The following is a 573,020-nucleotide window of genomic DNA, read 5'->3' on the forward strand; positions in this document are numbered from 1 at the left end:
CATACTCAAATCCATTCGTTGTCATGGTCCTGCTATAGTCTCAGACCCAGTTCTCAGAACAATTAAATCCTCTCATGACATTTTATTTATTTTTAGTTTTAGTTTTTTATCTTTTTGTCTTTTTAGGGCCGCACCCGCAGCACATGAAAGTTCCCGGGGTAGGGGTGGAGTCAGACCTGTAGATCCAGCCTACACCACAGCCACAGCTATGTGGGATCCAAGCCATGTCTGCGACCTACACCACAGCTCACTGTAACACCAGATCCTTAACCCACTGAGCAACACCAAGGATTGAACCTGCATCCTTATGGATCCTAGTCAGGTTCATTAACCACTGAGCCATGATGGGAACTCCCTCTTATGATATTTTACATTCCTAAGCAAGTAAGAAAAACTTAAAAAGCTTCCCACACAAGAGAATGTCAGATTAATTATGTGCAGAGGTCTGAACCACGGCAAAATGAAAATCTTCATAATGACATTTAAACTGTCTCCCCATAATGCACGGACAGACTTGGGGTGCCCTCCAGTGCAGGGAATGCTATTGGGAGAAGCTTGAAGAAGATTCTCCTTTAGTACTTTCCAGTCTTAATAAGGCCAGATTTTCTTTCTTTTGTTGCTAAATGTGCAATGCCACATCTTCTATTCTTGCCGCCAGATGGATGTGATTTAGCATAGTACTACCCCATCAGCATTTCTCTTCAAACATGTCAGTATAATGCTGAGCTGGAGCCTGTATAAAAGGTAATTAACCACAAAGACAATTATAGTTTAAGCAGCTGTTTAAAAATCTGAGATATTGTGAAAAGTTACCATTTAAAAAAAACACGTAAAATTTTCTGGAATATCTTGACCTTTTATAACTAACCTACAATACATGACTGTGTATTTATGATGATGAAATTATGCTCTGAATTGACCTCACGCTAGGTTTTTTTTTTTTTTTTTTTTTTTTTTTTTTTTTTTTTTTTGGAGTTTCACAGTCTTTGAAGCTATACTCAGAAAAGGAAAGAAAAGTAAAACTACCATGAAGCTATAAATTATGTTTTCTTTTTTTTAAACTGAACCATGTGGGTTAGGCTTTTGCTTTTTTACCGCTAGAAGGTGCTAATATCACTATTAAACAGAAGTTCACTGTTTAATGTTTCAAGTGTGACAAGCATGTGAAGAAGCCTGTGAAGAAGCCTGGTGACACAAATTATTGTGTTTCATTTTGAAAAATTAACCAATATTAGTTTTATGTGGAAAGACAACATACAAAGTTCTGGTTTTTTGCTCTAATGGGAGAACACCTAATCATAAATGCTCTCATTAGTTTTCAGTCTAAAAAAGTAATATAAAGAAGGAATACATACAAAAAATAAAATAATCTTTTAGTCTCTCAAATATATTAAAGTACACTGAGATTTACTCTTTGTATGTTGAGATGACTCAGTGATAGTACTTGAATTTTGTATTAAGGTGGAATATCTGACAAGTGAACAGAAAATGAATGAGTAAGGTGTTCACCTTAACACTCTTTAAAATACTGTATGATGGCTATATCAGCGGAACACTGAGTAATCATAAAAATTATGTAAATCTGGATTTATTATCGTAGAAGGCTACCATGCAATATTTTTAAGTTAAGAATGCAGGAGTTTCTGCTGTAGTGTAAGGGGATCAGTGCCATCTCTGCAGAGCCGGGGAGGCAGGTTTGATCCCTGGCCCTACAAAGTGGGTTAAAAGGATCCAGTGTTGCTGCAGTTGCAGCATAAGTCACATCTGTGGCTGGATCTGATCCCTAGGCCGGGATCTCCATATGCTATGGGACAGCCAAAAAAGAAAAAAATTCAGATTACAAAATAGTAATTCAATGTATAATTTGAAGAATTTAATGATAGAAAAAGCATGGCATATGTTCACCAAAATGATGACATGATTCTTTGTAGTTATTTTCTGGTTGTGTGATCTTGAGACAGATGTGACCACTATGTACCTTCAGTTTCATCAGTAACAAATGGAGGCAATGATACTTCATAATAATACATGCAAAGCACTAAGCAGAGTGTTGAATACACAAGTACTCAAAATATATTAGCCATCATAATCATTATCCTGTCTGTATTTTATGATTTTATGAGCATGTATATGTTAATGTTATAATCAGAAAAGATAATGAACTTTTTAAAAAAGATAATGCACATTGGGGAGGAGGGAACATAATTTATTCCCATCTGTAAGAACAGTAAGTCGGTTCCCATTTACCCAGAATGTTACATAGTCCCATCTTTTTTTTTTCTTTTTTTTTTGGTCTTCTTGCTATCCCTTGGGCTGCTCCCTCGGCATGTGGAGGTTCCCAGGCTAGGGGAGCTATAGCTGCCAGCCTAGCCCAGAGCCACAGCAACGCTGGATTCGAGCTGCATCTGCAGCTTACACCACAGCTCATGGCAATGCCAGATCCTTAACCCACTGAGCAAGGCCAGGGATCGAACCTGCAACCTCGTGGTTCCTAGTCGGATTCGTTAACCACTGAGCCATGACAGGATCTCCCATAGTCACATCTTTTTAATGTCTGCTTTTCTGGCTATCCTAAACAAGAATTCATTTACCATTTATGGATTAACTCCAGCATTAGGTTTTTTAGTGTCAATTTATCCTAAAGGGTAAAACTTAAATGTTACTAAGTCTAGCATAGAGTAAGGAGTTCAAACTATATTGCAGGTGCAACAAAAGCAATTTAAAATTCTTGATCCTAGCGACACTTTGCACCACAACTCTTGGTAGATAAGGGCTCACTTTCATTTGGAACAAAGACACTTAGGTAAATGTTTGGGTAAGTGGTAGGTACCATAGAATGGAGCTGGGTGTTGATTGGGTGAGGGCTTTACAGGGAAAAGGAAGTGTGTGCTCTTCAGTGCGAGGGGAAAGATGGGAAAAGGGGAAAGCTGAGGGCAGAAGAAGAGAGGAGGGAAAGAGAGGGGAGAGTGGGTTAGATGAAGAGAAGGGAGGGGAGGGAAGAGGCTGGTTGGAGGACTGAAGGAAGGACTTCTCAGAAATGTCTCAGTTGTTATGGGCAGTTGGTAATGGGATGGACCCCAGTGATTCTGTAAAGTCTGTGTGCTTCGGTTGGTGGGAAACGATGAGACGGATAGATTTCATATCTTTGTGGTTGCTGGTTGGACAGAGATAGCTTGTGCAGATGCAGGATTCCAGGAGCATAGGGGATCATGAGACCACATGTATTTCCAGAAATTCGCAGAAAACTTGGACACCCCTAGGCCATGAAACTTGGGCTCAAGACCATCTAAATCTCAAGGGACAAGGGAGGGAGGGCTCCAGGTAGCAGCATTCAGATTACATAAAGGGGTGTGTGTGTGTGTGTGTGTGTGTGTGTGTGTGTGCGCGCCTGTGCATGCAAGTGAGAGCAAGAGAGGGAGGGAAATTCACAAATGGGAGGAGAATTGGGGAATGGAGAGAGAAATCAGTTGTGCTTATGAAAAATCTAACTACAACTATATCTGAAATCCTGTAATGGTCACATTTCATGCAAATATAGACTCTTCTGGTTTCCTCCCTGCTTCCAATTAGTAGTTGAATGTATTACCCAATCAATATCCCTGACAAGTGGATATCTCAAGTCATAGGAAACTCAGTGCTTTGGGGGGTAGAAAGTCCTTCTTTTGAAAAATGTCTGTGGTTAGGAAGGTTTTTGTTTTGCTTGTTTGTTTCTTTTGTCTTTTTAGGGCCACACCCGCAGCATATGGAGGTTGCCAGGCTAGGGGTCCAATTGGAACTACAGCTGCCACAGTAACATGAGATCTGAGCTGAGTCTGTGACCTACCCCACAGCTCATGGCAGCACAGGATTCTTAACCCACTGAGCGAGGCCAGGGAATGAACTTATGTCCTCATGGTTGCTAGTCAGATTCGTTTCCACTGCACTGCAACAGGAACTCCTGTTTTGTTTTGGTTTTGGGGGGTTTTTTTAGGGCCGAGCTTGCAGCATATGGAGGCCAGGGATCGAACCTGTGTCCTCATGGATACTAGTCAGATTCGCTTCCTCTGAGCCACTTCAGGAACTCCAGGAAGTTTTTCATATTAAATTAACAGTTCATTCATGCATTCATTCATCTAATAAATACTTATTAAGTATGTACTATGTGCCAGGCACTGTTCTATGCATGAGGATTCACAGAAGCTGCCGGGACAGTGCCCTGGCAGGAGTGGCAGTGCAGCAGCGACCTGCACCCACCAGCAAGGCTGAGGCCACAAGGCCACAATGCCAGATCAGTGCCAGTGACTGAGGAGACCTTTACTGACCACTGGGAGAAAGACAAGCCACCCAGAAGCTGCCCAGGGGAAGGGATTTGCATGGGCCAAGAATTCCAGTAATTATAGAAACTGGAGGCTGCTGTCATCATGTCCCACTTTCCAAAACCTATTCACACTCTTCATATCCCAATCCCATGCTGGAATGGCCAAGTTAACACAGGTTACATTACAGATCACATCTCTGCAATATTTTTTTTTTGAGCTATTTTATGCGGGGGGTGGAGGTTGGCTATAGCACAGATCTCACCTGTTGAGATCTTAAGTTCTAAGACTATTATCCATTTTACTGGCTATCAATCCTAGATTTTACTGCAGTATGAAGTGATGAGCAGTCTCTTCATGATGAGAAGTATCTTCATGCAATCTATTCATTATAGTCACTAAAATATTGCAAAGGACAAATTTGAGATCAGATCCCAAGACATCATCAAAATCTGCAGGGAGAAAAAAAATTGTTTGGCAATAATCAGGTTGGATTGTACATTAGATGCAAACTAACACCACTTATGCCATCATCCAGCCAGTTCCTGTTCATTTTGCTGCAAAGATATGGTGAGAGGCGTTGCCAAGGGCTTTGATGAAATTCAGACATCTGCAGTATTACCACCAGTCTCCTAAGCTTATCAAAACAGGAAGTGGGTGTGTCGGACCCAGATCTTTCCTTGTGATTGCAAACTCTCATGGTGATCACTTCTTCATTTTGTAAAAGCTTACACACTACTGTTTGACTAATTCATAGTAGAATCTCGCTTAAGACGATTTTTGCATTTATTTCCCCCAAATTTTCTGCAGAAGTTCCTTTCTTCCATTTTATGAAAATTAGAACGTTAGCTCATTTCCAGTTCCTACACTATTTTGTGTGATTTTCAAAAATTATTATGTAAGTAATGGTTAAGAAATATGTTCTGCACATTTTTTTGAAGTCATTTGTCCAAGACAGGAAACAAGAATAATTTAGAGTTGTTACTGCTTTTTATAACTCCCTCCCTATATTTTTTAATTTTTATTTTATGTTGGAGTATAATTAATTTACAATGTTGTGTTATTTAAGGATTTCAGGTATACAGCAAAGTGATTAAGTTATACATACACCTCTATCAATTCTTTTTCTGATTTTTTCCACATGTAGGTTATCACAGAATATTGAGTAGTGTTCCCTGTATACAGTAGGTCCTTGTTGATCATTTTACATATAGTAGTGTGTATATATTAATCCCAAACTCCTAATTTATCCCTCTCTCCACCTCTCCCCTCATTATCTTTTTTTTTTTTTTTTTTTTTTTTTGTCTTTTGTCCTTTTAGGACTGCACCGGTGGCTTATGGAGGTTAGGGGTCTAATTGGAGCTACAGCTGCCAGTCTACACCACGGCCCCAGCAATGCTGGATTCAAGCCATGTCTTCGATCTACACCACAGTTCACCGCAACACCAGATCCTTAACCCACTGAGTGAGCACAGGGATTGAACCCGCAACCTCATGGTTCCTAGTCAGATTCATTTCTGCTGTGTCACAACGGGAACTCTGGTCCTGGCTTTCTTTTGAAACCCAATTTTGACCTTCTATTTGCTACGCATTAGATTCTATCTTTCCTGACCGACATAAGTTTGGTCTCATCTCATTATCCCTCATTGCTTTCAACTAAATCAGACTATCAAGCTTTCACTTCAGTTTTTTGGTCCCATCCTCTGGAAACGGCTACCTGGTTAGTGTTTCTCCCAGTCAAGCCTGAATCCCCTGCAGGGGGGTGGGAATAGGATGGGGTAAACATTAGTAAGAAAATAACAGAGGTCAAGATAATGAGGATTTCCCATCATGGAGCAGTGGAAACAAAGCCAACTATGGACTGTGAGGAACAGCCTGCATGTTCTGGCTGTGGTGTAGGCCGGCGGCTGTAGCTCCCATTCGACCCCTAGACTGGGAACCTCCATATGCCACGAATGCAGCCCTAAAAAGCAAATAAATAAATAAATGAAAGAAAAAAAATTTAAAAAAAGAAGAAAGCAAGCCAGGACCAAGTAAGTACGTGTAAGGCTATTGGATCAAATTCAGTGGCTGCTAACCACGTGGTCTCCTGAAAATTTGAAATGTGGCTAGCACCACTGAGGAACAGAATTGTTACTTTCAGTTTAATTTAAACTAATTGATTTTGAAATTTAAAAATTGAACCAATGTCATTTTTTTTTCTTCATTAAATACAACCCCAATGTCCTGAGAGAACTATGTTTCACTTTAACCATTGAATCACTTAAGGTGTGATGTAGGTAGCATGCATCCTTGGCCTGTGTCTTTTCTAGTGTTACACATAAGCGCATGGCCAATCTAGTTGTTGTCAACAAAGTGATTTTCCTATACATTGATGTAACATTGTAACTCAATTATTTAGATGTTTATGCAGGCAGCCCAAGTTACTATGATACCTACATAAATTGTAACTGGTATTCGAATGGAAATACTTACTAGTTTAATTAAAACATAAAAATGATATTATTGTTTTAATTCAAAAATTAAATTAGACAAAATTTTAAAAGAAAAATTGGGAGTTCCCATCGTGGCGCAGTGGTTAACGAATCCGACTAGGAACCATGAGGTTGCAGGTTCTATCTCTAGCCTTGCTCAGTGGGTTAAGGATCCAGCGTTGCCATGGGCTGTGGTGTAGGTCACAGACGCGGCTTGGATCCTGCGTTGCTGTGGCTCTGGTGTAGGCCTGTGGCTACAGCTCTGATTCGACCCCTAGCCTGGGAACCTCCATATGCCGCGAGAGCGGCCCAAGAAATGGCAAAAGACAAAAAAGAAAAAAGAAAAAAAGAAAAGAAAAATTGTATGGGGCATATGAGTGATGCAGAATCAAATCGAGATACAGAAGCCTGTCCTACATGCAACCAGAGCAATAAAGGAAAGAAAAACTAGGAGAAACCACATCTCAAATTTCACAGTGTTTGGCAGTTGCAGTTTGTTGAGACCAAGCAAAACAAAAAAATCTGTCTGCTTGAGGTATGTGTATATTTTCTAAGATAATAAAAAAAACAATATTAGAGACATTATCAGAAAATACATGATGTATTTGATATGTTTCCTCTCAACAGTCAAAAAGGTTGTTTTTTGTTTTTAAAAAAAGACTAAATTAGTTGCCTGAAATCAGAAATGAATATCCAGCAAAATTTTAAAAATTATGTCTAACAGGATGTGAGCTTCTAACTGTAGCTTGCTATTAAATGACTTGGATTCTTGCACAAAAAAGAAAATTATTTTTAGATGGCAATATGGTAAAAAAATTTATTATCTCAGTTATGGAAATATTATAAAAATTTATTATATCAGTTATAGAAAAAAGTAAAAAGTCATATTTTACAAAAAATAAAGTATATTCAATGAAGTCACCAAACAACTGCACATAGAATACAGCCCTTTTTAAAAATATCGAAGATGAATTGATTCAGAATTGGAAAGATTTTAAGTAGTTTTCTTTCACACATTTCAAGTGCTCTCAGTGAGTCATGCCCATGTAATACTTTGGTTATGTTTAGTCTCAGAGGGCCTCCAAATTTATGAAGAAGTGTGGTCAACTTATAGTCTAAAGAGTCAGACTCACGCCATAGATATATTTGAAGTTTTTATGACTGTCAAAGAAGAATTTCAGCTAAATATAAGAAAAATTAGTTTCTATTGTGATGAAGGTGATTGAGCTAACACATTAAAAATCTGGATTTTTAGTCATTTAAAGATAAGAGACATGTTTCCTTTATTGCCCTCTTCCGCAAAATGATACCTATTGAAAATATTTATGCTCGGTTTTCTGAATCAGACTCATAGAAGGTGTCACAGATAGAGTTATTAAAATTGGTCGATGTGTAAACAGCAGTGCTGTGACTCAGCACCAGTTCATGGCACTGTTGAAAGAAGTAGAAGACACTGAATTTAATGATCTTGTATTACTGACCAATGCTCACTGGTTGGATTGTAAAAGAATTTTACTAAGATTTACTTTGTTGATGGGAATTTCCTGGGGGCCTAGTGGTTAAGAACTTGTTGTTACTGCTGTGGCATGGGTTCGATCCCTGGCATGCTGTGGGCAGGGCCAAAAAAATTTACTTTGTTGTTGACTCCAGTTCAAGATTTTCTTGAAACAAAAGAATGTTTGCCAAATCGTCAATAATGGAAGAAAAAACCATGATTATGATCCATCTTTTCTTTTCTTTTTTTTTTTTTGTCTTTTATCTTTTATCTTTTTAGGGTCGAACCCGTGGCATATGGAGGTTCCCAGGGTAGGGGTCGAATCGGAGCTGTAGCTGCTGGCCTACACCACAGCCACAGCCACATGGGATCCTTAACCCACTGAGCGAGGCTAGGGATTGAACCCTCAACTTCATGGTTCCTAGTCAGATTGTTTCCACTGTGCTGCAATGGGAACTCGCTGATCCATGTTTTCTCAGTCATATCACCTGCATGTGAACAAGCAAAACTTGAAGCTCCAAGGAATAGAACAGCTTATTTGTAACTTGGTTCTATAGATATGAGAAGTAATGTTGAAGTTAAAATTTTCCATAATACTTGTCAATAATGATTTTACACATTTTTCTAACAAATTAATATACAGAATATTTAAATTATGTAAATTGGCTGAAAAATTTTAAATCGAATATTTTGTTGCAGATGATAAATTTAGAATTTCTTGACAAACAGATGTACAGTAGGCATGTGAAAATATGCTCAACATCACTAATTATTAGAGAAATTCAAATCAAAACTACAATGAGGTATCACCTCATGCCAATCTGAATGGCCATCATTGAAAATTCTACAAATAACGGGAGTTCCTGTTGTGGCTCAGAAGGTTAAGAAGCCAACTAGTATCCATGAGGATGTGGGTTCGATCTCTGGCCCTACTCAGTAGGTTAAGTATCTGGCATTGCTGAAAGCTGTGGTATGGGTAGCATATGTGGCTTGCATCTGGCATTGCTGTGGCTGTGGTGTAGGCCAGCAGCTGCAGCTCTGATTTGACCTCTAGCCTAGGAACTTGCATTTGCCCCAGTTTCGGCCCTAACAAAAAAAGAGAAAAATTCTAGAGAGGGTACAGAGAAAAGGGAACTGTCCTACACTGTTGATAGGAATGTAAATGGAAAAAAATATGAAGGTTCCTCAGAAAACTAAAAACGGAATTACCATATAATCCAGCAGTTCCACTCCTGGGATTATACATGGACAAAACTATAATTCAAAAAGACATATGCACCCCTATGTTCATAGCAGCATTATTCACAATAGCCAAGACATGGAAACAATCTAAATGTCCATTGACAGATGAATGGATACAGAAGATGTGGTACATATACACAATGGAATTCTACTCAGCCATAAAAAAGAATGAAATAATGCCATTTGCAGCAACGTGGATACAACTAGTATTCTTATACTAAGTGAAGTCAGAAAGAGAAGGACAAATACCATATGATATCATTTATATATGGAATCTAAAATATGGCACAAACAAACCTATCTACAAAACAGAAACAGATCCATGGACACAGAGAACAGACTTGTGGTTTTTAAGGGGCAGGGAGGAGAAGGAAGGATGGATTGGGAGTTTGGGGTGAGTAGATGCAAGCTATTACATTTTGAATGGATAAATAAAAAGGTCCTGCTGTATAGCACAGGGAATTTTATCCAATCTCCTGAAATAATTGTCACAACAGTGTAAATCAACTCTCCTTTTTTTTTTTTTTTTTTTTTGCTTTTTAAGGGCTACACCTGCCGCATATGGAGGTTCCCAGGCTAGGGGTCGAATTGGAGCTACAGCTGCTGGCCACAGCCACAGCAATGTCAGATCCGAGCCGCGTCTGTGACCTATACCACAGCTCACTGCAGAGCCAGATCATCAACCCGCTGAGCCAGGCCAGGGATCAGACCTGCAACCTCATAGTTCCTAGTCAGATTTGTTTCTGCTGTGCCACAGCAGGAACTCCTAAATCACATCTAGTTTAATAGAAAAATTCTTTAAATTTTTAAATTAAAAAAAATTTTTGTTGTTGTTTTTTTAAGGCTGCACCCATGGCACATGGAATTTCCCAGGCTAGGTATCCGAATCGGAACTGCAGCTGCTGGCCTATACTACAGCCACAGCCACACCAGATCCTTTAACCCACTGAGCGAGGTCAAGGATCCAACTCGCATCCTCATGGATATTAGTAGGACTCGTTACCGCTGAGCCAAAATGGGAACTTCCTCTTCTTTAAATTTAGAGTTTCTTTGCTTCCTCCTCCCCAGCTTTATTGATGTATAAGTGACACATAACATTATGCAAGTTTAAGGTGTACAATGTATGATTATGCAATGATTACCCTAATAAGGTTACATCCCTTGACATAATTACCTTTTTTCTTTTTTGAGGGACTGGTGTTGAGAATATCTAAGATCTAATTTCCTAGCAACTTTCAAGTATACAATATAGTATTGCTAATGATAGTCACCACACTACATCAGATCCTCGGAACTTACTCATTTTGTAACTGGAAGTTCTTAACACTTTGACCAACACAGCATTGCTTTCAATTTATGCAATACCCCTTTGGATTTGAAGTTAACAATGAATTAAGTTGGTGAATTGACTAAACTTTGACAGAGTTTGAAATTGATATGCATTTTTAAAGGATACCAAACATTAGAGTTTGTCTTATTGCGTGATGTTTCATCAGAAAAATGACTGAAAATTGTAAGACATACAATCATCCACCAGCTAATTATTAACTGTACACTTATACTAGGTGGACATATAATCTAAAATTTAAAAACTAGTTTCAGGAGCTCCTGCTGTGGCGCAGTGGGTTGGGAACCTGACTGCAGTGGCTTGGGTTGTTCAATCTCCAACCCTGGCCAGTGGCTTAGGGGATCCAGCATTGCCACAGCTACAGCGTAGTTTGCAGCTGTGGCTCAGCTTCGACCCCTGGCCTCAGGAACTTCCATGTACCAGGGGTGTGGCCATAAAAACTGAAAAACAAAACATGCTTTCAAAAAAGTAGATAAAAAAATTTAACATGATGAGCTTTTATATATGACATATTTGTAGTTTGATATTCTTAAAAAGTGCTTCAAATGTACTGCTGGAAATTTGCTCTTTATACTGTAAATGTTGTTGGGGGTAATATCAGCTTATAAACTGTAAAAACTAATTTTTATGGAATTATACAGCTAACATAATAATCATTTTTCAATTCTCACTCAAGTTAATATAATATTAATAACCTAAATAATCTGTTTTATAACCAATAGAAGTCAGTTGAATTCATGTTATGCATGTTAAATGATCAGGCCTCTGAACAGGCCTGAATAGCGAGACCTTGGAGCCGACTGAGGTTGGTGTTAATGACTTGTGCTGTGCAGCTCACGCCTTCTCCATCACCTTGTCTTTTGAGCTCACTGCACATGGAAACTTTGAGTTGCCATTCACCTCTTTCAGAGACATGTTGCCCTTTCTTGTCTGATCATATAAACCAAACGCCTCTTTGTAACCTCTCTTCACTGATAGCTTCAGGTCTGTTGATCTTATTACTAAGAATCAGTATAGATACACTAGCAATGTTTCAACTGTCATTAGTGAAATGTTCTCCTTTTGATTCTAACAGTCTTTCACAATCCGTCCTAAAATCCACCAGAAGTACAATGACACTGAAAGCAGGAAGGTAGTTTTCCACACTCTGAGCTTGAACTTCTTCACCCAGATCAAAAGTTGTAAAAGGTGGAGTTCCCATTGTGGCTCAGTGGTTAACGAACCTGACTATGAGGATGTGGGTTCAATCCCTGGGCTTGCTCAGTGGGTTGAGGGTCCGGCATTGCCGTGAGCTGTGGTGTAGGTTGCAGATGTGGCTTGGATCCCACATTGCTGTGGCTGTGGCTTAGGCCGGCAGCTGTAGCTCCAATTCAACCTCTAGCCTGAGAACCTCCATATGCTGAGGGTTCGGCCCTAAAAAGACAAAAAGACAAAAAAAAAAAAAAAAAAAAAAAAAAAAAAGCTGTCAATCGTGCCAGCAAAATGGTTAGTTCAGGAGTTCCCACTGTGGTGCAGCGGGATCAGTGGCTCCTCTGGCGCTCTGGGACACAGGTTCAAACCCCGGCCCAGCATAGTGAGCTAAGGATCTGGTGTTGCTGTAGCTTCGGCTTGGATCTGATCCTTAGCCCAAGAACTGTATATGTGGTGGGGTGGCTAAAAAGAAAAAAAGAAAAAAAAGTTAGTTCTTCTGAAGGGTATGTAACATTGGGACATGTGTCAAAGTCCGTCATCTTTTAACATGAGATTATGTTGTTTTTTCCCATGTTATCCAGTCGAAGCAATACCAATTTGCCAGTGTTCTTTTCTTTCCTTTTCTGGCTGCACCCTCAACATGTGGAAGTTCCTGGGCCAGGGATCCAGCCTGTGCCACAGCTGTCACCAGAGCCACAGCAGTAACAACCCGGATCCTTAACCTGCGGGGTCATAAGGGAACTCCAGAAATTTTAAATGGCATATGGCTCACATTTATTTCCATTGGAAAGCTCTTGACATGAACAGTGTAGGAGTGTCAAGAACTCACCTTTTCATACTTACATGGGGATATGCAACTACTTCAAAGGACCAGCGTAGACAATTTTACACCTTTCTGGTTCTGCTGGATTGTTAGGTTAAAAATGGAGTGCAGTGTTTTGCTGGTACATGCTTAACAATTTGTTCTCTGGCATTTTACACCCTGTTTTGTACCATTATCTGATTTCCATGATATACATACTCTCACCAAGGCCCATTTCAAGCTATCAACTGGACATTGCTAGGAGTTTTTTTGGAAGAAATACTGATAATTTGCTCTCACTTGCAGGTAGCAGCCAGCTTCAGTCATCACTACTGGGGATTATCTTTTATTCTTCACTGTTTCTGCAATATCTTGCATAGAGATCAACAATGAGTAAGTCCATTCTAAATATTTGTTGAATGAAAGAATGCTCCAGCTAGCTACAGATCTGTTATTTCCATTTTTCCTGATCCTTTAACCTTTCTGAAAAGAGCATTTTTTTTTTTTTTAGGGCCACACCTGTGGCATATGGAAGTTCCCAGGCTAGGGGTCCAATCAGAACCTCAGCTGCTGGTCTATACCACAGCCACAGCAACAGCAACTCAAGATCCAAGCCATGTCTGCCACCTACACCACAGGTGACGGCAACACCGGATCCTTAACCCTCATAGTGAGGCCAGGGAATGAATCTGCAACCTCATGGTTACTAGTTAGATTCATACCACTAGTGACTGAGCCACTGCAGAAACTCCCTGAAAAGGAGATTCTTTAAGTTGAGGGTAGATGTATAACTACACAAGCATTCTCTTCCTTGGCCATTTTAAAGAATGTGTTGACTTGCTAGAGCTCCTCTTAGCTCTGAGTAATTCATATCCCAGCTGTTGGGAGTGTTTTCTTTCTCTTTAAAAATTTTTAAAAAATTAAAATATAGTTGATTTACAATGTTGTGTCAATTCTGCTGTACAGCAAACTGACCCAGTCATACATATGTATACATTCTTTTTCTCATATTATCGCCATCATGGTCTATCCCAAGAGATTGGATATAGTTCCTTGTGCTGTACAGCAGGACCTCATTGCTTATCCATTCTAAATGTGATAGTTTGCATCTACTAACTCCAAACTCCCCATCCACCCCTCTCCCTCCCCGCTCCCGCTCTCCCTCGGCAACCACAAGTCTGTTCTCCATGTCTGTGAGTCTGTTTCTATTCTGTAGATAGGCTCATTTGTGCTACATTTTAGATTTCATATAAGGGATATCATACGACATTTGTCTTTCTCTTTTTGACTTAACTCATTTAGTATGAGAATCTCTAGTTGCATCCATGTAGCTGCAAATGGCATTGTTTTGTTCTTTTTTATGGGTGAGTATATGTACCACATCTTCTTAATCCATTCATCTGTTGATGGACATTTAGGTTCATTCCATGTTTTTTTGCTATTGTAAACTGCGCTATTATGAACATATAGGTGCATGCATCTTTTTGAATTGTAGTTTTGTCCAGCTATTTGCCCAGGAGTGGGATTGCTGGATCATATGGTAGTTTCTTTTATTTATTTATTTATTTATTTATTTTTTGTCTTTTTCTAGGGCCGCACCCGTGGCATATGGAGGATCCCAGGCTAGGGGTCTCATCAGAGCTGTAGCCGCCAGTCTACGCCAAAGCCACACCAACTCAGCATCCGAGCCATGACTGCCACCTATATATGGTAGTTTCCATATCGAGTTTTCTGAGGAACCTCCATACCATTTTCCATAATGGTTGTACCAGTTTACATTCCCATCAAGAGTAGAGGAGTGTTCCCTTTTCTCCACACCCTCTCTAGAATTTGTTATTTTAAAATTATTAATGATAGTCATTCTGACTGGTGTGAGTGTTTTTCTTTTTTTTTCAGTTGCACCCATGGCATATGGAAGTTTCCGAGCCTGGGATTGAATCCAAGCCACAGCTTTGACTCAAGCAACCACAGAGACAATGCCTGATTCCTTAACCCACTGTGCCACAGCAGGGACTCCTACTGGGAGTGTTTATCCGCTGAAGATGCTCAGCTGAGACTCTCCAAAGGCATGGATATGAATGGAGCTCCCTCCCCTGGCTCCCCAGGGGGCTAGCTGTATCTAATGATTGGTTAATACGGGAGTCAAGGTATGGCCCCTTCAGTTTTAGACTTTTGAAGTGCTATCCCAGTTTCAGAGTTTCCTGTGAGGTCTTCCTCGACCTCTGTTGCAGCTGCATTATGATTCAATTTACAGCTCTGCTCAGCATTGCTTCTTTCATTCCTTTATGGGCGTGGTCTCTTGAAAGCGTCACTCCATAACCCACCCGCACACCATCTGGATCTCAGAGTCTGCCAGACTGTGCAGTCTACAATAGTCATAACAAAAACCATCAAAGACTACTTTGCTCCTTTCTCTCAAGGTCTGTGTTATTTTTCACTTCATCAACCAGTTCTTCCATGTTGGTTACAATGAGGGCCAGAACTTACCATTTCCTCTACCTTTTAAGAGATGAAATTTATTAGCAAGGTAAGTCAAGAAGTTATATTTGAGAATATTCCTAAGAATTTTCATTGTGGATGCATTCAAAAGCATGAGTTTGCTATCTGAATAGTTAGACTCCCCATGACTCTTATGTCTTAATACTTTTGATTTACTGCTTGGAATGCTGTGATTTTTACTTTATTTTTGTAAATTCCTGCTTATTGCTATGATTGACCTTAGCCACATTCAGCATTTTTTCACACATCAGAACAACAGGAATAATTTCCCAAAGTTGAAGCACTTTTCATTGTATCAGAGGAGGGCTATTTCCAGAACTCCTTTACTGATAAAACCTGACTTCTCAAGTATTCTGCTTCTGAGCCAATATATTGTACATTTAATTTAGCATTTTCCAATTTATGAGAAAATGTTTCTCAATCTACCCCAAAAGCAAATTTATTTACTTTATCTTTCCAAAATTCCTGTTCTTTCAAGTATAATAATAGGGTAACATAAAGTCAGGTAGTTCTATTCAACTGATGCATAAAATTCTATAGACAATTTTGGAGCAGTCCCTTGCATGAATCAGAATTTTTTTTAACAAGGCCTTTTGCCACTGATTAAAGTGTGTTTTTTTCCTAATTTGAGCTGCAGACTAAAACAAAAAGTATATGAAATGAAATATAAGAATTTGCTTTATTTTCTAACTTGAGAACTTTATTCAACATAAATGAATCTTAGCTTTGAACACTTAAAAATAATTTTGCCAACATATTTGCCAAACATCTAGAGGTATAGTCTCTTATTTATTATAAAGTTTTTTTTTCCCATAGTAACTGATATGAGAATATAGTTGAGTATATATGTCAAAATGTTCTCCATAAACTCACTTTATCAACAGAATAACTCCAAAGCTGACATTTACTCTCATTCTCATGATATACTTCTAGAGAAAACAGCATTGGTGTTTTTCTTTTTAGGGCTGCACCTGAGGCATATGGAAGTTCCCAGGCTGGGGGTCAAATCGGAGCTTCAGCTGCCGGCCTACGCCCCCAGCCCCAGCCACAGTAAGAAAGGACCTGAGCCATGTCTGTGATCTACACTGCAGTCCGCAGCAACACCAGGTCCTTTAACCCATGGAACAAGGCCAGGGATTGAACCCACATCCTCATGGATACTGGTTGGGTCTTAACCCGCTGAGCCACAGTGGGAACTCCAGAGAAAACAAACTTTTTATTGCTAGTTGTAAATGACTATTCCCATACGTTAGAGATACAATCTATTGTTGAATAGTCATTGGTGATTCCTATTTGGTTATGGCTTAATAAAGCAATTGCCACCTTATATGACTGAATCTGAGGCTAGGTGACTTTCAGTATTTCTGGAAAGGTCTCAACTACTCCCTCCTTACATTGTATTTTCTTGTCTCTTTATTGTCTCTTTCTGGATTTTGAATTAGACCAACAGAGGGCCTGTCCTCCATGCCCAACAACCTTTTCCTTTTTCCGTTTCTTCATCTCTCCATGCTGCAATCTACAAGTTTCTACAGGCTGCTTCTCAAGTTCACTAGTTTTTCCTCATTAGCAGTTTGATTATTTTGTGAATGTTTTGACTTCGATGATTATCTTTTGGCTTCTATAAGTTCTATTTTGTTCTTTGACCAATCTTCCTGTTTATTTTTTGCAAGCTCTTTCTCCTTACCCATGTTTTTAATTTCCTCTTTTAATTCTTTGAACATATTTGATGCCCTTTAATATTTGATGATTCTACTATATCTTGTGACTTTTATGTGTAAGCTCATATTCATTGGGGCTCTATCCACAGATTTTTGGGACTCAGTTTGAGGATGCATTTCTCCAAGGAGAACTTAAATTCGCTTCTGTTATACAACTCATTACTTTTTAAATAGCTGTATAATGTTCCATGGCCTAGACATGTAACTTATTCATTTATTTCTCTGCTGGTAGAGATCATGGGGTGGGGCATAAAAGTACTGTGTATTTCTTCCTCTTACATTTTGAGGGTATTTTTTCCTCTGTTGAGATAGATTTCTGTGAAATACTGATAGAATTTAGCATGTTCCTTTTGACTAATGGTTTAAGTAAGACACTAACTTGGCCTGAGAGGCATCAGTCCCAAAACAACTGTACTAATTACCCATTCTGAAAATGTAAAGAACTCTCCTATCTTTCAATCAGATGGCATCAACCTCTCATAATAAGAACTAAACTTACTGACTACGTGTCAGAAACGTTTCGAAGTCCCTCATGAGTATCAAATTGTTTAATCTTCACAACACTCTTAAAAGGTATGTACTATTGCTATCCCAGTTTTATAGCTGAGGTACAGATTGGTGCATAATGGGTAACTTGCTCTAGACAGACAGCACTGTGTTAGGCTTTCTGGAAGGAGAAGCTAGCACAGGGACTCAGGGACACACAGTCTCCTGAGAGGGTACCTACGGCTCTTCAGGAAAGCCTGTGGCGTCTGAGGTGGGCTGAGCCTTAGCCTGATCCAAGGGGGAAGGGCAGGGGATGGCAATGGTAACAGCATGGTAGTGGTCTCAGAGTCACATCAACCAAGGGTGATGCTCTAAAGCAGGTCACAGGTGCAAGATGTTAGCAGCTCCGAGCCATCTGTGGTTTAGATGTATAGGGAAGTAAAGGGGATCTGATCTGAGCAGTCACATAGGTGGGAAGGGGCTCCAGAATTGCACTACTGCCACTACAGGGCCTCCTGCAGACTCTGCTTCTGCTGCCTTCCAACACCTCAGCCCTGTCCACCAAGAAGCCCCTCACTTGCCAAGTCAAACACTGCCTCCAATTTTCTAGAAAGATAAAAGCTCTTTGTTTGGAGGAAATTGTACGCCCATTTCATTCACAGGTTGCAAGACTAATTCAACTGGAACTCTGTTTCCATTGCTCCCAATTCAAAAAGTCCTATTCAATGCACCTTTTGCACGGGCCAGGGCCTAGGGCCAGGACTAGGATACACAAACCTGAGAGGAGTGCTCCTTAAATTTTGTGCCCATGTATCTCTCTTGCCCTGCCCCAGGGCCAGTGAGAGAGGGGCTATGATCCTACCCTTTTTCTTCAGACAGCAGAGAGTCTACTTGGCCTGAAAAATCCTGCTATTTCCCCATGTTCCTCTTCCTATACCTTGTAAGTGGGGAAATGGCAGAATGAGGGAGGTAGGCATCCGGAATTGATCCCTGCAGTTTTTAAAGCTTCTGGGACTTAGGAATGTACTCAAAACCTACACAGGCATGGAGTCAACAATGGAAGGCTGGAAAGAATTGAGAATGGGAAGACAAGTCAACACTAGTGTCCTATATACATTCAGCCCTTTGGATATTCTCTCTCTCCTTGCAAAGTCTTCTAGTCTTCTTAGCCTAGTTCTTTTGCACTCAGTGAGCTCCCCCAGATCTGAGAGTGCTGTGTCCTGTCTACCATACAGGCTATCAGTCCCCACATCTTTACCCTCCGAGGGATCATGCATTCAGCTGGCTTGACTCCTGTAATAATTGATTAAGTCCTCAGGCCGACACTTAGTATTTTTTAGCCTTCAGTCATGAATTGGCCTGCTTTATCCTGCCATGCACCAAATCCCAAATGCTGTGGGAACCACTACCTACTTTTACCTATGACCTACTCCAGAGCCTTACCCTTGGCTGATGCGATTCTGGGACCACCACCCAGCTGCCATGGCTCCAAAATTCTGCTGATAAATAATATTTACTTCATGGGATCAAATGTAATAAGCATACATTAGTATGTGTTCCTCTTCATTCAACTACATAGTAATAGCACTTAAAATAAATCGTTGACTTTTAATTAGTTCTTATCTTCTCTACCAAATTTAAGTATCTTATTCTAGTATTATCCTATGTTCTCTTGGTATCTCAGTTGTCTTATTTCCATTTTTTTCCCTTTATTGATCTTCTTTTCCACCCTCAACTAAAAAATCCTAAACAAAATACTAGGTAACAAAATCCAAGAATATATAATAAGATACTATATCATGATTAGGTAGAGTTTGTCTTATAAATAAACTTATAAATGTATCTTATAAATACAAAGTTGATGTAATACTTGTAAATTAACTTAATTCTCCATATTGATAGAAAAAAGGACAAAAACTATGTGGTCATCTCTATAGATATAGCTTCCATTCATGATTTAAAAGGACTTTTAGTAAACGAAGAATAGAAGGAAACTTCCTCAGTCAGATAAAGAATATCTATGAGAAATCTATGGTTGACGTTTTTTCCCTAAGGTTGGGATTAAGGCAAGTAGATTGATGCTAACTGAGCCTATTCACCATTGTACTAGAGGTCCTGACTTGTACAATAAAGCCAGAAAAAAAATAAAAGGAATAAAAATAGGAAAGGGAGAACCATGATTGTTTTTATCAACAGATGACATGGTAGTTTACTAAAGAAAATATAGAAGAATCTAAGAAATGACTACCATAAGTGAATTTAGCACTTATGGTATTAAACTCAATTTCTTTTTTTTTTTTTTTTTTTTGTCTTTTGTCTTTGTTGTTGTTGTTGTTGTTATTGTTGCTATTTCTTGGGCCGCTCCCGCGGCATATGGAGGTTCCCAGGCTAGGGGTTGAATCGGAGCTGTAGCCACCGGCCTACGCCAGAGCCACAGCAACGCAGGATCTGAGCCGCGTCTGCAACCTACACCACAGCTCACAGCAACGCCGGATCGTTAACCCACTGAGCAAGGGCAGGGATCGAACCCACAACCTCCTGGTTCCTAGTCGGATTCGTTAACCACTGCGCCATGACGGGAACTCCTAAACTCAATTTCATTTCTACATACTGACCAAAAATACGTGAACATGGAATTTTAAAATACTATTAACAACCAAAATCTAAATTTTAAAAATAGTATTTAAGGAGTTCTCAGGTGACGCATCGGGTTAAGATTACAGCATTACGGCAGCTTGGGGCGCTGCCGTGGTGAGGGTTTTGTCCTTGGAACTTCCACCCAAAAAGATTTTTAAAAAGAGTGTTTGAAATAGCACCAGGAGTTCCTGCTGTGGCACAGTGGGTTAAGGATCTGGCACTGTCTCTGTGTCAGCTCAGGTTGCTGCTGAGTGGCAAGTTCAATCCCCAGCCAGCACATTTGGTTAAGGATCCAGCAGGTGATGTGGCTGTAGCGTAAGTCACAGCTATGGCTTAGATTCAGTCCCTGTTGTGGGTGAGGGACCTCCCCCCCAAAAGGCATCAAAAATATGAAACACTTAGGAATAAACTTAGCAAAAGATGAGAAGGGAGTTCCCATCATGGCACAGTGGTTAACGAATCCAACTAGGAACCATGAGGTTGCGGGTTTGGTCCCTGCCCTTGCTCAGTGGGTTAAGGATCCGGCATTGCTGTGAGCTGTGGTGTAGGTCACAGACGTGGCTCGGATCCTGCGTTGCTGTGGCTCTGGCGTAGTCTGGCAGCTACAGCTCCGATTTGACCCCTAGCCTGGGAACCTCCATATGCCATGGGAGCGGCCCAAGAAATAGCAAAAAGACAAAAAAAAGAAAAAAAATTAATTTGAGATGTTATACTCCTAAGAGTTCCCTAGTGGCTTGGTTCCCTGGATCTGATGTTGTCACTGCTGTGGCTCGGGTTGCTGCTGTGCACAGATTCCATCCCTGGCCCAGGAAATTTCACATGCGACAGGTACAGCCCAAAAAAAATTTTTTTTAAATCATACTCCCAAGTGTAAAAGCTATAATTGCAAAGCTTCTAAAAAGAATACAGAAGAAAATTCTTGTGATCTTGGGATAGGTAAAGATTTATTAAATAGGATATAAAATGCACTATACACGGAAGAAAAAAATGTTAAATTAGACTTCACTGGAAGTAATCTACTCATTAAAAAAAAGGTAATAAAGACAAATGGCAAGCCACCAGCATGAAGAAAATATGCACAACGCACATATGAAGGGACTCATATCCAGAATATATAAAGAATTTCCCTAAATCAATAATAGTCAATTGATTCCATTGAAAAATGGACAGAAGATTTGAATAGGCACTTCACAAAAGATGATGTCTATATCATCAAAAAGCATATACAAATATATTCAACAACACTAATCACCAGGGAAATGAAAACTAAAAGTATAATGAGATACCATGACATACTCAAAAGAAGAGGTCACATTTAACAGGTTGACAATTATAAGTCCTAGAAAGGATTTTCAGTAGCTAGAACTCTTATCTATTGCTTGTTGAAGTGTAAAATGGTACAAACACCTTGTTAACTGTTCTGGTAGTTTCTAATAAAATAAATATACACCTCCCCAATGATAATTACATATCCGGACATTTATGCAACAGAAATGAATCTATAGCTTCACAAAAAGTTTTGAACTGAAATGTTCATTGCTTCACTCTTCATAAAATATCAAACCAGGAAATAACCCAAATACTTATCAGCAGGAGGAGGGGTAAATATTGTATATTCAGTCAGTGGAATAGTACTTGGCGATAAAAAGAACAAACTACAGATACATGCTACCATGTGGGCGAAACTAAAAATATGTTGAGTGAAAGAAGTTTTCATATGAGTACAACTCCATTTATATGAAATTCAAGAACAGACAAACCAAATCTATGGTGATAGAAATCAAAATAGTTGGTTAAGTCAGGAGGATGGGGGTTACAGGTAGGTACTGACTGGAAAAAGGTATGAAGGAATTTTCTGGAGTGATGGAAAATGATCTTGATCTGGGTGATGGTCACCCAAGTATAATTTTAACCTTTTTAAAGTTCATGAGCTGAACACTTAAGATGGGTGCCCTTTAGACTGTGTAAATTGCCTGTCATTAAAGTACTGTCAGGACAAGGAAATCAGAAATAAGCCACCATTTATAAGGGCAAAATCATCACACTGAGAACAAGTTTGTCTATATTACAAGATATTTCTTTCTAAATTTCTTCAGCAGCACTTGTTCAAAGCTGATCTAATTGTATTTTATTTGCAAGATAGGAAGTTGTCAATGGTCCAAGAAATTTCCAGAAGTGCAATGACTCTCATATTTACTTTGGAATTAGAATGGCATGTTCCCTTTGTTAGATTTCACTTTTACTTTCACTTCTAGATTCCTGGGTAGAATCTTTGTGTCTTTCTTTAATTAAAAATGTAAAAACTTACAGTGAGATAACATTAGGCTGGAACTGAATTTGTTCCAGGAACATTATTATGTGAAATTCCTTCTAGAGAAAGAATACTTTTTATCATGGTTACCCTCAAGGAAAAAATACTTTAGAGTTGATTATTTAATAACAGGATATTGAGAACACACCACTGTTAAGGGTTACCAAAGTTCCAGACCAGGACAGGGGTGGAAAACCCTCTCTCACACTTACTTACACACTGTGTATAGGAGAAAACTAGCAAACTAGAGAGAGTAACGGCCACATGTGCCTACCTTGTTATTTTGCTCAAATAGTTCCTTGTTTATTTCTATCTCTAAAGAGTATTTGGAAAGAAAATATATTTAGGAAAGTTGGATACTGGGAGGAAAAGGGGAGTTATTACATGAAATATTTGGGATCGTTAGAGGGCTAGAGGGGAAAAATGTAAGGTATATTAGGCTATTAAAAATTGGGGTGTGGAGTTCCTGCTGTGGTACAGTGGGTTAAGGATCCCGTTGCAGAGGCTCCAATGGTTGCCAACTTGGCGTGGGTTCAACTTCCAGCCCAGTGCAGTAGGTTAGGGATCTGGTGTTGCCGCAACTGTCGCTTGGGTCTTAGGAACTTCTTTGTCCCAGGGATGTGGCCAAAAAAAAAAAAAAAAAAAAAAAAAACTGGGAGTACAGGTTTAGAATCAAGAAGAACCAAGGGCATAGATTGACTCCATTTTTGTAAGTCAGTCAACAAAGATTTATCAAGCACCTTCTGTTTGCAGGTACCTCACTAGTGCTAGAATAATGTGGTGAATGAAATATACACGGTCCTTGATCTTGTGAAACTTAAAATTGTTACAGGAAAACAATTACTTTAAAAAAAAGATCAATAACTATAGTTGTGCAAAATTTTGCAAAGGAGACATCCCCTCCAGGCCCTGACAGGTCCGATCCCAACTTTTATTACTAGTGTGAAGAATGTGGGAATCCTAGTTAGTTCAGGATTTCTTAGGCCACAGCCTTTTTTTTATTTTTAAATTTTTTTGGTCTTTTTGCCTTTTCTAGGGCTGCTCACCGTGGCATATGGAGGTTCCCAGGCTAGGGGTCGAATCAGAGCTGTGGCTGCCAGCCTACGCCAGAGCCAACCTATACCACAGCTCACGGCAACGCCGGATCCTTAACCCACTGAGCAAGGCCAGGGATCGAACCTGCAACCTCATGATTCCTAGTTGGATTCGTTAACCACGGCGATACGTAGGCCACGGTCTTTAAATTGAGGTAAGTGTCACCTTTGGCAAACTTACCAAGTATTTACAAAGATTTAGCAACGGGTAAGTGAAAACTCAAATAGTTTTAAGGGAATTAGCAACCTGATCCTCAATTTCTATATATAGTTTTTCCTAAAACTGATCTGCCTGAAAGCAAGAGCTGTTACCATTGCCAGGCCTGTCCTGTCTTCTCACCAGCCTTTTTACAATGGTTCTCTCTTCTTAAATGAGACAGACCCACCCCTCACCCATCTTGATTTCGGAAGTGGTATAGTATTGGCCCTGGGTATAAAATCTTCTTGGACAACTAGAAATAACTGGTGTTAGTGTTGAAAAAAATGAATGACTCTAATATCTGGGTATAGTTATCAGGTATAATATAAGTCGCTCAGTTAAATCTGAATTCTAGCTAATCAATGATTAATGTATCCAATGAAGAATATATTGCATGGAACATACTTATATTAAAAAATATTCGTTATTTATCCCAAATTTAAATTTAAGTAGATGACCTGTACTTAAATTGCTAGCTATGGCAACCCTAACTGAGCAAAATTCCTGTGGTTTCCAAGTCACTGATTTCAATAAAATTGAGTTGTCTACTGATAACTAATCACATTTGAAGATTAAAGATTACTAAATAATTTTGGAGCTATAAAACAGATGTAAAATTCTGAAAAAATGATGTAATAACACTTATTCTGGGTCCATACTTATTTATGTGAAAAAGATTTTTCAACACATAAGCTTTAGAAATGAAAAAAGGAACAGAATCTATGCTGAACCCTGTAATATTCTAGTAATAGGTAACAAAAAAATAGTTCAAATATAAGCTGCTACTCCCGTTAAGATTGCACTTACAAAAGAATTTTACTTTTTATCTTGAGTAATTATCAGTATTTATAGTTATATTGTATTGACCAATAAGTACTGAAAGTAATATAAATGCTAATGCAATCAAGGAGAATTTTTTTTTCTTTAACATAGCTTTATGATCACAGGAAAAGGTTAAATTTCAATTTATAAATATTTGATTCATAAATGTGTGCCAGAGCGGTCATAAATGTTTTCATTATAAACATATATTAAAATTCGGTGGGGAAGTAAAATGTCCAAGGACCAAAAGCAGTAATGCATTATTTTCAATTGTTAAAGATGAGCTGATACATTAATGACAGAGAGTATCAAATGGCTGTCATATTTATAGCCCACTGAATACATTTAAAAGTGTTCATCAGTTTTATCCTAAAACATCTATGTCTACATTTTGTAGTCCCTTGGCAATTACAACAACTTTTATGTTTTAACATTAATTTAAAAATGTGAAAAGAATATATTCCTCTTTTTTTCAAAATAATTTTGTTGGTTATATGATTATTGGTATATAAGGACCACAGTATTTTTTCCATCAGCTCAAAGATGAGTTGAAACGGCTTATAAAGTTTTGAACTAAGCAGGCTCAAAAATGGATTGAAATTCATGTGGCTTGAAATTTCCATGATGGGTAAGCAATCTTTCTGATATAATTCCAACTGGAGCTCTAACTGCTATGAGCAGCAAAATCCACCTAATACGGAAGATACCCCAGCTTATCCTGACTGTACTGCATTCTTGTTTCCACAGGATGATGACGTTCTGAGTAATATGGGTTCTGCCTTTAATGCTTCATATCTTTGATTTACTGGAAGACAGGAAAATCAGGTGAGTTCTCTCAATCTGTTACCCTGTGTTGCAGTGTCTTTAGATAAATGTGCTTAATTATAGCTTAGGCAGAGAAGGTAGAGGAAAATATGGCAGTCTAGTTAAGACTCTGAGATCAGGTTTCCATGAGACTATGGTGGTAATTTAGACATCTCTTGTGAGATAGAAGACCAAAAGGAGGAATTTGTTTTATAGCCACTCCACCCTAATTATAAAAACCAACCAAACCAAACCAAACCAAACAAAAAAGCAAACCCCACTAAAAATAAACTGAAAGGGAGAATCTTGTGCTTTTTTTTAAACATACCCCTACATTTCCATTTATGCTTTACTTTCTCAATTAGAACAAAAAGCACAAATTATCAGGAAAATTTCACAAAGTTTCGGATTTTTCCCCCCTGTAGGAGATGGACCTTTTCCAAACAGGCTGACCAATGATCGATCACCTTCCGCCTTCCTCGTCTGACCCATGAACAATGAAGCAAAGGTCTTTCAGTAAATGCCACGCGGATACGCCCCTGTTAAGAAACAGTCACGCTTTTAGGGTCATGGAAATCCCCGAGTGGGTTTGCCAGGCCACTGATTAAGGGGAAGTGTGTGTGGTTATTACCGCTGGAGTTCCCCTAACTCTTAAGAGGAAAGCACCAGCGCTCAAGCAAACCGCCAGGAAGAGTGCGGGACACGGTGATCCGGGTGGGGGTGGGAAGGGGCGGGGCGGGGGGAGACGTTTAAAAGGCTACGTGAGACTCCAGCCCGCAAGGAACAGCCGGGTGTGACGCGTGTCACCCGCGAAGACTCGGCCGGCACATCCTCGTTGCGTGAACCCGCCAGAGCAGCACATCCGCGACAAGAGCTGGGGTGAGTGAACGCGCGCGCGCGCGCGCGCGCGCGCGGGGGGTGGGTGGGGTGGGGTGGGGGCGGTGCGTGTCTGTGCGCCTGCGCGCGTCTGTGCCCGCGACCCCTACCCCCTCGCCCCCGCCTCCCGAGCCGGAAGGAGCCGAGTAAGCATCTGTCCGGGGGGCGCACGGAGCCAGCCGCAGAGGATCGGGGGAGGCGGTAATCAAACTCGCTGCAGAGCCTAGAGAGGCTCCAGAGGGGCTCTCGAGCCCCCAGACACCGGATGAGAGTAGGAGCCCGGCCGCCCCTTCCCTGCGCGCCTGCGCTCTTCCGGCCTTTCCCCGCCGCCGCCGCCGCCGCCCATACTTGCTCCTCAGCCGGTGGGGCCCGTGGGGCGGTTGGGACCCGCGCCTCCCTCAACGACACTTACTTTCCGTACGCCTTCCTGCTCGGTGTGCAGTTCCTATTTTCCTTTGGGGTGAGCCAGTGGAATGGGGAAGTTTTAATTGGTTTAATTCGATTGTCAAGATGGTGCCAGATGAGTTACAGCTCAGAGCCTAAAGCAGAGCTTGGGCATAGTCAGGACTCGGTAAAAAATCTTTACTTAATGAATAGATGGAGGAGTGTTCCTAAGTGGTGGCAGAAAGAGCAGATTTTTGGTGGTTTTCCTGGTGATCAGCGTGGCAAACGCTGTAGTGCCACCAATCCAGTTAGTAAAAGTGCTGGGGGTGTTTACCAGATGCAAAACAAGCAGTAATGTTAACTTTGCCATTCTCTATCGCCAACATTAGGTATTTCTAATACCTGCTACGTTCTAGGACCACCTCAGAAGACTGTACATGGGTTCTTCAGGTTTAATTCTCACAGTTTAATTCTCACAGTTCTAAGAAGTAGTTACTATATTTATCTCCACTGACAGTGAGCAAACAGGTGACACCCTTGCTATGGGGAGAGTGGTACTGGGACCCTAGATATCAGCCAGACTCCACAGCCTGGTATTAAACAGTCACTGAGTAGACTTTGTAGTCATTAATGTAAAATTGATGTCCTTGGTGCCATCCACATGAGGGTGCTTGGGGACCCAGTCAAGTTTGCTAACACGCACTTCTCAGCAGAGAGTCTTAGTGTCGTATTTCCCTGGTGGCTCAGCAGGCTGAGGATCCCACGTTGTCCCTGCTTTGGTGTGGGTTCTTTCCCTGGCTCGGGAACTTTTGCATGCCACAAGCATGCATGGATGTTGGGGGCGGGAGGGCTGATACAGAACTGAAACCCAGTTTTGTGAAGGAGGCAGACAGAAAAGGCACGCTTAACCTCCGGTATCAGAGACATGGATGTACTAAGTGCCTGAGAGGGTAGAGACACCCAACATGCCGGAAGTCAGGGAGGCTGCCCACTAGAAATGATGAAGTAAGAAGAGATGAGGTTGGAGAAGGAACTGCTAGAAAGAGGAATTCCAGGAGAGTGGTATCAGAAGCCAACATTTCTTGAGAGGAAGTGGACCTCAGTGTCAGGTGCAAAAAATTCCACTGGTTTTGGGAACGTCATTGGTGTTACTCATATCGAGAGTTGTTTTGAGTGGTGCTGGCTAAAGCCAGAAGGGAGACCTCCATAGACATTTGTGCACTTCACCTGGCAGTGAAGTGAAGATGAGGTACAGGTAGTTGCTCAAGTGAAAAGTGGGGTTGAAAGAAGGTTTTTTTTTGGTGTGTGTGTGTGTGTGTGTGTGTGTGAGAGAGAGATTCGAAAGCCTAGACAGACCAAAGCATGCTTGTTATATTGAAGGGAAAGAACCAGTAAAGAGTGGGAGTTGAAATGAGGGAAATGGAGTTAGGGGCAAGGTTTCTGAGGTCTGTGGGAGAGGATGGGATTCTTTCAACTGAGGCTGTGAGTTGTGAGCAAGAAAGGCATAGATTTGAGAATGTAAAAGGGTTACTGCTCAATGATTTGTCTTCTTTGAGAAATAGAAGGCAAACAATCTGCTGAAAGTGAGATAGGGAGTGGAGAGTAGCACAAGGTACATCTGAGGAAGGTGTTGAAGGTTTGGAAGAGCTGTGTAGGGCGGTGGGCTAGGGATGAGGGTAATTGCTGAGGGATGGCGAAGGGCCAGCCAAGGTGGAGTCTGATGTCATGCTGGTCCCTTGTCTGCAAGGCTGTAGATCTTCCCCAGCAGCGTTTAGAATTCTAGCATTGGAAATAGTTAAGACAGTCTGAATTGATCCAGGGTTGGCATCTTGGCATATTTTTGTATATTTATAGTATAGCTGTTGCCTAAATTCCCACAGACATATGCCTTGTTCCCACATCAGAACTTCTTTAGGATAAGATCTGTTGAAGGCTTTGCAATTTCAAATGCCTAGGACCTAGGCTAACATAAATGAATGAAACTAGGAGTGGTCTCTTTTAAAGCACACTTTGCTCACATATTTAACAGGAAAATTCTTAACAGTTAGGAATATTCTTCCTTTCCATGAAGAAGTATGGTACCACATGTCTGCCTTTCATTGTTATTATTTTTGATGGACACAGATATTAGAACAATTTCACTTTGTAATTCTACTATTTGAAAAACAGTAGTGCTGGCCCAGTGACAAATAGCAGCTGACAGTTTCTGTATCAGAGCACCAAACGGCAGAGCATGTGCCCCTCTAAAGGGTACAGCCGCTGCTCGGCACTAGCTGATTGTGCCATGCAGGAATATAGGCCCAGTGTAGCCAGATCTTGTGATTTTTCAAGAGAAGGTTGGAATCTAGAATGTCATGGGAAGTGTCTTAACTTCTTAAAAATGTCGGTCATTAGCTATAACGTTTAAAAATACCACAGTCCAAGAAAAATCTTATTTTGAAAACTGGTGAAATTCAAATAAGGCATGTAAATTAATTTATAGCATTGTATCAATGTTAGTTTCCCGGTTTCTATAGTTGTAGATGTTAATTTGGGGGAGGTTGAGTGAAGTATGTAGAAACTCTTTATTTTTGTGAATTTTCTTATGTTTAAATTTCAAAGTAAAAAGTTAAAAAATTAGTGAAATGCTGGAGTCCAAACATAATACCTCTGCTGGCCACCTGTTTGAGCACTCTGGTTTTTGTGTGGGATTTCTTGGCTTCTGCAGTGCCTGGCATAGAACCTTGTACATGGTAGACATTCAGCAAGTATAAGTGCTCTGCTTTGGAAAACTGTTTAAAAAGAGATCATTGTGTTACATCTATGAGTGATTTGACTTTCAAAACTGTCTTTTTTTTTTTTTTTAACAGGTTTTACAAAAGAGACAAACTTTTCTACTTCTAGATTTTTCCAGTTTTTTTCTAATAAATCAAAACATCTCAAAATGGAGGCCTAAAACTCTCAAAAGGGACTTAGTCTGATCTCCGGGAGGTAGTTTTGTGCATGAATAAACAAAGTAGTTCACTGGAATTTTTGGTATCCAAAGAATGTTAATTTAAAAAATATGATCTAGTTGTAAGAGCTATTAACTATAAAGCAATACTTAGTTTGATTCTGAATTTGACTTGTGGATGTAAAGAAGTGATTGTAGCTGGCACATACCGTTCAACTACTCTTTTCAAAATTGGCCAGGTAGTCTCCCACTGGCTGCTGTATGGAACAGAAAGAAGTACCTGTGTTTGGTAAAGATTTAAAAATGAGTGACAGTTATCTAGAACAAAGAGCTAATATTCAGCCCTCTGCTAAATTAGAGAAATACGCATATAAAACCTTTGATATATTAAAAGTTTCTGCAGTGACAAAGAAATATCAAGAACAAAACTTTTTGATAGATGCAACAAATTTAGAGAAAGTTTGAAAGATGAATGTGATGGTTGGTAAAGAAATTAACACTTATAAGACTATTGATACTTTAAAAGTTAAAAATTTACCTTCTTCAGATGGGCTATTATCTCTGAGGATAATAGAATGAGAATGATGGCTGGGTGGTTACATTTTGGTAAATGAACAAACTTACTCAGAAAGAAAATTCACACAGAGACAGTAATAAACACCAAGAATGTTTTTATAACAATGTGTAAAATTTTTGACTAATGAAGGGAAAACTGAAGTTAGTTAGACACAATAACTCACCTCTGAGGGAAATAATCACTGGTATTGAGATACGTTTCTCTTGCCACCTGGAAATAAAGCATTCACATCTGCAGTAGAGAGCCCTACCATGTGTGGTACCCAGGAAACATGCTTGCAAATCACTTGTAGAAAAACCATGATGACTTGTTTATTGGTCATTGCTGATATTGATGTAGCACCTACTTACCAAGAGCTAGTCAATAGTTGAGAAGTTCTGAATTTTGCAGTCTCTGCTGTTCAGAAGTAGTGGATTGTGACAAAGTGAAATTATTATTGTGTTTTGTCATGATGAATTCTGGCTCAAGATATGCTATCTGTGAAATAATTTCTGACCAAGGCCAATTTTTTTAATCCTTTTTTTTTTTTGATTACCTGTCTTAGCTTGCAGACTCAGCATTGTGACATTTGACTGTTTTTAAAAATAAGTCCACTATCAGGAGATTTAATGTTAGCTCTCAACGGCATGAAGCTGAACCTAAAAGACCAAGTGAGCAAATATATTCATCTCTGATTATTTACTTGAAGTGTAATGTTTAATTTGCTAAAATCTAATGGTATCACTGTGACTAAGCAGTCAGGTGATTCCTGACTATCTATGTGAAGTAATTATTATTTCTAAATCTTGAAACTAGGTCTTGAGATAGATTAGCCAATTCTGATACTAATTAAGATCATTATTTGGAAGAAAATTTTACCTTGTTTTGTTCTTCCTATTAAAGTGATTGTAGGAAGAAAAATTACTTAATTTGAGCAAGATTTAGGATATACTATATTTCATTGAATCTAAGATATCATCATTTGTAAAAAATCATATTTTATGTACCCATAAAAAATAAAAATGCTGTTAATTAAAGTATGACATGCCATTAACTGTAAGATAACCTCTCCATAACAGAGATACTAAAACATGCACCTTAAAATCAGTGAAATATAGTAATCCATTCTTTTCCTCTTTTGAGGTAGGTCTAATTTTTTTTTTATGGCTACCAAATTTCATAATTTTTTAAAAAGCAAACATGGTTTGAATAGTTTTGTGTGCATAGAACACTTACCCAGTACAGCTTTCTGCCAAAACAAACTAGCTGCCTGAGACATTTTATCTTCAGGCTGCCTGAATGTCACTGAAGCATACCAGTGGAGAGAGTGGCCCTCCTGTGGAAATGCGAGACACCAAACAGCGTCTTGATGACCTAAAGCACTCTACACTTTTATGAAGGGTTTTTATTTTTATCACTAGGTACTGTGAGGAATCTTGTTTACATTGTACAGTAGAAAAAGTATAAAGTGTATACAAAGGTGCAGGTTGTACATAACTGTCCCTTAAAATGTATCAGTATATAGAAATTAGCATCTTGCCATGCCCAAGCCCTAAATGCAAAGAAGAAAACAGAATGAAAGATTTCCCGTTCTAAGTGTTCAACCTAGTACTAAAATTAGTAAAAATCAAAAGCCATGCACAAAACTACCTCCCCAGAGAAAGGCTAGTCCCTTTTCCCCTGCATCCACTTTATTATGAACATAGAGAAAAATAGTGTATTCTTATCAGATTTAATGAAAAGTACCAACATGTTTGAACTGAAGTATGACTTTTCCTGTGAACTCTACCGAATGTCTACATATTCAGCTTTCCCTGCTGGAGTTCCTGTCTCAGAAAGGAGTCTTGCTCGTGCTGGTTTTTATTACACTGGTGTGAATGACAAGGTCAAATGCTTCTGTTGTGGCCTGATGCTGGATAACTGGAAACAAGGAGACAATCCTATGGAAAAGCATAAAAAGTTATATCCTAGCTGTAGCTTTGTTCAGAATCTAAGTTCAGTTAACATTTCCGGAGCCGCTTCTCAGCCTACTTTTCCTTCAGGAACAAATTCCACACATTCATTACATCCAAGTTTGGAAAACAGTGGCTATTTCAGTGGCTCTTATTCAAGCTTTCCATCAAATCTTGTAAACTCCGGACCAAGTCAAGATTTTTCTGCCTTGAGGATAAGTCCCTACCATTGTGCAATGAATACCGAAAAAGACAGATTACTTACTTTCCAGATGTGGCCATTGACCTTTCTGTCGCCAGCAGATCTGGCAAAAGCAGGCTTTTACTACATAGGACCTGGAGACAGAGTGGCTTGCTTTGCCTGTGGTGGAAAATTGAGCAATTGGGAACCAAAGGATGATGCTATGACAGAACACTTACGACATTTCCCCAACTGCCCATTTTTGGGAAATCAGCTTCAAGACTCTTCAAGATACACTGTTTCTAACCTGAGCATGCAGACATATGCAGCCCGCTTTAAAACATTCTGTAACTGGCCTTCTAGTATTCCAGTTCATCCTGAACAGCTTGCAAGTGCAGGTTTTTATTATATGGGTAAGAAACTTAATCTGATGATTAAAAAAACAAACAAACATGTTTTATCTAATGTTTTATCAAACAACATGTATTCATAAGTTTGGGTCCAAAATTCATTTTAGGTCACAGTGATGATGTGAAGTGCTTCTGCTGTGATGGTGGGCTGAGGTGTTGGGAATCTGGAGATGATCCATGGGTGGAACATGCCAAGTGGTTTCCAAGGTAACTTTTAAAATTTTCTTTGCAAATGGGTGTGATTATTGTGAGATGAGTTATATGTGTTTATCTTATAATAAAGTCTCTTTGTTTTAAAAACACATTTCTGAATAAATTTAGGATGGATTACTTAGAAAAATAATTGCTTAAAAGGTTCTGATGGAAATTTAAGATATCTTGGGTTTTCTTTGTAAATACAGACACACACACACACATACACACATATAAATAACATACGCTCATTGTGAAACCCAAATCACAAATTCCCGTTGTGGCTCAGCAGAAACGAATCTGACTAGTATCCATGAGGATGCAAGTTTGATCCCAGGCCTCACTCAATGGGTTAAGGATCCAGTGTTGCTGTGAGCTGTGGTGTAGGTCTCAGATCCACCTCAGATCCTGCATTGCTTTGTCTGTGCTGTAGGCCGGCAGCTACAGCTCTGATTTGTTCCCCTAGCCTGGGAGTCTCCATGTACCATAGGTGCAACCCTAAAAAGACCAAAAAAAAAGAAAAAATTGTTGAAAAGTACAGAGACAAAAAATTTAAATGTCCTGAAAGCTCATTACCTAAGGATGACCACAGTTAGCCATTTTAGTGAACACCCCTCCAGAGATAGCTGTTTGCAAATGTACATATAGATAAATGTATATAATTTTACATGAATTAGATATTATATGTACTGTTTTGAAACTTGTTTTTCAGTCAACATTGTATATTTCCATTCCTTCAACACTCAATAATGTTGATTGATTACCTGTCGCCAGGTATTGTCTGTCATAGGTACTTAAAATAGTTGAACAATACCAAGACTCCAGTCTCAATGTTAAACTTTTAGAAGGAGAGGACAGACAATAAAAATAATAAGTTACGTAGCATGTTGGAAGATAGTAAGTGCTATGGATAAAAAGAAAAAAAGAGGAGTTCCTGTCTAATGAATCCGAGTAAGAACCATGAGGTTGCGGGTTCAATCCCTGCCCTTGCTCAGAGGGTTAAGGATCTGGTGTTGCCATGAGCTGTGGTATTGGCTGACAGCTACAGCTCCAATTCTTCCCCTAGCCTGGGAACCTCCGTATGCTGTGGGTGCGGTGCTAAAAAGCAAAAAAAAAAAAGGAAGAAAGAGCTGAGTAAGGGAGATTGAAGGACCAGGTTGGTTGCACTATTAAGTAGGGTGATCAGGGTAAATATAGACCCATCTCATCTATTTTGATCACCACATAGCATTTTATTGTTAAGTCTTACAGTTTTGATTATTTCATACTTATATTCTCCATTTTTAATCAAAATCAGTTAGCCTATAATTATATTTTTCATGGTCAACACTTTTAGCTTTTTTTTTTTTTTTTTTGTCTTTTTAGGGCTGCACTGGTGAAATATGGAAGTTCCCAGACTAGGGGTCGAATCGGAGCTGTAGCTGCCACCCTACACCACAGTCACAGCAATGCAGGATCCGAGCTGCATCTGTGACCTACACCACAGTTCACGGCAGCGCTGAATCTGTAACTCACTGAGCGGGGCCAGGGGTCGAAGCTGCGTCTTCATGGATCCTAGTCGGTTCAGGTTCGTTACTGCTGAGCCATGACGGAAACTCCACTTTTAGCATTTTTAATGTTGATTACTAAACTTAGTATCCTAACTCATTATTTAGGTTTTTAAACATAATACCATATTTTCATTTATAGCAACTTTGTACTCCCCAAATATTTCAAATTTCAAAAATTATGAAGATGATAGAAAATACCTTGCATAGGCATTTTTCAAAAGTGCCCCTGGCTTTCCACTGTGGTAATTTTGTGAATATAGAGAAAGGGTAAATTTGCTTTGGTTGTGTCATGAATTCATTTTATACTTAAATTTCACAGTAAATATGCATTATCTAGGAACTGCCAAACTTGTGAATATCTGACTTATTAGAAAACGTGTTCAGGAGTTCATGTCATGGCTCAGCAGTTAACAAATCTGACTAGCATCCATAAAGACACAGGTTCGATCCCTGGCCTTGCTCAGTGGGTTAAGGATCTGGTGTTGCTGTGAACTGTGGTGTAGGTCACAGACCTGGCTTGGATCCTGCGTTGCTGTGGCTCTGGTGTAGGCCTGTGGCTACAGCTCTGATTCGACCCCTAGCCTGGGAACCTCCATGCCTCAGGTGCGGGCCTAAAACAGCAAAAAGAAAAAAAAAAGAGAAAAAAGAAAATGTGTTCATCTTCCTCATTCTTTTTTCCTTTGTATATTTTCAGTTTTTAAACATAACAAAGCTTATGTATGAACAGTATGATTTATTAGGGAACTTTCTACCTGTCTCCTTGGCTCATTATTAATGTTGAGAGTGTTTTTAGGAATCTTAGAATAGTTGAAGAGGGCAGCTAAGGACTCAGAGTGGAGACAGCCTCACTTATCTACAGTGGACTGACAGCCTCGTGACTCTTATCCACTTCAGCCTTGGCAGATTCCAGCTATAGCCTTCCTCTTTCTTACGTCATCTTGCCTTTGACTGCAGTATCTCCTACCACTTCCTGTATGCCAAATGAATAGTTGGGGGTTATAGTTATATTTATGCATATTTGAAATACTTAGCAGTCTACAAGTGTCTGAATTAAAATAAAGACGCAAACTTAATTTTGCTTACATTTTAGGTGTGAGTACTTGATACGAATTAAAGGACAGGAGTTCATCAGTCGCGTTCAAGCCAGTTACCCTCATCTACTTGAACAGGTAGGGACAGGTTTTCCTTTGCTTTTTTAAAATTGTTGGTTGAATTGATTTTCTGATAATTATAGGGAATATAGTATTTTAGCGAAAAGACAAAAGAGTTACTTTAAAAATACATTTTCTTTTTTTAATACACAACATGATTCAGCACTGTTCTTTGGATAACAACAGCTCCAGAATTAGAAACCACCTGAAAAGGAACACTTAAATTATATTTCTGAGTATTTCTCCAATAAAGTTGCAATAAATTTAATTATTTGAAGAAAAAAACTCAATAGTAGCATTTAATAGTTTTACTATATAAATTTTTCTCAGAAGGACTCAAAAAAGATAATTGTTGAGTTCCTGTCATGGCTCAGCATAATGAACCCAACTGGTATCCATGAGGATGTAGGTTTGATCCCTGGCCTCGATCTGGTGTTGCTGTGAGCTATGGTGTAGGTCACGGAAGCGGCTTGGATCTGGTGTTGCTGTGGCTTTGGCATAGGCTAGCAGCGATAGCTCCGATTCGACCCCTAGCCTGGGAACTTTCATATGCCTAGGGTGCAGCCCTAAAGAAGAAAAAAAAAGAAATAAAAAGATAATTGTATTGCCCTTTCCGCTTTTCCCAGAAAAGCAAATAAGAACCTATAGAATAGTTTGAAGGTCAAACACTTCCTTCCCAGAGGCAAGGGTCTAGCCTATCCCACAGGATCTTCCAGAAAACAAAAGATTTTCAGGATGATAGGCAACCAATGATTGTCTGATAGATCACTGAAAAGGTGTAGCCCTTTTCTTGCCTTAATGAAAGTGGATTTTATTTCTTAATATACATAGACATACTCTCTCAGTTTGTGACCTATAGAGTCGCTGTTGAATGTAAATGAAGTTCTGCTTTTGACCAAAAAAATTATGTTGCCAATAAGCAAGTTAGTTTGCAATGAATTAAATAAAGTTTCTTGATTAATTTTTATTGCAATGTATAGGATAAGATTTACATTTTAATCGGTACACTTTTTTTTCTATAGCTATTGTCTACTTCAGACAATCCAGAAGATGAAAATGCAGAGCCACCAAGTATGTATAATGAGGATAATTACTATACTTAAATATTAGAACTATTTGATACTGTTAAGATTGAAAATTGCTAATTATAATAATATACATTTGTATTATGATTTATAATTTCAATGTATTTTCAAACACTGGTATTTTTCAAGCTTTAGTGCATATCACAATTGCCTCAGGAACTCTTAAAAAATACTGTAGATTTCTAGTCTCTACTTTAGCCGTACTAATTGAATCAGAGAATCTAAGGAGGGGCCTTGAGCATCTGTAGTTTTAACAAACCGCATACATATTATATCCAACCTAATCCTTATTTTCAGACTAGTGTGAGAATGGGTACACTGTGACATTAGATTGCTCACATATTCCTCTGAAATGGAGAGAGCAGAAAACAATATCCCCATTTTTCAAAGGGACCCTGAGGCTCAGGGAGGTGAAGTGACTTATTGATCACCTTAAACCTTAAAGGCTGATAGAGCCAATATTTGAATATGCTCTTTTCCATTATCCAGTGTTCAATTCAATAAATATTTATTGTGCTTTTGCTATTCTGAGGAAAGAATAGAGAAGAGGATAAACATAACACCTGCTCTCTTGAGCTAGTGATCTAAGAGACACAAGCAAATACACAGATAGGAGAACAGTATGGAACGTAAAGTGTGCTCTCAGAGTGTATGCGGGACAATTAGCCCAGACTTGGAAGGTCAGAGAAGCCTTTCTAGAAGTATTTGTCTTAGCACAGAATCAAAGGGAAGAATAAGAGTTAACCAAATAAAGGGAGGAAAAGAATATTCTAGGCAGAGAGGCCAGCACATGAAAGGCTAAAATGATAAAAGAGAATAGGTACATTTGATGAACTGAATAAAATTCTGTGTGGCTAGACGTAGGATTTGCAAATAGATAAGTGAATAAGGAAGGCTAGCTGTAGGAGTGGTCAGCACTACAAGGCAGAATTTGACCAAAGAGCTGTCAGTTTGTGACTTCTGGGCTAGAGTTTAGAGGGGGAATGAGTAAGTAGAAGGAATGAGGCTGAAGGGGTAAACAGGATCCAGACTATAAGATCTTTAAGCCGCAACTCAGTTATCCTCAAAGCATAAGAATTGTTGATGAAATTTAAGAAGGAATGTGACACATTCAGATTTGTGTTTTTAAAAACTCATTCTGGTTACAATGTTGAAAATGAATTTGGAGCAATATTGTAGGAGGCCATTGTACTAATAGAGGTGAGTGGTGACAGTTGGCCTCTTTCAAAATCATGTGAAACAGGAGTTCCCGTTGTGGCTCAGCAGATTTAGAACCCAACATAGTCTCCATGAGGATGTGGGTTTGATCCCTGGCCTTACTCAGTGGGTTAAGGATCTTGCATTGCCACAAGCTGTGGTGTAAGTTGCAGATGTGACTTGGATCCAGCATTGCTGTGGCTGTGGTGCAGGCCGGCAGCTATAGCTCTGATTCAACCCCTGGCCTGGGAACTTGCATATGCTGCAGGTGAGGCCCTAAAAAAAAGAAAACTGCGAAACATATTTGATTTAGATAGCTCATTTGTTCACTGAGCATGGGAAAAAGGAATCTCAGTGCTGCTGGGAATGATCCCCAACCTTCTGTTTATTTCTCCCACTCATAGTTATGCCAGATAATGCATATTTTGAATCTGAATACAATATTCCATATTCTTATTTTAGTGACTGAAGATGTATATTGTTATTTTAAATTTAAGAAGGGTAATACAATATAGTACTTATACATTTTCTGGGCCTTACATTTTTGATATTGTAATATCTTATAGTTTAGAAAATATGTAGACTATCCCAATATGTGTTAAATTCTTTATTCCACATAGTTGTTCATTTTGGACCTGGAGAAAACCATTCAGAAGATGCAGTCATGATGAATACACCTGTGGTTAAAGCAGCTTTGGAAATGGGCTTTAGTAGAAGGCTTGTAAAGCAGACAGTTCAGAGTAAAATCCTAACAACTGGAGAGAATTATAAAACCATCAGTGATCTTGTATTAGATTTACTTAATGCAGAAGATGAAATAAGGGAAGAGGAGAAAGAAAGAGCAACTGAAGAAAAAGAATCAGGTACACATATTTATTAATAGTCTTTATTTCCATAAGGATGTCACTGGTATAGTTATTGAAAATATACTTGTAGTTATTTAATCCAATCAGATTTTAAGTCCAATATTCTGCATTTGAATTCTGAAAATTTTCTTCACATTAAAATATATTTGAATTGCTTGTAAGTAAATGGATATGTATATATTGAGTGAAAGCATTGTTTCCTACTTTTTCTTAATTTCTATTTTCCCTCTGGAGAATTGACTGCATATGTAATTATTCATGGCACATTTTTGATCCCATACTAGTTCCTCACTCCTCTTTGCTGTAGATTGGGGTGGGATCAGGAACAATCATTAATTTTAATATTGGCATAACAGTGTGCCTAAGCCTGTGACTGTAATTTAATGTATAAATTATAATAATACAAATTATTGTATACAACTTATTATATACAAATTAAATAATACAAATTATGATAATTTAATGTACAAATTATAAGTTTGTGACTGTCGACACAAGGATTGAGTTCCATTTTAGAGCGTCCTTCTGTTATTTAGGGGAATGCTGGGATGCTATTTCACATTCTCTCAAAACAAATTACGCATGACCTTCCATGCCAGCCTGTCTGCTCCCTGTTGCCTCTACTTTACTGCCCTTTACAAAACGCTCCCTTCTCTGCAGGTTCCTTTTCATCTGGTTGCTCTGACTGCCATGAGCACTCTGGCCTAGACAAAGAGAAATGTTGATCTTTCCTTTGCCACTCTTTCCCAAGCATGGACCAGATCCAAGAGTTCTTTCAACACAGCTGAAAACAGGCTACAGCTTAAAATAAGCTCTTACTGGAGATTTAGGGATAACAGAAGAGCATTATATCACAGATGCAGTTGACAACTAAATGTGGCCTCTCTTGGTGCCACATTTAGTTGTGCCCCTAAGCACATCCTCATGAATCTCTCTGCCTAACTCCTGATTCATCTCTGTGTAGCTCTGGTCAGTTTACCTAATGACTGTGACAGTCCCAAGCAAAGCTCAGGGCCCTAAATATCCACAAAGTCCAGAAAGAGAAAGGTTTGCCCCATATCCTTGTCCAAGGTCATGTGGGACCTCTTTCTTCTCAGGATGGTTGATGGTGAGATGTTACTCCATTCCTGGAGGAACCTTCCCCTGGCCAACCCAGACAAACATACCAGACTGTAGTAATAAAGCATCCTCTGTTTGCCAAAGTGTGAATTATTCAGTTCTGCACGTCACCAGTACAGCAGCAGCATTGACCAAGTTCATCTTCATGCAGCTTCGTCAAGTTCTTATCCATCGTCAGGTGAAGAGAAGGCTACAGGTCCTTCCTGTAGTCCTCTCAGTCTTCACTGTCATTAGTGAACATCTCCTCTCCACAGTGGCTTATGGACTCTATAAAGTCTAAAGCCATCCAGCTATAAAATATTTCTTTTTCTTCCAAAAAAAAAATCAACAAAGTTTCCAGAGATGACTTCATGTCAGCAGTATACAGTAATTTTCATTGTCAAAAAGATCCATTAGCTTCTCGGCTCCCCATTATATCCATACTCCCAAACACAGTGTCTGCACATAGTCTGTACTCAATAAATATTTTTTGAATGACTGAATGAAAATACTTATGTTTTCATGGCATATTTATAGTTTCTCAGAACAGTAGGTGACTAATTCCTTGATGGGTGTGAATAAAGAGGCAACTTAGGATATTTTTTTCAGAATAAAAGAATAATACACTTTAAAGGTATATTCAAGTCTTTACCACTTATAATCCGTAATACAGTTAATGACTTTGAAAGGAGACTATTTTCTTCAGCTACTAGCAATCTAGTTTTATAAATCAGAGAACTTATTACATTAGGTGAAGTAAAATGTAATTAGAAAAATTAAAAAATTGAAAAATTAATATATTCAACATCAAGTATAAATTATATTTTAATTTGCTGATATAATCACTACTTCTGACATAGATTATTCAACAGTATATTAAGTGCTAATTCTTTTGCCCTTTTGGCTGTTACTTCTTTGTTCTACTGTTCTTTCAATGCTGGAAGTTGGCGGTTCATTTGTTCAACAGGTATTTCTGGAGCATAGACTTTGTGCCACTCACTGTTCTAGGTCCTCGTCCCTTTCTCATTTATTCCCAGAACTTCAGTTCTCTTCAGAATGTCTATCTCAGGCCTTGACTTCCTGACTAAGCACAGTTTTTTATTCCTTATTAAACAATATTTGACAAAGTCATAGTTTCTAAAACCTAACAGTCATCTCCCCCCCCCAAATATTTTTTCATTAAACAGCCCAATTTCTCATTATTTTGTATAAAGGCTTTATGGATTATGGTAAAACTATGATAATTGATTAATAAACCTAGATTCATAAGTCATATTCGAAAGAGATGATAAAATTGCAGAGTACCCAAGTATAAAATATTTTACCAATAGGTACAAAAATCTAGATCTGGAAGGAGAATACAGTGATGACTAGTAGGATTTATTTTTCAAAATGCTGTTACTGCCTTTCTCCCCTTATTGTAAAATATTTAGGCAATGGCAATATTATGTCCAATCTGGGGAAATAATCATTAATCAGCAATTTCATCTTAAAATGGAATTTTAAATTTAATGACTGAATAATTTAAGAAAAAAATAGTCTGTCATTTTAAATCTCTTGATTTTTGCCTTTCCCCACTTTGACAGGATTGGATTGGAATTTTTTTTTTTTTTTTTTTTGTCGTTTTGCCATTTCTTGGGCCGCTCCCGCGGCATACAGAGGTTCCCAGGCTAGGGGTCTCATCGGAGCTGTAGCCACTGGCCTATACCAGAGCCACAGCAACTTGGGATCCGAGCCGTGTCTGTGACCTACACCACAGCTCACGGCAATGCCAGATCCTTAACCCACTGAGCAAGGGCAGGGATCGAACCCGAAACCTCATGGTTCCTAGTCGGATTCGTTAACCACTGCGCCACGACGGGAACTCCTGGATTGAAATTTTTTAAGTTGTAAGTTTTATTTGGTTAAAGGCTTATTAGCAGTATTATTGCAGAATGGTTGAGAGCATAGATTGTGACACCAGGTTGCCTTGGTTTGACTTTTGCTAGTCATGTGTCCTTTAGCAACTTACTTGCCTCGAAGGGCTGTTGTGAAGATGAAATGAGTTAATACTGTAAAATGCCTACCACAGTGCTCAGGGTTAGTTCTTATTATAAGTAGAGTTATTGTCACGTACAAAGGATCAGGTAAGCCCAAAGCTAGCGATCAGCCTCAGCGCCTAACTGATTATGACTTATGGTTGTATTCATTCAGTTGTATGTGTAGATGTGGAAGGAAGTTTGTGGGCAGAGTTGGAATGTGATTGCGTTTTTTATTTTTTTCTATAAAGATGACCTATCATTGATCCGGAAGAACAGAATGGCACTTTTTCAACACTTGACTTGTGTGCTTCCAATCCTGGATAGTCTACTAATTGCCAGAGTGATTAGTGAACAAGAACATGATGTTATTAAACAGAAAACACAGACATCTTTACAAGCAAGAGAACTGATTGATATTATTTTAGTAAAAGGAAATTATGCAGCCACCATATTCAAAAACTCTCTACAAGAAATCGATCCCATGTTATACAAGCATTTATTTGGTGAGTGCTAGAAATTTACTTTTGGAATTTTCTAGGTCAAGAAAATATGCTCTTATTAATAATTTGTGATTATTGAAGATAATTTAACCTAATTTAGAAACCATTAATTGTACAAAAAGATTGAAGATTTTCTCTGCCTTGACATTATGAAAATTATTTGTAGTATTTGGCTAGAGTCTAAACTGTTAGTTTAAAAATATATCTTCTGTGACTAAATATTAACCTTATTTGTAACAGTGATGCTTTTTCTTTTTCTCCCTTAGTGCAACAAGACATAAAGTATATTCCCACAGAAAATGTTTCAGGTAAAATAGCATTAATAATTTAAACTAGTAGAAAACATTATTTTTTTGTTTTCTTGGCTTTTTGTTGAGGGAGAAGTAGCAAATTGCCTTTTATTAAAATTTGCTTTTCTCTTCTTAGATTTATCAATGGAAGAACAATTAAGGAGACTACAGGAAGAAAGAACATGCAAAGTGTGTATGGACAAAGAAGTGTCCATAGTGTTTATTCCGTGTGGTCATCTGGTAGTCTGCAAAGATTGTGCCCCTTCTCTAAGAAAATGTCCTATTTGTAGAGGTACAATCAAGGGTACAGTTCGTACATTTCTTTCATGAAGATCTAAAACTTTGCCTAAACTTTAGAACTAATGGATTAAATGTATTGTAATCTTAACTTTGATACTGCTTTGGTTTCTTTAAATTTTTTATTTATTTACAACTCAGAAAATTTTGTTTTATATAAATGTATTTATATAAATATATATCTAAAACATGAACATATATATTTTATATCGTAAGGGAATGATAGGATTTTGTTCTTGTGAACAAAGAATAGGGAAAGCACTACAAGCACAATACTAAATGAAAATTATAGTACTATTGATATTGTAACTGAAGTAAAAATTTTTTTGAACTGATCTTTCAGAATTTTCAGTATTTTGGAGAAACATGGATTCTCTTGCTTTATCTATCCCTGTCTTATACATAGAAGGTCTTGATGTTTGTTGAATGACTTTTTCAGGACATGATGTTTTTGTAAAGAATTCTGTTAAGCAACATTTTAATAAAGCGATCAAAATTACTCTTGTTCTTAATACCTTTATTTCTATGATATTGGATAGTTCAGGCCCCAGGCTCCTTCCATACCTCCTTAAGACCTCTTGAATATTGAACTACACGTTATGTCCCTTTCTGGAAGAGGCTTCTCCGTTTATACTTGCAGAGTTTAGGGGTCAGCCTGGCTTTAAGCTATAGGATTTTATTGGATGTCTGAGTCAAAAGCAAATAATCCTCGCAGTAGATTTGTTTATTCATTTGTCTGTTGATTCATTTAGGAAGTTTCATGCCTGCCCTACCCATGGGGAAAAGCCCCTAATTTTATTGTCACTGCTTCTGGGACTTAGTACACTGGTTAGCAGTGTTTGGAACAAACAGCTTGTTCTCTTAAATCAGCTTTTTCTATACTGCCAGTGCAGAAGGATTTCCTCCCTTGCATTATTTTTTGGTACTCAGTATGTCCAATTCATAATTCTCTATCCTGTAGAGTTTTGAGGGCTTTGAAACCAGAAGTAACACTGTAATTGTGAATAATCTACAGAGACAAACAAAGGCCAATCACTTAAACCAGTTCTGGGTGTTTCTTGGAGTTCTGCAGAGAGAAAGCTTAGGAAGCAAGCAAGGAGGAAGAGATTCCATCTCTTCGTTCTTATGCTAGGAGACTACTTGGGATGCACTTGATTTTGCCTCTTTGTTAGAAGATTTAGTTTTCCAGTTTCATGCTAACTGCGCTGTGTGAGGCTTAATTGTAATATTGCTTAGGTGATTTGTAAGTCAGTAATAAGATAAATCTTTGGATAGTATATACTCTTCACAACATCTGTTTTTTGTTTCATTCTTATTGCACACTACATATAATATTTGAGCTTTGCAACACCTCCACTGTGAAACTCTTGTTCATTTCTCATATTGGTAGTATATGTATAACTAACATAACCAACTTATTTATTCAAATATTTTGTTATTTCCCTAAGTGTTAGTTAAATTGAAATTTTTTTCTGGGAAAAATAAATCACTGTAAATAGTAATGGTAGCGCCATTTGCTGATGATATGTCAGGCACTATTTTTAGGTGTTTGACATGCGTTAATCCATTTGATTCTCTCCAACTTCAGCCCCCATCCAACCTGACCTTCAGTTCCCAGAATAAGGTAGATAATTTAAACCTCAATATACAATATATAATAAGTATTAACAATTCACAACTTTGCAGTGGGCTTAATTTACATAGGTTATGCTCATTATAACTTCTATCTACTCTTTATATTCATTTCCTGATATTGATACTATTAGTCATTAAGTTCCTTTGTGATCACAGCAAATGTCATTCAATCATCTTTACCTCCAGTAGAGATCTTGCACTTAATAGTAGACAATATGGATGTTTACTATGTAAGTTCCAGACAAAACTATCTTTTTATTTTTATTTTTTTTTTTAGGTCCACATCCTCAGCATATGGAAGTTTCCAGGCTAGGGGTCAAATTGGAGCTGCAGGCACCAGCCTACACCACGGAGCTGGTGTCTGCAACCTATACCACAGCTCATAGCAACACTGGATCCCTGACTCACTGAGCAAGGCCAGGGATTGAATCCACATCCTCATGGATAGTAGTCAGATTCATTTCTGCTGCACCACGATGGGAACCTCAGATGGAGTGTTTAAGGAATTCACTCTTTTTTTTTTTTTTTGTCTTTTTGCTATTTCTTTGGGCCGCTCCTGCGGCATATGGAGGTTCCCAGGCTAGGGGTCCAATCGGAGCTGTAGCTGCCAGCCTACGCTGGAGCCACAGCAACGCGGGATCAGAGTCGCGTCTGCAACCTACACCACAGCTCACGGCAACGCCGGATCGTTAACCCACTGAGCAAGGGCAGGGATCGAACCCGCAACCTCATGGTTCCTAGTCGGATTCGTTAACCACTGCGCCACGACGGGAACTCCGGAATTCACTCTTTTAGAAGGAACACTAGTACCCTTGAAACAGAATATTAGTGGGTCAGAATTACTTATTCTTTTTAAAATTGTGCCAACCCCAACCCTTCTAGTCAAGAAGAAATAGGCAAGGTCTATGTCTGGAGTTTGTACTGTGCAAACAATAGGTATTTTTCAGATTTCACAATATACCTGTAAATAACAGATTCCGACGTGGCCTTGCGTAGTTTTCAACCTCATTTTCTTCACTTTCCTCTTGCTCACTATATCCCAGCTACCTTGACTTTCTTAAGTTACTAAACGTAACAAACTCTTTTGCCTCAGGGTCTTTGACTGGAATGTTCTTTCATTCACTCTTTCCATGACAAATTTCTATTCATTCTTCAGGTCTTAACTTAGACTAGATGTTACTTCCTCAGGGAGGCCTTCTCTGACTTCCTCCATCTAAATTATATCCGTTAAGATTGTCTTTCTAATGCCCTCTTTGTTCTTTTTCTTCATGACATTTATCACAATTTGTATTTATATATTTATTTAATGTCATGTTATCAACATTTCCATGATAAAAGAAACTTGTGCTTTGTTCACCAGCACACATCTAGCACCTATCTTAGAACCTAATGTAGAAAAGGCCCTTACTGAATAAATGAGTGAATAAAAGACTCTCTGACTCTGAGTGAGAGTGACACATGAGAGAGAATTTCCTCCTCCTTAGTTACCACTGTTGATGAAATGCTAAGGCATAACCATTGATAGAGAATCATGGGCCAAATTCTGCTCTCCTATCAAAGGGAATTTTTAAAGACGAGCCATCAACCCAATTTAAAAAAAGATTTATGTAGGGGGTTAGAATTGGAAGTAATTTCTGAATGATGAAGGCATTTCAAATTAGGAAAGAGCATTTTTAAAAGGTACAAATAGGGGCATTAGACTTAATAAAGTAACACACTGAACTTTCATGTATTAAGTGTCTATGCACATTATCTCATTTCAGATTCACTGTAACTTAAGAAAGGCAGTACAGCAGAGAGATGAAAAGTGCAGGCTTCGGTTTCAAATTATAACTGAGTAATCTTGGGCAAATTATTGAACATCTCTGTGAGTGCGTCTATATGGAATGGGAATAATACAACAATATCTCACGGGATTGTGGTGTGGATTTAATTAGCTAATGCAAATATTTTGTAGGTGTTGTTTTTGTTCTTTAAAGATGGAATAGAGAGGTTAAGGTCTCATTGCCAAAGGTCTCGTAGCCGGTTAGTGAAAGAGTTGGAAGGAGAACCCATATTAACTACCATCATCAACTGGAAGAGACCTTGGAAGTTCTTTAGCAATTATCTTTCACTAGGATATTTGAATTACTTCTGCAAGGAACCTCTCAAAAAGTTATCATCTATTAGCTTTATTGATCTTACTGTAATAGCTGTGGGTACGATATAACGTAGGCCATGCCTAAAAATAGTGATCCACATGTTTTGTCAGGCCAAAATCCAATTCAAATTGGCTTAAGCATATTGTGTCACATTATACTATGATATGGTACCATGTAACACCATATCCTATTGTACCATTTTCCAGAAACACGTAAGCACTATTACATAAAATAAATATACATGGAAAAGCATTGTTAAACTTACTCAAAAGAGTTTTTTCAATATGATTTATCAATTGATGATATTAAAAGTGTCAAATGGAGTTCTCTGGTAGCCTAGTGGGTTAAGGATCCAGCATTGTCACTGCTATGGCTCCAGTCACTGCCATGGTATGGATTTGATCCCTGGCCCAGGAACTTATGCATATTCATGGGTTTAGCCAGAAAAAAGTGTCAAACTATAATGTGGATATCCTCAAAATATTTTATGAGGTCTTCATTGTTAAAAATATTGGGAACCATTAGTTCAAAATAGATCTATGTCAGCTATTATGTTAGTTCCTAGCCAGGCTATCGAGCACCTAAAATGTGGCCTAGTTTGAATCGAGATATGTGGTAAGTATAAAATAGACAGTAAATTTCAAGGACCTAGTATGGAAGGATAGAAAATATTTCAATAATTTATAATGATTACTTTTCAAAATAATATTTTATATATATAAATATATTATTAAAATTAATCTCACTTGTTTCTTTTTTTGGGGGGGCACACCTGAGGCACATGGAAGTTTTCAGGCTAGAGGTCAAATCTGAGCTGCAGCTACAGACCTATGCTATACCCACAGCAATGCTGGATCCAAGCTGTGTTTGCAAGCTACACCTCAGCTCATGGCAATGCAATATCCTTAACCCACTGAGCAAGGCCAGGGATTGAACCCGCATCCTCATGAATACTAGTTGGGTTCTTAACCCACTGAGCCACAACAGGAACTCCCTTACTTGTTTCTTTTTACTTTCTTAGAATGGTTACTAGAAAATTTTATATTACTTATGTAGATCACATATTTTTTTATTACTGAATGAATAACATTTATTGTAGTACAATGATCGTCATTGGACAGCACTGATCTAGATAAATGTAATTGCTCTTGATTTTATTTCAACACATTAGAGACTCAGAGTTTATTAAAAGGTAATATGTGCTATAAAATATGATCTTCTCTAAAAAGCTACTCTCTCTGTGGACTCCCCCCAACATATTTTCCTCTGGGCTAGGTTAAAATTTTCTTTCATACCCCTTTATCATCCCTGTGCTTGACTTTATGATAATGCTTATTACATTGTACAGGGTTTGTTGGTCTCTTTTGCTAGTTTGTGAGCTCCTGGGAAGGGATGGTTTTTTATTCTCCCTGTCCTTAGAATTTATGCATAAGGTATGTACTCCATGATCCTCCCCCCCCCAGTTTTATTGAGATATAATTGACATACAGTACTATACAAGTTTAAGGCATCCAGCATAATGATTTGATCTGCATACATCATGATATGATTATCACAGTAAGTTTAATAAACATCAGTTATTTCATATAAGTGTAAAATTTAAAAAATAGAAAAAAAATTTTCCTCTTGTGATGAGAAGTTTAGGGATTTACTCTCTTAACAACTTTCATCTATAACATACAACAGTGTTAATTATATTTATCACGTTGTATGTTACATTCCTAGTACTTATGTACATTTAATACTATGACCCGTTTATTTTGCAACTAGAAGTTTATATCTCTTAACCTCCTATACTTAGTACTTTCCTCCCCCTACCCTCCTCCCCTCTGGCATATACAGGCTTGTTCTCTATACTATAACTGTTTATGTTTTGTTATGTTTGCTCATTATATATATATAGATAGATAGATAGATAGATTCCACATATAGCTGAAGTCACACTTCTGTCTCTAACTTACTTCACTTAGCATAATACCCTCTAAGTCCAGCCATGTTGTTACAAATAGCAAGATTTCTTTTTTATGGTTTACTAATACTCCATTGTTTGAATATGCCACATCTTCTTTATCCATTCATCTATTGATGGGAACTTAGGTTGCTTCCATATCTTGGCTATTGTAAGTAATGTTGCAATGAACATAGAGGTGCATATATATTCTAATTAGTGTTTTTGATATCCAGGAGTGCTATTGCTAAATCATATGGTTCTATTCTTAATTTTTTGAGGACTCTCCATACTGTTTTCTATAGTGGCTGCAATAATTTACCTTCCCACCAACAGTGTACAGAATTCCCTTTTCTCCAAATTCTCACCAGCATTTGTAATTTGTGTCTATTTTAATGATAGCCATTCTTACAGGTGTGAGGTTATATTTTATTGTTATGATTTGCATTTCACTAATATTTAGTGATGTTGAGCATTTCTTCAAATGCCTGTTGGCCATCTATATGTCTTCCTTGAAAAAATGTTAATTCAGATCCTCTGCCCATTTTTAAATGGATTGGTTTTTTTTTTTACGTTGAGTTGTATGACTTTTGTTTATTTGGATATTAACTACTTATCAGTATATCATTTGCAAGTATTTTTTCATGTTCTGTAGGTGATCTTTTTGTTTTCTTGATCATTCCCTTTACTGTGCAAAGGTTTTTTAAGTTTGATATATTGCCATTTTTTTATTTTTGCTTTCGTTTCCCTTGCCCAAGGAGACATATCCGAAAAATATTTTGAAGACTGATGTCAAAGAGTGTCTGTTTTCTTCTAGAAGTTTTATGGTTTCAAGTTTTACATTTAAGAGTTAAATCTATTTTGAATTTATTTTTGTGGATAGTGAGAGTAGTCCAGCTTGATTCTTTTGGATGTAGCTTTCTGGTTTTCACAAAACGTATTGAAGAGACTGTCTTTTCCCCATTGTATGTTATTGCCTCCTTTGTCATAGATTAGTTGCCCATGTAAGTGTAGATTCATTTCTCGGCTTTCTATTTTGTTCCATTGATTTATGTCTATTTTTGTGCTAGTACATGCTATTTTGATCATTATATCTTTGTACTATAGTTTGAAATCAGGGAGCATGATACCTGCAGTTTTGTTCTTTTTTCTCAAGATCGTTTTGACTATTCAAGTTCTTTTGTGTTTTCACCCAAATTTTAGATTTATCTGTTCTAGTTCCGTGAAAAATGCCATTGATATTTTGATAGTTATTGCACTGAATCTATAGATTGCCTTGGATATATGGGCATTTTTACAATGTTAATTCTTCCTATCCGAGAATGTGATATATCTTTCCATCTGTTTGTGTCCTCTTTGATTTCTTTCATCAGTATCTTATAATTTCCAGAGTATAGGTCTTTTGCCTCCTCAGTTAGGTTAATTCCCAGGTACTTTATTCTTTTTGATGCAGGGGTAAATGGAAATGTTTCTTTAATTTCGCTTTTTGATAGTTCATTGTTAGTGTATAGAAATGCAATAATTTCTGTAAGGTTAATTTTGTATCCTGCAACTTTACCAAATTGATTGATGATCACTAGTAGTTTTCTAGTGGTGTCTTTAGGATTTTCTATGTATAGCATCATGTCATTGCAAAAAGCGACAGTTTTACTTCTTCCTTTCCAATTTGGACTCCTTTTATTTCTTTTTCTAGTATGATTTCTGTTCTAGGAATTTCAATGCTATTTTGATTAAAAGTGGCGAGAGTGGGCATTCTTGTCTTGTTCCTGATCTTAGAGGAAATACTTTCTGCTTTTCACCATTGAGTATGTTAGTTGTGGGTTTGTCATATATGGTCTTTCTTATGTTGAGGTATGTTCCCTATATGCCCACTTTCTAGGGAGTTTTTATCATAAATGGATGTCAAATTTTCTCAAAAGCTTTTAAGCATTTATTGTGGTTATGACTTTTATTCTTCAGTTTGTTAATGTGATATGTCACATTGATTGATTTATGGATATTGAACCATCCCTGCATCTGTGGTATAAATCCCACTTGAACATGATTCTTTTAATGTATTGTTGTATTCAGTTTGCTAGTATTTTATTGAGGATTTTTGTATCAATGTTCATTAGTGATACTGGCCTGTAATTTTCTCTCTCTCTCTTTTAGGATGTTTTGGTATCAGGGTGATGCTGGCCTCATAAATGAGTTGAGAAATGTTCCTTCCTCTGCAATTTTTTGAAATAGTTTGAGAAAGATAGGTGTTAACTCTTCTCTAAATGTTTGGTAGAATTCACACATGAAGTCATCTGGTCCTGGATTTTTGTTTGTTGTGAGGTTTTTTGCTTGTTTTGTTTTTTAAATTACTCAATCAATTTTATTTCTAGTAATTGGTCTGTTCTTATTTCCTACTTCTTGCTAATTCAGTCTTGGGAGATTGTACAATTTCAAGAACTTTGTCCATTACTTCTGGTTTGTCCATGTATTGGTATGCAATTGTCCATAGCAATCTCTTATGATCGTTTTTATTTCTGTGTTATCAGTTGTAATTTCTCCTCTTTTGTTTCTGATTTTATCAATTTGCCGCCCCCCCTTTTAATGAGCCTGGCTAAATGTTTATCAATTTTATCTTTTCAAAGAACCAGCTCTTACTTTTACTGATCCTTATTGTTTTTTCCATCTCCATTTCCTTTTTTTCCGCTCTGATCATTATGACTTCTTTCCCCCTCCTAAATTTGGGTTTTGTTTATTCCTCTTTTTCTAGTTTCTTTAGGTGTAAGTTTAGGTAGTTTTTTTGAGATTTTTGTTATTTCCTGAGGTAGTCTTGTATCACTGTAAACTTCTCTCTTAGAACCGTTTTTTCTGCATCCCGTAGATTTGGGATCATCGTGTTTTTGTTTTTATTTGTCTCCAGGTGTTTTTTAATTTTTTTCCGTTGGTTGTTTAGTAGCATATTGTTTAATTTCCACGTATTTGTATTTTTTGCAGTTTTTTTTTTTGATTGTTGATTTCTAATCTCATAGCATTGTGTTTAGGAAAGATACTAGATATAATTTCAATTTTCTTAAATTTACTGAGACTTATTTTGTGGCCTGGCATGTGACCTATCCTGGAGACTGTCCCTTGAACCCTTGAAAAGAATGTGTATTTTGCTTTTGTTGGATGGAATGTTCTCTATATATCTATTAAGTTCATTTGCTCTAATGTGTCATTTAAGGCCAAGATTTTCTTTTTCTTTTTTTCTTCTTCTTTTTTTTTTTTTTTTTTTTTTTTTTTTTTTCGCTTCCTGCATTTGCAGCATGTGGAGGTTCTCAGGCGAGGTGTCTAATCAGAGCTACAGCTGCTGGCCTCCACCACAGCCACAGCAAAGTGGAAGGCTGAGCTACATCTGCAACATACACCACAGCTCACAGCAATGCCATATCCTTAACCCACTGAGCAAGGCCAGGGATCGAACGCACAACCTCATGGTTCCTTGTTGGATTCGTTTCTGCTGCGCCACAATGGGAACTCCCTAAGGCCAACATTTTCTTACTGATTTTCTGTCTGGGTGATCTGTTGATTGACATAAATGGGATGTGAAATTCCCCCATTATTATTGTGTTACTTGCATTACTGTCAATTTTTCCCTTTATGCCTGTTAATAATTTCTTTATGTATTTATGTGCTCCTATGTTGGGTGCATATATATTTACAATTGTTATATCATCTTCTTAGATTGATCTCTTGAACATTATATAATGTCCTTCTTTGTCTCTTGTTACACAATTTATTTTAACATCCATTTTGCCTGGTGTAAATATTACTAGCCCAGCTTTCTTTTCATTTCCATTTTCATGGAATACTTTTTCCATCCTTTCATTTTCAATCTGTGTGTGCCTTTAACTCTGAAATGTGTCTTTTGTAGACCACATAAATATAGGTGTTGTTTTGGCCAGGGTTTTTTTTTTTTGTAGTTTTTTGTTCTTCTTTGTTCTTTGTTGACTATTTTTATTTAGGGTTTTTTTGTTTTGTTTGGCTGCACCTTCAGCATGCAGAAGTTCCCAGGCCAATTGCACCACAGCAGTGACAATGTTACATCCTTAATTGCTAGGCCACTAAGGAACTCCTGGTAACTATCATTCATGTTATGTTTGAATTCCTTTCTCTTTTTTTTGCTTGTGTATCTATTATAGATTTTTGGTTTGTGGTTACTATGAGGTTTATGTATAGCAATCTATAGATGTCTCTGATTATTTTAATTTTTTGGCCTCTTAATTTCAAATGCTTTTTTTTTTCTTTTTAGGGCCACACCCACAGCATATGGAGGTTACCAGGCTAGGGGTAGAATCGGAGCTGTAGCTGCTGGCTTATGTCACAGCCACAGCAATGCCAGATCCAAGCCATGTCTGCCACCTACACCACAGCACACAGCAACACTGGATCCTTAACCTACTGAGCGAGGCCAGGGATCAAACTTGCATCCTCATGGATGCTAGTAAGATTTGTTTCCTCTGAGCCCTGAAGGGAACTTCTCAAATTCATTTAAGCAACCCTGCATTTTTATTCCCCTTTCCCTCATTTACTCTTTTTGACATCATATTTTATGTATTTTTGCTTTGTATATCTTTTATACTTATTGCAGATATAGATGATTTTACTTTTGTCTTTTAACCTTCCTACTAGCTTACTATATTTTATATTGTCTCAGAGATCTCTTAAACCGTCCTTATTTCTTTGTATTCTTTTTTCTATTCAACATCAGTGATTTTCATCATTCCATCTTCCAGCTCATTCATCTGTTCCTCTATGTCATCTAATCTACTGTTGATTCCTTTTAGTATATTTTTCATTTCAGTTTTTGTATTCATCTCTACTTGGTTATTCTTTGTATTTTCTAACTTTTGTTAAAATTCCAACATCTCATCCAATCTTTTCCCAAGTTCTTTGGTTATCTTTATGTTCTTCTGCCACCTCCTTTTGCCTAATTTGCTGTTTTTATTTCTGTGTATCTTGTAGGTTGGTTACATTTCTCAACCTTGAAGTGGCTTTTTATAGGAGATGTCTTATGCATCCCAGTGACATACTTCCCTCTGGTCACCAGAGCTATATGCTCTAGGGGTGTCTCCAATGTGGGAAGCATTGCTCCTCTGTTGTGGTGGCTGATTATTTTGTGTGGTCTGATAGATGTGGCTGGCTCCCAGTCCAGTTGGTTGCCAGGTTCTCCCCATTGGGTAGGCTTTTGGCAAGTGGTTGGTGGGACTAGGTCATGGGGCAGCTGGCTTCAGAGCCCCAGGGGCTTCTCCAGGGCTGGTCCTGACCCATTGGTGGGTAGAGCCAGGTTACAGGGCTAGGGTTCCCAGATCTAGTGTTGACATACTGGTAGATGGGGCTAGTCCCTGACATGGATCACTGTGAGTTCCAAGGTGTCCCAAAGCTGGTGCTGGCCTACTGGTGAGTGGGTCTCAATCCCAGGGTGACTGGCTTAGGGGTTCAATATGTCTTGGAGCTGGTATTGGCCTTCTGGTGTCCAGAGCCAGGGCTCAGGCAGGGTGTCTTGTGGCTCATCCTGTTTGCTGATAATGAGAGCTGTGTTCTAGGTTCTCTGTCTTCAAATCCCTGGGGGTTCTGAAACTAGTATCAGCGCTCAATAGGTGGGGACAGATCCTGGGGCCCCTGGCTTATGGGACCAAGTGCCCAGAATTGGTGTGGAACTCCTGGTGGGCAGGGCCTGTTAGTGGGTTGGCTGGGTCCTGCTGAGACAGTCTGCATGTTTTGGTGGTTGTAGGACTAGTGCCAGCTCACTGGTGGGCAGAGCAAGGTCCTAGGAATTTGGTTTATGGGCTCTAGGGGGGCTTGTTTGGCCTACTGGTAGGTGGTAGATGGGGCTACTTCCTGACACTATTTGCTGTGGGGTCTGGGGTGATCTGAAGCTATGTCAACCCACTTATGGGTAGGGCCAGATCTGGGGCAGTTGGCTAATGGGCCCAATATGGTTCAGAGCTGGTGTTGGACTGTGTCCTGCCATGGCAGGCTGTGGGGCTGCAGTGGTCCCGGGCTTGTGTCTGCCTAACAGTGGGCATGGTTGAGGCCCAGGGTGTCCTGGGGCTGGTGTTGGCCCTCTGATGGATGGAGCTATGTCTTGGGGTCTCTGACTGCAGACCCTTAGGGTTTGGATTGGTGTATTGATCCACTAGCAGATGACTGGTTCCAAGACAAGTGCCAGCCCACTGGTGAGCAGGCTCAGGTCCCAGGAGCCCATTGATGGATGAGGCTGATTCCAAGGGTAGTGTGGGCCCACTGGTGTGTAGAGCTTGATCCCAGGTTTCTAGCTGCAGGGTTCTGGAGGTCTTGGGGTTGGTTCACTGGTATGTAGAGCTGGGTCCTGAGCCCTCTGTTGGACTGGGCCATGTCCCAGGATGCTGTGGGTTCGATGAGTCTTCAGGTAGCTGGCCTGCTGAGGGCAGCACTGGGTCCTGGTGCTAATGAGCTGAAGGAAGGATGCCAAAATGGCACTTGCCAGCACTAGTGACCTAGAATGAGCTGCCAAAGGTTGTTGCCAGTGTCCATGTCCCAAAGGTGAGCTTAGTGTGCCGCCTGCCTCTCCAGGAGTCTCTCCAAGATCAGCAGGTGGATCTGGCCCAAGCTTCTTTCAAATTACTACTTCTGCCCTGGGTCCTGGAACTTGTAAGATGTTGTGTATGCCCTTTAAGTGTAGAGTCTCTATTTCCCACAGCCCACTGGCTCTCCCTAAATTAAGCCCCACTAGCCTTCAAAGCCAAATGTTCTGGGGGGCTTATGTTCCAGAGTCAGGAACCCCAGGATGGGAAGCCTGATGTAGGGCTCAGACCTCTTTTTCCTTTGGGAAAACCTCTGCAATTATAATTATCCTCCTGTTTTGAGCCACCCACCTGGAGTTATAGGCCTTGATTATACCATAGCTTCTCCCCTCCTAGTCATTTCATTGTGGTTCCTTCTTTACATCTTTAGTTATAGACAGTCTTTTCTTCTAGATTCAGCTTTTTTTTAATCAATAGTTTCTCCATAAGTAGCTGTAATTTTGGTTTGCCTATGGGAGGAAATGAGCTCAGAGTCTCCTACTCTGCTATCTTGGTCACTCACCTCCACGCTTCTTAAATAAATCAAAGAGTTAAAGAGTATTTTGAACAAATACTTTGTTCAAAACTAAAGAAACAGCAGAAAGATTAAAGCAAGGTCTGTTTCACTTTAATGCCCATATTTTATAAATTATGACATATTGCATGTATTTCAAAGAATGATTTTGCACTGTCATCTTTAAAAAGTATATGCTTACAATATGTAATATTGTTTATCTGTGTTGTGAAGAGCACCAAGTTTCTTAGTCATCTAAATTTTTATGTTTTTATTGCCTTTTTTTCTTTATTTGGCCGCTCTGCAGCATATGGAGTTCCTAGTTCGGGGATCTGATCTGAGTTGCAGCTGTGACCTACGCTGTGCTTGTGGCAATGCTGGATCCTTTAACCCTCTGTGCCAGCCAGGGAGTGAACCTGTATCCTGGCACTTCAGAGATGCTGTTGATCCTGTTGCACCACAGTAGGAACTCCTAATGGCACTTTTCTAAGTCTTTCAAATAATTCTACTACAACTTCACCTGCTCAGTCTCTGTCACATAATTGCTTTCTGGAAAACCACAGGAAAAACTTTCCCTGGACTTCATCAATATTTGGATATTTTCTGCCTTGACAGGATATATGTGTAGAAAGAACAAGGTCCTCCACGTTTTGTGTTTGCCAGCATGACTTCTTGTGATTATTTTTCTCTAATTTATAAGTCTTTTCCTTTTGTTAGGATTTTGAGAATTTGAGGGCTTATTAAAGAAAAGACCACAAGGTGGCAGTGCACACAATGACCTTTATTTTGGTAGCGCTGGGTGGCTTGCAGGCAAGGGGAAAGTCCCTCCTCACATCAGGAGACCTCCCAGAGTCTAAGGTGTGGAAGGGGAAGAGGACAAGGGATCTCCCAGGCAAGAGGGGAGACTTACATGTCTAGGCGATGTCGCAGATGCTAGTCATGGATCTCGGAAGGACAGGTGTGACTTTGGTTCTTTGACAGGCAGGCACTAAACGCCTTGAAATTTGGTTCTTTGGGATATAGTTAAAGCAATTGTATGTGTAAAAATTGGAGTTTGGCACAGGAAATCTTTTGAGTTAGTGGTTCCAGTCTGCTTGAAGAAGTAAAAAATATGGGGCCGATATGCAGGGACCATCTTTAATCCACTTACATAAACCTTTATCATCCTAACTTTTAACCCTTTGACTTTTGAAATTAGAGCTACTGGAATTTTAATTTATATTAAATAATAAAAATTCACTAAGCTTTTAAACAATATTTCTGATTTTTAAAAAAATTTGACTTTGGATACTGACAAAAATTTAAAGCTGTCATGAACTTTTAGATTCTCTACAATCTAGTTCTAGAAATCTTCTTTGTCGTTATTTTGTTGAAGTCTTCATCTGTAAAATAAATTAAGACAAGTGAGCTTTCAGATTCTTTCTAGTTCCAAAATCCTGTGAACTGGAGATTGGCACTTGCCATCTATCTCTACACGGATTGAATCACGAGCCCCTGTAGCTGCTGACCCTCAATACTCCCTAAAAGGGGCTCAGGTATGGAGAGCAGGAGTGAGGCACTTTGGGCTCTGGGAAAACTGGCAGAACAGGTCTTGAGATCTTTTCAGGAGAAGATTTTATGAGCCCAATTCTCAAATCTCCTCGTATCTAGAAAAGCACCAAAATCCTTCATGGTGATGTCTGCTCCTTGTGACTAGCAGTAACCTTCATGAGACTAGCAGCAACCTTCTGTAAAAATGTGTGCTTGCTTGCATGTACCAACTCCCTTCCCCCAAGTCACGTATATACTGACATTTCCCTTCCCTCTTTAGAGTGGTTTCTCAGAGGTATCTGTTGCTGCCTCTGGGCTATAGTCCTCATTTTGCCCCAAATAAAACTTAACTCTCAACTTTTAAATTGTGCATTTAAGTTGACACCCTGATGAAGAGGTTAGAAGGGAAAAAAAATTCAAAGTCTTAAGACAGATACATAGTGATTTTTTCTTTTTCCCAGCAGATGGAAGTGCTTATAAGGAGAAGCTGGGGAAGAAAGTTGTGATGTGGCCAAAGATTCCAAGTTCTTCATGTGTTGCATGTGTTGATTTAACATTTTCTTTTCTTTTTTCTTTTTGTCTTTTCTAGGGCTGCACCCACAGCATATGGAGATTCCCAGGCTAGGGGTCGAATCAGAGCTGTAGCTGCTGGCCTACGCCACAGCCACAACAACATCAGATCTGAGCCACATCTGCGACCTACACCACAGCTCCCAGCATCACCGGATCCTTTAACCCACTGAGCGAGACCAGGGACCAAACCCGCGTCCTCATGGATGCTAGTCGGGTTTCATTAACCAATGAACCACAACAGGAGCTCTTGTTTTATTTTATTTATTTATTTATTTTGTTTTTTGGTCTTTTCTAGGGCCGCACCCTCTGCATGAGGAGGTTCCCAGGCTAGGGGTCTAATCGGAGCTGTAGCTGCTGGCCTATGCCACAGCCACAGCAGCGCAGGATCTGAGCCGAGTCTGTGACCTACAGCACAGCTCACAGGAATGCTGGATCCTTAACCCACTGAGCGAGGCCAGGGATCGAACCTGCAACCTCATGGTTCCTAGTTGGATTCATTAACCACTGAGCCACAACAGGAACTCCTGTTTAACTTTTTAAACAAAATACTTCAAAACTTCAGGAAAGTATACATTTCATTCCTGTACTGTGGGGTACCAGAATATACCTCCTCAAAAGGTACTTTTTGGCATAGGGGTGATTTTGAGCTAAAGGCCCTTGAGAATCGTCATGAAAAGATAAAGTAAATATCCATTTGTAGCGATGTTTCCCTCTTCACTACCAGGAAGAGGAGGACTTTTATCAAAGTTGAAGGCAAAGACTCAAATCTGCACAATGAACCTTATGAAACAGTTCTTGTTTACCACACTTGTCCTGGTCACTTTCCTATAATTTGCCTCTCTCACCCAAAACTTTCCTGTTTTGGTATTTAAACTCAAGTTTACTCATCACTGAGAGTTCTTATTCATACGTGTGCAATGCACATGTTAATAAACATGTTTTTCTCTTATTAATCTATCTTTGGCCAGTCTAATTTGCAGGACCCCGGCTGGAGAACCTTAAATAGGCAAAGATTTTCCCTCCTCTATGCTGTATACTGATGTAGGGGAGAAAAATAACAATTTTCCCTCTACCTTCTGAGTTCTTGGCTGAGACACCTGTAATAAAAGAGTGGTTAATGAGAAAAACAGAAGTTTAACATATGCACCTCATATACATGGGAGATACCCAGGGGAAAATGAGTAACTCTCTGAGGTGGACTAAGCCACAGGCTTAAATACCATTTTCAGTTAAAGACAAAAGACAGAAAGAAGGGGGTGAGGAGACCAGTTATGGGGAATTTACCAGGAAAAGCACTGTAAACAAGAGTAAAATTTTTTATGTAGATTTGTCAGTGCCTTCTCCGCTTGTCACCCCCACCCTGTCTTTGGCCTCCTAGCCCATTCTTAGCAAGAATCCTGCAAATTCAGGTTAGTAAGAATGCCCCCACCCTTGATATCTGTCTAAATTCACATTTGAGGTATAAGCCCTTCGTCAGTCTTCAGCAGGAATTCAGCTGCCCTTGATGCCTTCACTAAGTAATGTTGTATCCACTGATCCCTTCATTCCACTGAATGAAGCTATAAATTCATTCCATTCATAAAAATTCAGTCCATCGAATGAGGCTATATATCCTCAGCTGTCTTTGCTATGTTTAGAGTTGAGCCTGATTGCTCTCCACCATTGCAATGCTCTTATTACAATAGTCCTGAACAAGTCTTCCTTACCTGCTGTTCCTTACTTGTTGAAGTTTTAATGAATGTCAGAATACTTTTTCCTTTAATAATACCACAGTCAATCCTAATATTACTTTATACTTTTCTCCCTTCCTTTCTTTCCTTCCTCTCTCCTTTTCTTTCTTTCTTCTTTCTTTCTTTCTTTCTTTCTTTCTTTCTTTCTTTCTTTCTTTCTTTCTTTCTTTCTTTCTTTTCTTTCTTCCTTCCTTCCTTCCTTCCTTCCTTCCTTCCTTCCTTCCTTTCCTTTCCTTTCCTTTCCTTTCTTTCCTTCCTTCCTTCCTTTCATCTTTCTCTCTCTCTTTCTTTTCCTTCTTTCATGGCTGCACCTGTGGCATATGGAAGTTCCCATGCTAGCGGTCAAATCAGAACTGCAGCTGCTGGCCACAGCCATAGCCACAGCAACATGGGATCCAAGCTGCATCTGCAACCTACACGACAGATTGTGGCAATGCTGGATCCTTAATCCACTGAGCGAGGCCAGGGATCCAGTCTGCATCCTCAAAGATACCATGTCAGGTTCTTAATCTGCTAAGCCACAATGGGAATGCCTTACTTTATACTTAAAAAAACAAACAAACAAACAAAAAAAACCTGTTACATACGCAACTGATGCATTGAAAATTTATTGATCTCATTCACAGCTGAGCAGTCAAATTAAAACTACACTGAAATACTACTTAACAGATTGGCAAAATTCCAAAAGTTTGACAACATATTCTCATGATGAAGCTATGTAGAAAAAAGGAATTCACATACATTGCTGACTGGATTGCAAATGCTAACACTTCCATGGAGGGGGAGGGGTATTTGATTACATATAGCAAAATTACATATAAATTTGTCATTTTAAAACCACGCAGCTCAGCTTGGGTCTTGGACCCATGGGCTGGTCCTCGAACCCAGCCAAAACCCAGATTGAGACTTGAACCCACTGTTTTTTATTTAAAATCACACATTTGGTCTCAGGACCTACTGAAGTTCATGTTCTTTATGTCTTAGTGCAGAAGGAATTCAACAAGAAGCAAAGTGATCGGTAAGAAGTAGATTTATTGAGAGCAATAGATAGGACGTGGTCTGTCTCAAAAGGTGAGTGAGCAGCCCTGGGAGAAGCGCACTCCACAGACAAGAGTGTGGGCCATCCCAGAAGGTAAGAGGCCCTGAAATATGGGGTGGTGTTTTTTTATGGACTGGGTAATTTCATAGGCTGATGAGTGGGTGGACGATTCCAACTATTTCGGGCAAGGGGCAGGGATTTCCAGGAATTGAGCCACCGCCCACTTTTTGGCCTTTTATATTGGCCTCAGAACTGTCATGGCACCTGTGGGTGTGTCACACTGCCCACTTTTCGCCCTTTTACGCTGGCCTTGGAACTATGGGTGTGTCATTTACATGCTAATGGGTTACAATGAGGTTCAAGGTCTACTGGAAGTTGAATCTTCTACCATCTCTGGCCTAGTAGGTACTAACTGGTTTTTGTGGTATCCTGTTCTTCTTAATGGTTGGGTCATTCTTTTATTGGTTGTGCCTGGCTCCCTTCTTTCCTGTCTCAGACTGCTTTTTTTCATTGACAGGGACTGGTTGAATGTATTATGCTGTAGATACATAATGGATTACTGTGCAGAAATGAAGAACTACATATATACTAGTATTGAGTGACCTCCAGAATTTATTAGTAATTGCAAAAAGTAGAAAAAAGAATGCTACTGAAGCTCTCTTGTGGCACAGAGAGTTAAGGATCTGGTTTCACTGCAGTGGCTTGGGTCACTGCTGCGACGTGGTTTCCATCCTTGGCTCGGGAACTTTCACATTCCATGGGTGTGGCAAAAAATAAATAAATAAATAAAAGTATGTTACCATTTATCTAAGCAAAAGGGAGATATGGAGAAATATAAAGATATTTTTAGAAAAAAAGAATCATAAAAAAAATGTTTAAATCATTGCCTACAGGGCAGGAAGGGAGTTTATGATGTACAATCAATGAGGTTAAATAAAACTTTGAATTCCTGAATTTGAACTGGAAGTAAGAGTTTGTGATGCATTTTATTAAAAAAAGAAAAAAACAAAATGAGACCATATTTACTCAGCTCTATCTACAGAAAAGGCTATAAAAACAATACAACTCAATGACAGTTAGTACCACAAACAGTCAGATTATGGTCTTTAAATATCATTTCCCACTAAAGGAATCAGAGCACTTTGAATAAATGGCTTGTTACAGGTATGGGGTAAGAAACGTACAAAGCCAGCCTGGAAAGCAATCAGAGACTACAAGGGTCATGTCAAAAGAACTCAGGAGTCAACATCAATAAACTTCCATTGGCCTAAGCTTGAGCACCAATAATGATAATAACTGTGATGAATTACAACCCACAAAATCTGTTTAAATCCCTAGATTCATAATAACGGCTGTTCACTTTTAGTATTTTTAATCCATCAGGAATTTTTTAACAGTTTAAGTCAGTGTCTAATTTTACTTTTCATTAGAATAACCATTAAGCATTACTTATTGACTAGTTAATCTTTATCTCACTGATATGTAACACTAACATCATATATCAAATTCATGTATATATGCTATATATACGTAAAAGATATATACATATATATATCTGGGTTATCTTGTTCCTTTATTTGTCCATTCTCATGCTAATACAGTGTTACCTTAATTACTATAACTTTATTTTTTACTTTTTTTCTTTTTAGGGCTTCACCCATATGGGAGTTCCCAAGTTAGGAGTCCAATCAAAGCTGTCACTGCCGACCTATGGCATAACTCACAGCAACACCAGATACTTAACCCACTGAGCAAGGCCAGGGATCGAACCCGAGTCCTCATGGATACTAGTAGGGTTCATTACTGCTGAGCCACAACGGGAACTCTCCCTATTACTTGTTTTTAGGAAATGGGCCTCATTCAGCCTCCATGGCCTTCCCTGAGTTCCAAGACAGTGGCTGATCAGGGAATGGAGGGATGCAAAGACCAGGGAGGAACAGTCAAGCAACTAGAATACAGCCTTGGGGCAGGATCTGATCCTGGTTCCCCTCCAAAGGATACACAGAATGATGTAGGGATCTTATATACCTAATGGTTATATTCCTTATGCTTCTTCTAGAAGTGAATACTTTAACACTGAACAGCTCAGAGACTTTCCTTGTGCTTCTCCCTCATTTGCATACACCTTAAACACAATCACCTGTAAGCTAAAGTGTAGGCACCCTGAGCACAATTGCCTGTGGGTTAAAAGATTATTACCACGTGATTTTTTTCAGAAACTTTCCTAGTTCTAGTATCTGATCAATATGCCCTTTTCAAAGATACTGTTACTCCAGGCAGTAACCCAGAAGAGCACCACCAGGATCACACTGAGATATCCTGATACCAGCTTTGATAACTAAGATTCCCCCAAAGAAAGAAGAATGCATCCCAATCCTGATTCTTATCTGAAACCCTGTTTTTCTCCTTTGAGACTATAAAACTCCCTGCAATTCTCTCCAAAGGAGGGCAGTCTTTAAGGCATTAGCCTGCTGTGTCCTCCTTTGCCTGGTAAAGCAATAAAAGCTATTTTTTCCCCTTCACCCCAAACTCTGCCTCTGCATTTCTATTGAGCATTGGTGGACAGAGGCTCTGCTTCAGCAACACAACCTCAGCAGAAATATACACCTTATTTTAAAAAATAGCCAGCAAGTCCATACTGGAAATATGAAAAAGGTTAACTAAGTGAGTAACAATAAATTTAACACTAAATTGCGAGGGTATACAGGATTAAAAGTTGTAAAGTAGTATTTATTATACTGAATGCTATTACAGTTTTTTTTTTAATATCTGCCTTCGAGTTTTTGAAATATGAATTTCCCCCTATACTGTTTCGGTCAGGACAAGAACTGAAAAAGAGAAATAATCTTGAATCCAGAATGAACAAGTCTTGCTATATGTATTTTCCCACACATAAAAAGAAAGTTCTGTAACTTCCCAAGAGATTGTAACTTGAACTAAACACTGAAATACTATCAAAACTCATGTGCATATTTGGAAGAAGTTTTTAGTCATTGGGAATCAAGCATGCATTTCTTTTCTCTGTATCACAAGCTGTTACAAATACTTTTACTATTAACATTGGAACAGAAGCCCTCCTGTTCTGTTACTGACTGGCAAGCAGAAATGACGGGGAGGAAATGGGAAATGGTTCAGGGTCTCGGAATTCCCCTGGCTGCCTAATTAAGTGGCTTGTTATTTGGAAGTTTTTTTTGAAATATTTGCCCCCTGGAGTTCCCCTGAGAGAAGAAAGCATCCGATATCATTGACAATGAGTGTCTTCACAGAACATAAATTAAAAAATTCTCCTGCCGCCATTCAACTAATACTGCATGCAACTGTCTGTCTTCACCCCATTGCTAAAGAGGGGGCTGGAAAACGTCCCTGACTAGTAAAGGTAGTATTTTGTATTTACAATTTTTTTCTGACAGTTAACTTTTAAAATGTGATGGACAAATGGGCTCCTTTATGGTTCGTGTACGATTTACATATACACACATCTACATAAATGTATATATTCCGTTCTAGCCACATTCAGAAAAAAGGGGGAGTGAAGCCTGGCCTGAAACACCGTGTTCACTTTGCTAGTGATGAAAATAGGACACTTTTCGTTAATGCATTCGTCTCCAGAAGAGAAAAACAGAAAAGATAGTGATTATATAATAGATATGCCCCCCAACATTACAGAATCAAGGCTTCAAAATTAATCTGAGGCTGTTCTGCTTTCCAACACTTGGCTTTTTTCCCATCCCCAGGGCCAGCTGTGGAAGGTTGACGCCAGGCAGCTGCAAAGGGGAAATGGTTACAGCTGTTTACTTAGTTGCAGCCGAAACGCCTCCGGGCTGACTCCACCCTCAAACGCCGTCATCCACGCCGAGGGGAGGGTCCCATTGGAGGAATCCGGCCGGGAACTAATCCCGGCGAGTCGACGTGGGGAGAGGTTCGCCACCCGCGCCCGGGCGTTTCCCCAGGGCTTCCAAAGATTCAAACTCGACGGCTCTCGCCACGTCCCGCTCAGGAGGATGAGAGGGACAGCGAGGGAAAGTGCTCTCGCAGCGAGACTGAAGATTAGCACACCAAGCTCACGCCCAGCCCTGCCTTCCCCTGAGGGCTGACCGCGCGCTGGGTCCCGCTCTCCGCCCACAGACTCCGGGGCGCCCTCGCAGAGGGAGTGACGCGCACCCGGTCGGCGCGCTGACGTCATCGTGCGTCTGCGTGGGCCCTGAGCGGGCGGGGGGGGGCCCCAGGAGCTCTAACTGCGCAGCCCAGCCGGCAGTTCAGCCCGCGTCGTTGCTCCCGGGACTGTGGAGGCTCCTGGTGGCACTGCTGTTTCGTGTTGGACGCGTCTGCCCTGTGGTGAGTGCAGGTCCTTCCGGACCCAGGCCTCGCGGGGCTGGGTCGGGGCGCGCAGGCCGCGGGGCCTGCCTTCCCTGAGACTGCAGTTGGGCTGGGGAGGACAGGGCCGGGAGTCGGGGGTCGCAGGTAGCAGTTAGCTCTTTGCTACTCTACTGTCGAAGATGCTTTTGTTTAATTCGGAAGCTCCAGTTCCAAGACATGCTGTCGAAAATAATTTTTTTAATTGACCTGTTTACAAGTCTACTCTGGCCGCTTCTCACTTTTCTGGCCCTTGGCCTTTGGCCAAGATGTTTTAAGAGTTTTTGTAGGGTTTTAAACTTAACCCTCGGTATTCCTTTATTTAATATATTCAAACGGAGACAGTAACGTATCGGCTAGATCTCATGTTTCAGATAGGTACAACCCCGCTTTGCCACTTTAGTATTCTATTGTATATTGCGAGAAATAACTCGGGGAAATTAATAAAATTCCATAATTTCTCTTCTTTTTCCTTGCAGTCTGTCTCCTTCCCCTTCCCCCCAGCCACAGTTTACCTAAAGAGGGCAAATCCTGTACAGTTCCTGCAGATTAAAAATATGCAAAGATAGGACCTCAAGTCCTTGTGTAACGGAGGCATTCATTCAAGCGGTCACATTCCCAAGGCCAGTGTTTCATAGGCCATTGTGCTGTGTTTTGTTTTGTGAGTTGCTTTCTGCGAATTGTTGCTTTGGAATTGTGAAGGCATTGTATTCACGAGTTCCTGGTGAATTTTAACTCTTAGTAGTTTTTTTGCCTAGTTCTGGAGAGACTTGACATTAAGAAATAACGTTATTGTCTGGATAACTGCTGTACTGTTGATGATGGGTGCAGTCTATTTTTCACCCCTCCCTTTTTACCGCTAGTAAATTGCCATAGATAATTATCCTTAAACTAAATTATAAGTTGTCACCAGAAGAGGGGAGGAGGAGTTCCCGTTGTGGTGCAGTGGAAACGAATCCAACTAGGAACCATGAGGTTGTGGGTTCGAACCCTGGCCTTGCTCAGTGGGTTAAGGAGGTCTCAGACGCGGCTCGGATCTGATGTTGCTGTGGCTGTGGTGTAGGCCGGCAACTATAGCTCTGATTGGACCCCTAGTCTGGGAACCTCCTTATGCCCCGGGTGCGGCCCTAAAAAGCGCGCGCGCGCGCACACACACACACACACACACACACACACACACACACACACACACAGAAGGAGAGGGGAGGAGACCAGGGGCGAAGTATTTTACTATGTCCATCTGTCTTCAAAGTAGTACATTAAAAAAAAAAAATGTGTACTTATTGCTAAGGGGAGTATACTGCATTTATTTTAAAAGGCTTTGCAATTAATTTTGGTGACAAATTGCTGGAATTAAGATGTATTATTTAGGAGTTCCCGTCGTGGCGCAGTGGTTAACGAATCCGACTAGGAACCATGAGGTTTCGGGTTCGATCCCTGCCCTTGCTCAGTGGGTTAACGATCCGGCGTTGCCGTGAGCTGTGGTGTAGGTTGCAGACGCGGCTCGGATCCTGCGTTGCTGTGGTTCTGGCGTAGGCTGGTGGCTACAGCTCCGATTCAACCCCTAGCCTGGGAACCTCCATATGCTGCGGGAGCGGCCCAAGAAATAGCAACAACGACAAAAGACAAAAAAAAAAAAAAAAAAAAGATGTATTATTTAAAGTATAAGTCACTTTTAGAATTTACTGAATAAATTGAGAAAATTATAAACTGTATTTACTGTGAGAATATGGTTTTCTAAAATAGCTTTTGTTTTTTCTTTTCAGATTTACAGTCCTGAAGAGTCTACTTTTGCCCTCTCATTTTTTCCCATTGAAGTAATAAATCCAGTTGTGGAGACTCAGAAACTTTATGAAGGGATATAGTTTGCATTCTGTGCAATGTAATTTTGTGTATGAATTATATTTTTAATTTATGAAGGGTTTTCAGAAAGAAGGCTAGTAGGGTTAATTATTGGTACATTACGCATGAATAGTGATTCTGTTGATAATGCAGTATCTTCTTAGGCTTATGTGTTAACACTAGAAAGGACAAACTGTATCTTGATAAATATTTACCTTTAATTACAAAATGAGTAATATACATGCATGATTCTTAAACAAAAAAGTTAATTTTTTAAGAAAGTTTCTCCTGTGAAAATTTTATGGTTAACTAGTTAAATTTATGGAGAAAATACCCTCAATTGATCAAGTGTAATAAACTGTTTGCAAAGTTAGGAAGAAAAACAACATAATGATGCTGCAGGTAATGGAAACAAATATAGACAATATTTAACAAAGATGGAAGAGTTATCAGTTTTTGAAGGAAGCAGAATTCATTTCCTTTGACATCACACAGGCTTCAAGAAAGCTAGTAGGTATTGACATCCCCGAAAGTTGTTAGCTGAAGCTAATTTAACCTTCTTAAGTAAATACTGCATTGGTAAACTGTGAAATTAGCTTTTAGATAATGCGACCATATGGAGACTTTAATTCTTTTTTACTAGAATAAAAGATTTTTTAAAGTATCATACTAAAGTGCTGGTAGGGAAAGAAGCCTGCATTTAGTTTTTTTCCTCTTGTAGAATAATAATTAATTGGCTTTATATCCAGGCTTTGTAACTTATAACCAAAGGCAAATTAAAGGCATAATTTAGGTATTCTATCCTTGTTTAGAATTTTGGGACTATAAACCTCTGTTTTAACATTTTCAGAAGTGTGTTAGCTTCTTTCATGCTGTTAGGTTAGTATTGTACCAAATAATGAGCAAATAGCACCGGAGTTGTATAATCCCAGAGTATTAAGTAGTGTCTTGGTAGTTAGGAGATTCATCCTCCTGAGTATAAACTCAGATCTAAATCTAGTAAGGAAGGTTTAGTGAATTTTATATAAGTGGGAGCCTATCATTTGATTCTTTTTCATGATAAAAATCTAGTGTGATGAGAAGAGAAATTTCACGTGAAGGATTTTAGCCATCAAAAAGTACAATCACTTATGCACAAAACTATCTCCCAAGACTTGTCCCAGGTCCCTCGTATTGAAAAATTAAGAGTGTGATGGAAGATAGCACGATCTTGTCAAATTGGACAGTTGGCAACAAACAAAAAATGAAATATGACTTTTCCTGTGAACTCTACCGAATGTCTACATATTCGGCTTTCCCTGCTGGAGTTCCTGTCTCAGAAAGGAGTCTTGCTCGTGCTGGTTTTTATTACACTGGTGTGAATGACAAGGTCAAATGCTTCTGTTGTGGCCTGATGCTGGATAACTGGAAACAAGGAGACAACCCTATGGAAAAGCATAAACAGCTATATCCTAGCTGTAGCTTTGTTCAGAATCTAGTTTCTGTCACTTGTCTGGAATCCACCTCTAAGAATGCTGCTGCTTCAATGAGAAATAGTTTTACACATTCGTTGTCGCCCACTTTGGAACATGGTAACACTTCCAGTGCTTCTTATTCCAACCTTTCACCAAACCCTCTTAATTCTAGAGCAGTTGAAGACTTCTCCCCACTGAGGACTAACCCCTACATTTATGCGATGAGTACTGAAGAAGCCAGATTTCTTACTTACCAAACGTGGCCATTAACCTTTTTGTCACCATCAGAATTGGCAAGAGCAGGCTTCTATTATATAGGACCTGGAGATAGAGTAGCCTGCTTTGCCTGTGGTGGGATGCTAAGTAACTGGGAACCGAAGGATGATGCCATGTCTGAACACCGGAGACACTTCCCTAACTGTCCATTTTTGGAAAATTCTCAGGACACACTGAGGTTTAGCATTTCAAATTTGAGCATGCAGACACACGTGGCTCGACTGAGAACTTTTATGTATTGGCCATCTACTGTACCAGTTCAGCCTGAGCAGCTCGTAGGCGCTGGTTTCTATTATGTGGGTAAGAAAATGTTTAGCTATACATTTTATCTGGTTCATTTTGATTTATATATCAGAAGGCCTGTGCATTCAGTTTTATTCTTGTGTTTTCTTTAGGTCGCAATGATGATGTCAAATGCTTTTGTTGTGATGGTGGCTTAAGGTGTTGGGAATTAGGAGATGACCCCTGGGTAGAACACGCCAAGTGGTTTCCAAGGTAATTGTTTTAAAAGGTATTTCTATACAAAACTCTGCTTAAAAGAAGTAGGCATGGAGTTCTCTTGTGGCACAGTGGGTTAAGGATCTGGCGTTGTCATTGCAGCGGCTTGCATTGCTGCTCTGGTGCAGGTTCAACCCCTGGCCTGTCGTTGGCCTGGAAACTTATACATTCCCCAGCTGTGGCCAAAAGAAGAAAAAAAAACTAGGTGTGCTGGCATGATTAAGTTTACATTTCAGTGTAACAGAGCTTCTTTATACTCTTAGGGAATTAGGCTTTGAAAACACCAAATTGTGATATTTTAGTGGAAAATGTAGAGAATTCTGTGATCTCTTCTTTTGTAAGCTGTGTATTCAGGATATAATTTAATATTCTTAGACGACTCACTTAACAATTACGGCCATACGTTTCATTTGTATATTTTTCATTTTGCTTTAAAGAAGACTTAAGGATCATAAAAATATGTAAAAAAAAGAAGGAAAAAGATAAGGTGAAAGGAGAAAAGAAGGATGGATCTAGTAATAGGACAAATATAAATATGCATAGAATAAAAAAAGCTAATTATATAATCAGAATTACATCTGATAATAATTATATTTTTTCTATACAGTTTTATCTTGTGCTATGTCACTTATCTCCCTTTAGTCTCTTTTGTTTCTGCTAGTATCTCCTGTGTTTTACTATAGCCTAGAAAGAATTTAGAGGCAGTGTTGTTGTTGGAAATTAATTATATCTTTTGTTACTGAGTCGCTGTGTGAACTTGGACAAGTCATGTGACCGCTTTGAACCTTTCTTCATCTGTAAAATGAAAGAGTTGGACTAGACAATATTGTTTTTTTTTAATTGTAAAATGTACATAAAATTTGCCATTTTAACCATTTTAAAGTATACAGTTCTGTGGCATTAAGTATATTCACATTGTTCCTCATTCATTACCACCATCTATTTCTAGACTTTTATCTTCCCAAACTGAATCTTGTACTCATTTCATTAATTCCTAATATCTCCCTCTCTCTCCCCCCATTTCCTGGTATCCACCATCTACTACTTTCTGTCTCCATGAATTCGACTATTCTAGGAACTTCGGAACTTTATATAAATGGAATGATACTATATATAAATTATGTTTTGACTTGAGTGCCTTTCACAGTAATGAGGAATCTCTTGAACCTCTTTAATACAATATATCAAAATAAACTTTGACTTTCTGATTCTGAAAAGTGATATATATGTATATTTTAAGTTGTTTTTGTGGGAAAAAGGCATGTCGTATATTCAGAATTTTAAGTGATCTCATTATGCTTGGCTCTATGACATTATGTATATATAATTTGAAATTTAACACTGTATTAAGACAAAAACAGCTTTCCAATGACAGTGTTTCAATTGCTACAGTTTGTCCTTTATAAAACAAAACAAAACAAAATCTTGGTTTATTTCTATAATTTGTGTTTTGTTTTAAATGGTTAAATAAAGGAAAAGGCCAGGAATGATTTTTGTAAACACTCCTGAAAACAGCAAATTTCAACAGTGGGTAGTCTTTAATCTCAGAAAATGTAAAGTTAAAATGGGTGATCATTGTCACTGTATTTTAACACAGTTTATTTATTCATTTATCAAATATTTGGGTGCCTATTGGACACTATTCCCCCCTTAAAATTTTTAGTAATAATCATTCAAAAGAAGAGATAATAAGGTTTACATTTCTATATACCAAAGGAATTTCCTTTTTCATGTATTGGTATTTACATGGCAGCATGAAGTCTAAAATGAAAAATCAAGCCAAAGGAAACAGAAAAACCAAATTAAAATAAAAGGCAAAAATTTTGCTGCTGTTACATATGAGGTTGAAAATGAAATCAAAGGGCAGACAAATGCTGGTTTTTGCAGCAGACCAGTGAAAATGCTGGGATTTATGACAATGGAGCATGATAATTCATGACAATAACAGTGTTATTTGGAGTGGAAGCAAGATTCCTAGAAGTAAGTAGTTGGAAGTAATGATGGGAAATCAACCAGAGATCATCATGAGGATCTTTTTTCCCCTTCTAGTATTTTTTTTTCTTTGTCTTGTCCTTTTTTTTTTTTTTTTTTTTTTTTTTTAAGGGCCGCACCCATGGCATATGGAGGTTCTCAGGCTAGGGGTCTAATCAGAGCTGTAGCTGCCGGCCTACACCAGAGCCACAGCAATGCCAGATCTGAGCCGCATCTGTGACCTACACCACAGCCCATGGCAATGCCAGATCCTGAACCCACTAAGCGAGGCTGGGGATTGAACCTGCAACCTCATGGTTCCTAGTTGGATTCGTTTCTGCTGCACTGCCACAGGAACTCCCCCTTCTAGTATCTTTTTTAAAATTGAAATATAGTCGACAGACAATATTATGGTAATTTCATGTGTACTATGTGGTGACTTGACATTTGTGTACATTATGAAACAATTACTACAAGTCTAGTAACCATCTGTCCCCACACAGAGCTATTGCAGTATTATTGGCTATATTCATATATTATATTACATTCCTATGGCTTATTTTATAACTGAGGTTTGTACCTCTTAATCCCTTTCATTTTATCCCTTTTTCCTTGTATCCCCATGGATACTATTTTAAATGCTGGGGATATTGCAGTGAATAAGACAGACAAAAATCTCTGTCCTCATAGAATTTATTGGAGAAGGGGAAATATGGGCAGTGCTCATTACATTTCCTGTCTTTAGTCATTATGAATATAAGCTAGTCAATCCCAGAATAAAAATAATTTAGAACTATATATAGTTCAAGAACAGTGAAAACCAGCTGTGTTTTCTGAGTGATGAGCTTGAGTCTTAAGCCTGCTTGTAGGATTTCTACTAATTCTACCCATTCACCAGTTGAAGAACATTTGGGTTATTTCCAGTTTGGAGCTATAATGGATAAAGCCACTCTAAACATTAATAAACCTTTGTGGACATATGTTTTTGTTTTGCTTAGGTAAATACGTAGGAGCGGGATTAGTGGGTTGGATGGCAAGTTTTTTCATAACTTTATAAGAAACTGGTAAATTGTTTTCTGAAGGGGCTGTACCATTTTATTCTTAGTTCCCACCAGCAAAGTATGAGCCCTCCAAGTGTTCCACATTCTTACCTATACATGGTATTGTCAGTCTTTTTGATTTTAGTCATTCTTATTTATTTCTTTATTTTACAGTCACACCTACGGCACATGGAAGCTCCCAGGCTAGCGGTCAAATCAAAGCTGCAGCTGCCAGCCTGTGCCACAGTCTCAGCAACGTGGGATCTGAGCTGCATCTGCGACTACACCACAGCTTGTTGCAACGCTGGATTCTTAACCCACTGAACAAGGCCAGGGACTGAACACACATCCTCATGGATACTAGTTGGGTTCATTACTGCTGAGTCACAATGGGAACTCCTGATTTTAGCCATTCTAATAGATGTGTAGTGGTATTTCACTGTGAGTTTAATTAGCATTTCCTTAATGATTAATGATGGTGAGCTGCTTATTTGCCATCTGTATACTGTTGTACCTCAGTATCGGTGGGGGATTGGTTGGTCCCAGGACACTGCCAAGGAGTCCCCTCAGGAAACCAAAATCCAGGGATGCTCAAGTCCCTTATATAATGGCTTGTACAGTCGGCCCTCTGTATATAGGTTTCTCCATCTTTAGAACTGTATTTTCTTTGGTGAAGTGTCTGTTCAAATCTTTTTACCATTTCAAAGTTTTTTTAAACTAAGTTTTGAGAGTTCTTTATATATTCTGGATAGAAGATCTTTATCAGATGTATTTTGCAAAGTTGCAGTCTGTGGCTTGTCCTCACTTTTTTTTAACACTGTCTTGTTGAACAGAAGTTCTGAATTTTGATGATGTCAGTTTATCAGTTTTGTCTTTGAGGGATAATGCTGTTGGTTTCTTAGCTAAGAAATCTTTAAGGACAAAAAGATTTTCTCCTGTGGTTTCTTCTACAAGTTATTTTGTTTTAGGTTTTATATTTAGGCATATGATTCATTTTTTATTTTTGTATATAGTGTGGGCCTTTAGATCAAGCCTCATTGTTTTTTCTATGTGTGTTTTATATATATATACATACACACTATATATATACATTGTATATGTATGCACTCTCTATATATACACACTACACACACACACACACACACATTTTGCTTTTTAGGGCCGTACCTGCAGCATATGGATGTTCCCGGGCTAGGGGGTTGAATTGGAGCTACAGCTTCAGGCCTACGCCACAGCAGTGTGGGATCTGAGCTGTGTCTTCAATTATACCACAGCTTGTGGCAACGCCAGATCCTTAACCCACTGAATGAGGCCAGAGATTGAACCTGCATCCTCATGGATACTAGTCAGGTTCGTTACTGCTGAGCCACAGCGGAAACTCCCTGTATATGTATATTGGGTTGTTTAGTACTTTTTGTTGAAAAATCAAGGACCAGAACAGAAACAGATGTTATGTGAACTTCCTGGAACACCTTTGAGAAATTATAGTGGTCTAAAAACAGGTATTCGGGAAACACTCACATTATGTGTGGATAAAAATACTTGATTCTGTATATTTTGGAGGGAGGGTTTGTGCTTCAAATGTAATGGAAGAGTGGACACTGGAGAAAGATTAGCAGTTATTTTGTGAAACATCACATTTTAGGAATACTAAATTGTAGTTCCTGAAACTATGTTAAGTGCCCAAAGTAAAAAATTATCTAGAACAGCATTTTTCAAGCCTTTAGCTTATGCTCTTTTGAGATCCAGATCCTTTTATTGTGGTTATTGTGCTAATGCAATTAAATAGAAAATATTGGAATGCATCAATGCATAGTAAGAGTCTGTAATGTTTTATGAGAATTTTGTTCTTGTTAGCTGTATATGTATATTAGATTGTGAAGCAGAATGTTTGTACAATGGGGCATAGTCAGAGTTTGAAAGCCACTTTTCTAGAATGATCAGATTATATTTTTGGTATAAAAGAATTAAATTTTCCTCTTATGTTTGAGGTGTGAGTTCTTGATACGTATGAAAGGGCAGGAGTTTGTTGATGAAATTCAAGCTAGATATCCTCATCTTCTTGAACAGGTAAATATGCTTTTATAATTGGTGACATTGAATTCTCTAAGTAATAATTACAAATTATGATTAGAAGTGATATTTACATCTGTTTTCTCATTAATTATAGTTACATGTTTTGTGTACATCTTAAAGGCACTTTTAGGCCTTTTTTTCTAACTAATTTTTGTTTAGGGGCTTTTAAAAAAAGACTTTTTCAGAAACAGACTTACAGACATAAAGAACAGACTTGTGGTTGCCGTGGGGTGGGGTGGGGAGTGGGATGGACAGGGAGTTTGGGGTTTGTAGATGCAAACTATTATATTTAGAATGGATAAGCAGTGAGGTCCTGCTGTATAGCACAGGGAACAATACCCAATCTCTAGAGAGTTCCTGTTGTGGCTCAGTGGGTTAAGAACCCATCATAGTGTCTGTGAGAAAGCAGGTTGGATCCCTGGCCTTGCTCAGTGGGTTCAGGATCCAGCGTTGCTGCGAGGTGCTGCAATAGGTCACAAATGTGGCTCAGATCCAGCATTGCTATGGCATGGGCTGGCAGCTACAGCTTAGATTCAGCTCCTAGCCCCAGGAACTTCCATATGCTGCAGTTGTGGCCTTTAAAAAAACAAAAACAAAATCAAAACCAAAAAAAAAACCCGGAGTTCCCGTCGTGGCGCAGTGGTTAACGAATCCGACTAGGAACCATGAGGTTGCGGGTTCGGTCCCTGCCCTTGCTCAGTGGGTTAACGATCCGGTGTTGCCGTGAGCTGTGGTGTAGGTTGCAGACGCAGCTCGGATCCTGCGTTGTTGTGGCTGTGGCGTAGGCCAGTGGCTACAGCTCCGATTTGACCCCTGTCCTGGGAACCTCCATGTGCCGCCGGAGCGGCCCAAAGAAATAGCAAAAAGACAAAAAAAAAAAAAAAACAAAACCAATCCCTTAGGGTAGACCATGATGGAAGATAATATAAGAAAAGGAATCAATATATACATACATACATATATATGTGTGTGTGTGTGTGTGTGTGTATGTATATGACCGGGTCACTTTGCTGTATAGCCGAAATTGGCAAGACATTGTAAATCAACTATACTTCAGTAATTTTTAAACAAGACTTTTAAAAAATTTTTTGAAAAATCACTCAACTTGCCACTGTGCAAATACGTGATGGGATTGGTGGAGTCTTAGCATCTCCTCCATCTTTTTGAGAAAAACAAGCAAAAAATAACTTGTTACAGGTTTGGACCATCTGAGAATGATTCAGCTGAAATACGACTTTCTAAGTGGAATAAGAAACCATAAATACTTGTTCCTGCTTTCCTGAAACTAGAGAAATCCTTGAATTCTATTTTTTGGGGGGGAGGGGCACACCTGTGGCATATGGAAGTTCCCAGGCTAGGGATGGCATTGGAACTGCGCTTGCTGGCCTAAGCCAAAGCCACAGCAACATGGGATCTGAGCCAGGTCTGCCAACTACACTATAGCTCAGGGCAACACCAGATCCTTAACCCACGGAGCAAGGCCAGGGATCGAACCCAAACCCTCACAGACACTATGTCGGGTCCTTAATTCACTGAGCCACAAAGGGAACTCCTTTGAATTCTAATTTGGAATAAGGTGAAGTTTAATGAAATTTTTTATGGTAATTAAGGTAAAACATAGCAAAGTGAGGTTACTATGTAAATGACCTGGTTTTCAAAAGCATGCGTACAGTGCTTAAGATAAACTTAATGTTGCTTTCTTCAGATTATTTGCGATTTCTGATTTTACCTGTTGTTTTTTCTCTTATTACATAGCTGTTGTCAACTTCAGATACTTCTGGCAATGAAAATGCTGATCCACCAAGTATGTATGAAAATGTTCCAAATATAGAATGGTATTTTTTAATGAGAATATTAAGAATGAAAGTATGTGAACAAAGGGTTTCTGAGGTGATAGAAAAAATTGCTAGGAATTGTGTATCTACTAAGATTCATGACAGTTTTAGAGGATTCTTGGAAATATTCTAGTTTTTGTTTTTAAAGTGCTGACCTTCCAACTGGGGAGACAAGACAGATGCAAAAGAATAACCATAATAAATACCTCAAAGAATACCAAATGAGAGGAGCAAATAATAAATCCTCCAAAGAGGAAAAGTTAGCTATAAACTAGCATGTTTGAAAAGACCCAGTTCACATGATTTGAGAATTGGGCTAAATATTAGCTTATGTGCCAGGTAAGTAGTATTTTAGTGTAAGGATAGGAAATATATCTTCTGATTATAATTTAATTGTAGTCACATCTGTCATTTAGTGTACACTATTATTCAGGTCCACTGTTTCCTTATCAATTTTTTCTCTGGATGGTGTATCCAGTGTTGAAAGTGGGGTGTTGAAGTCCTCTACTATTATTGCATTGTTTTCTGTTTCTCCCTTTAGTTTATTGCTTTAAATATTTTGGAGTTCCCGTCATGGTGCAGTGGTTAACGAATCCGACTAGGAACCATGAGGTTGCGGGCTCGATCCCTGCCCTCCCTCGGTGGGTTAACGATCCGGTGTTGCCGTGAGGTGTGGTGTAGGTCGCAGACATGGCTCGGATCCCGCGTTGCTGTGGCTCTGGTGTAGGCCAGTGGCTACAGCTCCGATTCGACTGCTAGCCTGGGAACCTCCATATGCCGCGGGAGTGGCCCAGGAAATGACAAAAAGACAAAAAATAAAAATAAATATTTAGCTGCTCCAGTGTTTGGGGCATATATTTTATAATTGTTTTATATACTTTTGATGAATTGACCCCTTTATCAGTGTATATAGTGACCTTATTTGTCACTGATTTTGACTGCACGTCTATTTTATTTTATGTAAGTATAGCACCTCTCTTTTGATTACCATTTGCATAGAACATCTTTTACTATCTTTTCCCTTTCAGCCTCTCTTTGTCCTTAAAGCTAAAGTGATTTTTTTTTGTTGTTTTTGGTTGTACATGTGGCATGCAGAAGTTCCTGGGCCAAGGATCCAGTGTGAGCCACAACAGTGACAATGCCAGATCCTGAACCTTCTGAGCCACCAGGGAACCTCCAAAGTGATTCTTTTGTAGGCAGCATATTGGATCTTGTGTTTTTTTAATGCCCACACCTGCAGCATATGGAAGTTCCCAGGCTAGGGGTCCTATCAAAGTTACAGCTGCTGGCCTACACCATAGCCACAGCAACACCAGATCAGAGCCACACCTGCAACCTACACTGCAGCTTGTGGCAACACCAGGTTAACCCACTAAGTGAGGCCAGGGATTGAACCTGCATCCTCATGGACACTATGTTGGGTTCTTAACCCAGTGAGCCATAATGGGAACTCCGTGGTCTTACTTTTTTTTCTTTTTTTTTTTTTAGTTAATCTATTCAGCCATTCTCTGTTTTTTTTTTTTTTGCTATTTCTTTGGGCCGCTCCCGCGGCATATGGAGGTTCCCAGTCTAGGGGTCGAATCGGAGCTGTAGCCACTGGCCTACGCCAGAGCCACAGCAACGCAGGATCCGTGCCGCGTCTGCAACCTACACCACAGCTCACGGCAACGCCGGATCGTTAACCCACTGAGCAAGGGCAGGGACCGAACCTGCAACCTCGTGGTTCCTAGTCGGATTCGTTAACCACTGCGCCACGACGGGAACTCCCATTCTCTGTCTTTTGACTGGAGAATTTAGCCCCTTTACTTTTAATTATTGATATTGTAATTATTGGTATATTAGGACTCATTATGACTTTAATTGTTTTCTGACTTGGTTTTTTGTTTTTTTGTTTTGTCTTTTTTTTGTTGTTGTTTTTGTTTTTGTCTTTTTTGCCATTTCTTGGGCCGCTTCTGTGGCATATGGAGGTTCCCAGGCTAGGGGTCTGACCGGAGCTGTAGCCGCCGGCCTACGCCAGAGCCACAGCAATGCAGGATCCGAGCCACGTCTGCAACCTACACCACAGCTCATGGCAACGCCGGATCCCTAACCCACTGAGCAAGGCCAGGGATCGAACCTACAACCTCATGGTTCCTAGTCAGATTTGCTAACCGCTGTGCCATAATGGGAACTCCTTGTTTGTCTCTTTTACTATCTTCCTTTCTGATTAATTTCTGTAGTAGTGTAATTTAATTTCTCTTTATACTTGGTGTATCTGCTATAGGTTTTTCTTTGTGTTTAGACCGTAAAGCTTACATAAAATATAGATATAATAATCTGTTATTATTTCTTCAAATAAGCTATCTCCCCTTTTCTCTAGTATTCCCATCATATGAATGTTTATTTGCTTGGTGGTGTCTCATAATTCATGTAGGTTTTCTTTCCTCTTTTTCATTATCTTTTTTTTTTGTTGTTCCTGTAACTGGCTGATTTCAGATCTCTGAGTTATCTGATTTCTTTCTTCTGTATCATTAAGTCTGTTGTTGAAGCTCTCTATTGAATTTTTCAGTTCTGTCCGTATATTCTTCAGCTCCAGGTTTTATGTTTGATTCTTTTTTATGTTTTCTCTTTCTTAATTAAATTTCTGGTTTTGTTCATGCTGTGTTATCTTCATTTCATTTAGTTTATTTTGTTCTCTTGAATTTTTTTTCGTTTCTTTAAGGTGATTTGATTGAGTTCATTGTCAGACAAATCATAGATTTTCATTTCTTTGGGGTCACTTTTGGATTTGTTTCCTTTGATGGTGTCATATGTACCTGATTTGTGTGATACATGTAGTTTTGCCTTGGTGTCTGTGCAGACACCTCTTCCAGTCTTTATTGACTGGTTTTGGCAGGTAAAGACCTTCTTCTTTCAGTCCTGATGGATATGGAGCTGTTTCTGGGTCTGTGGCTGGGACCACAGTCGGGGATTTCATCTCCTTGGTACAGGCCAGTCTTCTCAAAATGGCTTTCATTGGTCTTGCAATATACTGTGGCTTCATAATCCTACATCTGAATCCCAAAGCCTCGCACAAAGGCCCTTGTATCTGTGGATAGATTCCAAATTGTTGTTGAGTGGGGATACAAGTGGGAAACAGCATAACTGACAGTCTTGCTGTCATTACTCTCATCCCTCTTAAGGTATCTTCTTCAATTGGCTTTCCAGACACCACATTCTTGGTTCTCCTATTGCCCTGGTTGATCATGAATAATTTTCCTTGGTGGTTACTCCTTTTTCAAATCTCTAAATAATGGAGTATATCTCAGTGTTCAGCCCAGATTTCTGCATTTCCTGAGCTCCAGACTGGCAGGTCCAACTACCTGTTTAAATCTCTACTTGGTTATAACGGGTGTCTCAGGATTAATGTGACCAAAGCAGACATTTTCTTCCTGTCCTTCATCCCTTATATTTGCTTTTTCTCTGGTCTTCCCAACTCAGTTAAAGGCATCCACTTGCTAAGGTCAAAAGTTGGCCTAAGTTAGGCATCATCTCCGATTCCTCCTTTGACTATGTATATTTAACCTATTAGAAGTCCTTTCATTTCAGGTTTCATAATATGTCCCAGATCTTACCACTTCTTTCTATCTCCACCACTGTCTACATGATCTGAGCTGCCATCACCTGTCATAAAATCCTAATAGGTCTCCCTGATTCCGTTTTACCTCACTAAAATTTATCACAGAGTTGCCACAGTCATTCTTTTTTGAAAAAACAGATCAGATTTCATCAGTCTTCTGCTTAAAACCCTCCTAGAACATTCTAGCAAAATATAAACTCCTCGAAAGGCTGTACAAAATGTAAACTCCTTGAAAGGCTGAATCACCTTCTTCTCTGACTTTCTACCATATTTCGATTTCTTGCCTATGTCAAGCTTTTTCTTGACTATGTCAAGCTATGTCAAGCTCAAGCCTTTTTCCTGACTTGAAGCGTTCACACTTGTGTTCTCTTTGCCTGGAAGATGTCTTTCAGTATTCCCATAGCTCACTCCTTATCATTCAAATGTTTTGTCCTGGGGTTCTCTTCAGACAGGCTTTTCACGTATGTTTGATCAAAGGAGCAAATACATGTTATGTTTATATTTATTATAAAACACTTTTCCAGCAGATGGCAGTAAAGTGTCTTGAAGAGTGATGTCTTTTCGTAATTTTCACAGAAGTGCTGTGTTAGCTAACATTGACCCTGTCATTAGAAAATGCTTCCCTAATCACTCTATGTAAATTGTAGTCCTATTTCCTAGTTTGTTTTAGTAACCTTAACACCCTTAACATTGCTTTATTTTCTTCAGAATATCTGTCAATATCTGAAATCATGCTACTTCATTAATCACATTTTTACCACATTTTTAGATGTATTTTGTGTGAACTAGTCTCCCATTTTACTGTTCTTCCCATCTTTGTTTGCTTTATTCTCTCTGCCTCATTTATCCACCTCTCTAGAGCCTGTCCATCCTTCAAATCCAGACTCTAATGCCACCTTTTCCGTGAAGTCTTTTGTCAGTTCCCCACTTTTCTAGCTGAATTGAGATAATTTCTCACCTCTAAATTTGTGTAGCATCTCAGTTTTCAAAAATAGCTGTACATTAGAATTGTTTGGGGAATTTTTAGAAGATTCCAATGCTCCATCTCTAGAGTTTCTAATTAACTAGGTGTAGGACGTAGCATGGAAAGTAGTATCTCAAAAGTATAGCCTGTTACTACACTCTCATTTGATCCTTATCAGGTTCAAACTTTTGTTGGAGTTGTAGATTGTTACATATAGCCTAATTTACTTTACCAGGATATAACCAGCAGTGAAGATTGTGTCATAGTCATTATAGTTCTGTGTATTTCTATATTCATGGAATTTACACAAATATGTCTTTTAAAATAGTTGTTCATTTTGGGCCTGGAGAAAATTCTTCAAATGATGTAGTCATGATGAATACACCTGTGGTTAAAGCTGCCTTGGAAATGGGCTTCAGTAGAAGCCTGATAAAGCGGACAATTCAGAGTAAAATCCTAACAACTGGAGAGAATTATAAAACAGTTAATGATATTGTGTCAGCACTTCTTAATGCTGAAGATGAAAAAAGAGAAGAAGAGAATGAAAGACAAACTGAAGAAACAGCCTCAGGTACTTGGGAATGGTGGTCACCTGCATTCTTTCTCAGTGGGGCTCATAGGACTGTCTCAGATGATGCAGGAGAGTGCCATCCCCATCTAGCCACTGACTGCTGTTGGCAGCCACCAGTTGTTTCCAAATTTCACATCCCCTTTTCCACCGTGGGCAGTGTATTACCCTAGTTGAGAACCACTGACTATAATTTTTTTCTGAATGTTTAGTTTCCAAGAAGATCCTTGATTTATGTTCATCAGAAGATTTTAGCATAACTTCTTTCTTTAGTGATATTGCATTTCTTCCTCAAATATAGCAGATATAAACTATTTTGAAAAAGCAAGATTTTAAAGTTGGGTTCATGTCTTAAGTTCCTTCAAATCATATTCTTAAAATGGTATTTGACTGTAATCCTTGCTTAGTGATACTTACACAAAAAAATAGAACCCAGGATGAAATCCCAGGGTTCGATGAGAAGCACCAAACCCAAAGATAGTAGAGAGCTGATTTTGGTATTCATCCAGATTGTGTTAAGCCTCAGAGTCCCAAACAGGTCTTTTGGAACAGGTCCTTCAACAAATAAGAATTGAGAATGAGCACCTGTGCCAAACACTCGTGGTGCTTACTTTCAAGGAGCTTATAGACTAGCTCTGGATACTAGTATGCCAAAGTTAGGGTTAAAAAGCCAGCAGAGGAGTTCCTGCTGTGGTGCAGCAGGTTAAGTATCTGGTGTTGTCTTTGTGGTGACTGGAGTTTGGTCCCCAGCCCAGTGCAGTGGGTTAAGGATCTGGCATTGCCACAGGTGTGGCATAGGTCACAGCTGCAACTCGGATTTGATCCCTGGCCCCAGAACTTCCATATGTCGTGGGTGTGTCTGAAAAAAGGAAAAAAAAAAAAAAAAAAAAAAAGCCACCAGGGGTGAAGGTTGCACATATAATATAAATTGGAGTATTGGGTTGGAAGAGACCTTTTCTGTTTAAGCTTGTAAGTAATGATAAAAATAGTAGGAGAACCTTATTGTGTGGCCATGTAGCAAAATGTTTAAAGTTTGATTTCTGTTTGAGATAGATTTGTGTTTAAATCCTGGCTCTGTCAGCAGGTTGGCAATATATTTAATCAGACCTCAGTTTTCTTATCTGTAAAGTGGGAGTGATAATAGTACAAGTTGCATGGGGTGGCTATAAAATTAAATGAGGTGTTACAAATAAAGCAGTTTAGTCCAGTGCCTAGCACATCAAAAAATTTTTTTAGGTGGATTGATTTAGGAAGTGGGAGGGTCTTTGTGACAGAAAGGGTCTGAAGAGAGTGAAAAGATTTAAGATTTATTAACTAGTAATAAGACACAGGTTAAATGAAATCTCTGTTCATAATCTAGTCACTATAGTTATATGGACTTACTTGTACTTTGTAAGGTTCAGAGAATAGTCTCAAATTACTGATTTGAAATTATTTCTTCGTAAGAGAAAAAAGTCAAATAAGGAACAGGGAGGAAGTGTTTAGGGTGCTGATAAGAGAAGATCACTGATATCTAGACTAGAATGGGAAGTTAGCAAAGCCAGGAGGCAGCTCTTGTGTTAGTAGAGTGGGGATAATGTGGAGATACTACCTCAGGTGAAGGATAGATTTGTTAGTAGTGAGGGAGTTAAAAGTAGAAGGATCTAACTTGTGGTCACAGAAGGGAATTTCATAATTCTGAGATGACTAGAGCATTTCACTTCCAGAGAAAAGTAAAAGAGGAAGGAAAACAGTCTTTTTGTTTTAAAACAACTCTTCAATAGACTTTTTTATTTCTCATTAAAATTGTACGGAAAGCAGGCAATAAATATGATTGGGACATCAGAAGGAGGAACTTTTTGAAAACTACGTCAGAAATTCATGCCCCTATTCCATAAATGTAGAATATTTAACTATAGATTTTGTGTGACTGGAGGTTAAAGGAGGAAACATTACTTAAAAAAAAAGATGAGTGCTTGCTTCTGCCGCACATATACTAAAATTGGAACGATACAGAGAAGATTAGCATGGCCCCTGTGCAAGGATAACATGCAAATTCATGAAGGGTTCCATATTTTTACTTATATCTGGAATCTAATGTATGGCACAAGTGAACCTTTCCACAGAAAAGAAAATCATGGACTTGGAGAATAGACTTGTGGTTGCCGAGGGGGAGGGAGTGGGATGGATTGGGAGCTTGGGGTTAATAGATGCAGATGATTGCCTTAGGAATGGATAAGCAATGAGATCTTGCTCTGTGGCACTGGGAACTTTGTCTAGTCACTTATGATGGAGCATGATAATGTGAGAAAACAGTATATACATGTATGTGTAACTGGGTCACCTTGCTGTACAGTGGAAAATTGACAGAACACTGTAAACCAGCTATAATGGAAAAAAAAAATCATTGTATATAAAATTAAAAAAAAGATTAGGCTTGATTCACATGCAGTTTTTGTTTTTGGGTTTTTTTCCGGCTGCGGCATGGGTAAGTTACCAGGCAAGGGATAGAACCTGCGCCACAGCAGTGACAATGCCAGATCCTTATCTTCTACCAGGGAACTCCTATGCAGGTTTTTTTGCTATAAACCTAGACATTTATATGTCTTAGATATTGTGTTAAAATACTTCACATGTGTTAAACTCATTTAGCCCTTGTAACCCAGTTTACAGATGAGGAATCTGAGGTGGGCGGAGGCACATAGTAAGTGGCTAAGCCAGCTTGGAGATACAGTTCTGTCATCACTCTTTAACACTGCTTACTGCTTCTTAAACATGGAGGTGAAAACACTAATCTAGGAGTCCTGGTTCTACAACTGATTCTTTATGTGACCTTGAACAAGCCACTCATTCTCTCCTGAGTCTTTCTCCTTATCTGAAAATTAGAAGCAGTCATAGCTGTCTTGTTTAATTGGTAAGATCTTTTTATCAAATGAGGTAATTTATATGAAAATGCTTATAAAAAAGTAAAGTGATATAATGCAAGGAGAAGTCAGTATTAATTCCATGGTGGCAAGGTTGGCAAATTTATACTGTTATCTAAAATTTTCTGCTTACTTTCTATAGAGTAAAACAGTGTTCTAAGACAAGAATCTAAAAAGTGACAAAAACAACCCATGCGTGTACTATGTAATATGTATCTTAACTAAATCTTCTGAACGTTTTTCAAGTGACAGACATTAGATTGCAGACAAATAATTTTGTCTTTCTTTTTCGAGCTATTAGTGTCTGAATTGTTCATAGGATTGGTTGTTGGTAACTATATGTATGTAATTGGAATGGTTTATAATCTAATGGATTTTTTCTTTTTTTCTTTTTTTTTTAACATGAAGATGATTTGTCGTTAATTCGGAGGAATAGAATGGCGCTCTTTCAGCAGTTGACATGCGTGCTTCCTATCCTGGATAGCCTTTTAAAGGCCAGTGTGATTAATAAACAGGAACATGATATTATTAAACAGAAAACACAGATACCTTTACAAGCAAGAGAACTGATTGATACCATTTTAGTTAAAGGAAATAGTGCTGCCAACATCTTCAAAAACTGTCTTAAAGAAATTAACTCTACGTTATATAAGAACTTATTTGGTGAGTTTGTTGGTAAAGTTATTTTAGAAATTCTTGGAATTATGTTCATCTTTGTATTTGGCAAACAAAATTAATCAAGCTAGTTTATACATTTAACTTGTTCTAAAAAGTTGAAGTCTTTTATTGCCCAAGTAGAATGGCTAAATAATTTCTGATGATATATAGCTGGAATCTATGTTCAGTATATAATAGATGGAAAAAAATAGGTTATAGATGAAGCAGTCTTATATTTTGTAGAGTGATGCCTTTAAAACAATTTTTTTTAATTAAGGTGTAGTTGATTTACAATATTAGTTTCAGATGTACAGTGCAGTGATTCAGAATTTTTACACATTATACTCCACCTCTAGTTATAAAATATTGGCTGTATTCCTGTGCTGTACAATATATCCTTGTAGCTTGTTTATTTTATTCACAGTAGTTTGAATCTCTTAATCTCCTGCCCCCGCACTGGTAACCAGTAATTGGTTCTCTATGTTTGTTTCTTTTTTTTTTTTTTTGTCTTTTTGCCTTTTCTAGGGCTGCTCCCACGGCATATGGAGATTCCCAGGCTAGGGGTCCAATCGGAGCCGTAGCCACCGTCCTGCGCCAGAGCCATGGCAGTGCGGGATCCGAGAGTGTCTGCAGCCTACACCACAGCTCACAGCAATGCCGGATTGTTAACCCACTGAGCAAGGGCAGGGATCGAACCCGCAACCTCATGGTCTCTAGTTGGATTCGTCAGCCACTGCGCCACGATGGGAACTCCTATGTTTGTTTCTTTTTTGTTATATTCACGTAGCTGGTGTTATTTTTTAGATTCCACATGTAAGTGATAACAGTATATGTCCTTCTCTTTCTGACTTATTTCACTAAGCACAATACCCTCCAGGTTCAGCCATGATGTTGCACATGGTAAAATTTCATTTTTTTTTATGGCTGAATTGTTAGAGTGATGCTTTTTTTTGTATTTTTTCTTTCCTCAGTGGAAAAGAATATGAAGTATATTCCAACAGAAGATGTTTCAGGTAAAAACAAAATCAAGACTTAATACCAATATGAAATATTACCCTTTTATTATTATTTTTTAATGGGAGGTAAAGTACAAACTTCATCTCACTAAAATTTTTGTTGTTGCTAGGTTTGTCACTGGAAGAACAACTGAGAAGGTTGCAGGAAGAAAGAACTTGTAAAGTGTGTATGGACAAAGAAGTTTCTATTGTATTCATTCCTTGTGGTCATCTGGTAGTATGCCAGGAATGTGCCCCTTCTCTAAGAAAATGCCCTATCTGCAGGGGTATAATTAAGGGTACTGTTCGTACATTTCTCTCATAAGAGAAAAACAGGCTATATATTAGTCTATATATAAAAGTCTTTAAAATGTTATAACATTTGAATCTATCTGAAATAAAAATAATTGTTGGTTGTTTAATTAGTAATATTTGTATTCTCTTCTGCTTTCTCTGGTACTAGTAATCTTGTTTTCAAAACAGTATCATACATAATATTTAATCTTAATCTCTGTTTATGTGAAAGGAAGATTTATGTTTGAGCTATATTAGTGTACATGTATGGACACAGAAGTTAAAGGAGTAGTCTTAATGCTCTTAGGTACCATTTTAGGAGTGGCTGGATTTGGTATCTTTCTGAAAGCCTTGAGTCCTACTCTTGAGTGTAGTTGACAGGAACTGGAAGCCAGGAACTCTGGAGTTTATCACAGTTAATAGTGCCAAGTTCTCATTGGTGTTTTTTCACTTGTGTTGTAAAATACAGGTTTTTCTCTTATGGTAAAAAAGCTTTTCCCTAATGTGAGAAAGAAACATCTTTATATAGGTCTTTAAAAAAATTTCAATCATCACATTTTTTCTTTTAATTTAAAGAATAATTTCCATAAGCTTCATAGGGTTATAAGGATGATAATGTACATGAGCATAGTACTTGTCACATTGTAATCACAGATGCTAGCTATTAAATAAAAAATTGTATTCATGGAACAAATTACCAAGAAGTATTTTTTAACAGTAATGGGATTTATGAGAATTTCCTTTAGATGACAATATCAGTCTAGTTGCTTTGTATAATATTGGTATTATTTGAATTAAAAATCCGTATCAGAAATTCTAAACAAATGAAATTAGATAAATCTGGAGTTCCATTGTGACATAGGGAGTTAAGGATCTGGCATTGTCACTGCTGTGGCTTGGGTTGCTGCCATGGCATAGGTTCAATCCCTGGCCTGAGAATTTCTGCATGTTGGGGGCATGGCCAAAAAGAAAAAATAATATGTAAATCTTCATTGAGATTAAAAAAATAGTGTAATTGTTTTGTTACATAGACAGTGGGATGAGGAGGTAGAATATAGGCAGTGATAAGTATCTTTTTGGGTTTAGTCATATTTGACCTTTCCCAGATCTAGGTCTGTGGCAGATTTCTGAGACCAGTTGGAAAGGAGGTGTAATATTAAAATCGCTCAAATTTTCTTCTTATCCCAAACTCCTTTTTTTTTTCTTTTTTTGCCTTTTCTAGGGCCGCTCCCACGGCATATGGAGGCTCCCAGGCTAGGGATTGAATCGGAGCTGTAGCCACCGGCCTACGCCAGAGCCACAGCAACGCAGGATCCGAGCCGCATCTGTGACCTATACCATATCCTCAACCCACTGAGCAAGGGCAGGGAGCGAACCCGCAATCTCATGGTTCCTAGTCGGATTTGTTAACCACTGCGCTACGACAGGAACTCCCCCAAACTCCTTTTAAATAGAGTGTATAGTAGGATGAGGGAAAATTTCTCTATCCTTTTTTTCCCCCAGACTGCATAGGTGTTCTTTAATGATGGTTAAAGGAGTTTGATAGCAAATAGTGTCCACAGGGCCCTGGCATGCACCCCAAGGGCCACGGGGATAGGTCCTATCCTAGCCTGGCCACAGCATGGACCCCTTTCTTCTGTGACTCGTGGGACACTCACCACTTTTGCCTTGAGCCTGAGTTCCCAGAAAGCCCAAGTCCCCTGCTGGGCTGAGAGCTGCCCTGAAGGCCCAATGAAGCTTTTGTGGGCCCAGGCCTGGTGCTGTAAGTCTGAGGCTTTTCTCTGGGTAAGGAGCTGCAGCAAGTTTTCCATGATGCAGGAGTTCCTGACTGGTGGGAATGCATGTGGCAAAGCCAAGAGCAGGTGTGCCTGTGAGAGGCCCCACCAACCGGACCATTGCCTTTGTTTACATCCTGATGTACTGATGCATTTATGTAAGTACAAATGCATACATCTAGGTGCAAGACCTTGTGAGAAAGTTTCTCTGTGCCATTATAGAAGGAATGTGAAGAGGGAATTAAATCATTTCCAAAATTTTTCTTTAATAAAACCTCTAAATCGAAGATCCACCCTGTGCCAGGTACAGTGCTACTTGATTCTTTTAACAAAAAAGAGTTTTCTGGTGGCTTAGTAGGTTAAGGATCCAGTGTTGTCACTGCTGTGGTTGGGTTGCTACTGTGACATAGATTCCATCGCTGGCCCAGGAATTTATATGTATTGCCGTCATGTCCCCCCACCCCCAGAAAAAAGCTTCAGAAGAAACTACATCTTCCAATGTAGTTGGATTTTAGATTTCTAGCCACCAGAATTTTGAAAAAGATTCTGTTGTTCAAGCCACCCAATCTTGGTGTTTGTTATGGCAGCCCTAGCAAAATAACACAAGGTGCTAAATAACTTTAAAGCACAGCTCTAATCCCTTTGTTTGGCTGCACCCTGTAGGCCTGCAAACCCAGTATTTGCCCCATCTGGAGACCTTGGACACAGACCTAAGAAAAAGCCCAGAGTCAGTGATAGAGACATTAGTGGTTTATTGGATAGGGGGATCTTACATGTCAAAAGCAAGGTCCTAGAGTGACACCACCATATGTGTCAGAAGGTGGGTAGGACGAGGCAGTCTTTGCTATGGGAAGTGGGAGGAGGTTAACAATTACAGGGGGAATTCTTTTTTGGGGGTCTGTGCCCAAAGCATGCAGAAGTTCCTGGCCAGGGATCGAACCCATGACACAGCTGCAGTGACAATGCCAGATCCTTAACCCACTGTGCCACAAGGGAACTCCTATAGGGGAATTGAAGTCAGCTTGGCTCTTTGATTACTGGAGATACCAGCAAAGGAGCGCTGTTCCTCATAGCCCCTTTTGTAAGCTATCTTAGTGGAGGTGTTTTGATTTAAAGTTAGAACAGTCATTACCTGGAGCCTGGGGCAAGTGTGTAAGAAAGTCAGGTGAGTAGGGTGTAGGTGAACCAGGCACTGGTCAAGCAGGGGATGTACAGAGAGCAGAAGAGCAATGGTCTTTTTTTTTTTTTTTTAAATCAAAATCAGTTCATTTACAATTTTGTGTTAATTTCTGCTTAAAGTGATTCATTTATACATAAATATATATAAATCCATTTTATATTCTTTTCCATTGTGGTTTATCACAGGATACAGAATATAGTTCCCTGTGCTATACAGTAGGACCTTGTTGTTTATCCATTCTATAGATAATAGTTTGTGTCTGCTGACCCCAAATTCCCACAACATCCCTATCGATCCCTCCCCTCCCCCTTAGCAACCACAAGTCAGTTCTCTGTGAGTCTGTTTTTGTTTTGTAGATAAGTTCATTTGTGTCATATTTTACCTCAATGAATTTTATTATATTATAGTTGTACAACCATCATTACAACACAATTTTACAACATTTCCATCCTCAACCCCTAGCCCATCCCTCCCCATCAACCTGTCTCCTCTGGTAACCTTAAGTTTTTCAAAGTCTGTGAGTCAGTTACTGTTCGGCAAATAAGTTCTTTGTATCCTTTTTTTAGATTCCACATATAAGTGATAGCCTATGACGTTTATGTATTACTGTCTAACTTCACTTACATGATAATTTCTAGGTCCATCTATGTTGCTGCAAATGCCATTATTTCGTTCCTTTTTATGGCTGAGTAGTATTTCATTGTGTATATGTAGCACATCTTCTTTATTCACGCCTCTGTCGATGGACATTTAGGTTGCTTCCATGTCTTAGCTATTGTATATAGTGATGCAGTGAACATTGGGGTACTTGTATCTTTTTGAGTCATGGTTTTCTCTGGATAGAAGCCCAGGGAGTGGGATTGCTGGATCAAATGGTAATTCTCTTTTTAGTTTTTTAAGGAATCTCCATACTGTATTCCACAGGGATGGCACCAGTTTACATTCCCACCAAGAATGTAAGAGGTTCCCTTTTCTCCACACCCTCTCCAGCTTTTATTGTTTGTAGACTTTTTGGTGATGTCCGTTCTGGCTGGTGTAAGGTGGTACCTCATAGTAGTTTTGATTTGTATTTCTCTAATACTGAGTGATGTTGAACATCTTTGCATGTGTTTTATGGCCATCTGTAGGTTTTTGGAGAATTGTCTGTTTAGATCTTCTGCCAATTTTTTTGATGAGGTTTTTTGGTATTGAGCTGCAGGAGATGTTCGTACATTTTGTCAGTCCCTTCATTTGCAAACATTTTCTCCCTTTCTGTGGGTTGTCTTTTCATTTTGTTTAGGGTTTCCTTTGCTGTGCAAAAAGTTTTAAGTTTAATTAGGTCACATTTGTTTATTTTTGTTTTTATTTTCATTACTCTAGGAGGTGAATCTGACAGGATATTACTGTTGTTTATGTCAGAGAATGTTCAGCCTACGTTTTCCTCTAAGAGTTTTATAGTATATGGTCTTATATTTAGGTCCTTTATCCATTTTAAGTTTATTTTTGTATATTGTGTTAGGGTGTTTTCTAATTTCATTCTTTTACATGCGGCTGTCCAGTTTTTCCAGCACCACTTACTGAAGAGACTGTCTTTTTTCCATTGTGTATTCTTGCCTCCTTTGTCATAGATTAGTTGACCATAGCTACGTGGGTTTAATTCTGGGCTTTCTATCCTGTTCCACTGATCTATATTTCTGTTTTTGTGCCAGTACCGTACTGTTTTGATAACTGTAGCTTTGTAGTATAGTCTGAAGCCAGGGAGCCCGGTTCCTCCAGCTCCATTTTTCTTTCTCAGAATGGCTTTGCTATTTTGGGTCTTTTGTGCCTCCAAACTTTAAAATATTTTGTTCTATTTCGGTAAAGAATGTCTTTGGTAATTTGATAGAGATTGCATTGATCTGTAGATTGCCTTGGGTAGTATGGTAATTTTGACAATATTGATTCTTCCAATCCAAGAGCATGGTATGCCTTTCCATCTGTTTGTGTCATCTTTGATTTCTTTCTTCAGCATCATAATAGTTTTCAGAGTACAGGTCTTTTGTCTATTTAGGTGGGTTTATTCCTAGGTATTTTATTCTTTTTGATGTGATGGTAAATGGGATTGTTTCCCTAGTTTATCTTTATGATCTTTTATTGTTAGTATGTAGGAATGCATTTGAAATTTCAGCATATTAATTTTGTATCCTGCAATTTTACCAAATTCATTGATGAGCTCTAACAGTTTTCTGGTAGCATCTTTAGGATATTCTAGGTATAGTATCATGTTATCTGCAAATAGTGATAGTTTTACTTCTTCCTTTCCAATTTGTATTCCTTTTATTATTTTTTTTCTCTGACTGCCATGGCTAGGACTTCCAAAACTATGTTGAATAGTAGTGGCAAGAGAAGATATCCTTGTCTTATTCCTGATCTTAGCAGGACTTCTTTTAGCTTTTCACCATTGAGAATGATGTTAGCTGTGGGTTTGTCATATATGGCCTTAATTATGTTGAAGTAGGTTCCCTGTATGCCCACTTTCTGGAGAATTTTTATCAGAAATGGGTGTTGGATTTTGTCAAAAGCTTTTTCTGAATCTGTTGAGAGGATCATATGGTTTTCTTTTCTTTTCTTTTTTCTTCCTAGGCCTGCACCCATGGCATATGGAGGTTCCCAGGATAGGGGTCCAAGTGGAGCTGCAGCTACCAGCTTACACCACAGCCACAGCAACGCAGGATCTAAGCTGTGTCTGCGACCTACACCACAGCTCATGACAATGCCAGATCCTTAACCCACTGAGTGAGGCCAGGGATTGAACCTACAACCCCATGGTTCCTAGTTAGATTCGTTTCTGCTGTGCCACAACGGGAACTCTTGATCATATGGTTTTTATTCTTTAGTTTGTTAATGTGGTGTAGCACACTGGTTGATATATGGATATTGAAAAATCCTTGCATCCCTGGAATAAATCCCACTTGATCATGACGTACAGTCCTTTGAATGCATTGTTGGATTGGGTTTGCTCGTATTTTGTTGAGGATTTTTGCATATATGTTCACTGGTGATATTGGCCTGTAATTTTCTTTTTCTGTGGTATCTTTGGTTTTGGTATCAGGGTGATGGTGGCCTCATAGAGTGAGTTTGGGAGTGTTCCTTCCTCTGCAATTTTTTGGAGTCGTTTCAGAAGGATAATGGTTAACTCTCCTCTAAATTTTTGATAGAATTTGTCTGTGAAGCCATCTGGGCCTGAACTTTTATTTGTTGGAAATTTTTAAATCACAGCTTCAATTTCAGTACTTGTGACTGGTCCATTCATCTTTTCTACTTCGTCTTGGTTTAGTCTTGTTAGATTGTACTTTTCTAAGAATTTGTCCATTTCTTCTAGGTTGTCCATTTTATTGGCATATAGTTGCATGTAGTAGTCTCTTATGATCTTTTGTATTTCCCTGATGTCTGTTGTAACTTCTTTTTCATGTCTAATTTTATTGATTTGAGTCTTCTTTTTTCTTGATGAGTCTGGCTTAATTATGGTTATCAATTTTGTTGATCTTTTCAAAAAACCAGCTTTTAGTTTCATTGATCTTTTCTATGGTTTTTGTTTCTATTTCATTTATCTCTGTTCTGTTCTTTATAATTTCTTTCCTTCTACTCACTTTGGGTTTTGTCTGTTCTTTCTCTTGTTGTTGATGTAAATGTAGGTTGTTTGAGATTTTTCTTGTTTCCTGAGATAGGCTTGTATTGCTATAAAATTCTTAGAACAGCTTTTGCTGCATCACATAGGCTTTGGATTGTTGTGTCTTTGTTTTCATTTGCTTCTAGGTGTTAATTTCCTCTTCAGTTTCTTCAGTGATCCATTGGTTGTTTAGTAGCATGTTGTTTAGTCTCCAAGAGTTTTTTTTTTTTTTTTTTTCCTTTTTGTTGACTTCTAGTCTTATAGTGTTGTGGTCAGAAAAGATGCTTGATTTGATTTCAGTTTTCTTAAATTTACTGAGGCTTGGTTTGTGGCCCAGAATGTGATCAGTCCTAGAGAATATTTCATGTGCACTTCAGAAAAATATGTATTCTGCTCCTTTTGGCTGGAATATTCTATAATATCTGTTAAGTCCATCTAGTCTAATGCAGCATTTAAGGCCTGTGTTTCCTTGTCAATTTTTTGGATGATCTGTCCATTGCTATAAGTATGGTGTTAAAACCCTCTGCTATTACTGTGTCAATTTCCCCTTTTAAGGTTGTTAGCAGTTGCCTTATGTGTTGAGATGATCCTCTGTGGATTGCATATATATTTACAGTTGTTATATTTTCTTCTTGGATTGATCCTTTGATCATTATGTAATGTCCTTCTTTGTCTCTTATAATATTCTTCTTTTTTTTTTGGTCTTTTTTGCCATTTCTTGGGCCACTCCTGCGGCATATGGAGGATCCAGGGCTAGGAGTCGAATCGGAGCTGTAGCTGCCAGCCTACGCCAGAGCCACAGCAATGCAGGATCCGAGCCGCGTCTGTGACCTACACCACAGCTCACGGCAACGCCGGAACCCTGACCCACTGAGCAAGGGCAGGGATTGAACCTGCAACCTCATGGTTCCTAGTCGGATTTGTTAACCACTGCGTCATGACGGGAACTCCTCTTATAATATTCTTTATTTGAAGGTCTCTTTTGTCTGCTATGAGTATTGCTACACCAGCTTTCTTTTGATTTCCATTTGCATGGAATATTTTCTTCCATCCTCTCACTTTCAATTTTATGTGTCTCTAGAGGTGAAGTGGGTGTCTTGAAGACAGCATATATTTGGGTCTTGTTTTTGTATCCATTCAGCCATGTCTTTTGTTTGGAGCATTTAGTCCATTTACATTTAAAGTAATTATTGATATGTATGTTCTTATTAACATTTTATTAATAGTTTTGGATTTGTTTTTCTTGGTCTTTTTTCTTCTCTATTCTTTTATCTTTTGGTTTGATGACTATCTTTAGTGTTGTGTTGTTGCTTTTCTTATTTGTATCTATTGTAGATTTTTGGTTTGTAATTATGAAATTTTGATATAGGAGTCTATATATAATCACGCACACACGTTTGTTTTAAGTTGTAGGTCTCTTAATTGCAAGTGCATCTCCAGTATCCTGTGTGTAGATGATTTCCTACCTTTACTATATGCATGCCTTTACAGGCGAGCCTTCTCATTTATAATATTTTTGTTACTAGTTGTAGCCTTTTCTTTTCCACCTAGAGAAGTTCCTTCAGTATTTGTTGTAAAGCTTGTTTAATGGTGCTGAATTCTCTTAGCTTTTGCTTTTAAGTAAAGCTTTTGATTTCTCCTTCAAATCTGAATGACAGCCTTTCTAGGTAGAGTAATCTTGGTTGGAGGTTTTTCATCACTTTAAGTATATTGTCCCACTCTCTCTGGCCTGCAGAGTTTCTGCTGAAAAATCAGTTGATAACTTTATCAAGGTTCGCTTGTATGTTATTTGTTTCTTTTCTCTAGCTGCTTTCAGCATTTTCTCTTTGTCTTTAATTTTGGTCAGTTTGATTAATATGTGTCTCAGGGTATTCCTCCTTGGGTTTATTTTATATTGTAACTAGTGCTTCTTGGATTTGAGGGATTCCTTTCCCATGTTAGGGAAGTTTTCGGCTATTATCTCTTCAAATACTTTTTCTGGCTCTTTCTCTCTTCTCCTTCTGGCACCTCTGTGATATGGTGCATTTAACATTGTTCCAGAGTTCTCTTAGGCTGTAATTTCCTTTTAGTCTTTTTTCTCTTTTCTGTTCAGCATCAGCGATTTCCACTAATCTGTCTTCCACCTCACTTGTTCATTCTTCTGCCTCCTGACTTCTGCTGTTGATTCCTTCTAGTGAATTGTAATTTCAGTTATTGTATTTTGCATCTCTGCTTGCTTAATCCTTAAATCTTCTATTTCTTTGCTTAGTGTTTCTTGTAATTTATCAATCTTTGCCTCCAGTTTATTTCCAAGATCTTGAATCATCTTTACTATCATTAGTCTAATTTTTTTCATGGAGGTTGTTAATCTCTAGATCACTTAGCTATTTTTTTTTTCTTGTTCTTTCATCTGTGTCATATTTGTCTGCTTTTTCCTTTTGCATAGATTTTTGTTGTGGTCTCCTTTTTGGAGACAGTAGTGTTTTAGCCTCTTTTGCTTCTGATGTCAGTCCTTCATTGTGGCTAAAGTTGGTACAGGGGTTTGCTGCAGGCTTCCTGATGGGCGGGACTGGTGCCTGTCAACTGGTAGGTGTTGCTGATTCTTATCCTTCTGGTGGGTGTGGTTTTGTCTTTCATGTGATTAGAGGCAGCTGCATGCCTGGGGGTTCTTTAGGCAGCATGATTGCCAATGGGTGGGGCTGTGTTCCCACCTGGTTTGTGATTTGGCCTGGGGTTTCTCAGCCCTTATGGGTGCGGCAAGGTTTTTCCAAAATGGCTACTTTTAGAGGAATTCACTCTGATGACTGTTGCTGAGAACTTTGCCTCCAGTGTCCTCCTCCCACAGTGAGCCACAGTCACCCCATATTTTCACAGGAGATCCTCCAAGAACCGCAAGCATGTCTGACCCAGATTTCTATGGAATCTCTGCTTTGCCCTGGGACCCAGTACACATGAAAGCCAGTATGTGCCTTTCAAGAGTGGAATATCCATTTTCCCCAGTCCTGTGGAGCTCCTGTACAAAGGCCATGCTGGTGCTCAATACCCAATGTTCCAGGGCCTCCTCCTACCAAAGCCAGATCCCCAGGGGTGGGAACCTGACATGGGGCTCAGAACTTTCTCTCCCATGGGTAAGCCTCTGCAATGTAGTTACTTTCCAATCTGTGAGCCACCCACCCGATGGGTATATAATGTGTAATCGCCCCTCCTGTCTTGATATGGCCTCCTTTGTCTTCCAGAGTAGGATATCTTTTTTTTTTTTTTTTTTTTTTTTTTTTTCCCCTTTTTAAGGCCGTACCTGCAGCATATGGAAGTTCCCAGGCTAGGGGTGGAATCAGAGCTCTAGCTGCCAGCCTATACCACAGCCACAGCAACACAGGATCCAAGCCATGTTTGCGACCTGCACCACAGCTCGTGGCTAAGCAAGGCCAGGCATCAAACCTGAATTCTTTTGGGTAGTAGTCAGGTTTGTTACCCCTGAGCTATGACAGGAACTCGAATAGGATATCTTTTTTGATGGTTTCCAGTCTATTTTGTTGAAGGTTGTTCAGCAGTTGGTTGTAATTTTGTTGCTTTTATGAGAGAAGGTAACCTTCAGTCCTTCTACTGCACCATCTTAATCCCACCTCCTGTGTGTTATATTTTAGATTCCACATATAAGTGATACCATAAGATATTTGACTTCACTTAGCATGATAATCTCTAGCTCCATCCATATTGCTTCAAATGGCATTATTTCATTCTTTTTTATGGCTGAGTAGTATTTCATTGTGTATATGTACCACTTTATCCATCTGTTTTTCGGTGGACTTTTAGGTTGTTTCCATGTCTTGGTTATTGTGATTAGTGCTGCTATGAACACAGTGTTGCATGTATCTTTTTGAATTACAGTTTTGTCTGAGTATATGCCCAGGAGTGGTATTCCTGGATCATATGACAACTCTTTTAGTTTTTTGAGGTACCTCCATACTGTTCTCCATCGTGGCTGCACCAACTTACATTCCCACCAACAGTGTAGGAAGGTTCCCATTTCTCCATACCCTCTCCAGCATTTGTTATGTGTAGAAACTTTTTTGTCTTTTTCTAGGGCCACACCCAAGGCAGATGCAGGTACCTAGGCTAGGGGTCTAATTGGAGCTGTAGTCGCTGGTCTACGCCAGAGCCACATCAACACCAGATCTGAGCCATGTCTGCAATCCACACCACAGCTCACGGCAATGCTGGATCCTCAACTCACTGAACAATTGTGTCCTTTTTTTATATCCCACATGTAAGTGATAACATATGATGTTGCTGTCAAAATTATCATGCTAAGTGAAGTTAGTGAGACACCAACATCATAACTGTTTCTGCATCTAATCTTTTCTAAGAAGTTGTTTTGATTAAAAGATATGGTGAAAATTCAGCTTCAGAGTATGTATTTGGAAAAGGAATTTTTCAGATAATTATGGATATTCTTTTTGTGTTTTTTTTGTTGTTGTTGTTGTTTTTTTTTTTTTTTGCTTTTTAGGGCCACACCTGTGGCATATGGAGGTTCCCAGGCTAGAGGCTGAATCAGCTATAGCTGCTGGCCTACACCACAGCCACAGCAATGCAGGATCCAAGCCACATCTGCAACCTACACCACAGCTTATGGTAACGCTGGATCCTTAACCCACTGAGTGAGGCCAGGGATCAAACCCACAACCTCATGGTTACTAGTGGGATTGGATTTGTTTCCTCTGTGCCACAATGGGAACTCCATGGATATTCTTTTTTGATGCCACACCTAAAACTGGTAGTTTCTTAAAAGTATTTGGCAGTTCCTGTTGTGGCACAGTGGAAACGAATCTGACTAGTATCCATGAGGATGTGGTTTTGATCCCTGGCATCACTCAGTGGGTTGGGGATCTGGCTTTGCTGTGAGTTGTGTGTAGGTCACACAGGCAGTTTGGATCCCATGTTGCTATGGTGCGGGCCAGCAGCTGATGCTCTAATTCGACCCCCTAGCCTGGGAATTTCCATCTGATGTGAGTGCGGCCCTAAAAAAAACCAAAACAAAACGGTATTTGAAGTGTGGAATCTAAAATCTAAATGATGTTAAAATTTTTTCAAATGTTAATTACATTTAATTTAAAATATATTAATTTGTACATTTTACATTTGAGAGCAATTTTAGGTTCACAGCAAAATTAAGCAGAGAGGACACAGGCTTCCCATACTCTCTCGGTCCTTACACATACATGCACAATCTCCCTCACTAATCAACGTCCCTCACCAGAAGAGTGCATTTGTTACAACTAATGAGCCTACACTGACACATCATTCTCTCTCGAATAATGATAATAGTTTATGTTAGAGTTCACTCTTAGTGTATATTCCATGGGTCTGGACAGATGTATGACGTATCCAGCACTGTAACATGCAGATGTTTCACTTCCTTAAAATCCCCTGTGCTCCATCTATTCATCCCTCCCTCTCAGCTTATCCCTGGCAACAACTAATCTTCTTAATGTTCAGTGATCTTTTTGTTTCTCCTTAGATAAGATCCACTAGTGAATCTTGCACTTTGAATGGATCTTTTACCCTCATGTAATCTTGTACCATCATGCACTGGTCATTTGGAAAATATTTGTTTATTGAGTTATGTAGATCTCCTAAATGTTGACCCATTTCATTATGCATTATTCAAATCACATTCGTTTTTCTCACCAATACCACCAGTATCAGAGCAAGGTTAAGTATTGGGAAGTTCTCAAGCTCAGAGTGGTATATACAAATTTTCTAAAATTTTAATTTTTATTAAAGCTTTATTTATTTTTGTCTTTTCTAGGGCTGCACTCACGGCATATGGAGGTTAATGGGAGCTAGGAGTCTAATCGGAGCTGTAGCTGCAATGTGGGATCCGAGTCGTGTCTGCGACCTATCCCATAGCTCACGGCGATGCTGGATCCTTAACCCACTGAGCGAGGCTAGGGATCGAACCCACAACCTCTTGGTTTCTAGTTGGATTCATTTCCACTGTACCACAATGGGAACTCCAAGCTTTATTTTTAACATTTAGCTATAAGCACTATAAATTGTGTTCTCAGCCTCACTTCAGGAAAATGACTGCCAGATACACATCTGTCAGTTTTGTTTTTCAGTCATTTTTTTAAGTAACAGTGCTATTCCATGAAAAAAGTTCAGCTTGCCCTTCAACCACACCAGTGCTTTTCCTTGAGGCATGTATTATACTTTCTATGTAGTATAAGTACTTTGTTTTCCTATTTTTTTCAGTATTAAAATGCTGTTTACAGAAGAGTCAGATTAACAAAAATGATTTTCCTGCTTCATCGTAAGTATTCTTACATGCCGGTGGCATTTTTACTGAGTATGTGGCAGTAATGGACATAGCAGCTGCTACCTCGATCATGCTAAGGTCAACAGTTGAACCCAAATTGTACCATCAGTGGAAATGGCAAATCACATCTTAGTATTAATTTTTTAATTTCCAGAGCCCCCAAAGGATCTCAGGAGCCCTAAAGAGATCCATGGGCCTCTAGTGTATGGTAACCATGAAGTCTTACTCTCTACAAACTGAAATCTAAGAAAGAACTTAGGGAGATCATGTAGTCCCCTCTTGAGATTTCCTCTGGTATAGGAGCTCTCTTTGCTCCTGCTCCTTCCTTTGTGGTGCTTTTGGGGGAGAGAGGAACTTGGGTATGTCTAGCAGCCCATCTCCTCACTGAGGCACTTGAGTATGCCTCAGTCTCCTCTTTCCTCTTTTTTTCTCTTGGGAGACAGCCAGACTTCCTGCAGAATGTATTTCTGGTCTTCTGTGATTTTGGCATCACAGGGGCCTGGTTTTGCTTTTCAGTATTTTCGGTGACTGAGTAGTAAAGCTTCATTTTAGAATTCAGTATTGGAAACTCTACACCTAAGTGTTGTCCTCAAATCCTTTATCAGTAGTAAGGGTGTCATTTTAATCTCTGTGTGATCATTTCTTTCATCCTTTATTGGTTCTGAACTCAGGTAAAAGAGGTGTTGTTTATTGGGATCCACAAACCCACAACAGATTGTACTGCCTGGATGGTCTGTTAGGGGATAGATTAACTTAGCAGAAACAGAAAAACCATGATAATAATTGATGATTATGCCAGGTCCTGTTATATTGCTGATATAATGGTTTCCAGACAGGTTTTAACCAGTGAATCCTTGGCGCTTTTAATCCTTAGCAGCTCTGGAGATAAAAGGTAGTGGTTAATTATCTTGTGATTATAAGGGACTGTGTATTGTGGTATTGTGAAAAGGGCTCAGAATTTCAAATCCATAGGCCTTGCCTCTAAGCTCAGTTCTCCCATTTAATGAAAGGCTTTTGGCAAGCCCTTTGTAACTCTTTGATCCTCGGCTTTTCTTTGAGTCAATTTCTGCCTTCCTTATCCCTCAAAAGGTTATAGTGAGGTCTAATGGACTGAACGTAAGAACCTCTGTGGTTTTTTTTTTGTTCACAGTGTCATTGTTCTCATCTCCAAGTAGCAAGTATCTTGTCTCATGTGTGACCTGGATAAACTGAGTCACAGCCTTGTGTTCACTCAGTGTTTTTAATTTTGTTTTTTCAAGGTAGTATAAAACTTGTGGAGTTCCTTTGTGGCACAGTGGGTTAAGGATCCAGCATTGTCCTGCAATGGTTGAGTTGCTGCTCTAATGCAGGTTCAGTCCCTGACCTGGGAGCTTTTATATGCCTCAGGCGCAGCCTTAAAAAAAAAAGGGGTGAAACTTGAGTATATACTTGTAACAGATCCACAGTACATGAAGAAAAATGTTTTAAGTCCTCCTTAATTTCTCCCCACTCTACTTTCAATGTCCCCCAGGGCTAATTACCATTAACTTTGTTATGTTTTTAATGTGTGTGGTTGCGTATACGTACATGTGCATACATAATATGAATGTTCTTTTTCACTCATATGCCTTGATGATCTTACCTTTATCATATCAGTAGGTAAATACCTCCTTTTTTTAAAAAGGAAAATAGAAATCATAATCTTGGTTTCAAAGTTACAAGGAAACTAAAGATTCTTCTCTGTCCTAATTGGGTATATGTAGTCTCTACATTATTTCAGATGATTACATGTTTCCGCCAGAATTCACTGTGTCTTGAGGAAATTTATCCATTTTGAAGCTATTGTGATTGCTAAAGGAATTCACTGAACAGCATAATTTGGAATAATTGGGGTATTATTTGACAGATGTCAAAGGTGAAAAAGCGTTTGGGCAGGTATGGAGATTGGTGATAGGTTGGGTATGTGCAAAGGCACAGGAGGTGCAAAAGAATAAGATAGAGGAGGATACTGAGGGCCTGAGATAGATTTTCATCAAAAGTAGGGGAGTTCCCTGGTGGCCTAGTGGTTAAGGACTTGGCATTATCATTGTTATGGCTTAGGTTACTGCTGTGGCTTGGGTTCAGTCCATGGCCCAGGAACCTTCTGCATGCCTCAGGCAAAGCTAGAAAAAAAAAAGTTGCTGTAAGGGAGGTTCAGATAAAGTGCTATGGGAATTTTTAAAAAGAATTTTAACTAAATTAGTAATCAGTTGGGTATTGATCAAATAGGATTTGAGTATATACAGAGTTGGACAATGTATTGGGAAGTATTTTCTAGGCAGAGGGAAAAATATAAAGAAAAACAAATGTATGAAGTACTTGTTGGAAAAAGTGAATGGGTCAATGAAAGTAAATAATGGGAAACAAAGTTGGAAAGGTAAGATGGGAACCAGGTTTAAGAGGACTAGTTAATGGACTTTGCTATTCAGACCTATTTTTTAATTAAAAAAATTTTTTTTTTTTTTTTTTTTTGCTTTTTAGGGCCGCACCCCTGGCATATGGAAGCTCCTACGCTAGGGGTCAAATCTGTAGCTGCCAGCCTACACCACAGCCACAGCAATGTGGGATCCGAGCCACATTTGCGAACTACACCACAGCTGACGACAACGCTGGATCCCAGACCCACTGAACAAGGCCAGGGATCGAACCCACATCCTCATGGATACTGGTTGGATTTGTTTCCGCTGCACCACAACGGGGAAATCCTAGACCTCATTTTAAAGGTAAAGAAAAGCTACTGGTTTTTTGTTTTTAATTTTTTTAGATTGAAGTATAGTTAATTTACAATGTTGTGTTTCTGCAGTACAGCAAAGTGGTTCAGATACACACACACATTCCTTTTAAAGTCACATTCTTTCCCATTGTGGTTTATCACAGCACATTGAATATAGCTCTCTGTATGTACAATAGCACCTTATTGATCATCCCCTTCATGTAAGTTAGCTTCCAACTGCTAACCCGAACTTTTCACTCCATCCCTCCCCAACCTCCTCCCCCCGTAACAACCACAAATTTGTTCTCTATGTGAGTCTGAAAAAGCTATTGTTTTTTAAGCAGAGGTATTATGATTGTAGCTATTAAAAGAATAATGTAGTGGTGGAATTGAATTTCTATATAAAAGGAGTTTGGGAAAGCTAGTTGGCTGGGCTTGAAGTTAAATTCATAAAGCACCATAAATAATATTTAAAAAAACATCATTTGTGCCAAAAAAGGAGAAGGGAGTGCAGATTATACAGATGACTAAAGTCAAGAAAGAATCAGAGTTCTCTTGCGGTGCAGTGGGTTAAGGATTGGGCGTTGTCACTGCAGCAGCTTGGGTTACTGCTGTGGCATGGGTTTGAACCCTAGCTCAGGAACTTTGAAGCTGTGGGTGAGGCCCCCACCCCCAAAAAAGCCAAAAGAAGATTTTGTCCTCTTTAATCAGACAGTCCCTATACCCTCTTCCCTGTTGCCCCTAGAAAATAATTTACTTTTTGCCTATGAGTTTATCTATTTTGAATACTTCGTATAAATGGACTGCAACATTATGTAATTTTTGTGTCTGGCTTCTTTCACCTTGGCATGTTTTTGAGGTTCATCACACTGGAGCATGTATCAGTAGCTTATTCCTTTTTATGGATGAGTAATATTCCATTGAATGTACATACCATTTTATTTATCCACTTACCCATCTGTGGACTTGGGTAGTTTTCTACATTTTGGTTATTGTGATTAGTGCTGCTATAAACATTCCTCTACATTTGAGTACCTGGTTTTCAGTTCTTTTGGGTACACACCTAGGCATGGATTTAAAATTTACTTAGGAACTGCCAGACTGTTTTTAGCAGCAGCTGCACCATTCAGTTTACATTCTCATCAGCAGTACACAAGGAATCCCATTTTTCCACATTCCCTGCAATACTTAGTACTTTTTTTTTCTTGTTTTTTACAGATGTGCTAGTGGATGTGAAATTGTTTCTCATTATGGCTTTCATTTGCATTTCCCTAACTGCTAATGACACTGAGCATCTTGTGCTTTTTGGCCATTTATATCTTTGGAGAAATGTCTGTTCAAACTCTTTGTCCACTTTTCAATTGGGTTTCTTGTCTTGATGAGTTGGGGCAGTTCTTTATATATGCTGTGTATATATGACCCTTTTTAGAAATATGATTGCAGATATTTTCTTGCATTCTACAGGTTATCTTTTCACTTGTATGTCAATTATATCTTAACTTTTATATAAGCTATATGGCAGTATTAATAGTGATTCTGGTTATCATGCTGTATATTACATCCCCAGTATATATTTATAATTTGACATTTGTACATTTTAATCAATTTTATCCAATTGACCCCTCTCCCTACACTCCACTTTTGGTAACCACAAGTCTTTTTCTGAGCTTGGGTTTTTGTTTTTTAGATTCCACATGTAAGTGAGATTTACATTATTTTTCTTTCTCTGTCCTCTTATTTCACTTGGCATAATGCCCTCAAAGTCCATTTATGCTGTTGCAAATGGCAGGATTTCCTTTTACATGGCTGAATAATATTCCTGTGCATTTGCCTACACACCACAACCTCCTTATCTATCCACCCACTGATGGTCACTTAGGCTGTTTCAATGTCTTTAGCTACTGTAAATAATGCTAGTGAACATGCGGGTGCAGATATCTCATCAACATAGTGTTTTCCCCCCTTTGGACAATTCCCAGAAGTGAAACTGCTAGAACATATGGTAGTTCTACTTTTAATTTTTGGAGGAACATCCATAAGGCTTTCCACAGTGGTTGTACCAGTTTACAATCCCACCAACAGTGCACAAGGGTTCTTTTTTCTCCACATCCTCATCTAGCACCTGTTATAGCTTTTTTTTTAATGATTGCCATTCTAACAGATGTGAGCTAATATTTCATTGTAGTTTTGACTTGCATTTTCCTAGTAATAAGTCATGTTGAACAACTTTTCATATGTCTGCCATTTGTATATCTTTGGGAAAATATCTATATTCTTTCCCTCATAAAAAAATTTGTCTTTCTCCTGACTTATTTCACTTAGTATGAAAATCTCTAGTTGCATCCATGTTGCTGCAGATGCCATTATTTCATTCTTTTTGTGGCTTTATAATATTCCATTTTATGTATGTGTCACATCTTCTGCATCCATTTATCTGTTGATGGACACTGAGGTTGTTTCCATGTCTTGGCTATTATGAATAGTGCTACTCTGAACATACGGGTGCATGTATCTTTTTGAACTATAGTTTTGTTTGGACATATACCTAGGAGTAGGACTGCTGGATCATGTGGTATCACTTACATGTGGAATCTAAAATATAGCACAAATGAACCTATCTACAAAACAACAGACTCACGAACGTAGAGAACAGACTTGTGTGGCTGCCAAGGGGGAGGGGGGAGAGAGTGGATGTACTGGGAGTTTGGGGTTAGTAGATGCAAACTACTAAGAATGGATAAGCAGAAGTTCCCATTGTGGCTCAGTGGTTAACAAAACTGACATCCATGAGGATGTGAGTTTGATCCCTGGCCTTGCTCAGTGGATTAAGGGTATGGTGTTGCTGTGAGCTGTGGTATAGGTTGCAGACATGGCTCAGATCCCTCATTGCTGTGGCTATGGCATAGGCTGATGGCTATAGCTCCAGTTTGACCCGTAGCTTGTACATGCTGCTGGGGCGGCCCTAAAAGACTAAAAAAAAAAAAACAAAACAAAAAAAAACCGCGGCGTTCCTGTCATGGCGCAGTGATTAACAAATCAGACTGGGAACCATGAGGTTGCGGGTTCAATCCCTGACCTTGCTCAGTGGGTTAAGGATCTGGCGTTGCCGTGAGCTATGGTGTAGGTTGCAGATGTGGCTTGGATCCCACATTGCTGTGGCTCTGGCGTAGGTTGGTGGCTACAGCTCCGATTCAACCCCTAGCCTGGGAACCTCCATATGCTGTGGGAGAGGCCCAAGAAATGGCAAAAAAGACAAACAAAACAAAAACAAAAACAAACAAAAAAAGAATGGATAAGCAATGAGGCCCTACTGTATAGCACTGGGAACTATATCCAGTCTCTTGGAAATGACCATGATGGAAAATAATATAAGGGAATATATATATATATATTTGTGCAACTGGGTCACTTTGCTGTATAGTAGAAATTGGCACATTATAAATCAACCTCAAAAATATGGGAAAAAATTTTTTTGCTGTTGCATTTCTTTATACATTTTGGATATTAACTCCTTATTAGATATATGGTTTGTAAATATTTTTACCCTTTCCATAGGTTGTCTTTTCATTTTATTGATCATTTTTTTTTCTTTTTATGGACAGACACCCACAGCATATGTAAGTTCCCAAGCTAGGGGCTGAATCAAAGCTACAGCTGCCAGCTACAGCCACAGCAACGCAGGATCTAAGTTGTGTCTGCAACCTACACCATGGCTCATGGCAATGCCAGATCCTTAATCCACAGAGTGGGGCCAGGGATTGAACCCACATCCTCATGGATTCTAGTTGGGTTCATTACTGCTGCACCACAACGGCGACTCCTTATTGATCATTTCTTTCATTGTGCAGCTTTTTAGTTTCATGAAATCCTACTTGTTTACTTTTTGTTGCTTGTGTTTGTCATATCCAAAAAATCATTGCCAAGATCTATGTCAAGGCACTTTTTTCCTTTGTTTTCTCCTAGGTGTTTTATGGTTTCAGGTCTTAGATTTAAGTCTTTAATCCATTTGAGTTAATTTTGTGAGGAGTGTGTTTAATTTCATTCTTTTACATATGAATATTCAAATTTCCTAGCACCATTTATTGAAGAGACAAGTCTTTCTCCATTGAGAATTCTTGGCTCCCTTGTCAAGTATTACTTGACCATATTAAATGGGTTTACCTGTAGGCTCTGGCTTCTGCTGCATTAGTCAATGTGTCTGTTTTTATGCCAGTACCATACTGCCCTGACAACTACAGCTTTATAATATAGCTTGAAACCTGCTTTTTCTCAGGATTGTACTGGATCTTTGGGGGTCTTTGTTGTTCCATCTAAATTTTTGGGTTTTTTTTTTCTATTTCTATAAAAAAATGCCCTTTAGGAATTCCCTGGTGGGTGAGGGATCTGGCATTGTCACTACTGTGGCACGGGCTCAATCTCTGGCCTCAGAACTTTCTCATGCCACAGCTGGAGACAAAAACCAAAAGTGCCATTTGAATCTTGGGGGATTGTGTTGTAAGGATTCCATTTAATCCACTGCTAGATGGCTTTTGATAGTATTGATATTTTAACAATACTCTTCCAATCCAGGAACACAGGATACATTTGCATTTATTTGTGTCATCTTTGCTTTCATCAGTGCTCTATAGTTTCTTCATGTAATTCATTATTGTATAGGAATGTTTTTGAATGTTAGTTTTGTATCCTGCAACTTTACTGAATTTGTAGAATCTTTAGGCTTTTCTAGTACATAAAACCATCTCATCTGCAAAAAGGGACATATTTATTTCTTCCTGTCCAATTCTGATACCTTTTCTTTTTCTTGTTTGATTGCTCTGGCTAGGAACTTCCAGTGCTATGTCGAACAGGAGAGTCTTGTTCTTGATCTTAAGAGGATAAGCTTTCAACCTTTCACTAATGAGTATGATGTTAATTGTGGGCTTGTCATACATGGCTTTTATTTATTTGGCTGTGTCTTGAGCCTGAGCAGCTGCTAGATCTTAACCTGCTGTGCAACAAGAGAACTCCCATGTATGGCTTTTATTATACTGAGGTAGGTTCCTTCTATACCTAATATGTTTGAGTTCTTATCATGAATGGATATTGAATTTTCTCAATGTGTTTTCTGTTTCACCGTGTATTTTTTCCCAATACATTCTATTAATGTATTACACTGACTTATTTGCATATTTTAAACCATCCTTGCATCCTGGAGATAAAAATCCCAATCGATAATGGTGAATGATCTTTTTGCGTTGTTCAATTTGGTCTGCTAGTATTCTACTGGAATTTTTGCATCTATACTCACCAGGGTCTATAGTTTTCTTTTCTGGTAGCGTCCTTTTCTGGCTTTGGTATTAGAGCAATACTAGCCTCAAAAAATGAGTTTGGGAGTGTTCCCTCCTTTTCAATTTTTTAGAAGATTTTGAGGATTAAGTCTTCTTTCCCTGTTCTGTAAAATTCTTCAGTGAAGCCATCCTAGTCTTTTTGATGTAGGAAAATTTTTGATTACTGATTCACTCTCCTTAGTAATAACTGGCCTGTGTAATAATTGGCCTGTGTAGATTTTCTATTTCTTCCAAATTCAGTTTGGCAGGTTCAATGTTTCTAATAATTTTTCCATTTCAGTGGTGGGCCTGGGTATGACTCCGCTTTCCTGGGTGGGGGTGGGGCAGGCTCCAGGGCAGCTAAGTCTTTTTGTTTGAGGACCCAAATCAAATCAGGTAGATATGTACCCCACCAGATTACCTGGTTAGACTATGCTACCAATTTTATTCTGCAGATGAGCAAAGCTGCTGGTTGGGACTACCTCACTTGGGTGCTATAGGCTAAGACTGGGTCTGACACATTCTGAGTGCTGGTTATGGCAAACCCTTCCCCCGTTCTCTGTCACAGTTGGATTCCTGGTGGTCAAGACCCAAGATTTCCCTGCAATTCCCAATGGGTAAGACTAGGGTGGGGCTTCAAAAAAGTGACCCACAATGCTGGAAGAACTGGATGTTCACTCTGGACTCTCTTTTCCGTATGTGGTAACTAGAGGCTCAGAGAAGACTTCCTGTCATGGTGTTGGTTGCACTGGCCTGGGGTCCATGAAGTCACTCCTCTTACCTTTTTAATGTGGTTTCTCTTGATCTGTGTGGAGCAAGGGGGTGTTTCAGGCTCACTCCTGTGTTCTAGGATTCTCTCAGTGGTGTCTTGTGCATGAACAGTTGTCAGCTGTTCTTCTTGTAAGGGGGAGGGAAGTCAGTAATGATCTTGGTGACAACACTCTCTACAAGTCTTGCCTCGACACTGCTGAGGGGTGCCAGCAGCTGCAGCTCCAACTTGACTCCTAGTCTGGGAACTTCCATATGTTGTAGGTGTGGCCCTAAAAAGACCAAAAAAAAAAAAAAGAAGAACTTGTATGTTTAACAATTTTCCAGGTGATGCTCCTGCTGCTGCTGGTCCAGGCAACCATTAAATGTCAGCTAAAGCCCCAACAATCTGCCTTTTTACTTTGGGCTTTTTCTATTCTGTTAATTTCTCCTGAGTTTGAGAAAATGAAGCAAAACCACACAAAACTCTAAAAGAACAAATTTATATTCTAAAAATAGATCTCAGTAACAATGAAATCCCCAAAGTTGGTCATTATATTAAAAAGAAAAACAAAGTAACAGGAATTTGCTTTACATTATTTTTTCTGAAAAATACAAAACTATCACTCTAATATACTGCCAACCCTCATTTATCTGTATTTGAATAATCCATTCTATGGATTATCCAAGGATATTCTAAAATCATAGACTGAATTCTGCCTAATATTTAGATGTATATTTGGATTGCATTTATCTTCAAGTAAAACCATTCTCAAAAAAAGGCAAATAAAACTGAATATTTGCTGAAATAAACATGAGGAAGATAAATTTATGCTTAGGAAATGTGTTCCAAAGTGAAATACTGGTTTGTATCATTTCCCTCAATTTTTGCAGATAACAGAAAAAAAAAAAAAGAAAAACAACCCCCCTTCCCAAAACTCAACCAATTGCATTGAAGTACTGATATTAGAAAGTAACAAATTATACAACTTATACACAGAAAAAAAGACAACTAACCCTAACTCTAACTCTAACCCTAACCCTAACTAGATAACTACATCACTTCAAACCTAAAGCACAGGAAATTTTAAAGGCAAATAATGATATTTAGTACTAAAAAAAGTGGTTTTTAATATCTTCAAAGTGCTAAAGAAACAAGTATTCAAGAAAATTTCAGGTCTGTCTACAAAGTTCTGACTTGAAGTACTGGAAAATTAAGAATACAGAAGATAAGTTTAAAAGGCCCCCAATACCATAAAACCTGTCTTAGAAATGAAGCAATGGTTAAAAGACCAGTTAGTCCTAAGTTAGTAACATACAACTTACCTATCAGCCCACATCTCTTTTCACACTAATGTAATTTAATTTTTATCCATATTCATCACATCATTTGATCATAATGCATAGTGACTAGAAATGATCCTTTTATATCAGAATTCTCGATTCTTGGCAAACCAAAAGCTGATCACAAAAGTTACATTAAATTCCTATTAAGTACAGGTACATATTAAGTAGGACTTCTTAGCTCATTTTTGGACTGTCAGAAATTGGTGTGATTTACTTTGACCATCTAAGATAGAAGAAATAATATTTTAGTACATAGTATAACTAAATACCTCTTTTGTCAAAACTTGACCCTGAGTTCTGAGTGCTGGAATATAAACTGTAAAACTGAAAACACTCCAAAATACACTGACTGGTATTGATGTCCCTACAGTACTGTGCTTTTCCTGTCCATTAACATAATACATCTCATCAGCAAAGGAGGAAGAGGAGTGGTCTAGGAGACTGAAGTAAAGAAGCAGGATGTTTCCTGTCTTAAAAACGCCTCTTTTAAAACTCTGAAGGAATTTATTCCAACTATAGTGGTATTTTAATATAAAAATGCTGTCTCCCCAATCTTGAGTAATATCAACCATGCACTTTCAAAAATGCTCATCTTGTAGGTTCAGGAGCCTAAGGTGGGGTGGTCCCACAGTCCCTGCCTTAATAAACACAGCAGTCATCCATCATTCTGACTGAAAAGAGTTCTAATGCTTTGGATGGATATCATCTAAGATCTTTTTTTTTTTTTTTAAAGTTCGGTGTGTTTACATTATTTAATTTCTAAATATTGAGAGCAGTCCTACGTCTGTTAAAATATTCACTAAATATAAAATCAATAGCTGAATATGAAATAAAGCAACTTCCAGTGCTGACAATATTCTCACAGTAGCAAATAATCTTTTTAAAACAACTAAGTCTTTAAAATATTCTCATGTTAAACATCACATTTTACTGAAATTATAGAGGGAAAAAAAGGTAATTACATCAATAGCCATTGAAAGCTCAAAAGAAGTTATTGAAAGTACATGCTCACCAATGGCTAACAAGGATAAACCCAGGTATTGTTTCTAGTTCTATACTTTGGTGGGAGAGGGTATGAATTTTATTTCTAAACCAAATAACTAAGCTTTAAACATATGTATTATCGATGCCTCTGTAGAGACACTTAAACTAAAATTATACTTACGGCTTGGTTTATTCATATTGGTTTGTTCATATAATTTCTGCTACGTGACATTGGTAATTAGGATACATTCAGCTCTTAATCGCACTGAGGTTCTTTGTGTGAGCAGAAAGGACATCAAAAGCGTTTGGACAAGCTCCTTATTTGTGTGACCAGATGGCATCATGCCCTTCAGTGATAATGTCTTCCAATTACCGGCCCTAGGCAACCAATGCCACAGAAAATGGACAGGACTTGTCTTATTATGTTTTCCAAAAATGAATATTATAGCTATTGAATTAACTGGTATGCTCTATATGTTCATTAAAAAACCCAAACCAAACCCTTTTTACCTTTAGTAATCACAAGGAATCTTTACATACTTATATAATACATTGTACATTATATGCATGGCCTGTTTAGCTATTTTCAAGAAGAGAATGATAGGGCTGCATCAATCTTTCTTCTTTCTTTTGGTCCTTAGAGTCCCTTAAATGATGGCATCATGTTCGTCACTGTAATAAATGAAAAGTTAAAATTACTTTATGTTTTGTATTTGTTTCAAACCACTTATATGTTCACATTTTAAAGTAAGTAATGAGTAATTCAAGCTTCAGAATCAAAACAGTCATTTCTTTGTGTAAAGTTTCCAAAGTAACAGGTATACTGTAGTGGTTAAGGATTCAAACAGTGTGTTCAGGTTGTGAAATGCACCTGTACTCAAAGCTCTGCAGTGGCTGTGTGACTTTTCACCAATTAGCTATAAACAACCCTCTTCAAAAAAGAAAACAACCATCATTTCTTGATGATCTTCTATGTGCCAGATATCATGCTGCAGAATATGTCTATAACTCATTTAATCATTACTATAGCCCCAAGCAGAGAGGGTTCTTTATCTATCTATCTATCTATATATATATGTATGTATCATTTTATTTATTTAACCACTCCCATTTTGCAGAATATCAGAAGCTAAGCAAGCATGTGAACTCCCATCTTGACCACTATACACTGTGCTGTATCATTTACATAAACATGGGCAGGTACCCTGCCAGTCAATAATAAAGTCAGACTCAAGATTAAGTCTGTCTGCCGCAAACCCCATCTCTTTACCACTTCTCTCCACTGTCTCTCCATGAAGCTCTAAGAAACACAGGAGCAAACCTTTGACCAGTGTTGTAATCAGTGTTATTATCTAATATATGAAAACCAGAAATGCTCAGTAATACAGAAGGTCTCAAGTTTCCTTAATGGGACAAATATTAACTTCTTTCTTATGGAATGTCATTATTTATAATGTCAAAGGACACTAAAATGCACTTTTTAAAAAATGCAGCACCAAGAAAAACATGGCCAATTAAACTACAACGCAATGCTTTTTCACCCTACAGACTGTAAGATATACCCATTTCAGAGGTATTAAAATGTGAAAAGATACAAAAACAAAAATGTGCACTTGAGACCCAACTAAATATGGTGTTTTCATATTTACTAGTTTCTATATCAATAAGAGTCATATTAGAGTCACACTGCCTTACATACTGATTAGTTTCCTTACAGTTATGGGGCTTCTGGACTCTGACTTCCTCCACAGGGCATGCTGCGTGTGGAGCATGTGCTCATGTGTATGTAAGGAAAACATTATAGTCCATAAAGCTAAAATTACATGCTTTGTAGTCAAGGCACTTTAAAATGAAAATAGCACATTTAAATTTAATTCCTTCGATATTTTATAGCCTCAACTATATCAATAAATACTGATATTATAAAAAAGGAATGGCATTAAATTTACCATAATCAAAATGTGCATTCTGTTTAACTGGTGAAATTTACCAAGAAAACAGATGATAAATATTTCTAGAAACAAATGGTGGTTTTAAAAAAATCTCTCAAATTGTAAAGCATTTTTAAAGCTAACTCTAGTCAGTTTCCTTCATGTATTTTTTTCTTTTATGGGCTGATCTAAAAAAAGACAATGTTTCTGAATATACTTTTAATCTGGTACCACCTTGATATTTTTTTTAAAGTAAGTTTGATATGATGAATGCTGTATGTGGAGGGTAACTTTTAAAGTTTGGTTTTCTTAGTTCAATAAAAAAATTTGAGAAATATTTTCACACTATGTTCTCCTAGAAATTCACAATGCACACGATATATATAAGGCTTACAGAATTCTTAGAGTAATGTAACCTGTTCTATTTCACTTTGCTCAATTAGTATTTCCCAAATGTTTCTAACATGGAAACTGTATGGAACACAATAGGTATATGATAATCTAAACAGAACATATTTTGGGAAATGGTCCTCGATGCTATGGTATTTTATACATATGCATTAATAATCAAAAGAATAAATTCAGGAGTTGGTGGTAAAAACCCAACTAGATTCCATGAGGATGCGAGTTCAATCCCTGGCCTTGCTCAGTGGATTAAGGATCCACTGTTGCCGTGAAGTCTACATCACAGATGTGGCCTGGATCTGGAGTGGCAGTGGCTGTGGTGCAGGGCAGCAGTTACAGACAGCTTCAACCGAACCCTTAGCCTGGGAACTTCCATATACCACACTTGAGGCCATAAAAAGAAAAAAAAAAAAAGAGAATAAATTCACTTTCGTACATATAAGCAAAAGGACTTGTTGGAGTAACAGAAATTGGGAGATAATACCTCCAAAAAACATTAGAGGTATAGAATTAAAGGAAGGGTGGACATGGTTTGTTGATTGGCACTTGTTGATAAAGCTTATCACAAAAACACAGTTTTACTACAAATAAACTGTAACATATATTACTTGTACTAACAACTCATTTGATATTGTAAACAAGGGAAAATGAGGCTGTCAGAAGAATGTCTAATTTCTTTGTCACAGAAAGTAAAATTCATGCTTTTATTGAAGATGTTATTTTAGTGTGTCTTGTGTTTGTCAGTATAGACTACTGACTACTGACTAGGTCAGTAGCCTCATAAGACCTGATACAGTACTTCTTGCAATCCGAGGTATAAACAAGAAGGACTGGCTAAACTTAGGTCTCTAGTAAAAACAGTAACAACAAAAAATGCATGGCACTAATAAAATGCAAATACTTTTATAGGTATATATATCCATGTTCATTTGCAAATAATTATAATCATGAGCTTATACATAAATAATTTTATTTTGGGCATAGAGGATTAATGGGAATATAACTCATAAATCTGAACTATTAATCCCTGCGATGAACACTGGCTCTACTCTGATGTTTTGTTATGATTGTTAAATAAAGAAATACAGAACTAATTTTAAAAAGTCCTGGCCAAGGAAAACTTACATGGTTCTATACCGAATGCCTCTTCTTGAATAATACATTTTGCAGCCAATGTAAAGAAAAGATAAAACTCCCAGTGTTAATACAATACCACCAACAAAGCTGCCGGTATCAAATTTTGATCCTTTATTTTCCTTAGAATTAATAGTTGCTGTGACTAGAACAAAAGAAAAAATATGTTTTAGTGGTTTTTAAATACATTGTAATAAGCTAAAACATTGTGAATTTCTGTATAGGAACACTGAATTGGGGGTCAGGAGAATGCAGGCACAGAAAGTTGCCTGATTTTGTCTAGTGATTGCCTGGCTCTAGTCTTCTTCACTTGATCCAACAGAGCCCTTAAAGAAACCCCCAGTGCCTGCAACCCCAAGATCTTAAGGTGAGACTGGACTTGGCAGTCTATCAGAACGTCACAGACAGCAAGATCTGGGGAATTTTTCTTAGAAATCCTCTAAGTAAAATATGTCTGGATAATAGCTGTAACTTTAAAACTGGATGCAACTTGAGTAGATGTTTCTAACTGAAATTCCTTCTTTTAAATAAATTACGAGTTTTAACCATTTTAATTTTATCAAGAGCCCGAGACATTAAAGCTGATTTTAATACATAAATTGTAGTAATAAAATAAACTATATGGAGTAGAAATACATAAAAATGCAAAATAAACCATAAAATCTGCCATTTGTTCTAATAAATGTAATCATAAACTTTTAAACAGAACTTCAGCTTTGAATAACTTAAAAGAAAATCTTAAGGTTTCTAAATTCATTAGTTTCACAGGCATTACATTTTAAACAAATGCAAAAAAGGAGTGCTGAGACTAATACTACATATAGGATTATATATAATACCATTAAAAAGCATCTTTATAACACAAGTGAATTAAAACCAAAGTTCACCATGACTCCGGTTTAGAAATCATGTAGCTTGAGCCTGGCTAATTCCTTTTCAGAATGAAGTACTAAGAGTTAAAGGAAGACAAGTTTTCAAACCAGGTAAAATAAAATTCCCCATTAGGATAAATTACTTATTCACAGACGGATGTTATGCAATCATTATTTGGCATCATTAAGTTGGAAATAATTTTTTTTTTTTTTTTTTTTTGCTTTTTGCCTTTTCTAGGGCCACACCTGCGGCATATGGAGGTTCCCAGGCTAGGGGTTGAATTGAAGCTATAGCTGCCGACCTACGCCAGAGCCACAGCAACGCGGGATCCAAGCCATGTCTGCAACCTACACCACAGCTCACAGCAACATCGGATCCTTAACCCACTGAGCAAGGCCAGGGATCAAACCTGCAACCTCATGGTTCCCAGTCAGATTCGTTAACCACTGAGCCATGATGGGATCTCCTGGAAATAATTTTTTAAAGGAATAAGTCAGTTACTACATCAACTGACTCTTCCTGATCTCTACATCTAATTTATTTAGGAAATAAGAAATAACTGTCCATATTTTTGCAAAATGGAATGATGTAAATGTGGTATTTAACAACTATTTTCAGCACAGGAAAAACAGGTCCATTTTTATACATACTTGTTACTGATGGAGAAACAGATGTCACCGAACTATTGTGGGTTGTGTTCATTGTGGATGTTGACATCTGGGATATATTCTGTGAAACACTTGTTATTTTGGGTGTAGACCTTATGGTGGTGGAAGTCGTATTTGTTGAGACCTGTGGTGTCATTTTAGTTGTTGCTATGGGTTTCAAGGTGGTGGCTGTTGCATTCTTGGAGACTGAGGAAACAGGAGTTGTTGATGGTTTTGCTGTGGTTTTCAAAGTGGGGGTTGTTGAATTCTTTGAAGAAACTGGAGTTGTTGACGATTTTGCTATGGGTTTCGAGGTGGTAGTTGTCACCTTTGAGACTGGGGAAACTTGAGTTGCTGATAGTTTCACAGTGAAGTTAGAAGATTCATTTGTACGGCCTAAAGGCACCTGCAGGGCTGCAAGAAAATCAAGAAACATTAAAGCTGGAGCTATGCCTTATAGAATTAAGATCCCACTTTACTGACTTTCATGGTCACACTTTAAAAATATGGTCTAACAGGGAGTTCCCATTGGGGAGCAGGGGAAACAAATCCAACTGGTATCCACAGAGATATGGGTTCAATCCCTGGTCTTGCTTAGTGGGTCAGGGATCTGGTGTTACGGTTAGCTACAGTGTAGGTCGAAGGTATAGCTCGGATCCTCTGTTGCTGTGGCCCTGGTGTAGGCTGGCGGCTGCAGCTCCAATTCAACCCCTAGCCTGGAAACTTCCATATATTGCAGATGCGGCCCTAAAAAGCAAAAAGCAAAAAAAAAAAAAAAGAAAAGGTCTAACAAACACAATCAGAATCAAAGATAGTCTATTAACACTTAGTATGAGATAGCAATAAGCCATAAAATGTCTCAAACTAGTAAAATATTTAAAAGTAAACAACCATGGATTTACATAAAGTTAGAAATTTTTGTGAACATATGGGAAAAACAAAACAACCAACAACACAGAACCCTGTATTGAGCTCCTTCAATACAGGGTTGGTGTCTTAACCATCATCCCACACTTCATCTCACAAGTAGTAGCTGAATATATGATTAAACTACTGGATTTTTCTAAAGTCTCTGCCATGTTCTTTCAAAAAGCATTGAGCATGAATGAGACATTCTTTTTTTAAATGTTCCTTTTTTTCTTTTTTATTAAAGTATAGCTGACTTACAATGTTGTGCCAGAGACATGCTTTTTAAGGGTAAAACCAGCTTCCCGCAGTGCATTAAGAAGTGAAAGAATGTTGTCAATGTGGCTAGTTGGAGATCTCATACTGATGATAATAATTTTCTGTCATTGGAGAGATATTTATAAAATTATTTCTGAAAACCTTAAAAATCTAAAATTAGTTTTGTAAGGGAAAATCACTGGTGTTAATTTAAAATAACTGGAAATAAACATGCCCTAATACCAAAAAATATTATCTATATATAATATCCTGTGACCAAAAGCAAATCTTTGTCTTAATAATATTCTTTCATACTCTATCTTCATTGTAACACTGCAACTTAACTGATGTTTATGACTAAAAGATACTTTAGTTATTATAATTTATTTTTATCATTATTTTTGGCCATGCCTGAGGCATGCAGAAGTTTCAGGGCCAAGGATCAAACCCATGCCACAGCAGTGACAACCCTAATCCTTAACCTGCAGAGCCATGTGACAACTCCTGTTATTACAATTTAGTATATACTGTCTAGAGAATGAAAAATGCTTCTTTGTCCTAATTTATGATGTAGTTTATTTTTGAATTTGTTTCTTAGTCTCAAAGTTTATTTGCAGGTTTAGTGGTTTCTCATGTTGCCTATCTACTCCCATTTTATACTCTCTATGGCCAAGTTCTAACGTGGAGAGAAGGAACCACCGGGCTTGCCTTCTCCTTTCCCCCAGTGACGGCAGCACAGGGCCTTCATTGCTGCTGTCACATCCCCAAAGCGATCACTTTGTGTATTATCATCCTGTCTTCCACAAGTAATTTGGACTTACTATTCAAAGAATTCAAACATTTATTTTCAACTTTACAGGCTCGTTTTAATAGTGTTGCTTATCTGCTTTTACTGCATTCCTATCACATTTTCTGAACTTTGGTTCTCCATTGTATAATCTTTTCCTGTGAGTATTATCTGACTTTAAAAAGAAGGCGAAAGGAATTAATAGTTTTGTATTATAGAGACTAATAAATTATTCAAGTAGATGATACAAACGCTATGAACTTTAAACTTATCTTTTATTATTCAATTCTGAATGCTCTCTAGAGATATAAGTAATACACTACAACACTGAAATAATCACCTTTTATTTTACACTGGTGAATGAATGCTATTGTAATGAAATTAATACAGCAAAGAACCATCATTTATATCCTTTCTTTAGAACAGAATGATCTTTGCAGACTAAAACAATGAATGAACACAATGCTGCTTTTGGGTTACACACACACACACACACACAGCCCACAGCCTACTCCCTTCTCTGCCATAGTAAGATATTCAGAGGTACTGTACCATGAGTCACATTGCCAAAAAAACAGACTTGTAACAGGTTAATTCATCACTAAGAAAACCGAAATGTGTTAAAGAAACCACTAAGCAGCTATATTTTCTCTACAAACTGGCAAAACAGGCAAATAAGATTTAAAGTGTGTTTCAGAGTTCCCATATGGCACAGTGGGTTAAGGATCCAGCATAGTCACTGCAGTGGCTGGGGTCACTGCTGTGGCACAGGTTTTGAGCTCTGACCGGGGAACTTCTCTACATGCTGGGGGCACAACCAAAAAAAATAAATAAATGAAGCGTATTCAGGATTTTCTTTTTCTTGGTCTTTTAAGGGCTACACCTGTAGCTTATGGAAATTCCTAGGCTAGGGGTCAAATCAGAGCTGTAGCCACCGGCCTACACCACAGCCACAGCAACATGGGATCCTTAACCCACTGATCGAGGCCAGGGATTGAACCCACATCCTTGTGGATACCAGTCGGGTTCATTACTGCTGAGCCATGACAGGAACTCTCTGATTTACAATGTTTAAGTGAGTTGACTGCAATGCAAGGAGGCTCCTTCAAGGTTAGAACTCACATCCAGTAACCCAATCCCCGAGTCTGTAATATAAGTAAATGGTTATTTGTGCTCCTCTGCAACTGAGACCATCCCAGCATGGCTGGGTGCCTTTCTTCCGCCTTAACTGTTCAGCTCCTGACCAGTGCCCTCCAGGGCATGGCACAGTGAGCACCTGCAGAGAGGTCAGCAGAAGACCATCCATGCAGGACGTGGCAAGGGTTAGGTCCTATCGGACTTTGCCATGTTAGCCGTTTGGTCTTTCCCAGCCTCTGAGAAGCAGACACTGTAAAGGTGTGGAGGGTGGATGACACAAGTGAAGGGGGTCAAAAGGTACAAACTTTTAGTTATAAAATCACTAAGTCATGAGGATGTAACGTACAGCACTTGGTGACTATAATTAATAATACTCTACTGTATATTCGAAAGCTGTTAAAAGAATGGACCTGAAAAGTTCTCATCACAAAAAAAGAAATTTTAACTAAATGATAGATAGATGGTATCTATTTAGATACATTATTCTATATTATGATAGACGTTACTTACTGTGATCATTTTGTAATACATACACAAGTATCAAATCATTATGTTATAGACTTGAAACTAATGTTTTATGTCTATTACATCTCAATTTTTAAAAGTACACAAAAAAACAAAATCAAAACGAAGTAAGTTATATAAAGGCCCAAAGAGGGTATGTTACTGGAGAGTGTCAAGCGTGCCATGTGTCCATGCCCACCTCTGCCCCTGGAGGAAAGGAGGAGACCGCTAGCTCTCACCTCAAACCAAGCTGGCAAGGCTTCAGGCGGTCACCTGAAGAGCAGGACCAGTATCTCCTGGACTTGAAGGGACAAAGACTGGGATTTGACTCAAGTGTGAAGTGACTCTAAGGGCGAGATGCTGCCTGTCAGCAGAGTTTAAAAGGCTGTGCTGGGAGGAGACACTTCTTTCCACTGACAGTAAAGGTACTGGTTTCCCATGAACCACATCAGGCCCCGTGGAACGCAGCCAGTGTGTGGCTGCCTTCAGAGCCTCTCCAAAGAGCTCTGCAGAGAGGGGTGATGATAACCAGCAGAGAGGGGAACGTCAAAAACTAGGGGCTGAGGGTTTGAAGCACGAGGGTCAGCTGGAGGGGAGGCCCCAGTGCATCAAGGGAGCTGCAGGGAGAGGCCCCAGCTGCAGCATCTCCTTGGAATCCACCATAGAAAATCACACCTGCCACCCAGGAGGCACCAGCTGGCTTCTACCCTTGAGCGCCTTTAGGCCTGATCCTTTAGGGTCCAAACCAGCAGAAGTGGGGGAGAGAAAGGCAGAGCAAGAAAGGAAGCCAACAATATCAAGTTTCCCACTGTAGCCCTCCAAGCCTGAAGCAGGCAATATCTTTTCAGATCTACCTCCTAGAGTAATGAAAATAAAAATAAATGGAACCTAATTAAACTTAAAAGCTTTTGCACAGTAAAGGAAACCATAAGTAAAATGGAAAGACAACCTACAGAATGGGAGAAAACATTTAGAAATGAAGTGACTGACAAGAGATTAATCTCCAAAATATACACATGCAGCTCAATAATCAAAAAAATAAACAACCAATCAAAAAATGGGAAGAAGACCTAAACAGACATTTCTCCAAAGAAGACATACAGATGGCCAAAAAATACATGAAAAGTTACTCAACATTAATTATTAGAGAAATGAAAATCAAAACTACAATGAGGTATCACTTCACACAAGTCAGAATGGCCATCATCAAAACATCTAAGAACATCTCCAATGCTGGAGAGGGTGTAGGGAAAAGGTAACCTTCCTACACTGCTTAGGGAATGTAAATTGGTACAACCACTATGGAAAACAGTATAGATGCCTCAAAAAACTAAAAACAGTAAATTCCTGTGTGTTGCAGCAAGCTAAGAATTGCTTGTTGCCATAACTGCAGCATGGGTTCAATCCCTGGCCCAGGAACTTTCACATGCTTCCTGTGCAGCCAAACAGAACAAAACACCCCTAAAAATAGAGCTAAAACCTAAAAATAGAGCTACTATATAATCAAGCAATCCCACTCCAGGGCATATATCCAGAGAAAACCATAATTCAAAAAAATAAATGCACCTTTATGTTCATTGTGGCACTATTTAAATAGCTAAGACATGGAAGCAACCTGAATGTATATGAACAGAGAAATGGATAAAGAAGATGTGGTACACACATACAATGGAGTATTACTCAGCCATGAAAAAGAATGAAACAATGCCATTTGTAGCAAAATGGAGAGACTTTGAGATTATACTAAGTGAAGTAAGTCAGAGAAAAACACCATATGATAGCACTTACAGGTGGAATCAAAAAAAAAAAAGATACAAATGAACTTATTTACAGAACACAAACAGACTCACAGACTTCAAAAAAACTTACAGTTGCGAAGGGGACAGGTAGGGAGTAGGGACAGACTGGGTGCTAGGGATTGGCATGGGCACACTACTGTATATGGAATGACTGGTCAATGGGGATCTGATGTATAGCATAGGGAATGCTACTCAATATTCTGTGATAACCTATATGGGAGAAGAATCTGGAAAAGAATGGATATGTGTGTGTATGTGTGTATATGTGTGTGTGTATACATATATATATATATATATATATATGTATAACTGAATCACTTTGTTATACAGCAGAAATTACCACAACACTGTAATCAATTCTACTTCAGTGAAACTTAAAAAAAATGGGGGAAAAAAAACAAACCAAAAAAATGATGCTCCAGGCTTTCTTCTATTAACACCAGCTGGCCACATTCTTGTTACCATAAGACCAGGGACACTACTATCAAGCAGCTTGTTTTTTCTACTACCAAGTAAAAATACTCATGCTCTTCAAAGTCTGGATTTATTCCAACTGTTTTTGTACAACTATACTTTGCTGAAATAACTATATCTATAACCTTGCGTCCAAAAATATCTAAGTGCTATTTTTTCCTTTATAAACCTAAATATATCAAAGTTAATGGTGACAATTTGTTTTCTTTGGGGTATCAGATACACACTTAAACCAGAGCAGAAAATTCACATTCACTTTAAAAAAAAAAAATCTCAGTTATTTTAAAATACGATAGTAGTAGCTTTTCATTTTCTATGATAGTTGTCAAAAATACACAGCTGTTTAAGACATAGACCACATATTTCTGGTGCCACAGAGTTATTTTGAGAGTTCTAATGATTCTAATGAGCAAATTACTAGTCTTCTGTGTGTGTCTTGGAATATTTTTAAACACTGAGAATCTTTCCTATAGAGAAACTTAAATATCAGTGTAATCCCAGAAATATTCAATATTAAGAAAGCAAAGGGGCCTTTCCTCATTATACAAAGTCAGCAGATTCATTACAAAAATTCTCCTGAATCCAGGAAGATGGGATTAAGATGGTGGAATAGAAGGACTGGAGCTCAACTTCTCTCCTAAAAACAAAGTTTCAACCAAATGCTGAATAATCTTCAACCAAATAGACTGGAAACTTTCAAAAAGATATCCTACTCCAGAAGACAAAGAGGAAGCCACATCAAGAGGCAGGAGGGGTGATTATGTGATATAAGCAACCCCATACCTCCTGGGTGGGAAGCTCCACAGACTGGAAAGTAACTGTATCACAGGGACTCACCTGCAGAAGTGAGAGTTCTGAGCCCCACTTCAAGTCCCCATGCCTGGGGATCTGTCACTGGGAGAAAGCCTCCAGAGCATCTGGCATTGAAGGCCAGTGGGGCTTGTGCATAGGAGCTCCACGGGACTGGGGGAGATGGAGACTCCATTCTTAAAAGGTGCACACAGACTTTCATGTGCACTGGGTCCCAGGGCAAAGGAAAGTCTCCATAAGAATCTGGGGCAGACCTGACTACAGTTCTTGGGGGATCTCCTGGAAAAATAGGGGGTGATTGTGGCTTGTTGTGGGGGAAGGGCATTGGAAGCAAAGCTCTTGGGAATATTCATCAGCATGCATTTCTCTGGAGGTGGCCATTTTGGGGAAAATCTGGCCCCAACCATCAGTGCTGAGAAGCCCCAGGCTAAACAACAATCCAGGTGGGATCACAGACCCACCCATCAGTAAACAGGCTGCCTAAAGACCGCCCCCCAGGCACACAGCCACTTCTAATCTCACCCAGAGACAAAGCCCTACCCACCAGAGGGATAGGAATCAACTCCACCTACCAGTGGGCAGGCACCAGTCCCTCTCATCAGGAAGCCTACATCAAGCCCCTGTACCAACTTCAGCCACAAGGTGGGCAGACACCAGAAGAAAGGTGATACAACTCTATTATCTGTAAAAAGGTCACCACACCAAAAACCTATAAAATGAAAAGACAGAGAACTATAACTCAGATGAGGGAGAAAGGAAAAAAACCCAGAAAAACAGCTAAGTGATCAGGAGATTCTCAGCCCCCAGGAAGAAGACTTTAGACTGTTGATGCTGAAGATGATGCAAGGAATTGGAAATAAACTGGAGGCAAAGATGGATAACTTACAGGAAACACTGAGCAAAGAGATACAAGATACAAAACTTAAACTAGAAGAGATGCAAAATACAACAACTGAAATAAGAAATTAATTAGAAGCAGCGAAGAGCAGAACACAGGAGACAGAAGAACGAATAAGCAAGGTGGAAGACAGATCAGTGGAAATCGAGGATGTGGAACAGAAAAGAGAAAAAAAAGATTGATAAGAAATGAAGAGAGTCTAAGAGAACTCTGTGGCAATGTTAAATGCACCAACATCTGTATTATAGGGGTACCAGAAGAAGAAGAGAGAAAGGGACAGAAAAAATATTTGAAGAGATAATAGCCAAAAACGTCTCTAACATGGGAAAGGAACCACTCACTCAAATCCAGGAAGCACAATGAGTGCCATATAAAATAAACCCAAGGAGGAACACCCTGAGACATGCATTAATCAAACTAGCCAAGATTAAATTACAAACAAAGAAAATATTGAAAGTAGCTAGGGAAAAGAAACAAACAACATACAAGGGAGCCCCGATAAGGTCATTAGCAGATTTTTCAGCAGAAACTCTGCAGGCCAGAAGGGAGTGGCATGATATACTTAATATGATGGAAAAAAAAAAAAAAAAAAACCTCCAATCAAGATTACTTTACCCAGCAAGGCTCTCAATTCAGATTTGAAGGAGAAATCAAAAGCTTTACAGATAAGCAAAACCTAAGAGAATTCAACAACAATAAACGAACTTTACAACAAATACTAAAGGAACTTCTCTAAGCAGAAAAGAAAAGGCTGCAACCAGAAACAAAAACACCACAAATGACAAGGCTCACCAGTAAAGGGATATACACAGTAAAGATATGAAATCATCCATGCACAATTATGCCACCAAAATCATAAATTGTGAAGAGGGTACAAATGCAGGACACTGAAGATGCACTTGCAATTAAGAGACCAAGAACTTAAAACAATTTTGTAAATATACAGACTCTTATACCAAAACTTCAGAGTAACTAGCAAACCAAAAATCTACAACTGACACACAAATAAGAAAAATCAACTCAAATACAACATTAAAGACAGTCCTCAAACCACAAGAGGAGAGAACAAGAGAAGGATAGGAGAAAAAAGAGCAACAAAAACAAATCCAAAGCAATTAATAAAATGGCAATAAGAACATACATATCAATAATTACCTTAAATGTTAATTGACTAAACGCCTCAACCAAAAGACACAGACTGGCTGAATGGCTACAAAAACAAGACCCATAAATATGCTGTCTTCAAGAGACCCACTTCACTTCTAGGGCCACATACAAATTGAAAGTGAGAGGATGGAAGAAAATATTCCATGCAAATGGTAATCAAAAGAAAGCTGGAGTAGCAATACTCATATCAGACAAAATAGACTTTAAAATGAAGAATATTTTAAGAGACAAGGAAGGTCACTACATAATTTTCAAAGGATCAGTCCGAGAAGAAGATATCACAATTTTAAATATCTACACCCCAACATAGGATCACCACATATATAAGGCAACTGCTAACAACCTTAGAAGGACAAATCAACAATAACACAATAATAGTGGGGGACTTAAACACCCCACTTACAGCAATGGACAGATCATCCAGACAAAATCAAAAAGGAAACACAGGCCCTGAATGAAGCATTAGACCAAATGGACTTAATAGATATTTATAGGACAGTCCATCCAAAAGCAACAGAATACACGTTCTTCTCAAGTGCACATGGAACATTCTCTAAGATTGATCACATCCTGGGCTACAAATCCAACCTTGGTAACTTTAAGAAAACTGAAATCATATCAAGCATCTTTTCTGGCCACAAAGCTATATGAGCGGAAATCAACAAGAAAAAATCTGTAAAAAACACAAACACGTGGAGACTAAATAACATGCTACTAAACTACCAATGGATCACTGAAGAAATCAGAGGAAATTAAGAAATACCTAGCAGCAAATGACAACAAAGATACGACACTCCAAAACCTATAGGATGCAGCAAAAGCTGTTCTAAGAGGAAAGTTTACAGCAATACAAGCCTACCTCAGGAAACAAGAAAAAGCTCAAATAAACAAGCTAACTTTACATCTAAAGCATCTAGAGAGAGAAGAACAGACAAGACCTAAAGTTAGTAGGTGGAGAGAAATCATAAAGATCAGAGCAGAAATCAATGAAATAGAAACAAAGAAAACCATAGAAAAGATCAATGAAACGAAAAGTTGGTTCTTTGAAAAGATCAACAAAATTGATAAATCTTTAGCCAGACTTATCAAGAAAAAAAGTGAGAGGACTCAAATCAATAAAATCAGAAATGAAAAAAGAGAAGTAACAACAGACATCACAGAAATACAAAGGATCATAAGAGACTACTATATGCAACTATATGCCAATAAAATGGAAAACCTAGAAGAAATGGACAAATTCTTAGAAAAGTACAATCTTCCAAGACTAAACCAAGATGAAATAGAAAAGATGAATGGGCCAATCACAAGTACTGAAATTGAAACTGTGATTTAACAACTCCCAACAAACAAAAAGTCCAGGACCAGATGGCTTCACAGGTGAATTCTATCAAACATTTAGAGAAGAGCTAATTCTGATGCTTCTGAAACTATTCCAAAAAACTGTAGAGGAAGACTCACTCCCAAACTCATTCTAGGAGGCCACCAGCACCCTGATACCAAAACCAGACAAAGATACCACAAAAAAAGAAAACTACAGGCCAATTTCACTGATGAACATAGATGCAAAAATCCTCAACAAAACACTAGCAAACCAAATCCAATAATGCATTAAAAGGATTGTATATCATGATCAAGTGGGATTTATCCCAGGGATGCAAGGATTCTTTAATATCTGCAAATCATCAGTGTGATACAACACATTAACAAACTGAAGAATAAAAATGATATGATGCTCTCAATAGATGCAGAAAAAGCCTTTGACAAAATCCAACACCCATTTCTGATAAAAACCCTTCAGAAAGTGGGCATAGAGGGAAACTACGTCAACATAATAAAGGCCATATATGACAAACCCACAGCTAACATCATTCTCAATGGTGAAAAGCTGAAAGAATTCCCACTGAGGTCAGGAACAAGACAAGGATGTTCACTCTCACCACTACTATTCAACATAGTTTTGGAAATTCTAGCCACAGCAATCAGAGAAGTAAAAGAAATAAAAGGAATCCAAGTGGAAAGGAAGAAGTCAAACTATCACTATTTGCAGATGACATGATGCCGTACCTAAAGAACCCTAAAGACTCTACCAGAAAACTGTTAGAGCTCATCCATGAATTTGGGAAAGTCACAGCATACAAAATTAATACACATAAATCAACTGCATTTCTATATACTAACAATGAAAGATCAGAAAGAGAAATTAGGGAGGCAATCCCATTTACCATCGCACCCAAAAGAATAAAATACTTAGGAATAAACCTACCTAAAGAGACAAAAGACCTGTACTCTGAAAACTATAAGATGCTGATGAAAGAAAACAAAGATGACACAAATGGATGGAAAGACATACCATGCTCTTGGATTGGATAAGTCAGTATTATCAAAATGACTATAATACCCAAGGCAATCTAAAGATTCAATGCAATCCCTATCAAATCACCAAGGACATTTTTCACAGAACTCAAAATGTTTTAAAGTTTGTTTGGAGGCACAAAAGACCCAGAACAGCCAAAGATATCCTGAAGAAAAAAAAATGGAGCTGGAGGAATCAGGCTTCCTGACTTCAGAATATACTACAAAGCTACAGTCATCAAAACCGTATGGTGCTGGCATGAAGACAGAAATATAGATCAGTGGAACAGGATAGAAAGCTCAGAATTAAACCCACGCACCTACAGTCAACTAATCTATAACAAAGGAGGCAAGAATACACAGTGGAGAAAAGACAGCCTGTTCAATAAGTGGTGCTGGGATAACTGGACAGCTACATGTAATATAATGAAATTAGAACGCTTCCTGACACCATACACAAAAATAAACTCAAAATGGATTAAACACCTAGACATAAGACCAGACACCATAAAACTCTTAGAGGAAAACATAGACCAAACACTCTCTCACATAAATGACAGCAACATCTTCTCAGATCCACCCCTTAAGAGTAATGACAGAAAAAAAATAAATAAACAAATGGGACCTAATTAAACTTAAAAGTTTCTGCACAGCAAAGGAAACCCTAAACGAAACAAAAAGACAACCCACAGAATGGGAGAAAATCTTTGCAAGTGAATCAACTGACAAGGGATTAATCTCCAAAATTTATAAATACCTGCTACCACTCAATACCAAAAAAACAAACAACCCAATCAAAAAAATGATCAGAAGATCTAGACAGACAATTATCCAAAGAAGACATACAGATGGCCAAAAAACACATGAGAAGATGTTCAACATCACTCATTATCAGAGAAATGCAAATCAAAACCAATTTACACCAGAATATCTAAACAGACAATTCTCCAAAGAAGACATGCAGATGGCCAAAAAACACATGAAAAGATGTTCAACATCACTTATTATCAGAGAAATGCAAATCAAAACCACTTTTACAACAGTCAGAATGGCCATCATCAAAAAGTCTACAAATAATAAGTGCTGGAGAGGATGTGGAGAAAAAGGAACTCTACTACACTGCTGATGGGATTGTAAATTGGTGCAACCACTGTGGAAAACAGTACAGAGATTCCTCAGAAAACTAAACATAGAACTCCCATTTGATCCAGCAATCCCACTCCTGGGCATCTACCCAGAGAAAACCATGACGCGCAAAGACACATGTACTCCAATGTTCACTGCAGCACTATTTGCAATAGCCAAGACATGGAAACAACCTAAATGTCCATTGACCGAGGAGTGGATCAAGAAGATGTGGTACATATACGCAGTGGAATATTAGCCATTAAAAGAAACAAAATAATGGCATTTTTCGCAACATGGATGGACCTAGAAATAGAGAAGCCAGTCAATGAGACACCAAAATCAAATGCTATCACTTACATGTGGATTCTAAAAAAAAGGACAGAATGAACTTCTTTGCAGAACAGATACAGACTCACAGACTTTGATAAACTTATAGTTTCCAAATGAGATGGACTGGGGGGTGGGGGGATATACTGAGGGTTTGGGATAGACATGCTTTCAAATTTGATTGTGATGATTGCTGTACACCTATAGACATAATAATATTCATTAAGTAATTAGGAAAAAAAATTCTCCTGAATCCAAACTATCTGAGGACCAAAAATCCATAGAACTGAAAAATCTAGATTAAAAAATAGATAAGGGAAAATTGGACTTTTAAAAAATGTTATCAGGAGTTCCTGTCATGGCGCAGTGGAAATGAATCCCACTAGGGACTGTAAGGTTGCAGGTTCAATCCCTGGCCTCACTCAGTGGGTTAAGGATCTGGCGTTGCCATGAGCTGTGGTGTAGGTCGCAGACACGGCTCAGATCTGGCGTTGCTGTGGCTCTGGCATAAGCTGGCAGCTGTAGCTCTGATTCGACCCCTAGCCTGGGAACCTCCGTATGCCATGGGTACGGCCCTTAAAAAAAAAAAGACAAAAGACAAAATAAATAAAATTTCAAAAAGGAAAAATTGTATAATGTAAACAAAGTAAAAATAAAAACTATTTTTTGGGTTTTCTTTTTGTTTTTTTTTGCTATGCCACAGCGTGTAGAAGCTCCCAGGCCACAGCAGTGACTTGAAACACAGTGGTGACCACACTGGATCCTTAACTGCTAGGCTAACAGGAAACTCCTGAGGATGTTTGAAGTTATAGTATATCTGTAATAAATTTTGTTTCTGCATTTTGTTATACTATCATCACTCTACCTAAATTTTTTAAAATATAAACAGGATGTTTGTTTACTCTGGCAAGAGGTAATAGAGGCATTTTTAGTCAAAGCAATTAATCTTCCTTAAGGACAGTGAAAACCAACAAATGAGACACAGTCCAGGTTTGTTTAAGGAAACTGGATCTGAAGGGCAATCCTGGGCATTCCCAGGGCAGGATGCAAAGCAGCTGAGCACTGAGTATCAGGAAAGCAGCATGGCTTTTCAAGGTAGTCAGAACCCTCTAGCCAAGGCTGAGTTGACAGGGGCTGTATAGATAACATCCAGGCTTTTTTAGAGACTACCCTAGGTCTTGCTCACTCTATTCAGGTACCCCAGACCCAGCCCACAGTTTGTAACCCTGACTAATTAAAAAAAGAGGCAAGAGTCACCATCACAAGGGCATCAGGCAAAATTATATTCTTCCTCTGTTCCTGCTCAAAACCTTCCTAGCCTCTCATCCTGGCAACCCTCACTCTCCTGGAACAGAATTCACTGTCTGCTATTCTTCCCAGACACCATCTAGTCCCAGCCTGGCTCTTCACTGGCCAAACACCAGCCATGCTCCCTTCTCCCAGCATCACTTAGTATCTACTCAGTGCCAAGAACTAAGGAGGAAACACAAGAAACACAGGGAAGATGCAATCTTTCCCAGGTATCTCCTTTATTTTTTATTTTATTATTTATCACCTTATTTTTTCATTTGATCTGGACTCTAAAATCTTTTTTATTATAGTTGATTTATACTGTTCTGTCAATTTCTGCTGTATAGCAAAGTGACCCAGTTTTATACACACACACACACACACACACACACTCTCTCTCTCTCATATATCTTTCATTATGTTCCATCGCAAGTGATCAGAATTTTATCTGGACTCTTAATTGCATTATCTTATTTTACCTTTTGAATGGAACCAGCTGGTTATTAACTGCAAGAACTACATCTCGTATTTTCACTGTCCTCTACAAAAGAGCCAGGCACTGTTTTGGGAGAAAGTGATCCCTTCCAGCAAACTGTGAGGAGGGAGGGCCAATGCATATCTCTTCACCATGGCGACAGGGCCCTGTCTCCTCTGTGGCCTAATCTTCTGTCACTCTCTCTGTCCCATCAGATCTACTCAGCTCCCCATGCAGTTGTTTCTCTGTTTCTGTGGTTTTGTTATATTACTTCCTCTGCCTGGAATGCTTCCCATCCATTTAAATTCTATTACTCTTCATGGCCCAGCCTAGAAATCCCACTGAAGTTATAGTAAATGGACTAAACAGGCTATGTACAAAAACTATTCACTGGATAAAAAACAAAAACCAAAAACCAAAAACTATGAACTGTTTATATGTGATCTTAAATTTAAGATTCAGAAAAGTTGAAACATACTGAAAGTGAAAGCATAAAAAAAATCATACTACAGAATTACTAATCAAAAAAAGGGTGATGAGTGGTTCTGGTTCACCATGGTGTACAAACATTCTAAACTCACCTTCTCCCATAGACACATTGCATCTACAGACAAGTACAGAACAATTTCCTATGGGGGAAAAAACACCCCAAACTGGCTGAGCGACTCCTACACATTGGGCAAGCAAGAAAAAAAAAACCCAACACTGAAGCAGGTAAAAAAGGCTGAAACAATCTTGCCATAAACCCTCCCTCGTCACCCCCTCTGCTGTGACGCACAATCAGAAGGGAACTAAAACCCATGGCTTCTCCCTAAGGAGTGAAGGGTTGCAACCCCATATCGGGCACCCCAACTTTTAAGACCTGTATCTGAGAGACGAGCCCCCAGGCACCCAGCTTTGATAACCAATGGGGCCACATCCGAAGATCCCCGAGTCTATAGCCAAGTGAGAAATGGCTCTTAAAGGGCTCATCTTCAGATATACCCATCCCAAGGACCAGCTCAGGGACAGTCAACTGAGAGGCATACAGACTTTACGTGAAGTGTTGGTACTTAATATACATCTAAGAGCCTACTGGGGTACCCTCCTGAGAAAAAAAGGCTGGTGGGCATCATTCCAGCTCACTAATATCCCTTGGTGCCCTGACTTTTGAGGCTGATCCCAAGGGACACCTTTAGGACGCCTGGCTCTGATGGCTAGCAGAGTGTATGCTCACAGGTTCCTGAGGACTGTAACCAACAGAGAAAGAGCTCTCAACCAGCTACCACCCCCAGGCAACAGACCCAGGAGCTCAGTCTCTCTGTGAAAGAGGCCTATTAGCTTATCTTCACAGCTAGGCCTGAGAGGCAGGCTTCTAATTAACCACACATCTAAGGGCTGAGTGGAATGCTTTGCACAGACCTAGAGGGTGGGTGCTATCTTCATGCTCTCCCTCTGCCTCACTTCAGAGCACCAGTCATCCTGGAGTGGACTTGGACATGTGTCTGGTGCCCTGTTTCTTGTGGCTGCTGTACAGGGAATGCCCCTTGATTGCCTGGCTCTGGAGGCCGGGCAGGGGGAGAGGAGGGGGCTGTGTTCCTGGGTCCCATGGGACTATAATAAATGCAAAGATGGTTCTTGGCTGGTGGCCACCCCTGGAGAACTGTGCATACAGCAGACAGAAACACACCCCCAGTCTTTCTGAGAGAGAGGCCTACTTGCTTGTCCAGGGGCTCTGGCCTGAGAGGCAGGCTTCAGGTTCAGCACACTTCCAGAGGCCCACAGAGGTGCACTTAGGGAATGGAGGCTGGGAGGTGTCACCTTTGCACTCACTCTCCCTTTGCCTCACTCCAGGGGTCTGGGATCTTATGTAAAGGAACTTGTACATTTTCCTGAAACCCCAATTTTTGTGACTGCTGCCCAGGGGACACCTCAAGATCACCTAGCTCTAGCTGCCAGTGGGACTTATGATTGTGGTCCCAAAGGACTGTATATACTTGCACACTTTGAGAGCTGCTACCTAAGAGTTTGGCTTCCAATCAGACTGAGCCTAGGTACTAACTGAGATATCCTCTTCCACACTGACAGGTCTTGTCACACCCTCAACTATGAGCATTCATTAAAAATAAAACAGACTATTTAACAATCAAAAAGCTTAGAAAGACAACTGAGAGCCAGAGCAGGATTGAACAATAAAGTTCATCTCCTATGTGGGCCCACTCCTTAAGGACTGGGAGAGATGGTTGTTTTATCTAACACATAGAAATCAACAAAGAGAGTCAAGAAAAATGAAGAAACAGGAGTATGTTCCAAAGGAAAGTACATGAGAAAAAAAATACATAAATGTGTAACTAGGTCACTTTGCTATACAGCAGAAACTGACAGAGCAATGTAAATCAACTATAATAAAAACAATGAAAAAAACCTCAGAAAAACACTTTAATGAAACAAATGTAAGTAATTTACCAGATAAAGAGTTCAAAATAACAGTCATAAAGAAGCTCACCAAACTTGGGAGAAGAATGAATGAACACAGTGAGAACCTCAACAAAGAGAAGATATAAGAAAATACCAAACAGAAGTCACAGAGCTAAAAAATACAATAACTGAACTGAAAAATACACTAAAAGGGTTCAACAGCAGACTAGATAAAACAAGCAGGAGAATCAGTGAACTCAAGCACAGGACAGTGCAACTCTTCCCAAAGCAGAAAAAAGAAAAAAAAAAAGAATTAAAGTGAAGATTCCTTAAGGGACAACATCAAGCAGACCAACACTTGCATTATAGGCATCCCTGAAAAAGAAGAGAGAAAGGGGCAGAAAATTTAGTGCAAGAAATAATGGCTGAAAACTTCCTCAACCTGGCGAAGGACAGACATCCAGATCCAGGAAACCCAGAGAATTCCAAATAAGCTGAATCCAGAGAGACTCATATAATTAACACATTATAATTAACGTGTCAAAAGATAAAGACAAGGAGAAAATCTTAAAAGCAGCAAGAAAAAACAACCTGTTATATACAAAATAATCTCCATAAGACTAACAGATTTTTTTTTTTTAGCAGAAACTTTGAGGGCCAAAAGGGAGTGGTACAATATATTCAAAGTGCTCAGAGGAAAAGCTGCCAACACTCTAATTGGCAAAGTTGTCATTTGGAATCAACAAAGAGATAAAGAATTTCCAGAAAAGCAAAAGCTAAATGAGTCCATCACTATACTGGCCTTATGAGAAAACACAAGAAGGTGCTAATCAGTAACAGAGAAACACATGAAATAATAAATATCACTGGTAAAGGTAAAATTCAGAATAATGTAAAGTTGGTAGATTAATCACTCATAGAGCTAGAGTAGAAATTAAAACACAAAAGTAATAAAAACAACTATAACTATGATAATTAGTTGAAGAATACACAAGATAAAAGGATATAAATGTGACATCAAAAAGCATAAAATGGGGTGGGGAGAGAGCAAAACTGTAGTGTTTTAGAACAGGTCAAATTTAAGTTGTTACCAACTTAACGTAGACTGCTATAAGTTGTTTTAGCAGGCTTCATGGTTACCACAAAGAAAAACACCTTTAGTAAATACATGAAAGATAAAGGAACCTAAGCATACCACTAAAGCATGTCAGCAAATTAAAAATACAGGGAACAGAGGTACTACAAAACAGCCAGAAGTTAACAAAATGGAAATAAGTCCATACCTGTCAACAATCGCTCTAAATGTAAATGGACCAAAAATTCCAATTGAAACACAAACAGTGGATGAATAGGGGAAAAAAAAAAAACACGTCTATATGCTGCCCACAAGAGACTCATTTCAGGTAAAAGGACACACAGAGACTGAAAGAGAGAGGATAGGGGAAGATATTCCCTGCAACTGGAAATAAAAAGAAAGCTGGGAGAGGTTTACTTATATCAGACAAAATAAACTTAAAAAAAAAAAGATTGTAATAAGAGACAAAGAAGGCACTACATGATGATAAAGAGCTCAACTATATAAGAAATATATTTATAAGTATTTATGCACCTAATATAGGAGCACCTAAATATATGAAGCCAATATTAACAAACCTAAATGGAGAAACAGCAATACAGTAACATCATCCAGAAAATCAATAAGGAAACGATGGCCTTAAATGACATGCCAGAACATAGAGAATTAGTAGATATATACAGAACATTCCATCCAAAAAGCAACAGAATGCACATTCTTTTCAAGTGCACATGGAACATTCTGCAGCATAGATCATATGTTAGGCCAGAAAATAAGCCTTAAAGTTAAGAGCACTAAAATCATATCAAGCACCATTTCCCACCACAATGATAGGAAACTAGAAATCAAATACAAGAAGAAAACAGAAAAATACAAAAATATGTAAAGATTAAACAAAATGCTACTGAACAACCAATGAGTCAAAGAAGAAATCAAAGAGAAAATAAAAAAAATACCTTAAGATGAATGAAAATGGAAATACAGCGCCATACCAAAACTTATGGGATGCAGCAAAAGTAGTTCTAACAGGGAAGTGCATGGCTACAAATGCCCACCTCAAGAAACAAGAAAAATCTTATAAACAACTTTACCCCTAAAGAAACTAGAAAAAGAACAAATGAAACTCGAAGTTAGTTGAAAAAATAAAACAAAGATCAGAGTTGAAAAATGAAATAGAGGCTAAAAAGACAAGTGTTCTTTGATGAGTGAATGGATAAAGATGTGATACTGGAGTTCCCGTCGTGGCGCAGTGGTTAACGAATCCGACTAGGAACCATGAGGTCGCGGGTTGTCCCTGCCCTTGCTCAGTGGGTTAACGATCCGGCGTTGCCGTGAGCTGTGGTGTAGGTTGCAGACGTGGCTCGGATCCTGCGTTGCTGTGGCTCTGGCGTGGGCCGGTGGCTACAGCTCCGATTCAACCCCTAGCTTGGGAACCTCCATATGCCGCGGAAGTGGCCCAAGAGATAGCAACAACAACAACAACAACAACAAAAGACAAAAAGACAAAAAAAAAAAAAAGATGTGATACACACATAGCCATACACACACACACTACAGAATATTGCTCAGTCATTAAAAAACAAAGGAAACTTTGCCATTTGTAACAACAGGGATGGACTTTGAGGGCATTTTATTAAGTGAAATAAGCTAGAGAAGGATAAATACTGTACGATGTCACTTATGTGTGAAATCAAAAGGAAAAACTGAACTCAGAGACACAAATAATAGATTGGTAGTAATGGATGTGGAGACGTGGGGGCAGGGGGTGATGGGTGAAAAGAGTGAAGGAGGCAAGAGGTACAAACTTCAAGTTATAAAACAAGTAAGTCAGGGGATGTAATGCACAACCTGTTGACTACAGCTAGTAATACAATATTTCATAAAGTTACTTAATAAATCTTAAAAGTTCTTATTATAAGAAAGAAAAATTTGTAACTAGGTGTGGGGTTGGATGTCAACTAGGTTTATTGTGATCGCTTTGCCAATATACAATTACCGAATCATTATGCTGTATACCTGAAACTAATATAAAGTTTACATCAGTTATATCTCAATAAGTAAAAGGAATGCATTTTGGTTATTTTAAAATTATGTTTTATACAGCATGTTTGTGTAATCAATTAAAACAGATTTCATATTCCTCCTCCCTCCAATTTTGGAGTTTTAAAACATGCTCAAAAGCTCAAGATTATAAGGTAATTCAGTGAAGTTCTTATTTATTTTTGGAGGTTTCCTATAAGTTTAAATCAGGAAAATGCTACAAGTGAGGCCAGAAATTAGTTGTGATACAAACATTTATATGGAACCACAAAAGACCCAGAATCGCCAAAGCAATCCTGAGAAACAAAAACCAAGCAGGAGGCATAACTCTCCCAGACTTCAAGAAATACTACAAAGCCACAGTCATCAAAACAGTGTGGTACTGGTATCAAAACAGACAGACAGACCAATGGAACAGAACAGAGAATCCGGAAATAAACCCTGACACCTATGGTCAATTAATCTTTGACAAGGGAGGCAAGAACATCAAATGGGAAAAGGAAAGTCTATTCAGCAAGCATTGCTGGGAAACCTGGACAGCTGCATGCAAAGCAATGAAACTAGAACACACCCTCACACCATGCACAAAAATAAACTCCAAATGGCTGAAAGACTTAAATATACGACAGGACACCATCAAACTCCTAGAAGAAAACATAGGCAAAACACTCTCTGACATCAACATCATGAATATTTTCTCAGGGCAGTCTCCCAAAGCAATAGAAATTAGAGCAAAAATAAACCCATGGGACCTCATCAAACTGAAAAGCTTTTGCACAGCAAAGGAAACCCAAAAGAAAACAAAAAGACAACTTACAGAATGGGAGAAAATAGTTTCAAATGATGCAACTGACAAGGGCTTAATCTCTAGAATATACAAGCAACTTATACAACTCAACAGCAAAAAAACCAATCAATCAATGGAAAAATGGGCAAAAGCCCTGAATAGACATTTCTCCAAAAAAGATATACAGATGGCCAACAAACACATGAAAAAATGCTCAACATGGCTGATTATAAGAGAAATGCAAATCAAAACTACCATGAGATACCACCTCACACCAGTCAGAATGGCCATCATTAATAAATCCACAAATAACAAGTGCTGGAGGGGCTGTGGAGAAAAGGGAACCCTCCTGCACTGCTGGTGGGAATGTAAACTGGTACAGCCACTATGGAGAACAGTCTGGAGATACCTTAGAAATCTATACATAGAACTTCCATATGACCCTGCAATCCCACTCTTGGGCATCTATCCGGACAAAGCTCTACTTAAAAGAGACACATGCACCCGCATGTTCATTGCAGCCCTATTCACAATAGCCAGGACGTGGAAACAACCCAAATGTCCATCGACAGATGACTGGATTCAGAAGATGTGGTATATATACACAATGGAATACTACTCAGCCATAAAAAAGGATGACATCATGCCATTTGCAGCAACATGGATGGAACTAGAGAATCTCATACTGAGTGAAATGAGCCAGAAAGACAAAGACAAATACCATATGATATCACTTATAACTGGAATCTAATATCCAGCACAAATGAACATCTCCTCAGAAAAGAAAATCATGGACTTGGAGAAGAGACTTGTGGCTGCCTGATGGGAGGGGGAGGGAGTGGGAGGGATCGGGAGCTTGGGCTTATCAGACACAACCTAGAATAGATTTACAAGGAGATCCTGCTGAATAGCATTGAGAACTATGTCTAGATACTCATGTCGCAACAGAAGAAAGGGTGGGGGAAAAAACTGTAACTGCAATGTATACATCTAAGGATAACCTGACCCCCTTGCTGTACAGTGGGAAAAAAAAAAAAAAGAAATTAGTTGTGATAAATTAAAGGAATAAATAATATCTGCCATGAATAAAAAGAAAAAAATCCCAGAGACAGGATACTGATAACACAAGTCAGATTATGACCATAAATCCTGGCACACAGCTATGCTCATTCACTCACATACTGTCTGTACCTGCTGTGGTGCACGGACAGAACTGAGTATAGTTGCAATAGAGACCATATGGCCCCCAAAGCCATAGATATTTACCATCTGGCCCTTCACAGAAAAATTTCACTGATTTCTGATATAGCGGGTTTGTTTAATAAAGTGTTAATAGTTTGTTTGGAGTTCCTGCTGTGGCTCAGTGGTTAACAAATCCGACTAGGAACCATGAGGTTGCAGGTTCGATCCCTGGCCTTGCTCAGTGGGTTAAGGATCTGGCACTGCTGTTAGCTGTGGTGTAGGCTGCAGACGCAGCTCGGATCCCGCGTTGCTGTGGCTGTGGTGTAGGCCAGCGGCTACAGCTCCGATTGGATCCCTAGCCTGGGAACCTCCATATGCCGCAGGAGCGGCCCAAGAAATGGCAAAAAGACAAAATAAATAAAGTGTTAACAGTTTGTAAAGGCTCCTGTAAGAATCAAATGTCTAGGAATTATCAAACACCTAGGAATTATACGTCTTCCCTAATCAAGAATGTGCGGTTTCACACCATTATTGAAATAACTATACCCTAGGTAATGACTAACTATATCCTGTCACCTTGGCCATAAGCCTTTTTCTTGAAACATACAGCTTAGAGCACATATAAGTATATACGGCTTACAGCAGTGTAACTCCTTGGTGTTCCTTTCAGGATAAACTAGCTGCAAAATGTATTTCTAGGCCTCTCAATGGGGAGACCACACTGTAGAACGTGGTTTTCAGTCCCAGCTGCACAGAGTCACCTTGGTCAGGGGCCACCCCCATATTCTTACCTAATTGCTGTGAGGTGGGGTCTAGGTGACTATAATGTGCAGCTAGCATTGAGAACATTACTGAATAGGGCTATTAGTTACAGCAAATCAATTTATAAGTTGGGAGGTATCTACCAGAAGTGATTACTTTGGTTTTAAAACCATTTATGTGTGTGGCTATTTGCTCTGACAGAACCAGTTATACTAGGACTACTCTCAGAAAATGATGACAACATGATGCCTTCTGTCTAAAAGAGAGCGCTCACCCATTTATTCTAATGGGAAACATGCATTCAATTCCTCCCAGAGGTTACAAAATTATGAAGAAATAATTTAAACAGAAGTGGTCAAAATAAGGATGGGACAAGAGACATATATGCCTATTTAACTCAATTGCAAATTACTGTCTAAATCATAAAGAAATCTCAGCCAACTCTGGCTCTTGCATTAGTACTAAGACATAGGTTGGTTTGTTTTTTAAACTGCCTCTCAGGCAGTTTAGCCCATGACGTCATTCCTAACCAGAGGTAAAGGATAAATAATCTACTTTAAGGTCAACTGATTAGTAACCTTAAGTACATCTGCAAAATTCCTTTTGCCAGGAAGATAATAATCATAGGAATGATTCTCATATTCACAGGTGAGAAAATTAGACAAATGGTGAGGGTCATTAAGGGGTCATCTTAGAATTCCACCTACCACAGAGTTTTGGGTAAAGTTGACCTTGCCCTGCAAATCTGGGAAAACTAAATTATTAGCTGTCAAATGGGAGAAATTGTCAGCAAACTTTCATTAAATTTAAAGGTTCAAATTCAGGCAAATAGATTTGATTCCCAACCATAGGCTGGCTAAAATTCTCCAATGTGGTACATCAATCAACTGTAGTTCAATTAAAAAAACAAAAAAATAAAGTTTTCCTATGTGAATTTTTTCTTTTTTTTTTTCTTTTTTTTTTTTTAGGGCCACACCTGGGGCATCTGTAAATTCCCAGGCTAGGGGTCAATTCAGAGCTGCAGCTGCCAGCCTATGCCACAGCCACAGCAATGTGGGATACGAGCCCAGTCTGCGATCCATACCACAGCTCAGAGCAATGCCAGATCCTAACCCACTGAGCAAGGCCAGGGATCAAATCCACATCCTCATAGAGTGAGGCCAAGGATGGATTCCTCATCTTCGTGGATACTAGCTGGGTTCGTTACCGCTGAGCCATGGTGGGAACTCCCTTCTCCTATGTGAATTTATTGAACATACTTTTTTTGAGGGGAGTAGTTTCAAAAACTTTCCAGGAGCCTTTCAATTTAATAAGAGCTATGTTTTCTCATGTCCTGAATAAATACTTATTAGCTACCAAGAGCGAACTGTCAAACCAGGGTTAATCATATCCCTTGTGTACCTAACAGAGAATTAACCCAATGCTGTGAGGCAAGTGAGCTTCCTTCTCAAGACTCCAGGAAAGAAAAATTTTTGTCTGTTGTCTGTTGTTGCTATTTCTTGGGCAGCTCCTGCGGCATATGGAGGTTCCCAGGCTAGGGGTCGAATCGGAACTGTAGCCACCGGCCTACGCCAGAGCCACAGCAATGCGGGATCCGAGCCGCGTCTGCAACCTACACCACAGCTCACAGCAATGCCGGATCGTTAACCCACTGAGCAAGGGCAGGGACCGAACCTGCAACCTCATGGTTCCTAGTCGGATTCGTTAACCACTGTGCCACGACGGGAACTCCCAGGAAAGAAATTTTAAATGGTCCCCTAGCAACAAATTACCAAGAGAATTAAATGACTGGTTTAGGCATAAATTTATTAATCTAAAAAGATAATTCAATATTATCTATTTATGAACAGAAATTATTGGCACAGATTAGAAGCATCTGGTAATAAAGGCTGAGGGATAGTTTTGCCTTCATTTCTACCTGGGAGGTAGTATTATCAATCCTATCCATCGGCTCTTTAACACTTCCTACTCTGCTTGGAATGGCTTTTCTGGATTAAGTAGAAAACGAACTATGTTCATCCCTGTTTTAAACCAGGGAACAGTAATGCTGGAAATACACTTTAAGTGACTTTAAGACTTCATTTTTCATTCCAGTTACATTTTAAAACTAAATTTCTTTCTGTAGAAACTTATGAAAATATTGGAATAGAAAATTTATATAGAAATATGCACATATATACATATTATATGTGCACTATATACAAATACACATTGTCTTAGAAACTGTGATGGATATTTTCTGTTTGTTCCTCTAGTTCCCCCCCTACCCTTGTCCCACCAGCTCTCTGTCCTGAGAAGTGACAGAGGCTCCCTTGCTCCCCTAAGGTTCTGGTTTGGGTAAGCCAAAGGGAAAGCATCCTTTGTTGATGCTTTTTATACTCTTGTGATTATGTCAATGCCCCAACATTAACCTTAAACATGTTGCTAGCTAAGGATAAGAAAACAGATTTTAGGGAGAAAAAAATAACAACATAAACATTCTCAGAATTACTCTGAGCATTTAATAAACCTCAGCTGGGAATGTACCAAATACTCTTGATATTCCATGTTCTATAATCCTACATACAGGAAATACTACCAGCCTGTCTCCATTGTAAAACACACAAAAAAACAATAATAGCAACTTCTTATACTCTGAAATACCATTTCATTGTCCCAGTAGGGCTATAGTGTATGAGAAAGTATGTCTGAAATATTCTGAAAGAGTATTATTAGAGCTATACTGAAACCTCCAAAGATTATGCAGGTGGTACTGTCGCTCAGTTACAGAAGATTTATGGTTTGAACATGGAGAATAAGCATGTGTAATGTGCAGCTGCCACATAAGAATTTGGTCATTAACAAGCTCAAAGCACCACAACAAAGAGATATTCAGTCAGCAAAAAGCAGTCTGCTCAAATGTCAGCAAAAAGAAATCCCTAGAGATGACAACTGCACAGTTTAGCATCCTCTATTAAATAATTTTAACTCATTGTATGTATGAAAGCATTAGAAAATCTAATATTTAATACTGAACAATATTTTCTTACAAGAGAAAAAAAACTTTGCAATTACTAAAAAAAACACGTATTTGCTTAAATGCTAGACATGGTATGACTTGTAATACTCCACTTACATCATCTGAAAATCAGTACGGAGACAGTGGCCTTAAAATAATGAACACCTGCTTTACGTCAAAAACTGGACCTGGTGCTTTCCATGTTTTTAATTTTTTTTTTTTTTGGTCTTTTTTTTTTTGCTATTTCTTGGGCCACTCCCGCGGCATATGGAGGTTCCCATGCTAGGGGTCGAATCGGAGCTGTAGCCTCTGGCCTACGCCAGATCCACAGCAACGCAGGATTCGAGCCGCATCTGCAACCTACACCACTGCTCATGGCAACGCCGGATCGTTAACCCACTGAGCAAGGGCAGGGACCGAACCTGCAACCTCATGGTTCCTAGTCGGATTCGTTAACCACTGTGCCACGACGGGAACTCCCCATGTTTTTAATTTTTAAAGCTTTTCATGGGATCTGTATAATAACACTGAAAAGTAGGTTTGCTCCCTGAAATTTACAGATAAGAATACTGTGACTTAGAAGGTTAAATAAACGCCCCAAACTGCTATCAGACACAGTGGTCAGCGGTCCATCACACAGGTCTTGGACTGATCTGAGCCTGATGATCTTTTCACTGGTTTGCTCACTGTCTCCTGATGAAAATCCACCTGAATTCTGGAGCCTACTGAGTTTACTTCAGGCATTAATTTTACCATTGACTATCTGCATTGCACTCAAATCACCACCAATAAACAAATATACTTAATAACAATAGTTGAAGGTAAAATAAGAACTGAGAATTTAAAAATCAAGAGCCTCTCATAATTCTCATTAAGTTAATACTGCAGATGTACAAAGATACAAAGGAGTTTCCTGGTGGTACAGCAGATTAAGGATCTGATGTTGTTAGTGCAGCAGCTCGGGTCACTGCTGTGGCACAGAATCAACCCCTGTCCCAGGAACTTCCACACGCTGAGGGCAGCTCCTCCCCGCCCCCACCCCACCCCCGCAAAGGTACAAAGCGTAACACAAACACCTATGTTCTTATCATTCTGATTAGAAAACTGCCAATTAAGAAACCCCACAGAAGTGTGCCCTCCCCTAACTGAAGTCCCTTCAAAGTAACCATTGCCCTGAATTTATCATAGATTTCTTTATATACTATCTCTAAGCCATACAGTACTATTTTTTTTTTCACTTTTATTTTTATTTTTTTGGCTGTAGCTGCAGCATATGGAAATTCCCAGGCCAGGTATTGAATCCCAGCCACAACTGCCACCTAAGCATAGCTGTGGCAATGCTGGATCCTTCACCCACTGCACCAGATCAGGGATTGAACCCACACCACTGCACAGACAACACTGGATCTTTAACCCACTGCACCACAGCGGGAACCCCTCACATTTAAATTCCTTACAACTAGCATCATGCTATAGATATTTGTTCCTTTTTTTTTTTTTTTTTTTTGGTCTTTTTGTCTTTTCTGCGGCATATAGAGAGATTCCCAGGCTAGGGGTTGAATTGGAGCTGTTGCCACCAGCCTATGCCACAGCCACAGCAACAGTGGATCCTTAACCTACTGAGCGAGGCCAGGGAACAAACCTGTAGCCTCATCGTTCCTAGTTGGATTCATTAACCACTGAGCCACGATGAGAACTCCTATCCTTGTTTTTTTATACTCAACATTACATAAATAAATTTTACTCATGTTGCTACCTATATCCCTAATTCACACATTTCTCAGTATTAACCTTTTCTTAATTTCTAAGAGTATTTTGAAATATTTTCTGTTTCTACAAGTCTGATTACATAAAATGACTAACTCCAATATCTTTCTGAACCATCTACCCAGAACACAGCTGAAAGGCAAATATATCTATATACACTCTGGCTCTTTACTTATAAGGGGTCCATCCCCTTCCACCTGCTCTTAGAACCCAACAACTACCGACTCAACAATTTCACTTTCAGGAACCTAGCTAAAATGCTAGTGTTAAGCTGGTAAAGATATATATATATATATATTCGCTGCAGAATACATATATACACCTTTATATATATTGTAGAAGAGTAACAATATCTACCAATGGGGGCGTGGTTAAGGAAATTATGGTACATCCATACTGCGGAACACAAAAATGGAGATGAATGAGAAAGCTATATATACTGTGATGGTTAATGTCTACAAATTCTTTAATATGCCTCCCTTCAAAAGGCGAAGCCTAATTTCACTTCCCTTATATGGAGACCTAACTTAGAAACTTGCTTCTAGCAAACAATATGGCAGAAGTGATGCTGTGTAACTCCTGAGGATAGGTTGTCAATAGGATAGCTTCTACTTGGCTCTCTCTAGGATCTACTGAATCTTTAAGATTGCTCACTCCTGGGGAGCCTGCTACCATGTTGTGAAGATACTCAAGCAACCCCGTGGGGAGAGGAACTGAGACCTCCTGCCAATAGCCTATCTTTTGAGTTAGTTCAACTCTGAAATGAAGCCTTCAGCCCCACCCAAACCTGCAACCTCAAATCCAACTCCAGCTAAGCACCCAGCACTACCAAATTCCTGACCCACAGGAACTGAGGTAATAAATACAGTCAGACAAGTTCCCTGATGGCCTAGTGGTTAAGGATTCAGCATTGTCACTGAATGGACACAGATTAGGGTTAGGGTTAGGTTCAGGTTCAATCCCTGGCCTAGGAACTTCCATAGGCCTTGGGTGCAGTCAAAAAAACAAAAACAAAAACAAAACCCCACAAATATATATTTGAGGAATTCCCACTGTGGTACAGTGGGTTAAGAATCTGAATGCAGTGACTTGAGCCACTGCAGAGGTGTGGGTTCAATCTCCAGCCTGGCACAGTAGGTTAAAGACCCAACATTGTCACATGCATAGGTCACAGCTGTGGCTCAGATTCAATCCCCGGCCCAGGAACTTCCATATGCTGTGGGTGCAGCCATAAAATATATGTGTGTTTGTGTATGTGTGTGTGTGTATATATATATATATATTATATATATAGTGAAACCACTAAGTTCTAGGGCTCTATTATATAACAATAACCAGTAACATACTAACATAAAAATAAAAAGCTCAATAGCTGGGTCAAAAAAGCAAGCTGCAGAACATTATGTATGAGCCTATTTTGTACAGTCACACCAGTAAACAGTGATTATTTCTAGGAGTAATTGGACAGGGAGGGAGGGACCAGGTCCTTCGTTGATTTTACATGCTTTTGCATTGCTGGAAAGATTAAGTGCATGCATCATTTCTTAAAATGTTTAAGAACCTATAAAGATTCTTAAAATTTAGAAAATAAATTTGAAATTTTAAACCAACTGAGATTAAAAAAAGTTCCTCTCACCCCTTGTTAAAAGAAGAGAACAAAATTTTAGGCATGCTGCTAACAAGTTCTATTATGTGGTTTCCTAGTTGACTGCTGATTAAAAGCAGCAAATTGAGGGAGGAGTGGGATATCAGAGGGAGGCATAATGTCAAGACAAAGGCATGACAGTTGAGTCTGTTAGAAAAAAAGGAGAAGCTAAAATAAGCCATCTGAAGCCACTCAAGTGTAGGAACAAAGACCCCTCTGTGTCTGAGGATGTAACTGTTTCACAAGACTATGATTATAAAAACAATATTTATAAAGCAGTGAAGAGTTTATGAAGTATTCCCTATCCTGAATTTTATTTTTTAACCCACAGTAAACCTTGAGCCATAACGAAGTATTTTTACTGCCATTTTAGATTGGAAACAAAGCCAGGGAGTGAATGGAGTCAAGGCACAGCGACCATGAATTCTATGCTGAGTTTGAACTTGATTATACAGATAATGGTATTTATCTGATACTGAAGAGGGAGGGCGTCAAGCTGGTAGATGTGAGACCCCAAGTCACTACAGCCAGAATGAGTGCTCTCTCCAGACCCCTCAGCTCTGTGCGGACTGTACACTTAGGGGCAACCTTGTCAGAAACAGTCCTGGGGGAGACGAACACATGTTCTTATCAGGAGTTTCTTGGAAAGGGCTGGAAACTGAAAACCTGTTTGTTGAAAATGTAGAGGCAGTAATGAAGAAAAGTCTAACTTGTATCAATTAGTAGTCTCCACATGGCAGCATATGTATCTAATGATCTGTCAATCAATAACTTGAGATTTTGAAGAGGCAGCCAGGTATGTGAGAAAGAAACCCAGGTTTTTGCACCAACCACTCCTGTGCTTGAGTGGTTAGGCAGTTCATTTTCTTCTTCTTCTTTTTAGGGCTGCACCTGCGGCATATGGAAGTTCCCAAGCTAAGGGCTGAATCTGAGCTGCAGCTGCTGTCCTACACCACAGAAACAGCAATGCCAGATCTGAGCCACATCTGCTACCTATGCTGCAGCTGAGGCAATGTTGGATCTTTAACCCAATGAGTGAAGCCAGGGATTGAACCCATTCTCACGAATACTAGTCAGGTTCTTGACCCGCTGAGCCACAATGGGAACTCCAGAGCAATTACTTTTTAAATCACAACTTTTCCACATTTCTAAAATAACACTTTAAAAAGTTACCGGGTGGAATTCAAAAACAAGGGTGAAATACCTGCACAATGCGTGCTGACAGCGTGAGGCTCAGCAAGTGGCTAACATCATCGTCCCCACCACCCTCCGCATGTTACAACTGAAGGCGGCCCGGACCAAATTTCCAGCATAGACTCATCTCCGTCCCCACGACCTTCTTCACATCCTGTCCCCCAGTGACAAATCTCTTCTTCTTCACCCCATCTCTGACCACTAAGACCTAGTTCAAGTGCTGTTTTCCTCAAGATTTTCCTAACTGAAAAGTAATCTTTCCCTCTTTTGAGTGCACTTTTATTATGTTTTGCATCCTGTTTTGTTTTTTTTTTTTTTCCTAAATCATGACTGTTTTGCTCTTATTACCTTTTGAATTAAATTGTAAGTATCGCAAGGGCAGTGCCTATATTCAGTTGGTTTCTATAGGTCCCATAGTACCTAGCACACTGGCCAAACACATTAGGTTCAAAGTGAATATTTGCTGAGTGGACATAACAAAGGAGTATCAGAGGCTTAAGCAGCAGAATCATCACTCAATTTCACTCAATTTCAGCTAGATTTTGGAGTTCCCATCGTGGCGCAGTGGTTAACGAATCCGACTAGGAACCATGAGGTTGCGGGTTCGATCCCTGCCCTTGCTCAGTGGGTTAAGGATCTGGAGTTGCCATGCGCCGTGCTGTAGGTTGCAGACGCGGCTCAGATCCTGCGTTGCTGTGGCTCTGATGTAGGCCGGTGGCTACAGCTCCGATTGGACCCTTAGCCTAGGAGCCTCCATATGCCGCGGGAGCGGCCCAAGAAATGGCAAAAAGACAAAAAAAAAAAAAAAAAAGTTCAGCTAGATTTTTATAGCTTTGAGTCGAAGTAACTATAGCAACATATTGGAATTCTGACTTCACTCTTGAGCACTGTATTTGCAATTCTCTTAATGATAGTAATAGTTTACAAATACATAGCATTTATTATGTGCCAGGCACTGTTCTAAGTGCTTTATATGTATTAACTCACTTAATTCGCACAACAACCCTATAAAGAAGTATTAGAAGGAAACTGAGGTACAAAGATTTTAAGGCCATAATCATCAATCTCTTCCCTCTGTGTAAAAAAAACGAAAACTAATGAAAATGCAGATGGGTAAACCTAGGAGTCAACAATCTTAAAAAGCTATAATGGCCAAAGAAAATTTATTACATATTGTAACACTCTTCACATTTACCTCAGTCAGTCTTCATGAAACTCCTGTGGGATGGAATTAATTGTTTTATTTTACATTATTTCCCTATATACATTTTAATTATTAATGTTTATGTTTTCCTCAAGGTAAAAGAAGTTTGTTATCTATCATCCATAATTAATCTCCACTGATCTACTGAAATACTTTTAGTTACCTCTAAATAAAGTGTAAGTATCAAGCAAATTTGTCTCCCAATCTCTAGGCACTGGACCTCAGAGGGACTTAACTTTGCCTGAGGTCAACTGCTTTGCAGCTAACTAGTAGATGGACAAAACATACATAAGAGATTTTTTAGGGACTGCATTGCCTTTTTGTCATTTTTTTAAAAATTCGGATTCATTATAGCTGGTTTAAAGTGTTCTGTCAATTTTCTACTGTACAGCAAGGTGACCCAGTTACACATGCATGTATACATTCTTTTTTCTCACATTATCATGCTCTATCATAAGTGACTAGACATAGTTCCCAGTCCTATACAAAAGGATCTTACTGCCTATCCATTTAAAAGGCAACAGGCTGCATCTATTAACCCCAAGCTCCCCATCCATCCCACTCTCTCTCTGTCCCCCTTGGCAACCACAAGTTTATTCTCCAAGTCCATGATTTTCTTTTCTGTGGAAAGGTTCATCTGTGCCATATATTAGATTCCAGATATGTTATATCATACAGTATCTGTCTTTCTCTTTCTGACTTACTTCACTCAGTATGAGAGTCTCTAGTTCCATCCATGTTGCTGCAAATAGCATTATTTCATTCTTTTTTATGGTTAAGAAGTATTCCACTGTGTATATATACACCACATCTTCCTAATCCAATGATCTGGTCAATGGACATCTGGGTTGTTTCCATGTCTTGCCTATTGTGAATAGTGCTGCAATGAACATGCATACAGGTGCATGTGTCTTTTTTAAAGACAGAACACAAAATTTATTGACCTAAAACTCTGCTTTGAGCAGAAAATTACCTAGCATCCATTTCTTTACAATAATTTATCCCTAATTAAAGATGTTGCTATGTACATTTTAGGTATCTCAAGGAAGTTAAAAATTTGGCTTTGACTTCATAATAATGAAAGACCCCTGAAAGTTCACAACCTAATAAGGTATGTAAGGATTTTGGCAGGCATTTTGCTGCTGTTGTTTAACAGTGAAAACAAATTTACTTACTAGAATTCGAAGATAAGAACTGAGCAAGCGGTTTAACATTAAAAAGCCTGTTTTATTTCTCAGTTATTGATCAAAATCCATGACTGGCTAATACATTTAATCAGAAAACTGAATAGCCAGCTGTGGATAAAAAGTATTGTGTTTGGGCATATACATCAGTTATTTGATATTCTGTAGTATCTGGAATGTCTTCAAGCCAAATCGCAGTTTTCTAATTGTGAATGTACTACTGTCTACTGTGGATCAATTTAAGTTGCAGACTTAGTTGCAGGGGTTTTTATGTGTGTGTTTTTGTGCAGGTTCTCCTTTTACAATTAGAACACACTATGTATATCTTATTCATCCGTTTTATCTAATAAGTATGCTGACAAACACTATTAATTCACAGTTGGCTTAAAAATAAATGCCTCCCCCCCTACTCCGTAAAGATCTGATTATACACAGAATGGGGAGTAGGCTCAGTCCTTCTTGGCAAGCTGCTTTCCTCAAGGCTGCTAAATTTCTCCCTCTTCCTCTAGCAACGGATGTGTGTCCCCACCCTTTTCCTGGTGAACTTGAGGGCCCACTTGTCCTTGGAGACCTTGACAGCCTCATGTGTACACCACTCATACAGAGCAAAGCTGTACACCTCCAGGACTGGCCCCACACGAATTGAGTGTGTGTGATCACCTTGGGCCCTTGTTGAGGTTCACGGCCATGGGGCAGCACAGAGCAGTGACCACTGCTCTTCAGTGCCTGCTGCAGCGGAAGGCCAAGAAATGTCTTTCAAATTCAAATGGCACAATGGTACCCCAACACATTTAAATTCTTATCCTTGAGCTTTTAATTATGTTGAGTTTCACAAAAGAAGTCTCAGGTCTCTGTTCAAGTAGTACATGCCCAAGAACCATGAGGAACAAGGGTAAAAGCAGAAATGGTAGAAAGAAAATGGGCAGGGTATAAATTATAAGGAAATAGAATTTACATGTTAATATTCTGACAGTTCATTCAGGAAGACAAAGAGTATTCTATGTTGAGAGGTAGAAGAGAATACACCTACACCTTTTGAGAATTATCATGATAATTTTCTCGGAAGACATACTTCTAGGTTAAAAACTTGCTGAGAAAAAAGTGAGAAGCAAATAAGAAAAGTGATTCTAATGAGAAAAATCTCAAATAAACAACCTAACCCATCACCTAAAAGAACTGGAAAAAGAACAACAAAACCTAAAGTTAGCAAGGAAGGAAATCATAAAGATCAGAGAGGAAATAGAGTTATTTTCAAAAATGGGAAAAAGCAGTTCCTGTTGTGGTACAGCAGAAATGAATCCAACTAGGAACCATGAGGTTGCAGGTTCGATCCGTGGCCTCGCTCAGTGGGTTAAGGATCTGGCGTTGCTGCGAGCTGTGGTGTGGGTTGCAGATGCAGCTCGGATCCCTCGTTGTGGTGGCATAGGCCTGTGGCTGTAACTCTGATTCAGCCCCTAGCCTGGGAACCATATGCCACAGGTGCAGCCCTTAAAAAAAAAAAAAAAAAGTAGAAAAAAAATCTGTGAGTTCCCTTTGTGATGCAGTGGAAATGAACCTGACTAGTATCCATAAGGATGTAGGTTCGATCCCTGGCCTTGCTCAGTGGGTTAAGGATCCAGCCTTGCCATGAGCTGTGGTGTAGGTTGCAGACACGGCTCTGATCCCATGTTGCTATAGCCGTGGCGTAGGCCAGCAGCTGTAGCTTTGATTCAACCCCTAGCCTGGGAACTTGCATATGCTATGTGTGTGGCCCTAAAAAGCCAAAAAAAAAAAGGTAAAAACGGGGGAAAAAAAGCAAATCATTAAAACCAAGAGCTGGTTCTTTGAAAGGGTAAACAAAATTGACAAATCTCTGGCCAGGCTTGCCAAGAAGAAAAGAGAGAGGACCCAGATAAACAGAAAAATGAAATAGGAGAAATCACAACTGAAACCACGGAAACATCAAAAACCATAAGAGAATGCTATGAACAATTATGTCAACAGATTTGACAACCTAGAAGAAATGTACAAGTTTCTAGAAACATACAGTCCACCAGCACTGAATCAGAATAGATAACCTGAACAGACCAATCACTAGAAGTGAAATAGAATCTGTTATAAAAAACAAACAAACAAAACCTCCTTACAAACAAAAGTCTAAGAGCAGATGGCTTCATGGTGAATTTTACCAAACATAGAAGAGCTTATGTCAAAATTTATATTGATACTTCTCAAACTCTTCCAAAAGACTGAAAAGAAAGAAATACTCCCAAAGACATTCTATTAAGGCATCATCACCCTGATACCAAAACCAGACAAAGAGACTATCAAAAAAGAAAATTACAGGCCCATGTCCTTGATGAATACAGATGCAAAAATTATCAACAAATGTTAACAAACCAAATCCAACAACACATAAAAAGAATCATACACCATGACCAAGTTGGATTCATCCCAGAATCACAATGATGGTTCAACATACTCAAATCAATCAATGTCATACACCACATTAACAAAATAAAAGTCAAAAACCACATGATATCAATAGATGTGGAAAATGTATTTGATAAAATGTAACATCCATTCATGATAAAAAGATCTTACCAAAGTGGGTATAGAGGGAACCTATGTTAACATAATAACAATTTACAACAAGCCCATAGCCAATATAATACTGAATCGTGAAAAGCTAAAGCCTTCTTGCTAAAATCTGGAAGAAGACAAGGATGCCCATTCTCACCACTTCTATTCAACACAGCATTAGAAGTTCTAAAAACAGCAATCAGAGAAGAAAAAGAAAAGATTCAAATTGGTAGGGAAGAGGTAAAATTGCCATTATATGCAGATGAAATGTTACTGTATATATAAACCCCTAAGGACTCCATAAGAAACTACTAGAACTGATAAATGAATTAGGAACAAACTTTATCAAGGAAGTGAAAGGCATATGCTGAGAACTACAATGCACTAATATAAGGAAACTGAAGGTGATTCAAAGAAATGGAAAGATAGCCCATGCTTTTATATTGGAAGAATTAATATTTTTTAAATGGCCATACCCAAAGCAATCTACAGATTTATTATCATCCCTGTCAAATTACCCATGACATTTTCCAAAGAACTAGAACAAATAATCTTAAAATGTATATGGAACCATAAAAAGAACCAGAATTGCCAAAGCACTCCTGAGGGGGGGCAGAGAGCAGGAGGCATAACCCACCCAGACTTTAGACAACATTAAGAAGTTACAGTAATCAAAACAGTGTGGTATTGGCACAAAAACAGACATAGGGATCAATGGCACAGAATAGCCCAGAAATAAATCCATACATCTATGGTCAATTAATCTTCAACAAAGGATGCCAGAATATACAATGGAGAAAAAGTCTCTTCATCAAGCAGTGTTGGGAAAGTTGGACAGCTGCATGTAAATAAATGAAGTCAGAACACACCCTCACACCATACTAAAAATAAACCTAAATGCCTCAAAGACAAATATAAGACATGACACCATAAAACTCCTAGAAAAGAACATAGGCAAAACGTTCTCTGACATAAACCATACCAATGTTTTCTTAGGTCAGTTTCCCAAGGCAATAGAAATAAAAGAAAAATAAATAAAAATGGAACATAATCAAACTTACAAGCTTTTGCACAGCATAGGAAACCAAAAGCAAAATGAACAGATAATGTACAGACTGGGAGAAAATATTTGCAAATGATGTGACCATAAAAGCTTAATTTCCAAAATATACAAATAGCTTATATAACTCAGTAACAACAACCAAAAAAACCCCGAACAACCCAATCAGAAAATGGGTAAAAGACCTGAACAGGCGTTTCTCCAACAACAAAGATGGCCAACAGGCACATCAAAGGATGCTCAATATTTGTAATTATTAAATACAAATCAAAACTACAGTGAGTTACCACCTCACATCAGTCAGAATGCCCATTATTTAAAAAGTCTATAAATAACAAATGCTGAAGAGGGTGTGGGGAAATGGGAACATTCCTATATTGCTGGTGGTAATATAAATTGGTACAGCCACCAAGGAAAAAAGAGTATGGCAGTCCCTCAGAAAACTAAAAGTAGAGTTGCCATGTGATCCACAACCCCATTCCTGGGCATACACCCAGACAAAATTATAATTCAAAAAGATACATGTACCTCTATGTTCACAGCAGCACTAATCACAATAGCCAAGACATGAGAACAACCTAAATGTCCATCAAAAGATGAATGGATAATGAAGACATGGGTAACAGACACAGACTCCACACATGCACACACGTGTGTGAGCACATACACACAGTGGAATATTACTCAGCCATAAAAAAGAATGAAATAATACCATCTGCAGCAACATGGATAGAGCTAGAGGTTATCATACTAAGTGGAGTCAAAAAGAGAAAGATAAATGCCATATGATATCAAATGAGAAAGACAAATACCATATGATATCACTTCTATGTGAAATCTAAAACGTGACATAAATGAACTTATTTATGAAATAAACAAACTCATAGAGAACAGACTTGTGGTTGCCTAGGAGAAGGGGGAACTGGGGATGGAAGGATTGGGAGGTGGGGATTAGCAGAGGCAAACTATTACATACAGGATGGATAAACAACAACCTGTGATAAACTATAATGGAAAGGAATATGAAAAAGCATATACACAACTAAGTCACTTTGCTGTACAGCAAAAATAACACAATATTGTGAATCAACTATACTTCAATAAAATAAAAAAGTAAAAATGATTCTAGATTAATGTTATCCTGTATCAGAAATCCTGGTTATCTGGACAATTTACAAAGGTAAATGAAAAGATACTCTGAAATTTATGGCAAATGATCCTTCTCCAATTCAAAGTGGTGGAACATTTTTGCCACAGCTCACATATAATACAAAGCTGACAAGAGATGTTTCTGAAAAGAAAAGGCCTAACTACTCTCCACTTAGTCTGATCAGACAAAATCATTAGTATTGATGGTGGCTACGTGGCTAATATAGGGAACATCCACTGTTTTTTTTCCCTGTTTAGCTCCTGGTCCTATATATATATATGATATATATGAGATATATATGAGATAATATTTATTTATTTGTATTTGCTTTTTAGGGCCGCACCTGCAGCACATGGACGTTCCCAGGTTACAGGTCTAACTGGAACTGTGGCTACAAACCTATGCCACAGCCACAGGCACATAGGATTCAAACTGTGTCTGTAACCTACATCATGGCTCATGACAATGCCAGATCCTTAACCCACTAAACAAGGCCAGGGATTGAACCTGTGTCTTCATGGATACTTTGTCGGGTTCCCTACTGCTGAGCCACAGTGGGAACTCCCCCCCCCTTTTTTTTTTAACAGCTTTCACTCTTCCTTTAGAGACCCACCTCTCCTTTATTCCATGTGCTTCAAAGGGACAGTCAATGAGTAGGAAAGTGATTCAAATTAGGCCAATTATACTCTCAGGAATTTGAAACTTGAGTAATATACACTAGGGTGGAAAATAGTTGACAGTCATTTTTGATGGCAACTCCCTAAAGATATTTCTGCTCACTCCTGCCCTTGAAATACCTAGCACTAAGTCTAGTTGTTCAATGTTTTCTCTTTGACTTTGTGACACCATGTCTTCCAATAATTCCTTGTTTGCCTAAACCAGCAGGTTAGTTTCTGCAACCAAATATTTTTAACAATATGACAATTAAACCTGCAGTGATGTCTACTTTCTTCTTCCTCTTCTTCATAAACAAGTATATGGTCCTCTTCAGTTTTTTTTCCCCCTTTCCAACAGAAGGTACTTTTCAATTTGTGCCAAGAGGAAGATTACACAAAGCTATTTGCTAAAAGGCAAGTTCTGGTGTGTAAATTGGAAGCTTCTAAAATTAAGATTTTTCCCTTTGAAACAGTCTTTGACACTCCTCTATGAACCTTTGACTATTTCTTTGAGAAAACATTTTCTAAAACTAAGACATGAATACATGAATGCCTGTATCTGTATGCTGCAATGTCACTATACTTACAAGCCCACTCGACTGTTAAGTTTTGATTCTAAAGTAAACTGTTACAATCATAGCATTCTACCAAGCAGAAGCTTTACATCTTATACATAGCAGCTTTCGCTGGTAAACCAGTATGGATTTCAGACGCAGCTAGACGAACTGACTTTATAGGGACTTAGCATCATCTAAAGCACTCAGTCTAAAAAGTTTTTTCTGGGTCTGCGTAATCAAGAGCGTAGTTATAAAAAGAATTATTCTCAGTCCAACCTACCAAAAAGAGATTAACTTCTCTGCCGAGACTGCAACATATAAGTTGTAGATATGGTGTCAAGTCTCGTCAATAAAATTATGCCATAGTAAGCATGTATTTTCCTTGGTGTGTCAGAGTCACTATAGATTGCTGAATCTCAAAGCTACTTTGTGGGAATTCCCATTGTGGCAGAGCAGAAAAGGATCTGAATAGAATCCACAAGGATGCAGGTTCAATTCCTGGCCTAGCTCAGTGGGTCGGGGATCTGGTGTTGCCACGAGCTGTGGTGTAGGTCACAGACACAGCTTGGATACTGCGTGGCTGTGGTATAGGCCGGCAGTTACAACTCCAATTTAAGGCCTGGCCTGGGAACTTCCATATGCCACAGGTGTGGCCCTAAAAGGCAAAAACAAAACAAAACAAAAAACAAACCAACAACAAAGAAAAAGAAAAAAAAAAAGGAAAAAAAAAAGCTACTGTGAACCAGAAGCTCTCTGAATAAAAATAATACAATCATGGGAAAATTGAATTACAACGAACTCTTGTAAGAAAATTTAGTGACTAGAACTAAATATACGCAATTGAAAAAAAAAATAAACTGAACACTTTCTCTTCTCTAGTAAGTAAGAAGAACGCCTCAGTGGGCATTCACTGAGGAATTGTATAGTATTTCTTAGTTTATAATTTTCACATATAATTAAGCATTATCATTAATTCCCAGCACAAATACATTAAATAAGAAAAAAATCGGAGTTCCCATCATGGTGCAGTGGTTAGCTAATCCAACTGGGAACCACGAGGTTGCGGGTTCAATACCTGGCCTTGCTCAGTGGGTTAAGGATCCGGCGTTGCCATGAGCTGTGGTGTAGGTTGCAGACACGGCTCGGATCCCGCGTTGCTGTGGCTCTGGTATAGGCCGGTGGCTACAGCTCCGATTCGACCCCTAGCCTGGGAACCTCCACATGCCACAGGAAGTGGCCCTAGAAAAGGCAAAAAGACAAAAAAAGGGGGAAAAAAAATCATACAACTAAGGGAAAGACAAATGAACTTCCCTGCTGACATCTTTTTCTAAATCCTGTGGTCTCTCCATAATAAATCCCAGAAGTCCCTTGGATTCACCTTTATGACCTTGGGTGGACTCAGGACCTAGATTAAGTTTACACAATCTATTTAGATAGCAGGGGATGGGTAATTGTGCTTTTGCTTTGGGAGGAGATTCCATAGGGATCTTTATTTTTTTTAACCTCTGCCCTCAGAGCTTCTGTTGCCTTGATTTAGAATGTTCTGTTCTGGCAAACTCCTATGCCTCTGGCAGAGCTGGTGACTTGTTCTTGTTTTCTCACTCGGTCTTGAGAATACACATCACATGGTACTGGCCAACTCTTGTTCATGTGTTTCTCATGACCTTGAAAAGGGCAAGGATTCTCTTGTTTCACTGCTGTATCCCAAGTCTAGCAGTGTTCCTGGGACTTGGGAACCATACATTAATCATTTACTAATAAAAAGACAGCTTCTCATCTACAAAAAGATGAGAATCAATTAAATTCACCCCTCCCTTTACTTAAAAGTATTTGTATTCTTCCTTTTCCTAAAATTTCTTAAGTAGTACATGTTGAAAAACAATTCAAATAAGCACTGACTCCATATTTGCATATACCAAGAAGCTACTGAGAGTGACATCACCTAGACGGGCAACACAGAATGTTCCCGACTTTGCTTTCCTCTTGAGAAGAACTAATGATGACTACTCACTGACTCACTGACAAGACACCACTAAGAATCCCAGATGAGAGTGAGGCTGAAGTACCTCCCCTCCACCGCAGAGACCAAGACCAACCACATTGGAAGGGTACCTCCCTCTCCCTTGGCTGGCACAGCACCACGCCTGGAGGTTCCCCTGTGCCTAGGTTTCTTCAGGGGTAAGAAAGCCCAGAGTAGACATCACATTTTATTGGTGGTTTCAGTCTCGTCACCTGGGGACTGCAGGACAATCTGTGGGGACCAACCACCAGGCATCTGAGTGATGAAAAAGGGGGAATGGGCTCGCAAAAAGTAGCAGTAGGATCTCGGGAGACCAACTCCCTGCGGGAGTACCCAAGTGGTAATCCCATTACCAAGTGGTAATATTCATCTGCAGAACCAACTCAGTGCCGCCTCACTAGGGAACTCTGTGGAGTGCAGGTCTGCCTGCCTCAAGTGAAGAGATCTGCCAGCCCTGGAGCCTAGTCTGTCTGCTCCCAGGCAGGGATGCTGAATCCCACCCCAGTCCACAGTTGAGTGTACCTCCTGGCCCCTCCTGACCAGAAAGCCTGATAGGAAAAATCTGCAGGTGCTTGGAACTGGCTGGCCCTCCCATCCTGGTCAGGCAAGGGAGCTGAGTCATAGTCCCACCTGCTGAGGACTGAAGTTCCCACCATACCCAGGAGCTTCTGGCAAGAACACCTGGAAACTGCATAGCACAGCAATACTGGAGCAGAGAGCCCAGGAGGCAGAGTTGGTCGTCTGCAGAGCAAAGCTACAAAGAATCTTACCAGCCTGGGACCTGGTCCTCCCACTATGCCTGAGCAGGAAAACTAATTTGTAGCCCTGCCTACTGCTGAATACAGCCTTCAGCTCATCCTAGCAAACACCTAATCAGAGCATATGAGAAGCTGCATGGCCCATCCAACAGCCTTGCTTACACTGATACCTGAATAAAGAGCACAGCCAGCGGCCATATCTGGCCAAAGAATTCAGTTTCAAGTCTTGCAAATTAAGGTTTCCCCCCAAAAAGCTGTGCAGGCTCTGATGCCCACTTTGCTACCACACCAAGGGAGAAAAGCTAATTCATAGCCCCATCTACCACTGAGTGGAGTACCCAGTCTTGACTGTCTACTCAGCCTGATCAGAGAATCCAAGCAACTGTAGAGCAGTGAACAGAATCAGCATCCTTATCGACCTGCTCTCACTCAATGGTACTGCCCTCAACTCTCAGCTGCAAAGTTTGGGCAGTGGTCTCACCCAAAAGAGACCCTGACAGCGAGGCCCACCTGCCCAAGGATGTTATCAGTAGACAGGGGCATAAACCCAAACCAAGGCGACTGGTTAAGAACTGTCTCTGCCAAAGTATACCTATAAAGAACAGAAGAGGAGACCACTACTCAAATGTGCAGATACCAACATGAGGAATGAAGGATCACAAAAAATTTGTTGAATATGACACAACCAAGGGAAACCAATAAAGCTCCAACAACTGAACTTAAAGGAGATCTATGAATTGTTAAAGAATTCAGAATAATCTTCTTGAAGTTCAGTGAACTACAGAAACATACAGACCACTAAATGAAATTAGGAAAACAATGTATGAACAAAGTAAGTTCAATAAAGAAGTAGGGACCATTAAAAAAATTCCACAAATTCCAGAGCAGAAAAATACAATGACTACACTGAAGAATTCAAAAGATAATTTCAAAAGCAGACTTAACCACGTAGAAGAATCAGTGACCTAGAAGACAGAATATATGAAATTATTCAGTCAGAGGACAGCAAACAGAAAAAAGAATGAAAAAGAGTGAAGAAACACTAGAGACCTTATGGGAAATAGTCAAAACAAATAATATCTGGATTATGGGAATTCCAGAAGATGAGAATGGGACAGAAAGTATATTTAAAGCAATAATGGCTGAAAACATCCCAAACTAGGGGAGAGAAATGGACACCCAGATCCATAAGGACCAAGGAGCCCAAATAGGTTGAACCCAAATAGGGCTACATTGAGACACACTACAACTAAACTATGTCAAAAGTCAAAGATAGAAGTTCTCGTCATGGCACAGCAGAAACGAATCCAGCTAGGAACCAAGAGGTTGTGAGTTCAATCCCTGGCCTCACTCAGTGGATTAAGGATCTGGCATTGCCATGAACTGTGGTGTAGGTAGCAAACTCGGCTCAGATGTTGCCACAGCTGCAGCGCAGGTCACAGCTGCAGCTCGGATTCAGTCCCTGGCCTGAGAACTTCCATATGCCACCAGTGTGGCCATTAAAAAAAAAAAAGGGCAAAAGTTAAATCCTTACCCATAAATAATTACTGAAAACATAAATATATTAAATTCTTCATTCAAAAGACACAGACTAGCTGAATGAATTTTTTAAAAAAAGATCCACAGAGTTCCTGCTGTGGCACAGCAGGTTAAAAATCTGACTCCAGCGGCTAGGGTTGCTGCTGTGGTGCAGGTCTGATCCCTGGCCTGGCATAGTGGGTTAAAGGATATGGCATTGCCGCAGCTTTAATGTAGGTTGCAGCTGTGGCTCGGATTCAATCCCTGGCCTGGGAACTTCCGTATGTTGCAGGTGTGCCTACTTTAAAAAATTAAAAAATAAAATTAAAAAAAGCAAGGTCCATGATACGCTGCCTAAGAAAGACTCATTTCAATCTTAAAAACAGACATAGACTGAGAGTGAAAGGAAAGGAAAAATTTTAAGCAAATAATATACCAAAGAAAGAAGGGATAGATACTTCAAACAAAAGACTTTAAAATTAAAAATGGTAAAAAGTTTATTAATGATAAAAAGATAAATCCAGCAAGATGATGTAACATTGTATATATTTACACACCAAATATCACAGCACTCAAATATAGAAAGCAAAAACTACAGAGCCAAAATAAGAAATACACAATAACATAATTGCAGTTGGGACTTTAATACCTCTCTCAAATACCGGATACTTCATCTAGACAGAATCAACAAGGAAACAACATGTTTGAATAGTACTATATACCAATGGACCTAAGAGACATGTACAAAATATTCAATCCAACAATGGCAGAAAGCAAATTCTCTAACACATATGGAACATTTTCTAAGACAGACCATATGTTAGGCCACAAAACAAGTCTTAGCAAATTCAAGAAGACTGAAATTATACCAACTATCTTCTCTGACTACAATGCCATGAAACTAGAAATCAGTAACAGGAGTAAAACTGGAAAATTCACCCAATACATGGAAATTAAACTATACTCTCCTGGACAGCCAATGGATGAAAGAGAAGTTAAAGGGGAAATGAAAAATATTTTGAGACAATGAAAATGGAAAAACAATATTCCGAAACTCATGAGATAAAACAAAAACAGAGCAACAAATGCCTACATTAAGAAACAAGAACTCCTGTACAGAAGAAAGTAGCACAACATTGAATGAACTCAAATGAGCAATGTAACACTACACCTTAAGGAATTAGTAAAAGAAGAATAAACCAAACCCAAAGCTAGCAAAAGGAAGGAAATAATAAATATTAGAGTACAAACAAATAGAGAAACAACAGAAACAATAGGAAAACAATAGAAAAAATTTTAAAACCCAAAAGTTGGTTCTTTCAAAAGACAAACAAATTTGACAAAACTTTAGCTAGACTAACGAAGGGAAAAAGAAAACCCAAACCAACAATAGTATACATGAAAAAAGGAGATATTACAACTTATACAGAAATACAAATAATCATATCAGGTTGCTGCTGTGGTGCAGGTCTGATTATATACCAAAAAAATTATATACCAAAAAAATTGAACAAACTACAAGAAAAAGAAAAATTCTTAAAAACATACAGCCTTTCAAGACCAAATCCAAAAGAAATAGTAAATCTGAATGAATCAGTAATTGAAATTCTCTCAACATGGAAAAGACCAGGACCAGGGGGCTTCACTGGTGAATTTTATAAGACATTTAAAGAATTAATGCTAATCCTTTTCAAACTCTTCCAAAAAGCCAAAGAGGAGGGAACATTCCCAAACTCATTTTATGAGAATAGTATTACCCTAATACCAAAGCAAAAACATTACACTCCCAGAAAAGAAAACTACAGGCCAATATTTCTGAAGAATTTAGATACAAAAACACTTAAAATAAGCAGTTCCTTTGTGGCACAGTGGGCTAAGGATCCTGGACTGTCACTGCAGCACCTAGGGTTGTTGCTGTGATGTGGGTTCAGTCACTGGCCCAGGAACTTCCACATGCCACAGGCTCAGTCAAAAAACCAAAAACCTTAAATAGTAGAAAACCAAATTCAGCAGCACATTAAAAAGATCACTTGGTATGAACAAGCAGGATTATTTCAGAGACACAAGGATGGGTCACTAGCCATAAATCAATGCGATATACCACATGAGTAAAATGAAAGATAAAAATAACATGATCAATAGATACACTAAAAGCATCTGACAAAATCTGACATCCATTTATGATTAAAAACAAAACAAAAAAAAGCTCATTAAAGTGGGCAGAGTGAATGTACCTCAACATAATAAAGGCCTTACATGACAAGCCCACAGCTAACATCATACTCAAAGGTGGAAGGCTGAAAGCTTTTTCTGCTAAAGTGAGGAACATAAGAGTGCCTACTCCTATTCAACATAGTACTAGAAGTCATCGCCAGAGCAGTAGGGTAAGAAAAAGAAATAAAGATATCAGAATTAGAAAGGAATTAGTAAAACTGTCTCCATTTGTAGATGACATGATTTTATATATACAAAATCCTAAAGACACACCCCCCAAAAAAACTGGATACAAAATTAACATACAAAAGGCAGTAGTATTATAATACATTAAAAATTAATTATCTGAAAAAATAAAGAAAATGGTCCCATTTGTAATAGGATCAAAAAGAATAAAATATTTAGGGATAAATTTAACTGAAGAAGTGAAAGATCTCTACACTGAAAACAATAAGACACTGATAAAAGAAATCAGATGACAAATAATTGAAAGGTATCCTGTGTTCACCGCTTAGAAGAATGAATACTGCTAAAATGTCCATACTACCCAAAGTCATCTAGGGATTCAATGCAATTCCTACCAAGGTTCCAGTGACATTTTTTACAAAAGTAGAAAAACAACACTAATATTTATATGGAATCACAAAGAAGAGTCAGAGTAATCCTGAGAAAGAAGAACAAAGCAAGAAGCATGATACTTCCTGATTTCAAGCTATATTAATCAAAACAGTAGTTCTAGCATAAAAACAGACATATGTACTAATGAAGCAGAACTGAAAGCCCAGAAACAAACCCAGACACACATGGTCAAGTAATATTTGACACGGGAGCCAAGAATACTCAATGGAGAAAAGACAGTCTCTTCAATAAAAGGTGCTAGGAAAAATGAATATTCACATGAAAAAGAATGGAACTAGGAAGTTCCTGGGTGGCCTAGTGAGTGAAGGATCCAGCGCTGTCACTGCTGTGGTTTGATCCCTGGCCTGGGAACTTCTCCATGCTGCAGACATGCCCACCTCCCCAAAAAAGAATGGAATTAGACCCCTATCTTACACCATTCACAAAAACTAACTCAAATGGATTAAAAACCTAAATGTTAAAACCTAAAGGCACAAAACCTCTAGAAGAAAACACAGAAGAAAAGCTTTTTGACAGGCCTTGGAAATGATTTGTTTGGATATGACACTTAAAGACAAGCAATGAAATAAAAAATAAACATTTTCTTTATTTTTAGTTTGACTACATCAAACTAAAAAGCTTCTGCAAACATAGCTAAGAAATGATCAACAAAATGAAGATAACTCTATAAATGGAAAAAAAATTTGCAAACGATACATCTGATAGATAGTTAATAAACAAAATATATAAAGAACTCATACAATAGCAAAAATCAAATGATTTCAATTAAAAGATAAGCAAAGGATCTGAATATACATTTTTCCAAAGAAGATATAAAAATGAGAAACAGGTATATGAAAAGATGCTCAACATCACTCATTATCAGGGGAATGCAAATCAAAACCTAATCAGCTATGTATGACCTCATGCCTATTAGAATGGCTGGGATCAAAAAGACAAAAGATAAATGCTGGTGACAACATGGAAAAAAGGGACTTGCGCACTGCTGGTAGAACTGTAAACTGGTAGAGCCACTTTGGAAAACAGTACGGAGGTTCTGCAAAAAATATTAAAAAATACAGCTACCATATGATCGAGCCAATTGCACATCTGGGTATTTATAAAAGAAAAACAAAACACTGCATAGGAAACACTGCATAGAAGAGATACCTGCACCCTCATGTTCAAAGCAGCATTTTTTACAACAGCCAAGAAAAGGAAACAATCTGAGTATACATGGACAGATGAATGGACAAAAAGTTGTGATATATTTTACACACACAAACATGGAAATATTATTCAACCATAAAAAGGAGGAAATCCTGCCATTTCCAACAACATAGGTGGACCCTGCAGGCATTACGTTAAATCAAATAAGTCAGACAGAAAAAGAAAAATACTTTATGTATGATCTCACTTACATGGGATCTAAAAAGAACAAAATAAAAACCAACAAACCAAACTCATAGAACAAGAGAGCAGATTTGTAATTACAAGGGGAGAGGAGAGAGAGGAAGAGGAAATGGACGAAGGTGGTCAAAAGACACAAATTTCTACTTAAAAGGTAAATTAAGTACTAGGGAGGTAATATACAACATCATGACTATATTAACTCTACTGTACAGTACATATGAAAACTTGAGAATAAATCTTAAGAGTTCTGATCACAAGGGGAAAAACACATTTTTTTTCTTTTTCTGTTTTTGTATCTATATAAGATGATGGATGTTAATTAAACTTACTGTGGTAATCACTTCACAATAGAGTCAAATCATTATGCTTACACCTTAAATTTATACAGTGCTGTATGTCAATTATATCTCATTAAAACTGTGAAAAAGTGATATTTTAAATGTTGTACTAATATTTTTTAAAGCATGGTTTTTTTTATATATGAAATACACAATCTCAATATGTACAACTTTATGATGAAAACTACTAAAGGACTCAAGACAAAATTTTACCCCAATTTTCTCTGGAGAAAGGCATAAATGATTCACATTTCGTTATTTGTAAAGTTACTGCTATTTGCTTTTTTCTTCTTTTTTGTCACACTGTGATGTAAAAAAAGTTAACAGGGATAAGTTAACTTGGTACGGAAGTATTCTTTAATGTCTTAGAAGATTCTAAGAAAAAAAAAAATTGGAGTTCCCGTTGTGGCTCAGTGTTTAACGAATCCGACTAGGAACCATGAGGTTGCAGGTTCGATCCCTGGCCTTGCTCAGTGGGTTAAGGATCCGGCATTACTGTGAGCTGTGGTATACGTTGCAGACGCAGCTCAGACCTGGCGTTGCTGTGGCTGTGGTATAGGCCAGCAGCTACAGCTCCGATTAGACACCTAGCCTGGGAACCTCCATATGCCACGGGAGCGGCCCAAGAAATGGCAAAAAGACCAAAAAAAAAAAAAAAGATTGTAAGAAATAATCCAAAAACAATTAAGAATACCTGTATTAAGTTGATATAAGTAGAATAAAAAGTCTTATGAATGGCCTTTTCAACTATTCTCTCTAGCTTTTCTTCTTTTTGCTTTTTTAGGGCTGTACCCGCAGCATATGTAGGTTCCCAGGATAGGGGTTGAATGGGGGGAGGGGTGTGTCACAGCTACCAGCCTACACCACAGCCACAACAACTCAGGATCCGAGCCTACACCACAGCTCACAGTAACGCTGGATCCTTAGCCCACTGAAGAAGGCTAGGGATCGAACCCACACATCCTCATGGATACTAGTCAGATTTGTTTCTGCTGAGCCACAAAGGGAACTTCTCTCCAGCTTTTCATGTAAATAAATCCTTCAGTTCTGAAACTTCTCTCAAGGAAACTGTGTATTTTTGGCAAGTTAGTTCCTATTCTTCCCTGACAGCTAATGGACTTTCACCAAATTTAAACAACGTTAAACACAATAAACAAAAGTTATGGTACTACTAACTTAACAACTACTATTCTCCCCTACCTGGGTTCTATTCCCTGCCCCCTCAACTTAACCCCCACCTAACAACAACAAAAAATCAGCTCTTTGGATCACTGCCATGTCCTGTTCAGGAAGTCTTTGTGGGATAAGGGGTCGGGGTATATCCTAAAATGAGAGCACTGTAACTCTGCATAAACTCACCAGTTAAGATTTTATAATTATAAAAAAAATTACTTTTAGAAAGCTCTCATTGTAAAAGTAGGCATGCATTTCAAAGCCAGCAATAGCTACTTAGAGAGAGGGGCCCCCTTCAGCCACTCTCTAAACCAGTAATCCTCAACCTACATTATACATCAGAACCACCTGGGCATGTTTTTTTTTTTTTTTTTTTTTTTGCGGGGAGGGAAGGGCACTGCACCTCTGGCCTGTAGAAATTCTGGGGCCAGGAATCAAACCTGAAACACAGCAGTGACAATGCTGGGTCCTTAACCTGCTGAACCACAAGGAAACTCCAACCTGGTCATGTTTTATACTCTCTTCCTTTCCACTCAGAATTTTACCTGGTTTTAAGTGGGACCCAGACCAGTATGCCTTAATGTTCCAGGTGATTCTAATGTGCTACTAAATTTGAGACACGTCAAGGTTTCTTCCAGTTCTAAGATTCTCTAATTTTATTTTATTTTATTTTGTCTTTCTGCTATTTCTTTGGGCCGCTCCCATGGCAAATGGAGGTTCCCAGGCTAGGGGTCGAATTGGAGCTGTAGCCACTGGCCTATGCCAGAGCCACAGCGACACGGGACCCCAGCCGCGTCTGCAACCCACACCACAGCTCACGGCAACGCCGGATCGGTATCCCACTGAGCAAGGGCAGGGACCGAACCCGCAACCTCATGGTTTCTAGTCGGATTCGTTAACCACTACGCCACAACGGGAACTCCTAATTTTAAAACATAAAATGGAATAATATTTCTAGTTTCTAAGATTTATCCTGCAAGAAACACCTAATAACTGGGTCATGCAGGAAGTTAAAACTGCCTCATTTTCATACTATTACTTCCACTTTCCGTCTCTCTCAAAGACAGGGAAGCATATAAAGTGGGGTTCTCTTCACTCTCCACTTTACGGTAACCCCCACTTCTCTGTCCTTCTTTTCCTCTGTCTTCTGTCATGAGGCTTTCACTCTTTGGACAGAGCTCTGCCCTCTCTTCCCCTCCAGCCTACTCTGATCTCTCAGCTATTCTCAACTTCTTCCCTGTAATCACTGCCCAGATAAGTGGCGTCCAGGTGTCTGAGTTTGACTGGGCCAATAAAACATTTGCGCTCAAAAAACACCTAGCTGCCAGCCATCAATTCCTCTCACCTGCCACACTCAATCCATCAGCAAAATCTATTTTCATCTCCACCACTAGCATCCTGGACCATCATCCAGTTGAACTAATTTGTTTAAAATCCTGCAATGGCTTCCCACCTTGTTATTATCCTAAGGAACTTCAATAACCCCCTCTCCTCCTCAACATCAGTAAAGCTTTCTGATGCCTTTCCCCACATCACCTTTATGACCCTTTTATGCCGTGCAGGGCACAGATGTTCCTGTCTTGCCAGAAGGTCACTCAGGCTGAACAACCTGGGCATCTCCTACTCCGCAGGAAGACTGACCACAGAAAGGCCCTGGTGAGCCCAACAAGGTCCTCTCTGTCCTCCTGGAGCTGAATGGCCCGGTCTATCCATTCCCCACACCCCCCACTGCATCAGGGCCTATTTGGAGGGGCTTGATGAGAACAAAAAGAAAGAAAACAGAGTTGCCCAGGGACAGAGTAATAAAATTATGGCAACTATCCCATTAACATTTAAGCCTGTTCTTACTAACTATAAAGTGAAAAGCCCTGGGTCCAGTTAAAGAACTATCAAGCAGAGTGTAGATGGTGATTTATTCTGACCAAGGGGCTCCCAACTAAGCTTGGAGGTAAGCCTGGAGTAGCAAGCTCAAAAACTGGTTTCTTCCCTCTCGGAGCATTCATTTATCCTTTGTTTTAACAAAAATGTGTCAGGTCCTGTGCTGGGCACTGGAGATGGGGTACTGAGGGAAATCAGCTCTGCCTCTGAAGGAGAAGACTTTGTGGTTAGGGCGGCAGTCTGAGCTAAAGCATCAGACAAACAGACATGATCCTCTGAAAGCCTAAAACCACAGGTCAAGGACCATTCTCCAAGGAAGCAAAGCTTGGGCAGAGATCTGAGGGCTGAATAGGTGTTACCCAGACAGGGGCAGAGATGGGAGGAGAGAGTTCTTTAGGGAAAGAGAGCAGTGTATCCAAAGACTCTGTGGCAAATGAGAGCACAGATGGGAGGGATCAGAAAATGGTCATTCTCGCAGATACAGAGAATAAATGGGTGACATCCAAAGGTGGGGGGGAAGAATGGGTTAAATAGTTGAGGGTGACTAAGAAGTACAAACTTCCAGTTATAAAATAAGTCATGATGATATAATGTACAGCATAGGGAATATGATCAATAGTATCGTAATAATGTTGCATAGTGGTAATTAGACACTGGTGAATATTTGTTAATGAATAAAGAATACCAAATAACTATGCTGCACAGCTGAAACTAATGTAATATTGTAAGCTGACTGACTATATTTCAGTTTTTAAAAAAAAGGTCATTGTGGCTGGAGAGCGAAGAGGAGCACATTTATTTAGTTTTTAGTTTGTGCCAGGTGCTATTTTCAGGCACATGCTTTACACATGAGACAGTTAAATTATTTTATCAGCTCAGTTTTTTTTAACAAAAGGAACTGAGACACAGTGAAGTAACTTGCCCAAGTTCACTTAATAGAAAAACTTATTTTTCTCTCTGTATCTTCCCCAAAATACAACAGGCACATACATTGGCGTGAAAAATCACTAAAACTAGTGAATCCAATTCATTGCAGAGTGAAAAAAAAGAGTCAAACCAGTTCTTACTGAACAGTCAGGTAATAGACTAAAATTGCCACTTTTCTCTTTTTTTTTTTTTTTTTTTTTTGTCTTTTTGCTATTTCTTTGGCCGCTCTCGCGGCATATGGAGATTCCCAGGCTAGGGGTCTAATTGGAGCTGTAGCCACCGGCCTACGCCAGAGCCACAGCAACACGGGGATCCGAGCCGCGTCTGCAACCTACACCACAGCTCACGGCAACGCCGGATCGTTAACCCGCTGAGCAAGGGCAGGGACCGAACCTGCAACCTTATGGTTCCTAGTCAGATTCGTTAACCACTGCGCCACGATGGGAACTCCTCTTTTTTTTTTTTTTTGTCATTTCTTGGGCTGCTCCCACGGCATATGGAGGTTTCCAGGCTAGGGGTCTGACCGGAGCCGTAGCCGCCGGCCTACGTACGCCAGAGCCACAGCAACTCGGGATCTGAGCTGTGTCTGCAACCTACACCACAGCTCATGACAACACCGGATCCTTAACCCACTGAGCAAGGCCAGGGATCGAACCTGCAACCTCATGGTTCCTAGTTGGATTTGTTAACCACTGAGCCACGATGGGAACTCCTAAAATTGTCACTTTTCAATTAGTTGTTTTCATGTCATAAATCGCAATCATAAAATGTTTTGTATAAGAGGATTAGTTCCCATTTTTAGAAACTGTGCCATTGTATTAAGTTTGAGTTAAAAAGAAACAAAAAATACTTCGTGGGAGTAATCTGTAATAATGATTGAAAAAAACTGTAGTTTCCAAAATTTCTACAATCAGAAAAAAGACAATTAACCTAATTTTAAAAATGGGCAAAATACTTACATAGGATGATCAATAAACACATAAAAAATGCTCAACATCAACAGAGAAATGCAAATCAAAACACAATGAAATACTATTTCATACCCTCTAGGATGGCTAGAATCAAAAAGTTTAAAACTGCTGGAAAGGATGAAAAAACAATCAGATTCCTGATACACTGCCAGTGGGAATGTAGAAAGGTATAATCATTTAGGAAAACAGCCAGGCAGTTCATTAAACAAAGTGTTACCATATGACCCAGAAAAAATATGTGCATGCAAAAAATATGTACACAATTGTTTATAGCATTATTCATAATAGTCAGAAGATGGAAGCAACCTACATGTCTATCAATGGACAAATGTATAAACATTACATGGTATAACCATACAAAAGAATATTATTCAGCCATCCAAGGGAATGTAGCATGTAGAATAACATGCTACAACCTGGATGAATCTTGAAAACATTAAATGAAAGATGCCAATCACAAAAGACCACATATTACAGTGATTCCATTCATATGAAAGTCCAGAATAAGGAAATCTAGAGACAGAAAGTGGATTAGTGATTGCTTAGGGCTGGGGGTGGGATGGAGGATAAAGGAATGATGACTAAAGGGCACAGAATGTCTTTGTTGAAGTGATGACAATATTCTAAAATTAACTGGTGATGGCTGCACATATCTGAATATACTAAAAACCACTAAACTGTACACTTGAAATGAGTGAATTAGATCTCAGTAAAGCTTTCTTTTTTTTTTAAGAACCTTCCTCTAAACAATATGCAAATATTCTAAACTCAAAGGACTAAAACTCCTGATGAAACTTTATTAATCAAGTATCAGATTGGCAAATTTTTTTTTATTTTTTTGGTCTTTTTTTTTTTGCCATTTCTTGGGCCGCTCCTGCGGCATATGGAGGTTCCCCGGCTAGGGGTCTAATTGGAGCTGTAGCCACCGGCCTACACCAGAGCCAGAGCAACACAGGATCCGAGCCGCGTCTGCGACCTACACCACAGCTCACGGCAACGCTGCATCGTTAACCCACTGAGCAAGGGCAGGGATCGAACCCGCAACCTCATGGTTCCTAGTCGGATTCGTTAACCACTGCACCACGATGGGAACTCCCAGATTGGCAAATATTAAAATGTCTGCTGGAGTTCCCATCGTGGCACAGCAGAAACGAATCCGACTAGGAACCATGAGATTGCAGGTTTGATCCGGGCCTCGCTCAGTGGGTTAAGGAACTGGCATTGCTGTGGGCTGTGGTGTACGTTGCAGATGCGGCTCAGATCCTGAGCTGCTGTGGCTGTGGCGTAGGCCGTTAGCTGTAGCTCCGATCTGACCCCTAGCTGGGACCTTCCATATGTCGTGGATGCGGCCCTGAAAAGCAAAAAATAATAATAATAGTAATAATAAATGTTTACTATTACACAGTGCTGTAGAGACTGGAAAACAGGCATCTCTTACTGCCATTGTGAGTAAGCTAGTATAATATTCTTGGAGGAAAGTTTACCAATAGTGATCACCAATTAAAATACATGCACCATTTGACTCAACAATTACACCACTAGAAAAGAGTACCACATGTGCCCTAGCAGAGGTATACCAGCACAAAACAGGAAGGATGCTCACTGCAGCACTGCTTAAACCAGTAGAGACTGCAAATAACCTAAATATCCACGAATGAGTGGAGGAGTTATGCTGTGTCTGTACAATGGAATACTACGCAGCCATGAGGAAGGATGGGGTATAAGTGAGACCAGCTGAGTAAAGAACAGTGGGCTTTAGCAGTATCCGTTTATGTCCCTAAGAAACACACAGGCTTCTGTGGATTATGGATTATGCTTAAGTTGTTTTGGGGAGGATACATGTAAAACTGGTAACCATTTCTAGCTTTAGACAGGAATGGTTGGTCCCTCAAGTGAGATAAGAAATGCAGGAACAGATCTTTGGGTGGAATATTGAGTCTGGTTTTTGACTGTTAAGTACATTTGGCAAAAGGACTGAGTGGGACTCCATAGAGAAAGGAAGACTGGTATAACGTATTTCATATTTTTTGAGTACTGTTTGAACTTTTATATACATGAATTACTCGTATTTTATAAAAAGTTGTACACAAAATTAAAATATTAAGGAAAAAAAGATACTGACAAGCAAAAGATGAATGCCTGATACTAACTACTGCTTAACTCTAATCAGTACATCAACATTTCTTCCTCAGACCTTTATGCTTTATGCATCTGGGGAAGTTATTTTTGAGAAAGCTCTATGTATTACTACATAATGGGCTAAGTCGTTAATCTTGGTCAGAAAGAAGTCATGAGCGTTCAGAGCAAGCCTACAGGCTTTCTGTGGAAAAGCACGGTAAAAAAGTGCCACGGTATTCAATTCCAGTTCAGTCCATTCTCTTATTCAAACTAGATCCAGATTCAACAAGGACCCACTGTGCACTCAATGTGTGTCAGACCTTCTCAGGCATATTGCAAGACAGCAGGAACCAAGGGGCAGGCAGCTGGCTCTTCAGCCCTAGATCTCCTTTTTGGGGGACAGGGGACCTCTATTTCCTTTCCACACCATCTTTTTCTGGCTTTTGAAAATGGACAGAAGTATAATAAAATTTCTCAAACATTTATTTTTCTCATTTCTGTCGCTGTTTAGCACTTCTCAGCATTTCTGGGATTAGTGCATTGATTTCTCAGTGCGTGTTCATCTCTCCTAACCTCTGTTCACGGTGACCTTCTCTTCCATCCTGCCCTCTTAAACCCAAGCTAACATTTACAATTTCCTGGATTTTCCCAGAACTCAGAGAGCAGACTGGTTACTCAGCCCCGCATCTCTAAAGCTTAAAATGATTTAAGTGTTAAATGTTCCCTTTTCTAGTTCACATTGCAATGAAGTACAAGCAGAAGTTCTATATCTGAATTGGAAGCATTTCTTTTGGCTCCTAATGACAACTTCAGGAAAGAATACCAGAACAGTTTAAATTTATTATTACACTTGCTTCTTGAGAGTGCTGAGTATGAAGGTGCACAGTGGTTTAGAATCACTACAGCATTTTAAAGCTTAAAGAACTAACCTCCACTCCCATCCCAATTAAAAAAAAAAAAAAAAAAAAAAAAGACCCAGAAAACTTAATGAAGCTGCCAGAATCCACATTTCTGGCCTCCTCTTCTGGAGCCTGCTCTATGCTGTTGATGTTTCAAACTACAACTCTTACATCTTACATACTGTTTTTCCACTTCATAACTTTCATAATTGCAGTGTACACCCACCACCACATGCCAGCCACAGTGACCCGCCTGTGTTCCTTGGACCAAGAAGCTCACTCCTGTTTCACATCTTCACTAAATATTCCCTTTGCCTACAATGCTCTTCCCTCTGGTATATGCAGGGCTGGCTCTTCCTGTCAGTCAGGGCTCAGTTTGGCTGACTCCACCTCAAAAAGGTCCTCCTTGACCACCCAGTCTGAAGCAGTCTTTCCTTAGTCATTCTTTGCCACACTACTCTGTTTATGTATGTACCCATTTATATTATCCTAGTTATCTTTATTTTTTTGCCATTTTATTTAATTATTTATTTGATTAATTTACTCAGGCTGCACCTGCAGCATGTGGAAATTCCTGGGCCAAGGACTGAACCTGAGCCACTGCAGTGACCCAAACCACAGCAATGACAATGCCAGATCTGTAAGCTGCTGAGCCACCAGGCAACTCCCTGTTTGTTTTTAAAAATCATGATGTGAAATCATCTTCTTTAGTTTTTGTTTTTTTGGCTGTGCCTATAGCATGTGGAAGTTCCTGGGCTAGGAACTGAAGCCCCTGCAGTGGCAATGCTGGATCCTTAACCCGCTGTGCCAAAGGGAATGCCCTTAGTTGTTTATCTCCTTATTGTCTGTACCTCCCCACCTGATTATAAACTTCTTGAGAGTAGGGACTAATCTGTCTTATTTATCACTATATGCCTTGTGCCTGAAACAGCAAATAGCAGAGTGGGCAGTCAAACATCTGTGGTGGCCTAGCAGTTAGGGATCTGGCATTGTCACTTCTACGGCTGGGGTTCAATCCCTAGCCTAAGAACCTTATACTTCTGGCATGGCCAAAAAAAAAAAAAAAAGGCAAAAAAACCCCAAAAAAACCCTACAAACAAAAACCAAACATCTGTTCACTGTCTAAATGAACATAATATTGCATAATTTCTCACTCTACATTTTTTGAAAAAAAAAATCTAATGTTAAAAATTACCGGCAATTTTCAAATACAATCTCAAAAGCATAAATTGAATACAATAAAGTCTTTGAGGAGTGAAGCAGTTTAAGTACAAATTAACTCCTCAGAGTAGTCAGGGAAATTCTTTCCTACACCAATTACCTATCTAGAAACAAATATCAATACCTATATCGGAGTTCCCGTCGTGGCGCAGTGGTTAACGAATCCGACTAGGAACCATGAGGTCGCGGGTTCGGTCCCTGCCCTTGCTCAGTGGTTAACAGTCCGGCGTTGCCGTGAGCTGTGGTGTAGGTTGCAGACGCGGCTCGGATCCCGCGTTGCTGTGGCTCTGGCGTAGGCCAGTGGCTACAGCTCCGATTCAACCCCTAGCCTGGGAACCTCCATATGCCGCAGGAGCGGCCCAAGAAATAGCAACAACAACAACAACAACAAAAAAAACAAAAAAAAACCCCTATATCTACATGTCTGTCTGTCTATTTGTACCTGAAGCAACCCTGTTAGGCCAACTGGTTCCTGTCTTACAGCAGCTTACAATCTAGCAGGAAATTTCCACCTAATGTTCCTTTCATACATAAAATATTTTACCCAAAGTAAATAGAAGGTATCAAGGAATATGGGATTATGTACCTGATGAGTTCTTTCCACTTCAATGAGACTTTTAGTGTTTCCATTGGGGTTAAAATTAGAATAATTATTTGGATAAGTTGTTCCCAAATTTCCGCTACCCTCTTCTGCAGAAATCTAACCCCCAAACTAGTCCATGTGTTCAAAATTGCCACGGTCCCGCCATGTCTGTGGATAAAGCCAACCCTCCTAGAGTGGCCCAAGTGACTGTAGCAAGGATGGGTTACCAAGCCAAAGGTAATCATGTACAGATAGAATGTAAAAGGGAGACCAACTGCTTTGAATCTGGCTTTATGTAATTATGCCTAAGAAAAGAGCTTCAGACTGGATGGTGGTACCCCGAGTCTCTGAAATTCCCCTTTTGGGGTAAGCATGAATGCTAAGTGATCAAGGAGAAGCCTGCATCCTGAGTGATACTGAGCTGTTGTCCTGGGAGGTCATTCAAGATAATGTTACATTTCCTCATATCCTTGCCCAAACTCATGTTATGAAGAATAGTCTGGGCATGTGCCTTCCTCGCACCATGAAGAATAAAGCCATCCTTCCACAGGCTCTAAAATTTAAGCACTCTGACTATTCATGAAACGGGGAAATGATTTTCTCTGTAAGTTGATAAAGCATCAAACAAGTTCCTACAGAAAAGAATTCAAGGGAGTCCCATTGTGGTTCAGCGGTAATGAACCCAACTGGTATCCATGAGGATGCGGGTTCGATCCCTGGCCTCACTCAGTGGGTTAACAATCTGGTGTTGCTGCGAGCTGCAGTGTAGGTCACAGACATGGCTTGGATCCTGTGTTGCTGTGGCTGTGTCGCAGGCCAGCAGCTATAGCTCTGGTTCAACCCCAGTCTGGGAACTTACATATGCTGCAGGTACAGACCTAAAAGCCACCCCACCCCCCCGCAAAAAAGAAAGAAAACTCGAAAGTATTGCCTTTCTTTAAATAATGACTAGAGCATACTAAAAAACTGAACCATTATATATAATTCACTGGTACAGATAGAAAGTAACCTTAATTCCTGTTTCACCAACCTCAAGTATCTCTCTTACTCTATAAACAAACAAAAAAATCCAACCGTAATAATGGATAAGATTGGAACATGGACAGCCATGTCTGAAAAACACATACAGTGGTTCTTTGATAAGGTTCCACAATTCAGTTTAACTGACGTGTGCATACCTACTATGTACCAGGCACAGTGTTAGGTGTCAGGATTAATCACAGATACCATTTACAGAACTTAGACGGAAACCAAAAAACAAACAAAAGAGAGAAAAATTGGATTTGTTGACTCCAATGAGTTGAGTCCTATAAAAGCTACAGGCACTGATGCTATAAGTGGTACTGCTGGCAGTCTCCACTTTTTCCAACAGTACATTCCTGAAATACACACACACAGGAGTTTGCCAAAGATGTTGTTTTCCTTTGGGAATTGGTGCCAAATAATCTGCGCTAAGTTGCACCCAATAAGTTGGTAAACAGTATGTTAAAAAAAAAAATTAACAATTGGAAAGAACCACATTACTATAAAAGATAAAATATTAAGCATCATGTTCTAGAAAATACCCAAATTGAACATGTTACATAATGGCTGTCAAGACTCAAAGAGGATGTAAGAGGTATAAAACAGTTATAGAAATTCTTACACAATGAACAAAACATTTTTTTTTTTGGTCTTTTCTAGGGCCACTCCCTCGGCATATGGAGGTTCCCAGGCTAGGGGTCTAATAGGAGCCAGAGCTGCCAGTCTACGCCAGAGCCTCAGCAACACCAGATCCAAGCCGTGTCTGCGAACTACACCATAGCTCAGGGCAACACCAGATCCTTAACCCACTGAGCAAGGCCAGGGACTGAACCCGCAACCTGACGGTTCCTCGTCAGACCTGTTAACCACTGTGCCACGACAAAACATTTTTATAGCAGTTGTATTATCTGGTCTCTTCAGAAAAAAATTTTGAGGCAATGCTTTTTTTTCCCCCCCTTCAAAATAAACTTCCTTGTGCTAGAAGGGGCATTTGAAATCATCTCAACTGACTGAAGCTGTTCTCAAAATACTGCATGATCATTCAGCAATAAAACAAAAAACTTGCTATGATTAAAATGTCATAGTTAATCTCTATATAATTAAAAACAAGTACATTAAAAATGGACATAGAATAAAAAATTTTTGAGTAAGTATCCCAATCTTTTTGTAACCTGGAATCTTAAAGTTTTGCTAAGTCTAGTTAAATAATTCACTGAATATCTGAATCATTTCCAAGATAAAACACTGAAACACTAAATACTGAACACAGGTTTATCTACTTTTAGCTTTCTTTCACAGAGTTACTAAAGTTTTTTGGTTCTCCTGGTAAACATGTTTTGTGCTGTGCTGAAAAACTGTACTCTGAAGAAGCATATGTTTCCAGATATTACAAAATGCCATTTATAAACTGACCAACCTAAAAAATACTGGTGTAAGAGTTCATGATTTTTTTCTTATTTTCACTAGAAATTAAGGTTACTAAGGGTTAGGAATTCTAACTAATTCTCTAACATAATTACAGCTACTGGAAATAATAAGGGAAACATCAATACGTAAGAAAAGTAGGATGTGTGTTTTTGGTAAAAGAGGGTATGAGAGATGTGTTTTTGTCGAGAGGAAAAAAAGTGATTTGTCCTAAAGTGAAGCTCATTATTTCAGAAAGGGAAAGAGATCCTTAACCCACTGAGCTACCAAGGAACTCCTAGAACTTAGTTTTCTTTGATTTACTAAAAGAACACAGTTTGCTTGGACTGTTGATCTGCTCCTGATAAGAACCTGTGAAAGGTATTTTCTTATCTTTTAAGTAATCTGCCTAGAAAGCAAAGATTTTGTGTTTTATCAAAATTATTTTCTGTGCTTCACGTTGTCTTAAGCAGGTCTTTGATTACTTAGGAAAATAGTCTTCTCAATATTAAAAGAGCTGAGTTTTGCTCAGAACTATGTAACTTTTTTTTTTTTTTTTTTTTTCCTAGGGCCGCACCTGCGGCATGTAGAGGTTCCCAGGCTAGAGGTCTAATCGGAGCTGTAGCTGCTGGCCTACGCCAGAGCCACAGCAATGCTGGATCCAAGCCACGTCTGTGACCTACACCACAGCTCACAGCAACGCTAGGTCCTTAACCCACTGAGTGAGGCCAGGGGTCAAACCTAAAACCTCATTGTTCCTAGTCGGATTTGTTAACCACTGAGCCACGAAGGAACTCCAGAGCTATGAAACTTTCTTAGATAATTAAGCATTGTTTTACAATAATCTGTGATCTTAGTCAAGTGTCTAAAACCTTTTGATATTTTCAACAAACTTTCAAAAAATCAAATTCTAAAAAAAGTATTTAGATTGTTTCTATGTCTTGGCTATTATGAAGAGTGCAACAGATGAATGGATTAAGATGTGGTACATATGTACAATGGAATACTACTCAGCCATAAAAAAAGAACAAAACAATGCCATTTGCAACAACTTAGATGCAACTAGAGAGTCTCATACTAAGTGAAGCCAGAAAGAGAAAGACAAATACAATATCACTTATATGTGGAATAAAAAATGTGGCACAAATGAACTTATCTACTACAGAACAGAAACAGACTCACAGACATAGAGAACAGATTTGTGGTTGCCAAGGGGAGAGGAAGGAGTGGGATGGACTGGAAGTTTGGGATTAGCATATGCAAACTATTACATATAGAATGGATAAGCAATGAAGTCCTGCTATATAGCACAGGAAACTACATCTAATCACTTGTGATAGAACATGATGGAAAATAATACGAGAAAAAGAATGTGTGTGTATGTGCGCGTACACACACACACACGCATATGTATGACTGACTCACTTTATTGTGGAGTAGAAACTGACAGAACATTGTAAATCAATTACACTTTAAGGAAAAAAAAATTTAATAAAAAATAAAAATAAACAAAGTCTCTCTTTTCTTTCTTTTTCAGCTGCCTCCACAGCAGTTCCCAGGCCAGAGGTGGAATCTGAGCCACAGCTGCAGCAACACCGGATCCTTGAAACAGCACCTCTACAAAGACAAGCTGGATCATTAACCCACTGCACCACAGCGGGAACTCCCTAAATAAAAGTCTTTTTGACCCAAAAGTAACCCTGGGCATTTCCAGATGTTCCTAAAACATTCCAAAAGATTTGTTCTCTCTCTTTATTAAACTAATGAGGCTTATTTGGTAAGTTAAATTACACAGGAAGCACTGTCATATAAGTGATGATAAACCTTCTCAGGTTATATTACAAGGGTGAATGTTATTGATAACAAATCTTACAAATTGTATCAAATTCTTAAAATTCTGATATGTCCTGGCATGAGGTTATGAGTCAGGATTCTAGTCAGTATCTTAAAATGTGTATCACAGAAATAAGCATGCTTTAGTAGGGCGATCTTTTCATAGTGCACTCCTGGGAGATGAAGACCTCAAACACCACACTCCGCAGCCTGGGGATTTCATCTACTGGAAAAAACATCTCTAGAAAGACCCCTTTCAACCCTACGGGAAAGGGCCCTATTAAGTACTGTTAACAAACCCTTGTACCACCAAACTAAAAACCAAAAACAGAAAAACTCTTGGCTCTTGGAATAACATATCATATCTAAAGGAAGCATCAAAGCCTGTCTGGACCTGTGTCCTAACTGGTGACCTGAAAATAAAGATTTCCAAGAACTGAAGCAGACAACACCTGAAGGAGACAGCTTTTCCAAGATGACTGCATCAGGTCTGCGTAGCTTTTTCTCCCTTTCTTGGAAAGACAATGCTCTTGTCTGCCTTCCCCAATCTACTGCAAAAGGGGAAACCTCTCTGACTGCTGGAGTTGCCACTAGCAACTCCCTTCTGTTCATGATGTTGGATATCCCTCGTTTTTACCTGTAACCAACTTCTCCTTAGTCCCAAATATCATTGTCAATTATACTCACAAGCCTACAGGTGTTACCTACTGAGTTAGGCTATTAACAGCCAGGTGTCCCCATGCCTTGTTTCAACCTTTCTTTAGCCATGACAATACTAGTTCAACAAAACAACTCCAACAGTTGTATGACCTTTACCCCCCCCAAACCTTTTATTAAAAAACCATGCTGACCTATACCCAATGGAAACACAAGTAGGCCAGCTCCTCTTTGCAAGGCTTTTAGAAAAGACCTCTTCGGCTGGGATGGTACCTTATAAAGAATATCATCCCAATTCTTCTGACTCTTGGCTTGAAAAAGTCAATTAGGAAATTCTAGCTAATGAAGCTGTCAATAGCTAGACCTGAGCTGAAGTTCTCTGTGCTCCACCTGATTTTGACTTTGTAGTGAGTGACATTTCTCATGGGGATACGAATGTTTAAACAGCTAGTGAATTGCAGGTCAATGCTTATTAGGACATTTAAATGTCAACATGTATAACAAACCAGAAGACTCTCATTGGTTCTTCCCTGTTAAACTTCCATGGTTGCCTTAGACAGGAACTTCCAGGAAGCACACGTGACTCTAGGTTTGCCTCCACAGGGAAAGCCCTTCTCTCATGAACGGGTGTTAAGTGCCAATGAATGCAAGATCAAAAATTTCTCCCTACATTGGGAGAGCTAACCAACTCCACTGTCAAGATAGCAGCACCCCAACAATGATCATATGACACACTGGCTTCAAGCAGTTTTGGACAATCAATCACATAGCCTTTGTTTATCTACTTCCTGAATAAGGAGGCATTTGTGCAATAGCAAATACCATCTGTTGCATATAGATTAACGCCTCTGGGAAGATAGAAACTCAACTGCACAAGATTAGGGTGCAGGTGTACTGGTTACAACGAATTTCACCTGACTCTCCATGGCTCTTTGATCTGTTGAGTTGGTTACCTTCAGGTCTAGCATTATAGTTAAGAACCACCAAGCCACTTGATTTTTTTGTGTCACTTTTAACTGTTTTGCATAATTATTTTTCAACTCTGTACCTGTTGTCAAATCTCTGCAGAGGTGATACACCAAAAAGAGTAACATAATGGAATGCTTTGAGATGATCTCCAGTGCTATGACCTTGATAAGATTATAGACTTTAGATGAGAGGTTATCTGAGAGTTCTCCCTCAAATGTGGTTTCAACAGTTTTCAATTTGTGTACCTTCCTCTGACGTGGACTATGACAAGGAAAGGTCCTTCCCTGCAAAGAGGAACAGAAGCACCAAAACCTGACTCTTGATCAATGAAGTTTTTGAGGAAAGATCCTGATCAAAAGATCTTTATTTACTGAAAATAAATAAAGGAACCCTCATTCAAAAATGAGGTTAAGATGTTCCAAAGGGAGAGCTCTGATATACTACCTCTCAGTGCCCCTTGCAGACCCAGCAGGAAGAAGCTTATTCTATACACCCCAGCAGAGAAAGCTTTTCTCTTTGCCCAGCAACAGCCCAGACCAGCCCATGAGAAACAACCATATTTAACCAATGAGCAGCTGCTGTCAACCATGCACTCCTGCTCTCCTCCAGTGAACTTCTGTTTGAAGTAGACCCTTCCAACTTCCTCCCTTCCTCTATAAAAACACACTCTGTGGAGTTCCCATGGCTCAGTGTAAACGAATCTGACTAGCATCCATGAGGACACAGGTTTGATTCCTGGCCTGGCTCAGTGGGTTAAGGATCCAGGATTACTGTAAGCTGTGGTGTAGGTTGCAGACACGGCTTGGATCTGGCATTGCTGTTGCTGTGGCGTAGGCTGATGGCTATAGCTCTGATTGGACCCCAAGCCTGGGAACCTCCATATGCCAGGGGTGTGGCCCTAAAGACAAAAAAACCCCAAAACAAAACAAAACAACCCACACACTCCTCTCCTTTGTTCTCCAGACCTGCCTATGATTTGCCACATTTTGCGTGTCCTGAATTACAATCCCTCTGCTATTCCCACATAAACTCATTTTGCTGGTAAAATAACTGGCTATTTAATTTTTAAGGGTGACACACCATACAGAACAATTAATTCATGGATATGAATGGATGAGACTTGAACATGACACCTCCAACCATAAACTTCTAGAACAAAACATAGGTGGTAAACTCCCTGACAGTAGTGTTAGCAACAACTTTTTCTGACATCAAAAGCAACAAAAGCAAACATAAGTAGGACTGCATCAAACTAAAAAGCTTCTGCACAGCGAAGGAAACCATCAACAAAATGAAAAGGCCACCTACTGAACAGGAGAAAATATTTGCAAATCACAATTACACTTAGGATAATCTATGTAGTCTTTTTTTTCCCCATTGAAAATTTACTGTAGAATTACTAGAACCAGAATAAAAGTATGTGCGCCAGAAACCAGTAGGCAGAGATAATGAAAAGCAAGCCCAGAGGCAAACTGAAATATGAACTACATGGAGCACAGGACACCCACAAGAATAAAAACTCTGTAACACTGCACAACAATGTGAATGTATTTAATGCCATTGAGCTGTATACTTAAAAATGGCTAACATTATGAATTTTATGTTATGCGTATTTTCCTACAATGAAGTAAAACAATGCCCCCCCCCCACAACAATAACTCCAATAAGTCAGAGCTTGGTCCATTTTGCAATGTGTCCACACCTTAGAGACATTGGATAAATATCTGCTGAATAAAACTAGAGAATATGGGTCCAGTGATAGGATATGTACACCTTTTTCTGGTTTCTACCTCTGTCAACTCTTAAGGATCGTGAGAAAATAAATACTGCTTACAAAAAACATGCCTTGATGGTTTACTATTTATAACATCTATTTATATTTATAAGATCAGTCTGGTTTCTGTATCTTTCCATGCTAATGAACTCAGAAAATCAAGGAACAAAGCCATTTGTCCCAAACTAAAAGCACAAGAAAAGGGCCTCCTCTATTACAGAAGCAAGATGGTGGGTTGAAATCTAACTGATGGGTGAGGTATAAGTAGAGTATCCTTAGAGTTCACCAAGGCAAATTAAGGCTGTCACAGCGGATCAGCTTAGAGTGACCTATTCCACCAGCAAGAATGGCAGACTTGCATATTCAGAGTTCAAATCTATAGGCAGAGAGCAAAACGTGATACCTAAATATGTGCTTCAAAACTCAGTATTAAATTCCAGCATGCTTTTAGTTTTAGAATTTATACTTTAGAAAAATTTTAAATTCTAAATATATAAATTCTAAATTTAGAATTTAGAAAATTTATAAATTTACTAAATTCTAAATTTAGAGTTTATATGTTAAAATTTATGGAAATAACTTAAAAAATAATAAAGAAAAAATTATAATTTAGAATTTATTCACATCTTTGCTAGACTGAGAAAAACTATCATTTACTGACGCCCACTAAGGGCAGCCTTTGACAGTAGGCTTTGGGGAATTATGAATGAACAACTCATGGTTAAGAGGTCAGTGCACCAGCTGACATGTACTTCACTAGGTGGTATTACTCTATGTATGCTAGACAGATAAAAATCCGTTTCCTGACCTTTTTAAACTTACCTGTTGGGTCAGCACCGTTGCCTTTTAGAGACATAGAATTCTTCTTGTCTGCAGATTCTATAAAAACAAAGAAATATCCTGTTAAGAAAGGACACTTAATATTTAACTAAGAACACTGGTAATGTGTTTCTTTCCAGCCTTGGGATAGTGGTGGTTGCTATGAAACACACCTTGAAACTGTCAGTAAATCTGGGACTGTATTACTGGATTTTGCAAGACAGAGAACATATAAGTACTTGCAAAGTATGTACCATGTGCCAGCCACTGATATGATAGTTCTGCCAAAGTTCATTCACCCATAAGAGGACACAGTGATTGGTGAGGAATTTCTTTCTTTTTTTTTTTGCCTCATCCATGGCATGTGAAAGTTCCCAGGCCAAGGAACAAACCCAGGCCATAGCTGCGACCTGAGCTGCTGCAGCGACAATGCCGAATTCTTAACCTGGTGCTCCACAAAGAAACGCGTGGTGAGCAATTTCTGTTACTAACACCTGTGCTCTTCTGAGTAGAGTGGACCATCCTGGGAGGAGCCCTTACTATTGATGTGTGCCTCTAGGTCTTGTACCACCAACCCCCTTAACTTCACACAATGGAGAGAAGCTGAAGTGGGTTAGGATTTTCATTTAAAACTGCAACCTTCTCAGTATAACCCTTTTAATTTTTAACCAATACCTTAAAATTTGGAAGAATTCTATGTCCTAGTTAAGCAATTTTTCAGAGTGGGTTATTCACCTTGAGTCTTTGTAAAACAGAAGATTAAATACATATACTACATGGGAGGTGAGCAAGTGTATTGGGTACTTTTTACAAAGATAGGCCTCCCCACCAAAAAAAACCTTCACAATACAAAGGCCGTAAGCAATAACAACTTGGAAGGAGCTAGCTTTACTGAATGTCCAAATTTCTTCCTCTTGCTGGAGCCATAATCCATTCATCACAAAAGAATATGGTGTGAAGACTAAGCTTGAAAAAGATCAAGGTCAGTAGACTATACAGATGTCTTTAGAAGCAGGCATCAAAGAACTGCCAGCATTATGAAGGGCTTCCTACATGCCAGGTCTTGTTGGGGGCATGGGACCTGCCTTAGCTCATCTAACCCTCCCAATGATTCTGTGACAGGAACACTGTAATGCAGTGACAGGAACTGATGCCCAGAGGAGGCCACCCAGCTAGTTAAGTGGCAGAATCTGGATTTGGACCAGGCTGTTTGATTCCAAAGACTGCACATCTGAGTGCCAAAACGGAACTGTTGATTTTCTATAATAAACCTACTTCTGCCCCAGTGTTCCCGGTTGATGCATTAGCAGTTGTTTAGCCCTAAAACGAAGAGGTCATTTTTTGATTCTTCCTTCTTCCACACTCCACCATCCAATCCATTAGCAAGTGATTTCAGTTCTACCCCCTAAAAAGATCTAGACTATCCACCTACTTCCATTACCATGTGCCATCATCCTTTGTCTAGGCTACTACAAGAGCCTCCTGTTCTTGTCTCCCTGCTGCTGTCACTCTTATGAGGGATGATTTCTGGCAACCTTTTTTTTTTTTTTTTGGTCTTTCTGGGGCCACATCTGCGGCACATGGAGGTTCCCAGGCTAGGGGTCTAACTGGACTGAATGAAGCCAGGGATCGAACCCAAAACCTCATGGTTCCTAGTCAGATTGTTTCCACTACGCCACGATGGGACCTCCCTTTTTTTTTTTTTCTTTTTTTGATTGAGGAAGAAGGCAGAAGCACTTCTAAGCTCTTTTCTAAACTCTTTCTAGCTCTAGGACTTTTTTTTTTTTCTTTTCTCAATAAATACTTATGAAGCACCTACTATGGGCAGGCACTATTTTTATGTCCTGGACCATCTAAGTGCAAGGAGGCTGATGCTTTACTTGACAAAAAGACCAAGTATTAAAATAGAATACTGCACTAAATGGAAGAAAAGAAACTCAGGTTCATGAAGTGGCAAAGACTCACTAAAAATTAACTTCATCTCCTCATTGGCCACCGATTATGGTGGTTTCTGAAGCCTGGGAATCACTTTAGAAGGTCCCAGTTATGTGGATTCCCCCTGCGGGTTAAGAACACTTTAACTAGGGCTTGCCTAAGATTTGACAGATGTAATCAAGAGAGTCAGAAGTAGCCAACCCTTAGCAAGCTATCTGAACTCTAGAAAGCAGCATTTCTGAAGTTATCTTAGTCCTTGGACTTTTCAGTTAAAGGGTCAAAAGGAAAACCCTTTCTCCTCAGGTTATTTAAGGTGGGTTTCTGTCACTTGCCACCAACAGTCCTGATTAATAACCTCCTCTTCCCATTACCTTATATCTTTCATTGCACTACCACAATCTATCCTGTTTGCTGGCTTGCTAACTTGTTCATAGTATCCCCACCCTCCTTCATCTGAATTGTGAAACAATGCAGCTAGACTGTCAAGGATATGTAGGTATTAATGGCTGCACCTGTGGCGTATGGCAGTTCCTGGGCCAGGGATTGAATCCCAACTGCAACTATGACCTATGCCACAGCTGAAGCAATGCCAGATGCTTTAACCCACTGCACTGAGTGGGGATTGAACCCAAGCTTCCACAGTGACCCACACCAGCTGTAGTCAGATTCTTAACCCACTGTGCTACCACAGAACTCCTGTGAAGGATATTTTAAAAGAAGAATTTCAATAATGTTTTTATGTTTTCCCACAATGTTCCAGCAGTATTGTGGATATAAGTATTATCTACTTGAAGAGCCAACATCACCTAATGTAGCTTTATGTAGCTTAGGGACAAAATGGTTAATTAATTGAGAGTTTGGATTCTGGTCTCTGAAATCAAATATGTATTAGCTGTTTTACTCTGAACAAGCTAGGTTAACTTCTAAGCCTTCATTTCCTCATCCAGTGGGATGATGTATGGACCTCAATCAGCACAGTACGAGGAGCAAAGGCGAAGTGTCTAGTAAAAATGAGCCATACAAGTTCTAGTATGATAAAAATCACTACACTTCATAATGACACTTTATACAGATTACACACTGCATATAAAGGTTGGGACAGCATTTATTGCTCTTTTGAGATATCCTCTGTAAGAACCTTCTTTTACGCTAGTTTTAAGGTGACATTACCGTTTGGAGAAATGGATTCCAGCTCACCTTGGTTATACTAGTACATGAAATCAAGGCTCTCATATAGAAGAGCTTATACCATTAACTCTAGTGAGACATATAAACAGAACAAAGAGTGAGTATTACAACAGGGCAAGAAAGTTCTCTTGGGTGCACTGGGTTAAGAATCCAGCACTGTCCCAGCTGTGGCGCAGGTTCTATCCCTGGCCTGGGACTTTACATGTGCAGTTGGTGTGGCCAAAAAAATAACTAAATAAAAATAAAATAGGGCAAAAAAAAACTGTGTTATGAGGGCAAAAGAAAAACAAAGGCACTCAGTTTCTTTAGAGAAACACACAAAAAAGGTTTACTTTCACAAAGCAACAAAGAAAAAAATGGAGACCTACCCACATAAATACTGGTATAAAGTTAGCATCAAGATATACTGTTTAATTTCAGATAGTTCACCTTTACAATAAAACATTTCACAATATTTAAAGTATGATAGACATGATTTTACTGACCACTTTAATAATCTCAAAATGAAATCTACGAAGCATTTGTCACATGTGCAATTCCAGCAAACAAAAAGAAAAAAAAACAGCAAAACAAACAAAAATTGTTATTCATCCAGATTATTCTAGCAAAAGCAGGTGCTGTGCCTGAACTGTCTGGTTTGCAAACTGCTGTCTTCATCTCTGGCTGGATAAAGCGAATATAAAGCTAAATATACAGCGAGCAGATTTTAAAACCAGGAAAACTTGGGCCACTTAAAGTAACTTATTCTAGTTTACTGACCGTTACCCAGCGACCTGATTTCTAAAATAGTTGACAAAGAAAAAACAATTTACACTGCAAATTCCGGCTTTCCTAGCTTTATAAAAAGGATTTTTTAAAGTCCCCAAAGGGCAAAGGGCTTAAAGGGTCACCTCCCCTCGCCCCAGAAGGGAAATGTCAAAATCGTTTTTTGTTTTGTCTTTACTCTTAACGGTGTGGACTCCTAACAATCGTGATCTTAACGCTTCACAGCTGATAGGCGGCACGGCCGGTGTTTACGGTACAGGAAGGGCTGGAAGCGCCCATCTATGTGGGCATAAGCATCACCTGCGCCCTGGAGAGCAGGGCGCACTTCCCAAAGGCTCCCAACCAGCTACATTAGCCCCAAAGTCTTAAATTTAAGCGTCTGGGGTTCTTAAGACTATGAATCATGTTTGATACTACACAGATAGATGATGAAAACGGCAGAAAGGTTCCGCAATAAACTGGTAGACATGTTTGCTAGGGAATCAGCAGACATATTTTTCAATCCACCAAATCTTTTACCAAAGGAAGCTTTAGATAAACTCTAACCTCTTAGGAAACATTAACTTCAGGGAAAGACTATAACAACTAACTTGAACCCTTCGCTGAAGGCCCGTCCGTCGGCAACTCAACAGGTTATCCTCACTCCTCCAGGCCTGCGACCGCGGCTTGCAGAGAAGGGGCGGCCCCGGGGCAGGTGGGAGACCGGCCCGAGACTCAGTTTCCCCCAGCCTCATCAGTGCACCTCCAGGTCGGTCCCGTGCCTTCGGCCTAAGACTTGCAAGAACTTTCTGCACAACCAGGTTCCAACTTGGAAACTCCCCATGGGCAGCGTGCCTCCTCCCGGGACCTGGGCTGGCGACCCTGGCAGCCACTACTTACCCTCCAAGTCTGTGCTGTCGGCGACAATCTTCAGCAGCGCTATCGCCAGCACGGCCCCTAGGGCCAGCACCGCCAAGAAACCTCGCGAGCCGAGTCCCATTGTTCCGAGGGCAAGACGCGGAGGCCTCGTGGGCTCGCAACCGAGGTAGCGGCTGCGCGAGTGAGAGAGGAGCCTTCGCGCACCCGAGTCCGCTCCGCGTCCCCTTCCGCCGCGCACGCCTCCCCTCCTGCTGCCTAACCCGCAGAGACCAAATAGGGCGCGGGAGCCGGGCCTAGAGGGGGCGTCGCGTGCCGGCCACAGCTGCGGGACGGGACGGGGCGGGGCGGGACGGAGGGGCGGGGCCGGAGCTCGGGGGCGGTGTCTGCTATTTGGAGCACCCGGGCTTTTCTCTCAGCTGCCGCTTCTGATGATGCGCGCCTGCGAGCCCCAGAACGCTCGAGCAGTTTCTTTTCTTTTCGGAAATGGCAGTTTTGTTTTCTTGGATAAAAGCGCGCACTGCTGCCTCTCCGGATACCAAGCACGCCGGGCTTCGCTGGGCCCGGAAGGAAGTCTTTGAAGAGTAGATTTCAGGTGGGGCACCGGGTGGCGGGGGCTGGGGGGCGGGGAGTGCGGCTCAGAGTTAAAAGGTTGAATTCGCAAGTGCAAACGAGGGCGGTCGAAAGGGAGGTCCAGGAAAGAAACTGGAGTGAATGGGATTCCCTTTGAGGGGGTCCTGGGCCGTCAGAGTTTTGGGTTTTTTTTCCCCCCGGAGTGACCCAGCCTAAGATGGGGTGACAGGGTGTGGGAACGGGTGTTCAACAAATTCACCAAGCTCATACTGAAGCACGCATGATCTCTATACCCCAAATTGTACCTCACCCTCCCTTCTCAGGCTCCCTGTTTCTCTGGATGAGGATAGAAAGTACTGGAGTGGACACGGAGTGGGGGGAGTGGGGAACATAGAAGAGTTGGAAGCTATTCCGAGTCACGTATAGTCAACAAGGCCAAGGTTGCATATCCCTGTTAGGATGGAATAACCAGTTTTGAATAGTTTTTGGCTAAGGCCCTCTTCAGCCTTGGAACCAATTCTGTGCACCTGTCTTGACTTGCAGTGCACCCAAAGCCTACATTTTATGTCTACTAAGAACTCTGAAGTGACCTGTAGCAACCCATTGCTGATGCAATAAAACGGTATAGATTGAATCCTGATTTGGGTAGGAAACCCTCAGTTGAAAAGAATCCAGGGCGCTTAAAATCCTTGAACCCACCTCCCCCACCCCAACATTCTAAATGTTGCAGATCTATGGTACCTGACTCAGATTTCATGACATAAAGGTCACGATATCTCAGTTAAAGTCCCAAAAATATGTTGTGAGAGAATATTTTCTGATCTCAGGTAAGTCTATCAATGTAGACATGACTAATCATAGAGATTAACTGGGGCAGTTTCTCCTAAATATGCAAGACATCCGTCTGTTGATTCAACCAAAGTTGCAAATACTCACTGGCATCCACCATGGGCAAAAAGTGAGCACTGCACATTTAGCTTTTGGTTACACCATTGAATTGGGGGATCTGGTTAGGAATAAATTGTTCTGGTGACCGCTTACCCCATTGCCCAAGCATTTTACAATCCATACTCAACTTGTCTTTCCAGCCTTGGTTCAACTACCCATGAACGAGGGTGCTCTCTAGTTCTTTGGTATTTGATAGGAATAGCAGCAGAGGTGGCTGACTTGGTTGGCAGCACTGGCAGGAAAAGCAGTTTCTCCTTGGTTGCAAGATAGAGTTTCTGATGCAGCAGTGGCGTTGCTGGGGAACTGCAATGGAGACAGTTTCCTCACTGGACTAGTTCTACAGTGGTTTTGTGCATTATTCCTGGATGCCTAGCCTCCATCATGATTCTTGTCGCCCTCCAATAATTCTGAAAGCTACCCAGTAACTTCAATATACTCCTTTTCTGTTATATCAGCAGTAGTCAGCTTTTCACAACCAAGAATCCTAACTTTAGACAATTAGTTATGTTTTTTTTCCCCTACTAGGCTATAACCTTCTTTAGATGCTTTACTAGCTATTTACTGAGTGCTTATTCTGTGGTAGATAGCACAGCAGGGGCAAGACTGATACATTGACAGTTACAGCTTGTGACTGAGACAGAATGTGATAGAGGCTCTGATGTGATAATGGAAAAGCACACATTGGAGCCATGGTCTGTGTCTTTATATTCATACCTGAGGGTATAACACGCTTCCTGTCCTATAGAAGGCATTCAGTTTATATTTGTGGAATGAATATTAGGTGGAGATAAACAGAGCAGCAAAACTCTGGTACTCTTCAACCTCAATTGTGTTCTTTTTAGATACATCCTATATTTCCCATATGTCTGTATTTTTGAACTTGATCACCTAAGGGTACACCAGAGATTGGAAACATTGATTCATTCACCCATCCATCAGTCAAATCCAAAAAACTTATTTTTGTGTGTAAAAAGGAAGAGGTGATAGAGGAAGGCTCATCTGGTTTGATGTCCACAGATGATTACCTTCTGGCTACATATAAATCAGTCTGCTGATAAATCTGTATTTGCATGAGGAACAAATCCGAATCTGCCTGCCTCTGAAACTGTGAGGTAGCTGCAAATAAGGCAAGGCAGTGGAAAGATTTAGCACAAGAGTATAAGTTGGCCTGTGGCCATTTACTTGTTTCTGCCAGTTTCTTGTCAACTTTCGTTTTAGCAGATTGACAACACCTTATAAGCTGTGATTAAGTCTTCACAATGAAAGTTGATTTATTGGGTCTTTTCTCTCTTCTGTACCCCTGCTTCCTTTCCCTGTAAATTAAAGCCCCTATTTTTCCCCACACCTTCTTCTTCCCTCTCCTTTCAGATTTTCTTTCCTGACCGCCCCCCTCCCCTGCCACCTCAGAGTACAACCTGCAGCCGGAGTTAAATCTGTTTAGTTAAAAAACAAACAAAACCCCAGAACCCTTACTGTGCATGTTGAGTTCAGTGTTGTACAGGATTTTAGAATTAAGACAATCAAAAGTAAAAATACAACAAGCAAAAAAAAACAGGTAACAGTAAAAAATAAAAGGGAGTTCCCATTGTGGCTCAGTGGTTAACGAATCCGACTAGGAACCATGAGGTTGCAAGTTTGATCCCTGGCCTTGCTCAGTGGGTTAAGGATCTGGTGTTGCCGTGAGCTGTGGTGTAGGTTGCAGATACGGCTTGGATCCAGCGTTGCTGTGGCTCTGGTGTAGGCCGGCGGCTACAGCTCCGATTCAACCCCTAGCCTGGGAACCTCCATGTGCTGCGGGAGCGGCCCAAGAAAAGGCAAAAAGACAAAAATAAATAAATAAATAAACAAACAAAAAAAGAACAATTGGTTTTTCCTCTTGAAACAAGGAGGTCATAGATGAAAGTTCTGAGTGGACTGAAGTTTTTCAGGAATGACTCTCAAAAGGGATTGGAGAGCTGTGTCTGAATCTGAAGGATTTGGTTGGGAGAGAGGTGAGTTTTCATTATGGATCTGGGCAAGATTATGTTGTGCCATGAGGACAATAGGAAGGTGAAATCTGAGTTCAGAGTTCAGGTGGTAGGCACTGGGAAGTCCCATGGGCCTTTCCGTTGTTGGTCCTGGCTTATTTATCAGCTGCTGCTTTGTTTCTTCTCTATAGAGATTCAGCTTGCTTTCCTTTCCTGTTTTAAGTCACTGCCAGAAGTTCCTGCTGTGGTGCGATAGCGCCATGGGTTAGGAATCCGACTGCAGAGGCTCAGGTTGCTGCAGAGGTATGGTTTCCATCCCTAGCCAGGTGCAGTGGGTTAAAGAATCTGGTGTTGCAGCAGCTGCAGTGACGTTTGCAGCTGCAGCTTGGATTCATTGTCTGACCTGGGAACTTCCATATCCTGCAGGTGTGGCCATTAAAAAAAAAAAAAAAAAGCCTCTGCCAACTGCTCCATTCTTCAGTGTTTTTATTTCTTCCAGCCTTCAAATGGAATTAGTTGCAAGTCCCCAGGCCATTCTATAGTAAGAGCTAATCACGATTAGAGAAATTGACAATAGGTAAAAGAGCTATTGTGAGGAAATTAAAGAAAAACTGAAATAAAGTTCGTAGAGTCTTGATCCCTGCTCCGTTTCCTATCACCCTATCTAGGAAATGCAAGAATAGGGCTTACTGTTCATTCAGCAAAAGTTGGAGTAATTGAAAACACACACATACACATAAGCAACAACTAGAAGGGTGTCATGCTAACAAAATACAGCAATGTGATGGAGAAAAACTGGGTCGTTACTTTGGAACAAATAGTCGTGGAAGTCCTAAGAAGATAACTGAGTCCTTAAAGGGAGCCGTGTGAAAACCAGGGGGAAGTACATTTTAACTAAGTTTGGTGTGTTGGGGAACAGAAAGAAAGCAAGTGTGGCTGAAGCAAAGAAGTATAAGATGAGGTTTGGGGCTTTTCAGGTGAGGAGTTGGGTATTAATTTATTTAATTTTTTTTTATTAAAGTATAGTTGATTTAGTGTTCCTCTGTTTCCTCTGTACAGTAAAGTGACTCAGCCACCCATACACATCCATTTTTTTTCCCCACTTTCTGTAAGAACCTGATGGAAAATTTAAATATGATGAAAAGCCATTCAAGAGTTGACAGTGACGTGATTTATGTTTTTATAAAAGACTACACCAGCTGCCACAGAGAGGAAAAAGTAGAAAGAGGAAGTTCATTTAGGAGGTTATTGCATGATGGCTTGAACTAGGGTAGAAGTAGTAAAAATGGAAGAAGTGAGTGGATTTGGGATGTGGATTGACTGGAGTCAATTGGATGTGGTGTTTGAGAGAAAGAGAAATTAGGGCAGAATCCTGGATTTGTGGCTTGAGAACTGGATGAGTGGTAGCTCCTGGAATATTCATTAACACTTCCTGAACTTGCTCCCACTGTCCTTCTGGCGCTTGTGAATCTCTTACAGCAGCCTCCATCAAGAACGCATGCAGAGAGAGTTCCCAATGTGGCTCAGCGGGTTAAGAACCCGACTGGTGTCCATAAGCATTCAGGTTCAATCCCTGGCCTTGCTCAGTGGGTTAAGGATCCAGCGTTGCTGCAAGCTGCTATGTAGGTCACAGATGTGGCCCAGATCCGGTGTTGCTGTGGCTGTGGTGTAGGCCGGCAGATGCAGCTCTGATTCAGCTCCCAGCCCAGGAACTTCCATAAGCTACAAGTGTGGCTGTTAAACAAAATAAAGATGTGTTCCCATGTGGCTCAGAGGTTAAGTTTTTGGTGGTGTTACTCCAGTGGCTTGGGTCAATCCTGTGGTTCCATGCCTGGGAACTTCTGCATGCCACAGACGTGACCAAAAAAAAAAAAAAAAAGGCACGCAGAGGAGTTCCCTGATGACTCAGTGGGTTAAGGCTCCAATGTTGTCACTGTGCGGCTCAGGTTGGTGCTGTGGTGCATGTTTGATCCTTTTTATCCCTGGCCTGGGTACTTCTGAATGCCATGGGCATGGCCAAAAAAAAACAAAACAAAAAAACAAAACAAAACAAAACAAAAAAACCCAAACAAAACAAATAAAAATAATGCATGCAGAGGGAGCAATGGGAGAACAAAAATTTTCAGCGATCATCTGTTGGTACCTGCTTGACATGTGTCAAGAAGTACTGGGTGACTCTGTAGTGACCTATATGGTAAAAGCATCAGAAAAGGAATGAATATATGTATATGTGTAACTAATTCACCTTGCTCTGCTCCTGAAACAAACACAACATTGTAAATCAACTATACCCCAGTGAAATTTAAAGAAATAATTTTTTTTTTTTTAAAGAGTATTGGGTGTTACCCAAATCTGCTCTCACCCAGGAAGAGTGCACTTTGGATGTTACTAGACTGAGGGAAGAGAGGAAAATAAGAAATGTGGTGAAATAGATGTAACCGTTGTTTGGAGGATCATCACAGTGTTGGGGGAAAGAAAACAAAGACTCCAGCAAGACCCCTCTGTTGCAATATAGACGAGCGCAAGCGAACATAATGTTACTATTGAGCAAGCATTATCAGAGAGAACATGCACATAAGATAACACAAAAAAGTTGGAGACATTTTCACACAAATTATACAGAACAGTAAAAGAGAGAGAAAAATGAAAACTTATCTCTGTGAGAGAAAAGATGATGTACCTTATAATTATCTCTTACCTGTGAGAGACCTCTGAGCTCATTCCAGAGTAAATGTTTACAGTTTCAAGGATCAGGAGGCCATGACTCTGCTTTGAAAGATCAAAAGGTCAAACTTTTTTTGCCGGGGTCGGGGGGGGGGGGGGGGGGGGGGGAGAGGAAGAGAAAGTTACTGGGATGCTACTGGGATAGTTTTTTTTTTTTTTTTTGAGGGGTTACTATTTTGGTTTTGGTTTATCACTTTTATTTATTTACGTGTAGTTGCTTTGCACTCTTGTGTTCATTTCAGGTGTACAGCATAATGATTCATTATACATACATATATATTTGTATTCTTTTGCAGATTCTTTTCCCTTGTAGCTTATTACAAAATATTGAGTATCATTCTCTGTGCTGTATAGTAGGTCCTTGTTACTTATCTGTTTTATGTGTAGTAGTGTGTATATGTTAATTCCAACCTCCTAATTTATCCCTCACCCTGCCCTTTCCCCTTTGGTAACCATAAGTTTGTTTTCAATGTCTATAAGTTCACTTGTATCTTTTTTTTTTTTTTTAAGATTCCACATGTAAGTGATATATTTGTCTTTGGCTTAGCATGATAATTTCTAGGGATATCCATGTTGCTGCAAATGGCATTATTTCATGCTTTTTTTATGGCTGAGTAATATTCATTGTACATATACTACATCTTCTTTATCCATTAATCTCTCAATGGACATTTAGGTGGTTTTCATGTCTTGGCTGTTGTAAATAGTGCTGCAAAAACCATTGAAGTGCATGTATCTTTTCAAATTACAGTATTCTCTGGATATATGCCTGGAAATGGGATTGCTGGATCCTTTGAAAACTCTATTTTTGGTTTTTTGAGGAACTTTTATACTGTTCTTTATAGTAGCTACGCCAGTTTACATTCCCACCATCACTGGAGGTGGGGTCCCTTTGTGCCACACTATCTCCAGCATTTTTTATTTGTAGACATTTTGATGATAGCCATTCTGACCAAAGTGAAGTATTTACCCAATTATAGTTTTGATTTGCATTTCTCTAATAATTAGTGATGCTGGACATTTTTACATGTGCCTGCTGTATATCTTTGGAGAAATGAAGGTCAGATCATTTCTATGAGGCCATTTTATGCCCTCAAGATGACACCCTAGAGAGGAAAGGGTGGAGAGGCAGTGACCTCCTTCCTCAAAGAAAATTTCATCATTTTACCTTTACAACTTACCTATTTTTCCCCAAAGAACTTTCATGTAGCCCACTCTGAATAAATAATATATGAAAATTTCTTTGTGTGATGAGAATTAAAAAAGGACACCACATTGTAAGCATGTGTCATTTTTCTCCCCTCTCCTCTCCCCCACCTCCCCGAAGTCCTAATTCCTGGGTCTCCTTCCAGGAGAGTGTGTGCCAACTTCTTTCCTGAGCTCCCCTTGCACAGAGACTGAGGAGAGGGGGGCTGAGTTGAAGAAACAGGAATGAATGGCAAGATGATACAAACAATTGTAATTTATTGGCTGAAAGGAAGAAGAAATAGAAGTTAAAGGAAAGGGGAAGAAAAGAACCGAGAACCACAGGAGACGAAGTTTTAGAGAGAATTTTTGGTGAAGATTTTGCGACTGGGACCTGAATCAGCCATGGACTTGACATGTACTGAAGTGAAAAAAAATGGGGACAAAGAGATTTTAAGAAGTGCTATTATGGGTCACGAGTTGAATTTCCTTATAATATTCAAGTAATGGAAGTAAAGATTCAAATGACTTATCATCATCATCATCATTTGCTTTTTAGGGCTGCACCTGCAGCATATGGAAATTCCTGGGCTAGGAGTCTAATCTGAGCTATAGCTGCCGACCTACACCACAGCCACAGCAACACAGGATCTGAGCTGTGTCTGCAGTCTACACCACAGCTCCCGGCAGTGCCAGAGCGAGGCCAGGGGTAGAACTTGAATCCTCATGGATACTAGTCAGGTTCATTTCCACTGAGCCACAACAGGAACTCCTGAAGTGACTTTCAAATTACTTTTGATAACTGAACCAAATTTCTTGGAATGTGAAATCCTGCCAAGACTGGGTGTCACAGACCCCTTATGGAAATTCTGAGCAGTATTAACCTTGAAGATGGTATAAAATCAGTAATGTCATTCTGAAGTTCTTCGCTGAGTACCTACTGTATTTGTAGCACTCTGTGTGGTATTCGGGAGGAAACAAACTAGTATAACATGTGGCCATGTCCTTGGAGCTTTTTTATTTAGGTAAATGACACATTTCCACATGGACAGGTAAGTTAAGGGCTGCAGCAACCTTGGAGCCAAGCTGCATCTTCGACCTACACCACAGCTCACAGCAACGCCAGATCCTTAACCCACTGAGCAAGGCCAGAGATTGAACCCACAATCTCATGGTTCCTAGTTGGATTTGTTTCTGCTGTGCCACCACGGGAACTCCAGGGACAAACTTATCTTACGAAAGGGACGTCCTAAGCCTGTGAGGGCTGTGAATTGGTAGGAAGGAGTGCTGACTCTATTTTGCATGCATTCCTAGGCCCTAAACTCAATTTTTCCTTATTCTGTTTTTTTTTTTTTTTTTCTTTCTGCACCCATGGCATATAAAGTTCTTAGGCCAGGAATCAAACCCATGCCACAGCAGCTACCCGAGCTTCTGCAGTGACAACGCTGGATCCTTAACCTGCTGTACCACAAGGGAATTCCATCCTTATTTTGTTTTTTAAGCTTGCACCCCAAATTATAATTTTCTTAAGCTTTAAGATTCTAGGAGTTCTTGCTGTGGCACAGTAGGTTAAGGATAAGGCATTGTCTCTTCGGTGATATAGGTTTGATCCCCTACCTGGCCCATATGCCACATGTGTGACCAAAAAAAAAAAAGATTCTATAATTTCAACCATACATAGCAAGCGAAAACACTTATGTATTGGAGGGAGGGGGAAGCCTGGGAAAAAAGTACTGAAAAGTTAACAGTTATTTTTCTGGTTGACAGCTAAGTGACCTTTTCTTTTTCCTTTCCACCTTTCCAAATTTCTAACTTCTCTAAAATAAGTATTTATTGCATCTCAAGGATTTCTTTAAAAAAAAAAAACCCTTAATTTAGAATGGTAAGACTAATAATGATACAAAAATGTTTCTATGATTATTCTACAGTTTGGTTCTAGGCTAAAGGTAAGTATGACTAAATCTTCTCCTAGAGTTTAAACCTAAAGAAGAAAAGAATAAAACAAAATTCTCTCCATTATGGAGAGCAAAATTCAGAACTTAATTCAAATTGTTTCCTCCAATATATTGATTTGTCTATTTCCAATGGCCCAGTCTTTGGGTAGACTTTGCTTCCATTTGCCTGATCATCTGAGTTAAATGATGAGTTAAATGAGTTAACTAGTGGAGCTAAACTTTGAAAGAGGACTGGATTGGGAGTGTAGATACTTGGTTTCTGATGTCAGCTCTGCAGTTGACTTTGTGTATATGGTCTAACCATCTAACTATCTTGATTTCTTCACCTTAAATATTAGGGATTTAAGGAGTTCCCTGGTGGCCCAGTGGTTAATATTTGGAACTTTCACCACTGTGGCCTGGGTTCAGTCCTTGGTCTTGGAGTTGAGACCCCCACATCAAGCTGCTGCCTGCCATGACCAAAAAAGAAAAAAAAAAAAGAAAATAGGAGAGAGAGATTCACATGCATTGTTGGTGGAAATGTACAGTGGTGTGGCTGGTATAGAAAAGAGTTTGTCAGTTCCTCAAAGAGTTAAATGTAGAATGACTATATCACCCAGCAGTTCAACTCCAACATGCATACCCAAAAGAATAAAAAAATGGACTCAGATTTTTTTTTTTTTTTTGTCTTTTTGCTATTTTTTGGGCCACTCCCGCGGCGTATGGAGGTTCCCAGGCTAGGGGTCGAATTGGAGCTGTAGCCACTGGCCTACGCCAGAGCCACAGCAACGCGGGATCTGAGCCGCGTCTGCAACCTACACCACAGCTCAGGGCAACGCCAGATCGTTAACCCACTGAGCAAGGGCAGGGACCGAACCCGCAACCTCATGGTTCCTAGTCGGATTCCTTAACCACTGCGCCACGATGGGAACTCCGACTCAGATATTTTTACACCAACATTCAGAATAGCATTATTCACGATATCCAAAAGGTTAAAACAACTCAAGTGTCCATTAAGAAGAATTGGTTGACGAAATGTGGTGTATACATACAAAGTGTTCTGAAGCCAGTTCCATCATGGCAAGAAAGCAGGGAGGGGGGGCCGGGGGGGGCTTCCTCAACAAACAGTGCTCTGATGCCACTTAGGTGGCCTACGATTTAACTCCATTTTGATACTCCCTACCCTGGTCAGGGGCTCAGACCTACAAGACTACCCTGTGCTCCAGATGCCAATCACAAGTCCATGTGCTCCTGACCCACAGGCTGTGAATCACAGGTTCCTGTGGTCCCCTCTTTGGGTTCAATTAATTTGCTGGAGTGGTTCACAGAACTTGGGAAACCCTTTTATGTACTAGATTATGGGTTTATTGTAAAAGGATATAACCTGCGAAAAACCAGAGAGAAGAGGTGCATAGGACAAGGTATGGGGACAGGGTGCTGAGCTTCTGCGCCCTCTCCAGGAGCACCACCCTCCTTCACATCTCCACATGAACACAAACCAGCCTGGAAGCTCTCCAAACCCTGTCCTTTTGGGGTTTTATGGAGACTTCATTAAATAGAATTAATTAAATCAACATACACTGGTTATGATTCTATCCTCTCCCCTCCCAGAGGATAGGGGATGGGACAAATTTCCAACCTCCCATCAGTTAGTTCCCCCAGCAACCAGCCCCCATTCTTAGGTGACCTAGGGGCATTCCAAAAGTCACCTCATTCACAGCACTAAAGAAGCCTTTATTTCTCTCATTACTTAGAATTCCAAGTGTTTTCAAAGCTCTTGTGCTATAAATGAGAACAAAAACCAAATATATACTTCCTGATATAAATCGCCGTATCACAACATATAATGGTATATTACTCAGTTGTAAAAAGGAATGAGGTTCTGGACACATGCTGTGATATGGATGAACCTTAAGGACATTATGCTGAGTTAAATAAGGCAGACACAGAAAGGCAAATATCTGATTCCATTTATGTGAGGTATCTAGAATAGGCAATTTCATAGAGACAGAAAATAGATTTAAAGGTTACCAGGGTCTGGGGGAGGGAGCAGTAGGGAGTTATTGCTTAATGGGTGCACAGTTACTGTTTGGAGTGATGAAAAAATTTTGGAAAGAGCTAGTGGTGATGGCTGTACAACATTGTGAGTATACTTAATTCCACTGAATTGTACACGTAAAAATGGTTAAATGGCAAATTTTATGTATGTTGACTTAAAAAAAATTGCACAACATGGTTGTGGTGCAACAAAAATGAATCCAACTAGGAACCATGAGGTTGACGGTTCGATCCCTGGCCTCACTTAGTGGGTTAAGGATCTGGCGTTGCTGTGAGCTGTGGTGTAGGCTGGCAGCTGTAGCTCCCATTCGACTGCTAGCCTGGGAACCTCCATGTGCCACGGGTGTGGCCCTAAAAAGCAAAAGCAAAAAAAAATTGCACAACATGGAGTTCCCATTGTGGCTGAGTAGGTTAAGGACACAACATAGTCCCCATGACATTGTAGGTTCAATCCCTGGCCTTGCTCTGTGGGCTAAGTATTGCTGCAAGCTGCAGCATAGGTCAGAGATGCAGCTTGGATCTGGTTTTGCTGTGGCTGTGGTATAGGCCGGCTGTTGAAGCTCTGATTCAGCCTCTAACCCAGGAATTTCCATATGCTGTAGATGCATAGGTAAAAGAAAAAAAAACTGCACAATGTGAAAGTTGTGAGTTAAGTTTTTTGGGGGGCAAAATGAAGACTATAGCCTAGGAGGTGGCACTTCAGATAACTCTGAGAAACCACTCTGAGGTGGTGAGCCGGGCGCTGGGATATATAGGAGTTTTGCAAGAAAGAGCAAATAGTAGGAATAAAAGATTACTGTTAATAAAAAGAAATAGGTATCTCTTAAGGAATTTAGCGCTTTTCTGTTATGGGAAGATGCATGGTCTGGGCTCACTGAAATCATTCCTTTGATGTGCACCTCTGCTCTCTGGAGCCAGTATCCTCTTTTTTTTCACATCCTGAGGGCTCACCGTCAGGAGTGGCTGCAGTCTGATGGCTGCTAGATGGCAGGTATTCTTTGCTTCCTTCCTTCCTTCCCTCAGGGCTCACCAGGGGACCCTAGGAGGTGGCTGCAATTGCTGATGACTCTGACTTCCTTTGTTTACTGATACCGCAGGCTGTGTTTTATTTCTCACATATATATTTTGCTACTATAAAAAATTGACAGATTTTAATGAGTTTTTTTTTTTTTTTTTTTGTCTTTTGTCTTTTTTGTTGTTGTTGTTGTTGTTGTTGTTGTTGCTATTTCTTGGGCCGCTCCCGCGGCATATGGAGGTTCCCAGGCTAGGGGTTGAATCGGAGCTGTAGCCACCGGCCTACGCCAGAGGCACAGCAACGCGGGATACTAGCCCCGTCTGCAACCTACACCACAGCCCACGGCAACGCCGGATCGTTAACCCACTGAGCAAGGGCCGGGACCGAACCCGCAACCTCATGGTTCCTAGTCGGATTCGTTAACCACTGCGCCACGACGGGAACTCCATTAATGAGATATTAAGAAGATAGGAACCATGAAGTTGTGGGTTCGATCCCTGGCCTTGATCAGTGGGTTAATGATCCGGCGTTGCCATGAGCTGTGGTGTAGTTTGCAGATGTGGCTTGGATCCTGCGTTGTCTGTGGTTATGGTGTAGGCCGGTGGCTAGAGCACCAATTAGACCCCTAGCCTGGGAACCTCCATGTGCTGTGGGTGCAGCCATAAAAAAAGAGAAAGAAAGAAAAAAAAAGAAAAGAAAATATCTTTGTACTCAATGTTCTATAATACCATGGCCAAAATACTAATGGAAGAAGAGGGAACTGATCTGGAGCATGACGGATGTGTTAGAATTCGTCCACTAGAACTCTGAGGACAGTAAAACCCCAGAGTAGCAAATGGGAGGCTGCAGGCCAGATCCTGGTGGGAGATGGGTGTTGTTCAGATATGCAGTGTTTACCAACATAGCCTTTAAGATGCTAAGAAATCTGTTGCTACTTGGTTGGGTGTATTGCTATGAAAAATTCTGATTTATGATTTCCCTTGAAATATTAAAACATCTGGTACCACTAGATCCATCTTCTCAACTACCTGGAGTTTTGACATAGCTGCTCCCTTTAAGCAGTATACACTCTCCAAATAGTCCCTCTGGTCCATATTGTCTTATTCCCAGCTGTCCTCATTAATCTCTGTTACTTGCCTGTCTCCTGTGGCATTTGAATTTGTGGCCCCTAGCATAAATCAATGATCAGGTGAATTGTTTCTGAGAGCCCTCTGTTTGTTTTGTCAGGTTCTTCAAAGAAAAATGTTGTTGACTGCAAAAAAAAAAAAAAATGCATACCCTAAAAATTGAAAATGATGTCTTATTTGGAGGGTTTACTGAGGACTTAAGCCCTGGAAACAGGCTCTCAGAGAGTTCTGAGGAACTGTTCCAAAGAGGTAAGGGAGTAGCCAGGGTATATAGGAGTTTTTGCAAAACCAGGTAGTTGGAAGATCAAAAGATTATTGTTAGTTAAAGAGAACCAGACTTCTCAAGTTAATGAATTTAGCACTTCTCTGTGTATGGGAAAGTTCAAGAGGCTGGAATCATGGAAATCACTCTTAGCTATGGAGGGGCAGTGTCCTGTTCTTTTCCATTCTGTATCCCCTCAGGATGCACCGTTGGAGGTGTCTGCAGCCCTGGTGGCTTGGTGGCTTCAACATTCTTTGTTAATTCATATGGCAGTGACATTCTTTATCCACAGTGTTAAAGAAATTTCTTCTTCTTTTAGTTCCTCTTTTAGTTACCTCTCTACAATATGGAAATGACTATTTTATGCCATCACATAAGGTTTCAGGCTTCTGTAACTTTCACACACGTGTGAATAATTTTGTGAGTGAAGAGCTCTAAAGAATACTTAAAAGAGATTATTCACGCTAACAGTTCCTGTAAGTTTGATCACTGCTTTCTTGAATAGTCAAACATTTTACAACTGCTTTAATTGGTTTTATTTTTTATTTCAAAAAGTCATTAGTATTACATTAGGGTTGAAAGAGAATTTAAATAATACACAGAAATACGTAAAAGGAAAATCACTTCCTGTTTTACCTCCTCTGGGATAACCACAGGTAGCGGTTGGGTGTTTTTCTTTCCAGATCTTTGTTTTTGTTTGTATGTTTGTTTTTATTTTTGTTTTTGCAACACAGTTATGTAGAAATTTGTATGTGTATTTATATGAACACAAAAATAGAACATATGCCTTTTTTTTCCCACAAAAAAGAAATTATACTACATTTACTGGTTTGCAACTTGCTTTTTAAATTTGACAGTATACTGTGATCACTTTTCCATATCTGCACATATAGATAGGCTTCATTCTTTGTGATGGCTATGTAGCATCGGAATATGAATATAATTTATGTAAATGTCTCATGTTTGGCATATTTAGGTTATCTCTGATTTCTACTAACATAATTTTTTTTTTTTTTTTGTCTTTGCTGTTTCTTTGGGCCTCTCCCTCAGCATATGGAGGTTCCCAGGCTAGGGGTCGAATCGGAGCTGTAGCCACTGGCCTACACCAGAGCCACAGTAACGCGGCATCCGAGCCACGTCTGCAACCTACACCACAGCTCACGGCAACGCCGGATCGTTAACCCACTGAGCAAGGGCAGGGACCGAACCCGCAAGCTCGTGGTTCCTAGTCGGATTCGTTAACCACTGCGCCACGACGGGAACTCCTCTACGAACATAAATTTAATGGCACTGTGAAATTTAATGGCACTTCAGCCAATATCCTTGCAATATGGAAGAAGTTATTTTGAAGAGTAGATTCTTAGATTTATTTAGCAAGGAATGTGTGTTTTAAAGTTTTCGATCAGTCTTATAAAGTGCCCTTTAAAATTTACATTCTCACTGTTGATGACACTGGATATTCTTTATCTCTTTGGCTTTTGCCAGTGTTGTAGGCAAATGACCATGTCTCATCTTGTTCCATTTGCATTTCCCTTTTTATTAACTAAGATGGCATGTCTTTTGTCTGTTTCATTAGCCATTTGTATTTCCTTTTCTGGGAATTATCTGTTTATATCCTTAATTGGTTAACTCTTATTTGAGCTATGCGCTGGAAAATATGTAATCAGAAAATAGATCTCATGTTTGTATACTAAGAGATGTTTCAAAACCTGGCCCGGACTATGTGTATGCTCCTGTTCCTTGCTAGTGTGTTAGCTTCCTCTTGTTGTTGCTTGTAGCTATATCTGAGTCAACCATCAGATAAGCTACATTTGTTCTTTTGCCCGGAACAGCTAGCTAGGCACAGTGTGTAATTTAGGAATAAAATAAAATAAATGGCAAAGATCCCTTACTGACCTCTGAGTCTAAATAGATATGAAATGTACATGGAAGCAAGTACAACAAAAATAATAAAAATCGTTTGCCTTTGATCACTGCTGTGCAGTTTACATTCTTTTGATAAAGAAGACAAGAACATAAATAGTGAAAATATTAGATTAAAAAAGACGAGTATCATAACATTGTCATACAGGTTTGAGGATATAGAATTAAGTTGGGAGCAAGGGTCTTGGGATTGTGGAACAGCAGAGAATTCCAAGAAGGGCGATAGAGAAATGAAGGATGAGATGGAAAGGATTTGTATGGGTGGAAGAAAACCATGTGAAGAAACAGGAAAAAAGGGTGAGTCTGATATTGGGAAGACAGCAGCAAGTGATGGCTTAAAGTGAGATCTCAATTCTCTGCTCAGGAATTGAATCTGGGTGGCCTGGGTGAAAACTAGGAACCCTCACCACTAGACCACCAGGGTCTAAAGGCTAGAAGTAGAGCTGTCCTGCCTCTTGTCTCAATATGAAAATAAGAATTTTTCAAGGAGCGAGGCCGTAAAACAGGTACAAAATTTATTATTAAAAGCACAGAACATGTTCAAGAGCACACAGAGAAGCAGTTTAGAAGCAAAACAGCATATTCAGGAGTTCCCATCGTTGCTCAGTGGTTAACAAATCCGACTAGGAACCATGAGGTTTTGGGTTCGATCCCTGGCCTTGCTCAGTAGGTTAAGGATCTGGCACTGCCATGAGCTGTGGTGTAGGTGGCAGATGTGGCTCGGATCTGGCATTGCAGTGGCTGTGGTGTAGGCCGGCAGCTACAGCTCTGATTAGACCCATATCCTGGGAAACTCCATATGCTGTGGATGTGGCCCTAGAAAAGACAAAATCAAACAAACAAACAAAAACAGCATATTCAGAGAGGAGTGTGGATACCCCTGCTAGTGCAGAGCAGGTCAAAGGGGTGATTTAAATCACTTAAATAGATGCATTTTTTCCAGCTCTTTATTTTCACCTGGCCAATCATCTTGCTTTGTTTCTACTCCTGATTGGACCGGGGACCCTCCCAGTATTCACGTACATCTTTTAGTCAGGATGGTTAGGGGTGTGTGTGGGGTCTATGGGAGATCAACAATCACATATTATGGGACAGTGACCCCCTCCCTTTTGGACCCTCAAGGAGCCTTTCTGTGCATGTGCATTCAGGGAGGTCTCCTTGACTTCAAGTGTGATTGAGGTGGTCCTCCAATCTTTTTACTCCAGCAAAGCTCACCTCCTGCCATTAACTTTCTCCTTGAAGTGTCAGAGAAAATGAGCTTCAATTTACTCAGCCTGACAAACCCCAGAGGCTCATCTACCTCCTACCTCAAGTCTGTCTTGGAAAGAAAGATCAATTTCCTTTGGGATGAGCATGGCATTGGGAGTGCTTGGAAGTGAACATAGTGAAAAATCCCGTATTAGCTTCTTTTTTTCTATGTTTCATACTCTTAACTCACTATCAAGATTACATATATCAAAATTATATATATATATATGAATTAAGAGTATGAAACATAGAAGAAATATATTCTTGATATATATTAGTATATTTATCAGCCACATCTCACCACTGGTTTATACTGAGTTTTAGAGGAACTTAAATCTTTTATGTTTTCACATAGACTTTGCCTGTGACCTCAGAAGGAAGAGGCCACATCTGAACTATCCTGTCCCTGACCTTTAGTCACAGTAACATCCATTAATTAATTGATACCTTTATTCATTTAACCTTTACAACGTTCCAAAGACAGGTATGGCTCACCAGCTATGCATTAGGACCATGCTAGATGCTGGGGAGACAAAGATGAACTTGTCAAATTCACTTCCTTGTGGAAGTTGACCTAGGCTGGGATAAGTGAAGCACTTAGATGGTTAGCTAGCTAGAACACACGAGTGTCCTAGTGTTAGAGAGAGCACGTCCAAACTTGAATCAGGTTGAGGACCTCTCCATCTTCATTCTTGTTAATGAGGGCTAATCTTTCTGGGAGGGCTGCCAAGTCTGCTGATACTACCTGAGACTCAAGGGACTAGTGAGATGGGCAGAGAATGGGAGGTGGTGATTCACATTCTCATTCAGGGCAGCCTTCATTTTAATTTCTGTTGTACTTTGCTGTATCTGTTCCTGGAATATAAGTATGCTTCAGCAGGAGGAAAAAGTTTTACTGAGGCTTAAAACACATGTTTTCCTTGTTAACCAGTTGGCTCATGTAACCCTCTAACATATTGGAAAATGGTGTGGCTCTAATGATGATGACATTATAGTCTAGTGTAATTAAACACCTGTTTCTTTTTTTGAAGGTACTTTTGTTCAAATTGCTTGGTTTTGTATTATTTTGCTTTATTATTAATGTAGAAATCCAGCAAGTTGAAAATGTTTTCACCTAAATAAGTTTATTGTTGTTACATTTCTAATTTACATATCAAATAATTCAGATGGCATGTTTATAAAACATCAATTTAAAAGGTTCGATTTCAAGATTAAGGAAGGTAGAGTAAATGAACTCTGTTAAGTGTGGAACATGGGGCTTCTGGCCTTAATTCTGCCACTCCTAATTGTGGAGCCCAAGTTATTTATAGCCCTGATTTCCTCTTAGGTGAAATGGGGAGGAATCATTTGACAAAAGAGGCTTTAATGTTCCATCCAGCTGCCAAAATAACAATAGCAACATGGAACCAAACCCATGAATTCAAGAAATGAAAGCTTGAGCTGACCCACGAGTTGTGCCAGCTGTCTTCTTGGTTTAACATACTCATTGTTTGGCTCAATAGCCTGTCTTCGAATCTGTCCCTTCCTCCATCTATAAGCCTAAATAAGTCCCTTTAGAGAGTTCCCTGGTGGCTCAAGGGGTTAAAGATCTGGCATTGTCACTGCTGTGGCTCAGGTTTTTTTTTTTCAATCTTCTGTTTTTATTCAAGTATGGTTGATTTACAATGTTATATTAATTTCTGCAGTACAGCAAAGTTATTCAGTTATATAACTGAAAAAGTATATATATACTTTTAAAAATATTCTTTTTCATTATGTATATCATAGGACATTAAATATAGTTCTCCGTGCTGTACAGTAGGATCTTCTTGTTTATCCCCTCCTTGTATAATAGCTGATAACCTCAACTTCCCATTCCATCCCTTCCCCACCCCTCTTTTTTGGCAACCACAAGTCTGTTCTCCTTGTCCATGAATCTGTTTCTGTTTCGTAGATAGTTTCATTTGTGTCATATTTTAGATTACACGTTATGTGATATCATATGGTATTTATCTTTCTCTTTCTGACTACTTTGCTTAGTAAGATTATCTCTAGTTGTATCTAGGTTGCTGCTAATGGCCTTATTTCTTTCTTTTTAATGGCTGAGTGATATTCCATTGTGTATATGTACCACATCTTCTTTATCCATTCATCTGTTGATGGTCCAGTCCTTCCTCTTTAAGTTGACCCTGTAACAACAGTAGATGAGGGAGCAATGGTTGTCTGAAGGTTAAATGGATTTTTCTGGAGTCTATGATGGATCTGGTGCACAATTTTTTGAGAAGATAAATAAGCACTTTTAAGAGACAGACGTAGTGTGTGTGCTTGTGAACATGTTAGGGGTTGAGATGAATATGTGAATGTGGTGAACACAGAGTGGTAAAATGCCTTTTTTAGTAAATGACTTCATTTTTTTTTTCTTTCTTTTTTTCCCATTATGACTCTGGCTAAATTTCCATATAAAATATGCTGTTAATTATTTCATTCTTTTCAACTAAACAGAGACAATTAAAAAAATTACTGTGGCTCAGGTTTGATCCCTGGCCCATGAACTTCCACATGCCATAGGCACAGCCTAAATAAATAAATAAATAAATAGTCCCTTATGTTGGACTGGACCCTGCAGGCCTGCAAGCACCATACTTGCCCAGCCTTAAACCAAAGAAAGAGCCTGGAGTCAGCACAGAGACACCATTAGTTTAATGGATAGTGGGATCTTATGTATCTGAAGCAAAGTCTTGGACTGACACCCCAAGGTGGACAGGACATGGCAGCAATCTTGGCTCTGGGATAGAGAAGTTTTCCAGATAGATGTGGAATTGACATCAGGTTGGCTTACTGGTTAGCAGGAGCATCCCAACTAGAAAATAGGCACTCTGAGGGATTGTGCTAAATGGAAGATTTTTATAGGAGGAAGGGTGGGGTAAGGAAGTTATTAGCAAAAGAAAAGGAAGAATTGGAGTTCTCCTTGTGGCGCAGCAGAAACAATCCAATTAGTAGTAACCATGAGATTGTGTTTTCAATCCCTGGCCTTGCTCAGAGGGTTAAGGATCCTGCATTGATTGCCCTGATCTGTGGTGTAGGTTGCAGATGCAGCTCAGTTCCTGCATTGCTGTGGCTGTGGCATAGGCCAGCAGCTGGAGCTCTGAGTAGACCCCTTGCCTGGGAACCTGCATATGCCATAAGTGTGGTCTAAAAAAACAAACAAACAAACAAAAATATGGAAAGAATTATCTTTTGGGGGGAGGGAGGAGGAGAGAAAGGCAAGGATTTTATCATGTAGATTGCCTCTTCTTCCTCTGGGGGTTGGGAGAGGATGGAGAGGGTCCACTTTGATACCGACAAGAAAATTACTGAGAGGATGAATAAATGATATTTCTGGGGAAGGTTGAACCTGCAGTTGGGTTAAGTATTAAATGTAGGTATCATGGTCTTTTTTTTTTGGTCTTTTTAGGGCCACACTTTTGTGCATATGGAGGTTCCCAGGCTATCGGTCCAATCAGAGTTGCAGCCGCTGGCCTACGCCAGGGCCACAGCAATGCTGGCTGGATCCGAGCCGCGTCTGTGACCTACACCACAGCTCACGGCAATGGCCGGATCCTCAACCTACTGAGAGAGACCAGGGAACGAACCCACATCCCCATGGATGTTGTCAGGTTCATTAACCGCTGAGCCACAGAGGGAATTCCATAGGTATCATGGTCTGTAGCACAAGTGATGCGTTTTGGACCTGTGGTTTTTCTCTTTAATACAAACAAGAAAGGCACTATTCTTATCACCTCCATTTTACACATGAGGAAGTTCAAGGTACAGGGCTCACAGCTTAAGTGGCAATGAGTGTTTGAACACAGGAAGTCTGGGTCCAGAACTCATGCTCTGAACTACTTTGCTTTACTAATTTTATTAAAATTGTTCATATACCTGACCACTTACTTGCTTTAATCAAAGGGTAGAAAATGTTAAGACATCTGGGAAACCTTAGACAAATTAATCATGAAGTATGAGAAGGAAAGTCATGCAGACTAAAGCATTAAAATATTCTACAATAATAAAGATAGAAAACACTAAATAAAGGAAACTTTTTTAAAATGAAACTGAGGCAGGAGACAGATACATGGGTCCCAGGCTGAGCAACTGGCATCTATCCCCTGCGGACAAATGATTTCAAGATAAGGATTACGGCAGGAGCAAGAAGGAGCTGCGTCCTGCTTGGATAAAAGAGACCACATATTTCTCATTCTTGAGCTCAAAGAGACCTCAGGAACTACACACTTGCAGAAAGTTTCCTCAGGGGCCAGAGAAGGGAGGGGCATCAGACCATTGCACATCCTGTCAACTTTCTGCAAACCCTGGTGCTAGAATCCATCCTGGCTAAAAGATGCCCATGCACACAGGAGAGGGCCCTGAGTCAGGCTGAGGTTGGAGGTAGATGGGCCCCTGGGCTGAGGACAGCTGGGACTTGTTAGGCTGAGGAAATTGGGCCTTGCTTCTCTCTGACACCTCAAGGAGAAAGTTAATTGCAGGAGCTGAGCTCTACTAGAGTAAAATGACAAGATGACCACATTGATCACTCCTGGGGTCAAGGTGACCTCCCCAATTACACACGCACAGCAAGACTCCTAGGGGTCAGAAGGGGCGGGGGTGCCAGGCCATAATAAGTCATGATACTGTCCCAGAACCCCTTGCTCTGGAATGCATCTTTGCCAAAAGATGCATACGCATATTGGGGAGGGTCCTGTGTCCAGTCAGATGTGAGAAATAAGATAATTGGCCAAAGGTAAAGAAAGACCCATTTTTAGGTCTTTAATACCTCTCTGGTGTGCTCCTCACTCAGGGAGATGCCTGCACCTGCCCTCCTCTTTGGGGTGTGTATTACTTTGCTTCTGACTTAAATAAACAGACTGCTTCTGTGTGCTCTCCCACATGTTGTACTGTGACTCTATCCATAAACTTTGTACCTGTCTTTATAGTCTTTACCTCCTTGAAACATTCTTGCTTTCAACAGGGGGCAAGAATCAGAGCAATTCTGCTTCTAGCCTCTAGTTGGTCTAGTGGATAGGATTCCTTGTTTTCACCCAGGCTGCCCAGGTTCAATTCCTGAGCAGAGAATTAAGATCTCACTTCAAGCCACGACTCACTGCTGTCTCTCTGAGATCAAGGTCACAGGTGGGCTCAAGGCCAGATGAAGCAAGATGATTGGCCAGAGGGAGCCTGGAAAGACTGCCCCCATACAAGTGATTTAAACCACCACCAGAGCATGTATCTCTCTCTCTCTCTCTCTCTCTCTCTCTCTCTCTCTCTCTCTCTCTCGCTCGCTCGCTCGCTCGCTCGCTCGCTCGCTCGCTCGCTCGCTCGCTCGCTCGCTCGCTCGCTCTTTCTCTCTCTTTGCCCCCACCCCTGCCCCCACCCCCCGGGTCTGCCTGTGCTTTCTATACACCTGTCTTCTCAATAGACACTTATTTGCCTCACCACTCTCAGTTTCTTTGCCAAATTCTTTATCCAAAGGGACAAGTACTGCAGACCTACATCAACTGGTTAGGGTTCAGCGTTTTCACCCCGCAGATACCTTAAGATAAAAACAATGAAACTCCCTAAGAGTGCTAAATAGAACTACGAGTCAGAGATTGGTGTTTTTGGCGATAAGCAGCCTAGACATCTTGGTTGACTCTCACAATAAAAATTCTGGATAAAGGATAAAAGGACATTTAGAAAATAATAAATGGATGAAGAAATTAAGAATTTTAGAGGCTAAAAAGTAAGTGAAAGCAGAAACATAGGAAGGTCAACAAGTTGATTTTAACTGTGGGGATCTTGCCAAACCAAGCTCTAGTTCTCAAGTGATAGTGTTTAGGATGTGCTACCATAAAATATTACATCTTGGTATAGTGCATATTTTAAGCTGAAGGAGTTTGAGAAAATGGCAAATCAGGACTATCTCTCTGGTCTTCCCTTGGCTCTTCCCTCACTAAGCAGGTCATGAGACTCTCATGTGAGAGAGACAAAGCAAGAAAAGTAGATATATTTCCTGCTCTTCCAAAGCTTACAGTCTAACTGTAGGAGTGATCTATTTTTATTCCCAGATTGCAAACAAGGCAGATGAAGCTCAGAGAGGCTAAATAATGGTCACATATTTATTAAGTAGAAAAAAACTATATTTGTCTCAATCTTTAGCCCTTCCTCTTTCTACCATGCGACTGTTTTTTTTTTGTTTTGTTTTGTTTTTGGCTGCACCCATATATATGGAAATTTCCAGGCTAGGGCTCAAACCCATGCCACAGCAGTGATCCAAGCCTCTTCAGTGAAAACACTAGATCTTTAACCTCTTGAGCCACAAGGGAACTCCCCAGGCTACTTACTAATTTGTGTTAGCAAAGGGCTTTTGGGTTGCAAGTGACAGAAAAGGAACTTGACCTTAAACCAAAAAGGAACTTGTTTCTTTATAAAACTAAGCCTGAGACAAGGAAGAGAAGGTGCTGGCTTCAGGGACGAGTCGGCCCCAGGGAATCCCACAGTTGAGAGTCTGTCCCTTGCCCTCTGGTTTTCATTCTTATTCTAGCTCTTTGTCTCTGCATCTTTTTTTTTTTTTAAACTGTCCTTTTAATTTTTTTCATTTTTAAAAAGTTTTATTGAAGTATAGTTAATTTACAAGGCTGTGATGATTTCTGATGTACAACAAAGTGACCCAGTCATATGTATACCCTGTCAGATAAATTTTTCTCCATATACTGAGGAATACACTACTGGGAATTTGTGCTGTGTCCCAGTGACTGACAACAAAGGAAAAAAGGCAACTTCCCTGATATCTATAGTTAGAAAACTAATTTATGGGTAATGAGCACACCTTTGGATCCATCATTGAGGCCAGAGGGGTGAGGTATTTTAGTTGGTTTTGTTTATGTCACTCACCTACTCCTATAGCCAAGGATGACAAAGCCTATTATCAAAAAGAAGGGGAGGTGGCATAAAGGTGGCTGCTGAAGGGAACATGAATGGGGCCAGCATTTAATAAGAACCTTAAAAATGTTAGGTGAAGAACAAATTCTAACTAGTGTCTGGTATAGCACCTCTGCATCATTATTTACTAATGACATTGCACTGTAATTTCCAAATGCTATATTGATCAGATTTGTTCTATGATGGCTTGTAAAAAAGTTAATTAGCAGCTCTCTCCTGTTTTCTTATTGTCTAAATAACATTCAATATATATGTTCCTTGATGATTAAAAAAAAATTCACCCATAAAAGCACTGGGGCCTTGTACTTTTTGTGGGGTAGGCTTTGAAGTGGGATGCTAATATTTATTTAGAATTCTTTCTTGGGCATTGGGTGTACTTAAATTTGCACAATTAATAACATACAGTAGACAGTCAAAATACGGTAGCTTCTTTATCTTCAACTGGAAACAGAGAAGATTGCAATGAAGATACTTGAGAAAGAGCCCAATATTTTGAAAGCAAAATTTTCAGAAGATTAATGTAATAGCAACGTTGAAAAAGAGAAGTATTAGAGAAGTCCTGTAGGAAAATGCTTCTCAGTTGGTCATGGAGAATCAGTTTATTTTTTTAATTTTTAAAATCTATTGCAGATCATTTGTTAAGAAAAAGAAAATTTAAACAACTGGTATACAAAATACAAGCCCGATATTCTAGTTTTAGATTTAACAGACATAAAATCATTCTCTCAAATTGTTGTCAGTGTTTCTAAACAACAACTTGCAATTTCTGTACTTACCTTGTGTTGGACTGGGAACAAACCTTTCATGGAAGGTCCCTGGTCCCCACTGACCAGGAGATTGTGAATAATTCCTCTGTCAATGCTGGCCAAAGCCCACAGGAACCCATCTGTTTCTGAGAAAGCTCGTTATCACTCGTTGTAGCAAGATGAGTTACATAGCCTGCAACATCTTGGTAAAAACAGTTGTTCCTCCTTCCCTGCAGGGGGTATGTTCCAAGCTCTCCTGTGGATGCCTGAACCTGCAGATAGTACTGAACCCTATATTTACTGTTTCTTCTTATACATACATACCTATCATAAAGTTTGATTTATAGGAGTTGACATTGTGGCTCAGCGGATTAAGAACCTGACATAGTATCCTTGAGGATGTGGGTTCAATCCCTGACCTTGCTTAGTGGGTCAAAGATCCAGTGTTGCTGCAAGTTGTGGCATAGGTCACAGAGGCAGCTTGGATCCAGCATTTCTGTGGGTGTGGTGTAGACCTCAGCTGCAGCTCCAATTCAACCCCTAGCCCAGGAACTTCATATGCTTGCAGGTGTGACTGTAAAAAGAAAAAAAAATTAATTTGTAAATTAGGCACAATAAGAGATTGACAATAACAATAATAAAATAGAATAATTACAACAATATTCTTTGTAATAAAAGTTATGTGAATATGGTGTCTCTCAAAATATCTTATTGTACCAATGTAATGTCTTTTCCATCTTAACTAAGCCCTTACCATGCACCGTGGTTATAACTTCGGCAGTTTGAGATGCAACAGCAAAATTGGCATATATCTCTTTTTCCTTCTTCACAATTTCATGGAGAGAAGATTTGTTCTTTCCATAAATCTTGACAGCTTCAGCGTAGTATTTTTTTTTCTTTATTGAGTCTCAAACTTTCACTTTTTCACTTAAAGGAAGCCCTTCGTGGCTCCTCTGGCAGATCTGAATTGCCAGCATTACTACTCTTGCACTGTGGCGCTCTTGTTAAGTAAGGGTGACTTGAATAGAGGCACTATCATACTAGGCCAGTTGATCTGATAACCAGATTGGGCACTAAGTGACTAAGGGGAAGGATAGCTGGACGATGGGAGGATTCACGTCGTGGTGGGGGGACGGAGCAGTTGGTGTGGGATTTTGTCACCCTACTCAGAACCAAACACAATTTAAAATTTATGAGTTATTTCTTTTTGAAATTTTCCATTTAATATTTTTAGACTAAGGTTGACCACAGGTAACTGAAACCGCTGAAGTGAAACTGCAGTTAAGTAGGGACTACTACAATTAGGACATTATTTTAGGATTTGGCTTAGGTAATACTGAGAGGTGGGGCTTTGTCTAAGACTGGATGCTGTCAGGAAGTGGGGGCAATTCTTTGATTGGTTATCTTAATCTTACTGGAAAGGGGCAGGAATAAGAAGAACCTAAAACTTTAACTGGCAAAAAGGCGATGGTTGCTCATATTACCTAGGATGGAAAATATTTTGGTTATTTTTGTGGTTTGGACATGTTCCTGTTTTTGTCTGTTCAGATGTGATTACGGAGTGGCCTTGTTTTTGCTCTGATGACAGAGTGGCCTGGGTCTGATGATGTTCTGTGAAACTGTTTATGTTCTACGCCAAGACCTAAGCCTGAGTGCCAGACCAGCTCCCGATATCAGGGACTACTCTTCTCTTTCTCATCTTTATAAGGGGACAAGGGTCTGTCTAAGGGTAAGATCATTTTATTTGAAAGATAAAGGAACAGGATGTGGTAAGCTGCTAAGGCAATACAGAGTCAGTCCTCAAACTTTAACAAGCATCAGAATCACCTGGCAGATTAGTGAAGCCATCACTTGCTGGGCCCAACCCCCTTGTTCTGGTTCAGTAGGTCTGGGTTGGGACTTGGGAATTTGCATTTCTAACCAGTTCCCAGGTGTTGCTGATGCAGTCAGACCACACTTTGAAAACCACTGCAGTAGATGGAGTTATCAAAGGTGAGGATGATTACAGGGAACAAAAGAAGACCTATTGTAGTTAGCTGCAGCTCCCAAGATAAAAATCTAGAGCATTTTCCTAGTCATACTGTGATGCAATTCTAACCCTGGACTACACAGTGCATTTTACTATTTTAAATTACAAGTCTTTGAGGGGGACCTATACCCGGGAACATTCTTTCCAACATAGTCTATGCAAATTGTTGCCTACTGAAGTTTGGACTTAACATGAAAGTGAATTTATGTATTTGTTATTCATTTTCCAGGAAGTCTTCCATTTAAATAGGCAGATCCATTTTAGGAAAATTGGCTAGAAAACCAGTTTTTCAAATGGATTTTCTGAAAATTGGCTGATTTGCAAATAGTGTATCTACTGAGTGCAAAGTAACCCTTACCATCCCCCTGTTAACTCTTCCACTCCACCATAAGACAGAGTTCCTTATAAGGTATGTAACTGCCTATGCTTTTTTTTTAATGATGACTTTTATTTTTTCTATTATATTTGATTTACAGTATCTTGTCATTTTTCTACTTTACAGCAAAGTGACCCAGTCTCTCTCTCTGTCTCTTTCACACACACATATGTATTCTTTTTCTTACAGTATCTTCCATCATGCTCCATCACAAGTGACTAGATTTAGTTCCCAGTGCTCTACAGCAGGATCTCATTGCTTATCCATTCCAAATACAGTAGTTTGCATCTGTTAACCCCAGATTCCCAGTCCACCCCATTCCCTGCCCCTCCTCCTTGCAACCACAATGCTTTTGAAATATTTCAATGTCTTTACTAAAATTTTGACATTGCTTACTTATCTTTTTTCTTTTCTGAGATATTTGGTGAAAAAGGAAGTGGTAAATTGAGGTGGGAATGAGTGATCCCTTCTTGTTCTGAAAAATTGATATTAATTTAATTTCCTCTATGTTTGCCTGATATGGGATAAAAGAAGAGCAGTGTACATGGATCTCTTGTGATTCAGCTGGCTTACCTCTGTATCAAATAAAGAGTCTGTATAAGAACTTATTAATGTGATTTTTATAGCTCTTTTAACAAGTTACGAACTATTAACTCTAAAAGGATATCAACAATCTGGTAATTCATAAAAAACAGCTCAAACAAGTATAAATTATTCCTATAGAATTAGGAAGCTTGGCCTTCTTTCTAAAATAATTTCATCACATCTCTAGAGAGATAGTGTTTGACAAGGAGCTAGATTTTGCAAATCTGGTAAGTTTTTTTCAGTTTAGCATTCAAATAAGAATTCAAATAGAATGAGATGATTAATTTTGGGGTTGTGGTGGGTCTACCTTTGATTAGCTACTGGACAAGGATTAGGTCTTGCTTGATAAGTAATGTAACTTCTGTTTCTTCATTTGTGAAATGAGGAACTTAGACTAATTAAACTCTAAGGAGTCTCTGAATGCTTCAATGTTCAAGTTATTATACTAGCCCTAGAGCTGTAGGTTTTAATTATATTACGCTCATCTCTTTCACAGCTCTTCTTAATTATTATTATTATTATTATTATTGTCATCTTAGGGCCACACCTGTAGCATATGGAGATTCCCAGGATAGGGGTTGAATTGGAGCTGTAGCCGCTGGCCTAAGCCACAGCCACAGCACTGCCAGATCCGAGCTGTGTCTGCAACCTATACCACAGCTCATGGCAATGCCAGATCCTTAACCCACTGAATGAGGCCAGGGACTGAACCTATATCCTCACAGACACTAGTCAGATTCGTTTCCACTGGGCCATGACGGGAACTACTTCTTAATTATTTTTTTAATGTTAGAAGGATGTTGATGATAAAGGCATGTGTGGAGATGGCGAACGTCTGGGAACAGATGAGGAAGAGCTGAAGGACTTGAGATTGTTGAGCTTGGGAGAGAAGAGGTTCACCGTGGGGGAGCTATGAGATTTCTTGGAAAAATATGTGGATCTTGTCCTGTGAGGAAGAAAAACCTATATTCTAAGATCAAAGTGTGGAAATTACTGGGAGACAAAATTTGGTTCAGTGTCAGGAAAAACATTTCAACTATTCATTCAAATATTTCTCCGTATTTGTTGAGCACTTACTATGTGCCAGGCACTGATCTAAATTCTGGGATTTGCCAGTGAACAAAAGACAAAACCTCTTATCCCTATGAGGTGTGTGTTCTGTTAGGGTAGTCTTATGTGGCAGTCACCGGCTCTTTTCAAACAAAGATGGGCTGATCATAGAGAATATGGTGGCTGGGATTTCTCCTTGGGCCTGGATAATTGCCACAGTCTCTAAAGTCTCCAATGGTAGGAACAGTAATCATAACATTTATTAAACAACTTCTAAGTGTCAGGTATAGACCCGGTCACTGGAAATGCAAAAATGCATAGACAGATCTTGCCTTCAAGAAGCTCTCAGTCTTGTTGGAGAGAAAGACACAAATGATGTGGAAGTTTGATAATAGGAATATACAGTGAAACAAGAGCACACCAAGAAGGAAGGATAAACTCAACTTGAAGGTGTTCTGAAAGAAGGGACACCTTAGTTTAGATTTAAGTGCTGAAGACTTCACCAGGCAGAGGAGACCTCATGAATAAGGTCACAGAGGCCATAAACAAATGGTACATTTAGAAAACTACAGATAATTCTAGGAGTCTAGTTTTTATTTTAATTCCCCATTGGCCAAAATGAGATGGTGCCCATGGTCACTTGGGTTTGTATAAGCATTCATGCCCTTTGAGGGTGGGCCCCCGGATTCGGTAAGGTAGTCTGATCGTATATATTTATTTATTCGTTCATGCATTATTTCTACATTTATGTACTAGATACTCCATTGCACTGATTGGGTTACAGAAAATAATTAGACTGTGTTTGTGAGTCTGTTTCTGTTTTGTAGATAGGTTCATTTGTGTCATATTTTAGGTTCCACATGTAAGTGATTGGCTTTCTCTTTCTTACTTAGTGTGATAATCTCTAGTTGCATTCATGTTGCTGCAAATGGCATTATTTCATTCTTTTTTTATGGCTGAATAGTATTCCATTGTGTATATGTACCACATCTTAATCCATTCCTCTGTCGATGGTCATTTAGGTTGCTTCCTAAAGCAAGTAAACTTTTAACTTTTAAAATAAAAGGTGATTCATTCCAGTGACTCTGGCAAAGTAGGTTAAAGGATCTGGTGTTGCTGTAGCTGTGGCATAGGTCACAACTGTGTGGCTCAGATCTGATTCCTGGCCCTGGAACTCCATATTCTGTGGGATGGCCAATAAATAAATAAGTAAATAAATAAATACTTTAAAAAAATCAAGGAGGAGAAACTCCTCCATCTCCAAGTGTATCTTGAGATAAAACCACATTAAGACAAAGCAGAAGAGATGATACCAGACAATTGGCAGGGCTGAGGATGGATACTGAGCCTGGTGAGCAGAGGCAGAGGCATGGTGGGAGTGTGGCAAAAAGGAATCTGGAAAATTGATCAAAGAAACGTCAACAGAGAACTTTCCTCCTGGGGGTAGTGCCTCAGCTACTGGATTTACACTCTGAGTAGGAATTTGCAATATTGTAACTGGTCTGAAGCTAAGATAAGATACTTAGATAGGCAAGAAACAGCACATTTCTTTGTGATCCATGAATCAACCTAGTATTGATTCCAAGCTGTCATTCCATTGGGCTGGTAGGAAGGTGTACGTAAGGTATTCTAGCAGTCTTGCTTTGCCAGCTCAACCATACTCCCTCACTGTACCAAGGTTCTGGAGGCCTTTCCTCCCCATGGGTCATTTCTCCCACCCCACCTACTGATGATCTACCCATTGTCTGTGTCTCCACAATCCTATCAAGTCTGGCAGGTTCTGACAGTTTCTCTGACACATTTAAGACACTAGAATATTTGGCAAAGCTCTGAAACAAGGTGCCTAAGCCTCTGCTTCTCTAGATGACCCACATACCTCCTGTCTGGACTCTTGCTGCTTCCTGGGGTAATGACTTGGAGCAGAGCCTGGCTCCCTCCTGCTTCTAGACCTATGCTCCTCTTCTTCCCACCATTGCCAGGTAATCTCTAGTCTGACTGGAATTTCCTCCCTCTTGCTCTTTCACCATGTACTTTAAGTTCATTAAATCCATAACTTGAAAAACATGTTCCTCTTTTCTCCAGGGGAGGGAGGACTTACTTCACCAAAGATGAGGAAAAAGATTTGCATTGCCTTTTCTAGTCCATCAGAGGAAAAGTGAACAGACTTGAGGGGGGAGGAAGAAGGATGGGCTGGGAGTTTGGGGTTGGTAGATGCAAACTATTACATTTAGAATGGATACACAATGAGGCCCTATGGTTCAGCACAGGGAACTATATCCAGTCTCTTGAGATAGACCATGATGGAAGATAATGTAAGAAAGGGAATGTATATATGTATGACTGGGTCACTTTGCTGTGCAGCAGAAATTGGCACAACACTGTAAATCAACTATATTTAATACCAATAAAATTTTTTAAAAGTTTAGCTAATAAGTCACAAAATAAAACAAAGTCAATTTCTAGCCAATGCTTTTTCAGGACACAAATTTATACTTTTTTTTTTTTTTCTTTTTAGGGCTGCACCCACTGCATATGGAAGTTCCCAGGCTAGGGGTTGAATCAGAGCTACAGCTGCTGGCCTAGGCCACAGCCACAACACCACCAGATCCCAGCCCCATCTGCGACCTACACCACAGCTTGCGGCAATGCTGGATCCTTAGCCCATGAAGCAAGGCCAGGGATTGAATTGCATCCCCATGGATACTAGTTGGATTCATTTTTGTTGGGAAATCTGTCCCAAGTAAGTTATAATTAGCATCTTCTAAGCATTAATTCTTAATATACTGAATAGAAACCATTTAGCTATTTCAAATTTAAATTAGCCTCCATTAGACCTATCATTCTTGATTTATACCATTGTCTTCTAGAAGATGCCCCAAATGAAAATTTTGAGTATGTTAATTCAAACACTGCATTCATTCATTCATTCATTCAACCATTCAACAAATTCATTTTTTTTTAGGTAATTTTGTTCCAGTGAGGGTGCTAATCCTTAGGTTTCTAATTCAAAACAATTTAAATATAGACTCTACTTTTTCTGCCAAGAACTACACTTTTCATATCAATGTCATGGGGGAGGAGAAGCTTTTAAAAAGTATAAATTAAATGATTCCTTAGATGAAGAGGATGTAATCTGCTTACTTTAGGGTAGATCCTTTACAGAAGATGATCTAGTTATAGATAATGAGAAGGTATAATTAGGTGTTAAATTTGAATAGAATTCTACTCTTATTTAAGGTTCCCAAACTTTTCTGAATAATTGCTTGTTTTTATTCAGGGCTAAAAGTACGTGCTAATTTGAGAGGAAAAAGAAAGAAGCTTGTCAAATGTGCTTGCTATGATGCTGAGGTAGTTCCCAGGGCCTCTTCCAAGTTTATGTTTAGCCCATACACATGCACATAAAACAAATGACAATCCTTATTATTAAAGACTAGGAAAGCAAGTCCACCCTTACTTGGTTACTTTATGAGCAAGGAGAATCATAGGTTCTTGGTCCTAAAGTCTATAATTCGAAGGAAAATGCCTTCACAAAAGAAATTAGGAATGAAAGACTGTTGTTCCTTAAAGTTTAACTCATTGTTCTTTGGTAATCATAATGCCACTTTTCTTTCTCACCAATTAAAGTTGCAACAGTAGCTCACAGATGTCACTTAGCTGGAGTCAAGCCAAAGTGCAATTTGTCATCCTCTTTATGCTTCCTAGTAATGGGACTAACCCTTTCACACCTAAAATGATCCGTGAATAAGTAGGCAGGGGTCACGTTGCATGACAACCTTCTGTACTTGCAGAAAGTAAAAAATTTACCTCCAAAGAAATAATTGTGGTCCCCAGGGTCTCCAGGTCTATGCCTGAACAGTAAAGCACTAACTCTGAATTCTCTTTTTGTTCTTTGAGGTATGGACACCTGGGCTGTGATGGCAAATGAGGGTGCGAACTAGAATTTATTTTTGCTGATCCATTCAGCCTTTTAATTGCAGCAAATATACTTTCAGTTAGAACTGATTTCCTCTGGTTTAAATGACAGATGGTTTCTTAAGAGGAAGGGTGACACCATGTGGCAGTTTTAAAACATGACTACAAATTCTTTGGCACTTCCCAAAGTGGGTCCCCCCCTTGTCTTTACTCTGGTTGGCTGTGATTGCTTTGACCAGTAGAGTGTCAAAGTGATGCTGTGTGACTTCTGAGGCTACATAGAAAAGGCTATACTACTTCACTTTGTTTGTGGGAAGACTTGCTCTTGGAGCCTTGAACCATATGTGTGAAGTCTGACCTCTCTCCATGCTGGAGAGACCACGTGTATGGTTGACAGCCCAGCTGAGCCCAGATTTCTAGCCATCCATTACAAAGTGGCAGATGTGTGAGTGAACCCATCTTGGACCCTCCAAGCCAGCCCATCTGCCCCATGGAACAAAATAATTAACCTGTGGAACTTTGCCCTCATTCCTGACCCACGAAATCATGAGATTTAATAAAATTACTATTGTTTTAAGTGACTATTTAGGGTTATTTTTAATGCAATGATAAAAAATTGTCTTAGTTTGGGTCTTCCAAAGAACAGATGCTAAGACAGGATTAGATATGCAAGGGATTTTTAAAAAATTTTTTTATTTTTAAGGCTATACTCTAAGCATGCGGCAATTCCCAGGCTAGGGTTTGAATCAGAGCTATAGCTGCTGACCTATGCCACAGCCACAGCAATGCTGGATCCTTAACCCACTGAGTGAGGCCAGGAATCGAACCTGCTTTATCACAAACACTATGTCGGGTTCTTAGTCCACTGAGCCACAATGGGAACAAAAAGAGATTTTTTTTTTCTTTCAGTTTTATTGATGTGTGATTGACATACAACAGTGTATAAACTTAAGTCATATAGCATAATGGCTTGACATACATATCTATTGCGAAATGATTACCACGTTAAGTTTCGTTAACATCCTCATATAGTTACAATTTTTTTTCCTTTATGATGAGAACTTTTAGGATTTACTCTGGTAGCATCTTTTAAATATACCATACAACATTGCTAACTATAGTCATTATATTTATATAATGGCACTTATTTATCTTCTCATTGGAAGTTTGTACCTTTTGACCACCTTCACCCAATCCCCACATTCCCCACTTGCTCCCTCTGGCAACCACGATCTAGTTTTTAGCAATGGCATTTTTATTTTTATTTTTTTTTTTGGTCTTTTTTTGCTATTTCTTGGGCCACTCCCGTGGCATATGGAGGTTCCCAGGCTAGGGGTCCAATCAGAGCTACAGCTGCCGGCCTACACCACAGCCACAGCAACGCGGGATCCGAGCCGAGTCTGCAACCTAAACCACAGCTCACAGCAACGCCGGATCGTTAACCCACTGAGCAAGGGCAGGGACCGAACCCGCAACCTCATGGTTCCTAGTCGGATTCGTTAACCACTGCGCCATGACAGGAACTCCAGCAATGGCATTTTTAGCAACATGGATGGACCTAAAAATTATCATGCTAAGTGAAGTCAGTCAGACAATGGGACGCCAACATCAAATGTTATCACTGACATGTGGAATCTGAAAAAAGGACACAATGAACTTCTTTGCAGAACAGATACTGACTCACAGACTTTGAAAAACTTGTGGTTTCCAAAGGAGACAATTTGGGGGGTGGGGGGATGTGCTGGGGGTGTGGGATGGAAATCGTATAAAATTGGATTGTGATGATCATTGTACACCTATAAATGTAATAAATTCATTGAGTAATAAAAAGAAACCAGACCAAACCAAAACAAAATTTAGTTTTTTTTTTTTAGGGCTGCACTCACAGCATATGGAGGTGCCCAGGTTAGGGGTCCTATCAAAACTGTAGCTACTGGCCACAGCCACAGCTGCGTCTGTGACATGCACCACAGCTCAAGGCAATGGCTGGATCCTCAACCCACTGAGCGAGGCCAGGGATTGAACCCAAGTCCTCATGGATGCTAGTCGGGTTCATTAATTGCTGAGCCATGATGGGAACTCCTAAAGTTTTTAATTTTTAAAAATTATTTAAAATAATTTCTATGGCCACACCCACAGCATATGGAAGTTTCTGGGCCAGGGATTGAATCCAAGCTGTAGTTTTGATTTATGCTGCAGCTGTGGCAATGCCAGGTCCTTTAATCCATTGCACCAGGCTGGGGATTGAACCTGCACCTCCACAGTGACCCGAGCTGCTGCTGTCGAATTCTTAACCCACTGTGCCATAGTGGGAACTCTTTTTTTTTTTTTTTAAATTAGACACGCAAGAGATTTATTCTAAGGTATCCTTCCTGGAAAGAGTAGAGGGGGAGAGAGTAATAGAGGGGGAGAGCCTTGAGACCATGATAAAGGTCTGGTGTCTGTGAAGTCTTAGGATATACCACAGTTCAGAAAAAGTTTTGATTAGGCTGTTGGGAAGTCCCAAGCCTATTAGAGAGGTCCTACTTATGCAGAATACTTTATGATCAAACTGAAGTTTGGGACTTTCTCGTGTCCTCTGTGGTATGTTAGAATTTGTAGAATTCATAGACTCATTAAAATAACTCCTAGAATCTCAATATTAGGACTTTCTCCCTCTCACATTGTAAAATTCTTTATTATAACACTTAAAATGTTGTATTATAAGTATTGTTCATTAGGGGTGCACAACAGACTTCATTAGACTTTGAGATTTTTGAAGGCAAATCGTATGTATTTGTCACCTTTGCATACTTCTTCATCCTCCAAGTTCCTGACTCAGTGAGTGTTTGTTGAATGGCTAACTGAGAATAATGGTTAAATTATGTTTTTTGTGTAATCCTTAGAATAAATTATAGTTATCTGGTGTATTTAGGATTCATTGTTGAAGTATTTGAATGTCAATTATGTCTGTTAAAATGTGTTGTAAATAGACTTCTAAATAATCATGATGAAGAAATTTACATATGACCTAGGAATTTTTTTAAATGGCATTTTGGTATTCCTTCCATGTTAAATTTTTTTTTATAGTTTTGTCATCTAGTACTAGTCTCTTGCCCTTTTTTTGACAGGGTTATGGATAGGAGAGTCTGTAAATCATAAGGCTGACATTTTAGTTGATTTCCTGGAAAACAAATGTCATTTTGTGAGTTCCTTACCTAAAACCTTCTGTGTTTGTAGCTTGCTGTAGTGATTTACATATTTTTGGATTTCAAAGACTAGGATCATTTAAAAAATTAGGGGCACTGACATTTATATTTAAAGTAGGAGCATTGAAAATAACCGATCACCTACTAGTGCTATCATTTTACAAAGGAATGAATATGTCTTTAACAAAAAGTAGTAATCATCTTAGAATTTAAAAACTGAATGAGATAAATTACCAATTTACTATATTATCCTTACTATTTTTCATTCCTTTGCAGAGCAGTACCACCCTGTGTATCTTAGTTTGGAAACCACTGGTTTCCAGTTAAAATTCTGACTGCTTATTTATTTAAGTCCTTCCCACTTAGTTATTGGTCTAGGTCTCCAGCTTCTTTTCAAACCACCCCCATACCCATCAATTATAATTTTGCAGGCAAAATTATAAGGGGAAGGAGGGATGAGAAAGTCTAGGAAAAGATGCTTCATTTTTAAGGAGACAGACAACCCAGAAGTTGTACATATCGTATCTGCTCATATTCCATTGACCTGAACTTGGCCACATGAATGCACCAGGGAGCCTGGGAGTCCTGGTGTGTAGCTGTTGATCGTGGGCTAAGCTAAAACTTGGTGGTTCTATTATTAAGACGAAGGGGAGAATGAAGACTGGAGAAAAGAGTGATTCTTCACAGTTCACTCCTCTGGCCATCCAGATAGCTAGCTATGCTCTCACTTTTCTTCCCACCAATAGAGCATAATCATTGCCTCCTAATAATCCCAAGTCCTGGTCAGGGGCTGCAGCCATCTCAAACTCCAAATCTCTGGGTGATGTGCTATCTTTTCCATCAGGTATGAGGTGCCTCCCAGACCTGTACCCAAAGCAGTGGAATGGGATAACTGCAATAAAATCTCCTTTTTAGGAAACGGAGGAATGGGAAAATCACTGGACTCAATGGTTTACGATAATGGTTAAATCCAGTGGGGTAGGGAAAAGATACTCTTTGCCTGGCAATTCAATAAATTCTTGGATAGACCTTATGCTGTTTTCTTTGAGGAACTTTTTGCCTATTGTCCTTTAAACATTATTTTCTATATTATCTGGGGTATGTGGGAATTAGTGATAGGTATTCTTAGAGGCTGTTCATAGTTCACAGCCCGCTTCCAACTGGTACAAGATTGGGGTGTCTGATCTAGCTGTTGTCTGTATAAGTTAGGGTGGGCTAAAAGCTCTAAAAATGCAATGGCTTACAGAAGAGGTAATTCATTTCTTTCTTACTAAACAGCCTAGGGCTGGGGCTCCATGTCAGCAGTTGTTCTGCTCCATGCAGTCATTTGGGGATGTTTCTGTTTCAGTAGGGCATCAGTGAAGCTTCTTTTAAAAGAGACTTAAAGTTTCCACTGTGGCTCGGTGGGTTAGGAATCTGACATAGTGTCTGTGAGGATGCAGGTTTGATCCCTGGCTTTCCACAGTGGGTTAAGGATTTAGCATTGCCACCAGCTGCAGTGTAGCATACAGATGCAGCTCGGATCCCATGTTGCCGTGGCTGTGGTGTAAGTCAGCAGGTGCAGCTCCAATTCGACCCCTAGCCCGAAAACTTCCATATGCTGCAGGCATGGCTGTAGGGGAAAAAAGGAGAGAGAGAGAGAGAGACTTGGAAATGCAGAGTCTTGAACAAGGTACAATTTTCATTTCTCTCTTTATGTCTCTGACAGCTGGCTGGAAAATAGAGACAAATGGGCATCCTTGGGAGCTTCATATTGAGCAGAGCTGCCCCAGTAGTCTGGGGCTCCTCACAATGGACTGTTAAATGGAACAGAAATAAAATTCTACCTCATTTGAGCTATTCTTCAGGCAGCATTGCAGGCTAGAGGAGTAAAAGTAGAAAGGCAGAAGACCTACAGAATCAACTTTAAAAAGCTTTTCTAGAAATCCCACATAACATTTTTGCATACATGTTATTAGCCTCTACTTACCTGCTGATGACAAGGGAGACTGAGAAATGTCACCTTTGATTCAAGATGGCAGTGTGTTCAGCTAACTATCAAGGTTTCTAAAAAGAAAGGGGAGAATGCATGTTGGAGCAAGGACCTAGCCGTCTACGCCATTCTATCTAAATACTTGGGGAAACTTACGTGGCCTTTTTAGTGCTATAGTTCATTTATATGTGCTCGCATAAAATGGGTGGCTATCTGTGATTGAATGTAGTATGGTCATTGTTAAGGAAATTCTGGAAAGACATAGATCTAGAGACAGGGAACTCTGTGGGTGTGATTTGTTACTAAAAATGATTTCTTGCAGCCTGTTAAAAGTAAAACAAATAGCTATGATTTCTTCACTGAATTAAATGATTAACTAGGCAACGGTAAATAGCTGATTCCTTTCTGATACAAGCAGAATTTTAAAGAGGCACTTTTATCCCACGATAACTTACATTAATGTTTATTCTTGAGAAACAGTTTACATTTTCTTTTTCTTTTTTTAATTGAAGTATAATTGATTTACAATATTGAGTTGGTTTCAGGTGTACAGCAAAGTGATTTGGTTATACATGTATATATGTTACACTTTATTTTTTATGTGAGACCATACCTGTCTTTACCTTCCTTTTCTATATGAAAAAATCTTTTAGCCTGAAGAAACTTAGTGCTGATTCTTCTCTTCCTTTTTTCTCTTTTGAAAGACACTGGATTGTGTTATTATTACAAAAGCAATTCATGTTCATAATAGAAAATACACATAAGGAAAACCTGGAGGTGAACACTAATCATATTTTGCTCTTTTTCATTTCATCTCTGAACATATGCCTCTATTTACATATATTTAAAAATCCATTTAAAATGTAACAGGCAATTCAGTGCATAGTGTTTTGTAAATTGAATTTTACCTTAATAACATATTATCACCATTTTTCTTGGTCATAAAAACATTTTTTCCATTTTTTTTTATTGTGGTAAAATATGTGGAAGATACAAGTTACCATTTTAAAGTGTATAGTTCAGTGGCATTAAGTTTACCTGACAATTGAACAATGTGAGGGTTAGGGGCACCAATCACTGCATAGTTAAAAATCCATGTATGACTTATAATTGGTCATCTGTATCCATGATTCTGCATCCTCAGAGTCAACTAACCACAGATCAGATAGTACTGTAGTATGTATTTTTTGAAAAAAATCTGTATATAAGTAGATCCATGCAGTTTGAAACTGAGTTGTTCTAGGGTCAACTGTACCTTTATATTTGCTGTGCAGCTGTCACCATCGTCCATCTCCAGGACTATTTCATCTTGCAAAACTGAAGCTCTATACTCCTTAAATAATAACTCTCCATTTCCTCCTCCTGCCAGCCCCTGGCAACCACTGTCCAAGATGTGATTTTTGGCTACTCTAAGAACCCCATATAAGTGGACTCCTACCGTATTTATCTTTTTTTTTTTTGTGATTGCCTTATTTTACTTGGCATAATGTTCTCCATCCTATAGCATTTGTCAGAACTTCTTCATTTTTAGGCTGACTAATATTCCGTTGTGTTTGTAGACCACATTTTGCTTATCCATTCATCCATCTTGGGCTCTTGGGTTGTTCCCACATTTTAGTTATTGTGAATAATGCTGCTATGAGCAGGTGTGTAAAACTATATCTTCAAGACTCTGCTTTCAGTTCTTTTGAATATATACCCAGAAGTGGAATTGTTGGATCGTATGGTAATTCTATTTTTAATTTTTTGAGGAACCACTCTACTGCTTTACCCAATAGCTGTGCCATTTTACATTCCCATCAACAGTGTACCAAGGGTTCAAATTTCTCCACATCCTTGCCAACATTTGTCCTTCTCTGTTTTTTTGATAGTAGTAATCCTAAGGGGTGTGATGTGATATCTTGTAGTTTTGATTTGAATTTCTCTGTGATTAGTGATGTTAAGCATCTTTTCATGTACTTACTGGCCATTTGTATATCTTCTTTGGAAAATAGTCTATTCAAGTCCTTTGCCTATTTTTGAATTAAGTTGTTTTAGTACTGTGTTTTAGGAGTTCTCTGTGTATTTTGGATATTATTGCTTTTTAGATACATGATTTGCCAATATTTTCTCCCATTTTGATGATTGCCTTTTTAGTCTGTTGGTAGCGTCTTTTGATGTACAACATTTAAAATTTTTCATGAAACTTAATTTGTCTATTTTTTGTTTTTGTTGTTTATGTCTTTCATGTCACATTCAAAAAAATCATTTCTAAATCCACTGTTGTGAAGCTTTGTCCATATGTTTCCTTCTAAAAGTTTTATAGTTTAAGTCTTACATTTAAACCATGGATCCATTTTGAATAGATCTTTGTATATGGTGTTAGGTAAGGGTCCTAATGCATTCTTTTGCATTTGGATATTCAGTTTTCCCAACATCTTTTGTTGAGGACAGCATTTTCTCCATTGAATTATTTTGGCATCCTTGTTGAAAATCATTTGACCATGTTTTTGGACTCTGTTTTATCCCATTGATCTCGGTGGTGGCTGTCTTTATGCTAGTACTACAGTTTTGATGACTGTAGGTTTGTGGTAAGTGTTGAAATCAGGAAGTGTGAGTTCTCTAGATTTGTTCTTATTTTTCAGGTTGTTTTAACTATTCAGGTGCCTTGAAATTACATTTGATCTTAGGATGAGTTTTTCTATTCCTATAAAAAATGTTATTGGAATTTTGATGGAGATTGTATTAAATATGTAGATCACTTTGGGTAGTATTGACATCTTAATAATATTAAGTCCTAAAATTCATAAACATGGGATCTTCACATTTATGTCTTTAATTTCTTTCAGAAATTTTTTATAGTTCTTACTATATATCTTTTACTTCCTTATTAATTCCTAAGTATTTTACCCTTTTTGATACTATTGTTAATGGGGTTATTTTCTTTATTTCCTTTTGGAATTGTTCATTGTTAGTGTACAGTCATGAAACTGATTTTTGTGTGTTGTCTTTGTATCCTGCTACTTTGCTGAATTTGTTTTTTAATTCTAACAAGTTTGTGTGTGTGTGTATTTGTGTTTGTGTGTAATCTCTAGGGTTTTTAAAGTATAAGATTACATTATCAGAGTTCCCATTGCGACGCAGTGGAAATGAATTTGACTAGTATCCATGAGGATGTAGGTTTGATCCCTGGACCCGTTCATTGGGTTAAGTATCTGATGTTGCCCTGAGCTGTGGTGTAGGTTGCAGATACAGCTTGAATCCTGCGTTACTGTGGCTATGGCTTAGGCTGGCAGCTGTAGCTCTGATTTGAACCCTAACCTGAGAACTTTCATATATGCTGCAAATGTGTCCCTAAAAAGGAAAAACAAAACAAAACAAAACAAAAAAACAACAAAAAAACCCCCAAACGTTATATTGTCTTTGAACAGAGATAATTTTACTTATTTCCTTCCAGTTTAGATGCCTTTTATTTCTTTTTCTTGTCTAATTGCTCTGCTCAGGACTTCTAGTACTATTTGGATAGAAGTGGCAACAGCAGGCATTCCTGCCCTGTTCTTGATCTTAGAGGAAAGGATTTAAGTATTTCACCATTGAGTATGAGGTTCACTGTGGGATTTATATATATGGCTTTTATATGTTGATGTGGTTTCCTTCTGTTCTTAGTGTGCTCAGTGTTTTTTTTTTTTTTTTTTTTGTCTTTTTGCTATTTCTTTGGGCCGCTCCTGCGGCATATGGAGGTTCCCAGGTCGAATCGGAGCTGTAGCTGCCAGCCTATGCCGGAGCCACAGCAAGGCGGGATCCAAGCCGCGTCTGCAACCTACACCACAGCTCACGGCAACACAGGATCGTTAACCCACTGAGCAAGGGCAGGGACCGCACCCGCAACCTCGTGGTTCCTAGTCGGATTCGTTAACCACTGCGCCACGACGGGAACTCCTCAGTGTTTTTATCATTAAAAATGTGTTAAATTTTGTCAAATGCTTTTCTGCATTAATTGAGATGATTGTGTCATTTTCCTTTTTTTTAATATTAATGTGGTGTATTATACTGATTTTCATGTTGTTGCACCATCTTCGCATTCCAGAAATAAATCACACTTGTTCATGGTATATAATCTTTTTAATACACTGCTGAATTTGGTTTGCTAATATTTTGCTAATTTTTGCATCAATATTATAAGGAATATTGGTCTGTAGCTTTTTTTTTTTTCCTTGTAGTGTTTTTGTCTTGTTTGGTAAAAGGGTAATGCTGGCCTTATATAATGAGTTGAGGAGTGTTTCTTTTTCTTCAGTTCTTTGGAAAAGTTTGAGAAGGATTGATGCTAGTTCTTTAAATGTTTGGTAGAATTCATTGGTGAAGTCTTCAAGTCCAAAGCTTATTAGTGATTTTTCTTATTAGATTAGTGATTTAATCTCCTTACTAGTTATAGGCCTATCCAGATTTTCTATTTCTTCATGGTTTAATCTTGGTACATTTTGTATTTCTAGAAATGTATCCATTTAGTCTAAATTATACAATTTGTTGGCATCGAATTTATTATATCTTTCCTTCTACTAGCTTTGATTTAGTTTGTTCTTTTTCTAGTTCCTTACTTGTAAAGTTAAGCTTTTAACTTGAGATATTTCTTGTTTTTTAATGTAAGCATCTATAGTTATAAATTTCCCCTTTAACACTCCATTGGCTGGATCCTATAAGTTTTGGTATGCCGTGTTTTCGCTTTCATTCATATTTAAGTATTTTCTAATTTTTCTTGTGATTTCTTCTTTGATCCATTTTAAAAAAATAAGTGTGTTTTGTTTCCACGAATTTGAAATTTTCCAGTTTTATTTCTGGTATTGATTTCTAACTGCATCCCTTTGTGGTCTGAGAAGATATTTTATATGATATCTATCTTTTAAAAAATCTGTTGATACTTATTATAACCTAGTATACGGTCTATCCTAGAAAATGTCCTATGTGCACTTGAGAAGAATGTGTCTTCTGTTATATTGAATGTTCTGTAGATTTCCCTTAGTTCTAGTTTGTTTATTATGTTGTTCAAGCCCTCTATCTGCTTACTTATCTTCTGTCTGGTTTTTTTATCCATTACTGAGAGTGAGGTATTGAACTTTTCAACTATTACTGCATAACTGCCTATTTCTCCCTTCAATTCTGTCAATATTTGTTTCATATATTTTGAGTATACATTATTAGATTAATATTATTAATACATTATATTAATGTATAATTATTAGTATATATTATAAATGTTTATAATTGTTGCATAATCTTGATATACACACCCATTTGTTAATATATAATGTCCTTCTTTGATTCGTACAAACTTTTTTTTTTTTTTTTTTGTCTTTTGTCTTTTTGTTGTTGTTGTTGTTGTTGTTGTTGCTATTTCTTGGGCCGCTCCCGCGGCATATGGAGATTCCCAGGCTAGGGGTTGAATCGGAGCTGTAGCCACCGGCCTACGCCAGAGCCACAGCAACGCGGGATCCGAGCCGCGTCTGCAACCTACACCACAGCTCACAGCAACGCCGGATTGTTAACCCACTGAGCAAGGGCAGGGACCGAACCCGCAACCTCATGGTTCCTAGTCGGATTTGTTAACCACTGTGCCACGACGGGAACTCCGTACAAACTTTTTTTGATTTAAAGTATATTTTATCTGCTGTTGGTATAGCCACTCCTGCTCTCTTTTGGTTACTATTTGGTGTCAGCCTATTTGTGTCTTTGGATCTAAGTGAGTCTCTTGTAGACCGTAAATAGTTGCATCATATTTTTTCCCTGACCCCCTCATATTCTTTAATCCAGTCTACTGATCACTATCTCTTTTTTCCTTTTTCTTTTTTGATTGCATCCTTTGCATATGGAAGTTCCTGAGCCAGGGATTGAATCTGAGCCCAGGCTGCTACCTACATCAAGTTGCAGCAATGCCAAATCCTTAAGCCACTGTGTCAGGTCAGGGATTGAAACTGAGTTGCTGCAGACAATGCCAAATCCTTAACTTTTTGCACCATAGTGGAAACACCCCAGTCACTGTCTTTTGTTTGGAGAGTTTGATCTGTTTACATTTAAAGTAACTACTGATAAGGAGAGACTTACCTCTGACATTCTGCTATTTCCTTATATGCCTTATAATTTCTTCTATATGCCTTATAATTTTTTGTTACTCATTTCCTGCATTACTGTCTTCTTTTGTGTTTAGTTGCTTTTTTGTAATAAAGTATTTAAATTTCTTTTTTATTTCCTTCGTGTATATTAATTGAACTATTTTCTTTGTGGTCACTATGGGGATTACATTTAACACCCTAAAGTTATAGCACTATAATTTTAATTTATACTTGTTTAAATTCAATAACATACAAGTACTTTTGTCCTTTAATAACTCCATCTCCACCCTTTTCAGTTGCTGATGTCACAATATTACATCTTTATACATTGTGTGTCCCAAAATATAAACTAGTAATTTTTAAAATATCTTAAATTATGTAGAAAACAAAAGTGAAATTACACATCATTGTTATAACAATAGTGGATTTTAAAATTGTCTGTATATTTACATTATTGAGATATTTATTTCTTCTTATGGCTTTGAGTTACTGTCCTTTCACTTCAATCTATGGGACTTCTTTAAGCATTTCTTTCAGGTCAGGTCTAGTGATTATGAATGCCCTCTTCTGTTGTTTATCTGGCAATGTCTTAATTTTTCCCTTCACTTTTGAAGGACAGTTTTGCCAGATATAGCGTTCTTGGTTGACAGTTTTTTCTTTTAGCACTTTGAATATATCAGCTGAATGGCTCTGGTCTCCAAGATTTCTGATGAGAAACTAGCTTATAATCTTATTGAGAATCCCTTGTAATGATGAATTGCTTCTCTCTTGTTGCTTTCAGAGTCCCTCTTTGTCTTTCAGTTTAGTTGAAATGTGTCTTGGTGTGGATTTCTTTAAATTTATCCTACATGGGATTTTTTGAGTTTATTGGATGTTTATATTCATGTCTTTTATCAAATTTGGAAAGTTGTTGGCCATTATTTCTTTAAATATTTCCTACCTCCCTTTCTCTCTTCTCCTTCTGGGACTCCCACAATATGTATGTTAGTCTGCTTATTGGCCACTTTTCTTCAGTATTTTTTCTTTCTGTTGCTATGATTTAATACTTTCCACTGTCTCTTGTGGTGCAGCAGGTGAAGGATCCAGCACTATCACTGCAATGGCTTGGGTTGCTGCTGTGGTGAGAGTTCAGTCCCTAGCCCAGGAACTTCCACATGCTGCAGATGTGACCAATACATTTTTTTTTTTCATTATCCTGTTTTCAAGTTTGCTGCCTGCTCAAATCTACCCTTGAATTCCTCTAGTGAATTTTATTTTATTTTATCTTTTTTTTTTTTTTTTTTTTTTGCTGTACTTGTGGCATGTGACAGTTCCCAGGCCATGGATCAAACCTGCACCATAGAAGCAACCCAAGCTATTGAGGAGACAATGCTGGGTCCTTAACTGGTTGCATCACACAGGAACTCCAAATTCCTCAAGTGAATTTAAAAATTTCAGTTACTTTACTTTTCAACTCCAGGATATCTTTTTGGTTTTCTTTCCAATGTTTCTTTTTTGATCTTTTTATTTTGTTTGTATATATATTTTTTGGCTGTATCTGCAGCATGTGGAAGTTCCTGGGCCAGGGATTGAACCTATACCACAGTAGTGCCCTGAGCCACAGTAGTGACAATGCTGGATCCTTAACTACTAGGCCACCAGGGAGCTCCTGTATATTGTTTTTTTGATTTTACAGCTCTCTTCTTTTTGTTTTTTGATCATCTTTAGGATAGTTACTTTATTTATTTTTATTAAATTTTATTGGAGTATAGTTGATTTACAATGTTGTGTTAGTTTCAGGTGTATAGCAATATGAATCAGTTATACACATACACCCATTCCTTTTCAGATTCTTTTCCCCTATTGGTCACTACAGAGTACTCAGTAGATTTCACTGTGCTATAGAGTAGGTCCTTGTTACTCATCCATTCCACGTATAATGGTGTGTAAATGTCAATTCCAACCTCCCATTTTATCCCTTCCCTCAGTGTTTTCCCTTTGGTAACTGTAAGTTTGGTTTTGAAATCTTTGAGTTTTATTTTGTTTTGTTAACAAGTTTCTTTGTATCATTCTTTTTTCCCACCTTTTTTGGCCACCCCACAGCATATGAAGTTTCTAGGCCTGGTATCAGATCCAAACCACAGTTGCAACCTATACTGCAGCTGCAGCAACACCAGATCCTTTAACCCACTGTTCTGGGCTTGAGATTGAACCTGCATCCTGGCACTGCAGAGATGCTGCTGATTCCATTGCACCACAGTGGAAACCCTGTATCATTCTTTATTAGATTTCACATATCAGTAATCTCATATGATATTTGTCTTTATCTGACTTACTTCACTTAGTATGATAATTTCTAGGTCTATCCATGTTGCTGCAAATGGCATTATTTCATTCTTTTTTATGGCTAAGTAATATTCCATAGTATATATGTACCACATCTTCTTTATCTACCCCTCTGTTGATGGACATTTAGTTTAGCTCCCATGTCTTGGCTATCGTAAATAGTGCTGCAATGAATACTGGAGTGCATGTATCTTTTCAAATTATAATTTTCTCTGTGTAGATGCTCAGGAGTGGGATTGCTGTGTTATATGGCAGTTGTATATTTAGGCTTAAAGGAATTGCTATACTGTTTTCCATAATAGCTGCACCAGTTTACATCTGCACTAACAGTATAGGAGTTTTCCCTTTTCCCCACACATTCTCTAGCATTTATTTTTCATAGACCTTTTTTTTTTTAGGGCCACACATGCAGGATATGGAATTCCTAGGCTAGGGGTGTAGCCACCAGCCTACACCATAGCCACAGGATCTGAGCCGCATCTGTAACCTATACCACAGCTCAGGGCAACACCAGATATTTAACCCACTGAGTGAGGCCAGGGATCGGATCTGCATCCTCAAGGATACTACTTGGTTTTGTTACCTCTGAGACACAATGGGAACTCCTGTAGATTTTTTTTAAAAAAGTCTTATTGAAGTATAGTTGATTTCCAATGTCGTGATAATATCTGCTATACACAAAGTGATTCAGTCATTCATATACATACATCCATTCTTTTTCAGATTTTTTATTATCACTGAATATTGAGTAGAGTTCCCTGTGCTATACAGCAGTTCCAGTCATTCCATATACCATAGTGTGCATATGCCAGTCCCAAACCCTTGATTCATCCCTTCCCACACCTGTCCTTTGGTAACCGTAAGTTCATTTGCAAAGTTTGTAGAGTTTTTAATGATGGGCACTCTGACTGGTGTGAGGTAATACCTCATTGTAATTTTGATTTGCATTTCTCTAATAATTAGTAATGTTGAGCATAAGATAGTTAATTTAAAGTTTTTTGTAATAAGCCCACCATCAGATATTTCTCAGGGACAGTTTCTGTTGTTTTATATTTTCCTTTCAATCAGTCACATGTTGCTGTTTCTTTGAATGCCTTGTGATTTTTTTTCTTTTTTGTTGTTGAAAATTGGTCATTTGAATCTAATAATGTGGTAATTCCTGATACCTCATTATCCTCCTTCTCCAGTGTTGGCTGTTTTTTTTTTTATTTTTATATATTTTTTACTATTGTAGGCTGTCTCTATGCCAAAGATCTGCTGGAGGTACATACTTAAGGTTTTCTCAGGTCTTTTCTGAGCCTGTACCATCTTCAGGGCATGTGTGGTCACTTTCTAATTTCCACAATAAACGCAGTTGTTTTTGAATTCCCTAGTCTTCTGTCTAGTTCCCAATAGGGAAAAAAGAAAAAATTTAGGAAGAAAAATGTCACTGATCCTTTAAATCATGTAGAATTCACTTTGGCAGGAGGGGGAGGGACTTGCAATGATAGGAAGAGCCATAACAACAATGGCTGTCACCTTTTTTGCCTGTACCACTGTGGTCAGAAGCAGCAATCAGTGATCACATATTAGACCCCTGATATTTAGAGGACAGGATCCTTTTTGCCCACCCTGGATACCAGAGCTGTGTGCAAACTATGTACAGGCTGCTCCAGGAACATGCGCACAGCTGCTTGCCAAGGGATCCATAAATAGCACGCTCACCATGAACAAGACTCAGTTCAGAGTTCCCACTCTTTGGGTCTTTCCATTCATTGTTTATGATGAGTTTCTGGAATCCATGTACATAGTGACTTTCTTTGTTTGCAACCATATCCTCAAGGTTAGAACAGTGCCTGGAACATGGTAAGTGAATGGAATTTCATGGTTCCCCGGAGAAGGTATCCAAAGGGTACTACTTGAGGCAGGTGTCTGCCATTGCTCCAAACAACTGTGGCAATAGGCAGGATAGTACACACTTGACACCCAAGGACCACTGTGCCTCTTCCCATTGAATAAAGACTGTCGGGAGAGGTGGCCACCATCCTGAACGTGACTGTTATTTGTGTTTATCACTAAAAAAGACTGACAAGAAATTGATAATTCTGGAAAACTGACATTTAGCATAAGGGAAGATTACTGTACAAAGTTTTGTCTTTTTCTAATTACTGCATCTAAACTTGACATTCTGATTAGCAGATTTCAGTGATTCAGAATGTCATCTATGTAGGATGAGCCTTGTCTATGTGTACTATGTGTCCCAGAAGAGGAAAGATATTCAAGAAGCAGGATATAACAGGGGATCCTGACATAAAGCCAGGACACCAAATGCCTGGTCTTTTAGTGCATGGTCTTTTATTTCTCACACAGAGAAATAAACCTGTAGCAGAGGTAAGCTCTTACATGGAGGAGATAAACAGCAATCCTACTGTACAGCACAAAGAACTATGTTCAATATCCTATGATAAACCATAGTAGAAAGGATATTTAAAAAAGAATATATATATTTAAAAAAGAATATATATATATTTAAAAAAGAATATATATATATATATCTGAATTACTTTGCTCTATAGCAAAAAATACCATTACATTGTAAAGCAACTATACTTCAATTAAAGAGAGAGAGAGAAATAAACCTGCCACATCAAAAATGCAGCAAGGGCATATGGCTTCCTCAGTCATAATACGGAGAGGAAAAAACCATAGTTACTGAGTATGTGATCTCCAGGCTGGTATTTTTACAGATTTGCTGATTGAATTCATATGAACAGTGTGGTCTACACAGCCTCAAGTAACTGATTTAATATAAAGTGATCTCAGGTTGATAGAGCTCCATGCAATTGGCAAAAACAAATTCAAATCCTCTTCTGGAGACTTACCAGCCCCAGTTGCAAGATGCCATCTTATTTTTGCAATGTTAGTATGTAAACATGCATGTTTTACAATATGTAAAACTGGCGATGGGTTTCAACTTCTTATATTTTTACATTGTCATGATGGATAAAATTTACATTTCATTCTGTGACTATAATTAAGTTGTTTGAACTTTATCTGTATGCTGATCCTGAATACTGAATAACCAGTAAAAAGCATTTAAATATGTCACCATATAAACATTACTTAATGCAGAGCCAAGCAATGAGCCATGACTCCAGCAACATGACTTCTCTGCCTCCCCAAGGAGGATTTTCCCTAAGTTTCAAGTGAATTATCCATTCTTCCACTCCTCTAGTTACTTAAAATCATGTCACATTTGACTGTGTGATTTTTATTATAATTTCTCATTTTGCTTGAACTTTTCTGGTTGCCTTTCCTCTGCTTTAGGAGAAGTCCGTGCCCCTTCACCACATCCTAAAGATCTTCCAGATTCTTACTCATCATTCCATATATTGCCTAGTGTCTATCTCATTTTTCTCAGAGTCTATCTTTTTCATATCCCATTGACTGGACTAGTTACTTCCTAGTCCTGGTGCTTAACTATCATTCTGTGTTTCCTTTTCTATCAGCTCTGTATCTGACATCTTTCTCCTTCTTGGATTTCATCCTGTGTGCTTGTAGAATGTCTTGAATTAGCTATCTCAGAAAAAGTGCATGAGAGCTAGACTATCTATGCTCCTGTTGCACAGGAGTGAGTTTATTTTATCTTCACATGCATATCAGTTTCCCAGGGTGCCCATAGCAAAACAAAGTACCACAAATCGGGTGGCAATAAAACAGAATAGGAGGAAGTCTATGCATGGTCAAGGAATATCAACAAATTTCTGAAGACCTAATATAGGTGATAGGTGAAATATATCAGACTCAACCTGGGTTATATGAAGAGGTCTCAAGTGGAAATAGGAGTTAAATTGTCCAACCCCAGAGAAGCTTGGAAACTTCTGTTGGCAGGTTTGATAAAGGAAAAGGTGACAAATGAAATCATCGTAACCCGCTGAGCCACAGGAGAAGTCCACAACACCCACTTTCAATGCCCTGTTCTCTCTCTCAAATTATTTTAAGATGCATTTGGCAAAGGACACTTTGATTGTTTTCTAGGAGTAAATATCTAAATCGCTGGCATTTCTCTTGCAGAAACAAGGTCAGAGTCAATTATTTTGATAATGATACATACAGATCTTCTATTAATCCCCTGTTTTTCACCTTTGCCTTCATCAAGCCTTCCAACTGAAGTTTCCAAGCCTCTCTGGGGTTGGACAATTTAACTCTTATTTCTCCTTGAGACCTCTTTGCATAACCCAAGCCGGGTCTGATGTATTTCACCTGTCACCTATATTAGGTCTTCAGAAATTTATTGAAATTCCTTGTCCATGCATAGACTTCCTCCTATTCTGTTTTATTGCCTCACTACCACTTAAATGGAAACTCAGAGGGGAGTGCAGACAGATTGATGTGCTCAGTCCTCTCTCTTAAACTGGAGTTTGACTTTAAAATTAGAAAAGGTAACGATGAAAGTAATTTAGCAAAATCAAACAAGTATTGCGAACTTCTATAAATACATCATCTTGGCTTTGACATATAGTTGGTTTTATTCCTTAAAATGCCACAATCCTTTCCTCAAATAGGCATCAAAAAAGGCAAAGCCACATCTTTTATTTGTTTTCCTTTCCCATGGGATGGCACTGGTTTAGTGGGAGGTAGGCATGAAAAAAATGTAGGAAGGGACATTGAGAATAATGCAATGAAATAAGAATTTATTTTCTTTAGCCCCGTGGTTCTCATTTGGGGGCTATTTTGCCCCTCAGGGGTCATTTGGCAATGTCTGAAGACAGCTTTGGTTGCTACAACTGAGGGTGTTTTACTGGCATCTAATGGGAGAGGCCGGGTGATATTGCTGAACATCCCACAATGCATAGAACAGCACCTAACAAAGAACTACTCAGCTGAACATGCTAATTGTGCTAAGGTTAAGAACATTTACTCTTGCATAACAATGTGAATATCCTTAACTGCACATTTAAAAAATTAAGACAATAAATCTTATGTGTATTTAACCACACTTTTAAAAAAGAACATGGATCCTTATTTCCTAGGCAAAAGTTATGTTTGGAAGTCATCCTTATGCTTTTTGGATAGGAATAAGAAAATTCAACTTCTATGCTCAGTTGACGCCTAAATTCAGTTAAGATTGGAGTGTGTGGTGAGATATTCACAGACCCCATATATCAGATACTATAGGAGAGACAGTCAAGCTACTATGTCAGGGATTTGCAAACAACAGACATAAACGGTCTCTGGATAACATACACAGAAGACAAAATTTATTGAAAGGCAATGCAGTCAGCTGCAAAAACTGGAAGAGAAACCCTGTACCAAAGGTGTTTGTAGGACGGGACCCAGGGCAGCTTCAGAGATTTATCTGGGTGCAGGAATGAATAGGCAATGTCTCTAAAACTCACTGCTGGAGTGAGTCAGGCTTTGGTGTTTCAGGAGAGTGTCTGATAGGCCAGACTTGGGTCCTATATACTCCCTTCTCAGCCCTGGCAGCATGTGGCATACTACGTGATGTCTCACTAAGACAGCATACAAAGGGGAAAGCCAGGCCTTGTCCTAAAAAGTAGGGTGAAGGGATGCTGAGCAGATAAAAACAATTAATATCCATTTCAGCTATAAGATAGATACAACCCTCTGCTGCCCAAACCAAAGTGCAAACAGGCAAACAAACAAAAATACACTTTAATCACGCATTTGCTTAATGTGAACCTTATGGAAATCATTTAACCTTTCTTGATTTTTTTTGTCATCTATAAAGAAAGAACTTTAATGGTTTCTATCTTCCTTTTCATTTTTATTTTAGACCTATTCCCTTATATATATATATTTCCTTTTTTTTCTTTTTATCGCTGCACCTACAGCATATGGAAATTCCTGGGCTAGGGATCTAATTGGAGCTGCAGCTGGGGCCTATGCCACAGCCACAGCAACATTGAATCTGAGCCACAGCTATGACCTATACCACAGCTTGTGGCAACACTGGATCCTCAACCCGCGGAGCAAGGCCAGGGATCGAACCTGCATCCTCACAGAGACGATGTTGTATTCCCTTTTGTTTTGCAAGGTTCTTTGAACTCCTGTTCATATATACCTCATATTTTGCCTAGGTGGTAGATTCTCCCCTCATGTTATCTATCCCTGGAATGGCTTCCTAATGGGTTTGATGGTGTATCTCAGTTTTGGATTGATCCATTTTGGGTGGAAAAAAATCCTTATGTGAATTTTTAAAAAATGACTGCATTTTTTCAGAGTGCATATGTATGGCATAATTTATATCAGTAAGAAAGTAAATTCCAATTCTTCATCCCTCTATTTCTAGATAAAACCATGCATGGATGTAAGGAGTGTGGAGGAGAAGGGACGGCTGAAAGGAAAAGCCTTTGCCAGCTCTGTGTCCTGCTAAAGAGTCAAACCCTGCGTGGAGAGTATTTCTCCCACGGAAGCACAGTGGCGAGTCTCTGTGCATGGAAAGGAGAGCTACTCGCACCTCAGAAAAATGAATTTCTGAGGGAAGTCAGAAGGGAGGCGGTTCAGATATTGAGGATTCGGGACATTGGAGTCTGCAGAGGTAAGTGGCCAGTGGGAAATTCCTGATGCTGGGATATATAAAAGATTTAAAGGATAAGGGTAATATCCAAATTTTAGTTTTGTTTAATTTCTCTGTCCCTGTGCAATGTAAAATCTCACTGTTGATGCAAATCTTCGGCAATGTCAACGGGTTCATAGAAGCCTTGTAGGACTAGTTTGGAGAAACAAAGACAAGAGGGTGAGATGGATATCTGGGTTGTTATGGGGCAGGGGAAGGGGAACACAGAGTGGCTGTAGCAGAGAGACACAGTGAACTCAGGGCAGGGATAGGAACTGTGAGAGTATAAATACTTGGGAATTCACACACATTTTGTGGGACGTATTGGACTTCCCAGAATACTCAGAGTGAGAGCTTGGACTAAAAGGAAGAGAGGAACTTATTGTACCTTTGGGCTATCCTATCTTGAGCTATGTTATATTGTATTATTATTATACTATGCTAAACTACAATTTCTCCTCCTGATGATAGGGCGAGGTGCAGCTAAATTCCCAAAATAATGTGGTGGGTTTATTTAATTATTTTTTTTGGTCTTAGTCTTTGATATCAATGTATAGCATGTCTTCTCTTGCTCCAGAAATAGTATTCCCAAATGGAGTCATTTTACCATGGAATAAAAATTTTATTTATATGTGTATATAACATTTATTGACATCCACCAAGTGCACGTTGCCTGAGGAGAGTCAAGATGAGTAAGACACAGTCATGTCATTGAAGATCCTATCCCCAGAGCGGGAGAGAGACATATAAAAACCAACCATGAAACAAGGATGGAGGCAGTGAGTGCCTAGTGAAGTGTAGCAACAATGTTCATTAATTCTGGTCAGGAAACAGTTGTGTTATGTAGAATCCAGTGAATGAATGTGTGTTCTCCCTGAAGTTTCTAATTCTTTTCTGGGTTACTTCTCTTTCCTGTTAAAAGACAAAATAAGAATATTCTGACCATGTATAAAACATAAAAAAAACCCCTCCTAAGACTATAAGCACACAAGAAATGTCACAGTATGTACAGCCTATCATTCACCCAGCCTAGTTTTCTGTGCCTGAGACAAAGATTCTGAAGATCAACCTCCAAAGGCTAAAAAGGCAGTACCGTGTAGCATTTAGGCCCTGGGGAGTCAGACACCTTTGTATCCTTTCTTCGTCATTTTACCAGCTATGTGTTCTTGGGTAAGTTACTACTTAGCCTCTCTTCATATTAGATCTCCAATCTGTCAAATGAGGCCAGTAGCAACTCTGATTGTTGGATTAAATGAGTTAATGCACATAAATCTTGGTACACTGTAAATGCTTGATGGGTTTTAGCTATTATTTTATCCTGAAAAGAACATTGGGAATTTTACATCTGTAAGTTTAAACACATTCTTTTTTTTTTTTCCAGCTGTGCCTGGGACAAGTGGAATTTCCTGGGCCAGCGATTGAACCTGCGCCATAGCAGTGACTCAAGTTGCTGCAGTGACAGTGCTGAATCCTTTACCGGCTGTGCCACAAGAGAACTCCTAATCACATTCTTTTGAAATTACATTTTCTATTCATACCACTTCTTGGATTAATGAACTCCCTATATTTAAAACCTATGTAATTAAATCTCATTTTCATTTGTCCAGAGCTACCTCTTTCCAACTTTGCCTGGAGGCACCTCATTGTCTCCTACTTAAGGATTTAATGGCCAATCCATTTTTATTATGTTAAATCTAATCAGTCTGCCTCAGAATGTTTTTTAGTTCCTTTCTAATTTTCTTAAAATTTGAAGATAGTTATACATGCCATAGAGTATTCCATGAGTTGTGTGGCTTTTTATAAGAGGAGGTACTATTTTCTATTTTCTTGGTGATAGCTTTACCAACAAATTGTCAGTGTTTCATGGACTTTTTTTTGACAGCAGTGGCTCCTTGAATCAGGTACAGTTACATGGTATTTTCTAAAATATGTTCTTTGAAATGCTATTCTGAGAGGACTTATTGGGTGTCTTACAGAAAGGATGGGACATTTAGAAAGTGCTGAGTTAAATGAGAGTTTATTAGGCCCTCTTTAACATCCTAAGCCCCTGAAATACAGTAGGTAGTAGTTTTTGAACTTGTTTTTCCATAGCATCCTTTTTTTGGGAAATTGTCTTTTTGGACTAGTATTCTGGGAACACAATTTGGGAAATGCTGATTGACAGTAATTTCTAGGCTCAACTGATAAGCTTTAAATCCTTTATCCTGCAGGGGTAATTTCCCCCTGAGGACATAACAATATTTATTCTTTGGAAATACTTTCATTGCTTTTCTGACCATTCCAAGACTCTTAGATAATCTTTTTGCAGTGCATTCTTAACATCCTGATATTTTACTGAAAGGTTTAATTATATCTTCATACTTAAAGATATCATTCTGTATGTATTGTCTTTTCCATGTTGCTTATTGAGCAGTGAGAAAGAAACTTACTAAGTAGTGATACCCTGAGATGTGTAGTAGAAAGAGTATAAAGTCATGCAACCCTGGCTTGGAATCATTGTTCAAGCACTCAGCAGCCTCTTGACCTTAAAAGATTCTTTTAGCCTCTTTGAATCTTACTATTCTCATCTTTATCTAGAGACATGGATTTTTATCCTTATCTTTTGATTCCTTTCTCATATTACTCTTTCTGACTGACTTAATCAAGCAAACATAAATCAGCTTATCTTTTAAATTAGATTTGGAACTTGATTAAAACAAAAAAGTGGAGATATTCATAAGCGTCATGACCAGCGATTATAAAAAGTCACTGTCTATGGTTAACACATTTTGCTATGCATATATGCAGGTGGGAAAAGCTGGGTCACGTTTAATCACCTAGGGCCAAATCCTTAGGAGCAGGAAGCTGAGGCAGAAGGTGTTATGTTCCTCAGTCCATCCCTTGGGGGAGACTCCCCGAAAGTATTTGAACTGAACAAGAAATAAGAATGGGTACCAGGAGTTCCCGTTGTGGTGCAGTGGTTAGCGAATCCGACTAGGAACCATGAGGTTTCGGGTTCGGTCCCTGCCCTTGCTCAGTGGGTTAACGATCCGGCGTTGCCGTGAACTGTGGTGTAGGTTGCAGACGCGGCTCGGATCCCGCGTTGCTGTGGCTCTGGCGTAGGCCGGTGGCTACAGCTCCGATTCAACCCCTAGCCTGGGAACCTCCATATGCCGCGGAAGTGGCCCAAGAGATAGCAACAACAACAACAACAACAGCAACAACAACAAAAAGACAAAAGACAAAAAAAAAAAAAAAAAAAAAAAAAGAATGGGTACTGGCTTGAAAAACAAAATGCAAAAAATCCTTGATAGTGTCATTTTCAAGATTTCACCACATGATAGTATATTACTAAAAACTTAAAATCAAAATCCCTGTAGAATAAGATAGCCTGGTTGAATTTCAAGTATCTAAGGTCTCAAATTTCCCTCCTCAATAAATTATTTTTTTTCTGGCTACACCCAGGTCAAAAGTTCCCAGGCCAGAGATAGAACCCAAGCCATAACAGAGACAATGCTGGATCCTTAACTTGCCGCGCTACCTGGAAACTCCATTAGGTGTTAGATATAAAAGTTCCAGTGTGTTTTTCCAAGCAAATACCTATTTCTCTACCTTTCTCATTCAAGCTTAGCCTAAGGAGACAATGTAAAATCCCTCTTATTTGAAATCATAAATATTACCGTATAATTTCTGAATTCCATTGATATCATCCTGTGAAAGTTTGAAATCCTTGGAATATACTTCTCCGTAGGTTGGATACATCACAGCATTAGGATCAGACGAATGAGCCAGACCTAAAGAATGGCCAAGTTCATGAGTTGCAGCATATAGGAAGTTAATGCCTGCAATGAAGAGAGACATACAGTAACTGTAAACATATATACATAAAATATATAATTAATATATAATAAAATAAAATGTATAAGAAAAAATAACTATACCTCTTTTTAAAATGTATTTTAAGTAAAATATAGTTTATTTACAATGTTTTGTCAATTTCTGATATACAGGTTAATAATTTTTTTTTTTTTGGCTGCACCTGTGGTATGTGGAAGTTCTTGGGCCAGAAATTGAACCCATGCCACAGCAATGACCCAAGATGCTGCAGTGACAATGCCGAGTCCTTAGCTTGCTGTGCTGCAAGAGAGCTCCCAAAGTGAGTTAATTTCTTTCTTTCTTCTATTTTCTTTTTTTGGCTGCATCTACAGCATGTGGAAGTTCCCAGGCCAGGGATCGAACCTGTGCCACAGCACTAACAATGCTTGATCTTTAACCTGCTGTGCCACAAGGGAACTCCTAACTAACTCTTTAAATCCTCAATAATTTACTTATTTGTTTCCAGGCCTTAACAAGGGAAGGGAGGTTAGAAGGAAAATCAGAATAGTAATGCTTTAATTTCATTACCACTTCTGTTTTTTTTTTTAATGTATGTTTTTCTGCCTATTTGCTTCTTATATAACCACTCAGAGAGAAGTATTCAGTAGTGGAAAGCAAAGGCTTTAGAAGTGCAAAGATTTGGTTTTGAAACCCACCTCTGCTACTTACTAGCTGGACAACTCTGGACAAATTAATGGATATTTCTGAGTCTCAGTTCCTCATCTGTTAAATAGAGATAACGATTCCTACATTGTAAATTTGTTATAATAATCAGAGTTGCCCAATATCTGGAAAATAATGGTTATTCAATAAATGACAGCAACTTAGAATGGCAGGATAGAGAAAGTTGGCTTTGAGAAAGCTTGACTATGAGGCAGGATCTCCAGGCGATGCTGTTTTGCTTTTGATTTGTTAAAGTGTATTACATATATGCGTCTCTCTCCCTCAGACTCATAGAAAGGCTTTGCAAATAAGGGGGAACATGTGAGCCTGTGAGTTTGAGTGGCTAGAGTTATAGTTGTGGTGCATTAGATTGAAGGAAGCTACTGTTAGCCTGCCTTCAGTTGGAAGAAGAAGAAGGAAAAAGATATCTAAGAAGTGAAATAGAAGCAGTGTCATAATTTTACTTAGGTTAGATTTTCATGGCAAGGCATGACCATAGTGGTGAATTCCTATTGCCAAACACAAGTACTAATTTAATTTTCAGGGCCAGTTAACTGTCTCCAGTTTTAAGATTATTTTTGCTAGAGCTCCTCTTTATTAGTTTTCTGTTATATCTATAATTTTCTACTTTGTAAAATAATGAATACAATGACCTGGATTATGGTGGGTTCTTTCTGAACAATAGTGAATAATATAAGAATTCTCCTCCAATTAAAAAATTATTTTGGAGATATCTAAAAAAGAGCTATAATTTATTGAATAATTAATATAGTCCAAGCATAGCACTAAGCAGTGCACAAGCATTATCTCATTTAATTCAAACAACAATCTTGTAAGGTGGGAATTACTCATAGTCCCATTTCATAGAGAAGGGGCTCAGAGAAGTTAAATAACTCAGCAAATTGAACCCAGCATTGCTTGACTCCATAGCCTGAGCATCTATCTTTTTTTATATATGTACCATCATTAGCATGTTACATTAAATAATGCATTTAAAGTACATAGTACAGAGGTTGGCAGCTAGCAAGGGCTCAACAACTATTATTAATTAAAACAATGATCAAATTATAGATAGTTAAGATATGAGAAGTTCAGGATTTGAAAAAGGCTGCATAGTGGGAAGAATATGGGATGCTGTACCTATGCTGCCACCATCAGACCAGTGTTCATCCTCATCAAAGTGAGCATCTCCTCCCAGGCCTGGTCCAGGTGCAAAGGCATGAGCCAGTGTGTTTCCCGGCCCATCAAATGGGTAGGCGTCCCCGTGAGCTGAAAGAAAAAATGGTGATTGCTTTTAGTGACTGAATTTATCTCCAGTCATTTTATCATTTAGTTTGTATGATTATTGAAGCTAGAAAGAGCACCCAAGCCGCCAGCTGCATTCACAGAGTAATTTGGTTATTTGTCCCAGGAACCTTTTCTTGCGCAAAACCACTGCTCATCTTTGATAATCACCATATGTTGAAAGCTTACTGATATGAGACTTCAAATACATTTCCATCTAATTTACGGTGGCACCTGAGTATTAAATTTAATCTTTTTTTTTTTTTGTCAGATGGTGGCAGGGTGGAGAGTAAGTTTGAGTACTGGATTCAACAGGTACTTGCATTCCGTTTAGTATAAGTTTTCTTAAAAACCTAGGTTATTCTTTGTGGGTATAGTAGACGGACTCTTGGAGGACTGTGCTCAGGGTGTCTTAAAATGGATTTTGATTGTGCTTTTATTTGTGTTGCAGAGATATTTACTTTGAAATTGGTGTCAAGCCATATCCATTTTATCCAGTTTTTGAAAAATATGGAGCACCATGATCAGTGCTTTCTGTAACATTTTCTTTAGTCTTGTCAGTATTGTGGTTGAAGTTCAAATTTCAGCCGAACCGAGAGCATGCAGGCAGTTTAATATTAGAGAGGATGCAAAAGAGCAACAATTTTTCTCTGAATTTGCACCACGAAATACCAGCAATTAATAGCCATTCATGTGGATGGTTTATATCTTCTTAAGCCCTTTAATACAAAAGTGCTCTATTTTTTACTTTCTAACTGTATGAAGGGTGCTGGTAATAGGCTACAAGGGCTGTTTGGCCTCTTGGAGACCACGTAAAGCCTTTGGAAGTTGTAACACCTTCCTCTTCTGGTTTAATGTTGGTGTTATTTAGATATATTTTAAACTGTCCCATAAATACACATAATATGTATATATCATGATTCATGCTACAGAACAGGCTGACAAACTTTTTCTGTAAAGGACCAGACTTATGGGCTTGATGGTCTCTATGGCAATCACTAAATTTGACCATTGTAGCCCCAAAGTCCTCATAGACAATAGGTAAATGAAGGACCATGGCTGTGTTCTAATAAATATCTATTTACAGATTTGGCTCAGGGGGCATAGTTTGCCATTGTCTGCTGTAAAAAGTGGCTCTGAATTAATGAACTAGAAAAAAGTGTAATAACATTGATATGTCTTTATGTCTCATTAATCTTTAATGGGATCTCTCTCTCCCTCATTAAAGATTTTAAATTCTGAAAAACAGAAGCTCACTGATACAAACAATAAGCAAAATTGCAGCCTGCATGAATCTTCCTTACCTCCTCTTGCAAAGCCAATTATGATATCAGCAATTCCCCAGCTAACTTTCTTAAAGCTCAATGGGATTTCATTGCTCCACATTTTTAAGGCCTTTGTCACTAATTGATTCACTGTGACATGTGGTAGGTCTCGAGTATATGACACAATCCTGGTAGCAAACAAGAAAACAATGTTTGACTTTTTAGGAAATAGGCTTTATTGTTTTTTGCCTAAATGAGCCAAAGCAAAACTAACCTGTAGGTGACTATTTTGGAAGTCCATTTTGGCTGGCTTGGGAATAGTGAATATTCTGCAACATCTGGTACTCCACATCTGGGCTTCTGCATTATTTTTATAATGTGGGAGTTTAGCATTCCAGTTATAGGCAGGCGAAAAAATTTTTGCATCTGCTTGAGTTTGGCTTCCAAACTATTAGCATCCTTTGTTTTTGAGTTGGATGGATAAAATTTCTTGAGATAGCCCTATTGGAAAGAGAGTAATTGGTCTGTAATTCTTGTTTATTATCTTCTTTTATCTCAGAAGTCTGCACATCTTTGCCTCCGATTCCTGTGAACTCAAACAGTGGTTTGAAGACAGAATAGTTACATAGTCATCAAGTAAAACAAGTGTGCTTAATGAGAAGCAAAATTTAATATTAATGATGAAGCATTGACATTCCATTTCATGAGCAAAAGAAGAGTCCCTCCGTTTCTCTTTGATCCCATTAAATGTTTTGAGGAGAAACCCACTGTATACTTTTGTAACACGTAGACTTGTTTTGTAATAGCCCATCAGGAGGATTTCCCAGTGTGTCCTCAAGGGGCACCACTGAGACCTTCCCCTGGCACCAGAGACCCTATGGGGAAGATCTGAGGTCACCTTACCCCTTCTAAGATTCTCTGCAGATCTAGTTCCAGCTGAGGTTTAAGGTTTTAAGATTTTGAGTATTATGACATTATTTAGTTTAATGTATGTATACTCCAGGTGAAGAAATCCAAACTCAGAGTAACTAAATGATTTGCCCAGGGTCATGTATTAAGTTAGTAGCAGAAATAGTCCTGAGTTTCTTGACTGCCAGTCCTATGCTTTCCCTGGTTAAATTTCTAGTAAAGCCCACTTCAAGAGGCTGCAGGGTAAAGCTGGTCTCAGGTGTATTCTATGCACAATTGGGTCCCTGCATATTTCTTTCTTGTGGGGCTGCATCCATGGCATATGGAGTTTCTGGGCAAGGGGTGGAATCTGAGCTGCAGCTTCCTTCTATGCCATTGCAGCGGCAATGCCAGATCCTTAATCCACTGTGGCAGGTAGGGGATTGAACGTAGACCTCAGCAGCGACCCGAGCTGGATCCTTAACCGGCTGTACCACAGTGGGAACTCCTGAGAGTTTCTTAAAGGACCCTAGTGAATGGTTAGGAGGATGTCAGTCCAAAGCCTAGGTTTGGAAATAGAAAATGAATGAAATAACAATAGAGGCAGCCCCCAGAGAACTTTAATTCAGCACTTTCTAGTGGCAGGGATTATACTAGGAGCTTTTACATACTTACCTCATTTAAACCTCATAATCACTCCATGAAGTAGAGTACAGCAATTTCCTATTTTATATCTTAAGAATCATGGCTCAGAGAAGTGAAATAACTTACAAGAGGTCACCCCATGAGTAACTGAAGGAGCTGATATTTAAACTTGTGTTCTGATTCCAAAGCCCATTTCATCAGAAAATGGTATAGGATTATATAATGTGTGATAGCATTGTAAAAATGGTTTAAACACTGGAGCACTCATTTGCAATCTAATTGGGAGTGTATGGTAATGGCTATTTACCCAAGAACCTCTTGGGAGTATGTACTTTATGTAAGTAATTTTAGCAATATTGTGCTCTCTCTTCCTGTTACCAATGACTGTGATTTATTCAGTACAATGGAATTCATTGTTTATCTGTGGCAATTAGGAGTTAATCCTTTATTTAAAAACAAACAGCTCATTTTATCCCATCCAGAGCTGTAGGTTTTATAAAGCCTTTGGAAGGAAGATTTCTCCTTTCCTTTGGAAGAAATTGCTCTTCCTTGAGATGAATTTTCCTTGAGATGAATTTTCAAGGAAATGAGATGAATTTTCCTTGAGATGAATTTTCCTGCCTCCCTTTAAACCCAGACAACCTCACTCTGGTTTATTTGCAACCTGCACACTAAGTAATGGGACTCAAATCTCTTGCAAGCAAGCTCACTTCTTCTGGAGAGTCTGTTAAGTGAAACCATATGAAATTGCTGATTTGGAGATTGAAAAACAGTCAAATATCAGTCATTTCCTATGGTTCAACCTAATACATTGCAGAGATTTAAAAAAAGTCAAAGATAGGAGTTCCCCTTGTGGCCCAGTGGTTAATGAATCTGACTAGGAACCATAAGGTTGTGGGTTCGATCCCTGGCTTTGCTCAGTGGGTTGAGGATCCGGCATTGGCATGAACTGAGGTATAGGTCACAGACGCAGCTCAGATCCCACGTTGCTGTGGCTGTGGCATAGGCCAGCGGCTGTAGCTCCGATTCGACCCCTAGCCTGGGAACCTCTGTATGCCTTGGGTGTGGCCCTAAAAGCTTTATGCTTTGTCTTTTATAGACAAAATAAATAAAAATAAATAAAAAAGTCAAAGATAGTGTGAAATAAAATTTGACGTTTATTATGTTTAAAAGCTTAAATTATAAATATTTAGGTGTAGACATCCCATTATTTTACCAAGTATTAATTTCTTACACTTATTAGGCTGCTTATGAAGTAGTACATTGAAAAGAACATGATTTTTGAACCAGAACGTGTTCTGAACTCCTATCTTTACCTTTAGCAAGTATGTAAGTCAACTTAATATGTTTTTGTTTTTCTTTTTCCCAGGAAAAGGCTAAGGATACAATGAAACAATTTATAGGACATACTTCATAATCTGTAATTGTCACATGCATAATAGTTGGTACTGTTACCACTTCATTTATTTACTAGAATAATCCCGTGAGGTATAAAACACAGTTATTATTATTTCCATTGGACATATGAGAAAACAAAATCAGAAATTCATGCCTAGCCCATCATTATTGACTTGTAAATGAGAGAGGTGTAATTTCTATTTTCATTTTTTTTTTTTTTGTCTTTTTATGGCTGCACCTGTGGCATATGTAAATTCCCAGGCTGGGGGTCAAATGGGAGCTGTAGTTGCCAGCCTACACCACAGCCACAGCAATGCCAGACACAAGCCACGTCTGTGACTTACACCACAGCTCATGTCAACTTGGATCCTTAGCCTACTGAGTGAGGCCAGGGATCGAACCCGCATCCTCATGGGTACTGCTGAGCCATGACAGGAACTCCTCCACTCATATTTTCTAATTTCAAGATTCTTTATCACAAGTAGTTCTCATTTTCAGAGACAATATTTTTCTCTTTATGAAAAAAATCTCAAGTTACAATAAATAATAGTACAAATAACAATGTCAATCTATTGAGTACATTTCAGGGACTCTGTTAAGTGCTTCACAACACCCCCCATTTATTGATATCATTATATTCTTCAACTTCCCAGTGAGGAAAACTGAAGATCAAAGAAATTTAATAACATTCCTATGTTCATCTACACAGTTGAGTGGAGGAATTGGAACTTGAGTCTAGTTTGGGCAGGCTCCAAAGCTTGCTCTTAATAGTTACTTGATTAAAACATATATTGCCTTCATAATCAGAAAAATTATCAAAATTGAAAAGCACACTTCCTAATGCTGATGGTGAGCCTTTGGAGCCCCAGGTGAGTGGGCCGGTGACATACCTGAGCCTGTTCCCACTGCTGCTCACTCATGCCTCCTGCCTCCCGGGGAAGCGGCAGGGCTAGGCTGCCAGGCAGCAGACACACAGCACACAGTACAGCCAGTTGCATAGCTGCTGTCCACAGATGGTTGTTCTTGGACTTTAGGTTGGTTTGGTGTTTTTTGCCAGAGGCTGGAGAAATTTATATAGCTTCTCAGCCTTGACTGTGGAAATAAGTGACTCATTGGAATGCTTTTTTTTTCTTCTTAGGACTTTGAAGGTGTGTGTTATTTTTCGTTAATGACAACGAGGAAGTATTATGTCCTTATTGGCAGGAAGCATGCAATGTATTTGTCTTTCAAAGGATTTTTTCCTACCTGTCTGCTGTATAAATTTAACCCATGAGAAAACACATTTTATTTGCCAGAATCAAATTGCTGCGTAGACATGTCTTCTCAATTTTAAAATTGTAGGGAGCATTAGTCAGGACATGTTATATATTAATGTTTTTAAAAAATTTGAAATGCATAGAAAAGTACATAAAACATACAAATAATCAGATAATTAAAATTTTTTTTATTTTAAATGATTTTTGTTTTTTCCATTATAGCTGGTTTATAGTGTTCTGTCAATTTTCTGCTGCACAGCAAGGTGACCCAGTCACACATATGTACATACATTCTTTTTCTCACATTATCCTCCATCATGCTCCGTCATAAGTGACTAGACATAGTTCCCAGTGCTATACAGCTGGATCTCATTGCTGATCCATTCCAAAGGCAATAGTTTGCATCTCTTAACCCCAGATTCCCAGTCCATCCCACTCCCTTCCCCTTGGCAGCCACAAGTCTGTTCTCCATGTGCATTATTTTCTTTTCTGTGGAAAGCTTCATTTGTGCCATATGTTAGATATAAGTGATATCATATGGTATTTGTCTTTCTCTTTCTTACTTCACTTAGAGAGTGAGAGTCTCTAGTTCCATCCAAATTGCTGCAAATGGCATTATTTTGTTCTTTTTTATGGCTGAGTAGTATTTCATTGTGTATATATACACCACATCTTCTTAATCCATCCATCTGTCAATGGACATTTAAGTTGTTTCCATGTCTTGGCTCTTGTGAACAGAGCTGCAATGAACAATATGGGTGCATGTGCCTATTTCAAGGAAAGTTTTGTCTGGATATATGCTCAAGAGTGGGATTGCTGGGTCATATGGTAGTTCTATATTTAGTTTTCTGAGGTACCTCCATACTGTTTTCCATGGTGGTTGTACCAATTTACATTCCGACCCACAGTGTAGGTAGGTTCTCTTTTCTCCACACCCTCTATAGCATTTATTTGTGGGCTTTTTAATGCTGGCCATTCTGACTGGTGTGAGGTGATACCTCATAGTAGGTTTGATTTGCATTTCTCAAATAATCAGTGATGTTGAGCATTTTTTCATGTGCTTCTTGGCCATTTGTATATCTTTGGAGAAATGTCTATTCAGATATTCTGCCCATTTTTCCATTGGGTTGTTGCCGTTTTTGCTGTTGAGTTATATAAGTGGTTTGTATATTTTAGAGATTAAGCCCTTGTCAGTTGCATCATTTGAAACTATTTTCTCCCATTCTATAAGTTGTCCTTTTTTTCTTTATGGTTTCCTTTGCTGTGCAAAAGCTTGTCAGTTTGATTAGGTCCCATTGATATATTTTTGCTTTTATTTCTTTTACTTTGGAAGACTGATCTGAGAAAACATTGTGAGGTTGATGTCAGAGAATGTTTTGCCTATGTTCTTTTCTAGGAGTTTGATGGTGTCTTATCTTCTGTTTAAGTCTTTAAGCCATTTTGACTTTATTTTTGTGCATGGTGTGAGGGTGTGTTCTAGTTTCTTTGGTTTACATGCAGCTGTCCAGTTTTCCCAGCACCGGTTACTGAAAAGACTCTCTTTTTCCTATTTTATATTCTTGCCTCCTTTGTTGAAGCTTAATTGACCATAGGTGTCTGGGTTTATTTCTGGGTTCTCTATTCTGTTCCATTGGTCTGTATGTCTGTTTTGGTGCCAGTAACACACTGTCTTGATTAGTGTGGCTTTGTAATATTACCTGAAGTCTGGGAGAGTTATGCCTCCTGCTTGGTTTTCGATCCTCAGGATTGCTTTGGCAATTCCGGGTCTTTTGTGGTTCCACATAAATTTTTGAATTGTTTGTTCTAGTTCTGTGAAAAATGTCATGGGTAATTTGATAGGGATTGCATTGGATCTGTAGATTGCTTTGGGTAGTATGGCCATTTTTATGATATTAATTTTTCCAACCCAGGAGCATGAATTTTCTTTCCATTTCTTTGAATATTATTTTATTTTCTTGATTAAGGTTTTATAGTTCTCAGCATATAGGTTGTTCATCTCCTTGGTCAGGTTTATTCCCGGGTATTTAATTTTTGGGGGCACAATTTTTAAAGGTATCGTATTTTTGAAAAAAAAAAAAAATGGAGTTCCCGTCATGGATCCTGGAAATGAATCTGACTAGCATCCATGAGGACACAGCATTGATCCTTGGCCTTGCTCAGTGGGTTAAGGATCCAGCATTGCCATGAGCTGTGGTGTAGGTCACAGACGTGGCTGAGATCTGGCATTGGTGTGGCTGTGGTGTAGGCTAGTGGCTACAGCTCTGATTCCACCCTTAGCCTGGGAACCTCCATATGCTTCAGGTGGGGCCCTAAAAAGACAAAAATATTGTATTTTTGTATTCCTTTTCTAATATTTCATTGTTACTGTACAGAAATGCGACCAACTCCTGCATGTTAATCTTGTATTCTGCTAGTTTGCTGAATTCCTTGATCAGTTTCAGTAGTTTTTGTGTTGAATCCTTAGGGTTTTCTATATATAGTATCATGCCATCTGCCTACAGTGACAATTTTACCTCTTCTCTTCCAATTTGGATACCTTTTATTTATTTTGTTTGTCTGATTGCTGTGGCTAGGACTTCCAATTCTATGTTGAGTAAAAGTGGCGAGAGTGGGCATCCTTGTCTTATTCCAGATTTTAGTGGGAAGGCTTTCAGCTTTTCTCCAATGAGTGTTATATTTGCTGTGGATTTGTTGTAAATGGTTTTTATTATGTTAGGGTAAGTTCCCTCTTTACCCACTTTGGTAAGAGTTTTTTTTTTTTTTTTTTTTTTTTTTTGTCTTTTTGCCTTTTCGAGGGCCGCTCCCGTGGCATGTGGAGGTTCCCAGGCTAGGGGTCTAATCAGAGCTGTAGCCGCCAGCCTACGCCACAGCCACAGCAACACCAGATCTGAGCCACGTCTGCGACCTACACCACAGCTCATGCCAATGCCGGATTCTTAACCTACTGAGCGAGGCCAGGGATTGAATTTGCAACCTCCTGTTTCCTAGTCGGATTTGTTAACCACTGAGCCACTACAGGAACTCCAGGTTGAGTTTTTATCATGAATGGATGTTGGACTTTGTCAAATGTTTTTCTGTGATTACTGAGATGATCATGTGGTTTTTTGACTTTTCTTTGGTTAATGTGTGTGTATGATATTGATCGATTTGTGTAATCAGCTAATTATTAAGCAAACATTTTGTAATTGTCACCAGCAAGGAATGATGGCAGGAGCGGCAGATGGAAGTGTTCTGCTGTGATTGAGTCAGTGGCCACCAGAGAGCTAGTGCTCCATTCCCTCACCTTTCAGGGACCTTCATGGAGCTCTGAGAATTCCTTCTTGAAGCCTCTTTTTTTTTTTTTTTTTTCTTTTTAGGGCATACCCATGGCATATGGAAGTTCCCATGCTAGGGGTCAAATTGCAGCTGCAACTGCTGGCCAGTGCCATAGCCACAGCAACACAAGATCCGAGCTGCATCTGCAACCTGCACCACAGTTCATGGCAATACTGGATCCTTAGCCTACTTAGCAAGGCCAGGGATCGAACCCACATCCTCTGGATCCTGGTTGGGTTTGTTACTGCTGAGCCATGACGGGAACTCCTCAGGTCTCCTTTTAATCAGGTTGTTTCTTTTCGTAGTGGTTAACATTATTGAATTCCTCTTGAATTACATGAAAAATTACTGGACAAAACAAAACTCTGCAAGCATGGGCTTGCTTGTGCATTCACCATACTTAACCATGCTTTACCTTCTGTAGTCACAGGTTTCTCCAAAGCTGACCTTCAACTTGGAAATCAGTTCCTCCAGTCTTTTTCTTCCAATCACCCTGACTCTGACTGCTAACTGGTCACTGCTAACTGGCTGATTTGGTCCTCAGTAGAAATAACAGTGTACCAATAAAGACCCATGACTTAGAGAGTCTAATATATCTACTTCATTTTTACTGAAGGTGAAACTGAAGCCCAGATTACAGGTTAACTTCTTTCTCCAAGAAAGCCAGTGAATAGCAGTCCTAACTCCCAGTCCAGTGCTCTTTTCGTTACATCACACTCCCTATTCATTTGTCATTATATATAGTATATATTTCTTGGCACATGGCTTTTTGACTATAATACATCATGGGAAAGCTCCCAGATATGCTGGAGCCAAAAAATTTAATTATTCAGATATTTCCTAACTCATCTGGAGATTGAATGCTGTGAGTTAGCAAAGGTAAAATTTCCAGATCAATTAATTATATTGGCTCCCTTTACATAGATACTTTAATTGTGTGGTCACAATTCAACTACGTTTGAGGACCTTTAGTCAGTGTCTGGCATCTAACAGGTGCACGATATATGTTTATATAATAAATGAATATTTGTGAATTTGGATCAACTAATATGGAAGTTATATGAGGTTTTCTGTGATCTTTATGTTGAGTTAAAGTCAAAAGTCATTCCCTAGGTTTTATGTTTTTTTAAATTTCTGGTTATTTTTCATAATCCAAAGAACCTTAGGCATTACAGATATTTTAACTGAATTTTAATAACCCCTTTGAATGGTCACTTTAGATAGAGAAAAAGAAATCCTCTTTTGTCTTGTTCATTTAAGTTGTAGTTAGTGACAGATCACGGACATGGAGAGCAGACTTGTGGCTGCCAAGGGGAGGGAGTAGGATGGATGTTTGGGGTTGTTAGATGCAAAGTATTACATTTAGAATGGATAAGCAATGGGGTCCTACTGTACAGCACAGGGAATTATGTCCAATCTCTTGGGGGTAGAACATGATGGAAGACAGTACGAGAAAAAGAATGTGTGTGTGTGTGTGTGTGTGTGTGTGTGTGTCTATATATATATATATGACTGGGTCACTTTTCTGTAAAGCAAGAATTGAAAGAATGTTGTAAATAAACTATGCTTTAATAAAAAACTTTAGAAAATTGTAGTTAGTGAAAAAATGAATGTGCGGGGTCGAGTTCCAGTCCCTGTTTTTGGAAGCTTAAGTTGTGGAGTGGGAATATAGGGAGGTAAATACTCTTAAAATGATACTACCAGTGAGAAGGGAACAGCTAATCCTTTCTATGGGAGCAAGGAATGATCCATATAGAAGGGGACATTTTAGCTGGATTTTGGAGGGCAACTTGGAATTCCCTTGGGATAGGGAATTATAGGAAGAGTCTGTGGAAAGAGAAGAGCATGAATGAAGAAGAGTGAGCAGTCATTGTTGCTCGGGGTGAGTGGCTAAAAAAGCAGATTGGGGTCAAGCCGTGAAGAGGAGCCTTGTATGCTAGGGAGTTTGAACTTTATCCTAAAGGGTGTCAGGGATGTTTTACAGGAAGAAAGTGGCATTATCAGATTTCTGATGTTTCTAAGAAAATGTTGGTGATTGTGCTGAGAGTGGGTAGTGGAAGGAGAGATGACGCTCTGAAGATGGATATTGGAGAGGCAGACAGATCAAGAAAATGTTATTACAACAATCCAGGTGAGAGAGAGAATGAGGCCTGAAACCAAGAATGACTGTACTGGAAATGAAGGAAATTCAAGATCTATATAGATGGTAGGATTGATCAAAACAAAACAAAACAAAAATTTAGGAGCAGGAGTGAGGAAGAGAGAAAGATGATCTAAGCATAATGGACTTAGTGGATGATCGTGTTACAGAGACAAGGCTTATGGGAGAAGGAACAAGAAGTAAAATTTTTGAGAGGAACAGTGACTCAATTGTGGTTAAGCAATGAAAAATTTGAAAACAGTCGATATTTCAGCTGGAAAATCAGCTTTGGAGTTCATGAGGGTGATCTGGGCTGTAGATACAGGTTGTGAGTGGCGTTTTTCTAAAGAAGGAAACCATGTGTTTTAAAACTGTAAAATATGCATAATATAAAATTTACCATTTTAATCACTTTTAAGTGTACAATTCAATTGCATTGAGTACATTTACAATGATGTACCACCATCACTGAGCTCTATTTCCTGAACTTTTTCAGCATTGCAAACAGAAACTCTGTACCCATTAAACAATGACTCTTTCTTTTCCCCTCCACCTAGCCTGGTAATCTCTATTCTACATTCTGTCTCTGTGAACTTGACTGTTCTGAGTACTTCATATAAATGTATTCATATAATAGTTGTCCTTCTGCATATGGATTATTTCAAGGTTCATCCATATTTTATCATGTACCACAACTTCATCTGTTTTTATGCTGAATAAAATTCCATTGTATGGATATATCACATTTTGTCCTTCGATGGACCCTTGAATTGTTTCCACTTTTTGGCTATTGTGGATACTTGTGCAGCTGTTTGAGTCCTGCTTTTCAGTTATGTGGAGTGTATACCTAGATGTGGGATTGCTAGGTCATATGGTAATTCTAGATTTAACTTCTTGGGGAACCATCGAACTGTTTTCTACAGAGGCTATACTATTTTAAATTCCCACCAATGATGTATGAGGATTTCAATTTCTCCACAGCCTTGTCAGCATTTGTTATTCTGTGTTACATTTTTTTTATAATAACCATCCTACTAGGTGTGAAGTGGTATCTCATTATGGTTTTGATTTATATTTCTAAGGACTAGTGAATGATGCTGACCATCTTTTCATGTGCTTGTTATCCATTTGTAAAGTTTTGGAGAAATGTATATTCAAGTATTCTGTCTATTTTTAAAGATTGAGTTGTCTTTTTGCTGTTGGATTGTAAGAATTCCTTATATATTCTGGATGTTAAATCCTTATCAGATATATGATTTGCAAATACTTTCTCCCTTTCTGTAGATTGTCTTTGTACTTTTTTGATAATGTTATTTAAATTTACTTTAAAATTATTTTTATTAAAGTATAATTTATTTATAATGTACCAATTTCTGCTGTACAGCAAAGTGACTCAATCATATATATCTGTGTGTGTGTGTGTGTGTGTATATATATATATAAAGAATATATATACATTCTTATGTTATATATACTGTTTTATGTTATTTTCCCTCATGGTCTATCCTAGGAGATTGGATATAGTTTCCTGTGCTATTTAATAGGACCTTGTTGTTTATCCATTCTAAATGTAATAGTTTGCATCTACGAACCCCTCAAAGTTTCTAATTTTGATGGAGTCCAGCTTACCTATTTTTTCTTTGTTTGTTCATGCTTTTGGTTCTGTAGTTAAGAATCCACTGCTAAGTCCAAAGTCATGGAGATTATGGCTATGTTTTCTTCTAAGATTTTTATGGTTTTAGCTTTTATATTTAGGTCACTGATCTGCATGCTTTATTTTAGATATCTTTCCTTTTTATGCCTTTAATTTCCCCCTGCTGTAGTGTGGTTTTCTGCTTTAGTGTTCTGATCACACTGACTGAACTTGTTATCAAGTTAAAAGTACCAGTTTCCTTTTGTGTCATAGTGACTAAATACTTAATCTCTTGGTGCTTCAGATTCCTTATCTAAAAATAGGAATAGTACCTTTCTCTTTGGATTGCAGTGAGAATAAGTAAGAGGATTAAATGTATAAAAGACTAGCAGTATTTGTGGAACATGGTATGGTAAGTGTACCATAAATGCTAACGAGTATCATTGTCATTATATGCTAGGAGTTTTTATGTATTGTAATGCCCTTTTTCTTCCACCTCTATGAACCTAGCATGATGATCAGATAGTTAAGTATAAAAAAGCCCCAGGAGGTCTCAATAGTTTTGCTCCAGTAATTTTATCGATGCTGAGAACACCAATGTTTTCTGCGATACAAGGAAGTAACTATTTTAAATATCACGGTGTGGGGTATTACAGTAACCAAAAAAAAAAAAAAACATCTCCTAATCACAGACATTATTTACTTTTTAAGCAGGAAATGCATTTGTTGTATTTATCAATACAATTTTGGGGTGGAGAGTATGAATAGGAAAACATCCACAGGAAAAAATAGAGTAAATCGTATGTTAGGACAAATGACACAACTTTAGTTTTAAATGCATGGAAACATTTCGCATTTAGGAGAAGATGGGGTTATACAGAGGAAAAGAAGGCAGTGAAATTCTTTAATGGATGCAGCTGATGATACAAACAGTCTTCCCATTACATCGGGTGAGAGGTGGCCAGACGAGGTGACATTTAAGCCTGTTCTGGGTGGAGTGTGAACTGCTATAGCAATGTTGCCTCTTAGTGCAGCCCCACTCCAGGCCCTGCACCCCCTCTCTGACAGCTCCATGCATCAGCTAAGGCAAAGTTCTAGAATTGGGAAACAGGAGGAATAAGGAGCACACAGAGGGAAGTGAGAGAGAGGATGAACTGAGTGACCACAGCCTCTGCTTAGGTCGTGTTCTTCTTTAAGCTTCCTTCCTCTACCCCCAAAGGGAGAAAGCGAAAGCACAACCATTTACTCTTCCTCTCTGTCTAACCCCTTTCTTTCCCCTCAAACCATAACCTGCAGTGATCCAGACCTTGGGTAACCAAGCCCATCTCCGGGGCTTGCAAGAGGAAGGCAGGGAGATTTTGAATGGAACTAGACATTTTTTTCATCAGTGGCAATTTTTACAATTTGTACCCCCAAAAGAAAGGGAAGTGATTATCCTTGTTGCAGCCCAACCCTGAAGTGTGATATAACTCTGTGTACCTGACCTCCTCTGGATGGACTTGCAGCAGCAGCTCTGTATAAGGTGATCTGACAAAAGAGTAGGGACTCAAGGAAGGAGAGTATAACTCCTTATCTAGCTCGGTACTGCAGATAATTTAAAATTTAGTGCTAAAGAGATCCCATCGTGGCTCACTGGTATCGAACCTGACTAGTATCCATGAGGAATCAGGTTTGATCACTGGCCTCGCTCAGTGGGTTAAGGATCTGGTGTTGCTGTGAGCTGTGGTGTAGGTCGGCAGCTTTGATTTGACTCCTAGCCTGGGAACTTCCATATGCTGCTGGTGCAGCCCTAAAAAGACCAAAAAAAAAAAAAAAAAAAAAAAACCAACAACAACAACAACAACAAAAATAAACCAAACCAAACCAAAATTACTGCTAAGCTTCCTTGTTTTATTTATTTATTTATTTTGGTGAGTGTGCGTGTATGTGTGTGTGTAAATTTCTCGCCAGCTAGATCTACTTTCTGCCCTGCTGGGCTTTTCCTATTTCTACTGGCTTCTTAAACTGTACCCTCCCACCTGCCCCCACCCCGTCTTGTGGCATACAAAAGTTCCTGGGCCAGGGATCAAATCCTCATCCCAGCATTAACCCAAGCTGCTGCAGTGACAATGCCAGATTCTCAACTGGCCGCAAGAGAACTCTAAACTTTTGTTTCATTATTATTTTTAATAGAGGCCGCTTAGTAATCCTTACAATGCAAGCACTCCCTTCCCATTACCAAACAGGCATTTATTTCTCTAGGGGAATTCAGTGCCTACTGGTAAATAAAGCTTAGCTCTTCAGCTACCTCAAATTACATGAACTATATTTAGAGTGTCTGTAGAGGTGATTCATATTTATCATTGTATTGCTTTTTGTAATTTAAAAAATATAGAGAAGCAAATAATTTACTTGAGATTGTTTTTTATTTTTATTTTTTGTCTTTTGTCCTTTTAGGGCTGCATCTGCGGTATGGGAGTGTCCAGGCTAGGGGTCCAATAGGAGTGGTAGCTGCTGACCTACACCACAACCATAGCCACGCGGGATCCGAGCTGCGTCTGCAGCCTACACCACAGCTCATGGCAATGCTGGATCCTTGACCCACTGAACAAGGCCAGGGATCAAACCTGCATCCTCATGGATACTAATTGGGTTCGTTAACCAGTGAGCCACCATGGAACTCCTAATTTACTTGAGATTGTCTGGAGTAATAATAATGGCAAAACTTATCCAGATGTCTTTCAGTCAGTACCTCTAGGGATATTTGCTCTAGGCTGTTCCTTCTTCTCCCATATTTAGATTGACATTGAAAATAACTAGACTGGGGGAGTTCCTGTTGTGGCTCAGTGGGTTAAGAATCTGACTAGTATGCATGGGGGTGAGGGTTCCATCCGTGGCCTCTGTCAGTGGGTTAAGGATTAGCATTGCCCAGAGCTGTGGTGTAGGTCACAGATGTGGCTCACAATGGTGTCGCTATGGCATAGGCCTGTGGCATAGGCCTGCAGCTGCAGCTCTGATTTGACCCCAAGCCTGGAAACTTCCATATTCTGTAGGAGTGGCCCTAAAAAGAAAAATAAAATTACTTTGGGACTTAGAGACAGAAACAGTTACTGGGACTTTTTATTGTGTGTGTATTTTTAAGGGCATAAAATTTTTAAAAAATGTATCAAAGAGGAACATAGATTTAACAAGTTTAACAAGTACCAATTTAAATCATTAAAAGTATCAAAGTAAAAAAGAAGTCACAGAATAGTTATCAAGGAATAGAACACAAAATAAAAGTCAAGAAATAGAACATGTGCAAGTAAGGAAAATTATATATTAAAGCCCACTATGTATCATTTCTATTATAAAATATAACTAAATGACAAATGATAAAGTTTGCAAAACTCAAAGATTTCTGTTACAGAAAGAAAACTATAAAGCCCAATGAAAGTAAGAACTAAGACATAAGACTACTGAGAACCTATAATTAATTACAATGGAGCATAATTTAGAAGACTTCACATGAGAAATAGGGACAAAAATGAACATTTTAGTAAATATAGATGCAGTACCGTAATTTAAACCCTTGTATCTACATAAAATAAGATTGGTTATTATTTTTTTTTTTTTTAGTACACACCAATCCTCCCTCCCTCCTTGACTCTCTCTCACATACACAACTAACAAATGCTGGAAACAGTGCAGCCAAACAGGAACTTCATTCACAATTGGTAGACATGAAAGCAGTGAAAGCCCCTTTTAATAAATGTGTGCAGTGGAGAAAAACCCCAAATTATTTCTGTCTAAAGGAAGCTCTCATAAAGTTATGTTACTAAAAAAATCCTAAAGACTGAAAAAATAACTCAAAATAACTCCTTAAAGGAACATTAGTAGCAAAATGGGTCATTGCTACATCCTGGAAATAAAGAATAACGCTATCCATTAAAAAAAAATTGAAGTATAGTTGATTTACAGTATTGTATTAGTTTCATGTATCATAGGGATTCAGTATTTTTGCAGATTATATTCCATTATAGCTTATTAAGAGATAATGGCTATAATTCCATGTGTTATGTAGTATATCCTTGTTGCTTAACTATATTGTATATAGTAATTTGTATCTGGTAATCCCATACCCCTAATTTGTCCCTCTCCCCTTTCCTCTTTGGTAACCACAACTTTGTTTTCTATATCTGTCTGTTTCTGTTTTGTATATACATTCATTTGTATATATAAATATTTGCCAGATTTCACATATGTGACATTATACAGTGTTTTCTTTATTTCACTGAGCATAATATTCTCTAGGTTCATTCATGTTGCTGCAAATGGAAGCATTTAATTCTTTTTTTATGACTAATATTCCATTCTGTATATACATCATGTCTTCTTAATCCAGTCATCTGTTGATGGGCCCTTAGGTTGCTTCCATGTCTTAGCTACTGGCAATAGTGCTGCTATGAACTTTAGGGCACTTTATCTTTTTGAATTAATGTTTCTGTTTTTTTACAGATATATACCCAGGAATGGAAATGCTGGATCATATAGTGTTTCTATTTTCAGTTTTTAAGAAACCTCCAAAATATTTACACAGTTGCTGCACCAATTTACATTCCCACCCAACAGTGTAGAAGGCTTCCCTTTTATCCACATCTTCTCCACCATTTGTTATTTATAGACTTTTTGATGATAGCCATTCTGACAGGTGTGAGGTAATACCTTGCTTTGGTTTTGATTTGCACTTCTCCCATAATTAGTGATGTTGAGCATCTTTTCATGTGCCTCTTAGCCACCTGTATGTCTTCTTTGGAAAAATGCCTATTCACATCTTCTGCACATTTTTTGGATTATTTGTTTATTTAATTTATTTTTTTGGCTGCACCTGCAGCATGTAGAAGTTCTCAGGTTGGGAATCAAACACAGACCACGAGCCAAGATGCAGTGAGCCAAGATGCAGCAGCAACAGTGCTGGATCCTTAACCTGCTGAGCCATCAAGGAACTCCCGTTTTCTGATTTTTTAAAAAAATGTTGAGTCGTATGAGCTGTTTATATCAGTTATGTCAGTTGAACCATTTGCAAATATTTTTTTCCTAAGGTTGTCTCGTTATTTATTGATGGTTTCCTTTGCTGTGCAAAAGCTTTTAAGTTTAACTATTTTGTTTATTTTTATTTTTATTTCTTTTGTCTTAGGAAACTGATCCAAGAAAATACCGCTACAATTTACATCAAGGAATATTCCACATATGTTTTCATCTAGGAGTTTTATCTTGAGGTCTTACATTTAGCTCTTTAAAGAATTTTGTATCTATTCTTGTGTAAGGTGTGAAGGAATGTTCTAATTTCATTGATTTACATGTGGTTGCCCAGTTTTCCTGACACCACTTGTTGAAAAGACTGTCTTTACTACATTGTATATTCTTGCTCCTTTGTCATGGATTAGTTGACCATAGGTGTGTGAGTTTACTTCTGGGCTCTCTATTCTGTTCTATAAGTCTGCGTATCTGTTTTTGTGCCAATACCATGCTGTTTTGATTAATGTAGCTTTGTAGCATAGTCTGAAGTCTCAGAGGGTTATACCTCCAGATTTGTTCTTTTTTCTCATAATTTCTTTGGCAATTTAGGGTCTTTTGTAATTCTAGTTCTGTGAAAAATGTCATAGATATTTTGATAGGTGTTGCATATTTTATAGCTTGCTTTGGATAGCATGGCCATTTTAATAATATTAATCATTCCAATCCAAAGAAAGGGGACATATAGGTTGGTTCACATATGTTGAACCTCCTGTGGCCTTGGAATAAATCTTCTTTGATCATGTGTGATTTTTTTTTTTTTTTTTTGTAATTGTTGGATATGGCTTGGTGATATTTTGTTGAGGATTTTTGTATCTACACTTGGCGAAGATATAGTCCTATAGTTTTCTTTTTTTTGTGTGTTTTCTTTGTCTGGTAACAGGGTAATTGTGGCCTCATAGAATGAATTTGGGAGTGTTCCTCCTCTTCAAATTTTTTGAAATAGTTTGAGAAGCATGGATATTCTTCTTTATATATTTGTAGAACTCCCCTGTGAAGCCATCTGGTCCTGAACTTTTTGTTTGCTGGGAGATTTTTTTCTTTTACAGATTTTATTTCACTTCTAGTGATTGCTTTGTTCCAATTATCTGTTTCTTCTTGACTCAGACTTGGCAGACTGTATGTTTCTAGAAATTTGTCCGTTTCTTCTAAGTTTTTCAACACTGTGTGGTTTTATAACTGTAGCTTCAAGCAGTTTTCAAAACTAAAATCAGCAATATTTTTTGAAGAAAGCCAAGGATCTTAGGGCTTGGGCTGTGACCCAAGCAGGAGGAGATGGATGGCAGGTACTCACCCCTCTGAATCAGCTTGCCCTCTTTCCCTAGGGAGGCACCTGGATTCTGGCTGGACCAGCACCTCTGATTTTTAAGGGCCGAATCTGAGGTTCACTGAGGGTGGTGTCTTCACTCAGGTTTCTCATGTGGTTATGGCTAAGGGAATTCTCTGGTTTAAATCTAGATTCACATTAGAGCTACTGCCATGATCAACCAGGGGTTTATTGCTTCTTTGGGCCCCTTCTTTCCAGTTTAGTATCACTGCCTCTACCCTCTTCAGTCTCCAAGCTCCCTGATGCTTGTTCTTTCTTCATCAACTCTTAGGATTTTATACAGGTCATCACCCCAATTTTTAAACTCCAATAACAGTCCCAAGGTTGCTTGCATTTTAATCCTTTGTTTATAACTGAGGACAATCATTTCCTTTTCAAGAAATCCCAGACTTCAGTGAATGGCCATTTGGAGAGAAGGTAGCTCTTGCCTGCCCCTACCTCCATCACACTTTCCCTACGGTGTCTGTCTCTGGGCCAAAAGAGTTTTGTCACTAGTTCATTATTGCCTGAAACTGTGCTTCTCAAACCTCTCTCTTCAGGTACATTAAAGGTTCTGAGGGTGTGGTCCAAAGTCGCTCACCATAGGTGGGAAAATTTCTTTGATATCTTCTGTTTCATTTTATGCCTGATAATTTGGTTACAAATTTGTCAAGCCTCCATAGTCTACCCACCAGACTCATGAATTTATCTACCAGTATATCCCAAAGAACATAAAGATTCAGGACATTAACAGATGTTACGTGGAAGCATACTTTGACAAAAAAAATTGGGGGAAATAGTGTGTTAAAGCAAGGTTAACAGCTTTGCTTATTGCAGAAGTCTTATAGCCTTGAATATACAAATATATATCTTGAATCTGTGATTTCACACAGTTACTCCTGGTGGAAAACCTAACAAAACCAGAGTAATCTGGGGAAAGTTAACCTGCTCTCATAGCAACAGTGGCATGGTTCCTGCCAAATTCTGAAGCAGCCTTCCTGCTAAGGCCATTGGACACAGAATCCATGTGATTTACACTTATTGAAAAATAAATAAGGAGTTCCCACGGTGGCGCAGTGGGTTAAGAATCCAACTTCAGCTGCTTGGCTCTCTGTGGAGGTGTGAGTTTGATCCCCTGCCTAGTGCAGTTGATTAAAGCATCTGGTGTTGCTGCAGTTGCAGCATAGGTCACAACTGTGACTTGGATTCAGTCCCTGGCCCAGGAACTTTCATATGCCACAAGTGCAGCCATTAAAAAAAAAGAAAGACAGAAAAGTAAATAAATAAAAATTTGGATTTGTTAAAAAAAAAAAAGTCATAATGAAATGGTTTCACCAAGGGAGTTCCTGTCTGGTCTGATTCTCCCTCTACCCTGATCCCAGTGTGCTTATGAAAGGCTACTTAATCTTGCTGTGGTGACTGTGACAGGGACATACATGGACTAGACAAAGGGCAGAGGATTCTCCAAACTCACTGCCACTGCCCTAGTTATGGCTCTTAGAATCCTTTATTTGGAGTTTTGCATGAGTTTTTCACTTATTCATTTACCTATCAATTTTTTTTTTTTTTTGCTCTTTAGGGCCACACCCATGGCATATGGAGGTTCTCAGGCTAGGGGTCAAATTGGAGCTACAGCTTCTGGCCTACACCACAGTCACAGCAACACGGGATCCAAGTTGCATCTGCAACCTACACCACAGTTCATGGATCCTTAACTCACTGAGCGAGGCCAGGGATCGAACCTGCAACCTCGGGATTCCTAGTCATATTTGTTTCCACAGCGCTGTGACAGGAACTCTGATTTACCTATCAACTATTTATAAGGGCTATGGTATGTAGTTTGGCTCTATGGAAGGGCTAGGGAGCTTGTGAAAAATAACACCTAGACCCTGCTCTTGAGAATTTGGTAGCTTGGTTGAAATAGGCACAGAAGAAGTTACCATTGTGGCTCAGCAGTTTGAGAGCCCAACATAATGTCCATGAGGATGTGGGTTCAATCCCTGGTGGCCTTGTTCAGTGGGTTAAGGATCTGGCATTGCCTCAGACTGTGGTGTAGCTTGCAGATGTAGCTTGGATCTGATGTTGCTGTGGCTGTGGTGTAGGCCTGCAGCTGCAGCTTCAATTTGATCCCTAGCCCGGGAACTTCCATATGCTGCAGATGTAACCAGAAGAAGATAAAAAAGAAAGAAATAGGCACAGAAAATCAGAATGCAATGTGGTCAGTGCAATGAGATGGTTTTGCTGAGACATTGAAGATACAGAGGAGGAATATTTAGCCTGGTTTGTTTGCTGATGCACTGAGAGCAAAGAAGGCCGACTCATACCTGCAATATCTGATTTAGTCAGATATTCTCACAAGTAACTGGTTGGTCCCTTTGAGGAAAGGTGCCACACTGAGGGCTCAGATTCAGTACTTAATACTGACAAGTCAGATCTTTAGCAGCAGTGGCAGCAGCCAGATCAGCTGTAGTTGGGCTCATGAAGAGCCTGTATGCCCATTACCATGTTGTTCATAGGTCCACTATGTTCTTGGGGTAGCTAAGGTTGGAGGTAACCTGACCTCCACTGGATGAATGACTCCAGCCACACAGGTGTTCTGTGCTTCCTCCTCAGTAGATGTGATTTATGTGTAGTCTTATCTGTGATCACTTCCCCCTCAAGACTGAGTTGGTGACTGCTTATCATCATCAACATCAATACCAAATGGTCTGCTCAGTGCTCTCTTACTGGAAGCATCACCCCTCACAACTGTTTTTCAGAGTCAACCATGTGTGATGCTAGAGTACTCAGCAGTCTACAGTGAGCCAGGCATGGATTTTTTTTCCTTGTCATCAGTTAGTGAAGAGGAGCAGAATATGCCACCCCCAAAATATGCCATTTTGGACGAGGGCTTATTTTGAGCTGAAGGCAAATGAGAAGAAACAGAAATAAGAAGAGCTCTCTTCCCTTTCCTTGTTTGCCTAAAGGTAGGACACAGATTAGTAAAGCTATCCCTCATTTCCTCTCCATTAGGAAGGACAGGAGTTAATCACCCAAATCAGTTTTAGACCCTTATCAGTTCAGAGACAGCACTAGAGGAATCTACATGACAGACTTTTCTCATTTGATCTTCCATTAGTTTCTCCCATATACTTACCTGCCCGCAATTTACTGCTCCTAGAAACCTAAACTCCTTGTCCTGTCATTTCTCACATTCATTTTCTCCACGGAATTAAGCCATCATCTTTATCCTAAGTTAAATGAAACTTGTGCACTATTATGTAAATATATCCAAGTATCTAAAGACATATAGTTAAAAGCAAGTAGCTGAACAAAGTCTTGAGTATTATTCCATTTACATAAAGAAATGTATATTTAAATTAATATATTTGTATAATAGTGATTTCCTTTGAGGTGGAGAGGGCAGTAGAATACAGATAAAGGGAGATATTCAACTTTATAACAACTTATAAAAGCTAACATTTATTGCATGTCGCAGACCGCAGACCCTGTCCTAAAGCTTTAAACCCAAGTTGCTGCAGTGACAATGCCAGATCCTTAACCTGATGCACCACAAGAGAACGCACGCCTAAGCTTTCTTATGAATACATGTGTTACTTATGTATCCTAGAGAAATTAAAAACTATGAAAAGAAATGTGAATGGAAAATCTAAGTAAAATTTTACTTAGAAATGAAGAGAGAATTTTGAACTATCATCTGTGTAATTTTAAAGAGAGACTTGCAGACATTAATAGTGTTTTTTTTTTTAAAAAAAAAACAGCTTTATTGGTATATTATTTACATATCATAAAATTCACCTGTTAATGGTGGTTGATTTTAAAAAAAGAGAAGAGTTTTGTTTAGTGAGTTTTGTTTTGGCTCATGGTAGAATTTTCAGATTCATTGTGGTATTTAGCTTGGTGTCCAAGAATTTGGTTGAATTCAACCCACTCACAATTACTAAGCACCTGCAGAGGAGAAGGCCTTGGGGGATATAGCAATGCATGTGAAAATCCCCTTCTTCCCTTAAGTTTAATAGCTGGTGTTTTTGATCATTTGCATTTGATTATTTTTGGCCTTTTTTTCTCTTGGTGTAAATCATGATTAAATTAAACATCACAACACTGTTTTGTGTGTGGCATTTGGTAATAAATTCAATATTTTTGCTATCAGGATTTTTCCTTCACCTACTTCTCAGTTTTGAAAAAGCTGCATTCAGTTTTGGTGAATGAAAGACTTCTCTAATATTTACTAGATCCCTTGGAAGTAATTCTCACGTCATATCTTATCCTGGTCATTCTCATTTGAGAGTTTCCAAAGTATTTGTACAGTCAGAAAGATAACCCTTGGTTATTAGGAAACCCCACCAGTTCTTCTTTCATGGGGCCTTCTTCTTGACTGAATTTCCCACATCTTATGACTAGCCTTCATCACAGACTGGCCTGAATTGAAAATTTGTATAAGGGTAGTCTTTCTTTAAGGACTTGAGTTTGGTGTATGTCATGAGCCAGATAGCAAACATCAGTTGGGGAAGCAGAATGGAGGTTACTGGAAGATTATAAATAATTGGGATGGGTAATATGATACTGGAAGGGTTAGTGTAGCCCCCACGACAGACTTGATGGGGCAGTGACCAAATCTGACCCTGTGTTTGTACTGATGGAGATGGTTTGTTGTCTGACATGCAGGAGGCAATATACAGTGCTGGCAAGAACACAGACTTTGGAATCAGATACGTATTGATTCAGATCCCATTTTTTTTTTTTTTTTTTTGCCTTTGTCTTTTTAGGGCCGCATCTGTGGCACATGGAGGTTCTCAGGCTAGGGGTCTAATAGGAGCTGTAGCTGCTGGCTTACACCACAGCCACAGCAATGCAGGATCTGAGCTGTGCCTGTGATCTGGCAATGCCAGATCCTTAACCCACTGAGCGAGGCCAGGGATCAAACCCACAACCTCATGGTTCCTAGTCAGATTCTTTTCCGCTGTACCACGATGAGAACTCCAAATCCCAATTTTATCATCACAGACAGGTGACCTAACTTCTCTGAACCTTTTTTTTTTTTTTTTTTGAACCTTTCCAATGATGTTCTAAAACTTTCCTGTTTCTAGTCCCTGGATCTTGGTAATTTTTTTTTTCCTGCCTCTAGGCCAGAAGAAATATCTAGAAGTCCAGTTTATTAAATAGTTAAGTCCAAATCAACTTAATAATTATGTCTCAACAACTTAGAAGCTATTTGAAAAAAGAATACACATACATTGGAAGAAAAATAATATTTTTGTTTCATTCTTAAACAATCACAAATTCTCGCTGTGGAATGTGTGTAGCACAATGTCTGGATTTTTGGAATAAGATCAGTCTACACTGATTTTTCACACAGTACTTGCTTTTTATCATAGAACCTGTGGAAAGCCCAGTTTTGTAAAATTTGATGACACCTAAAGGAATGTAGCATGAACCAGTATTGAAACTGTGAACTACCCTGAGCTATGAGTTTGCCCAGTTTCAAGGAAACACCGAGTTGCTGTATTTCCCCTGAAAATTTAAGCTATCTCATTTGTACACCTCGAGGTATGTCAATATGAAGTTTGCCGTGGGGTTGAGAGAATTTAAGTGCAGACATTTTTGGAGGGATCAATGTAATAACACATGGGCAGTGCCTGGTACATCACAGATGCTCAATAAGTGCAGCTAGAGGTGGGGGAAGGAGAGAGAGAATATGGCCCAGAACTTGACTCAGTAATTATTTCTCTTTAAAATAAATTTCACTCAGTACACCGAAACTAAGTTCTCTCTGGATGGCCCCTGGCACTAACACCTGCCATGATGCCTTCTTCCTCTTACACACACCCCCACACTAGGCCAGTAGAACATTGGGGAAAGCCTGGGAATTCTGCTCAGGAGATCTGGTGTGGTGGTCCCAGTACTATGGGGGTAATTACTTAGCCTCTCTGATCCTTTTCCAGAGTTGCCAGGAAATTTTAATACTACATGAAATTTCTGATTTTAAAATAATATTTGTTTCAGCTGTTCAAAGAAAGAAAGAAAAAACAATGCTATGTGACCCAACACCCCGCAGTTCAAACAAAACATGCCTTTAGTTTAAATTTTCCCCATGGACCACTCTTTCCAACTCTGAAGCCAGCCCAACCCCCTTATCTCTGTTTGGCAGAGGCAAGAGCAAACTTAGTGTTTACGGTCCATGGAATGAGTCATTTTTAAAACACCCCTTTTCAGTCGTAATCAGGAAATGAAATGAATAAGAATACTGACTGGAAAGGAAATACAGAAAGTGAAAATTTCACCTACCGAACATAGTAATGAATAATAACAAGTTTTTGTTTTTGAGCCTGAGCTTCATTGTAATTATTCTTTGCCCATTTGTGTTAGAATTTGTCAGTTTATCTTTACTCATAGTTAACTGAAGAACAGTTATTAATTTGATTTTAAAGGTTTCTTTCACATGAAGTGACCAATATATAAATAATCACAAAAAATTTTAAGAATAAGTTTGTCAGAGTCATAAAAAATCCCATGGCATACCAGTTTCCAGAAATTGCGATGCTCTTCATGTCTGTTTCTTTGGGATTGATTTAGCATCTTTCATCTGTCTCTACAGTTGAAAAAATTTAAATACCACCCCCCACCAAAACCCTAACTGCTCCACATGATCACAGGGAATGACAGATTGATGGAATTCAATTTTTAAAAAAAATTTTATAATCCCGCATTTCTATGGTTTATCGTGAATCTGCTGTTTAAACACAGGAATGTGTAGTACTATGGAAACTGGAGAAACAAATTGTGCCATAATGAGCATGAACCATTATGAACTGACTTTTAAGGGTATGTAAGTAGCTGAGTCTTCATTTGTTCATAGCTAACTGTTCAGGTAGAAGTTTTCCAAACTAACTTCCACATGGAACACAATATCTATTAAAGGCAAATAATAAAAATATGCTAACTTGAAGTCTACATATACATTATTTTAATGAGGTATGGTAATGTCAACATTTATTTAGAAGATAGACTAACACAAGATTTTTGGAGAGGGACTATTTCATCAGTTCTATTCACTAGAATTGCTGGCATATGGTGATAATAGAAGGAGACGGAAATTTAGTTTGGGAAGATAAAGCAAGCCATCAGACAACACAGAGTTCATTAGTAAAAGACCGGAACTGGAACTCAGGTTCTTGTTTCCTAGCCCTGGGTTGCAAAGCGGGTAGTACTGCAGTATGAAACACGTCTTCAGGACTTTAAAAGAGAAATAAAAATAATTATTAATTATTTAAATATATACCAATTATTAACTTATTGCTTATCATGAAGTAGGTACTGTGCTAAGTGTTTTAGTTGGATAATCTCATTTAATTCTCACAACAGTTCTGTAAATATTATTACCATTATACAGATGAGAAAACTGAGGCTTATGAGGTGTGTATCATCGGAAAGGTAAATGTGGGAGAGCGCATATTGATCAACAGGGCTGCCTAGAGCTGTGAGCTCCTGCTGCAGCCACTGCCACCTTCCCCTTCACATCCACTCACCTAGCACCAAACCTGTTCCCTTTAGGATGCTGGGAATGCAGGTGGGGTCTGAGTTCTAGACTCTAACAACCTGTGAGTTTGAAGGCATATTATTTAAACTTCAGTGCTTGGTGAATAACGAGAGAAGGTGGACCAGGTGTCACACGGGGCCTTTCCAGCAGTGATGGCTGAGCTCTTTGAAATGATAGCACCTTGACAACAGTAGTTCCAATGAGGTCCAGAGAGCCTATGGGCTGCTCTCTCATGCTTCAAAATCCTGTTGTGTCTGGACCTCTCACAGGTTGTCTGAGAGAGTTTGAAGCTGCCTTGTCTCAGGTTACTGGTCAAAATCTATCTCCCCTGGGGAATGATACTTTCTTCTCATTTTATACTTGGCATTCTCCTCACTCAGGCTATGAGGCTTGGGCTGGAGATGCTGCTGTTCCTTCACAAAATTCTTGAAGCTAATAATTTCCAGCATTTTGTGATTATCTTTTTAAAAATATGTTTTCTCCCTACCCTGGAGGGAAAAAGCAGTAAACAAATAGATTTCTCCAAAGAATAATTAATCTTCACATACTTCTTTGAATGAACAGGCTACAGATATGCTTAGTAAACAGAGGCTGACCTACTTCATGCTGTATTTGTTTTTCATCTTCTCTCCTGCCTTAGAAACCTGTCTTCATATTTCATTGTCTCATTGCCCCTTATGTCCCCTCATCTTATGTAGTATTTGGAGGACTTAGGATAATAGGCAAACGCTAAGAGGCAGATTGCCACCTGGGTTTGGTATCTTCTGTACTTTGTGGAAACACAATTGGCTAGGGACTTGGAATTTGAAGAACAAGTTTTTAACCATGTTTCTGGCACTAATTTGTGTTAAATTAGGCACAAATCTTAACCTCTATGGGCCTCAATTATACTGCTTGTTTGGTGAGAGTAAGAATCCCAACTCCCAGGGCCATGCTGAGAACTACACTCTTGGCATTGAGTAGGGGAACAAGGAAGCTCCTTTCACAGAGACCACAGGAAATAGGACCTAACTATCTCACATATAAATATCATGCATCTTGAAGTTAGAACTGTGGTTCGATCTCTGGAATATTCTTTTGTATATGACAAGCATTGTGTTATTCAGTTTGACTTCCACAGTTTGCTGCCCTTTGTGTTGGCTCCATTATCTGCAGATGCCTTATTTTCCCAGTGGAAGCAGTGCAGGAGAGAATTATTTGCGTCCTCTGATGTAGCCAATCTTTAACTTGAGCTTTTGTCTGATGCCAGAGACATTACTCATACCTAGGAGGCCATGTCCTTAAGAAGTATTTTTACCCCAGAAGAGGAGAAAAAAGCCCTGGCTCTGATGTTTGTCCAGGTAAAGGGAAGACTAGATTTTTTTTTCATTTTTTAAAAATTATAGTTGATTTACAGTGTTTCTTCAATTTCTGATGTACAGCAAAGTGACCCAATCACACACAGTTCCCCCGTGCCACATAGTAGGACCCCATTGCCCATCCATTCCAAATGTTACACTTTGTATCCACCAAACCCAAACTCCCCATCCACCCCACTTCCTCCCCGACCCCCACCCCTGGCAATCAAAAGGCTGCTCCCCCTGTCTGTGGTCTGTTTCTGTTTTAGAGATAGGATCATCTGTGCCATATTTTAGATTCCAAATATAAGTGATACCTATTTCTTTCTCTTCCTGACCTACTTTACCTAGTATGAGAATCTCCAGTTCCATCCATGTTGCTGCAAATGGCATTATTTTGTTCTTTTATGGCTGAGTAGTATTCCATTGTGTATATGTACCACATCTTCTTAATCTGTTCATCGCTCAATGGACATTTATGTTTTTTCCATGTCTTGGCTATTGTGAATAGCTCTGCGATGAATATAGGGGTTCATGTATCTTTTTGAATGAATTTTTTGTCTGGATATATGCCCAGGAGTGGGATTGCTGGGTCATATGGTAGTTCTATATTTAGTTTTCCGAGGTACCTCCATACTGTTTTCCATAGTGGTTGTACCAATTTACATTCCCACCAACAGTGAAGGAGGGTACCCTTTTTTCCACACCCTCTCCAGCGTTTGTTATTTGTTGACTTGTTAATGATGGCCATTCTGACAGGTGTGAGGTGGTACCTCATTGTGGTTTTGACTTGCATTTCTCTAATGATTAGTGATGTTGAGCATTTTTTCATGTGCCTGTTGGCCATCTGTATGTCTTCTTTGTAGAAATGTCTATTTAGGTCTTCTGCCCATTTTTCAATTGGGTTGTTTGTTTTGTTGTTGTTGAGTTGTATGTGTTGTTTGTATATTTTGGAGATTAAACCTTTGTTGCATCGTTTGCAAAGATTTTTCTCCCATTCTTTGGGTTGTCTTTTCATTTTTTTAATGGTTTCCTTTGCTGTGCAGAAGCTTTTGAGTTTAATTAGGTCCCTTTGGTTTATTTTTGTCCTTACTGTCATATTCCAAGAGGTGGGTCAAACAAGATGTTGCTGTGATTTATGTCAAAGAGCATTCTGCCTATGTTTTCCTCTAGGGGTTTTATAGTATCTGGCCTTATATTTAGGTCTTTAATCCATTTTTGAGTTTATTTTTGTGTATGGTGTTAGAGAGTGGATATTTTCTGAATACCATTGGTGGTATTTTGATTATGAAAGTCAAGGTCCAGGAAATGGGAAGTGGAGGCAAAGGAAGCTAAGTTGATCTGTGTAATAAAGTAATAGGAATTTCCTGTTTCTCCTGGAGGTCCCAAGGAAATGTTCAAGGACCTCTGAATTTGGAGAAGCAGAAAAGAAAATATAGGCAAAGGGAGAGAGAAAAGGCACAGCAGCTGTGGGGGATTAGGCCCTGAGAAGACCAACAGCCAGGAAAGGATACTGGACTGATGTAGTCAGGGAATGTTACAGAGAGCTTTGATAGTTACTTATGTTGCTTCCTCTTCTGTGCTCTAATCTTAAACCTGCAATGAAACTACTACTCCCACCAACATGACCTGGGGCATGGGGAAGGGGCTGTGTCCACACGGAAGGGGACAGCAGACCCAGGAAGGGTGATAAGGACAGATGACTGTGTTGATGCTCTGAGGCGGAGCTTGGAGAAGAGACAATGGGACAAATAAGAAATGAGAGAGAATGCAAGCATCCCCTTTAGCCTGGAAACTCCTAGAGCATCTGACTGCAGATAACTTGAGATTCAATGCAGAAAGGGGGCTCCCACTGTTTTATTTAGAGAAAAGTGTGACCTCAAAGGTGGAAATTTGGAGCTAAAATGTAGTAGTCTAAACTGGCTCAGGGACATGCCCACACAGAGGGTAAGGCTAGGCAAACAGGCAGACTGAGTCTCCCAGGGTTTCTCCCTCTCTCAAGGGAGTCCAGGAATTTCAGGAGGGGAAAACCAATGATTTGTGCACAGACATGCTCCACTGAACGTGGGACGGTGATCAGGCAGCCAGAGGTTCTAAGCACCCTTCCCAATTTACCTTATGTCTGCTGGGCTCAGCTCATCAGAGAGACTGCTTGCATTTTAAAAGGAATTCCCGTTGGAGTGGGAGGAGAGACTGGCACCAGAGGAATGAGGAAGCAAGGAAGAAAATTCCACTGAGAAATAACAAACAGAACCAAAGAACAAACGGTAGAGTTTCAGGAAGAGATAACAGGAATGTTCTCCCCTGGGAAAGGTAAAATGTGTGGGAAAAACACTCTTTTGTTCAGAGTCCTGAGGTCTGTATTTTTCTGGGGGAAAGCTCCAGAAAGTGAGACAACTCCCTGTTCAGGATGTCACAGCTGTGCGAGACTGCAAGTGCAGAGGGTAGAGCGAGCCCAGTCCCAGAGCTCTTGACTTCACCTGTGTGCTGTCTCTCTCCCAGACTTGCCTAATCCCTCCTTCCCCTCTTCCCAAATCTCTGAATTATCTTCCCACCCTACCTGCATCTGGAAGGTTTGCATCTGTTCCCATCAGCCCTCAGGTATAGCCCTATGCAGACAGTCGAGTGATGCACAGGACTAAATGCAGCTCTTCCATGATGGCATTGAGGGGTGTTTTTCATATGTGTTCACTCTGGGTGCCTGAAGGCTTTCTCGGAGAAGTCTTAGCAGCTCAGAGCATCCGACATGGGTTCCAATCCTGGCTCTGCCTCTTTTCAGCTATGTGACTGGGGCAAGTTCATTTAACCTGGAAACGAAGAAACAGTTAATACCTCACTGAGTTGTTGCGAAGATTAAATAAAACAGCACATGTAAAGCACTTACACCGTGTTTGGCACATAGTGAATGCTCAATAAAAAAGCATTTGCAAGCAATGCTCCTTGCTCTGTGGGTTAAGGATCCAGTTCATTCATTGGAACTCACACACTGCTGACGGAGGTGTACATGAGGACAAGCCCTTTTGAGACAGTTTTTTTTGGTATATATTAAAGCTGAACACATGCATAGATTATGACCCCAAACCTCTGCTCGTGGGTATAGTCTTTGTTAGTTTAAAAGACCACCATCATGGGAATTTCTGAGTTCTGAAGAGCCAACTAACAAAGTTTTGAAATACAACCCAATTATAACTTGAGGATTGTTTGTATTATATTTTATTAATAATGCTGTGGCTTGGTGCTCTTTGGTTCTTTAATTCCTGAGCCTTCTTGGCTTGAAGTTCTTGGCACACCATGTTTAGATTAGTCATAGGGTCTTGTTTTGGAATTTGGGGCTCTGTTATTAGAAGAATAATTATATCTTGGGCAGGAATTGGCTGGCTTCCCCAAGTAGACAAGAGAAAGTCCCACGATGTTAGGCCACTAGCAGGGTTTCTTGGTATATGATGAATGTCACATTGAAATGCTTTACAGTTTTCACCATTGAGGACATTATTACCCGTGTAAGAACTAAACTCTCAGAGTTCCCGTTGTGGGTCAGTGGGTTACGAACCTGACTAGTATCCATGAGGATGTGGGTTCGATCCCTGGCCTTGCTCAGTGGGTTAAAGATCCAGCATTTCTGTGAGCTGTGGTGTAGGTCGAAGATGTGGCTCAGATCTGGCATTGCTGTGTCTATGGTGTAGGCCAGCAGCTACAACTCTGATTCAACCCCTTGCCTGGGAATTCCATTTGCCTTGGGTACAGCCCTAAAAAGCCAAAAAAAAAAAAAAAAAAAAAAAAAAAAAAGAAAAAGAAAAAAAAAAGTACTAAACTCTCATCAAACTCTCTCTTGGTGATATTTCACTCAGTGTTTTCTTATTCTCGCCTCAGTAGAATTTTTACACTCAGTTGTAATGCTTTAAGAATAAAGCCTTATTGAAATAAATCTTGGTGCAATTATGAAATTGAAGACCCATTCTACTTCTCTTCCTGCTTCCTTTCCTTCTTTTGTATCACCTCTGTAATCTGTTTTTAGGTATTTTATACATATCAGTGTATATATATACATATATATTTGTATGATGTAACTTATAGATGACTTTTAGTTTGAAAACTTGCTGAACAATATCGTTGATACGATAAAAATTTTGAATTTAAGGCACAACATTTTGAATGGCTATGTCCTCTGGACCAGGGCTACCCAAAATGTGGTCCACAGAACGAATCTGTCTGTGATCTGCTTGCTGCCAGTCTGTGATGATGTGCCGATAGAACTTGAGAGTAAGCCTTTATAGACTTGCGTAAGCAATTTCTCAGAGTAATTTTATGTCCGTTGAGTATGTCTGAAATAATGTCTGCCGAAGAAAAGCAAGTGGTTGGTCACATGCTGGTCTCCTCCTCCCCCCCTTTTTTCTCCCCCTCTTTCTCCTTCTTTTCCTCTTTCTTCTTTTTGTCTTCCTTGTCCTCCTCCTCTAGATATAAGAGGCCATGGTGTTTACACAAGGTTATCAACAGTTGTTCCTCTCAGTCCATGCAATGGCAACTTAGTTTAAAACCACTGTTGGAGGAGGTCATAGAGAGGACATGCCTGCAGGGTGACCAGGGGGCTGGACCCAGGCAATTAGAGGCTCTTCAGCCTTCCTCTGTCCCTGCAATGTATGTTCTGTCCATTGTTCCTGTAGCTGGAGCCACTTTCAAGGACACAGAGAGAGTATGTGTTGTTGAGATCACCTGGACTGAATATGGGACTGTGACTGAACCTGGTTAAGATGTGTGTATAAACAAGACTCTGGCAGGCAGGTGCAGAGATTTACTTGCCTTTCGTTTGCCCAAGACAAGCCTCATATGTAAGTTCCCTTGCTTATTACACGTGCCACCTACCAATCTGGAGTTATCTGCCTTTCTTTATTTTCTCCTTGCTTTCTGTCTATGAGAGCCAGTTTCGAATTTCTCCCAGGGAACTCCCGAGGCTGTGAACCAACAACCACTATTTAGAATAATTCTTTTCCTCTGTAGTTCCATTAAAAAAAATTTCTGTTTTGTAACCTGAATTTTTTGTTGAATAAAGTCCAGTTCTTCAGCTTGATTTCCAGGATCTTTCACGACTTAAACCCAGTTTAACAGTTTGAACTCCTCATAATTCTCGTGTAAAAGTTATATTATTTCTCCTTATTGTCTATTTCAACCATTTCTCATCTCAGAATGTTTTCCTTGCTTATGTATCTCTCTCTTTTTTAAAGATGAGATTCAGAACCTCACTTCTCCAAGATTGCTGCAGGGCCCTTGACTTTTTGTCATTTTTTTATAGAATTCCTTCAGCTCTTAGCCATGTTATCTTTGGTGCTGTTGCCATTGTGTTAACTCTATCTTGTCTATCTGATGAAAATAAATATCCTTTGATGGCAAAAGAAGTTCTTATATGTTGTTTGTATTTTCTGCTCCCTGGGGTTGAAAACATATGATAGGTGGTTTAAGAACCCAGCTGAACCTTGACACTGGTAAAAGATGTTGATTGGTGAGCTATGTTAATAAGTGGATGCCCAGTGCCAGCAGGATCTACTGTTCAACTGTTTCTCTCATGCACACCATCCTCAAAATGCAACTGCATCAAGTTTGTTCATTAGCAGCATAATGAACCCATGTCTTTGGACATTCTGTGCTTTGAAAAAGCTGAAACCTCAAAGGTAAACACTTCATATGCCAAGGGCTTCTTACGCTTTTCATAAGGCTGGGAGTACCCCAAAATACTTGATGGAAAAAAAATTATTTTGCCAATTATTTGGCACTGTGCTGCTTCAGTAATAGACACATCTCCAGTTCCTGTAAGGTATGGGTTTGAGGGCTGGTTTCCAGGTAAATATAGACAAGGGAATAACTGCTCCTCCTTGCCTGGAGGCTCTGAACCTGCCTGCATCATCCCAGCTCTGAAGGAGGAACAGCTGCCAGAGGCCAAGCACCGCCTTCAGGTTCTCAGTGAACTTCCAGAAGCCACATCAGCTGTCCTCAAAAGTCATGCTCCAGAAAGGGTCCTTTCTCAAATGTTCCATCTCTCAGTAGCTCTACCCAGTAACCAACTTTGTGAAGATTAATGTCTTCCTCCTCTGCCCAAATGGAAGGAGGAAGCAGCACTTTGACTTAGAAGTCTGTCTTTTATTTTAACATTAAATATGTCAATTTTTTTTCTTTTCCTTTTTTAGAGCTGTACCTGTGACATTGGAGTTTCCCAGGCTAGTGGTAGCATCAGAGCTGCAGCTGCTGGCCTGTGCTACAGCCACAGCAACGCCAGGTCCGAGCGGCATCTGTGACGTACGCCACATTTGAGGCAACGCCGGATCCTTAACCCACTGAGCCAGGCCAGGAATTGAACCCACATCATCATGAATATTAGTCAAGTTCTTAACCCCTAAGCCACAATGACAAGTCCTAAATATGTTGATTTTATTAGTAAAAATTACTTCAAAGAGAAATTTTAAAAGTCCCATCATAATACTAGGAAGCAATATTAGAACTATCTTTCAAATAGTGGCTAACTCTAATGAAAGCTTGTAATATACCACTGCAGTTTTTCTGAGCCCAGATGGGTATATGAAAGCAGACAGCTGTCTCAAGATGTAGCTGAACAATGAATTATATAAGACTGAATAAACTGATGGTGAAAATTTTATTTTTTTATGAGACTTGGAATGGGTAAAAATGAGCATTGTGTGTTCTTTCACTGGAGTTGTGCTGAGTGTTGTCTGGCTGGTCCTCCAGGGAATATTTGTTTGTATTTGATTACTTCACTATCTGATTGACTAGTCTATTTCATAGCTCTGTAGGGATAGGACTGAAGTCATAAAAAACTGCTAACAACATTAAGTTTTTCCTGTCCACAGTCATGCCAACAGTATTGTCCATAGAAATGCAAAGGCTCTAAAGAGCAAACAAATGAAAAAACAAAACGGAAACAGGCTCAAAGGAACAGAGAACAAACTGGTGGTTGTCAGAGGGGAGAAGGGAGGGGCTGGACAAAACAGACGAAAGGGATTACAAGGTATAAATTTACGAAGTAAAAAGTCACGGGGAAATAATGTATATAGTAGGGAATATAGCCAATAATATTTTAATAACTTTGTATGGTGACAGCTGCTTACTACATCTATCCAAACTTCACCCCAACCCTAATTCCTAATTGCCTGACAATTATTTTTTTTCTCAAAGAACTTATCTTCTAACATACCATATAATTTAATCATCTGTTGTATCTACAATTTATTGTCTAACTTTCTCAGGTATGTTGGAAGCTCCATGAGGTCAAGGCCTTTTGTTTTGTTTGCCGATATAATCCAAGTATTGAATAGATGCTCAATAAATATTTTTGAATGAATTCACATGGAATTGATTCTGGATGCCAGCAAATATGGGATGTCAGAAAAAGGATATGTAGTCAGCCTGACCAGTTCCTGAAAAATCGCTTCTCTCTCTCCTCCCTGTACTAGACCTAGACAATTACGGAAATGGCAGCAGACCTCAGAAATGCTCAGAGCCTGATGTTGAATTCCTAAGGCGCCCCTGGGGGGAGGCTCACTGATGAGGATGAGGTATGAGAGTGGTTGAGTCCAGACTCCAACACCCAGATCCTTGCCCTGAGGTGCTTCAGTTCCTTCCCAGCCCTTAACCTTGGCAAGGAGGCACAAACTAAGCTGAAGGCTGCCATCCCTTTCCAGCCAGGGAAATAGACTCTGTGGAAATGTGAGCTCACAGAGGAAATCAATGAGGCTTCTGAGGAGAGCAAGATGCCCAACATACTGCAAACCTATATCTGAACACACCAAGAGCATTTACAAAAATTTCATCTCACATTAAAAGAAAGACAAGTTGAAGGAAGTCTTTATTTTAAAATAATTTGTATATTCAGATTACATTCTCAGACCACAGGGCAGTTAAGCTAGAAGTCAATAGCAAAAAGAGCAATCTTAAGACATTTATAAAAGAAGCTACCAGAAGTAATAAATTAATTTAATAATGTCACAGAATCCAAATTTAATATAAAAAAGTTGTATTTTGGAGTCCTCTCAGTGGTGCAGTAGGTTAATTATCCACCTTGTTTCTGTGGCAGCACTGGTTCTATCCCCAGCCTGGCACAGTGAGTTATGGGTCCCATGTTGATGCAGCTGTGGTGTAGGTTGCAGCTCTGGCTCAGATTCAACCCCTGGTCCCTGGAACTTCCATATGCCACCGGTGCAGCCAGGGGGAAAAAACTCTATTTCTATCTACTGGCAATGAATAATTGGAAATTGGAGTAAAAAATACCATGGTAGCAGGATCAAATATATTAAATATTTATTGATAAATTTAATATAATATAGATAAGACCTGAACACTGAAAACTGCAAAACATTGCTGGGAGAAATTAAGGAAGCTGGGAGTAGCTTTTTCCATGAGGTGCCCTGTCGTAGGACAGAATGGAGGCAAGGCAAGAGCAGCTTGTGGCGTCTGGAGTGGGAATAAAGTCATGCTGAAGTGGCTTTGCCATCAATGTTGACAACTGTAGGAGATATCTCCAGATATTGCTACATGACATCATCTGAGACCAGTGATTTATGAGTATACATGGAAGAGCCTCCAAAAACTCCCAGAACTAATGGTGAAGCATTTGAATTAGGCTGAATTTCTCTGAGATAAGAGGGATAGCTCATTCCTATGGTGAATATATCCCAGGAAACACAGTTTAAATAAATGAAAGCCATACACCTAGACTGACTTTCCTAGACCATAAATGTATCTTAGAATCAGTGTCTTTGGTTTCTGGAAAGTCTTTAATTATAGGCATTCTTTTTTTTTCTTATAACCGAATAAATAAATATCTTGAATGAATGAAGTAATTAGTAATCATTTCCCACCCCACCCTCCCTTTCTGTATTGATGAAGACAGAGCCTTGGGTTGATGCATTGAAAACATACAGAAATATTGAAGATCCCGGAATCAGGTTGCTAGAGTTTTTCATCCTAGATACTTTTGGGAATAGACTTTACTTTCTGTAGTAGTTTGAAGCCTGCTTCCAGTATAGTGAAACTTTGATTCATAAACGTGTAATCTATTTAGGTTTCGGGCTTTCAATCTTAATTTGATCTGGCTGAAACTTATCCAAATATTTTTGTGACTAACCTGTAATTAGTAAAGAGAGAAAGCAGGGGGAAGGAAGGGAGAGATAGAGGGAGATAGGGTGTGTGTGTGTGTGTGTGTGTGTGTGTGTGTGTGGGAGAGGGAGAGAGAAAAAAAAGGGGGGGTACTGAGAGACAGATTGATTATGTGGTTGTGTTTATGGAAATTGGAAGTTCTGGCAGTTAAAACTTAACCACTTTAGAGTACTGATGTTATGATAATAACAGAAATGAACTTTGATTATTATTGTAGGAAGGAAAATCCAAGACTCTTTTCCTCTTTCCTCCCCTCTTGCCATTTTTCTTATTTGGATTCCTGTGGCTTGTGTGGTTCATGCTACTCACCTAGCAGTTAGTTAGCATTGATTTCACTCTCTATAAACGTTCATGTCCATTTCTCCTCCTACCTATGAGACTATGGAAGTAATAACACCTCTCAGGGTTGTTGTGGATCTCAAAGCAGATTAGGTGTGCAATGATGCTTGAAAAATTATAGTGCTGAATATAATTCTGGGACACCAGCCGAGTGATCTGGGGTTCAAAGTAAGGTTAGGAATCTGTGTACTGGGAATACACATGGATGCAGAGGCCTGGTTGCACATACTGGGTCAGGCAGGAGAAGGTGACACCTCTGGGGTTCTTCTTTGTCCCTTGGTATACTGGCCCACTGGAGAGCAAGACTGGCCCTTTTGATACGATCTCACTGATGGCTGGATTGAGGTTCCAGGCATAACTGTTGTCTCGAATATTGACTTGGGTACTGGAGAAGGCTTTGACAGAGGAAAGACCCAATGACTCGATTTTCAGGCAAAGACAAAATAATATGATAGAGACTTTGCTGGTCGCTTTCTCTGTAAGGCTTGGTAAGATTACAAATAGAAGTGTTTTCACTGTAAGAACAAAGTAGACTGAAAAAAAATCTTGAATGTTTGTCTACCCTTCTAAATAAACTCCTAGGCTACCAACAACTTTCTTTCAGAAGAACAATCCTTAAGGTTTTGTATTTTCTTTTGCGATTTATTCTTTGATTTTTGTACCAAGAAATGTAAACACCAGGGGGAAAAACTCCTGAAAACCCCAAAAACTCTTGCTGAAAATGAAACCATGTTCTTGAAGAAGGGAAGAAGAATAGATTAGTAGACTGAACACTCCTTGGATGTGTAATAGGCAACTTGAACCCACCAAAGTCAGCATTATACTCTTGGTTTCCAGCCCTCATAAACCTGCTGTAATCTTCATTTCACCACCATTCTCTCACTTGCTCAGACCAAAAAACCTTAGAAGCATTCTTGACTTTCTTCTTTTTCTTTTTTCATTTTTACCACTGTACCTGTGGCATATGGAAGTAGGCCAATGCCACAGCCATGACAATGCCATATTGTTAACCCACTGAATGAGGCCAGGGATTAAACCTGTGTTCTCACGGACACTATGTTGGGTTCTTAACCCACTGAATCACAACAGGAACTCCAAACTCTCTTGTTTTTCTTAAATCTGACATGCAAATCCTATTGGCTTTTCCTAGAAAAATTTCCCCCATCTGGAAGCCTTAGCATCTTCATTGCTACTTCCTTCGTCAGCACCCTCATCATCTCTCCCTCGGGAAATGTCACTGTCTGGTGTCCCTGAATCCACTCATATGCTTTTATAAGATGTTTGCCAGCCAGCAGACAGAGTGACTCTTTAAAACCTAACTGAGATCATGTCGTGTACCTGTTCAAACTCTCCTTGTCTCATTAGCATGAAATCAGTCTCCTCAGGAGACACATATTATGGCTGGCTTCCTCTCTGACCTCACCTCTTTCTACTTTTCCTCTTGCTCACTGCCTCCAGCCATGCTGGCTTTTCTGCTGTGCCCCAACCATGCCTAATACCTTCCCAACTCAAGGCCTCACATTTGCTTCTGCCCCCTGAAACCTGGAGATGTCCAGGTCTCCTTTCTTCCCTCAGGTACATCTTTGCATAAATATCCCCAACTTAATATATCCTTTCCCCACCCATATATATATATATATATATATATATATATATATATATATTTTATTTTTTATTTTTTTTTGTCTTTTTGCCTTTTCTAGGGACGTCCCTGCGGCATATGGAGGTTTGCAGGCTAGGGGTCGAATTGGAGCTGTAGCTGCCAGCCTATGCCAGAGCCACAGCAATGCGGGATCCGAGCCACATCTGCAACCTACCTACACCACAGCTCATGGCAATGCCGGATCCTTAACCCACTGAGCAAGGCCAGGGATTGAACCCGCAACCTCATGGTTCCTAGTCGGATTCGCTAACCACTGCACCACGACAGGAACTCCCCCACCCATACTTTTAATTCAAGTATAGTTGATTTATAAGGTTGTGCCAATTCTGCTGTACAGCAAAGTGACTCAGTCATATATATATAGATATGACTTAGTCATATCTATATATATAAAGAATGTATGTATCTATATATTCTTTTAAAAAAATATTATTTTCTGGAGTTTCTGCTGTGGCGCAGTGGGATTGGTGGCATCTTGGGAGTGCTGGGATTCAGTTTTGATCCCTGGCCTGGCATAGTATGTTAAGGATCCAGTGTTGCTGCAGCTATGGCTTAGGTTGCAATTGCGTCTTGGATCTCTGGCCCTGGAACACCATATGCCTTGGGGCAGCCAAGAAAGAAAAAAAAATTATTTTCCATCATGGTCTATCTCAGGAGGAAGGATATATTTCCCTGTGCTATACATTAGGACCTTGTGTTTTATCTGTTCTAAATGTAGTAGTTTGAATCTACTAACCCCAAACTCCCCATCCATCCCACTCCCTCCCCTCCCTCTGTTCTCCATGTCTGTAAGTCTGTTTCTATTCATATTTTAGACTCCATGATAAGTGATATCATATGGTACTTGTCCTTCTCTTTCTTACTTACTTCACTTAGTATGATAATCTTGAGTTGTATCCATCTTGCTGTGAATGGAATTATTTTGTGCTTTTTTATGACTGAGTAGTATTCCACTATATATGTGTACTGTATCTTTTTCTTTTTTTTTTTTGGCTTTTTAGAGCTGCACTTGTGGCACATGGAAGTTCCCAGGCTAGGGGTCTAATTGGAGCCGTTGCTGCCGGCCTGCACCAGAGCCACAGCAGTGCCAGATCTGAGCTGCATCTGCGACCTACACCACAGCTCATGGCAATCCCAGATCCTTAACCCACTGAGTGAGGCCCGGGACCAAACCCACAATCTCATGGTTCCTAGTCAGATTTGTTTCCACTGAGCGACTATGGGAACTCCTACTGTATCTTCCTAATCTGCTCATCTGCCAATGCATGGATATTGTTTCCATGTCTTGGCTATTTTGAATAGTGCTGCAGTGAACATAGGGGTGCATGTATTTCTTTAATGAAAGTTTTGTCCAGGTATATGCCCAGGAGTAGGATTACTGGATCATATGGCCATTCTATATTTAGTTTCCTGAGGTACTGCCATACTGTTTTCCATAGTGGATATACCAATTTACATTCCCACCAGCAGTGTAGGAGGGTTCTTTTTTCTCTACACCCTCTCCAGCACTTTTTATTTGTAGACTTATTAATGATGGCCATTCTGACCAGTGTGATTCCTCACCCATGTTTTATAAAATGGGACTTCACAAGCCTTTATCCCCTTCTCTCTTTATTTTTATTTTTCAAATCATTTGTAATGTCTTTCATTGTATTTAGATCTACTTAATTCATCTGAGTATTGAATGCTCTCCCATTAGAATGTAAACTCCGTGAGGGCAGAAATTTGCGCTGGAAAGCAGCTGAGCCTAAGCTGGTGCCAACATAAAGTAAATGCTTAGTAAATGAATTAAGCATTAAGTCTTATCCACAAAAACCTCCCCTCTCATTGTATAGAGAAGAAAATGACTGGAAGCAGGAGTAAAGAGGAAACACCTGGATAAAATATGAATGAAAGCACCTGAAGACCCTGTGATAAATTTTAAAACATATTGCACAGAATTCCAAGTAAAAAACGACAGTGTTTGTTTGTCATCTACTGTGTGAAATGGAAGTCTAAACTCTTTCCATACAAACATTTGAAAAAGAACAGAGAACCTCACAAAGCTGGGTCTGCCGTTTCACCCCATGCTAACCAGAAGAGAGCCTTGTTCCAGCCACAGAAAATTGAATGCAGAACTGTCAGGGAAGCTCCCCACCCAGGTGAATCCATTTGTCTTTTAGTAGCCTTTCTGGGGCTTTCCAAGGCCACCCATAAATAGTTATCACCGAGGTTAAGAGGACGAGACACACGGAGGTCATCAGAAAGCAAACCCTGTTTTGCTTCCTCTTGATCTTAAAAGAGCCAGTTAAACCATACTTTGTTCAAAACTGTCATTTTAACCAAATATTTTTGCAGTTATTTTGAAAACACATGCGTATATGTTATAAATTATTTCTGCACAAAATTCAATTTTCAGGTGAGCATATTAATGTTCTGACACAAACAAAATCACTATTTCTTGTGCTTTAGAAAGACCACATCTTTCCAAAATACCAGCTATATCTGGGAGCCAGTTGTCTCACTCAACAAAGGAACGAGGATTTGTAAGAATTAGTTTTGGGAAATGGAGGTTACCCAGAGTCAGTATATCCTTTGATTACTGATTTAGTTTGGAATTTGGAAAAGAACTTTCAGGTCATTGGTTATCAATCCTTGTGGTACTTGTATGTAGCTCAGCTGTCTCAGGGATGTCTAGGGTTCTGCCAGTCAGTTGGGTCTCGGAGCACATGCTTTTTTGCATCCAGTAACATTTATTTAGGGAAGTGTCTACAACAGACTTGCCCCTGAGCTAGCACTGGACACAAAGAGGGCACCAGGTGCGTCATTGCTGCGTGGTCCCTGCCACAGTTGGCCAGATTGCATTGCCTGCACAGATCAACACACCTCCTGGATCTCCTTGCTTATTATTTTAAAAAATATAACAGGTTTATTGAGATATAATTCAGATATCGTACAATTCTGTTTAAAGTGTACAATTTAATGGCTTTCAGTATATTCACAGATTTGTGCCACCATTCACCTTTCGCATACCATACATTCACTCCCCCTTGTTGCAGCTCCTGACAAGCAGTAATCAGCTCTCAGTATCTCTGGATTTGAACATTTTATATAAATGGAACCATACAATATGCGGTCTATTGTGTTTGGCTTTTTTCACTGAGCATAATGTTTTGAAGCTTCAACAGTATTGTGGCATGTATTAGTCCTTTTTTAAATTGCCAAACAATATACCCACATATGAATTTACCAGATTTTTAAAAATCCATTCACCATTTGATAGACCTGTGTATACTTTTTGGCAATCATGAATAATGCTGCTGTGAACATTTGTGTGCACTTTTTTTTGTGTGGACATGTATTTCCATTTCTCACAGATATGTACCTAGAGTACCATTTCATGGTAACTCTGTGTTTAGCTTTTTTAGGAGATGCCAGACTGTTTTCCCTCCTTGCTTATGAATAATCAGAAGTTCTCCTCAGCTCTGTTTTTGAAAAAGTGATTTTTCTTACTCTGTAGAGTCAGTTGCCATTGGAAAGTAGGGATACCAGATTTTGTCTTCAGCAGTCAAAGATTCAACCTCTGGTTGGCTGTAAATAGCCACTTTCATAACAGAAACCAAGCGGAAAGATTAGAGTAACCTGGAGTAACTGATCCAGCCCTTCTTAATACTAAGTCTTTTTAGTGAATGCATGAAATAATTTAGTAAATGATGGCAACAATTATAGCTAATATCTGTTGGACATTATAGATGTTCCAGGTAGTCTCTGAAGTATGTTAAATGTATTTAGTCATCTAATTTTAGAACTACTAAAATGTTCTATAATCCTTACATTCTAGAGGGTAAGATTAAAAAAAAAAAAAGAATTACAGACAACTGTACTTCATCTGTACTAATGGCTCGGTAGAAAGAAAGGGTTTAGCTTGAAGAAAGAAAAACTGAAACAAAAGACAAACTGAATGGAAAGCTATTCAGAAGAGATGCACTTAGATGGGTTAAATAGAGTCATGTGGCAGGTATTTCAGTTTCAGGAAGCAGGAAATAGAGCAAATTACTATGATCTCTTCTGGGTCTGCATATTTACGATACTATCTCAATATTTAAGTTTTCTATAGGTACACAAAATTTGTTGCCAAAGTGTGATAGAAGCTACTAACTAAAGAGAAATGAGGAACTGTTCTTATACAACATTTTGATTGGCGCTTGTTAAAAGCTGTCCTGTTGTAAAGTGCCCTTCTCTTACCTAGTATGAAAACCCATTTGAGTAGATTTGCCCACTATAACCTACTTCAAAGACCAGTGTGAACACATAGAGTCAGAAAAACAAACAAACAATGAGAAACAAAACATACAGTATGTTGTTTGTGATATGTTTAAAGAGGGGTACATGTATATTTATCATAACAAATGTTAAGCTGAAAAAGCTACTACAAATAACAAATAATTATAATTTGTATACTAATGCCATTTCCTATTAAAAGATTTATAATACATGTCAGGGAATCCACAAGTGGGTTTCTTCCTGGAAATAAAAACCAAACTTATCAATTTGCCTCAGTATATTAGGTAAGAAAAAAAAATGGTTGTCTAACTGAAGATTGCATTGTGCTAATTCTGATGTTGTGTACAGTTGACCATACAGGAATTTTACATTTGGATTAAAGTTCTGAATCCACAAGTATGAAATAGTTTAGAAGCATAATTATTTTCCTCGAATTCTAAATTACCCTTAGAATTGAAGGTCAGGGGAAGAATCCCTAACCTGCGTTCTGCTTTAGTCCTTAAGATCCCATTACCAGCTGTTTGCAGTCATCTTCATTTCTCTGGAAAGACTAGACTTTTCTATTTAGCAACCAATCCAGGAATTAGATTTCAACACACTAACCACATCTTCCTTTTCTGTGTCATACTTGTATGCTTTGGGTCCTGAAAAGAAGTAAATGTAGCCTAAAAGAGACAAAGTCGAAGTTGTGGTTACTGACAATGACTTCAGAGGGGAATTGGGAATGAGTCAGGTGACAGTTAGCTAACCCTCTGCATATCTCTCTCTGAGCCCTGGAACCTGACACCCCTCACATGTCAATCATTTCTCATCTTTCTCACTGCCCCTGCTGGGGATGCTTGGTCCTTCTGCTCAGGGTGTTTCCCTCCAGGAAATCCTTTCCCTTTTCCTAGTCAACCTCTAGCCATTTTTAAAATACCATCTGAGGTTCCACGGTGAAATCTGCATCAACTGATGCCTGTTTTGATCTTTTCTTTTTCTTGGAATTATTGTCAAGACTATCACACAATTCAATACTAAGTTATATAGACTGTCATGTTTCCCAGTAATTTCATATGTGTTGGATGGAGAGGCATTTCCCGAAGATGGTAACCATTTCACAAGAGCAGAGACCATATCCGGAACAGTCTTTGCATTGCCGAACAGTGGCCAGTTCTGTGCCACATACTCAAGAAGAATATGCTGACTGACTGATTCAAAAGATTCAGTTAAACTTACTTAACCCAGTTCAATTCAATTTAACTTTCCCAGCTATGTGTTAAATTTCAGAAGTTGGGTGATGGAGTGGGAAAAGGTACCTAGAAGGTACTAATAGACTGAAGCTATACTTTTAAAACTTTCCATTTGTAAAGAGAGAACCATAATGATACCCTTTATACTCTTTCTGGTGGTTAATCTGGCTAGCTAAATTTAGAAGGGACTCAGAGCCAAAAACCAAACCAAATCAAAACAACAACAACAAAAATCCAAGGATTCCTGTTTGGGAACCTGTTTTCTGTGATGTTAAAGCAGACCCCAGATTTCTTGTTACAATTTCAACAAAGAAACTTTTCAGTAGAAACACTCACCGTTTAATTCCACGGCAGCATCTATTTGGCCATTAACTCCTGAAAATTCTTCTTCAGTATTCTTTGGATAGTCTTTATCCATTTTCCTTTTTCGTTCATCATAGCTGGAAGAAGTATTATTTCAAATAATATTAATAAGAGATTTTTATTGCTTGTAGAGGACAATGTGCTATTCAGGTATATTTAGCCAGGGCTGACTTTTGATTTACTCTATTTTTAAATTTTTTTTCTTTTTACATCCACACCTGCAGCATATGGAAATTCCTGGGCTAAGGGTTGAATTGGACCTGCAGCTGCTGGCCTACACCACAGCCACAGCAACAGCAATACCGGATCTGAGTTGTATCTGCGACCTATGCCATAGCTTGTGGCAACACTGGATCCTTAACCCATTGAGCGAGGCGGGGATCCAACCCTCATCCTCATGGACACCGTGTTAGGTTCTTACCCTACTGAGCCACAGTGGGAGCTCCTGATTTATTTTGATTTATTTTAAATCTGTTTTCCTGTCTATCTTTGTCTCTCTCTCACACACAAACACACACATATTCTGACATAACTCTCCCAGGTTCCAGAGGTTCTGGGACTGCTAGGTTGGGAGTCATTGCTCTAAATAGTCTCTTAAAAAACCACCAGGTACATTGTTTAGAATGAGTTAAATATTATAGGGTCATATTTCTGTAATTAAAAATTATATTACCTATATTTTAAATTACCTATATTTTAATTACATATAGGTAATTAAATTACCTATATTTTTAATGATTTATTTACTGTTATAATTTCTCTCTCCATGTATGAATTTCTCGGCTCACCAAACAGTTGAAAGCCCTTTATAGAGGCTTTTATTAATGAGCTTCCTGCTATGTACCTTCAGAGGAGGGATTGAACAAACAATGCAAATGTGTGAATAGTCAGTAGATTAAAAACAAGAAGCAAGAAAATCTAGAATAACTGAAACTCTGCCTTTTAAATCTTTTTAATTAAATTAAATTGCTTTTGTTTCCTAGAAAGATTATACGACTAACTGAAAAGTAGATTAGATTTCTTTTTCTGAATCCACAAATATCATACAGTGATAACTCTAAGGATTGGTTAAGACATCTCTTTGTGATCTAAGTTACCCTTTGTGAAAAAGACTGTGACTTGTATGAATCAGCATGACTTGTGTGAGTTCAGCATGTAGGCAGAGCAGACTCACTCCTTCAAGAAGCTTTCATTTAAAGTGTGAGAAAGTCCCTTTATCATCAGCACAGAGCTCCCAATGGGGGCATTCCCAAGGTGCTCACCCCACTCCTTTCCCACCAAAAGGTCAGACTATTTCTTCTGGTTCCTGGGCTACTGGGAGTTTCCTGTGGTATCAGATCACACCCACCTTCTTCTGAAATGTGCCTCTCATGTGGCTATGACTACACAGACCGGGGGACAGATCTCTCACGATATTAAGCAGGATCGAACATGGGGAAAGAAGTATTCAGGCTGAAACTGACTAGTGGGTTGAGCTGCTTTATGGGGTGTTGAGGGTAGGAAACCAGTTCCTGGAAGTCCGAATTCCCTTTCCAGGGGAACCATTAGAGCCTTCCAATAGCCCAGGGGGAAAAAACCAAGCTATATAAGTTATATTAAGTACAAATAAAAATGGAAGCCATGTACTGTGTTTTGTCAACATCAGAAGTGCCCTTACAGGAGTTTCCTGGTGGCTCAGTGGATTAAGGGTCCAGGGTTGTTGTTGCTATGTTGCAGTTCAATCCCTGGCCTGAGAACCTCTATATGCTGCTAGCATGGCCAAATAATAATACTAATAATTTGGAGTTCTCTTGTGGTGCATCAGGTTAAGGATCCAGTGTTGTCACTGAAGCAGATTGGGTCACTGCTGTGGCATGGTTTGATCCTTGGCCCAGGAGCTTCCGCATGCTGTGGGTGTGTCCAAAAAAAGAAAAAACATAGGCTAACACTGAGTGTGGAGACAGGGCACCTATACACTATTAGGAAGAGTGGCTGCCCAGTGGCAGGACTGGATTTAGGGAAAGACTGGAGAAAAAGAACAGCCATACATATTCCCTCTCCTATGGCTTGGATTTCTTCTGTTTATTTTGTTCTAATGTCTGAAATCTAGTGTCCTTTGTTAAAAATGGGAAGTGGGAGTTCCTGCCATAGCACAGTGGAAATGCATCCAGACTAGGAATGATGAGGTTGTGGGTTTGATCCCTGGCCTCGCTCAGTGGGTGAAGGATGCGGCCTTGCCATGAGCAGTGGTGTAGGTTGCAGATGTGGCTTGGATCTGGCGTGGTTGTGGCTATGGCTGTGGTGTAGGCCGGCGGCTACAGCTCTGATTCGACCCCTAGCCTGGGAACCTCCATATGCCGCGGGTGCGGCCCTAAAAAGACGACCAAAAAAAAAAAAAATGGGAAGTGAAGTACAGATTGTTCACATATTTATCTTTGTGTGTTAGGTTTTCTTTCACTTCCCTGTGATAGTTGTATTGAGGAAATGATGCTTTGACTGGAGGGAGTGAGGAAGATAATTCTAAACTTGAAATATTTGGGGGGTAGGATGCAAAAGGAAGAACAGAGTGACCAAGAAGCATTTGGCATATCTGTAGATATAGAGGGAAATGTGGTGGCGATGGGAGATGCCCAAGAACATTACTTATTTTCGAATTATTTGCTTAATGTTGACCCCTATACTCAGGGAAAGTGGTGAAATGACTTTCATGTCTTTATTCTTTCTGTCTGCTCGGAATAGAGGATTCAAAACTGAGCTATTATAGTTAGAGCCATGCCTTCCCTTTGCGTGTCTTAAATAGGCATTTATGAGTGATTTTTTAGTACTTGATCACATTTATATTATTTTATGGCAAAATGTGTTCTTAGTTCCAAACAAGTCGACTGACAAAGAATAGCTGTGTTACAAGTTGGGACCTGCTTGTATTATTCTTAAACTGGATGGAGAAATCTGGAAAGTATGAAAGGAGAAAGTAAAGTTTTTTTTTTTTTTTTGAGAATAGAAAAACCATTTAAATAATACAGGAATAGGAATAAGTTTTAAAGAGAAAATGATGATTATTAATCCAATAAAAAGATCTGAAAAAGAGATCTTTCTCTTTTCATCTGACTGCTTAGTTTGCTAAAGTGGGTCGTGGTGACATCTAAAATCTTATATATCTGTTCAGAGGTAATGGAGGTAATAATATTATATGTAATAAAATTTCAGAAGAAATTTTAGAGAAGGAATGTCCAGCTAAGAATTTTAATTTTCAAGCACGTTATTAAAAACCTAGGCAAAAATTTTGGCAAAACTGTGAAATCATTGTTTTTTTCCATCCCTTCTCCCATTTATATATTTAGTGATTATTCTCCCTTTCTGCTAGCCCCCTCTCTGCTCTCTCACATTTTGCTCTATAACTGCTTTTGTGAGAGTATTACTCTCAATAAAATCTATTTTGAAGTATCATCTGACACATAAATCACCATCTTAGCTAATTAAGGTTAGCTGATAACTGTATTTTTCATTTGGACCTTTTCTATAGACACTTATAGATGGGCATAGGGTTACCTACTTTTCATTTTACCAGGTAAGAATATTACCATCAAACTATCAAAATAAAAATACCAACTATTTTCATTATTATGCCACAAAGAAGAGTAATTTTAACACCAAAAAAAGGCAGAAAGGATATAATCTCAGAATAAAAGATGATTCTAGCCAATAATACTGATCCAGACCACACCCCCTATATTTATAATATTGTGCTATTTTTATTTTTCTGTGATCTTTTTTGTGAAGATCTAGCTCTTAGTTTCTGGACAGGTGTTTGAAGATTTCTGTTATAGAGCAGGGAGCACAATGTGTATAGTGAGATAGCTCTAGGTTTGCATTTTGACTGTTACCTGCTGACTCTGTGGTCCGCAAAAAGTGCTCCAACTCTGAGCTCCGGTTTCCTTATCATAGTCATAGGAATGAGAGAAATTCTCTCTCTCTCACACACACAATGCACCCCAAACACGTGTAGATATCAAGGACTGGCCCAAACTATAGGCCTTTATGGTTTATTTTGGACCCAAGAACCATAAACTGACTGGCTAGTATGAGACTGAATGAACTTTGTGATTTGAGTCGATAAACTCATCAAAGAGTTTATTTTAGTCTTTAATTTTTTTTTTATTTTATTTATTTATTTTGTTGTTGTTGTTGCTATTTCTTGGGCCGCTCCCGCGGCATATGGAGGTTCCCAGGCTAGGGGTTGAATCGGAGCTGTAGCCACCGGCCTACGCCAGAGCCACAGCAACACGGGATCCGAGCCGCGTCTGCAACCTACACCACAGCTCATGGCAACGCCGGATCGTTAACCCACTGAGCAGGGGCAGGGACCGAACCCGCAACCTCATGGTTCCTAGTCGGATTCGTTAACCACTGCACCACGACGGGAACTCCTAGTCTTTAATTTTTTAAACACACGTCTTTAGAATGACATTTTGTAGTAACAGGCAAGGTTGAGAAAAGGAGGATGAGGGAAGATTAGAGAATGTTGAGGTAGTCCAGAGACCTTGGCAAAAAAGGAGTTAGAAGGTCTGCTGGTATGCTGGGGGTTTTGCCGAAGGTAAAAGAAAATAAAAGTATATGATAGGATGAGAATTATGTGCACGGGTATTTTAACTGACAGTAAATAAATAAATAAATGGTGAATAGAATGAAAACTGACTACATTTTATACATGGGAAGGATCTATGGATTTCGATTCAGAGCGCATTAAATATAGCCTCAGTTGGCTACTCTTAGCTGTGTGACTTTGATCTAATCACTTAATCTCTTAGATACAATGCTTTAACCTATTAAATGGAGAGAGCAATACTTATTTCTCAAGATTGTTGAGAAGGCAGATGAGAAAATGAGAGAATATGGGAAAATACTCAGTGTGATTCCTAACACATAATGAACCATCAATAAATATTAGCTGAATTTTAATATTAAGAAAACATTTTTATTGTGAATCTGCTGTATGCTAGGTACCTGCTAAATTTACATTTTCTCATCACTGAGGTCTTGTTTGTGAAACCAAAATACCAAATAAAAATGACTGACCTGCTAACTATGTTTATTTGCTTTACAAGTATTTGTTTCATTACTTAATATTGATTAATGGGTATAGATATTTAATAAATCACTACTGACAGTTGAATTTCACTTGTAATATTATAGTGCAATAGATAACTGATGTGGTTTTTTTATATACTCTGCACCTTTGTAATGTAAGGATTTGGGGACTAGTTTGGTGAAGTGCCTATGTATTGTTTAATTTTATGCTTGGAACTGAAATTTGTTAGGAATTTCTGGTGTTTTGATTGCGAGGGTTTCTAACATATGTCAGTGGCGAAACTGACTCTTGCTGCCTTCTTTGAAGTACTGGATGGGGAGTTCAGGCTGCTAAAATGTGAAAAAGGATGGCAAAAAGGGGAATTTAGTGATAAGTATCTAAGATATGTTTCAAGAAGTTTCTTCAAAGAAACCTTTCTAGTGAAATAGAAATCTAGAGTCCTCTTTGAAGCTAATAATGCACTTACAGCCAGGAATCACAAGGCTTTCATGGAGGAAGGGGTCTTTGTGATCTACGCTAGAGAGGGCAGGGAGAGAATGGTCAAGAACAAAGAGGAGGGGAGAAGAGTGAGAAACTGCCATGTGCCATCCTAGACAGGTGTCTGGAGCCAGGTCCCCATGGGGAAAGTGACTATGAGAAAATTCTGGAACAAAGAATTTGTAACAATGTTGAAAAATATTGGTGGTCTCAATTACTACCTGATTGTATGACGAATGCAAATTTATATCTCCAGCCAGAATTCTCTGAGTTCAAGACCTGTATGTTGGAGTTTCTGTTGTGGCACAGCAGAAACAAATCTAACTAGGAACCATGAGATTGCGGGTTTGATCCCTGGCCTTGCTCAGTGGGTTAAGGATCCGATGTTGCCATGAGCTGTGGTGTAGGTCATAGATGTGGCTTGGATCTGCATTGCTGTGGCTGTGGCTGTGGTTGGCAGCTGTAGTTCCAATTCAACCCCTAGCCTGGGAATCTCCATATGCTGCGAGTGTGGCCCTAATAAGCGGAAAACAAACAAACAAACAAACAAAAACAAAAACAAAAACCCACAAAAAACCTGTATGTCTAACTCTCTCTCAGATATTTCTAATCTTTGGTCTCACCAACATGTCAGGCTACACACGTGAAAACTGGAATTCCTGTTTATTCCTTTAATTTTGCTTTACTTCTTAATTTTATTCTTTCCTCATTGAATGACTTTAGCATCCTTGTCAAAAATCAACTGAGCATAGATATATGGGTTTATTTCTCGACTCTCAATTATATTCCATAATCTATATGTCTATCCTCATGTTAATATCACGTTTTCTTGCTTTCTAGTAAGTTTTGAAATTGGGAAGTCCGAATTCTCCAACTTTGTTCTTCTTTTCCAAGATATTTTGGCTATTCTGGGTTTTATGAGTTTCCTTATACATTTTAAGATCAGTTTGTCAATTTCTACAAAGAAACCAGTAGTATTCCGATAGAGATTGAGTCTATAGATCAATTTGGAGAGCACCGCTATCTTAAAATTATTAAGGCTTCTGATCCATGAACATGAAATATCTTTCCATTTAGACCTTGTGTAATTTCTTTCAACAATGTTTTACAGTTTTCAGACTATATATTTTCCTCTTCTCCTGTTAAAATTTATTTCTAAGTATGTTTTTCTTCTTGATGCTATTGTAAGTAGAATTGTTTTCATAATTTCATTTTTGCATTTTCACTGAAATATATAGAAATACAGTAGAATTTTTTGATATTGAACTCATACTCTGCCAACTTCATGGACTGATTAGTTCTGATTTTTTTCATTTGAGGATTCCTTAGACTTTTCCATGTAAAAGATTGTATGACATACCAAGATAGTTTTACTTTCCTTCAGTCTGGATACTTTTTATATCATTCATTTTTGCTTAATTGCCCTAGTTAGAACATCCATAAAATCATGACTAGAACAAGTGAGAAAGGAAATTTTTGTTTCATTCCTGATTTTAGGGGGAAAGTGTCCAATCTTTCCTCCCTAGTATGTTATCAGCTGTGGATTTTCATTGATGCCTTTTATCAAGTTGAAAAAGCTTCCTCTATCCCTGGTTTGTTGAGTGCTTTTTATCACGCAATGGTGTTGGATTTTGTCAAACGCTTTTCCTGAATTAATTGCAATGGTCATATGGTTTTTAATTTTTAAATTATATTGGTATGATATATTTGTTAATTGATTTTCAGATATTAAACCAACCTTGCCTTCCTGGGGAAAATTCCCACTTGATCATGGTGTATAATTCTTTTTGTATGTTTCAGGATTTGGTTTGTTAGTATTTTGGAGGATTTCTGTGTCCATATTCACAGTAAATATTGATCCAAAGTTTTATTTTCCTGTGATGGCTTTGTCCGGTTTGCATATAAGGGTAATGCTGGCTCCATACATAAGTTGGGAAGTGTTCCTTCCTCTTCTATTTTTTGGAGGAGTTTGAGAAAAATTATCAATAATTCTTCTTTAAGTGTTTTGGTAGGAATTCACCAGTGAAACATGTAGACTTGGCCTCTATTTGTGAACAATTTTTTTATTATGAATTAAAATCTCTTCATTTGTTATAGGTCTATTCAGAGTGTCTGTTTCTTCTTGACTCAGTTTCATCACTTTGTGTCATTCTAGAAATTTGTCTATTTCATAAATTTTCTAATTTGTTGTCATACATTGTTCATTCCTTTATAATTTATTTTTACCTTTTTCATTTCTGATTTTAGTAATTGAGTCTTCTCTCTTTTACTAGGTCTATTTAGTGAGAAGTTGGTCAGTTTTCTTGATCTTTCAAAGAACCAAATTTAGTTTTGCTGATTTTCTCAAATTGCTTATATAGTCTGTTCTTCATTCATTTCCACTGTAATCTTTATTATTTCCTTTTTTCTGCTTGCTTTAGAATTAACTTGGTCTTTTTTCCAGTGTCTTAAGGGGAGAGTTAAGTTATTGATTTGAGTTATTTCTTCTTTTTTAATATGAGGATTTACAGCTATAAACTTCCCTTCAAGTGCTACCTTAAATATATCAATAAATTCTCAAGGTTGTGTTTTCATTTTCATTCATCTTTAAGTATTTTCTAATTCCTCTTGAAATTTCTCCTCTGTCCCATTGGTTGTTGAAGAGTATGATGTCTGATTTCCACATATTTGTAAATTTTCCAGAATTTCCACTCAAATTTGGGTATTGACTCCTGCTTTTATTCCACTGTGGTCAGAGAAGATATTTTGTATGCTTCAATGGTTTTAAATGTTTTGAGGCTTGTGTTGTAGCCTCACATATCATCTATCCTGGAGAGTGTTCCACATAAACTTGAGAAGCATGTATAGCCTGCTTTTATTGAGTGAAGTGTTCCACAGATATCTGTTAGGTCTAGTTGGTTTATAGTGTTATTTAAGTCTTTCTTTCCTAATTGATCTTGTTGTTCTATCTATTATTGAAAGTGAGGTATTAAAGTCTGTTTATTTCAGTTATTTTTCCTGCCTTTGTTTTTGTCAGTTTTTTTGCTTCTTGCATTTTTGGGCTTTGTTATTAAGGTTTTCTTATATTCCTGGTAGAGAGACTTTTTTTTTTTTATCAGTATAAGATATCCCTCTCTATCCCTAATAATATTTTTTATTTTAAAGTCAGTTTTGGTTGATATTAGCCTAGCTATCTTGGCTTTCTGATGTTTTTTGTTTGCATGGAATATATATTTTCTATACTTTTACTTTTAGTGTATTTGTATCTTTGACTATAGTGGTATTTCTTATAGATAGTATACAGTTGCATCTTTTTTTTTAAATCTAGCCTGCTGACTTTTGTAATTTGATTAGATTTCTTCAGCTATTTATATTTAATATTATTGCTATAACTGGATTTAAATCTGCCATTTCACTTTCGTTTTCTACATGTTTCATGTATTTGTGGTTCCTTTTTCCCTCCTTAATTCTTTATTTTGCCATAGTGAAAAATTTCCAATTTACCATTTAAATTTATTTCATGATTTTTTTTCACTTCATTTTAAAGCTGTTTTCTTAGTTGCTACAGAGCACATCCTGTATATATTTTTTAATTTACCATAATCTGGTTTAGATTATAATATATAAATTATCTTTCTATATGTTATCAGCCCAATAACACTATATATATAATATATATATGTGAATTTGATATAGCTTTATATGGTTAATTTAAAAATCAGTTTGCCAGTATATACATTTATACTATCTTTTATAATTATTTATTTACTGGTGATCTTTGTTATTTGATGTGAACTCAAATTTTCAAATTACTGTCTGGGGTTACTTGCTTTCAGTCTGAAGAACTTTCTCTAGTACTTCTTGTAAGGAAGATGCTAGCAACACATTCTCTGGTTTTGTTTATCTGGGAATGTCTTTATTTTGCCTTCATTTTTGAAAGATAGCTTTGCAGAATATAAGATACTTGGTTGCGGGGTTACTATTAAGCACTCTGAAATGTTTCCCACTGCTTTCTGGCCTAACTGGTTTAGCTGACTTCTAGTCTTGTCCCCCTCCAATCCAGGCACACTGCTGTCAGAATGTTATTTTTATAACAAAATCTTATTGTGTTACTTTCCTATTTTTATAACAAAATCTTATCATGTTACTTTCCTATCTATAAAAGACATTTATAGATACCCCTCTTTTCCATAAATCAACACTGATCTCCCTAGAAAGGCATAGGCCCTCTGTGATCTATGACCTTGGACTGCATCTCCCATTCTGGCTCATGTTCTAATCATACTGACCTGCTGAGGTTTTTCCCATGTACAGAGGCTACTTCATGCATTGCTGCCTTGGCTTCAACTGCTCTCTCTGCCTGGAAGACACCCTGCCCCTCCTGCCCAGGAAACTCCTACTCAACTTTCAAGATGAAGCTCAGTCATCACTTCCTCTAAGAATTCTTTCTTGATGCTTTTGCTAGACTTGGCTATTTCCTCTTTGTTTTGCCCCACTGATCCCTGTGCTGTCTTCTATGAGGCCACATGTGGCACTTGGATTGCTCTTAATTTTTTAATCTACATATTTGCTCTCAACTGTAAGACTTGTTGAGGGTATTAATAACATCCAATATAAATTGAGTACTTATATATGACAGGCATTTCACATTTTTCTCATTTATTTCCACAACTCAGTGAAGGAGATACTATTTCTGCCTCCATTTTAGGATGATTAAACTAAAAAAGAAAGGTGATCCAGGATGCCAGATGATTGCTGTAAGGCTTGGGATGAATACTCTTTTACTCCTGTCCACACTCTTAAACAGCAAACTTTTTGCCTTCCCATGAGCATCAAAGTCCTAGTACAGAGCCTGACACATAACCATGTCCAAAATATGTAGGTTGAATGTGACAGTTTATCAATACATTAAAAAAATTTAAGATTAGGAGTTCCTGTTGTGGCGCAGTGGAAATGAATCTGACTAGGAACCATGAGGTTGCGGGTTTGATCCCTGGCCTCACTCAGTGGGTTAAGGATCTGGTGTTGCTGTGGCTGTGGCATAGGCTGGCAGCTGTACCTCCGATTAGACCCCTAGCCTGGGAACCTCCATATGCTGTGGGTGCAACCCTAAGAAAAGAAAAAAATTAAGATTAAAAAACCCCCAAGATATTGAACTCTACCCATGTTTCTTATTTTTATTATTATTTCTTTCTCTATGGTGACTAACTATAAAATCTTTAAATAAACAGATCCATTTCCAGTATTTTGGGGGCATCTAGGGAAGAGAGACCTTGGAAGACTGTATGCTACTTTGCATCAATTATGCCTCCAGTCTCTCTGTATAGAAAGAGTGATTTAGGAGTGGAGAAGGGCTGGGACTTGTAAATTTGCAAGTCACTTTATACAAAGTTTAGAAAAAATGGACTATATCAAAGAATATTGGAATTGATGGCATTGCCCTGCCTCCCTCCACCCCAGTCCTTAGAAACTCCTTGGTGTAATCACCGTTCTGCTATTAATTGGCAAGAGAGAACATCTATAGGGAGAAATTAGCCCTGAATGGTAGACGTAATGTCAAGGAAAAAAAAAAAAAAAAAAAAAAAACAACCCTGTCTGGATCATTGAGGGCTTCTAGAAAAAGGAAAGGAAGGAATGAAAGCAAACTGCTATATGGAGAAGTAGCCCTTGTTGAAAGTTGAACCACTATGTCATTTGGTGATGTGGCATGTGATGGCATCAGCATGGTACAGCCCCTGTGGATTCACTTTGTTGTTCTGTGGTCTCCTCCCCTGTAGGTTACTCTTACACTAATAGTATGGGTTCTCACTCTTAGAGCCTGAATCAACCTGGCCCCCAGCCAACCTTCATTCTTTAATGAAGGAAGTTCAATAGTTTTCTCATAGCACTTCATACTGGTCCCCAGTCATAGGGGTTCATGGAGAATTTCTCTGACAAGCATATCTAGAGTCTTCTTCCTTTGGCACACTATTTGTGTCACAGACTGAACTAGCAGGAGGACCAAGATGAACCTGAAGAATGATGGAGGAACATAAATCCCGACGCTCTGTCAGTGGGTGTCAATAGAATAAAATTATCGGTTTATAACTTAAGCCTGCGGCCTTCAGTATTTTTGAGTGTGCCCATGTGCTTTACCTATGGATATTCCTTTGTCTCCTTTGCTCTTTCCTTCTAGCCCTTCTTCTTCCTATTTAGAATAGGATGTAATGGCTGAGGCTTCACTAGCCGCTTTGAATCCTATGGCAACCATGAGAGTAAAAACTACTTGTTAATACTGGAGCAAAATGTCAGAAAGAACTTGGGTCCCTAATGACCCTGGACCCATCTTACCAGCTATGAATCTCTTGAACTTGAGACATTTTCCATTTATGAGAAAAAAGATGCTTATGGGCTTAAGCCATGGGGTTATTACTGAGTCTTTCTTATTAGTAGCTGAACATAATTTCTAATCAATGCAGGGTTTTATAAGACAATAAGGTGTTGGACACATGAGGCCCTGCTGAGAAAAATGCATGGAATACACAGGGGGTTATTAATAAAAATGATACATTAGCTTTTCCTGAACTTTTGAGCTGTAAGTCAAGGTTGTCTTATTCCTCAATGTGTAAACCAGTATGTGTGTATGTTGGAGATTATAAAGTAGAAGATTCCTAATGCTGGAAGGTTTGTCTCTGCTCTGCCAAAAGCAGAGATTTCAGAGCAGTGTCAGGGCCCTTCAGTATTTCAAAAGGAAATTCTCTTCCATTATGGTTTATCACAGGATATTGGGAGGATACAGCAGAAATTAACATAATATTGTAAGTCAATTATACCTCAATTAAAAAAAGAGCCTAGTTTGAGAAAAAATTACGTATCTATATCTATATATAGAGAGAGCTGGGTCACTATGCTGTACACCAGAAATTGACACAGCACTGTAAATCAACTCTAATAAAAAAAAAAGACTCTTAAAAAATAAAAATAAAAAAATGAGCCATATAAAAAGGAAATTCTCTTTGACCAACTCTTTGAATGCATTGCAATGCATAGGAATATTAAGGTTTAAGCAATTGTTTGTTAATTATCCCAACTTTTAAAGCAATACTCTTTTTGAGCATCTACTATATACTAGGCACTGTGCTAGGTATTTACATGTATTATATTGCTTAATACTCTCAATAACCTGGGAGGTTAATATCAAAAAATACCCATCATGGTTTCTTCTTTCCAGCAAAATGAATTCCTTACTCTTTAATTTACTGCCCTAGGCCTATTTTTTTAATGAATCTGTTTTATCTAGATTACTAAAGACTTTTGCTTAATAGACACATAGAGGTTCAGTTGGAGAGGTTCAGTATTATTTCTTCGGGAGGGGGGCATCATTAAAATCAGAGACCCTCTTCCTCCCCATCTGTAAAGTTACAGCGAATCAAAAACCTCTCACCAAGCCCCTTGTGTTCACTGTTAAGCCTTAGTCCTACCTGGTTGGAGGTACATACTTTACTGCAGGGGCTGGTGAGTGGTAGATTAGTCCAAAGACCCAACAATGAGTGGAGAATAGAAATAATGGGTGGATAATCCTCCCAATAAGAATCAGGCTGACAAAATTAACTGAAAAAATCCCAACTCACACTCCCACACACGTGCTCATACATGCATCACTGGATGTCATTCCCTGAAAACCTGAAATGGGAGTTGGGTTTCTCAATATCTATCTTCCTGTGTCAGCACAGTGATTATAACCACCTTATCGTAAAGAAAGACTTTGGAGGCTATGCCTCACAGATTTAGGGATTTAATAATTGAATAACTATTGCTATTCCATAAAGAAACTTCTGAAAGAAAAATAGCTGGTTAGTGGTTTGAACATTGGACTGGAAGTGACAACTCATGATGGCACATGATACTTTGAACAATGCTACCAGGGCTCTCAGTGGCCCAGAAGAGTCACAGGGTCCATATTTAGTTGACATTCGTTTTTATGAAATTAATTTTCCTTTTCATGAAATAGATCCAGTTGTATTACTTTCTCAGCTCTAAATCGAGGAAGATATTAGTTAAGTGGAGGAAGATGACAGATATTTATTTATAAATGTATTTTGTGCCACAGAAATGGTTATTAAAGATAGGTAATTAAAATAAAAGGAAAACTTTGGGACCAAAAGTTAGGTCCCCTCCTGCTGTCAATCAGATCCTAACATGGACCTAAAGTGTTTAGCATAGTCACCTGTTTAAAATCTGTGTTTTGCTTCTCGAAGTTTAGAAAAACAGGTAATGCTAAAGTGAGCCTTGGGGATAGAGAAAGTGCAAAGGCAGAGCTTGACAAAGAGTTTCACTCAGTCAATCAACATGAGATGAGGCAGGAGAGAGGAGGTGTGACCCTGTGTACAGTGACTGGATGGCAGATGGCACCTTATTCAGATCTGCTTATAATAAGCAGGAGAGTCATGGAAATTATATATGATCCTCCTTGAAAAAGAGGAATCTTCATGTTCTGGGTTAAAGGACTTAGCAATAAGGCCTTTTTCTTTCAGCAAAAATTTCTTTCATAATTAAAAAATATTCCTTCAAAGAGCCTGGCAATCATGATCACGTTCATTTGGCACAGAATCACAGAGTATTCTGGAATGCATTGATGCGTAAGAGGAGATCAATTCTCCCCTCAGGCATTTCCAGTGTGTAGGTATGTATTGGGGATGCTGGGCCCACTCTTTTCACCACTGAAAAGTTAATAAGTGCCTTGAAAGATTAGGATGTTTCATGTGCTGGAGACCAAACAGTGGCATTATTGAATGAATGTTTCACCTATTTGGATGGTTCTCTATCTTGAAGGCAGTGTCAGCCATCAGTAGATGACATCTCAGTGGCTGAGAAGAGTCAATGGGCTTATTGCAAATTTGCCTTGCATTCTTTCCTGCAAAAGGATTTTTCCTTCTTACTGAATACATCTGGATAATCAAAAAGAGAAAAGCCATACCTGTAGTATTCATCTCCCACAAAGAAAAGGGTCTTCTGTGTATCCTTGAGATGGACGGCAGCATCTATTCGCTGCACGTATCTTGGGAACCCAAAGTCATAAATAGTCCGGGGAGGACCTTGCATTTGGAATCCTCTTGTTATCCAGTAGTGGGGTCCTGGAAACAAAAATGAAAGTTTACAAAAACTCTCTACCACTTAGTGATGCTCTTCACCAATGAGGCTTTCTATTTAGGACCACAAATGGGGCTGTTTTCTGGGATATTTGCCATGGCTAAAACCCAGTGGGAAATATAAGCCTCTATTCAATTTACTAAAGGACTTAAAACTTTCCCTGGAGGCAAAAATCCCTAACGTTGCCTTAAGAAAGCAAAAATATTGATACCATAGTGTCAATTTTTCTTTTTTTTTTTGTATTTTCTAGGGCTGGACCCGCGACATATGGAGGTTCCCAGGCTAGGGGTCTAATTGGAGCTGTAGCCACCGGCCTACGCCAGAGCTACAGCAACGTGGGATCCAAGCCTCGTCTGCAATCTACACCACAGCTCACGGCAATGCCGGATCCTTAACACACTGAGCGAGGCCAGAGATCGAATCCGCAACCTCATGGTTCCTAGTTGGATTCAGTAACCACTGAGTCACGACGGGAACTCCCATAGTGTCAAATTTAACACATTTATTTTTCCAAGATAGCTCTCCTTTGTATAATCTCATTTCAGTCTCATGTTTATATATGAGGGAAGAGGGACAAGTGACACACCAATGCTATGATTCTTGCTTAAATTGGCACTAGACTTCTGTATGTATCTCTCTACATCTAGAAAATATAAGCTAAAACTGATAGTTACCACTGGCTAGCCCTTGTCACATCTTCAGTGTTGACACTACTATAATCTCTTGCACAGGCAGAAATGAAGACTCAGGGCAGTTAGATAACTTCCCAAAGTCACTCAAATAGCAGGAGCTAAAAATTGATATTGTGTGTGTCCACCTCCTGAATTCACTGGCACCTCTCTACTCCCAGCTCCTTATGAGCATGGCATGGCAGCAAGGGTTTTGTTCTTCTGAGAGTTCCATGTTGACGTTTGTGAATTAGAGGCTCTCAGTAGAGTATACCATGTCACTCAGAGCAGAGTCCTGGGGGTAGGGATCAGGCTCTAGCTTTTGGACTTACCACAGTGCCTCACTAGACTATATCTTTGGCCCTGTGAAGACTTTGACAGTCTTTGTCCCAATACAGTAGAGTGGTATTTCATACGCAGTCTGAGGAGAAAGAAGGAGTGACTGAAACACGCTCCAAGATCACTAAAAAGTGCTGACAGTACTAAGTGTTCCAAACACACCAGGCACTGTACCCCCCCTTTCTCTCCTTGAGGGATCTTTAGAGTACCTTTAAAGAAGTAAGCCATGCCCCTGTCAGCCACTTCGTAAGCTGCATCCACATTGGACATAAGCTGGGGGAAGGAGCTGGTGATGGTGCTGGGCCGGATCCCTGACATCAAGTGGACCTGCCGACGCCAGAAAATCCTATTGGGAAATGGAAAAGAGATCAAAGTCAAGGGTTGAATTAGATCTTCAACTGAACCCGGACTGAAAATTGCAAACCACACTTCAGAGGCCACTTCTAAATGCCTCTTGCCCTTTCTTTCATTTATTTAAGGATGTTCAAAACACAGAAAGATATAGCAAGGAAATAACATAAATGATTTATACACATATTCCAAGTATTATTTGCTACAAATTTCCCTTTCCTCTTCTGATCTTTTAAAAATTAAAATCTCATAAAGATAAATACCATCCAGGTGCACTTTATGAATATTACATAAATGAGCCAAAACTTTGTGATTGGGAGATGCTAACTATTTCCAGCAAAAGCATAAAAAAATTATAAATTATGTTGCCTAAGTACTTATATATTCAAAGTCTTTATATCTTTGGCTAGTTCACAGAAAATCTGGTACATACACATTAACTTAAGATTTAGGAACTCAACCATCCATTTATCCAATATTATTTACATAAAATTGTGGGAGTACACACAAGGGTACCCAGCCACAACTTTCAGTGTAAAAGTGGTCCATTTTAAATTTTGGAGATGAAAATCATTCTTATAAAATATGAGTAGTTTATTTGACTCTATAGAAGCTAGAATTCGATACATAAAATTATTTGTGGACAGGGAAATTGTAATAACATTTTGACATTTAACTTTCTATGTAGTTAGTTTGGGCAGTCTTCAAATCTTAGGTTGAGCTTTAGTTAATTTAAAAAATATTTTTGGAGCACCTACCAGCAGGCACTGAGGTAGACATCAGTGATGAAACACTGAATATAACTCAGGTCCTGTCCTCAAGAAGCTTATGATCTAGTAGCAGAGGCAGATAAGTGATTAGGCAATTATAATTCACAGTGATTCTTGCAATGAAGGGTTAAGTTCATGGTACTCTGGGAACATAGAATGTACCCCACAGGAGGGGTGTGCCATTGCATTTATCAGGGGCCTGGCAAAGCCATCTAGGTGAGGCACTTTAAGCTAATGATGAAATCTAAAGGAGAGCTATATTGAGAGAGAGAAGTATTTCATCATGATCCTATGCAGCATCACAATGCAGAAGGAAAAGCACATCATGTTTTAGAAGATTGTGACTGGAGTTCCAACTCCAATGCTGACCAGCATCTCCAAGCTTATTTCATAATCTCTTAAAAGTCAATAATGATACCTGGCCTATCTCATGAGGATAAATGAGGAAATGTATATGAAAATGCATCATAAACTGTAAAGTGCCACTCAAATGGATATTGTCCATTTAAAAAATTATTATTTGGATAACACTCAGGAGACCATGGAGGGTATACTTCCATGGCCCAAGCTCTACACATCACAGCCTTATCTAGAACATCCAGCATGACAATGTGAGAAAAAGAATGTATATATGTATGCATGACTGGGTCAACTTGCTGTACAGTAGAAAATTTACAGAACACTGTAATCCAGCTATGATGGAAAAAATAAAAATCTTTAAAAAAATAAATTATCTAGAAGAAGACCTGTTCTTGTAAACACACAGAAACAACACAAAAATAGAACATATGTATTAACAGATGGAAAACTGAGACCCTAAAAGGATGATGGGCCCAAAGGTTGGCAAGTGGTCAGGGGTAGGCAGAACCAGTTAGACCCTAGCTGTCCTGATTTTCATCACATGACCCATCTAATCTACTTGATCCTTCTCAGCCATGTGGCCTCTTGAGTTTTGTGTATAACCAGGCCCTTGCCCATTGAGACCTCGCCTTTTCTGAAGGCCAGAGGGACTCCACTCCCCTTCTCCTTTCTCTGCACCACCACAAAATGGGAACAGGCTCAGGTATCCAGAATAATGAGGTAATGAAAACAAACAGATCATGTCAACAGTCCATAATCTCATCTTTGATAAAGACGGCAAAATAATGGATTCACTGGAAGGTCCATGAAGAATCCAATAAGCAAATGTTTTCCAAGTAATTCAATTCAATAGTAATTCCGAAATGCCGACTCTGCTCAAGTCACTGTGCTCGAAGCTCACTAAGGTACAAAGAATGCCTTTCAGGCGATTATAATAATGGGGCTGAGGAAATGAGGAAAGCGGATGGGGAAGAGCAGACACATCTTCCAGTTACCAGGCTCTATCTGACTTACATCTCTGAGGAGGTACAGTTGACTTCTAGCTTCTTTCCCCTTGGGTACTCTAAATCTGGGTTGTATATTCTTTTATTTTGCATTGAAAAATCAAATGACTCTAGGAAAAATTAAACGCTATTTTTCATTTGAAGTTACAGGACACTGATGTCCTGAATGACTCAATGTGAGAGAGAATGTAGGCAAGCCAAAATTAAGGTTAGGGTTAACAGCGTAAGCAAACCGAAAATGTACTTTTGGAATATTTCACAGGTCTTGGAATATTACATTCCTTACTAATAAACCTTGATTCAGGATATCGTGGCTGCTGTGAGGACTAAATTTAAGTAAAGTAGTCATTCTAAACCAAGAATGATTTTGTACTGCAGGGGACGTTTGGCAATGTCTGGTGACAGTTTTGGTTGTCACAAGTAGGAGGGGGCAATGCCATCGGAGTCTAATGGGTAGAGACCAGAGATGTCACTAAACATCCTGAATGCACAGGACAGCCCAACATGACAAAAGACTTGTCTGGCTCAGTATATCAGTAATGTCAAAGCTCTGAAACCTTGGTTTAAACACTTATGACATATTACAATATATACGCCTTATAAATAAGGAAGGAATAAACACTATTCATGTGACACATGTAAAGTATCATAAATTAAAAAAAAATCTGTGATCATGAAAATTGTCATGTCATTTTTTTGTCATATTAACAAAAAAATATGTCTGTGGGTAATAAAGCAATAGAACACATACTCAGAGGATTTATAAATTTAGAGCTACAGACTTACAATAACAAATTAATTTAAATGGATTAAAAGGGTATAACAAGTAACCTGTTATACATTTGTTAGTGAATTTAAAATATAAACGAACAAACAAAAAAACAAACCCAACTATGGACTTGTTGGAAAAGAATAGCTGTAGGATATCTTGGAACCGGTAATGAAAACATACATCTTATCAATAGTCTGTAGTCTGATCTTTGATAAGGAGGACAGAACAATGGAGTTTATTGATATTTTAGACTTGCTGATAGGTATTTAGCCGCACACTGTTTCTCTTTGTGTATCCAGAAGCCACCGGTGTGCCTGGCATGTAATCAGGGCTCAATAGATGTTTGCTGGTTAAATAAATGGGTATCAAAGGGTTGCATGGAACTTATCTAATCATTGATTTTCATATTCTCAGAAAATTTCCTTCCCTTTTGCTAAGGAAAAGCATCTAAGCCATTGTGTTTGAGATGAGGTCACTGGTAACACTCCAAGCTCTTTGCCAGTCCTGTAAGCTCCTTGGGGCAAGGCCACATATTACGCATCCTTGTATTCTCTGGCTTAGCAGGTGCCTGGCACCTATAGGACTAGATCTGTGTCCGCTGAACTCTTGTTCCTTTTTGGTTGTACTGCACTGTCTCCCTCCCCACCTGTGTAAGCTGATTCTCCTAGTCTTTCATTTTCAAGAGAGACTCCTCATCTTTGCTATCAAGGTAATCCAGCCGGACTGGGCACTTTTATTTTCCACCATCTTCACCCCTTACTCTCCTTGACTCTGTTTTTCTCTGTCACTCTTTTTCCTAGTTTCAGGGGGAAGAGGGGTCTTTCTTCTTTCTATCATATTGATGCTCTCGGTAAAATTAATGCTTCTCTCCCCTGAGACTGGACACTGGTGCAGTGAAAAAAGCGAGGGGTGCTTGAGACTTTGTTTTGTTATTGGGTGTGTGATCTTGTATGAGTCACTTAATTTTTCTGAGACTTAATTTCCTTCTGTCAAATAATAAGTAATAATTAATAATACTGTGCTAATACTTCAAAGGTTCACTTGAAATACTGCACATGAAAGTTTTATAAACTGTGGAATACTCATAATTATTTGTAGTACTTTGAAAAGACATGTTTTTACTCTGCAGATTTATTAATTATGTAAAACAGAATTTATCAATAGAGCTAAGTTTCCTTCTAAACTTGTCTCACTGATAGAAATGTTTGTCTCTGGAAACTTTGTGAAGTACAATCATATCATTGGCCAAGAAGCCATTCATTCATTTGCAGGGAGCTCGAACCATCATGGCTGTTTATATCAGAATGTCTTAGAGGCCAAGAAATCAAACATGCATCATCCATCTCACTGAACCCAAGAAAAACAGAGCTTTAAAATTAAAAACCCAGAGTTCCTGTTGTGGCGCAGCAGAAACGAATCTGACTAATATCCATGAGGATGTAGGTTCAATCCCTGGCCTCGCTTAGTGGGTTAAGGATCCGGCATTGCCATGAGCTGTGGTGCAGCTTGCAGACGTGGCTTGGATCTGGCGTTGCTATGTCTGTGCCATAGCTGGCAGCTGTAGCTCTGATTCAACCCCTAGCCTGGGAACTTCCATATGCCACAGATGCAGCCCTAAAAAGAAAGAAAAAGTAAAATTAAAAACCGATACGTAGACAATGGTTAAAAATAATCAAAGCTCTGCATAGTGTCCTTAAATTGTTTATATCGGTCTGAGGAGCCTGTGGAGATCCATATTTATAAGCCATAACTTGTGAAGAGGTGAAGAATCGTGTTCTTAGTCAGAGTGAGTCAGCGATCTCAGCACACCTTCTGCCTCTTAGTCTGTATTTATAATACATAACAGAGAATCAGTCTGAGTAAATACAGTGCCATTTGTTGACTTTCAGTGATGCAACCTTATAGCCAGAAAAGAAATATCTCCAGGGAGACTGAAGGAGGAAGACTTCCTCTTTGGTTTTGCAGGCTTTCCTCAAGCCCACGGAACCCTGGGAAAAGTGAGATTCCAACAGAGCCACCTAAGAGCAGAGGTTACTGACTGTACTGTCCCTTCTTCCCAGAGTGCTTTGCCTTCCTTTTTCTTCATTGGCTGCTTTTCATATTTTCAAGTGCACCCAGGTATTTCTCATCTTGAAAAAACCCTCCTTTGACCGTGTTTCCTCTTCCAGCTGTTACCATAGCTCTTTGTTATTAACAAGATTCTCAAATGAATGCTCTACATCTACCATCACCATTTGCCTTTTCACTCCATGATCTGGATTTCTTCCTTACCACTCTGCTGAAACGACTTTCCTTCATTATCCTGGCCAGTCATCTCTTTTCTTCAGTCCTCACTTTGGTGATTTCTGTAGAATTTTCTATTTATCACTTAAAAAAAAGAGAAGCTCTTCTTTTCTCTGATTTATCTAGGGCTCTATTACAGGGATTCTGTCTCTGATGTCAAGTAGACCTAGGTTAAAATTCTACCTGGGAAAAGAACAGCGTGGATTAAATGAATCGGTGTCTATAAAATGCTTCACATAACACATAGCACATTGTAAAATGTCAGCTTTTACTGTAATGATTATTACTACAGTTTATTTTCAAATCTTTCACTACGTCCTCCATGTAGGAAATTCGATAACCTACGAAGCCCCGGAGCACTGGCTTATTACTGTTGAATCCCAATAGAATTGCCATCATTTTAAATTCAGCACATCTAAAATTGAGTTTTTCTTTATGTATCCAAAAAATCTCTATGATTTTTCTATCTATGTGAGCCATGCTGCTATCTTTGACTCCTCCTTTTCCATCATTTTCACCAAATTAGTGTCCAAGTCCTGATGGTGATTCCTTCAGGAAGCCTCTCTCTGAAGAGAGGTTGCCCCTCTCTTCAGTCTCTATTTGCAAGACCCTTAAACATGTTTTCCTTTGTTTTCTAATATATATAACATCTTTCAAAATGTGACAATTAGTGACTGACAGATTATTATTTTTTTTCTTTTTACAACTGCACCTGCAGCCTATGGAAGTTCCTGGGTTGGGGTTGAATTGGAGCTGCAGCTGCTGGCCTACACCACAGCCACAGCAACCCCAGATCTGAGCCGCATCTGTGACCTATGCCGCAGCTTGTGGCAATGCCAGATCCTTAACCAAGTGAGTGAAGCCAGGGATTGAACCTGCATCCTCATGGACACTATGTCGGGTTCTTAACTCACTGAGCCACTGCAGGAACCCCCTGACGGATGTTTTTAAATAAAGAATCCTATTTTGAGAATAAAACAATGTGGAGAAGCCTACCAGACATTTGTGGGAAGGCTGGATAGGCTAGAACCTCCTCCTCCTGGTGACTCTTCACCCAACCTGCCGGCCAAGGGCCCAGGAGCGTACGAACTGCCCTACTCACAGAGTGCTTTTCCTACTCACTCAAATGCATTCCAGTTGAAAGGCATTCAATCATTCAAGTCAAAATTGTGTTCTCTTCATAGTCCCATTGCACAGCCAGAAAGCTTTGTATGTGAGTGACAAGACAGACTCAGCACCAGGAGTTAGCCAGCCGGGTTGCCATGGAGGGTCTGCTGGGCTGAGAGACCTGGCTTTCTTATCAAACTAAAGGATTTGCACCTGATCAGTCTTTATGTTTACTCCATAAGTAATATGCTATTATTCTTCTAAGGTCTATAGCTGTGCTATTTCTGATTTTATCATTAAAATGATATGTAAAACCCAGAATAATCTGAGGGATGCAAATATAATTTGGGAATAACATTTCAAGGAAATCTGGGGGTAGCCAGATTTTGTCATCTATTATAAAGAGGAAATCTATGCTAATTAAATGTATATATGAAGTTCATAAATACTTATGACTTTCGACTTATAGCTGAAGTTCGTTTCTCTTCAAACAGAACATTTGAATGTGCCGACGTACCTTTGTACACTGTGGGGAATGTATAACACTCTCACAGTCACTTTAAAAGGCACTGCATTCCATTTTGCTTTGGAAACAAACTGTGTGGCTATTACGTCCACAGCCCAAAATGTCTCATCAACATATTATTGTTTGTGATGGGGAATTCCAGGCTGGTGGGTGGGAGAGAACAGACTGGGAACTCTTTCATAATGGCTCCAGGTTGCTGTGATGACTGTGGCTTGAAAGAATTCTTTGTTCTTTGTCCAGGCTTAGCAAGCACTTGGGGACTTTTGGTGACAGCCAGTAAGGGGTCAGAGCTATGGAGTCATTGGCATTTAGCTCTGGATGGCATCTCAGGAGGCAGTAGGGCAGGGAGGTTGGGAGCAGAGCTTTGGCACAGGACAGTACTAGCACAGGACCCCAGCTACAGTCCTCCTTAGCTGTGTGAGCTGGAACAAGTTGCTTATCTTTTCTACATCTTATAAGACGGGAATAATAACTCATACCTCCCAGGGCTGTTGTAAGGAGCTGATAAAAGAATGCTTAAGGTGGTAAGTACTGAACACATTGAAGTTGCTGTGAGTATCAGACAATACCAAAGAAGAGGAAGAGAGGTTCAAGGTCTCATGGTGGGTCAGTGGCAACTCCAGTGCTGAAAGGGTACCACTCTTGACTCCCTGTCCTCCTCCTAGCTCTTTCTAGTTCTTTGGGATTACCTGCCTGACCACAATAGCTCATTAGATAAGGAAATGGGAGAAGATGAGAAGGAGCTGGATGAGCAGATACAAGTCAGCCATCTTTCTTGCTTGAATCCCTTCCCTGAACACTCCTTCCTAAATGCCCCTTCCCTCTATGCCTCCTTTTCTATTCTGATACTACCCTCAGTATTTACAGTCAAGGCTTTGTTAAAAGATTTATCATTTTCAATCAGTCATTAGCAGTTGTTGGATGCTCATAGTTTGATAAACAGGTTAACTTTTGGTGCTTTTTTTTTTAAAAAAAAAAAAAACAATTACAATTGAGTGAAAGGACATATCTTTGACTTCACAGTCCACTTTGCCACTATCACAACCACTGACATTACAGAAAGAACAAGCTAACGTGCTGCACCAGGCATGAATGCTACACGCACTCACACTTCTGGGCATGGAGCATCTGATGAGCTTACCCCTCAGGTGATGCCCACGTTACCCTGCTTGGCGTCCTGCTTCCCCCTCTCTGCACCTTGCCGTCAATCCTGGGTCAATGCCTATCAATTCTGCTTTGGTTTACTTTTTGGTTAGAAGCAATAAAAAGAAAGTAATCGACTAAGACTTAATAAAAGAGGATCAATAAAATAGATAATAAAAAAAATACCTCAGGGTGTTTCTAAGTCTTAATCCATTGTAATGCTTTTTGATTTCCACTCCTAAATATAGTAACTGCCTTTTATTGAGTGTTCACTGTGTGTCTGGCACTGCTTTCCCAGTGTCACCTGATCTGTAAGAAGCATGGCCAGATTTTTTTTTTTTTTCATATTTTTGGCTGCCCTGTGGCATATAGAGCTGCAGGGCCAGGGATAGGATTCAAGCAGCAGTCGCAACCTAAGCGGCAGTAGCAATGCTAGATCCTTAACCCACTGTGCAGTGGTGGGGATCAAACCCAGTGCCATAGCATTCTCAAGACTTCGCATATCCCGCTGCGCCACAGTGAGACCTCCAGCATGGCCGGAATTTAAACCAACTTAACCTAAGGCTGAAGCTTGGGTTCCTGGGCTTTCTTCTCATTGGTCTTTGAAAAGTGGATGCCCATCCATTGTTGAAGATTTAGTTCATCTGTTCATAATATTTAAAAATTAGAAATACTCTAGGTGTTCATTAGTTTGGGATTGGTTAAATAAGTTAGGATCAGTCTCTCTATATTGGGATAATATATGCATATATAAAATCAAGATAAAATTATTGACATGAAAAAATGAGAGATTGTGGAGAGAAAAAAATTTACAAATCAGCACATCTAATAAGATTCTACTTCTGTGGACCTTCCTGTGTGCTGCCCGCATTTTCAATAAGTCACTCTACCCAGAGGAAAAGTCGGGAAGGACATTTAACAACATGTTGAGTAATGTGATTACTCTGTTACTGGCTCAATGTTTGCGTCTCCCCATAATGCCAAGGTATGACAGTTTGTGACTGAGACCAGTAGGAGCTGATTAGGATTTGATGAGGTCATAAGGGTGGGGCTTGATGGGATTAGTGCTCTCATAAAACAAAAAGACCCCATAGTTTCCTCTCTCTGTCTGAATGCACACCTGAGCACACAGTGAGTTGGCAATGCTTTTTGAATGTCCCTCCCTCTCATCTAACTGTGAAGTGTGCAAAGGCCAGGGACTATTGATTCATCTTTATAGTTCTAGTTACTGCAGCAGTGTTTAGCAAAAAAAATACTTTGCCAATGAAGAAAAAAGAATAAAAAATAATATCATACATGCATATGCCTGAGCCATCTCTGCCTATTCTCATGCGGCCGATTGAATTCTGTCCCCAGTAAAGGGAGGAGTGGAGGTGAGTTGGGGTGTTTCTCTTTTTGTCCAAGAAGAAAGCTACAGTAATGGCAGCCATGCTCCCTGAGAAGCCACAGTGTGAGGACAAAAGGAACAATTGAACTTAAACTCATGAGATTTCTAACAACTCTCATGTTTTCCTTAGTCACCATCTGCTTCTCATAATGGGACTTCCAGCTGCAGCTGGTGAATCTGCCTAGCTTGGCCTTGGCCATGGCTTCTCTCAGCCACAGGAGGCCCAATGCCAGTCTCAGCCTCATTCAACCACAACAGTTGGAGTAGGTGTCTTGTTAATTTGCTTTTACCATTGATAAAAAATGATAAAACTATTCAAAACATTAACCCTATCACCACACTATTCATGGCAGTTGGCTCTCTCATCCAAAATGACATTAAATAGATCGTTGCCTTCTCTACTTCAAGCCAGTTAGGCCTAATACTAGTTACTGTTGGTATTAACCAACCACACTTAGTATTCCTTCACATATGAACACATGCATTTTTAAATTCATATTATTCATATCCTCTGGGTCTATTATTCACAACCTAACCAACGTAACATTGCTTAGCAAAACTTATTTAAAGCTGTACCCAATATTTCAACCTCTCATTATCAGATGCATAGAGCTCACAGGTGACCCTTCCCTTACAGGCTTTTGCTGTGAAGACTTAATGATGAAAACTGCTAACATGCCACGTACCATTGCCTAAGCCATATCAATTACACTCAATGCCACTTCCCTAGCAGCTGTCAATAGTAGTCAAATTACTTTCTTTGCATGTCCAGGACAACCTTGTTTTTCAACTCTAATTCTAATCAATGAAAATAATCCTCTCCTGATCAATTCCATTGAACATCTTTTAAGGAGGCATTTTCAGTGGATTTTTTTCTTTCAAACAATAATACTCCAACAACGATTCCACAAATAACTATACCCTACTTCTTAAAAATGAACAGTTCTTGCTGTAACTGTCTTAGGTTTTATTTTGGCACTTGAACTTCACAACACAAGACCTAAAATTTAATTCCCCTTTTTACCTGTATAAAATTTCCAAACTCTTCAGATCTTTTTCTGATTATTACTCACTTCCTGTTACCATTTATCAACCTTTCAGCAAACCCCAAACCAGCATCATTATTATTACACTTAATTTGGCTAGAAAAAAAAGTATTATCACAAACTATTTCCTCTCTTCATATAAAAACTTCCACATTGATTTCAAACCAAAAAGGCTTACTTTCCCTCTTTTTCTTTATCATACCAATGTTAAGTTCACTTCTATTTAAATTCCACGAGTAATCTTCATAACAATAAAAATACTAATGGGGGAGTGTCCTTTGTGGCTCAGCAGTTAATGAACCCAACCGGGATCCAGGAGGATGATGGTTCAATCCCTGGCATTGCTCAGTGGGTTAAGGATTCGGCATTGTTGTGAGCTGAGTGTAGGTCACAGATATGGCTCAGATCCCCAGTTGCTGTGGCTGTGGTATGGGCTGTCAGCTGTAGCTCTGATTCAACCCTTAGCCTGGGAACTTCCATTGCCATGGGTGTGGCCCTAAAAAGCAAAAAAACCAAAAAAACAAAAAAACAAAAACAAAAAACCTAATAGGGAGGCCTTGTGGTTAAGGGATAGGCATTATCACTGCTGTGGCTTGAGTTTGATTCCTTGCCTGGGAACTTTCACATGTGGGCCAAAAAGAAAAATACTAACAAATAAAGATTAACCACTTACCATCACTAGTCATACCTATATGTGCAGCCACTCCTATAGTATTCTTACTAAAAACCTAGCATCTCAAGTATCATAAATTACTCAATTTCCTATGCCATTAAAGTTAAAATCCTTCTCATCATTCTTTACAGCTTGCAGAACTCCTGAAACTTCTATTAATAAGCCTCCAAAGAAACACTCCTAAACCAACAGTAATAGAAACCTCAGGGTATTCTTTAGTAGCTATAGCTATAATATATAAAGAACTCACCAACATTCCCTCCTTCTCTATGTTTTCCAACAGCTGGCAATTGAAAAGTCAGAATGCCTTGAGAAAGAGGGATTTAGGAAAAATAGTGACTTTAGAACCTTTAGAACCTTTATCTACCTGATTATCCATGCATCCATCCATGAACCCATTCATCCATGCAACAACCTATTTGCCCATGTTTCTGTCCATCCAAACTTCAGTAACAAATATTTATTGAGAATATGCTATGTGCTTTCACTAAGTATACAGTGGTGAACAAAGCAGACATCAGAGAAATCTGGGCTGGTGTCATAACTCAGCCACTTAGTAAAACCATGTTACCTTGTGAAAGTTATGTGTTCTCTTGAGCTCCTTTCTTTGTCTCTCAATTTGGGATTCTCTTTGCTGCTTCATGGTAAAAAGGGTTAGAAGAAATATTGTACTTACAGGAAAACACTTAGCACAGTGCCAAGAGCATAGCAGGTGCTCCACAAACAGTAGCTCCATATCTCCCCAGAGACTCCTGACTCCCAGCATACTGCCACACAGGACAGCATTTCTGCACAATCTTCACACATGGCAGCAGCAGGACCTCTAGAGCGATGTGCATCTGGATGTGGAGCAGAGTCCTGATAAGAGCTGGTGGCAAGTCTTAGGCTTACCGGTCCCTGAAGAACAAGAGCTCCTTTCCCAGCATTGTCACGGCATCAAAGGATGAGCTGGAGTCACAGATGTCGGGGAGGGATGGATTGTGAGGGGGGCCGTGGGGCACAGTGGGCTTTCCTGTGAATGTTTTCCGAGGTCCTAGGATTCAAAGTGACTTGGTCAAAATAGTACCAGGAATATAGAGTCTGTACAACTTCTGCTCCAGAGACCCACTTCCACTGCATATGTGAAAGCAATAGAGAGCATGGCTGTCAGTGAGAGGCAGATAGGGTTTGAATTCCAGCTTCACTACTTGCTTACTTGTATGATACAGACAAATAATTTAACCTCTCTAAGCCTCCACTTCCTCAGTGTAAAGTGGAGGAAGTCAATAACAGTACCTACTTGAGAAGGTTTTTGTGAGACTCGAAGAATACCTGCAAAGCACTTAGTGGAATGCTTGGCACATAATAAAAGTTCAAAAAATGGTAGGTATTATTTTATTATTATGCAAAACTTCTTTGATAGCTACAGGTGTCCTAAATTAGAAATGTTTTAAAAATTGCCTCAGACTTTTTTTATAATGAAGTATTTGTTTTCAATAAGATTATAACTTTCTTATATATATACATGCATACATATATATTTTTTTTGCCATAGCATGCAGAGGCTTGATGTGAGATGTCAATTCCTAGACCAGGGAGTAAACCTGGGCCGCAGCAGTGTGGCCATTAGGCCACCAGGGAACTCCCTCTTGCAAATCTTCATACTATTTTTTTTTTTTTTTGTCTTTTTGCTAACAAATAAAGGCCACCAGGGAACTCCCTCTTGCAAATCTTCATACTATTTTTTTTTTTTTTTTGTCTTTTTGCTATTTCTTTGGGCCGCTCCCGTGGCGTATGGAGGTTCCCAGGCTAGGGGTCGAATCGGAGCCGTAGCCCCCACCTACGCCAGAGCCACAGCATTGCGGGATCCGAGCTGCGTCTGCAACCTACACCACAGCTCACGGCAATGCCGGATCCTCAACCCACTGAGCAAGGGCAGGGACCGAACCCGCAACCTCATGGTTCCTAGTCGGATTCGTTAACTACTGCGCCACGATGGGAACTCCCATACTATTTTTGTACAACTTATGGGTGTCCTGCCTTGTGCACAAGCCTTTTCTTAGGGATCCAGGAAAGACTGAGTGAATCTTGAAGCACAGTGGAGGTGGCTGCCACTTAAAGGCATTTTCTGGTGGATCATCTTGGAACACAGGACCTGCCCCTTGGGAGGGTTGCTGGAGGTTTTTCATCTCCCATTCTGTTCCTGAGGACTGTCTATCAGCTGCAGAGGAGTGAGCTGGGGCAGCCTGTGACATTACTCCTGGCAGGTCTCTTGCTTGATTGAGTCTTGTGACCAGATCTGAGTATCGGGGAAGGAGTGAGGCACAGGGAGGGCCCATAAAAGGTGAGACATGGGTGAGATGGGGGGTGAGGAAGCGTCAGCAATGGAGTGAAGATCAGAGGTGGAACGATGCCTTGGGAGAAGATCAGAAACTGGAAATTAGTCAGCTCAGAAATGTGCTGCCATTTTTTGAACACTTACTAATGTGCCAAGCATTCAACAAAGGGTCAGGGTGGCAAGGAGGTCAGGGTGTGATGTGGGTGCTTCCTGGCAGTATAAAACCATGTTTCTGTCCTTTATTAACCTGTGTAAAAATGGCCACGTCAAAATCAGAATAATGAAGACTGAACCCATAAAGGGAAGCAAGGATTTCGAGTAGGTCCTTCTTGGTGACCACAGAAAGTGTTTCCTATGGGAGCACTGGGGCCAAGTTTATAAAATGGAGAGTTTCATGGTTTTTTGTTTTCGTTTTTTTTGAACTATCAACAAAAAAATCCATCTTTTTCTAATGTCTAACGCCTGACCTACTCTCCAAAGACGTACACATGATTGTATTTTCTGCGTACGCCAAGGAACCAGTATGCTCTGGAGGATAGATGCACAACTTAACTGCATATCTTAGAACAGAAAGCAATACTCATATCTGGTAAATAAGCTCTTCACAAGAGGGCATAGTTGGAGCTGCGGTCCCTAGCTTAATCTTCACCTGTGCAGGTAACTCATGACAAAGTATCCTTTCTTTAAGATGGAGACTGAATGCCTGTCACTTTCGGAGGCTGGGGTCCAAAAAAGTGTATTGATTGTACCGTACAGTGCCTGGATCCCTTTCACATCATCCTTGGGGAGGTGGAATCCATAGGGATTCTGGTACTTGTAAGTTGGGTACATCAGTGCTGATGGGTCTGTGGAATGGGCCAGACCCAGTGCGTGGCCAAATTCGTGAGCAGCAACAGTGAATAAATTGAAACCTAGACAATATGAGAGAGAAAAAGACAGCATCAACACAGAGTTTTGTTTTCAACATGTCCTGTTGTCACAGGAGAATTTATGCCCAAATCCACAGTTTATTCATTTTCTTTTCATAACTAGGTTATTCAGAGGTTGGTAGGTTGTTCTGTGCTTAGCTTTGCTGACCTCAGTTCTTCCCCGCTTGGCGAGGAGGCGCTTGTGGGGAGGGGAGGATGGAAATGTAAATCAATCCGTTTCACTCATCGTCACTGGGGCTCAGTAGATTGATAAGAAGGGCCTTGGAGCTAACAGTGGCAACAATACCTACATTTAGGCCATGGCTGCTTTGCTAGTTCTCTATTACAGCCGACTTCCTCTTATCCATACACATTTCACTGGGGAGATTTCCAGATGACATGCACGATGTTCTGGAACTTTTATACCCATCCCCATTGCACTTCTCAGGAAAGTGCTGATTCCCTCAGGTCATTTCTGAATGTAGGCCTATTTCCAAGTACAAGTAAGAAACAGAAAACACTACGTAGTCAAAGAAAAAGAGAGCTGCATGTTGAGGAGGTGGTGGCTGCTTCTTGAGAGTCTATGCTATGAACCCGAGATCAGACACGTCTACAGGACAGTTGAGGGTGGATATTTTCCCTTATGGTGTTCCCTTTTGGATTTTTGGCTTACTTGTTTTTCCTAGCCAGCCCCCCTAGTTAAAGGGTGGCTTGGGACGTTGAACCTCAAGGTTTCATGATGGAGGCCCAGAAGAAGGTACAATATTTTCCAGGTTATGGTGAATTGTGCATATATACCATTCATTCCCATAGTCCACTTCTCAGCATTGTCGAAATGTGTATCTCCTCCCAGGCCTTCTCCAGGTGCAAATGCATGGGCTAGAGTCCCTCGAGGCCCATCGAATGGATAGGAATCCCCGTGATCTAAATAAGTGGGGAGAAATACCAACAGGATTTAGTTCTTCTAGCAGTTTTTGAGGGGTACATGATATCACAGGGAACGGACACTGTTTTGAATAGCATTGACACTTCTCATACAAATAGATTTACTTTTCCATGTTTATTATGTATAAGAAGCAGCTCACATGTCAATGAGTGATCTGTCCATCAAAAAATTAAGAGGGATGTTTTGTATTTTAAAGATAGTAAGCATTAAAAATAAAAAAATGTTCTTTTGTTATTGTTCTCATTACAGTGTTTATCTGGGGGGCTGCACCCATGGCATATGGAAGTTCCCAGGCCAGGGATTGAATCTGAGCTGCGGCTGAGGCAATGTTGGATCCTTAACCTACTGGGCCACAGTGAGAACTCCTGCACTCTTTATTAATTGGCACAAGGTCTACTGTAAGACTATGATCATGCTGCAGATTACAAAAGGAGAAAGAAAAGACTGTCATTTTAACATGATTCGGGCTAAGACAATTATAGTGAATTGAACAAGTATATGTTTTCTGTTTCCACAGCACAATGTAATGTAATTTAAGAAAGTGTCACAAAAGAGAAAAATAGTCTCTGTAATTTTGATATACTTGCATGCATAAAATTCATGAAAATAATAAGGGTGTTTATTAATTTACAACTTAAAAGTTTTCTTTTTCAATTTTTTTTTTTTTTTTTAGGGCTGCACCTGCAGCATATGGAAGTTCCTGGGCTAGGAGTGGAATTGGAGCTGTAGCTCCTGGCCTCCGTCACAGCAACACCATATCTTAGCCACATCTGCAGCCTACATCACAGCTCATGACAATGCCAGATTCTTAACACAGCGAGCAAGGCCAGGGATCAAACCCACTTCCTCATGGATATTAATTGGGTTCTTAACCTGCTGAGCCACGATGAGAACTCCATTAAATTACAACTTTTAAAGCTTAATGTGTTTTGTTTTATTATCTGTATTTAATAAAAAGTTCATTTCAAATATAATATTAAAGGAGGAAGAAAAAAAATGAGGGATGTTGTGGAAACTACATTTTATAGGGGTCCTGCTGTATACACAGGGAACTATATCCAATCTCTTGGGATAGAACACAATGGAAGATAATATAAGAAAAGGAAAGTATATATATGTATGACTGGGTCATTTTGCTGTACAGCAGAAATGGGTACAACATTGTAAATCAACATTTATATTTTAATAAAAAAACTACATTTCATAGTTTTTCAAGATTTTAGTGAGCATACTTTGTTTTATTAAAACCCAGCGAAACAAAGTTCTGGTGTGCCATGTCCCAGGTTTTGGCACAGTGGTGTTTAATCAGGTTGCTGCCCTGAGGACCTGGTTAAGTGGTAGCACAGTCCCTAGTCAACTTATGTTTTAGCGGACAGAGCAAAAGCTTGAAAAAGCAAGAGTGAGCCAGATGTTAATTCCATCACCCCCAAATCTGCCTGAGCCACACTGTCCTGCTACCTCACAGCGGGTGGCCTTGGTCCTCCTGGAGGAATAGGACTTGCCATGGCTCAGGTCATACCCAGGGCCACCTCTCAAGCGGTCATACTTAGGACTTGCTTGACCTTCTCTCTCCTAGCTTCTAAGCATGTATTCCCCCAGCAAGATCAGGTTAAAACGAAGATCAAGACTTGAAAGAATAGGGGAACTTGGAAATGTTATCTGTGGGAGGGAAAAGGCAATGATACTCACCTTGACTCTGAGGAAGCAGAGAAAGAAAAGGAATTACATAGCCTTTTCTTCATCTACTACTAGACATGTTTCTCTGAGAAGAGCTCCACTCCTCCCCAGGGGGTTCGGGGGATGGAGAAGTGGGCAGGTTGGGAGCAGGCCTGGCAACTCCCAAAGGTGGTCTGCAAGTGTGAACCAGACAGCCACGCCAGCTACTCTCCTAATCACTGCTGCACTGGAACGCTGTCAGGGCCCCCGTGGAATTAGTCCTCAGTGAGGATCGAGGTGGGAGATCCTCGCCTAATGTGGAAGCGGGTATATGGTGATGGACCTCCTCATGAGAACAGGATGAGGTCAGATGGCCTCCTAACCAATGGGAAAGCTAAATCTAACAGAATTTGTCCCCAATGGGGCAAAACCCACAGCGGAAGCTGGGTATGCTGAGTCCCTTCTACAGCTCAGGCTAATGATGACAAGAAATACTGAGAACTCCCCAGGTTCTATTTTCTGGCCAGGTGAATGAAGATGGTGACTTTGCCACGATCTTGGCCTCTGCCCATCACACCATTGTGTGAAGGAGGAGCATGCTGGTCATGTGGATTCAATATCACGGAGGGAAAAGTATTGAAACATTTCTCTTCTGGATTAGTACACAAAAATCCAAGAAGCACCACAGTACCTCCAGTTTCAAAGGATATCATAATATCCGCTTCTCCCGCGTTTACTCTAACAAAGCTCAAAGGGACAGCGCTGCTCCAGGCCTGCAGGGCCATCTCCATTGCTTTGTCCACTTCTGCAGGAGTCATGGAAGGTGTGTATTTGGATATTCTGTAAAAACAGAAGGAACATGTTCTCCTTTTAGTAAGTGCTCCTCAGTGAAGGAAGCAAGAATTATGTCAAGGTTGTACTAAAATATTGTAACAAGGTTGTAAAAATATTAAAGATAAATCTACAGTTTAGATTTTTTTTCTCCAAAATCATAATTCTTATTTTACTGTCTTATTTGTTAAATTACCAAAACCTGTGAAACAATAAGAAAAATGAAGGGGGAAAATGAAAGAGTTGAGATAAGCTGGTGCTGAAATAGTTTGGCTTTCCTTGTTATTATATATCACCAACTTTAAAGAATAACACCTTGTGTAATTTTATGGGTAGTTAGAAGTCCATTTTCCCTAAAGTGGTTTTAACTGAGCAAGGACCTCTTTTTCCCCAAAAGTGACTGAAAATTTTCAGTTGTAAAAAATAAAAACATGAAATTTTGAGGTTTTGCAAATTCTTATTCAGAGGCCATCAGATTTTCCCCAGGGCTACAGGGAAGGTTTTTTTTTTCTTAAAATAATGTATATTTTTAAGAAAAAGTGCTAGCTTGTCAGTAGGATGCTCACATGAACTGAAAATGGCTTTGAGTCTTTCATCAAGTCTTGGTCTGACAATGACTTTGGGAGGCAGGAAAGTACAGAATGTTTTGGACAGACAGTGGGTGTAGACAGTTGGTATTTCTCTGGGATGTGGTGAACTGGAGTCCAGGGGCTGGGTGTTCTCGGCAGCATGTAAACGAAGGATGGGAGAAAGGAACTTCCATCAGTGAGTTTGGGCTCCGATGGAGTAAGGGCTGCAGAGTTAGAAGTGAATTAGCCAACTTTGGGACCAGGCTCCTACCCCACTTCCTCTTTCCCCAGCTCCTAGTCCAGGCTCTGGCAAAGAGTAGGTGTCTTAGCAAATACTTGCTAAATGAATGAACTCATGAATAAAAAAGTGTTTTTTAGAGCCTACTCCGTGGTTCTCAAAATTTAGAACTAGTGATAATTACTTAGGAAGCTTGTTAATACACAGGTGTGATCGAGAAATCTGCATTTTCACAAGTAGCCTAGCCTATTCTGATGCAGGTGGTACAATCTCAGCCAGAAACTAACAGTGGTTATTCTGGGATCTAAAAGGAAGGGACCGAGTCCCATAGAGATGATGGGAAATAACTAAACCTCAGCAATGGAGAGGGAAGGAGCAAGGAGATATTTAGCTCTGGGGATTGGGGCCAAGAGGAGTTATCCTGTCCAAGGAGGAAGCCAGAGGGAACCCTTAAAGGGACTATTTAGAGTTTTCAGAATATGCCAAGCACACTGCATGAATAAGAGCCTGTGATTTATCACAGCTCTGTATACAGTTAGTATCTTGAAATTCTCTCACATTATAGACAAATTATTCATACCTACAGAGCTGACTGTGTATGTTGAGATGGAGGAGACAGAGAAGGGGAAGGGACAGCACCAGAAAGGAAGAGCACGTGGAGAGAAGTCCTGATCCGGGGTCTAGAGACTGATAGGCAGCAGTGATAATAGCTAATAGTCTGTGAACACATACTATGGACTGGACTCTGTTCTAAGCCCTTTTAAAATGTGGTATGTCCTCTAATCCTTACAACAATCTTAGGAGGTAACAGTCATGATCTACCTTTTATGACTAGTCAAGACTTGAGCCCATTCTTTGTTTCCAAAGCTTATGCACATGCGCATAAGCATTATGTTATACTTTGTCCTTTTTCATTCTCTGGGGTATGTTATAAGGAGTTATTTGGAGATCTGGTGGCTAGCTGGATAGATTACCAAGATAGTCTCTAGTTCTCAAGTGGGTTGGCGGTGTGAGTGTGTTGAGGGGTTTTGGGGGCTGCCCAAAGACTGTTACCACACGAATATTATGCTCTTCAAGTCTCTGACTAGCCTGCTGTATCTATCTCCTTTTGTGCATAATCACAGACTAAAATTCTATGATACAGTTTAAGAAATGATGGGAAAGACTTCATAGGTTTACAGAAAGTTTTCCTGTATTACTCTTAATCATTTCGTATTCTCTTGCATGTTCAATTCCTCATAGGATATTTCCCAAATGCTTTGATTTTGTGTGGAATTTTTAGACTTCAACAGACTTATAACTGTGTTCAGAGCGCCACCTTATGGACTCATAGGCTTATAGCAACTAACAAGTGGCCTAGAGCAATCAACTGGTTTTCTTGGGTTTGGGCCCCATGTGATACAGGGACTCACCGGTGCGCTAGCACAGTTTAAAAACAGGGTCTACGACCAAAACTCCTCATTGGTAGGGTTTTCGATTTCCATATTGTAAACACTCTCACTATGGCTAGTTTCAAGCTACCGACTTGCCACCAGTGGACGGTAAGGTTGGGAGAAGATGAGTAGCAGCACATCATCGCTGTAAATGACCTCACGAACACAGGTAATAGCAAAATGTAGTGTAATAATGGGGAAGCAATGTTTTGTTTACCTTTGCTTTTTCGTTGTGCATAACTTATATACAATTTAATATATAATATAATAATAAATATATAATTTAATTGTAAGTTTATACCATTTAATTTTTAACGATGGCTGTGTTTAGCAACCAGCCTTCAAAATTCTTGGAGGCTTAACAACTGGCTGCAAAATTTCAGAAAATCTAAAGACTGGCTCCAGTCGGCTCTTAGGAGCCAGCTCCAACTCTTGGGACTATTTTTTTTTTTTTTTTTTTTTGTCTTTTTGCTATTTCTTTGGGCCGCTCCCGTGGCATATGGAGGTTCCCAGGCTAGGGGTCGAATCAGAGCTGTAGCCACCGGCCTACGCCAGAGCCACAGCAACGCGGGATCCGAGCCGCGTCTGCAACCTACACCACAGCTCACGGCAACGCACGGATCGTTAACCCACTGAGCGAGGCCAGGGACCGAACCCACAACCTCATGGTTCCTAGTCGGATTCGTTAACCACTGCGCCACGACGGGAACTCCTCTTGGGACTATTTTAATAGTGTAGGAGTTCGTTTGCTGCCCAGTGGGTTAAGGATCCCGCTGTTGCCGATGTGGCTGGTATTGCTGCTCTGGCCCAGATTCAATCCCTGGCCACATGCCCAGTGGGCCAAAAAACAAAACAAAATACCGTCTAGTTTTCCAGATCCCCAGATATCGACCAGATGTGCTCATCCATATTATGAAACTAGATTCTGACCCTGGCTGGGTCTACACTTTTCTGGGAATAAAGTCCAAAATGCTTAGCCTCGTGTGCTAGCTGCCTCTGGTGCTGCCTGTCCAGCCTCGCTCTCCCCATCCCTCAACACCCTCCGCTCAGCTCACAAGCACTGCTCCCGGTGCTCCTACCCGGTGCTCCTACCGCTACCGCTCTGCACACCAAGACATTCCACTCCCTGCTCCTATTTGCCTGGTCTCCTTTTCTACTTGGAAAGCCCTAATGTTTGTGAGGCCTGAGGCAAAAATACAAACGGAGGCCCCCTTCTTTCCCAAAGCCTCCTCCGTTGGCATGGGCAATGCCCCCATGTCTAGGCAGCATCCACCTGCCTCTAATCCCACCTGTGGGGCAGGCAGGCCTCATAGTTCCTGGCAAGGAGGCCTGCACTGGCGCACAAATGGATGCAGACTGCTGGGCTGGAATTCCTGCCTGAGAACCTACAGCACAGTGAGGGTGCAGGTCTTGTGTGTGTCCCCCTGGATTATGCAGAATCCCCGTGGGGTAGGAGGAAGACAGAGGATGGCTGGGTGGGGGCCACACTCAGGTGTGAGGTGGAGGGGGGATAAAGTGGGAGACTGGGGATCTTGGGGCTAGGGATTGACCTGCTAGGCTTTGCCTTCAAGTTGGGCTCAGATGTCACTGGCTCATCCCTGGGCAACTGGGTAGACCTCTCCACCCTGTTGCCACAACCCTCTGCTTAGACCTATAGTTTCACAGTTCTCGCTGGGAGCTGTGACTTGTGTATAAGTTCCCTAAATTCAGGGAAGGTAACCTACCCCTCTTTATATCTCCAAAATTGAATGCCTATGGCAGACATTTATAAACTGTCAATAAATTATTTTTGGAATTAATAATAAATTAATTTATTAGTAAGTGAATTTGTTTACTTCTGTTTTAGAAGACTATTTTAAGAAAACTGCTTGGGGAGTTCCCACTGTGGCACAGCAGGTTAAAGGATCCATTGTTGCTACAGTGGATCTATCCCTGGCCCTGGAACTTCCATATGCTGCAGATGCAGCCAAAAAAAAAAAAAAAAAAAAAAAAACCAAAAAAATCAAAAACCAAAAGGAAAAGAAAACTGCTTGGTCCTGTCTGGTTATTAATCCTAGACTAGATTATTTTTCTTTAAAGATACATACAGGAGTTCCCGTTGTGGCTCAGCAGTTAACAAGCCTGACTGGTATCCATGAGGACGCGGGTTTGATCTCTAGCCTCACTCAGTGGGTTAAGGATCCGGTGTTGCTGTGAGCTGCAGTGTAGGTTGCAAATGTGGTTCAGATCTGGCATTTCTGTGGCTATGGCGTAGGCTGGCGGCTACAGCTCCAATTCAGTGCCTAGCCTGGGAACCTCCATATGCCACTGGTGTGGCCCTAAAAAGACCGAAAAGAAAAAAAAAAAAAGAAAAGAAAAAAATAAAGATACATACATTGTCTCTAATTGGTAAAATTGTAAGGCCTAAAATGGCCAACTATTAAAATACTCCCAAGACCCTACCTTCTAGTGAATTCTCCATCATCATTGCCTAAAGATTAGACCTAAAATGTTCTCCTTTCTTAAACAGGAGATGTGCCATGATTTTGATACAGATCAGAAGGAAGATATTTTTAAAAGAAAAGAAAGAGGGAGAGAGAGAGGCTCTTTCTCTCTTAGTTTGGAAAGACTCGATCTCATTACCTGTATGTCAAAGTATTTTTTTTCCATTTGGGTTCACCTGGGAAGAGGCGGTAGTTGGCCACATCCGGAACTCCGCAGCGAGGCCTCTTGATCACATCCATTGTGGTCCGGTCTAACTTCCCGGTGACTCGGAGGCCAAAGAACGCCTGCAGCTCCTTAATCTTCTTCACCATGGAATTGCCTCCCTTTGCAACCATCTCACCGACCTGGTGTCCTCCTTTCTTTGTGTAATACTTGTCAAGGTAAGCCTGAAACGGAGAGGCAGGGGGACATCTACAGCACGATCCCTGGGCAGTACTCAGCTCGGGCAAGACAGGGACGGTGTTCTTGTTATGCTAAGATGGTGTGAGAGTGTATGCCCACTTTTGAAAAAATTAGACGTATTTGCATAGATAAAGGTTAGATGGATATATGCCAGATTATTAACAACATTTATCTTTGGGTGGTGGGATTTTAGATTTTTTTTTATTTGGGTGCATTTCGTACGTTTTCCTACAATGAACAGTTACTTTAAGAGGAAAAAGAATAATAGAAGGTGGAAGGAAAACAATGTGAAAATTTCCCCACAGACTATTTACTTGTCAATGAAGTCTCTACCAATTTGAGATATAGAGACTGCCTTTTTTCTCTGGTAAGCGTTACTGGTGTCATATCTTCATTATACATTACACAAGACAGTATATTCTTAACTGTGGCTTTGGATGGCAACCTGTCCTTTTATGCAAGGGCAGCTGGTCAGTCTGTTTCCTGGCTGAGGTTTTAATCAGCTCAGGTGTGTTGAGTACATGGGGTGCAACTTGTTTTCAAGGAGCAGGTCTCCTAGGACTGGCTCTTTGTCCCTTGAAGCAAATAAAATTAGCCATAAATTATAAGGTTTTCATTTGCAATATGTCACTCAAAACATTTTGTGCCACTTCCTGGCTGACGTGAGTGAAACAGGGTAAATGCTGAATCAGAGCCTGCTCTCGGCCCAGAAATTTCACCCACTCAACTTATTTCGGGAAAACAAAAAAGCAGTTAAAGGTGTGTATCTATATTTTATTAAATATAAAATTTTATGTTTATATATTATTATAAGGTATTTATTTATTGTATATAAATATTAGTTATATATCCCATTAACTATATTTATTTATATTCATAAATTGTCTTTTATTATGTTTATATAAATAATGTGTATGATTCATTTACATGTCATATATACATATAAGTTCAATGAGGCACAACAGTGTGCTCTGAAAATTGTGCTTCTGTTCTATTCCAACACTTGTGTGCCACTGGCTCAACATCTGATTGTGGGCCTGGGTCAGAGAGTTCAGGACTCATCAGAACTGTCCTACGTGCCTCCCTGCCCTCCATTCTTCCCCATTGTTAAAACCACAGGCTGTCCAGTGGTCCTCTCTCCACTTCTCTAATGTTTGACATATAAGAATAGCAAAGGTTTAGAGGGTCAGTCCCAGAAGCCAGGGGCCCAGGTGTTTCCCCACCTCTAAGAGCTTAAAAGTACTTAAGTACTTAAGTGTACTTTGAGACAAGATAAAGTTCAAGTTATGGTTTCTTTTTCTTTCTGTTGGGCTAAGTCACAGAAATGGAACTGTGGGAAAAATCCTAAGTTGTTTGCTGTGTGATAAATCCTAAGTTCTAACAAGCTTGGGCAATTCCTTTAATTTCTTTTGTTATCAGCTTTCTCATCTATTAAATGGAGTTGGTGTCTGTCCTACTAATATTTCAGTGTGAGGGTCCAGTGAGGTCCTCAGAGTAAAAATGCCTTTAAATGTATCAGAAGACCTTAAAATATATGTACCCTCTACTCATCAATTTCTCTTCTGGAAGTCTATGCTGAAAAAGTATCCCTTAGATTAGGCTGATGTGCAAAGGTATTCATAGAAACATTTTTCATCTGGAAATATTCTGTCTCCAACAAAAGAAATGGCTAAATAAATTATAATTCACATATTCTGAAATATTTATAACTTTTAAACATGACTTTATAAAAGTAGTATAAAAATAAAAATTTAGGATGATATAGTAATAAATGTATGAAACAAATTTTGAGTGTAATAACAATTAAAAAAATCTTGCGCAGAAAGTAAACAGTAGTAAAAGCATCTGAATTTAACCAGTTTGTATTCAGAAGGCTTTTATCTTTATTTCTTTTAATTGTAAGTTCATGATAATGTGATAATGAAAGTTTATATTATTTTAAGTACAGTTTAACAGCTAATATTAACTGTTGCATTTATATAACTACTTAAAAAAACAAAGTAGAATAAAACTCTAGCTTATGCGATTTCATCATTTTCTAAGACTTCATGATAATTAGCTAATCAGAATTTAAAGGATATGAGTGGACATTGCATAAATCAACTAAAAATCTGTTTATCATTTCAAGATTATTGTGTTCATGGGTTTAGGAAAAAGTATATAGTATTTGGAAACTGCCTGCCTGGAGGTTCCAGGCGTAAGAAATCATTTGTTCCCCCTGGAAAGATGAGAACAACGTGGCAGGTGCTTAACCTGACCTGGGCTCCCAGTTCCCTGGTGTGTACTGGCCTGGCTTGACCTTGGGATTCTGGGATTTGGCCAGTACTTTCTTGCCACACTAGCCTGATGCTCCAACCCAAGCTCCTTCAGCCCCTGGCTGCTGTACTTCCTCTTTCCTCTGCCTGGACTTCTTTGGGCAGATGGTCTTACACTGTGAAGTTCAGGCTCACTTAGTTCTTTATACAGTTCAGGTGCATCTCAAATGTCCCTTCCTCAGAGAAGCCTTCCTGGACTACTCAGGTGAAAATGCAGCCCCCGCCCCAGTCCCAGTAACTATGGTTCTGGTTCATTTATTTTCCAATATCACTATCACTTTCTGACATAACCTGGGATGCTTATTATTATTGACTTATCTCTTCCCAGCATCTTTCCACTCCCTCCTCCATCCTCATGTAAGCGGACTTTGTTCTGTTCACTGATGTCTCTCCAGTGCTTAGAACAGACACTGGCACGTAGCATACAGTAAACCTTCAATAAATAATTGCTGAATGAGTGAACTTAAGCTGTTTTTATGAAATAAGTCAGTTTTCATGTTGCATTTATTATAAGCCTGCTAAAGTCATTAGATATTTCTACAAACTAGAAGGTGGGACAGTATTTCTTTCTTGTCACTGGGATCTACTTTAGAAGTTTTCCCAGGTCATTCCCAGCCTCCTGAAGAGCGACTCCTGTTCTTGCCCAGAGCACATGACTGGGGCCACTGCAGGCAGGAGAAGGTCTGTTTGTCAGGTGCTGACAAGTTTCCTTGATCCTTGGTCCAGAGTCTTTCAGAGAGTATGTCCAAGGGAGACTGAGGAGGGCTGCCTTTTTTTGGAGAGGAAGAAGTAAGAGATCCCCCACATTCCAAGAACACCTAATTCTTTCCAAACACGCCTAGCAAGGGTAGCTTTTCCTAAGACTTGTGGACCTTATTCCTGAATATACCATTGGGGTGGGGGGCGGGCAGCTAATTGTTTTCTGTAAAGGTCCAATAGTTAATATTTTGGGTTTCATTATGTGGTTTCCGACATCATGGTACAAAAGCAGTAGGAGATGATATTTAAACAAACAGGCGTGGCTGGTTTGGGCCCAATGACCGTAGTTTGTCTGAACCTGGACAAAACCACAGTCTCCCGCCACCCCAAAACAGTTCTGGCCTCAGCATGATCCTCCTTCTGCAGGTCACAAAGACTGAGGTTACTGAATCAGAGTGGCATGAGGCTGAGTGAGGGATAATTACATTCAGGGAGAAGGGACACAAAACTTAGTGGTTCTAGCAAAATACAATTTGAAATAGACCTCAGTCTTCTGAGATATGTTATTTGGAATTTAGTTCATCCAAAAGTGGGTTCAAGTCGAAGGAGGTTCAATTCAACTGGTCCATATTCAACATCCACTGTGTTGTTTAATGTACAGAGAAGATATTTAATATGTTTAAGGACTGGTGTGGCAGGGGGACTGACCAATTAGAATGGAGGAGTGGTGTAAGCCATCAATAGGGACCGGCTGGTACAGGTGAAAATCAGCTCTGCAATGCAGTACATGGGTGCAAGCCTTGCTGGTAGGAAAGCAACCCCAAGGCAGGGTCGGCCACCACAAATGTGCTATCATTTTGAAAGATGCTTGAAACAGGGGTCCTGGTGCAAAATATTTCACCTACACACCTTTCACCAATGTTGAAAATTCCATCCTTGGAAACTCATTTCTTTAGGTAAAAGATTGCCACCTTCCTTTTAAATGTAAAATAAACCACTTGGAAGCAAATATACATTGAATCACTGAGTCACACTAAGTCTTTGCATAAATTCCAATATGAATTATTTGTATCCAATCCTCTCCAGCAGTCAGTTGGGGGAGATTTTAAAAGAAGCCCCGTAGGGAAAGTGTTAGTAAATAAGATACTTGGGAAATATGCTTTAGAGAGGAAAGACCCTCACGTGAAAATGGGTAGGCACCCAGGAAAAACTTGGTTCGCTTCAAATTCTGATCCAGTTTGCCCTGAGTACAAGAGTCATTTTCTAAAGAGAGAACACAGGAAATCTTTCTGTGTGACTGTTAGGAAGCTTAGCACTAAATTTCTGACCCACCTCTATTGTGCAAATCTTACACTTTGAGTTTTATTTTTCTGCCCTTATTTTCCCTCCCACATTGTTTCTCAAACACATCATTTGTCGTTTTGTAATTCAGTCTTGTTATTTTGTCTTTTGGCAAACCGCCTCAAATTCCGTACACAAGCAAGATACCTGAATAGATCTTTATTCATTTATTTATGCAATCGGGCAACACGGGTGCCCAGTGTGCACCAGACACCAGCCTTAGCTGTGCAGGATATCATATCCATTAGACTTCAGTGGGCTTATGATTTCAAAACCATAACAGATTTACCCTATTTTCTCATTATCCCCCTGTAGGTTTTCTGGGGGAGGAGGGGAAAGAGAGAATTGGGCAAAGATTCACAAACCTGCGCGAGGTGGTAGTTGTTCCTTGAGGTCCTGGGGGTGGCTGCAAATAGGGAGGGGGCTGCAGCGGAAAACTTCAGAGCCGTGACGAGGAGGACAGCGAGGCCAGATGCAGGGAGCACCTTCATCTCCTCACAGTCGCTTGGTAATTATAGCAGCCTGGGGGACGGGACAGCAGACAGTGCACATTTGCACTTCGACTTTGAGCTGCTTTTATAGAGTCAAACAGGTCTGGGCCCTCAGAGCAAGGATGATTCATGTCTCAAAAGGTAATTACATAGCTCCTTTCTTCCCTGATGACGGGGTAATACAACAGTACACAGGAGTCAGGGAAAGCTTCATTCTTTGCGATTTACCAAGTCATAGAAAGAGAAAAACAGTCACTTTTAATGCAGTTTGTCAGCTACCTAGCACAAATTGGAGTAGACTTGATTAATTTGGGCCCAGCTCCACTGAAACATTTGATGAATCTCAGTTTGGGATGTTTTACATTCTGCTCACAGAAAAGGTAAATGAGCAGGATATACTTTAATTTGTCCTTCGTAATTCTGAGCTCCCCACACATTCAATCCAATCGCCTGTATCTTCTGCATCCACTTCTATATTTCTCAGGAATGAATGCTTTTTATAATGGTGGTTCTGGGACACGTAAGATCCTGACTCATCAAGGAAACATTACATTATACTGTGCTGACTTAGGGTGGAAAGTGCCCTGATAACTATTAGAAAAACTTTTGAATAAGTTAACGCAAGAGAGATGTTCTTTGGTAACTGAAACATTGGACAGAAGCTGCCATTCTCTGTTCCTGCTGATTAACTTGAGTCCTACTCCTGTTCCTGGCTCTGATTTAGATGGGCCTTGATTTAGACATAGCACAGAGAAGTGATGTCGTATGGTGCAAAAAGCATTTTGGCATCAGACGAACAGATTAAAATTCGTTTTAAGATACTTCCTAGCTGTGTGGCTTTGGGAAAGTTATGTAACCTCTCTGAACATTAGTTTTGTTATTGTTTTTTCCAGTCTGCAAAAGACTGACGGTAGCACTGTGTGTAAAGCTCCTCACATTATAGAAGTAGCATAGCATGTAGCATGGTTCTGCAGGCATCGCTTGCATCCCCTAGACCTGGGCTCGGGTCCTAGTTCTGACACTTGTCCATATGACTTTGTGTAGGTTATTTAATCTCTTGCAGCTGTGATATTTTTGCCCGAAAAATAGGGAAAATGATACCTGCTTTGAAGAATTTTCATAACGGAGTAAATCAGGTCATAACAAAGCCCTCATCAGAGTGCTCAGTCCACCTCAGCTCTTACAAAATAATGTTCAATTTATCTTTTACTTTGATACTGGGCACTAGGTAGACTTTTTTTTTTTTTTTTAATCTTTTTGGGGCTGAACCCATGGCATGTGGAAATTCCCAGGCTAGGAGTTGAATAGGATTTGTAGTTGCCGGCCTACTCCACAGCTACAGCAACACGGGATCTGAACCATGTCTGTGACCTACACCACAGTTCATGGCAACACCAGATCCTTAATCCACTGAGCAAGGCCAGGGATTGAACCCACATCCTCATGGATACTAGTTGGATTCATTACCACTGAGCCAGGGCCGGAGTGCCCAGGTAGGCTTTTTTTTTTTTTTTTTTTTTTTTTTTGGTCTTTTTGCCTTTTCTAGGGCCGCTCCCGCGGCATATGGAGGTTTCCAGGCTAGGGGTCTCATCGGAGCTGTAGCCATCAGCCTACACCACAGCCACAGCAATGCGGGATCTGAGCCGTGTCTGCAACCTACACCACAGCTCATGGCAACTCCAGATCCTTAACCCACTGAGCAAGGCCAGGGATCGAACCCGCAACCTCATGGTTCCTAGTCGAATTTGTTAACCACTGCGCCACAACAGGAACTCCACCAGGTAGGCTTTTAATTAATATTTTTTGAAAGGATGAGTAGGTGACTCAATCAATGAGTCTCAAAATATAGTTCTTAGACCAGCAGCATTATTCTTACAGGGGAACTTGTTGGAAGCGCAGATTCTGAGGGACTCTGGGAGTGGGGTCTAGAAAACTGCATTTCAACAAGCCTTCCAGGTAATTCTGATACATGCTGAAGTAGGAAAACCATTGGAGTAGTTACGACGTATGGGATGAAATGAAAAGTACATGAAGAGCAAAGAACATCCTGGTCACAGAAAGTATTCAGTACTGCCCTTGCCATCTACAGCAGTGTGTTTCAGTGGTGACATTCCTGGTGTTTAAAATCACTGGTGAAATCTGTTGAAAATAATTTAATCCTAATATTTGTTAGGTGATAAAAATATGTGAATGTCTTACTTTCACACTTAGACTAGATTCAAGGTTATTCCTTTAGTGATCTCTCCCTCTCTCGCTCTTGCTCTATTGCTTGCTGATATACTTTCCTAAATGAAGAGAAAACAGTTGGAGTTACAGGCTATGTATGGGGCCTAGTGAATGACCCCAGGTACACACAAAGCATGATCCTCAGAAGAAAAAAAGAAAAAAACCCACAGATATAATAGACTAATTCAATATACTAAATTATAAGTTTCTTGAAGAGTGAATGATACAAAGGTCACTTAAGTTTGTGCAATAGCCAAGACATGGAAAATGTCCATCGACAGAGGAATGAATAAAGAAGATGTGATACATATATACAATGGAATATTGCTCAGCAATAAAAAAGAAATAATGCCATTTGCAGCAACATGGATAGATCTAAAGATTATCGTACTAAGTTAAGTCAGAGAAAGACAAACATCATATGACGTCATATGCGGAATCTAAAAAAAATGATACAAATGAACTAATTTATAAAACAGAAACAGACTTACGGTTAAGATACAGAAACCAAACTTAACGTTACCAAAGGGACAGGTAGGGGGAGGGATGGATTGGGGGTTTGGGACTGGTATATGTACATTATGGTATATGGAACAGATGGACATTGGGGACCTGTTGTATAACACAGGGAACTCTACCCAATATTCTGTGATAACCTAGATGGGAAAAGAATCTGAAAAAGAATAGATATGTCTATACATATTACTGAATCACTTTGTTGTATAGTAGAAATTAATGAAACATTGTAAATCAACTAGACTTCAATAAAACTTTAAAAAATGAAAAAAATGAATGAATGTGTAAACATACACCTATTGTCACCTTTTGGTCTGAAGAAAGGAAAGGCTATTATAATATAATCCTTCAAAATTTGCATTTATATGGTCTCCTGTCCTCTACAAGCTACTACTCCACTTTCATAGCAGCTGCCAAAATTGAAGAACAAAGAATGAGTCCTTAAAATTTCCCTCAATTTGATCATCTCATTCCCCTGTTTTCTCCCCAGATCACTGTTCCAATTCATCGTGGTGGCCCCAAAGCAGACATGGGAGGTATGTTGGACTGGAGGAATAAGAGCAAGAAACTCTGCAGCCAGTAGAGGGAAAATACTCTCACTTCTTGAACTCTAAAGAGTGGGCTAAATCCCATTTTTGGAAGGTAAATAACTGCTCATGCTATAGATATTTCTAGAAGATTTCAGTACCCACTGGACTCAATCAATCCCAGTAATCCCAAGTATGACACTTTGATTATTAAGTGCAAACACTGAAGAGGAGTAATGAGTCATTTTTTTACAAGTCATTTACACATTAGCTTGAATAGGTGTTACCTCAAGGCCAAGGATAGGTGATACCCTTGAGCCTTCCAAAGAGAATGACAAACTCAAGCTGATAAATTCTCACTAGGTGTCTTCTCATCCTGATTTTCTTTCTTCGTAGGCAAGCAAAAGTTTGCTTTCTCTCTATCATTCTTATAGCAAATCTAGATTAAATCCAAATCATTCCAATCTAAAAAGATCACATCAGGGCGTTCTTGCTGTGGTGCAGTGGGTTAAGAGTTTGACTGTAGCAGCTTGGGTGACTGCAGAGGTGTGGGTTCCATCCACTCCATCCCTGGCTCAGCACAGTGGGTTAAAGGATCTGGCATTGCTGCAGCTGTGGCTCAGATTCAGTCCATGGCCTGTGAACTTCCATATGCTGTGGGTGTGGCCATTAAACAAATAAAAATAATAAAAATAAAAAGATCATATTGAAGCATGTCAGTGACTAAAAGGGAATGAAATGAGAGAAAAATGTGGAAAGCATAGTATCTGTAGAGAAATTAGTTGTTGAAAATAATATACATGAGACAGGAGGTTGGTAGCCTCTGGGCAGTGTTGATGTTTTGGGGTTCTTCAGACTTCATAGAAACTTTATAGGGAACTCAAGTTTCCATGTACTAATAACGTAGGGGATGAGTGTTTTAAACTATAGAATCAAATTCACTGCAAAGAACTGCTTCTTTCTAGATCCTTCCTAAATTCATTTCCTTAGGGATTTTAGTAAATCCTCACTATTTAGGTTTCTGTGATGGTGCCTTCTGTGTGTGTTTGGATTGATGAATAATGGTTGAATAAATTACTGATTACCCATTTGACTTACTTAAATAAAGGGCTTGGTATTTAGACAGACCTAGAATTAAATACTGACTTGGTCACTTTCTAGATGTATTACCAATCAGTTATTAAGTTTCAAGCTATGAGAACCAGTTCCGGATAATTTAAGAGAAAGCATTTTTTTTTAAAAAAGGATACCAAGTAGTTCAGGAAACTGCCAGGAAGGCTGGAGCATTAGGGTGGGAGAAACAGAGGGACCTAATGCAGTAGAAACCAAGGAGTGATCTCTTTCTGGGGCCCTTGCTTCTTACCACTGGTCAATGTTATAGCTGAACAGTCAAGGCCACTGTGGCTAGACTCTTATTTCTGATTGTCTTTGTCTCACTCCCTCAGCTTTAGAGCCTTTGACGGAAGATTCTGTTGTTTTGGTCTTTAAACCAAAGACTACCCTCAGAACTCCACACAGAAAGTGAGCAAATGATATGATATCACTTGTGAAAATGAGAAGCTCAGAGAGGTACTGGAAACCTCCTGCCCAGAAGCTGACTTGCTTATTGTCACCAAGAACAGAAGAGAGAAGGAGAGGAGAGGAGAGAAAAACAAGGTGTGTATATATAAAAATATATGAATATATACATATATATATACTTATATATATGTATAGTATGTGTCTGTATATGATAATATACACATATGAGAATATATACACATATATGTATGTGTATGTATATATAGTGTGTATATATGTATATAGTGTATATATGAGAATATTTACACTCATTCATATATTCAGTAAATATTTATTGAAGATCAATCATTTGTCAGGTACTGGAAGTGCAGAGATGTGAGACTGTTTTGACACTTCAGGAGTGCAAATTTTACTCCTCTAATAAGATTGAGAACTTGGAGTAGGATCCTAGTTAGAAATGGACTGAATTCTGTGACCAAAAATAGTGCCTTACATTGCAAATTGGTAGAATCCTTCTAAAAAGCACTGTATACCAAGAATCATAAAAGGGTTCATACTTTTTTTGGACATACAATATTCCTAAGAATTTGTGATGAGAATATAACTTAAAAGAATAAAAGGAAAAAGTGTTTATTTCATCTTCATTCTGAGAGCAAAAACTTGGGAACAACCTAAATGTCTAAAAATAACGAAGAAGTGGGAGTTCCTGTTGTGACTCAGTGGAAACAAACTTGACTAGTATCCATGAGGACGCAGGTTCCATCCCTGGCCCCACTCAGTGGGTTAATGATCTGGCATTGACATGAGCTGTGGTGTAGGTCGCAGATGTGGCTGGGATCCTGCGTTGCTGTGGCTGTGGCGTAGGCCAGCAGCTATGGCTCCGATTAGACTCCTAGCTTGGGAACTTCCATATGCCACATATGCACCCCTAAAAAGCAAAAAGCAAAAAAAAAAAGAAGAAGTTACACAAGCTATGAAAATGTAATGTTCTATAATTTAGTCATTGCAAAGGAAATAACAGTGCATAAAATACTAAAAGAACAATTTTAACCAAACGAGGAAAACACGAAATTAGACAAGTTTGTTTCTGTCTCCTAAAGAAAGGTGTTCAGATGAAGGCTAAAAAGTTGGAAGGAAACCTGGGGAAATGACAACAATAGTGCTAGGTGGTAAGACCTTATACCTTGTAAATCTTCTAATGCTACCATACGTTAAAAAAGACAGTGAAATTTTGAGCTATAGAGAACAAACTAGTGGTTATCAGTGGGAAGAGGGAAGCAGAGAGAGACATGTAGGGGAGGGGACTAAGAGGTACCAACTATTATGTATAAAATAAGCTACAAGCTACACAGGGAATATGGCCAATATTTTATAACAACTATAAATGGAGTATAGCCTTTAAAAACTGTGAATCAGTATATCGTACACCTATACTTATATAGTAATGTACACCAACTATACTTAAAAATGTATGACATTTGCACCACACACACACACACACACACACACACACACACACACACTCACACAAATAGTGAAATTTGGAAAGATTATATCCACATACGCTTTAAGTTTGTATTTGAGAAACTCTGTATGATGAAATCAGTGGCATATTTTACTTATTCATTTCTTTTTTTTGCCCATTCTTCATTTATTTCTCATTCAAAAACTCTTGCCTTTAGCCTATGTGCTGGTAATGGGCTTAGTGCTGAGGTACAAAAGATAAATAAAAACCTATTCCTACTTACCATGGTCTCAGAGTCTCCAAGGATAGACTCAGATGTAAACTCAAAATACCCCACAGTGTAACTAGTGGAATAATAGACGTGTTTCAAAGTCCAGATGAGGGCAGAAGAGGGCAAGCCTCTTTCTGCCTGGGCTGTTGAGAATGGCAGTGGGATGGAGGAAAGGAGGGGTCAGGGTAGGCTTTCCATGGAGTGGAGTTTTAGCTGAGTGCTGATGGGCACAGAAGGTAGTTCACCAGCAAGACGGATGAGGTGTGAAGGACTGGGCAAGGGGAGTGCAGATTCCAGCTATTCTGGGGTGAGAGTATCCATTCTTAGGAAATTGAAGGTCTTTCTATGCATGGGTCTATTTGGGGGCAGCACCAGGAGATGGGGCAGGAAAGGGAAGCAGAGGATACCTCTCGCCCTCAGTTCTGATGACTGAAACAGCAAGGCAGAAGCCAGGAATCATTTACCGGGTGACCCATGGGCAACAATGAAAGCCAGGAGTGCAAGTTCTGTCCCAAGCTGAGGTCCAAGGGCAGGACTGAAGTGAGGTTCCAGGGCACAGAGCTGGGATATGGTGGCAAAACAAAGAAGGCAGAAGGTGAGCAGAATGCCCAGAACAAGTCTGGAGCAGCCCCAGTAGCAGCCAGGGCTTTGAGGGCTTGCTGGGTTTATTTAAAGGGCATGGAGAGGGATGGACTGGGCAACGTCATGGGAGCCTTGTGTGCCAGGCTAAGGCAGCTAGACATTAAGGGTTTGGGATAGAAACCACTGGAGCCTTTCTTTCCCAGGAGTGACATGATTGGGTCTGCATTTACAGACAGACTGCTCTGAAAGGAGCAAGTGCATGGAGTGGAATGGAGGGAATGAGGATGGAGACCAGCGGGTAACCGAGGGGGTGGGGTATAGGAGACGTGGGTCGGAGGGCTGACAGTTGTGTTATCTTAGATCATGTACCATGAGAGCCAAGCATGTCAGTACAGTTAGCAATTTGTTTATTGTTGTGGGATCCCAGGCCTGAAATGCAGTGATCGCTGATGTGAACTTTTGAGGTTGGATAGTAAATGTGTTTACAGCGGCTGTGTAAGGGGTGGGATGTCAAAAGTCTCATGAGAAAGCATTCCACTTGCCCAACTCTTTTAGTGAGTCAATTCTCTAAATTACAGAGCTATTTCAGTGAATGAATCAGTAATTTCTAGAAGTTGATAGTTTGTCCAGTAGTTTCTTTTGAAGTCTCCATTTTTCTTGAGTTTTGTCTACATGTAAAATTGATTCACCCACACTCCTACCACACTTATACCACTTCCTCCTCCTCAATTTTCCCGTATGTATGTTCTAAAGTGTTTCTTGAGTATCCTCTATGTGTGCCTAGGCACTGATCTGGGTGCAGCGGATGCAGAAGACAAGGTGGCATTTGAGCAGAGCTTTAAATGTCATGAGAAAGTGAGTCTCATCAGTGTTTAGGGGTGAAAATATTCCAGGTCTGCCCTCTGGGGAACAGTAGCTTCCAAAAGAAGCCTTGTGTGTCTGTGGCAGAGCCAGGAGCAAGGAGGAGGCTAGATTAGAGTGAGTGAGGGCAGTAGGTTAGAAGGGTCAGGGTGAATCTTGGCTGGCCTTGGATTCCTGCATTGGACTCTCCATGTGATGGGTAGCCACGTGGAAGGTTTGAGCAGTTGGACCACAGAGCATCTAAGGTGTCTGAAAGGGTGACTGGCTGCTCTGGAGATGTGAATGTGAGCAGGGAGACCAGCTGGGCTTCTTGGTGTCTGGGCAAGAGGTGATGGTGGTTAGACAGGAATTCTCAAAGTATGGCTCCTGAACCAGCAGCATCGGCATCATTTGGAGATTTGTTAATTCTGGGCCCCATCAAGAACTACTGAATCAGAAACTCTGAGGATGAGGGCCCACAAATCTTTTCTAAAAAAGTGACAGAAGATTCTAATATAAGCTTACCTTCCAGGGCCACTGCTGGGAAAAGGTGGGAAGAGCTTGTCAGATCTGGGATACATAGAGAGAAAGCTTTTGGGGCTTGCTGATGGCATGGATCTGGTGTGCATGCAGAGGAATCAAGAATGAATCTTGTTATGTTTGAGCAAATGGTGAGGGAATGCAGCAAAGCATGGTGATTTTGAACATTAGTTTGAGGTAGTCCGTCTGGGTTCAAGTCCTAATTCTGTCACTAAGTACCTAAGTGACTTTGGGCAGTTTACTTCATGTCTTCTGTGAAAGCAGACTGAAATGATGTTTTAGGTGCAATGATGCCCAGAAGACCCAAGAAGGGCTTCTGTGTCATTTCCCAGGAAGGAATTAATGAGGAGGTTGCCACTGTGGGCATTTGGGGCTCAGCCTGACTGGGAACCCTCTGAGACCCTATGTGGTTCCTACTTCAGAACTGTCATCAGAAAAGGGGAGAAATATGAGCTATTTATCCAGTAACTCTTGTCTTAATTGGTTAAGGTTGTTCCTAGGGCATTCCTTTTCAGGAGCTTCCAGACCTGTATGTGCCTCTGACCAGAAAATGCTCTCAGAAAGGTAGAGGAACTGCCTATAGCAAAATATGAGTGGGTCACTGACAGTGTCTGCAGCACAAAATTCTCTGTGCCTCGCTTTTCTTATTTGGAAAATATGAATGATGGTAATAAAACATCCCTTATAGAAATGTTGTAAGGATTAAATGTTAGGGTATTTGAAACTCTTGGAGCTTGTGCCATATGCATACTAAACACTCAGTGAATATCAGTTACTGTTTTTAACAAGATAAGAAATATGGTGTGAACTTGGGAGGGAGGGAATTTAAGAGTTCTGTGTTGGACCTGTTATGTGTGATTTCAGGAAGGCAGTGGAATGTAAAGCTGGAGTTGGGGAAAGGTTGAAACTGGAGATATGAATTGGGGAGACATTATCAGTGACAGTAAGGCTACAAGACCAGGTGAGATCACCTGTGGAGACAAGACCAGGTGAGATCACCTGTGAAGACAAATAATGCAGGCTTGAGGGCTCTTTAACCTTAAGTGTGTCATCCAGTTGCCTCTTTCTCTAGCTCTTGAATCGGCTCTTGCTCATCTGTCCACCACCCCCATTAAAAAATAGGTTGTCTTCTTTCTTTTCTTTCTTCTTCCCTCCCTCTCTTCCTCCTTCCCTTCCTTCCTTCCTTTTTTAAAATAAAAAAGCCATTGAATAAGGTCAAATGGGGATGCTAGCTTGGGGGAAGTCAAGTCTGGCAGGGCCAAGAGATTGGCTACACCCAGAGCCCTAAGATAATAGGAGGTAAGCTTCTTGCCATTGGAAAAGACAAGTACGGACAGAAACAAGAGAAGCTATAATGAATGAGGCCTGAGAGAATGGAAATGAGAGTATTGGTGTAAACCCAATGGCACAGAAATAAATATGGAGATAAATGTGCAAGTGTGTGTGTGTGTGTGTGTGTGTGTGTTTTCTATCAGTGTTCACTGAAAGGGCCTGGGAACAGTGATATACCAACTACAGCATGCACACTTTGTAGCCAGATTTTGCTTTTCAAATGCCACTTCCACTGAAAATGACCAGGGCTTCTTAGAAAAGGCAGATTCTGAAACTGGAGAGGGAAATTAAAATATGAACCTGGTGGTGCCAGGTAGTATGGAAGTTTTCAAATAATGATGGAGATATGTCGAAAGGACACAACTACCTTGTTGGACCCCCCTGGCCTAATCTGAGATGTTTAGCATCAAAATACATAATGAGATCAATGGGTTGTAGTCCACTGAATAAAATAAGAACCTATGAGTGTATACTAAAATTAACAAACAGATAATGAAGAGAAGAGAAACTTCTTCCTTCTAATAAAAAGCCAACTAATAATATTTGTGGAAAGTATGATGACTTTAGAAAATAACTGTTTGAAAACCATCTAAGTGATTATTGATTCAGGCAGAAAACATCAAGGGATGCTAAAAATAGTGGGTGAATTGGGGGGAAGAAGGGGATTTTTACATGGTTACAAAGTATCATCCCACAAAAACATGTATTACTAAAGAAAAAATTTGCTGTCACCTGTAATGGTATAAACAGACAGAACATGCAACCCAATGGTATCTGTGATAGTGTAGCCAAAAGTACATATATTAGACAAACCAAAATTAAAGAATATTCTAAACATTGCTGCTTATATTTAAAGAATAATGGGAGCTAGGGAGAGACAGGACGGCATTATAGAAGGACTCAAGCTCACTTTCTCTAAAGAAAACACCAAAGGTGCTACTAACTGCTGAACAAATGTAAACAAAATAGACTAGAAACTACCAAAAAATATATCCCACACTCAAAGACAAAGAAGAAGCCACGTTGAGACAGTAGGAGGGGTGCTTTTGTGATATAAACAATACCATATCCATCGGGTGGGTAACACAGACTGGAAAATGACTATTGCTGAGGCTTTCCCACAGGAGTGAATTCCAAATTCCATATCAGGTTCCCCAGCCTGGGGGTCTGGCACTGGGAGGAGGAGCCCTTGGAGCATTTGATTTTGAAGGCCAGCAGGGCTTATAAGCAAGAGATCCACAGGACTGTGGTAAACAGAGATGCCACTCTTGGAAGGTGCACATGGGGATTCATGTGCACTGGGTGCCAGGGAAAAGCAGGGACTCCATGATAATGTGAGTTAGACCTACCTGTGGGTGTTGGAGGGTCTCCTGGGGAAGCAGGAGTTGGATGTGGCTCACTGAGGGGGCAGAACACTGGAGGTGGAGGTCCCAAGAATAGTCATCAGTATGAGCTCCCCTGGAGGCTGCCATTTTGGAAAGATATGACCCCACCCATCAGAGCTGAGAAGCTCCAGACCAAACAACAAACAGTGTGGGAACATAGCCCCACCCATCCACACTCAGGCTGCCAAAACTCCTCCTAGGCACACAGACACCTCTAATCATACCCAGAGACAGCCCCACCAGAGGAACAAGACTCAGCTCCACCTTGCAGTGGGTAGGCTCTAGTCTCTCCCATAAGGAAACCTTCAACAAACCCCTGTGTTGACTTCACTCACAAGAGAGCAGACAGCAGAAACAAGAGAGACTACACCACTGTAACCTGCAAAAAAGGGAGACTCACAAAAAGCTACACAAAATGAAAAGACAAGAAATATAAGCCAGATGAAGGAACAAGATAAAACCCTAGAAAAACAGTTACGTGAATTGGAGATAAGCAAACTTTCATGACAAAGACTTTAGAGTAATGACAGTAAGGATGATCCAAGATCATGGAAAAAAAAAACCTGGAGGCAAAGATCAATAAATTACAAGGAACATTTAACAAAGAAATAGAAGTTTGAGACATTAAACAAGCAGAGATGCAAAATACATTCACTGAAATAAAAACTTCACTAGAAGGAACCAATAATAGATAAAGGGGGCAGAAGAATGAATAAGTGAAGTGGAAATCACTGATGCAGAATAGGATAAAAGGAAAAAAGAAATGAGGACAGTCTTAGAGAACTCTGAAACAATTTATAAGTGCACCAAAAGAGGAGAGAAAAAAAGGGCCAGAGGAAATATTTGAAGAGATAATAGCCAAAAACTTTCCTAACATGGGAAAGGAATCACTCATTCAAATCCAGGAAGCACAATGAATGCCATGTAGAATAAACCCAAAGAGGAACACCTTGAGACACATATTTATCAAACTGACCAAAATTAAAGACAAAGAGAAAATATTGAAAGCAATAGGGAAAAGCAACAAATAACATCCAAGGTTACCAGCTGATTTTTCAGCCAAAATTCTGCAGGTCAGAAGGGAGTGACATGATGTACTTAAAGTGATGAAAGGAAAAAACCTCCAACTGTAATACTCTACCTATCATGACACTCCTTCAGATTTGTAGGAGAAATCAAAAGCATTATGGACAAGCAAAAGTGAAGAGAATTTAGCACCACTAAACCAGCTTTACAACAAATACTAAAGGAACTTCTCTAGGTGTAAAAGAAAAAGCCACAACTAGAAACATGAAAACTAGAAATGAGAAGGCTCACCTGTAAAGGCAAACATATAGTAAAGGTAGGAAATCATCCACACACAAATATTATACCCAAACCAGCAATCATGAGAAGAGGAGGATCAAATGCAGGATCCTTGAGATACATTTGCAATTAAAACACTAACAACTTAAAACAATATTGTATAACTAAAAGTCCTCAACAGATAAGCAAACAGATAAGAAAAAGCAACACTAAAGATAGTCATATCAAACCATAAGAGAACAAGAAAAGGGAAGAAAAAAGACCAAACAAAAACAAAGACAAAACAAACACCAAAATGAGAACATACATACCAGTAATTCCCTTAGGTGAATATGAATTAAATGCTCCAGCCAAAAGACATAGACTGGATGAATGGATACAAAAACAAGACCTATATATGCTGTCTACAAGAGAACCACTTCAGTTTTAGGGACACACACAAACTGAAAGTGAGAGGATGGAAGAAGATATTACATGCAAATGCAAATCAAAAGAAAGCTGGAGTAGCAATACTCATATCAAACAAAATAGACATTAAAATAAAGACAGTTATAAGAGATAAAGAAGGACATTGATCACAGGACCAATCCAGAAGATGTAAGAATTGTAAATATGTTGGGAATATTCACACCCAATATAGGAGTGCCTCAATATATAAGGCAACTGTTAATAGCCATGAAAGGAGAAATCAGCAATAAAACAATAATAGTGGGGGACTTTAACACCCCTCTTATAGCAGTGGACAGATCATCCAGACAGAAAATCAACAAGGAAACACAGACCTTAAATGATGCAGTAGACCAGATGAACTTAGTAGATATTTATAGAATATTCCATCCCAAAGCAGAAGAATACACATTCTTCTCAGGTGCATATGGAACATTCTTTAGGATAGATCACATTCTGGGCTACACATCAAGTCCTGGTAAATTTTGGAAAAGTGATTTGAAGCATCTTTTCCAGCCAGAATGTGATAAGACTAAATGACAAGAAAAAAATTGCAAAAAACACAAACACGGGAACTAAACAGTATGTTACTAAACAACCAATGGATCACTGAAGAAATCAAAGAGGAAATTAAAAAACACCTAAAAGCAAATGACAGTGAAGACACAACAATCCAAATCCTATGGGATGCAGCAAAAGAAGGTATAAGAGGGAGTTTTATAGCAATACAAGCCTACCTCAGAAAACCAGAAAAATATCTAATAAGCAATCTAACATTAAACACAAATCAAATAGAGGAAGAAAAACAGACAAAACCCAAAGTGAGTAGAAGGAAAGAAATCATAAAGCTCACGGCAGAAATAAATGAAATAGAAACAAAATAATAGAAAAGATCAATGAAGAGTTCCCATCGTGGTGTAGCAGAAACGAATCCGACTAGGAACCATAAGGTGGTAGGTTCGATCCCTGGCCTCACTTAGTGGGTTAATGATCCAGCGTTGCCATGAGCTGTGGTGTAGGTCACAGATGCGGCTTGGATCTCGTGTTGCTGTGGCTGCGGTATAGGCCAGTGGCTACAGCTCTGATTGGATCCCTAGCCTAGGAACCTCCATATGCTGCAGGTGTGGACCTGAAAAGACAAAAAGCCAAAAAACAAACAAAAAAGGAAGAAAGAAAAAAGATCAATAAAACTAAAAGCATGTTCTTTCAAAAAAAAAATCAACAAAATTGATAAGACCTTAGTTGGGCTCGTCAAGAAAAAAGAGAGAGTACTCAAATCAATAAAATTAAAAATGAAAAAGGAGAAGTTAAAATGGACATCATAGAAATTTATTTGTTTATTTATTATTTTTAAAATTTATTTATTTTTCCCACTGTACAGCAAGGGGATCAAGTTATCCTTACATGTATATATTTTTCCCCCCACCCTTTGTTCTGTTGCAATATGAGTATCTAGACATAGTTCTCAATGCTACTCAGCAGGATCTCCTTGTAAATCTATTCTAAGTTGTGTCTGATAAGCCCAAGCTCCTGATCTCTCCCACTCCCTCCCTCTCTCATCAGGCAGCCACAAGTTTATTTTCCAAGTCCATATTTTCTTTTCTGTGGAGAGACATCATAGAAATTTAAAAGATCATAAGAGACTACTAAAAGCAACTATATGCCAATAAAACGGACAACCCTGTAGAAATGGATAGATTCTTAGAAAGGTACAATCTTTCAAAACTAAGCCAGGAAGAAGTAGAAAATAAGTACAGACCAATCACAAGTACTGAAATTGAAACTATGATTAAAAAAATTCCAAAAAACAAAAGTCCAGGACCAGATGGCTTCACAGGCGAATTCTACCAAACATTTAGAGAAGAGTTAACACTTTCCTTCTGAAACTATTCTAAAAAATTGCAAAGGAAGGAACACTTTCAAACTCATTTAATGAGGTCACCATTACCCTAATACCCAAACCAGACAAAGATACCAGAAAAAAAGAAAATTACAGGCCAATATCACTGATGAACATAGATGCAAAAATCCTCAAAAATAGCAAACTGAATCCAGAAATACATTAAAAATCATACTCCATGATCAAGTGTGATTTATCCCAGGGATGCAAGGATTTTTCAATATCTGCAAATCAATCTGTGTGATACACTACATTAACAAACGGAATAACATAGGACATATAATCCTCTCAATAGATGCAATAAAAGCTTTTGACAAAATCAAACACCAATTTCTGATAAGGAAAATATTCAGAAAGTGGGCATAGAGGGAACCTACCTCAACATAATACTGTACATGACAAACCCACAGCTAACATTATTCTTAATGGTGAAAAGCTGAAAGAATTCCTGCTAAAATCAGGAACAAGACAAGGATGTCTGCTTTCACCACTTTTATTCAATATTGTTTTGGAAGTCCTAGCCATGGCAATCAGAGAAGAAAAAGAAATAAGAGTAGTGCAAATTGGAAAAGAGGTAAAACTGTCTCTGTTTGCAGATTACATGATAGTATACCTAGAAATCCTAAAGATGCTACCAGAAATCTGTTAGAGCTTGTCAATGAATTTGGTGAAGTTGCAGGGTACAAAATTAATACAGGGAAATTGACTAACAATGAAAGAACAGAAAGAGAAATCAGGGAAACAATTCCACTTACCATCGCATTGAAAAGAATAAAATACCTAGAAATAAACCTACCTAAAGAGACAAAAGACCTGTACTCTGAAAATTATAAGATGCACCAGTTTACATTCCATCAACAGTGTACAAGATTCCCTTTTCTCCACATTCTCACTATCATTTGCTATTTTTAGAGTTTTTTATGATAGCCATTCTGACAGGTGTAGGGTGATATCTCACTGTTTTGATTTGTATTTCTCTAATTATCATTATCATTATTATTGGGTGCATATATGTTAATGAACATATTATCCTCTTCTTGTATTGATCCCTTTATCATTGTATAATGCTTTCTCTGTATTTTATTATAGCCTTTGTTTAAAATCTTTTTGTCTGATATGAGTGTAGCTACCTCTGCTTTCTTGTCATTTCTGTTTGTATGAAATATCTTTTTCCATCCCTTCACTTCAAGTCTGTGCCTTTCGCTCTGAATTGAGTCTCTTGTGGGCCATGTATACATAGGTCTTTTGTCCCCCTCTTTTCTTTTTATGGCCATGCCTGCAGCATATGGAAGTTTCTGGGCTAGGGGTCAAATTGGAGCTGAAGCTGTGGCCTACACCACAGCCATGGCAACACCAGATCCAAGCAGCCTGTGCCAACTATGCCACAGCTTGTGGCAATGCTGGATCCTGGATCCTTAACCCACTGAGCAAGGCCAGGGATTGAACCTGCATCCTCACAGAGACAATGTCAGGTCCTTAACACACTGAGCCACAATGGGAACTCCTAGATGGGTTGTTTTTTGTTTGTTTTTCAATCCAACTTGCCATTCTATGTCCTTTTTTGGGAGCATTTATTCCACTGATATTTATCTTAATTATTGGTAGGTATGTACTTATTGCCATTTTATTATTTGTTGTCCCCTTGTTTTTGTAGTTCTTCTCAATTCATTTCTTTTTTGTATCTTGTGATTTCATGATTTTCTTTAGTAGAATGCTTAGGTTTCTTTTTGGTTTTCGTATATCTTTATAGATTTTTGATTTGTGGTTACTATGCAGCTCACATATATTGACCTATACTTGTATCCACTCATTTTGGTAGTCTTTTGAATTCAAACACATTTCAAAAGATCTGTATTTTTTACTCCTTTCCCCCACATTTTCTATTTTGATGTTACAGTTTATATCTTCACACTTATCCCTTGACTGTTTATTATAGTTATAGTTGTTTCACATGTTTTTTGTCTTTTAACCATTGTATTGGCTTAAGTGGTTGATTATCAGTCCTTACTATATATTTGTTTTTCCTAGTGGAATTTTCCCTTTCCTATGGATTCTTACTTCTTTTTTTATATGCTGACTTTTTTTTTTTCATTATAGCTGGTTTACAGTGTTCTGTCAATTTTCTACTGTTAAGCATGGTGACCCAGTTACACATACATGTATAGATTTTTTTTTCTCACATTATCATGCTCCATCACAAATGACCAGACATAGTTCCCAGTGCTATGCAGAAGGATCCCATTGCTTATCCATTCCAAAGGCAATAGTTTGCATCTATTAACCCCAAGTTCCCAATCCCTCCCACTCCTTCCCCCTCCCCCTGGGCAACCACAAGTCTATTCTCCAAGTCCATGATTTTCTTTTCTGTGGAAAGGTTCACTTGTGCCGTATTTTAGATTCCAGATATAAGTGATATCATATGGTATTTGTCTTTCTCTTTTGGACTTACTTCATTTAGTATGAGAGTCTTTAGTTCCTTTTTTTTTTTTTTCTTTTTGTGTTTTTGCCATTTCTTGGGCTGCTCCCGAGCCATATGGAGGTTCCCAGGCTAGGGGTCGAATCGGAGCTGTAGCCACCGGCCTACACCAGAACAACAGCAACACGGGATCTGAGCCACATCCGCAACCTACACCACAGCTCACGGTAATGCCGGATCGTTAACCTACTGAGCAAGGGCAGGGACCGAATCTACAACCTCATGGTTCCTAGTCAGATTCGTTAACCACTGCTCCACGACAGGAACTCCGAGAGTCTCTAGTTCCATCCATGTTGCTGCAAATGGCATTATCTTGTTCTTTTTTTGTGGTTGAGTAGTATTCCATTGTATGTAATATACCACATCTTCCTAATCCAATCATCTGTTGATGGACATTTAGGTTGTTTCCATGTCTTGGCTATTGTGAATAGTGCTTCAGTGAACATGCAAGTGCATGTGTCTTTTTGAAGGAAAGTTTTGTCCAGATATATGCCCAAGAGTGGAGTTGCTGGGTCATGTGGTCGTTCTACGTATAGATTTCTAAGGTACCTCCATACTGATCTCCATAATGGTTGTACCAGCTTACATTCCCACCAGCAGTGCAGGAGGGTTCCCTTTTCTCCATACCCCCTTAGCATTTATTTGTGGACGTATTAATGGTGGCCATTCTGACTGGTGTGAGGTGGTATCTTGTGGTAGTTTTGATTTGCATTTCTCTAATAATCAGTGATGTTGAGTGTTTTTTCATGTGCTTTTTGGCCATCTGTATATCTTCTTTGGAGAAATGTCCTTTCAGGTCTTTTGCCCAGTTACACATACATGTATAGATTCTTTTCCATTGGGTTGTGGGCTTTTTTGCTGTTGAGGTGTATAAGTTGTTTGTATATTTTAGAGATTAAGCCCTTGTCCGTTGCATCATTTGAAACTATTTTCTCCCATCTGTAAACTGTCTTTTTGGTTTCTTTTCAGTTTCCTTTGCTGCGCAAAAGCTTGTCAGTTTGATTAGGTCCCATTGGTTTATTTTTGCTTTGGAAGACTGATCTGAGAAAACATTTGTGAGGTTGATGTCAGAGAATGTTTTGCCTATGTTCTCTTCTAGGAGTTTGAGGGTATCTTGTCTTACATTTAAGTCTTTAAGCCATTTTGAGTGTATTTTGGTAGATGGTGTGAGGGTGTGTTCTAGTTTCATTGATTTGAATGCAGCGGTCCAGTTTTTTTCAGCAAGTATTGCTGGGACTCTTTTTCCCATTTTATATTCTTGTTTCCTTTGTCAAAGATTAATTGACCATAGGTGTCTGGGCTTATTTCTGGGTTCTCTATTCTGTTCCATTGGTCTGTATGTCTGTTTTGGTACCAGTACCACACTGTCTTGATTACTTTGGCTTTGTAATATTGCCTGAAGTCTGGGAGAGTTATGCCTCCTGCTTGGTTTTTGATCCTCAGGATTGCTTTGGTGATCTGGGTCTTTTGTGGTTCCATATAAATTTTTGGATTGTTTGTTCTAGTTTTGTGAAAAATGTCATGCGTAATTTGATAGGGATTGCATCAAATATGTAGATTGCTTTGGGTAGCATGTGGCCATTTTTATGGTATTTATTTTTCCAACCCAGGAGCATAGAATATCTTTCCATTTCTTTACATCTTCTTTAATTCCTTTGATTAATGTTTAATAGTTCTCAGCATATAAGTCATTCACCTCCTTGGTTGGAATATTCCCAGGTATTTGACTTTTTTGGGTGCAATTTTGAAAGTATTGTATTTTTGTATTCCTTTTCTATTATTTCATTGTTAGTATACAGAAATGTGACTGATTTCTGAATGTTAATTTTATATCCTGCTACTTTGCTGAATTTGTTGATCAGTTTGAGTAGTTTTTGGGTTGTGTCCTTAGGGTTTTCTATATATAGTATCATGTCATCTGCATACAGTGACAGTTTTACCTCTTCTTTTCCTGTTTGAATGCCATTTATTTCTTTTGTCTGTCTGATTGCTGTGGCTAAGACTTCCAAAACTATGTTGAATAGCAGTAGTGAGAGTGGGCATCCGTGTCTTTTTCCAGATTTTAGTGGGAAAGTTTTCAGCTTGTCTCCATTGAGTATTATATTTGCTGTGGGTTTGTTATAAATGGCTTTAATTATGTTAAGGTAAGTTCCCTCTGTACTTTATGGAATCCACTTTATGGATTCTTACTTCTTTTCCATAGAGAAGATCCTTTAACATTTATTTTAAAAGAGTGGGTTTAGTATTTATGAACTCTTAGTTCTTGCTCATTTGAAAATTTCTTTATTTCTCCTTCTATTCTAAATGGTAACCTTGCTGGGTAGAGTATCCTACATTGCAGTTTTTTCCCTTTAAGCACTTTGAATATAAGTGCTAATCCCTTCTGGCCTGCAAAGTTTGTGTAGAGAAATCAGCTGATAGGGAATATGAGGGTTCCCTTGTATATGGCTCTTTGTTTTTCTCTTGTCGCTTTTAGAATTCTCTCTTTACTTTTAACTTTTGTCATCTTATTTTGCTGTGTCTTGGTTGAATCTGTTTGGGTTCATCTTATTTGGGGCCCTCTTTGCTTCTTGTACCTAGATATCTGTCTCTTTTTTCAGGTTTGGGAAGTTTTCAGTCGTAATTTCATCAAATACATTTTTCATCCCTTCTCTCTCTCTTCTCCTTCTGGGGCCCCTATAATGTGAATGTTGGTATGACTAATGTTATACCAGAGATTCCTCAAATTGTTTTCATTTTATATAATTTGTATTTATTTTTTTCTGTTCTGTTTGTGTGATTTCCATTATTCTATATCCAGATCACTTATGCATTTTTCTGTATCATTTACCCTACTATTCAGTCCTTATAGTGTGTTTTTTATTTCAGTTCTTGGATTCTTCATTTATGATTTGTCCTTTTTTGTATTTCCCAGTTCCTTGTTAAAGAGATCAGTGTGTACATCAATTCTTTTCCCCAACTCAATTAACGTTTTTATTACCAATGCTTTGAATTCTTTTTCTGGCAAATTATTTATTTCTCTTTCATTATTTATCTTTTCAGGGTTTTTCTCTTGCTCTTTTAATCGATAGTTATTTCTCTCCCTTTTTGTCTTGCTTAACTTTTTGTTTCTATGAATTTAGGTGAAAAAATTACCTATTGCAGTATTGAAAGGATGTTCTTATGAAAGAGCATCCCTATACAGACTGTGTGTGCCCAATGCCTTTGGTGGGAGAGATGGACTTGACTTGGAATCAAATCACATCTTTCCTCAGGGTGTGCTGTCAGTTATCACCTTGGGAAGAGGTGGGGCTGGAGATAGAGGGACTAGAACTGGACCTCAGTGTAACACAAGAATTCCCCTCTGCCTATTGGGGGTAGGATCTGATTCTAAGTTTCTGGAGCACAAGTCCTTAGGTTCAGCCTGAGATGACTATGTTCTCCTTGTGTGTTTTTTCCCATCCCCACACCAGGATCCAAACCTCAGAGGGGTGGAGTGCTGAATTTCTGTCTCTTTAGACTCAGCTCAGAGATCATCTATTTATCTGTAAACTAATATTTCTCTTGCTATTGGGTAAATTGTCCATCTCTCCTTTAATTGTACTTTGAGCTCCTTAAGGAAAGGAACTGAACAGTCTAGTAAATATGGTTGTTGAATGTAAAGTGTTTAATAAATTAACAAAATATATCTGTTGAACAAATTAAAAAAATTTGTTGATGAATTAACAAAATTACTTGGTAAAAAATGGGATTAGAATGAATATTATGTATGGAAAAATATTACCACATAGTAGTTTCTTTAAACTTTAGAAAAAGGTTAAACATATTATGATTTGGAATTGACAATCCCTTCAAGCATTTTTAAAATGGCTACACAAATGTGTACAGTTTAGTGAGTGGTTATAGGAATACTCTCTGGTTTTCTTTTCTTTCATACTTTTATTCTTCCCAATCTTTTAAACATATCGTAAATTTATCTACCTTACCCCCACCTAACTACTCCACAATTAAAAAGCATCCCTTTGTCAAGAACATGGGGCTCACAATGGATTTCTTCCCTACCTCCATCCCTTCTCTGCTGTAGGATATTGCTTAGGAAGTTTTTTGCCAACAAAACTTGAAAGAATACATCATTTGCAAAGATTTTCTCTCATCATGTGGGTTGTCTTTTTTTTTTTTTTTTTGTATGATTTCCCTTGCTTTGCAAAAGCTTTTGAGTTTAATTAGGTCCCACTGGTTTATTTTCATGTTTATTGTCATTATTCTAGGAGATGGATCAAACAAGATATTGCTGTGATTTATGTCAAAGAGTGTTCAGCCTACATTTTCCTCTAGGAGTTTTATATTATATGGCTTTAAATTTAGGTCTTTAATTCATTTTAAGTTTGTTTTTGTATATGGTGTTATATATAGAGTGTTTTAATTTCATTCTTTTAGTTGTCCAGTTTTCCCAGCACCACTTCTTGAAGGTACTGTCTTTACTCCACTGTATGTTCTTGCTTCCTTTTTCATAGATTAGTTGGCCGTAGGTGTTTGGGTTTATTTCTGGGCTTTCTATCCTATTCCACTTATCCAATACATACAAATATCTCATACAACTCAACAATAAAATAAACAAACAGCTCCATTGAAACATGGATAGAAGACCTAAATAAACATTTGTCCAAAGAAGACATATGGATGGTCAGCAGGTACATGAGAAGATGCTCAACATCACTAATTATTAGATAAATGAAAATCAAAATTACATGAGGTACCACCTCACACCAGTCAGAATGACTATTATTAATAAGTCTACAAACAACAAATGCCTGAGAGGGTGTGGAGAAAAGGGAACCCTCCTACAATGTTGGTGGGAATGTAAATTGGTACAACCACTATGGAAAACAGTATGGATGTACCTCAGAAAACTAAAAATAGAATTACCATATGATCCAACAATCCCACTCATGGACATATATCCAGACAAAACTATAATTCAAAAAGATAGATGCTCCCATATGGTCATTGCAGCACTATTCACAATAGCCAAGACATGGAAACGATCTAAATTTCCATTCACAGATGAATGGCTTAAGAAGATGTGATACAAGTATACAATGGAATACTACTCAGCCATAAAAAGGAATGAATTAATGCCATTTGAAGCAATATGGATACAACTAGAGATTCTCATACTAAGTAAAGTAAGTCAGAAAGAGAAAGACAAACACTATATGATAATACTTATATGTGAAATCTAAAATATGGCACAAATGAACCTATGCAAAAAAAAAGAAATGAACTCAAAGAAATGGAGAACAAACTTGTGGATGCCAAAGGGGAGGGATGAGGGAGTAGAATAGACTGGGAGTTGGGGTTAGTAGATGCAACTATTACATTTAGAATGGATAAACAATGAGGTCCTACTCTGTAGTACAGGGAACTATATCCAATCTCTTGGGATAGACCATGATGGAAAATTGTATGATAAAAAGAATGTATATATATGTATGCTTGGGCCCCTTTGTTATACAGCAGAAATTGGCACAACATTGTAAATCAACCACACTTTAATTTTAGAAAAAGTTGAAAAAATAGCTGATTAAAGTTTACACCTATCCCAGTTACTCATTCATTTAAAAAATGGCCATATGCCTGGCAGTGGTGATGTAGTAAACATGACCCAGCTCTGTCCTTGGGGAGCTCACTAGCTGGTTTAAGAGACAGTCATTGAAAAGAGCAGTTATAAAACAGGAATAAAGGGTGGATATAGAAGGTCATTGTTTTGGGATATGGGATTTTTACAGAGGTCAGGGAAGGCTTTCTTAGCATGGTGGGAGGGGCAGCAGTGGATCAGGCAAAAGAAAAAAAGGTGGCACTTTAGGAGGTGGAATATCTGAGATGGCCTGGTTTCTACAAGAAGCAGAGTGGTAGGACACAAGGAAGAGGAGCCTTGGGGGGACAGTCACGGGGCGTCTTCTGCATCCCATTAGGTACCTGGACTTCACCTTGCAGAAGTGAACATGTTCGCCTTGCCTGTACATTTGACTTTAACTTTTTGGCTTTTTATTTGTTTATATGTAACTTCTTCTATTGACTCTAGTATCAAGAATGGAATTGTGGTTCTGGCTGAAAATATCCATTCCTGAGAAATTGGGGTCCATGGAGAACAGGAAGAAGTTTTGGCACACTCTTCTCACCTCCTGCATCTATAGGGTTGAGTCTACAGTGTGCTGCTGGGTTCTTCCTAGGCACGAACTGGTTTCTTCTTCGGGGTCATCAGGGCTTTATTTATTTATTTATTAAAAACTCCTCCCCATCCCCTAACCATGTCATCTTTTTTTTTTTTCTGTTCAAGTGAAAATTTTCTAGATTTCATTCTCATGTCTCATTTCCTTGTTGCTGTTTTAAAAGAAATTTCTGACTTTTAAGTCTGATTACCCTATTCTTATAATGAGAAAAGCAGTCACTCAAAACAAATGTAGGTCTACTATAAGGTAGGTCTTTTTTTTTCAACAGTCGCTTTTAGAGACAATAATGGCTTGGACTCCATCTGAAGTCGTATACACTCATCATTCATTCAAATGATTCTTTTTTTCTTTCTTCTTGGAGATTGAATTCAAGGAAAATTTAATCTTAATACTTTTATTTTTCATTTCATCATTTCAGTTGTCCTTGTTTCCCTCAAAACTGCTTCCCCATTGTCATATATTTATATGTTACAACTTTTGTCTGTAATTTCTCATTTCACCTGTTCCTTTTTCCTGTGAGAATTGAATTTTAAAAAATTCTAGCATGTTTCATTTAAAATTGTGTGTGTCCCTTTTCCCATTTCCTATTTTTTTGTCTTTTTTTTTTTTTTTTTTTTTTTAAGGGCAGCAAGTGCAACATATGGAAGTTCCCAGGCTAGGGGCCAAATTGGAGCTGCAGCTGCCAGCCTACAACACAGCCACAGCAATGCCAGATCTGAGGTGCATCTGCGACCTACACTGAAGCTCATGGCAACACTGGATGCTTAGCCCACTGAGCAGGGCCAGAGATCGAACCCACTTCCTCATGGATACTAGTAGGGTTCTTAACCCCCTGAGCCACAACAGGAACTCCTCCAATTTTTATTGAAGAGGAATAAGTAAAAAGTGAAATTAGAAAGAAAAGTTACCAAGAATGATTTCTGAATAGTGTTGTTTCACACGGCAGTTATAATGTACAGTTTTAATTAGGAAAGCACACTGGCTGTGTTTTCATGTCATTGAGTAATTTTAATATTTTTCCTGGAAAGTCTTTAAAATGTTAGCCATTGAGTTTAAACCGAAGGATGTAATTTATTCATCTGCCAATAGCCAGTTGGTTTTGGAGTGTTTTGGTGAGAGGAACAGAAATTAGAATTATTAACAGGCAGTGGCAAATAGGAGTGGTCACCTCGTGGTGTCCGAATTTCAAGGTCAAGCTGACAGTGCTGGGTATGCCACTAGCTTTTTTTTCCCTTGAGAACCCAGGATCTTTTAAAAAATGCTAATTTGTAGCTTGAAACTGTTGAAAATATAAGAAGCAGCAGCAAAAGAGACGAAGCAGGCACTTTTGGATATTATAATTAAACCTGAGGTTTGTTTTTATTATAGTTCGTCAGGTTTAATCATGCTCTTGATTTCCATGAAATGTCATAGAATCACAGGACTGAGAAGGTCTCAAAAGGTCTTTAGTCTCTGTCTCTAGAGACAGGGGTTTAAACTTCTGCAAACATTTGCTTACCCTGTAGTTTTCTGTTAAAATACCCAGGGAAGGAAGGATGCCCAAAGGTCCCAAGATTTTTTTGAAGAAGTAATATTTTTTTTAAGCCTTTTTTGGTTATGGTTTCACCATCTGACATAGCTGTTGTCAGTTCTTTCTTTTCTTGCCACTTCTGGGTTTTTTTTTCTTTGATCTCTTTCTCCTTCTCTCTTCAAAGAGAACTTTAAATCCCTTACTTCCCTGCCATACAGAACAACTTAGCAAGCATGTCTGTTTCTCAAGCTTGTGTCTCACAGCATGTTGGTGATTCTCACCTTTGACTGGTAGTGGTATATTTAGACAGTTACCTCAGGACAAATGCAGCGCTTTCTCTAACAGAGATTTTGATGATTGGGACGTTTCTTCATCTCATTACATTTTCATGTACTCTTCTTCTAAATAAATGGCTCCATTCCTTCATTCTTCTAACACAGTGCTTCCTTTCCAGAAAGAATACAACTTTGTTTCCTCTCTTCTTGGTCCTCTGCTCAGGTTAATACCCATCATCTAGGTTTAGACCTGGAGCTGATTACAGGTTTCTAAAATAGGCCAGACCACTCCAGATTGTAGCATTCATGGGTGGTTGAAACTGCTGATGACTCAGTTCCTGGGATTTGCTAAATACCACCATTTGCAACTCAAACTATATTTTATCATTATTATTTATAAATGTTCATTTGTTTTCATCAGATTTCTGGGTGTTCTATCCTGCTCATTTTGCTCTATTCTCAGACTTAGTAGAGTGAGGCTATTTCTTTTCCTCTACTTTTCAAGGCCAAAGGATTCTAAGGGTTAAAACTGTGTATGTAGAGTTCCTGTCATGGCACAGCAGAAAGGAATCTGACTAGGAACCATGAGGTTGCAGGTTCGATCCGTGGCCTTGCTGCTCAGTAGGTTAAGGATCCAGCGTTGCTGTGAGTTGTTGTGTAGGTTGCAGATGTGGCTTGGATCTGGCTTTGCTGTGGCTCTGGCATGGGGGGCAGCAATAGTTCCGATTAAACCCCTAGCTTGGGAATCTCCATATGCTGTGGGTGCAGCCCTAAAAAGACAAAAAGACCAAAAAGAAAAGAAAAGAAAAAAAGAAAAAAAAAGAAAAAACCCACAAAAAACTGTGTATGTGACACTTGTCTGGCTAATTTTCTTTGGTCAATTCAAGGGCTATGGATCGTACCAATTCTGATTATTGGGTTGTGGACTTTCTGGTTTGCTGTCTTGAGAAAGCCTTTTGATAAGTGTGATGATAGGGGTACCACGCAGCTTGTGAAGGGAATAGAACAGGAGGGGAAACTTTAGGTGTGGGGAGTCAGGGAAGGATTTTCGGAAGAGAGGAACTCTATCTGATACCTAAAGCCTGAAAAGGCGAAGGCCAGGTGAAAAGGACAGAAGAGTAGAGGGAGAGAATTCCAGAAAAATAAAACCACAAGTACCAAGTCCTGACGGTGAAAGGGAACATGGCCATGCTTAGGCAAACTTGTGAAAGTTCAACATGGCCTGAGCATTAGACATAAGGCTGGGTGGGCAAAGGATGAAGGTAAAGCAGGGTAGATACTTTTCACGTCGGACCTTGTCAGTCATGTTAAGAAGGCTAAGAGTGATGGAGAACCACTTAAAGTTCTTGAGAAAGGGAATGCCATAGTTAATTTCATTTCAGAGAGCTTACTTTGGCCTTGGTGTATAAAACTGGAGGAGAGCTACTGGAGGACTCCAGGAGCTGGATGTAGCAATAAACCAATAGAGGGATGGTGGAAGCTGGAACTGAGGAGGGAAATAATTAGGTAAATTTGAAAATGAGGTAAAATGGACCAATGAGATGAAATGCACTGCCACTCCTGTCATATTTGCCATTAAAATTATACAAGTCTTTTGAAATTCCCATTGTGGCTCAGTGGTAATGAATCCGACTAGTATCCATGAGGATGTGGGTTCGATCCCTAGCCTTGCTCAGTGGGTCGGGGATCTGGTGTTGCCGTGAACTGTGGTGTAGGTTGCAGATGTGGCTTGGATCTCACATTGCTGTGGCTGTGGCATTGGCAGGCAGCTGTGGCTCCAGTTTGATCCCTAGCCTGGGAATTTCCATGTGCCTCGGGTGTGGTCCTAAAAAGCAAAAACAAAAACAAAACCAAAACAAAACAACAAAAAACAAAAAATCTCCCCTAAAAGCAAAAACTATACAAGACTTTAACCTAATCAGTAGAATTGGCAGCTCTAGTAAGCTCTTGGGGTTTCTTTGATTGACAGCTTGCCTCTGAATAGGCACGGCTTAGAAGCAGAGTGACTAGCCTTTTAAGGCATGCGATTCCTGTCTTGTATGTATTTGGGAATTGAATGCAAGAGATGAAGTGCCAGCCCATATAGTTCATTGATCTCAGCACTGATTAGAATGTCTGCATCTTAAAGTGGTCATAACTGGAACCTCTACAGAGAAGAGTCAGAAGGTAAGAGGCACTTGGAGTTCCCACTGTGGTGCAGTGGATTAAGAATCTGACTGTGGTGGCTCAGGTCACTGTGGAAGCACGGGTTTGATCCCTGGCCTGGTGCAGTGGATTAAAGGATCCAGCTTTGCTGCAGTTGCAGTGTAGGTCACAGCTATGGCTTGGATTCAATCCCTGGCCTGGGAACTTCCATATGTCAGGGTATGGCCATTAGAAAAAAGCGAGAGACACTCAAAACACATCATATAAGGACTAGGTCAAGAAAATAAACATATTAAAGATTCAGGTGAAGGCTCATAATAACTCTTTTTGAATACCTACAGGGTTCTTCAGTTTGTTCTATGAAACTTCAGAGAGGTGGGCTGGGATCAGTGGAGAGACAGAAGTTCTTGGGGTATATAACAGCTCACCTTGAGGTGGTCGAAAAATGGAGGCAACGTGATCCCTCCCAGTATAAACATTAAGCAGACCAGGCCAGGACCTCAAAAGTACCTTCCAACTCCAAGTCACTTCAGTTTTTAAAATTCTTCTATTTTTCCCTCGGGTCTCCGGAAGATGGGTCTTACACAGAGCAAAATAGGAGATATTTGCCACTTGCTTTAAGCAACGTAAATGAGTAATAAATAAATGTTAAAAGGGCAACTACTTCCTGTATTATTGTCTCAGACTTGTCGCCATATTCTCTTTTTGCCTGGATCTTTAGAAGCCTATCCTAGAATGGTATTCACTGAAAATCAGTAATAACCTCTGTCTATGCTGACATCCTAGGTTTCCTATCTCTATCAGTCTTTGCTAGAAGTATCGAAGGTGGCAGTGGGATGGGAGTGAGGGTAATCATGGTAGAGAAAGCAGGGGATGGTTGGGAGTGAGAACATACGCAAATGTATATATGCTGCAGTTCACATGTACAGACCGTCTCACTGGCAGTTCAGAGATGCAATATCTAAAATCTTGCTCCCTTTTAGCAAAAATTTGGGGATTTTTAATATCTACTTGCTCACACTTCTTATCAAAGCACTGTCTCAAAGGTTAAATTCCCCATTCTAACTCATTTTCCCTCTTTCCCTTTCTCTCCTTTCCTTTTTCAAACAATTTACTCTATAAGCTGTTAGATGGAGTCCAGGGAAGGCAGGCATCTGTGCTGGTGTTGGGAAAGCTGTGGTGGGGTGAGGTGGTGTCTCTCAGTGGAACAGCCCAGCACAAGGTACTTAAGGACGAGGGAGGTGAGGAGGGTGTTCATGCAGGGGTGTGGGTGATGGCAGCCCAGGGAAGGGAGTTGGAGCCTAAGAAGAGGGCATCTGCATGAGCTTTAAGACAGCAGGGCACCCAGCAGGTTTGTTACATACAGGAGGATCCATTAATTCAGTAAATGCTATACAGGTAATGGAAGGCAGGTTTCTCAAAGTCAGAGAATGGCATTGTACGTTAGGAAAAAGGAAAAAACTACGTGTGGAATTGGGATTGGAGATGTTCATGTGAATTCATGGTTTTCAATGTATATAGATAGAGAAATAGGCATAGTTGTTACATATTATGTGTGTGTATAAGCATATACGAGTGTATGTATGTGTATGACTGTATACACATCTACATCTAGCGTTATCCGATGAAGGGGTCCTGGAGCTGTGGCACCCCAATAGTAGTAAACACAACTAGTCCCTACATATTGGTTTCTAAATACCATTCTCTCCTCAAAGGGACCAGGCCTCCTTGAGGAAATGACTGATTCCTAGAATGAGGAAGGAAAAGTTCAAGATAAGCCTGGAATATCTTGTTTACAAAGAGAGTAAGGAATTGTTTAAGAGTAATGGAGACTGCCCAAAAGACACAATAATCATCTTGAAGGAGCCCTGATGGCCAAATTTGAGCACTTTGAGTATCAAAATAAATAATGATAGTTGCACAATATAACAGAATAAAATAAGATTCCATTAGTCCATGCACGTGTAAATTAAAAAATAGTTTAATGTCAATTGAGATATTGATATAGTCTCAAAGTACTTCCTTTAATGAAATATGTATTAATTACAAAGGGAAAAGGAGTAATGCAAGAGTTGAGAAAACCAAAAAGAAAAAAGCTTCACAAGAGTTTTGAGGGAGGGGCTGGGAACCTGAAATCCTATATAAATGGGGAATAAAAAGTTTTGGACAACTGATATTACCATGACTATACTTATACTCACAAGCTGGTGAGGAATGTGGGTATTCAGATTAAAAGCACATGATCTCATTTAAGTTCATCCTCACAACAACGGTAAAATAAACCATCGTCCTGGTCTCTGGGACTTTATTTCGCACCTGCTATGTTCAAAGCTGCCTGCATACCATTTCCCCGTTGTGTTTTGGTGTCCCAGTGATTATATAAGTGTGGGCTCTATCTTGTGTTCATGCACAGATTCTGCCTCATGAGAAAGTATTCTTAGTCCTCTGCTAAGTGGCTGATTCCACTCCCTCTAGCTATGAGGTTGCTGAGATCAAAGAAAACTGCTTCCCAGGGAAGGTTTTTTATTTGTATGAAATTAGCCAGATAGGGTACTACTCAATAAGGGATGATTCTTGAATCCATGCCCAAGGCTCATTAATTCCCAGTTACACCTTGTTACAGTTCTTCCCTTGGGAATGTAGAATGGAAGTTGGGACAGCCAATCTAGCACAGCTTATGTGGCCCAGCCACTAGTAATATAAAGCAAGAACCTCCCTAGTGCTCCGTAGTGCGCATGAACTTAACTTCCTTTCAGTTTAAAAGAGGCTAATGTTGTTCTATAACCAAGGTCTAGAAGGCCTATCGGAAGAAAGGCTTGCCTTTCCCTGTAACTGAAGCTCACAGAGTATCCCATCTACAGAGGTTTCTGCTGTCCACATAGACACACTGTGCGTAGCTGAAGTTAGACGGGCTTCAACAGTTCAAACCCTGAGGCTATCTGCACCTAGTAGAGGCCTATAACTTTGCTGGGTCCAGAGAGGTCAGAGTTTGTTTGCCAGCCTCTCTGTGAACTGCCTCTCATCTCCATCAAGACATCCTGCCAGTGCTAAGACCTGTGGACTCCAGTGTCTTTGATGAGGCCCAAGGGGCCTCCAGTTGCCATTTCACTGAAACCAGATCAAGTTCTTGCTGTGGATTTAGCCATCTTAACTTACAAAAGTCTTAACCCACAAAAGCCAAAACACTAAACTTAGAAGCCTCTTGTGCCAGTAGCAGCAGTTAAAAGGCAGCTCCCCAAGTCTAAAAATCCCCATGCATGCAGTTAGCTCCCAAGAGAGAGGAAAAAGGGACTGGCCTTGCATGCCCACCTTCTCCCTCTAAATTCATCAGTAAGTAAGAAAGTAGACAGGTCAGAAGTGTTAAAACTACTGGAGCTCCTTCTTGGAGAAGGAAATATCAGGGGTGGTGAAGAAATGACTCCTTTAACAGATACTGCTGCTACCAGAAAAGTAGTTTAAATACCTGGCTAACATCCATAATCTCCTGAGGAGTGTTTAAAAAATACTGACTCCTAGGCCTCATAGTGGAAATGGGAAATCTTAATACTACTGCAGCTTTGAATTAGTTTCCTGTGGCTGCTGTAATAAATTGTTATAGGGAGTTTCCGTCATGGTTCAGTGGTTAATGAACCCAACTAGTATCCTTGAGGACCTGGGTTCTATCCCTGGCCTTGCTCAGTGGGTTAAGGATCTGGTGTTGCTGTGAACTGTGGTGTAGGTCACAGACACAGCTTGGATCCCCTATAGCTCCCATTCGACCCTTGGCCCCAGGAACTTCCATATGCCTTGGATGAAGCCCTAAAATGACCAAAAAAAAAAAAAAAAAAAAAAAATTGTTACCAACTTGTTTGATTAAAACAATTGCAATTTATTTTTTAATTTATTTTCATTTATTCATTTTTAAATTTCTTTTCTTAAAAAAGTATAAACTTGGCAGGACTGTGACAATCTCCCCTTCATATTTATCATATTTTAAGCTAATTTTTATATAGTAATAACAATTTAAAAATAAAAATTTTAAACAATTTAAAAATAAAAATTTTAAACAATTTAAAAATAATAAAGGAAAAAGTGAATGGTCTTCTTTGCACACCATCCACTTCTATTATTGACTTATATGTATATTATATATACATATATAAGATATGTGTGTGTGTATATATGTCATTCTTTTTTACCTCGCTCCTTAAAATTTATTGCCTTAAAGTTTTGGAGCCCAGAAACCTAAAGCCAATTTCACTGGGCTAAAATCAAAATGTTAGTAGGGCCATGCTCCTCTAGATACTCTAAGGGCGAATCTGTTCTTGCCTCTTGCAGTGTCTGGTGGCTACTGACGTTCCTTGGCTTATGCAGCATCATTCCAATGTGCCTCCATGGTTATAGTGACTTTTCCTCTTCTGTCTGTGTCAAATTTTCCTTGTCCTCTGTCTTATAAAGACAATTATGATTGGATTTAGTGCTTACAATGATAATCCAGGATCATGTCTTCATCTCAAAATTCTTAATTTAATTGCATCTATAAAAATTCTTTTTCTAAGTAAGGTAACATTTATAGGTTCCAGGGATTAGTAGGTGGACCTATCTTTGGGAAGTGATTTTTCAGCCTTCATAGTCATACACAGACATAGGATGCGAGCATTTATCAACACTTTCTTTTATTATGTGTCCTCGACAGTTGGACTAATTATCTTCTCTTCTTTCCCTTCTTCCCTCTTCCACTACTTTATATTTATTTGTTGCAGTTATCTTTACAAATGAATCTACTACCTTTAGGACAGATGAGTTCCTGCTGTATAGCACAGGGAACTATATCCAATCACTTGTGATAGAACATGACAGAAGATAATATGAGAAAAAGAGTGTATATATGTATGTGTTTATGTGTGTGTAGAACTGGGTTACTTTGCTGTACAGCAGAAATTGACAGAACATTTGTAAATCAACTATAATAAAAATAAAATAATAAAAGTAATAGATAATGTGAGCATACTGTCCAGAAAATAGGACAAAATATGAAGAGGTAAGAAATTGGAGAAAAAGATAAAGTTGGAAATCAAACCAGAACAACCAACATCCAACCAAGAAGAGTTCCAGAAAGACAGAACTGAGAAAACAGGAAGAAATTATTAAAGAAATAATGTATGAATTTTTCCCTCCTTGGAAAGCAGAAAATATCTAGACTGAAAGTTGTGTAACTCACCAGTTACACATATCAACAAAAGCAAAAAGGCTTGTATCAAGGTATATTACCTTCAAATTCAGAGAAAAGAGAAAAACCTATCACAATGAAAGCACAGAAATTGAAATGGCTAGATACTGGACCCTAAAAGATGGTAGAGAAATGTCTTCAAAATTCTAAGGGAAATGACTTTAGCTTAGGTTTGTATACCCAACCAATCTCTCAATCAAGATATAAATCAAAAATTCAAAAAAAAAATTTCCACGTATCTTTTCTCAGGTAGTCATTGGAAAATATGGTTTAGCAAATTGCTAGGGTAAAACAAGAAAGAAAAAGACATGGTATCCAGGAATCAAGGGAGCCAGAATGGAAGAGAAATGAAGGGAAGTTTCAGGATAAACAACTGAACTTTAAGGCTAGAGGTCTACCATGTCAGGATGAACAGCTTCATCCTCAGGGAGGAAAAACAGAACTAATTAAATGGTTAGATAGTATTTGAGTTGTTTAGTTATTGATAGGTACGCATCAAATCAGCGGGAACATTTGAAAAAATTTGGAATGGGCACACACAGAACTAAGCAATGAAAAACAAAGCAATAACTAACTTTTAGAAAAAAAACCTCTTAAGGAAGAATGAAAGGTTTAGGTAAATGGAAATTTAGCCATAGTACATTATTTGACTTAGAATTAAACAATATTTACATAATAAAAACATAAACTATTGACTTAATTTAAAAAACTGATATGAGTAAAGAGGAAGTTTAAGAGAGGAAAAGGGATAGAGGGTTGGGAAATAAACCCTATCTTAACAGAAGTCAGTAGATAATGTATAAAACATATAAACCAAGAGGTAAATGCATAAGCATATTATTTAGAGAAGTAAATTTGAATACCAGAAGACAATTAAATATGTAGTAGTGGCTGCCTCTGTGTTGTCAGACTGAGGCAGAGCAGAAGATAGCTTTAAGTCTTTTAATACTAACTGATGTAATTCTCTCTCTCTCTCTCTCTCTTGGCTTTTTATGGCTGCACTTGTGGCACATGGAAGTTCCCAGGGTAGGAACTGAATCATAGCTGTAGCTGCCGGCCACAGCTACAGCAACACTGGATCCAAGCTGTGTCTACAACCTACACCACAGCTCAGGACAATGCCAGATTCTTAACCCACTGAGCGAGGCCAAGGATCAAACTTGATACTAGTTGGGTTAGTTAACTGCTGAGCCATGGTGGGAACTCCTAATTGATGTAATTCTTTTTTTTTTTTTTTTTGTCTTTTTGCTATTTCTTTGGTCTGCTCCCACGGCATATGGAGGTTCCCAGGCTAGGGGTCGAATTGGAGCTGTAGCCACTGGCCTACGCCAGAGCCACAGCAACGCAGGATCCGAGCTGCGTCTGCAACCTACACCACAGCTCACGGCAACGCCGGATTGTTAACCCACTGAGTAAGGACAGGGACCGAACCCACAACCTCATGGTTCCTAGTCGGATTCGTTAACCACTGCGCCACGACGGGAACTCCTAATTGATGTAATTCTTAAGGAAAATTGTAAATGGATTTGCATCATGTACACTGTTAACTTAGAAGCCCCCCAGCTTCAGCTCTCTTATTCCTCTTTCCCTTTCCCCCAATCGCATTTAAACAGGACCTCCCCCTTGCCGTTGGTAAAGGGAGCTCTCACCTGAAAAGTCGAGAGGTAAAAATAGTTTATTCTTTGCTTTTGCGCCTCCGCATCTTTAGGTTTTGACAATTTAAGGATTATTCCAAAGTAATTTTGATTCAACTTGAGTTTTGCATTAACCATTAATTTTATAACCTAACCCAAATCATGTCATAAACTGTTGAAACACAAGATAATAAATATTCATCATTGTAATAATAGTTAAATATTATTGGAGGTTTGTCATGTGCCAGGCCCTATTCTAGGCATTTAACACATTCCCATCATTATTCTTCATAAAAATCTAAATTAGCACTATCACTACCTTCATGTTTAGTGGAAACTAAGGTCCAGTTTTGTCACTGGGATGTGGGTGGGAAGATTCCCTTCTCTCTTTTGCTGTTAGCAAGTAATCTGAGAACAGGCACTTGATGAACTTGAAAAGGTTGGGATGTCGTGGGTCTCATCCATGTACACATTGTACGAGTCTGATTCACGATCACCACTGTTCACGAAACCCTGTTCTACCTCCTCGGGGCCGGGCAGCTGCAGATCAGGAGCCAAGGTGCAGAGAGGGGGCTCCCTATAAGAACAGGAGGTGGACTTGAGGTCTAATACAGCCCCCCCCCCGACCTGAAACCCCAGTGCCAGGCATTTGTTCCCCTTCTGTACTTATGAAGACATAACTAATTTCTCACCAAACTCTTTCTGAGTCTAAATTGTAGCTTCATGACTTTTTTTCCCCTTCCACACTGCAGCACTCCTTTCAACAGCTGCCCATCGTACAGAGCTGTCTCTCCAGGTGAAATATATTTGCCTTCTTTTAGACCCTTATTAAATGTTAGGTCTAAACATTAGCATTCCAGTATGGTTTGGTTTCTTCCAACTTTCAGATAACTATACAGATTACAAAGTGCTCTCATGTAATTTTTTTTTTTTTATCGGCATAACAACCCTCTGAGCTCTCATGTACTAAGTATTTATTACATGCCGGGCAGTCTAAAATATACTAACTTTGTCCTTGTAGGTAGGTACTGTGATTCCCATTTCACCAATGGGAAAACAGCCTCAGAGACTTGAAATGGCTTGGAAAAGCCCATTGGTAAATAGTAGCATAACTAGAAGTAGAACTTGGACCTCTTTCAAAGCAAGTTCTCAGTTTCTTTCAAACACTGTAGCCACCTCAAGTTTCCAAACATTAGAGTAAATCCAGTCCTTTGGCCAGATGCCTGATGGAGTGTTGCTGCTGATCAGTAGGAGTGTTGCTCCTCCCCACACTTCTACCCTCTGTGTGTGGGTGTGTGTGTGTGTCTGTGTTTACACACGTGCATGCAACATCCACTTATTTTAGGCCCTTGAAACCTTACTAGGTCTCCTATTTGGCCAAACACAGAGTTTAATAGTGTTACAAATACAATCATTTTTCTTAAGACCCAGTTCTCTACCTCTTAGAAAGACCTGTATGTATAACTGGAAAATAAATTCCCAGCTCTGCTCTTAAACTGTGCAATGATTCTGCTGATGGCAGCTGAGTATAACTAAAGGGTACAGAGATGCCTAACCTGATATTAACAAAGATTCAAGGAGAATAAAAGTGCAGACAGCCTTTCTTCAATTTTTGAACTCAGTCTTTGCTATATTGTATCTTAACCTTTTGGATCCTTGCTGGAAAGGTATGTTTTAAAATGTAAACATAGTTATTATATTTAATTTTCTGTCTCTCTCACCTCTGCTCTTCTAGTCAAAGTTAGATTTGCAGGCACTTCCTTCTATTGAAATTTTAATATCCAATTCCTTTTTTCTTTCTTCTTATTTTATGCAAGTAGAATCTATCACAATATATTACAGCTGTGGGGTTTTTTGCCTTGAAAAAATGTTCTAAGATATGCACTTAAATATTAGAGGCAGTTATCTTGGGGGCAGAGGGAGGTTATGTATAACTGTGGTCCCTTTTCCATTGTTCTTTTATGTATTTTGTAATTAGGAAAATATTACATAAAATGTGTTTCTTTTTGCTTCAGACTGTGCTTTTTAAAATGGTGATAATATCTCCATAGAAACATACATGTGTCAGGTTATACCTGAATCTATAATATTTTTATGTCAAGCAAACACAGACGTATGATGAAATAGAAAGCAAAATTCAGATGAATTTTTAAGTGTTAACAGGTATGTTTAGAGGTATTTATATTTGCAAATCTGATTTTTATTACATCTACAACTACTTCTTTGCCAAAAGGGATTATTTCCTTAGGGCACTTTGGAGGAAAAAATTAGAGAAGCCCTAAATGTAAGAGAAGTGCTCAAGCAATATCTGATAGGAATGTTCTAAAGAGAATTTCTAGGAGCTCCCATTGTGGCTCAGTGGGTTAAGGACCTGATATTTTCCCTATGAAGATTCAGGTTCAATCCCTGGCCTTACAGTGGGTTAAGGATCTGGCATTGCTGCAGGCTGTGGTACAGGTTGCAGATGAGGCTTGTATCTGGTGTTGCTGTGGCTGTGGCATAGGCTGCAGCTGCAGCTCAGTTTCAACCCCTGGCCTGGGAACTTCCATATGCCACAGGTATGGCTGTCAAAAGGAAAAAAAAATTTAAAAAGTAAAGAGGATTTTTATATTCATAGGAGAAGGGTTGATGATCTCTGGGGTCCCTACATTTAAGGTCTTCTAAATAAATGCCTTTAAGAAGGCAGGCAGTGCCTGAAAAGAGGAAGGAAGAGTCTTAGATTTCCAGTTTTGAGATCTACCGCAAGGAATATCGTTTATGTTAACTAGCATTTACTTATACAGCAACTTTCTTTTCTTCTGTACAAGATCTGGTCATAAACTAAATGATGCTTTTCAAGGGCAAAATACCCCTTCTCCAGTTGCTACAGAAAGTTCATCATGTTTTCCCACATGTCCGAGATTGATTCTCTAGTTGATGATTATGAAGTTCCCACCTTATACTTAAGTTTCAGATTCTTAGCTCAAATTTATTTGGTTTTCTGGCCATGACCCTTCTTCTTATACCCCTATAATACGATAAATCAAAAGTGGTTGTGTTGGTGGATTCCCCATGTCCACCCCTAGATTCTGCAATTTTCTAGGAGAATGGACAAGGCCTCAGCATTTAGTGGTCCTCATGGCTATGATTTATTAGAGTGAAATGGTACAGAGAAAAATCAGCAAAGGCAAAAGCGGAAGGAACGAGTCTGGGGGAATCCAGGTGCCAGTTTGCAAGAGTTCTTTCCCAGTGGAAACCCATAGGATATGCTTAAATCTCCTAGTAGCAAGTTGTGACAATATATGTCAACTGTTATCAACCAGAGAAGCTCACTAGAGACCTCAGTGCCTAGAGACATGACACCTCTGCCTGCCTCTGCCAGGCATGAACCCAAATTCCTTCTTGGAGGAAGCATGTGTTCTTTATAAACCAGATTGTTTGCATGAACATTTTAGGCACAGTGGTGTTAATAGTGGAAGCCATTCCAAAATCCAAGTTTCCAGAAGCTAGCTAGAGGCCAACTGTGCAAGCAGAGCTGTCTAAGGCGCTTTCAGGTCTGCTATGTAAATTCTTTTCTGCACAGTGGTCCTTTAACATTTTCTGAAAAAGAATTTTAACCTTGCTAGCAAAAGAATGAGCTTTGGGTTTTCTTTTGTAGTTTTTGGAGTGAGTACAATCACTCTCCAAAATTCCCTTGTTTTCTAAATCAGAAAGAACAGGAAGAATTACTGCAGGAGAATCAGTAGGAGGATTTATTTAAATCCTTCAAATGGGACTGAATAAGTAGAGACTTGTCCACAAGAGCATCACAGCTTGGCTCAGGTAAATAACCATAAATGAGATCCCTTACCACAGTCCAGCGTCTGCCTTAAGTATGTGTTGGAGCAGGAAAATATACACGTGCAAGAGCCACAGTAAGCACTTAAAGGCCTCCTCCTGGCTTACTGACAGGGGCTAACTGCTGATTTCAGGTTTAATACACAGTCATCACATTAAACAATGTTTACTTGCCAGGATCCTATTGTGTCTGGCTGGTGCAGCTCCTCGAGGTTTTTTGCCCTCCCCATCTGGGTGTCCCATCTAAGCACATTACCTCTCAGCCCCTTCAATTCCTTCCTGATGGCTCTGGGTCCCTTGTGTAGCTCCTAAGGTACCATCACTCCATTTCCTTCCTCCACTTCTTACTGCTGTCCCTTGGGAAAACCTAGCTCTACTGGTTATCCAGTAGGGATAAGCTGAATGAGAAGATGCTGGAAAATTGAATGGGTTGGACTAGATAAAAATCGCACATAGGCGACCAGTCCCCTCACCCTGCCACCTGGCCCTTGACAGTCAGAGAGCTTTATTATTATTTTTTTCTTCTGTCCAACACAGCATTCCAGACAGCTATGACCAATTTCTCAAAATTGACTTATAAATTGAAGCCTACTTCTGCCTGGAATAAATAGCCTTTAAGGTCCTTTTTATTTATAAAATAATTTTTTAAATAAAATAAAATTTTAGTGTACTTGATTTTCGCCTATGTTGAGAGAAATTGTAAAATCAATAGTATTTATCTTTTAGGTGTATTATGAACATCACCAAATTATTTTGTTAAGGAAAGTGAAATGCAAAATGCAGTAAAATAAAACCAGTACCCGACATTTCTCTAGCAAAGGGACAACATGGATATGAATAAATATTTCAATTTATGGGAAAAATAACTTGGATTGTTTGCATTTGTGTACAGAAGATGTATTGATAATGTGTGAAAATCAAGTTAATTTCTGTCTCAAAAGTGACGTTCTTTGTGCAGGACCAGCACAAGACTTGGGAACGTGCTCAAAATTCGCAGCATATGGAATTTTGTAATTTGCAGGTAGAGGCTGCACTTCACTTTCTCAGGTCTGAAGACAAGGCAATTTTAAATCTTTTGTTCTCAGAAAAAATAAAAATCTTTGAACTGTATCTTCACAGTATTATATGCTTATAATCAAGAGAAAACTTTGCCTCCCTGGAGAATAGCTCAGTTGAGGAAATTCTGTTTTTATGGGGAAGCACAGTTTCCCTTGAGAGGATTGATTGGGTTGGGATATATTAACACTTCCTACTGGATTACTGAAAAGAGCTTATCATTATGGTCCTGTATTATTATAATTTGATTCTGGTATCAATACAGGTTATTAATTTGTACAAGGAATAATTAAAATATTGATTTATGAGGTACTCCATATTTGTCATAGTATTATTCCATCAACTACTCATTTTATTTTTCCTATAACACCTTTAAGAGCTGTAGCATATGGCATTATTCATAGGGAATAGATAAGAGAAAGTAATATTGAGTGAATTGCCAAATGTACCAAGGCTATTTTGGCAGTAGACTGAAGTCTATAATTGAGGTCCTCTATTCTTTTAACCACACATTTCTGGCTCTCTCTGTTTTTTTTTTTTCTTTTATAATTTTTTCCCTTCCTCTTTTAATTATGGTAAAAAACTCATAACAGTATTGTTAACTACAGGCACAATGCTGTGCAACAGATCAACTACTTTATTCTTGTAAAACTCGTGTAAATCAAAGTGGACTAAGCAGCCTAACACAGTAGTATATTGATCGAGTGTTGTGAAATATTTGATATTTTTAGGTGAAAGATGGACATTTAAGAATTATATATTTAAAGAGTTCCTGTCATGGCTCTGTGGTAACAAACCCAACTAGTATCCATGAGGACATGGGTTTGACCCCTGGCCTTGCTCAGTGGGTTGAGGATCCGTTGTTGCTATGAGCTGTGGTATAGGTCCCAGATGTGGCTTGGATCTGGAGTTGCTGTGGCTGTGGTGTATGCTGGCACCTTCAGCTCCAATTCAACCCGTAGCCTGGGAACTTCCATATGCCGTGGGTGCGGCCCTTAAAAAAAAAAAAAGATTTATATATTTATATTAATGTGAATTAGGATGGTTGACCAACACATCAATCTTATTTGTGAAAGTCAACCAAAAGTTACATTTATGCTATATTTATTTCGAGAAAAAGAACCAAATTAGAGAATACTTAGTAAAGAATAGTGCATATATGGCAAAACTCTCATAAATGGTATGCAGTTGTTGGAAATTTGGAAAGTGATAGCATAGAGGAGAGAGACAGTTTGGGATTCAAATCCTTCTTTCAGCCCTTCTTGACCATGTGAATTCGAGATACTTAGCCTCTTTGCACCTCAGTCCTCTTATCAGTTGAAGGAGGAAAATACTGCCTCCTTCTGGTGTTGTAAGGATGGGATGTAATATATGTCATGTTTCTAGCATCACAGTTGATATATAGCAGACACTTAATAATAATTAGAATTAGGGGAGTTTCTGTCGTGGTTCAGTGGTTAACGAATCTGACTAGGAACCATGAGGTTGCAGGTTCGATCCCTGGCCTTGCTCAGTGGGTTAAGGATCTGGTGTTGCTGTGGCTGTGGCGTAGGCCGGCAGCTACAGGTCCGATTGGACCCCTGGCCTGGGAACCTCCATATGCTGTGGGTGCAGCCCTAGAAGAGACAAAAAGACACATATGCACACACACACACACACATAAAATAATAATTAGAATTAATTGAATGCTTCCTGCGTGTCAAGATTTTTCCAGAACTTTACGTATATTAACCCAGTCCTTAAACAAAACAACAACAAAACAAAACCTTGGGGGAAAGCACTATTTTTAGCACATTTTTGGCAAAAAAGAAAGGCCCATTGAGGTTAAGGCAATACATTCCCAAGTTGTACAGCCAAAAAGTGGTGGAAGGGAGATTTGAAACCAGGTAGTCCGGCTCCAGATCCAACGAGATGCTAGTACGATCTACCGTCATGCTCTGAAGTCTGTCATTCAGAGGCCTTTCTCCAGGGGCACTGGGTAGTCCCTGGTATTTGCTACAGGGACACCCAGAGGATTAAGATGGGACATATAGAGAAATAATTAAGGGACGTGCTGGTGACCTTGAATGGTAGGACAAGAGGTTGGAATTTATTTGATAGGCAACGGGGACCAATTAATGGGCATCAAAATGCTCCAGATCCACTTTGAGGCTCTGGGGACAAAAAAAACGACAACAAACAAATGAATATGATATGGTCTAGTCCTCATTTTACTCTAATGAGAAACAGATGGTAAAAATCCACTGCAATAAAGTAGAATAGTTGCATGAGAGAAATCTATATGAAACTAGTAGAGACACATGGAACAGATGGTCAAGTCTACTCACAGAGGCAAGGACAGAAAAGGCTTCATAAATGACATGAAATAAATAGATCTTCAAGGGTCCATAGAAGGTTTTGAGCAGGTCATAGTCAGAACCATGCATTTTATCAAAGTCTTTTGCGACAGCCCACGGAAATGAGGGCCTGACCCTGGGTGATGGTGTTAAGAATGGGGAAGGGTGTGTAGAGGTGTGCTGAGGTAGGATTATGAGGGGGTGACAGTTACATGTGGGGGTCCAAGGACAGCAATGACCTGAACTCCTGTGACTGGGGTGCCATTATCAGGGACAGTTTATGGAAGAAAAGAATGAATTAATTCTAGTTTGAGGCATCTACAGGACACAGGAGTGTGGATAAAAGACTAAATGAAGGAGATAATGTGTTTTGGCACCAGCTTTCTCTTCAGAGTGACTATTAAAAGTCATGTGACTGATAAGGATAGAAAGGGGTCACTCCTGACTTCCCCATGAACCCGATTTAGTTTATTAGCCTCGCTATTGTCACTGGATGCTCAAGAAATGTGGGAGATGAAATGTGATTTCTATATGGGAGGGGTGGGGACCATTGCAGTACTCAGCCCTGGGCTGGTTGGACAGAATCTCTCTTGTTCATTTGCATCTGGATTTGCTTTCTTGAGAAAAAGAGAAAGAGTGTTGTATTACCTATTGGATGAGCAACTTTGAGAAACTGGGTACTCGTTTAATTTTCATTTGGTAAATACTGTGCAAATGTGTATTACTAGGTAGTAAGCACAGTTATTGAGGTTGGGGATGATGTGGGGAACACACATTATGGGATTTACATTATGGGGGCAGGAGCTAGTAACCAAATAAGTATAGGAATGCCTTGGGGAAGAGAATCCAGGAAGGTGGGATGGCAAGTGCAAAGGCCCTGTGGCCTGAACAAACCCAGGTTAGCTGAGTGAGTGCCTTTGTGGAAAAATAAGAAATTGCTCTTCTGGACCATCACCCCATCCTCCCTTGAATTTTAGGAAAAGCCCCTGAATTTCTTAGTTACTAAGTGAAAAAATTCCTTTTTTTTATTTATCACACTTGTTACTTGGTGTGGCTCTCGGTCTGATTTGTAACATCAAAGTCAGCCTTGGAGAAGCCTTAGAGCATTTTCTTCCTTGGAGCTCAAATGCTCTGGGAAGAATTGCCATCTAGTGGCAAAATGAGGAAACACGCCTGGTAGATTGGGAAGGGGGATCGTTGGCTATGGAATTACTCTGAAAATTTGCATATTTGCCATTCTCACAAAAATCCAAGTAAGCTGAGCAAGCCCCACAGTAACCTCTATCACAATTATTATCCGACAGAAGATGTCATTTCTTTGACTTATATCAGCATTTTACAGGTTTCCACATTTAATCCTCACAGCAACTCGGCAAACTGGCCATTTTTCTTACCCTCGTTTTGACTAGGAAGATATCTAAAGATACCCTCATTTTTTCAGTGTATTAGATCTTTAAAGTGACAGAGTTCACATTTAATCCTGGTTTGTGTGAGGACAAACTTGAGCAACATAGCTTACCTGCAGATAGCTCTGAGTGAAGGAACTAGTTTTTAATTGGACACCGATAGGTCCGATTAGCTGACTGAAACCAAGCCCAATATTCTCATTATGAAGGAAGTGCTCAGAATGAGGGTTAATAGGGAGAAATCACCACAGGTAAATGTCAGCTCAGCATAAAGAACTTTCTACCAATTAGACTTGTCCTTAAGGAACAGGACACCTTAGCTAGCAGATACTGTTGGGATCCCTACTAGGTGCTGGCAGAATATTGCTGTGTTTTGTTTTGTCCAGGCCATGTTTTGTGAACCTTTGAATTTGGGTGCTTTGTCATGGAGTTTTTATCAGTTTGTCACAGTCTCAACCATTTCTTAAATACTACACATGGCCCAATTCACACATCTACCTTACCTGCCTCGTCCACTAGGTGTTTGGATTACTGACCATTGAGTCATTTACAGGTGTTTTAAGAGAGATCCTATTATATAGCTGATGGGCTTAACAATATTTGAAAACAAATTTATCAATTTTTTTTAGTAGAAGGTTTAATACAAACAACTTAGTCCCAGATTACCATAAGCATTTTTTTTTTTGGTGCACAATAGGTAAAAATGTGAGAAAGAAAAAGAATAATAACAAGTACTGACATCTCTTGAGTACATACTGTTAGTGGCCATAAACTCTGATTCTCCGATTTTTGTCCAGTTAGGATCTGCAATTATTAAAGAGCCCCCTTTCACCTTTCAGCGTGAATCTTACCCCCATCTGTCGCCCGCCCAGGGGAAGCCTCTGCTATTAGTTTCTTCATGATCACTTAGGAAATTTCTATGGATATATAAGCCCATGTACATGCCTATACAGCCCTTCCAAGAGAAAAAAATAAATTGGAGCATATTGTGTTTTACATCACTCTTGACTTTGCTTCTTTTTCCCTTAGTATCTCTTAGACTTCTTTTTACAATACACAAATAAAATGTGAAAAGTTAAATTTCACATGAATATCTGTTTTTTTAAACCTTTTATTTAAAAATAATTATAGATTCAGAAAATGAATGTAGATTATAGATTCACTTCATACTGTATAGAGTATAGAGAGGACCATGTCCTTTTACTCCATTTCCCCCAGTGCTTACGTCTTACACAATTATAGTACAATATCGAAGCCAGGGAACTGACACTTGTACATTGTGTGAATATTGTTCTGTCATTTTATTATGTGTGGACACTCGTGTAGCCGTCACGAGTGCTACCCTTTTATGATTACACCTGCTTCTTTTGCCTTCACCGTCCCATCCATAACCCTGGCAACCACTAATCTGTTCTCCACCTCTATGATTTTGTCATTTAGACTGTTACATAAATGGAATCTTACAGCGTGTGACTTCTGCCTCTCTCCCCTCCCTTCTTCCCACCTGAACCACTAGTTTAGTCTCTATATCTGTGAGCCTGTTTCTTTTTTCTTTTTTATTATATTCATCAGTTTATTATATTTTTTTAGATTCTACATGTAAGTGATATCATACAGTATTTATCTTTCTCTAACTTACTTTACTTAGCATAATATCCTCCAAGTCCATCCATGTTTTTGCAAATGGCAAAATTTAATTCTTTGTTATGGCTGAATAGTATTCCATTATGTATATGTACCATATCTTCCTTATCCATTCATCTGTTGCTTCCATATCCCTGGTTGCTTCCATATCTTGGAAACTAAATAATGCTGCTCTAAACATTGGGGTGTGTGGATCTTTTCGAATTAGTGTTTTTGTTTTTGTTTTGACATATACATAGGAATGGAATTGTTGGGTCATATGATAGTTCTATCTTTATTTTTTTAAAGAGCTCCATACTGTTCTTCACAGTGGCTGCACCAATTTACACTCCCACCAGCAATGTGGAAGTGTTTCTTTCTCTCCACACCCTTGCCAAAATTGTTTCTGTTCTTTTTGATGTTAGTCATTCCAACAGATGTGGGGCGATATCTCATTATGGTTTTAATTTGCCTTTCTCTGATAGTGATGCTGAGCATCTTTTCACTGCCATCTGCTTGTCCTCTTTGGAAAAATGTCTATTCAGGCCTTCTGTCCACTTTTTAGTTGGGTTGTTTGTTTTTTTGATGTTGAGTTGTATGAGTTGTTTATATATTTTAGATATTAACCCTTTATTGTTCATGTCATTAGCAATTTTTTTTCCCATTCAGGATGTTGTCTTTTTATTTATCAAGTTTCCTTTGCTATGCAAAAGCTTTTAAGTTTAATTAGGTCCCATTTGTTTATATTTGCTTTTATTTCCTTTGCTTTAGGAGGCAGATGCAAAAATATTGCTGCAATTTATGTCAAAGAGTGTTCTGCCAATATTTTCCTCTAGGAGTTTTATGATGTCTAGTCTTTTAGGTCTTTGATCCATCTTGAGTTTATTTTTGTATATGGTGTTAGGGAATGTTTTAATTGCATTCTTTTACATGCAGCTGTCCAGTTTTCCTAGCACCACTTGTTGAAGAGATTGTCCTCATTGTATGTTATTGCCTCCTTTGTTGTAGATTCATTGACCATAAGCATGTGGATTTACTTCTGGGCTCTCTATCTTGTTCCATTGATCTGGTTCTGAGGCCAGAGGGCAGAGCTGGTTTCTGGGTTGGGTGGTCGTGGGGCCAGGAGTCGTGGGTCTAGTGCTGACTTGATGGTGGATGGGGCTGGTTTCTGACATGTCTAGCTGTGGGGTCCAGGGTGTTCCAATGTTGCCGTTGGCCTGCTGGTGAGTGGGGCATAATCCTGGGGTGGCATACTGAGGATGCAAGGTGTCTGGAAGCTGGTGCCACAAAGCTGTTAGGTGGAGACATTTCCTGGGGCCTCTGGATGTGGGGCCTCTGGATGTAGGGCCCTGGAAGTTCTGGAGTTGGTATTGACCTGATGATGGGCAGAGCTGATTCCTTGCATGGCTGGTTGTGGGGTGTCCAGGGTGTCCTGGATGTGGCTTGTTTCTTAATCATCTTCACAAAGTCTTTCATGTAGCAAAAGTTTTCAATTTTGGTGAAGTAATTGGAGATTTTTTTATCAGACGTACATTATTTTGTTCTTTTTAATGGTTGCATTGTATTCAATTGTAATGGTGTAGAATAATTTAATTGATCCTTTATTTATGCACATTTAGTTATTTCCAATAATTTACAATTAGAAATAATGCCACAGTGACTTTCAGTGGATAGTCAACTTTGTTGATGTGTGCACCTATATCCTTGGTATAAATATCTGGACGTGGTATTGACCAGATCATTAGGTGCGTGTATTTTAATTGCCTGCCAACTACATTGCAATAGTTTACATCTTTACTAGTAGGACATGAGGATGCTTTTGATCCTATACTCTCCTCAAGGTTATGTGTTTCACATTAAAAAGTAAACAAATAAATTTGATTACCTGAGAGGTGAAAAAAATATAAATATCTCAATGATTTTTACAATCTTATTTCTTCAGTTATGCATGAAATTGAGTATAGATTCATATGCAGTCCTTCCTTCTTTTGGCCATGAACTGCTCCTGTCATTTGACCATCTTTCTATTGAGTTGGTGGTCATTTTCTCACTGAAGAATTTTCAACATTAAAAAAATAAACATTCCCTTTCTTTATGCAAATAATTTTCCTTTTTTTGCCCTCTTTATAGTATTTTTTTTTTTTTTGTCATGGAGAAACTTAGATTTTTATTTTGTCACTTTTTTTTTCAGTTTTCTATTGTGATTTCTGGATTTGTTACTTTTGTTGAAAGAAAAAATGTTTTATGCAATTCTCCAACATTCTCTCAGAACTTTGACATCTGCAATGTGATCTAAAACATCGGTTCAGGTGGAATAAGTCCTTTTTACTTCAAGTGTTGTTCAAAGAATCTCAGGTCCTACTCAAGACCGTCCTGCATCTGCATTTTACCATGCTCCCTGGGTGGTTCATATGCATATGAACATTAGAGAAACCTTGGAGTAGGTTGTATATGTTTGTATTTTCCCCTTTAGTAGACAGTTTTCAGACCCTACAGAAAAGAACACAGAGCATATTTTCAGCTCATCAGGTTTTCACTAGGTGGCGCATGGAGAATTTTAAATAATGGTTAAGATTCAAAGATTTAAATTCAGCAGATTATGAAAACCAGACTTGCCCTATTGGGTCCATTCAGCTATAAGAGTTAAAAGAGGTTAAGAGAGAGGTCAAGTTAGATCTAAACTATGCCTAGTTCTGTGATTTGGTTTTTTTCTATTCTGGTCTTTGGTTTGAATGTTCTCACTGGCCAAACATGATGTTTCCTTCCTAATAACTCTGTGGAGGTTTCTGGAGCCTGATTGTGTGCTAGCAATCTCCATAAATGAAGTTTTTCACTTTCCCTGATGGAATCAGTTCTTTCATAATGGCTAAATCCAAGCGAAGTCCAGCTAGCACTGGTGGTTGGCTAGTTATTCTCACTGTCCTGGACTGTCACAAGGTCGGAGTTGTATTTACATTGTCCTCTCCTTTTCTCTTTCGTAGCAGAAGGGACAAAAATAGAGGCAGCCTTCCTTGGGCAAGAAGAATGGATTGGGAATCGTCTCACAGTCAGGCATTTCCCATTCCTCTCAGCAGGTAGTCATATATCACCATAGAGAGAAAGATGCTATCTTGTCTCTCATTGTTTTGAGCAAGTTCCCTTTCAAAGTAGTTACAATTGATTTAATGAGGGTCTTGATGCTTTAGACAGGTTCCTGAAAACTTGCAGTTAGGGCGGATGTTGGTCTTTTTTGGGACAGATATTTCACAGCTGGCTTTAATCACTCCCTTTGGTCTTCCAAACCCTTAGGGCCAGCCAAGGGAGTTGCCTCTTTTCTTTAGGAAATGAGTGGCTGGTTATTAGGAAGCCCAAGGGAACCTGAGGCTGGCTCTTGTTTGGTAAATGTATGGTACACAAATGGAGGTACAGAGGCTACTGCTGGCTGCCTTTATCCAAATCCTGGTGTTGACTATAAGCACAGACCCAAGCACAGTCAAAGGATGGAGGCTCTCTACCTGTCTTTCTTGGTTTTGCTTTCTCTGCTTCAAATCTTCACCATTGTAGCCACAATGGAGTTAGGAGGATAAGAAAGGCAGATGAGGTTGTGGTGGTGATTGTACAGTGATTTTTCAAAGTGTGCTCTCCAGACCAGCCATATCAACATCTGGCTGATGGCTGATATACAGTGGTATTCCATTTTGTGTGTGTGTGTGTGTGTGTATGTGTGTATCTCACATTTTCTTTATTCATTCAGCTGTTGATGGACACATGTTGTTTCCATATCTGGACAACTGTAAATAGTGCTGCTATGAACATTGGAGTGCATGTATCTTTTTGAATTATTGTTTTTTTTTCCCCCAGATATATACACAGGAGTGGAATTGCTGGTCACATGGTAGTTTTGTTTTTAGTTTTTTGAGAAATCTCCATACTATTTTCCACAGTGGCTGCACCAATTTACCTTCCCTCCAACAGTGTGTGAGGGCTCCCTTTTCTCCATATTCTTGCCAACCTTTGTTAGTCTCTTCTTTCTGATGATAGCCATTCTGACTGGTGTGAGGTGGTATCTTCCAGTGGTTTTACTTTGCATTTCCCTGATGATTAGCAATGTTGAGCATCTTTTCAGTACCATATGCCATGTCCTCTTTGGAAAAATATCTTTTCAAATCTTCTACCCATTTTTTAATCAAGTTTTTTTTTTTTTGTCTTTTGTCTTTTTAGGGCTGCACCCATGGCATATGGATTTTCCCAGGCTAGGGGTCTAATTGGAGTTATAGCTGCTGGCCTACACTACCGCCACAGCAATTCCAGATCCGAGCTACATCTGCGACCTACACCACAGCTCATGGCAATGCTGGATCCTCAAGCCACTGAGTGAGGCCAGGGATCGAACCCAAAACCTCATGGTTCCTAGTTGGATTCGTTTCTGCTGTGCCATAATGGGAACTCCAAGTTTTTTTTTTTTTTTTTTTTGATGTTGAGTTGTATGAGCTGTTTATATATTTTGGATATTAATCCCTTAATAGGTCATATCATTAGTAAATATTTTTTTCCCATTCAGTAGGTTGTCTTTTTGTTTGTTCAGCTGTAAAAAAGAATAAAATTTTGCAAATAAAATTGGAGGGTATTATGCTAAGTGAAATAAGTCAAACAGAGACAAATACTGTATGATATCACCTAAATGTAGAATCTAAAAAATATAACAAAATAGTGAATATAGAAAAAGACATATTCACAGATATAGAGAACAAACTAATGGTTATCAGTGGGGAGAGAGAAGAAGACAAAGCGAGGCAGGGGTAGGGGATTAAGAGGTACAAACTATTATGTGTAAAATAAGCTATAAGGATATATTGTACAACACAGGGAATGTAGCCAATATTTTATAATAACTATAAAAGAACTATAACCTTTAAAAATTGTGAATCACTATTTGTAACATGCAATACAGTACATCAACTATACTTCAATTAAAAAAAAAAAGAAATAAAACTCCTTGACTTAAAAGCAAAACAAACAAACAAGCAAAAAAAAAAAAAAAAAAAAAAAAATCTCACCACCTGGGAACTCAATAGACATGAAGACTCTCAGGCCTCACCCACTGAATCAGAAAATCTAAGCGGGGAGCCAACAGGCTGTATTTTAATAAGCCCTCTAGGTAATTTTGATACACACTAACATTTTAGAACCACTATTTTAGAAAGATCCTACTACTCAAAGAAAGACTGTGGACTAGTGTCTTTTCAGAGCTTCTGAGAAATCCAGAATCTCAGGCCTCACCCTTCTGAGATTCTGATGTAATTGGTCTGGGATAAAGGAGCCGAATTATTGGTAATTTTAAATGCTCCTCAGATGGTTCTAATTGTGAATTGCTATGGACTGGATGTTTGTATCCACTACCCCCCCTCCATTTATATGTTGCAATCCTAATACCCAATGTGATGGTATTTGGAGGTGGGGCCTTTGGGAAGTAATTAGGGTTAGATTAAGTCACGAGGGTGGGGCCCAGGTGATGAAATCAGTGCCCTTATAAAAAGAGGAGGAGACAGGTAACCTCTCTCTCTCTGCCTGCAAGCCCCCACCAAGCAAAGGCTGCATGAGGACATACCCAGAAGGAGAGAGCTCACCAAGGACTCCACCACACTGGCACCCTCATCTTCCAGCCTCCAGAACTGTGAGAAACAAATGTTTGTTGTTTAAGCCCCCCAGTCTGTGGTATTTTGTTACTGCTGCTGATCTGACAAAGGCAAGCATCTAGGATTAAGAACTACTGCTCTAAGGAAGAAGTTGTTAAAAGCACTTTATGCTTTGTGGGAGGAAAGGTGGTCCCTTCCTCACAGATGTTAAATGATGTAAATGATTTTCCTTTGCAGATTTACTGGAACTCAGTTAGAAGAGCTCAGTTATGATACCTATCCCCCAAAAGGGGTAGGTTTCAGCGTTTCGGCAGTGGCGGATGACCTGGAGGAATTAGGCCAGGTGTTATAAATGACACAGCATCAGTCAATGATACTTTCAGGTTCCCTTAAGAGAATGAAGCAAAGGGCTAAGATCAAGATACTACCAGTGTGAGTGAGGTGAAGGCCATGAAAAACTGAAATGGGGACTAAGAAAAGGAGGGCTGACAGTCTAGATCCAACTCCAATCTAGCCTATGATCACTGGCCCATGGGCTGCACCTGAGGAGAAAGGTGGGCAAGTGTCAGCATGAGAGGGGCTTTGCCTGGACTCTGCCCGAGGCCACCATTAGCTAATAAAGAGACCCAGCTGGGGGAGAGGGGAAGGCAGCATTTGGGAGAGCTTCGGGACTGTCCCTGCCAACTGCATGGCCATCAGGCCTGGCCTGCATTCTCCCCAGGAAACATCAGCCTCTTGGTCCTTCAGGTTAACAAACCAGCTGTGTGAATGTTGATATTGTTAGGAAGCTTCAGGGTCACGATTTTATGAACAGCTGTTCCTACTTAAGGCTGCTTCCATTCTCTTATAATCCTTGGGGTGGCTGGCATTTATGTTTTGGGGTGTTAAATATTAAAATTTACTGAATACTCCTCTTTGAATGACACAAGGCACTGAGTTGTGGTTTTTTTTTTTTTTTTGGTCTTTTTAGGGCTGCACCCATGGCATATGGAAGTTCCCAGGCTTGAGGTCCAATTGGAGTTGTAGCTGCCAGCCCACACTACAGCCACAGCAACATTGGATCCGAGCTGAGTCTGTGACCCACACCACAGCTCACGGCAACACAGAATCCTTAACCCACTGAGCAAGGCTAGAGATTGAACCTACGCCCTCATGGATACTAGTTGGGTTCGTCAGGAATTCCTGAGTTGGGTTTTAATATTCCCCAAACCACCTCTGGGACTCCAGGCTTGTGTCTTCTGAAATAAATGCAGGGAACTTGAAGGCCCAAACAAGATCATAAAAGTATGACTGCAAGATTGTTTCTTTCAATCCAATACATGTTCCTTGAGGCCTCCTAGGTATTAGACGCTATACTTAAACATAAATGGACATGATACTAAATATAAAAATGCCTAAGGCATGGTCCTTACATTTAGGAAGGTAGTCAGTAAAGACTAAAATAAATTGACATCATCAACAATGACAAAGAAGTGGAGAGGGAAAGAGTGTAATACAGAGAAGAGTTGTAGTAAAAAAACAAACAAACAAAAAAACAGGGCCACTAGCTAGGGTATCTGAATATGGTGTCTGAATATGAATTCCATCTTTGTTATCAGCTCATTGTGTATCTTAACTTTCTTTTGCATAAAATGGATTTATTACCACTAGCATTTTCTTTTCTATCTCCCAAGGCCATCTTGAGAACCAAATAAGAGCATATATGTGAAAATAATCAGTGAGATAGGAACTTTACCTGTCATTATTATTGTACTTGGCTTATATAGTTCAAACAACTTGCAAGCCAGTATTTTTAGTTATTTTTTTAACTACTTTAAAATAAGAGTGTCCTAGGCCGAGAGGCTGGAGAGTTGTCAACGCCTCTTTTGACAACTGCATTCAGAAGGAATGTTTGCATTGAGGGATGCAGACACCATTGGGTTAAGCATAACCTGAGTTACTGTCTTTGGTCGCTGCTTTCTGTGTTGTCAAATTGCTTAATGGCGAATGTACTCTGTTCCTTCCTTTTTCTTTACACACATTGAGAAAAGAGACCGCAGCAATCATGAAATCAGAACTTTGGTGAAACATATTGCAGAAGAACCAGAAACATGTTGCAGTGGAGCTTCTGGGTGCTACTGCCATGTGGTGGGGGGTGGGGGTGGGTGAGTAGGAGGATCAGGTTCTTAAGGTAAACAGAAAATGTGCCCAAGGGAGTTTTGTTTTGTTTTGTTTTGAGTGGTGGTGAGTATGGGACATAATAGACTGTTAGAAATTCGTATTCCATGAGAATATTGGAAATGTGATTAAATGAGACAGAATTTGGATTCTGACATTTATCATGTGACCTTGGGCAAGAAAAATACTCTAAAACCAATTTCTTCATTTATAAAATGAAACAATACCCATCGTTACAGGATTGTTAAGAGGATAAGTGAGATACCATAAAGTAACTAGAATCATTATGTTTGATAAATGGTTACTATTACTGTGATTATTTAAAGTCCTTATAGAACTTGCTTGCAGATGAACTATCTTTAACAGTGAAGATAAGGACTTATAATGTAGAGCTCATTTTCCACTTGAGCATCTGTTTCAAACAGGGTATGTGTTCCATTCTGAGAATGCACTGTTCTTGCCACCAGGAGTTAGGTCTGAGAGAAGTAACTGAGGTGGAAAATAGTCAAGGGAGATGTTTTTAGAGAATCATTGCCTTTAATTTTAAATGCTTGAATTTATTCTTTTTGTTGTTTCTTAAAATAGGTTGCATTCTTCTAGAAAATGAAAAAAATGTCAGTGTTTATAATGTTTATTAAAATAAAGTCTTGGAGTTTCCATCGTGGCTCAGTGGAATTGACTCTCACGAGTATCCGTGAGGATGCAGATTCGATCCCTGGCCTTACTCAGTGGGTTGAGGATCCGGTGTTGCCATGAGCTATGGTGAAGGTCTTAGTCGTGGCTTGGATCTGGAGTTACTGTGGCATAGGCTGGTGGCTACAGCTCTGATTTGACCCCCAGCCTGGGAACGTCCATCTGGCACTGGTGCAGCCCTAAAAAGACAAAAATAAATAAAGTCTTAACAGCCCTCAAGGCCAGCAACTCAACTTGCTGACATTTAGCGAGGAGGTGAAGCAGAGTTCTCCTACACTTCAGACGATAGGTCTTTCCTTAAGATGGCATGATGGAAACTATCTCATTTCATATATTTTTCCACATTGATTAAAAAGTATGAGATATATGTTCACTTGTATATGCACACATACATTGTTGACATGCACATTAATGAACACCTAACAGGAAGAAGGTGCCCATGTACCTAAAATGCATAGCAGAGTTTATGTTTAATTTGTCAATGACTAGGGATCAATTCTCAGTTTCATCTTGTCTTTATTTGGGTCACTGGCTGGGTGACCTAATCCAAGCCTGTGTCTCTGCCCAGTAACCCCCAGATATGCCTCCTGCCCCCATGCTCAGGCTCTCCTCCCAACCTCAGACCTATGCATCCTGCAGTCAACGTGGTGATTTCCTCCTCGGAGCTGTTCTTCCCCCAGACTTGATCACCTCAGGGAGGGGATGCTCCATTCTGCCAGTTGTTCAGAAAACAAAGTTGGGTTAGGTTTGACTCCTCTCTCCTTATCATACCCGTCATCCAGTCAATCAGCAAGAGCTGTCCTCCCACCTCCAAAAAACGCCCTCAGGCTCTTCTCATGGTTCCCACCATCACCTGTGGTGGCAGGTGTGTACCTCCTGGTTTTGCTCTTTTGCTCCTATAGTTTACTGTCCTCAGAGCAGCCAGTGATTCTTTTAAAATACAAGTCATATAATAATGTTGCTTCTCATCTTTAGTCTCTCTAGAATCTCAGGTCTTTTCTGCCCCCCCGCCTCTTTTCCAACTTCATCTGCCCTCTCCTCCCTCCACTCTTACCCCAATTTTCCCTGGTCATGGGAAACTCATTGTTCTGCAGCTAAGCCCCAAGGCCTTTGCCCCAACCTTCCTCCTGGGGCGCCTCTGTTCCCCAGGATGGTTTGCTTGCTCACTTCCTTCAGAGGTAAGAGGTAGGTCTCAGGTCTTCCTTAAGAGCTCTGTGTAATTCTCCTCTAAACACCCCACGTCTGCCACACTATCCCTTCACTCAGTACCGAGTGTTAACTGGAAAATAGAAATCACTCTGAGTATTTGAAACAGGAGTGATTTAATGCAGAAAATTAGTTCTGTGAATGATGACTGAGAAGCCATAGGAGACAAAGAAGCAACCCAGGAATGAGAAGCAGTAGGGGATTGCTAGCCCTGGTTTCCCACCCCCTGAAGGTGGGAGAAAGCCACCCACGTCACCTGACTGGGGCAGGCAACACAGTGGTTGTGTCCAAACTGGAGCCCTTGGGAGATAGCCACCAACCCAGATGCTGGCTTCTTTCCCTCTCTGTGTTCTGGGCTCTCTCAGTGCATAGAACTCACTCAGACCTGGGCTAACACTGAGGCCTGCAGGGGGCAACACCCACCACCTTGTTCTGAACAGAGGAACCAACTCCAAGGCAAAGCATTGGCACAATCTGCGCTCTGCTTTTCCTCAGCATTTATTGTCCTTGACATGGTTACTTTTATTTGTCGTTTCTCTTCTTTGACTGGAATATAGGGTCCATGAAGGCAGGGGCTTTGCTGTTTTGTTTGCTATTATCCCTGGCTCCCAAAATAGGGCCTGGCACATAGTGGTCCCTCCATAAATATTTGAATGAAAGAGTACGCCTCAACAGAGAGTGCATCTGACATATAGCAGGCATTAAATAAACATACATTGAATAATTGAGACTGATTTAAAAAGAAACATGGAGTTCCTGCTCTTCAGTGGGTTAAGAAGAGACATAGTGTCTGTGAGGATGTGGGTTTGATCCCTGGCTTCCCTCAGTGGGTTAAGGATCCTGCATTGCTGCAAACTGCAGCATAGGTTGCAGATGGGACTTGGATCTGGTTTTGCTGTGGCTGTGGTATAGGTCAGCAGCTGCAGCTCCGATTTGACCCCCAGCCTAGGAATTTCCATATAACATAGGTGTAGCCATAAAGAGAAATACAAAATAAAAAGAAACGTAATTAAATAAGGAGAAACTTGGGTTCCACATAAAGGGCAAATCAAGGAGGGGATTAGACTGAGGAGCAGGAGGCTAGAGTCTAGGGAAGAAGTAACTGGCAAGATAACTGGAGGCCATGTTGGCTAAAGGACATTAAAAATAAGAATGCTTTTCCCTTCTCGCTTGGTCGAGGGACTTAGAAAACCCCATGGGATTTTCCAAGTCTAGTTCATTTAAATTTCGAAGGATGGATGATATCTCTCAACCTCTAGGTTATACTTATAAATCTTTTAATAAGGCTGTAATAGTCAACATAGATTCCTTGGAAAACTGTGTTTCTAGATATTGCACTGGGTTGAAAATAGGATTTTTTTTATTTTTTTATTTTTAGGGCTGTACCCATAGCATAGGGACGCTCCCAGACTAGGGGTTCAATCAGAGCTGCAGCGGCTGGCCTGCACTACAGCCATAGCAACATGGGATCTGAGTCATGTCTGCAACCTATACCACAGCTCACAACAACGCCAGATCCTTAACCCACTGAGCAAGGCCAGGGATAGAACCCATGTCCTCATGGATACTTTTGGGTTTGTTACCGCTGAGCCATAACAGGAATTCCAAAAATAGGATTTTAAAAATAATTGTATCATTTTTTTCCCCTTGAAAGTCAAGGAGAAAGTAACTGCCCATAAGCAAATCTGAGCGTAATTTCAGATGTTCTCCAAATTACATCATGGGTGTTTATGCCACAAAACTCAGAATAGATGTAAGGAAACAAAACAAGCCTGACCAATATTTGAGAATCTATATAATGTTAGGTATTAAGCTGCACTACTTTTCTTAAAAAGCAATGTCGAAGTAGAATTAATAAATAATAGAATTCACTAATTTTAGGTGTACAGGCTTAAAAAATATATCCAGTGGTGTCATGACCACCACAGTCATGATACAGAACCTTTCCATCATGTATACTCCTTTGAGGTCAGTCCCTTTCTCTACTTTCAGCCCCTGGAAATCAGCAATCTGTTTTCTGTCACTGTAGTTTTGCCTTTTTTAATTTTCCATATAAATGAAATCATATGATGTGGTTTTTTGTGTTTGTATTCTTTTGTTTACCATTAGGCTTTTGAGATGCATTCATATGGTTGCATGTATGATTCATTTGTTGCTTTATTTGGCTAAGTAATTTTCCACTGTTTGGACATATCACAGTTTGTTTATCCATTCATCAATTTATAGATATTTGGGTTGTTTCCAGGTTTCCACTACCATAAACAAAGCTACCATGAACATTTGAATATAACCAGTTATGTCAGCATGTTTTCATTTTTCTTGGATAAACATTTAGGAGCAGGTCATTGGCTCTCATTGTTAGCGTAAATTTAACTTTAAAAGAAAGAGCCAAACTTTTTCAGAATGGCCGTATCATTTCTCACTCTCACCGACACTCTGAATTCCAGTTATTCTGCATCTTGTCAACATTTGGTATCTTCAGTCGTTTAAATTTTAACCATTCTGGTGGGGATGTAATAGTATTTCATTATGGTTTTAATTAACATTTTGCTAAATGGTTAAGATGTTGAATATCTTTTCATGTGTTTATTTGCTACTCATATAGCAGATATCTCAGTCATTTAAAAAACTGAACAGTTTGTCTTCCTGTCTTCCTATTCTTTTTTTTTTTTTTTTTTTTTTTAGGGCTGCACTTGTGGCATATGGAGGTTCCCCGGCTAGGGGTCGAATTGGAGCTACAGCTGCCAGCCTACACCACAGCCACAGCAATGCAAGATCTGAGCTGTGTCTGCAACCTACTGCACAGCTCATGGCAATGCTGGATCCCCAATCCACTGATTGAGGCCAGGGATCAAACCTGCATCCTCATGGATACTAGTCATATTTGTATCCACTGCGTCATAATGGGAACTCCCTCTCTTATTCTTGATTATAAGAATTCTTTATGTATTTAGGATAGAAGTCCTTTATTAGATATAGATTTTGAAAATATTTTCTTCCAGTGTGTGGCTTTTCATCCTTTTAATATTTTTTTGAAAAGCAAAGGCTTTAAATGTTAATGTTTAATTCATCGTTTTTTTTCTTTTATGCTTCACACTTTTTATGTACTTCTAAAAATCTTTGCTTAATTCAAGTCCACAATATTAAAAATTTTTTTCTTCTAGAAGCTTTATAGTTTTAATTTTTCTATTTAGAAGTCTATGGCCTATTTTTAATTAATTTTGGTGAACACTGTGAGTTAAGAATTGAGGGTTTTTTTTTTTAATGTGTTTGGATATTGATTATTCCAGAACTATTTTTTTTTTTTTTGCAAAGAATAACCTACTATCTCCTACATGCTAGGTATTAAGCTGCACTTAAAATTTACTTTCTGTTTCAAATATGCAACCACTCTTTTCTATGTCCATTTCTTTTAGGACTCTGGTAATACTGAACTCAAGGAAAAATGTGTGGGTGGAATGCCTGAGATTTTCTCTGCTTATTTTCTATCATTTGACACCAACTCAATCTATCATCTAATCAGAATCAAGTTCAACTGACAATCTCCCATCTTTATGTAGAGCTTTGCTAAGCATTTAACTTTCAATGTGTAAAGGCAAAACTTAACTATAAGAATCTAGAAACTCAACAAATACATGGTATAACAAAGAGGACAGGGACTTTCTAACTAGATTTAAGCTAAGGCAACCCACATACTCAAATACAGGGAAGAAATCACGTTTCTTCTACATGAGATCAGTGTGCACAAAACTTGCTTTTAAATTTTCTGAGGATTGGTTCAATGCACTGGTCTATGCTTGGGGGAGGGTTGGAGGGAACACTAATTTCCTACTTCTGCTGGTATCTTAATTATTGGGCGGGGGTCATCTTTAGTGTGACACTTGCTGCATCTCTCTAGGCTCTCATGTCTCTCTTTGGGTGATAGAATAACTTATGTTGATTAGCGGATTTGAGAACTGAAGTGAGACACATGTAGCTCCATTCTGTTTCCTTCTTTTTAGGCTCCACACAGTCTTTAGGCAGCCCTCCCATGACTTGTAAGTAAGTCTCACTCTAAAATTTGGTATTAGGAAGCTTGCTTGTCCCCAGATACTTTCTCCAATATAAGCTTTTCAGTAATACAGGTGGTATTTTACTCTTTAAACTGTATGCTATTTCTCAATGGATTCAGAACATGGGTAGGTATGAGGGATGCAGTTTATTGAGTCTTTCCAACTCCAAAGTTCCAGACAAAATAGAATGCTAAAGGCTGGTTTAATACATGTTCTCAGTATTTTGTTATTATAAGACACATGGCTTACTTCTTCAAGCCTACAAAGCAAAAAATATGTTTAAAGTACAGGGAGAGTTTTGTTGATACCTAACTTCCTGTAAAAAGAATCAGGCAGCTCAAAATAGCTGTTGACTCTTCATCTGATAGATATTTAGAACTAGGACTGGCAACTTGATGTTAAATAATAGTTTTATTCTTCTTTGAGGCAGAGTTCAGATTAAAAGTCCCCTTCAGGTTTTATTTTAGGTCTATGACTTTATTGATAACTATAGATTTTTTTTAAGCACATGAACAATACTGAAAATAAGCAAGTTTAAATTCTTGTGATAAATCAACTCCACTCCTCCTGAATGTTCTTTTTCCTCATTGATAGTAAAATCAGATGATGAATTTAATGGTTCTCTACACTGAAACCAGGTATTGGTTTTCATCATTCGGGTAATGTTCTTTGTCTTAGGGTCATATTCAAATTGCTTTGATCTACGGAAGAAATAGAAGAATCCTGGAAAGAGAGAGAGAAAATCATAATTAGTTATCTTGCACAACTATGAAATGGTTCCACACTTTTAAATTTTATGAATATAGAAGAAAATAATTGAACATTATATGGAAAGAAAAGAAACATGTAACTGTATAGATACATTTTATTTCACCCTGTTACACGGGAAATATAATTTTTATTTCCCTGAGGAAAAAGCCAAGGTAAAATATAAATTTCCAGGGGCTTACTACCTTTCTAGTCAGACTGTGGTTTATGCCAGAGATCTCAAACCACATTTAAAAAAATTGTCTCAGTGAGGTGGGGAGAAAGAGGCCCCCTGTGAGTATAGCCTTGGGCTCTAAATCCTCCTTTTCCTAGAGTTGTTTTGCTTTATCGGTTTTAGATTTTGAGGTTCCATGTTAAATTTCACTAGAATAAAAAATGGTGTTAATTAAAAACGTTTTTTGACTCCTGCTTTCTCCACGGTCCAGCTCGTTGTCTTTGAAGATATGGTAGCTGGACATTAAACTGCCTGAGGTTCACTTAAGATTGTAGATTCCTGAATCTTGCCTACATTTCTATTGCCTCAGAAATTCTAGAATTTGTAGTTTCAAACTCCAAACTATGCGTATTAAATAAGTATGTTATGGTTTGAGAATCACTGTTCATTTCATGGGCTTTTTCATTTCTCTCACTTTAAACTCTTCAGGGGATTATCTTTCAGTGGGTACCTTGGATCAATAATAACAAATTTTCGTACCTTTTGCATAGTTTTGAAATAGTGTAACAGAGAATATAATTCAGGATTCACAATTCATTCTTTTTTAATGGGGGCAGGTGTGGCATATGAATGTTCCTAGGCTAGGAGTTGAATCAACGTGGGATCTGAGCCATGTCTTAGACCTACAACACAGCTCACGGCAGCACTGGATCATTAACCTACTGATTGGGATCAGGGATGGAACCTGCAACCTCATGGGTACTAATAGGGTTTGTTTCTGCTGGGCCACAGTGGGAACTCTACAACTCAGTTTTTGATAATGCCTGCACATTAAAGTTTATTGTAACATGTACTCCAGAATGGTTAAATAACATTAATATGGAAACATTTAAGTTCATGCTGTCCTTTTTATAGGAAAGTCTTTCTAGTCTCTTAATAGCCAGGCATGATGCTTACCTTTGTGTTGGAAAGCGGCATCAACTCGGAGACCAATCCCTGGGAAATATTTCACCACCCTCCGTGGATACCCTTTGTCCATGGTTTGGGTCACTTCATCATACCTGGAGACATGGATTTGAAAGGTTTTCAGGGGACCTTTGGGGAGCTTGATTTATCTACTTCCCTACTTGGAGTCAAGCAAGGATATAGGGAAAAAAAAGTAATCCAAGTAGAAGAAAACTTGTTGGATCAATTAAAAAATGACAAAGATTATGTTTAGTTAAATAATTTATAGTATATTGAAAGTGAGATTATGAAGGGGAAAATCCACATAATTTGTCAGATTGATGCTATTCTAAGGAGTAGTTAAGGCTTGGAGTTTCAAAGATTTTTACTGGTTATGTTTTGTCATTGGCAGTTTGGTTGGCAACATCAGCTTTATGATTTTATCTTTATTTTTTTAAGTTGGAGACAGATCTTTGAACTGATTTAAACATTCTTTTGCTTGGTGAATGACTGCACCTGAGACTGCCTTCAACATGACACTTTAGGAAGACTGTAGATTGGTTTTATTTTGGTCCATGTTAAAGAGATGTTATGTAGATATTTTTCTTCAGCATAAAATGAAGGGTCAGTTGTCTGTAAACTTACCTCCAGCACCAAATACCCACAAAGAAGTAGGTTTTTCTTGTGTTGTGGTCACAGACAGCTGCATCAATTTTCTTTACCTGTCTTGGAAAGCCTAATGTACGGATGGATTTGGGATAATCTGGCAAGACAGCATATCCTCTGATCATCCAGAAGTTATCATCTGGGAAGAGAGAAAGTGATTATCTTCTGATGTATTTTATAAAGGGAGAAAGAGGTGTCTTAAGAAGTTTGAAAATAATTAGATTGCCTAGTTCCTTTCAGGTTCAATGCTCAGAGATTTAGTAACCTTATATCTCCATTTATTCTTACCATTTTCTTTAGCTGTTTATATCATTAATATCACACAAATACTGTATACCTATAGTTAATAGTGTTCATACTGGATTGGTAGATGCAAACTATTACATTTAGCATAGATAAGCAATGAGGTCCTACTGTATAGTACAGGGAACTATATCCAGTCTCTTGGGATAGACCATGATGGAAGATAATATAGAAAAAGAATGTGTGTGTGTGTATATATGAACACACACACACACACACACACATATATACACATATATGTATATATGACTGGGTTACTGTACTGTACAGCAAAATTGACACAACACTGTAAATATGCTAATAAAAAATTAAAATAAAACAAAAAATTATGCGCATACTCAAGTCAACTGGGTTTATTGTATTGATTGCCTTTCTAAAACTTAAAAGTCAAGTATATTTGTACGTGTTCTCCTAAACTTCAGTGTTCTCAAAGGCAAGTGATCTGATGGAATCTGTATAAAAAACAGGGTTTGCTTGGTTAAGTACAAGATATCAGTTAAATCTGAATTTCAAATAAGTAATGACTAATTTTTGGTATATCCAAAATACTGAAAGAGATATACTAAAACTTATTTCTTGTTTATCTGAAATTTAAAGCATCTTATATTCATATTTACCAACTCTGGCCCCTAGTAAAAAGGGAATATAGAGGAGAGATAGGTTACCTTTATTTGGCAGAAAAAATACTTTTTAGTTTTTGTCATACAGGTTTCTTTTGGCTCCTGTGCAACTACATTGATGCTTATCTTCGCAACCACAGAGAACCCTTGGATAGTTATTCTTTATGATAATAACCTAAGGTCAGGAGAGAAGCCATGTCCTTTTGGCTTATGCATGAAGATTATATTACTTGCATGGAAATATGCACTGACAGGATCAGGCATCCAGAGGGAGAAGAGGAGTCATGATGGGGCAAAGTTACCTTTAAATACCAGAATCTTATCTTTTGGGTTCTCATATGCTGCTTGAATATCAGCTGGCAGAGATGGCCAGAATGTAGAGATTAGTTCAAATTCAATATTGGTGATATCATAATAGATCCTCCACAGGTGCCTGTGTTAGACAAAAACAAAATAAAAAAATAACAAAAACCCCCATACTTTACATATACCCTATTTATATCTATTTCAATGAAAACACTGCAAACTTAGAGACTTGTCCTGAGGTAACTGGTTGGTGTCATCCTCAAACAATTTAGAGCATTGACATAATTTTTCTCAGCACATTTAGGTGGTGGTGAGTTCAGTTCTACCCTTTGGACTTCCAAGGTCAGGACATGCCTTTGTGCCCACTCTTTGCAGCACTTAGAGTAGCAAAATACCCATGGAAAGCTCATAAATAGTTCTCAATGCCTTCATTTTTGCCAAAGCAGCAATTCCCAATGCTCTAAGACAACATCAATAATTCTAAGAATTAATTGGTACTGATGCTTACTAGAATGAAGAAATGTTATTATTGGTATGGCCAAATACTTCCTCATATTTCCCTTCTGGATGTAAAGTGCTGAGTCTATGAGTGAGACTTGAAAATTCCTGAGAGTCCATTCTCCTTCTGGCAACCCATCCCTGAGAAGTAGGCTTTGGCCTCTGCTGTTTGGAGCATTGCAAGGACAGCATGTCATTACAGTGCTAGACAGTTGTGGGTAGAAGGAGGCTAATTTCAAATATTCTTTCCTGTTGTCCCTATATCCTTATCAGATGATGTACGTCCTGATACTTTGTTCTTAAAATGTGGACATGGTAGACATAACTGACACACCATGTTGCCAGTTAAGTACAGTATATTATTCACATTGAGAAAAGAGATTTCCTAGCAAAGCTAATACTCCATTGATGCAACATTAAGGAATGGCCTATTGATGTGTATTTAATAACTGGCTCTCTAGTTAGGTAAAGGACCTAATTTTTATCCTTTTGATGATTTCTAGGGTCATCATGATTCCAACCATGGCCAGTTTCAAGCTACCAAAATGATGTGAACTGGTTTTGAAAATTCTTAAAAATTTAGCAATTATTGCATCTGGAGTAGATAAGCAATGTGATTCTGCTGTATAGCACAGGGAACTATATCTAGTCATGTATGATGGAACATGCTGGAGGATAATGTGAGAAAAGGAATGTATATATATGTGACTGGGTCACTTTGCTGTGCCATAGAAATTGACAGAACACTGTAAACCAACTATAAGGGAAAAAAATAAAAATCATTAATAAAAAGAAATGGTATAAACCAACTCCAACATACCATCAGGGTTGGTATATTATTTTATCTAGGAAGTTACTGAAAATAGATCATGCTTCAATGGCAATTTAAAATTTTGCTTTTAAAAATTAAAAATTAATCAGACAAGTAAGAAATACATGCATAGAGTAAAACATTCAAACAATTTGGACAATTATAAAATGAACAGTAAATGCACACATATTCGCTATCCCCACAACTCTCTTATCCCCAAATCTTGTGAGAAGAAAAATCTTCATAGGAAGTTTGGGTGTTTAAGGGAATGGGTTTACCTGCCTTTAAAGAACATTACTTCTCTGCGGAAAGTGGTGATAGCATCAAAAGTCAAGTCAGGGTCACAGGCATGGGGTACAGTGGGTTCCTTTGACTTAGCGGGTCCTGTAGGTTGACGTCCTTTCATGGGAAAAGAAATACCGCAGTGAGTAAAGAAGGCATGTGGAAATACCTACAGAAGGATCTTACCCAAGGGAATGTTTTCTTCATGATAATATTTCAAGAAGTGATTTTCTCAACTCCCTTCCTGGAAAGGTTTCTGTTCAGTTCAGGTTTGTTCAGATTTGTGATGTTGCTCACCATAGATGGACTGGATTCCATTGACATCGTCCTGAGAAAGTGGGTATTTGCTAGGATCCATGGAGACATAATTTGGGAACATCAGAGCTGTTGGATCATTGGAGTGAGAGAGCCCCAGTGAATGACCAAATTCATGAGCAGCCACAAGAAACAAGCTGAGTCCTTAACAAAAACAGAACATGTTAGTCAATCAGAAGAGGAATGATTGCATCTGAGATTAGGAAGTAACTGAGGGGAATGAAGAAAAGGCTTGCCTAACAGCAGATAATTCTTATCACATAAATGCCATCATTTATGTAGGAAATATTTCAACACTAATAATTGGTCTTAGTCACACCATGAAGAAGTATAACCCAGAGTGAACAGGTGGCAGGAAACAGGTGTTTCAGAAATGGATAGGAGTTAAAAAAAAATAATACACCAGTTTGGGGTTGTTGAGGCTGCTTTATGTGATCATATTTCTTCTACTTATAATCTTCAGAGGTTCTCCATTGGCTGTTGGATCAAGTCCAAATACCTTAATATGGTCCTTCATGATCTAGTCGCTGCTCTTTCCCAACCTCCGTATTTTATTACCATATTCCTTGAAACTAGCCATACTGAATCATTCACATTTTTCATCTATGCCATGTTCGTTCTAAGCTGTGTGTCTTAATATCTCCATCCCTTCTGCCACCAGAGTGTTATCCCCCTTGCCCCCTTTTGCCTAGTTATCCTACTTATTCCTCTAGAGTCAGCTCCTTTGTGATGCTTCTCTTACCACCACCACCCCGAACTCCTATCCAGGATGACTTAATTACACCTCTCTTGGTTTCTGTAGACTCAGTGCTTAATTCTGTCTTTGCCCAAAAAGGCTGCATTGTCTATTTCTAACACCAATGGAAAACCTCTGAAGATTATAAGTAGAAGAAATATGTGTACCCTTTCAGTGCAGGGATTTTTTTTTGTTTTTTGTTTTTTTTTGCTTGTTAGGGCCACACCTGTGGTGGTATGGAAGTTTCCCCCATATCCACTAGGAGTCGAATTGGAGCTGCAGCTGCTGGCTACAGCCACAGCCACAGCAATGCAGGGTGCTGCATCTGCAACCTCCAGCACAGCTCAAGGCAATGCTGGATCCTTAACCCACTGAGTGAGGCCAGGAATTGAACCCACATCCTCATGGATACTAGTCAGACTTGTAACCCAGTGAGCCTCAACAGGAACTCCCTAGGGGTCATGTTTTAATCATCTTTTGTTCCTGGTGACTGCGAAACTGTTTATTGATAGTGGGTATTTAATAATGATTGCTGGATATCCAGGTGTTTATTTGGATGAAAGAATGGTTAGATGTGCCTCCTTACAAGACCATGGTACCCTGTACTTATCTACCTATAACAGAAGAATTACCTGCATGGTTGTAATTGCACTTTCTGCAAGGTTGTCTGTAAGGCTCTATCTCTCCCATTGTCTGTAAGGTTCTAAATAAATAAAAGACTGTCCTTTGTAGCTGATGGGCTAGCTCAGTCAGTAGGTATGAGACTCAAAAGTCTGTCCTTGGACTTGCAACTAAGCCTATGGATCCCCAGGAAAAGGCTGAGGCTTTCATGATGGAGGCTTATCCAATGATGTTTGCATAAAACAAAGGATTATTTCATGGATTTTCTTGATTTTCTGCTCTGGCCTTTTTTTGCTGCCACCTGTGTTTGGCAAAATCACTAAATGTGCTTTTGAACAGGGATGAGATAATTTCCTATTGGGGCTCAGTGGGTTAAGGACCTGACATAGTCTCTGTGAGGATGTAGGTTCGATCCCTAGCCTTGTTCAGGGGATTAAGGAGCTGGTGTTGCCTCAAGCTATGGTGTAGGTCTCAGATATGGCTTGGATCCATGTTGCTGTGGCAGTGGCATAGGCCTGCCGCTACAGCTGCAGCTCCAATTCGACCCTTAGCCTAGGAACTTCCATATGCCATGGGTGCAGCCATTAAAAAAACAATTCAAATTTAGCTCACCTAAATTAAGTTCGAACTTTTATTCTGGCTCTCGAGACACTCTATAATCTGAATCCTAGTCATCATGTTAGGCTTCCTTTCCACCACAATTCTGGTCCTTGTGTTAGTTGGGTTATTTTGTCCAGAACACTCCTTACTCTGGTTTGCCTTTGGAGTTCCTGCAGTGCCTTCAAGTCTTGGGGTTGCCATCAATTCCACCCCAACCTCTGTATTTGTCTTAGAATTTCTTGTATGTGCCTCTATTACATTGCTATAACCTTTATCCCAATGTTGATGATACTAATTTTAGTAACTATTGGATAGTGTGTGCCCCCTAGATGGTAAACCCCTGAAAGCCAGGGTCTATGCTGTGAGTACTATTGTATACTCCATTTCTATCACAGAACTTGGGTCAGAGTAGAGGTTGAGTAAAGAATTGTTGAATGACTTCACTTCCTAAATATTTGTAGAGCATCTCTCATGCGCCAATAATATTATAGGCCATATGATACTGCAGGAAAAAAGATAACATCTCTGCCTTCTTGGGGATATATTTGTGCACTGTACATCAGTACTTTTGTGAATATTTTTTCCTGTTCCTGGAATTACTGTAATCATCACATCATCCTTATCATCAATATATATATATATTTTTTTTTTTTGGTCTTTTTGTCTTTGTTGTTGTTGTTGTTGCTGCTATTTCTTGGGCCGCTCCCGCAGCATATGGAGGTTCCCAGGCTAGGGGTCGAGTCGGAGCTGTAGCCACCGGCCTACGTCAGAGCCACAGCAACGCGCGATCCGAGCCACGTCTGCAACCTACACCACAGCTCACGGCAACGCCGGATCGTTAACCCACTGAGCAAGGGCAGGGACCGAACCCGCAACCTCATGGTTCCTAGTCGGATTCGTTAACCACTGCACCACAACGGGAACTCCCTTATCATCAATATCAATAATCATCAATACAAGCATCAGTGTAAAACACTTTTTGAATGTTTGCTAAGGGTAAGTACTTTGCAAGGTGTTTTCACCTTTATTACAGGTTACATGTCATCTTCCTTCAAGAAGACCATTATTATCCTTACTTTATAGGTAAAGAAATGGAGAGTAAGAATAACTTGCCAAGGGTCCCTCAGATAGTAAGTAGGAAGCCCTGGAAGGGGCTGCAAAGCCACAGACCATTGTTCTCCCCCTATCCCAGCACTGCATCTGGAGTGGCCTCTAAGGCCTGTTTCAGTTGTTTAATGCATGTTCGTGTACATAGAACTTTTGCATTCACATACAGGCTTGATATTGGCCTTGCTTTGGGAGATTCTCGGGAAAATCTCTCTATGTACTCAAACCCCTGTGACTTCACCAGGCAGTGACTGTCCCCCAACTCCGCCCCTGCCCCAGGAAGCAATGGGATTAGCAGAGGCCAATTGTCTATTGCTCTTAAGCATTTACACTAAGACTCTTGTGCCCTTTCCAAGAGAGAGCCTACATATTCATAAAGAAGGTAACCATACATGATTGCCAAATTTTCTATTTAAAAAAATCCCAGTTTTATTGGAGGGTACGTTTGCCTGAGGCTTTATGTTTTTATTAGAGAACAGGAAGGCATTACCCCTACCATGTCAGTGAGCTAAGAGTTTTACGAATGGGTGTGCCCCAAGGCCAGCAATTTCAACCCTGAGGGAATGTGATAAAGCAGTTAGAAGAAAACTTACTTTAGTATTGTTAGCTGGTTATCCACCTGGAACTAACTTACTTTAGTATTGTTAGCTGGTTATCCACCTGGAACTAGGTGTAGGGTTATACTTATTGTCTGCCTTGCTCAAGCAAGTTTTGCCAACTTGGGGCCAGAACCCTCTGGAATCTTAATAATCTATCCCACACATTCCCTTTGGCAGGGGTCCCATTGCAGTGTGGGCAATAGTAATTACTACTAAATTTCAGATTTAATAAGGATAGAAGGACAATGAAATCTTAGACTAATCTCTACCTCCAGATATGAAAATAAGCTTGGCTGAGCAATGGGAGTCACTCTGGTGAGCATGGGATATTTCCTATAACTGCCTGATTGCACATGCCCATGCTGCCTTTAGGCCAAATCCAGAGACATATTGGGACATGTCTAAGCAAGAGATACAGACATGGTCCATTCAGCTCCACTGTCACGTGAGTGATGGTGTCACCCTACCTCCTTTGTTTTCTTGTCCATGATGTTAACTCACTTGGCAATGGCAGCAGCCAATCTGAGACTTCTCCTGGTGCCTGAAGTCTAGCCAGCACTAACTTTGGAAGAACAATTGCATCATATGTTTTGACTTTACAAGGTGTGGCCATGGGTCATTTGGGGTCGTTGAGTTTCAGTTTTGCAGGACTTTTAAAGCCAACCCACAGACTATTCTTTGGCCAGGACTGAACTGTGACCTTGCCTACCACCCACCAGCAGAGCCACAGCTTCTGCTTTCCTGGGACCCTGGAAACCAGACACAAGATCCAAGATGACTGTTGTCAATGATAGAAAAAAAAGAGTGGGGAGGACCTGGGAAGCTACTGAGCCTGCTCCTTCACTTGATGCACATGTTTTGACAATAACAAAAATTTATTTGGCAAGTAATAAAATATCTCTTATTTTAGTGCCAGGAGGCCCACCCATGAAGAGGAATAAAATCAACCTACTTGGTCTGAAGGAAGAGGTGAAATATAAAGATCAGGGTATAATCCTTTGGCACACGGTCAAGAGATAGAAGAGGAAGTTCATGTGTATCAATAGACTTCCTATGGACCATGAAACCCACACACCATCCTTCATTCACTAACTCAGAACCAGTCACCACCTCCCTAGAGTCTTCTTTCAATCCTCAGGCTAGAAATGACTTCTACCATTGGTACAACATGCAGCACATTCTGCCTTGTGTGGTGGTGAGTGGGTCAAAGCTAAGGTATAAGTCCACCACCCAAGATCCACAAACTTCTGAAGGGCCAGAACTTCTCTAGTACAACTTTGAGGTCTGTACAACACCTTGCATGGTTCCAGACACATAGCAGCCTGTCAGGCACTGTGGATGTATGAATGAATAAATATATGAGTAAGGGAAGAATGTTCTGATCATAACAAGATTAGCAGCTTTAGGAGGATGTTGTATGAAGAAGCTCTGGACTGTAAAACATGATTTTCTGAATAGATATTGAACAACTTCCATCAGTGTCATCTGGAATATGAAAAAATATGGGGAAATTGGGAAGTAAAAAGTGACTAATTGCAAAGCTATTCCTTTTAGGGTTTTTTATGAATGATAAAATTTTGTTCATAACGAAACCTGAACTCACCTGTTCCATCCTTGGTCCAGTTTTCATCTTCATCAAAATGAGTGTCTCCACCCAGACCCAGACCAGGAGGAAAGGCGTGGCCGAGGACTCCCAAGGGGCCATCAAAATAACGAGGACACCGACCGTGGACTGAGATACAATTCGTGGGGGGAAAAGATCAGCCTCTTCAAAGCTCTTGAGATGAAAACAGCCATATTTTCTTCTCTGTCGAAAACCTTACCTCGGGTCCTAAAGGCAATCATGATGTCTGCAATGCCCTTGGAAATCTTGGTGAATGTCAGTGGAGTCACATTGCTCCACACTTCTATGCCTTTTTGGATAGCCTCGTCCACATCAACTCGTGCCATATCTGGAGTGTAATTTACGATTCTTAAAAAAGTACAAAAGCATACCAATTGGAGGTTATATATGGATGTAAACACCCATTCTACTAAAAGAAAAAAATCATTTCTATCTTAGCGATCATATGCTGCAGTTAACTTTTGATATGGTGTTATTCATACATTTGTATAATATTTTACTATTTAAAACAAGTACTTTTGTCTGTGCTATACAATTCAACCTTTTGTCTGCTCTATTAATCGGCAGTGTTGTCACACTTCAACGAAAGAGGCTCAAAGAGGTTAAGTGACTTCCCCAAGGTGACATTTAGTGGGAGGTCATCAATCTCATGGATGTGTTGGTTGTGTATATGACTGTTTTATAAATATCTTCTAAAAAGAATTGAGGTTTATTTTCTCAAAGGGCTTGAGGAAATCAGTCTTGTGCCTATGTCCTATATTAAGAGTCTCACCTGAGAGCCACAAAGAGTTTGTTACTCAGGAAGAAGATCTTCCTTTTGTTTATATTCCCTATCTTGCCAAACCTGTTTTTTTTTTTTTTTTTTTTTTGTCTTTTGCATTTGTTGGGCCACTCCCGCGGGCATATGGAGGTTCCCAGGCTAGGGGTCGAATCAGAGCTGTTGTCACCAGCCTATGCCAGAGCCACAGCAACGCAGGATCCAAGCCGCGTCTGCAACCTACACCACAGCTCACGGCAACGCCGGATCCTTAACCCACTGAGCAAGGCCAGGGATCGAACCCGCAACCTCATGGTTCCTAGTCGGATGTTAACCACTGCGCCACGAGGAACTCCGCCAAACCTGTTTTTATCTCAATCCCAAGGCTCAATAAGATGAATGAAGAACTATCAGAAGAACTCTTTAGGGACAGCCAGGAGGCCTTAGAACATTTGTCAAGGTCACTGCCTCTCTCTCAGGTCACAGGCATACCTCTTCCTCTTTCTGCCAATAAGCCAGTCCCCTTCCCTTGAGATGTCTGGGGTCCATCTGAGATTTGACAGTATGATTTCCATACATCACTAACAGGAACTGGATATGCTCTCCGGTCTTCCGATTTTCCCTTCTGCACACTTCATTTGTACCTTTAAGTGTCATTAATCAGACGGCAGGGCTTCCAGTCCTGAGCTTGTATGGACATGGCAGAGGCCACAGATTAGAGCAAATTTGCCAGGATCAGCCTGTTGGGAAGAGCTGTGTAACCCAAACTATGCTAAAGAAGCTTTTTCACTTTCGCTGTGTCTAAGGCGGTAATAACAGTGGTGCCTACATCATCTATCAAGTGCCATGAGCATAGGAAGTGCTTGGCAAATCAGACTATGATTATTTTTGTTGCTTGGAGGTCATATGCCTGTTCCTTTTAAGGGGAGGGGCATAAATTGCAGAAGCATTACCTGTAGGTGAGATTGTATTTCTTCCAGCCAGGGAGAGTGTAACCATACTGACCCACATCAGGTACCCCACACCTGGGCATCTTCATGATCTCAAGAGTGTTTGAGTCCAGTTTTCCAGTCACTGTCAATCCAAAAAACGCTTGCATTTCACGAATTTTCCCATCTATGAGACTCCTGTTCTTGCTTTGAACAAGATGACTCCCTTCTATTTCAAGAGAGTAGAACTGGTTGAGATATGCCTGACCAAAAGACAAAAAAAGGCACAGACTACAGGAGAGCTAATCTCTATCTCAGGATAAAATGCTATTGTCTGAAGTCCTTTGGGGCAATAGGAGGGAAAACAGAAATAAGTAACAAGGGAAAGGATGGAGCCTGGGATGAAAGAAGAGAGGAAGAAAACAAAGAGGAAAGATAACAGTCACTTTTTTTTTTAGTTTTCAAGAACTGGTTGAGCTTTGTGTAACTGGACTGGCTAACCCACACATCCCAGAAAACTCTAGACTTCCACAGAAGGGAACTAAGCTTCTTCTAGATGGTAAATAATCACATGTCTTAAATATTTTTACTGTCACTTTCTTTTTGGTGTTTCCTTGAAACAAATTCTAGAAGCGATGGGATTATTCATTTTGCAAATTTAAATAATTTCACCAAACATGGCAAATTAACTGGACTAATTTTGAGGGAATCTCCAAAGCAATGTGTTTTTCATATATATTGGTGTTAGGGGCTCCAAACTGCTGTTGGGTCCTCCTGGTTGGTCTTCAGTGCCTTTATGGAAATCTCCATTCCGGCAGCACTGTCCCTTCCTTCTCTCTCTCTGTCTCCTCACTTGTAACCATTGCTTAAAAGTCGTAGCAAATTCTGCCTTTCCCCCCACTCCCATCTCCTCTCTCCACCCTTCACAGGTCCTTGATGTTCTTAGAGCCAGGGAAAGGAAAAGCAGCTCCTCATAAGAAAGTTTAGGACTCTGGTAGGAACGAGCTGTTTTTTTATGTCCCAAGACAATCAATAAAATGAAATTTTTATTGATAGTCATTAATAACATTTATTGAGACAGTACCTGAGCCAGTTGTGTGTTTTCTTCATTCTCCATCTTTCGGTCTGTAGGAATTGCAGAAGAAAATGTGAGTAAGACCCAAAAGAGAAGGCTCTTCATTCCTCTTTCTCTTCAGCTGAAGCTTTGTTCTGTTTGCATAGAATTTAGAAAATAATAGTGAGACGTGGCATGGATGGGGTTGTACTATCATTTAATTAAAAACAGAAAAGGACATTTGCCATGAAATGTGTCATGATATGCTTTTTTTTTCTTAGGTTAACTCGATTTCGCAATCACAGTCTGCAGTTGTTTAGTAAACACAGTCATTGTTCCTTATTGAATAGAAAATAGTATGAAGTCAGACTCCATGTTATTTTGTCCTTGCAAAGTTGGAGGTTTCCCTACGTAAGTTCTTGAGTGTTTATGGAATATTTTCTTTTGAATTAAAGCCCAAAATATATATATAAAGATATAATTTTCTTTGTAAAAAAATTTTATCTTTTGTTGAAATTACCTGTTATGTTTGCAAAGTTGTAATTTTTTTTTTGCTTCCTCTCAGGAATATGATTTAATCCATTGTCTTCCACTTGATACAGAGACTTCCTGAATTCTAATAAACAAGCCCTGTCTGTTCCTCAAAAAAAAAAAAAAAAAAGGCATGGGATCATGAGAAGACAATTGATTCAGGAATCAGATTATCCTGATTAACTGGGTAAACATCAAATGTTTACTGAGCACCTCTATTTGCCTATCACTATAAAGGCAGGCATGAATAAGATATGATTCCAATCTTGTGGGAGAATTTAGACATATACAGACACTAAGGTCAGATCAAATGGAGGCAAGTGGCAAAATGCACAGTGAGGATTCTAGAGACTGAGAAGGGCCGAAAGGTAGAGCGATCACTGCCTAATGGCTTCATCAGGTGGGGCTTGCACCAGGTCTTGAAGAATGGGAAGGATGCGGACTTCCCCGCAGAAGGGAGAGGGCCTGTGTGGAGGGAGGTCCCAGCAAGTAGGTACCACGACGGAAGTGAGCAGTAGGAAATCTGGACTGGTGCCAATATATATGTGGACAGCCATGGGAAATGGAGGTGGAGAGTCTAAGAAAAGGTGCAAGAAAAATGTATATTTTGAACCTTTCCATGCTTAGAATGCTCTTTATTCCATTCTTACATTTGACTGAGAGTGTGTCTGGATATGGAATTTCGGGCCAAAATAAATCTCCCTTAGCATTTTGAAGTTACTGTTCCACTGTTTTCTAGAATCGAGTGTTGAGAAATCTTTTATGCTGATTACTGACATTTTTCTTTCCTTGTCTGAAATATTTTGGGAGTATCTTTACCCAAATATTCTGGAACTTTATAATGATGTCTCTTGAGGGAGTCTTTTTGCATGAACATTGCTGGGTTTCATTTTGAATACTTGAATTCAAGGAAACTTTCCTATACTATTTCTTTGATAATTTCTTTCCACCTAGTTTCCTCTTTCTCTTTGTGGAATAGGTAACCATTGGAACTCAGACTGAATCTCTGTTTCTGATGTATTCTTTACTATTTTCTATCAACTTTATTTTCTAGCTCACCTACTGAGTTTATTTCTTGTTATATTTTTAACTTACCAGAGCTCTTTCTAGTTCTCTGAATATCCTTTTTTTAACGTTTTTGTTAATGCTTTTTAAATGTGAAATATGTATTATTTTAAAAGAATATTGGAGTTCCCATCATGGCTCAGGGGTTAACGAATCTGACTAGGAACCATGAGGTTGCAGGTTTGATCCCTGGCCTTGCTCCGTGGGTTAAGGATCTGGTGCTGCCGTGAGCTGTGGTGTAGGTTGCAGACAAGGCTCAGATCCCATGTTGCTGTGGCTCTGGTGTAGGCCAGTAGCTACAGCTCTGATTAGACCCCTAGCCTGGGAACCTCCATATGCGCGGGAGGGGCCTAGAAAAGGCAAAAAGACAAAAAAAAAAAAAAAAAAAAAGAATATTAAGTATTTTTTTTTGTTTGTTTATTTTGACATTCTTTTCTGCCCTGTGTTGTCTCTATTTCTTCAAAGTTTCTTTTTTGGTGTCTCTTTTTGACATTAGAAACTTTTAAAAAATGTTTGGAGGCTTTGTGCTCTGCAGTCTGTTTCAGACTGAGAGACAGAAAAGATGTCTGGAAGCTGTGTGTGCACTGGCAGAGTTTGTCAGTCCATGACCAGACATTTCATGTGATGTATTTGCTGTAATGAGATTTGGTTGGATGTAATAGAAAAACTCACATAGGAGAAGTCCAGGGCTTGTATGAGAACTCTACATCACCAGGGATGTAGGCAATAGACACCTTGCTGTGCATACTTCCTTAGTGTCAATGCGTCCTTGTCCAGGTGGCATCTCAAACTCCTGCAATTGTATCTGAATTATAGGCGGCAGGAAGGAGGAAGGCCAAAAAGGTAAATTCCCAGTCTCTTCCCAAAAGCCTATACAATATTCTGCTTACACTTTTGGGTAAGTAATTAAACATATAGCCATATCTAGCTGTAAGTAAGTGAGCTACAGAATGTAGTCTTTTAGATGTATGCATTGCTACCTTAAATGAAATAGGGGTCTTACTGCCGCAAAGGAAGGGGAGAATCATGTTAGCATAGGTAACTAGCAGACTCTGGCACATTGGGATTTCTATGGTGTCAGTATCTGTAGATCTCTTTTCTTGGGTAAGTTTCTCCAGAGGAGACACCTCCAATTTCCCATCATTTTAATCTCCCCAAAACAAAGGTGTAGGCGATGCCTCTGGTGCCTTGAGTCATAATCCCCTCAGCACACATCTGATTTTAGTTGCAGGCAATGGACCAGTTTGTGTAACTTATTTTGCTCAGACCAAGTCCACCTTAAGCACACACTGGGTGTCTTTCTGCTTTCTGCCCAGGGTGTTGAGCTGTCATGGAACCTGAAAGGTCAATGCCTTACAGGTACCCTGTGGGGGAGGGAACTGAAGGATAAACAGTCCAGCCTCTCCTCCACTGGGGATTTGAACAAATGACAGGTGTTCTGTAAGGCTCTCAGCAGGTTCTGTAAGCTTCTCAGAAGCCCCAGCTGCCCATAGCAGAAAGCTCAAAAACACATACTTGAAGTGGCTTGCCCACCTTCTCTGTTTCACTCTGCTTGCTAACTCTACTCTTGGTACCTGGGACTATGTCCCAAATAAAGTAAGTACATCGAGCTCTTGTCTTAGCCTTTGCTTTTGAAGAAACTCAACCTAAGCTGAAAGTAATCTCATTCTTTAAGTTTTAAGCTTAGATTCTCTTGTACTCATATAAAACTTCAATGTAACATCCAAAAAAAAAAAAAAAACAAAAACAAAAACAAAAACCAAAACCAAGTCAGAATATTAGGAAGACAATCTAAAAAAAGGATTAATTTTAAAAAAATACTTTACTATACTCCATATTGCTCTTCACTTCCTATGACCAGTGAAATATGGTTAAAGAAATAATGTGAACCTCAGTCCTTATCTTGAAAATTTATTGTTGAGATTTGGGCCAAGGATCTATCCTAACTAACTGGCTCATCTAGCAGGTGTTCTGAGATGAACCTTCCATCTGCATGCCTATAAAACTGATATACAAGAAATTTTAGAAAATGCCATAGACCATAATTTGACTCTTAAAAGTGAAATATTCGATTCTGAGGTCCATTTGTCCTTTGACATTAACACAATGAATTGCTTACTTTCAGAACAGCACCGAATATGCAGGTGATTAATTGTTGAATAAATTAATGAATGCATGAAATTATAGTATATACTAGTTTCTATTTTCTTCTCTTGTAAAATAAGTTAATATATTGAGGGAATTTTTGAGGACATTGAAGATAAAATGCGTCATGAAACTGAAACAGTGTCTAAAAGTTTAATATCAATGTTATAATATTTCTGGTAAAGAGAAAATGACTGCAAATATATTGAAATTTGTTATTCCAAATAACAAATGAACTATGCGATAGTATCTTAAGAAATTATAGTAGATCTCAAGTCAATCATTTAAAATATTTATTCTGAATTCACTTAATAGATAAATTTTGAACCAGAAATTATAGTAAAGTAATTATCTGTGGGATTTAAAACTTTAACAGAAAAGCAGGAATTCCCATTGTGGCTCAGCAGGTTAAGAAACCAACCTAGTGTTCATGAGGATGCAGGTTCAATCCCTGGCCTTGCTCAGAGGGCTAAGGATCTGTCATTGCCCCAAGCTCCAGTGTAGGTTGCACTTTTGGCTTGGATCCAGTGTTGCCATGACTGTGGCATAGGCTGACAGCTGCAGTTCCAGTTTGACCCCTGCAGTTCCAGTTTGGCCTGGGAACTTCCATATGCCACAAGTGCAGCTGTAAAAAGAGAAAATAAATAAATAAAAGCTTTAGCAGAAAAGGAAAAAAAGGATGTGCTACTGACAAATGTATTTTACATTTCACACATTTATTGTGTAATAAGCTGCATTACATTCTAACAACTGCAAACGTGACATTACAGTGATTTTAACGTTTGGATTAGTCATTACGATCCTACAAGTCTTAAAGTTCTTAATAGAAAAGAACCATTAGCAATTTATTCATCTAAGCTCAGTTTAATTCAGTTTAAATGAGATGTATTGACTTCTGTGCCCAGCACTGTTCCATTTGTGTGACAAACCCCAGTTATCTGTAGAGTGTGTCCTTGTGAGGATCCCAGGGAAAAAAGAAATAAGAGCAGATCTAGGTAGCCCATCTGCTTGGATTCCAGAAGCCATGGAGGAGAGGCAGTGGTACCCCTACTTTTGGCTGTACCTCTGGGAAAGTGCCAGTAATCTTTACCAGGGTGTAAATTCTGTCATTCAGAATTTTCTGTTCATTTTCTTAAGTACAGAGGTACTATATAGCATCCTAGAGCTGCTGTCACAAAGTATCACAAACTTGGTAGCTTAAAACAATAAAAATTTTTTGTCACAGTCTGGAAGCTACAAATTCAAAATCAAGGTGTCGAGAGGGTCACGCTCTTCTGTCTGAAGGTTCTAGAGAGGACGCTTCCTTGCCTCTTCCTAGCTTCTGGGGCTGCTGGCAATCCTTGGCACATAGATCCATTATTCCAACCTCTGTCTCTGTCTTCACACGGCCTTCTCAGCTGTGCGTCTGTGTCTTTCCTCTTCTTATACGGGCACCAGTTCTTGCCCCATCCAAACCCAGTATAACCTCATATTAATTACATCTACAAATTTGCCAGTTCCAGTTAAGGTACATTCATTGATACCTGGGGTTAAGACTTCAACATACCTTTTCTGAGGGACGCAATTCAACCCACAACACGTATCAACATTATTTCTTTCCAAGAGTAGAAAATATTACCACATTTTCAGTAAAGGCAAGGGGTACTGTTAATGTTGTTCATAATGCTTACTTCTAACTGAAATCCAGGGCTAAATTACATGTAGCAGATACATTTAAGACTTAAAAATAAATGGTCATTTTAGAAGTCAGAAGCAAGTAATGAATTAATGAATACCGGGGTGAAAAAGAAGGCTTAATCTCCTCCTTCTGGTGATGGATTCACTCACCTGAGATGGAGCATGTGAGAGCAAAATCAAACACTGCAAGCAGTGGAATATGCCAAATGTATTTTCACTGAGGGTAGGTCCAATAACACAGTGATAGCAAACAACATTACTTATTATTGAGAAAAGTATAAATAGGACACACTATAATAGATATGCAAATTAGACTTCCCTTCCATATTCAGAAAATCGATACAAACACATTTGATTTTGTTTTCACTTTATCTACAGTTAAGCCATCTATTGCTTCTATCAATTCTAGTAACTCTGCGAGCATTCAGATCAAATGCATAATATATTGGTCCACTGAAGAAAAGGAAGAAGTCTATAAAAAAAAAGATATAATATATTAAATTAGCTTTTTGAAGATCTTGGATGTTTTCAATTTAAATGACCCCACTCTGCCCCAGTATAACTTTCAAATGCAAATAAGCTATTTGAAACATTTAAACAAATTTACTAGTTGGTTTTTTCCTACTTACGATGTTGCTGGAAAACTGCATCTATTTTACTTTCTATTCCTTGAAAAGTACTTGCTGTGCTTTTGGGATAACCTGGGTCCATGGATTGTCTTTGGTCATCATATCTGATGAGAAAAAAATTATCCTTGGTTAAAGACCAATACAGTGTATAGTGGTTTTACTTAAATTGCATTCACCTTACAAAATGCATGTACATGTATTTTCTCATTTGTTTTCCACAGTGTCCTATTTACTGGGACTAAGAATGGCTAACTTCTCTACCTAAGTGTACATACCTATTTACAAAATATATGGGTATCCCTAACACTACAACAGACTTCTGATCGCTTGTGCAGTTATTTAAAAAAATAGCTTATATTTTTCTAAGGCTTTTACTTAATTGGTACATTGTCTCTCTCTGTGAATAAATGTAAATAATAAGTTGATCTTGGGCACTAAGTTCCAGAGGCTGTCTGGATAACATTTGCTGGAGTGTGGTATAACTTAACTCTTAAAATTTAACTCATTAGAATATATGAGAGTGAGCCTATCTTTCTTTACACCCCACTTTAGTGCTTTATTAAAGTTTTCTGTTTTATGATATAGAATCCTCAATACCATTGTGCAGGCATCTTTATAAAACCGAACTTTTCAAAAGCCAACATCAATCATCTTATAAAAAGAATGCCTGGAGTTCCCCTTGTGGCTTAGTGGGTTTGACCCCTGTGTCTGTGAGGATGCAGGTTTGACCCCTGGCCTTGCTCAGTGGGTTAAGTATCTGGTGTTGCCTCAAGTTGTGGTGTAGGTCACAGATGCAGCTAGAGTTCCGCCCCTAGCTAGGGAACTTCCATATGCCACAGGTGTGGCCCTAAAAAGAAAAAAAGAATGCCTTTCGAAGACCACTAGGTATTTGATTTTTATTTATTTTTAAGGCAGTTTTATTTTATTTTATTTTTTGAATTTTTTGGAGTTCCTGGGCCAGGGATCAGATCCAAGAACTTCCAGAACCTTAACTGGGTATCTAACCTGCCTCTCGGCACTTCCAATACACTGCTGATCCCATTGTGCCACAGAGGAAACTCCACCATCTAGGTATTTTAAAACTTCAGATGCCTGATCATTGATAGTTTGTAGACAGGAACATAGATTTTCATGTCTAATTGAAAAGACAATTTACCTTACCTCCAGAATTGGTTGTTTACAAAGAAATATGTTTTTCCCCTGTAGGAAACTGCTGCATCAATTGCTTGGACACTGCTCGGGAAGCCATAGTTTGATATACTCTTGGGATAACCTTGCTGAATGTCATAGCCGCTCAGAGCCCAGTACTTGTTGCCTGCCAGTGATTCAGGTTATATGTTAGATATGGTTTTTCCATTCCTACAAAATATACATGACTTCTTGGTCTGCATAAAATCATTGTAGACGTGAAGGGTGGAAAAATAATCTTTAAAAGATACAGGTAGTAAGGTTAAGTTCATTGGGCTGTAATAGCCCTAGTGGTTCCCCAGCACCTGTAAAATATCTCCCACTTCTTAGCCTGACACTCAGGGCCCCACAGTTGGATGTCATCTCTTAAATAACTTCTATACAAAAATTAAGTTACAGCTTTGGGAATCTTAGAAAATTTTATCTGGGATGAGGGTGGAAGAACATGAAAGATGGTCTAGTAACGTTTTCTCATTTTGTAGACGAGAAAACTGAGGCCTGAGGCGGGTACAACCTGCTCAAGTTCACACAGCAATTAGTGCCAGAGATGGGACCGAACCCAGGTCTCTTGCAAAGGTCCAGTCAGTGTAACTCTCTCATTGACTCACCTCCTTGAACCTGGAAGGAACCACAAAGAAGGCCTTCCCTTCCCATCAGGAGGAACTAAAATAAGACAAAAACCTTAGGCAGTAACCTTTGAATACGAAAACCAGGTCCTTGTCAGAATCCTCATAGGCAGCCTGTATGCCATTTCGCAGGGACGGCCAGAACAGAGAAATAAAATTGAGTTCGACTCTGCGTAGTTGAGGGTGCCTTCTCCAGAAGTACCTAATGGAACACAGGGAGAAAACCACACACCACAGTCTCAGTTGACAGCTTCTGTGAATATTGGGCAGATATTGGCCCTGTAAGATTGCTGGGAGGGGCGTTCCTGTTGTGGCTCAGCAGATTAGGAATCTGACTAGTATCCACGAGGATGCAAGGTCAATCCTTGGTGATGCTCAGTGGGTTAAGGATCTGGCATTGCCGTGAGCTATGGCATAGGTCGCAGATGTGACTTGGATTTGGCGTTGCTGTGGCTCTGGTGTAGGCCTGCAGCTGCAGCTCCAATTCGATCCAGAGCCTGGAAACTTCCCTATGTCATTGGTGCAGCCCCCCAAAAGAAAAACAAGCAACGATTGTAAGGAGGATATGACAATACAATGGACACAAGGCTTCCAGCGCAGTGACCAGCATATGACCAGCACTTTCTGGTGATGTTGTCCATCTGGTGAGCACTTTACAGTTTTCAGAGTTAGTGACTGGAGTGACCTTATTTGATTACATTTTATGCTGCCCGCCTATCGACAAGTGTTTTTTTGTTAGTCTCTTTCATTATTATTGTTAGAAATGTTACAATATAAGAATATTTAGACTATTCCTGCAAAAGCAAGATAAGTACACTCAGTCTGTGATGACGTACCCACGAAATAGCCAATGGAAAATTAAAAAATTCAATCATCGGGGTGATTTTCCTTGTAGCTTGTTAAAGGAATACTTTCCATTTACTTGACTGAATAGGTATGGAATTGAATAGCTATTTTGGTATTGGGTAAACCCATCTATAGAGTTCCCAACAGCTCACATCATCACAAACATCTGAATGTTTACAAATATTTAGTTTTGTTTCTTTTCTTTTCCTGGAGGTTTTGCATAACTCAGAAAGCACTATCAATATCAAAGAGATGCATAGACATAGAATTCAAATAATGTGTAATATGTGACTGAATTAGAATCCCATTTTAAGTTATGCCAGTAGAAGAAAAGAAGTCAAAAGAAGGAATAGTTCACTTTCTCTCTCTCTCCTTTTTTTTTTTTTTTTTTTGTTTGTTTGTTTCTTAGGGCTGCACCCGCGGCGTATGGAGGTACCCAGGGTTCTCAGGCTACGGGCTGAATTGGAGCTACAGCTGCAGGTCTACACCACCGCCACAGCAACACAGGATTTGAGCCGTGTCTGTGACCTGCACCACAGCTCACCGCAATGCCAGATCCTTAACCCACTGAGCGAGGCGAGGGATCGAACTGGCAACCTCATCTTTACTAGTCAGATTCGTTCCTGCTGTGCCACAATGGGGACTCCGGAATAGTTCATTCTTATACTTGTCTTTGAAGAAAATTATTTCTCCACGGAGTGTGGCAATGGCATCAAACGTCAGTCTGGGGTCACAGGCTCTGGGTGTGGTTGGTCCAGTAGGTTGGACAGGGTTGCTTGAAGGTCCTGAAAATAAAGTCGTTTTATAAGCATAAGTTCAGTGTGACTTTTAGTGTCCTTCAGTTACTTCTCAGGTTGATGAAGGGTCTTCACATGAAAAGAAATGCTACCAGACCATCCTACAGGGCATTAAAGTAATCACACATTAAGCCCTCTTAAAAGATTTTTTTTTTTAAATTAAAAATAAGTAATGGTGGCTTTAGCAACAGCTCCTGGTTAAGTTGTGAAGTAAAGAAATTTGAATTCTTCCTCCTTCCCTACCTCAGTTTAAAATCAGAATCCCATGCTGCTTCCTTTCTTAGTTCTTCTTTCTGCATTTTTAGTCACTTAGTATCTACTTCCTCCTTTCTCAGTAAAATTCACCTTCAGAAAAAGCTGTTATCAGTTTTTTTTGTCTCACAGTATAAATCTAAGTCAAATTTTAACAATATTTTTTATCTATACATATTTGACTTTTAGTGTGTTTTCCCTTTGTAGAATAAAGGGCTGCTAACAGTTAAAGCATGGGCGAGCCAGGAAAGGAGGTATTTTCAGGGGCAAAGGAATTGGAGAGTAAGGCAGTTAGACTGTGGCTCTGAAAATTCTGTTGTCTTGAAAAAATTTGTTGTTGTGGGACCCTGGCATGCTTGGTTTTGTACTGCCCTCCCCCAGAGAGGGAGAATGTTTTACTCAATTCTACTCCACTCTCTTTCATTGGACATTATTTTATTTTTTTAAGAGAGCTGCAAACTCTTCCCTGGTTTCTGGTTCCTACTCACAGCCACTAGGGAGCAGGAGGGCAAGAGGAAGGAGAGATGCAATGGTCTTATCCAGGCATCACTTAAACAGAGCCAAAGCCACTATATCCCCCCTGAAAAGTATCAGTCACTCCTTTAAAAAATATTTCTTCCTCTGCATGCTCCATTCCCACTCCCCTTTTTGCCCTGCAGACAACAATCTTGATATGTTCAGTATATACATATTTGTTTGCATGTTTCTTGAAAATGCCTTGCTTTGTCTCTATGCATTTTTAATTTGTGTAGATTCATGGATTGTGTAATTTATACACTGTGTAATATGTGTCATTCTACTTCTATTCCAGGAAAGATTCATCTATGTTATGCCATATGTACATCTGATTTGGCGCTTCCCAGTGGAGCACATTATGGTGTGTATCAACCACATTTGACCTGTAGATTCTCCTCCCAATAGATTCCTAGGTGCCCTCCAACTTCCATCACCAAAGACAAGACTGCAATGAACATCCTTGCCAAGTCCGGGTCTAACGGTGTGCTGCTGCTCTTCAGATGACCTTACCATAAATGGCCTGGATGCCATTGATGTCATCTTGTGGGAGCGAGTACGTGCTGGGTTCACTGAAAGCATAGTTGGGATACATCAAGGCACCAGGGTCAGTGGAGTGAGACAGCCCCAAGGAATGGCCAAATTCATGGGCAGCAACAAGAAACAAGTTGTAATCTGAAATGAAAGATGTGTGGTGAATAGCTCCAAGTGGGTTGAAGGGTGGTAGAAATAGGATCTCAAGGAATGCAGCTTCTGAGCCAAAACTACCTGGAGAAATAGCTCTTTCCATGCCTGCCCTTTTCTTTGTCTCCTTAGGTACTTAAGAACTGGAGATTGGAAGGAATAAGGTGGGAGTTACAGGTTGATATTAGGTGAGTATGAACTCATCAAATCTTAGAACCAAGAAAGGCCGCCTTTATTCTAATTCCTGTATTTCATGGGTATGGACCTGAAGCTTACAGAAATGATGGTAGAGCTATCACAGGCCTCAGGACTTTCAGAAGCCCTCTCCTCCTGTGTACCCACACCTGCCCCTCTCCAACCTCCCAGACCCACAACCCCATGAGTAGAGTCCCAGTGAAGAGGCCGTTAGAAAAGAAGCCTGCCAGGCAGCAAGAGTACCTTGGATGCAGAGCTGACTCACTGTGGCTCCCTGATCACCCAGAGCCTAGTACCAGCTCTCCCTTGATTCTGAGTTCTCCAAGCTTCAGGAATTCTCCACCAGAAGGAGACAGATGTAGCCTCTTATTGCTCCCTGCCCTTATCTTTTAACTTCCATGAGCATAGTGCCCTTCACAACTGGGAGTATAAAAACTTCCGAGGATTATGCTTCCTGTCAAATAAAGCCTGAGCTCCTTCGCCAAGTCCAAGACTGCTCTATTTGGCTCCTGCAGACATTTGAGGACTGGCTTTCTTATGTGACTCCCTCACTCCAGCTAGTCTGTGTGTTATCTCACAGACACTGTTTTCTTACATGCCCACTTAAAAAAATGTTTATAATTGCAGAGCACTTTCTTATATGCTAGGAATTGTGATAATATTTAATCAAAAACATTTTAATAAGGTATTGTTGGAAATATTTTTACAGTGAAGGAACTGAAGCCCACAGATTTGCAACAAAAAGCAGTAGAGCTGGCATTGAACCAGGTAGGATGGCAAGTCCTATGCTCTTATCAAATGTTTGACTCCTGACAGTAATTAGCTTAGTAATATTCTTTCCATGCTCCAAGATTTGCTTTCTCGATTCATGAATGCTTTAAGAAACGTCTTTGAGTGTCTGGAATTCTAGGCAAGGGGCTCTGGGGGATTTGTCATGATGCATAGACTAGAAGGGGAGATATGTGCAAACCTTGAATGCACAGAATAATGAGGACAGCAGTTAAAGAAGGAGAAACAAAGGCTGTTGGGATTCTGAGAGGATGGCCTTATTTCCAGCTGAACAACAAAATGGGAGTGGCATTTGTAGTCTGGATAGAGAGAGATTTTGAAAGGCGGGGCTTAGAATGTGGGGAAGGGCCTTTCAGGAATAGGAAACAATGTGAGCAAAACAATGTGTGGGGAAGTTGGAAAGCACGTGGTATGATATCTAGGAACAGTGAGTGTGCAATGCGGCACCGTCAGAAAGACACGGTTGGAAAATCCCCAAGAGCTTTCAATGTCAGGTGAAAGTATTTGGACATATTTGGCCTATAAAATGTAAACACTGGGCTCTCCAAAGACAAATCATGCTGCAGTGTTGTAGAAAATTAGAGGGAGCAGAGATCAAAGCTGAACAGGCCAGGTGGAGATCTGTGGCCTCTTATTACCCTGGGCCTTGTAAAGTACCATGTGTTCTGGATACGCCTCTCTATATAAGTATACCTCCTTATACTCAATTCTTCCTTTTGGGTGGTCCAACCCTTCTTACTCTGAGTCTTCTGAAAGGGGCAGTTTGCTGTGTGGGAGCATATCACTGAAAAAGAGCTCCATGAAGACGAAATAACTAGATGAACAAGAATAACTGGACGGTTGCTCTGTCATAAATAGGACAGTTTTCAAGATAAACCCAGTTATTTCTGAATTCTCCAAAATGGGACCTTTTTCAAACATCATTAAATTTCACAATATTAAGATAAAGATATGCCCTAAAGCAGTGGTAAACCAACTTTTTCTATAAAGGTCCTGATAGTAAATATTCTAGATTTTGTCAGGCATATGGTCTCTGTGGCAACTGCTCAGCTCTGCTATTGTGGTATGAAAGCAGCCATGAGGATGCGTAAGCAATAGAGTATGTGCCCCTGTACCAGTGAAACTTTATTTATACAAGTAGGGCCAGGAAGGACTTAGCCATGGTTTATTGTTTATTCTTGCCTTAGGGAATGAGGTTAGAGTTTAGGATTTTTTTTTTCTAAACCTAAATTGACCTCATATCTTGATATAGGAAGAATTTTAAATGGTCAGTTTGTGTGAGTTTGAAACGTTATAATAACGTGTGTGTGTGGGGGGGGAATTCTAATGTGGAAAAGTTCATTTAGAAGCTACATGTGGACATAACCTCAATTAACTTACTTTTGGAGGTTTTGGTCCATGTTTCTTCTGCATCAAAATGAACATCTCCTCCAATACCTGGGCCTGGCTGAAAGGCATGAGCAAGGATTCCATTGGGTCCATCAAATGGAGAATTGTCACCATGATCTGAAATAAAACAATTTGTATTAGATATTTGCCAAGTCTCGGTTTAGCCAGAGAAAACAAAATTGAGCAAGACTGCATTCAGCCTACCTCTTTGGACAAAAGCAATCTTGATATCTGCTTCTTCCTCTGAGGTGCTGATGAATTTCAGGGGTGATGCTTGACTCCAGAGTTGAAGGGCTTTTGCAATAATGCTTTCCACATCAGTCTTTGGCAATTGTTGGGTATATTTAATAATCCTTCAAAATGACAAGTTCATTATTGTTCAGAACAGCAGCCCATCGGTAGGTTGAATTGCTCTAGTGCTCCAGTTTGGGGTTTGTTGTGTATGTGATGTGATGCCATGGAAGAGGGAGGGAGGAAGGCCTGCAGGACTCAAGCTTGGGGATGGATATGGGTTCTGGCAGTTATGACACGTCTTTAAATGCAGTTTCTTTATTCATAAAATGATGATAATAAAATAGTACCCTTCTCATAGGATTGTTAAAATTAAATATATGTCAAGCATTTAGTTCACTACTTGGTAAACAGTAATATTTAACAAGTAATGAGTACCGTTATTATCATGATCATCATCAAGAAGCATGGATGGTGGGGCTAAATTCTCTCCAGCAATGATTAAACCTTTTTTGGGTCCTTAAGTGAGTTCTTAAAGAGCCAGCCTGACTTTGCCATAGTCCTCTTTAGATTGTTAGAGAAGAAGACAAAAATGGCAGGCTTTGGACTGAAAAGAACCCAACCCACAGATCTTTACCCTTTCATTCTCATTCACTAGAATCTAAACTTCCTGAGAGCAAGGATATTTATTTATTTGTATGTCACTAGTTGTCCAAACCCTAGAACAGTGCCTGGCAAATCACAAGAGCTCAGTGAACACTGGCCGAATGAATGAATTCTGAAACTCTAGAAATATCACCTGTAGGTGAGGGTGGTTTGTTTCCACTTGGGGTTTCCTGGGGTTAACATAAAATCGCCGCTATCGGGCACTCCACAGCGAGGCTTTCTCATCATCTCCAGGGTTTCATTATTTAGCTTCCCTGTCTCGTTCAGTCCAAAGAATCGTTGCATTTCTTTAAGCGTCTCAACAATCTCACTAGCGCTTTTCCTCCTTTCATACTTAGATCTGTACGTTGGTAATTGGTAGAACTTTTCCAGGTAATCCTGGAAAAAGACAGACACATGAGGAAATTTGCTGTGAATTTTACCTTTAGTTCTGGGCATTTTGCATTCCTAAGTCACTGCAGAAGTCAAACCAGGACTAATAACCCCATAGCTACAGACACAAAAACACGCATTTGTTGGTTGATTTTGAGAGAACAGTGCCTACTGGAGAAAAAAAAAAAAAAAAAAAAAACAACCAATCTCCCTGTTCAGTGCTACAATTAATGTTTATGAATAAAAAATGGTACATCAAAAGGATAAGGTCCAAGACCTCAAGCAAAATGGTAATATACACTCCTGATACTGCATTCTTATTTTTATTAAAAACAAAAAACAAAACAGCACCACCATTTATTGACTTCTTGAGGTGTTAGTTACCTAAATGTAGACTCTCTTTTTCAATCCTCTTTTCACTATGGTACAGGAGGTTTAATCATCCATATTAAGAAGTGGGGATACAGAGAAATAAGGAACCTAACCAAGATGATAATTAGGTCCCAATTCACCATGTTGCTTCCCAAATGAAATTGTCGAATTGGCAATTTCAAAAGAAGAACTCCAAACACATTTTTGGGCAAGAGCAGCATCACTGTCATTAGAATTTATCCACCACAGTAACTCTTTGCGTGGAACTAGCACTCATTAAGAAGTAAAGGTACTGAGGGGTGTTCACAGGTTAATCACGAGACTTCTTTCTTGCACCTGAAGCACCTTAAGTGGCACTTTGCAGGTGACAGGACAAAGTGCTTTTGTGCTCACATAGGCTTTGCAGTCTGGGTTCAAATCTTAGCTCTGCTACAGATTGTGTGTTATTGGGCACATCACTTAGATGATTTAAGATTCATTTAAATTTTTTTAAAATTTGGAATGGATGGGCAATGGGGTCCTACTATGCAGCAGGATGGACTGTGTGTGATTGGGTCACTTTGCTGTACAAGAGAAACTGGAGAAACATTGTAAATCAACTATACTGTAATAAAATTAAAAAATTTAAATTGATGTACAGTTGATTTACAATGTGTTTATTTCTTCTTTCCTTTTCTTTTTTTTTTTTTTTCTTTTGTCTTTTTAGGGCAGCACCCGTGCCATATGGAGGTTCCTAGGCTAGGGGTCAAATTGGAGCTGTAGCTGATGGCCTACACTACAGCCACAGCCACGCAGGATCTGAGCCACGTCTGCGACCTACGCCACAGCCCATGGCAGCACCAGATCCTTAACACAAGAGCAAGGCCAGGGATCAAACCTGCATCCTCATGGATACTAGTCAGGTTCACTAACCACTGAGTCCGATGGTAATTCCCAATGTTGTGTTTATTTCTGCTGTACAGCAAAGTGATTCAGGTATACATATATCTATATATAGATAGATATGTAGGTATATACATATGTGTTCTTTTTCATATTCTTTTCCATTATTGTTTATCACAAGGTATTGAATATAGTTCCCTGTGCTATAAAGTACAACCTTCTTGTTTATACATTCTATGTCTAATAGACTGCACCTGCTAATAAAATTCACTTTTGTTTCTAAACTGGAAATAATAATCCACCCTTACAGGGTCATCATAGTATAAAATGAGACAATGTTTGTGAAATGCTGAGCAGGGCACATTGCAGAGTAAACAATCATTTCTAGGTATTAGCCAATGAGTTACTATTACCATTGTAAGAAACATTGTTTTTAAAAGAAAGTAAAAGCAAAGAATACTCAACAAGAAAAAATGCTTTTCTAAAACTGTAATGTTAGGAAAATTCTGCATGGCAAATTTCTGATAGTATTCCCTTGTGTTTCTTAAAAATTTGGCCTTTCATACTGTGAAATAATGGAAAAAAAGCCCTTCCTTTTGCTTTTCTAGTGCTTGTAAAAGTTTATAAACAGCCCTATAGTCTGGTATTATGATTACACTATGAGCTGATTTCTAGTTCCTTATAGTTTCCCATCCTCATGCTCTCCTGGATACCTGAGATTTTTGGCTGCAAAAACAAGTCCGTATAAAAAGCACTAGTCATGCAGTAATTGGGTTACAGATATACTGGAAGGGAAAATCTTAGGTAAGTGAGAAAGCAAACCATTTTGTTTTATAATTAAAACCATTCCTTCTAAAAGATTTCCCTGGCTGGAGAAGCTTGGCAGCAGTATTTTCCGAGGGTTCAACCTCAAACCAATCATTCACAGCATTCTTTCAGGCTGTTTTAACTAAAAAGAGAAAACAACCCAAACAATTTTCCATCGCCAGCAAGCAAATCAACCACCCACCTAACTGATAGTTAATTTACCTGAGCAATTTTTGCATTTTTCTCTTCTGGAGATTCTGAAGGTACTGGAAAGCCTTTGGATAGCTGCTCATGGAGTAAGAGCAGAAGTAGGAGAATCTTCAGACTGAACATGGCCTTGTCTCCAAAACTACCTCTCCCGGCCTTCCTTCTGCCCTTCCCCTGGTGGGTACCCTGAAATTCACAGCATCATGTGTCACTCACTGCTTTCATTTGGTCCCTTATAAAGCCATGTCTTAAACAATTGCCACATCAGGAATGTGAAGCAACACAGGTTAATTACACTCTGACTGTTTTGCAATGTTATAATGCGATCAAGTACCCCCCCCCCCCCAATAGGGCAGCCTTTCAGCAGGAAAAAAGTACAATCTGCTACTCTGCTTTTGGGGGTTTTAGATATTTACTTTTGCAAAATTGTCTGGTCAAAGAAAAGGAAAAGGGAACTAATCCTGAAGTTAATGAAGAGCAGTTATCTATGGGTTTACATTTTCTGGATATGTCAGATGCTGAGGCTGTATTAATTTATGCTGTAGAATGATGTTTGATCAGTGGTAGGTATCTTGGGAGGAAGGAGCCCAATTGGAGAATCCCTCCACTTGCCCCCACCTTGTGGGTGAGGAGAGTATGAGCTTGTGTACCTTGTGATGGAGCCAGGTTTAGTCATGGATGCCCTGGAACAGCTTCTGGACAAAGTGGTTTTGGCATCAATGTATTAGAAAATCCCCAATCCGCAACCTGGATTTTCCATGGGAAAGACGAAGAGAGCAGTACTGAGGATGACGACGATCATCATCATTGGCTGGATATTTATTATGTCCCAGGTGTACATGTTGTATGTATAGTACCGCAGGCCCTCTTCACAGGGCCTTGGGAGATAGATGCTGTGCTTTCATTTTGCAGATGAAATAAAATCTGGAGAAGTGAGACAGCTTGGACAAGTCCCAGGCTCACCTTGTCGAGGAGCCAGAACCCAATACCAAGGGGTATGTTTAGAGGCTGAGCTTGCAGCTAGGCCATCAGACCCTGTTCTCTAGTTTCCCATTCTAGTGTCCAGCTGGCCCAGCAGTAGCTACCTAGCAGTAGCTCCAGACTGGGAACAACTGGGAGACCATGGCTTGCATGCATGGTGAAGATGACAAGAGAGAGGGAGCCTGGAGTGTCTTATATACTCCAGGGGAAAAGACCCAGAGAGGATTTTTAGAAAATGTGGCTGCATAGTGGCTGTATTGGTCACAGGCTCTTGGGCCAGCTTTCCAAATCATGTCATCTGGTCCTATTTATTCTGACTCTACGTGCATATAGCTTGTTACCATACACAGTCTTTGTATATATTCATTATATGTACAAGTGACCCTTAACAAAGGGGAGGGTTAGAGACACCAACCCTCTGTGCAACTGAAAATTTGCCTGCAATTTTTGGTCAGCCCTCTGTATACTAAAATTCTCTGTATATGCGATTCCACATTGGCAGATTCAAGTAATGCAGATCATGCAGTACTGTAGTATTTACTACTGAAAAAAATCCGGGTGTAAGTGGACCTGCACAGTTCAGACCTCAGTTGTTCAGGGTCAACTGTATTCTTCGAGGGCAGATATTCTTGTGCATAAATGTATGGATCAACATGTATGATGTATAGCATGTGTTAATGTGTTGGTAATGTCTTTATTTGAGATGGTAGGTGGTTCAATTCCTTCCTAAAGTCTCTTAGGAACTTTGTGAACAATCTGAAGAAATAGGTCTTGAGTTAGAACATATCTGGATAGCAGATGGATGTTTATGATGTAGATTATTATGTTCACTCAATAAACATTTCCTGATGCTTACTGTAGGCAAGGTGCTGCGCTGGCTACTAGATTATTGGAGATATGTTAACAGTGGCTCAGATGAAATATTGTGGGAGTCAGGGTAGGTAGTATCAAGGGAGGCTTCATGAGGGAGGTAGAATTTGAACTTGTCCTCAAAGGAAGAGTGGAATGTGGACATGCAGAGATGTAGGGATCCATTTCTTGTCCTCAGGTGCTAGCTGAAATTCCAGCTGTTCCAATGTCATGATCATGTTAACCCTCCCTGGGTGCACAACTTAGTCAAGAGGTGGCTTCCTCTGCATTAGATCTTTTTTTTTGGTCTTTTTTTTGGCTGCACCCTTGCCACATAGAGGTTCCCAGGCTAGGGGTCGAATCGGAGCTATAGCTGCTGGCCTGTGCCACAGCCACAGCAACGGGGGATCCAAGCCTCATGTGTAACCTACATCACAGCTCACTGCAATGCCGGATCCTTAATCCACTGAGCGAGGCCAGGGATTGAACTTGTGTCCTCATGGATGCTAGTCAGACTCATTTCTGCTGAGCCAAGGCAGGAACTCCAGATCTTTTTATTTTTTAAGTTTTATTGAAGTATCAATGTTGTGATAATTTCTGCTCTACAATGAAGTGATTCAGTTATACATATACATACATCCATTCTTAGATCTTTAGTGAAAAAAACTTTTCTTCCTAAATGAGTATGCTTTAATGTTGGTCTACTTATGTTGAGTTATTCTGATGTATTGGCTTGTTTATAAGGTTTATAAAGGTACTTTCTTCTGAAAATAATGGGAAGGGATTTAGACAACAATCCCAAACTTTGTTGAACTCAGTTCAATTGTGTTTGTGCAAGTGTTGTATTCAAAACCAGAATTGCTGGGTTTGGGTCCCTGATGGTAGGTCCAGTCCCAGTGCAGTGGTGGAGAAGGCCACGTTTGTTTTCAGGGACCCCAGCTTCTGCTTTCCGATCTAAATGCCTTCTCTTCCCCTGACCACCCCTTACCTTCCTGGTGTCTACGCCTCCCTTTTCCCAGTGCCTGGAACTCAGAGTTCTCTCAGACCCTCTCCTTGGAAAATCTCCTTCTGGGAAAAGACCAGCTATCCGTCATTTTCACCTTTGTGTGAACGTAGGGGCCATTTGTCTTTTAAGCCAATTTCTGAATAGAAAAAAAGGGAGTTCCCTTTGTGGCTCAGTGGTTAACAAATCTAACTAGAATCCATGAGCTTTCGGGGTCGATCCCTGGCCTCCCTCAGTGGGTCAGTGATCTAGAGTTGCCATGAGCTGTGGTGTAGGTTGCAGCTGCAGCTCCGATTTGACCCCTAGCGTGGAAACTTCCATATGCAGCGAGTGGGGCCCTAAAAAGAAAAATTGATAAATAGAAAAAAAAATTGCATTTTTTTTTAAATGAAGGCTTTGATCCCTAGGAGTTTCAGGGCATGTAAAGAAGATGGTGGAAATTTAGTTTTGGATGGAGACAATGAAAGGCAATGGAGGATCCTTCTGTCTTCCTAATGCCGTCCTCTGAAGACACCAACCTAGTTTGATCAACTGAAATGCTGTTTCACAGCAGAGGTAGCAAGTTGTAATTTTACGGCTTAATTTTGCTTTCTTGGCGCAAAGAGATGAAAGTGGTTTCATGGATATAGTTTTCTCTTTAGTTTAAAACAAAAAGAAAGAAAAGAGAAGAATGTGTCCAGCCAGCCAGATTGAGCAGAGGTAGCAGCAGAGCTACCCAGAGGTGTTCAGATGTGCCTGAATCTTGAAAGGTGAGTAGGAGTTTGCCAATGGGTGATGCCAACGAGTGGAGGAAATAGCACATGCTCAGTATAGCAGTTTACGCAGTGAAGCAGATGCTTTTTTTTTTTTTTTTAAATAGACTGCACCAGTGGCATATGGAAATTCCCAGGCTAGGGGTCAAATTGGAGCTGCAGCTGCTGGCCTATGGCCACAGCCACTGCAACTTGGGATCTGAGCTGCATCCGTGATCTATACCACAACTTGTTGCAACTGTGGATCCTTAATCCACTGAGCAAGGCCTGGGATCATACCTGCACCCTCATGGAAACTATGTCAGGTTCTTAAGCCTCTGAGCCACACAGGAACTCTCAGATCTGTGATTCAATATGCAAAGGCAAAATGTTCTCTGCATCATGCGTTTTTGAACTGTGATGCTCAGGGTTGCCTGTCCATACGCCCTTATCAAGTTAACTGGTAATTGCTGGGTTCAGCTGTGATGAAGAGTAAAGAGGACTGGACTTGAGATTATACTAACTGGGTTTGAATTGTAGTTCTGCAACTTTCTACTTATGTAACTTTGAGCAAACCATCCAAATTCTTCTGAGACTCATCTTCCACTTCTATAAAACTGGTACATTAATGCCTTCTTTGTATGGCGTCAGGAGGGTGAGATGAAATGGTGTAGGTGATAGCTCTGTGTAAACTCTCCTGTGTGCTTTTCTCTTTGTATTGAGAATGTGGTGAATTTATGGCCGTGACAGTTCTTGTGTGCATTGTGTGAGTTAGCAAAGGTCCTCTTTTCCAGAAAGAGAAGTGCTTCAGAGTTAAGCCACTGAGTGATGAAGTAACTTGCACGCAGTTTCCTTCAGTATCCAGAGCTCACGGCAGCCAGGGAACATATGCGTGTAACTTATATGCTCTTTGCACAGAGAATAAATGGTTAAGCTACAATCACATAAACCATCATGCATTAAACACTTTGCTAAGCTGGCAGTCTTTACTGTCAAGTGAGGGAAACGTGTATTGTCTTCACTCTGCAGGACTCAGTCTTAGATGTTTACTACATGTTATCTTCCTTAAGGTTCATAATAACCCAAGGAAGAAGGGGTTATTATGCCCACTTTAAAGATAAAGACACCGAAGCTCAGAGATCTGATTCAAATTTATCTTTCCATTTACCCTTTCTGGTAATCTCTCCTTTTATTCTTTCAGTGAGAGAAAATTCAAAATAAGGCAATGGTTCTCAGTCTCAGCTCAACATCAGAATCTGCATTAAAAATACAGATAAGTGGGCTCCACTCCAGCCCCTGGGTCAGAATCTCTGGGGTCGGGGGAGCAAATACAATTTTAAGGAACATCACAGGTAACTCTGAGAATGAGTCAAGAACCCCTTTATAGGAGTTCCTGTCATGGCGCCACAGAAACAAATCTGACTAGGAAATGTGAGGTTGGGGGTTCAACCCCTGGCCTTGCTCAGTGGGTTAAGGATCTGGCATTGCCGTGAGCTGTAGTGTAGGTCCCAGATGCAGCTCAGATCTGATGTTGCTGTGGCTGTGGCATAGGCTGGAGCTGTAGCTCTGATTGGACTTCTAGCCTGGGAACCTCCATATACCGTGGGTGCAGCCTTAAAAAGCCAAAAATAAATAAATAAAAAAGAGTCCCTTTGCAAGAGAGGATAGAGAATATACAACAACAAGAATGGTGAACACCCACACCTTGAGGGTTTAAGAGAAGGGACAATCACACCCGTTGAAGAGATCTGCAAAGGCTTCATGGAGAGAGTGGCCTCTAGATGAATTTTGAACAACGGACTGAATGTTGGCATTGATATTGAGGTGAATGAGGGTGGGATTAGAAGAAACAAAGAGCAAAGGCAGAGACAGGAGAAACTCTTCATGTTCTGAGACGGAATTTCAGTGTGTATGTATGTGTAGGGCTGGGGTCCCCACAAATGTAATAAACAATGCTTGGACACTAGCAGGATGTCTGAGAATTCACTTCAGTTCTGACACTACCCAGAGAGAACATCTGATTCCATAGGTTAAGGGTTCAGCTCTACAAGACAGCTCCCTGCCCTCCTCACACACACTTCAGACACCAATCACAAGGTCAGGTTGTTACCTGTGCTTCTAGCCAACTGGCTATAAATCAGGGGTCCCTACGACCTTCTCCTTGGGTTCATTTAATTTGCTAGAATAGCTCACAGAATTCAGAGAAACATTTTGCTTACTAGATCATGAATTTATTATAAAATAATATAACTCAGAAGAAAAACCTGCTAGAAGAGATGTGTAGGGCAAGTTATGTGAGAAGGTGCGCTCATCTCCACGCGTCCACCAGTGTGGAAGCTCTCCAAACCCTGTCCTTTTGGGTTTTTATGCAGGCTTCATTGCATAGCCACAACTGATTAAATCAAGTTGGCAACTAATTCAACCTCCAATTCCTCTTTACTCACCATGGTTCGGGGGTAGTGCTGACAGTTGCAAACTTTTAATCACATGGTTGTGTCTCTTGGTTACCAGCCCCCATTCTTAGGTGCTTTCCCAAAGTCACCTCACTTGCAAAAGACACATATATCACTCTCAACACTTAGGGAAAATTCCTATGGGTTTTGCAGGATGTGAGGCAGAAACTGTGGCTCTGAATGACCAACTATATATATTTCTTGTAAATCACAATATCACAGAAATGAAAGTCTGAATACCTGGGTATGACCTCTTTCTACCATTTACTTGACTTTGGACAAGTTCTTTCATCTCTGTGGCTCAGTTTCACATCTCTGATTGGCCACTTGCAGCTGAACAACTCACTTCATATCACTGAGCCTATTACCTCCTGTGTAAAATAGTGGCAGTAGCACCTACATGGTAAGAATGTTATGAAGATTAAACATAGGCATGCATGGAAAGTGTTTGGTATATGCTTAGCACACAGAGAAAAATAAAAATTACATTAGTTCTTCTTAGTTAGTTCCCTAACAACTGGATTGGAAAGTATCTCTCTGGATAACCATGGGTTCTAAGGGCAACCATAGGTCTATTCTCCAAGTCCATGATTTTCTTTTCTGTGGAAAGGTTCATTTGTGTTGTGTATTAAATTCCAGATATAAGTGATATCATATGGTATTTGTCTTTCTGACTTACTTCACTCAGTATGAGAGTCTCTAGTTCCATCCATGTTGCTGCAAATGGCATTATTTAGTTCTTTTTTATGGCTGAGCAGTATTTCCTTGTGTATTTATACCATATCTTCCTAATCCAATTGTCTGTTGATGGACATTTGGGTTGTTTCCATGTCTTGGCTATTGTGAATAGTGTGTGGTTTCTTGAGGTGGTGGTCTTGGTCCCTGAGACCTTGAGTCCCCCAGTTCCTACCTCTGATTAAGATAAATGTCTCTGTGTCTTGTTTTATGTTAACCTTAAGTTTCATAGCACCTGTTCTTCAGCCCCATCCCACTGAGCTGGTCTTGGCAGGCTATTCAAAAGATTAATTATAAAAGTCATTAACAAATATTCTAGTACTAAAGGAATATGTGCCCATTTGTTAAAAAAGAAAACAGTTTAAAATACTCTGAAGTATGAAAAGCCTTCTAGCCCCCACCTCATTTCATTCCCCTACTCTGGAGGGGACCACTGTTAACATGTGGCCCCATACAGATATTTTTCTATGTCCTAATGCCAAAGATTAAAGATTGTTATTAAATGTAGGGGAAGTTTCCAGGACTACAGTGTGTGCTGAGTGTAAAATGTTGATGTAGAGAAGCAAATAAGGCTTAAGTCAACTAAGACTGAAACCTGTCACTCTTAGCCAAACTAGTGGTGGTCATGCCTATGTGAAACCACTAGAGGACACACAGAGTCCTTTTGGTCAGTGAGCTGTTTAATCAGGTCAACTGTCTAAAACAGAAATTTGAACACAGGTGGCATTATCTCATTTACTGAGGGTTTGAACAAGGTAGGTTGGGTTGGAGAATTGAGCACTGGAGACTCAGCCAAGGCTCATTAAAATTAATAGTTTTTTGTAGGTGGGAATATAGCATAAGAAACTCCATAGAGTGGCCACAAAATCCCTTAAGCACACAATTTTTGTCCTCCATTAATAGAAGAACATCTTTTTTTAAAAAATTATTTTATTGTAGTTGGTTTACAATGCTGTTAGTTTCTGCTTAAAGAAAAGTGATTCATTTATACATATATATATATATACACACACACACATACATGTATATATTCTTTTTTATATTCTTTCCCATTATGGTTTATCACAGGATATTGAATTCCCTGTGCTATACATTAGGACTTTGTTGTTTATCTGTTTTATATATTGTAGTCTGCACCTGCTAATGCCATACTTACAATGTGACGAGACCTGCTCATCAACCCAGGTCCGAAAGTCAGTGGTGCCACAGATTTAAGAAAGAAGAGACAAAGAAATAGAGTGGGGATCAGGGGGCTTCTCCTTTGAGAGGCAGTAGCAACCCTCTGAGCCAAGTCATGATTTTTTTGCTATTTTCTACTTCCTTGTACGTACAGAATCACATATGGCATTTACAATGTTACTGATCAAGGCTACAGATATGCAAGGCACAGGCCCTTTGTATTCATAGATGCTATAAATGATTAACCCTCCAGAGAAAGATTATATTGTTTATGTTTAAGGCCATTATGCCCTTTTCCTCCAACTCCCTTAGGCTCTGGTCATGAGAACAAGAATGCCAATGGCTTTCCATCGATGACATCTGGAGTATTTGGCAACTTGCTTTCAAGTGGCCACTTGTACGATGTACATTTCCCGTCTCTCTCCCTTTCCCCCTGCGGTCTGGGAAAGTCATATATTTTGCAAGCCTAGATTAGTGTCATTCTTCAAGCGCCGTCTAGTTTCTTTGATTCACTATGGCCTGTATACATACATATCTGGCAAGCCTCCAACAACAATGCATCTCTCCTCCGTCCTTCCCCCCCTTGGCAACAACAAATATATATGTTCTCTATGCCTGTGAGTATGTTTCTGTTTCATAGATAAGTTTATTTGTGTCATATTTTAGATTCCACATATAAGTGATATCACATAGTATTTGTCTTTCTCTTTCTGACTCACCTCACTTAGTATAACAATCTCTAAGTCCCTCATGTTGCTGGAAATGGCATTATTTTGTTCTTTTTTATGGCTGAGGAATATTCCATTGTATGTATGTACCAAATCTTCTTTACCCGTTCATCTGTTGATGGACATTTAGGCTGTTTTCATGTCTTGGCCATTGTGATTAGTGCTATGAACATAGGGGTGCATGCATTGTTTTGAGTTACAGTTTTATCTGGATATATGCCCAAGTGTGGGATTGCTGGATCATATGACAGCTCTATTTTTAGTTTTATTGAGCAATCTCCACATTGTTTTCCATAGTGGCTGCACCAATTTGCATTCCCACCAATGCATTAAGAGGGTTCCCTTTTCTCTACCCACCCTCCAGAATTTGTTATTAGTAGACTTTTGAATGATGGCCATTTTGATCTGTGTGAAGTGGTATCTCATTGTAGTTTTGCTTTTCATTTCTCTAATAATTAGTGATGAGCATCTTTTCATGTGCCTATTGACAATCTGTATATCATAAGAACACCTTCTTAATGTTATGGATAGCAGTTTTAGAAGGTCACTGATAGGTTCATGTGTCATCCCACAGTTGCAGTCATATAGCTTATTTGAACATGCTTCAGACATGGCTTGTTCTACAACTGCTTGAGACTGGTCTTGAAGTAACAAGATAGTGCACCAGCACATGATTTTTTTCCCATTCCATTAAATATAATGGATCTTATATCTTGAGTTCTGTCCATCTGTTACATGAGTTTCTCAAAAAAAAAAATTCAGTTAATGATGGATCGGAAATGGATCTTATATGCAGAAGAGGGTGCTCCCTCAAATCCAGGTGTGTTACAGTTTGCTTTGGACAGTTTGCTAGTAAAAGAAAAAATTTTTAGTCTGTCAAATAACAGTTGAAGACTTGATGACTATCTACCATCAACAGAAATGAGGAACAGAAGAACCTGCAAGAAAATTAATATTCATGCAGAAAATAAAAGGAAACATAGAAATGATTTCTTTCATGTATCTCCTCTGCTACTACTATGGTCTGAACCACTGCCATTTTTGCCTTATTTCTATTCTGGCTACTTTGTAATGCATGATCAACACATTATTGTGTATAAATTGCTTTGCTGAAAATGCTGCAGGGGTCCCAATTTTGGACTACAAGGACTTTTTTTTTTTTTTTCTTTTTAGGGCAGCAACTGTGGCATATGGAAGTTTCCAGGCTAGGGGTGAAATTGGAGCTGCAGCTGCCAGCCACAGCCACAGCAACACGGGATCTGAGCTACTTCTGTGATCTATACCACACACAGCTCACAGTAATGTGGGATCCTTAACCCATTGAGCGAGGCCAGGAATCAAAACTCACATCCTCATGGATACTAGTTGGGTTCATAACCTGCTGAACCACAACGGGAACTCCCTACAAGGACCTTTTTGATCTGATCCATCTCTTACCTCAATTCCTACTCTAGGCTTTCCTTGCTCTGCTGAAGCCTTGTCAATTTAGCTCTTATAGTTTATGCTTTTTTTTTTTTTTTTGGTGTTGTTTGAGATATCCTTCATCTTAAGGTGGCAAGAATACTTTATTGGTTTTTTTTAACTCTTTTTTTTTTTAAAAAATAGTTTTACCTTTAACACTGAGATTTTAAATCCATTCAGTTTAATTTTGTACATGGTTTATACCAAAGAGGATAGGCTAAATTATTCTGTGATTATAAGCCCTAAATTCTTTAATGTCTCTTAAAGCAACAGAAGTTTGCTTCTTGTTCATGCTATGCATCCATCATGGTTGGACAGAGGGGCTCTCTGCTCATGAAAGCAACTCAGATTCCTAGGCTTTCAGGGGCGCTATGACCTTGAGTTCTGTCTGTCTGTTACATTGGATAGAAAAAGATGTCTGAAGGCTTTCATTAAATGTCCTAGCCCAGAAGAGCCATATGTCACCACCACTCACTGTCTGGAACTAAGTATGTGGTCCCACTGTATCTCATTTATCCATCTGGACAGTGGGTGGGGGAGGCACTACATACCTCCCTTACAATGGTAATGCATAGTTAGGGACTCTCTCGGAAAACCAAAGAACACGTATTTGTGCTCTATTTCTTGTAAATGTGGCTTATCTATCTATCTATATCTATATAGAGAGATCTGTATATAGATCTATAGATATAGATAGCATACTGACCCATGCCAAGTTTCTATATATATGTGTGTGTATATATATATATATATATATATATATATCATATGTATACATGTTCCACTTTGTGTAACAGTAGCCTGAGTTAATATAATTGTACATAGGTATGAACATAGATATAGAAACTTGGCCTTAGTCAGTAGATAGAGAAATAGAGATATTGATATAAACATATAGATATACTGACCCAGGCCAAGCATCCATCCAGATATATGTTCCACTTCTTATAAATATGTCCCGAGTCAGTATCACTCTCTTGCTCTCTTTTCCTTTCTCTCTCTCTACAAACATATGTATCTATATATGTTTATCTGTTTTAGGTACACATACTGCCTCAAGCCAAATTTTCATATCTCTATATACAGATATATACTGATGACTCAGGCCACATTTGCAAGAAATGGAATATATATATATATATACATATATATATATATACACACACACACATATGTGTGTATGTGTGTGTATTTGGAATATGTATATATATAATGAATTACATATATATGATGTATACATTATATGTGTATTTATATAATACACATATATATGAAACTCCATATGACAGGACTGCTCAGAAGTCAGGAATGAAATTAAGATCAACTGTTTTGTGGAATACATCTGTGAGTATGAAGAACCTGACTTAAAAGAAAGTAAGAGGAGTTCCTATTTTGGCTTAGCATGTTAAGAACCCAGCATAGTGTCCATGAGGATGTGGGTTTGATCCCTGGTCTTGCTCAGTGGGCTAAGAATCTGTGGCATAGGTTGCAGATGTGGCCTGGACCGGAGTTGCTGTGGCTGTGGTGTAGGCCTGCAGCTGCAGCTCTGATTAGATCCTTTACCTGGGAACATCCATATGCTGCGGATATGGCTGTAAAAAAAGAAAAAAGAAAAGGAAGAAAAAGAAAGAAAGGAAAGAAAGAAATGGATTCTATCTGACTGCCAGCATTCAGGCCAACTTCCAGATTTTATTATCTCTGGAATACAAATCTAACATCCACGAAGGTAACAACTTCTAACATGGCAGGCCCTTCACCAATATTATATCTCATCTCACAAATGTCCTACATGGAAGTAGGTGAGAAATTGAGCTCAGGCTGACTACAGAAGGCTAGAGGAAGTGTTAAAGGCTATGAGAGCTGAAGACTGCTCAGACTAAACTTGTTCCTTTCATGATCTTTCAGTTGGGAGTTTTGGTGTTCCTTTCATAGTCATAGATCCTGGAGTAGCAGCACAGCTGAGACATCCATGTGGGCTGAAAGAAGTGTTTCCAAAACAACAGAGACCAATGGAAGCACCAGAGCAAATTAGCCTTGGGAAAGATCAAAGACTGTATGCATGGGAAGAATCTTCCTTGTCAGTCTCTGTAGCAGACACTGCTGGTGCCCAAATCCCAGGACCCACCATCAAAGTCATATGCAGCTTTGGCAGATGGTCCCACAAACCCCTCTCATCCTTGAGCTTTCTTCAGCCCCAGGAGCAGGCTGGGCCAGTGCAGCACAAGCCAAGATGCTGACTAGTTGACGCCTTCAGGAACATCCTCAATTAGGGAAAATAATGGTGGAAAGCACCCCAGATCCATTGCCCTTTGGTGGGACAGTTCTGACGGATGCTCTATGAGGACCTCAAAGAGTCTGAAGTGGGACTGGCCTCTGTTGCCCATAGTAGTCACTCATTCATGGGTACATCCCTTGTGGGCTCTGCTCCCTTATCCATTTCAATTCCTTACTCCTTGACCATTCCTCATGGGGTTCCCTCCTGACCAAACTAGGTGCTCCCAAATTCTTGTGTCAGGACCTGCTTCAATCATCCCCCAAATGGCAAAGAACCTTGTGCAAATCTGTGACCATGTCCATGTTTCAGTTCCCTCAAGGGTAAAGGGTAAATGTCAAGGTCACAGGGAGTGCTGTCATTGGTTTCTTTCATTTCCAAATTCCAACTCTACTTGAATTCTTGCTGCCAAATGGAATATTTCCCTCACACAATTATTTTAGAGAGGATTTTCATGACATACTGAAAGCTTGCCATTAAAACAGAAAATGAAGGAAGAAAGGAGAGAAGGAAGGGAGAGGCAGGGAAGAAGGCAGGAAAAAAGGGAAGGAAGAAAAATTTAACATCTTCCAGGATTGATCTACACATATCTGTGTTTATCAATACAAATGAAAGTGTATTATAACAATATCCATCATCATTTTGCATTTTTTTCTTGTTTGGTATTGACACACAATAGTAGAAATCACCAAACATTTTATAAAATCAAGGAGACTTGCTGACTCCCTTCAAATTCCCCACAGTTTTCATCTTTTGGGGAAACAAAACTATGAGAAGACATAATGGGCTTCCTTTATCCTGTAAGATATCAGTTTGGTGGGAAAAGGATGCCAGATCCCCGTGGATGAGGGAAACTTCAGCCTTTTGAGTTCACACACTTCAGAAGGAAGTCCAGGATTTCCATTCCTCTCTGGAAGAAAGCATGATGTGTGAATTCCCATATCTACCCAAATGGGTGTCCTTGTGAACTCTGGGAATTCTCGTCACAGTGACGGCTTCCCTCTTCCGGGGAAACACCGAGTTCTGTAAGGATAACAGGCTTTGGGATGGTCATCTTTTTCCGGAAGGGGAGATACATAAACAGTGTCCTTCCTGTTCGGGCTCCAGGCTACTTTGTGCTCAGCACAGTGTAGAGATCTGATTTAAGTGGAATTGTTCAGAACAGCCTGTTTACTACAACTTACTAACATGTTTACTGTCCTAGACGAGGAGTCATGAGAGGAATTGGAAGATCATTTCTTGCTCCATTACTAACTAGCCTGTTTTTTTTTTTTTTTTTTTTTTTTTTTTTTTTTTTTTTTTTTGCCTTTTCTAGGGCCACTCCCGTGGCATATGGAGGTTCCCAGGCTAGGGGTCAAATCGGAGCTGTGGCCACCGGCCTATGCCAGAGCCGCAGCAATGCAGGATCTGAGCCGCATCTGCGACCTACACCACAGCTCATGGCAATGCCGGATCCTTAACCCACTGAGGAAGGCCAGGGATTGAACCCCCAACCTCATGGTTCCTAGTCAGATTTGTTTCTGCTGCGCCACGAGGGGAAATCTGTCAAAATATTCTTAAGATTGTCTTTGTAGTTGGAAAGTCTGCAAACACTCTGAGCACCCTCTGAGCTACTGACAAAACTCAGGGCTTGGGATCTACCTGCAAGATTCCTGCCTGCATTAACATCTTCCCAAATTCAGGATGATAAATTAGATAATGTTCTGAGTTCTGGTCGTGGCTCAGCAGAAATGAATTTGGCTGGCATCCATGATTACACAGGTTCGATCCCTGGCCTTGCTCAGTGGGTTAAGGATTTGACATTGTCCTGAGCTATGGTGTAGGTTGCAGGTGAGGCTAGGATCCTGCGTTGCTGTGGCTGTGGTGTAGGCCAGCAGCTATAGCTCTGGTTTGACCCCTATCCTGAGAACCTCCGTATGCTATGGGTGCGGCCCTTAAAAGACAAAAAATAAAATAAAAAATAAGTAATGTTTATCTGGAAAAACAAGATTACACAGTTTTAACAAAATCTATAATCTTCATGGCTTAGCATATTAAAAGTTTATTTCCCATCGATTCAGGCTTTTTCCATCTTGTGGAAATTTTCTCAAGAAGTGCTACTACATTCTCCACAATACTGGAGAAATTTGTACCTGCAATCCAATGTTTCCATCTGGAAGAGATAGAGGTCACTTCTGGGCACAATTCACTGACCAGGATTATCCAGATGCCACTGCCCATCCTTCCCTTCCACATCTGCAGGGAATTGGATTGTGGAAAAACCAAAACCCATAACTCAGAAGCAAAGAAAAAGCTATGCCCTCAGAAAGCTCTATAGTACTGTCACTGCTCTTCCTAAAACTAGCTTTGGAATCCTTATATGGGGCATGGGCAATAGATTAACCCCCTTCTATGTGATGTAAAGTCCATGAGAATGGAGAATATTTTGAACTTTTTAGGTACTTTAATTTCATGCGAGTATTTTTCATGTCTGTCTAATTCTCATTTCAAATTTGAAAATTAATCTCTATAAGTGTGACTTTATAATCAGGAAATGATAATATAATAACCGAATATAATAGAAAGCTTAAGAAACAGTAGAGACAAGGATGGCTTTATTTCAAATATAAGACTTTGTCACAAAAGTTGCCCCTTAGATATGAAGATGATAATAATAACGACGGCTCATCCATTCTTGAACTGTTTTTCTTCTGGTGAAGACATATCTCTTGTCTCTTTCTTTCTTGGGAAGAGATGTTCATCACTGAGACTGCTCTCCACTATCAGTGTCAGAGTCTTATATTTTGGAAAAGAGCTTCTTTCATTGCAAAACTGTATTTGTAAGCCATGAACTTGACCTAACTCAGCACTCATTTGTGGAACTAAATTATAGCAATATATAAATTATTACATTGTAAGTCATAAAAAAACCCATGCAGAACGAGGTATAAATAAGATTATACTTAATAACTGTATTGTATTTAATACATGGCTCTTTAGGAAAACACTTTTCTTCAACTCATGAAATCTGTTTTTCTCTTTAACTTTGTAAGAGTTGGTCAATTTTTTCTGCAGTTGAACCAGCTATTAGCTTTTTGGAGAGTCAAAATTCTCTTCGTTTTGAAATCAAATTGGTACTGCCTTGTTCCATGGAAGAAATATAGAAATCCTAGAAAGAAAAAAAAGACAGACTTACTGTATTATACAAATGACTTTGAAGCTTAACTTGAATTCTTCAAAAATCTAAGTTGTTTGTGAAAACAAATATTTTTTGGTATTTGCTATTCCAAACAATGCTGATGCTATTCCATGACAATAGAATAAAGGAAATATGTACATATTCACTTACCGTCTTTCTGGAAAACAGCATCAACTTTGTTGCCAATCCCAGGAAATTCTTCTGCTATCATTTTGGGATAACCTGTATCCATGGATTGTTTATATTCATCATACCTGGTCAAAAAATAATTAAAAGTGTCAGAAATGTGTAGCCTTCTCAAAATCATTACAGAGAACCCACCAGCAAGAAGGTAATGAGCAGTTTTAATTCCATAGATCATGTGGAAAATAGGATGTGGGATGAAGTGAGGTAGGATGCTGGTGGGCTGGCAGACTCATTAAGTCCCTCTGAACTCTCACATCTAATTCTCTAGTAGTTGTTGATAATGTCAAATGCATGAAAGATAATTTCTTGTTGGCTGAAGCAGCTCTATAAAGATGAACTCCCTCTTTCACATTTTCAAATTCAGCCCCACATTCTCCCTGGATTTCTAGGATAGGTGTTGCGTAATGATTATTGGTCAGTAGACTTGGTGGCTGGACAGGCTATAGCCATTAGCAGAAAGGACAGCTAGCCAAGGCATAATGAGACTCATTTTAAACAATTCAATTTAGTAACTTCTCTCTCTGTAGAAAGAACAGGTGCCCTCGCATTTTCTGCACCCAGTTTTTACCTCCAGCATTCGTGAGCAACAAAGAAGTATGTTTTCCCAGTATCTTCCTCAAAAACAGCAGCATCGATATTCTTCACAGTACTAGGGAAGCCAAAGGATCTGTGGATGTCCTTGGGGTATCCGTATAGCACATCCTGCCCCCTAACAGCCCAGTACTTGTTACCTGCCAATCAAGAAACCAAGGTAAAAACACTTGCCCAGGGCACCAACAGATAGTAAGCAAATTTCCAGCTACATGCATCGTCCCACATGCTAGAGCAGTGTCCTGGCTGCACTTTAGAATCATCCAGGGAGCCTTTGAAAATACTGTTGCTGGTATCCTCCCCCAAATCTATTAAACTAGTATATTTTAGAAAATTTCCTAGATGATTCTAGTCTGCAGCAAGCTTTGAGAATGACTGGTTTATGGGGTTGGGGGCTTCTTTCCAAAGCCGGATATTCAAATGACTAAAAAGTTCATCATGCCACCTCTGTGACAGAAACTCACTTCCCCAGGCTGCCCATGGCAGTGGAAGTTCATGGCCATTAGGGTATCCTAATGGCCAGATGTTGTTGAAAACACATAGTCTCTAATGACTTGTAACCTTAGGTGAAATCATTGCATTTGACTGGAATACAGTTCTAAACACTTGAATTTAGGCCACATCAGATTCTGCATGTTTATACTCGGGAAAACCTGTGTCATATAAAACTGGTCTTACATCTTGAAGCCAAGATTGTTCTTATTACTCAAGCATCCTTATTTTATCTCTCAGGGGGGAAAAATGATTTGGAACTTGTGTATCCAAAATCCTATTTAATTTCATTATATGAGGACTAAAAAACCTGTTCAAAGTTTTGTTACCCATCTAAACTATATTTGATTCTTTGCTTTTGGCATATGCCTGGGTAAGGTGTCCTAATGTTTTTATGCACCATGCCAAACAACATGTATTTGCAGAAACACTGGTGGCTTGGCATAGTGTCCTCGTAATCTTGGATTATGTTTCATCCTGATAGAATCAAAGAAATTTGCCCCATTCAATTCCTGATAATTTAGGACTTCTCACACTTTAATGTATGTACAAATTTGTAAATTTAACAAGATTTCCAGGCAAATTGTACAAATTTGCCTGGAAATCTTGTTAAAATTCAAGAAGGCCTGGGGCAGGATCTGAAAATATAGGGGGACTTTGTGGGCATTATGGTCAATGAGATTCTTTATTTCTAACTCTTTGAGAGAACGACGACAGTGCTGCTGGTCTGAAGACCATATTCTGACAGCAAGGCTGCAGCGCCCCCTTCTGGCTGCCCCTCCTCCTCTCAGGACAGTTATTTGTATGAAATAGACTTGAAGAAAGGATAAAACCCAAATGTTTCTGTTCCCTCCTCTCAGTTTTATTCCTGAGCATACCAGGGGTGTGGAGGGGGTTTAAGATAAATAAAACACGAATATTTTGCACAGAAAACACTGTCATAAGCCCAGATTCATAAACACACCAGAAAATCTGTAATGTTTTCCATGTAAGTTTACTCAGAAATGCACTGTGCAATTCTTAACTAAAGTGATGGACTCTTATTAATTTGGTAAGACTGCTAGATCTCCCAAAGTCCACGGAAGGAAAGTAGCTAGTAGTCTCATGTATCAGCCTGAAAGCAGAAGAAAAGTTTATACATAAAAACTGAAGGATGTTTGAAAACATTACCTTTGAAAAACCGGACTTCATCTCTATCGGCAATCTCATAAGCAGCTTGAAGTCCATTTGGCACTTGTGGCCAGAACACAGAAATGAAATTGAGCTCCACTTCAGGGTAGAAGGAATTTGTGCGCATGTAGAACCTGATTTGAGAAGAAGGAAAAAGGTTTTGCTCTAATCCATAGAAGCTCTGGCTGTCCCTCAGATCTCTCTATTGCTGGCACTTGTGGTGTGCTGGTAAATGTTTAACATCCAGCTCTCTGAGATGGGGGTGGGGAGGAGTCCTGCTTTTTAGCATTTGCTTATTTTCATGGTGGGACTACTCCAACCACAGTGGACTTCAAGAGATTTGGAGAAGTGCAACCCTGCATGGTATTTCCACCATAAGGATACAGTAGGCAAACACCATTTCAGAAACATAAATGAATAGCAAAATGTAGCCAAGTAATTACAAAAGGATACAAAGGGATGCATTTTGATTACTTTTACTTTTTGGTTTAAATACAATTGTAAGTGTATATACTTTAAATAATGCTGTTTAACGACCAGCTTGAGAAATTCTCAAAACATAACAATCAGCTTTGGTAAGCACACCGCTGGTTGGAACACAGCACTATTATCCTCCACTTGTTACACTCTGAACACACAGGCCCTTTACCTCCATCATCCCCTACCTCACAAAAATGAGAGAATAATACTTTCATCACACAGATTAGAAATCGAGGTCAGAAAGGGAGGCGTCCAAAGCCATGAAGAGGTAAAGGTTAATTTTAGACTCAGATCTAGCAGCCCTTCCCTTTGTTCTCCTTCGGTTGGTGGTTTACAAAATCAATTCTATAATGTTTAGAGTCCACGTAACAACAAAGCATGGACTATCATTTTGGCCAACAGAAGATTTTTCCTGATTCCAAGCCATAGGGAAAACCCTGGCCTTGGAAGTCAAATCTAACTTCAAGATCCAGTCCTGCCTCTGCCTGGCTGTGAGACCTCAGGGTGGTCAGTTAACTATTACTCTTTCTAGCCGTCCATGAATTCATGACATGATCTCAGGGTCCTTTCTGTTCTTGCAAATCCTAGACTTGGTCCTGCTGTTTGGAGTGACCTCTCAAATGCTTGCTTTGATAAGCATGTCCTGCTATACTGAGGGATTTCCTTTAAAACCAAGTATTTCCAAGTATTCCCTAGCATTAAGCCACATTATGTAAGGTTTCTATCCACTCTTGTCTTCCACACTCAGAATGAGTAAGGCACAGGACGGGAAGCATTAAGAGCCTGTACCCTGCCTTCCAGGGTAGATATGATGACCAAGTAGCAAAATTGTACCAGCCACATTCCGAGAAGAACAGAAAGGAGAAGTGAGCCTATTCAGAGCATCCCCACTTTCTATGTTGCAGCGGATTGTATCGTTCAGAGAAAGACTATACTATGGCTTTGCCTGGTCTTTTAGGAATCAGAACTGTATATAAAGCAGACCTGTTCCTTGCATGTGAGGGGACCCTAGCTTTCTCGAGGCCACGCACTGCTAAGGGAGCTCTAGGATTCTCCCTGGAGGAGGGAAGCACATTGTGACTGCTCATGCTCCCCCCCAGGCACGGTCCTCATGAGCTGCTAGGGATTCTCCCTGCAATGGCTCCTACCCTCCTTTGCACCCACTCCTCTGCTGGGAGGGCACAGAGAACATGATCACAGGCTTTGGAAAAGCTGTCTCTTCCAGGATGCTACTCAGTGGGTAACTACACCATCGTCATCAGCGTGGTGGTGCTATGAAAAGGACTGATTTTTTAAAAGTACTACTAATGTAGTACTATTAAAAGTAGTACTAAAAAGTACTACTAATAAGTACTAATGTACTCATCCTAAAGAGGGACCAAGTGAAAAGAAGCGTGGAGTGGGGGTCAGAGGACCAATGACTGCTCTGTTGACAATGACTCTGTGCTCTGAAGGATCTCTTTCTTTCTCTCTGCCTTACTTTACTCATCTGTAAAATATTTACTGATGTTCTACTTCAGTAGTAATTTTTCTGAGAATCGAAGGACAGAATACATGCAGGAAAAAAACTTATAAGTTCACTCTGTTATGCAAGAGCAAGCAGTTGTTTCCGTTTAACTATAATTATGTAAACAAATGTAAGATCAATAATGTATGAAGCATAGTAATGGCCCATATATACCCAGAGGAGTGAGTCCTGCTATTATTACAAATAAAAAACACAAAGAAGAACGGATGTCTTACCTGTCTTTAAAGAACATTAGTTCTCCCCGAAGTGTAGTTATAGCATCAAAAGTTAGCTTACTATCACACACTTGTGGGGTTTGTGGGCCACTTGGCTGAACGGGGTTTTCGGAAGGTCCTAGAGGAACAAGAAATCTGGAGTTAGTTTTGTCTTGCTTTGGAAAACTACATAACCAATGAACGCTTCTTAAAGAGTACAGCCAATGGCTGTTCCAGTGACACCCCCCACCCCCGTCTTTAGTGTTTTTCTTTATACTCACCATAGATGGCCTGGATGCCATCAATGTCATCTTGGGACAGCTGAACATCACCAGTGTAGATGTAGTTGGGGTACATCAAAGCCCCAATGTCAGTGGAATGAGAAAGGCCAAGGGAATGGCCCAGTTCATGAGCAGCCACACGATACAAGTTATAATCTAAAAGGACCAATGAACTTATTTGCAATCATTTGAAATATTTTCATATTTGAGACATTTCATTAAGAAGCAGTATACAACTCTACAAGGATTAATGTTCATATATTCTTGATAACTTTTAAAAATATATAATTTTTTTTTCTGAAGGTGAGAAGAATGCATTTATTAATAGTGAAGAGATAGGTTAAAGCCTAAACTCCATGATTACAATTAAAATGCAAATTCAGGAGTTCCCGTTGTGGCTCAGAGGAAGTGAATCTGACTAGTATCCATGAGGACGCAGGTTTGATCCCTGGCTTCACTCAGTGAGTTAAGGATCCAGCAGTTGCCATAAGCTGTGGTATAGTTCACAGATGTAGCTCAGATCTGGTGTTGCTGTGGCTGTGGTGTAGGCCAGCGGCTATAGCTCCAATTCAACCCTTAGCCTGGGAAACTCCATATGCCACAAGTGTGGCCCTAAAAAAAAAAAGGACAAAAAAAAATGCAAATTCCGCCACCTGAGAGTCTACCAAGGATTAGGCAATATTGTCAGTGATAGATGGCACATATTATTTCGCAGAAAAACAACGGTCTTCTAGTAACACATTTTTTTTCCTATTTATAGATTGATACATTTCTAATGCAGGAAATTTTGGAAAATACCTACAGCCTCTCCTCCCTTAATTTCCACATATTTTACCAACACTGTTACATTTTGGTGTGTTCTTCCAGGGAAAAGTTCTTTGTCAATGCCCACAAGGAAAACATTAAGATTTTCAGCATTTCCTTAATAGAAGTTTTAGAGTGGCCTATTTGTAGCCAGTAAGATGTTCTTACTAATGTAACAAATTCTTCTCCTACACTTTTCTAAATGTATCATTAATTTTCTAAGCAGTAGCAGAAAAATACATTCTTCTACTAATGCATTATTTCAGTGAAAGCCACCAGTATTACAATGAACCAAGAAATGGTGCGGGAGTGGGGTAGGAGAGGAAAGATTAGTTGACTTACCTCTGAAATTTTTGGTCCACCTTTCATCTTCATCAAAATGAGCATCCCCTCCAATACCTGGGCCTGGCTGAAAAGCATGAGCAAGGTTTCCTCCAGGTCCATCAAAGGGAGAATTGTCACGATGATCTGCAAGAAACAGAATTCAGCAGATGTTCCTCTGGTTCTTATTTAGACAAACCCAGGAGAACAGGCATGAGCTTTGCTAAGAGGCCAACACATTTTCAGCAAATGCAATACAATTGTTCTTGTTAAGTCCATAAAATCAACACTCTTCTTAAACAATGAAATGTAGCTGCAAAGCCGAAGAGAGTCAGGGGCAAGGTGAAGTTAAGGTGAGAGTATTTTCACGCCACAAGAAGAGCTTACCTCCCCTGACAAAGGATATCATTATGTCTGCTTGACCCTCGGAGACCTTGGTGAAGGTCAAGGGTGAGACATTGCTCCAGAGTTGAAAGGCTTTCTCAATGGCACGGTCCACATCTTCTCTTGACAGATCTGGTGTGTAATTTTCAATCCTTCAAATGAAATAAAATACAGACACATCAGATTTCATTTCTTATGGCTTCATGAGAAATAGTGTTCCCACTCTGGTGCTCAGTCTAATTACCTGTAGGTCAGGTGTGTGTTCTCCCACCGAGGGTTCCCTGGAGTGAGAACAAACTCAGCCACGTCAGGAACCCCACATCTGGGCTGCTTCATCACATTCAGAGTTTCAGCGTCTGGTTTCCCCGTTACTTTCAGCCCAAAGAATTGTTGCATTTGCTTTAGTTTTTCAACTACTAGGCCACTGTTCCTTTTCTTTTCCACTGGCACCCCATCACTATTCAGGTTGTAGTAGTTTTTCAGGTATTTCTAATGAAAGATAAAATGTATTGAAACGCTGGATGGGAAATCTTTCTTTTTTTTAAAGATTGACAGTATAAAGTTATATTTAAAACACAGAAGTACTTTTAAAGATTGTGTTTAGATTGCATGGTTGGTCCTTATTATACTTATTTTTGGTAGAAATTGTAATTTTGGAGTCGAAATCTCCCTACCATTAGTTACTATGAAGTCAGAATTACAGTTTGTAGAGACAAATTTGCATATTGTTTCTTTAGTCCTCTATCAATTTTTTTTTCTTCGTCATTTCTTGGGCCGCTCTGCGGCACATGGAGGTTCCAGGCTAGGGATCCAATCGGAGCTGTAGCTGCCAGCCTACGCCAGAGCTACGCAACGAGGGATCCGAGCCACATCTGCGACCTACACCACAGCTCACGGCAGCACCGGATCCTTAACCCACTGAGCAAGGGCAGGGATCGAACCTGCAACCTCAAGGTTCCTAGTCAGATTCGTTAACCACTGAGCCACAACGGGAACTCCAGTCCCCTATCACTTCTAACTGGAAAAAGAGAGTCTATGCATGGCTAGACATATTTTGGAGGAGAGTGCTTTTTCTGACAAAATTTCCCTTCATAGGAAATCTACCCTTAAAAAACCTCTATTATACTGCTACTACTTTGTTACATTGGGGGAAAAGACAGATAAAACTTCTGCCTTTGGGGTATATCAAATTCAGTATTTACCTGCACTATCTCCACATCTTGCTCTTGTGTTTCTGAAGTTGCTGCTGGGAAGCCGTGGGACCCTGTGTTGCAGAGAAGCAGCAGCAGCAGAAGCAGGCTGAACATGCTGACTTTTGTCTTCCTTCTCAGCTTAAGGAATCTGATGGCTCTCACTTCTCGGCTGCTCCAATGTCTCCACTAGGAAGCTTCTTTTTTATATATAGGGTTCTGGCACTTCCAGAAATCCGGGGGCTGGCTGACTCACGACTCATAACATCCTCTTGATAATTGATGAGTAGCCTGAGCAATCATTAGAAATGTTGACTCCGAGCATATTTTGGGGGGGTAGCATTATGTTGTAACCTTATGATTAATATAAAACAGGACGTGGGTAAAGGAGATGCATTCACCCTGTAAATAGTTGTTTTCTCCAATTCCTTTCTATCTTATTTGAAAAAGGCCTTTTTATGTACACAGATCACAGAGTGTTCCGTGGACTTTAAAAAAAAAATAGGCTTTGCTACTTGATCCAGCTAGTCATAAAGAGCTCCAGGTTGTAGACACACCTTGCTCCCAGAGCAAAGGGCATAACTGCTGACATGTGTGCCCTATGGCTATTTAGCACCTGTACTGACATGCATTCATTTTGGGGTGGCTTGCCCCAGTTCAGTGGGGTTCCCTTCTACCTTTGCTAAACTGCTCAAACACTATTTCCATAGCACCATAGTTTTCCTTAATCTTTATTGACGGCCAGGATTTTGAGAACCTTGGCTAAGAAGACCCCTGTCCACACAAAGGGTATGAGGTACCTCCTGACCCTGTATAGACACTGTCCAGCAGCATCATGGGACAAATAGGATCTTTCTCTGAAACCTGTCAGAGTGTACCAGGTGAGCCAGGGGATAGCAAAAGACCAGATGTGAATCTGGGGTCTTATTTTCCTCATTCCCCTCAATGTGAGCTCGTCTTTGCTTCCTGGGGCTAGGCAGCAATTATTTACTCTTTCATGTATGAATTCGCTCATATATTTCTGCACTCATCCATTCTAAAGATCTTATTTAGCATCTTCCGTGAAGCAATTACTACGGGATGTGGTAAATTAGTAAACAAATAACTTAGGGGGTGCCTTAAGATGGCTTTCACAGAAGCTGGTATAAAGTTGCACAGAATTGTTCCGCCAGAAACTGCTGGAATAGGAGATACTCTGGAATGGGTGTACCCTGAAGTTTCCTGACTTTTGTCAATCCTCCTACCTCTATCATGATTTCTGCCAAATCTTAGGTCCACCTTAAGAATTATTTTTGTATTTTTCTTTAAATTTACTCTAATAGTTTTGCCTCATTATAAGCTGTCATATCTGCAAAATCATAGTTTAATGTGTTATTATTATCGTTTTTGCACAGTAAAATAAATACATGGTCAGGTAATGAACAACACATATTTATTCTTCATGTTCCACATTAAAGTGTCTTCAGGCCACCAGTGGTGCCCATTCCACTCTTGGTGGGGGAAACTGGTCTACACCTGTAGCTTCCTTTACTTATGCCCCACCATCCTTCCTTGAAAGTATTTAAATGTGACATAAAGTTGAGGAATACCTGCCTATGTTCTTGTATGTTAACACCTGAGGGGGTCACCCACATTTCCCATCATGTCAGGTTTGCTTCCTGGGGACTTTTCTCATGTTACCAATTTTTGTTTCTCTCACCACGCTGAGAAACACATCTTATGCATGACTATTGCTTCATTATTGGCTTAATTGACGTGAAAGAGCTTATTTCCCCTCTACTTATTTAACCACAAGTTCCTCATCTAAGCGGAGTCACATGTGAGTTCACGGAAGGAATTGGAAGGAGCTCACATGAAGATAAAATCTCCTTCCCACAGGCATTAGAGGGAGGGTGGAGCGGGGACCCAAGAACCCTCGCAATCGTAGTGATTCCAGCACCAGCAAGGAAAATATCGAAAGGAATTCTATCTTAGTGGTTGACGCAGACTGTGTGTTCAAAGTCAAAGGGTGACAGACACACCCTGACTATGAGGGGACTTGGTCAGTGTCAAGAAATTGCCTCCAACTCCACTGGCACCTGGGAAACTGGGGTCCTTAGGTTGTCTCAAGAAAACAGCATTGTGACCATCTGGGATTGGGCAAGTAATTACATAAGCATTAGTCTGGAAGAGTCTCATAAACTGTTCAGTCTGGCAAGAGTCTTCATATCTTACCATTCAGAAGTTTTCAAACTTTGTAAACTACTATATCCTTTAAACAAAACTCCTTTTGGAGAACCAATTTGTAAACCAGATGATAGCAGAAGTGCTTTAATTGGGGGGGTGGGGAATGGGGCCTGGGAGCCTCACTCTCATCCCTTCCATCTTCCCCTCAACCCCTCTTCTTTAGTGAAGTCCCCAATTTCTAGGAAACAATGAGGGTTCAGTGTAGTGAAGCTCAAAAACCATAGATCTAGTACAGCACCCTGATTTTCCAGTTGAAACTTAAGGGCAGAGTAACTTCCTACAGGCCTAGGGTCGCACCTCTGCAAGGATGGGAGGAAAAGAGCAGATAGAGCTTGGACAAACACCCTTTTCTCCTGCTCTGTGTCCAGAGCTCCAGATAAAAGCTCTAAGTGTTTTGTTACAACTTCAGGGATGGTGACATCACCGGAAACTGGATACCTCAAAGAGCTTTTTCTTAAATTTCTTCCTAAAATGACAAAGAATTTTAAGGTTTGTGTAAGCAACAAACCTCAAAAGATTCACGTGGTCCTGACTCTTGAAATTTCCAATTAGGTATTCATACCAGAACATGTAACTCCCAGGCTCGTGCTGGTGAGTGATCTATTTAACTGACATAAAAATCTAGAACAAAAAGCTGGTGATTAAATCCTACCAAAATCCTAGCAATGCTTGCACATAGCAGAGTTTCCAGGAAACTGAAAACATGTTAAAAATATATTGCTCTTCACATCCAAATTTTTTTTTTTCCCCCAGCAGCTTCTTTCCCCATCATCCTCTTTGGGATGTAAATTTGTGGTAATTATCCTGTTATCCTTTTCCCTCTGGGAGAATGACCGGCTTAAGAGGGTTCTCAAGAGTGTGGCTCTGTCAACTGACTCCTATTTCCAAGCAGGCAAATTATTTCCATGCTGGACGCTCTGTGGAAGAACTCAAATGTGTTTATATTTTTTTCCATGTTAAATTCAATCTTGCTTCATATTTTTTTATGCTTGGAAATTCAGCCTTTTAATTTTTATTTTTGGCCGCGCCCAAGGCATGTGGAAGTTCCGGGGCCAGGGATTGAACTCATACTGCAGATGTGACTTGCAGCACGGCTGTGGCAAGCTGGATCCTTAACCCGCTGCACCACGAAGGAAATTCCAGCCTTTTTAATTTTATAATTCAATTTGTGTGTCAGATATTTTCAAATTTATTTGTGTCAGATTTTTTCAAAAAAATTTTTTTCAGTTCTTTTCTGGCGGGGTCAGGTGGCGGAGAAGGTCCTACAAGTCTTGAAATGGTCTTTAGTGAGAAACTTTAAATATTTAGTGTTGCTTTGTTTGGGGAGTAACACAAGGGAAAGATTTGTCCCATCCCATATATTCTCCCTGCATATGCCCTCTTGGAGGTTCAGTGGACAACTCCTGTGTGCCAGATAGTTAACAAACACTTTGTGACTTTGCTACTTCAGTCCTTGTGGTTACCCTCCAGGTAGAAATGATTGACATATCAATCCTAAGTCACTTAGTGACATGCGTCTGTGGAACACCAGGCTGTCTCTTAGCAGTCTTCATGGTGCTCTTGCCACCAGACATGACACATGCTCTTTGGACACAGAACCTTTCCTCCACGGCAGAGAGTAGTCTTATGAGACACTAGGCTGTCTAATGTCATACCGTGTCTATAATAATGTCTCTATGCCACCATCCTGTCCCTCAGGGCTGAAAGAAACAACCCCTTCAAGCTACCCCTCAATCACCTTTATTTCCTTTACAAAACTAATAAAATTGCAGCGCACAATTACTACCTCAACTTAGTGGGTGTTTGCAAGTGATTGTTCAGTGAACTAATTAATGAATAAATGGATGAATAAATAGATATTAAGTAACATGAATAAAAGTGCTATTTCTCATTGTCTGCAAAAAGTCTCTTTCCCATGGTTAGATTTTTCTTTTTTTCACTATCCTAAGATTAAAATTTAAAATATCATGGGAAAAATCTGGACATATCCACTGAGTGGAGATTTTGAATGAAGCACTGCGCATTTACTTATGGCTATTTGCATGTCATGCTCTAACCAGTTAGTTTCTGATTTTTTCGAACATTTCATTAATGTGTTTGCAAATGATTCTTCTCTGTCTAAATATTTTATTAGACATTCTGGAAAATGCTTGCTAAGAGCATATCCTTGAGAGTAGCCTACAGATTTTTGCAGCTGTAGCTCTCTAAGGAAGTTCAAGGGCCCTGACAGGGATAAGTGCTGCTTGTACTGTCTATACAGCTTAGACATGTTGGAGCCATTGGGTTTGAGATACGTGAGGAAGGTCAGAACATCCCTATGGGATTTTGATAATGAGACAATACCCAGACTATTACTTGCTTGTTTGGGAGTCTGTGATGTATATACCTTTGCTGCCTTCAAAACCTTTTCTATTATTATTATTATTATTATTACAAAGTGGAATGTTCATTAACTCATTGGCCTTTTATCTGTTCTTTTTAATTTCTCTCAGCTACTCATGCCCCTACTGTAATTCATTGAAATGACTGCTGGTTTTCAGTCAACACATAATAAGTGCTGAATAAAAGAAATATCATTTAATATTTACTAGGCCCTCAACAACTTTAACGTATATGACTATTTTATACTCACAATAACTCTGTGGAGTAGTTAGGACAGATACAATTTCTATTTCATAGATGAAGAAACTGTGGTAACTTTCCATGATCACGTCTCTAATTCACGTCCCACTAGCAGATGGTAGATAGGATCTTGAAATTAGGTCTTCAGTTACAAAATTAAGTGACTCAGCTCTTAACATAAATCATTAAACTATGAAGACATTTTATATATTTGACTTTGGGATTCATTTTTTAGTTCCGGTAGAAAATTATTCTTGAAACAGCCAACAAGGCAGCATAGTCTTTTTTTGTTTAAGGGGATGTCTGTCCTTATGAGTTCAGTGTTCTCTCTTCCATGTGTGTGTTTTCTTTGGTAGACATCTTTTCCCTCATCTTATGGGGGGAAGTCTGCCCTGAATTAGATTGATGACCATGGTGATAACTATTATTTCAAACTGCTGTGAAGTGAGCCCCTCTCTTCTCTTTACTATCGATCGTCTCTCTAAGCTTAACCTTGCTTAAACCCTTTGCTCTGCATTCTCAATGGCTACTGTTAACTTCCACCACCATGTCAAATGACCTTTTTCTCAATTCAATTCTCATTAATTCTTTTTGGTATTTGATACTCAGTCTTGGAAATCCTTCTTTCCTCTGATTGGCAAGTTTCTGCACTTTGCTTTTTTCTCCCTGTACCTTCCTGATTATTTCTCTATTTGCTGGCATCTCTTCCTTTTTTCCTCCTGCTAAAATTAGCTCTTCACCAAGTTCTTCATCTTTAATCCCCCACCCCACCCCCAGGACAATCTCCTCTACTTCTATAACTTGAGCCAACATCCTCATCCACCCTAAACTTTGGTCCTAGATTTTCACTCAACTCCTGTCTCAGTTTAAACTGCTACCAGAGCATCTCTATCTGCACATACCTGGTATCATTTTCTTTTAACTAGGTCTTCTATTCCCATTTTCCCACTTCTTTTTAACACAGAGCTTTTTAAACCACAGACTTGGATTCTAATACCAGCCCTGCCAATTACTAGCTAAATGACCTATCACTCAATCTTTTTATGCCTTGATTTTCTCATCTGAAAAATGGAAATAATAACAGCACCTATCTTAGAAGGTTTTTCTGAGACCAAAATAAGATAATTCACGTATGATCTATTAGTACAATGACTAGAATACAGTGAGCACACAAAAGGTGTGTGATTAATTTTATGAATAAAATTCCTCAGTGTTTACCATTAGCTACCAAAGCAAACACTAACTGCAGCTATCAAGACCTGCCGTGTCTAAAAATGTCTAAAAATGACTTCCAAGCTCCACTTCCCACTCTTCCAAACAAACTTACTTTGTTTCCCAAATAATGCCGTGCACCTTGTTCCTCCACCTTGTCATACTTTTTATTTCCCTCTATTTCTGCTTAATAAAATTCTACCTATTCTTTAAAATCCAGTTTAAATGTTACTTCACTTACAAAGTTTCCTCTTTCTTCCTTTTGTGAAATAGTTCCACTCTGAAATTTCATAGAACATTATACATTCCTAAAACACTTTTCATTTTTCCTTACCTTGACTTCACTTGCTTAATGGAAATTAATTTGTTGAAAGGAGGGTGGATATTTTACCTGTGTTTACAAAAAAATCCCTGTCCACTTTCCAGAGCTTACTGGATTTGTATAAATGTGCTTGATATGGAAAATCTTAGGTTAAGATCAATAGAATAGAAAAAGTGGCACATTAACACTTTTGAGAGTGTTTGTTCTTTCAGAAAGAGTTCTTTCTATTGGCGAGTCCAAAAGGAGTCACAGTCACTAAGCGGGCCAAAATGGTTAAACCAAAGGAATCACAGTGAACTTCCCCAAATTACAATTATCAGGTTGCTATATGTGGACAAGAACATTTTAGTTAACTAATCCCCTGATTTTGTATAAAAAATTGACTGGATAGAGAAAATTCACTCCCATTTACTTAACAGGTATATCTATACAGATATGTCTCCAAAATTATTACAGAAGACAACAGGAAAATAAGATTCAAAATACAAGTGTGTACATTCCATTCAATTTATCCAGAAATTTATTAATGGCTAAAACAAATTAAATCAAGTCTCTTTTTGCTATACATATAAACATGCCAATTTTAGTTCTGGTACCTTTTAGTACTGACAACAGATCTTGTCATATTGGCATAAGTAACACATACTAGATGCTGGAGAAGGTGGGTAGAAAAAGAAACCCTCCTACACTGTTGGTAGGCGTGTGAATTGGTATAACCACTATGGAAAACAGTATGGGGATTCCTTATAAAACTAAAAATAAAGCTACCGTATGATTTTGCAGTCCCACTCCTGGGTATATATCTGTGGGAAAATAGATACATGTGCCCTAATGTTCACTGCAGCACTGTTTACAATAGTCAAGACCTAGAAGCAATCTAAATGTCCATTGGTAGATGAATGGATAAAGAAGATGAGGCATATATGTTTTATATATATATATATATATGTATATGTATATAAAATACATTGTATTATATATATTATATAATGAATATTACTAAGCCTTTAAAAATAATGAAATAGGGAGTTCCCATCGTGGCCCAGTGGAAATGAATCTGATTAGTATCCATCTAGCCTTGCTCAGTGGGGTAAGGATCTGGCATTGCCCTGAGCTGTGGTGTAGGTCTCAGACATGGCTCGGATTCCTCATTGCTCTGGCTGTGGCATAGGCCGGCAGCTACAGCTCCAATTCAAGCCCTAGCCTGGGAACCTCCATGTGTAACAGGTGAGGCCCTAAAAAGACCAAAAAAAAAAAAAAAAAAAAAGAATGAAATAATGCCATTTGCAACAACACAGATGGACCTAGAGATAAAGACAAATATGATATCGCTTATATGTGGAATCTAAAAAAAAAGATACAACTGAACTTATATAGAAAACAGAAATAGACGCAAAGACATAGAAAACAAAGGGGAAAGGGGAGGGAGGGGATAAATTAAGAGTTTGGGATTAACATATACATACTACTGTATAAAAAAAAAAAGATCAACAGGGACCTACTGCATAGCACAGGGAACTATGCTCAATATTTAAAACAACATTGTAAATCAACTACACTTCAATTTTTAAAAAATTCTGATACATTTTAGTACTGACAACAGATTTTGTCATATTGGCGTAAGTAGCATCTATTGGCCTTGTTGGAAAGATGAGTGGAGAAGGACTTCAGGAAGCTGTGTGGGTGGACAGTTGGCTGGAGTATCTTTCAACAAGCCCTCCTTGGAGGGTCTTCTGCTGGGTCCTAGTAGCTGATGAAAGTGAAGTGCTCTAAAGCCATTCTGTATTTCAAAACATGAGTATTATTTAGAATTCATTCATTTATTCTCGATTTATTTATTTACCCAATAAATCACATGTAACTAGAACATTTTCTGGCTCACAAAGTGCTATGGAGGTATTAGCTTTATTGCTTTTTATTATTATTTGTCTTCTACCAATTAAATTCAATGTCAGGTAAGGTGCAGAAATAGCCTTGGCCATAGCCTGTCACTTCTAACCAGATTCTGTGGGGTCCTAGGCCTGGCACAGATTCCATACAAAAGCTCATAAAAGACAGTGCCCCCCTCTTAGGCACCAGCTGGTTTCCCTCCATGCTGTTAGTAAAGGAAACTAGGTCCCCAGGTCACATCGTTTTCAAAAGGAGCAAGAGAATTTGTATAGAGAGAATGAATGCAGCATTAGTTAGAGAAATATTTTGCAACAATAAGAACCAGAACCACTTAGAAAGAGCTACCCTAAAAGCTACACAGTGAGAGCATGGGGCTGTTTTTTCCCTGGCCATGGCGCTTAGCCTGAGGTCATAGAAGCCCCCAAATTCCCCAGAGTCCTTTGTCTTTCGACTCTCCTAGGGCCCTGTTGTCCAGGTTGTAAGAGCAAATGTCTATGTACTACACTCTTTTATATAAGGCACTTGAGCTTCCACAAGTTTTTGTATCTGCAGAGCGTCCTGGAATCAATCGCCCACAGATACCAAGGGATTGGCACAGTCTCTGTATAAAAAGGAACCAGTGTGTATTGCTTATTTTATATAAATATATCTAGTTCTTCATGACTCAATATCTGTAAATATACATATGTATGGAATTTACATACACACACACAGACACACACTTAACACAGTGCCTGGAAAAGAATATGTATATATGGTTCTATAGAGAATATACATTATAGGTTAATATATTGAGATATAAGATTGTATTTTTTTTTCTTGGCCAAGCTCACGGCATGTGGAAGTTCCTGGGCCAGGGACTGAACCTGCACCACAGCAGCAGCCCAAGCAACAGCAGTGACAATACCAGGTCCTTAATCTGCTGTACCACCAGGGAACTCCTAAAATTATATTTTTTGTTCTATAGTTTCCCCTGATCTTGCCAAGAACTGTGTTTCCTAGTCTCAGACATGCCTTCAGGACTACAATCAAAAGCTACTTGATTAAAGGAAATATTTCTCGCCAACTTTGAGAAAATGTAAGATCATTTGAGAAGGTTATGCCAAGTGGAAAGGAAAAAGGACTTGAGGGAATCATGAGAGAGGAGCCATTTCTTTAACCTAGAAGGGAGAACATTTGGGCTATTCCCCCCAGGCATAAAGACCCATGATCCATTTCTGGATCCATGGACGGCCTGGGGTGGGGTGGGGTGGGGTTGGGTGGCGGGGGGAGTGTGAGGCAGGCCTGGGGAGTCTGGATCCCTTTGAGCAGGATCCTTCCACAGTATGGGTGAGGAAAAATTGCAACTCAGTTTTTCTCCAAGGCCCCAGGAGGTGGCAGAGTAGAGATTTAAGCCCAGAGCTGTCTGTTAGAAAGTCAATGCACTTTCTGTTAGAAATATCTGTGCTTTGTGCACAAAACAGTGGCTTTCTAATTGTCGTGAATAAGGATTGCTTCCTTGAACATGGGGAGGGGATGTGTAGGAGAACTTTCTTTTAGGTACCTTCCAAAAGGTGTGGTAGGAAAAGCACAGAATACTGAATCAAATGATATAGGTGTGAATCACAGCTGAGCAATCTTGGATGTTATCAACTGCAAAAAGGAAATAATGCCTCGCCCATTTATTTATGATATAGTTGAACTGACAGTTACTTTGTAAATTAATTATGTATTATAATTATCATTACTTCCTTTAAGACTGTTCCAATGATCAGGTACTAGATAACAATACAAGATAAACAGGTTCACAGAGCTGAAATTCATTTTATGGATTTATAGTTAGTATTCTCTTAAACAAAAAGAAGATAAAATTAACTCTATAATATTAACCAAAATTCTATACATACATTATAAATTTTATATACTGCCATTGATTGATACTCTAAGCAGCTTGACTTCAAGTATAGAATTATTAAATGTGCACAGAAGCAATATAGAACCAAAAAACAGCATTATGATTTTTGTGTAAGATAGTTTTGGATTCAAAACTGGATGTTGGAACATTTTAGACCTGTAACCTTAGGCATGTTAATCTCTTTGATATTTTATGTTTTCATATTTAAAATGAAAATAATAATATAAGATCTGCCATGACAGTTTTGGGGATAGTTAAGTCCCCAAATGTGATAAGCACCATGTTGTCACATAATTGCTACTCAATGAGTGCTAATCCCCCTTAGAGTGGAAAGACACCCCAAATTACTTACTTTAACTCTCTTACGTTGGAGAAGGGAAATCATGTCCCTAAATTTTCATGTGATGTATTTCATTCAAAACAAAACTATCAGAACTACTGGAACTAGGGGTCTTGAGAAGAACGTATCAATCTGCTCAGTATTTATTGTAAGTAATCATCTATAATGTAAATTCAATATGATTCTTAAGGAGATTATCATTATCTATTGAGGTAAAGCAAATCGATGGGAATATGGTTTTTGGCAAAATGTATAACATAAACTAATGTAGTGAGTTGCCTCCCTTATTAATGCTGGAACCGTGCCCAAGAAGCAGGCATGTTATAAGATATTGTGTCGTTCATCATCACCACCTTTATTGCCACAAACTAAATATTATTCTAAGAATAAATGTCAAGGTGGCAAATTTCTTATTTGCATAAACCATGGCCAGGAAGTAATATATCATACATACTCACCTTTAGTTTTTCTTAAGAAAGTGAAACACATTTTCCTGTTAATCATGCTGAGGAGATTTATTGATAAATACAGTCATGTTAAGAATTAGCTGTTATTCGGAGTTCCCATCGTGGCTGAACCTGACTAGTATCCACAAGGACTCGGGTTTGATCCCTGGCCTCACTCAGTGGGTTAAGGATCCAGCACTGCTGTGAGCTGTGGTGTAGGTCTCAGACATAGCTCAGATCTAATGTTGCTGTGGCTATGGGGTAGGCCGGCAGTTATAGTTCCAATTCAACCCCTAGCCTGGGAACTTCCATATGCTGTGGGTATGGCCCTAAAAAGACAAAAAGAATTAATAATAATAATAATAATAAAAGAATCAGCTTTATTCTGTGGCCTGACACTCACAGGACCACACCCCAGGGTGGAATCTTCCCCCAAAGTAAGTTTTTTCTACTGACTGCCAAGGATTAAACAACTTCAGTGGATTTTCCAGCACCTCTCTTTTGGTAAATCCTTGGAAGACCAGGGTTTGTATTCCCCTATGTTCTTTGCTTCTCTCTGAAGCTCTTTTAATCTACTTCAGAGATGCTTAAGAAATTTACTTTGTGTGCAGAAGGCAATGCTTTTTAGCTAAGTTAATAGCTTAACTTATTGTTTATAGTTTGAAAACTTCCAAAATGGATTTATAGCTGAATTATTCACTGCCTGAATTAATATGCTTTGGGAGCATTTTTTCAGTTGTTGCCTTTATTAAATAAAATTTAATATTTTTAAATTTAATGTTCTTAATTATATAATTAGCAAGTTGAATACTTAATATTCATCCATTTACAATTTAATTCAGAAAAAAACTTTTCTTCACTTTAGTCCCTAAATATAATATGTTCTCTCATGTCGTTACACTTTTGCACATGATATTCTCTTCTTCCTCACCTTTGGCCTGACGAGCTCCTACCAGCTCTTCACATCAAGAAGGAAGCATTGCTTTTCAAGAGCAAGTCTACTGGTGATGGATATTTAGGTTACTTTAATGTCTAGGTTATTCATTGCTGCAATGAATATTGGGGAGCAGGTATCTTTTCAAATTATGTTTTTTTTTTCCAAAACTAGAGATTATCACACTAAGTGGAGTAAGTCAGAGAAAGACAAATATCATATGAGATCACTAACATATAGAATCTAATAAAAAATGATGCACAAATAGCTAAAGCAATCTTGAGAAAGAAAAATGGAGCTGGAGGAATCAGGCTCCCTGACTTCAGATTATACTATAAAGCTACAGTCATGAAAACCCATATGGTACTGGCAGAAAAAAAAATTAAAAAAAACAAAAACAAAAAAACCAAAAAACAAAACAGAAATATAGACCAATAGAACAGGATGGAAAGCCCAAAAATAAATCCATACACCTATGTTCAATCTACAAGGGAGGCAAGAATATACAATGGGGCAAAGACAGTCTCTTCAACAAATGGTGCTGGAAAAACTGGATAGCTACACTTAAAAGAATGAAATTAGAACATTCTCCTACACCATGCACTCTAAATGTATTAAAGACCTAAATGCAAGGCTGAATGCTATAAAACTCTTAGAGGAAAATATAGGAGGAACACTCTTTGACATAAATGGCAGCCGTATCTATTTGGAGACACCTCCAAGAGTAATGAAAATAAAAACAAAAATAAACAAATCGGATCTAATTAATCTTAAAAGCTTTTGCAAAGCTAAGGAAATGATAAAACAAAAAAAGAACCCACAGAAAAGGAGAAAATCTTTGCAAAAGAAGTGACCAAGGGATTAATCTAAAAAATATACAAACAGCTCATGCAGTTTAATATCAAACAACAATAACAACAACAACAAAAAAACCCAATCAAGATAAGGGCAGAAATCTACGTAGACATTTCTCCAAAGAAGTCATACAGGTGGCCAAAACACACATGAAAGATGCTTAACATCCCTAATTATTAGAGAAATGCAAATCAAAACTGCAGTGAAGTAGCACCTCACACCAGTTGGAATGGCCATCATCAAAAAGCGTACAAACAGTAAATTCTGGAGAGGATGTGGGAAAAAGGGAGCCCTCCTACACTGCTTATGGGAATGTAGGTTGGTGTGACCACTGTGGAGAGCATTGTGGAGGTTCCTTAAATAAATGTAGAACTACCTTATGATACAGCAATCCCACTCCTGGGCAAATACTGAGAGAAAATCATAATTCAAAAATATACATGTATCCCAGTGTTCATTGCACTACTGCTAATAGCCAAGGCATGGAAGCAACCCAAATGTCCCTTGACAGAGGAGTGGATAAAGATGTGGTACATATATATATATATATATACAGTAGCACTCAGTAGGGCAGAGCACGGAACAACTGCTGTTCAGCCAGGTGTGTGATTAATTTCTAGACTCATTTTCACAGTCTGAATATGAATACAGACTGTAAGGGCTTCTGATAACAGTTATATATTGTTTTTTCTTATTTTCAGTAAGGGAACCTAAACTGTAATATCCCTTTCCTTATAGACAACAAAGAGTAATAGACAATTTCAGATACCTTTGCTTTTCATCCCCAAACCCTAGGACTTTGCTCTCAGGGAAGCCCTGGCTTTTTTCAGGAGACAGTCTAACACAGAAGTTGAAGTAGCTGCTTTTTCTCCTCTCCTCATGGACTGCTGGCTGCACTGTGACATGGCATTTTCCTCTGCCCTTCTGGACCCCACAGCCAAGTACATATATTCTCTGAAGCACTGTGGCTTGCCAAGCTACCCCCAGCTTATGTCTAAGCCAAGAATCATTTTGTTGGGAGAATAATTTCTGTGGATTTGTAATGAGGAACTTGGAGAAACTCATGGAATCCAATCTATGGACAGCCTTCCTGAGAAATGGGACAATTACAGGCTTTGTCTGTCTCTGTCTCTTCCTGAGTATCTCTCTCTCCCTCCAGTTCTCAGCCTTAGCCTGAATGTTCAGTTTTTTATCTTTCTGTAGACCGTCTTTGCTTCAAGGAAGATGCTCCCTTATTATATCATTCTGTGTAGAACTTTGACAAACTGTGGTCCTGATTCTGGTTCCAACCCTAAGGGATATGTCCACAATGTAGTTTAACTGTGTGTTCTGGGTCTGCTGTTTCTAATTCTGGGAGAGAGCACTGGATAGGCTCTATTTTACTCTTGTTCCCTTCTCTAATCCAATCAGCTTTTTGTGCAATTGTGGGATTGCTGGTACAAGTACAATTGCTTAGCCCAACCACATTTACTGTGACTTTGGGAGGATTTGTGTAGAGAAGGGAAATGAACTGAGCAGGCATCCACAATATGCCAGACAGTGGGTACAGCAGACATAAGGGCTGGAGGGGTCAGAGAGCTTGGCATATATAGGGAACTCCAAGTGGTTCAATGACTAGAGTGTAGCATTACATAATGAGAGATGTCATAAGGAGGCAAACGGGGCTGAAATTATGAAGACCTTGATACCATGCTAAGGAGTTGTAGGAGATAAAAAGCCAAGCTCTCTTCCTTTTAGACCTTGACAGGTCTTGTACCTTCTATCTGTAGGGGATGCCATCTCTACTTTCCTTCACCACTAAATGTTTGGGTTTCAGCTTAAATGTACCTCCTCTGAAATCCTTCTCTGACCTCCCCACACTGGGTTAGCTGCTATGCCTGTTCCCAGCTCTGTGTGCTTGGTCTGAGCAGTGCTCCTATCCCACTCTGTATCCAGATTGCCTGTTCACATTTCTGCCTCTTCCTCTAGAACATAAGCAGGAAACTTGTCTGAACGTACCTTCATCCCTGACACAGTGCCTGGCAACCTCAGACATTCGGTAAATATCTGTTTGAGGAAGGAATAAATCAATGCATGAATGAGTTGGAGATAAGGCAAACCACAGCTGTACCCCTTTCCTTGCTTAAAGGTTAAGTTTGGTTTTGCTTCACAGGGAGAGCAGCTGGCACTTTCTTGGGCCCCAGTCCATGAGGGAAGAAGGCTGTCCTGCAGCTTCTCTGGTCTCAGCCCTGGGACTCTGGATCAAACTTCTCTCCAGACAACCCCTCCTCCTTGTTTGCCATTCGCTTCCTACATGACCTGTCTAGAATACTTTCCTAATGTGATTCTGTATTTCGTCATCTTAATCCTTTCCCCTCTTGAATAGCTTCTCCCTGATTTCCTCTGACCTGCTGAAACACTCCTCTACTCATCATCTGTTCATCATTGGATCATCTACAGGGATTTATACTTTCCTGTCTCAAACTGTCCGTACCACCATCACATCACATTCTCCTCTGTCAGATACAGTTATATAAATATAATAATCCACATTTTTTACCCTTACAGATACCAAGAAGAAATTTATAATTTTAGATTGATACACATGATATCTGGCTTTATTTCACTGACTGTGATGCTTCAAGTCAATGCTAGAGAAGAGTGGTCAAAGACATATTTACTGTGTATGTGTTCTCTCTCTCTCTCTCTTTTTTTTTTTTTTTTTTTCAGGCTGCACCTATGGCATATGGAAGTTCCCAGGCTAGGGATTGAATCAGAGCTGTAGTTGTGCAGTCTACACCACACCCACAGCAATTCCAGATCTGAGCTACATTCGTGACCTACGTTACAGCTCGTGGCAACGACAGATCCTTAACCCACTGAGTGAGGCCAGGGACTGAACTCACATCCTCATGGATACTAGTCAGATTCTTAACACGCTGAGCCAAAAGGGGAACTCCTGTACATGCTTTCTTTAACTGAATGTCTGAGTGCTTCCAGGGCTTGGTTTTGAGGCCTCTTCTCTTCAACATTCTTACTCCATTATTAGGTTCATCCAGTTTCAAGACGTTAAACCATCTATGTGCTGATGACTTCCAAATTTACATCTCCAATCCAGATCATTCCCTTAAACTCCAGACTCATATAACCGGCATCATTATATAGATGTAAGATAGACATCTCAAATACACAAATCCAAAACTGAACTGATCTTCCCACCAAAGCCAAAGCCTGCTCTATCCTCAGCCCATACATCTCAAGTGATGGCAGCTCAGCAGCTTCATCCTTCTACTTGCTCTGTCCAAAATACTTGAGGCCATTATAAACTCTTCTCTTTTTTCATACTTTACCCCCTCACACTTTAACATCATTAAATCCTACTGTTTCTACTTTCAAATATATTTTGAATACTTTCTTTCCACTTCCACTGCTACCACCCTGGTTGGAGCCACTATCCTCTCTTGCCTGGAGTATTGCCATAGCCTCCTAACTGGTCTCTGGGCTTCTACCTTGGTTCTCCTACAGTCTAATCTAATAGAGCCTCCAGACACTGTTCTGTCCAATTCCCTCCAATGGCTCCTCCATTTCACTCAAAGTAGAAACCAAAGTTTTACATCGGCCCACACATTTGCTCCTGCCTCAACCCCTGCTTCTCTGACTTTATCTTCTAAGATCCACGCCCTCATCCCCCACTTACTTCATTGCTGTAAGTAGTCTCTTACTGTTCTTGAATATGCTGAGCACGGGCCACATTAGGCTTCTTCATCTAGCTGTTCTCTTTGTCTGGAGAGCTTCTCCCCCAAATTCACCTGTCAAGCTTTCTTGCCTCCTTCATCTTTATTCAGCTGTCACCTTCTCAGTGAACCTCACTTTGACTGTACTGTGGTATTTATCTGCAATCCATCACCACCCCCAGCCCTCTTCACTTGCAATCCCCCTACCTACTTACTTTTTAGATTTTTTTTCCATACACGTCTCTTTCTAACATATGATGTAGTATTATTATAGTCAATAATTCTAGTTTCTTGTCTACACTTGTAAATTAAGTTCTAAAAAGGCAAAAAATCTTTTTTGTTTGAGCAAAATCTGCCTGTTTCGTTCACTGATTTATCCAAGTTCTTAGCAGTGTGTTTAGCATGTAATGAGTACTTAGTAGAGATTTCCAGTAGAGTGAGTGAATGAAGAAACGAACAAATGTCTTACCCTGTTCTACCCTTGTATTCCATCTCGGTGGTACCATCCCCAGATTGTGAGCTTCAGAAGGGTAGGAGGCATTTCTGTCCTTTCTTCGCTGGATATTGACCTAGCTTTCTACACACTATCATTTTGTGGTTTTGACTCTCCTGGCAAGTTTTCACTCGCTCGGGAGGATGTAATTTGAATCTGATTAATCACAAGACTGATGTGGACTGAGAGAATTGAGAAAAATACTCTTTCATCTGTAGCAGAGTCAAATAATAACATGCTAGGATTTGTGGGAAAAGAAATTTAAAACAAGTTATCATACAGAAAAATTTAAAGATTAAATTGTTATTTTCAGATGTATAATGTGTCAGAGATACTGATTTGATGTTCTGTAACAGATCCGTAAAATATTTTTATGCCTTTAAAACTGTTTGTGGGCTCATGTGTCCCATGCTGTCCACCATGTTCTTTATGAGTTGCCCATATCCTTTCCTCTGGTATCAGATTTTGCAATGATTTTTAATTTTTGTCTTTTTTTTTTTTTAGGGCCTCATCTGTGGCATCTGTGGGTTCCTAGGGTAGGGGTCCGATCAGAGCTGTAGCTGCTGGCCTACACTGCAGCCACAGCAACACAGGATCCGAGCCATGTCTGTGACCTATACCACAGCTCATGGCAACGCCAGATCCCTAACCCACTGAGCGAGGTCAGGGATTGAGCCTGTGTCCTCATGGATACTAGTCAGATTCGTTTCAGCTGAGCCATGATGAGAACTCCTAGATTTTACAACTATTTTTTTAAATGAATTAACCGCATTTGACAAATCATCAAAATATTCTTGAATTATAAAATGGCTACTTTATTTATTAATAACAAACCATATTCCAATAAACTTAGATGCACATGAAATATTTTATTACATGACAACATTCTTTATTTAAATAGAAAAATAATTTTAAAAAGCACTTATAAGTGCTCCTCAAGTTGTGAACCTTTGACTTTTGAACGTCTGTGTCCATACACTCATTCCTAGGTCATGCCAAACTACCCTTTGACTTAACCTGCCACAAGAGCCAATCCTTTCTGCTATCTCTTTTCCAGCTGTTGCCCTATTACTTCTGTCATTCTGTTTTTTCTCTATCCCTTTTGCCTTTCGTCACATTTATAGATCAATTTATGTCAACACTGGGAGTAGGGAGGCAGTAGAGTGGATCAAACATAAACATGGTATCAGACAAATGGATGAGATCCCTGGCTCGGCCATTGATAATCTGCATGGTTTAACCTCCCTGAGCAGTAATCTTTGTATTTGTAAAATTGGTTTAATAATCTCTATGTCAAAAGTTCCTGTTGTGGCTCAGTGGGTTAAAAAGACAATATAATGTCCATGAGGATGCAGGTTCGATCCCTGGCCTGGCTCAGTGGGTTAAGGATCTGGTGTTGCCGCTGCAGCGCAGATTGCAGATGCAGCTTTGGATCCAGTGTTGTCCTGGCTGTGGTGGTAGGCCGGCAGCTGCAACGGATTTGACACCTAGCCCAGGAACTTCCACATGCCATAGGTACAGATGTAAAATGAAAAAAGAAAAAAAATCTCTTCTCTATAAATAAGATTGAAGTGAAATGGTATATGTAAAGTATTTGTATCTGTTACTGCATTCATATAGGACTAATAATATACATCAGGCTTTCAGTTGGATTTGTTAGTGTCTGAGGGTAGCTTTTTTGGCATGCCAACTAATAACAGTTTTATGTATTGTAATTAATGTTCAATTTCTTAAAGACAAATCTTAAGTTTTCTTAAGGCTTTAAATTTAACTTTCTAATCTTGTTTATTAATCTAGTGAATGTATATAAACATAAGTACAATCGTTTTCACTAGCTCTTTAATATTTCATTGATTCATATGGTTAAAATATTAAATTATTATTAAACATTTAATATTATTTGCATTCATAAATAATATTTTCATCAACCCTTCACATTAAACTATGATTTTAATGTAACTAATTCTTTCAGATAATCCAAATCTATTGTGCAGACAAAATCTAAATATTTAAGGAACTTGTATTAACATAGAAAAGCAAAGAATTGAATGTCTTAAATAAAATTCTCATATATTTCGTCAACTCCTTAAAAGTAGAAAATATATGCAAAATAGCAATATGACTACAAATTATATCAGAGCATAACACCATTTAAATAAAAGTCTCCATATTGTATACATTATTGTTATCTCTATGCATACTTAAATACCATCCTCCCAGAAGTGGCTAATTTGCCCCCCAGACAAAGAAAAGGTAATGACTATTTAAAATCTACTATAGCCACTAAATTTAAACATACTGATTATTGTCAGTGATTGGAAATCAAGGACGTTTGCACTGCTTCCAGAAAGATTCTACCCAATTCCCAGGTTAGCCGACTGAATACTTTCTTAGAATTAAGCTCTGCCATCTTGTTCAGTTTTACAGAATGTTGCTTTCACAAATTATTCCTGCAGGATTTAAGTAGATTTAGCATGCTTTCCCCATTGTTTCTCTTCACAATAGGATCAACCACAAATTTCCATGTTGCTTGATTTCTGGTAATGGGCTTCTTAAATGCTTCTAAGGTAATAACCTACCTATTCCCCGACTGAGATTCTGTAACTTCTCTATTTTTTAATTTTCTCATCTGTGTTAAGTCTACCACTCTGTTGGTTAATTGCCAAGTTCCAACCTGATTCCCAGAATCTGCTTTCCTTCCACCTCTTCCTCCCCCAATCTGTTGTCATCAGATCACTTCCTATAAATGCAAAAACATACTCCAAATTTCTAAAACAAAAAGAATCAAGCGAGTTCTTGAATATCCTTCTGGGATTCAATATCACATTACTATTACGGTTGAACTTGCCCTGACATGGGTTACAAGTCTGGTCTCTGGTTCTTGGTCTCTATTTAGAGTCAAGAAACATGAGTGAGTGGCTCGTCAGCACTCAGATGCACTCCATTCCTTCGGGGAACAAGATTGTTTGGGAAAATCTACAGAGGGGAACAGTAGCAGGTATGAGGTTCCCCACTGTCCATTATAATTTTGGATGGCACAGGGGAAGATAGAGAGGGCAGATGTCAGAAGCAAAAAGAACCCTGACCCTTGGGGATTTTAAGTTTCAGGATTGAGAAAGAATCAGCCCTTCCCTTTGTGGTCATGCAGTATGATACAGCAGAACATCTAGTCAAAAATGGAGTGAAAACTAAATAAGATAAGGTTAACCAGGTTGATTTGCTTGTTACCCAGGACTAAATAAGAGCACAATCTTTGAAGCCAGGAAGATATGAAATGACATCCTGATCATGCCACTTGGCCAGAGTTACCAAAATCACTGAACTTATAAGTTACTGAACTTACATTTCTGAACTATCGAGGCAAACCACCAACTCAATAGTCATTATGAGGACTACATGAACAGTACACATCAAGTGCCTATTGTCAAAACCAAGTTCATATGCCCGATGTGTAAGCAGCTCCTGTGTTTGCTCATCCTCTTTTCCTTAGACCTTAATTTATGATGAGATCATTAGGCAACATTTAACTGAGCTCCTGATTTCTGCTTTTCTAAATATACACAACACTTCACCTAACCTGTTGATTCCTTTCCTGGATTGGGAGTGAGAATGAAGAATTAAGTAGTTAAAGAATCATTGACTCTCTACCTCCAGCCTCCCCTTAGTAAATTTGCAGGCAGATAACACAGGCAAGAGACCATCCAATTGCAGGAGGACCAGGTGAGCAAGACATCTGAAGAAAGAGGGGGGAAAAGTCAGCAGGTCTGCACACAATGGAAAAATGACAAAGAATTTTGCCTCTTGCCTTAATGATTAACTGAGATTGTTTACCTTTTTTTTTTCTTTTAAAAATTGTCATGACTGAACAGAATCTTGGAAGTTGGTCTCTGGACATAAGTCCACCATCTCTCAAGACTGCTGGCTTTTCTGAATAAAATAACTTTCTTCTCTACCAAAGCTTGCCCCTTGATTTACTGGCTGTCAAGTGGTGAGTGGCTGAACATGTGTTCAGTTATAGAGAACACTGAGGGCCAAAAAAACAAAATATCTGAGTTTGGAGCAGAGAAATGTTTATTAGTCAAGGAGGCGCCAATCTGGAAGATGGGAGACCTCGACTAGTCTCAAGTCCATTTTGTTGCCTGGCCAGGGCATAGGATTTTTAACGGCAAACGGGGAGAGGGAAGAGAGAGCTCTGAGATCCCAGTTTCTGGATAAGATCTCAGGTGCAAACTTTTTAGCACCACCTGGTGACTTCATTTGTTCCTGTTGGTCTTGGTCATTCTATATTTTCCTGCAATACAAGCTCATGAATCATGGTCTGCTGATGCTTTAACTTTCCTCCAGGAGAGAGCAGAAGCAATGGTTGAGGCATTTTATCATTTGTTTATGATGGTTCGGGAGTTTCAGTTCTCAACTGGCCTTCCCATGTCATCAAGTTTTAAGTCTCCTTGAGGTCAGCTTATAGAATCCACAGAACATTATCTCAACTGATTGGGGTCATAAATCAAGGCACTGGTTAAGCTATCAATTACAGTCAAGTTTATGATGGAGTTACTTTTCTCTTGTTTCTGACTTCCCTCACTTCCCTATTAGCAACTGCTTGAAATTGCTCTCTGGAACCCAGGGAAAGTCTAGGAGACTCTTTTTCTGCAAATAAGAAACAGGGAACACAGAAAAGCTTTTGCACTGAGGAGGTCCCTGCAAAATTCCTGTTCCGTTTCACCCCTACTGCAGCACCTAATAGAAAATAGGTATTCAGTAATAAAAAGTTATTTAGCTCCTTTTCCCAGTCAAGTGAAGACATGCATAAGAACTATGAATCAGGTCTGGCAGTACAAAGACAATGTTTTGCTTCCTTCTCAGCCCAACTTCTCCTGAGAGTTATCCGATTTATTATTTCTACATTCTTACCTTCCCCATTCTCTGGTAGATGGACAGAGATTGCTGCCTCCATTTATTTTTCTCCAGCCCACTGAGCAATATGGTTGGAGTAAAAGGGACCCATCTTCCTTGCCACAGTGGTTGTTCTAGGATGACCACATCCTTAGAGACATTCCAAATGGGGGAGGGGCAGTACAGAAGTGTGGTTTGATGGCTGGGGTTGGTGCTTTATATAGGACTGATGCCTAGAAATGAAATAGGAGAATAGCTGAGACTTTTTAGGCTAAGTAAATGGGGGCTTGCTTCTCTTTCACCTTTCAAGGAGAAAGTTAATGGCAAGAGCTGAGCTCTTCTGGAGTGAAAAAATGAGATGATCACATTAATCATGCCTGGGGTCAAGGAGACCTCCCCAACTACACACAGGCAGAAAAACTCCTATGGGTCAAAAAGGGAGGGAACACTAAAGCATAATAAGTCCTGATAACGTCACATAACACTTTGCTTTGGAATCCGTCTTGGCCAAAAGATGAACATGCATGTCAGGGAGGGCCCTGCGTCCCTTCAGGAATGAGAAATAAAACTAGATAATTGGTCAAAAGAAAAGACCTGAAGAACCGTCCAATATAAGTGATTTAAATCACCTTGCTTGTGCTCTCCTCATTCAGGAGGATGCCCACATCTGCACTCTTCCTTTGGGTGTGTATTACTGCCTTGCTTCCGTCTTAAACTGCCTCTCTCTGTGCTCTCCCACATGTTGTACTGTGTTTGTAATAGTAAAATTTGTACCTGCTTTTATAGTCTTTGTCTCCTTGAAAAATTCTTGCTTTCAATGGGAGCAAGAATCAGGGCAATTCTCCTTTTAGCTGCTGGCTGGTCTAGTGGCTAGGATTCCTGGTTTTCACCCAGGCTGCTCAGCTTCAATTCCTGAGCAGGAAATTAAGATCTTACTTCAAGCCATCACTTATTGCTATCTCTCTGAGATCACAACCACCATAGGTTTTGTGCTGCCAGGAGAAAAGCCAGGCTGAAGGTGAAATGACATAGAGGACAGAGTCAAGACAAGAGAAGAATGGGAGAGCCAAAACCATGATCACATGACACTGGAATCTGCCTGACTGCTGCAATTTTAAGTAGCATGAGTCAACAAACTCCTTGAGGTTTATTACTTAAAAGAACCGTTTTCCAGCTTTATTGATGTATAATTGAAAAAAAAAATGGTACACATCTGAGATGTACAAGGTGATGTTTTGCTATAAGTATATATTATGAAATGATTACCATATTAAACTAATTAACACATCCATCACCTCATGTCAATAAAAAATGTTGCTTGCCCTGTCAGTAAACAAAAGATACTACAGCCATCAAGCCATCACGTTAATAGCCAAGGATGGTGAGCCCTGAGGGACCGAGAGAAAGAAGCAGGAATCCTGCGATCCAACCATCAGCCACTGCAGCCTCTCCTAGTAGCACACCCAGAGGAGACTCAAGATGAGAAAGCACCAGATACTGGCCCCATATAGCTGAGATGCATATCAAAGGAATGATTTCAGTGAGCCCAGACTTTTGTATCTTCCCATACATAGAAAAACTCTAAATTCATTAGCTTGAGAAGTCTAGTTTTCTTTAATTAATAGTAATCTTTTGATGTTCCCATTACTCAGTAGTTGTTGCAAAACGTCCTATATGTCCTGGCTCCTCCATTACCTCTTTGGAGCAGTCCCTTAGAGCTATCTGAGAGACTGTGTCCCAGGCTTAAGTCCTCAGTTTTGGCTGCTAAATAAAATATAATTCTCAACTTTTAGTTTGGGCATTTTTTTCAGTTGACACTCATAATTAATTTGTTTGTTTTTTTGGTGTTGAGAACTTTTAAGATCTACCCTCATCCTATTTCAAGTATACAATACAGTATTACTACCTATAGTCACAGTGCTTTACGGGAGATTTCCAAGACTTATTTCCCTACACAACTGAAACTTTGTAAACTTTGACCAGAAATTCCCTATTTCCTCCACCCACTAGCCCCTGGCTACCACCATTCTACTTTTTGCTTTTATGAGCTGGACTTTTAAAAAAATTTTATTTCACATGTCAATGAGATTTTGCAGCATTAACTTTTCTGTGTCTGGTTGATTTCACTTAACATAATGGCCTCAAGTTCCATCCATGATGTTGTAAATGGTAGGATTTACTTTTTTACTTAAATAAGGCTTAATAATAATCCATTTGTATATATGCCACATTTTCTTTATCCACTTATCCATTAGCATACACTTAAAAAGTTATTTCCATGTCTTGGCTATTTTGAATAATGCTGTGATGAACATGGGAGGGCAGCTATCTCTTCAAGATACTGATTTCATTCCTCTGTATATACACCGAGAAGTCGAATCATATGGTAGCTCTATTTTTAATTTTTTGAGGAATCTTCATACTGTTTTCCATAGTGGCTACACAAACTTGCATTCCCATTAGCAGTGCACATCCTCACCAACCACTTATCTTTTGCCTTTTGGTGACATTCTTATTTTTAAGTCAGTTGGAATTTTTTTGCTACATGCAGCTAAAAGTAGTCTAACATCCATATTTCAATCCACTTCAATCAGAATTCAACTCCATTATTCCACCAATACTGATGTTGTAAAGAGCATCTAATGGCCCGCATGGTAAAGAGTCCAAAAGATAGTTTCCCTGATCCTCCATCTCTGCTCAGACTTTGAAGTTTAAACTTTTTATCAGATGTGCAAGTGTGCTCAAGGATATTCATTGTAGCATTGGGAATAAGAGGAAAAAGTTGAAAATAACCCACTGATGTATGAAATACTGAAAATAATCTACTAATGCACACAATTTTTATTTGCTTTGCTTATCATTATTTTTATTTCTATATGGTATATATTTTATAAATTATTATTTATATAATTATTTTTTAAAAATATATTTATTTTGATTATTTTTATTTTAAAGAATTATTTTCTGACGTATATATTTATTTAATCACTAATTTAGTGACCAATAGGCAACTGAATAAAGAAATTATATAATTATTTCATAGAACGCAGCCAGTGAAAGAATGAGGCAAATTCTACATGTGCTCATGGGGAGTTGCCAAGCTATAGTAAGTGAAAATAGAAAAGAGCAAAACAGTGTGAATTTACAAACTACCATTTTAACTTAAAATGATTATATTATTGTTTGTCTCTGTATAAACTAGTTTTGAAAAATTTCTGAGACTCTACTAGGTTGCCTCTCATTCTACTAGATGGTGATGATACAGGTGTGAGGGAAATTAACTTTTCATTAGATAATGGTTTTTGCCTTTTGAATTTGAGCTTCTGCTATGTAGTCCTTATCAAAAAGTTAAAACAAATTTAATTTTTAAAATAAAGAACTGTTCAATCTATGGCAAAATATTGTTATTTATCAGGGTTCCATCTTAAAATGTCCTATATGGTATGGCCTTCATATACTTATAGTTTTAAGTGAGGGGAGGTTTTAAATGCTGAAAAATATCACATATTTATATATTCTCTTTTTTTAAAAAAATTGAGATATAGTTGTCATATAGCATAGTATTAGGTTGAGGTATACAACATAATGATTTGCTCTGTGTATACATTGAATGACTACCCCAGGGAATTTAGGTTAACATTCATCACCACACATAATTACTGTATCTTCTCTTCTGAGTTCTAGACTCATTTACCTCATGGCCTTACTAGGAAATCTCTCAGACATTTTAAAAATTGACAAAATGGAGAAATTCTTCCTAATATCTGCCCTTTCCTCACAAAAATACTTCTCTTTAAGTTTTCCGCATTAGCTCTTATGCTCAAGGAAGCTATCTGGGAATTATTCTGGCCAATTCCCTTTCTCTTAAACACCATGTCTAACCCATCATAAAGTTCTGTTTATCTATCTGTCTATCTATCTATATCTAGTTTATCACCCACCTATCTATCTATCCATCTACCTATCTATTCCTGTCTCTGACTCCCCACTGTGACCACTGCAGTTCAAACCATCATCTCCTTACCTAATCTCCATGCCTTCCTTCAAAACTGTCTCTGATGCCATTCCCTCAAAACTTCTCAAACCACCCAGTCTGAAGTAAGATCCTCCTGTTGCTCTATCAAAGAAATCTATTTTTTTTTCCTTTTTAACTCTAAAATTACGGTTGCATATTCATGTTTGTCACTATTTACACATATCCTTTCTTGCTGGATTATCATCTCAATGAGGGCAGGGACTGTGCCCATTTTCTCAAGCTCTTCTGCCCACAACTTAGTAAAATATCTGGTACATGGAATATGATTAATAAATTGTTCACAAATAATATGTTACATTGTGAATGAGCTCTTACCATGTAGCAGATATGCTGCTGCACATATTACTTAGGGGCGATAAATCTGTTTTAGGAGAGGCATTTGCCCATGGACTTCGGGGCATGGACAGATGCAAAATGAGTACAGGAGGATCTTTTCATGTGTAAATAGGATGGATATGAGCACATTTGTTTGCTAGGGCAGGGAAAAGGGCTCCATTGAGGGAATAGATCAGTAAAAGTGAAAGATGAAGAACAGGTTTGATTTCCCTACCTGAAAAGTGAGATGTGTGAACTAGGTGACTTGCTATAACCTTAGGATTCTGCTTTACAACTTTCTTCAGAGCCTGCTTTGCAAGGTGACAACTCCCCTAGATCTTTCTCCTTAGGTATATCAAGAACACATAAGATGTCTGGGTGGGGAAATAAGCTTCCTGTTTGTAGGGCACCTGGAGAGGGCAAGTGATAGATTGCAGTCCTAGAGGAGCCCACTGTGAGGCCCCAGCTGTGGAGACCCTAATCCTGCCACCTCCATTGGTCAAACATCTCAGGCTGTCTACTGTTCAGTCCACGATGGGCCCATGATTGTGAGGATGACTCGCTCTTGAAATAAATAAACAAAACGATAAAATAACTGAAAAATTCTCTTTATTAAATAATAAGCAAATAGTCTATATACAGTTGCCTGTCTGCTGCATGAGTGCTTCCCCCTTCCTTGTGGAAGGCTACCCCATGTGTCCAAAGTACAAGCTCACAGCCCCTTTGAATGCCCTGTAATATGTGAAGCCAACTCAAAAGACAGACGTCATGCTCTCCGTCACTGCACACTCAGGAGAAAATGAGTCACAGAGACTCAGCTGAAGAGCTGTTAGCTTCATTTAAAATGTCCATGTTATGTCATCTAAGCATGTCTCCTAACAATTCAACCATTTGTTACTCTTCAAAACATGTGTCACTTTCTTTGCATTTGGGTCAAACTCGAACTGCGAAGATCCATTGAAGAAATAGAAAAACCCTGAAAATACAAACAGGAGAAATGTGAGGTTTTTTTTTTTTTTTTCCAAATAAATAAATTTGGCAACATACAAACTTCAGAATAATAGATAGCTAAAGACAGAAAGGGTTTATAGAGTTTTCCTGTGTGCCAGAAACTATGTTAGGCATTTTACATGACTTTTTTCATTATTTCTGCCATAATCCTACAAGGCAAGTATATCTAACTCCACTTGACAGATGAGCAAGTTGAGGTTTAGGCAAATTGAGATGCTTGCCCAAGGTCACTCAACAAGGAATGGATGGAGACAGCACCTCACTTTAGCTCTGTCTGCTGGCAAAGCCAGGCTCTGGGTTATTAGGTTATTCTGACTTGAAGTGGATAAGGTTCTCTGTTTCTTAGGAAACTGGTGACTTTATGCTTTTTCTTCCCCACACTTCTCCCATTTCCTCACACTGTAGCCTGAGGGGAACTTCTGGCTTCAGAGAAGCACCATAACTCTTGCGGAACACCAGATGATCCTTTACGGTTCTCAGCTTACGTCCTAATAAAGATCATCTATCACTCCACCCATCTATCCCCGAGGAGGAAAAAAAAATATTTTTTTTAAAACTTTGGGCTCATGGAAAGTTAAATATTGGCAACTGACTGACTGGTCAGGAAAGACAGAAAAATATCCCCGGGAATTAATAGTAGCAGTGGCATGGAATGAATTAGAAAGCCAGCTGGCCAGTGTTAAACTTGGCCACACTACTTGAGGGGATTTTTGTATAGCTTAAGGTAGGAAGTAGTCATATAATTGATACAAAATTGGTAAGTTGAAATTTAGGAAAGAGGGGAGGAAAAAGGTTAAAGAAAACCTGTTATTAAATATTTCGATTTTCCTCTTCACTCTGTTACTATTGAATTTTTCAAGTGCCCCACTGCCAACCAAATAAGTATCCTCTTACCAAATGCTTCAAAGACAGCATCCACTTTTGGTTCAACCCCTGGAAAGTCTTCCACTATTTGCTTGGGAAAACCTGGCTCCATGGATTGTCTCTTCTCATCAAATCTGCACCAAGTAAAAGAAAGAAAGCTCAGCATTGCATAGAGGTCATCTTAGCAAAATTCATAAATCATGTTAGGTTTAATGTATAATTCTAGCAAACTTTCTAAGTGCTGCAAATAAATGTCAGATATGTTTAGCACCACTGAAATGTGACTTTAATGGCATTGTAAACTTAGCTCTTAAAATTCTATCTCTACCTGAAACAGAGGCAACATCCTGATCTGGCAGATGCTCTTTATTACCATATTTCTTAGATCTGGACAGAAAGAACTTTAGTCGTCTTTCTATCATAAAGACATGAACATAAAGTGAATTGAATCGTTCATCTCAAATACAAATTTAAACTTCTCTATAATACTTGGTTCCTATATGTTGTCCCTACCCTGCACAGATTTCCTATGGCAGCCTCCTATCAAAAGGGATTGAGACTAGAAGCAAAGCACAATAAGTCCATTTTTGATTGTTAGCTGGACCTTGCCTGGTCTGTTCAGATGTCTCAGAGCCTGGGCAGATAGCCCAAGAACTAGCCTTTCTGTGAATCCCAGATTCTATCTATAAAGCTAAATTATTAATGCTCACCATCCTCTTAAACCGAGGTAATGAATGGATGAGGTTAAGGGAAGCCTTTGAGAATCACATAGCACAGTGGGAAGACAGAACAAATGCTCAGTGAGACAAGGCATGGACAATAAAACAAGGAGAAAGGAATGTTGTCCCTGTCACCTGAATTCTCAAGACTTCTTTCAAAAAAGAAAAGCCCAGTTGGGTTTGGGAGCTTAGCAGAGAAAGCTTCATTTGAAGCAGTGGAACCTGAGCCAGGATTCGAAGGATGGGTGGAATTTGGCAGATGGAGAAGGGAAGTCATTCCAGGCAGATGGGGCAACAGCACATGAGGCTCCAGCTTATTGTACATGGGACTCAGAACAGGAGAGCCCAAGAAACCCCTGTTATCAGGCACTTCTGTATTTGAAAGTAAGCACTTCCCCACAGTTGTCTAAAGCCCCACTGTCCCTAGTGCGAGGGATGCAGGGTAAAGAGTAAGGGAATTTCTTTAGAGAAAGGAAATAATTTCCCTAACTGGGCTCATACAAAGTCATCCCAATCAAATACCTCCAGTATTTGTCCTCTACGAAGAAGTATGTTTTCTTCGTCTCCTTATCAGAAATAGCTGCATCTATTTTCTTTACTGTTGAAGGAAAACCCAGGGTGTGGATACTTCTTGGGTAACCTGGTTGTACATCATTTCCTCTGATAGCCCAGAACTGAGTTCCTGTTTAAAAAAAAAATCATAATCACACTGAATGTATAGTTAAGCCTCTGGTTTTAGGACTACTTCTTAGAAGTTTTGATTTTCGTGGTAAAGAAGCCAGAATTTTATATTTAATCACTGGCTCAAAATAGACATTAAACAAACATTTACAAGTTGAATGAATGAACACAGGCCAATTGAGGGAATTTGCAACTCTGGGAAATTTCTATTCCTGGGTTTCTTTCACTGTCTGTCAATTATGAATAAAATAATACCAGTATCAGTTATTTCCTCATTACCTTAGAATAATAAAGTAGACAAAATTTGTCATTCATAGTAGACAAAATTAAGGTCTTATTCAATTTTCCTATGAGAGGCTTTATTTCAGCAAGTTAAATAAATTATTATGAAATAATTACCTTTAAAAATGAAAACAGTGTCTTTGCTAATAACTTCACATGCAGCATCTATACTTGAAGGAAGAGGTGGCCAAAATGAAGAGATCAAATGAAATTCAGGTTCAAGTCTCCTAAAGGATTTGCGCCAAAAATGTCTGAAATACATGTAAAAAGAAATGAAAACTTTAAAAAGTCTTCCAGCTTTTGGCCTGTTTTCTTCATTGTCCTGACTCATTCATCTTCTCCTATTCTCTCATCCTCCAAACTCGATGACAGACAGAAATCAGGAAGATTATAATTGTGAAAAAATTAAGACCTATTGCCAGAGCAATGTCTTTTGTGAAAGTTATCCTAGTTATCCTGCAATGCAATTTAATCAGCCAACTATAAGCTTTACATACCTATAATTCAAGCAAAAAAAAGTGTATATATTACACTATCATTTATATAGGTGAACATGTGTGGGTATATGTACTATGAAAGTGTATTTTTATGTATGCATGAAACAGTAAAGGATATTTAAGAGTTCATCATTGTAGATGATGAGAAATAAGGAACTAAGGGTCAGGGATGTGATGAAGACTTTCTCTTCATTTTCTTGTGCAGTTTAAATGTTTTATCATGCGCATATTTATCCGGCAGTGAGTAAATTCATTGATTAAATGTAATACCATCCTGGTGTCCTTTTTCATGGAAATAAAGATAAAATTCTTATTCTAAAGTTCTGTTGGCGACTTTTGAAAAGCAACTGTGACTTAAAACATTTGGGAATGATAATTACAGGATACAAATCAAATCATCCTAAGTCTTTGAAAATGATCTTGACAGTTTTAGGAAAATGTGGAAAGTGAAGCATCAGAATGACTTCAAGTTTAGAGCAAAATTTTTGGTTTTGAATGTTTAAAAAATCTCTATCAAGTGTTTGTCTGTTTTCTTTCCTAAGCATTGTATATCAAAAGAATATATAGGAAAATAGAGTTTTTTGGTCTGACCTGTCCTTAAAGAACAGGATTTCTCCCCTCAGAGTGCTGATTGCATCGAAGGACAAAGCAGGATCACATGTGGCCGGCGTCCCAGGTTCTGGAGGTGTAGATTCTGTGGGCTCAACGGGCTCAGGAGGGGAAGCTGGGGGAGGTCCTAAAGGGAACAGATGTGAGAATACAAATGTCAGAAGAAATGTGATGTTTCTGTCCATTTACATGCTTTCCAAACATTCTCAAAGTGCTTTTGAGTTAAACTGCAAATGCTTTATGCAGCATTTTAAAGCTTTCCTGAAGCCCAGGAAAGCTGAAATGTCTAATTTTTCTGGCATCACTCACCGTACAGGGACTGAATGCCATTCACATCATCTTGAGAAAGGCGGAACCGAGCCAGGTCTGTAAGTGGGTTGTAGACTGGGTACATCAAAGCGTTACTGTCAGTCGAGTGAAAGAGACCCAGGGAATGGCCAAGTTCATGGGCAGCAACAAGGAATAAATTGACCCCTATTTAAGAAATCATAAATAATAATTACTTATTCCTTAAATACATGTACATTACACAACTCAGCTGTATATTACGTTTATTTACTCTGGAAGGACACATAGCCTTTTTGTCAATTTTTTTGTTTAATTGATCAAATGGACTGATTAAGAAAAAGCCAAGGCTCATTCTTTTTTTTTGCTTTTCTTGCTTTTTAGGGCTGCACCCGATGCATATGGATGTTCCCAGGCTATGGGTCCAATTGGAGCTACAGCTGCAGGCCTACACCACAGCCACACAGCAACACAGGATCTGAGCCGAGTCAGAGACCTATACCACAGCTCAGGCAATGCCAGATCCCTGACCCACTGAGTAAGGCCAGGGATCAAACACACATCCTCATGGATTCTAATCAGGTACATTACCACTGAGCCACGACAGGAACTCCCTCAAGATTCATTCTTGATTTTCTTTTTTTCCTTTTTTCTTTTCTTTAATTAATTAATTAATTAATTTTGCTTATTAGAGCCACACCCATGGCATATGAAAGTTCCAAGGCTAGGGGTTGAATTGGAGCTGCAGCTATTGGCCTACACCGCAGCCACAGCAATGCCAGATTCCAGCTTCACCTGCGACCTACACCACAGCTCATGGCAATGCCGGATCCTTAACCCACTGAGCAAGGCCAAGGATCAAACCCACATCCTCCTGGATACACTTTGGGTTCGTTACTGTTGAGCTACAGTAGGAACTCCATCAAGGTTCATTCTTGAAATCAATCTTTGAGACTAAGTATCCAGCCATATCCAGTTACTCCCATCTCTAACCTTTTTTTGCTGATTCTTGACCCACTGGAAATACCTCATTTCTTCTGTACTCTTAGTTAATAAGAGTTCTCAGAATTAAAACAAAAATCAACATTAAAAGCATTCTGAGAGATGTATAACTAACCTGATGTATCCTTTGTCCATTGTTCATCATCATCAAAGTGAGCATCTCCATAAATCCCCGGCCCAGGTGCATAGGCATGAGCCAAAACTTTTCCAGGTCCGTCAAAAGGGCTGAAGTCTCCGTGTTCTAACAAAGAAAAAAAAAAATTATTGGAAAGATCAGTAGTTAGGATCTTTCTGGAAACTTTTCCAACCAAATGACACCAGATAAAATTTGGGTTTTTTTTTTTCTCTTGCCTGTTTCTATTTTTTTTTTTTTTTTTTTTTTTTTACCTCGAACTGCAAAAGTGATCATTATGTCAGCCTCTCCTTCAGAAATCTTGGAGAATGTAAGCGGAGTCACTTCCTCCCAGATTTTCAGAGCTTTCTCAATGGTAGAATCAATAACACTTCTTGGCAAATCCAGTGTATAATTGACAATCCTGTATGAAAAAAAATTGGAGATAATATTTCTCCTGTGATAGTAATTAATAAAATCTCAATATTATATCAACATCTCTTTCGACCCATTACCTGTAAGTGAGGTCATTTTTTCTCCACTTGGGCAGGCCAGGAAAGGTGCTGAAGTAACCAACATCAGGAACTCCACATCTGGGTTTATGCATCACCTCCAGAGTGTTAGAATCCAGCTTCCCCGTCACCTCCAACCCCAGGAACTTCTGCATTTCTTGTATTTTTTTAACAACCAGACTACTGTCCTTTCTTCTAACAACCTGTTTCACATCCTTTGTAAGGTTGTAGTAGTCTTCCAGGTATTTCTAATAGAATAAAAGTATAGGTTTTAAGTCATTCTAATGATATTTAGGCATTTATAGTAAATTTGTGTAGTTGCTCACTTAATCTATTTGAAGTATTCTTATAGTTTGCCAAGGTAAAAGTGAATGTCGTATTTGTTTAATTCATCAATTAAAGAAGCCTCCTCACTTTTATCTTTGTAACTAAATAATCTCTGTAGCTTAATTTAGTGCCAAAGCAATAAAAATTACACTGATTGGAAAATCGACGTTTCCAGGGAACTTAAAAGAGAAAAACAAAACAATCAAGCTTCTTTGAGCATAATTGTATATCTCAGTTACATTTATTCAATTTCTTCAGTTTTCACTTTATGCTTCTCACAAGGAGCTGGCTTAAGAAAAAGCTTTGGCAAATCCCTGTGTCTAAACTTGACACCAGCAATAAAAATATCTAGCCGAACTTATATTGAATTAAAATGCCTACAGAATTTCTGAAGCAAGATATACTCTCCCCTTGTTATTCATATGCCTCGAGCCTCACTAGTGTTGCTGGTAAGATGGTTTTGATCTTAGGAAAACACCTAATGTCTCTGGCCTTTATTTCTTCCTACATGAAAGGAGGATCCCAAATAGTGTGATATTGAGACCTTTTCCAAATCAACACTTTATAACTCATTGCCTTTGAACTTCCTGCACAGTAAGCTCAAACAGTTAATTCTGTGTGAGTTTTACGAACGGAAAGCAGAGATAGTTGCCCTACTTAGCCTTGTCAGGGAACAGGGGGCTGTCTCCCTTAATTACCTGAACAAAGTCCATGCTGTCGTCCTTGTCCACTGCAGCTCTGTCCACTGGATAACTTGAGCAAACTGCCACACATAGCAGCAGCAGAACTGGAAGCTTCCTCATTTCCACTGACTTTTTTCAGCTCTATGCAGTCTTAATGCCTTGCTCTCTGCCTGTCTTCTTCTAGGTCCACCCTCTGGAGTCCAGCTTTTATAGGGTAACAGTGTTTGTTTAGGTCACCCACAAATTGACTCATGAATGCTTTCATCTAAATGACAGCAGGACCATTTCCAAAAATCCCAAATCCAGAGTAGGATGATACAACCTCCTTTACTGATTTATCTCAGCCTCCCTAATTTTGCAAGTGAACACAGTGATTAATCTCCAGGAAATGCTTCCTGTCTTGGTAAGAAGAAACTTGGGGCTTTTTTTTTTTTTAATTCTGGGGAAAAAAGTAATTGGAATTTACTAGAGAGTTTATATTTGTGATTTTTAGGGAGAAGTAAGCTGACTTGGTAAGAAGAATTGTGCAGAATTTTAAATGCAGTTTTATTTTAAGAAGACTTATTGGAAATCCAATATAAGAAGATGTAAGCAAATGCAAAGCTGACATACATAGCTATGGTCTATACTACTGAATTCTGTGAAAATAGAAGAAATACTATCTAGAATAAGATTGGAAGGGAGATTCAGTTTTTGAGCCTTTGATTTGAAATACCTACCTTTGCTTTCTGAGTGGGTTTATTAGTCATTTGGGGGAGTTGCTCATGGGAAGGATGGGACCAAGATTGTGAGGAAAAAAAAGGATGCATATTTATTCTCCTTTTTTTTGGTCTTAATTCTGTACCCAATTTATTGATGGACCATGGACCTGTTACAACTACTTCATAAATACTTGAAAAGTTGAAATAAATTACTTTGTTCACTAGATTGAAATCCTCCTGCCTTTATCTTTTATTCTTTTCTTCTTTCTCAATCTCTTTCCTTCCTTGCTAAATTAAAATTAGTTGATACTGTAAAGCTTTACTTAAAAAAGTCACCCTTGGAGTTCCTGTTGTGGCTCAGTGGTTAATGAATCCGACTCAGAACCATGAGGTTGAGGGTTCGATCCCTGGCCTTGCTTAGTGAGTTAAGGATCTGGCATTGCAGTGAGCTGTGGTGTAGGTTGCAGACGTGGCTTGGATCCCGTGTTGCTATGGCTGTGGCAGAGGCCGGTGGCTACAGCTCTGATTTGACTCCTAGCCTGGGAATCTCCGTATGCCGCAGGTGTGGCCCTAGAAAAGACAAAAAGACAAAAAAAAAAAAAAAAAAAAAAGTCACCCTAAACATTCTAGCCCCTTGCTTATCTTTTTTCTCTTCTCTTTTCCTCCCCTTTTTCCCTTTCTAATTTATTTCCCTTCCCTTTCGTGTCTTTATTTTTCTTTGCCAGCTAGAGTATTTCCAGCATCAACTGTGTGAAATTAATTCTTTTAGGGAAGACCCTAAACCTTCGTAGAGGAAGAAACTTTGCTAGACATTTTAAAATCCTCTCACCACCTGCTAAACACCCATCTACTCCAGGAACCTCACTTCCCCCATATCTTTAGAAAAATAAATTTTAAAAAATCAAAAGGGAGGCAAAGCAATGGAAACAAAACTTACACATTAAATGTTTACTACATGCACACATTTTTATTTATCACTACACTTTGTTTTTTCTTTTTTCTTTTTTCTTTTTTTTTGTTTGCTTGTTTATTTGTTTACTAAAGGAACTATCCTGGGAGTGAGAATTAAATAAGATGATGAATAAAATTGTGTATTTAGTGAACATTAATAAGTGCACATTTTGTTCCCTCCCACATGTATCCATTTTCTATTTTCCTTTTTTGCTTTATTTTTGTATATTTTCAAATAAATATTGGAAATATTTCAGTCAATATTTATAGAAGGTGCAATAAGATTCCTCAGTGGTAGGGACCTGTAATTGGAGGTTTCCAGATGCCCAATGACTGCTTGGCAAAGAGCCATACATGAAATTTAAGCATCCTTTCTTGGGCTAGATTCTGTCTAAAGACATTTCAAAATTAGTGTTCTACATTCTTTTGTGTCTTGTTTTGTTTTGATTCAAGTAAGGAGAAAATAGTTGCCTACACTAATGTCAGGATAGCTAAGGGGGATGGAGTGGTAAGGGCCTGTACCAGACATGAATTCCAGGAAGAAACAATGAAAACAGACAGAAGAGGTAGTGAGATATTAAAAGCAGAAGAGTTGTGGCATCAGTTGTTAATTCCTTCTAAATTAAGTGTTTTCCTTTGTAAATTTTTATCTGGCATCATAATTTATAAAACATTTTTAAAATTTAGAAGGAAGTGACAGATTTCTGTACTTCTAATACTTAGCATTGTGACTTGCATGGAGCAGGAAACTTCAAATTGCTTAGAGAATAATATATATATATATGTATATAATATATACACACACATATATACACATATATACATATATATGTAGAGAGAGAAACAGAGAGAGAGAGAGAGATGAAAGTCTTACAGAAAAGGTCAACAGGTAATGAAAAGTAAAAAAATTCATGAATGATGCATATTTAAATTCCCATATCTTACATATTTACCAAATACCCTAATAACTGATCTTTTTAAATTTATTTTCATAGAAAAAGTTTCAAGCTATTATATTAATTTCTCTCTAAAAGTCAATAAATAAAAAAAATTGTACACTTAAAATCTGTATTCCAAGCAGGAGGCATAACTCTCCCAGACTTCAGACAATATCACAAAGCTATAATAATCAAGACAGTGTGGTACTGGTACCAAAAATGACATACAGACCAATGGAACAGAATAGAGAACCCAGAAATAAACGCAGACACCTGTGGTCAATCTTTGACAAAGGAAACAAGAATATAAAATGGGAAAAAGCAAGTGGTGCTGGGAAAACTGAACAACTACATGTAAATCAGTGAGCCTAGAACACACTCTCACACCATGCACAAAAATAAACTCAAAATGGCTTAAGACTTAAACATAAGACAAGACACCATCAAACTTCTAGAAGACAACATAGGCAAAACATTCTCTGATATCAACCACACAAATGTTTTCTTAGGTCAGTCTCCCAAGGCAACAGAAATAAAAACAAAAATAAACCAATGGGCCAATGGGACCTAATAAAACTTACAAGCTTTTGCATAGCAAAGGAAACCATTAAAAAAAAAAAAGCCACAAAGACAACCTACGAAATGGAAGAAAATAGTTTCAAATGATGCAACTGGCAAGGGCTTAATCTCTAAAATATACAAGCAATTTATACAACTCAACAGCAAAAAAAAACAACAAAAAAAAAAACAATGACCCAGTTGAAAACTGGGCAGAAGACCTGAATAGACGTTTCTTCAAAGATATATGGGTGGCTAACAGGAACATAAAAAAATACTCAACATCACTAATTATTAAGAGAAATGTGAATCAAAACTTCAGTGAGGTACCACCTCACACCAGTCAGAATGGCCATGATTAACAAGTCAAATAACAACTACTGGAGAGGGTGTGGAGAAAAGGGTAGTCTCCTTCACTGTTGGTGGGAATGTAAATTAGTACAAGCACTATGGAAAACAGTATGGAGGTACCTCAGAAAACTAAATATAGAACTACCAAGTGACTCAGCAATCCCACTCCTGGGCATATTTGGCGATAATATTAAAAAAAAAAAATACAGAGATAAAGTAACCTAAAAATAACTTAAAAATAGGATAAAGTGACTTAAAAATAGGCAAGAAGGAAGGAAGGATGAAATGAAGGAAGGAAGGAACAAATGAAGGAAAAAAAAGTGTAATCTAGTGGAGGAGATGACACCTGTACTACTAATTCCATAAGAAATAACAATGTTGTACCAGAATTATATAGGAGGAAAAGTGTTTGCTTTAGAAAAAGCGCAGGATAAAGCCACAAATGAATGAAGCCTGAAATGATTAGGACATAGAAGAAAATCCAGGAACAGAATAAACAACCATATAGAGTCAAGAAAATTTAAAGTCTATATGAAAAATGGCAGAGGTAACTTTTTATGAAAGTAAAAAGTGTGTGAATGGTAATAATTAAAAATGAAAAGTAAAATTGTGGGAAGATAGATTGGAATGCATTCAGGAAAATGCCATTAGCCTGCAGCTTAGATATTTAATTTATCTTGCTGGTGATGGAAAGTTATGTTTCTATTAAATATACTAATTTTTTAATATTGCAATAAAATTTTATATTTTTATTATAGAAAATATATATATAGAGAAAAGGTAGAAAGAAAAAAAATCGTTTATATTTGAGCCCTTAGAAGAAAAGCACTGCTCTTTACTTTCTTCGGATTTTTATCACTTGTATGTTCATTTCATGATATCATGCTGATTATGGGAAATTTATAAAGTTTTATCTGTTTTTACCACAAATCAGAATCTCACCAGCCAGAAACCAGTACTAATAAGGCAACGTAGTTCCTTTGAATTATATAGACTAAAAGTGTCGCTTAAGGGGTTTTAAAAATGTACATTTTTCATAATTGAAATCAGACCGTATATGCTAATTTTGATGTCTAATTTTGTTGTCTAATTTCTACAGAGCCTTTCAGATATTTTAGTTGGAAGGTGAACTGGAGTAGAAAAGGGAATTAGGAGCAGATAATACCTGCACGTGGTATGACGGTCTTTTTTTGTTTATAAAAGCATAATGACTCAGATCACTCAACAAGAGTGGTAAATACGTTGGAATCCATCATTCAAATTCCTTGGAAATGAAAAAGGATTTTATGCTCCAGGCAACTGATTTTTATGGAAAGAACAAGAGCATTTTGTAATACTCTTGGCATAATTATTTCAGTTGTGAAAACAGAATAACAACGTTTTTAGTGGTACTTCAAAGGGCAATGTATTTTATATGGTTGGAAGATACACACTGTTGCTGGAGAAACACTTTTTCTTCATATGAGGATTAGAGTAGAAGCAGAAGGGAAACAGGTATGAGAAGCAGCATGGACCAAGCATACCCCATACTGCCAAATCCACCTGAAAAAAGTCATCCTTCAGTTAGAAAACTGCAAACAAACTGAGGAACAGAGCTGTTAAACTTTTTAGAGCTGACCTATGCATCTGGAATTGTTCATTTTAAGTCAACTGGAAATTGTGTGTCTTTATGTAATTTTCCAAATGTGGTTCAGGAGAAATTTACTGATTCTAGCATGTCTGAGTATATCTTTTGTTAACCTCTCTTATGGAAACTATCTTGGATGGGTATGAAATTCTAGGGTCATAATTTATTTTCTCCCAAAACCACACCCATCCAATAGATATGTGGCTTTAGCATTTTCTAATTCACAGAAAAAAAAAAAAATGTCCTTGTCCCTGACCAGATATTTGAGGAATAAGGTATGTTTCTAGTTCTTACAGATGACCATAAATTTTTGAGGTTTCATAAGACAAACCTAGATAGCTCTCCAAATCTTTCTTTCCAATATAGTTTCCCTGTCCTTATAAACAGTTGAAAAACTGAGATTTCCTATCATGGCTCAGGGGTAATTAACCCCACTAGGATCTGTGAGGATGCGGTTTGATCCCTGGCCTTGCTCAGTCGGTTAAGGATCTGGCATTGCCATGAGCTGTGGTGTGGGTTACAGATGTGGCTCTAATCCCTTGTTTCTGTGGCTGTGACATAGGCCAGCAGCCACAGCTCCAATTCAACCCCTAGCCTAGGAACTCTTCCACATGCTATGGGTGAGGCCATTAAAAAAAAAAAAAAAAAAAAAAAAGACAAAATAAACAGTGGAAAAATTTACTCTAAAACAAGCAACTTTATTATTAATGTTATAATATTTTTCTCTTTTCTTTTATGTACTATAGTACAAGTTTGGGAAAGGCTACTTTAATGGCTCTTAGCCAGTGTCTTCTTTTTTTTTAAAAAAAAAAGTCATTAAGTATTTATATATATTATTTTCAAATTATATATGGTTTTTTCTTTCGCATTTAGTTCTGTATCCATTTTGGGTTAATTTTTTTTTGACCATGCAAGCAGCAGGTAGAAGTTCCCAGGCCAGAGATGGAGCTCAAGCCACAGCAGGGAAAACACTGAATCCTTAACCACTAGGCCACCAGGGAACTCCCTTGAGTTCATTTTTGTAAAGAATGTAAGACTGTGTCTCAGTTCATTTTTTTCCAGAACCATTTGTTGAAAATGCTATCTTTACTCCATTGTATGGTCTTTGCTCCTTTGTCAAAGATCAGTTGACTACATTTATGTGGATCTATATCTAGACTCTCTCTTCATTGATCTATTTGTCTATTCTTTTGCCCATACTACACTGACTTGATTACTATAGCACGTTGTTCTCTTTCAGTACTGTGTTGGCTACTCTAGATGTACTCATCTCTCAATATATACTTTAGCATTGGTTTGTTGATATCAACAAAATGACTTGCTGTGATTTTGACTGAGACCAGCTATGTTCTGAGACTAAAATATTTCCCATTTAATGCTTTTTTGTCAGATAATATAAACATAAGACTTGCATTTTGGCGGAGACTCAAAGTGGGCAGACAAATGGGAGATTTAATGGTGGGAAAAAGAGAAGTCTTCATATATGTCCTGATTGGAAACTGTTGACATGAGGACACTGTGTATAGGTGGGCTAAGTAGAAGTGGGCATCCTATGCTGTTGGTTAGGTAGTGCATTTTTTAGTTTTTCTGATATATTTTCAGTTGGAAACAAAGATAATAATTAAAGAGGCTGTCAATTACTCATCAAATATTAGCCATTTTGGATTGATTGTCACAAAAGTTAGTTTCTAGCTTCCTAGATTGTCGCTAGAGATATCAGTCTTGCCTTCTGCACTTATAACAAGCTGGCTTCCTGGGTTATTTATTGAAGACAAGGGGATTGGTTTCCTGTGCCTGTTGCTATAGGTTGTGGGTCAAAGTGCTATTTGTATATATGGTCCAGTCATTGTCCATTTGATTCAGTCTCTCACTAGAAAAGCTGTCTCTATTCCATGCCTCATTCCGCCTCTGTAATAGAAGAAAGTTTTGGGTATTTGCACTTGGCTGAAGGATGTCTTCTTTTTGCTATTCACATATTTTTCACTTAAACTTTAGAATTTATAAATGCTTTATTCTGGGGGAAGGTTAAATATCTGTAACCAGTAATACTCATTGCTCTAACAAATCTGTGTAATGATCCTAGGCACGCCTTTGCCACAACTGAGACACTTCATTTTCTTATGAGTCATGATTTGTTAATGTTTACACATTTTTTTGGTATGGTTACATTATGTAAGAATGACAGGATGAAATTGTATTGTAGTAATAGCTACATTAGCTACATTAGATATGTACCAAAGCAGAGCTAATTTACATAAACCTACAGTTTTATATGTACCAAGGTAGAGCTAACTCACATAAACCTACAGAGCTGGTATTGGTGTGCCAGATTGCTCTCCATTAAAACTATGCTGTTAGAAGAATGGAATCAACATTCTGAACTTTCATTATTTTATATAGTTTTAGGTAACTAATATCTCTTACTCATCTCAGAGTGTGTAATATAGTCAAACAGGTATGTATCAGAACAGTCTTTTAAGAAAGGAGAAAGCCACTACATATTGATCATATAATATGCATAATATATTATGTATAATCTTTACACTCGCATTGTAAATATCACACAGGGTAAATGTCAGTATCTCCATTTCATAGATAAAAAATAACGTTCAGAAAAGTTAAAACATTTGTTCAAGTACACAATAAATAGCAGAAGTAACCCAAATGCTGTTCAATCAAAACCAAAACAAAATAGAAATGAAATTTGCAATGTCTTCAGGCTAAATCTAGTCCCTGAATTTCATCCATTTATAAGCTTTCTTAGCCTGGACTTAACCCTTTCCACAAATTTTCTGTCTACTATGTTCATATTCTTGAAAACTGAATCCTGGATATATCTCTCATTCCAGTGTATGTCTGATAGTCTTCAGTTTAGGGGGGATCCTCTCATGAATTTCTGACCTTCTGACTACTCTCTCCTTATTAATCTCAGTCTTTTCTGTCAATTATCATTTACTTGTGCTGCCCAGATGTGACCCAGTTAGGGCAAATGTCTATGAGCAGTCACTATGTGTCACTAAGATCCAAAACTCCAAAGCCTCCTCACCCACCACGGGGGTTAGTGTTCCAATTCCAGGAAATATCAGCAAAATATTGTGAGCCATGAATTCCTAAGTGCTTGTCAAAAAATCCAAGTCTAAAGTTTTGAGCATAAACACACAATTCAGTACCTTTGTGACCCAAAACACATTTCATAATCCTTCTTTCCTTTGAAAGTCACATTTTATGCAATTACAAGATGGGAACATACCGTTCCAGGTCATGAATTTAGTGAAAAAGTAGAAAAATTCCTCAAACCTCACTTAAATGAACATCTCCCTTAAGATATTTTATTGTCAACTTTACCGTTCAAGAAAAGTACAGAATTTTTGTTGTTGATAGTTTATTAACCATTTTATCTTGCCCCAATAGTTGAGCCAAATATTATCAGATCCTGCTCCTTATGAATTGAAAGATTATCAGTCAATAGAATCAAAATGGCATAGTAGAAAGAGCTTGAGTTTGGGTGAAATGGTCCTAACTTAGAATCTTCATATGCATGTACTAGCTCTGTGATATCAAACAAATTGTTTATCTTCTCTAAGCCCTTTTTTTCTTCATTTTAAAAACATCAGGAGTTCCCCTCTTGGTGCAGCGGAAACAAATCCAACTAGGAACGATGAGGTTGCAGGTTCGATCCCTCGCCTCGCTCAGTGGGTTAAGGATCCGGCGTTGCCATGAGCTGTGGTGTAGGTTGCAGATGTGGCTCAGATCCCTGCATTGCTGTGGCTGTGGTGTAGGCCAGCAGCTGTAGCTCCAGTTTGACCCCTAGCCTGGGAACCTCCATATGCCACGGGTGCAGTCCTCAAAAAAAAAAAATAGACAAAAGACCAAAAAAAAAAAAAAAATCAATAAACATGTCTAGCCAACTATGCCCAGAAGTGGGCTGACACCAGCTCAGAGTGCCCATGGACCCCAGCCTATGCAGCTAGCCCCATGGGGTCATGGCCCCACTCTCCAGCAGGCCCACAGCCACTTAATGAGATAGGGCATAGCAGCCATCTGGGTCGGGGGCCAGACCCACCTTCCAGTGTGCCCATAGTAATTGGTTCAGCCTTAAAAGAAGCAGGCATACAAACCACATGGGGGAAATTCTACAGCATAGAGCTTTGGTAACCAGAGGGGAGCATGCTCCTGGGCCCCACAGGACATTCCTACATAAAGCCACTTTTCTAAGATCTGGAAATGCAAATAACCTACCTAATCCATAGAAATAAACACAAAGAATTAGGCAAAATGAAGAAACAGAGGGAAATGTTCCAAACAAAGGAACAAACAATATCGCAGGAAAAGTGAATATAAGCAATCTGTCCAGTAATTTGTTCATGGTAATGGTCATAAAATGCTCACTAAAAACTCAGAAGAAAAATGGATGCAAACAGTGAAAAAGTCAACAAAGAATTAGAAAATAAAGAAAAACCAAACAGATCTAAAGAATACAATAACTGAAATTAAATATATATATACGTAATCCAAAATTGCAATTATATCAAACATTTTTTCCAACCACTATGCTGAGACTAGAAATCAACTACAAGAAAAAAAAAAAACCAGCAAAAAACATAAACACCTGAAAGCTAAACCATATGCTACCAAACAACCAATGAATCACTGATGAAATCAAAGAGGAAATAAAAATGTAGAGACAAATGACAATGAAGCACAATGATCCTCAAAACCTATGGGACACACCAAAAGCAGTTTCAAGAGGGAAGTTGATAGCAATAAAATCTTATCTCAGGAAACAAGAAAAATCTCAAGTGAACAGCTTAAGTTTACACCTAAAGCAAGTAGAGAAAGAAGAACAGAAAATGACTAGAGCTAGTAGAAGAAAAAAAATCATAAAGATAAGATAAAATCATAAAAAATCATAAAGATAAGAGCTGTTCTCAAGTGAACAGCTTAAGTTTACACCTAAAGCAAGTAGAGAAAGAAGAACAGAAAATGACTAGAGCTAGTAGAAGAAAAAAAATCAAAAGATAAGAGCATAAATGAAAGAGGCAAAGAAAACAGTGAAGAAGATCAAAGAAACCAAAAACTTGTTCTTTGAAAAGATTAGCAAAATTGATAAACCCTTAGTCAGACTCACAAAGAAAAAAAAAGAAGAGGGTTCAAATCAATGAAATTAGAAGTGAGGAGTTCTCTTGTGGCACAGTGGGTTAAGGATCCAGTGTTTGTCACAACAGCAGCTCAGGTCGATGCTGTGGTGCATGTTTAGTCCTGGTCTGGGAACAACCACATGTAGGCATGGCCAAATAAAATAAAATAAAATAAAATTAGGAATGAGAAGGGAGGAGTTCCCACCATGGCGCAGAGGAAACAAATTCAATCAGGAACCATGAGGTTGTGGGTTTGCTCCCTGGCCTCTCTCAGTGGGTTAATGATCTGGTGTTGCCGTGAGCCGTGGTGTAGGTTACAGAGGCGGCTTGGATCTGTCATTGCTGTGGCTCTGGCATAGGCTGGCAGCAACAGCTCTGAATGGACCCCTGGCCTGGGAACCTCCATATGCTGTGGGTGCAGCCCTAAAAAGGACAAAAGACAAAAAAAATAAAAATAAAAAATAAAATGACAAAAAAAAATTAAAATGGAGAAGTTACAATTGACACTATAGAAATACAAGGGATCATAAGAGACTATTACAAGCAACTATATGCCAATAAAATGGACAACCTATAGGAAATGGAAAAATTCTTAGAAAGGTACATCCTTCCAAGACTGAACCTCCCAGGTGAATTCTATCCAACATTTAGAGTTAACAGTTATCTTTCTGAAACTGTTGCAAAAATTGCAGAGGAAGGAACACACCCAAATGCATTTATGAGATCATCATCACCCTGATACCAAAACCAGACAAATATACTGCAAGAAAAGAAATTACAGGCCAATATCCCTGATGGACATAGACACAAGAATCCTCAACAAAATCCCAGCAAACCAAATCAAGCATTATGTTAAAAGGATCATACAGCATGGTCAAGTAGGATTTATCCCAGTGATGCAAGTGTTTTTCAATCAGGCAAATCAATCAGTGTGATAGACCACATTAACAAACTGAATAATAAAAACTGTATAATCATTGAGACAGATGCAGAAAAACTTTTGACAAATTTCAACATCCATTCATGATAACAACTCTCCAAAAAGTGGGCCTAGAGGGAGCCTACCTCAACATAATAAAGGCCATATGTGACAAATCTGTAGCTAACATCATACTCAGTGATGAGAAGCTGCAAGCATTTCCTTAATATCAGGAAAAATAAAAAGATGATCACTCTCACTGCTTTTATTCAAAATAGTTTTGGAAGTCCTGGCCATGCAGAGTAGGAAAAGAAATAAAAGGAATCTAAATTGTAAAAGAAGTGAAACTGTCACTTATTGCAGATGACATGATACTATATATAGAAAACACTAAAGATGTTACCAGATAACTACTAGAGCTCATTAATGAATTCAATAAAGTTGCAGGAAACAAAATTAATACACATAAATCTCTTTCATTTCAATATACTAACAATGAAAGATCGGAAAGAGAAGGTAAGGAAACAACCCCTTTTATCATCACATCAAAAAGAATAAAATACCCAGGAATAAATCTATAGGAAGGCAAAAGACCTGTACTCTCAAGACTAGAAGACACTGATGAAGAAATTAAAGATAACACAAAGATGGAAAGACACACCATGTTCTTGGGTTGAAAGAATCAATATTATCAAAATGACTATACTACCCAAAGCTCTACAGATTCAGTGAAATCCCTATCAAATTAATGGAATTTTTCACAGAACTAGAGCAAAAAAAATTTAAATTTGTATGGACACACATGAGACCTTGAAGAGACAAAGAAATCCCGAGGGAAAAAAAAAAAAAAAAACGGAGCTGCAGGAATCAAGTTCCCTGACTTCAGACTATTCTATAAAACTAGAGTCATCAAAAACCATATCGTACTGGCACGCACACACACACACACACACAAAACCCCAGAAATATAGGAGAGGATGGAAAGCCCATAAATAAATGAATGCACCTATGCTCGATTAATCTGCAACAAAGGTGGCAAGAATATACACTGGATAAAAGACAGTCTCTGTAATAAGTGGTGCTGGGAAAACTGGACAGCTACATGTAAAAGAATAAAATTAGAGTATTCTTTAAAACCATGCGCAAAAATAAACTCAAAATTGATTAAATAACTAAACATAAGACTGGATACTATAAAATTCCTAGAGGAAAATATAGGTGAAACACTCTTAGACATAAATTGCAGCAATGACTTTTTGGCTCTATCTCCTAGAGTAATGAAAATGAAAACAAAAGTAAACCAGTGAAACCTAATTAAACTTAAAAGCGTTTGCACAGCAAATGAAACCATTAACAAAATGAAAAGACAACACATGGAATGGGAGAAAATTTTTCAAAAGAAGTGAAAAATACAGGTTTAATTTCCAAAACATACAAACAACTCACGGAGCTTTCTCTCTATATAAAAAACAAGCAATCTTAAAAAAAAAGTGTGCAGATCTAAATAGACATTTCTCTCAAGAAGACAGATGGATGGCCAAATTGCACATGAAAAGATGCTCAACATTGCTAATTATTAGAGAAATGCAAACCAAAACTGCAATGAAGGATCACCTCACACTAGTCAGAACAGCCATCATCAAAAAGTCTGCAAACAAGAAATGTAGGAAAGGGTGTGGAGAAAAGGGAACCCTCCTACACTGTTGGTAGGAACATAAATTGGTACAACCAGTATAGAGAACAGTATGGAGGTTCCTTAAAAAACTAAAAATATGGGGGTGGGAGGATGCATTGAGAGTTTGGGATGGAAATGATGCAAAATTTGGTTGTGATGATCATTGTACAACTATAAATGTAATAAAATTCATTGAGTAATAAAAAAAACTTAAAAAAAACTAAAAATGGAACTACCATATGATACAGCAATTCCACTCCTGGGCATATATATGGTGAAAACCATAATTCAAAAAGATACACACACACCAATGTTCAGAGCAGCACTATTTACAGTAGCCAAGACATGTAAACAGCCTAAATGTCCATCAACAGAGAAAATGGATAAAGAAGATGTAGTACATATATACAATGGAATACTATTTGGTCATTTAAAAAGAGTGAAATAATATAATTTTCAGCAACATAGATGGACCTAGAGATATCATACTAAATGAAGTAAGTCAGAGTACAAATATCCTGTCATATCTCATATGTGGAATCTAAAAAAAAAATGATACAGGTGAAATTATTTTGAAAACAGAAACAGACTCACAAGACTTAAAACAAACTCATGGTTACCAAAGGAGAAATGTGAGAGATACAGATAAACTAGGAGTTTGGGATTATCTATATATAAAATAGATAATCACCAGGGACCTGCTGTTTAGCACAGGAAAAGTCTACTCAGTATTTTGTAATAATCCATATGGAAAAAGAGTGGAAAACAATGGATATGTGTATATGTATAACTGATTCAGTTTCTGTACATGTGAAAATGACACTACGCTCACTGTAAAGCAACTATACTCCAATATGAAAGAAGAATTAAATTTAAAAAAACAGAAAAGAAAGCTGGGGTAGGAGTTCCTGTCGTGGCGCAGTGGTTAATGAATCCAACTAGGAACCATGAGGTTGCAGGTTCGATCCCTGCCCTTGCTCAGCGGGTTAACCATCCGTTGTTGCCACGAGCTGTGGCGTAGGTTGCAGACGTGGCTCGGATCCCGCGTTGCTGTGGCTGTGGGTAGGCTGGCGGCTACATCTCCGATTCCACCCCTAGCCTGGGAACCTCCATAAGCCGTGGGAGCGGCCCAAGAAATGGCAAAAAGACCAAAAAAAAAGAAAAAAAAAAAAGAAAGCTAGGGTAGCAAAGACTATCCCCAGATAATTTTTAAAACAAAAACTGTAACAAGAAAGGAAAAAAAAACTTTACATAATAATCAAGGAATCAACTTAAAAAGAAGATATAAAAATTATAAATATATATATGTACCCAACATTGAGGCACCTAAATACATAAAGAAAAGATTAACTACTGGAGGGTGTGGAGAAGAGAGAATCCACCTACACTGTTGGTTGGAATATAAATTGGTGCAGCCACTAGAGAACAGTATGGAGGTCCCTTACAAAGCTGAAAATAAAGTTGCCATTTGATCTAGTAATCCCACTTCTGGGTATACATATTTGGAAAATACAAAACCTTTAAATCCATAAGATATATGCACTCAAATGTTCTTTGCATTACTCTTTTGTATATATATATATATATATATATATATATATATATATATATACATATACAGCTAAGAGAAACAAAATGAAAGTGAAAAATATCATATATATATAATAGAATATTACTCAGTCGTATAAAAGAATGAAATAGTGCCATTGGCAACAACATGGATGAACATAGGAAATATCATCCTAAGTGAAATAAATCAGACACGGAGAGACAAATATTTTATCTCATTTATATGTGCAATCTAAAAAATAGTGCAAATGAACTTATTTACAACATGGTAACAAACTCGCAGACATAGAAAACAAACTTTTGGTTACCAAAGGTGAAGTTTGGGGGAAGAGATAAATTACGAGTATGTGATTAATGGATACACACTGCTGTATGTAAAATAAACAACAAGGATTTACTGTATAACACAGGGAACTATATTCAATATATTACAATGACTTATAATGGAAAAGAATTTTAAAAAGAATACGTATGCCCAGGAGTGGGATTGCTAGGTCACTTGGTAGATCTATATTTAGTTTTCTGAGGTACCTCTATATTGTTTTCCATAGTGGTTGTACCAATTTACATTCCCACCAACAGTGAAGGAGGGTACGTTTTTCTCCATACCCTCTCCAGTGTTTGTTGACTTGTTAATGATGGCCATTTTGATTGGTATGAGGTGGTATCTCATTGCAGTTTTGATTCACATTTCTCTAATAATTAGTGATGTTGAGAATTTTTTCATGGGCCTGTTGGTCATCTGTATATCTTCTTTGGAGAAATGTCTATTCAGGTCTTCTGCCGATTTTTCAGTTGGGTTGTTTTTTTTTTGTTGTTGTTGAGTTGTATAAGTTGTTTTTATATTGTGGAGATTAAGCCCTTGTAGGTTACATCATTTGAATCTGTTTTCTTCCATTCCATAGGTTTTTTTTTTTTTCATGGTTTCCTTTGCTGTGCAAAAGCTTGTAAGTTTGATTAGGTCCCTTGGTTTATTTTACATGCACCCTTATGTTCACTGCAACACTATTTACAAAAGCTAAGACATGGAAACAACCTAAATGTCCACTGACAGATGAATGGATTAAGAAGATGTGGTATATATACACAATGAAATACTACTCAGCCATAAGAAAGAACAAAATAATGCCAGCTGCAGCAACATGGATGCAACAAGATACTCTCATACTAAGTGAAGTAAGTCAGAAAGAGAAAAACAAATACCATATGACATCACTCATATCTGGAACCTAATATGACACAAATGAACCTATCTACAGAAAATAAACAAACTCATGGACATGGAGAACAAACTTTTGGTTGCTGAGAGGAAGGGGGAGGAAGTGGGATGGACTGGGAATTTGAGGTTAGTAGGTACAAGCTATTGCATTTGGAGTGGGTAAGCAATGAGATCCTGCTGTATAGCACAGAAAATTATGTCTAGTCACTTGTGATGGAACATGATGGAAGATAATGTGAGAAAAAAAATATATATATAAAAAGAATATATATATATTTATGCCTGGGCCATTTGCTGTACAGCAGAAATTGACAGAACAGTATAAATCAACCATAATAAAAAAGAAAAATAATTTTAAAAAGAATATATGTACACATATGTATATGAAGCCAAATCCTTGTGTATACCTGAAACTAACACAATACAACCTAAGTGGCCCTCAACAAGTTTGTGGCATACACATATTCATACACACACCATGGAATAATACTTATCCCTGAAAATGAAATTTTGCTATATTTGATAATATGGATGAATCCAGAAAATATTATGTGAAATATTAAATGAAATTAAGAAAACTGTGTAATATTACTTAACATGTGAATTTAAAAAAAACATGTGAATTTAAAAAAACAAAATTGGAATTCCCTTGTGGAACAATGGGTCAAAAAAAAAAAGATAAGCTCTTCTAAAGGGAACCCTTCTACACTGTTGGTGGGAATGTAGATTGGTATAGCCACTATGGAGAACAGAGTGGAGGTTCCTCAAAAAAATAATAGATGCAATAAACAAATATGTGGTTATCAGATTTGTGGGGTTTGGTATAGTGGATGAAATAGATGAAGAGGATTAAGAGGTACAAACTTCCAATTGTAAAGTAAACCATGGGAATGTAATATACAACATAAAAAATATGGTCAATAATATTGTAATACCTTTGTATAGGGACAGATAGTTATTAAATTTATTGTGGTGATCATTTCATACTTATATGCAAATCTCAAATCTCTAAAGTACATCTGAAATGAACATAATTGTATGTCAACTACATTTTAGTTAAAGAAACTAAGAGCACTTGGGAGGGAAAAAATGTCTAACCTAAGCTTGATATATCTAGCAGAAATATATATTTATATATATACATATATACACATTTCTAGGCACTTAAATATTATTTTTCATATCTGTCAGACATTTAGAATGATGGAAGAAAATTAGTTGACTGTACTTCTAATTTTGGATGGTCGTTAGTAACTGGGAATGAGGAAAATATGGAGGAAATGGAAGAGGAGGCTCATGGGGCAGAGTGGTTATTGAGGTGTAAACATACCTGTTGGGGAGAAAAGCCACAAAATGGGAATTCTGGGTCAAGAGGAAGTTGAGATGGTAAAAAATAAGTAGGCATTTACTTAAAAAATGAGTAACACACACAAAAAAGTAGCTACTTAAAAAAAAAAGCTACTTTAAAAAGCTATTTAAAAAGTAAGTAGCTACTTAAAAAATAGGTAGCACTACTGTTAGGGGCCTTACCTATGTTAATCCTTAGAATAAGCCTAAAAGGCATATATTATTTTCCATGAGATTCAAAGAGGTCAACTAATTTGCTGAAGATGACACAATGAATCACAGAGCAAATTTTCTAACTCATCAATATCACAGACAAGTCACTGCCCACAATTCTGTCTTCCGAGATATTTGCAAACAGGTAAGGAGATAAGCCACACCTTTACTTCCTGAAGTACTGTAGATGATGTTTTCCGGTCATTTCACTGAAAAAACAACTTTAGTCTTAGTAATTTCAGAAATTTTAATTTCAATGCTTTCCTTTGTTTATAGGAGATAATGGAAATCTCCAGATCTTTCTTAGTCCCCTTACAAACATGCATATACACACATGCATACACACACATAGAATGAGCTGGAGCTAGACTAAGGATGAGTGAACAGCTAGCCAAGAGCAAATGGGGAAAAAGAGGAAATCCCCCAAGGTCAAAGGCTTTTATTAGAAGGATCTTGAGGATACTAAATTTTGAGCAATCTGCAAGATGGAAAATCTGCATCCAAGGCTCTTGCCACAAATCCTAGAAAAAACTAGTTCCAGATGAGAAAAATTCCCTTGCTTCCTAACAGAAGCCAATATACCAATTTTTTAAGAAAAACAAAACAAACAAACAAAAAACTAGCATGCTCTTTTTAGACCTTCTAGATTGCTTCAAATTAAGATTTTTAAAAACTGAACCCACACTCAAATTTCACCTAATACACAAGGAAAGAAGCTCTAGGACTGAAAGTCAATAGAAATAGGAAATAACAGATTTAGACTCACAAGATGTTTTAATTATCAAATCCAGACTATAACAACAAAGAATTTAAGGAATAAAAGAAACGAAGAAATAAAAGTTGGAATCACAAACATGAACAAGAAACTAAGAATTGACCAGTCAAATTCAAAAATGAATCAAATGGAAATTTGCACTTTTCAGTTCTAGTTCCATTTACATCTTTTTCATATCTTTCATTTTTCTCCATATTATGTCCCTGTTTTCCATTAAATCTTTGAAAATATTTATATGTTTTTTAAAAGTCTTTTTTCTATTAATTTCATCATCGATCATTTCTACATCAGTTTCTATTACTAATTGTTCTGCTTATCATGGGTCACATTTTCCTACCTCTTGGCATGTCCGGCACATTTTACTGGATGCTAGACATTTTGAATGTTATACTTAGATTTAAAATTTTTCTTTTAAAATTGTTTAATTTTGGCAGGCATTAAGTAATTTGCAGATCACTTTGATCTTTGCAAAATTTTATTTTAAGCTTTTTAGAGAGAGTCTAGTGCAGCTTTTACTCTAGGGCTCACTATCCTTTCTGTGAAGGGAACTTTACTGAATGCCGTAAGTGTTCAATATTTTGCAATTCTGGCTGGATGGAACTCAAACCTCTCCAAGCCCTGTGTTATGTCTGCGAAGTGTTTAATTTATAGCTTCTTTGCAGTGCATGTGCAGGTTAGTATTCATCAGCATACTCAAGGGTATTCCTCTCAATTTCAGGAGTACTTACTCTATATAGATCCCTCCTCTTTCTATGAAGAAATAACATTTCTTCTATGGATAACTTGACCTTAGGCCTTATAAAAAACAACTCTAGGATTATTACACTGAAGGAGCACATATGTGAGAATGGATCTAAGCTACAAAGACCTGGATTCTTCATCTCTATCTAGATTCTTTCTGACCTTTGTATTTCCCCAGTCAGTTTTTTGCACTGTTCAAAAAGGATCACTTGAGCTGAAATGGGCTTGACTATTTCTTGGGTTTTGAGTTCATCAATGAGCAATGATCTGAAAATAAATAGAAAACTTACAAGCATTCCAAAAAAACCCGTAAGTAATTAGTGAGAGCTTTTAATATTGTGCAATCCAGAGAATAGGGAGATTGTGTGTCAAGGTAGTGGAGAAAATTGAATTGAGCTGGAACGAAAATTTTACTGAAATGGGAACTTCCCATTTCATTCCTTCCCTCCAGGGTTGTAGTCATATACTGTAGGTGCTCCTTGGGGTTGTATGCGGTCTGGAGAATGCTGTCTGGACTTGAGACCACAGAATCAAGTGATCTTAGAAAAGTGGCCAAAACAAATATAACTTTTCCCTTTTTCCAGTTGCCTTATCTCTTATTCATCCCTTGGTACAGTAATATGGAAATTGTTTTAATTAGGAGTAGGTCCCGAATAATTTTCAAAATACATATTCTGTATTTCAAGAAAAATTCTTAAAAACTAAGTATTTTCTTTCAAAGTTTTTATTTGAGCAAAATATATATTATATAAGATATTAGAAAAATCAACACTGACAACAGAACGAAGTTACATTATTACCATAATTATAATTTACTTATATATTACTTATTTTATCATTTAAAAAATTCTAAGTATTTACTCTGAAATAATTAAAATGATACCCTTGCTGAAACATTTAATGGTTATATAAATGAATCATTTTTTGATTTAGTTAAGGCAAAGAAATAATTATAATTTCACTGTTCAAAGATGTGAGGAAACAGCATGTTCTCTTGACCTTTGAAGGTGTCTCTTTTCAAACTTAGTAGTTGAGTCCAGTAAAAATTGACAACGAGGGTTTTCAAAATTGAAGAATCTTATTATGTATTTTGTATAATCATTTATCTATGTAATCACTTATCTGTGGCCTGTAGATTTTACCTTATTTTATGATAACATATCACCAGGCAATGCACTGGGCATATAGGAAGTATGCAGTAAATACTTTTTGAACTGAAGTTGACAAACATCACTCATTATATCATTCCTAACAACCAAACTGCGTGTAGCTTTTTAGCCTTCTGGTGACACGATGGAATAGGACATCATATTCAAGCACATCAGGTCCTTGGAAGAAATAGTAATGTTCTAAAAATGAAAACAAACAAATAGTTTAATTTGCTGGTCTTTCTTTAAAAAAAATAACATAGATATGTGTTTTTATAGGTTATTGAGGTTAGACAAGGTCTGATTCAAGATTATAAATGTTGGGTCTCAATGTTATGATCATTATACAACTACAGATGTGACAAATTCATTTGAGTAATAAAAAAAATGAAAAAAAAAAAATGTTGGGTCTCATGGTTGAGTACCCTGTCCCTAGATATCTGACTATTGTCAGTCTTTCACTACAAATGTCTTCATTAACTTTACTGAGAAGGGGAGTTCCCATCGTGGCTCAGTGGTTAACAAATCTGACTAGGAACCATGGGGTTGTGGGTTTGATCCTTGGCCATTCTCAGTGGGTTAAGGATCCAGCAAGCCAGCGGCTGCAGCTCCGATTCGACCCCTGGCCTGGGAACCTCCATGTGCCTCAGAAGCGGCCCAAGAAATGGCAAAAAGACCAAAAAACAAACAAACAAAAACAAACAAACAAAAACTTTACTGAGAAGGTAGTTTGGTTTTTAGGGCTGACCCTTAAAATACATATGGTTCTCAAAATCGCCCTCCAGGTGGCGAACTCTGAGTGGAAGAGAGGAGAATGGACCCAGGCCAGGCACACAAAAACCTTAATGGGGAAAGTCAAAAAGACAGAGGAGTGGGAATAAAACCCAAATATTTTGGTCCAATCAATTTTGCCTAGGCTGATCTCACTTAAATACATTCGCAAACACTAACTCAAACAAATTCAAGATTCTTCTGTCCTGCTCTCTGCCTCAGTCCACAAGAGCCTGTGAAGGGTAAAAGGAACTGAAAGAAATGTAAAAAACTCAGGATATAAAAACAGATGGGAGTTCCCCTTGTGGCTCAGCAGGTTAAAGAGCGGACATCTCTGTGAGGATGTGGGTTGGATCCCTGGCCTCGCTCAGTGGGTTAAGGATCTAGCATTGCTGCAAGCTGCAGTGTAGGTTGCAGGTGCAGCTTGGATCCAGTGTAGCCAATGGCTGTGGCATATGCCTGCAGCTACAGCTCTGATTCAGCCTCTAGCCTTGGAACTTGTGTATGCTGCAGGTGTGGCTATAAAAATAAATAAATATTTTTTTAAATGAAAGACTCCTGTTTGCTTGACTCTTGGCTGCTATCTGCTCACTCCCACATACCATGCAGCTTGATATGATCAGAAATTCCAGAGACTCAGGCACATGGAAATGGCAACACTCATATAACCTTGTAGATCACCATAGTAGAAATAAACCATTGGTCCCACCTCACTCTTTCTTCCAGCCCCCTATTCTGAGCCAAACACACTATGTACTTTCCCTCTGTAGTCCTATGGAGAACTGCAGTCATTTCTCTTCCAATTTGGAGCCCTTTTCTCGGTCTTGGAGGCTTTATAATCAACTCAGTATTTTACAAAGGGATTTCCAGTATCTTCATAGTTTCCTAATCTACTTACTGTTGTAATAGAAGACTGCATCAATTGTAGGCCCAATTCCTGGGAAATATGTGGTAATCGATTTGGGATAGCCGGGGTCCATGATGTGCCTCCTCTCATCATACCTGACCAAAGAGATAACCAACAGAAACTCCATTAGAAAATGGATTTCATGACATTAAGCTTGACACTTCATGATACGAATCACAAACCCCACCTTACTCTCTCCTGAAAAGCTCTTCTTCAAAGGGTTTAAACTGCATCCATAAGAAAACCAAGGACCTAAACAGGTCATGGATTTATTCCAACTCCCCACAGGACTCAAACCGTAGGCTTCCTGAATTCCAGTCAAGCACTTTCTCCCCTCCTCCACAACACTTCCACTTGTGCTAGGACCTGCCTGTCTAATTTCCAGTTAGTGAAGACCTTGCAGGATCCACTATCACTAGAAAATGGCCTCCTCCTTTTGTTTTCTTGGGTCCAGGTCCAAAGGAATCTGAAAATCCATATACTCTCCAAACTGACCGATAACTACTATGTCTACATCTATACCACTGTTTTTCAATGTGTTTCTGCTATGATGAGTAAAATGACATTTTATTTAAAGTGCTCCTTTTAAAAAATGCAGGGAGTTCCCATTGTGGCTCAGTGGTAACAAAACCGACTAGTATCCATGAGGATAGGGGTTCAATCCCTGGCCTCCCTCAGTGGGTTAAGGATCCAGCATTGCTGTGAACTGCGGTGTAGGCCACAGACACAGCTTGGATCTGGAGTTGCTGTGGCTATGGTGTAGGCTGGCAGCTGCAGCTCCAATTCAGCCCCAACCCAGAAACTTCCTATGCTGTGGGTGTGGCACTAAAAAGTTACAAAAAAAAAAAAAAAAATAAAGGGTTGTATTATCTCCTGTCCTAAACCAAAAGTACACAGAAAAAAACTAAGTTGAAAGTAACTATTCCAGTCTTATATTTTTTTTATTCTTCTCCCAGAAGGTCCACAATTTTTGGGAATTTAAACAGAACTGCCTTCTGAAAAACCCCATTCCCTGTTTGTTTCACATCTTAGAGGACAAGTTACTAACCATTAAGGCTTACCTCCAAAACTGGTTATCTACAAAAAAGTAGGTCTTATAGATACGGGGGTTAAAAACAGCAGCATCAATTTTTTTCACAGAGTAAGGGAAGCCCAAAGTATATATGCTCTTGGGATAGTTTAACTGTGATTTCAAGTTGCTGATTAACCAGTATTTATCATCTGTGAAGAGAAAGGGTACATTGGAATCATGCAGAAAGAGTAGTAGAAATTCTCACTACAAACTCACTACAAAAAAAATCATTTTTTTATAGTTCTAAAATATAGTGGTCCTTGTTCTTAAACATGGTCTATGCGCTATGATTCTGTATTTTTTCAAAAGTATTATCATGTTATAGTTTACAAAATTTTGCAAAATGTTTTACATATCACCTAAGTATTTATACTACTTTAGACTATAGTTCAAAGCTACTATTAGTAAAATCTGCAGTGCTTTTTGGTCTATGTTTATAAAAAATAATAGTAGTTCTTTAATTTGTTTTCCTTGGAAGTAGATGCCATAGCAACACTAAAGATTGCAATTACCTTTAAAAAGAAAAACATGATTTCTGAATCCAATTTCATAAGCAGCTTGAATACCAGATGGTAAGTTTGCACCTAAAGAAGAAATTAAACTAACTCTCCTCTCTGGACGCTCAGGATGCTTCCACCAGAAGAACCTGACATGAAACATTTAGCACATGTTAAAAAAAAGAAATACAGATTGAAGAACCATGAAATGCAAGTGGGAAGATGCTATGAAATAACTTAATGTTTCTTTCCATTATCTTCACATTCCATTCCATCAATGTTTATGTAGGAGCACCTCATGGAAAGGGTCTTAACAACCCTGATAATAACAATCATCTCAGTAGGAAAAACTGGAATATGGAAGTAGCTTGGAGTTTGGAATCAAAGGATCTAGATGTTAGTCTGACCCAACGACCCGTCACCAGTTTTGTAACCTAAAGGAAGTCAACTCAACCTCAAGTGTCTCAGTTCCATCATCTCAGAAATGGAGAATATTTGTCCTACCTACCAAATACTAATCTTTTCCACTATCCCACCCCTCCTATATTTGCTTCAATCTCTGTTCCAAGACAAAAACCATAAGTCATCCTGGAATTCTCTTCTTTATAATTAAGAATTATCTTCTAAATAGGAACTCTGGTACAGCCTTAATTCCAGACTTCACCATTTTAATTTAAATCTATGATTAAAATAGTCTGACTTCTCTGCTACTTATCTTTCCCCAACCCAGATTCCTATCACAGATCCAGTTTTTACACTCCAGTTTTCTAGTTTAAACAAATATAATCACACCGCTCGCCTGCTTCAAGATCTTCAAGGTCTCTCCACTGCCTACAGAATCAAGTCCAAGTCCTTACTCACAAGTTTTATCTACTTCATTTACTATCATTTTCCACTATTCTTTGACAAAAAAAATTCTAAGGGCTAAGCCTTTAATATTTGTTAAATATGAAAATGATCCTACCTGTCTTTAAAGAAAAATATTTTATCTCTCACTGTAGTGACAGCATCAAAACTCAAATTGGGGTCACAAGCAGCTGGGTCTGAACTGTCAGGATTTGATGAGGGTTGATGTTTTTCTGGGGGTCCTGAAAATACATTTCAAGAAGCATTAGGGGTGAAAACGCCTTTTAGTTCATGAGAGGAAGAAACATTCTTTTTTAAACATTCAATTTTGTTGATGAACATATGCATAAAAAAATTAAGCTTTCTACAATGCTCACAAGAAGCATATGATAAAGATCTCCCCCCCTCCTCAGATGGTCGCAACATCATGGAGGAAAAAAATCTAATCACTCTGTTCTCCTGTTCTGATTAGACTATTTCTCTGTGTGTCCTCAATGGACAATAGTATGTAGGATAGAAAGAAGAGACTTGAGGACTCAGGTTTTGTCTCTGGCTTGAGCATTAACATACTATGTCTCTTGTGCTCATCTATAAAATAAAGATAATATCTGTGCTGCCTACCTCATGGAATTTTCATAGGGATCGCAAGAGAAGACAGATGTTAAAGTTTTATCCAAATTCAGATGATATGAGATTATTCATAAGAGTGAAGATTTTACTTGGGCAAAATGGTAAAGAAATTCAACTCACCATAGAGAGACTGAATGCCACGTATGTCATCAGCAGAGAGATGAAATGAGTTGTAGTTAATATACGGGAACATTATGGCTGTTGGATCATTGGAATGGCCAAGACCCAAGGAATGGCCAAGCTCATGAAGAGCAACTAGGAACAAGTTTGTGCCTAAGAGGAAATGAATCAAAAGAAGGAAAGAATAGTGAAATATACTGACAGCTAGAGAACAATAACACATTTGACACAGTGAAAAGGGAAACATTTAGAAATCCTTGACTTATTTTTCCTCCTTCTTGTACAAAGTTTTTCAACGTTGGCACTATTGACATTTTAGGCCAGATAATTCTTTGCTGTCAAGGCTTTCCTGTGCATTACAGATGTTTATAAATCTCTGGTTTTACCATTAAATTCCAGTATCAACCCCTCTACCACCACCAGTTTTGACAACCAAAAAGATGTTTCTGCACATGTCAAATGCCCCCTTGGGGAAAAATCACTTCTGCTTAAGGACCACTGTACTAGCAGAAAAATAAAATATATTCTGTTGTGAAATTTTCTAGAAAAACCCAGCTGTGTTCATTGCTTTTAAAGCATTCTCAACTCACATGGCCATGTTTTGCTTTTAATCAGGCTTTAGTAACCATTCTTTACAAAACCCAAATCTAAGGCCATATTAAGTTCCATAGAGAAGTCTTTAGTAACCATTCTTTACAAAACCCAAATCTAAGGCCATATTAAGTTCCATATAGTATGAGCCACTAAGAAATACAACATAGTATGTTTAATCCTTATGCAACTGAAAGGAAGACATTACATTCTCTGTTGACAGATGAGGACACAGCATCAGTAAGATTAACTGACCAAACTAAGCACCTGAGCTAAGATTAAAATCCAAATTTTTTGGCTCTAAAAATTCCTTGGCTCATCCTTCCTATACATGATTCTAAATTAATTCAAAGAGAGTGTATTTACATTTCAGACCTATTTACAGTACCAAGTTATAGTTGTGGTTGTTCTTTTTTTTATGTATGTCCCAGAGAATGCACTTTTGTAGATAAGAGATAGGGGTATGTCCTTACACACAAATTTCCTCATTCCCAGAAGATTTGAAAATTCCTGACTGTTACTTTAATTTATTTTTTGATACGCATTCTAGTCTAATGCCTTCATTCTGGTCTTTTTCTATGGCAAAGTTGAAGCTCAGAACTGACTTCCAAGAGTCACACACCACTTAGCTACAAAACCTGATCTTGAAATACTCTCCAGGACCAAAAAGTGAACAAAGAGTTCCCACCTCACTCATACAGATGTCTAGGGACACAGAACCTCCAAGCATCCACTGTAACACACGGGTCCAGTAACTAACTCAGAGATGCTTTCACTTCTCTCAAATAATGAGGAAGAAGAAGCAAAGACTGCTTCTCTTCAGTCTGCATAACACTGGAAAGGGTAAACAAAGCCTTTTACAATCTGGCCTAAATCTGAATTTTTCCCATTTCCAATTCCTATACTACTTTGTACAAAAGACCACCATTTGTTCCCATCTCAGAATAATGGATTTTGGTTGGTCTTCTGTTTCCTTTTATATATATTTTTTGCCTTTTAGGGCCACACCCAAGGCAGATGGAAATTCCCAGGCTAGTGGTTGAATTGGAGCTGCAGCTGCCCACCCCAGCCACAGCCATGCAAGATCCAAGGGACATCTGTGGTTTACAGCACAGCTCATGGCAATGCCAGATCCTTAACCCACTGAGCGAGGCCAGGGATCAAACCTGCATCCTCATGGATACTAGTTGGGTTCATAACCCACTGAGTCACAACGGGAACTCCCTTTTGTTTCCTTTTAGTTTGTGGGTTTCTCAAGGGCAGGACAGTATCCTTTTCATCTCTGTATCCAAACAACCCATCACTTGCCACCCTAATAGAAACTCAGTAAACATTGTGCAAATTGTTCCTTTAATTCACTATGCCAAAATTGGGCTGAGGATAAGCTTTTTAAGTTAGAATTTTCATAAATAATTTAGTTTTTTGGAAAGTGTAGAATTAAGCAAATCAAAAATTAGGCAACATGGACAAGTGGAAACTATAGCTTGAGCTAAGATAAGATCTAGGAAGTAAATGTTCTGGCCTCAGCATTTTCATAAGGTAACTACTAACCTGCTCTTTTCTTTATCTGTAAGGATCTACATTAAATGACTTTCCTAACTTTCTTTAGAATTCCAAAAATTCTGCTAGGTTAATTAGTGTACATCTCTCCTGTCAGATGAAGAGATGATAACTTAGTACTTATGAGCACTAAGTAACCTTGGATAAAACTGAGGCCGATTTAATATGTCTAGCTGTGGCTTTGAGGCTCAGCAAGGACCTAATCCTACGTCATTTGTCTTTGGACAATGAAAACATCCTCTTCTCAATCAAGGATTTTATAAGCCTGAGGTTATGTGTCATACTAAAACAAATAGCCTTTCTAGTCTATAAAAATATTGCCATCCAATACATGCAATATCAGCCAGAGAGGGGGATTGCTGAGTAAAACCTATTCTTGATGACTTTCTTTTAATTTACTTTCCATATGAGTCAGTCATATAATCTAGAATTTCCAATAGGAAGGTTTCCAATACAATGGTTTAAATTTTCCACGGGATAGTGACTTCTCCAAATAACAGGGGATACTAGCTACCCTCACCTACCAAATGTCTGGGAGAGATGCTCAGTTATAGCCCCTCTGTAAATGCACATAAGGTTTTGTTAAATGACCAGTTGGGATTTGGAAATTTTTATCTCTGAACCATAAGAATCTATATGATCATATAACCTTATACGGATCTCTAAATTCTCTATAACTTCATCTTTCTGTGTCACTATGAATCTAAGAATTTGTCAGCATATAATGAATTGTGCAAAAGAATACCCCATCCTAGGATTATTGGACATACACAGAATTTGTATCTGTGTTTGCTTGAGTTTATAGATTTGCACTGCCAAAAACGGATCCCTTAAATAACAGCTTTTTTTTTCTTTCCATACTATGATTCTTAAGGTTTATGAGTTTATAGATTATCCTCATAGATTCTTAGGACTGCCCTTTAAAATAATCTAATCCAGTACGCTCCATTTATAGAGGGTAAAATTGAAACAAAGTATTAAATTTTATTGAGTGACAAAATTTTAATCAGCTTTCCAATCTTATAATCCTTTCTCAGAATATATCCTTTCAAAATCAGGGTATAACTTAGAATTTGTTAGGATTTTCCTGTTTAGAGGAGTTTGCCGGGGAGGGGGGGGGGTGTTCTACCTACCTTTGTTGTTTTTAGTCCAGATTTCAGCCTCATCAAAATGTGCATCTCCACCAATACCAGGTCCAGGTGCAAAAGCATGAGCTAGGACTCCCCCTTGGCCATCAAAAGAATTGAAGTCTCCATGCTCTTATTTAAAAAAAAAAAAAAAAAAAAAAAGAAGGAAAAGGAAAGAAGTCTATCAAGACATGCTCTATAGGTCATACTAAATGAGACAGATGAAGTAAGTCCAAGTTCTCTACCTCCAAGTGCAAATTTTATCATGATGTCAGCCTCGCCTGCATCAATCTTTCTGAATTTCAGGGGGGTCACATTACTCCATGCTTGAAAAGCTTTCTGGATGGCGTAGTCAACATCCTTAGGCCTCATGTCAGGGGTGTAATTGTTGATTCTTTACCAGCAAAACAAAAAGGTGAAAAACACATGGAAACCATGCATTAATTTTGCCTTATCACAATACTTCATTTCTGCTAGCATCATTAGAAAATGAAGCATTTCATAAATCTGTAGTTCAGATGAGGAAAATTCACTTCATTGGCTACAAAAACATTTTTCTTTGGACACCTTACTCCTTAGATAGACTCTAACTTGATTTCAATTCATTTATGATTTACAGATCATAATTATGAAGGATTTGCATTTATAGAAGCTTCTGCCTTTGTTCCTGCTCCCAGACTTCTGCATTTATCCTTCTAAACTAGTCTATAAAACTCTCCCCTGCCTCTTATTTATTGTAGATTAAACTTCATTTTCCTTTTATCTACAGTCTTCCTATTCTGCTGTGGACCAAAAACCAAACAACTCTTTGTTGAGGAACAATCCTCCCCTGGGTTCCCAGTCTAGGGGTCGAATCAGAGCCGTAGCCACCAGCCTACACTACAGCCACAGCAATGTGGAATCCAAGCTGCATCTGCAACCTACACCATAGCTCACTGCAATGCCAGATCCTTAACCCACTGAGCTAGGCCAGGGATCAAACCTGCATCCTCATGGATACTAGTCAGGTTTGTTACTGCTGAACCATGATTGGAACTCCCAAGAGACACTATTTTAACGCAAGGATTGTGTTAAAAATTGAGAGAGGCTTCCTATGGACTTCCAGAGTCAGGGCTTTATCTAGATGATTCAGGTTTCTAGAAGACAGGGGGAATATGGAAAAATACTTGGCTACAATGTTACCTGTAGGTGAGAAAATGTTTCTTCCATACTGGCCTCCCTGGCATGAACATGAAATTATGAACATCGGGCACTCCACATCGAGGTTTGTGCATCATATCCAGAGTGGGTGCGTCCAGTTGTCCGGTCACATTTAGCCCCAAGAACTGCTGCATTTCCTGAATTTTATCTTCCATGGAGTGCCCATTGACTTTAATTTTTGTCATTGGCGTTGTTTCTATCGTCAGCCCATAAAACTTTCCCAAGAACTTCTAGGAATAAACAAACAAACAAAAGCCATTTATTAATACAGTATTATATGTGGAAAGGTTTCAGTCAAAGCTCTATATTTATAATTCAACTGAACACTGATACTTTTCTCAAGGCAAGATGCCCATGTTGGGGTTACTCAGTTTTCCTAAATCTCTCCCATGTATACATGTTATCACAGTTTTGTTTGATTTCCCTCTCTTAATCCATCTCATGTCAATTTAATTTTTAGACTAGCCAGAAGAATCTAGAAGGGTAGAGAAAAATTGCTTCTTTCCAGACGTCTTTTTCTTACATTCTTCTTTGGGGAAGAAAAAAAATAAGTGCTGAAAGCAAATAGCCTCTTTAAGCAGTTTTCTTTTTTTTTTTTTTTTTTTTTTTTTTTTTTTTTTTTTTTTTTTTTTTTTTTTTTTAATTTAGATTTTATTTATTTATTTTTTTTTGTTGTTGTTGTTGTTGCTATTTCTTGGGCCGCTCCCGCGGCATATGGAGGTTCCCAGGCTAGGGGTTGAATCGGAGCTGTAGCCACCGGCCTACGCCAGAGCCACAGCAACGCGGGATCCGAGCCGCGTCTGCAACCTACACCACAGCTCACGGCAACGCCGGATCGTTAACCCACTGAGCAAGGGCAGGGACCGAACCCGCAACCTCATGGTTCCTAGTCGGATTCGTTAACCACTGCGCCACGACGGGAACTCCAGCAGTTTTCAACTAGTACTTTTCAAGATAAAACTGGTCAGTGCAATAAAGAAAAAAAAAATCAAGCTCTATGAACACTATAGTGTTAATACTTACCTGAGCAAATACCACATGATTTTCTTCAGGGCTTAAATCATTCAGGGGAACAGCTCCAACAGCAGTGACCTGCAGAACCAGGATCAATGGAAGAAACTTCATTCTGCACTTCTCCTGAATGGTTTCACCCATTTTACTCTCTGTTCCTTTTCAGTTTGAGTTCCGTAAATGTCTCCCTTTATATAGCTCTTAGGCCAGGCTCTCTGAACGTGAAATCCTTTGCATGACTCACAGTTGATCTCATCCTTTGATTTATCTCAAAAGCATGAAACACAAGTATTACCTTATTCGAGGACCAACAATGGGTCAATTAACATCTAACCCATCAATGGGTCAAACTCATCACTCACTCAAACAACTCAGAGTATATTTCTTCAAAATAAGCCTCAACTTCTAACCACCTTATAAAAATAAACCTTTATACAAGAAATATTAAGCACCTGAAATATGAAGAAGACTTAAAAATGCATTTTAAGGGAGTTCAGGATCTGAACTTTTACAGTAATACTTTCCTTATATGTATTATAGTTGAAATAAGCTTTTATAAAAAACTAAATTTAAGAAGTTAGATAAAGTTCTTTTGCTAGAATACTCTGTAAGCTGAATCTCGCTCCCTAGAGAACTGTGATCTAGAGATTGCATATTTAGAAAAGAAAAGTTTATAGCATCATGCTGTTTCGATGTTTGGTCTCTGTATTGTTCAGGCTAAGATCCTGTTCCTATAACTTCAGATCTTCAGGCATATAAGTTGAGACCCAATCTCACCTGTGTACCTAGGTAGAGAAATTCCAGAGGTGAGTGTCCTTTCCTCCTTCTTGTTGGTAGCATGAAGCTCAACATTTCAACTTGGAAGACAGTAAAAGTTTGCCTCTAGAATCTCTCCACCTCCCTATCACCTCAGCCTTCTCCCTCCTTGGCCTAAATGTCTAATTAACACAGAATCTGCCTCTCAGTCAATAAAAAATATTAAAAGACTAAAAGCATTTAAGAATCAAGAAGTAAATTATAAGGGTAGAAGTGCCAGCGATGGGGCATCTTCCTGATTCTGTTTGAACAGGCTGCAGTTTGGGGGTATGTAAAGTAGTGTGTCATTGCTCTGACCCACCTTCAAGGTCTGGAAAATGATGGATGCCTCCCAGAATTTCCCTGAGGACTCCAGGTGAATGATTTCCTTCTTTCTTCCTACTTAAGTAAGAAAGGGTGTCCTTTGCATGTTACCTGGTATTTACTTCCAAACTCTGCCTTTTTCAAGCTCTGTGATTAAACCTCTGGGACCTTGAAGTATCCACTTGAAAATGAGGATAAGAGCATTTGTCTCCTTATGCTTTTGTGATGATTAAATAAGATAATGTATAATAAGTACCAGTACATTCTATTCATGCTCATTAATATTCATTATTTCCCCCTTGGCCTGAATAGACACTATCATTCATGTTAAGTTTGCAACCAGATGTGGCTCTAGGATTCATTAAGAGGAAGATAATGCAGAAGAATTGTAAAGTAATCCTTTCAAATATTGAATTTAACTAGATAATTATAAGAAGAGACAGTTTGTCTAGAAAACAGGACAAATGGGATTTATTGGAAAATAAGGGCCATGTTTTCCACAAGCGAGCATTGCCCAGTGAGGGCAGGGACTGTCTGTCAATGTTGTTCACCACTGTATTCCTGGTGCCTAAAACTATCTTGAAATTAGTAGGTGCTCAATAAATATGTGTGAATGAACCTAGTTGGAGAATAGGGCATAAAAACATTAGCAGTAAACTTCCTTTGTGGGAACAATTATTACACAAGAGCATGTATTTCTAAACCTTTCTGAAAGCACCCAAAACTTGTCTTAGCCACACCAGGAAGGAATCAGGCTCTTGAAAGATTTTCAAGAAATCTATTAAGTGTAGGATGTAAGACACATGGTTTAAGCTGTCCAAGATACAAAGGAAGTAAAGAATGTCCTTACTGGAACTTTGCTAAAAACAGAAATCCACACCCAGTGTGGTCTCTGGGCCTTTGCTCTTCAAATGTCCCGTATGGGTCCTTTGTGCCCCTTGGGTCACCAGAGGATAGTGCAGTCAGTGGTCATAAACTGAGGGTCTGGGGTCAAGTTGATCTACTTTAGAATGTTAGCTCTATCATTTTATGACCTTGGGCAATGACTTTCATGTAAGACTTAAATTCTTCATTTGTAAAATTGGAAAAATAATGGCAGCTATCTCAAGAAGTTGTTTTAAGAATTACATTAAATTATAGGGAAAATTATTTAGCTAATGCCTGATATAACCTAAAGATTCAGTGACTTGGTATCTTCCTTCCTTTACTGCTCTCTTATGTAAGACATTTGAAAGAGGTTGGTAATGGGGATGAGAAAGGGAAGACAACTATCTGCTCAGACCAATCTTCTGTGGTAGAAGAAGCTGTAATAAGATGACCGAGGCTCAGACTGGAAGCTGAGACCCAATAGAGACATGGCTTCCAGGGAACAAACTGAGTGAAGTGGTAGTCAAGGGTCATTGGCAATGGCTCTGTGTGAAAACAAGCTTATCTATGAAAGTGCAAATGTAGCTGAGATCAGAGTTCCTCACAAGGGTGACTTTGTTTCCTTCTTGACAGACACCAACGCATTCTAATGTATATCCCTGATTTAATTACCTTTAGCTAATTGTTTTGTTAGCCCTGAGAATACAGAGGCAAATCAAAACATAGTTACCAGCAGGGACCAAGGAGGAGAAATGTTCCTCAAATATATAAAAAACTCAAGAAGTCAACCTTTCCACAAACAATCTATTCATACCAGAAGAAAACTTCAGGAGGTTAATCCTCTCCTTTTATGGATAAAGAAATGGGAGTCTGGAAAAGGGAAGTGAATTGCCTAAGAAGTCTGGGAAGTCTTCTGACTCTGTCCTGACTTATTGCTACAACATATATTATTTTGACACATAGTCAGTTTGATTTTTCTCCATTACTACTGCAAGCCCTGCAAAAACAATACTATAATACCCTCAGTAGTTTTAGTTAAAGTCAGGTTGTCCCCTTTACTGTTGCAAGGACCGGAAGTACCCAGACAGTCCTGGGAATGTTGTAGGTGGATCTGGATCCCCAGAGCAGAGGCTAGGCTGCTCTCTGGAGAATCACTTTTCTTTCTTTTTTTTTTTTTTTTTTTTGTCTTTTTGCCTTTTCTAGAGCCGCTCCCGCGGCATATGGAGGTTCCCAGGCTATGGGTCTAATGGGAGCTGTAGCCACCTGCCTACGCCAGAGCCACAGCAACGCACGATCTGAGCCATGTCTGCGACCTACACTACAGCTCACAGCAACACTGGATCCTCAACCCACCGAGCAAGACCAGGGATTGAACCTGCAACCTCATGGTTCTCAGTCGGATTCATTAACCACTGTGCCACATCGGGAACTCAGAGAATCACCTTTCTATAAACCTGCTTCCTGTCTTGGCCTGGGCATTTTCCTGCTGCCCAGGTTCTTTTACTGCCAAGGCTGCCAGGAATTGGCCCAGAGCACCTCTGAAAAGTATATTCTCTAGAGTCACTCTAGCCAGTTGTGAGGACATAGGCAACTTAACTTTTTCATGTCTCAGTTTCTTCATATGTAAAGTGGGGATAGTTTTAAAGTTTTCTAAAGAATAAATGACAAAATCCATTAAAAGCATCTGGTTTCATATGATAAGCCCTCCATAAATGTTCACTCTTCTTCTACTCTTGCCCCTGTCCCTTTATATTAGTCATGCCATGGTTGGGTCAGATTAGTTAACTTTTTCCACATAGGAGGAAAGTTAACCTAAAAAACAGTTTCAACCATAAGTGCATCTACCCCTAGCAAAGAAGCACAAGCAGCCTGGAGAAGTTCTTGTGTTGATGATGGAAATGGCTGGTAGGGTCCTCTTTCACCTTCTTCCAAAATCAATAGGAACATGACCCTACATGAACTCTTATTTGGCTGTCCCTAAGGCAAAGAGTGTCAGAGTGACTGGTTAGAAACCTACCACCTTCCAGACTAGTTCTCAGCCCAAACTTGTGTCAGTGGGGTCCCTAAACCCATGAGGGAACCTCAAGAGGAAAGATGCAGAACACTGGTGAAAAATATGGGATGTGTAGGGTTTGGGAGTGAGATCGATTGCCCTGGATGCAGCCCAGGGAGGTAGACAGAGGAAACAAGGAAGGTAAAGGTAGCAGTATTTTTTTTTTTCTTGTCCCTTTTCTTCCCCCAGCAAATGGCTCCCCTTCAAACAACTATAAACTAATATACAAATCAGCAGGAAGCAGATGTCTTATGTGTACATATCGAGTAGAAACAATGTGATAGTATACATATAGGTATTGTTGGTCAGTTGCTTATTTTCCTGTGCTTTCCAACAACAAGGTGAGTACTTGAGGGTAGAGATAATGACTCAGCTATCTCTGAACTAGTTTGACTTTGAAGACTGGTTTAATGAGAAGATCAAGGCTCAGGAAAAAGACTTGGCCTCAAACCTCAGCTATGTTTCCTATGAACTGTGTGACTTTGGGCAAGGTGTTTAAGTTCCATTTCCTCATCCATAAGCGACCATTTAGGAGATTAAGTAAGATGATGCATGAGACTTCTCAGCACTATACCTGGTACAATGACAGCCTGCTCAGAAAATGTTGGTTCTCTTTCTTTGGTGATATCTAGAACAGTGTTTCTAAACATTTCTTTCATTATTGCTCCCTCTGGGGGCATTTTAAACATTACCCCCATTAAATTTTAATACTAAAGATATACTATATACCTATTGATGTACTGAATGCATAACTGTTTTTATACATAAAAAATAAGATTTTTTTCCCCCAATGACCAATTTTCACCCATCTGGGGGTGATGTCACCCCTACTGAGAATGAGTGTCCTGCAATAGTGTATAATCTACATTGCTGGGTCCATAAATGACCCATGAGACCAGTTCTGCCTGGTCTGATACAGCACCTCACCAGATGGTTGATAAAAATACTTCTGTGTAAGACATCCTTAAACCCAAGAGATCTGGATTTCAGAGGCACAGTTTTGTTCATAGAAGGTAAGCCTATTGAACTTTGTGTCACTGAAAAGTAGTGATATTCTTACAAAGGACTGACCATGTGTATTTGTGGGTTAGACCAACTCCCAGAGAAAATAAATTATTGGCTAGAAAGAGGGGAACAAATCAGAGAGAATATGCATGGTTATTTACAAGACATTTTTTAAATTACTACATTAGCTGTTCTTATATTTCTCTCTTTTCCTTCAGGCACCACTCAAGCTGCTAGCCAACTCTGTTTCTTGCCTCAATGTTTGTAACCCTGACTACATTATTTACATTCTGACTTCTTTCCTAGAGCCTAAATCACTAGCATGGCTATGGTTTGAGAAGAGAGGGATTTTTTTCCCTGTAGTGAGCCAAACCTGGGAGTGATGGGGAATCTATAGGTTCTTGGTGCCATGAAAAACTGGGCTCCACTTCATAGCAGCACAACATTATATCTCACACAGCTGTACTAAGATCTATACATGCTACATATACAGGCTACATATAACATGGTCCTTTCTACATAGTATACTGTATTGTTACTATATAAACATATTATATACATTATTAGTAGTATATTTTAAGTATAATTTTCTAAATGTTTTGTTTCACTTTTCCACAAAGGGTAAAATACAATGATTTGGTAATCATCGTGAACCCTTTGTGAGCCTTCAAAGAACACAAAAGAGGGAGTTCCCGTCGTGGCCCAGTGGTTAACCAATCCGACTAGGAACCATGAGGTTGCGGGTTCGGTCCCTGCCTTGCTCAGTGGGTTAACGATCCGGCGTTGCCGTGAGCTGTGGTGTAGGTTGCAGACGTGGCTCGGATCCCGCGTCGCTGTGGCTCTGTCGTAGGCCAGTGCTACAGCTCCGATTCGACCCCTAGCCTGGGAAGCTCCATATGCCGCGAGAGCGGCCCAAGGAATAGCAAAAAAAAAAAAAAGAACACAAAAGAATGGTTTTAATAAACAGTCAATAAATAGTTGTTTGACTTTAAATACATTGTAATAAAAACATAGAGGTGACACCACTGGGCTTAGCTCAGGCTTGTGCTCACATTTCTGCAGCAAGCAGTCTCTTTTCCATGTACTCAAATCAGGTGTAATCTAAGGCAAATTCTTAAAATAATTAAATGCCCCCTAGACCCAAGACTTAGCTAAAGCTGTTAATGTGCATGTAAAACAAAAACAAAAACAAAAAAAACCACATGAAGTTTTCCATTTTATCTTGTTCATGTCCTGAGAGCTTGTCTTTATAACCATTAAGCATATTTTCTCTGGTCTCTGCCAGTCAAAAGACCTAGGTACCACCATGCATCTGGCTGGCAGCCAAATAGGCTATGGATACAAGAACAACAGTTGGTCACAGTTGGTCAGAACTACAGGTAACAACTTGGGTTTGTGACTGTCATCTGAGGATTCTTTGACTATGCCAGCTTTCAGGCGATTTTGTTATAGGGGGCCTACTCCATAAGAGGTCTTTGTCATTTCAACCTTGTTGCTTTGCTAGTGCTGGCACTACAGCATACTTACTGCCTAAGGAGCAAAGGTCTTTGCTTTCTTAGACTATTTTGGAGATTAGATCTTATAGGATGCCTCTTTCATCTGCAGTTAAGCCATAAAAAGCCTTATCTTGACAAAATTATAATTCAAAAAGATACATACACCCCTATGTTCATAGCACTATTCAAAATGGCCAAGAAATGGAAACAACATAAATGCCCATCGACAGATGGATGGGTAAGAAGATATGGTACATATATACAATGGAATACTTCTCAGCCATAAAAAAGAACAAAATAAGGCCATTTGAAGCAATATAGATGGGTCTAGAAGTTGTCATGCTAAGTGAAGTAAGTTGGAAAGAGAAAGGAAAATACTGTATGATATCACTTATATGTGGAATCTAAAATATGACACAAATGAACCTATTAATGAAACAGAAAGAGACCCACAGATAGAGAACAGATTTGTGGATGCCAAGGGGGAGGGAATTGGGGAGGGATGGGTTGGGAGTTGAAGATTAGTAGATGTAAACTATTACATATATAATGGATAAACAATAAAGTCCTAATGTGTAGCACAGGGAACTGTATTCAACATCCTGAGATAAACCATAATGGAAAAGAATATAAAAAAGAATTTATATGTATGTATAACTGAAATTGACACAACTCTATAAATCAACTATACTTCAATTTTTAAAAAGCCTTGTTAATTTGAATCACTGTTAATATCCTGCTCTTCAATGTACAGATAATAAGTCGTTTGAATTGGAAAAACTTCTAAATTGGTACTTTTTATTTATAAAAGACAGTTTTATTGGTACCTATGGAAAGATCAAATTAAAATATTGAGACAAGTATAGTGGTTGATCTTAAGAACTCCTTAAAAAAAAGAAAAAGAACTGATTCAAGAAACCTAACTGAGGAGTTCCCATTGTGGCTCAGTGGGTTAAGAACCTGATTAGTATTCATGAGGATGCATGTTCAATCCCTGGTCTTGCTCATTGGGTTAAGGATCAGGTGTTGCTGCAAGTTGTGGCATAGGTCGCAGATGCAGCTTGGCTCTGGCAATTATCATGGCTGTGTAGCTCCAATTCCACCCCTAGCCTGGGAACTTCCATATGCGGTGGGTGTGACCCTTAAAAGGAAAACAACAACAAAAAAGAAAATATTGGAAGAGGAGGCAGAAGGAAGTATCAGAAAGAGCATCATAGGACTCCTCCCAGCAAGGTAGAAGTCTTTAGAGGGTTATTAAAAGTAGGATGAATAAAGTGGTCATTGATACAGCACTATCTAAGGTTGGGTGGGCAAAAGGGACCCCTCATTTGTCCGCCCAACATTAAAGATAAATATGTCCACTCTCTCTACCTGTGAGAATTAACATGTCTCTTCTATCAAAGGAAATCTTGGTTACTCCATTTTGCTCCAGTTTGGGCTGCGATACCCTCCTGCAACCCCCTCCTCTTTACCTCTTCTTGCAGCAATAGTTTGTTTCAGTTAGCCAATGGAGAATGTGCGCCCTGACCTGACCAACGGGAAGGGGACAGGTATACCACCTGTGTTAGGGATAAATAGGGAGGGTCTTTTCTTTATCATGAGTGCATTATGAGTACCCATGCCCTTCTGCAAAAATAAAGAGCCTTGTCGAGATCTCCCTGTATTCATGTGTCTCACTTTCCCACACTGACAACCCGAGCCATTCTCCAACATACCCTAGTTTGGAGAAATTTTAGAAGCTGGAAGGTGAATATTACAATGAGAAACCTGACCTTGACAACTGCTTGGAGGCAACAGGCCAATTAATCAAGTCAAAGACTGACAAAAGTGCCTCGGTCCCTTGGCTCAACCTCCCACCATGACCCAAGGCTTTTACAGAGGAATGGGTAAAATGGCTGGGGGACGGAGAGAAGATTTAAGGACTCCTTGTTGTGGGAGCCGCCTGAGCTGTGGTACCAAAACCTACTGCTGGAACCCTGATTTAAAGCTACAATAAGATTGAGAAAAAGTAAGAATGCAAGTGCTAGGATTATAAAGGTTGAAATGTTTGAGCAGGTGTTATGTGAAGAGGTAATATTAACATCGCCTGAGTGTTTTATGAGAATGGATGTTATGTGTAGCTGGGAATACTTTTCTAGTCAGAATTGTAAGACTGAGACTTGTTGATAAAGAGGCTAGGCTTAGGAGTATAAGATTTGATGGGATTCATGTGTTGACTAAAAAAAAATAAATGCACAACCTAAAAGTTGAGAGTTAAGTGTTATTTGGGGCAAAATGAGGACTTATGACTGGGAGGCAGAATCTCAAGTAATCCTGAGAAAACCCCTCCAAGGAGGCAAGGGGAAAGCTAAGATACATAGGAGTTTTGCAACAAATGGCTGGTAGTAGGAACAAAAGTTTATTTTTAATCATAGAAAACTATATATCTCAAGAAATTAGCATTGTTCTGTGTATGGGAAGATGAAAATTCTGGGCACACTGAAATCATTCTTTTGATGTGCACCTCAGCTATCTGGGGCCAATATCCTGTGTTTTCACATCCTGAGTTTTCCACAGGGAGTGGCTGCAGTCTGATGGCTGCTATATTGCAGGTATTTTTTTTTTTCCCTTCCCAATTTCCCTCAGGCTCAATGGCTCATGCTTGGAAATGGTTGCAATCACGGATGACTGTGACATACTTTGTTTACTGATTTGGCAGGCAGTATTTTATTTCTCTGATGGGAGAATTTGAGGGAACACTGATGTATTTGAATGGACTTTATATAAAGTGGTCATGAAACTGAAACACTTCTGACTTGAACCCAGCCCAAATCCAGTGTGGGACTTGAAGCCATAGGTTTTTCTGGTTTGTTTGTTTTGTTTTGTTTTTTTTTTTTTAACTAAAATCACTCACCTAGTGTCTAGACTTACTGAGGCTCCAGTTCTTTCTGTCTCAGTGCAGAATGAATTCAGTGAGAGGCAAAATGATAGGCAAGAAATAGATGTATTAAGATAGGATGCTTGTGAGGGATACAGTCAGGCAGGTGAGGAGGCTCTGCCTGAGGACTAGGTGGGCTATATTTTTATACTGCAAGGAAAGTGGGGAGGGGGAAAAGACCACCTTCTTCCTCATTCTTTGAGTAGACATCAGGCTTACATCACTAGAACCTCCTTTGAATTGGGTAAGAGAGAATTGGACCCTATAAGGTCAAAGTAGGACTGTCATGGTGCTTATTCAAATCAGCAGAAAAGTGGTAAATATATGCTAAAATATGTTGAGTTATATCAGATTTCCATATAATGAGGGTTTCCTACTTTGGAATGTCACCTTTCCCTTAAATTCCTGTCCTTGGTCCTAAGGATCATTATCTTGCTGAACTTGAATGCCTGCTTAACTAAAAAACTATAAATAAAAGTATGAGATATACCTCAGGTCATTAAATGGAAGATAAAATGAGACCTGCATTCAAAATCAGGACAGGATCAGCACTCCTGAGAGGGAGTGTGAAATAGGAAAGGAACCCACCCCCTGGGAGGCCACCTAACTGAAGGGAAGATCATCCAGGACAGAGGGGGAACCTCAAAACATCAGAGAAAAGTACAGCAGATGGACTGAGGAGGACAAAGCAGAAAGAGAGCCACACAGATCATTGGTGCCACTTCCCCGGATACCATGGCCTCAGATGCTTAGGTCAGGGCTGAGCACTTAGGCTCAGGCTCTGGAAGTCAGTAATGGGGAGAGGACTAGGACTGTGTGTAAACAGCCTGAGGGGCTAGGGAGCAGTGTGCCATGGGCTGGGGAATTCAGTGCTGCAGCTGAGGGAGCCACAGGAGGTCACCTGGGCCTGCAGGAGAAGAAAGGTGCCTTTGTTAGGGAGAGCAAGAGAAGGAGGGGTGGGACTGCCACAGAAACATCTTTCTCTACTTCCATGTGAACTCTCCAGTGGCAAGTCTCCTCTTGCACAGGCTACAGGGACAAACTGCTCCAGTCATCTCAGACTCCAGAGGTGGGCACTGCCCCTCACCACTAAGGGTCCATGAGTAGGCACCACCTGCAGCCCCAGTCACCTCAGAGGTCACTGCCAAGGAGGGCACTGCAACTGAGAGCCACCTGTTGTCCTCATTCCCCTGGGAACTCACATGCCGAGCTGATGCCACTGCCAAAGGCACCAACTACACCTCCCTGAGGGTCACTGCCACTGCCCAGGGCCCTGCAACCAGGAGCATCCAAGGCCACCTCCTTGTGGGTCCTCACTACTGTCAAGGGCCCATCAATCAGGCACTAGCCACAGGCCCTGCCCATTGCCTCCATCTTCCCTGAAGTAAGTGAAGGCCATACTCTGGCATACTCCCTATCAAGGGGATAGCATCTTGAACATACTGAGAAGAGACAGCTAGCATCCAAACCAAAAGCATCCCTCATGCCAAATAAAATGAAATGAGATGAGATGAAATGAAATGAAAATAAAATAAAATAAAATAAAATAAAATAAAATAAAATAAAATAAAATAAAATAAAATAAAATAGCAAGCACTCATGAACTACACAAGGGTGCTCTTGGATATGTACAGCCCTCCAAGACTACAGGAGTTGTTTTCCCTAAACTCACAGAATGAGAAAAATTTAAGGAAAATGAAGAAATTCAGGAACCATTCCCAGTTAAAAGAAGAATTCCCCTGAAAGATCAAACAATGAAGCAGACCTCTGCAGTCTAACAGACACTGAGTTCAAAAAGGAGATAGTGAAAATACTGAAGGAATTAAGAGCAGATATGAACAGTCATTAAGAGCAGTCATTCAGATTACTTTAGAAAATATAAGGAGGAGCCAAGAAAAATTAGAAAATTCATTTGCAGAGATGAAAGCTGTGTTAAAGGCATTGAAGAGCAGAAAGAATAATGCAGAGGAATGAATAAGTGACTTGGAAGATAGAGTAATGGAATCATCCAATCAGGACAGCAGACAGAAAACAAATGAAAAAAAAATGAAAGGAATAGAAGAGATCTATGGGATAATATAGAGTGGGCTTATCTCCACATAACAGGGGATTCCAGAAGGTGAAGAAAAAGAAAAGGTGATTGAAAATATATTTTAAGAAATTATGGCTGAAAATTTTCCAAATTTAAAGGAAACATATCAAGATATAGGAAGCACAGAAGGCCCAAACAAGTTGAACAAAAACAGACCCACACTAAGACATATTATAATAAAAATGGCAAAAGTTAAAGATAAGGAGAGGATTCTAAAGACAGCAAGAGAAAAACAAAGAGTTAGTTATAAGGGAACCCCCATAAAGCTATCAGATGACTTCTCTACAGAAATGCTACAGGCCAGAAGAGACAGTCAGGATATATTCAATTTCTAAAAGGAAAAATTTTGCAGCCTAGATACTCTACCCAGCAAGAATATCATTTAAAATAGGAGAAATAAAGAATTTCTCCAACAAACAAAAACCAAAAGAATACAGCAATACTAAACCCATTTTAAGAGAAATACTGAAAGATCTCCTCTAAATAGGAAAGAAGTAAGAAGATAGTTTGGAGTAAATCACAACTGGAAAGTAATCACTTAAATAAGCCAGTATACAGATCTAAAAGGAAATAAAAATATAAGGAATGGAAAATGCATTTTGTTAAAGGAAAAGAAAGTAATTTTGTCCCAAAGAAATTAAGAAAGATATAGGTAAAGATAAAGACATATATATATATAGAGAGAGAAAGAGAGTGAGACTGTGCTTAGGACAAAATCTGAATGTTAAAACAAACAATAAATGATGTTATAGAAGGTTTTGGAGAAAGAAACCCTGAAAAAAGTGTTTTGTGTGCAGTTAGGACTGGCTACACTTAGAATGAATTTAACTGAGTGAATAAATTTTAATATGAAAAGTTAGCTGATACAAAACTAGGATCTGGTTTTCTCCCTGTTAGGAGGACAACCTAGTCTAGATATATTGATCTGCTTTTAATAACAGATTATAAAATTTTCTTTATCTCAAGTAAATATCTTGTAACTTTCTGTATTTGCCTTTAAGTCTTTTACTAAGATTTCTGTTAAGTGAATAACTAATTATTGTTTCACAGTGACCTAGATTCTATTTGATCAAATGTGAAACTGCCTTCCTCACCCTTTGAAGTTCCAAACCACTACCCCTAACATACTCTGTCTTTAGTTGAAGATGGTATTTAAGATGAGAGTTTTGGCCATTTTAATGAGTAATTCAGTTTTCCTGGGTCTCTCCCATGTATATATGTTATTAACTCTGTTTGACTTTCTCCTGTTAATCAGCCTCATGTCAATTTAATACTTAGCCAGAAGAATATAGAAAAGTAGAGGAAATTCCCTTCCTTTCAAACCCAATCTAGAGAATGAAGTGTCAAAAGAAGGAAACACAGACACACACACACACCCACACACACACAAGGAAGAGCAGAATGAAGCCTTTTAAGTTTTACTTTACAAAATTGGAAGTGGCATTCTCTCTTCTGCAGTTTAATTGCCTAAATATCTTAGAAAGATACAAATAAAAAGAGAAGCCCCTTCTTAGCACCAAGGAAATTAATAAGCTTAAGTTTCATGTCTTAGTTTCATTATGAATAATAAATCTCTTGGGATTTTCCAACCCAAGTCAGCCCTAAGAAGATCCACTCTGTGGAGAAAGCAAGGAACTTCCTTCTTTCTAATACCAAATTCATCAGATGATTAATAAGTCTGGCAAAGAAACATGAATCATGGTTAGAATTCATTTCATAAATCCAAAATATCTCTGATTTAGGCATAATTCAAGGAAGTTCAAGAAAGCCTTTTGTGTCTTTAGTCACAGTCTTGACTGCTTTGGGAAAGACTCGGATCCTGCTTTTCTTTCATCCAAGTGCAGCCTGTCCCGTAGTGCCCAGTTCCGGTAACATAACTCCCATGAAGTCCATTTCTTTGCTTCAAGAGTATTCAAGCAGCTGACAGGCTCTGTGTTTTTTGCTACAGTGTTTGTGACCCTGAGCAGGTTATTTGCATTCTGATTTCTTCCTCAGAACCTAAATCCACTGAAGGAAGCCCGAATATGTCACCAAAAATATGTCTCTTTGATATAAAAATTACTTTGAGCTGAAGATAATTAGAAAGTTGCAAATGCAGGAAAAGCGCTCCCTTTTTGCCGAAAGGCAAGATATAAATTCTGCTTTTTACTACTGATAGACTTTAACCCAGAGAAGGCACCAGAGGAATCCACAAACAAACCTTACTCCATTAGTTTCCTCCTACATATTTACCTTCCCACAGTTTGCACCTTTGGAAGCCGAAAATTGCTCTCCTTTGTTTTGTTGTTTCTCTACATATTTGTTGTTCTTCATTGAAGATGCTATACAAATTGGATTTCTAAGCGACTTTTTTTTTTTTTTTTTTTTGTCTTTTGTCTTTTTTAGAGCCATGCCCATGGCATATGGAGGTTCCCAGGCTAGGGGTCCGATCAGAGCTGTAGCCATAGCCTATACCATAGCAACTCCAGATCCAAGCTGAGTCTGCAACCTACAGCACAGCTCACAGCAACACTGGATCCCTAAACCACTGAGCAGGGCCAGGGATCAAACCTGTGTTCTCATGGATACTAGTCAGATTTGTTTCCACTGAGCCACGATGAGAACTCCTAAGCCATTTTTTAAGTTGTTTTTTATTTATATTCCTCCCTCATGATGGGAACTATTTTCATTTAATTTTTTTTCTCTTATTAATCTTTTTGTTAGGGTTCCAGTCAAAAATCTAAGATGGGTTCAATAATTTTTTGCCTCCCCGTCAACTACTAAAATTGATTTAGTGGGTTTCTTTCCTCTCAACTTCTCCACTGGTGCCACCCACACTGACACCTACCCACATATCATACCCTTGTTGACTCTGTCAAAATAAGGTACATGACATAGAGACTTTATGTGCTATGTCTAAGAACATAGAAATATGTTCTGAGAATAAAAAATTGCTACTGGAGTTATACACTGAGAATGAGAATTGTCATATGAAATAAAAATAAGTAAATATTTTTCTTTTTATCACAATGAAATTTTTTAAAGATTTAATATATAAATAATACATGAAAGTAATAAAATATTTGAACTACAAAAGATATAAGAAAATGAGTGAGGAATCAACTTTGTAAAATATGGGGAATAGAATGGAATATCCATAAATATTTCAACCACTGTTACAGCCACCATTCATTTATGTATTTCTTTAAGCATATATGAATATAAAACTAATTTTGTATAAAAGAATTCATACCATATAGGTGATTTTTATTAGGTACATCTTCCTTTTCCAAAATAGTGGGTCTTTTTGTTGTTGTTTCTTGGTTTTTTCATTCATTTTGTATGCATTCCACTTCTCCTTTTCTCTTTCCTCTGAGTAACTCATCCCATTCTGCTCTCTGATTTCTCTTCTTAAGTAATTTAGTATACAGTCTTCTTTTTTTTTTTTTTTGCTCATATTGTATGTAAAGACATACACACATACACATACATATGTGCAAAATTGATCTGACTCGTTCTATAAAAATCCTTTTATTCCATAATTTAGATCTAACATAATTTTCAGGGCTTTCCATAATTTTCAGGTTAATGAATATACACTCTGTTTCCAGTTTTTCATCTCTATAACGGTGGAAAGGGAACCGTTTTTTTTTTTTGTTTGTTTGTTTTTTGTTTTTTTTTTTAGGGCTGCACCTGGCTTATGGAAATTCCTGGGTTAGGGGTTAAATCAGAGCTGTAGCTGCCAACCTACACCACAGCCATAGCAAAGCAGGATCAGAGCTCTGTCTGTGACCTACACCACAGCTCACAGCAAGGCCAGAGCCTCAACCCACTGAGTGAGGCCAGGGATCATACCTGCATCCTCATGGATACTAGTTGGCTTCTTAAATTACTGAGCCACAAAGGGAACTTTGTAAAGGGAATCGTAAGGCAACTCTACTTTAGCACTTTTCTTCTCTCATCTTTGCATATTTATTAATTTTCTGTTTTTTTCCTTCTATCATTGTCTAGTAACTTGAATGGAGAATTGGTTCAGAACATTTTGGTAATTAGGAGTCTTTTAAAAAAATCTTATGAAAGTGGAGTTCTCATCTTGGTACAGTGGAAACGAATCCAACTAGAAATCATGAGGTTGTGGGCTTGATCCCTGGCCTCACTCAGTGGGTTAAGGATCCAGCATTGCCATGAGCTGTGGTGTAGATCACAGATGTGGCCAGTATCTGGCGTTGGTGTGGCTCTGGTGTAGGCCAGTAGCAACAGCTCCGATTAGACCCCTAGCCTGGGAACCTCCATATGCCACAGATGTGGCCCTAAAAAGACAAAAAAGAAAAAAAAAATCTCATGAAAGAGATAAAACCTCCTCAAGAAGAACATACTTACAACTTTAAGAAATTGCTTATAATTTTGGTGGCCTTGATCCTAGAACAAGAATTTCTGAATTTGAGAAAAAGTCCACACAAAAAGTTACAAAGAAAATTCTCTCATGGTTGTAATTATCCCCCAAATTTCTAGACTTCTTTCTCCCGATGATGACCTGTAACAGATTATGGACTTGTTGGGAAACAAAAATATTCCTTCTACCCTTCTAGATTCTTCTGGTGGATCTAAGAATTAACTGATATGAGACTGATTAAAAGGAGAAAATCAGCTTAATAACATGTGTGCTATGGTGGAGAGACCCAGAGGTAGTGAATGAGTCACCAAAGTGGCCAAAGCCCTTACTGTAAATACTTAATACTTGAATAAATATTCAGCTAAAGACAAAAGAAAATTTTAGGGTCATGGTTTGGGACGTTAATGGAGAGGAAGGCAACTCACATGAAAATGGAAAAGCAATTGCTTGGTAAACAAATTTTGCTGAGCTCTGCAGAAACAATGGGACAGAGAGAGGAATTTTAACAGACTTTGCTAGGTTCCTACCTGTTTACCACACATAGAACTTATTATACTGCAGTTACCTATGGTGATTGCTCCTTTCCTGGCACAGGTCTTCTATCTAAATTCTTTTAGGCAGTTAGGAGGAAGGTCAAAACTTCTTCCTAAATCTTCTGGACCCCGTAAATACTTTTGTGTTTTTAGCAAAAAATAATCTACCACATGCTAAAGAGATATATTTGGGTCACATATTTTGCTCCCCTGTAGACCTGGAGCATGGTATAGGCAGGCAATGTTCAGAACCTTCTCTGTTGAAGTACAAGGTACCACATAGGCCACTGATAGTTGTTCTTTTACATCCCAAATTGTATAAGTTTGAGGGCTACTGTCTTTCATTCAACCTAATTTTTAAGTTCTATCATCCACCTATTACTTTATTCTCATAAACTTGCCATTTACCATGGTTAATGTTGTCTTAGTTCTCATTTTATAGGGATAATAGGCATAGCAATTTCTTAGGCCCTATATCCTTTAAGAGCAATTTTATCACAGGCTTATACTGATGAGTAAGAAGCCAGAAGCCATTCTAAGTGCAAGCCCCTGTTTCTGTTGTCACAATAAGGAAATGGATTAGAGATGCTGAGATTACAGAAAGGACTCCATGTGTTACCTCACCTGTGTCTGTTTCCCTTTTCTCAACTGTCCCTTAAAGATTAGAGGCCAGACCAAGGCCATAAGACATCAGGTACTAACAAGATCCAATGTTCTACTGAGCCATGGCTAGAACCTTCCCACCCAGTGACACAAATGATATCACATTTGGAGTATCTTTCATGTTTATGTATTCATAAATTTTTTTAAGTATAATTTATTTATAATATTATATTAGCTTCAAGTGTAAGGCAAAGTAATTCTGTTATTTTTTCAGATTATATTCCATTATAGGTTATCATAAGATGTTGAGATTTGAATATAATTCCTTGTGCTATGCAGTAAATCCTTGTGCTTATCTATTTTGTATCTGTAACCTGTTCATACCTGTTAATCCATACTCCTAATATGTCCCTCGCTCCCTCTCCCCTTTGGTAACCATCATTTGTTAAAATCATATGTAATTTTACATAATACATTTCCCCTTGTTTAAGTGACATAATGCAATTATTACTTTAAGAAATACATAAAGAAGAAAATACAACCTGCGTTGGTCCAAGGTGGAACAGTATTCCTGGAAACCACAACTTTCTCATCCCAAAGAGATGAGATCCTAATCAATTTTGTGTGATGAGGAAGGGATCCTAGCGTTATCAAATTAGCACCTCGGAATGCAATCTCAGGCCAGTGCTCTGTGTGAAGTGAAGAACACACAAAAGGGGCCAGGGCTTCTGAGACTAGGAGAGAGGAGGCAGCGGAAGCTTTAGAACTAATGATCATGCAAATCCTCCTGTTAGATGAACCTTAATCAATTTTCCTTAGGCACCAAACTAGGGAGAATGGAAAACTCAGGGAAAACCATTTAAAGAAAAGCAAGTTAATGCCATATGCTTCTGATACCATGATAGCTCAATTCCCCCAAGTTCTGTGTCAGAAGATGGCACACATGAAAATAGTCCTTTGTTGGCTATTAATGAGTCAACCAAATGTTCCTGTAAGACTGGTACCAAAAAATAAATCCAAAAAGTAAGTCCCAAAAGTAAATTCCCTGATATAATCATCCATGGGAAAATCCACTGTTTTGATATTTCATCTTGCTGTCTGACTTACCCCTCTATTTTTCTGTGAGGAAAATCTGTGCAGTGAGCAAATATTGTGATTTCAGCTGCAAGTCCCCTGTTATCATTGGCACTTCAGTGGCAGTGTTTGGCTAGGTTTCAATCATGACAGCGATCCCTTCACATTTTCCTTGTTACCCAAGAGTACCAGGGCTTGGCTGTCTCCAGCCCCTCCCAGAGCCTATTCTGCTCTTCAGCCTTTGGTATTTCTGACATAGTAACATCTTCTTTGGAACATTTTTTGGGAACTCAAACTTAGGAAAACTTGTGAAGGTTTAAAAGAGGAAAGTCGTTGGAGAAAAGGAGGAACATTGATGCATGAGAGCATTCTCTACGGCCACACACTTTATATATATTATCTCCTTCAATCTCATAATGATTCTAAGACCTTGGTAGTATTCCTGCTTTTCAGAAGAGGAACATGAAGCTCAGAGAGTTTTAATAATTTGTCTGTAGTCAGCTAGTTAAGGCAATGGAATTTGAATGTGGTGTGTCCATATTCACTAATGCCAGGATTTGAGGCTTTATGAGAAATCCTCGCAGCCTACCCTAATATAACCTAAAACAGCCGTCATTCTCCCTATCTGACAGAAACAGACAAGGGTTTTCTTGTTTTATTTTCATGTTTTTTCAGAAGCAGCTATATCTGGAGGAATTTTGCTTTGAAATAAAGTTTAATTTATATATATAAATCATATATAGTATATATTTATATATATAATAAATATAGAAAAGTGTGCAAATTGTAAATGTTGATCTCAAAGTATTTTCGCAAAATGAACACATTCCTGACTCCTGTAACCATAAGTGGGCCATTTTATTTACTGAGTGTTTTTTTTTTCTACAGGAGTTTCTTAAATTTTCTGTGGTTTTTCTAGCGATTAACTATTAATGAAATTTTTATTAGGGAATGTCTCCTCAGAGAGAGAAGCTAATTCCCAATTTTCAAGGAAACATTAACCATAAACCAGCCATTACATAACTAGGGATTTTTAGACCTCCTCTGAAGCAAATTTTTCTTTGCTGTCACCAAAAATCCCAGCTCACTACTGTTAAAACAAAAGTCAACAAATTTGAACATCTAATTGGCTTTATTAAGTGATTCATGAATCCAGCAGTATCTCATCTAGGAGCTAGAAGGGCACTAGCAGGTGTTGTGCAAAGTAGATGGTTTTCTGAGGAAGAAGGGCAGGCCAAGGGAACAATTAGCAAAAGAAAAACGACCATTTTAGGACCATGGACATCTTCTTTTGAGGAGAAGAATGAATAAAAAGAGTTTTATCATGCAGTTGTCTCTGGGGGATAGAAAGAGCCTACACAACAGATGACCCCACTGGTGTTGACCAGAAAATTCCAGACTAGTAGATTAAGACTATATTTCTGGGGGAGGTAGAAACTATAATTAGATAAGACATTACATGTAGGTTTAGCAAGAGTGACCCCATTTGGGGCCTGTGGTTTTTCTTTTTAACACTGCTGTGTGATAGCCTTGAATGTGTTTTATTCCTATCATTAGATAAATAATTTCTGGGAATTAAAGGAATATATGCACTCTTTAAAACCTCTTTAAACAACCTTTTAGCTTTCTATGATTCATCTCCCTGTCTAAATCTGTCTCAATGATACTACAATTCCCACTACCAAAACTGAAGCTAAAGGAGGACCAGGGTCTTGCTTTTTTGTTCGCTGATGTACCCCGGTAACTAGACTAGTGCCTGGCATAGAATTGTGCCCAATAAAAATTTCATGATGGAACAAATGAGAATAAATAATATCTGCATTCACCCAATCTCAAAAATCTTTCATTTATTTAACCTGTAGGTCATCTGACATTTTTCCTTTACTCTCCACTCACCATCATCATTAATAATTTTCCAGTACTGTCATCTCATACATTATTTATTACATTCATCTTGGTTCTTCTTTTTCTAGTTCCATCTAGTCTCTGCATTTATCATTTTATACCTAGACTCTAAACCCTTTTTTAGTCTTTTAGTCCATTCTTTATGTGAGACACACAGTTGCCAGATTTTCTACATTTTATGGTTTGCATAGTATCCCTGTTTTCAAAAAGGCATTCATAAGCTAAAAGGTATTATCTCAGAATAGAGGAATTACAAATGATTTTTACTTCCTTCTTTGTACCTTTCCATAGTTTTCAAATTTTGTAGAATTTTTAAAATTTATAATTCCAATCCATATTATTTTCTTAAAAGATAAAATTCTTTCAACCATTAATTCCACAAATATTACCATGGGTCAGGAATGGTTTTATATTCTAGGGACAGGATTATGGTCTCAAGGAGCTCATGGTGTTATGGGGAGACAGAGAACTAAACAGATAATTACAATCAGCTGAGAAGGATATGTCCTGGGTAAGCTCTCCCTGGGGACCTTACAAGGATCAATGAATGACAAGGCTGTCTGGAAAGTAGGATCAGGTAAGCACACAAAAGTGGCATCCTTTCCTCAGAGGAGTCTTAGACCAGGTGAGAGTATAGAGAAGAAACATGGAGTGAAGAAGATGAAGCAGGCAAAAATGGACAAAGCCCAAAAGAATAGGAATGCCTGGGGCAGAGGGTGTGTGTGTGTGTGTGTGTGTGTGTGTGTGTGTGTGTGTGTGTGTGTGTGTGTGTGTGTGTGTGTGTGTTGGGGAGAGAGAACATCTCTAGTGATGTGACTGGTCTGAGAGGGGAAATTTCTCCCTTTACCCCGCTTAAGTTCTTGTAGCTGGACTAATAATAAAGTTGACACATGAAAGATGAACAGAAGAGAGAGAAACAGATTTTTTTTTTTTTTTTTTTAATGACCGCAGCTCATGGCAACGCTGAATCCTGACTCACTGAGTGGGGCCAGGTATTGAAACCCCATACTCATGTATACTCGTCCGGTCCATTTCAACTGAGCTACAATGGCAACTCCAGGAAATAGATTTAATTTCTGCCCATGGAGATGTCAGAGAAATAGGATCTAAGAAGTAGCCAAAGTAGGCAGCTTTATACTTTCTATATATAGAAACTGTGAATTGTTCAGGAATTGAAAGGACAAAAAACTAGGTTTGAGTGCTTCACTAGAAAGGAATTTAAGCAAATTTTGGGATTGGCTAGTAAATGCATAAAGAAGAAACAAGGTTTGTTTGTAAAGGCTTTTTGGCCCTGAATTCCTCGTCTACGGTGATAAAGGTGTCTTTATACCTCACCTAAAGGGAGTGTGCCTTTCATTGGGAGATTTATTTCCTGCTTTCAGGGATACAGAGTCCTTCTTGCCTGGACTTCTTCTTAAGCAACTTTAACTCAAAATAATCAATATGCCATTGAGGGATACTTTGTGTCATCCTGGTCTAGGCCATAACAGGTTACAAAAGGAAGCAGCAGCCTGCATTATGCTAAAGAGTTCCAGTTTAATCCTGAGGGCACTAGGAAGCACTGGAGAATTTAAGCAGGGGCAGGACGTGGTCACATTTTCATTTAGAAGTGTCATTCTGGTAATGGTGTATAGAGTGTATAACAGTAGGGCAAATTTGTAATCGAGTTAATCAAGGTCAAAAAAAGTCTCTACAACCTGGTCTCTCCCTTCTTTTTCAGCCTTTCTCCAACAATTCCTTTAGGAAACCTTGCCACTTTGGCCCACCCTCCCAGTCTTTCTAATATTGGTGCTGCAATTCATTCTTCCCTGCAGAGAACTTCCACTTTATCTCCTCCCCTTGATTTTTTTCCCCCAAATCTTAACCTTTTTCCCTTTAATGGACACTTGCAGCTACTCTTCCCTGATCCCTTCCTCCCTCTGTAGACCACTCTCCTGACTAGGGTGACTTTGGTTTACATCTTCCTCTTGTCAGAGTTACCACCAGAGAGCCGCACACACACTCCGAACACAAGATGCATTTATGTCAATTAATGGTGATTTAAAAACATGACCCATGATTTAAAAACATGACCCAGCAGGGTTTTAGTACCTTAATACCTGCCCTAAAACGGATGGTGGGTGTGGCTGTGATTGAGTAATTTCCTGTGGGGAAAATTCTATCCCACCCAGGCAAAAACGTGTAATTCTTACTGTGTCATTTTATCAGCATATAAAATTATACTCCCTCTTAAAGTCTAATTCCTTAATGTTATACAAAGGCTTTACCATTTATTTTCACTTCAATTTGAAACAATTGCACATCCTTTTCTTGTGGTTTGATTCTTTTCTAGCCAGATGACAACAATAATTTGAGGCTGAAATGACAAACCAGGAGTCTGGAATTGGAGAGGGATTGTTGATAATAAGAATGGAAGCCACTGACTCAGAAGACAAACTTTCAGAATCTCTTAGTGGTTTGGAGCAGTAGTTGAGCAAATTCTCCAGCATACTGGTTCGCAAAGTGTGGTCCCAGACCACCAGCAGCAGCCTCTCCCGGGAATCTGTTAAGATATGCAAAATTTTGGCTCTTTCCCCAGACCTAATCAACCAGAAATCCTAGAGTGCATCTAGCAGTAGTGCTTTGGGACCACTGCTCTAGCATTTAAAGGGAGGACTACAAAAGTTTTGCACTAAAATATGAGCTTAATTTCTTCATCCCCATCTTTCATGCTTCCTGGGAACAAAGGCAAAAACAAAAATCAGGCATTTCTGAGACCTGTAAATGGTATATATCTAGGCAAAGTTTCTGCCTGTCACAAACACTCCTTTGTCAGTATCTTGAACCTGAATGATAGTGTAGAGAAGTGAAGGAGCCAAAGTAGGTAGGAGTGTAATATTTTTCACTTTGATTTCACAACTTGGATGAAAAAGGGGTATCTGCCTTCTAGTTCATCTTGATCTTTTTTTAAAACATTTTTTGGCCATGCCTGTAGCACATGGAAGTTCCAGGTTCAGGGTTCAAACCCATAGCAACTACCCATGCCACAGCAGTGACAATCCTGCATCCTTAACCCACTGAGCCACCAGAGAATTCCTAGTTCATCCTGATTTTAATCAAAGTGCAACATTGCATCCAAGTCTTTCAAGAACTTCCCTGGGATACTGTTCCCTCTGATCCTTCCTGAATCACCCCTACACTTAAATGGTCAAATTCTTTACCACCCACAGTTTCCTCAGGCCTATTCTAGGCAAAACTGTTTATTCTAGTCAATATTTATATTGATTGCTTTTCTCTAAGCAATAAACTTGGTTTTTAGGAGGTTTCCAAAAAAGTATGAGCTATCTCTGCTCAGAAAAGTTATGACCTAGACAAGGACGTAGGATCTTGACAAAAAGTCAAAACAATATAGACTTTATAATTTATCAAAGAATTGTTTGATCATCAAACACTGTAAGAAGACAAGGACAGACAAGCTGTAGTCAAATCCAGCTTACTGCCTGTGTTTGTATAGCCTGCAAGCTATAAATGCTCTTTCATTTTAAAACAGTCAAATTAAAAAAAAAAATCAAGACATATTAAAGTTGTATAAAATTTGAATATCAGTATTATAAAGTTTTATTGAAACACAACCTTATTCATTCAGTTGTATTTTATGTATGGCTGATTTCTTGCTAAAATGGCAGAGCTGAGTAGTTGCAATAAGAACCACATAGCCTACAAAACCTACTGTATTTACCTTCTGCCCCTAGTGTTCTGACCTCTGTCTCAGGTATTGAGCCCATCCTTCCTTGAGTTCTTTGTCTCAAGTTCCAGAGCCATCTTGTCCCTCTCCCTCAGTTCCTCATGGCCAGATTCTGACTCCTGTTGTCATCTCCCTCCTTCCCTTTTACTCCACCTATGATTTCTCTTATCCCCCATTCTAATTCTTTCACCAAGATTCCCTCTTTTTCCCCCTCAAACTCTCCCTACGAACTCTTCCTCTGAACTTGTCAAAACCTGTCCCTTTAAAATTAAACTTTCTGAGGATCCAGAGGCTAGACCCTTAATTTCTTTTTGTTTTGTTTTGCTTTGCTTTTTAGAGTTGCACCTGGGGCATATGGAAGTTCCTGGGCTAGGGGGTCAGATGGATGCTACAGATGCCAGCCCATGCCACAGCCACAGCAATGTGGGATCTGAGCTGCATCTGCAACCTATACTACAGCTCACAGCAATGACAGATCTTTAACACACCGAATGAGGCCAGGTATCAAACCTCCATTCTCAGGGGTACTAGTCGGGCTCATTACCATTGAGCCATGATGGGAAATTCCAAAATCCTTAATTTCTTATACTCGCCAGACTAAAGCTGAGGCATGAGCCATAGTCAAAGATTTTCCCAAAGTAACTGAAAATCCTCATAGATTTGCTGAATAATTTAATAAAGTCATTAAAACATATCAACTTGGTTTCTCTGACTTATGTCATCTGGTTTATATGCTTGTCAGTGAAGACCAGTCCCAGCATTAAATAAAAACCAATTGGGAAAATCCTGAAAGGTCTCCACAAGTACAACAGGAGGACAAGCCTGCTAATTTATTATGTGATTAGGCTCAGGCAATTGCTAATTGACTTCATGGAGCAGTTCCTAGAGCTTTTTCAAAATCTATTGATTGGAACAAAATCAGGTTCTCACACAAAAACTGGATAATCTTGTTGATGAGTATTATAATCTACTTGAGAATTTCTTTGAAGAAAATTACGGTCTTCCTCCAGATGTTGACTTAGTTGAGTAGCTTTTAAATCTATGTTTATTAATGAGCTGAACTGGGACTTTTCCCTTCTAATAAAAAAAGGACCAAGATGGAGTGGGAAACTATGCCCCCTCCAGATTTAATTAATCTGGCAAACTAGCTCTCCCATATTCTAGATGAGCTACTTAAAAGAAAGACTGCCAAAATTCTCGAACTTCAACTCCAACAAAAGAAGCCCCTAAACAAAACACAAAACCCTCTTAAGTTTCTCTTGTTATTGCAGAGATCCAGGATATTGAAAAAGTAACTGTTATAAATTTAAGTGCATTAGGAGCCTTCAGCCTTCTAACCAATCTTTCCAAAATCCTGTCAATTCTCAATTATAAGGTGCCAAGGAACTGCAGGGGTTTTTCCCAAAACTTCCTCCTGTTGGCTTAGAGAAACATTTCTCCATATTAGAGAAATGTCTAACTGACACTAGAGGAACATGCTAGGTGCTCAGCCTCACTATCGCAAAAGAGCCCCTGCCTCAGAGGAGTAAAACAGTTCAAGTAGTGGGGCTGTGAACTAGGAATGCCCACTGCCATGTCAGTAAAAAAAAAAAAAAAAGGATGTTGCAGCCATCAAGCCACCACATTATAGTCTCCTCAACAGCTATCCCTGAGGGAACTCAGGATGAGGAAACAGAATGCTCGTAGCTGCAGCCACCCTGAGAATACACGCAGAGGAGACCTAAGATGAGAAAACATAGGATAAAGGTCCCATATAGCTGAGGTGCATATCAATGGAATGATTTCAATGAGCCCAGACCTTGCATCTTCTAATACATAGAACAGCACTAACTTCGTTAACTTGACACATTTGGTTTTCTTTTATTAAAAATAACCTTTTGATATTTTGACTAATTTGTCTTTGTTGCCAAAACTCCTATATATCCTGGCTTCCCCATCTCACCATATCCCTGCCCTTGCCTCTTCAGAGTAGTCTTTCGGAGAAATCTGAGCAAGTCCTTTTTCCTGGGCTTGATGTCCTCAGAATGTCTGCCTAATAAAACATAACTCTCAACTTTTAGGTTGTTTGGCTGGTTTTACAACACTTGTACTGTGCTTACCACCCTCAATCCTCCGGCTTAGCCAAACATACTAATGGCCATATTAAGACAACTGGCAAAATTTATAGAGGCCTTCCAAATACTTTGGCCAAAAGCATTACTATTGGTCCTTCTAAATCTCAGATTTGCCTCTCTTGGCACTCATAAATTCTCATGCTTTGAGATAGTCACAGGACCCCAATGCATTTGGCTTTTGTTTCTTGTAACCTGCAACCAATAAAAGGAGAGAGAGATAAATAATGTGGCAAAGGCCTAATTACCTCTATCAAAAATAAACATAATTTAGTAGAGCATTCCTTTCACAGTTTGAGAGACAAAGACGTCAAATATCATGCAGTTAAACCTAGGGGTTTCATGTATTGGAAAATGACACCTCAGAAGAACTCTCTTCAGCTTCATTGGAAAGTATATTGACCTTTGTGCTATAAACTCCAAGGAATGAACTCTTGGAAAGAAAGTGCCAAACCTGACTAGACCTCGGTTGACCTGAAAAGTAAATATTTCTCTGAATTGAAGCAGATGACACCTGATGAGACAGCTTTCCCAAGATATCTGAACAAGGTCTATTGGAAGTTCACTGCTAAACCTTTGATGATGAGATAATCTCTCAATGTCTAATAACCTCGGTAACATATGGACTTTAAGACAAAAAGTACCTGTGTGTTCTCCCTCCTAGTGCTCCTTGCTACACGAATATGACCTTAATAGATTTCCAATCTGTGTATTTTACCTCCAGTGTGAGATGGTAAACCCAGGGAAAGGTCCTTCCTGATACTGAAGGACAAAATTTGCTGAAATTAGAAAATCTGACCCTTGGAGCTCCCACTGTGGCTTGGTGGGTTAGGAGCCTGATGAGTATCCATAAGGAGTCGGGTTTGATCCCTGGCCTCATTCAGGAGGTTAAAGGATCTGGCATTGCCATGAGCTGCAGTGTACACCACAGAAGTGGCTTAGATCTGGCATTGCTGTGGCCGTGGTGTAGACTGGTAACTGCAGCTCTCATTGACCCCAGCCCAGGAACTTCCATATGCCACAGGTGCAGCCCTAAATTTAAAAAAATAAAGAAAATCTGACCCTTGATAAGCAATGCTTTTGGAGAAAGATTTTGATCGAAAGGCGTAAATGCTAAAAAGTTAATAAACAGAAACCTCAGTTAAATAGAGTTGGGAGACCAGAAGGGAGAACTCTCATGCTCTGCAATGAAACAGAGCACAACAGGAAGAAGAAAGACCCCTTCCCTGGCAAAACTCAGTTTATGAAAAGCCACAGATTATTTATTTACCATAGCACTCCCAACTTCTTTTTCTTCCTCTATAAAAGTGTTCTCCTTCCCTTTCTGTGTGAGGACTTTGACAGACATCACCGGGCTCATAGATGCCAAATTGAAACTCTCTACTGATCCTAAATAAATCCATCTTTGCTGGAGAAACATCTGGTAGTCTATTTGTTTCAGATCAGCGGCTGCTATAGGAGCTAAGATCAGTAGAAATCTTCCTAGGTAGTTAAGCAAGACTTCTTTAGGGAAAAAATGAGCAAAAAACTGGGCTTCAAATTTTGGATAAAATTAAGAAAGGAGTGTGTCAAAGTATAATTGTTTTTTAAAAGTTAAAAACATGGCATATAAAGATTTATTCAATTAATGAAAATCAGCAAGATGGTAAAGCTAATCTGAAGAATATTTGAAAAAAGTGCGTATAAGCATTTGAAAAAAGTATGTTATAATAAGTTTAGTTTAGGTACAAAGATGGTTGATAACCTAAAAGACGATAAAAACCATAAAAGTTGGGAGTTCCCGTCGTGGCGCAGTGGTTAACGAATCTGACTAGGAACGATGAGGTTGCGGGTTCGGTCCCTGCCCTTGCTCAGTGGGTTAACAATCCGGCCTTGCCGTGGGCTGTGGTGTAGGTCGCAGACGCAGCTGGGATCCAGCGTTGCTGTGGCTCTGGCGTAGGCCGGCAGCTACAGCTCTGATTGGACCCCTAGCCTGGGAACCTCCATATGCCATGGGAGTGGCCCAAGAAATAGCATAAAGACAAAGAAAAAAAAAAAAAAGTGAATTCATCCTTGCCAAGCTTATCAATAAAATAATGGCATCTTCTCATTGGTTTGATTTGCATTTTCCTGAATGCTAGAGAGATTCTTTGCATACATGCTTTTCTTTGAATTTCTTGCTCACATCTTTAATTTTTAGTATTTCAATTTTCTATTGAATTACTTTCATTTTATCTTATCACTCTGTAAAAGTTCTTTTATATTTTTGAAGAGCAGTGACTGTCTCCTATATTCACTGTAGATATTTTTCCTAGTTGTAATTTTGACTTTGTTTACAGTGTCTTTTACAATTCCAAACATTTTTAAAAGTTTTCAATGTGATAATAATCTATTTTTTTGTGTTTGTTTTTAGATTTCCTATGTTGCTTAAGCATATCTCCCATAAAGTTATAAAGTTATAGGTATATTCTTTTAAGTTTTTTCTAACATTTAAAATATTCTCTTTCTTACATTTGGATTGTGTGTGTGTGTGTGTGTGTGTGTGTGTGTGTGTGTGTGTGTGCGTGTGCGTGCGCCTCATCCACAGCATGTGGAATTTCCCATGCTAGGGGTCGAATTGGAGCTGCAGCTACTGGCCTACACCATGGCCACAGCAACGCAAAATCTGGGCTGTGTCTGCAACCTAAACCATACCTCATAGCAATGCCGGATCCTTAACCCACTGGGTGAGGCCAGGGATCAAACCCGCATTCTTATGGATGCTTTATTACTGCTGAGCCATGATGGGAACTCCCTTACATTTGGATCTTTAATTAATCCAGAATTTAATTTTATACATGTGAATAGGAAGCTAATGTTTTTCTTCTCCTAGGCAGTTACCCCAGTAATATTTTGCAAACCAATCACCAATAGAATTAAAATGCCACTTTTGTCATATATCAAATTCCTTTTTACACTTGGCCATTCCTCTGATCTTTCATTCCTTCATGGCCACAGCAACGCAAAATCTGGGCTGTGTCTGCAACCTAAACCATACCTCATAGCAATGCCGGATCCTTAACCCACTGGGTGAGGCCAGGGATCAAACCCGCATTCTTATGGATGCTTTATTACTGCTGAGCCATGATGGGAACTCCCTTACATTTGGATCTTTAATTAATCCAGAATTTAATTTTATACATGTGAATAGGAAGCTAATGTTTTTCTTCTCCTAGGCAGTTACCCCAGTAATATTTTGCAAACCAATCACCAATAGAATTAAAATGCCACTTTTGTCATATATCAAATTCCTTTTTACACTTGGCCATTCCTCTGATCTTTCATTCCTTGTTATAGATTAATTTTTAAACTCTTGTTAAAAACCCCTGTTTTTATTACTAGCCGAAGTTTCTTTGGATTCCTGTAACTGTGTATATGATTCAGCTACTCACAGCTGTCTAGACGTGTTCCCTGGAAATAAGCCGTGGTGTTCCCTGAAGCCCTGAGAACTGCTACAGGGCTGTGCAGCTGTTTCTTAGAATAATGCCAGTGTGGCTTTCCTTTTCACCTATATCTTTAGTGGGTTCTTCCTACAGGCTAATACTTCCTACATGTGGTTTAAATAACCAGCACGATGTTTGAAGAAAAGTAGATAAAACATTAAAATTTCGTGTGTGGCTACCAGAGGGTACTTTTTCAATATAAAAATTGAGCAAGTACGTATTCATTTATACCATGTTTTTCAACATTGAGCACAGGTACATTTTAGACACTGAGGATGTAATAGTAAATAAGACAGACAAAAATCCTTATTACCATTATAGGCCAAGTTGAAGGTGACAGGGTATAAATATATGTTTTTAAAAGGTTCTTTAAACTTTGTTTTTAATTGGGATATAATATGTGTAGTAAGGTGTATGAATCTTAAGCAGCCTGCTCAATTAACTTGTACATATTACATACCTGTATAATTGCCACTCAGGTCAAAATAGGTGATTTCTAGTTTCCCCAACTTCCTTGTTCTTCCTCCCTCCAAAGGTAACTACTATTCTGATTACCACTGATGTATATTAGTTTTGCCAGGTTTTAAACTTTATATAAGTAGAATCATAATATGTACTATCTTATGTTTGACATCTTTCAAAATTTTATCTGTGAAATTTACCATGTTGTTACATGTAGTCGAAATACATGAAGAAGGAAATCAGCCCTATCACAAAAGTTTATGGTTCATTGCCCTAAATCATGTGCTGTGTTTTGTAATGTAAAAGTTTCAGTCTACAGGTCTTGTTGGATGACAGAAAGAATGCATTCTTAAGCTTTTGTTTATTTATGCAAAATTTGATTTTCATAAGCCTTTCCAGAACTGAGCGAGTGAGGAGCCAAGGAGTAAGCTTTCTGCTAGGCATGATTCTAAAGAATCATTACGAGGAGGATCTTAAAATTTACCAAGTAAATTTCAGTCAAGTATGAATCACTCTGGAGCAATGAGCCAAATTTTACCTCAAAAAAACCAAAAAACAAGAAAAAACAAAAAACCAACTCTTAGGCTTATAAGGGTATGTTCTAGTTTCATTGATTTACATGCAGCTGTCCAGGTTTCCCAGCACTGCTTGCTGAAGACTTTTTTCCCATTTTATATTCTTGCCTCCTTTGTCAAAGATTAATTGTCCATAGGTATCTGGGGTTATTTCTGGGTTTTCTATTCTGTTCCATTGGTCTGTATGTCTGTTTTTGTACCAGTACCACACTGTCTTGATGACTGTGGCTTTGTAATATTGTCTTGAGTCTGGGAGAGTTATGCCTCCTGCTTGTTTTTTTCCCCCTCAGGATTGCTTTGGCAATTCTGGGTCTTTTATGGTTCCATATACGTTTTTGGATTGTTTGTTCTAGTTCTGTGAAAAATGTCATGGGTAATTTGATAGGGATTGCCTTAAATCTGTAGATTGCTTTGGGCAGTATGGCCATTTTAACAACGTTAAGTCTTCCAACCCAGGAGCATGGAATATCTTTCCATTTCTTTGACTCTTCTTTAATTACTTGATTAACGTTTTATAGTTTTCAGCATATAAGTCTTTTGCTTCCTTGGTCAAGTTTACTCTAGGTGTTTAATTTTGGGGAATATGATTTTTAAATGTATTATATTTTTATATTCTTTTTTTAATACTTCATTGCCAGCATACAGAAATGCAACCAATTTCTGAATGATAATCTTGTATCTGCTACTTTGCTGAATTTGTTAATCAGTTAGAGAAGTTTTTGTGTGGCATCCTTAGGATTTTCTATATATAGTATCATATCATCTGCATAGAGTTACAGTTTGAACTCTGCTCTTCCAGTCTGGATGCTTTATTTATTTTTGTTGTCTGATTGTTGTGGCTAGGACTTCTAATACCATGTTGAATATAAGTGTGAAACTGGACATCCTTGTTTTGTTCCAGATTTCAATGTGAAGTCATTCAGATTTTCTCCATTGAATATTATATTAGATGTGGGTCTGTAATAAATGGCTTTTATTATGATAAGGTATTTCTTCCACTTTGGTAAGAATTTTTATCATGAATGGATGTCGGATTTTGTTAAATATTTTTCTACATCTATTGAGATGATCATGTGGTTTTTGACTTTTCCTTTGCTTATGCAGTATATGACATTAATTGATTTGAGTATGTTGAACCATCCTTGTGAACCTGGGATGAATCCCACTTGGTGGTGATGTATGATCTTTTATATATGCTGTTGGATTTTGTTGGCTAAAATTTTGTTGAGAATTTTTGCAACTATATTCATCTAAGATATTGGTCTATAATTTTATTTTTTGGTAGTATCTTTGGTTTTGGTATTAGGTTGATGGTGGCTTCATAGAATGTCTTTGGGATTATTCCTTTTTCTTCAACCTTTTGGAAAAATTTTAAGGATGGGTATATTTTCCTCTTTGTATGTTTGTTAGAATTCACCTATAAAGCCATCTGGTCCTGTACTTCTGTTTGTAGGGAGTGTTTTTATGACATATTCAATTTCATTTCTAGTGATCAGTCTGTTCAGTTGATCTATTTCTTCTTGATTCAGTTTTGGTGGGCTGTATGTCTGTAGAACATTGTCCATTTCTTCTAGGTTGTCAAATTTGTTGGTATATAATTGTTCATGGTATTCTCTTATGGTTTTGTGTATTTCTGCAGTATCCATTGAGATTTCTCCTTTTTCATTTCTAATTTTGTTTATTTGAATTATTTCTTTCCTCTTCTTGGTAAGTTTGGCCAGAGGTTGAGCTATATTTTTACCCTTTCAAAGAACTAGCTCTTCATTTTATTGATTTTTTCTGCTTTAATCTCCAGTTTATTGATTTATTTCTGATCTTTGATTTCCTTCCTTCTGCTGACTTTAAGTTTTGTTTGTTCTTTTTCTAATTCTTTTAGGTGGTAAATTAATCTGTCAATTTGAGATTTTTCTTCATTTTTGAGGAAGGCCTGTAATCCTATGAACTTCCCTCTAAGCACTACTTTTACAGTACCCCTTGGATTTTATCATTTGTATCAACGCATTTTTTAATTTTAGTTTGATTTCCTTATTGACTCATTGGTTTTTTAGTTGCATATTGCTTAGTATCCATGTAGTCATTTTTTTCTTACTTCTTATCCTGTGGTTGATTTCTAGTTTCATGCCTATTGTGGTCAGAGAAGATGTTTGAAATAATTTCTATACTCTTACATTTGTTGAGGTTAGTTTAGTGCCCCAGTATGTGGTCAGTCCCTGAAAATGTTCCGTGTGCTCTTGAAAAGAATGTATATTCTGATTTTCTTGGATGTAATGTCCTGAAAATGTCAATTAAGTTTAACTTTTATTTCTTTCTTTCTTTCTTTCTTTTTTTTTTTTTTCTTTGTCTTTTTGTCTTTTTGCCATTCTCTTGGGCCGCTCTCATGGCATATGGAGGTTCCCAGGCTAGGGGTCTAATCGGAGCTGCAGCCACCAGCCTATGCCAGAGCCACAACAACGCTGGATCCGAGCCACATCTGCAACCTACACCACAGCTCATGGCAACGCCGGATCATTAACCCACTGAGCAAGAGCAGGGAACAAACCTGCAACCTCATGGTTCCTAGTCGGATTCGTTAACCACTGCACCACGACGGGAACTCCAAGTTTAACTTTTCTATTGTGTCTTTTGCCTTATTAATTTTCTCCCTGGAGGATCCATTCATCAATGTGAGTAGGGGTTAAAATCTCCTACTATTATTATATTCCCATTAATTTCTCCTTTTATGTCTATTAGTTTGTTGTATGCATTTGGGTGCTGCTATATTAGGGGCATATATATTGATGAGTGTAATATTTTCTTGAATGGATCATTTTATCATTAAATAGTGTCCGTCTTTGTCATTATTTATGGTCTTTGTTTTAAAGTCTGTTTTGTCTGATATGAATATTGAAACTCCTGCTTTCCTGTCTTTTACATTCACATGAAATATCTTTTTCTATCCTCTCACTTCAGTTTATTTGTGTCTTTGCCCTAAGGTGAGTCTCTTGCAGGCAGCATATTGTAAACTCTCTTTTTTTTTTTTTTTTTTTTAAATCCAGTCTGTCACTCTGTATCTTTTGATTGGAGCATTAAGTCCATTAGCTTTTAGGGTAATTATTGATAAATATGTATTCATTGCCATTTTAAACTTTGTTTTCCAGTTGATTATATGTTTTTCTTTTGTTCCTTTCTTTTTTTGTTGGATGATTTTCTTTTATTTTATGCTTGTGTCATCTATTTAGTTTTTGTGAATGTATTCTTTGCTTTTGATTTGTGGTTGCCCTGTTTTTCAAGAATGTTAACCCCTTCCTATTGCAGCTTGCTTTAGCCTGATAGTCATATAGGCTCAAAAACATTCTGAAAAAAAAAAAAAAAAGTCTAAATTTTCTTACTTTCCTTCCCACATTCTATGATTTTGAGGTTCTTTTTTTTAACATTTTCATGTTTATCCTTTTGCTATTCCTTGTGTTTTTTTTAGAGAAGATCTTTCATTATTTCTTTTAAAATTGGCTTAGTATTGCTGTATTCTTTTGGTTTGTGTTTGTTGGAGTAATTCTTATTTCTCCTTCTGTTTTAATATTCTTTCTGGGTAAAGTATTCTAGGCTACAATTTTTTCCCTTTTAGAAATTTGAATATATCTTGCCGGTCTCATAGTGTTTCTGTGGTGAAATCAGCTGATAGCATTATGGGGGTTCTCTTATAATTAAGTCTTTGTTTTTCTCTTGCTGCCTTTAGAATCCTCTCCTTATCTTTAACTTTTGCCATTTTTATTATAATATGTCTTGATGTGGGCCTGTTTGAGGCCCTCTGTGCTTCCTGTATCTTGATATCTGTTTCCTTTAAATTTGGAAAGTTTTCAGCTATAACTTCTTCAAATATATTTTCAATCCCCTTTTCTTTTTCTTCACCTTCTGGAATCCCTCTTATGTATAAATTGGCCCTCTCTTTATTATCCCATACATATCTTCTATTGCTTTCATATTTTTTTCATTTGGTTTTCTTTATGCTGTCCTGATTGGGTGATTTCCATTATTCTATCTTCCAAGGCATGATTCATTCCTCTGCGTTATTTATTCTGCTCTTCAATGCCTTTAACTCAGCTTGTTTCTGCAAATGAATTTTCTAATTTTTCTTGGCTTCTTCTTATATTTTCTAGCTCCTTTCTAAAGTAATCTGCATTACTGTTCATATCCACTCTTAATTCCTTCATATGTGCTCTTAATTCCTTCAGTATTTTCACTATATCCCTTTTGAACTTGATGTCTATTAGACTGTGGAGGACTGTTTCATTGTTTGCTTCTTCAGGGGAATTCTCCTGTTGTTTTAACTGGGAATTGTTCCTGAGTATTCTCATTTTGCTTTTGTTTTTCTTATTCTGGGAGTTTAGGAAAAACAACCAATGTAGTCTTGGACGGCTATTTATATGTGATAATGCCCCAGATATTTTGTGAGGGTTGTGTGTGTGTGTGTGCTGCTTTTGGTTTGGATGCTTGATGTCTCTTTCTTCAGTATGTGTAGACTGTTATCCTAATGCTGGTATACAGCCTGCAGTTTCTTCCAGGGAGATGCAGGCCATGGTCAGGGCTAGTAGCCAGTTCCTGGTTGCTGGGCCCTTGACAGTGGCAAGGACCTGTGGGGAGGTGGTGCAGGCTGTTCCTGGTTGCAGGGCCCTGGGAAGTGGCAGTGACCCTCAAGCAGTTGTAGATGGCACCCAGAGCATTTGGCAGTGGTAGCAAAAATGCATTTGCATTCTCAGGGGAGTAAGAGCAACAATGAGTGGCTCTCAGTTACAATGCCATCCTCTGTCTGACCTCTTAGGTGACTGGGACTGTAGGTGGGCCACACCCAATTCTGGAGTCTGAGATAGCTGCAGTGGTTTGCCCCCACCACCTGTAGCCCATGCAAGAGGTTCCCTGCTGCCCGAGAGACCACAGTGTGCAGAGAAAGATATTCCTATGTCAGTCTACCCCTCCTCCTCTTGCCTTCCCCAACAATGGCCCCTTACTTCTTCTGTGGGCCCAGGTCTCCTCTCATCATCCCTTGACTGTGGCACTCTGCTCCCCAGACCATGGCACACTATTCCCTCAGGCTGTCTCCACACAGCCAACCCTAGTCCTCTCCCCAGAACTGACCTCCAGAGCCTGGGTCTCCTCACCCAGCTCCCACCCAAGCAGCCGAGGCTGTGGTGTCCAGGGATGGTGGTACCGATCATCTGTGTAGCTCTCTTTCTGCTTTATCCTCCTCAGCTCAGCTGCTCTACTTTATCGGATGCTTTGAGGTTCCCTCTCTGTCCTGGCTGATTTCCCTGTCAGTTAGGTAGCTTCCCAGGGTGTGGGTTCCTTTCCTATTTCACACTCCCTCTCAGGAGTGCTGATCCTCTTCTTATCTTTTTTCATCTCCCCTCACTTTTTTTTTTCCTATTGTTCTACCCAGTTATGTGGAGAGTTTCTTTCCCTTTTTAGAAATTTAAGGTCTTCTGCCAGCATTCAGTAGATGTCCTGTGTGACTCGTTCTACACGTAGATGGTTTTTTTTTTTTTTTTTAATGTGTTTGTGGGGGAATGTGAGCACCACATCTCACTCCTCTGCCATCTTGATCCCACCTGCCTTTTCTCACTTTTTAGGATGTATCCATTTTTTTCACAGGTACAAAAGTAGTTTGTTTGTTTTTTTCATTTGCTCAGTAGTATTCCAATTTGTTTTGACTTTTTTAAGAATTTGGTTGCAATCCCTCTTGTAATAGTGTACCAAGGATGCCGATACTGATGCTTCCAAAAATCAAATTCAACACCTGAGAAACATAAGTCTCACTGATCACAAGCAGGTTCTGAGGGAAGTAAATATCTAAAGTCAGGAAGACTTCTTTGCTTGGTGATTTTGCTTGGATGATTCTATACACTCTTCTTTTAAGGCCCAGTGCTTTGAGGAGGTTACTGTTGGAACCCAGATTTATCTCAAAGTTGGAATAGTACCAATGTATGCAATCTATCATTTAGTGAAATGAAGCTCTTGCTCACTGGTAGAGGGAAAAATAAAAGCAAATTGTGACCCTCCCCTCCAAATCACTAATTTTCAACCCTGCCTGAGCACAAAAATTACTATTAGAAACTTAAAACAAGTACAGATTCCAAGTACCCCTGACTTTGACATTAGAATCTTCAGGTCGGTGCCAGAGTGTGAGCCTTTTAAACCTGGCATTGGGCTCCAATGAAGAATCAGAGTGGAGAATCAAGTGTTTGAAGTTCTCCTTGATTCTAAGACATTGGATTCTCTACCTTGATTCTAGGCACTTGGATTCTCTACCATAGAAGAGACTTAAGTTTCACTTTTTCTAATCCATTTCCTCCTCTTTTTGCAGAATAAGACAAAAGACTGAGTCAGGTCATCTGTGGAGATGCCAGTGACATCCACATTTACATTTTGTAGAACTGGGTACAGGATGCTAGGAACCAAAACACTAAAAGGTCCCAGGGGAGCTCATTATCCACCCATGCTACATTCATTGAGAGAGAAGACCATTAAGGAGCCAATTCCAGGCATGAAGAAAGACTGAGGTCAACTTACTGGATTACTTCTAAACAAACCAGATAACATTATGAAGGGATGATTAAGACTATATGACCAAAATACTGGACTGAAAAATGACCAGCCTAGTGTTTGTGCCAGCTTAATAAGTGGATTATATAAATTCTATAACTAAATGTATATATAAATTATGCAAAAATAGCCACTAAATTTGACCCAAACCATTGTATAATGAAAAGGAATTGATTTGATGTTAAAACAGAGAGGCAGCCTCTTTTTTCCCTACTGTCTTAATTTTATGGTGGTTATTACTGACCACTCTAGAGGAAATGAAACCATTCCCAAGCAAATGAGGCATTTCTGAAACCAGAGTAAATTTACAGTGAAATAACTGACCACATCTTTCTACATAATTTGAAAAAATTAGTCATGCTTTGAATTTCAAAGTGTTCTTATTTTTCTTCCTCTTTTGCAGAAGTGTCAGAATGATATAATTTAGATTCTCACACATTTTTTGTGGTTGGCATAGTTTGGGTGAGAATGAGAATAACTGCACAGATGACTTTCAAAAAATTGACATAAGGAGTTCCCTAATGGCCTAGTGATTAAGAATCCAACATTGTTATTGCTGTGATGCAAATTCGATCCCTGGCCTAGGAACTTCTGTATGCTGGAGGTACAGCCAAAAAAAAAAAAAAAAGAAATAAAGAAAAAGAAAAGAAAGAAAGAAATTTAAATAAATTAATACAAAAGTAGCATTCTCTGAGCTGGGTAGCCATTTGGGAAGATGGGAAAGAGCATGTATTGGGAATAGAGCTTTGAGTGACTACTCTGTTCACAGCTTCTTCAGAATGAATGCCCAAAGTGGTTTCCTTATCCCAAAATCACCACACTACTGTGGACAGAGTGACCTGTCACTGAGGCCACAGATGATTAGCTCATGCAGGGTTACCTCACCCAAAACATGGCCTGGTAGATGGTCTCTGAGACACGGACATAAAATGTCATCTCAACAGAGGGGCTCCATACCAAATAGTGACTAGCCAACCAATTGCATCCTCTCTCAGAGAGTTTGAAGGTGAGCAGTTTGGTTGTTCATCAGAGACAGAAGAAGAATCAATATGAGGACACATCAAAAGTTTAGTCACTCCCTGACTAAAGAGTTAAATGTAAGAGGAATGATGCCCACTTCAAGGAGTCAATTAGCACAAGTGCTTTCATAGCAAATGGAGCAAGACTCTATGCCAAACCCACTCCAAATATTGGAGGTGGGTACAGGGTCCTAGGGGAAAGGATCCAAGTTATAAATCAAACCATGACCTGGCTAAACTCTTATTCCCATCCAACAACTTTCAGCTTATTCCATAGATATGGCCCTTACAGACTAGAGGCCAAGAAAGCTGTGGGATCCCACCTCTTCCCACACTCTCCACCTCTACCCCCTCCTATCCCTCAGCAGCCTGTAAGCCTGGAAGTACAGGTCTACTGGAGCAGGGTGGAAGCTTGTCTCTGACAAGGACTTCTTGGTCAGGTGCCCTCCCCAGTGCTTCACTTTTCTGACTCAAGATTTCCAACTCCTCCCTAACTATATAACACCACTGAGAAACAGAGAAAAGCAAAGAGAAAAGATGTCTGGAGAGCTTCAACTGCAGAGATGCCTGCTTCACATGATTTGGGGGAGACAACTTTCTCCCTTAACCCTCCCATCACTCACAGGTATACATTGTCACACCCTCACTCTTGCCTATACTGATTTGAAGGGCCAGTTCAACTTGTGCATCCTTCTCCTGTCATACCCTTCACTCAGTGGGGTAGTAAAATTTCAGAAAAACTTCTTAGGATATCAACCAAGATAAAAAGGCCTTTTTATTGAATATTTTTTGACAGATAAGACATTCTAAAGTATGCAGCCCAGTGTGGGGCCCTTCTTGCCCTGCTGTAAGGGTTGTACTGGCTGTAGGCCTGTACAACTTCTGCCTATCTTCCTCATATCTATGACCAGGCATTCTCCCACTGTCATGCAAACCAGGGTTTTGCTGTGCTTGGTACTTGAATGAACATAACTGCAGGACACTAGGTCATGAGGAATGAGACAAGTCGCATCACCTAATTACTTCTTTCCTGCTCAATTTGTCTGTATATAATATGTACCTGTGTATATACATACATATTCACGTGTGTGTGTGTGCATGCATGCACACGTGTGTGTACACGTAAGGTTTTCACTTCCCTGCCATTCATTGGGCTTAGATTCTTAGTAGGGAATATAGGTAAATAAAAAAAATAAATAAGGAATTATAATGCAAAAAAGAGGCTCATGTACCTAACCTAGACCTGGGAGTCAGGTGAGGCTTTGCAGATGAAATGACATTTAAAATGAGCTCGAAAAGTTGAGGAGGGAAGAAGGACATATGCTAAGGCCTGAAAAAAGAAAGGATATGGTGTCTTCAAGGAACTGAAAGCAGGATGGTTGAGTCATGGCTAGTTGTAGAAAGGCAGAAGGGGTTGTGAGGGATTGGGGGGCCGCAGAATGAGAGATGGGGCTACAATGGCAGGTGGGGGCATGGGGTCCAACCAGGTGATGGTAAGCCACACTGAGCTATTTCCAGAGACCTAACTGGAACCATTGATGGATTTTAGGCAAGGGAGGGAGTGACACATTGTTAAATGAGAAATTGACTAGACCCTTATCTCTCCTCTGGGAACAAAGGCCAATGACAACTAGGTGACTTTGGCTTCTAGTGTATGTTTGCACTCAACTAATTTAGAACTAATTTGGAGTAGTCCTCTTCCTCCATGAATTATTAATAAAATATTGGATATGGCCTAAGTATACAGTGGAAGGAAGCAATATTTTGACCTTTGTAGATAATATATAAATAAAATTAACTGATTATAAATACCTCAGAGAAAACAAAGAGATTTTAAATTACAAATTCTGAGGTTTTTTTTTTTCCTTGTGTTTTGAGTCATCTATATAAGCTAGTACTAGAAAACCTTATAGGAGTGGAAACAAATCCAACTAGGAGCCACGAATTTGCAGGTTCAATCCCTGGCTTCGCTCAGTGGGTTAAACTCCAGGGCAGTTTAGTCAGGATATAAATTGGATGAGTCACAGTGGGAGAAAACCCCTGACTTCTGTGGAACAGCAATTATTTATTGGATTTTCTTGATATGGAAAGCCCTGCCACAGGGGATGATCTTGCTTCTGTCCCTCAGTGGCTCACAGAAAGCACTAAGACTATGACTTTTTTTTTTTTTTTAGCTTTTTAGGGCCCTACCTACAGCATATGGAAGTTCCCAGGCTAGTGGTTGAATCGGAGCTATAGCTGCCAGCCTACACCCCAGTGACAGCAATGCAGGATCCGAGCTCCATCTTTGACCTACACCATAGCTCACGGCAATGCCAGATACTTAACCCACTCAGTAAGGCCAGGGATCAAACCCGAATCCTCATGGATATTGGTCTGGTTAGTTACCACTGAGCCACAACAGGACTCCAAGACCATGACTCTTTGTTGCGAAGGCCAGTTCACAGGACATGGCCACTTAGCTTCCCAAAAGTATTTGGATTCCATTCATTTGAGACCAGTTTTGCCCATAATGTCTTCTTCCCTGCCCCAGGCCTGCATTCTAGGAACAGGAATGACTCACTTGAGATCTTGTTGAAGCAAATTTGTCCCTACAGCAGATGTGTCCAACAGTAGCTTGAAAAGCCCAGCACAGGAATACCTCAGAGATAATTGTGGGTGCGGTTCCAAACCACTGCAATAAGGCAAGTCACACAATTTTTTTGGTTTCCCAGGGCATATAAAAGTTATGCTTACACTATATTATAATCAATTAAGTGTGCAATAGCATTATGTCTGAGAAAAATGTACATACTTTCATTTTAAAATACTTCATTGGAATTTCCTTGTGGCACAGTGAGTTAAGGATCCAGCATTGTCACTGCTGTGGCTTGGGGCACCACACATGGGCTTTCAATGAGTTATAGTATTAACTCAAAAATCACTGATTACAGGGGAGTTCCTGTCATGGCTCAGCAGAAATGAACCTGACTAGCATCCATGAAGACGCAGGTTCGTTTTGATCCCTGGCCTCAATCAGTGGGTTAAGGATCCAGTGTTGCCCTGAGCTGTGATATAGATCACAGACTCAGCTTGGATCCTGCTTGCTGTGGCTATGGTGTAGGCTGGAAGCTGCAGCTCCGATTTGACTCCTAGCCTAGAAACTTCCATATGCTATGGGCGAAGCCCTCAAAAGACCAAAAAAAAAAAAAAAAAAAAAAAAAAAAATCATTGATTACAGATCCCAATAACAAATGTAATAATGAAAAAAAATGAAATATTGCAAGAACTACCATATGCAACACAGGGACATGAAGTGAGTAAATACTATTGAAAAATGATGCTGAAAAACTTGCAGGGTTCCAAAAATCTTTAATCTGTAAAAAATATAATATCTGCAAAGCACGGTGGGTTCTTGGCCTTCCTTAATCAATAGAAATTGATAAGAGGCCAGACAAGAAATTCTGACAAGGCTTTACTGGGGCTCCTGCTGAAACTGAGGTGGGGAATGAAAACAAGCAACCATTTCCCTTGCTTGCTCACTCCGCAAGTGGGGGAGCAGCAAGCCGGTTCTTCATATGGGGTGAGGGAAGGGGTGGGTCCAATGGTCTAGCCAGAGGGGTGGTTTGCCTACCCCTTTGGTGGTTTTATGTGCAGGGGGCTTGTGTAGAACCCTACTTTTTCTTCCAACAACACCCTGCTTTTGCTCTAGGCTCTTCAGAAGTGGCAGTTGTTTTTTCCCTTTTTTTTTTTTTTGTATTGTCTATAATTTGCCCTAACTGGGCATTTACAGAATTTTTCAGTCCTTTCTAGTTTCTTTGTATTTTGTTGCTCAAGGAGATGTTTGTCTAGGTGCAAGCACCACAGCCCCTGCAACAAAGGGTCCCAGACCCCCACATCCCAGCCTGTGCCAGTTTCACATCTCTGCAGAGGTATTACATTCTAAAAATATGAAGGTTGTTGAAGAATCACTAAGCTCAGGCTCAGCTGCTCACTGCTTGAAAGCCAACACTTGAGGAACAAGTGTTGGTTGGAAAAGGAAAGAATTCTTTATTCAGGAGGCCAGCAACTTAGCGAGAAGGTGGACTAGTATTCCAGCACCAATTCTGAAGTTTCTGCTAGGCCATGAAAATTTTTAAAGGGAATGTAATCACGGTTAATCACTGAGGTAGAGGATCAGATTCCTCACCATCTTCCACTGTGTGCAGGCTTGTTGACTTGTTTTGATCTTTCTTTAGATACTATCAGTTTTTTGGGTTTTTTTTTTTTTTTTTTTTTTTTTCTTTTTGGCCCACACCCACGGTATATGGAAATTCCTGGGAAGGGTCAAACCCTGGCCACAGCTGTGACCTACGCTCAGCTGTGGCAACGCTGGATCCTTAACCCACTGCATTGGGCTGGGATCAAACCAATACCGCCACAGAGACAAGCTGGCTCATTCATCCACTGTGCCACAGTATCTTGTTTATACCATCTGCTTGAGAGATTACTCACAGGGAAGCTGGGGAAAGATCTAGCCATCTGTTAATTACTTATTCTTCATATCTACTTCTTTAATCTAAGAAAAGAAACAACAAGTTAAGCAAGGCATTGTGTGATCTGGACTTGAAAGGTCTGCTTGGTCCAGACATGAATAGAGCATGGGGACACCCGGGGAAAGGTTAAGTTAAAATATAACTTAGTCAGGGGAGTTCCCGTTGTGGCGCAGTGGTTAACGAATCCGACTAGGAACCATGAAGTCGCGGGTTCGATCCCTGCCCTTGCTCAGTGGGTTAATGATCCAGCATTGCTGTGAGCTGTGGTGTAGTTCGCAGACTCGGCTCGGATCCCGCGTTGCTGTGGCTCTGGCGTAGGCTAGCAGCTACAGCTCCAATTAGACCCCTAGTGTGGGAACCTCCCATATGCCGTGGGAGCGGCCCAAGAATGGCAAAAAGACTTAGTCAGAGTGACAGTACAAAAGAGCCTCCTGCAGAGAGCTGCTTTGTGCAAAAGCTGCCTTCTGCAAAGGGTTGCTTACAAATGTGAACAAAGTTAAAATTCCCTCCAGCCCAGTCAGCAATGTTAAGGGAAGTCATGGAAAGCTCTACCAACATCATCCTGCAAGAGCGGGAGCAGCCACAGAATGCCTTAGCCTCTGTGTGAACTATACATTTATTTAAAATTTGTTGGTTTTACTTATATTCGATCTTTCCTATGTGTTTGAATGGAAATAACCAAGTCTTCTCTTTCACAAAATGTTTCAGTCTACAAAAGTCCTCATAGAAATCTCATTTGTTCTTTACTACCTTGGCTGTCCCTTAGTCCATGGACAGTGGGATTGGTCTGACCAGGTACTTCAGAATTTTTTGTATGAAAGCCATAATTTTTTTGAGACTTTTTTTTTCAGTTATTTCTCTGCTACCTGACTGCCTCTCAGTAGCTTTTCTCTAACTCTTTTCCAGCTCTTCTAAGTCTTAGTGTGAGGTGCCGTGTCCAGGACTTCATAAATTATTAAAAGATATTTTGGCGTCGTGGCGCAGTGGTTAACGAATCCAACTAGGAACCATGAGGTTGCGGGTTTGGTCCCTGCCCTTGCTCAGTGGGTTAATGATCCAGCGTTGCCGTGAGCTGTGGTGTAGGTTGCAGATGCGGCTCGGATCCCGGGTTGCTGTGGCTCTGGCGTAGGCCAGTGGCTACAGCTCCGATTCAGCCCCTAGCCTGGGAACCTCCATATGCCGCGGGAGCGGCCCAAGAAATAGCAACAACAGCAACAACAAAAGACAAAAAGATAAATAAAAAAAAAAACATAAAAATAAAAATAAAAAAATTAAAAAAAAATTAAAAAAAAAAAAAAGATATTTTGGGAGTTCCTGTCATGGTACAGCAGAAACGAATCTGACTAGGAACCATGAGGTTGCAGGTTTGATCCCTGGCCTTGCTCAGTGGGTTAAGGATCTGGCACTGTGGTATAGGTGGCAGACTCAGCTGGGAACTGATGTTGCTGTGGCTCTGGGGTAGGCCAGCAGCTGTAGCTCCGATTCAACCCCTAGCCTGCAAATCTCCATATGCCTCAGGTGTGGCCCTAAAAAGCGAGAAAAAAAAAAAAAAAAAAGGAAAAAAGGAAAAAATTGTACAAGCATGGAAAAATATTTTCTTAAAAGTAAACATCAATCAGCTCATACAGTGTGGAATCACTATATCAGAGTAGTTCAAGGCCTGAGTTTTGGGGTCACACAAACCAAGTTTCAAGCCCTGTTCTGTTTCTTACTGGCTGTGTTTTTAGGGAAGTTCTTAACCTCTTCAAGTAAGTCATGGTTTTCTCAACTGTCAAGTGAACTTAAAGACAACTACTGTATACATTTCCAGAGAAAACCAGTTGAGATCATAGACATAAGACCCTCAGTGCAATATCACTATGTGTACTCAATAAATGTTAGACATTAATAATAATACTGTGATTATTAAAGGATCAAATAAAATTAATGAACTAACCCTGCCCCCAAAGGGAAAATGCACTACTTTCTCCCTTTAAGTAGAAGGCAAAGAGCTCTGCAAATAATTGTAAAATAGAGGAGGGTGGGTACTGCACATCTGTTTTGGTTTTGTTTTGTTTGTTTGCTTGCACGATATTCTCTCCTCTTTCTTTTAGTAAAAATCGCCCTCCTTGACTCTGATTTTCTCTTCTCTATCTCACAGGAATCTTTGTGCTGTGGAACTGTCTGTCCAATTCAGTCCTACTGTCATTCATCCCTACCAAGGGTGGCCAAGGGTCTTATGTGATAGAACACAACTTTCTCTTGCCGGAAATTGACTCTTGAGTGAACTGCCATAAAATGGAAGCAGTTAAGTAGGATCATTTTAATGGCACTTCACAGAAAAAGTCTGCATTCCTCCTTTTTTTTTTAAACTTTTTAGAGCCACACATGTGGCATGTGGAAGTTCCCAGGCTAGGGGTCCAATTGGAGCTGCAGCCACTGGCATACCCCACAGCCACAGCAACTCCAGATCCAAGCTGCATCTGTGACCTACACCACAGCTCATGGCAATGCCAGATCCTTAACCCACTGAGGAAGGCAGGGATGGAACCCACATCCTTATCGATCCTAATTGGGTTTGTTAACTGCTGAGCCACAAAGGGAAGTCCCTGGAGTCCTCCTCTTGAAAGATCAGGACTGGGTTGGAGTTTGTCCTTTCGGACATCTAGGAGTTTAGCTTTTCTTTCAATTCTGAGGACTGCTCAGAATCCTTAGCCAGAGTTGAGTTCTGTATTTCTCAACTCAAAGAGACCTGAGAGAGATACAAAGTGGACTAAAGGCCAAAATGGAGGGCATAAGTGCCAGGTTCAGAAGGAGGACGATTTTGCCTAGTGTGAGGCTTCATGGAGGAGGTACTATATCCAATAGGCACCCAGCAGTTGAATCAGCCACTTTCTATCTCTTTTTCCACTTCTGCTCTTGCTGTCAAGGAACTCCTGCTTTGCTCTCTAATGGTCTTTGCCCACTCATAACTTTCTCTGCCCTCTGGCTTCTGCTCAACACCTCTTCTCTATGTTTCTCTTCACTCTTTTCTAGCCTAATGTCTGCAGATTTTCTCAAATCTTGCATTTAAATTTCCCAGGAGAAAGTATCTGGTTGGTCAGTCAACTGCCATTCAGTTGAGAACACTGATTAGACAAAGCTCTTTTGCCAGGTTGACTTAGAGGCTACTGCCCAGACAGCAGATGTCTGGCCAGATGCTTTGGCCAGGAGATTGGGATCCTATGTACAGAGAATGGTAACTCCTGTGTGTGGAACTGTGAGAAGAGAGCTGTGGACATGAGCTGAGTTCAGTAACACTTTGGCAATCCTCATATTTTTAGAATGTAACTCCTTTGCAGAGAAGTGAAACTATAGGTATACCTAATTTTATGTGCTTTGCAGATATTATACTTTTTACAAATTGAAGACATGGTAGATACAAATAGCACTGTGACCAGGAAGGGCTCCAGCATAAGTCTTTTGAATATATTTATAAGCAATAAAAATCCACTGAAGGTATAAATAAACACTAACTAGTAGAATATTTAGAATGACCAGCTAGTAATTTGTGGGGAAAAGATTGTCAGCACAGGGTGCAAGGAGAACAATGTGGAGGCCTCTGCAATGATCCAAGTCAGAGATGATCATATCCTGGCCTAAGGTTTAGAGAGGATCATATCCTTGGGGAATGGAAATAAAAAAACTGATGAGGAAAGCATTTAGAACAGCACTGAGCTGGAGAGAGGGAAGAGGGAGAAGGAACTGTCAAAAACAAATCTGAACTTTTGGATATGTATGACAACACCAAAAGAGCAATAGTAAATTCAAACTGGCTATGGGAGGACAGGAAGGATGAATTCTGCTTTGGACATAATCATTATTCAAGACAGAAGTTGCCTTACAATGATCAGAATTTTGATTTTAAAAATTTGTGGTTTTGCAATGGAATACTACTCAGCCAGAAAAAAAGAGCTAAATAATGCCATTTGCAGCAACATGGATGGAACTAGAGACTCTCATACTGAGTGAAGTAAGTTAGAAAGAAAAAAACAAATACCATATGATATCACTTATATCTGGAATCTAATATAAGGCACAAATGAAACTTTCCACAGAAAAGAAAATCATGGACATGGAGAACAGACTGGTGGTTGCCAAGAGGGAGGGGGAGGGAGCGGGCTGGATGGGGAACTTGGGGTTAATAGATGAAAACTATTGCCTTTTGAATGGACAAGCAGTGAGATCCTGCTGTGTAGCACTGGGAACTATGTCTAGTCACTTATGATGGAACATGATAATGTGAGAAAAAAGAATGTGTGAATGTATGTGTGACTGGGTCACCTTGCTGTACAGTAGAAAGTTGACGGAACACTGTAAACCAGCTATAATGCAAAAAAATAAGAACCATTAATAAAAAAAATAAAAATTAAAAAAATAAAACTGGGAGATTCCACCTAGAAAAAATTAAAAAATAAAAATTTGTGTTTTTAATTTTAATGTGGATACTTTTCTTCAAATGAAATCTTAAATGGAAAGCCAATATTCCAAGCAAAATAAAAGTAAAACTATTCTTAGGTGTTGTTCCCTGGTGGCCTAGTGGTTAAGGATCCGGCATTGTCACTGCTGTGGCATGGATTTGATCCCTAGCCCTGGAACTTCTACATGCCCTGGGTGCAGTCAAAAAAAAAAGAAAAAGAAAAAGTAAAACTATTTTCATTCACATAGGATTATGTAGAAGAGTCTTTGCACCATCCCACTTGGCCCTGTTCTTATTACTTGCCCACTCTTAACACATACCTAAGTGGGCATCCTAGACAACACATGGAAAATAGTCGGAAAAAGTGCTCCATCTTTTATAGATGAAAATGAACTGCCCAAGAGCACACAGCTGGTCAACAAAAGATCTATGACAAAAACCCCAGATTTCCTAATAGAATGTCTAATCTATGCCCAGCCCTGTGTTAAGGCTACAATGTGACAGATCGTGCATCTTCACAGAACCTGTATTCTAAACAAGTGATACATTCAGAGCTATGAGCTCACTGGAGGAAACAGAACAGACTGTAGTGGGAAAGGGCAGCCAGTCCTGGGTTGGAAGAGGGTAAGAAGGAGACAGCTGAGTGAAGAACCAGGGGAACTGGGCTCTGGGAAAGAAGAATAATTACAAAGACCTAGAGGCAGAAATGAGCTTGATACTTTTGAAGAACAGAAAGGAATCAATATAGCTATAGCCAAAAGGCAGTGAATAAATGAACAGATAAATGATAACATCAGAGAAGCAAACTGGGGTCAATCATGCAAACTCTTGCTTTGTAAAGTTTGCTGTGCCAGCAAGACATGTGAATGGAGGGGTCCAGCAAAAACTGGAAATTTGGATCAAGATCAGGGTAGAGATACATATTTACAAGGCTATATCTTTTCAGAGAAGGGTCATTCAACACTTTGGCAGTGCAAGTCTGGCAGGAAGCCAAAGGCAAGAACATCAAGGAGAAAGGAAAAAGAACTGATGAGAGAAACATAGGGAACATTTATGGAAAAATGGAAAAAAAAATTACAGAACTAATAGAGCCAAGAGAAGCACCAGCTAAATGCAACCTCACAGAAGCCATGGATGCCATGACCTTCAAAACTGGGGAGGGTGTCAACAGTATCAAGTGCCACAACTCTCCCCCAAAGGTTTGAGACTTGAGGGATAAAGATTCTGGGCTGGGCAATAAGGAAAACTGCATCCAGGAGAACTGAAAGCACGGTCTCCATGGTGGGATAGTGCTTTTGGTTGAATTTGCACAGCCAGGATTGGAGGAGTGAATTATGTCAGTCAGAAATACAACTCAGTGCAGTAACAAATTACACCCTACATGCTTATACATGCTGTTGCAACAGGTGGTATTGGAGATAGAGAGACAAATAAAGAATCCTCAATGAAAATGGATAAGTAAATACACCCCTACCTTCAAATATTACCCAGTGGAAGAGATAAGGAGACAAATAGCCTAGGACAGTGTGATGGTCTGTTGGAATCAAGTGTATTCACTGTTGGTCACACCAGAAGTTTAATGTTAAACATGTTAATGATGAAACTGCTCAGGATACCATTTCTGTTACAGCATTCTCTCACTTTGAAACATTGGCACCACTGTTGTGTTATACAACCTGTGTGTGATGTGAAGCTCTATAGTTCCACATCTGGGTGAGCCTTCAATTCAATTTGACTAACATGTATTCTATACAAATGGCAAAGCTCTCAACACAAGACATGATCCCAATTGTCAGTAACATTTACAAGCTAGTGAGAAACATAAATACTGTAAGAAAAGTGAAAGTAATGTGCTTAGCAAGTTCAGAAGAGGGAGGGTTCAAATCTAGCTGAACTCTAGCTGAATATATTGATCAGTGACATTTCAGCTGCATTTCGAAGGTTGGATAGGTCTTTGCTAAGCCCTCCTGCTGAGTCATAAAAATTGATAGAGCACAACTTCATAATTGCTAACAGGTTGAGGGGTCTTGGCTGTCTCACACACTCAGCTAGGCATAAGGATGAACCAGGGGACACTTAATGAATGTCTGCCTGTGGAAAATAGGAGCAATGTCTTGGAGTGAATTAGGGGAATACATACCTCATCATCATCTTCCTCTGAATCTTCTGGATCATATTACAGTTACTAAAACTGGAGCTTCATGGCAAAACTTCCTGCAGGGTGGTGAATAAATGACAAAGACTACCATCAGAAGTATTGCAAGTGGAGCAAGGTCTGGGTTACTATATCAACATTTGTTTGTTTTAAAGCTCTTCTCTATAATAAAATTTATTCGTAATACAGTTGGTTTCTCTTTTTCCCAAATTAGACATTTGAAAAACCGTGAAGGAAATCCAAGATCTAGTTTGTTCCAGGGTGGTGTTTTCTTTGTCAAGCCTGTACTGACTTAGCCATCATGTAATAATAGAACTCTTTTAAGTTTATGCATACAATGCCTAAGATATCCCAGCTCAAGTCGATAGGCTTTAAAGAAAGAGATCTCAAAGGACTACTGAAGACTAAAGGACAAGCTATTTCTAAGTAAGAATAAGACGAGATGCTTTTCTATGCAATAAAGCAGCTCTACATACAACCTATGAACTTCATTCTTTCCTATTGATTGGTATTTGTTACTTGATAATTCGTTGGGTTTAAATGTGGGGGCATTATAAACTAATTCATTCAGAGTGAGAGACTTTAAACAATAATTCCCTGTAATGGAAGCTGAACTTCCCATTGCACAGAACTTATCCCTTAGAGATTGTAGAAGACAGCAGGGATGAATGGTACTCTTCATGTGGCTCATGCTGGAGGTGAACAGGACTAGATGTTTACAGCATCTCTCCTGGCAGTACCCATGCATACACACAGCCCAAACAACAGGTTCCACCCCTGTACTTTTAATTTGTGTCCTCTTTTGGGCAGATGTGTTTCTCATGCATCTTTTCGGTACAGTAATTCATGGCAGGGTAACTAGCAAAGGACATGCTTTTTCTACTCCCCAAGGCCCCTCATCTCCTCCCATTTCCCCTTCCATTTCTCCTCGCCCTTTGTAATTCCTGGTTCCTACTGGGCAAGCCCTCCTCTAAGCCAGTGAGTGGCATTTCCTACACAAATGTGTTTCTAAATCAGAATAAGACCATGAACTTGGAAAGCTATGTAGTCAACAGAATGCTCTTTAAAGAGGAAGGACGGCCAGATTCATTCAAGGCTGTACAACTGGCACTGGCATGAAAGTGATGGGAAGACACAGTGAAGTCCCTTTTTTTTGTTGTTGTTGTTGTTGCAGGTAGAGAAAGAAATGGCTCAGTGCCACAAAGATAAAATGAGCACTTGTCTTTACTTTTTTTTAAATTTTGTGATTGGAAATTCCAGTAAAACTCTACCACTCCAGAAAGCAGCTACATAGGGAATCACTGGAATGTTTGCACTTGCATTTAGAGTGAGAAGAGGAACACTGTCAATTTCAAAGACCCTCTATTTCACAGTGAACTCTGCCCCTGCCCACCAGTTATGTTCCCAGTGGTCAGTAGCCTTGAGTATTTACCCACTCTGCCATGGATGTTGTTTTATCTCTACCATAAAACTACATAGATCAAATTACCTGATGTTTTGCAATTGTAACCTACAAATTAATTCAGATGATTGACTAAATATGTCTGTTACTGAGCAAGGGCTCCTATGCCTGAGGTACAGAGAGTCAAACTCTGACAGCAGGTATTTGCAGAAAAGTAGGGTTTATTTACAGGGCTCCAGGAAAGGGGAATAGGTAGTTGATGCTCAAAAGACCCAACCTTCCTGGATGGCTTTTACGCTAGGATTTTTTTTTTTTTTTTTTTTTTGGTGGGGGGGCTGCACCTGCCACATATAGAAGTTCCCAGGCTAGGGGTTGAATTGGAGCTGTAACAGCTGGCCTATACCATAGCCACAGCAATGCTGGATCCTTAACCCACTGAGCAAGGCCAGGGATCAAACCTGTGTCCTCATGAATACTAGTCAGTTTCATTAACCACTGAGCCACAACAGGAACTCTTAGGCAAGTATTTTTAAAGACAGTGTTAGGGGAGGGGGTCATAGGATGCCTGATCAGCTTGTGAACCTTCTGCTGATTGGTTGGAAGTGAAGTAGCAGAGTGATATTTCAGTAATCTCAATCATCAACCTTCTGGTTCCAACCTTCAGGTTCCATTTGGGGTCTCTGAGCTTGTGTTCAGAAACTAGTCACTGACTCGAGTTCCCTTGTGGTACAGCAGGTTAAGGACCTAGCATTTTCACTGCAGCAAGCAGGCTGCTGTTGTGGCATGGGTTTGGTCACTAGCCTGAACTTCCAAATGCAGCACACATTGCAAAAAAAAAAAAAAAAAAAAAAAAAAAAAAAGGAAGGTAGTCACCATCCTTCACTGGGTGTGGGTCTTTTTCTGCAGAACAATTCAAAGAGTTGCTTGAAGATTCATTGGGTTTAAAGAGTCCTGGACTTTACTGATTTTTTTGTGGTTTGTTTGTTTGTTTTGTCTTTTTGCCTTTTCTAGGGCTGCTCCTGCAGCACATGGAGGTTCCCAGGCTAGGGGTCCAATTGGAGCTGTAGCCGCCGGCCTACACCAGAGCCACAGCAACGCAGGACCCAAGCCACATCCACAACCCACACCACAGTTCATGGCAACAATGGATCCCCAACCCACTGAGCAAGGCCAGGGATCAAACCTGCAACCACGTGGTTCCTAGTTGGATTTGTCAACCACTGAGCCACGACAGGAACTCTTGGACTTTACTGTTCTAATCATTACCTGCTTGAGTCTGCTCTTTGTAACTCAGGGAAGGCCTAGGAGACTAAAGCCTTTTTCTATTCAAACAAGAAATGGGGAATGCAGAGGGGTTTTTCTGCACAGGAGGGTCCCACAGCATCCCGTTTGGTTTCAATCCCTCCTTTTCTTTGATACTCCTCCAACCTAAGGGTAACAGGGGTAGAATAAGAAAAGTAATAATGTTTTGGATAGCGACGTTAATCATAAACTCATAGGGGAGATTAGTTTTAAGGAGACACAGTTTCATGTCCTAGCACATATTACTTTAATTTCTGGTCTAATTGCTTTGGTCCAGTTTTACACCTAAACCTAATTTCATTTCCTCCCTGAGAAATATAACAACAACCTCAGTAAGCAAAATTAAGGTGCAATATACACAGAATTACTTTGTTTAGTATATGAGGAAGTGATGAACAAAAACCCTAAGAGTTATATTTTATTCTAAGAAATGTGGAAGACAGTCTCATCAATGTGAACTTGCTAGTCTCTCTGAGAGCTTCAGCTCTGAGAATTCTACTCCAGGGCATATCCCAAGAGCCTTCTCAAGCTTGACTCAGCTCTGATTATCATGATTTCATGTTCAGTAACAGGCATTCAGCGGGTATAAAACCAGGGTGTGTTTGGCCCCTGGGTCCAAAGTCTTAATTCTTCTATAGTAAGTGAAGAATCATCAATGATTACACCACCAAAGGGAACATGCCAGGAGGAACACCTTAATCTATCCCTTTCTTTTCCCAAGGGGAAGGGATTGGGAATTGATACATTAAGGGTCACTTGTGGTTGGAGATAGGCAGAGATAAGTCAGAATATCTTCCAGGTGGCATGTAACACACCTATAATTCTATAACTTAAGGGTGTGGCCATGTCAGTGTACTGCCTATGGAATGGCTACATCTACTCCATACGGTTTTAAAAACAGTGGGTTTAGGCCCTAGGATTTGGCCTTTTCAGCTACAGCATGAATGCTCAGAGTTGATTCAACTACTGATGCAGAAATAAAGTCAGGCACATGGTTGGGAGAAATGACTACCCCGTGCTTCAGCTGGCTGAGCCATGTGATGGGGTTGTGTAAGTATGGGAAGAAATATGTTTAGGAAGGGGCTGGGTGTCAATAGTTCCTGTCCATGGCCTTCCTGAGGACCTGGCAGGATTTTAGTCTCAGATGGGCTGTGTCCCAGAGTGCAGTGCCTCTGCCATCCCACCTACCTTACCTTTCCTTGTGAGAAATCCTTAATGACTGACTAATCTTCCTACAATTTAGAAGCCTCTGGGTGTTTTCTCTAGGCTTTGTGCATAGAGAAAATATAGATAACTTTAAAACTAACCTAAATAAGGAGTTCCCTTTTGGCACAGAGTGCTAAAGGTCCAGTGTTGTCACTGCAGTGGCACAGATTCAGTCCCTTTTCCCCACATAGTTGCAGCCAAAACAAACAAACAAAGAAGCAAACAAAACCAAAACACCACCACCACAGCAACAAACAACAAAAAACCTAACCTAAACATGACACCTAGTAAAGAAAATCTATTGCCTCCAGTAAGCCTTAAAATGTATTATATGGACAAATAATAATTAATCATTTATTAGGTACTCTTCCTTTTTTATAAACTGCTATATTCACATGCTAATACCTGCCACTAGTATGGATAGTGCAATCATTGACTAGATGAAGGGCCCTTTGATGCTACCACCGACATAAGAAGAGTTCTCTGTTGGCCCAGAACCAAAGAAAGGGAGGCAGGACTTAACTAGATGTAAAGAAATGGATGATTGATACTTAAAATTTTTAATTCCAAAGATCTCATTCTTGGAATTTTTATAGCAGAATCCCACATCCTCAAGAAGGATAGCAGACATGCAACACTTGGTCATCGGACTAAACTGAAGAGAAGAGACCCTTATATTTTTGCGAAGAGGAGGTACTTAAGGATCACAGCTGTAAAACTGAAAGAATGGCTTTGGGTTTTCTCTATTGCCTGCCACCCATCTCTACTCTGCCTTGAGAACAGCTCTCCTGCCATAGCCCCTTGGCCCCTGAAAATGTGAGCCCATGCTAAGTTTGTCTCCAGTCCATCCTTGGCCAGGAGGGCCTCTTGGCAGCTTGGCTGCTTAGGTGTCCTGATCTCACATATTCCTGGCCACAGCCTCCAAACCAGCATGGTTTCAAAGGACATTGACATAGAAGCCAAGTTCCCTGGGGCTGGGATGGCCAAGGTAGGGGTAGCTGGCTCTGGGTTGGGCTTGGGACTGTGTTTGGGAGTCTCAGGACTTCTTATGTCAAGACCCATTCTCTGAAGCAACAGTTCTTCTCCTGGCCTTTGTGGACTTTGTCCACTTGGAGGCCAAGGGGCTCTCTTGTCTGATGGTGGCCTTTCTCATCCTCTTTGCCCTGTGAAGAAGCCATCCCCTCCCCTGCAGTTCTTTCTCTCTACTCCTGTAGTGTTTCATCTGTCCTGTATTGTATTTTCCTTTTCCTATACCCTCCAGGCATTCTGAGGAAAGTGGTTGACTCAGAGTCTGACAGAGGGAAGACAGATAAATACTGATTTAAAAAGAAAAAGAATGACTTCAGCTGCTGATTTTGAGGATGTGCTTCCTGTCTCTGATTTAGTTAGACCCGTCATTCCACACCTCTACCCACCCATGACCGATCCCATCACCATCTTCAGCATTGTTGAAGTTGCAGCTGTTATTTCTTGAGCACTTGCTATGTGCCCAGGAATCTGCTAAGTGCTCTACATTAATTCTTTCGGATAGAGCAAAAAGTCCTACCCTCAAATATTTCTTTCGCATATGCATTATTTTGAGCTGAAGCAACCAAGGCCCCAAAGACTCAGTAAGAAATCTTGACTTTCTTCTCACGGCCTGAAAGAATGTGGATAGATAGAGGACCTGCTCTGAAACCAAAACACCTCTGACTCAAACCCAGCTTAAGCCAGTTTGGGACTTGGACCCACAGTTTTTTCCTAAATTAGAATCATTCACCTGTTGTCTGGCTGACTGAGCCTCAGGTTCTTTGTGGCTCAGCACAGAAGGAATTCAGCAAGAGACAAAGTGATAGACAAGAAATAGAATTATTAAAATAGGATGCTTGTGAGGGATACAAGTGGGCAGGTGAGGAGGCTCTGCCCCGAGGAATAGATGACCTATATTTTTATAATCCAAGGAAAGTGGGGAGGGGGAAAAGACTACTTTCTTCCTCATTCTTTGAGTAGACATCAGGCTTACATTACTAGCACCTCCTTTGAATTGGGTAAGAGAGAATTGGACCCTACAAGGTCAAACTACGATGGTCATGGTGCTTATTCAAATCAGCAGAAGGGTGGTAACATATGCGAAAATCATCTCAGATTTCCATATAATGAGGGGCTTCTACTTTAGAAGGCCATCTTTTCCTTCAATTCCTGACCTTGGTCCTAAGGATCCTTATCTTCAGCTGCTGAATATGAGTGCAGGCCCCATTTTATCTTTCATTTAATGACCTGAGGCATATCTTGTGCTTTCTTTCATGGTTTTATTGTTAAGCGAGCCTGCTTTGTTCCATGGCTTCCGATGACTTTATTGAGTGATTATTAACTTACAGTGGTCTCCCAAAGTTCCCTAGGTTTCCCTCTCTATCTATGGTTCCCTACTGGGACTTCTACAACTGCCTATGTAACTATGCTACTCTGTCTCTATCAGTTCTAGGAAGGGAGCTATCACCATACATAACTCTAGTATGAACTCGGTGTGTGGAGAGAGAGGCACTTGGTAAAGTCAAGTCTGCTTGTGAAAGTTCCTCTCTGTATCCCATGGTCTCTGCATGGCACAGAGATATTTGTTTATCAAACCTCTGCTTTTCCATCTTCATGTCAGTTGTCTTCCTTCTCTTTGAATTCTCACACCACTACCCCCAACCTCCTCTTTTGTCTTTAGCTAAAGATGGAATTTAAGGTGAGGTTTTCAGCCATTTTAGTGAATTATTCAGTTTTCCTGGGTCTCTCCCACACAAACATGTTATAAAACCGGTGTTTGATTTTCTTTCAATCTGTCTTACGTCGATTTAATTCTTAGACCAGCCAGAAGAAGCCATAAAAGCAGAAGAAAATTTCTTCCTCCCTGACAGCTGTGATTGGCTTTTGTGCTGACCATGTCTAGAGGGGTTATGGGGTGGGTGCTCAGGTGCTATGAAGGTGCCAATCTTTGTAGTTGTGGCTTCTTTGGTTTTTGTTTGTTTGCTTTTTTTTAGGACCCCACCCACAGCATATGGAGGTTCCCAGGCTAGGGGTTGAATTGGAGCTGTAGCCACCGGCCTGCACCACAGCCATAGCAATGCCAGATCCAAGCCCCATCGACAACCTACACCATAGCTCAAAAGCAATGCTGGATCCTTAACCCATTGAGGGAGGCCAGGGATCGAATCTGCATCCTCATGGATCCTAGATTCATTTCTGCTGTGCCACGACAGGAACTCCTCTTTGGGTTTTTTGTTTTTGTTTCTGTTTTTTTTTTTTGTTTGTTTGTTTGTTTTTCTGAACAAGCCAACAGGATGTTTGAGAGAGAGGTGGTGGCAGGGAGAAAAACAAAAGGTGTTTGTGATGGACTGAACAAAATCGAGATGGTTGTATGTACTTATCTGAATATTTATATCTTCATTTAAAAGAGAGAACAGCCCTTCATCAATAAGTAGTGGGGCCCAGCCTCTGTGCTGAGGCAAGGACCAGAACTTGAACCTATAAGACCTGGCCAAAAGACTGTATCCACTGGGCACAGGATATTAAGAAGCACAGGGACTAAAGGGAGTGAATAGTTTGTAATAAAGGTAAGAGTCATCTGGAGAGAATCACAGAAATTTAGTTGTCAAAACTGGATGCAAAGGCAAAGTAGTCCTGGCAAAGAGACTCTTCACTGAATCCCAGAGAGTTGAGCCAGAGCCCCCTCAGTCTCTCCTGATTAAGGTCATTGAGAGTCAAAGACCTCTGCTGGGGAAAAAGATGGCCACCGAAGGCTGAGAACCTGGTGTGGTCTGACGATGCTCCAAAATAATACAGACACAGGGAATCAACTCCCCTTGTACCAGGAGATTAGTGGTACTTTCCAGTCGAATTAAATGTATTTCATAAGCCCTCATAACTAATAGATATCTAAACACATAGTGGACTCTGGAAGGTAGTAGAGGAATTAAGAAGCTGAAAGGAGGAAAATGGGATGATTTTTATGGTCCAGTCTCCAACATCATTGTATGGTCGTAGAGAGATCATTTCCTTTCTCTTAGTCTCAGTTCTCATTTATAAAACTAAAAGATGAATCAGATGATCTAATTAGTTCCTCTAGTTATTTTCATCCTGAGTAAACACAGGACATACAATATTGCCACATCCCCCAGCCCCCAAATTTGCCACATGGAAAGATTTCAGGAAATGTTTTGAACTTAAATATAAACATTAAGGAGAAGCATATTACATTATGCATACAGAGCGCATAAGCCAATTTTAGTAAAAGAGCTCTGAGTTCTTCATTCGTATTCCGGTTAATCCCACACAATCCCTGGGTAAGTTTGTTGCCTACGTGCTTCCATTACCACTACTGCAAAATATTGCCCATTATTTCACTTCCCTATTACCCTACTTCCTTGGCCTTTATTTTATCTCATAGTTATTCAAACTGTAAGTCAGTTTAGACATTCCCTATGAAATTAGGAATATGATTTAGGAGGTATCTTACTTATTGCAGGACAAAGCCTGATAAGTGGGTTCAGAAAAGTGGACTTGGCTGGAGGCATAGCTGCTTGTCTCAACACTCTGCTTAGCAAAAAATGATCCAAACTGGAGTGTGCCAGAAACAGAGCCAGCATAAGCATACACACTGTTCTCTGTGTGCTCAGAGGTACTTAAGACTCACAGATTTCCTTTTTCCTTGTGTTGCTTTGGAAGCAAAGTCACAAGCCACTTGGCACCCATTAAACTGAAACACAGGCTGGCCAGAGGATACAACGCAGAAAGGCCGCACCTTTAACCACAGAAAGCACCACTCCTTTTCAGATAGAGTTGGAAAGTTCAGGTGACCTGGTTGTGACTTGTACTGGGCTGGCTTTTAGTGCCAGTCTGTTTAAAAAAAAGGAAAGGTTGTCAAGAATATGAAGGTTACTGGTATATGCAAACATTAAAAAACAAGTAACCCAAAAGGCACTTTTAGTTACTAATTTTAAATCTTTTTGGCATAGTATTGGGGCGATAGCTAAGGATCCTTGGATGATGTCCTTTAATCCAGCATAAAGCCATGAAAATGGAAACAGCACCATCTTCACTTGTAAAGAACTGTAAAATATACCTGGTGGATTTTGAATCATGTGAGACCAGTTCCATTTCAACCAGGATTTAAGAGTCTCACAGACTCACCAAATATCAAGTAATTAAAATCATTCCTTGCTCAGTTGAAGCATGGGGATGTTATTGAATGATTATTTCCAGAGTGGTTTATAAAAAATTGTAAACATATGGAAGATAAATTTTCTTTCTCAAAGCATCTAATTTTAGGGCATAATTTTGACCATTTAAGTCAAATAAGGGGAATTCCCATCGTGGCTCAGTGGAAACGAATCTGACTAATATCCATGAGGACCCAGGTTTGATTCCTGGCCTCGCTCAGTGGGTTAAGGATCCGGCGTTGCCGTGAGCTGTGGTGTAGTCACAGATGTGGCTTGGATCTGGCATTGCTGTGGCTGTGGTGCAGGCCGGTGGCTACAGCTCCAGTTTGACCTCTAGCCTGGGAGCCTCCATATGCCATGAGTGTGGCCCTAAAAAGGCCAAAAGAGAAATAATTCAAATAAGGGAATTCCCTGGTGACCTAGTGGTTAAGGACTTTGCATTGTCACTACTGTTCAATCCCTCACCTGGAAACTTCCTCACGACAGGGGCATGGCCAAAACAAACAAACAAAAAAAAAAAAAAGAAAGAAAGAAAAGACAAGACAAAGAGGATACCATACTAAACTCAAAAAAATGGCCATGCTGTTGATGTAAACCTAGTAGATCTTTGATTCTCCAAAGGTCATTAATTGAATATCTGTAATCCCGCTTGAGTGCCTTGTGAACCATGAAGTAGAACAAAGCCAAGAAATCCTAATCAATGTTCAATGTTTCATGAACTCTAGAATATCAAGCAGGTTTAAAAAAAAAAAAAAAAGAAAGAAAGAAAGAAAAACTAAATGATTGGGAAAGAAACTTTGGAAACCTTAAGCATTCACTTCCTTTAAGCGGACATTGGCCCCAGGTAATAAGCCTGGTAATTTGGGATTTTCTTCCCTCTGGCTGCATTTTTGGTTTTTTTTCTTTTTTTTTGGAATGTGATTCCATTCTCTGTGTACACTGTGTATTTTCTGGTTCCTGTTGGAGTCTGTCATCCAGAGGCTTGTGGTGACGCACAAGACCCAGCTCCAGCTCCAAGGGGCCTACCGCAGTCTTGATGGCTTGGTGTGACACACCATCCTGAGTCTCATCTCTAAGAAGGAAGTTTATAGTTTGGGAGTTAAGTGACAGGGACACATATATGACTAAGGAAACCAGAGCAAGCTATTCTTGAATTCCCAAGCTCTCAAGTCTTATTTGAAAGTCAGTGGCAAAAAGTCAGGAATTAAACTGTCCGAGGATTTGTCCAGGTTCCTCATCCATACTGAATTAAGTCCTCTGAATGATTCATTGTTTTCAAAAGAGTATGGCTGATGCCACCTAGTGGAACTATTGCAGATCTCACAGCCTTATGATGAATACTTAAATATCAAGGCATTTTCTTTCCCTCTTTCTTCCTTTCTTTCTTTTTCTTTCTTTCTCTCTCTCTCTCTCTCTCTCTCCTTTTCTTTTTTCTTTTTATGGCCTCATTTGCAGCATATGGAAGTTCTAGGACCACGGGTCAAATAAGAGCTACCTACACCATGGCCATGGCAACACTGGATTCGAACCACATCTGCAACCTATGCCACAGCTTGCAGCAATGCCCAATTCTTAACCAGCTTAACAAGGCCAGTGATCAAACCAGCATCTTCACAGAGACAATGTCAGGTCCTTAAACGACTGAGACACAATGGGAACTCCTATCAAGGTATTTTCTGTAACTGGGATTTAAATTTGATAGGGAGATATGGTGGTTATCTTTCCATGAGGTCTGCTATATAAGTTTTGGCATTTTTATTGTGATATGAGGATGCAGAGATCGAAGACAATATCTTTAATTCAACATGAAAATTCTCCTAGGATAATTTCAGGGACAAAATCTGTTACATAAGCATAAGAGCTTGTGAGTTGCTTCAATTTCAAAAACATTTGAACTATTGGTTCACTTTAAGGAGTCTTCAAACTTTTCACCAATATTATCTGATGAAGAGGCTATTACTAGCTATGATTTAACTTGGGTATTATTTATTGATTGATTGATTGATTGAATTCTGGATCTCCCATTTTATTCATATAGGCATTAAGTTTTTTAATCTCTTAAGTATCAATTTCCTCACTTTTTTTATTACTCAAATGAATTTATCACATCTGTAGTTGTATAATGATCAACTGATTTAACAGGATTTCCATCCCACAGCCCAGGCACATCCCCGCACCCCCCAAACTGTCTCCTCCAGAGACCATAAGTTTTTCAATGTCTGTGAGTCAATATCTATTCTGCAAAGAAGTTCAGTCTGTCCTTTTTTCAGATTCCACATGTCAGTGAAAGCATTTGATGTTGGTGTCTCATTGTATGGCTGACTTTACTTAGCATGATAATTTCTAGGTCCATCCATGTTGCTAAGAATGCCAGTATTTCGTTCCTTTTAATGGCTGAGTAATATTCCATTGTGTATATGTACCACATCTTCTTGATCCACTCCTCTGCCAATGGACATTTAGGTTGTTTCCATGTCTTGGCTATTGTAAATAGTGCTGCAGTGAACATCAGAGTACATGTGTCTTTGCAAGTCAAGTCATGGTTTTCTCTGGATAGATGCCCCGGAGTGGGATTGCTGGATCAAATGGTAGTTCTATGTTTAGTTTTCTGAGGAATCTCCATACTGCTTTCCACAGTGGTTGCACCAATTTACAATCCCACCAACAGTGTACCAGGGTTCCTTTTTCTCCACACCCTCTCCAGCACTTATTATTTGTAGACGTTTTAATGATGGCCATTCTGGCTGGTGTAAGGTGGTACCTCAGAGTGGTTTTGATTTGCATTTCTCTGCTAATGAGTGATATTGAACATCTTTTCATGTGTTTTTTGGCCATCTGTATGTCTTCTTTGGAGAACTGTCTGTTTAGATCTTCTGCCCATTTTTGGATGGGGTTGTTTTTTTTTTTTTGGTATGGAGCTGCAGAAGGTGTTCGTAAATTTTGGAAATTAATCCCTTGTCAGTTGATTCACTTGCAAAGATTTTCTCCCATTCTGTGGGTTGTCTTTTCGTTTTGTTTAGGGTTTCCTTTGCTGTGCAGAAACTTTTAAGTTTGATTAGATCTCATTTGTTTGTTTGTGTTTTATTGTCAATACTCTAAGAGGTGGATTTGAGAAGATGTTGCTGTCGTTTATGTCAGAGAGGGTTTGGCCTATGTTTTCCTCTAGGAGTTTTATAGTGTCTGGGTCAGTTATTGTATTTTGCATCTCTTCTTGCTTAAGTTTTATATCTTGTATCTTTGTTCAATGTTTCCTGTAAGTTATCCATCTTTGCCTCCAGTTTATTTCCAATGTTTTGCATCATCTTCAGCATCAACAGTCTAAAGTCTTTTTCCTGGAGGCTGAGTATCTCCTCATCACTTAGCTGATTTTCTGGGGTTTTTCCTTTCTCCCTCACCTGAGTTATAGTTCTCTGTCTTTTCATTTTTATAGGTTTTTGGTGTGGTGACCTTTTATAGATAATAGAGTTGTAGTCTCTCTTACTTCTGATGTCTGTCCCCCTGTGGCTGAAGTCAGTATGGGGGGCTTGCTGTGGGCTTCCTGATGGGAGGGGCTGATGCCTGCCCACTGGTAGGTGGAGCCGATTCTAATCCCTCTGGTGGGTGGGGCTTAGTCTCTGGATGGGATTAGAGGCAGCTGTGTGCCTGGGGGGTCTTTAGGTAGCCTGTTTACTGAGGGGTGGGGCTGTGATCCCACCTGGATTGTTGTTTGCCTTGGGGCTTCTCAGCAGCTGACTGACAGGTGGGGCCAGATTTTCCCAAAATGGCCACCTCCAGAGAAAGGCACAGCTGCTGAATATTCCCAAGAGCTTTGCTTTCAATGTCCTTCCCTCATAACAAGCCATATTCACCCATGTTTTCCCAGGATGTCCTCCAAGAACTGTAGTTGGGTTTGACCTAGATTCCTATGGAGCCTTTGCTTTGCCCTGGGACCCAGTGCAGGTGAAAGTCCGTGTGCACCTTTTAAGAATGGGGTCTCCATTTCCCCCAATCCTGTGGAGCTCCTGTGCACAAGCCCCGCTGGCCTTCAATGCCAGATGCTCCAGAGGCTCCTTTTCCCAGTGCCAGATCCCCACACATGAGAATTTGATGTGGGGCTCAGAACTCTCACTTCTGTGAGTCTCTGTGAACCAGTTAGTTTCCAGTCTGTGGAGCTTCCCACCCAGGGGGTATGGGGTTGTTTATATTGTGAAATCGCCCCTCCTACCTCTCGATGTGTCCTCTTCTTTTTCTTCTGGAGTAGGATATCTTTTTTAAGGTGTCCAGTCCATTTGGGTGAAGAATGCTCAGTCTTTAGTTGTGAATTTTGTTGTTTTTAGGAGAGAAGTTCAACTTGGGTATAATTTATTGTTCATGGCATTAGCTCAGGGCAATGCACTCCAATGTTTGTAGATATAGTGTAACCTCTCATAACACATTCCTTTGGTCTTCTCACATCATAGGTGAATATCTGTGTGAACAGGCTATTTGTATTTTAACCATAACATATTTCATAGCACAGCATATTGGGACCAGCTACTCAACTCACATTGAGATTTTTTTAAATACTACCCTTGCTCCCATTGGTAAACTCCAAACAGGCATTTAGAATAAGCAGCATAATTTGAATTTGATGTTCTGGCTATAACGGAAGGACACTGATCCACATAACACCAAGCAGATAAGGAATTTGAAATTGAGGCAGGAGCAGAGATGGGCACTGGGAAATATTCCTTACTGTATATCTCTTATCTATTGATCTATCTAGTCATTCATGAGAGAGATCAGGCAAGCAAATAATAAAGCAAATGAACATTTTTAAAAGTCAAGTTAGACATCTTTTTCAAATAAGAGTAAAAGAAAGTGATGTTCTTTGTTTAGAAATGTTTGGAAAACCTGTTCAACAAGCTAAACAGTTTCTTTGGCACAGACTATTTGTAGCCTTTAGTAGACTAGTATACCCTATAAATCTTCTGGAAGGAGTGTAGGATACAGAGTTCCCCAAAGTATTACAGGAAGCTTTGTACCCCAGGAACACCCATGTCATCTCTTTCAGAAAAAGTGGTGCAAGGAGCACTTCCTTAGATATATTCTGAGGCACTGTGGGGCCTGAGGCACTGAAATATCTTTTAAAATACAAATGTCTCATTGTGTGGCTCTGGGCTGGCATGGAATGAGCATTTCTAGCAAGTTTCCAGGTGATGCTAATACTGCTGGTCTACAGAACACACTCTGAGAGGTATTATTCTAAAGCAACCATTCCTATGCAGATATGACCTAGGTACCATCCACCTGGAGTTTCCCTGAGAGCCAAGTCAGCCACTTGAGAGAATGGGTGGGATGGTTATTGGCCTTTTATCACACCAGTACAACCCACTGATTCACTGGATACCAGGCCAGAACAAGACTTTCAATGGGGAATGGCTTCCCAGTGCTCTGGTGGGGACAGGTGCCAACCTTGTTTCAGAATAATGTGAACACTCATATGTTCAAAAAAGTTAAAGTTTCCTTCCGTCAACTGACTCAACACCAAGAACTAGATATTCACATGCCAACCCCTGGAATGCTATTATTTTAATTTATTTTATTAGCTAACAAGCTTTAAACATCAATATGGGTTTTTCTTATTTATCGTATAGAAATTCTGATTCATATTTGCCCTTCTCAAGAATAGGAAGAACATGGTTGGATTTAGGGGATTTCCTGGTGCGATTTACCTATCCACACTCTGCCAATATCATCATAAAACTCTCTGTGATTCTCTGCTGGGCTCCAAGAGATCCTTTCTGATCTTAAAGGATGCATCCAGAGCCCTTTCCCTGATTTCCTTCACTGCCTGGTTGTACTCATTTTTTTATGTCAACTTGGGTATTCTTCTATTGTGACTCTCTTCTTGAAACACCCCCCTGGGACCTTCCCCCTATATATACAGTTGGTAAAATCCTTCTTATTAGAGGATCTTAGAGCACTGCAGTGTTTCCTTTCCTTGTAGCATTTATCATAGTTGTAATTTCTCCTTATTTGATTAATGACTGTCTCCTCAACCACATTGTGAGCTGCAAGAAAGTAATGAATTTTTCTTTTCACTGTACCCCCAGTATTAAGTTCCTGATATAGGACAGGAATTAATATTTATATTTTATTTATTTATTGGATGGATGGATAATGTTCTACTCCAACAGAGAAACTTAGAAATCAGAAATCCTGGAAGTTCCCATTGTGGGTCAGTGGTAACGAGCCCAACTAGTAATGAAACTACGAGGATGTAGGTTCGATCCCTGGCCTCACTCAGTGCGTTAAGAATCCAGCATTGCTGTGAGCTATGGTGTAGGTCACAGATGTGGCTCCAATTCAGCCCCTAGCCTGAGAACTTCCACATGCCACAAGTACAATCCTAAAAATCAAAAAAAAGAAAAGAAAAGAAAGAAAGAAAGAAGGAAGGAAGGAAGGAAGGAAGCGAGGGAGGGAGGGCAAGGAAAGGAAAGGAAAGAAAGAGAGAGAGAGAGAAAGAGAGAGAAAGAAAGAAAAAGAA

The 573,020-nt window shown here is 39.2% G+C and overlaps 11 protein-coding genes, 2 long non-coding RNA genes and 1 other non-coding gene across 34 annotated transcripts; 5 read left to right on the plus strand and 9 right to left on the minus strand.

Moving 5' to 3' along the window:
• Positions 1-26,193: 26,193 nt before the first annotated feature.
• On the plus strand, positions 26,194-43,454 carry LOC100622590 (putative inhibitor of apoptosis). Of its 6 annotated transcripts, none has more exons than XM_084975850.1 (9): positions 26,194-26,439; positions 29,527-32,711; positions 32,816-32,915; positions 35,541-35,619; positions 36,624-36,672; positions 38,504-38,746; positions 42,117-42,371; positions 42,635-42,676; positions 42,795-43,454. In XM_084975850.1, exons 2-9 carry the CDS (start codon positions 31,862-31,864, stop codon positions 42,986-42,988), a joined length of 1,812 nt encoding a protein of 603 aa, XP_084831976.1. In that variant the 5' UTR covers positions 26,194-26,439; positions 29,527-31,861; the 3' UTR covers positions 42,989-43,454. The 6 variants fall into 6 exon arrangements, with proteins under 6 accessions (XP_084831976.1, XP_084831974.1, XP_020918366.2 ...); XM_084975848.1 differs by having other exon boundaries at positions 26,194-26,296; XM_021062707.2 differs by having other exon boundaries at positions 26,429-27,786.
• A 21,042-nt stretch (positions 43,455-64,496) lies between these two features.
• BIRC2 (baculoviral IAP repeat containing 2) lies at positions 64,497-86,084 on the plus strand. 15 transcript variants are annotated; one of them, XM_021062708.2, is made up of 10 exons: positions 64,497-64,960; positions 65,458-65,639; positions 66,745-68,850; positions 68,946-69,045; positions 74,051-74,129; positions 75,891-75,939; positions 80,861-81,103; positions 84,412-84,666; positions 85,632-85,673; positions 85,787-86,084. In XM_021062708.2, exons 3-10 carry the CDS (start codon positions 68,013-68,015, stop codon positions 85,978-85,980), a joined length of 1,800 nt encoding a protein of 599 aa, XP_020918367.2. In that variant the 5' UTR covers positions 64,497-64,960; positions 65,458-65,639; positions 66,745-68,012; the 3' UTR covers positions 85,981-86,084. The 15 variants fall into 15 exon arrangements, 9 of the variants coding, with proteins under 9 accessions (XP_020918367.2, XP_020918368.2, XP_084831980.1 ...); XM_021062709.2 differs by having other exon boundaries at positions 65,458-65,601; XM_084975854.1 differs by lacking the exon at positions 80,861-81,103.
• Positions 83,052-83,158, plus strand: LOC146399828 (U6 spliceosomal RNA). The gene has a single exon (XR_014816977.1). It is a non-coding gene; the product is annotated as a U6 spliceosomal RNA (small nuclear RNA).
• Positions 86,085-95,764: 9,680 nt separating the features above from the next.
• On the plus strand, positions 95,765-100,609 carry LOC146399829 (uncharacterized). The gene is made up of 2 exons (XR_014815139.1): positions 95,765-96,168; positions 96,824-100,609. It is a non-coding gene; the product is annotated as an uncharacterized LOC146399829 (long non-coding RNA).
• A 7,492-nt stretch (positions 100,610-108,101) lies between these two features.
• Positions 108,102-186,860, minus strand: TMEM123 (transmembrane protein 123). The gene is made up of 7 exons (XM_084978592.1): positions 186,848-186,860; positions 185,779-186,043; positions 185,363-185,727; positions 180,599-180,655; positions 114,939-115,349; positions 113,407-113,560; positions 108,102-110,617 (listed from the first exon to the last, which is right to left on the minus strand). The coding sequence occupies exons 1-7, from the start codon at positions 186,858-186,860 to the stop codon at positions 110,593-110,595; spliced, it is 1,290 nt and encodes a 429-aa protein (XP_084834718.1). The 3' UTR covers positions 108,102-110,592.
• LOC146399830 (uncharacterized) lies at positions 167,064-168,945 on the minus strand. Its single transcript, XR_014815140.1, has 2 exons — positions 168,512-168,945; positions 167,064-168,340 (listed from the first exon to the last, which is right to left on the minus strand). It is a non-coding gene; the product is annotated as an uncharacterized LOC146399830 (long non-coding RNA).
• LOC146399831 (uncharacterized) lies at positions 185,744-436,008 on the plus strand. 2 transcript variants are annotated; one of them, XM_084975876.1, is made up of 10 exons: positions 185,744-185,933; positions 237,794-238,042; positions 327,286-327,482; positions 335,583-335,734; positions 337,065-337,275; positions 382,460-382,558; positions 414,891-414,956; positions 415,409-415,464; positions 416,181-416,239; positions 435,639-436,008. In XM_084975876.1, the coding sequence occupies exons 6-10, from the start codon at positions 382,481-382,483 to the stop codon at positions 435,893-435,895; spliced, it is 516 nt and encodes a 171-aa protein (XP_084832002.1). In that variant the 5' UTR covers positions 185,744-185,933; positions 237,794-238,042; positions 327,286-327,482; positions 335,583-335,734; positions 337,065-337,275; positions 382,460-382,480; the 3' UTR covers positions 435,896-436,008. The 2 variants fall into 2 exon arrangements, 1 of the variants encoding a protein (XP_084832002.1); XR_014815138.1 differs by lacking the exons at positions 327,286-327,482; positions 335,583-335,734; positions 337,065-337,275; ... (3 more) ...; positions 416,181-416,239; positions 435,639-436,008 and adding exons at positions 244,134-244,177; positions 268,121-268,292; positions 269,490-269,575; positions 271,515-271,622; positions 276,281-276,682.
• Positions 238,662-249,221, minus strand: MMP7 (matrix metallopeptidase 7). The gene is given in 6 exon segments (NM_001348795.2): positions 238,662-238,972; positions 241,720-241,881; positions 243,719-243,847; positions 245,167-245,315; positions 245,402-245,628; positions 248,949-249,221. Coding segments are annotated over 6 exon segments (804 nt in total). The 5' UTR covers positions 249,057-249,221; the 3' UTR covers positions 238,662-238,943.
• On the minus strand, positions 285,678-332,363 carry MMP20 (matrix metallopeptidase 20). The gene is given in 10 exon segments (NM_213905.1): positions 285,678-287,708; positions 288,612-288,715; positions 303,119-303,275; positions 304,508-304,644; positions 316,612-316,753; positions 318,787-318,948; positions 319,744-319,869; positions 322,239-322,387; positions 327,241-327,488; positions 332,225-332,363. Coding segments are annotated over 10 exon segments (1,452 nt in total). The 5' UTR covers positions 332,351-332,363; the 3' UTR covers positions 285,678-287,607.
• MMP27 (matrix metallopeptidase 27) lies at positions 391,023-404,512 on the minus strand. The gene is given in 11 exon segments (XM_013979325.3): positions 391,023-391,132; positions 391,134-391,351; positions 392,508-392,611; positions 393,141-393,300; positions 394,387-394,517; positions 395,978-396,098; positions 396,279-396,440; positions 401,563-401,691; positions 401,783-401,931; positions 403,294-403,532; positions 404,354-404,512. Coding segments are annotated over 11 exon segments (1,536 nt in total). The 5' UTR covers positions 404,450-404,512; the 3' UTR covers positions 391,023-391,105.
• On the minus strand, positions 408,764-421,396 carry MMP8 (matrix metallopeptidase 8). The gene is made up of 10 exons (XM_003129816.7): positions 421,202-421,396; positions 418,680-418,924; positions 417,854-418,002; positions 417,641-417,766; positions 415,106-415,267; positions 413,698-413,815; positions 412,253-412,386; positions 411,532-411,685; positions 410,371-410,474; positions 408,764-410,213 (listed from the first exon to the last, which is right to left on the minus strand). Exons 1-10 carry the CDS (start codon positions 421,310-421,312, stop codon positions 410,110-410,112), a joined length of 1,407 nt encoding a protein of 468 aa, XP_003129864.2. The 5' UTR covers positions 421,313-421,396; the 3' UTR covers positions 408,764-410,109.
• Positions 436,009-436,220: 212 nt separating the features above from the next.
• Positions 436,221-444,685, minus strand: MMP1 (matrix metallopeptidase 1). Its single transcript, NM_001166229.1, is given in 10 exon segments — positions 436,221-436,726; positions 436,907-437,010; positions 437,511-437,673; positions 439,196-439,329; positions 441,419-441,536; positions 441,679-441,834; positions 442,825-442,950; positions 443,191-443,339; positions 443,432-443,676; positions 444,390-444,685. Coding segments are annotated over 10 exon segments (1,410 nt in total). The 5' UTR covers positions 444,495-444,685; the 3' UTR covers positions 436,221-436,616.
• Positions 444,686-471,293: 26,608 nt separating this feature from the next.
• On the minus strand, positions 471,294-478,329 carry MMP3 (matrix metallopeptidase 3). Its single transcript, NM_001166308.1, is given in 10 exon segments — positions 471,294-471,544; positions 472,474-472,577; positions 473,685-473,844; positions 474,243-474,376; positions 475,214-475,358; positions 475,541-475,705; positions 476,634-476,759; positions 476,906-477,054; positions 477,146-477,390; positions 478,168-478,329. Coding segments are annotated over 10 exon segments (1,434 nt in total). The 5' UTR covers positions 478,273-478,329; the 3' UTR covers positions 471,294-471,443.
• A 19,793-nt stretch (positions 478,330-498,122) lies between these two features.
• Positions 498,123-508,468, minus strand: MMP12 (matrix metallopeptidase 12). The gene is given in 10 exon segments (NM_001099938.1): positions 498,123-498,223; positions 499,692-499,795; positions 500,762-500,921; positions 501,285-501,418; positions 502,234-502,357; positions 502,866-503,018; positions 506,150-506,275; positions 506,389-506,537; positions 507,326-507,573; positions 508,367-508,468. Coding segments are annotated over 10 exon segments (1,401 nt in total).
• Between the last annotated feature and the right edge of the window lie 64,552 nt (positions 508,469-573,020).

This window comes from Sus scrofa, chromosome 9 (genome assembly GCF_054392235.1).
Source record: "Sus scrofa isolate SSC_HxYL_T2T_F1_AM1 chromosome 9, Sscrofa_HxYL_maternal_Yorkshire_Landrace_v2.0, whole genome shotgun sequence".
Lineage (NCBI taxonomy): Eukaryota > Metazoa > Chordata > Mammalia > Artiodactyla > Suidae > Sus > Sus scrofa.

What these genes read in the sequence shown, in the direction of transcription:
- MMP8 (XM_003129816.7), bottom strand. Translation starts at nt 421,312, where the DNA reads ATGTTCAGTCTGAAGATTCTCCTACTTCTGCTCTTACTCCATGAGCAG. An exon ending in AAAATGCAAAAATTGCTCAG is followed by an intron (nt 418,925 to 421,201) that starts GTAAATTAACTA and finishes GTCTTTTTCCAG; the next exon opens with GATTACCTGGAAAAGTTCTA. An exon ending in GTAAACAACCAATTCTGGAG is followed by an intron (nt 410,475 to 411,531) that starts GTAAGGTAAATT and finishes TTTTCTCATCAG; the next exon opens with ATATGATGACCAAAGACAAT.
- LOC146399831 (XM_084975876.1), top strand. Translation starts at nt 382,481, where the DNA reads ATGAGGACATACCCAGAAGGAGAGAGCTCACCAAGGACTCCACCACAC. An exon ending in TCCCAGTGGAGCACATTATG is followed by an intron (nt 414,957 to 415,408) that starts GTGTGTATCAAC and finishes TTGTCTCCTTAG; the next exon opens with GTACTTAAGAACTGGAGATT. An exon ending in TAGAGCTGGCATTGAACCAG is followed by an intron (nt 416,240 to 435,638) that starts GTAGGATGGCAA and finishes CCATCGATTCAG; the next exon opens with GCTTTTTCCATCTTGTGGAA.
- LOC100622590 (XM_084975850.1), top strand. Translation starts at nt 31,862, where the DNA reads ATGAACATAGAGAAAAATAGTGTATTCTTATCAGATTTAATGAAAAGT. An exon ending in ACCCTCATCTACTTGAACAG is followed by an intron (nt 35,620 to 36,623) that starts GTAGGGACAGGT and finishes TTTTTTCTATAG; the next exon opens with CTATTGTCTACTTCAGACAA. An exon ending in GTTATACAAGCATTTATTTG is followed by an intron (nt 42,372 to 42,634) that starts GTGAGTGCTAGA and finishes TTTCTCCCTTAG; the next exon opens with TGCAACAAGACATAAAGTAT.
- TMEM123 (XM_084978592.1), bottom strand. An exon ending in GCGTTCTGGGGCTCGCAGGC is followed by an intron (nt 185,728 to 185,778) that starts GCGCATCATCAG and finishes TGCTCCAAATAG; the next exon opens with CAGACACCGCCCCCGAGCTC. An exon ending in CGACAGCACAGACTTGGAGG is followed by an intron (nt 180,656 to 185,362) that starts GTAAGTAGTGGC and finishes TTGTTTTTATAG; the next exon opens with AATCTGCAGACAAGAAGAAT.
- BIRC2 (XM_021062708.2), top strand. Translation starts at nt 68,013, where the DNA reads ATGGAAGATAGCACGATCTTGTCAAATTGGACAGTTGGCAACAAACAA. An exon ending in CACGCCAAGTGGTTTCCAAG is followed by an intron (nt 69,046 to 74,050) that starts GTAATTGTTTTA and finishes CTTATGTTTGAG; the next exon opens with GTGTGAGTTCTTGATACGTA. An exon ending in TCCAACAGAAGATGTTTCAG is followed by an intron (nt 85,674 to 85,786) that starts GTAAAAACAAAA and finishes TGTTGTTGCTAG; the next exon opens with GTTTGTCACTGGAAGAACAA.